The 481,658-nt window shown below is 39.6% G+C and overlaps 2 protein-coding genes and 1 long non-coding RNA gene across 7 annotated transcripts; 1 reads left to right on the top strand and 2 right to left on the bottom strand.

The window, feature by feature from the left end:
* Positions 1 to 41,137: 41,137 nt before the first annotated feature.
* On the bottom strand, positions 41,138 to 418,226 carry LOC137764849 (uncharacterized). The gene is made up of 4 exons (XR_011074074.1): positions 418,062 to 418,226; positions 320,014 to 320,120; positions 316,952 to 317,026; positions 41,138 to 41,240 (listed from the first exon to the last, which is right to left on the bottom strand). It is a non-coding gene; the product is annotated as an uncharacterized lncRNA (long non-coding RNA).
* Positions 418,227 to 425,888: 7,662 nt separating this feature from the next.
* On the top strand, positions 425,889 to 435,124 carry HNRNPA3 (heterogeneous nuclear ribonucleoprotein A3). 3 transcript variants are annotated; one of them, XM_068544867.1, is made up of 11 exons: positions 425,889 to 426,021; positions 427,975 to 428,097; positions 428,187 to 428,333; positions 428,425 to 428,635; positions 428,974 to 429,063; positions 429,147 to 429,242; positions 429,337 to 429,417; positions 429,914 to 430,054; positions 430,926 to 431,048; positions 431,142 to 431,211; positions 434,019 to 435,124. In XM_068544867.1, the coding sequence occupies exons 1-10, from the start codon at positions 425,950 to 425,952 to the stop codon at positions 431,192 to 431,194; spliced, it is 1,137 nt and encodes a 378-aa protein (XP_068400968.1). In that variant the 5' UTR covers positions 425,889 to 425,949; the 3' UTR covers positions 431,195 to 431,211; positions 434,019 to 435,124. The 3 variants fall into 3 exon arrangements, with proteins under 3 accessions (XP_068400968.1, XP_068400967.1, XP_068400969.1); XM_068544866.1 differs by lacking the exon at positions 434,019 to 435,124 and adding an exon at positions 431,304 to 432,445; XM_068544868.1 differs by lacking the exon at positions 434,019 to 435,124 and adding an exon at positions 431,304 to 432,445 and having other exon boundaries at positions 425,901 to 425,955.
* A 5,236-nt stretch (positions 435,125 to 440,360) lies between these two features.
* Positions 440,361 to 475,488, bottom strand: NFE2L2 (NFE2 like bZIP transcription factor 2). Of its 3 annotated transcripts, none has more exons than XM_068544863.1 (5): positions 474,660 to 474,735; positions 443,979 to 444,245; positions 443,292 to 443,381; positions 442,417 to 442,608; positions 440,361 to 441,999 (listed from the first exon to the last, which is right to left on the bottom strand). In XM_068544863.1, exons 1-5 carry the CDS (start codon positions 474,726 to 474,728, stop codon positions 440,752 to 440,754), a joined length of 1,866 nt encoding a protein of 621 aa, XP_068400964.1. In that variant the 5' UTR covers positions 474,729 to 474,735; the 3' UTR covers positions 440,361 to 440,751. The 3 variants fall into 3 exon arrangements, with proteins under 3 accessions (XP_068400964.1, XP_068400966.1, XP_068400965.1); XM_068544865.1 differs by lacking the exon at positions 474,660 to 474,735 and adding an exon at positions 474,118 to 474,233; XM_068544864.1 differs by lacking the exon at positions 474,660 to 474,735 and adding an exon at positions 475,268 to 475,488 and having other exon boundaries at positions 440,362 to 441,999.
* Positions 475,489 to 481,658: the final 6,170 nt, after the last annotated feature.

Genomic DNA, 481,658 nt, shown 5'->3' with positions numbered 1-481,658 from the left:
AGTGCAAGACCACCAACTCCACCTGGGAGCCAAGGCTTAAGGGATTGGCAATGGATAGGTCTAAGGCGTTATCCTTTGGTTCTGCCCGCTAGACTTACCTGGGTAAGCAATGGACACCAGCAAAGACCATTGAGCAGAGAAGGGGCATGACTGGAACTCTGTTCTAGAAAGATCATTCCTGCAGCAGTATGGAGGAATGAATTAGAGCAGGAAGAGAATGATGGCAGGGAGCAGAGTCATAGCTTTTCATACCCTTCAAGTGAGAGATGATGAAAATTTGAAAGAGGACAGCGGCAATTACATTGACCCACCTGTGACTACAGTTATTGCTGTCAAGAGAAACCATGGACCTAACAAACCTCCACATGACCCCAGACCATGTCAGGCGTACCTTAATGGCCTCAGGCCTATGCCTACTTTCTCCCATGCGATCTTCCATACCTTCCTCAGACATGAGTGTACATGTCATAAGCATGCCTGCCTCTAATAGGTTTTAATGGGCATTTTTTACCACAAGAGACTTGTGGCGAATTTATGGTTTTGGCACAGGGCCATTTCCTCATCCTGCTCGTAACTAAACCCAGAAGGATCTCCTTTGCCTCTATCATATTAAACTTCTGATCACAAAGACAGGCGAGGCAGGGATGGGCACATGGTGACAGCCCAATAAACAGCCTCTCCCCTTCAGGATGAGTAAGGTCAGGAGGGGACTCTAAAGCTGAGATCAGCGTGGACTCACAGACTCATAATAAATGAATAATTATTACAGCTTTGTACTGAGCAGTTGCTTTGTACCAGACTCTGGGCTGTGTTGTATATATATTTTGTCACTTAATTCTCACAAAAACCCTATGACGTGGGTAGTTAGTATTCCTATTAAACAAAGAGAAAAACCAAGGCTTAAGTAAAATTTAAGAAACCTTAAATACACATTAAACTTGTACATTGTTATATGTCAATTATATCCCAATAATACTGGGACAAAAATACACAGTCTATGACACACACACCAAAAAAGAAAGCTTGGGCTTCCCTGGTGACGCAGTGGTTGAGAGTCTGCCTGCCAATGCAGGGGACACGGGTTCGAGCCCTGGTCTGGGAAGATCCCACATGCCGCGGAGCAACTGGGCCCATGAGCCACAACTACTGAGCCTGCGCGTCTGGAGCTTGTGCTCCACAACAAGAGAGGCCGCGATCGTGAGAGGCCCGCACACCGCGATGAAGAGTGGCCCCCGCTTGCCACAACTAGAGAAGGCCCTCGCGCAGAAACGAAGACCCAACACAGCCATAAATAAATAAATAAATAAATAAATAAATAATAAAAATAAAGGAATTCCTTTAAAAAAAAAAAAGAAAGCTTACAATTTCATAGGTAGTAGGTGGCAGAGCATGGGATCAAATCCAGGTCTGTCTTATTCCTGAGCTCAAGCTCCATGACCTCGTGCCAAGAAGACACTGGCACCTCACCATCACCTGCACAGATGCTAATCTATTTCTGTACAACCCCATGGTGTAAGGTCAAACTAAACCAAACAGCAGGCATTTCTTCCAGTCTAATTCAATATAGGAAGAAGAGTCTGTCCCAAGTCATGAGAGACTCTCTTAGATTTCATCCAGTACTTGGAACCTGGTCCTTGGCAGAAGGACATTTATCAAAGGATCCAGACCAGATGAACCCTCAGACCCACTACAGCATGGGTCCAATCTTTCCTATGTGAAAGGAACAGAATGCATCCAGCACCCACCATGTCCTTCCTTCCAGGGTTGGTCATTAGACTCATCTCAGTCACCTTGCAGGAACTTATTGGCATGGACTCAATTCATAAAACTTATAAACCAGTAGACAGTCTTGGCAGACCTACAAAAAGGCTCAGGTGAGGTTTTGTACCTGGGCACTGATGATTTGTAACCTGAGTGAGCACTAGGTCGCCGTATCTGCCAAGGGAAGTGGGTCTATCAGCCAGGTCTCCAAGATCAAGCCTTCAGCTGCCACTGTGAATTGTCAGCTAAAAAAGCCACTCAGTCCCAAATGCAGAAGCTGCTCCTGGCCATCACTTAAGAGCACATGACAAAGAACCTCTACAAAGTCTGATGACATAGAGAAAGTAAACAGAAGATTAATATCCAGCATTTATATACAAGTAATACATCATTCATGACCATTATGGAGAACTTGCTTAGTTCAAATGAGGTTCCAGAAGACTGGAAGCATTTCAGTGTAGCACCGGTATTTATAATAGCCACCCTGGGGAACAGCAGGCCCATCAACTTGACAGAACTAATATGCAAGGTAATGGAAATAAGCAGAGGTGAAACGGAGCCACACGGACACTGAATTATCTTGGGAGCCAAACTCCATGCAAACAGAGACTGCCCTGTTTATCAGCAGAGTGGAGAGGACGTTCCTCAGACACCTTAGGTCACACTTGAATTTACCGTTTGAAACTGGCACATCAAGTCACCCTGCTGCTTAAAAGTCACAGCAAAGAACATTTTGAGGAAATTTGAGGATGGAGTTTGTCCATGGGGTTCGGGAAGCAGCATGCTGTTGGAGAAGAGGGTGATCTCCCAAGAGACTCACTGTGCAGCATTTTTCAATTCACTTAACCTACCCTTTTATTACTTTCCCCAACTATAAAATGTGGATAGTATTGCCTAACCTCCTGTCTTACAGTTTGTGCAAAACAAAATAGAAGAGCCTCTCTGAAAGTGCTTGGTAGTGTGTAAGACAGGAGAGGGAAATGCAAATGGCTCAGTGGACGACAGGAGGGCACAGCGGGGATTTTGCAAACAGGTGATACACACCCCCGGAAAGGGCCCTTCAGCTCTTGCCCAGGGCTGCCTTGCAGGATGCAGGCCCCATGTCACAGGTCCTCCTATTTTAAAGCAAAATTGGAAATACCTTTTGTGTATGTGAGAAATCTCCCAATTTTAAAATGCAGCGACTAAAACAAAAATTTCTAAAAGTCTATTCATGCAGATGGCATCCTATTCATGGACTATTAGTTTGCAACCTCTCCCTAATGGATCATCTAGTATAAGAGCAACTGGGAATTTTATTAGTTGATAATAATAATAATTGCTAACATTTACAGAATACTTACTAAGCACTAGGTACTCTTCTAAAAATTATATGAAGTAGTCCCAAGAAGCCCACGAGACAGGTAATTTCATAATCCCCATTTTACACACGTGGAAACGGGGTGAGATTATCACTGGCTAAAGTTATCTGAATTTTACGGAAGCTTTGATTTTTTTTTTTTAATTCAGCAGAGTGTAATGTAGAATTCCCCTGCTCTCAACTTTTCTTAACAAAACCCTTCTCTGTGACTGTTCCAAGGAAATATTTTCTTAAAGCATGATTAATTGTAGATATTGCCTATAAATAAAGACAGAGGATTTGTCCACATTTCCTCTTATACTTTTCTTTAGCTTACCCTGACTTGTGGAGTTAGTAAACGAAATAAAACTAACAATTCATTTGTATTTTGTCGAACAATAATCTATATCGAGGCTGCAAAGAACAAAGAGCTTTATTTGGGGGTCTTAAGAACTGTAATTCAGAAAACACAGATTCAAGTAAAACTGAAAAAGTATTCTGGGAAAGAGAAAAAGTCTTTAACAAGGTTGTTAAAGTTGCCGGGCGAGAATTGTGATTGACTCTGATGCAGGTCGGGAGATACTTGTCCTTTAAGGAATCACAAGTTATTTTAGGGTAAGGGTTTGATAAGTAGATAGGCTGTCACGTTATTTTAGGGTAAGGATCCAATAGGTATCTTGAGTAGGACAACGAGTGGTCAAAACGTCAGATTTTGTGCACGCTGAGACGTGCAGAAGTCCCACTTCCTCAATGGCCGCCCGGCTCCATGTTAGAGAGCTCTCTTAGCAACATCGACTTGATTTTGATTGTCCTTTCAGTTTACCTGGGCAAGTGGCCAGGGGAGGCAGTGTTTAGCCTGACTTAGCTACTAGAGCTGAACATGGAGTGGAAGAGGTGAGCTGCACAGTGTCCGTCTTGTGCCAACTTCCAACACAAGGGCACTGAGTCCAGAGGTGGCACAACGTTTCATCTTCTTGTTATTGTGAATTAAAGACTCCAGCACAAGTCCTTCACCTGGAAAATAATATCTTGAGGGGGGTCTTCAAGTTCAAGAAAGGTATTTCCAAGAAGATTTAGGAATAAAGAGAGAGGACGCGGACTGCAGAGGAGAAGCCTCTGTTTCTGTGTGAGCAGTCAAGGGGTCAGGTGGGCATCGGAACGATGCGACTCCCTCATCCGGTCTCCTTCTTCCTTGGTCGGCCTTTGTCAATATCTTCGCTGATTAGCATGACTGCCAGAGAGTACATGGAAGAACACTTGAAAAGCAATGTTCCTTGTGGGACAGTTAGCAGAAAATTATCATTTGTTGTGATTGTTTGCAAAGGGCTAACGGTGAAAGACATTTCCTGATGACCTAAAATCCCGAAGTATGAAGGAGCCTATTGTTTTTCAGTCTGAGTTGGTATTCCTCCCCTCCTAGCACTCCCATTTTCCATACTTCGGTTTTCTCGGCCCAGCCATTGCCAGCATTCTCTTGCAGCACGGGCATGAAGGACTCCCAGATGGTAGAAGGCTGTTAAAAAGATAAGGAGCTGGCCAAGGAAGGTCACAGTGAAGGGAAGTAAGAAATGGAATCTTACCAAGGGTCAGTGGGTGGCACTCGGAAGATTCCGGTGCACATGAGTGACGGACTTGGGCAAAAGAGAAGACCAAGTGGGCAGCACAGACGCAGAGGAGCCTCCACTCTGTCCATGGGGCTCCGGGCCTGCACCCCTCCTCTTCCCGTCCGTCACAGGCTAAGTGCTTCCCCAAGGAACGGGGGAATTAGAACAGGATGTGTGTAACCCCCAAGGGAATCTGAAACAAAAGCAAAACAAAAAAGAAACTTCCCTTCATGTGCCCTTCACCAAAAGGGCATTCCTTCTGAGAGGCAGAGAGAGTTCTCTTAAAATGGCATTTCCTTGGCCTGTGAGAGGGAACTAGTCAGTGAATTCTCAGAAGCAACGATAAAGGTAGTCTTGGGATTATGACAACTTGTAGGTATCCTTGATATTAATCATGAAAGGAAATATCAGCCATTAGAACCTTCCCAAGAATAGGTTATACTGGGACAGAGGGGAGAACACTACTAATTTTTTTCTCAAGGAGCCACACGCCTCCCCCTGCACCACCCCCAAAATGCAGCCTGTGGGTCTTAAGCCTTTTGCAACACATTCAATTGTGTATGCATTTACAGAGCTTTGGTACATGCCTAGGACTGTGCCAGGTGTTTCTTTGCATGGCCATTAAGAGAAGGCTTTTTTCATTAAGCAAAGGCATCACACTGGGGATGGAGCTAGTGGGGTCAGGAGTGGTTTTCATGCTCCTCAAGCTTAATGGGGAATTTATGTCCCGGTCCTTGATTTGAGAAGGGAGAACTGTCTTCTGCACGTTCCAGAAGTGGGCATCTCAGAAGGTGAGGGCATCGCGGGTATGGAAAAAATCATGGGGCTTTCAGACAACATGCAGCCCATTGCAGGCCCAAACCTAATGCTCTGTGGAGAACTAGACCCCATTAATCTGAGGGACTGCTTTGCAAGTGCCAAGTTTCCTGCAACTTGCGATGGATTTGGAATGAGGAGTAGAGGCAGGCCCAGAGCAAAATGAGCTGAGTCGGGAAAGGGGAAAATAGATTCAGAATGTAAAAGCGGGGTTCTTTGATGGGCTGAGGAACTGACACATGGAAAATGTAATGCATTATTGACAAACATGTATGCTGGCTGCAAAAATAATTAACACAAGCAGAAAAGAAATAGGAATGAAATGGAGCAGAAAGACTTTGAAAGATTGTGAAGTGGCCACTGAAATTGCCAAGCTAATGTCAGAGAGATGATTAAAATTCTCCAATAGAACAGGTGACTAGGTAGTTAGGAAAGTGGGATGTAAACCGAGAGAGAGTGGATCGTTCTATGAATCTACACTGAGGTACTAATCAGCATTTTATGTGAAACTTTTCAGTGCACATTTTAGCAGATGGAGGAAGGTCTTAAAAGCTGATAGCTAAACCGAGTCTGACTGCCTTTCTGTTCCATAATAACCATCCTTGGAATGGAAACTTGCTCCTTGTGAGCACTGCAGGACCAGTTCTTCGAATAGAATTCCAGACATATCAATATGCTCACAAAGGCAAGATATCTGCAAAACTCCAGGACCAAGGGAGAGGAAGGGGAAGCAATGAGAGGTTTCAGTCTTCCTAAGTAGAGGTGCCTGCATGAACAGGCTCTAAACAGGTAAGCTGAAGGCTCAGTAATCAGAACTCAAAATGAAGATCAAGTAGCAACAAGGAGAGATTCATCTGCAGGCCAAACTACACGCACGCACGCAGGCACGCACATACACATTCTTGTAGAAACTGTATTGCTGCCATAACAAAAACAATTAGATGGTGGGTTGTGGGTATGTTAAAAGGGAATAATTGTTCATGATCAGAATGACTTTTTGGCTCATTCAACAGAAAAAGACTCTTATTTTTTATTTGTTGGCAAAGCCAAATTAGAAAAAATATATATCTTTATGACCACAGGAGACAAATGAGTGATACCAAATATCACTAAAAATGCTATTAATCTACAGTGATATAAAATTACCATCTCAGCACAAAAAAAGCCTATATAATCTGAATTTTTCTAGCATCATAAAAACGAATGAGAAGTGAAATTGAGAGTAAGTAGGCTTTTGAGATGCCATTAAGAGTTACATGCATTGTTAACAAATGTGGCTAGACAGACTGGTGATTTACCTTGAGAAACAAATCTACAGAGACACAGAAAACTTCCAGATGAGACCAACTCATTGCCCTTCTCGTTGGTTGATGACACCTTTGAGGGTGTTATTCTCCTTTCTTAGATATTTAAGTGTGGCTGACTAGCCATTGACTTTAGGGATTATTTCCCTCTGTTTTCATTTGCTCATTTTCTGCACATTTCAGAAGCCAAAAGTAGTTTGGGGTGGGGTGAGGGTGTGTCAAGGAAGGGAATACAGGTCAGGGGTTTCTGCCTCAGGGACCAGAGGAGCCTGAGTGACCCCACTGGGTGGCCAGTGAGGAATATGAAGCACTGATGGCTCCATCACTAGGGGACCCTCCCTAAATCTGAACAAGGTCAACCCTCTGTTACTCTTCCACCATCTCTTGCCCAGACTGAGGGAATGGAATAACAGCCCAATTCCAGGATGCTTCACAAGCCTCTGGAAGAGCCGGAAGACGATAATAGCCAGGTCAGAATCCAACAGGGAGTAGAGGCAGTGACACTGGGTTACTGATGGTGTGGAAGGCTAATGAGGATGTGGAAGAGGAAGGGCTGAGTAAGGTAAAAAGACAGAGAAATGGGAACAGGAGGGAAATGAGTGTTTCCACTTCTTCCATATATAAAAAAAGAAAAAGAAAAAAGGAAACTCACCACCACCACAACCAACAACCACACTTTGAGGAAATTTAGAATTTAGAAATTTAGAAAGGGAGTGACAGTTTTCAATTGGTCTCAAGGGTGGTGTGGCAACAGCATAGTAAGGTGGTAAAGCTTTACCAAGATGCTACCGGTAACCTCAGTTTGCTGCCAGCCAGAGGAATATGCAAGGAGTGAGACCAGGCTATTTCCTTTTTGTTGGCCATCTTCTTTTACAAAGGTTTTAACATTTATATTGTAATACTACACGCAGGAAGGACACCCCTATGAGATGAGGAGGGGCTCTTATTTAGAATCCCATTTTATTAACGGGAAATTATGGTCACAGAGCATTACAGTCTCCCAGGGGCATATAATTAGAACAAAGTTAATCCAGAAATAGAATTGAAGTCCCACTCCAGTCCATTGTTCTTTCCATGAAACTGAACTAGGCACTGATTCCTAACATCCCTGTCGGCAGAGATATCCCCCGAGAACACAGGGATACTGGGCATGGCCTTTTGTGTCCCAGCAGAAGTTCCAGGAACAGATCCTCATTTGTGGCACCTGAAGCTTAAACTTATGGGGCACTCTTTCACAGTATGAAATTTTCACAGTATGAAAATTCTTTTTATTAAAAGAATTTTAAAAGATGAATGCAAGATCAGGTATGAACGAGAAAATTAATTTGAATGAGTAAAGAAATGGCATCAAATCAGAAATTTTATAAAACTGACAAATGTCAAATAACACTATATTTTTATTGTCTGATACAGTTCTATAATGCTGGTTCCCCTACATTTTTTGACTCCATACTCTTTGATTGCCTCTTTCTATAACGATTTTGTAATATTTTCTAGAAAGAAGATGGACAAGTAATTTATTCTTTCCTCTAGCATGGTTGATCAAAATGCATTTATTACTGATGGTTTCAAAAAGTGACTTTTTGCTTCAGCCTTTTATTGGCAATGCCATATCTGTAAAGTCCTTATCAGTTTTTTTGCCCGAGAGGTCATTCTTACCTGAGGCCATAGCTTTTGGAGACTGTAGCCTCTCTACTACCCACAGTCTTAGGTCCTCACCTTCTTCTTCCTCTCCAGGCCTGACCTGGAGAAAGGGGTCAGGACACCAGGTGGCCATGAAGCCCAGATCAAAGTGGTAATGAGCTGTGCCTGGTTTGAATACTTTCTCATTGAAGGAAGAGATGGGTCTGGCTGCTCAAGGTGGCCTGCTGGAAGGAGCTGTCATTAGGGGCCAGGCAGATGGAGAGGTTGTGCTCAGCCCCCCAGCCCAACCAGCAGCCCCAGGACTACCGCAGGCAAGGGCAGTGATGCCCCAAGGCTGAAGCAGTGTTCTTTGTCTCCTAGTTCAGTTGACTACTTTCTCCTGTGGGCAAGAGCCTTGGAAAAGACCTTGAGTTTTCAGCTTCTCCAGCTATGCTGTGAATCCGCCTCTAGTTGGCCCTGGCCACAGTATGAAATAGAAAGCTTGTTTTCAGAACCTTGCTTTTTCCTTGGAGCATTTCCTGTTTTTGGAATGTAACTGCAGTGGAAAGTCACAGATAAGGCATTTACAGTATTAAGTTTTGAAGCTTAAAAGAACTTTTCTAACCTATCACTAATAAACTATCAAATTTTGATCAATCTTGTTAAAGGGAAGACAATTATCTTTCTATTCTCTCTATAGTAAATAATACAAAATCGTCATATGAAGAGTGAATCAGAGTATGCAGCCAAAAAAAAGTGTAGAAAAACAGTATTGTAGTGGTATGGCCCCCTCATCAGCCCCATAACCCAGAGGAGTTACCCCCTCCCCTGAGATACCCCCAATCCTATGGGGACTCATTCTCGGCTTCCTGGTAGAGCTCATTAAGAGCCGCATAGCACAGGGAGATCAGCTCGGTGCTTTGTGACCACCTAGAGGGGTGGGATGGGGAGGGTGGGAGGGAGGGAGACGCAAGAGGGAAGAGATATGGGAACATATGTATATGTATAACTGATTCACTTTGTTATAAAGCAGAAACTAACACACCATTGTAAAGCAATTATACTTCAATAAAGATGTTAAAAAAAAAAAAAAAAAGAAATGCTTCCTTTTCAAATAAATGCCTGGGAACCATTTAAGTTGCCCTATACCTTGAGTGAATTTAGATCAGAAATACTTTTTAAAAATCCTCAAGATTTTAAAGAACATAGCTGCATCTGTGGGACTCCATGGGACCAGTAGGGAAGATATTATGATGTTGGAGACTTTCCCCTTAATTAAGCCAAAAAATGGGCACATCCATCACATGTATGTGTTAAGTCAACACCAAGTCTGAGCTTAGCAGGTTTTGATCATCTACCAGCTGTATGAGCTATACCAAATTTCGTAACCTTTTTATTAGTCCTAGTTTCCTCACCGATTAGAAAGGAAATGATACTATAGTTATACTTAGCTTGAAGGATCTGAAAGCACCTATCACGGTGCCCTATATATGGTGCTTAATAAATGTTATTTCCTTCCTATGGCTTCACAATATAAGCTCTTGAATTTTACAGATGGTTTTCTATGGTGTCTTTCATCTTTACTAAATGCTCCTTTTATGTAACTTGAGTTCCTGCTGGAACCCAAGAGACCCCATTGTTTTTAAGACCTTACTAATTTCTGACTTTTATTTTATCTTCTTCACCCAAAGACCAAACCCTGAACTCTTGCTTCCACTCTATAGTGCCTGTTTTCTGTGATGCTGACACTAATCCTTAGAACAAATGAGCTGACAATGTTAGATCATTTCTTCACATAGCTTTTGATGTTCAATCTTCCGAGAAAAACCGGCTACACATCTCAGAGGGAGTATAAGGCATCACGATACATACCTACAACTTTTTCTCCTACTCAGACTTCTCCAGGCTGCACATATTTCTAATTTTAAGAGTGCCTGTGAGCAGTTAGGAGTCATGCACTTACATATTCAATGGTATGTGTGATTGGATAGCACATGCTCGGGTATTCTGAACCCTTTCCTTTGAAATGGATGCTTTAATGCTTCAAAGTTTTCTGATATTCAGTGATATACTTTTCCAGACCTCTTCTTAAAGTATGTTGATTTTAGGGTCTGCAGTAAGCTTTTATCTGCTCTTGGCTGTTGAATGTATCTGGCTCAGTTATTTTTTAAAAATTCTATGTCTGCTTGTAGAGGGGCAGGAGGCTGGGAACAAGAAGGCAGGTAAGGTAGGATTCTGGCTCAAAACAAGTTGATTAAAAAGTAGTGATTGCCTTTCAGATCCTCGGCCTCACTCTCAACCTGGGAGAGTTGTTTTCAAAGGTGCAAAGAGATGGCTAGAAACCAATGGGCAGGCCTGTTGGGATGTAAGAGTGATCAACATGGGCACAGTCCATATCAGCAGTGCCTTCTGATTGCAAAGGGAAAGGATACAATGGCTTCCTTCAAATTGATCTGTGTTCCCAAACTTAAAGGAACAAGGGAAATGCTTGCAGAAATTTTAACTTTGGGACTTCCCTGGTGCTCCTGTGGGTAAGACTCCACACCCCCAATGAAGAGGGCCCGGGTTCGATCCCTGGTTAGGGAACTAGATCCCACATGCATGCCACAACGAAGAGCCCGCATGCCGCAACTAAGAAGTCCACATGCCACAACTAAAAGTCCGCATGCCGCAACTAAAAAAGATCCTGCATGCCGCAACTAAGACCCGGCGCAGCCAAAATAAATAAATAAATAAATATTGAAGGGGAAAAAAAAAAAAAAGAAATTTTAACTTGAGTAGATAGGCTTGTGGCATTAGCATAGTACCTTGAATTCTTTGGAGTCAAGGCGATGGCTAGATTTTCTTCACTAATAAATGTTTTGGTAACAAAGTCGTACCCAATTCCATTATCTGTACTATGCATACAAGTTTCTTTGGTTTGTAGCAGACCATTTTGTATTAAAGTTATTCAAAAATCATGATCAATTGCTAAGATGTATCCTCATAAGAAATAAATCCTTGTCATGACCATAGAAGTAAATAGACTGTTCAAGTTAAAACTCAGGGGTAATTTAATCTAATCCAGTCATTTTACAGATGGGAGAACTGAGGCCCAAGTTGTTCATGCAATTTGGTCAAAGAAAGTTAGCAGCAAACCAGCATTAGCACCCAGGTGTTCTGATGTGTGACTGAAGCCAAGATATTTTTTAATATGATAATACTTGTTCATCACACTGGAATAAACTGGAGGGTACTTGAGGACATCTACATGGGCTAGGTGAAAATATTTACTACATTTTCTTTATATTGTATTACTGTGATAATAAAAATAAAATACAGAGAATTAGAGATGGATATTAAATATTGAATTTGTATAAAAGCCCAAAATAAAATCTTTTCCAAAATTTTTAATGAGAAAGTTGAGCTTGCTTTCATGCACATAACTGTTTTACACCAAGTTTTATGTTTGAAATGGCTACAAGCAAGTCCTGATCAAGTCTTTTTAATGATCTCTCTTCAAATTCTTGATAGTCACCATTGATGAGAAACTTTGTTCCCACAAGTGGTGATAAAAAATTTAAAGCCGTTTATTATAGCCATTCAAAAATTTACAACAGTTGAAATTATCTTTAAAGAGTTGAAGAACTCTTCCTTTTTATTTTCTTTGACCGATGTAAATGTTGAAAATGTCTTTTGATAATGGAAATGGATTTCAAATCCAGTCAAACTTTTTTGTTCTAAGTATTTCAAAAGAAAGGTGCTTGAACATGCAGAATGTTCACTCAGTGCTAGAGCCCTTGCCCGGCCACCTGCGTGGACATTTTTAAAAGGGCACAATTTAAATGGGCCTAACTACCCAGTATATGTGAAGAAAGAGGTGCAGTGCTGCCTTTGGAGCTATGCCTTGCAGGAGTCCCACCTGGCCTCCTCTTCTCCCCATCTTCCTCTCTCAGCCCAGGCTTGGACTGCACATGAGTCTTCTCGGGCCCCTGGAACAAGTCTCTAGCATCTCTTCAGCCCTCTGCCCACCGTGGGCAGCAGTGTGCTCTGCAGCGGACAGTTGAGGTATTTAGTAAAGAGCACCTCTTGGGAGAGCTCGGTGCCTTGCCAAGAAGCTCATGGTATCTGCCATCTACAGGTACTGTGGGGCGTGCTGTCAGAGCCTCTCAGGCTGCCCTTGATGAGTCCTGGACTGACAACCAGCTCGGGACCTCAGTTACCCCAGACCTTAGGTGCTGAGGGTTCACTAGATCACAATATACCTGTAACCTCTTTGAGCACATCAATCAGGAAGCCCAGAGAGGTACAAATGAGGCCCAGGTCTGCAAGTGACAGACCAAGACCAGAATGGCACTGTCCGCCACTCAATCTGCGCTCTCCCCCCTCTCCAAGCTGCATCTCTATTAATAATCTGGCCAACATACCATCCTTGTGCTGAAGGTAATTTCTCCCCCATTCTACCAGTGCACCAGCACTGTGGTAGCTTTCCTTCTCCTGTCTAATAAACAAGGGTCCTGGAAATTCATACAATTAGTATCCAATTGAAATTTTATTTTGCAAATAAATTATTATACTTAATCCTATTATACCCACTGTGCGATCACAGAGGTACTGCTGCTTTCTTCCCCCAAATGCTCAATGTCAATGAGACCTGCATCACTGACCACTTTAAAAACAAGCATCGCTACGGATAGAAAAATAAAATCAAGCAATTTCTTTTATCATTTTTTCACCCAAACTCCATTCATTAGCTGACTTTGCATACACTTCATCCATTTCAGTTCCCCTGGGCTGAGCAATTTATGTTGTAAAGAGCTGCAGCCTGCACTAAAAATGCCCTTCTTCCATCTTTCCTTTAAAAAAGAAAAACATTTTTTTTCTGTGCCTGGTAAGAAGTGCTGAGTGGACAGCCCTGGTGGCTTCTGTTTACACTGTAAGCAACTGTGGCACAAATCAGCACCAAGTTACTCTTGATTTCTGCCTGGAACAATATTGTCTTGCAGGGACCCCCTCTGGGGGTCCAGAGGCTGATGTATTCCTTGCTGTCACATGTACGTGCCTAAGAGGGCAATTTTAGCCCTTCCGATGCTGCCAGCAACCGTGGACAGTGATGGGTGTCACCATGCCACCATATTCTTTTCATAACCCACCAGCAGCACACATTTATTGAGTCCCTACTATGTACAAAGTCATGTGTTAAGTTCTGTCTGCTAAGTTTATGTACCAGGTAGTATGTACTAAGTCTATGTGCTAAGGATAGAAGAAATAATAATAAATATTTGTTGAACATTTCCTGTGTGCCAGGCACTAAATCAAATGTGTTAAAATAGCATTATCTGGTTAGGCCTCTCTCACTATGATGCAATGAAGGCTTTATTGTTATCCCAATTTTATGCATAAGCACATTCCCAAGATTATGACACCTCTATAAAAAGGTTCTCCCTACTTACTTTATCTAATACAAGTACCCTTTTCTCCATCTCAGCTCCTTGTTTGTTTTCCTCATAATACTCTTCATACTTTTAAATTTATTTGTTCATTTATTGGGGTTTTTTTTGCCATCTCCCTCACTAGTATATTATGCTCCATGTGGCTAGAGGTTGTGTATCTTTTGTTTTACTGCCTAGCAGAGTACCTGGACACACAGTATGATTTCAGTAAGTGTTAGATGGATGGATGCACGAACGAATGAGCGAATGAATGAATAAAACTGACGGGAAGAAATTAAGTGCCTTGCCCAAGGTCATAGAGCTAGTGAGTGACACAGCTGGGATTCAATATCCACACGTTTAAGCGCATCTATACCCTCCTAAATACTGGGTTGGCCAAAAAGTTCATTTGGGTTTTTCCATAAGATGTCACGGAAAAACCCGAATGACCTTTTTGGCCAACCCAGTATATGATAATTCTATTGGGAATTTGAAATGTAGACACAGAAAGCAATACAGAGGATTCAGGGGGTCTGTACCTGAGAGAAAAACTCTTTTCTCGGTATAGTCTGGAACTACTTCCTATTTTAGAACTCAGTAGATCCTCAGCTGAATGCATGTTGAGATACCTGCTAAATATACTGATCCACCGACCACACCACCCTTTCTCACTCATGCTTTGATTTCTCTCCTCCATTTTCCTTTGTGTTATTATCATGCTAAAGTGATGCAGTGGAATTTCCACAGAGGCACTAGTTTGGTGATGCTCTCCTTCCAGTAGGGCTGGCTCGTCTGTTGAGGCAAATGTGCCATTGAAGAAAGACCCCCCAGCATCATCATGATAGCTGCACTGACAGTGGGCATTGGGCCAACTAGACCTTTCAAGCACATGCATAAAGTAACTGGTATGTCTCTGTGGCCCATCAACATGTGCATTCAAATGAGGTCCCATTAACATTATTACCTTAAATTACTTTCTCTCAGCCTCACCCAGCTCCAGCCTCCTTGGCAAGCCTCCCCAGTATATTCCTGGGAGTCCCCAAGGAGTGTCTCCTCTAGCTCGCACACCTTTCATGCAAGTCCCCAAGCACTCCAACGTCTTCTATTCCTCCACTCATGACACAGCAGGAGGGAACCTCACCATGGCAGCAATGGATGACGCCCACGATGGGAACACAGCGTTTGTAACACAGGCGACATCTCCCTCACTGACCAATCTGCAAGGAGCCAGAGCTCTCTGGGTTCCTCAGAACAGGAAGGGCGATGGTCCTCATCCGGGTTCTGTGCCACACTTCAGTGTGCATAGGAGGGGCCACTTTGGGGTCCAGATGACAAAGTCCTTCATGAAAATAGCTCCTTCAGCTTCTCCCATCAACTGGTAACCCGGCCCAGGGAATCAGTTGCAGGCAAAGGCTAGACCATGTCTTCAATTCTCCATGTCTCTGTGCCCCTCTCAAAGCCATGCAAAACAAAACAAAACAAACAAACAAAGAAACCACCACCAAGAACAACACTAGCACACTCTGTCTCCTTGTTCCAAAAACAAGAGCTCTCATGGATACCAACTCATACAAAGTTGTACCCACAATAGTAACTGGTACATATTGGTATATATATATGTGTGTGTGTATATATCTATATATATCTATATATATCTATATATATACATATATATAGATATATATAGATATATATATATACACACACTAGGAGACCCAGAGTAGTCTCTCCTGTTTCACAAGCAACCGCATTCTGACCGTTGATCTGTGTTCAGCTATATCATCGTGCTACCGTGCACCAAGCGTATGCCCTATATGCTAGCCCCCACCACTCATGGCTCAAGGATGCCACCATCCCACTAACCCAGTGTGCCCTGTAAACGCTATACAATGCATATTCCTTGTCTCCTTCACCTGCTCAGTCAGCAGTTCTGCTTGGGTCAGTTAGCTATAGCCGCAAAATGTTATACAACAAACCACTCTCAATGTCGGTGGCTTTAAAGAACAATCATTTATTCTCACTCATACATGGGGTTTGGCTGGTCCAAGCTTGGTTCAGCTGGCCTTGATTTCAAGCTACAGATTGGGTCAAGATCTGCTGTACATGAATTTTCTCATCCTGTTTAGATCACCAGGCTGGCCTTGGCATTTTCTTCTCATGGCAGAAACACAAGAAGGGCCAGCCCAACTGTACCAGCACACTTCCAGTCTCTGCTTCTGTCACATCTGCTACTATTCCACTGGGCAAAGCAAGTCCCATGACCCAGCCCAACATCAATGGAGCAGGAAAGTACACTCCTCTGTTAAGGTATGGAGGGGCAGGAATTGGGGACAGGAGTGAATATTTGCGAATAATCACCTAATGTACTATGCACCCAAATCCAAACGTACAGGGTCAGTAAACATGCCATCGGGATGAAGTCAAGATTTGGTCTGAGACAGATTGCTCTAAGAAGGTTATGTGAAAGAACACATCCATGTCTTATATAGTACAAATACTTCACATCAAAGCACTACCACTTGGCTTCTTGGTCAGCTACTGGATGATCTTGTTTGAAACAGTCATGACTTGCCCAGTGAGGGACCCTGGTTTCCAGAACCAATGCAGCCTTGTCTCCAAAGAAATCACCCCTTCTTCTCTGACTTGTATTACAAGCTATTTGAGTTGTCTGGGCTCCAGAACCTTCTGTTTACTTTCTCTCTCCCTATCCCATGACCATTTTCAACTCCCCTGGGTTCATACTTCTCTCCCTGTCCCAGACTACTTCTGGAGAAGTCTATGATGGCTTTGTAAACTCAGAAGAAGAAGAAACAGAGGTCCCTTCCTAACTCGCTCCTTCGTCCAGTTCAAAGTACATGTGGGTGGGGAGATATATCTCTCTATATGTGATACACCATGTTCAGTAACCACATGCACAGCACTTGCCCTCCCTACAGGGGAGGAAAGTTACAGCACTATGCTGGGGCCCCCTTTTGCCTCTATTGTTCTGCATTGCCTTTGGTCTGAAATAGTCACATAGAAACTTTCTTTCACAGGAACAATGACATAGAGTTTAGTCACATGTTTAATTCTTCAAAGCCAATATTTGCAAAAAACGTAAGCACAGCATGGTATTGCCTTGGAGTTGCTGATTAATCCCTTCCTTAGGCTTCCCTTCTTTAAGTTTCCTTTTATTTTCAGCTCATCGTTAGCCCCGTAATGGGGTGTGTGCCAGGTTGTGTGAGTGCATTTTCTTGTTGCCCCAAAGCCTGGTAAGGACTATGGTGAACCTTTATTCTGGACATAGTCATACAGGCTTCCTCCTTCCTATCTTGTTCCAGGAAGAATGGTAAGAATGACTTAATCCAGCATCCTTGGGAAACAGAGACCAGCCATAGATGGCTGAGAGAAGCAAGGTTGGTACCGACGTAATCTGCAACCTAGATGTTGAGGATGTTTGTCACCTGTTTAGAAAGCTAAACATCATCTTGAAGTCAACAGTTCTTTGATACCCATTTCATGTACAAAGAAAAGGAGGCACGTGGACAGATTAAATAACAAATAAGGGTCACACTGTGAATTGTTGGGAGCTTTAAATGACTTTTAGGAGTCTCTGCTTCTCAAGACATTGAAGTCCTCTCTTGAGACTCGGCACCATGAATCTTTCACTGCACAAATCCCCTTTTACATGGCTTTTAGATGGGAGCAAGAAGTGGAATTGAGAAAATATCAGAAAAGTTCTGTAAGAGAAAGGTAAGCCACTTCAGTCTCCTACCAACTTTCCATTCCTCCCTCCTAAAGGTTTAAACAAATTTTAATCACAAATCTTCTGGTTTTCCAACCCATCTGCTACAACATGGGATAGGGAATTTTCATTTTTGTGTGTCTGTTTATATGATTGCTTATGCAGCCTGCAGACCTCAGAGAAATGTAACATTGGTTTCTTTCAAATATTAGGGCTTTGCTCTATTTTATTTTCACTTCCAAAAATGTAAAGTCTGAGTGTCTTAGCTTGGGATCATTAAGTGCCAAGAAATTAGCTAAGTAGCGTGGCTTATAGAACTTGGGGCAATTATAGCTTCTTGCAAAGCTGAAAAGAAGAGCTTTTGAGTCAAGGCCATTCAGCAAAACTCAGGCTAAAGGAAAATTCCATTCAGTTTCATAAAGCCTTTTTGCTGGGCAAGAAGTAAAAAATAATTTAGAAGCCAATGAAGAAACCTAAAATTCATTCAGACAGGCTTATCTGGACAAAGGCCTTCAGCAGGTTTCTGCCTGTTACTGGAATCAGAACATCTAATGTCCACTATCTCTTGGGTCCTCTTTATTCCCAGAGCTCACAGTCTGCCTGTTTGCAATTCCTCTGTGCCAGCACATCTGTTAATGTCCCAAGTGGCTTCCTTTACAGCCGCGTGATCATCTGTGTATTATTAACTAACCGCAAATTAAAGTCATTACTTGGTGCTTAATTTTATGTAACATTTTTTTGTAATGTGTACAAAAGAAATTTGTTTTTACAGGACTTTGGTAAATAGCATGTGCCATGATTAATTAGAGAATATAACGGGTCTGTTGATTTGAAATTAAATTCAGTGCAACAGTCTTCTCTAAAAATAATTTCTTAAATGACATTTCAAGGTGTGTGAGCCTCTAAAAAAAAAGTGAACATCCTGCATCCATAGTCCTTATGCCCTGTCCTAGATCTATCTGTTGGATTTTACTTGCTAAAGGACTCACTTTCATTTTTCTCAGATAAAAAGTGTGCCTATAGCACTCTAAGAAACAGCAACATGCAAAGAGCTATTTTAATCCTTTTTGGAACAAGGTAGAGTACAAATGAATAAACTAACAAATAAGCGAATCCTTAGCTACTTGGAGGTCAGTTACAGTTCAGTGTAGTTCATTCTCCTCCAGCTACATGCGTTCTTCCTTGTCATTTTACACACCTGCATTCTTGCCTCAGGGCCTTTGCACTTATTCCTTCTGCCTAGACATCTTTCTGCCTGGGTTTTCATGTGACTGAAATCTTAGACAGGGACTTCTCTGACAATCCAAGCTAAGGAAGTTCCCTGCCCCAGTCCCTCTCACATCACTGTGTTTAATGTTTTATTCACAGAACAAATCACTCTGATATTATCTGGCTTTGTGTTTGTTCATTGCTTTTCCTCTGTCTCCTTCTACAGAAGGTAAGATCCTTGAGATCAAAAACTTGTCTGCCTTATCCTCCTTATATCTCCAACACCTAGAACGATGCCTGATACATTAGTTGGTGCTTAATAAATCTTTATGAAATGAATGAATGAATTGCATTGTTCTCACAAGCCCCTTTAAGTAACCATGTTCCTAATGGAGAGAAAGCACAATTAGCTTTAAAAGTTTCTTGAAGAAACAGAAAGAGAAATTCAGTATTTGTTGACTAGGCATGAGATGCATTGGAAAGAAATGAAAAATTAAAATGTAAACAAATTAAATGATAGGAAGAGCAGAAATAAAGGTTGGTACTAATTGCTTAGTTTGCACAAACACAAAATACCAGCTGGGAAGTGAAACCTTCAATCAGTTGGCACCTCCTTTCTTTATAAACCCAACAGCCAGTTTGAATTATTCCCATTAAAATAACTTAGCCAAGACACTGTCTGCTGATAGTAAACAAAAAGATCTGAAGATTCTTTCAACTTCCAAATATTTAAGACAGGATTCTTGGGGTTGATACAATGTTTCACTGTATAGAGAGAGATAGGAGGAAGCATGAGATGAGGGTGCTGCAGTAATAGGAGAGTTTCTGACAGAGAATAAAAACTAAGAGGCATAAATCTCCATGATAAGTGTCATACTATATTTAAGGTTTAACCTCAAAATACACTGAAGTCTCTCTTTCTCCCCAGACTCCTATGCCTTTTAAAGCTCTTCTCAACTCAACATGAAGTCTGTATCAAACAGTGGGACTGGCCTACTAGTATTAATAAGATTTTATTCCCCAATTATGAGTGGGATCTGGAAAATGTCTATATTCTGATTTTCTCAATGTGCTTAGGGTGAACAGAAGTCTAGGTGGCTCAGTGTGCAATAAGTTACAATTTCCCACCTCTGCCATTTACTAACTGTAAACTTCAGCAAGATAATGAATTTCGGGCTTCCCTGGTGGTGCAGTCGTTGAGAATCCGCCTGCCAATGCAGGGGACACGGGTTTGAGCCCTGGTCTGGGAAGGTCCCACATGCCGCGGAGCAACTGGGCCCGTGAGCCACAACTACTGAGCCTGCGCGTCTGGAGCCTGGGCTCCGCAACAAGAGAGGCCGCGATAGCGAGAGGCCCGCGCACCGCGATGAAGAGTGGCCCCCACTTGCCACAACTAGAGAAAGCCCTCACACAGAGACGAAGACCCAACACAGTCATAAATAAATAAATAAATAAATAAATAAATAAAATTAAAAAAAAAAAGATAAGAGGTAAGTATTGGCAAGGATGTGGAGAAAATGGAATCTTTGCACACTGTTGGTAGGAATGTAAATTGTTGCAGCCACTATGGAAAATAGTTATAGAGGTTCCTCACAAAATTAAAACTACCATATGATCCAGAAATCCTGCTTCTGGGTATATATCCAATGGAAATAAAATCAGGATCTTGAAGAGATACCTGTAGCATCATTCACAATAACCAACATACAGAAACAACCTAAGGGCCCATCAACAGATGAATGGAAAAAGAAGATGTGGTATATACAGGGAATTATAGTCATTATTTTGATATATATAGTGGAGAATAATCTGCAAAAATACTGAGCCACTATGCTCTACACCTGAAACTAATATTATAAATCAGCTATACTTCAATAAAAAAGATGTGATATATATACAATCAAATATTATTCAGCCATGAGAAAGAAGTAAATTCTGCCATTTGTGACAACATGGATGAAACTGGAGGACATTATGCTATATGAAATATTGATAAGGCAGACAGAGAAACACAAATACTGTATGATATCACTTATCTGTGGAATCTAAAAAAGCCAAACTCATAGAAACAGAGAGTAGAATGGCAGCTAACAGGGGCTGGGGGTGAAGGAAATGGGGAGATGTGGGTCAAACTTTCAGTTATAAGATGAAAAAGTTTGGGGGATCTAATGTACAGCATGGTGATTATAATTAACAATGTTGTATTATATACTTGAAAGTTGCTAAGAGAGTAGATCTTAAGTGTTCTCACCACAAAAAAGAAATGATAATTTTGTGAGGTGATAGAGGTGTTAGCTCACACTATGGTGATATATATATCATTTCACAATATATGCGTATCAAATCAACACGCTGTACATCTGAAACTTACACAATGTTATATATCAGTTATGTTTCAATAAAGCTGATAAAAGATATTTTCTTTATTGATAAAATGACAATCTTGTGGGGAAAAAACCCACAAAAACATGTTTCTGTGATCCTCTCTTGCACACTGGTTCTTTCTGCCCTGGATCAAATGCTTCATTAAGTGACTGTTATTATTGCTGATCTCCTCTCTTCAAAATATCTACCCATCTATTGTTTTCTCTTATGGTCCTTCTTGGAATCTGAAACCACATATTCTAAGGAAATTCAAGAATCAATCTAAAGGAATTTTTAAATTTACTATTTTACATAGATTGGATTGGGTCACTACAAAATACAATCTTTTTTGTCAGCTCTAGGCAAAGTATTTCTTTTCTTTCCAAGTCCATGTTGTTGAAAAACTTACCAGGAACTTCCCCAAAAGCTGGGTCTTGATGCTAAAGTGCACTCCCAGAAGTGCAAAGATAATGTGTAAAAAAAAAATATCTGTCAGTGATGTAGATGAAAATGAACGCTAGAGCAATTCCTGGGCAGCAGAGAAAGAACCCAACGTTTACATAATCCTAATGTGCATACATGGCTTCTTCATATTTTCCTGCTAAAACTCATCTGGCTTTGCTCAAGTCCTCAAATGCAGTGAATTCTAGGCAGCACTTGATATTTATTCATGCCATTGTCAAGAGCATCTTTGCAGTTCTTGCCAAGGTTTGTCATTGAATATGTTTATCCAGCTGCATGGCAAAAACATAATACACAGTCATCATTTTACTCAGTCACCTACTCAATATTTTCTTCTATGATTAAATTAATTCATAAATATTACACTTTTAATACCAGAAAGCTATGGTTCATCCAGCCAGTTGAATACTTGTTTGTCCATTTTCTAACGTTGCTGGGCACTCAGTCATTTCATTATAGAGTTTGAAATAATGAAAAGCATTGCATTTACTTAACATGCACAATAAACAGAGCAGGATCCTTCTATGAGCTCCTTTATCATGCAGTGCAAGGCTGTAGGAGGAATTTTGTGAGAAACACTGGAGAACTGTGGGGGGGTGTTTTGGAAATGGTTCTGGTGTATGCAAGCAAATATGCTCTGATTGCCTAATGCATAGGACAGAAACGCTGGCTGTATTTGCAGCTGGCACCGTTTTTTGCTCAACCCTGGAGGGTTTCAAATAAACACACACATCTTGGTCTTACTCGTACCTGATTCATTACCAGACTGTGCTCATGAACCCTGTAAGCTGTTTCCATGTACTGTGGCATTTTTAAGACTCCTTCCTTTAAACATCCACACCCAGTCTGGTTTTTTAAAGCAGCCTCCAGAAGCTCTTAAGTACTCATCTCCATAGTAAAAGGATGGAAGCTTATGGGCAAGAGTCTGCTTTGCCCTCCAGTGCTGACCTTGGTGACAGCAGCACAATATGCCTCTAAATAGATACCTGGCCCCGGAGGCAAGAGCCATATACCACAGGACACTTATTAAATCACCTTCTGAATGAAATATTTATAGCCAGCACTGCAGGGCAGTTAGCTTTTCTAGAATTATATCCAAATTTGCTCCATCATTCTGGGAATAGCCTTGGTTAGCAATTGCTCATAATGTCAATGCTTTTGGAAACTTTTTACAGTCGTTTTATTGTTTTTAGTTCAAAAATAAAACTTAAAGGAGCTTGAAAACTAGGTTCTTAGATGATCACATGATGGCCTGATTTCCGTGGTTTCAGTTCTGTGCATTTTACTTTATGTGCACCCACTGAAATTAACCAAAATTAATCCATATTTGAACAAAGACTGTGTATACAAATAAGCCCTAACAGTAGCTGAAGCGTTTGGAATGCATTGGCCCTGGGAGGCGAAGAAGTTATAGCAAACAACATATGGGCTTTAAAACCTGGAACTATCCAAGACAGAACAAGAAAGCTATTTTCACTTTCTTTGTTCCTTTTTTTTTTCCTCCAGAAGATGAGTAATTCCTAATCACATTTTATTTTCATCTTTAGAGCTGTATCCTGAAAGAGCCAGGTCGATTTTAAACCGCTGGTGAGTTTGCAGCCCCGTCCAATAATTACCTAATGCATTTGTGTCATCTGCTTTCCTTGTTGTGTGAAAACACACTAAGGAAATGTGTAAGTCCACTGAATTGTTCCCAACTCTTTTATTCACCTTTCAGCATGCTAGTTCCTTCCCTTGGCATTGATATCATTATGCATTTGTCAAAGATAGACTGTCACTTCAGGGCCTCTATTATGTGCAAGAATTGGCAGCAAATTTTGCCACTGGGATTTGCTTATATCCTCTGTATGTTATTGTACTTCTTTGGAATTCAGTAAATTCCGTACACCCACTTCTTTGATGTTCATTCCAGCCCCTAAATGTGGAAACAATGACTGAAATTTTGGATCAAAGCATCTCATAGATGGCAGGCAACACAACACTCTGATTATTCACTAGAACAGAGGGGACCTCCCCTTCCCACCTCCCCCCCTAAAATCTAGGCCAACAGTCCTCCAGGAACAGCTCTGGCTTCCCTAGTGCAAAGTCACGAGAGGAAGCTAAAGAAAACCACTCCAAGGTTTCAGGAAAAAGAAAGAGACTAAACTGAACAGCTAAAGTGAAGCTCGTGGTCATTTCTAACTATAGAGAAAGCTAACTACTGTCCCAGTTGGTTCTCCCATTTCTTTTCCACTGGTCATGCTCTGGTCTAGCACTTCTACTGGGCCAGGCTTATTTCAGGTTTGGAAAAGTCTCCAGATCTAATTTCTATATAACGTCAGCTGTACAAGATGGCCTGGATTTTTTTAATGCATGCTTAAAAGAAGAGGTAAACGGTCCAGGAAGTAAGAAGTTTTTAAAGTAATTGAAAAAAAAAAACAGAACTACCAAAATTTCAACGAGTTACTTTTGCAAACTATAATTAGCTGTCTGGAACACATTTTCACTGTTTGCTTTTGCTTTACTCCTGGGATGCCAGTGCAAATAATTACTTCATTCAATTTATTTCACAGGTCAACTTTGACTCATAAAAGCATTAAAGCAGGTAACCCCCTAGGGATGTTGGGAAGACAGATGAGCAAATAGATATGAAACTGTTGTAAGCACTTTCATACAACAGGGGGAAAAAGGCACTTATAAATCCAGGGTATTTTATGGTTATGTGTTCACTTCACTCCATTTGGTATCCAGAGTGTGCTAGTTATAATTAATACACAATGTTGGGAACTATTATAAAAGTACCATACTCTTTTTAAATATAGTGAAGAAGATAATTGTGTTTGAGGAATCTCATCCTGTGTAAATTAGAAGAATTCCCAGTAGAGTGCCATAATTGAGAATTGGGCTGACTGCACTGAATGGAGAAGAGAGTCCTCTTAGCATGACAGCCTGTGTTCAATCAAAAGGTAGAGTGTCAAGGAGGTAACATGATAGCCCTTAAAATACCAGTTTCAGATTGCCTAAGTGAGAAGTTTTTACTGCCCAGACGTATGCAACAGTGACATCCAGCGGTTGTGGAAATAATTACAAGTGAATCTCATTTTAAAATACAAAGTAAGTTTTAAATTATAATTGAATATTCTGTATTGTCAAATGTTGTCTACATTCTTTATCTGGCTACAGTGTAAGTCAATAATTCAGGCTGGATGCCAAATAAAGCAAAACTCACTCTGTTTATTTCCTAAGTAGTTTCCAAAGTCTGTTGTTCTGTTAGTCTTATTTTGATGTTTTATAATTTAACTAAAATTATAGTGGGTCTACTCTCCAAGGGTCTCCCTGACCCTCCTAAGCACACTTAGATATTTTTGCAAGCACAACTGAGACTGTGTGCATGCTGCAGACACACAGCAGAAGTGAAAGCTGTACTTGACTCCACCGTTAAATACTCCCGGGAAGGCATCTGTGACCCTGAACATTTTCATTGTTGTGGAATTGCTCAAAGAAGTTCATTAAGATTTTTTCCAAGTCATTGAAGATGAAGAGAAAGAAGAAAGGGAAAGAGAAGAAAAGGAAAGGAAAATAAAGAGGACGAGGAAGGAAAGAAAAAAGGAAGGAAGGAAGGGAGGGAGGGAGGAGAGAGAAGAAAGAACAGGACTACTCACTGCTCTTTAACAAGTTTTGGTAATATGTCCATGTGTGATAATAGATCTAAAGAGGGAATTAAAAAAGATAATTAGCCTTCCCCCAACTTCTGGTTTTAAATTGCATTCCTTCAACTGCCAGCCAATTAACTAAGATAAAAAATAATAATTTTCATTTAAAACAATCTGAGAAAAGCTGCTGCTGCTGTACCTAGAACAGTGCCACTTGTAAGAGGATGCTAGCAAGGCATGCCGCTCCATCACGCTGGGAAAGAACTCTCAACAGAAGCCTATTAGGTCACCTCAACCAGTAAATTATTTATGTCCATGTCAATGCCGAGCACAGCAGGTGACTGCTTACCAGCTTCCCAGGCGGCACTCCTTCTGAGAAACCGTCGTCTTGTGCCAAGCCGTTTCTCAATCTTAGACTCCCTCCTCATATTGGGGTTTTTTTCCCTTCATCCGCCTGCCTCCTTAAAGTTCTCACAATGGGAAGAACTTACAGGCACCCTCTCAACTTCTCCTTGTTAGAGGAGGGAAGAAACTAACAAACAAGCTGAACATCTATCCAACTCCGATAAGATAATCAAGACATAATTCCATAAAGAGCTCCAAATGCCCTTTAGCTCATATACCCCCGTTGTGCCCTAACAGAGGAAGAAGAACCGCACAGAAGCTGTGTCGGATTGAAGGAGCACGTGCACGTGAAACCTGTGAGGGGCACTCAGCAGAGAGCATCAGGACAAAGAGGTGGGGATGGTCTCCGTGAGGAAAGTCTGGGAAACGATTCCCATTTGTGTCAGTGAGAGTTAGGGGAGATGTATGCTGAAACAGAGCAGGAAAATCTGCAGGCTTTAGCCAGGTTTGTTTGCTTTTACGAGGCCTTTGAACTGTAAGGGGGATTATCCAGATTCTGAAGCGAAAGAATGCGTGTTCCTATCACTGCTCTCCTAGTATCTTCACTTGGAGATGCCTCTGGCTTCTTGCTTCTTTGTGGGGAGTATATGGAGAATTAGCACACCCAGATCTCACCTCTCCTTTTAGTTCCGCTGGAGTCTGGCTGGGTGGCTCTTATCTTGTGCACCCTGGAACTCTGATTTAAAGATTTCTAGAGTCAAGATTGGGGTCCCTCGAGAGCAAAGGTAGAACCTCCCCTTGACAAGCTGGGACCTCCTACACCAAGATGGCCATGGCCACCGCATCACCAGCTCCTGCCCGTCCGAGTAGCAAGAGGCTGGCATGAGGGATCAGTTCCCTTCTTTTCTCCCTAAAGAAAAATCCTGCCTTGCAAAGCTTTCTTCAGTGTTTCAGGACCAAAAAAAAAAACGCAGTTGCACAACATGCATATCCTCTCCTGGCTTATAGCTTCGGGTATAGTTTTACTGCAGTATATAATCTAATAATCCATTTAATTTCTTTAGAGAGATGTTATATATATACAGGTGGCATTTGGATGGAATCACATGCCATAAATCTGTCTGCTCCTATCCAGGTTCAGAATACAGAAGAAGAATCTGTTTTATAGACATTCTAGAATTTTTACATGGTCAATTGGCTGGTTTTGTATTCTGGAACATATCAGAGCATCTACAGGAAAATATATATATAAATTCTATAAAATGGTGGCAGGATTTCTGATTTACTGATACTGCTGGTTTGAATTTTCACAAAAATATTTAGCTATAGGACAATGTATTAGGCGTATTCTTAAAGGTAAATAACTGCAGCCAGTAAAAGTTGGGCCTATAAAGGGTCCCATCTTCTACTAGTTTTCTGCACCAAGAATTACTACCAGTGTAATCATGGCTCCCTGCACACTAATATTTCCTCTGATACAGTATGATCAATGTTGTGGAAAAACATTTATTATATTTCTTCTAGCTACTTAAAGGCATTACTGAATTATGGGCATCGCAAAACGAATCCACTGTGCATTTTTTCTTTATGTGACGTTTTTACAATCTTCATTTTCTGCTTTGCAGCCACTGAGCTATAGAGATCCACACTTTGTCCCTCTTACAACTGCCACTGGGGCCACCCTCTCCTTTCTGCTTTATTACGTCTGAAATGCACTTCATATGATAACATTCCTTTTCATTCTGTGCCGGACTCTTCTTTGAAAGGAAGAAGTTATGAAAGAAATTAAACAATCAGTGTTGTTAATAACAGTTCTTAATCTTCTTTCTTAACTAAGGTTATGAAGTTTAGACTGAGAAAAGGACAAGGGGAGGAAATGGTATTTTATGGAATCATTCCGGGAGAGCTGATGGAATGGGTGTGAGTTTTGCAGTTTTGACATTTAACAATTTTATTAGCATCTTTGCTTATTATGTACCTTAATCCATAGGATCTGCAGTGGGGAGAGAGTGTCCAGCTAACAGCTCGTGTCCCAGGCCCTGCCAAGGGCCTGAATCAATTAGCAAGAGAAGCAATGATGCAAATGCTCCAGGGTCACTCGGGATGCTGTTTGCCTTTTTGATAGAGAAAGCACGCCATAAATAACATCACACCTCAGGAAATCATTCCAGGAGGCCCAGATACCGGTAAGGCTGCTGCCTGGGACGGAAGGAATCATTTGCTCATTGTGTGTATTTCCCCCATCATAGTCAATGGAAGATTTGTAGTAAAATCAAAGTATTTAAAAGGAGGACAGTATGTGGTAACGGAGGCATGTTTAGTAATTTTTTAGTACCAGAATCCATGATTTATGACCCAGAGTTAGAGCCAACTTTATTACAAAAATGACTTCACCCATAAAAACCTTATTCAGGGCTCTCAGGAGAATGCTGTAGTACCCAACAGGATTATTATCTAGCAAATATCCACAAACAATTCCCTCCTCAGTTTCATTTCCGCCCCCTTTCAAGGGGCAGGCTTCCCCCTTTACCTGCTGAAAAAGTGGGGTCCCAGGCAATGTTTTGTGCTCTTTCTGTGGTGATTTGCCTGGATGAGGCATTTATAAGCCAGAGCAAAAGCTGCCTCCAGGGTCTCAGTCACATCTTGCCCAACCTTGTGCCCTGAGGAATAATGAGCAGAAGACACCCACTCACCCTTCATTTCCTCCCTGCACAGAGCTTTCCCGCTCCCTGCACTCCCACCCACTCCTCCAGAGCTTGGATCCCCATCACCTCAGAGGGGCTGGCTGAAGCTCCCCCCCTTCTGATTGCCATGGTAACCACCAGCTGCACTAAAACTGCCAGGGCTGGGTGTCCAGGCTGGGTCCCCTGGGCGTACCAGGATCTGGGAACTAGCCCTCCATCTTATTAAACTCTGGTGTCAGCTCCTAGCAATTGTTTTAAATTTACACCCTCAGAGTGGCTTAGTGGGATTACATGTCCATTTGCATTAAAACAGGTTTCTGTCATTAAACTGCCATACAATAAGCTTCCTTGGGACAAATTAATGAGCTCTAAATATCATCAAGTAGAAGTTCACTTCACCAAGATGGCCAACAAGGGGGGCAAAAGGAAGTGGCTGCTCAGAAATCTTAGCCCAGGAGAAATATAAGTGCCAACTACAGAAGGAGGTCTTGTCTGGGTCCTTCTTCGCTGTGAGATAAGTGGCTCTGATTTAGAGCTGATCTGGGAGAGTTAGCAATGTTATCTCTATTCACCAAGAGCCCACAGTTCACTTCCTAGTCCCTATTCCAAATACGCCTTTACCCTTGACTGTGTCTGCTGAAATTTGCCAATGGACCACTGGACCCTTTTCTTTGTGACAGTATCTCAGTCTCATGTGCTTTACCCTGTCGTCTGTCTGTCCTTGTGGAACTTGGGTGCATCCAAGTTGCCTGGGAACAACAAGCACACAGCAGAGCACCACGTGTAGCTGGAATGAATGTTCGCAACTCTAAAACGCCTGGCTAGTTATTACGGGACTGTCTGGACCATCAATCAGGGACTTGGACCCTGGAACGCTGGCCCTGATAAGGAGCACCCTACTCTCATCATCTAGAAGCAGAATAAGAACAAGGAACATGGGGCTTCCCTGGTGGCACAGTGGTTGAGAATCTGCCTGCCAATGCAGGGGACACGGGTTCGAGCCCTGGTCTGGGAAGATCCCACATGCTGCCTGCGCGTCTGGAGCCTGTGCTCCGCAACAAGAGAGGCCGCGATAGTGAGAGGCCCGCGCACCGCGATGAAGAGTGGCCCCCGCTCGCCGCAACTAGAGAAAGCCCTCACACAGAAACGAAGACCCAACACAGCCATAAATAAATAAATAAATAAATAAATGTTAGAGAATTGTGTGAGTTGGTTGTTAAACAGCCATTGTTAGAATTAAAAAAAAAAAAAAAAAAAAAAGAACAGGGAACAGTTTTTAAGGATGGATTGTCCCTGCTCACAGGATTGCCAACACTTGCCCTTATAAATACATATACGTGTCTAAGTATAAATTTTTCATCAAAAACAAGTAAATCAACCTCCAAACTTTCTTTTATGTAAAGGAGGAAAGACTCGCTGCTAGACAGACTTCCCGATCTGCAGAAGCTGTGATCTCATTTCTGTATAGTCTTAACAGGGGACAGTAATGTATGATTGAGACACTGCTATATTTAGGAATGACAAGATGGGCATTATTAATAGCTTAATTGACATTAAGGCAATTACCCCTACCCTTATTACAGTTTATAGAATTACACAGAAAATATTGGATGAGGCCTTTTTTCCCCTAGAGCTACCCAAGGATACAGCATTTTATTTCATGCCAGATCCCTGCTTTGACATTAGATACTCAGCCATAGAATGATTCCAGTAAATCATTATAAATGCATTATAATAAAGGTGTTATGAGCTATCAGATATTAACCCCCAACCCCTAAAGAGAGATAAATAGTCCAGTTGCATGATTCCCACTTTCGTTTCATAAGAAATAAGCTTTTGCAAAGAGCAACTGACTAATGAATTATAAAATGGTGTGTTGAGCTCAGATAATTAAACAATGCATTTTAGTGTCTAGTACAGGATGAACACTAAATCATACACAAATAAAAAGGGAAAAGCCTAAACCCAAAGCCCAGCTCCTATTTTCAAATAACATTAAGGTTGGTCTACAGTCCAGAAATGCTCAACTGTTTTCTTAACTGATTAGAGGGACTTATCAAGTATAAGATCAAGACACAAGTAGGTCAACGAAACCAAGAGTCAGAGCAAGAATTCTGGAGGTGCTAATTTCAGATAAGCCTACAAGGTTATTTTAATGGAGATTTTACGTGGAGATTACCTTTCTTCCCAAAATGTTTAATGGAGCAAAAGTCTAGAAGAGGGGCTTCCCTGGTGGCGCAGTGGTTGAGAATCTGCCTGCTAATGCAGGGGACACCGGTTCGAGCCCTGGTCTGGGAAGATCCCACATGCCACGGAGCGGCTGGGCCCGTGAGCCACAACTACTGAGCCTGCGCGTCTGGAGCCTGTACCCCGCAACGGGAGGGGCCGCGATAGTGAAAGGCCCGCGCACCGCGATGAAGAGCGGTCCCCGCACCGCGATGAAGAGTGGCCCCCACTTGCCGCAACTAGAGAAAGCCCTCGCACGAACCGAAGACCCAACACAGCCAAAAATAAAATAAATAAATAAATAAATAAAGTAGCTATTAAAAAAAAAAAAAATTAAAAAAAAAAGTCTAGAAGAATCTGGAAGTTTCCAAGTTTCTTTATACTTTTATTTTTTATTTCTGAATTCGTAATAAAACATATTAGTTGGGGGGGGGTGGAGTAAAACTCTGGTAGTAATGATGATCTTGGTCTTGTAGTGCTGGAAAGACAAACAGGAGGTGGAGAGATACAGAGGTTGGTTTGGGTTCTAACCACTGTCCTCAGATTTGTCACCAAGTCCAGCCGGGCTCCATCTAGTGGTCAGCCTTGGATCACCATGAAGTTTTTGCCTTCCGTGGCCCCTGTGTGGGGCTGGTTTGCCACTGACGGCCATTTTGGCATGTCCTGGGCTTGCCACAAGATTTGAAGCTGAGCTTAAGCACAGCTTGACTATGTATTTTAGTCTTCCAACCTCTCAAAGACATGGTGACTGCTTCAAGGCAGTCTTCTGTTTCTTGGTCAAACAGCACACCACTAATGACTGTGTGGACAAAATCAGAGATGGCCTTGGACTCCGAGTGGGCAATGATCACCTGTGCTGGTGAGCAGGACTTCCCTGGAGCACCCGGTACCTCATGTTCCACTTGGCATCCCTCTCCTGTGCTCCAGGCAAGCTAACCGCACAGCCCTGTGCCCCCTCCACTTCCCCAACCCCATGAGTCATCCTCAACTGACACATGCAACTGACCTCATCTTTCTAAGGCTTCTTTTCTTCAAGAGCAATATGAGGATTTTAATAATGCCTACCCACAGGGTTGTATGAACATTAAATGAGATTTGTTATATGAAAATCTATGTAAAATGCCTATTACAGAGTAAGCCCACAATTAAATGTTATTTATTTTTATTTTAGTTATCTTGTATTTTTTCTCTCCTGGTTCTTCTCTCTTCATTCTACCCTTACATCTTCCAGTTCTCTCTCTCTCTAGCTCCCTCTCTCTCTCTCTCTCACACACACACACACACACACACGCACACACATTTGCAAATCCCTGAAGGCAGACTCTGACTTATGCATTCAAGCATACCTTTCAGTGTCTAGCACAGTGTTTTGCTTAAGTTCACACTCCGTACATGTTTGCTACCCTAACAATATTAATAATATAATACCTACTAGTAACATTTTCTGACCTCTTGGTATGAACCAGGCACTATGCTAAGTATCATCACCTCATTTAATTCTTACAACAGGCCTCTGAGACAAGTACCATTTTCATCCTCATTTTATGGGAAACTAAAGTTTAAACATGATCTGTATCTTGCTCAAGGTCACACAAAGCTCATAATTGGGCAGCCAAGATGCAAAGAATCAGCCTAGATTTGGAGTCTCACCTCTTAATTTCCACTGTGTTGAGCTGATTTTGTCCGCTTTCTCCTCTTCCAGACTGGGCTCCATTAAGGCATCAGTCATGAGCATGTACTCGCTCTTAGATGAATGACCCTTAGGATCTCAATCTTTGGTGTTTCAGGAAGTCCAGAAGTATATGCGACCTGTAGTTTACAGCTACCCAAAAGTCACTTGCCTGCAAACTCCTGGGTCGTTACATAAAACCATCCAAAAAGACTTTACAATTGCGTACCCTATAAAGTTAATTCCACTTTGAGAGAATGTGTCTGAGGGAGGTGATGCACTTAGTTATGTATTCAGGTTGGTGGCCACAGTAGATCGAGCTGTCCTGTCATCCTTGACAGCCTGGCTCACTGGCAGCCTCGCTCCATCACGCTGTCACAGGCCAGAGATGGCCTCCCCGTATTAGCTCAGAACAGTTATGCTTCCTGATGGTCCAAGCCTCACAAACCCCACACCTCCCTTAATTAAAGAAGTAAATTAAAAGGAATATTTCAACCTTAGGGATGAATTATTTTAGTAATTTGAGATTGATGCTTTATTGGATAAAAGGACACACAGGGGTTTATTAAAAATGCTGCCTTCCTGCATAGCACAGGGAGATCAGCTCGGTGCTTTGTGTCCACCTAGAGGGGTGGGATAGGGAGGGTGGGAGGGAGACACAAGAGGGAGGGGATATGGGGATATACGTATATGTATAGCTGATTCACTTTGTTATACAGCAGAAACTAACACACCATTGTAAAGCAATTATACTCCAATAAAGATGTCTAAAAAAATAAAAATAAAAATAAGCTTTAAAAAAATAAATTGCTGCCTTCACGTACAAGGATCTGTGGAAGAGGTTGCCTGAGGCGGTGAGGAGTTTGTGTAGCCAGAGAGATGCGCTTGTGAAACAGCAACCAGAGGGGCTAGGACTGAGGTCTGCTGCTGCAGAACATAGCCTGGCTATTTGTTGTACACTTGTCCTTCAGGCACAGCAGCCAGACATTTGGGATCTTCCATAGTCTTCATTCAAACTTGCTGACCCTGAGCGCTGTGCTGGACACTACTAGGGTCATAAAGAGTCAGGGGTCCTCTCCTCTCAGGAGTATGGAGGCTACACAGCTTGGCTCCTTTGCGGTTGGATAGGCCGTGTGACTGGTCTGTTGCTGTAAGCAGAGGTACTGTATGTCACTTCCAGGCCAAAGCATTTTATTGTCAGAAGATCCTCCAGCTCTCTCCTCCTCTGTAGAAGTGAGCTTGGAAGCATGTGTTGAGATGACAGAGGGCCCAGTACCCTAGATTCCTAAATGACTTGGTGGAGCCGAGTCCTCCACAGGCCCACGTTGTACATCAGCAAGAAATAAACTTTTTTTGGATTAAGCCACCAACATTTGGAGGCTGTTTGTTACCACAGTAAAACCCAGACAACCCTGATCAATCCAGGAGCTGACTTTTTGTTCAGAAAATGTGGTCCTTCTTTCCAACTCTTAACACCTTTATCTTTTTTCCAATAACTTTATCCACTCATTCAGTGGTTTACACAGATTTTTTCATGCTTTTGGTATAATCTCGGACGCCTAAGATTGCCAAATGACACTTAATTGGGCAGAGTGGTGGTTTGTCCTTCGTCCACTGATGAATATTGGCACTGTGAAAGAAGTGGGGGAGAAGAAGACAAGAAGAAGACAAGATTGGACTTCTGAAAATAACATGGCAGAATGAGACAGTGAAACAGAAGGGGAAAATACAGAAAACGAAAAAAGAGAACAAGAGAGATAAAGAATGAAAAATAAATAAATAAATAAATATAGAAAAGACAAAAAAAGAAAAGTAGAGAAAACAACAACAACACAAAAGATAGGAAGTTTATTTCAAGTTAGCTATAGCCAGTTGCTTGCAGTTGGATTCCACTCCAGAAGGTATCTCTCAGGATATCTTTGACCTTCAGCACCTAGTGTATGTGCCTAGCATGTCAGGGTCCTCAAGAAGTGTTGGCTGAAATCACAAATAAAGGAATGAATGAACCTTTGTTCTATAATCTTGGAAGCATGTATTGCTTGAACTGGTCTATGACTATGAATAGGCATTCCATCATACATTTAAAGTCAGTGGAAAAAGTGAGACGGGAACTAGAAATAATTGAGTTTGAATAGCTCCTCACAACCTTTAAACCTGAGTCCTTGAAAAGAGCAACTATGAGGTCAGAACAATTATTCTTTGTCCTAGAAACAGGACATCACTGATGACTCAGAGCAGTCTGTTTAAGATAGTGTTTCAAATAAACTGGGTAGAAATGTACTTGTTTTGTTTGCCTCTGGCTGGGCTGAACTGAGGGTACAGTGAGCATTGAGGTATCTATGGCCTTGATGTTGTGGAAGGTGACAGGAGGGAAATGGAATAAAATTTGCGGAATAATTTATTTTTGAAAAACTTCAAAGGGGGCAAGGAATAGCAATATTACCAGAGAGTTAATAAGAAGGTGGAGCTGGGAGGCATTCAACTGCCAAGTGGGAACCTCCAGTAGAATAGTCACCTGGTTGGGGTAATTCACTTTCCAGAGATATATGAAAGGACTGTGGCAGGGCTGCTCCCCATTCAAGGACGCTCTCTAGTAAAGTCAAGGAAGCCTGTTCTAAGGATGTGGAAGGAAGTTAGCCCTTCCTCTGGGGGAAAGTATGAATCCAGTGTCTCCAGTCTGTGGACTTACTTGTGTGTGTGTTGTGTGTGTGTGTGTGTGCATGTGCATACACGCACACATGCTCATACACACTCATGCAAAGTTCAGATGTCTAGGACTTGTGATGGGAATGGAAAGAACCAAATAAGCAGAAAGCTGCTGCCTGGCAGGCTGAAGGAGGATGACGGGTGTGGGCAGGAAAACAACATTCTGCACAGTAGTAGGGTATCCTTGTGGATCACATGGAAACACAGCAAAAGTGCTATACCAGCTTGGCTGCAGTTTTAAAGAAAAGGATTATCTCTTGGGATGAACTTTCTCCTGGGGATGAACACACTCTCTGCATCCAGATTCAAATCCATCAACTTCCACCTGTCATCTCAAGCTACACTCCTCTCCCATTTCTTATCAAAGGGACAAGCATTCTCGTTTCCTTGGCTCTAAATCACGAGCTTCTCCTCCTCATTCTTCCCTTCATTCAATCTCTTCCCCTTTAAAATGTTTCTTGGATTCACTCTTTTCCTCTCCCTGCCTGGGCATATATCTAGCTGGTCTACCTAATTCCAGATCATTGCCCTTCCTATAGGAAATATAAGACCCACACGCAAATAATGAAATACTATCCCATAATCCAAGACAGAAATGATGAGTGTTAACGGTAACAATGGCCCTAAGTACTAGATTTCCCAGACACTTCAGATTTCATGTAGTTTTTAAAATTTTCAATAAAGGTAATTTGTAAAATGCATATGTTGAAAGATAAAAATTTTAAAATATTATCTGATTTTTTTTGCATTTCTTTTTTTCCCCTTTGACCTTCTTCCTCCCCTACTCACGCAGCTGACCATGTCTCTTGCTCTTTAGCTCAAGGAAGGGATGAAACAGCATTAAGCAGAAGAAGCATTTTCTTCCTGACTTGCGTATTTCAAAAGCACAGCCCCTTGGGGGGATAAAGACATCATTATTAGGGCAGAGGTGAAGGAGGAGGGAGCAGACATGAATATAAGCTAGGCTCTTCCTCTTCACCTCTAACCAAAGGGAAGACCCCCCACAATTGATGGAGGTAGAGGGAGTGAAATTGGTAAATTAGTATGGTTACTTTGGAGGTGAATTTGACAGTATTTGGTAAGATTGAAACTCTGGAGAAATTTTTACACATATATGTAAAGATGTTTGTACAAAAACGTTTCTTGCAGCATGACTTCTAAAGAAAAACAAACCAACTTCTGACAACTTAAATGTTCAATCACAGAAGAGGGAATAAATTAAATGTGGAATTTTGGGTCAACCATAGACTATTCTTTTTGGTTTGTTTTTTTTTCTAACTTTTCATTTTATATTAGAGTATAGCCAATTAAAAACGTGATAGTTTCAGGTGCACAGCAAAGGAATTCAGCCATACATATACATGTATCCATTCTCCCCCAAACTCCCCTCCCATCCTGTATAGCAATTCAAAGACATTGTTTAAACAACAGGAAGAAATTATAGGGAAATCTAGACCTTAGAATCCAACTGCCTGATAAGCCTTAAGACTTGAAATATAAGTGCCTCGTTTTACAGATGAGAAGGAAGAGGGGCCTGAAGTTAAATGGTTTCTCAAAACCAGCCTGTTGTTTACATTTCTGACCTGGCGTTTTGTCCATGATGTCATCTGATACCCCAAGCTGCCTGGTATAGTTTTCAGTCTATTCCAGGAAGTAGAAAGTTGTTCCCTCTGATCTCCCCAGTATGCTAGCACAGAAGAACAAGAAGAGGAGGGGAGAGGGGAGGAAGAAGAGGAGAAAGAGAGATGTCACCCCTTGCTCTTGAGGTCACGGTCCAGATGAAAAGCAGGATCAAAACTGGAAGCCATAAAAGCCCCCTAAGTAACCAGTTCTCATATTTCCTACATTCATACCTAAGGGGTCTCCCGGCCCTCTCTGGATCTCCATTTTCTTATTAGCAAAACAAGGGGTTCAACTAGAAGAATTATATCCACCCTTAAGTTCAAAATATTATCCTTGCAACGAATCTACTTCTAGGTATAGAATCTGGCTGTCTAGATCTTCACTGTTGAAATCTTCATCCATAAAATAATTTTTCATCCACTTTCCCAAATCTTTTGTCCACATCCTAAAATTTTCCCCTGGTTGATCAAACCTAGAGACCATATTTGATGCTTCTTTTCCAATATAATGTTTAATTCTCAACACTCCTAAAAACTTGTGGGAAGGATCTTCTGTCTCAGCTTTCAAGAGAGGCACTAAATAAAAATCTCAACACTAAATGTCAATCCCAGCAGTTTTTCAAAGATTGGCAGCCCGATGTCAGTGAAATGGCCTTGGCTCCATCTCTGTGAAAGCCTGAGGTGGGAGTGGAAGTCGTCACAGCCCTGGCGCTGGCCTCCTGGCATGATCTGGTGGGCCGAATGGGAGTGGGAGTCAGGAACTCCACGTAAAGTACTAATTGTGTGACTGACTTGGGCTGTGACATTGGAGGAAACTGTTCCACCTCTAGGCTTCTTTCGCAAAGGAAGAAAAAGCTGTAAAGAGAAGAAGTTCTCTGAAAAGCACATTACATTCTACAGGCCAAATGTTACAGTCACTAGGGAAGCAAAAGGAGACTCAGCTTCTTCCTCAGCCACGACTGTATCCTTCTGGGTGTCCGCAGCCACATTGCCAGGGGCAGGATTTCAGAGTGTCACAGCCCAGCCGTCAGAAACACATCGACTCTTACGCAAATGGCTCAAATTCACTTTTCACTTTTAAAGTAACACACTTTTTAAAATTATTAATGGTTTAGTTGTGTGACCACCCACGAGTGAAGGGCATTTCCCTCTCCCACATCTTTAATGGAAATAATTAATGAGGTGTTAGAAATTAACAACAATTAACAGTGCATAGGAACAAAGGCAGAAGGTCAGAGACTCCAAAGAAATACAATTTAGCTTCTCAGGTAGAATCTTGCGGTTTCAAGGAGGGAGACCCCAGGAGCATTTTCCCTGTTACACAGGTTGCCATTATACTGATCTTTCAAATGGGAAAAAATACAGACAATGGTTCTAGTAGTCTTACATCTTAACAGTACAGATTTCTCTGATGAATTCTGAGAATTCCTAGCCTTGGTACGTCTCTCTCGGACACAAATACAGCTGTCACTCCAGAACATGGGCCCAAACACCGTCATTTTTTAAGATTAAGCATGTTAATGGCAGGAAGTAAACTAGCTGGCACTTCCATCAAGCTTATTCATTTTGCTGAACAAACAAAACAGTATAACGTATTACATTTTTCAGCTTAGTGTTAATAAGCATTGCTTGATATATAGAGCAGACATAATTTAGCAATAGCATGATCATTTTAGATTGTATTGGATTCTAGTGGATTTCTGGTAATAACTGCCACTTTGAGTAATTATTAACATACATCAATTATACAAATTACATGTGTGTGTGTCTGTTTTTTTATGTTTAGCCATAGGATCCCTGCAAGCATTATTGCTATATATAGGTAAATTCATAAATAAATTGCCTTAACTTTATCTACCTGATAGATAAGTGCCAAAGAATGTTACCACCGAGGTATTGGGTCTCCCAGCTTCACGCTATGCATCTTTTCCCATTTTCTAAAACACAGCCAGAAGTCCTTGAGCCAAAGTCTCACATATATCCCCAATGTTGAAAATAAACTCAGAGAAAGTGAGTCAAGCTCAAATATACAAACTGATGATCTCACCAAGGATATCCACCAAGGATATCCTACTAGAGAACGGGCATGGGATAGATCTATTCTGCTTCCACCCACAAACTAATTACAATTATAATTACATTACCTGTAATTATAAACATAATTAATTATATTCCTGCAGTGCTTTAGAGCTTACAAAGTACATTCACAGACATTAATTATTTAACCTCATCAGTACTCTGTGAGGCAGGCAGAGCAAAAAACCCACAGAATGGCACCAAGGGCTTCTCACTGAGCCCAGATCTGTTGCCTCCAGGTGGCCATTTCCTTCTCTCTCTCTCTCTCTCTCTCTCTCTCTCTCTCTCTCGTGATTATCTCCTTAAACCAAGCTTATGCTGAAAGTGAGAAAAGATCCCAATTTCTAGAGACAGTGATGGCTCTGGCTTCTTGGTCAAGCAACTTCCAAAGAAACCAGCACAAGTGGTGTTCAGAGAAGGAATGAGCCAGAATTTGTGGGAGGGGGTACCAGTCACAGTGACCTCAAGGCCCGGGTTTTGTCCAGTATGCAGGATCAGTTGGCACTTCCAGAGCCACGGTCCATGTTTTCATGGACAAGAGTCATTAGCAGAATGACAGACTTTGGGAGCTAGAAGAGCAAATATCTATGGTGCCTCTAAGAGGTGCACCTTGTTGGGAATGCCAAGAGTAAGTCAGAGCCCCACGCAGCCTTGGTAACGGGAGAGACCCTTGTCATAACACCATGCAGTTCAGCCCTTGGCTTTTGCAGGTTAGAAGCTCAAATGTACAGCCTTCTGCCCGCCTTTCAAGGTTCTCCCCCCCTCCCCACCTCTCAAAATCCAACCTGCCACATCTCTCTAGGCTTACTTCCCCTTATGCCTTCATATCCCATCCACTCACCATCTCACAACCAAGCCACTTCCTATACCTTCCAACGCCGTGCTGGGCTCCGTGTTGCAGGGCTCCCGACCCTGCCCATCCTTCAAGTCCCAGCCCAAGGCCTGCCTCCTCCGATAGAAGGGAAAGTAGATGTTGGCCCTTCTGTTGAGAACTTAGAGTTTCCTTGGCAAAGAAATTTGTACTCAAGTAACTACAATAGAAGTTGTAAGGTGTTCAGGGCCCTAAAACAGTGCTACTTAAGGTGTGAATGAGCGAGGTCAATAGTACCTCGGAACTGGTTAGAAATGTGAACTCTTGGGTCCCACCCTAGACCTACTGAATTAGGATCTTCAGGGCTAGGAATCAGTATTTTAACAAGCCCTTTAGGTGAATAAGACGTCTGCTGAAGTTTGAGAACCCCTGCCTTAAAAGGAGATTTTTATGCCAAGTCAGAAGAGGAAGTACTTCTAGGAGATGGCCCTATAGGACTGATAGGATTCAGACGCCTGGAGATGGGTAACAGGCATTCCAAAGGTGAAGGCAATGGGAGCAGAGGCCTGATCCAGGGGGGTGGTCTGGGAACAGCAAGGACTTCCATATGGCCAGCATCTAGGATGGCTGCAAGAGTTGCTGGTAACTTTCAGTAATAACATATTAATGTTATTAAATAATAACAATAATAATAATAACAGTTAACATTTACTAAGCCCTTATCATGTGCCATGTAGATTTCTAGATGTTATTCTAGAATATTCTTTCTCACCAACAACCCTATTGAGCAGAAAGTGTTTATTAGATGATCCCCATTTAAACATAAGGAAAGGGAGGCTTGGAGAAAGTAATGAAACTGCCCAAGTCATATAACTTGGGTTTGAATTTTCACAGCAATGAGGATATAGGTTGAGTTTTAAGCTTGGCAGCCACAGCTTGACTTTAAGGCAATTTGAGAACCATATAGGGATGACTGACACACAGACAGATCAGTGGCAAGGAGACCGGTTGACAGCCATAATCCGAGAGAGAGAGGAAAGGGAGCAAGGATTAGCACTGGGGCAATGGGAATGAAAAGAAAGGGGCAGGTTCCAGACAGCACAGGGTCTGAGGAACAGGACTTGACAAGGGATGAGATGGACAGGGCAAAGGACAGACTGGAGTCAAAAACTATTCTGGGAGCTTAGTCTGGGACGAAACTGGTATCATTAACCAAAGAAGAAAACAACAATAATAACAACAAACACATCACCCTCTTCTTCATATTGGACTGTATTTATCAAATACTTATACTCCAGATACTATTTTAAGAGTTTTAGATAAATCAGGTCATATTCTTTTTACAACAATCTTAAGATGTAGTTACTATTATCCCCATTTTACAGATGAGAAAACTTATTCTACTCTCATATGAAATAGCACTGGTATCTTTTCAGTGATTGGGATATTTGTTCCTTGAAAGAATTCAAACAGGTTTCTTCCAAACTTGGAAGCAAACAGAACACAGCCAAGTAAAGCAAGGTTATTTAACCCAGTAGTTGCCAACTTTCTTCATGCACCAGAATCGCCTGTGGAGCTTTCCAAATGTGCCAGTGCTGGGGCTCCACACCCAGAGATCAGGATTTAGTTGGTCTGGGGTGACACCAGGGCAGCATTTCTCATTTGTTGTTTAAAGATCCCCCAGCTGTTTAATGTGTAGACAGTGCTGGGACTACAGAGTTGGCCAATGGACAAGCATTTATCGCTTACCTACTAGGTGATAGGTGCTGTGCTCCATGCAGTGGTAGATGCCAAGGGGAATAAGATGCTGCACTAGCCCTAGGAGTTGATATCTTCCAGGATCTGCATAAGACTAAGAGGGAAGACAGAAACAATGTTAGGGAGCAGAACAAAGGAGGTGAATTCAGCTAATGACACAGAATTAATCCCTGGAGCCTGAAGGAGAATCAGGGAGGACTCAAGAAGGACAGTGTTTATACTAAATAAAGCAGATAAGGAAACCATCAGAGATTGCTGTGTAAAGTTATGCGCCCCCTTTGGAGGTTAAATGGTGTAGACCAATTTGTCATCTTCTGCTTCCTTTCTTTGCAAGAGGAGCTCTGAATGGTTTAAGTATCCAGGTCTGGGTCAGGCCCTGGCGCCTACACTGCTGATGGTGGGACATGTCTTTCTCCTGGCCAATGGGAAAAGAAGGAAAACATTTCAGGAGCTGCTGAATCCCAGTGTCTTTATTTGAACTTCCCTGGACCAGGCAAGTTAGTGGTATTTATGGCTTAAAAGAATTTCCAGCTGTAAGTTTATCTTCTTGTTAAAAATCAGCCATCCCCTACCCCAAACAACCAAAGACAATAAATCAAGGCTTAAGTAAGAAGCAAAGACTTATCTCTACAAATAGGAATCCCTATGGTTGCTAACATACTATTTTTTTAGTATCAGGCATCCTAAGAGGTTAAGTGATTTGTGGGTGGGGGTGAGCTTCCCTTCAACTCGGTACACAGAAGGCGTGGAAATGAGACCAGATGTTGTCCGAGTTAAGGGAAGAAGAGTTGGGCTAACATTTCCTGATGAGTTCCAGGGCCTAGTCAAGGTTTTACCTCTCCCAAATGACACACACTGGGGCTGCTGTTATTCTTAACTGATTCTGCCAATTGATGACTATCCTCTCCAGTCTAGTTCCTTTCTCTTTCACAGAAACAATGGTGTCAAAACAAGCAAGTCTCATTCCTGAATACTGAACGGATGTACAGTTCCGTCATTGTCATCGAGGGGATAACAGCAGAGTATGGTGGTCGCCAACTGGTGCAATAAGCTACTACTATTTTATCAAAATGTAAAAAAAAAGGAAAAGGTGCTATTTGATGCTCACTGACCTCAAATATCCTCTTCCAAGAAGGCTCTGTGCTCTTCTTGTTCACACCTGGGCTCAAGTATAGCATCAATGATGGGCCCAGATAATGGCCTTTCTACCCTAACACCCAAATTGTGCTCACTCCCCATCCACATTGTATCACAAGAGTTGGGGGTGTCATTTTCCCCCTGTTCAAGGTCAGCCTTATTCATGGGTACAGTAGAAGGAGCCCATGTAAATAGAAGGCCTTTTACACCAAATATGTTTACTGGCCTGTCAATGTCACATTGTCTGAAATGTTTTCTTTTCTGAACAATTTCTGAATAATCTTTGGCAATATTTTCTTTTGGAAAATTTGGGAGGATTGCTTACTCTCTCAGAATGTCATTTAAAATGCATATACTCTTTGGGACTTTGGTTCCACATCTTAAGCCACTTTCTATTATTTATTCCCCATGATACAGAAAGTTTTCCAGTACTACTTATACTAGTAATAATACACACACAGAGTGGTTGAGTTTAATTTAAAACCTACAAGTCATCTTCATGGAAATTACTTATTCTTCACAAACACTATTCCATGTGGGCAGATTGAGCCTTAACTTCCCCATATTAGAAGTAGCTGCCTTTCTCCTCGGAATGCTCTTGGCTCTGTCTGTGGTGTAGGATGGGGTGAAAAGTCAGGAGAAGGGAAACGAGCTGTCATCAGCAAAAGTTTTTTCCAGGGAAAGTTAAGCACTCACTCAGTTTTTCTTCCTTTCACAAAGGGAAGTGCACATTGCTGGGGTCCTCCAAAGCTCAAAGGGAAATCTATATGATTCTTTTTCCCTGACAAAGTTTTCTCCCACCCCACCCCTTTTCTTGGGAAATTTAAAAAACACAGAGAAGTTAAACTCTCACACTCATACTTCCCAGAGTTAACAACTATTAACATCTGGTCATATTTTCCTCCAAGTTTTTTTTAAAGAAATAATATGTTTCAGATTCCAAATTCCATCCCTTTCAACCAGTCCACTCCTCCCACACCCACACCCAAGGGAAAGAAAGCCACTTTCATGAGTTGGGTGTGGATCTTTCCAATCTATTAAAAATATATATGTTTTATACACTTATGTATGCAACAAGTAATATATAGTATTACTTTCTATATGTATTTTGTTATTTAAATAAATGACATCATTCTTTATAGTGTCTGCAACTTGCTTTTCTCCCCCACTATTTAGCATTAGGTTTTTGGCAATCTATCCAAGTTGAGGTATGTAGATCTATTTCGCCTCTTTCCATTATGTATATATCACATTTCCAATTCACTACTGATGAATAGTTAGGTTCTTTCCAGTTTTTCACTATTTTCTGCCATGCTGCAACAAACATTCTTGTGCATGTCTCTTTGTACACACATACAACCGTTTTTGTAGGAAATATATTCAGTAGTAGAATTTATGGGCCTAGTGTATGCACAATTTCTATTTTACTTAGGTTCTGCCAAAAGACTGAAAGAGACTATATTGATTTACATTCCCACCAGCAGAAGGTGACTGGACTATTTCCCCCACATACTGGTCAATACATGATATCAATATTATCAGACATTTAATTTTTTTCCAATTGAATGGGTAAAAAAAATGGCTAAGTATTGGTTTTATTTCTCATCTCCATGGCTATTAGTAAGTTTAATTATCTTTTCATAGGTTTATTGTCAATAGCAGTTTTCTTTTATCATATCCTTTTCTTATTTTTTATTGGATTATTATATTTTTATTACTAGTTTGTAAGGGTTTCACATGTACCTTGGATAGTAATCTTTTGCATATGATATACATCTTCTTTTAAAATAAATCTTCTTTTCTTATTTTTGAATTGGTAATATATTCACATGGTAAAACCTAAAGAGTTACAAGAGTACAATGTGAAAAGTATCTTTCTAGGTCTATTACCCTCCCCCCCCATTCATTTTACCTTCTTGGAGAAAAGCAATGTTCTAGTGCACCCTTCCAAAGAGTTCTATGCATATGCAAAAAAATAGTTTCTATGTTCGTCTACAATTACTTTTTGTAAACTCATAAGATAGCATACTACACATTCATTCTGCATCTTGCTTTTTTTCACTTAAAGATATCTTAAAGATCATTCTAAATCAGTTTACACTCCTTCTCTTTTCCATTTTATTTCATTTTATTTATTATTTTTGGCTGCAGTCTTCTTTTATAATGATGGACCAAAATTTTTTTTTTTAAACATCTTTATTGGAGTATAATTGCTTTACAATGGTGTGTTAGTTTCTGCTTTATAACAAAGTGAATCAGTTATACATATACATATGTTCCCATACCTCTTCCCTCTTGCATCTCCCTCCCTCCCACCCTCCCTATCCCACCCCTCTAGGTGGTCACAAAGCACTGAGCTGATCTCCCTGTGCTATGCGGCTGCTTCCCACTAGCTATCTATTTTACATTTGGTAGTGTATATATGTCCATGACACTCTCTCACCCTGTCACATCTTACCCCTCCCCCTCCCCATATCCTCAAGTCCATTCTCTAGTAGGTCTGTGTCTTTACTCCCGTCTTGCCACTAGGTTCTTCATGACCTTTTTTTTTTCCTTAGATTCCATATATATGTGTTAGCATACTGTATTTGTTTTTCTCTTTCTGACTTACTTCACTCTGTATGACAGACTCTGACTCCATCCACCTCACTACAAATACCTCCATTTCATTTCTTTTTATGGCTGAGTAATATTCCATTGTATATATGTGCCACATCTTCTTTATCCATTCATCCAATGATGGACACTTAGGTTGCTTCCATGTCCTGGCTATTGTAAATAGAGCTGCAATGAACATTTTGGTACATGACTCTTTTTGAATTATGATTTTCTCAGGGTATGTGCCCAGTAGTGGGATTGCTGGGTCGTACGGTAGTTCTATTTTTAGTTTTTTAAGGAACCTCCATACTGTTCTCCATAGTGGCTGTATCAATTTACATTCCCACCAACAGTGCAAGAGTGTTCCCTTTTCTCCACACCCTCTCCAGCATTTATTGTTTCTAGATTTTTTGATGATGGCCATTCTGATCGGTGAGAGATGATATCTCATTGTAGTTTTGATTTGCATTTCTCTAATGATTAATGATGTTGAGCATTCTTTCATGTGTCTGTTGGCAATCTGTATATCTTCTTTGGAGAAATGTCTATTTAGGTCTTCTGCCCATTTTTGGATTGGGTTGTTTGGTTTTTTGTTATTGAGCTGCATGAGCTGCTTGTAAATTTTGGAGATTAATCCTTTGTCAGTTGCTTCATTTGCAAATATTTTCTCCCATTCTGAGGGTTGTCTTTTGGTCTTGTTTATGGTTTCCTTTGCTGTGCAAAAGCTTCTAAGTTTCATTAGGTCCCATTTGTTTATTTGTGTTTTTATTTCCATTTCTCTAGGAGCTGGGTCAAAAAGGATCTTGCTGTGATTTATGTCATAGAGTGTTCTGCGTATGTTTTCCTCTAAGAGTTTGATAGTGTCTGGCCTTACACTTAGGTCTTTAATCCATTTTGAGTTTATTTTTGTGTATGGTGTCAGGGAGTGTTCTAATTTCATTCGTTTACATGTAGCTGTCCAGTTTTCCCAGCACCACTTATTGAAGAGGCTGTCTTTTCTCCACTGTATATGCTTGCCTCCTTTATCAAAGATAAGGTGACCATATGTGCATGGGTTTATCTCTGGGCTTTCTATCCTGTTCCATTCATCTATATTTCTGTTTTTGTGCCAGTACCAAACTGTCTTGATTACTGTAGCTTTGTAATATAGTCTGAAGTCAGGGAGCCTGATTCCTCCAGCTCCATTTTTCATTCTCAAGATTGCTTTGGCTATTCGGGGTCTTTTGTGTTTCCTGGACCAAAATTTATTTAACTAGTTTCTACTGATTGACCTTTATGTTGCTTCCAATTTTTTATTATTAAAACTTGTGTTTCTTATACATATATTATTTTATACATATACAAATACCGGTAGGGTAAATTATCAGAAGTAGAAGTACTAGTTAAAGCTAAGTGTTTTTTAAATTTTAATAGGTATTACCAAATTATCCTCTGTAGAGGCCATACCAAATTACACTCCCACCAGCAATGTAGGTGTCACTTGTCTTTTTTAAAGATTAATATAATAATAACAGATAACATTTGTTGAATGTTTATTATAGGCCAGGCATAGCTATAAATCCATTGCTTGTATTTTAAAGAAATCATTATGGAAAATGTCAAATGTGAATAAAAGAAAAGAAGGTAATGAACTCCCACATACCCCTCACCCAGCTTCAATAATTAAGAACACATCTACAGTGCTGTACGTCAATTATGTCTCAATAAAACTGGAAGAAAAAAAAAAAGAACATATGGCAAATCTCCTTTTATCTATATATCCACCCCCATTCTCTTCTCCACATACCTGTTAGATTATTTTAAAGCAAATGCCAGGCATTGTATCATTTCATTCATAAATATTTCAATAGCATCTCTAAGATATATGGATTTTTTAAAAAGTAACCAGTGTCATTATCATGCCATAAACATTAACAATAATTTTTTATGGTCACTTAGTCACCAGTCAGTACACAGATCTCCACAACCAACCCACTAACATCTTTTTACATTTGGTTTCTTTGAATCAGAGTCCAAACAAGGTCCACACATTTCATTTGGTTGCTACGTCTCTTAAATTTCTTTTAGTTCCTAACAGCCCTCCTCCCCCTTGTTTTCTCACCATTTATTTATTAAAGAAAAAAGTGTCAAGGTGGTCAAACGTTATAACTTCTAGTTATAAAATAAATAAGTCATAGTGATGTAATGTACATCATGGTGACTATAGTTAACAACACTGTATTGTATATTTGAAAGGAGCTAAGACAGTAGATCTTAAAATTCCCATCACAAGAAAAAAATTGTAACTATGTGTGACAATGGACGCTAACTAGACTTATTATGATGATCATGTATATATATATAATTTTAAGGTTGAACACCTGAAACTAATATAATGTTATATGTCAGTGATACCTCAATAAAAAGAAAAGTGCCATTTGTTCTGTTCGATTGTATTTTAATTTTGTTTATAATGGGTTTTATTTGTTTGTTTGCTGCCATATGAAAGAATTAAATTTTGCTATAGTCAAATTTAAGTACCTTTTCCTCTATAGTGCGTGTTTTTGTATCTTATTAAAGAAAGCCTTTCCCACTCCAAGAAAAAAATTGTTTTCCACATAGGTTTAGAGTAATGTGATTTACATTTTAGGCCTTTAATCCATCTAGAATTTATATTTGCATATGATATACAGTAGAAATCTCATTTTTTTTTCCCATGGGGTAGGTCTATTCTATACCCTTTCTTCAGTGATTTGCAATGTTATCTCTGATATAATGCGTGGCTCTGTTTATAAGCTCTCTCCTTTTTTTTTTTTATTTTAATTAATAGCTACTCTATTTATTTATTTATTTTAGCTGTGTTGGGTCTTCGTTTCGTGCGAGGGCTTTCTCTAGTTGCGGCAAGTGGGGGCCACTCTTCATCGCGGTGCGCGGGCCTCTCACTATCGCGGCCCCTCCCGTTGCGGGGCACAGGCTCCAGAAACGCAGGCTCAGTAGTTGTGGCTCACGGGCCTAGTTGCTCCGCGGCATGTGGGATCCTCCCAGACCAGGGCTCGAACCCGTGTCCCCTGCATCAGCAGGCAGACTCTCAACCACTGCGCCACCAGGGAAGCCCCTCTCCTTTTGACTGATCTATTTATCTGATTTGACTCTAATACCTCACTATTTTAATGACTATAGCTTTGTAATATGACAGGCCATTGTTAGGACAAATTTGGTTTCAAATTTTTTAATGTGCAATAAAATCAGGCTAATCAGAGCCCTCATATGTCCAAAAAATGATGGACTTTGGTTTAGGAGGATAATGACATTTTACAGGCTGCTGGAATTGAGGTAGGAGTCCATGTTGTGCTAACAGATAACATTTAAAAGCTAGATTTACTTTGTTTGGAAAGGTTTCATGTAGTTCTTCCATAAGTACTGTACTTTCATAATGTCTTCTCAGATCACAAAGGATTTCACCCTTTCTTCCTCTTCTCCTCCTCCATCCTAATCCACATGTGTGGGCAGAGAGAAAGGGAGAGAGAGCTCATGAATCCAGGAGGCGAGTGAGGGTAAACATGCAAATCTTTGGTTATAGATTAAGAATAAGATTAAGATTAAGAATAAGAAGTGGGAGAGGGTCAAGCCCCAAGTCACAGGACTCTTGTTATTTGCTATCCTGCCAACTACTAAATTTAGTAGATTTCAATGCCTCAAAGAGCCGATAGCTGGTCATGATTAATTTATCAGATACCTACTGCTTGACCAGTCTTGAAGAGGTGGGAGGGATGGAGCACTGAATGTACTGATCAGCTCTCAGATGAGAAAGGAGTGTTCTTGCCTCAAGGAAAGAACATGAAGAGCCCCAGACACAGAGACCTGTCTCATTTCCTTGAGGCTGTTTGAGGGAATGACTTCCACCCTGCCTCAGCGTGAGCTTCACACCACAAGAGCAGACACTGCTTTTTTCACTCCAAGCGTTCAAAGACCTTTGTACATCTTCCTTAAGGCTAATTAAATGTTTTCATGGTAAAGCACACGTAGGTCCAGAATCAAAGAAAATACACTTGATAAAAATTAACTCAGGGTACAGCACATTATTTGAGATGTGGTTTTTATACATTGTGCAGAGAAAAAGACCTGGTTGCGTTTCTAGTCTCTGACTTGATGAAGCCCAAAAGATAATAGGCAATTTCACAGCCAAGACAGCTAAAGAGGATGCTGTCTCTTTGGAAACTTAAAGAGTAAAAGCAGAAAATCAACTAATGCTATATTCTACATGGTATACAGCAAAGAGTGATGCTGCCAGTGATTCACTATCACAGGGACATGAGGCTTTTGTTTGGCAGAAGAAGACCAATGAATAGGACTCTTAATCAGTCATCCAACAAATATTTACTGCTCCCTATAACACTGAGGAATCCATAGTGGACAAGACATACATGTGCCATCTTTCATGGAATTCCCATTCTAGAGCTGAAACGGCAAACAAGTAAATAAATGGCAAGCTTCAATAACTAGTATGAAGGAAACAGACAAAGGGCTGAGGTACATGCCAAATACAGGGAACCTGTATTATGTCGGGTGCTTAGGGAAGGCTTATCCGAGGAGCAACACTTAGGTTGAGACATGAGGGAGGCAAAGGAGCTGGCTAAGCAAAGACCAGAGAGTGGAAAGTTCCTAGCAAGTGAATAGGCCCTGAAATGTGCAGAGGCTTGGCAGGCGGAGGAGCTGACTGGAAAGCAGAGAGGTGGGGCCTGCTGACACCAGCTGACAGCGCAGTGGTAGGAGGTGGTTGCTGGAGATAGGTCCTGGCCAGGTGGTGCCAGGCCTTGGAGGCCAAGGTAATTCATTCACACTTTTACCCGAAGAGCAACAGAAATCCTCGGGCAGTTCTTTAGCAGGAAAGTGACACAATCTGGTTTACGTTTTACAAAAATCTATCTGCTCTGTGCAGAATAGATGAGAGGGCAGATGTTTACGTGAGAAGAGATGGTGGCTTGGACTAGGGTGGGAAAGTGAAGAGGCAGAAAATGGTTGGATTCCATTTGGAAATGGACTAGACTAGTCTTGTTGGCAGACTCTATAGAGAGGGTGAAGAAAAGGGTGACTCCAAGATGACTATTAGGTCCTTCGCCTGAGGAGCTGGGTGGATGAGAGTGCCTTTTCCCCATATGGGAAAGACTGGGTAAGGGAGGGCATAGACTGGAAGTGGAAATTAAGTGGTCCCTTTGGACAAGTTTAATTTGTGGGTATATGATTCTGAAATTCGGAGGAGAGGTTTGGGCTGACAAGAAAAATTGGGGAGTTGTCAGCATATAAAAGATACTGGACATGGGAAGGAAAGAGGTGATCTAAGGAGAGAGTTTGGAGATAAACAAGAAGAGGGACAAGAATCAAAATCTGAGGAGCATCAACAAAAGGTGAGGAGCTCACCCAATGGCCTGTGAAGGAAAAGGAAAAATAGTAGAGTGTGTTGTTATGGAAATCAAAAAAAAGAAAGCATTTCAAGAAGGATGGAGAGGTTAGCTTTGTTGAATACTGCCAGGATCCTCAGAGAGTAGGACTGAGGGATTAAGCAAGGCAAACCTGCTCCGGATTCTAGCTCCTAGGAGGTGGTTTCTCAGAAGGCTTCGGCTCCTCTGTGTGATTGTACACCCGAAGTTCAGGGATTTACTTAACAAAAGGATTTGTCAGCCAACCTCCCACCTGGGGCTTACCAGCTTTGAGGCAAACTCTGAACAAGACCATCACGGGAGATCAGAAACCGAGCACCTCATTCCTGCATCACTGCCCTGCTCCTCACTGGCTGTCATAAGGTCAGACTTCCTAGCTCTGGTCTTACGCACTACTTCAGGACTATTCAAATATGCTCAAACCTGGCATCACATTTTTCAGGAAAATTTATCATAACCTATTAAAATTTAAAACTTTCATGTACTCTGACCTGGCATTTTTGCTTCTATGTATCTCACAAGAGCTAAGATCGAGGTTCAAGGTTGTTCCAATCTGCAGTATTGTTTGCAATAGTAAAAACTTGGAACAACTTAAATGTCCACTCATAGAGAGGTGCTAAATATTAAAGTATGACCTATCAATACAGTTGAACGTTATGGAGCCATTGGGAAAAAAATGTAGTCTTTCTAGATGTGCTGACACGGACAGGTTACCAGGAGACACTGTGGTGCTGCTTGCCCAGCATGCACTTCCTTCTCCTTGCCTTCTAACAGATCCCCAGTTTTGTTCTGGTCACCATCCCCTCCCCAAGGCAGCCCATGAGACTCAGGCTTTAGCCAATCCATGCATTCCCTTAGAAATTCTAAATGTGAAGATCCTCAGAGAAAGAAGGAAGGGATGGTGGTAGGGAAGAGCCACCCACCAGAAGGTGGGAATCACCAATCAAAGTGCACAGAGAACCCAGCACTGGACCCCAGATTATAGGAGATTACAGCATTTTAGAGATAAACTGTCTAGCACCTTACATATAAAACATTCTATTTATGTTTGATCTCTATAAATGTAAAAAGTGTGTTATTTTTAACAGCTAAACAAAAGATGCTGCATCTTCACAAGCTGTGACACTTGCTACCTCATAAACGTTTATCTTTTCTCCAGGGTGATGTTACACAGTGTGATGTTACACAGTGTGAATGAAAACTCTTCAGTGTGGGAAAGAGGAATCAGGACTTCTGTTGTGAGAAAAGAAAAATGTGGACAGGGTAATATCTGCAGACTGAGGATGCTCATAAACTTTATCTGAAATAAGATGTGATACTCATGAATATAACAGATTTTAAAAATGTGAAGATTCTCTCCAAATCGGTTCTCAACTCCGTAGCCAAAGAGATTTTTAAAAACCTAATCACTTCACCTTCTTCTTCTTGCCCTTGGAATAAAGATCAAAATCCTTGACAAAGGTCCATGAGGCTCTGCATGATCTGACCTGACTCACCACCCCTCCAGCATCATCACTCTCCTGCTTGTTCTCTGGACTCCAGCCACACTGGCCTTCTTTCTGTTCCTTGAATCAATGTTTCTTCCTGCCACAGACCCCTTGAACATGATGTTCTCTCCACCATCATCCTTCAGATAGCTCAAATGTCAACTTCTCAGGGTCGCCCTCCTGACCACTCAAGCTAGATTAGATCCATCTATTTTTAAGCTCCAATGCATTGTGCACTTTTTCCTCTTAGCCCTTCTTATGATGTATAGTCATGCATTCACTGTGTGAGTATTTGATAAATAACTATCTCCCTCACTCAACCACAAGACCTCTGAGGGAAGAACTGTCTGTCTTGCCCAAAATTTTATCGGTAGTATCCAACACAGCACCTGGGGCTTAGGAGGTGCTCTGTAAATATTTATATTTACAAATAAATGAATCTGGAATGGCGTCTTACACATAGTGGGAGCTCCATTGATAATCACTGAATCAAACTGAACTGGAGACAGCGATTTGAATTTGTTCTGTTGATTTTGATCAAATCAACATACGTGACTTTAAGATTTAAACATAATATATTCCTCCTTCCCCCATCCATCAGTAAATCCCATAAACTCTACCTCTAAAACACATCCCAAATCGTTCCCCTCCCCTTCATCTCCACCACCACCACCCTAGTCCAAACCACAATCAGCTCTTACCTAGATTATTGCAATAGCTTACCAACTGGATCCTACTTCCAGCTATGTCTCTAAACAGTCATTTTCCATGAGGCAGATAAGATAACCTTTTAAGTACATCAGATCATGTCAGACCCCTGCTTAAAACCTACCATCACTTCCCACCACACCCAGAAACACACCTGAGATACAATTCAAATTCCTTACCCTGGCCTCTTCTGGCTTCTGAAAACCTCTTTGATATAATATCATACCCTTCTCAGAAAGTGCCTCTACTCTCCAACCCATTGGTCTTTCTTCTGTTCTTCACACACGCCAATTTTTTCCCATTTCAGGGCCTTCATTGACATGTATCTTTGTCGACACTGCCCTTCCTACTTGGCCATGCCTGACCACCCAATTTAAAATAACCAGCCAGTCTGTCACATCACTCTGTTGTAATCTACCTGGCACTTATCTCTACCTGGCATTTTTCTTATTTATTTCTTCATCTGTCTTGTCTACTGCTATATTCCCCATACCTAAAACAGTGTCAGGCCCCTAACTGGTGGTTAATAAACTTCTGTTGAATGAATGTACATCTTTAATTTCTTACAAGTTGATTTCCAGCCCTATTACTTCAGGTGCCTCCAGAAATAGCATTTTAGTTCTAACCTTGACCTTCCCCACCCCCACCTCTGCTGTGTATTGAATACCTCCTTCTCCTTCTACTGTTTGCTTCCTTTCCTTCCATAATACTGCTCTCCTGCTACCCAGCTGACTGCTCTTTCTCTCTCCCTTTCACTGGCTTCTCCCCATTCTCACACTTAGAACATCCTCCATGGTTTAACTTTTTATTCTTCTCCTTCTCTTAGAAACACCCTGCCCCCAAACCCAGGAGTTGAGTTACAGTTAATTCTTGTTTTCCCTTTGGCTTAGAGAGCCAAGCTGTCATCTCAGCCTTCTGAGTCTTCTCTGCAACATTTTTCTTGGATTCAACATTTTTCCCATTCCCATTTCAGGCCCCCTCTGTTTTTACCTACAGTAATGCAAACTCTTCTTACTTTGTAAATGTCTCTTTCATTTCCCAAAACTCAGAATCACAAAATGGTAGAATTGAAAATATCCCTTGAGGCAACCTGTCCAACTTCCTCATTTTTTTGAAATGGCCAAACTGAATCCCAAAGACAACCCCACAGTTTGCTCAATACTTGAGTTAAGCATTCACTTTAGAGATCTTTCCACCTCTCCTTCTAGATAGTCTTCTTCTTTGTCTCCAAAATATTCTTCCCTGCTTGGCTTTCTTGCCTACACAGCTGTCATGTCGATCTTCCTCAAGATGGAGATGACTCCAACATTCTTCTACTCAAAAACTTCAGGGACTTCTAATGCTTCCATTAAACTGAGAAGTCTACTCCCTATTCCTAGAGATACTGCTAACAGATTTCAGCCCAAACCCCTCAGCCTGGCATCTGGAAACTCAAGTTTTCACAAGCTGATACCTCTTCTGTTCACCTCAGAGAACAGAAGGGGGATCAATAGAAGCAAGATATTGGAAGACAAATTTCGGATCAATGTGAAGAAGTTTTCTAATTATTAAAATTGTTCTCTAATGACATGGGTTCTCTTGGGAGATGGTGAGCATCCTGTGAGCTTTGATGCTCAAGAATAGGCTAGCCATATGAGAAATGTTGGAAAGAGGGCTCTGATCATGGAGATGGGCAGGGGAACTGGTTGAGATAATCTCAGATTCCTTACAACTCTCAGCTCCAACACCCAGCATTCTCCCCATGCTAACCTACCCCAGGGTTCCTTTTCACAGCACCCCCCTACACAGCAAACTGAACTTCTAGCTATTCTCCATATGGCTCCACGCTTTCCAATCCTTCTGTGCTTTTGTTTATGTTATTCTTGCTGCCTGAAATGTCTCTTCCTACCATCTCCATGAAACCAGTTTAAATGTCACCTCTTCTATGACTCCTTTACCGATACCTCGAATTAGGTCAGTCTCTCTCTACTTCCCTTAGCGTAGAATTGTATAATTGTTTCTTCCAGGCTGGACTGAAAGGAATGCTAACGGACATCTGGTCCAAACACCTATGATTCTGTTCCCTTGCTGTCTCCTCTTCCATGGATTACTGCACACCATTGCTGGACAAATCCACATACTCTTCCTTGCATTGCAATTTGTTCCCTGTTAGGGAAACTCCAGCGTCCCTGCCTTAAATATTGGGTTGGCCAAAAAGTTCGTTTGGGTCTTTCCGTAGGATGCTACGGAAAGACCCGAATGAACTTTTTGGTCAATCCAATATGTGCCCCCTCAGCTCTGCAGTCCAGCATCCCCATCAGTAAGTGCCTAAAGCTGACTTTCCCAGCAGAGAAGGCCCTCCCCTTTCGTCAGATGGGCTCCATCTGCATCTCTACCTGTGTTTCCTGACCCTTCTTCCCTGTATACTCAGGCCATTTTTTTCAACCCCTAATGCTTTCCCCTCTCTTCTCTGCTAAGAAATGTTTTATACTCCCCTCTAGAAAGACTTTCTTAAGAGGGCTGCTCTTTTCATTTTAGATTTCTTGATTACTTGGCCAGACAGAAATCAAGTGTCTCGCTCTGTATTGATATGAATTGTTTCCTAGCTGTTTTGAGTATTGACATCTTCTCTCCCTACTAGGAACATGAGCCACCTCGTATTTCTTTTGCCCACTCCCACCCACCCAATGTGTCTAGCACACAGGAGACGATAAACACTTGTCGATGTCCATTAAACAAGTTATATCTTATCAGCAGCCATCTCATCAAAGAGTAGTTCAAACTGTATTTTGTGCTGAGAAGCAAAACCAGATAGAGAATTTAAAAAATTTTAAAGATGTATTGGGAACGGGAAACCAAGAGAGAAACTGAATATTAGCAGTGAAACAAAGGGGGCAATAACCCTTAATAGTTTCCTAAGGGAGCAAGCATGACTGCTTTAATTGAAGCAGAAAGACATGAATACCGGAGATGTGATCATTTCACACCAGGAAGATGAATCAGAAAAGCTGCCCCTAATATTTTTTTCCCGAGTGATGTATTATGGGATGAAAAGCTTATAATACGTTATGGTTGTACCTTTGACATATGATTTAACCCATTGGTGCACTGTCTGGACTTCTTGCTTTGCCTCTGTCTGTGTCTAGCCATTAGAAAGGAGATTCCGAAATAAGAGCAGAAATAGAGCCTTATAAGGGTTTGATGTGGACAGTGAAGTCTCTCTGCAGATTTATGTTGAGAATTTACAGTAGGTTAAGAATTACAAAACTGAACAGTGCGATATAAAAGTTATTCCTTAGAGACAGATCACTCTGAAGTCTGGCTCCAAGTGGTCTTGCTTAAGCTTCCAGGCCAAATGATGGCAGACGAATATATTGCTAGAAATTGGAGATGTGGCATTTCACTCTTCCAAATGTTTCCAGAATGGTAACTTGTACTGCAGGAGAATCTTCAGTACAAAACAAAGCTAAGCCATGGTGTAGACCCTCACCCTGACCCAGACTTAGGGAGGTGGCCAGTGTCTAACTGGTCCTTCAGAGGGTTCTGTGAAGGTAGCTTCTGAACGTTCTGACATAGACTCAGTGAAATCGGATCAGGAGTGGAGAAACAGGGTCCTCTCTGCATGCCCTTTGTGCCCTGTTAACCCACACGACCCATGCGCATTTGCTTCAAAAGCTATCAGCTTAAACCTCACTATCTTTCACAATAAAAGTCTTTTCAAATTTTTAACAGAACACATGGTTTCTTCACTTTAATGCTATGCTGCTAGCTTATTTTTAAAAATTATTTTATTGTGGCAAGAACATTTAACCTGAGATCTATCCTTTTAACAAATTTTTAAGAGTACAATATAGTACTGTTGACTACAGTTACAATGTTGTACAACAGATCTCTAAAACTAATTCATTTTGCTCAACTGAAACTTTATGCCCGCTGTAGTAACTCCCCAGTTCACTCTCCCCACCAGCCACTGGAAACTATATTCTACTCTTTGATTCTATTAACTTGACTATTTTAGACCCTCCTATAGGTGAAATCATGTGGCATCCATCTTTTTGTGATTGGCTTATTTCATTTAGCGTGACATGCTTGAGGTTCATCCACTTTGTTCCATATTGCAGAATTTCCTTCTTTTTAAGGCTGAATAGCATTCCAGTAAGCACATTATGACCCCTAAATGTTTTTTCTGTCATGCTTGCATGGAGCCAGCCTAGCTACATCTCATATTTGGCAAGTTTAATGAGTTTCCTCTCCTATCTCTCTTTTCCATCAAGAAGATCATTCCTAAAACATTTAAGCAAGAGTTGAGCTCAGCCCAATACTCATAAACCTCACCTTCCTCTGCCTTCTGGGTCATGCTGACCTGGTCTTGGGGTAACCACTCTGGCTGTATTCTGTTAGCTAGTTGAACACCCATCTAATGGTGGTGTGGTCTATACAGCATCTTCCTCTGGACAACTGATGACTATGGCACGCGGGAGAGCACCAAAAACCAGAGTACAACAGAAAATAGAGCATATAATCTGCTTCCTTTCAACCCATTAGGCCCATCTCATGGTTGTAGATCCAAGCTAGCTATGAAATATTTTCTGACTGCTACCCTATTCTCAAAAATATTTTGCTATCACTTTGCTGAGTTAGAATAAATGCCTCCTTGTGTTTGCTAAGCTTTGAATTTCATCTGTGGCAATTAGCCTTAGATTCTTCTGTGTCCACTTACGAAACAGTCTCACTGCAAATTCCATATCTTGATTTCATCCACACATGATTCAAGACTCCTCCTTCTGCTTGTGTCCTTGCTCCAGGTTAGAGCCCTAGAATAAATGCTAGGCTATTTATTTTCTGTGGTCTCTCTTCCCAGCCATTTGGCGAATGCATAGCCTGTCTTTCCCTCCAGAATTGCTCCTTTACAGGAATGTATATGGATTAAACAGTAACAATCCTCATCAGCAGGCTTGGGGAGGTGTGGTGGGGTGCAAAGTGCCTGACTCAGGCTTTCCCACAAATCTGAGAAATGAATCTAGATAGTTCTGCTATTCTTTAACAGCTATCTTTGAAGGGAAAGAGATGGAGAGAGAACAGATGTCTGAGTCCACCTAACAAAGTTGATTTTCTTGAGTCAGGTATGGAGCCAGAAGGACCCACAGCGCAGCAGGCGAACATGACAGAACAATGCAATCTAAAACTTCCACCTCAAGGATTGACAAACTGGGTGTTTCCTTTTTTAAAAAGCATCTGCTTTGAAGTGGATGTTCCAACAGCATGTGGGATGCCTCAGCTCAGACCAGGAATCTAACTTTTTTCTAAAGTTAGGATCTGTATTCAGGAAAAAGAGAAGATGGATTCTAGGTTATCATATTCTACTGATCTAGCACAAAAGCCTCAAGAATGCTTTAGCTTCTCAGTCTATTTAGGATTGAAATGACAAGTGGTAAACTCTAAAAGACTGAACTGAGGAAAAGTACGTTAGCGTATTTAAAACCCTTTGTTATTAACATTAATAACAATTAATTACTAACATTTATTCTGATTTATGGACACCTGCTTAGCATCACAGACCCACCTCTCCAATTATTTAGTGATACAATGGCACATTCATGTTGTTCAGAGAAGCCAAGACTTTTCTAATTTCCTGTGTAGCCACCTTCACCTCTGCGTATATCTTCCTATTTTAAATTACCACCAGGCTTCAAACATATTTGCCTGGTTTTGAAAGCAGCGGGAGGTGCTTTTTGAAGTTTCTGAAATGCATACACATGGGTATGTGCATATGTGTGCATGTACACACACACAGGTCATTCAATCCACCGACAAAAGATCCCTTTCGTGCAAAAGTTTTCCAAGGACTTAATATCACTCAGATATACAAAACTTTTTTCCCCTTATTTTAATGACCTATCACAATTAGATGTGTTTCTTATTTATAACACTATTTTTGCAACAACAAAAAAATGTGGGATAAGTGATGACCAAAATGACTTTAGAAGTCAGTGTAGGACATTATTTCCTGCTATTAGTCCTTACCAATGTCAAGTGCAAAATTTAAATTAACAAGCACTTCCCTTATTGGAATGACTTCAGCACTTCTGCTGCCTTCCATTGATTTCTATTTACTTTGGCAGGCACAGGCAAGAAGAACATATTTCTGTACTTGAAGAATCAACCTAAGACTTCACGAGGCTGTATAGATAGATGCAAATGTCATGATGAAATGTTGCTGTGAGATTATTCTAAGAATTAACATAATACAGGAGGAACACTATTTATGTAGTGTTCCTGCAGGCCTTAACTTCCCGTTAGTGTTGTGTTAGAGCCATCTCCTGGCTATAATTCTCATATTAACAACTGGCCTATAGTTCTTTCACTTAGCAGTAAATACGATGTCAAAGCCATTTCAAAACTAAACAGCTTACCTGCAAATGTGTTGTTTGCCAGCTATCCCCAACCAGAGGTAACCCTGACCCCAAGCTAACTTATGGGGAAGAAGCCCATGTTGCTACTACATCACTGCATTACTGTTGGTGACTGGTGTGTATAAGGGATTATTCTTCACTAGAAACACTAAAAATAAACATTTCCATGGCCCAAGTTGGCCGCAGAAAAGTATAAAAATCTACGGAAAGGCCAAAATAAGTTTTGGACTCGTCCAGTTTTTTGTTTGTTGGTTTTTTAATTCTTTTAATCTCTTAGCTTCAAGTTTCTTGGAATTGAAAAGTGAATGGGATAAAAGCAATCAGAAGATAGTCCCTCTCTTTTTACTCTTCTCCACCTTATCACCTGCAGTAAAACTCCAACCATACGATGGCATACTCAATTCAAATTCATCTACCAAAGGTAACCAGGCAGAAATCCAGAATTTCGTGAACCCATCTTCTCTATCCTGGCATTGCAAACATTTGCCAACAGTCAGTGAGAAGCCCCATTGGCGTTATCAATAGTGTAGAAATAAAGAAATAAAAGTTAAGGTAAATTTTTTAAAAGTGAGATCAAACCTTGAAAACTACAGAAGACATTTTCTCACTCTGCTTTTAAACTAAAAAAGACTTTGTTGATCCAATGCCAACCTCAATCTCTTCTTGCAAGACTGGTCGTAGCAGGAAGCAGCCCTGGTACAGGGACAGAGGACCCAAGGACACCAGAAGCCTGGTTGAAGCTGGATGGGAGGAGGGGTATTTGACAGGCAGGAGGCAGCTCATTCAGCTGCTCCTTAACCAGAGCACCCGAGCTAACACTCCCTCCCTCCGGGGTGGGGAGAGAGGGGCATCGGCTCCTTTAATGACCCCAGATAGTCAAGACCTCTGTTTTCTGTATTATCGCAATTACTGGGAAGCCAGGCGGGGTAAGTCAAAGCAGCTGCGGACCCACGTGCACATGAACCATGCATGCGTTGCGCTGTCCCTTCATATCTCCTCACACAGGTACCCACCACCCCACATCCTGGGCCAAATCCATTTTTTTTGAGTTGTTATATACAAATGCCGCTTCTCAGAAATTCTGAGTTATTTTGAATGCTGCTATGTACTTATCTTCACCTCTCTGAAACACCGGCTAATGATACACATAGAAAAAAAATCAGCCGGACCCTACATAAATGGACGATTGCTAAGGAGGAAATTTCTACAGCAGATAATATCTCATGGTGCCTCCTGCCGTTTTGATAGGTGATTCCTAAGCCGCAGTACTAGTGGTCTGTCAGTGGGCAGTATTCAGCCAGGACCTTACCCTGACTCACCTTCACTCTCTCTTAGCCCCTCAACAAACCTATCCTGGCTCCCGTAGAAGCCAGGGTCTTGCTCTCATTCAGCTTCTAAGTCAAGGGACAATTCATTCCTATGAGGTGGAATGAGTGTGTAGGAAATGAGAACAAAAACTATATCAACGATAAAAATGGAGGTTCTCAGGCCGACCACACAGAGGTCACCTTCCCTTCATAAGGCCAACTTAAAGGGGGCAAAGAAAACTTTTGAACCACTTTGGTAAGAAAGGAATGTGTAGTCTTTCAGGCCCAGATATGATTTCTGACTATATTCTTGGAGGTTTTCCAGGTTAGAAATTAAATCTAAATGAGAACTTCTGCCTCCTTAGAATATAAGCAAAGACTGGATTTTGTTAGGTCCTGCATCCAGTTACCAATTTCTTTATAAGTTGTCTTCCTAATATTCATCGGGAAGTAGTATTTGGGGATTTAAAATGAATTTATGTTAAACAGATGTGGAAGTAGCACTTAGTTTTATTTGTCCAGCAATCACTTATTTAGGCCTCACTGTGTATCAGGAATGGTTCTAAACACCACTAGTTTTAACCCATTAAAGCCTCATTGGAACTCTATGAGAAAGGTGCTGTTATTGACCCCATTTACAGATGAGGAAACTAAGCACTGAGAGGTTAAGTAATATCCACAGGGTCACACAGCAGGTGGGAGTAGCAACTTCCACACAATCTTTTCTAATCTGTCTGGATATCTGTTTGTCAGGGAAGCTCTGAGAATGACAGTCTGAACAGCTCATGTTCAACCCCAAGGCACCCCATTCTCTGCTACCTGCTGGAAATACTCCCACCTGAACCCTGTATCCAGAGCAAAATCTGCTCAATGCCAGGAAAAGCAAGAGATCTTCAATGCAAACACCTTCAGGCCCCTGAAGCCAGGGAAGGAAGAGACAAAGCAGAGTCCACTCTGTGGCTCCTTGACCCTAGACTTGAGGGAGGAGAATCTTGCACCAAAAGAGATCTCGGTGGAAAACAAAGACTAATAATAAAAGCTTTAAAAGATGCCAGGCAAAACCTTCTCCACGAGATATGCAAGAGCCATTGCTCCAGGGCTGGGTGATTGGACAGACAGGGCAGGCAGGGGGGAGAAGTGGCAGCTGGGCTCACACCCATCTCGGCAATCAAATGCCCGGTGCTCTGGACCAGAGTGCCCTCCCTGCACCAGATGGCACAAAGGATTTGACGAGGAAAGGGCAAGCACTGGTTTCTTTCCTAGGAGTCTAGATATAATGTGAAACCTTGACCATGTCAGTGTGATAGATACCATCAGTCAAATTCCAAGCATTTTGATGGAGAACTGCTCTTGCAACATAGGCAAGAGGCATTTGCAGTCTTGCACCACAAAATTAACCACCTGCAGTTAACAGAACAGAAGGAATCAACGCTAAAGATAAGACACAGGTTAAAGATAGTTTCAAGGGTGACAGAGTGAGCTCCTTGACACTGGAAGTATTCAAGCATCACTTGGCCCATATGTTATAAAGGGAATTCAGGCATCTAGGTGGTTTGACTAGATCAATAGCTTCCAAACCTAGACGTTCACCAGTCTCTTGGAGAACTTTGAAAAAATACATATTGCCGGGCTCAGTGCCATACGGTTAGATTCATTAGGTCTGTAGTGGAACTTAAGGAATCTGTAATTTTCATAAAAGTCACAGCTATTCTAGTGCCCCCAGGACTGAGAATCTTTGGATAGGATAACCTTCGTGATTCCTTTAAACCAGAGGGTCTATGATTTCTTGCCAAGGCTCTGAGCCTCACCCACCACATAATTACAGGTAGAAAAATGCTGGTGTAGATTGCTTGTCACTGGGGAATGGTTTTTAGCCCCAAACAATGCAATGGTTTGCATATTTGCTGATGTTTCCCCCCAAAAGCACGCGGGAATGAATCATTATTGAAACAATTTACTTTCAGTTAGTGCATGAATGCCTTCCCATGATGCTCTGATGCTTTGTTTGTCCTCCTATAAAAATTATTTATGACCCAAGTGTGATCTTTTAAATCAGAATACTTATTCCTGAAATCAAAGCTCTAGCATGCTAATGCAAGTAGAAACCTTGACAATTTTTCAAAGCCATGTTGAATATTCAAAAGCTGGAACTGAAGGAAAGGAGTTAACATTAATTAATATTTGAAGCAGTAAAATAAAAGCAACAGTGAAGCTAATTTTGCAGGACAATTAATCATGAGTCTTGCTAATTACACATGGGATTTTGCAAATGATTTTTTTCTCAGGTAGCAAAGTAAAAATGATAATCTGCTACCCATCAAAATCATTGGCTTCTCACCAATGTCCCCAGCAAGAGCAATTAGTGGGAACAGCAGAGCCCTAGTAATTGCATGTCAAGAGAGGAGAATGTGAGAATTTTAATTGCTCTAAATAAAGACCACTTGCTCATATGTACACCTGATTGTCCAAAACAACTCTGCAAGCCGGAGCAAGTATGCCTCCATTTCCAGGTGCCTGCATAAAAATAACTCTGGGGGAGCAGTATTCTCCCAGGAACCCATGCAGTTTCTGGAAGAAAATATCAATATGCATTCACATTCTGAACTGCAGTGTCATCACTTGAATATAAGAACTGCAAAAAAAAAAAAAAAAAGTACCCACTTGGGAAAATGTGCATGTTCTTTATATTTGTCCAATATTTATTGCTGACATTTTTTTGAAGAACTTTATCTACAAAGTGCCAAGGGCTTCAAATTTACTGAATTTTAGGATCACCAATAAAATGTTTTTAACAAGACATCTCAAGAGGGCATAAAATAAAAAATTACCATATTCATGAGTGTAAGCCTCTAAGAGTGCAATGCTATAAACTGGATGTTTATAATTTGCTTGTGGCTTTCTTAATTAAAAACTGGTAATTAGAAACTCAAGTACTATTTTTACACTTCATCTTCTACGTTTTCCATGCTACTGTTACTTTTCAGTTTAATATATGTACACATGGATGCACACAATTGCAAATGATCAATAATATTTAACTGTGTGTCTAAAACCTAAATGATGATGGATACATTTAAATACTGCTTCCCAGGAGATTATTATTCCAATGGCCATGTCGTGGCTTAAACATTTAGTTTAAACAAGACAGCTATCCTTTTTTGCTCTTCCAAAGATGCATCATTTACTCTCATTTTTAGGCCGACTTGCTGAATTTCCTTCCAAGTACTACTGGTATCTATTGTCTGCACGCCTAACCTTGCATCTTCAAGTACACCATATTGAGATGCTAAACCACCACGCTTTTCCTGCTATTAGCTTTGTCGGCTAGGCGTTAAGCAAGGAGCAGTAACCTCAGCTTACCACCATATCTTCTTTGCATGTCCAAAATTGTGCACACGGTTTACTACACCAGAACTACTTAAAAGCAACAAGCAGGACACGGGAGGGCTGCTTCCTTCGCTGAATTACCAGCAGATCACAGGTGTGTATCTGGCTCCCGTTGGTGATTCAGGTAATAACACTAGGATGGTGATTTAAATGGTTACAAGCTTTTCCAGGGAAGGCAGTCCTCACAGTCGCATCATTTTGCAGCTATTGCTCACAAATGGCAAATTATTTACCCAGCCTCCTTAAGTGATTGCTTTTGATTTTATTATATTTTAAAAGAGAAACCTTTGAAGATGGATGCTTTCCTATCAAGGCACAACGATTATGCCATCCTTAAATTAGAATTCCTTCTTTGGGTTATCATATATACATATCTCACAAGACCTTAATCTAACCCCCTACTTTTTTTGAAACATCAATTTGGGGCCAAAAAAGCATCTGAGTCAGAACAATCATTATTTACTTAGAAGCATTTTACTAACGCACAAAGACTATGCTGTTTGTTTTTGTAGGAAGATCTTTCAGAGGGCCAGGAATGAATTGACAAAGAAAGCCATGAGGGTACAAAAGCTGACTGGGTAACATAGCTTCATGGCCACAACTCAGGTTGCCCTAAAGAACCTGATGTGAATTATAAGATGATTTTTAGAAAACGCGTAGTTTTTACAGATCAAGATTACAGGATATATTATTATTCTAAATTTCTAAAGAGCAAAAGGAGTACAGCACAGAATTCTCCAAGTTTCTTCCTTGGGCTGTAGAAGTTCTTTCAGCAGCATCTAGAATGCTAACATATACATTTTGTTTCCTGGGTTGTCTGGCATTAACACCCAGGGATTGCTAGTGCTATTTACATTACTACTCACTACTGGGCAGAAGAAGAACAAGGAAGCTTTTTGATCAAAATGTGTAATTTCCCAACATTAAATGTTTATAAAAAGGTGTTACAGTAATAAGGGGTTTGGTGTGCCAGAAGTTTCCAAATCAAGAGCCAAACCACTTCAGAGCGAACTCCTAGATTCTAGCTGCCCATTGAGGGAAGAGAGTAGAGCCTGGCTTGACCTTTGCCCCACACAACCCTCAGGACCTTTTGTGGTTTTTCTTAATTATCACATCTGCAGACGTGTTGGTAATTTTGAACACCATGGCCGACTTTCACTGTAATAAAGCAGATCTATTATATTGGCCCTTTGATAGAGTTTATGGTGCCACATCAATTAAATGTGGCAGAGAGACAGTGAACAGACTTCCTATCACCTATCATTTGGGAAGAGATTTGCAGTAAGAGAAATTTTCTACACACATATCAGTTTAGCGTCAAAGAAAAAACAGACGTACACGTAACAAAAAGAAAGGGAGAAGATAACAGAAAAAAAATGATGAAGTTGGACAGCCCAGGGTGGGTCACTTACACTATCGGGCTTCAGTTGCCTCCTTTGGTCTTGGACCAGATCAGAGGTTCTTAATCTGGGTTTCCTGTATCTCCTAGGGGATCCACTGATGGGCTTGATTATACCCATGAATCCTCTGAAATCATGGACCAAATGTTGTTTGTTTTCACATATACATATATTTCTGGATTCAGCTTTATAGCTTTTATGAGGTTCTCAAAAAAGATCATAATCCAGATAAGGATAACAACTACTGGAATAAATGGTTGTTCAGGCCTCTTCCAGTTCTAGTTTTTTATAGTACGGGAGAATTTGATAATCCTGTTTCTAAATGAAGGCTGCTCCAAATGGCTCTCTCGTATTCAAACAAGCCCAGAGCTCAAACTCTTGCTTTAGTTGTATTGTTTAATATCATTGCTTTCTGTAGTTGGCATATATCTAGAAATTTGAGATCCTGCAGCAAATATTTCACAAGGTTTCACTTTAGTTTTTGTTGTCCAACCCTCCTTCAATGATGCAATACTTAATTGAGCTGCATTAATAGCCATAAAGGAAGAAAAAGGAGGATATAAGCACTTCTCTCCACTGCTGGCCAGAGCCACTTGAATATCTCGATGGCCTGAGTAGTAGCAGATTGATAACACCTATGGGGTTAGTGAGTTGGTTGAAGTTAACTATATTGCTATTATAACAAATTGCAAATTTTGTCTATTTGATTGTTCGAAATGTGCTATTACTGTGGCCTCCACACTGGACAGTCTCACTATGTTCTTAGGGTTTCTTCAGCCTGTGTGTCATAGATTTTGAAAGGGCTGCTAAAACCAGCATGGCCCATATCCATGTCCAAAAATAAATGGAAAGGAAATTCAAGAAGTTGAGAAGAATTGAATTTGTGGATACATAGGAAGTCTGGGATTAGCTTGAACAAACCCTTTAAACACATCCAACAGAAAGAAATGAAGGCACACTCCATGGATTATTCAAAATAGAGAGAGCTCAAAGGATGTTTGCATAGTCTGAGAGTAATGGAATTTGAAGGGGAAATCAAGGCAGCCAGAGAGAAATAGGTAATAAAACAAAGCATCTGGATTCTTAAATAGCAGTTTCTAATTTTTAAAATGTAAACATAGAGTTGTCCATTTTCTCAACTGTAAATTGAAGAAGAGGTTACCTAAAAGGCCCTCTTTAGCATTACCACCCTGAGAATATATCACTAAAGACAATAAAGAAAACAAAAGGAAAATACTGCTCTTGGAAAGAAATGAGAAGAGGCTGTAGGGAAGATTTTACAATGAGAAGTTACAACAGGAAGATGGAAACATAATCAGGATATGGTAAGATGCCACAGCAGAGTGGTCTTCCCTTCTCTCATCCTGTGCTCTCATACTCTGGGGCTCATCAGAGCTGGACACAGACAGTATTTAGTTTGGTGTTCAACGAGGACACAGGTGTTGCAGGAAAAAATTGCCATTTAGTATATGGTTTAGTGATTTCAAATCCATACAGTACAGTACACCCAAGATGGAAGCAGATACAAACTGACATTTTCTTATGCAAATCTTTGCATGCTGAACCAAATTAAATAAAGTTTTTAGGCTTTTATACAAACAGATGACCTCCAAGAGAAATTTCCAGCAAGGAGAGAAGTATACTGTGTATGCTAAGGCAAAAGCAGCCTCTCTAAAAGCCAGAGGTGTGGCATGTCAATGAGCTGCCCCAGGGAGCAAAGTTAGGCCCTTCTCATGGGAGACTGAAAAATGCCTTGGGCCACCCACAAGGCAGGCCCCACAGGGTCAGGCCTGTGCTGCCCGCCACTCTCCTTCCCAACCAGATGATTTTCCAATTACCGTAAGCAAACATGCCCAGGTAACTTTAGAGTCTCCCGGCTCTGCATTTAAATAAAAACACTGTTAATAACCCCAGAGAGTGATAAAGGGGTGAGTGAAGATACATGGAAAGTTAGAGCTCTTTGGACAAAGGAGGAAGAACGCTATGATTCAGCCTTCTCTGTCTCTTTATTTGCAAAAAGCATCATCATCACAAATTCAAGAAACTCCTTCCTTATGCAGTAAATGAAGTCGGCCTGAGCCAAATCATCATCTTTCCAGACAATCACTCCCCCTCCTTCTGCCCCTTGAACAAAACATACATGCCTTCTCCTTTCCTATGTTAACTTGTCCTTCTTGGGAGCTCCCATCTTAGAAACAGCTGTTCCATGTTTCCACCATATTTCTGTTTCTCTTCTCCTTGACCTTCTAAACAAGCTGTTGGCCCCGGGATCAAATGGGGAGCACTTAGAAAGCATGAGGAAAGGAGAAGAGCAAAAGCATTCAGGGCACCAAGAAGAAATGGTCAAATAATGGTGCCCACAGGGACCTATGTCAACACCCATAAAGGCCCTGACTCCAAAAAGAGCCTAACCATCATTGCAATGCAGATTTGCAGATCAGGACCTGATACCCTCCCTTCCCCTCACAAACTGTAAAACTGGTTGAGAGTCCTCAACACACTATGTGCGATACTAGGAATATGGATTATGGAACACAAAGAGAGGCAAATTATTCTCAGATATAAAAACATACATTTTTTTCTCTGTAGTTTTCTAGATATTAGATTAACTTTTCATATTTTCCCACTTCACTCTGCCAGAGATTATGTGGTCAGTGAAGTCTTTCTGTTGTTGCTGCTGTTTGTCTGTTTGTTTTGAATTTTTAAAACAAATTATTTTTAATACATTATTTAATCAATGTACCATGTTGGACATTTAAAAAATATCACCAGATTTACAAAATTCTAAAGATATAAGAATAAGAAACACTAAAACAATGTGAGATTTAAAATTTCCAATGATTTGAGGGGTACTTGAGGTTTTTGCTATCTTCAAAAGCATCATTATGACTATCATTTAGATACTACCCCAAATTATTGTTATTTAGATTTCATAGCTATTTGATTTTTATTTATTTTTATTTTTTATTTTAATTTTAAATATTACCATATTTTTATTCATCTCATTTTTTTAACTCTTATTTTTATTTTTTATACAGCAGGTTCTTATTAGTTACCCGTTTTATACATATTAGTGTATATATGTCAATCCCAGTCTCCCAATTCATCCCACCACCACCCCCTACCCCGAGTGAAGTCTTTATAAGGCATTTAAAATAGTGCAGACTCTGCATGGCAGTTTAAACAAATACGCATCCTATGAGGTATATATGCCATCAGTCAAAATAACAAAATGCCTTATCAAGGGTAAGGAGACTTGCAAGAATCTCAAAGCATTTTGTAATTATCACATTTTGAGATGGGGGGAAAAAGATATCTAAACAGCTAGCACCAAAATTCTTCTTAGGGAGTAAACTACCTGCTTAGGAAAAGCCCTTGATAAGCTTTGAGGGGGAGACGATGAAACCCAGAGGACCCAGTATTAGCAGGAGCTAAGGTCAGAAGAGAATTAAGACTGCTCTTCAGAGGAAGAGAGAAATAGAGGAAAGGGAAACAAAGGAGGACGAGAAGCCAGGAAGATGGCGTAAGATGGGGCACGTGGAGATGATGAAACTGGTGAAAAAAATCCCCTGTGGTAGGAAGGGTATGGGGGGGGACTCTTAAGAAGAAAATGAATAAATTCAACTTGAGGTTATTCACTTTGTTATAATGTAAACCCCTCTTGTGTCCCCAAAAGTCTCAAGTAAAGCATATTGAGCACATCTCAGAGTTTTTTCCTTTTGGTAGAAGTCAAAGAAGGGATCCCACCCCATGTCACATTCTGAGGTGTTGGGGATTAGGATTTCAATATAAGAATTTGGTCGGGGGCAACACAATTCAGCCTCAACACTACTGTTACATGCAACAATATAGATGAATCTCAAACGTACATGCAGAGTGAAAGAAGCAAGTCTCAAAAAGCTACATACTAGGGGGAGAGAGAAGATGGCGGAAGAGTAAGACGCGGAGATCACCTTCCTTCCCACAGATACAGTAGAAATACATCTACACGTGGAACTGCTCCTACAGAACACCCACTGAACGCTGGCAGAAAACGTCCGACCTCCAAAAAGGCAAGAAACTCCCCCCGTACTGGGGTAGGGCAAAAGAAAAAAGAAATAACAGAGACAAAAGAATAGGGACAGCACCTGCACCAGTGGGAGGGAGCTGTGAAGGAGGAAAGATTTCCACGCACTAGGAAGCCCCTTCGCGGGCAGAGACTGCGGGTGGCAGAGGGGGGAAGCTTCGGAGCCACAGAGGAGAGCGCAGCCACAGGGGTGCGGAGGGCAAAGCGGAGAGATTCCCGCACAGAGGCTCGGCGCCGAGCAGCACTCACCAGCCCAAGAGAGGCTTGTCTGCTCCACCGCCGGGGCGGGCGGGGCTGGCAGCTGAGGCTCAGGCTTCGGTCGGATCGCAGGGAGAGGACTGGGGTTGGCGGCGTGAACACAGCCTGAAGGGGTTAGTGCACCACAGCTAGCCGGGAGGGAGTCCGGGAAAAAGTCTGCCGCTGCCGAAGAGGCAAGAGACTTTTCCTTCCCTCTTTGTTTCCTGGTGCGCGAGGAGAGGGGATTCAGAGCGCCGCCTAAACGAGCTCCAGAGACGGGCGCGAGCCGCGGCTATTAGCGCGGACCCCACAGCAACAGGGGCACAGAGGAAAAAGAGGAGAGACTCCCGCACAGAGGCTCGGCGCCGAGCAGCGCTCACCAGCCCGAGAGGCTTGTCTGCTGACCCGCCGGGGCGGGCGGGGCTGGGAGCCGAGGCTCAGGCTTCGGTCGGATCGCAGGGAGAGGACTGGGGTTGGCGGCGTGAACACAGCCTGAAGGGGTTAGTTAGCGCACCACAGCTGGCTGGGAGGGAGTCCGGGAAAAAGTCTGCAGCTGCCGAAGAGGCAAGAGACTTTTTCTTGCCTCTTTGTTTCACGGCGCGCAAGGAGAGGGGATTCAGAGCGCCACCTAAACGAACTCCAGAGATGGGCGCGAGCCGCAGCGATCAGCTCTGACCCCAGAGACGGGCGTGAGACGCTGGGGCTGCTGCTGCCGCCTCCAAAAAGCCTGTGTGTGAGTACAGGTCACTCTCCACACCGCCCCTCCCGGGAGCCTGTGCAGCCCGCCACTGCCAGGGTCCCGTGATCCGGGGACAACTTCCCGGGGAGAACGCACTGCGCGCCTCAGGCTGGTGCAACGTCACGCCGGCCTCTGCCGCCGCAGGCTCGCCCCGCCTCCTCTGTACCCCTCCCTCCTCGCGGCCTGAGTGAGCCAGAGCCCCCGAGGCAGCTGCTCCTTTAACCCCGTCCTGTCTGGGCGGGGAACAGACACCCTCAGGTGACCTACACGCAGAGGCGGGTCCAAATCCAAAGCTGATCTCCAGGAGCTGTGCGAACAGAGAAGAGAAGGGGAAATCTCTCCCAGCAGCCTCAGAAGCAGCGGATTAAAACTCCACAAACAACTTGATGTGCCTGCATCTGTTGAATACCTGAATAGACAACGAATCATCCCAAATTCAGGAGGTGGACTTTGGGAGCAGGATATATTAATTTTTCCCCTTTTCCTTTTTTTTGTGAGTGTATATGTGTATGCTTCTGGGTGAGATTTTGTCTGTATAGCTCTGCTTTATAATAGCTTTATTTTACTTCACTATATTATAGCCTCTTTCTTTCTTTCTTTCTATTTTTTCTCCCTTTTACTCTGAGCCGTGTGGACGAAAGGCTCTTGGTGCTCCAGCCAGGCATCAGGGCCGTGCCTCTGAGGTGGGAGAGCCACCTTCAGGACACTGGTCCACAAGAGACCTCCCAGCTCCACGTAATAACAAACGGCAAAAATCTCTCAGAGATCTCCATCTCAACATCAAGACCCAGCTTCACTCAACGACCAGCAAGCTACAGTGCTGGACACCCTATGCCAAACAACTAGCAAGACAGGAACACAGCCCCATCCATTACCAGAGAGGCTGCCTAAAATCATAATAAGGCCACAGACACCCCAAGATACACCACCAGACGTGGACGTGCCCACCAGAAAGACAAGATCCAGCCTCATCCACCAGAACTCAGGCACTAGTTCCCTCCACCAGGAAGCCTACACAACCCACTGAACCAACCTTAGCCACTGGGGACAGATACCAAAAACAACGGGAACTACGAACCTGCAGCCTGTGAAAAGGAGACCCCAAACACAGTAAGATAAGCAAAATGAGACGACAGAAAAACACACAGCAGATGAAGGAGCAGGGTCAAAACACACCAGACTCAACAAATGAAGAGGAAATAGGTAGTCTACCTGAAAAAGAATTCAGAATAATGATAGTAAGGATGATCCAAAATCTTGGAAACAGAATAGACAAAATGCAAGAAACATTTAACAAGGACGTAGAAGAACTAAAGAGGAACCAAGCAATGATGAAAACACAATAAATGAAATTAAAAATACTCTAGATGGGATCAATAGCAGAATAACTGAGGCAGAAGAAAGGATAAGTGACCTGGAAGATAAAATGGTGGAAATAACTACTGCAGAGCAGGATAAAGAAAAAAGAATGAAAAGAACTGAGGACAGTCTCAGAGACCTCTGGGACAACATTAAACGCACCAACATTCAAATTATAGGGGTCCCAGAAGAAGAAGAGAAAAAGAAAGGGACTGAGAAAATATTTGAAGAGATTATAGTTGAAAACTTCCCTAATATGGGAAAGGAAATAGTTAATCAAGTCCTGGAAGCACAGAGAGTCCCATACAGGATAAACCCAAGGAGAAACACGCCAAGACACATATTAATCAAACTGTCAAAAATTAAATATAAGGAAAACATATTAAAGGCAGCAAGGGAAAAACAACAAATAACACACAAGGGAATCCCCATAAGGTTAACATCTGATCTTTCAGCAGAAACTCTGCAAGCCAGAAGGGAGTGGCAGGATATACTTAAAGTGATGAAGGAGAAAAACCTACAACCAAGATTACTCTACCCAGCAAGGATCTCATTCAGATGTGATGGAGAAATTAAAACCTTTACAGACAAGCAAAAGCTGAGAGAGTTCAGCACCACCAAACCAGCTTTACAACAAATGCTAAAGGAACTTCTCTAGGCAAGAAACACAAGAGAAGGAAAACACCTACAATAACAAACCCAAAACATTTAAGAAAATGGGAATAGGAACATACATATCGATAATTACCTTGAATGTAAATGGACTAAATGCTCCCACCAAAAGACACAGGCTGGCTGAATGGATACAAAAACAAGACCCATATATATGCTGTCGACAAAAGACCCACTTCAGACCTAGAGACACATACAGACTGAAAGTGAGGGGATGGAAAAAGATATTCCATGCAAGTGGAAATCAAAAGAAAGCTGGAGTAGCAATTCTCATATCAGACAAAATAGACTTTAAAATAAAGACGATTACAAGGGACAAAGAAGGACACTATATAATGATCAAGGGATCGATCCAAGAGGAAGGTATAACAATTGTAAATATTTATGCACCCAACATAGGAGCACCTCAATACATAAGGCAAATACTAACAGCCATAAAAGGGGAAATCGACAGCAACACAATCATAGTAGGGGACTTTAACACCCCACTTTCACCAATGGACAGATCATCCAAAATGAAAATAAATAAGGAAACACAAGCTTTAAATGATACATTAAACAAGATGGACTTAATTGATATTTATAGGACATTCCACCCAAAAACAACGGAATACACATTTTTCTCAAGTGCTCATGGAACATTCTCCAGGATAGATCATATCTTGGGTCACAAATCAAGCCTTGGTAAATTTAAGAAAATTGAAATCGTATCAAGTATCTTTTCCGACCACAACGCTATGAGACTAGATATCAATTACAGGAAAAGATCTGTAAAAAATACAAACACATGGAGGCTACACAATACACTGCTTAATAACGAAGTGATCACTGAAGAAATCAAAGGGGAAATCAAAAAATACCTAGAAACAAATGACAATGGAGATACGACGACCCAAAACCTATGGGACGCAGCAAAAGCAGTGCTAAGAGGGAAGTTTATAGCAATACAAGCCTACCTCAAGAAACAGGAAACATCTCGAATAAACAACGTAACCTTGCACCTAAAGCAATTAGAGAAAGAAGAACAAAAAAACCCCAAAGCCAGCAGAAGGAAAGAAATTATAAAGATCAGGTCAGAAATAAATGAAAAAGAAATGAAGGAAACAATAGCAAAAATCAATGAAACTAAAAGCTGGTTCTTTGAGAAGATAAACAAAATTGATAAACCATTAGCCAGACTCATCAAGAGAAAAAGGGAGAAGACTCAAATCAATAGAATTAGAAATGAAAAAGGAGAAGTAACCACTGACACTGCAGAAATACAAAAGATCATGAGAGATTGCTACAAGCAACTCTATGCCAATAAAATGGACAACCTGGAAGAAATGGACAGATTCTTAGAAATGCACAAACTGCCGAGACTGAACCAGGAAGAAATAGAAAATATGAACAGACCAATCACAAGCACTGAAATTGAAACTGTGATTAAAAACCTTCCAACAAACAAAAGCCCAGGACCAGATGGCTTCACAGGTGAATTCTATCAAACATTTAGAGAAGAGCTAACACCTATCCTTCTCAAACTCTTCCAAAATATTGCAGAGGGAGGAACACTCCCAAACTCATTCTACGAGGCCACCATCACCCTGATACCAAAACCAGACAAAGATGTCACAAAGAAAGAAAACTACAGGCCAATATCACTGATGAACATAGATGCAAAAATCCTCAACAAAATACTAGCAAACAGAATCCAACAGCACATTAAAAGGATCATACACCAAGATCAAGTGGGGTTTATTCCAGGAATGCAAGGATTCTTCAATATACGCAAATCAATCAATGTGATACACCATATTAACAAATTGAAGGAGAAAAACCATATGATCATCTCAATAGATGCAGAGAAAGCTTTCGACAAAATTCAACACCCATTTATGATAAAAGCCCTGCAGAAAGTAGGCATAGAGGGAACTTTCCTCAACATAATAAAGGCCATATGTGACAAACCCACAGCCAACATTGTCCTCAATGGTGAAAAACTGAAACCATTTCCACTAAGATCAGGAACAAGACAAGGTTGCCCACTCTCACCACTATTATTCAACATAGTTTTGGAAGTGTTAGCCACAGCAATCAGAGAAGACAAAGAAATAAAAGGAATCCAAATCGGAAAAGAAGAAGTAAAGCTGTCACTATTTGCAGATGACATGATACTATACATAGAGAATCCTAAAGATGCTACCAGAAAACTCCTAGAGCTAATCAATGAATTTGGTAAAGTAGCAGGATACAAAATTAATGCACAGAAATCTCTTGCATTTCTATACACTAATGACGAAAAATCTGAGAGTGAAATTAAGAAAACACTCCCGTTTACCACTGCAACAAAAAGAATAAAATATCTAGGAATAAACCTACCAAAGGAGACAAAAGACCTGTATGCAGAAAATTATAAGACACCGATGAAAGAAATTAAAGATGATACAAATAGATGGAGAGATATACCATGTTCCTGGATTGGAAGAATCAACATTGTGAAAATGACTCTACTACCCAAAGCAATCTACAGATTCAATGCAATCCCTATCAAACTACCACTGGCATTTTTCACAGAAGTAGAACAAAAAATTTCACAATTTGTATGGAAACACAAAAGACCCCGAATAGTCAAAGCAATCTTGAGAACGAAAAATGGAGCTGGGGGAATCAGGCTCCCTGACTTCAGACTATATTACAAAGCTACAGTAATCAAGACAGTTTGGTACTGTCACAAAAACAGAAATATAGATCAATGGAACAGGATAGAAAGCCCAGAGATAAACCCACACACATATGGTCACCTAATTTTTGATAAAGGAGGCAAGAATATACATTGTTGAAAAGACAGCCTCTTCAGTAAGTGGTGCTGGGAAAATTGGACAGATACATGTAAAAGTATGAAATTAGAACACTCCCTGACACCATGCACAAAAATAAACTCAAAATGGATTAAAGACCTAAATGTCAGGCCAGACACTATCAAACTCTTAGGCAGAACACTCTATGACATACATCACAGCAAGATTCTTTTTGACCCAGCTCCCAGAGAAATGGAAATAAGAACACAAATAAACAAATGGGACCTAATGAAACGTAAAAGCTTTTGCACAGCAAAGGAAACCATAAACAAGACCAAAAGACAACCCTCAGAACGGGAGAAAATATTTGCAAATGAAGCAACTGACAAAGGATTAATCTCCAAGATTTACAAGCAGCTCATGCAGCTCAATAACAAAAAAACGAACAACCCAATCCAAAAATGGGCAGAAGACCTAAATAGACATTTCTCCAAAGAAGATATACAGATGGCCTACAGACACATGAAAGAATGCTCAACATCATTAATCATTAGAGAAATGCAAATCAAAACTACAATGAGATATCATCTCACACCGGTCAGAATGGCCATCATCAAAAAATCTAGAAACAATAAATGCTGGAGAGGGTGTGGAGGAAAGGGATCACTCTTGCACTGTTGGTGGGAATGTAAATTGATACAGCCACTATGGAGAACAGTATGGAGGTTCCTTAAAAAACTACAAATAGAACTACCATACGACCCAGCAATCCCACTACTGGGCATATACCCTGAGAAAACCATAGGTCAAAAAGAGTCATGTGCCAAAATGTTCATTGCAGCTCTATTTACAATAGCCAGGACATGGAAGCAACCTAAATGTCCATCGACAGATGAATGGATAAAGAAGATGTGGCACATATATACAATGGAATATTACTCAGCCATAAAAAGAAATGAAATGGAGGTATTTGTAATGAGGTGGATGGAGTCAGAGTCTGTCATACAGAGTGAAGTAAGTCAGAAAGAGAAAAACAAATACAGTATGCTAACACATATATACGGAATCTAAGGAAAAAAAAAAAAAGCCATGAAGAACCTAGTGGCAAGACGGGAATAAAGACACAGACCTACTAGAGAATGGACTTGAGGATATGGGGAGGGGGTGGGGTGAGATGTGACAGGGTAAGAGAGTGTCATGGACATATATACACTACCAAATGTAAAATAGATAGCTAGTGGGAAGCAGCCACATAGCACAGGGAGATCAGCTCGGTGCTTTGTGACCACCTAGAGGGGTGGGATGGGGAGGGTGGGAGGGAGGGAGATGCAAGAGGGAAGAGATATGGGAACATATTGTATGTGTATAACTGATTCACTTTGTTATAAAGCAGAAGCTAACACACCATTGTAAGGCAATTATACTTCAATAAAGATGTTTAAAAAAATAATAATAATTACTTTAAATTTCTAAACTATTAGCTTACAGTGAAATGACAGGTAACCTATAATCATAAAACTATATCAATAAAATATATAATGTTTATAGAGTGAAAAAAAAAAAGCTACATACTATATAATTCCATTTATATGATATTCTGGAAAAGCAAAACTAGAAGGACAAACAAAAGATCAGAGGTTGCAAGAGGTCAAAGGTGGAGAAGGGTCTGACCAAAAAGGAGTAGCATGAGGTAATTTTAGGGAGCAGGGGGCACGGAAACCATTTGGTAACTTGATTATGGTGGTGTTTACGTGACTTTGTGCATTTGTGAAAACTTATAGAACAGTAGACAAAATAATGAATATTTCTGCATGTAAATCAAAAATTAACTTTAAAAACTTAGGTTCCAAATCAGAAAAAGAATTGGTTTTAATTTAATAGTCTATCAATTTAGAGAAAGACCCACCTGTGGAGCAAATAGATGAGTGAGGTGTGGTTTGCCCTGCCATCAGGCACGACCCCCCCCCAACTCTTTTCACCTCTTCCCCTCAATATACCCAAACTGAAGAAATCATGATGACAGAAACAGGGTTCATTTTCTCTTTTCAGGGCTTCCTCCTAACATGAATTCCGCTGAGGAAGTCAAGGTTTAGCCATTCCCATCGGTTCAAGGTCTCTGTGGTGGCTGAGAGTCTCCATCCTGACTCCCACACTCGGGAGAAGGGAACCATCTGTTTGAAATCCCCTTGGGCAGGCACGTCATTCATCTCCTGACCCTCCACTTCTGCTCTTCACTGGGGTGGGGGGGACCCTGACACTCCTGCTCCCTAATTCCAGCTGCTGCCTTCTCCTTGTGTCCTTTTTTTCCCCAAGCCCTGTAGATCAAGAAGCCAGCAGCTTTCCCATGCTCTTCTACACAGGAGAAACAGTTATTTTGGTCATACGTATCATCATGGTTATTCCTAATAAATCATTATCTGATCATACAAAGCATTGACAGGGCCATCTTTTATTTGTATTTGTTCACTTGTACATTGTCTACTTCCAAAAAGGTTCTGGGTGGCTTTAGTTTGACTTCATTAAATAAATAAATAAATATTTACTGGGTTCCTACTACGTGCTAGGGGCTAGGGATATGGGATGAAATCATAGTCCCTGCTCTAGAGGCCCTCACGGTCTAATTAGGATAGATGAGAAAGTACAGTTACAATACACTGCAGTAAGGGCCCTGGCACAGGCAGACACGGGCTGCTCTGGAACCTCAGAGAAAGGGTGCATACGCCTGCCTGGGCATCAGGGGAGGCTTCAGAGAGTTGAATCTCGAAACATGAGCTGGGGTTAACCAAGAAAACAATAGTGAAAAGGGGTGCAGAAAGGGTCAAAGTTGTTCAATATGGCTGGGACATATGTGGTACAAACGAGGGAGGGGTTGCTGCAGAAAAAAGGCAGAAACCGATCATAAAAGGGCTTATGCTCCCTGTGAAGGAGTTTATCCAACAAGCAGGGGCATGGAAGGTCAGATGTAGAAAGGCCTCTCTGGCAGCTCTGCGGAGAATAGGTTTGGTCGAGACGGGCCTGGAGGCTTGGAGACTGGGAGACACATTTCTGTAACACTGCAGGTAAGAGGAAGTGAGTGGCTGGACCTACACAGAGATTAGAGAGATGAAGAGGAGAAGACAGATTCAAGGCACATCTGAAATCAATTGTACACTAAGTACTGAACAAAGCCCAGATGAAGTGCAGCCCCTTTACTTGGACTTCTGATCTAAATACAATAGGTAGTTATTATATAGACATTTCTACCTTTTGATGGGAACTCACATTTTTCATTGTTTCATTTATTCAGCGTTGATAATAAACATGCAAATTCACTGATGTCTACCTACTCATTTGAAGATTTCTAAGGCAGCATTTAGTATTTAGTAGTTAAAAATGTGAACTCTGGAGTCAGTCAAACCTCACTCTGGATACTTTTTAAAAATGTATATTTCCTAAATTATCATACAATAAAATTGACATTTTGGGGGGGCATACAGTTCTATGTATTTTAATAAATGTAAACATTTGTGTAACCACCACCACTATCAACATACAGAACAGTCCACCGTCCCCCAAAACTCCCTCATGCTATCCTGCCCTCACCCTTAACCCCTGGCAACCATTGATTCTTTTTGTCTTCTATCACCATAGTTTTATTTTTCTGAGGATGTTATATATTTTTTTTAAATTTATTTTATTGAAGTATAGTTGATTTACAATGTTGAGTTAATTTCTGCTGTATAGCAAAGTGATTCAGTCATACATATATATACAGAGAATGTCATATAAACGGAATTATACAGTATGAAGCCTTTTAAGACTGGCTTCTTTGACTCAGCATACTGCCTTTGAGATTTATCCCTATTGTCACAAGTATCAAAAGTTCCTTCCTTTACAGGTCTGAGTAGTATTCCATTATATGACTGTGCCACAGTTTGTTACCCACTTCCTGTTTGAGGGCTGTTTGGGTTGTCTCCAGTTTGGGGCAATTATGAATTGAGTTGGGTTTTATGTGAACATAGGTTTCCATTTCTCTAGAGTAAATATCAGGAGTGGGATTCCTGGGTTACATGATAAATGTATTAACCTTATAAGAAACTTCCAACTGTTCTCCAGAGCACATTTTGAATTCCCACCAGCAATATATGAGAGTTAAAGTTACTCTACATCCTACAATTTTTAATTATAGCCATACCAAAAGGTGTACTTGTTTAACGCCGGGTCACAAAGATTCTCTCCTATGCTTTTTCTGAAAGTTTTATAATTTCATGTTTTACTTTTAGGCTTATGACTCATTTTGTGTTAATTTTTTGTAAAAGATGTAAGGCTTAGATTCAAGTTATTTTTAGGGCTTATGGGTGTCCAATTGTTTCATCATCATTTGTTGAAAAGACTATCCTTTCTCCATTGAATTACCTTTCAATTTGCCAAAAATCAATTGTTCATATTTGAGTGGGTCTATTTCTGCACTCTCTAGCCTGTTCCATTGATTTATGTGTCTATCCTTTCACCAATACCATGCTGTCTTAATTACTATAGTTTTCAGTATAAAATTGAGTAGTGGGATTCCTCCAATTGTACTATTTTCTAAAATCATTTTAGCTTTCCTAGTTATTTTGCCTTTCCATATTAAATTTTAATTGGTTATTGATATCTATGAAAACTCTTGCTGGAATTTTGATTGGAACTGCATTAAGTTCTATAGATCAATTTGGGGGAGAATTAGCATCTTTACTATGTTGTCTTCCAATCCATGAACATGTCTATTTTTGGGGGTCTTCTTTTATATTAATCATCAGCATTAAAAATTTTTTAGCGTATGGGTCCTGTACATATTTTGCTAGACTTGCACCAATTTTTGTGCTGTTATAAATGGTATTATTTTTTAAATTTCTGTTTCTACTTGCTCATTGCTATTATATAGAAATATTTTTGTATATATTGACTTTGTATCCTGCAACCTTGCTAAACTCATTAGTTCTAGAAGTTATTTGTAGATTCCTTGGGATTTTTTTACATAAACAGTCATGTTGTCCTTGAAAGAGGGCAGTTTAATTTCTTCATTTCCAATCTTTTTTTTCTTGCTTTATTGCAGTAGCTAGTACTTCCAGTATAATGTTTAATAGGAGTGGTATGCGTGAACATCTTTGCCTTTTTCCCAACCTTAGAAAGAAAGCATTCAGTCTTTCATGATTAAATATGTTGGCTGTAGGATTTTTATAGATGCCCTTTATTAGATTGAGGAAGTTTCCTTCTATTTCCAGTTTGCTCAGAGTTTTTGTCATGAATGTGTGTTGAATTTTGTCACATACTTTTTCTGCATCAGTTTATATGACCATGCAGTGTTTCTTTAGACTGTTCGTGTGGGGGATTATACTGATTTCTGAATATTAAATCTGTCTTACGTACATCTCTAGATAAATCCCACTTGGTCATGCTTATTATTTTTTATATGTTGTTGGATTAATTTTGTTAATATTTAATTGAGCATTTTGTATCTACCTTTATGAGGAATATTGATCTGTAGTGAGGTTTTTGAGGACTGTATTTGTCTGATTTTGGTATCGTGGTAATGCTGGCTTTATAAAATAGAAGAGAGAATATTTCTCTCTCTTATATTTTCTAGAATTTGTGTATAATTGATTTTATTTCTTCTTTAAATGTTTGGTAAAATTAACCAATGAAGCCAACTGGGCTTGGAGATTTCTTTTTTGGAAGGCTGGTTATTTGTTTTACAACAAATTCAGTTCTGTTAATAGTTATAGTTTAATATAATAGTTCAGTAATAGGACTGAATTTAATTTACAGTAAGTCCCCTACATACGAACCTTCAAGTTGCGAACTTTCAAAGGTGCGAACGTGTGTTCACATGTCCAGTCACCTAAGTTAATTCACGTGTCTGGCATACATTGTCACATGTGTGCATCCTCTACAAGTGGTTGTGCTTTTGTGTACTTTACTGTACAGTACTATATAGAGTACAGTAGTACAGTATCTTTATTTCAAGCCCAGGATGTCCAGAAGCAAGCATAAAAATAGTGGTGATGCAGCTGGTACTGCTAAGAAGTGCCAGCTGTTGTACTGTACTACTGTACTTTTCGAGGTACTGTACTGTAAGATTAAAAATGTTTTCTTTATTTTTTGTTTGTTTTTTATGTATTATTTGTGTGAAAAGTATTATAAACCTATTACAGTACAGTACTATGTAGCCGATTGTGTCAGGTACCTAGGCTGACTTTGTTGGACTTATGAACAAGTTGGACTTATGAACAAATTGGACTTATGAACACACTCTTGGAATGGAACCCGTTCGTATGAGGGGACTTACTGTAAATTCAGGTTAACTATTTCATTTTGGATGAGCTAAGCAAGTTTGTAGTTTTTGAGGAATTGATCCATTTCTTAGAAGTTGATGCTTTTTGTGTGTAGAGCTGTTTGTAGCATTCCTTACTATCCTTTAAGGTCACGGGGTTTAGTTATATTTCCTCATCATTCCTGCTGTTAGTAACTTGTATCTTCTTTCTTTCGCAGTCTTACCAGATGTGTATCAATTTAATTGATCTTTTTAAAGAACCAGATTTCTTTTTTTTTTTTTTGAATTTTAGAATTTTATTTTTTTTACAGCAGGTTCTTACTAGTTATCTATTTTGCAGATTTCTTTTTATTAGTGTTTACATGGTGTATCTTTTTCCATCCTTTTTTTTAGCCTACCTATATTATTACATTTGAAGTGAGTTTCTTATAAGCAGCACATAGTTGGGTCATGTCTTTTTTAATCCATTTTGATTATTTCTTTTTATTGATGTGTTTGACAGTGTACATTTGTTGACATTATTGGTATGTTTGGATTTAAATTTGCCATTTTATTATTTGTTTTCTGTTTGTACCCTCTGTTTTTTGTTCCTCTGTTTTATCTTTCCTGAATTCTTGTATTATTGGAACAGTTTTAATATTCCATTTTAATTTATCTTTTAAAAAATTATCTTTTTCCATAATTTTAAGTGATTGCTCTAGGAATTACAATATACATATATAGCTATTCAAAGTCTACTTAGAATCAATATTTTAATACTTCTGGATTACAGGAACTTGCCACCACATGGGGCCATTTACCCTCTCCTCTTTATGTTATACTTGTCTTACATATTACATTTATATTCTTGAAGACCTTATCAGGCGACATTTTAATTTTTGCTTTCAATGGTTGAAGATATTTTAAACAACTTAAGAGGAGAATAATACTCTATTATATTTACCCAGATATTTACTATTTCTGTTGCTCTTCCTTCATTCCTAACATTCCAAGTGTCTTCCAACATCACATCCCTTCTGTCCATTAGTAATTCTTTTAGAGTAGGTCTGCTAGCAATGAATTCTCTCAGTTTTCATTTATCTGAGAATATCTTTATTTTACTTTCATTCCTAAAAGATATTTTCACTTGATATAGGATCCTGGGTTGACAGTTCTTTACTTCCAGCACCTTAAAAATGTTATGCCACTTCCTTTGGCCTTCCTGGCTTCTGCTGGGAAATGCACAGCCATTCTAACTGTTGTTCCCCATAAGTAAAATGCACCATTTCCCTCTGGCTGCTTTCATTTTTTTTTCTTTGTCTTCAGTTTTCAGCAGTTTGATTGTGGTGCGTCTGGGCGTTGATTTCTTTGGATGTATCCTATCTGGGATTTTCTGAGCTTCTTGAATCTATTTAGGTAGTGTCTTTTAAAGTATTATTTAATACATTGTAGGGCAGTGCTAATAGATTATAAATGGTGGGTGGTAGTGCTCTGGAAATGAATCTAGACCTTTCACTTCATTCATTCTTCAGGAAAGAATTGGCCTCTTTATGCCTTTTGGATGTATGTTGGATTTTCCTGGAATGGAATATTGACATACAATGCAGCTCTCTTTACTGAGGCTCTTTGCCATTTTGAAAGCCTATATATTCCACCCGAGAGCATTGAAGACCAGGAGGGTGACACCTTCCCACATGTGCCCATCAGCTGAGCTTGGTGAATTCTTTAGCTGTTGGCATTATATGGTAGAATGAATGAGAAATTTTTATTCAGACACACTTGGATTCAAATTCTGGCTCCTCTACTTTTTATGTATTTGAACTTGGGTATGTTACCTCAAATCTCTGAACCTCAGTTCCCTCATCTGTAAAAGGAAGTTAATAATACTTAGCACAAAGGGCTTCTCTGATAATTAAAAACAATGTGTGTAATATGTGAATCGAAGACAGTTCATCTAAAGTATTCCTAAAGGATGACATATTTAGATAGGCTGAATTAACACTTTCCACTTAAATATCCCTTTACAATATATAAAACACTTTTGCAACTGGTGGGGAGTAGATGTGGTCCATGTCATATAATCTCTTCTATAAGAGGAGACTGAACTTTAAACAGATTAAATTACTTGCAAAGGTGGTGAGTCAGAAATGGAACCTGAATTTCTGAATTCAGGTCCAGTTTTCTAAGAAGAACAAATGGAAATGGTATTTCCAAGAATGCTAATTTAAATGGTCACTACTGATATGTTTTGTGCTACAAAACATATATTTCAGTTTGAATTTGCTGTTATCCATTTACTTGTTAAGATACTAAATAGTATCCCTTGTTATCATTATACAATTAATAGCATTATGATTATTTTACAATTCAGGAAAGTTAGATACAGAAGTGACTTATAGAATGACAAGAGTGACAGATTTCAGATCTGGACACAGATACATATCCTGTCATATGACCATTGACATTTTAAAGAATTTCCTTGGCTGAGTATTAGAATGATTCACGATGACCATTTCTTTTCTATAATACCAGAAATATAGCATTTTTCAAAAGCTTTGGCTTCAGTCAATCATAGACTGCTTTGGAGACAAATGTATAGCACATGTTATGTTATGTCCTCATTTTCTATTTGGGAAAAGAAAAGAATTGTTTAATATGAATGTGAGCTTTTTATGTACATAAAAGGGTTAAGGGAATTATGTTGGGTAATTGAATATTGCACTTAAAGATTAACACACTTCAGGGCTTCCCTGGTGGCGCAGTGGTTAAGAATCCGCCTGCCAATGCAGGGGACACGGGTTCGAGCCCAGGTCCAGGAAGATCCCACAGGCCACAGAGCAACTGGGCCCGTGAGCCACCACTACTGAGCCTGCGCGTCTGGAGCCTGTGCTCCGCAACAAGAGAGGCCGCGATAGTGAGAGGCCCGCGCACCGCGATGAAGAGTGGCCGCCGCTTGCCACAACTAGAGAAAGCCCTCGCACAGAAACGAAGACACAACACAGTCATAAATAAATAAATAAATAAAAGATGAACACACTTCAAATAGAAACGCATTAGACGTGTTACTATGCCTAAATGCACAAAAGGAATTTAAATATGACGAATAATTCATCACCTGTTGACAAATAGCATTTTATACGTAATGTTAGAGGAAAAATATTTTTCGTGAAATGGCCAGTTCTAATAAATATGCCAAATGTGCTTGTAAATAAAAGGTGATAATGTTAGGCAGCACCTTATAAACTCTCTGAATCCAATCTACTCTAAGTGTTGTGAGTGCAAAAGACAAGGGTAATAACACAGTGACAGAAGAAAGAGCTACAGCTAACTTAAGGGTGAGATGTTCCAGGTCTGAAGACAAAGGCACATGCATGGTTTGCCTCACCTGTTTCACTTTCCTGAAGCTGCAATTAATTTTCAGGAGGACATCACAAAACGTGTATTTGAGTGTTCCTCGGTAGAGACCTAAAATTCTCGGGCTTTATCACAGGCTGGGATGAAAGGTTTCTTTCTTCAGAAGCATTTTTCCCTTTAAGAGAAAGTTTATGTTTTGAAAATTAGGTATAATTTCAAAGTGATCTCTATATTTGAGAGAATAGATTATTAATAGCTTTTAGCTAGTGAGTGTTTAATAAATCTAATGAATAAATCAATAAAATTGGTTCCTGGACTATTTTTCTCTTTAAAACAAATACTAATGATTTGCCATACAATGTTATGACCAAGTATACAATGCACAAACTATCACTGTAAAATGGAGTTCAAAAAAATATATAGGCGAGAATAAGGAGTGTTTTAATGTGAGCAGGCTACCTATTCCTCGACATTAAGCTCATTACATTTTCTTTTAAAGTTACTCAACTGGAATTCAGGGACAACCCATCTCTTCTCTCTTCAGCTTCACAGAATTAAATTTGTTTAAAAATTTCTTTATCATATACAATGTTTGCTAGGATTTATCTGGGTTTTTTAAAACAAAAATTTCTATTACCCAGCATCCTTTTATACCCACAAGACAGGATAATTGGTGTTTCATAATAACGACTGTAGTAAGAGTCTTCATGATCTTTTTTTAAATTTTTTACTTTTCTTTTTTTATTCAAGTATAGTTGATTTACAATGATTCAGGTGTACAGCAAAGTGATTCAGATATAGATATAAATATAGACATAGATATATTGGATACATAGATATATATCAGGGAATCTTTTTCAGATTCTTTTCCATTATAGGTTATTACAGGATATTGAATACAGTTCCCTGTGCTATACAGTAGGTCCTTGTTGTTTATCTATTTTATATATAGTAGTGTGTATCTGTTAATCCCAACCTCCCAATTTTCCCTCCCGACCCTTTCCCCTTTGGTAACCATAAGTTTGTTTTCTATGTCCGTGAGTCTATTTCTGTTTTGTAAATAGTTCATTTGTATCATTTTTGTAGATTCCAGATATAAGAGATATCATATGATATTTGTCTTTGTCAGACTTACTTCACTTAGTATGATAATCTCTAGGTCTATCCATGTTGCTGCAAATGGCATTATTTCATTCTTTTTATGGCTGAGTAATATTCCATTGTATATATATGTCACACTTAAGTTGCTTCCATGTCTTGGCTATTGTAAATAGTGCTGCTATGAACATTAGGGCGCATATATCTTTTTGAATTATAGTTTTCATCTTTTCCAGATATATGCCCAGGAGTGGGATTGCTGGATCATGTGTTAAGTCTATTTTTAGTTTTTAAAGGAGCCTCCATCCTGTTCTCCATAGTGGCTGCACCAATTTACGTTTCCACCAACAGTGTAGGAGGGTTTCCTTTTCTCCACACCCTCTCCAGCATTTATTATTTGTAGAATTTTTGATGATGGCCATTCTGACTGGTGTGAAGTGGTACCTCATTGTAGTTCTGATTTTCTGCAGAATCTTATAAAACATTAAATTAAGAATAAGTTATGGGAGGTATCATTTTAGAGTTAAGCATATTTTATCATAATTTGAAAATTATCTGAGTCTTGAGTGTATATATTAATGTTATTTTTCAGAACAATTGATTCAACAGGCATGCGACTAATGAAGTTTGACCTGTTCAGCAAAGTGGTCAAGGGCACATCTGTCAAGTGTGAATGACTTGATTTGGAATTCCAGTCCTGCTTCTTATTAGTTATGTGACCTTGAGCAAGTGATTGCCTCAGTTTTCTCATCTGTAAAATGGGATTACATTAGTACCTACCCTACAGGGTTGTCATGAAGTTATCAGATCATATAGGCAGAGCATTTAGCACAAAAACAGGCACAAGATACATAGTCTAAGAGAGCAACTAATATATTATTTTGGGTATACTGACCATTATGGGAAACTGAGGAAACATATAATCATGCATATAGTTAGGGAAAAGCTGAGCAAAAGTATTCTCTAAGGGGCTCAACACAAGGAGGATCACTCTGAATTATCACACAAGGAAGGAAGGAAGGAAGGAGGGAGGGAGGGAGGGAGGGAGGGAAGGAAGGAACAGAGGAAATGTTCACCTCAACCCTAAAATAAGTAAAAAACAATGGTTGCTCTGAGCAAGACTATAAATTTCTCTCTTCATATAGTGTTAAAGAAAGCAGCAGTCCACATAAACAAGTGTTTTGAGATGAGTTTAAAAAGAAAAACAACTAAGAAAGGAAATGCCCAGTCCCAAATTCACCTAGGTGAGGAAAGCATGTGGGGTGCAGAAGGGAGCAGGGCAGGGCTATGGATTCAAGCCCAAAGCATCACTCACAAAAGACACAACTCCAGAGAAACCTTCTCCTCCTCTCGCTTCAGGCAGTTAAGTGAGCAGAAATGTAAGAACCACTGTCACTATAGCTTTTCACTAGCTTGTTTATTTACCCATCAAGAACCATAAGGACCTTTACTGCATAAAATGCCAAGTGTGGTGGTAATGGACATCAAATGATCCATGTCTACCAACAAATAAAAGACTAAAGTAATAAACATAGAGAGATGAGTGTTTAATGACCTTCAACAAATTTTTATTGTAAAATCCATAACAGTTAACTATATACACTGACACCTCTGGCTTGGAGCAGTCTCCATTTTCAAAGTCAGAGGAAGAGGCCCAAATCCTGCCTTGCTACAGTGTCTTATGAAAACAGGCTTGAGTGTATCAGCCTGGAATGGGCTTGGCAAAATTGTCAGGCCCCTGAGACCCCCACCTTGTCCACAAAATTAGAATTGTGCACCTTGAGTACCACCTCCCACCCCACCCCACCCCAACACAGTCCTTTAACTCTTTCCATAGCTGGGTAAAATACTGCAGTCAGCAGATACTTTTTGACTTCCCCAAACTAAGACATCCACGTGAAGCATAATAAATCCGATCATGCAAGATGTGATAATGTTTTCTAATACAATAAATGTTTACTAAATTCATGTCTATGAAAGCTGTTTGGGATAGTAAGTAGAAAAATGGTGACAGTTTTAATTTTTTATGGTTTCTAAAATATTAGTTTGGACTTCCCTGGTGGTGCAGTGGTTAAGAACCCACCTGCCAATGCAGGGGACACAGGTTCGATCCGTGGTCCGGGAAGATCCCACATGCTGCAGAGCAACTAAGCCTGAGCGCCACAACTACTGAGCCCGTGCACCACAACTTCTGAAGTCCACATGCCCTAGAGGCCATGCTCCACAACAAGAGAAGCCACCGTGGTGAGAAGCCCATGCACCACAATGAAGAGTAGCCCCCGCTCTCTGCAACTAGAGAAAGCCCAAGCACAGCAACGAAGACCCAATGCAACCAAAAATAAATAAATTAATTAAACAAATTTATTTTTATAATTAATTAATTAATTAAAATATTAGTTAAATTATAATGTTAGTTTAAGAAAAAGGAAATTTCAGAAGTTATGAATTCAATTGGCCATGGCAAAGAAGATTGGTAGAGGAGTATCACTTTAGAGGAGAAGACAAAACCATATCTGTACCTCAAAATCTCCAGAATCACTTTTATAATAACATAGGCTTTGGGCTTACGCAGGACCTTATATCCTTTTTTTTTTTTTTTTTTTTTTGAATTTTTCAATTTTTGAATTTTATTTATTTTTTTATACAGCAGGTTCTTATTAGTCTTCCATTTTATACACATCAGTGTACACATGTCAATCCCAATCACCCAGTTCATCACACCACCACCCCCAACACCTGCCGCTATCCCCCCTTAGTGTCCATATGTTTGTTCTCTACATCTGTGTCTCAAGTTCTGCCCTGCAAACCAGTTCATCTGTACGTTTCTAGGTTCCACATATATGCGTTAATATACAATATTTGTTTTTCTCTTTCTGACTTACTTCACTCTGTATGACAGTCTCTAGATCCATCCACGTCTCTACAAATGACCCAATTTCGTTCCTTTTTATGCCTGAGTAATATTCCATTGTATATATGTACCACGGCTTCTTTATCCATTCATCTGTCGATGGGCATTTAGGTTGCTTCCATGTCCTGGCTATTGTAAATAGTGCTGCAGTGAACATTGGGGTGCATGTGTCTTTTTCAATTATGGTTTTCTCAGGGTATATGACCAGTAGTGGGATTGCTGGGTCATATGGTAATTCTATTTTTAGTTTTTTAAGGAACCTCCATACTGTTCTCCATAGTGGCTGTATCAATTTACATTCCCACCAACAGTGCAAGAGGGTTCCCTTTTCTCCACACCCTCTCCAGCATTTATTGTTTGTAGATTTTTTGATGACGGCCATTCTGACTGGTGTGAGGTGATACCTCATTGTAGTTTTGATTTGCATTTCTCTAATGATTAGTGATGTTGAGCATCCTTTCATGTGTTTGTTGGCAATCTGTATATCTTCTCTGGAGAAATGTTAATTTAGGTCCTCTGCCCATTTTTGGATTGGGTTCTTTGTTTTTTTGATATTGAGCTGCATGAGCTGCTTGTAAATTTTGGAGATTAATCCTTTGTCAGTTGCTTCGTTTGCAAATATTTTCTCCCATTCTGAGGGTTGTCTTTTCGTCTTGTTTATGGTTTCCTTTGCTGTGCAAAAACTTTGAAGTTTCATTAGGTCCCATTTGTTTATTTGTGTTTTTATTTCCATTTCTCTAGGAGGTGGGTGAAAAAGGATCTTGCTGTGATTTATGTCATAGAGTGTTCTGCCTATGTTTTCCTTTAAGAGTTTTACAGTGTCTGGCCTTATATTTAGTTCTTTAATCCATTCTGAGTTTATTTTTGTGTATGGTGTTAGGGAGTGTTCTAATTTCATTCTTTTACATGTAGCTGTCCAGTTTTCCCAGCACCACTTATTGAAGAGACTGTCTTTTCTCCATTGTATTTCCTTCCCTCCTTTATCAAAGATAAGGTGACCATATGCACGTGGGTTTATCTCTGGGCTCTCTACCCTGTCCATTGATCTATATTTCTGTTTTTGTGCCAGTACCATACTGTCTTGATTACTGTAGCTTTGTAGTACAGTCTGAAGTCCGGGGGCCTGATTCCTCCAGCTCCATTTTTCTTTCTCAAGATTGCTTTGGCTATTCAGGGTCTTTTATGTTTACATAAATTGTGAAATTTTTTGTTCTAGTTCTATAAAAATGTCATTGGTAGTTTGATAAGGATTGCACTGAACCTGTAGATTGCTTTGGGTAGTATAGTCATTTTCACAATATTGATTCTTCCAATCCAAGAACATGGTATATCTCTCCATCTGTTGGTATCATCTTTAATTTCTTTCATCAATGTCTTATAGTTTTCTGCATACAGGTCTTTTGTCTCCTTAGGAAGGTTTATTCCTAGGTATTTTATTCTTTTTGTTGCAATGGTAAATGGGAATGTTTCCTTAATTTCTCTTTCAGATTTTTCATCATTAGTCTATAGGAATGCAAGAGATTTCTGTGCATTAATTTTGTATCCTGCAACTTTATCAAATTCATTGACTAGCTCTAGTAGTTTTCTGGTGGCATCTATGTATAGTATCATGTCATCTGTGAACAGTGACAGTTTTACTTCTTCTTTTCCAATTTGTATTCCTTTTATTTCTTTTTCTTCTCTGATTGCCGTGGCTAGGACTTCCAAAACTATGTTCAATAATAGTGGTGAGAATGGACATCTTGACTTGTTCCTGATCTTAGAGGAAATGCATTCAGTTTTTCACCACTGAGAATGATGTTTGCTGTGGGTTTGTCATATATGGCCTTTATTATGTTGAGGTAGGTTCCCTCTATGCCTACTTTCTGGAGAGTTTTTATCATAAATGGGTGTTGAATTTTGTCAAAAGCTTTTTCTGCATCTATTGAGATGATCATATGGTTTTTATTCTTCAGTTTGTTAATATGGTGTATCACATTGATTGATTTGCGTATATTGAGGAATCCTTGCATGCCTGGGATAAACCCCACTTGATCATGGTGTATGATCCTTTTAATGTGTTGTTGGATTCTGTTTGCTAGTATTTTGTTGAGGATTTTTGCATCTATATTCATCAGTGATATTGGTCTGTAATTTTCTTTTTTTGTAGTATCTTTGTCTGGTTTTGGTATCAGGGTGATGGTGGCCTCGTAGAATGAGTTTGGGAGTGTTCCTTCCTCTGCAGCTTTTTGGAAGAGTTTGAGAAGGATGGGTGTTAGCTCTTCTCTAAATGTTTGATAGAATTCACCTGTGAAGCCATCTGGTCCTGAACTTTGGTTTGTTGGAAGATTTTAAATCAGAGTTTCAATTTCATTACTTGTGATTGGTCTGTTCTTTTTTTTTTTTTTAATTTATTATTTATTTATTTTTGCTGTGTTGGGTCTTCACTTCTATGCGAGGGCTTTCTCCAGTTGCGGCGAGCGGGGGCCACTCTTCATCGCGGTGCGCGGGCCTCCCACTGTTGCGGCCTCTCTTGTTGCGGAGCACAGGCTCCAGACGCGCAGGCTCAGCGATTGTGGCTCACGGGCATAGTCGCTCCGCGGCATGTGGGATCCTCCCAGATCAGGGCCCGAACCCGTGTCCCCTGCACTGGCAGGCAGATTCCCAACCAGTACGCCACCAGGGAAGCCCTGTTCATATTTTCTACTTCTTCCTGGTTCAGTCTTGGAAGGTTATACCTTTCTAAGATTTTGGCTTCATTTGTGACCTAAGATGTGATCTATCCTGGAGAATGTTCTGTATGCACTCGAGAAGAAAGTGTAATCTACTGTTTTTGGATGGAATGTCCTATAAATATCAATTAAATCTATCTGGTCTATTGTGTCATTTAAAGCTTGTGTTTCCTTATTAATTTTCTGTTTGGATGATCTGTCCATTGTTGTAAGTGAGGTGTTAAAGTCCCCCACTCTTATTGTGTTACTGTTGATTTCCTCTTTTAGAGCTGTTAGCAGTTGCCTTATGTATTGTGGTGCTCCTATGTTGGGTGCATATATATTTATAATTGTTATATCTTCTTCTTGGATTGGTCCCTTGATCATTATGTAGTGTCCTTCCTTGTCTCTTGTAAAATTCTTTATTTTCAAGTCTATTTTATCTGATATGAGTATCGCTACTCCAGCTTTCTTTTGATTTTCATTTGCATGGAATATCTTTTTCCATCCCCTCACTTTCAGTCTGTATGTGTCCCTAGGTCTGAAGTGGGTCTCTTGTAGACAGCATATAGATGGGTCTTGTTTTTGTATCCATTCAGTGAGCCTGTGTCTTTTGGTTGGAGCATTTAATCCATTCACATTTAAGGTAATTATCAATATGTATGTTCCTATTACCATTTTCTTAATTGCTTTGGGTTTGTTTTTGAAGCTCCTTTTTTCTTTTGTGTTTGCCACTTAGAGAAGTTCCTTTAGCATTTGTTGTAGCTGGTTTGGTGGTGCTGAATTCTCTTAGCTTTTGCTTGTCTGTAAAGCTTTTGATTTCTACATCGAATCTGAATGAGATCCTAGCCGGGTAGAGTAATCTTGGTTGTAGGTTCTTCCCTGTCATCACTTTAAGTATATCATGCCACTCCCTTCTGGTTTGTAGAGTTTCTACTGAGGAATCAGCTGTTAACCTTATGGGAGTTCCCTTGTATGTTATTTGTCATTTCTCCCTTGCTGCTTTCAATAATTTTTCTTTGTCTTTAATTTTTGCCACTTTGATTACTATGTGTCTCGGCGTGTTTCTCCTTGGGTTTATCCTGTATGGGACTCTCTGTGCTTCCTGGACTTGGGTAGCTATTTCCTTTCCCATGTTAGGGAAGTTTCTGACTATTATCTCTTCAAATATTTTCTCTGGTCCTTTCTCTCTCTCGTCTCCTTCTGGGACCCCTATAATGCGAATGTTGTTGAGTTTAATGTTGTCCCAGAGGTCTCTTAGGCTGTCTTCATTTCTTTTCACTCTTTTTTCTTTACTCTGTTCTGCAGCAGTGAATTCCACCATTCTGTCTTCCAGGTCACTTATCCGTTCTTCTGCCTCAGTTATTCTGCTATTGATTCCTCTAGTGTAGTTTTCATTTCAGTTATTGTATTGTTCATCTCTGTTTGTTTGTTCTTTAATTCTTCTAGGTCTTTGTTAAACATTGCTTGCACCTTCTCGATCTTTGCCTCCATTCTTTTTCCAAAGTCCTGCGTTATCTTCAGTATCATTATTTTGAATTCTTTTTCTGGAAGGTTGCCTATCTACACTTCATTCAGTTGTTTCTCTGGGGTTTTATCTTGTTCCTTCATCTGGTACATAGCCCTCTGCCTTTTCATCTTGTCTATCTTTCTGTGAATGTGTTTTTTGTTCCACAGGCTGCAGGATTGTAGTTCTTCTTGCTTCTGCTATCTGACCTCTCTGACCTTAATTTCTTGCAGTTCACACATTTCTGTAATTCAAGGAAGGATCTCTCCAAAAACTGGATAAAACCTAGGCAGAAGCTCAGAGTTCTGGACATTGATATTTTTTTCTTTTTTTGTCTGCCCAGAACAAGACATTTCTCTAGGAAACGCTCCTTCTAATACATGCTTCAAAAATCAGTGGAGGGCTTCCCTGGTGGTGCAATGGTTAAGAATCCGCCTGCCAATGCAGGGGACACAGATTCGAGCCCTCGTCTGGAAAGTTCCCACATGCTGCGGAGCCACCAAGCCTGTGCACCACAACTACTAAGCCTGCGCTCTAGAGCCTACAAGCCACAACTACTGAAGCCTGTGTGCCTAGAGCTCGTGCTCTGCAACAAGAGAAGCCACCACAATGAGAAGCCCGCACACCACAATGAAGAGTAGCCCCCACTCACTGCAACTAGAGAAAGCCCGTGCGCAGCAACAGAGACCCAATGCAGCCAAAAATAAATAAATAAAATAATAAATAAATTTTTAAAAAAAGAATAAATTTAAAAAAAAAAAGCAGTGGCTGTTTTCTCATAGATCTTACCTCCCACTTAACATGGGTCTAGGACCAGCCACCCCACCAAATCTGGGCCAATCATTAAGCAAAGCCCTCTGGTCATTGTGACTGGTCTAGGGGTGGCACTTAACCCAAACAGATCAACCAGAGTTCTTTCTGGGCTATTTTTACCTTGAGATAAGAACAAGTTTTAGTGCCTCTTTGCCTTTCTGGCAGTAAAATTAAAGATGGAAGTCTGATAGTTGCTGGCTAACATGTCCCAACCATGCAAAAGAAACTGGTCTTCAGTAAAAGAAGAAGATATTGACATTCAGAAAATAGCAGAGCAGAACAAGGAATGGAAATGGAAGATGCTGGTGGCAGCCCAGTCACTGGTTCCGGTTGTCCTCCTCCTTATAATCTGATTATATTATATTCCTACCATATAGATATAATACACATAAACCCAAGAGCTCACATAACAGCAAACTGTAAAAAAATAATTATGAAGAGATAAGTTGTTTTGTATATTTATTACCTTTGTTCTTAATACAATTTATTTAATTGCAAGTGTATATAATTTAATTTTTAATGATGGCTCTGTTTAACAATCAGCTTGCAAAATTCCTAATAATTTAACCATCAGATCTGGTAAGAGATGGATGGTGCAAGCACACATCTGGAGCATGGTAACCTTACTTAGGTGAAGTTTTTTTCATACTAAAGTTTTAAATTTTTATGTGGTTAAATCTACCAAAACTTTGTGGTTTCAGCCTTTAGTATTATATTAGGAAGGTCTTCTCCTATTAGAAGATTATAAAAATAGTCATATTTTACTCCCATATTTTCAGCTTCCCACAATAAAATAAAATAAAACAAAATATCTTTATCTGAAATTCATTTACATGTAAAGCATGTGGTAAGGACCTAAACTTTTCCCCCCAAATGTTAGCATGTTGTCATAATACCTTTTATTTGAATAAACCAACCTTCTACTTTACCTTTACGATATAATAAATTCTGATGAATACTTGGATGTGTTCCATGGATTTCTATTCTGGCCCATTGATTTATCTCTGTTTTTAAAGGCCAGTATCACACTGTTCTAATGGTAAATCTTTAAAATACATTCTTATCTCCTTTAGAACATCTCTTTCATTTCTCTTTTAAATTTTTTCTGGGCTATTTTTGTGTATTCCAAATGAATTACATAATCATTTTTGTCAGGTTTCAAAAAAAATCCCATTAGGATTTTGATTGCATTTGCATTAAATTTTTTACCTCCTCACAATACTGAATCCTTCCAAGAACATGGCATTTTATATCTACAGTTAATATCCCTATAATTATATCTCAATTTATTCAAGTCTCTTTTATTCCTTGCAGTTAAGTTTTATATGTATATAAAGTATATATATATATATATATTTTTTTTAATTTAGGTCTTATACTTTTATTGTTTATTTTTACAAATTTTCTATTTTGTTGTTTCTATATTCTATTGTTAGTGAAATTTCTCATTCTATTCAATCAGAAAGTTTTAGTTAAAAATACAAAAGAGTTAGTTTGAAAGGCTATTGTTTTGTTTTGTTTGTATACTTATAACTGCCCAGCTTTCCGGCTTTCTTACTGATTCCAATAGTTCTTATTTGATTCTTATCTGCAAATAAAAATGCTTTTACTTTATCTCCAATATTTATACCTCTTTTTTCCTTGCCTTGTCTGCTTGCATTGGCTAGGACTGCCAAACAATATTGAATAATAATGGTAAAAATGGACATCATTGTCTTATTTCTTCTCTTTATGCAAATTTCTCTAGCTTTTGTCTTTAAATAAATACATTTTATTATTTTAAAGTATTGATAGTATCATTATAATCTCATATAACTACAGGATTTTATTAAGATTGAATATTGATTTTTATCAAATTTTTTCTGTCTTATGAGATTTATCTGGTTTTTCCCTTTATTTTTTAACAAATCTTCTAATGTTGACCTATCCTTGTATTCCTGAAGCTTCCTTACCCTTAAATTGTTCTTTTAATATTCCATTTGATTGTAGCATGATGACTTTCACAAAACAGGTACAAAAAATATTGATTGATTTACTGACTGATTGGAAAATGAAAATCAAAGTCACTGCTCTTCTCTGTCTTAGTAATTAAAATTGCCATGATGATATTCTTTTCCTTAAGATACTGAAGAAAACAAGGACCCAAATTAATGATGTCCAGGAGTGATGAATGCCAAGGATGAAATTCCTCTGGGTATTAAGTTTCAATTCCTGGGAGAAGGTAGTTACTGGCTTTAAGGTAGATTTTTATGTCCCTTGACTTGATAAGTGCTAAAGTAAACTGGATAGGTTAACATCTGAAAAACAGACCTGCTATGAACCCTTAGGAGATATCACTCCGTCTGAGAAAGTTTAACTGGAATAACTATAAGAGTAAAAATTTCCTGTGGCACAGTGTCTGCCAATATGCTCTCTTTTGCACTCCATCCATGGTAAATGGTTTCTTTGTTGCTTCCATTCTCCAGCTGTGGAATCTGAGCCCAGATGGGGGACCACCTCTTCCTCCCTCAATGCCCCTACTTCCAGGGAGAACTGAGTAACCCAATATTCAAAATCTGTAAAGAAAGATAGGAGCCTTGTCCTATAAGACAGTTTCCAGCTTTTCACAGTCCTCTTGGTCAAGAAACTCTTCCTAACGTCTAGCCTCAATTCCTCATACTCTCTTCTCTTGCAATTAGCTTTTTTAAATTGCTCTTGTCAAAATTCTCCCAGGATAGGTCTTGCCCTTCCAGGTGGTCTCCCTCACTAGTAATGAAGCTAACTGAGAAATCACTACAAAAAACCTGACTCTCCAAGCTTCCATTCCCTCATCAAGGCTTCACTGAGCACCTGTGTACCAAGTACCAAAGCAAATGCTAAAAGGGAGTGGGGAGAGGAAGATAAGGAAACTTGCAGCATAAAAAGGAACCAGACCTGGTTCTTGCCCCTGAGAAGCTTGTGGGTTACCTGAGGAACAAACCCAAGAAACATAAATTTATCCCCTGAGGGTAGTTTCCATGGACTGTGACTTCAAAATGTGGATCTCACATATGGGAGAATGTCACCTGCAAACATACAATACAAAGCATTTCACGTTATTTGATGTTTATGTAGATAATTTTCCAAGAAAATAAAAGTTATTTATATATGTTCCCTCAATATTTACATATCCCCTCACCCGCGAAGGGCCCTGCTTCCCTTCACACACACCTAGGGCTTTTATCAACTTCAAAGGAGGCTTGGTGCATAAGGGAGAGACCCACAGAGGCTGAAATGGACAAACACTGCTATTAATCTTGGAACACTTCTCTGAGCTGGGGAGTCAGGAAGTGTTGTTACAGGCCTTTAAAGACAAAGGAATTAGACACAAAGATTAAACAACTTTCTCAGAGCCAAAATGGTTCCTGGGAACTGAGCATGGTGGTGAAATGCTTTGGCTCTGAAGTCAGACTGTTGGGATTTGAATCCTAGCCCTAACCCTTATCACCAGTGCAACCTCAAGCAATTGATTTAACCTCTCAGTGGTTTCTTTACTGGTAAGATGGGGATAAAAACAGTACCTACCATGAAAAGTTGTTTGGAGGATTAAATAAGCAATGCAGGGGACTTCCCTGGTGGCGCAGTGGTTAAGAATCCGCCTGCCAATGCAGGGGACATGGGTTCCAGCCCTGGTCCAGGAAGATCCCACATGCCGCGGAACAACTAAGCCCGTGCACCACAACTACTGAACCTGTGCTCTACAGCCTGCGAGCCACAACTACTGAAGCGTGAGCGCCCATGTAGAGTCCATGCTCTACAACAAGAGAAGCCATCGCAATGAGAAGCCCGCGCACTGTAACGAAGAGTAGCCCCCGCTCGCCGCAACTAGAGAAAGCCCACGTGCAGCAATGAAGACCCAATACAGCCAAAAACAAATAAATAAATAAATTTACAAAAAAAAAATAAGCAATGCATGCAAAATATTATACTGCATATCACATATTAATCATTCATAAGTATTTATAAATATTGTTCTGGCACCAGTAGTACAGAGTAGTTCCATGTCTCCTGCATAAGTATTAGATTTAAGTCACAGCAAACCCAGCAATTGAAACCTTCAAGACAGAAGTCACACCTAAGCCATCCCACTAAATTAGAAATAACAGAACTAGGTCCAAAGTAGTTCAGCAAACTCCAGATAAAAGTAGGGTCTCTCCTCCCTGCCATCTTTCCTGTAATGTCTTTCTTTTCATTATCCTGAGTATCCAAAACCAAAATTTCTTTCAGCTGAAATTATTTATTTCCATTGCCCTGTTTCCTTTTTTTATGGCAGGAAAGCAAAGATGACATAGGGCCTGAGAAGGTTCATTTTGCCCCAGGAAGATCACCTGGCTATTTCCAAAGAGACACTGCATACAAGTCTTGAGGAAGGAAAGAACATCTCTTTTTTTTTTTGAATTTTATTTTATTTATTTTTTTACACAGCACGTTCTTATTAGTTATCCATTTTATACATATTAGTGTATACATGTCAATCCCAGTCTCCCAGTTCATCCCACCCCCACGCTACCCCCCCACCACTTTCCCCCAAGAACATCTCATTCTTATGGCCAAGCTGTAAAAATTTCTTATACCTAAATCAAATTGTCAGGTCATTCTTCAATTTCAGTTAGTTTCATACAGGATATATTACTATATGGTCATGATTACAAGCTGTGCTTTAAAAACATCCATACACAAAACAAAACTGGATATTAAAAACCTGGTCTGTAAAATCTTGCTTCCCATCCCATATAGGCACACAGTCATCATATAGGAATATATATTATAAATTTATTGCAATATAATAGGAGCAAGATCCCCATCCTTCCCCCTACCCCAGAAAAGCCCTAGATTAACCTCTATTAACTGGAAGTAATGCTCATCAGCCTTAAGCAAAATTCAGAATTCAACCTCTATTTGAATCATTTACTTTGCCCTTTTACATGGTTACAGATGGGAACCACTGGCCCCAGCCTGACTGAACTCAGCTGGTGTTGAATTCAGGTCCTTGCTCAAGAGCCATTAGCATCAGACTAATTATGAATTCAGGAGACTCGCCCAAAGCCTCACAGATAGTGTAAGCATTAGTCCTGTGTGTCTGCTCCCTTAGAAACATTTTAAGCAACATTATCCATTACCATTCCTGGATAAAATGACATTTTGATCCAATTGATAACACACTAAGCATCAGTGCTATTTAATTAAGAACATAGAAATGATTTTTCTTATTTTTTTACATTTGCTTAAGTGTAGAAAAAGTCTTTGAAATATCTGCTCTGACCCCACCGACCACCCTTGTCTGGGATCTGCCTGCCTCACCCTCCAAGGTAAACCCTTGGCAGCTATGTTTATAACTATATCACCCCCCCTTCACAAAAGGGAGTTTTACACTGGCCCAAATTGGGCCAATCATATTTTCTCTCCTGAGAATTTGGGATTGACTCAGCCCCTCCGTCTGGGTTGGAGAAGATATGAGTAAAGGAGATTCAAAGTCCCCTTTCTGGTCTCTCCTTGACAGGTTTGCAAATAGCATAAAGGGGACTGGAAAACCCAGTCGGGGGGCCTGCGCTGTTGTCAGCAGAACCCAGAATAATGTTGCCTTGTTAAAAGGATCGCTTCCTGCGCGGGGAGTTCCCTGGTGGTCTAGTGGTGAAGATTTGGCACTTTCACTGCCAAAGGATCACTTCCTGCAGGAAACAATGGTCAGTGACTGGAGTCCTGCTGACATCACAGGAAGGTGGCCCTGACGTCAGCAGCTGAAAACCAAGGCAAGGCCAGGCTGTGGGACAGGAGGAGGACACAGACGGTCACACGGGAGGATGACATCCTTGCATTGGGATGGCTGGAAGATTGCTCCTTCACCTCCCGGGCCCCTTCCCTGGTGCCATCTCCTGCACTCCCTGGGTATCAGCTCCTCACACACTCTCCAGGTATTCATTTAGTCACAAAAGGTGGTGAGTTCACCCCTTTTAAGGGATTCCCTGTAAATAACTTTGTGTTACTCCTTTAAAAGATATTTATATTTCTACAGGTATTACTACTTCACTAGTGGTAGTACTAGGACTAGTACCCCACTACTAGTAGTAATAATAATTCTAACAATTCGAAGACGTCTCCTAAGCTACTGCAAAGCAGACATCTCCCATAGGCTCTTCTACTCCCCTCAAGTATTCTCTCCTACACAAACACCCACCCTACCCCAAGGAGCCCCAGTAGGCTCTAGAAGTCCTGATAAAATCCCTCACAGTGGGACTTCTCTGGTGGCACAGTGGTTAAGAATCCGCCTGCCAATGCAGGGGACACGGGTTCAAGCCCTGGTCCAGGAAGATCCCACATGCCGCGCAGCAACTAAGCCTTCGCGCCACAAATACTGAGCCTGCGCTCTAGAGCCCGCGAGCCACAACTACTGAAGCCCGCGCGCCTAGAGCCCGTGCTGCGCAACAGGAGAAGCCACCGCAGTGAGAAGCCCGCACAGCAAAACGAAGAGTAGCCCCCGCCCACCGTTAACTAGAGAAAGCCCGTGCACAGCAACGAAGACCCAATGGAGCCAAAAAAATTAAAAAATAAATTAAAAAAAAAAACAAACCCTCACAGTGACTTCCACCTTGGAATATCTCCTTAACTGACTTTACTCAAATGTCTCAGAATCCAACACACAGGGAGACAAGCAGCATGGGATCCGGGATTGGGAATCATTGCCCAAGAATGGAAGCTATGGAAATAGATGTGAACCCTCAAAGAGGGTAGAATGGGAATAAAGCCAAAGACAGATTTCTGGAGAATGCAAGATGTAAGGGATGGGGGGTGGAAAAGAGGAACCAGAGAGAACAAGGAAAAACCAAGGGAAATATCAGAGAAGTGAAGGTGGAGAGAAAGCTTTTAAGAAGGGGGGCTGGGGGACTTCCCTAGTGGCGCAGTGGTTAAGAATCCGCCTGCCAATGCAGGGGACGTGGATTTGAGCCCCGGTCTGGGAAGATCCCACATGCCGTGGAGCAACTAAGCCCGTGTCACAACTACCGAGCCTGCGTGCCACAACTACTGATGCCTGTGCACCTAGAGGCCGTGCTCTGCAACAAGAGAAGCCACCGCAATGAGAAGCCAGCACACCGCAACGAAGAGTAGCCCCCGTTCGCCGCAACTAGAGAAAGCCCGCGCACAGCAACGAAGACCCAACACAGCCAAATATAAATAAATAAATTTATTTTAAAAAAGGAAAAGAAAAGAATGGGGGCTGGGCAGACAGACAGAGAGTCAGTAACTGAGAGACATTGGAACCCAGACTCACTCATCTCAGGCAGGCACAGGATGACAGAGAAAACACTGGCTGGCAAGGGCAGCCAGAGTCTGCCCAGGAGGAGGCAAAACCCAACAGTGGTAGGAGGCCGGAGACTGACTGGCTACAACTAGTCCCAAGGAGTCACAGACATTGAAGTTGCCAAACTGAGAAAAATTAAGTCAATATTGTATAGAAAATACTTAAAAAAAAAACCCATTCACTCTCCTCTCACCACCAACAAAAAGGCATAGTTTAGGTACTTCACACTGTCTCAGAGGAGTGCTACCATGCCTGGTGACAATAATGACACCAACATATTGACCAGCAGAAACCCAGCTACCTGGAATCTTTAATGAACCAGATTTTGTTCTTCTGTCCTCCACTTCTAAAACAGGGAGGAAAATTGTAAACACACACATATTTTAGAAATATAGGATCTATACAGATTCAACTCAACCCTCATGCCCCTTCCAGCCATACAAGAACTGATGTTTGGGATAATAACCCTGAAATAAAAGATCAAATCACTGAAGAACTACTTACTTATGCTCATATACTTTACTTAACAAAATTTTATCCTTTAAAATTTCTATTCCGCTTAACCTTGTCAACACCCTATGAGGTAGATATTACCTCATTAGGATTAATCAAATTCAAATGGAGTAATCTTTGGTTGTAGATAGTCTCACAGCAAATTTATTTTGGCAATATTGTAGATGGTCTTGGTGCTCCTATGAGTTTCAGAAATCAAAAATTAAATCACTTATGAATAAATTAGCCTCATGTGGTCTGAGAAAACATTTTTTGAAATATTCCATTCCTTTCTGTAACTACTTTTAAATTATTGAGATACAAAATGAAAAAAGAGAAGCAATGAGTTTGGGAGGTTTCCTTGTATTCCCCTAGGCTCAAAAATAACAAATTTAATAGGATTTTAAGTCTCTAACTTGGGTGAAGGGGTTCTACTGAAATATCTGTCCCCCTTGACTATTTCACTCACAAATCGTTAGGAAGGTGGGAGAAGGAATTAAACCAGTATATAGAGAAGCCAAATTTATAACTCATTTCTCCTGATTTCCTTTCTTTTTTATTCTAATTCACTATGTCATTTTCCCATCCATAGACTCTCTGAACTAATGAAAGACTCTTTTACTAATAAAATTAAGATATGTTACTCTAATATAATATGTTAATCAGTAAAATGTTGCATGTATTAAGACTGACTCAAATGTTTTTGTACATGATTAGGAATTATCATATTCAGCTAGAATGCATGGTGCCTCTCATATTCTCTCTCTCTCTCTCTCTCTCACTCACACACACACACACACACACGTCTCTCAACCAGCTTTTTTGACTAGTAGGATGCCTTTGTGAAAGGTTATTGGGCTGTTGACTGACTCCTGACTGAAAGACCCCTCTGGGTACCCAGTAACAGCTGACTCATTCTCTTTTTCCACTTGCCAAGCCATGTAGTCAGAGGAAAGATGGCCAGCTAGGAAAAAGAACTGCTCCAGGAAAGGGCATACGTGCAAAGGGCAGCTGTTTCCCTTCTCTCTCAGGACTCCCAGGTGCCATTACTAAATTTCCTGTATGTGTGGCCCTGGAAAATTTCTCTGGCCTCAGGCAGGGGGTCTGGGGGTGGAGAACACTTTTTCCTTTCAAACTGTCTTTCTTTACCCATTGTAACCAGAGGACCACTGCTCACTATGTTGCCTTATAAATTATTCCTGTAAGATTTACAGTCATTTCTATGCTTCAAGTCAAACATTCTTTTAAGGCCAAACAGAGTAATTTACTGGATTTGTGTCTCTAAACGATCTTATAAATAGTTGCTCTCTAGTTCAAGGTGAGTAACAGTCAGTGGAAGGCTAGTATCAAAGAATACTGATTGCAATTCAATTTTATTACCTCTGAGGATTCACCCTGAGGAATGCGGCAGACTGGTCAAAAATCTATAGGCTGATCATTGTGGGTCTGCGTTAGAAAATCCTTTCCAAGTAAACACCTCCTGTAAGGATTTTTGCTTTCTCTCTTCATTGATGACCATATATAGTTTTTCTTTCCTGGAGATGCCAAGACAACAGTATTGCTAATCATGCCTGCAGTTATGGCTGAGCTGGGCAGTGCATGTTCTTTCCAGGCTGCTCGCTAGGTTTTGGCTGCAAATGCTTGTATAGACCCTGACACACCCCGTAAACTCCTTCTATCCCTGACGCCATTGCAAATGGCAGTGAACACAATGTTAATGCCACTACAGCTTCTCATTCTTGATAATTTCACCTGCTACATAAAGCTCAGGTGAGATGCTGGCAAGATTTTCGGGAAACTAGATATTCTGTCTGGGCATATTTAGCTCTCATGGTTCTAGAAATACTCCTGTTAGCCTATGCTCTTTGATTTGGCATGGAGTTTGATAACACACTGATACTATTTTCTGCCTGTATACCTACCAAAGGATACACAAACCTCTTAATTTCCCCAGAACTACATGAAATATTCCAAAATGTGTCATTGGACACAGTTACCCCAGGAAAACTGTGGTAAGGCAGTGGGATAATATGAAAAAATCTAGAATATGAAACTCAATTCTGGTGGTGATTTTAGCCTAAGGGAACACAACAAGAGTAAGCTAAGCTTGCATCTGTTTTCTTTCATGTCCTTAAAATCTAGAGATTATTTAGCCAGAGTAAAAATTTAACTTTTTATCAAAGTTTCCTTTCTCTCATTATCTCACTTTTCAAATCTGAAGCACTTCAGATTTCAGTGCTTCTCCAGGGCTAAACTCTGTACTCAGTAAACAAGATTTTGCCAAATGTGCATGTGTGCTGCCTTAGCAACTAGATGCCGAGGGAAAATCAAAGGTGAGGAACGGGAAATGAAGTGCAAATGAAATTGTAATGTCTGTGTTATTGGTGACATCTGTGAGATATGAACCAAGTCATTATTGTGGGGTGCAAAGGATTTGTGTTAATGTTATAACTAGGTAAACTTTATTAAAACTACCTTTCAGCTTCCAGAAGAATGCTACTGAATTAAGGCTAGCTACCTTAATGTTCATCCTTTTATATTGCTGGTTGCTATGGCAATATCCTCCTAGGTATTTGTAAGGTCACAAAAGGAAGAGCTAACCCTCTTACTCCTGGAATAACTAATGCGGTTCTGTAACTTGCTTGATGTAAATGGTCTCAAGTGACAGCAAACTGTACATATAGTCAATTACAACTGCTCAAAGGAAATGATTTGTTGTAACAGCCTCTGTTCAACCTCTGTGACATCAATGTTTCTATGGAAACAGTTGCCTATTGCACTGCTTTGAATTGAGTATTGATCAAACTAGGACCAACACTATTTCAGAGACCTGCTACTTTACTGTGTGGCAATTTACGATAGGAACTCATAACATCACTGTATATTTCAAGCCCCAAGGAACCAATTTAGCAGACAGTTACAGTAGAATATTAACAGAGGTCAATAATGGAAGTCTGATTATAGTCCTAGGACAATTATTCAATGCTTTTGTTGTCTGCTCTTCCAACATTCCAGCAGCTATTACAGTTTTCAAATAATAATATTCATGCCTGAAGAAAGTTCTATATTCATTCATCTTCTATCTTCAACTTTATTTTTCATTGTTATATTATCTATCAATAAAATTATTTGGTTATATTAACCAAGCTGTGAACCCCTCAGAAGTAAATAACTATTGATCAAGGAGTAAAGATCTACTGGTGCACAGCACTGTTTTCCATTAATGATCTTATTGGCCCAGCTGATAAGATGGTTGTCTTCAAACAACTGAAGATACAAAAGCAAAGAATAATATAGGTCTAATTTCCATAAAAAACAGCTAGGGTTTGACCCTGCATCTGTGTTAAAGAATGGATTCTTCAACCTCAGTTGAAGGAGTAGTGAAAATAAAAACAATGTCATGCAGAATCCTTCTGCAACCCTTTCGCTCTGTGTAATATTTCCATTGTCCATGGATGTTTCATTCAATCTGCTTTGGAAACAACCTTCATGATGGTCTCATCCAACCCCCTCCTTTTACAGATGAGGAAACAAGGTGATATGGCCTCTCTGGTGTCTTTCATAAGGTAAATGTTCTCCTTACAAATATATATGTGACATGTTATGTTGAAAAAAATTCATGATTTACTCATCTGAATGAAAATACATACCACTTATCTCTACTTTTAGGTTGATTTGTCAAGAACCTCAGTCAACAAACTCTATAAAATTGTTTATTTATACCCCTCCTTATTCCAAAAGAATTTGAGGCAGATAGCCAACCAGTTTACTGCAGTGACACTGATCACAGCACAGACTGAAAATTAATTTTTGCAGGTGAAGTTATAAAACTTCAGAAAGCACTTGAATAACATGGTTACATGCCAAAGTGAGACAGGTATCTATGAATGAAATCTGTTTCAATACATAGATAGTACCACTAACTTTTTATTACCATAGTTGAAAAATTATAGCTTGGGAAACGATTCTTGTCAGGTAATAACAAACTCATCCACCTGCTTGAAAGAAGCTCCTCCTCATATAAGGGAAAAGGATATTCTCTTAGCTAGCTATTGACTTTTAAAATCCTATCTGGATAACTTGAAAATAAAAATCAGTTCAAAAAAATCAGTCCAGGTCAAGTCTAAAATAGTATTTAAATCAGTCTGGATCTCATCACACATTTTTTAATCAGCTAAGACTTTAAGTTAGTCTTCTTGGTAATAATAATTATTTAAGTTAGTCTTCTTGGTAATAATTATTATCACTAATTAATAATAATTAGTGTTAAGAGATGAGCTTTCCTTGTTCATACAGAAAATATTTATTGAGCACCCACTGAATGCCAGATACTGGTCCGAGCATGAGGACACAGAGTTGAATAAGGCTAGCTCTCAGTAGTAGGTGGTAAGAGTCCTTTGTCATGTGGAATAAGGAATTCAGGAAAAAGGTGGTCTCTGATTCCATACTTGATGTTCTCCCCTTGTCTCTTTTACCATATTTTTACCACCATTTTTGCCTGCTTACATATTTATACCCTGCTTTGCTATAGAAAGGATTTTAAGTGAACCATAAGTTTGATTCTGAGCTTCCAGCACAAAAAAGGAAACATAATCAGCCAAGTGATTCTATGTCTGGAAGATTAAAACAAAACAAAGCAAAACAAAAAGCAGATGTGCAAAAAAAGCACAATGACACATCGTGCTGAGAACAGAGAGAATTTCCCCAGGTCCTTAGAAACCAAACCTTGATTATGTGATAAACAACATCTTCCTTAACACAATTGCTGTAAATAGACCACTGTGTTTTGTAGGGCTAGAACTATAAAGCTTTTCAGAGTCCATGACCATACACCAAAGTGCAATTTAATAAACACAATTCTGCAGGAGAATCAAACAATGCCTTTCCCGAAATATTGTTTTCTGTCAACGTATAGATATTGAAGAGTCATAAAAAATAAAACTATTAGTAAACCACCCATACAATACCTAATTTTGAATAATGTACCTTCCTAGTCTACCTTGAAGGTCACTCAGGTGCCAATATTTACACCTACATAAATAGATGACTTGGCTTACTCTCCAATCCATCTATCTATATATCTGTTTGTGTGTATCTGCAATGTTTACTCTGTAAGTGAGATAACACAGAAGAGCTTTTATCAAAATGTTAATTCTGGTTTTAGTCTATGGATCTCAAACTGTTTTGGCTTGGACCATTCCTAACTTATCCAAACTAGGTCATCTGTATTGGAGGAGGAGGAAGAGAAAGAGGAGGGGGAGAGAGAGAGGAAGAGGGAGAAGGAGGGGGATGACAAGGACAAGGACAAAGGACAAGGAGGAAGATGAGGAGAGGAGGAGAAAGAATATGATGAGGTAATCCTGGATCTAGCTGATCCAAAGGTGGCATTAAGTTATTAAAAATCATATTAAGTAGGAAGGGCTGGGACACACCCCTGCTTTACCTCCACTGAGGTCATCAAAAGGCCCTAAATTGAATTCATGTTGCTTGATCCATATATAGAATCAAAGCAAGAGAAGGGCTCAACAAAATCCCACCATGAATGTAACTTACTCTAATAGATGACTCTGTGGAGTGGTGAAACTCATAGCAGAGGTCACAGAGGAATAGCATTAAAGCCCACTTCCTCCTCATGCTCTCTGTGACATTTCAAAAAGGAAACTGGCTTGTATTTGACTTACAACATTTACAAGTCTATATTCTGGAAGAGCCCAGCATCAAAGCAGCTTGAGAGTTAGAGAGTTACAAAGTTTAAGGTAGTTGAATAAGGAAGAGTGAGTTTCTTGGGTACCACCAGAAACTGGCCTTCACTTGCAACCAATATATCTGATCAGGGGTTAATATCCAAAGTATACAAAGAACTCATACAACTCAACATCGAAAAATAACAACCTGATTTTAAAATGGGCAGAAAAATGAAATTAGAACTTTCTTTAACACCATACACAAAAATAAACTCAAAATGCATTAAAGACCTAAATGTAAGACTGGATACTATAAAACTCAGAGGAAAACATAGGCAGAACACTCTTTGACATAGATCACAGCAATATCTTTTTCAATCCATCTCCTAGAGTAACAGAAATAAAATCAAAAATAAATAAATGGGACCTAATTAAACTCAAAAGCTTTTGCACAGCAAAGTAAACCATAAATAAAATGAAAAGACAACCCACAGAATGGGAGATAATATTTGCAAACAATGTGACCAAGAAGGGATTAATCTCCAAAATTTACAAACAGCTCATGCAGCTCAATATCAAAAAAAACCAAACAACCCAATCAAGAAATGAACAGAAGATCTAAATAGACATTTCTCCAAAGAAGACATACAGATGACCAAGAGGCACATGAAAAGATGCTCAACATTGCTAATTATTAGAGAAATGCAAATCAAAACTATAATGAGATATCACCTCACACCAGTCAGAATGGCCATCATCAAAAAGTCTACAAACAATAAATGCTGGAGAGAGTGTGAAGAAAAGGGAACCCTCCTACACTGTTGGTGGGAATGTAAATTGGTACAGCCACTATGGAGAACATTATGAAGGTTCCTTAAAAAACTAAAAATAGAGCTACTATATGATCCAGCAATCCCACTCCTGGGCATATATCCAGAGAAAAACATGGTTCGAAAGGATACACGCACCCCAATGTTCACTGCAGCACTGTTTACAATAGTCAAGACAGGGAAGCAACTGAAATGTCCATCGACAAATGAATAGGTAAAGAAGATGTGGTACATATATACAAAGGAATATTACTCAGCCATTAAAAAGAATGAAACAATGCCATTTGCAGCAACGTGGATGAACCTGGACATTATCATGAAGTAAGTCAGACAGAGAAAACACAAATATCATATGATATCACTTATAAGTGAAATCTAAAAAAAAATGATACAAACGAACTTACTACGAAACAGAAACAGACTCACAGACTTAGAGAATAAACTTATGGTTACTGGGATCGGGGGGGAGGGATAGATTGGGAGTTTGGGATTGACATGTACACACTGCTATATTTATAATAGATAACCAACAAGGACCTACTGTATAGCACAGGGAACTCTGCTCAGTATTCTGTAATAACTTATACAGGAAAAGAATTTAGAAAAGAATAGATACTTGTATATGTATAACTGAATCACTTTGCTGTAAACCTGAAACTAACACAATGTTAATCAATGGTACTCCAATATAAAATAAAAATGAAAAATAAAAAAACAAATAAATAAAATGGGCAGAGGACCTGAATAGACATTTCTCCAAAGAAGACATACAGATAGCCAACAGATACATGAAAAGATGCTCAACATCGCTAATCATCAGGGAAATGCAAATCAAAACCACAGTGACATACCACCTCACACCTGTCAGAATCATCAGAAAGACAGCAAATACAAGAATATGGAGAAAAGGGAACCCTCGTGTACTGTTGGTGGGACTGTAAATTCATGTAGCCCTTATGGAAGACAGTTTTGAGGTTCCTCAAAAAATTAAAAATAGAACTACCATATGATCCAGCAACTTCACTTCTGGATATTTACCCAAAGAAATCAAAAATACTAATTTGAAAAGATATACACACACCACTTTTTTTGTAGCATTATTTATAATAGCCAAAATATGGAAACAACCTAAATGTCCATTAATAGATGAATGGATAAAGAATACATGGTATATATATACACACGTATATACATATATATACACACATGTATATACATATACATATACACATATATGTATATACATATATACACACACAATGGAGTATTACTTAACCATAAATAAAAATGAAACCTTGCCATTGTGACAACATGAATGAACCTAGAGGGTATTATGCTAAGGGAAATAAGTCAGACAGAAAAAGACAAATACCGTGTATCTCCTATGTGGAATCTAAAAAAAAAAACCAAACAAATAAAACAAAATGAAAACAGACTCATAGATGCAGAGAACAAACAGGTAATTGCCACAGGGGAGGGGTGAGGGGTGTGGGAGAAATAGGTGGAGGTAATTAAGATGTACAAGCCTCCAGTTATAAAATAAATAAGCTACTGGGATGTAATATATAGGAATATGGTCTGTAATATTCTAATAACTCTTATGGGGACAGATGGTTACTTAGACTTATTGTGGTGACTATTTCATAATGTATACAAATGTCAAATCACTATGCAGTACACCTGAAACTAGCATAATATTGTACATCAACTATATCTCAATTTAAAATAAAGGAAAAAAAGATGTGTTAAAACCACTCACCTTAAACTATTTCTGTGTATTGTATTCATCCTTATCAGTGTCAAAGTACCATGTTTCAGATCAATCAATTGGCATACTTTTTGGAACTGTGTGTTATTTACAAGCCTGCTGCTCTATAGAGCAGAGGAAGGAGGGTTATGTGTCTTGAAATACGTGAAAAAAGAATGCATTAGTATATAGAGGGGAAAAAGTCCATTTAAGGGCCCACCACAATGAGGCCTTATGTCATCACTGTGTTCAGATATTTTTCAGCCCTTTCTATTTTGCTTGTATTCCTTCTTTCTCCCACTGAAGCAAACATTTGTTTTTATAAAGTTTGAATGAGGATGCCTTGGATCTCCAAATGTTCTAATGTATAAAGAAGAGTATGTACTGTATATATTGTCCCAGACTTGAAACCAAGAAAAGGGTGTGTGTGGCTCATGATAAGTGGGGTCTGGGGTAGCAGAAAAGCAAAGCTGCTAAGAAAGCAGCTGCCTTCAGTATGATCAGACAGTGGTTCTCAGCCTCAGCTGCATGTTAGAATCATCGGGGGAGCTTTTCAAACTCTTGATGTCCTGGTTCCACCCAAGACTTCTGAGATCAACTTCTCTAGACACAAGACCCAAGCATCAGTAGTTTTTAAAGTTCCTAGGTGATTCCAAAGTGCAGCCAGAATTAAGAACCATGAAGAAATATGTCCATATGTCCTCACACATTATGTGTGCTTAATTTCTACTTCTGGAGAGAATATGGATATTCTTCATACTGTGGTACAATCCATCACCCAACCTTTCTTACTAGAAATCCTCCTGTAGCCAGGGAAGGAATTAAGAATACAAAAAGGGGAACTCCCTTAATGGAAACAGAGATACTTGAAGGTATGCTGTAAGCAACCATGTCGCTGAATATTATACTGGGCACAAGTATAGCACAGCTTTCCTAGAAGGGGCCCCAATCAAATGGGGAAAAGTGCTGTTTCTGGACTTGAATATTGTTGACTTTACAAGGTATAGACTCTGAAAACTAGTTGGCTTCTCCTTGACACTAGGCTGCAATATTAGTAGTGCCAACTAATAGATGTTATCTAATCTCACGAATTGAAGCATCTCATTAGGCCTGAATGACTGAGGTATTTTCTACAGATTAGGTTGTTTATTTAATCTTTTTCTCCACTCAAAAACCTCTATATTAAAACATCAATATAAATATTTACTAAATACTATTTAATTATATTTGGCTATTAAGCACAGGAAATAAATACAATTTGAAGCAAGATTTAAAGAAATTAAACACCAGAAGCAAGAAGAACTACAATCCTGCAGTATGTGGAACAAAAAACACATTCACAGAAAGACAGACAAAATGAAAAGGCAGAGGACTATGTACCAGATGAAAGAACAAGAGAAAACCCCAGAAAAACAACTAAATGAAGTGCAGATAGGCAACCTTCCAGATGAAGAATTCAGAAAAATGATAGCGAAGATGATCCAGGGCCTCGGAAAAAGAATGGAGGCAAAGATAGAGAAGACCCAAGAAATGTAGAACAAAGACCTAGAAGAATTAAAAACACCTAGAAGAATTAAAGAACACACAAACACAGATGAACAATACAATAACTGAAATGAAAAATACACTAGAAGGAATCAATAGCAGAATAACTGAGGCAGAAGAATGGATAAGTGACCTGGAAGACAGAATGGTGGAATTCACTATCACGCAACAGCATAAATAAAAAAGAATGAAAAGAAATGCAGACGGCCTAAGAGACCTCTGGGATAACATTAAACACACCAACATTCGCATTATAGGGGTCCCAGAAGGAGAAGAAAGAGAGAAAGGACCCGAGAAAACATTTGAAGAGATTATAGTGGAAAACTTCCCTAACGTGGGAAAGGAAATAGCCACCCAAGTCCAGGATATGCAGAGAGTCCCAGGAAGTATAAACCCAAGGAGAAACACGTCGAGACACATAGTAATCAAATTGACAAAAATTAAAGACAAAGAAAAATTATTAAAAGCAACAAGGGAAAAACGAGAAATAACATACAAGGAAACTCCCATAAGGTTTACAGCTGATTTCTCAGCAGAAACTCTACAAGCCAGAAGGGAGGGATACGATATATTAAGTGATGAAAGGGAAGAACCTACAACCAAGATTACTCTGTCAGGCAAGGATAACATTCAGATTTGATGGAGAAATCAAAAGCTTTACAGAACAAAACCTAAGAGAATTCACCACCACCAAACCAGCTCTATAACAAATGCTAAAGACACTTCCCTAAGTGGGAAACACAAGAGAAGAAAAGGACCTACAAAAACAAACCCAAAACAATTAAGAAAATGGTAATAGGAACATACATATTGATAATTACCTTAAATGTGAATGGATTAAATGCTCCAACCAAAAGACACAGGCTTGCTGAATGGATACAAAAACAAGACCCATCTATATGCTGTCTACAAGAGACCCACTTCAGACCTAGGGACACATACAGACTGAAAGTGAGGGGATGGAAAAAGGTATTCCATGCAAATGGAAATCAAAAGAAAGCTGGAGTAGGAATACTCATATCAGATAAAATAGACTTTAAAATAAAGAATGTTACAAGAGACAAGGAAGGACACTACATAATGATCAAGGGACCAATCCAAGAAGAAGATATAACAATTGTAAATATATATGCACCCAACATAGGAGCACCACAATACATAAGGCAACTGCTAACAGCTCTAAAACAGGAAATCGACAGTAACACAATAATAGTGGGGGACTTTAACACCTCACTTACACCAATGGACAGATCATCCAAACAGAAAATTAATAAGGAAACACAAGCTTTAAATGACACAATAGGCCAGATAGATTTAATTGATATTTATAGGACATTCCATCCAAAAACAGCAGATTACACTTTCTTCTCAAGTGCGCACAGAACATTCTCCAGGATAGATCACATCTTGGGTCACAAATCAAGCCTTGGTAAATTCAAGAAAACTGAAATCATATCAAACATCTTTTTCAACCAAAACGCTATGACATTAGAAATAAATTACAGGGAAAAAATCACAAACACATGGAGGCAAAACAATACGTTACTAAGTATATTACTAATCACTGAAGAAATCAAAGAGCAAATCAAAAAATACCTAGAGACAAATGACAATGAAAACATGACAATCCAAAACCTATGGGATGCAGCAAAAGCAGTTCTAAGAGGGAAGTTTATAGCAATATAATCTTACCTCAGGAAGCAAGAAAAATCTCAAAGAAACAATCTAACCTTACACCTAAACGAACTGGAGAAAGAATGACAAACAAAATCCAAAGTTAGTAGAAGGAAAGAAATCATAAAGATCAGAGCAGAAATAAATGAAATAGAAACAAAACAAGAGCAAAGATCAATAAAACTAAAAGCTGGTTCTTTAAGAAGATAAACAAAATTGATAAACCATTAGCCAGACTCTCATCAAGAAAAACAGGAGAGGAGAGAAGATGGCGGAAGAGTAAGACGCGGAGATCACCTTCCGTCCCACAGATACAGTAGAAATACATCTACACGTGGAACTGCTCCTACAGAACACCCACTGAACGCTGACAGAAAACGTCCGACCTCTAAACAGGCAAGAAACTCCCCCCATACTTGGGTAGGGCAAAAGAAAAAAGAAATAACAGAGACAAAAGAATAGGGACGGCACCTGCACCAGTGGGAGGGAGCTGTGAAGGAGGAAAGATTTCCACGCACTAGGAAGCCCCTTCGCGGGCAGAGACTGCGGGTGGCAGAGGGGGGGAAGCTTCGGAGCCACGGAAGAGAGCGCAGCCACAGGGGTGCGGAGGGCAAAGCGGAGAGACTCCTGCACAGAGGCTCGGCAATGAGCAGCACTCACCAGCGAGAGGCTTGTCTGCTCCCCCGCCGGGGCGGGCGGGGCTGGGAACTGAGGCTTGGGCTTCGGTTGGATCGCAGGGAGAGGACTGGGGTTGGCGGCGTGAACACAGCCTGAAGGGGTTAGTGCACCACAGCTAGCCGGGAGGGAGTCCGGGAAAAAGTCTGCCGCTGCCGAAGAGGCAAGAGACTTTTTCTTCCCTCTTTGTTTCCTGGTACGCGAGGAGAGGGGATTCAGAGCGCCGCCTAAACGAACTCCAGAAACGGGCGCGAGCCGCGGCTAACAGCGCGGATCCCACAGCAACAGGGGCGCAGAGGGAAAAACGGAGAGACTCCCGCACAGAGGCTCGGCGCCGAGCAGCGCTCACCAGCCCGAGAGGCTTGTCTGCTGACCCGCCGGGGCGGGCGGGGCTGGGAGCTGAGGCTCAGCTTCGGTCGGATCGCAGGGAGAGGACTGGGGCTGGCGGCGTGAACACAGCCTGAAGGGGTTAGCGCACCACAGCTGACTGGTAGGGAGTCCGGGAAAAAGTCTGCAGCTGCCAAAGAGGCAAGAGACTTTTTCTTGCCTCTTTGTTTCACGGCGCGCAGGGAGAGGGGATTCAGAGCGCCGCCTAAACAAGCTCCACAGACGGGCGCGAGCCGCAGCGATCAGCGCGGGCCCCAGAGACGGGCGTGAGACGCTGGGGCTGCTGCTGCCGCCTCCAAAAAGCCTGTGTGTGAGCACAGGTCACTCTCCACACCGCCCCTCCCGGGAGCCTGTGCAGCCCGCCACTGCCAGCCTCCCGTGATCCGGGGACAAGTTCCCCAGGAGAACACACGGCGCACCTCAGGCTGCTGCAACGTCACGCCGGCCTCTGACGCCGCAGGCTCGCCCTGCCTCCTCTGTACCCCTCCCTCCCCGCGGCCTGGGTGAGCCAGAGCCCCCGAAGCAGCTGCTCCTTTAACCCCGGCCTGTCTGGGCGGGGAACAGACGCCCTCAGGTGACCTACACGCAGAGGCGGGTCCAAATCCAAAGCTGATCCCCAGGAGCTGTGCGAACAGAGAAGAGAAGGGGAAATCTCTCCCAGCAGCCTCAGAAGCAGCGGATTAAAACTCCACAAACAACTTGATGTGCCTGCATCTGTTGAATACCTGAATAGACAACGAATCATCCCAAATTCAGGAGGTGGACTTTGGGAGCAGGATATATTAATTTTTCCCCTTTTCCTTTTTTTTGTGAGTGTATATGTATATGCTTCTGGGTGAGATTTTGTCTGTATAGCTCTGCTTTATAATAGCTTTATTTTACTTCACTATATTATAGCCTCCTTCTTTCTTTCTTTCTATTTTTTCTCCCTTTTACTCTGAGCCGTGTGGACGAAAGGCTCTTGGTGCTCCAGCCAGGCATCAGGGCCGTGCCTCTGAGGTGGGAGAGCCAACTTCAGGACACTGGTCCACAAGAGACCTCCCAGCTCCATGTAAAACCAAACGGCGAAAATCTCTCAGAGATCTCCATCTCAACATCAAGACCCAGCTTCACTCAACGACCAGCAAGCTACAGTGCTGGACACCCTATGCCAAACAACTAGCAAGACAGGAACACAGCCCCATCCATTAGCAGAGAGGCTGCCTAAAATCATAATAAGGCCACAGACACCCCAAAATACACCACCAGACGTGGACGTGCCCACCAGAAAGACAAGATCCAGCCTCATCCACCAGAACTCAGGCACTAGTTCCCTCCACCAGGAAGCCTACACAACCCACTGAACCAACCTTAGCCACTGGGGACAGATACCAAAAACAACGGGAACTACGAACCTGCAGCCTGTGAAAAGGAGACCCCAAACACAGTAAGATAAGCAAAATGAGACGACAGAAAAACACACAGCAGATGAAGGAGCAGGGTCAAAACACACCAGACTCAACAAATGAAGAGGAAATAGGTAGTCTACCTGAAAAAGAATTCAGAATAATGATAGTAAGGATGATCCAAAATCTTGGAAACAGAATAGACAAAATGCAAGAAACATTTAACAAGGACGTAGAAGAACTAAAGAGGAACCAAGCAATGATGAAAAACACAATAAATGAAATTAAAAATACTCTAGATGGGATCAATAGCAGAATAACTGAGGCAGAAGAAAGGATAAGTGACCTGGAAGATAAAATGGCGGAAATAACTACTGCAGAGCAGGATAAAGAAAAAAGAATGAAAAGAACTGAGGACAGTCTCAGAGACCTCTGGGACAACATTAAACGCACCAACATTCGAATTATAGGGGTCCCAGAAGAAGAAGAGAAAAAGAAAGGGACTGAGAAAATATTTGAAGAGATTATAGTTGAAAACTTCCCTAATATGGGAAAGGAAATAGTTAATCAAGTCCTGGAAGCACAGAGAGTCCCATACAGGATAAACCCAAGGAGAAACATGCCAAGACACATATTAATCAAACTGTCAAAAAATTAAATATAAGGAAAACATATTAAAGGCAGCAAGGGAAAAACAGCAAATAACACACAAGGGAATCCCCATAAGGTTAACATCTGATCTTTCAGCAGAAACTCTGCAAGCCAGAAGGGAGTGGCAGGATATACTTAAAGTGATGAAGGAGAAAAACCTACAACCAAGATTACTCTACCCAGCAAGGATCTCATTCAGATGTGATGGAGAAGTTAAAACCTTTACAGACAAGCAAAAGCTGAGAGAGTTCAGCACCACCAAACCAGCTTTACAACAAATGCTAAAGGAACTTCTCTAGGCAAGAAACACAAGAGAAGGAAAACACCTACAATAACAAACCCAAAACATTTAAGAAAATGGGAATAGGAACATACATATTGATAATTACCTTGAATGTAAATGGACTAAATGCTCCCACCAAAAGACACAGGCTGGCTGAATGGATACAAAAACAAGACCCATATATATGCTGTCTACAAGAGACCCACTTCAGACCTAGAGACACATATAGACTGAAAGTGAGGGGATGGAAAAAGATATTCCATGCAAATGGAAATCAAAAGAAAGCTGGAGTAGCAATTCTCATATCAGACAAAATAGACTTTAAAATAAAGACGATTACAAGGGACAAAGAAGGACACTATATAATGATCAAAGGATCGATCCAAGAGGAAGGTATAACAATTGTAAATATTTATGCACCCAACATAGGAGCACCTCAATACATAAGGCAAATACTAACAGCCATAAAAGGGGAAATCGACAGCAACACAATCATAGTAGGGGACTTTAACACCCCACTTTCACCAATGGACAGATCATCCAAAATGAAAATAAATAAGGAAACACAAGCTTTAAATGATACATTAAACAAGATGGACTTAATTGATATTTATAGGACATTCCACCCAAAAACAACGGAATACACATTTTTCTCAAGTGCTCATGGAACATTCTCCAGGATAGATCATATCTTGGGTCACAAATCAAGCCTTGGTAAATTTAAGAAAATTGAAATCGTATCAAGTATCTTTTCCGACCACAACGCTATGAGACTAGATATCAATTACAGGAAAAGATCTGTAAAAAATACAAACACATGGAGGCTACACAATACACTGCTTAATAACGAAGTGATCACTGAAGAAATCAAAGGGGAAATCAAAAAATACCTAGAAACAAATGACAATGGAGATACGACGACCCAAAACCTATGGGACGCAGCAAAAGCAGTGCTAAGAGGGAAGTTTATAGCAATACAAGCCTACCTCAAGAAACAGGAAACATCTCGAATAAACAACGTAACCTTGCACCTAAAGCAATTAGAGAAAGAAGAACAAAAAAACCCCAAAGTCAGCAGAAGGAAAGAAATTATAAAGATCAGGTCAGAAATAAATGAAAAAGAAATGAAGGAAACAATAGCAAAAATCAATGAAACTAAAAGCTGGTTCTTTGAGAAGATAAACAAAATTGATAAACCATTAGCCAGACTCATCAAGAGAAAAAGGGAGAAGACTCAAATCAATAGAATTAGAAATGAAAAAGGAGAAGTAACCACTGACACTGCAGAAATACAAAAGATCATGAGAGATTGCTACAAGCAACTCTATGCCAATAAAATGGACAACCTGGAAGAAATGGACAGATTCTTAGAAATGCACAACCTGCCGAGACTGAACCAGGAAGAAATAGAAAATATGAACAGACCAATCACAAGCACTGAAATTGAAACTGTGATTAAAAACCTTCCAACAAACAAGAGCCCAGGACCAGATGGCTTCACAGGTGAATTCTATCAAACATTTAGAGAAGAGCTAACACCTATCCTTCTCAAACTCTTCCAAAATATTGCAGAGGGAGGAACACTCCCAAACTCATTCTATCATCACCCTGATACCAAAACCAGACAAAGATGTCACAAAGAAAGAAAACTACAGGCCAATATCACTGATGAACATAGATGCAAAAATCCTCAACAAAATACTAGCAAACAGAATCCAACAGCACATTAAAAGGATCATACACCAAGATCAAGTGGGGTTTATTCCAGGAATGCAAGGATTCTTCAATATACGCAAATCAATCAATGTGATACACCATATTAACAAATTGAAGGAGAAAAACCATATGATCATCTCAATAGATGCAGAGAAAGCTTTCGACAAAATTCAACACCCATTTATGATAAAAGCCCTGCAGAAAGTAGGCATAGAGGGAACTTTCCTCAACATAATAAAGGCCATATATGACAAACCCACAGCCAACATTGTCCTCAATGGTGAAAAACTGAAACCATTTCCACTAAGATCAGGAACAAGACAAGGTTGCCCACTCTCACCACTATTATTCAACATAGTTTTGGAAGTGTTAGCCACAGCAATCAGAGAAGACAAAGAAATAAAAGGAATCCAAATCGGAAAAGAAGAAGTAAAGCTGTCACTATTTGCAGATGACATGATACTATACATAGAGAATCCTAAAGATGCTACCAGAAAACTCCTAGAGCTAATCAATGAATTTGGTAAAGTAGCAGGATACAAAATTAATGCACAGAAATCTCTTGCATTTCTATACACTAATGACGAAAAATCTGAAAGTGAAATTAAGAAAACACTCCCGTTTACCATTGCAACAAAAAGAATAAAATATCTAGGAATAAACCTACCAAAGGAGACAAAAGACCTGTATGCAGAAAATTATAAGACACCGATGAAAGAAATTAAAGATGATACAAATAGATGGAGAGATATACCATGTTCCTGGATTGGAAGAATCAACATTGTGAAAATGACTCTACTACCCAAAGCAATCTACAGATTCAATGCAATCCCTATCAAACTACCACTGGCATTTTTCACAGAAGTAGAACAAAAAATTTCACAATTTGTATGGAAACACAAACGACCCCGAATAGCCAAAGCAATCTTGAGAACGAAAAATGGAGCTGGGGGAATCAGGCTCCCTGACTTCAGACTATATTACAAAGCTACAGTAATCAAGACAGTTTGGTACTGTCACAAAAACAGAAATATAGATCAATGGAACAGGATAGAAACCCCAGAGATAAACCCACACACATATAGTCACCTTATCTTTGATAAAGGAGGCAAGAATATACAGTGGAGAAAAGACAGCCTCTTCAATAAGTGGTGCTGGGAAAATTGGACAGCTACATGTAAAAGTATGAAATTAGAACACTCCCTGACACCAGGCACAAAAATAAACTCAAAATGGATTAAAGACCTAAATGTAAGGCCAGACACTATCAAACTCTTAGAGGAAAACATAGGCAGAACACTCTATGACATACATCACAGCAAGATTCTTTTTGACCCAGCTCCCAGAGAAATGGAAATAAGAACACAAATAAACAAATGGGACCTAATGAAACGTAAAAGCTTTTGCACAGCAAAGGAAACCATAAACAAGACCAAAAGACAACCCTCCGAACGGGAGAAAATATTTGCAAATGAAGCAACTGACAAAGGATTAATCTCCAAGACTTACAAGCAGCTCATGCAGCTCAATAACAAAAAAACGAACAACCCAATCCAAAAATGGGCAGAAGACCTAAATAGACATTTCTCCAAAGAAGATATACAGATGGCCTACAGACACATGAAAGAATGCTCAACATCATTAATCATTAGAGAAATGCAAATCAAAACTACAATGAGATATCATCTCACACCGATCAGAATGGCCATCATCAAAAAATCTAGAAACAATAAATGCTGGAGAGGGTGTGGAGGAAAGGGAACACTCTTGCACTGTTGGTGGGAATGTAAATTGATACAGCCACTATGGAGAACAGTATGGAGGTTCCTTAAAAAACTAAAAATAGAACTACCATACGACCCAGCAATCCCACTACTGGGCATATACCCTGAGAAAACCATAGGTCAAAAAGAGTCATGTACCAAAATGTTCATTGCAGCTCTATTTACAATAGCCAGGACATGGAAGCAACCTAAATGTCCATCGACAGATGAATGGATAAAGAAGATGTGGCACATATATACAATGGAATATTACTCAGCCATAAAAAGAAATGAAATGGAGGTATTTGTAATGAGGTGGATGGAGTTAGAGTCTGTCATACAGAGTGAAGTAAGTCAGAAAGAGAAAAACAAATACAGTATGCTAACACATATATACGGAATCTAAGGAAAAAAAAAAAAAGCCATGAAGAACCTAGTGGCAAGACGGGAATAAAGACACAGACCTACTAGAGAATGGACTTGAGGATATGGGGAGGGGGTGGGGTGAGATGTGACAGGGTAAGAGAGTGTCATGGACATATATACACTACCAAATGTAAAATAGATAGCTAGTGGGAAGCAGCCACATAGCACAGGGAGATCAGCGCGGTGCTTTGTGACCACCTAGAGGGGTGGGATGGGGAGGGTGGGAGGGAGGGAGATGCAAGAGGGAAGAGATATGGGAACATATTGTATGTGTATAACTGATTCACTTTGTTATAAAGCAGAAGCTAACACACCATTGTAAGGCAATTATACTTCAATAAAGATGTTTAAAAAAAAAAAGAAAGAAAGAAAAAGAGGGAGAGGACTCAAACCAATAAAATCAGAAATGAAAAAGGAGAAGTTACAACGGACATTGCAGAAATACAAAGCATCCTAAGAGCCTACTACAAGCAACTCTATGCCAATAAAGTGGACAACCTGGAAGAAATGGACAAATTCTTAGAAAGGTATAACCTTCCAAGACTGAACCAGGAAGAAATAGAAAATATGAACAGACCAATCACAAGTAATGAAATTGAAACTGTGATTAAAAATCTTCCAACAAACAAAAGTCCAGGATCAGATAGGCTTCACAGGTGAATTCTATCAAACATTTAGAGAAGAGCTAACACCCATTCTTCTCAAACTCTTCCAAAAAATTGCAGAGGAAGGAACACTCCCAAACTCATTCTACAAGGCCACCATCACCCTGATACCAAAACCAGACAAAGATACTACAAAAAAAGAAAATTACCAACCAATATCACTGATGAATATAGATTCAAAAATCCTCAACAAAATCTAGCAAACAGAATCCAACAACACATTAAAAGGATCATACACCATGATCAAGTGGGATGTATCCCAGGGATGCAAGGATTCTTCAAATCACTCAATGCGATACACATCACTCAATGTGATACACCATATTAACAAACTGAAGAGTAAAAACCATATGGTCATCTCAATAGATGCAGAAAAAGCTTCTGACAAAATTCAACACCCATTTATGATAAAAACTCTCCAGAAAGTAGGCATAGAGGGAACCTACCTCAACATAATAAGGGCCATATACGACAAACCCACAGCAAACATCATTCTCAATGGTGAAAAATTGAAAGCACTTCCTCTAAGATCAGGAACAAGGCAAGGATGTCCACTCTCACCACTATTATTCAACATAGTTTTGGAAGTCCTAGCCACGGCACTCAGAGAAGAAAAAGAAATAAAAGGAATACAAATTGGAAAAGAAGTAAAACTGTCACTGTTCACAGATGACATGATACTATACACAGAGAATCCTAAAGATGTCACCAGAAAACTACTAGAGCTAGCCAATGAATTTGGTAAAGTTGCAGGATACAAAATTAATGCACAGAAATCTCTTGCATTCGTATACACTAACAACAAAATATCAGAAAGAGAAATTAAGGAAACAATCCCATTTACCATCACAACAAAAAGAATAAAATACCTAGGAGTAAACCTACCTAAGAAAGCAAAAGACCTGTACTCAATAAACTATAAAACACTGATGAAAGAAATCAAAGATGACACAAACTGATGGAGAAATATACCATGTTCCTGGATTGGAAGAATCAATATTGTGAAACTGGCTATACTACCCAAAGCAATGTACAGATTCAATGCAATCCCTATCAAATTACCAATGGCATTCTTCACAGAATTAGAACAAAAAATTTTACAATTTTATGGAAACACAAAAGACCCCGAATAGCCAAAGCAACCTAGAGAAAGAAAAACGGAGCTGGAGGAATCAGGCTCCTGGACTTCAGACTATACTACAAAGCTACAGTAATCAAGATAGTATGGTACTGGCACAAAAACAGAAATATAGATCAACAGTACAGGACAGAAAGCCCAGAGATAAACCCATGCACCTATGGTCACCTAATCTATGACAAAGGCAGCAAGAATATACAATGGAGGAAAGACAGCCTCTTCAATAAGTGGTGCTGGGAAAACTGGACAGCTACATGTAAAAGAATGAAATTAGAACACTCCCTAACACCATGCACAAAAATAAACTCAAAACGTATTAAAGACTGGACACTATAAAACTCTTAGAGGAGAACATAGGAAGAACACTCTTTGACATAAATCACAGCAAGATCTTTTTTGACCCACCTCCTAGAGAAATGGAAATAAAAACAAAAATAAATTAATGGGACCTAATGAAACTTAAAAGCTTTTGCACAGCAAAGGAAACTATAAATAAGACAGAAAGACAACCCTCAGAATGGGAGAAAATATTTGCAAACGAATTAACGGAGAAAGGATTAATCTCCAGAATATATAAACAGCTCATGCAGCTCAATATTAAAAAAAAAAAAAAACAACTCAATCTAAAAATACACAGAAGACCTAAACAGAGATTTCTCCAAAGAAGACATACAGATGGCCAAGAGGCACATGAAAAGCTGCTCAACATCACTAATTATTTGAGAAATGCAAATCAAAACTACAATGAAGTATCACCTCACACCGGTCAGAATGGCCATCATCAGAAAATCTACAAACAACAAATGCTGGAGCGGGTGTGGAGAAAAGAGAACCCTCTTGCACTGTTGGTAGGAATGTAAATTGATACAGCCACTATGGAGAACAGTATGGAGGTTCCTTAAAAAACTAAAAATAGAATTACCATATGACCCAGCAATCCCACTACTGGGCATATACCCTGAGAAAACCATAATTCAAAAAGACACATGCACCCCAATGTTCACTGCAGCACTATTTACAATAGCCAGGACATGGAAGCAACCTAAATGCCCATCGACAGACGAATGGATAAAGAAGATGTGGTACATATATGTACAGTGGAATATTAGCTGTAAAAAGGAACGAAATTGGGTCTTTTGTAGAGACGTGGATGGACCTAGAGACTGTCATACAGATACAGAGTGAAGTAAGTCAGAAAGAGAAAAACAAATATCGTATATTAACACATTTATGTGGAATCTAGAAAAATGGTACAGATGAACCGGCTTGCAAGGCAGAAATAGAGACACAGATATAGAGAACAAATGTATCGACATCAAGGGGGAAAGCGGGGGCCGGGAGAGTGGGATGAATTGGGAGATTGGGATTGACATACATACACTGATATGTATAAAATTGATAACTAATAAGAACCTGCTGTATGAAAAATAAATAAATAAAATAAAAAAATTTTAAAAAACAAACAAAAAAAGAAAGAAATTAAACACCTTGAGACATCTTGGCAGTTGCTCCCTAATCAGTGTATACTATGTTATTTAGACTCTTCTTGATTTCCTTTAGCCCTTGTATTACCTCTCAGACCCAGAACAGAGCTTATTAACTCTGTTTTAGATTCAATAATCTTAGAACTCACAGAATTTAAGTCCCCATAAGGGGACTTAGAGATGATCCAATTCAGCCTTCTCTCAGCTCCAGGCACTGCCACCTTGATATCTTGGGCAACAGATTGGCCAGCACTTACTGTACTATGACAAAGAAATGCTCATTGCCAGAAGGGGAATGTTTCCTCCCCTCTGTGCTATACTATGAGAGTGGAGCCCAAACCTGGGTTGGTAGTCCAAAAATTATTTCAAAATCTAGTGAAATAGTTCTTTTGGCCTACCCTTTTACTCTCAGGGTATATACCCATTTCCTAAGTTGGGATCAGTTCAGGTAACAGCAGTTATGCTATATTCAGAACTTCTTGCTCTCTGAATTCAACCTATGAACTCACTGCTAAATCTACCTGCTCATGTTCAGCTTCTTCTCCTTATAATGAACTACCCCTCAGGGTATCTGTTCTTCTCTTTGTGGTGTGGGATCACTGGGTTGCTTCAATCAGCCAGAAATACCTATATATGCATGAATTCTAATCACTGAAACTCTTTTTTTTTTAAATCTGAGAATCGGGTCCCAGACTTAATTAGTATGTTGCAGAGCAGTTTAAATTTATTTATTTATTTACTTTTGGCAGTGTTGGGTCTTCGTTTCTGTGCGAGGGCTCTCTCTAGTTGTGGCAAGCGGGGGCCACTCTTCATCGCGGTGTGCGGGCCTCTCACTATCGCGGCCTCGCTTGTTGCGGAGCACAGGCTCCAGACGCGCAGGCTCAGTAATCGTGGCTCACGGGCCCAGTTGATCCGCGGCACGTGGGATCCTCCCAGACCAGGGCTCGAACCCGTGTCCCCTGCATTGGCAGGCAGATTCTCAACCACTGCGCCACCAGGGAAGCCCCCACTGAAACTCTTTGAGTTAATTTTCCAGAAAAAAATTAGTTTGTGCTATTAGACACCTGAACATAGAAGGAAGAAAGACAGTGTGACATGGTTCCATCATTAAATCTCATTTAATCATTAAATCTCAGTTTGGGCCTTCCAAGTAGATCTCTGTATGAACTGCTGTTGATGACAGAGATTAAGAACTAGATTCTAGTACTTAAGACTTCTGGGCTGTGTTCTTTTCACTACAGTCCACCAGCTACTGCTTATATTCAGTCTGACAATGATTCAAAGGAGCCCAGCTCTGAGTCAAAAGGCTTTGGATTTTGTACGAGACTTCTTAGATTTCTCAGACCTTTTCTATGGATATGCCTGCTTCACACTCCTCCTTCCCTTTTGGGGGAATTCTTAAGCTTGCATGCTGTCTCTCAATCCTGACTAGATACTGACAGCCTCCGGTTTGCTTTCCCCAGGGCAGTGTTGAATGCTCAAGTTTGTGTGCCTTCTCCCAATCCCTCAGACTCAGGTTGGCTTTCTGCACATACTCACTGGTCATCTGCAAAGTCTCGCCCTTGCTGCCCTCGGGGGCATGCACAGGGAGTTAGTCACAGGGTGGGGGCAGAGGATGGGGTGATGCACTCAGAGCATTGGGGGTGCCTGTAGGCCAGTTGGGGGGATCCCCAGCAGCTCATAGGCAGACTTCCTGATGCAGTCTATGAAGTAGTTAGTAGGATCCGTGTCCCTTTGATGCCCTCTGAGAGCGCTGGCTGCGGTTCTTCCAGCCCCTCCTGCTCTCCTGTGCAGCACACCCCAGTATCCTGGATGGGGCAAGAAAGAAGTGGACCTCTTTGAAACCACCCCACATAACTGGGGAACCCAGATGCTCACACACATGCTCTCGCTTTCCCTCATGGGAGAAGGGTGGGCCATGAAGGTCTCTCTCGGCTTTCAGCTGTGCTGTCTTGGGAGAAGGGAGATGTAGGTAAAATAAAGCTGTTCCTCTTACCCTCTTCAATGCATCCAATCTCAGATATTTTTTCTTCAGCAGTATGCTGGAACATCTCCAGTAAACCCCCAGACTTCCACAAAGGCACTCTCACCCATGGGAGTTTGTCAAAATCAGTGTTCTTGGGGGGAAAGACAGCAGAAAACGCGTATTCCATCATTTTGTTGATGTCACTCTCCTACCCTCTGTTCTTTCCCTGCCCCTTTTTCTCAGTGAATGTGAGCAGTGTGGTACAATGAAAGAACACCAGAATACCAGGGCTCAAGCCCCACCTCTGCTTCCTACTGGTTACCTTACCTCTGGAAAGTTGTAGCAAGTGGCCTTTCAAAGTCTCCTCGTCGATTAAACACATTATAAATACACATTCTCCCTTCCAAAGGCTTTTGAAGATTCATTGAGATACTATATGTGAAAGTGTTTTGTAAACTGAAGAACATTATTTAGATATGAAAGGATATTTTATTGAAAGCATTTTTTTTCACTGTCTGCCTAAATCTAAGAACAACTAGGTGGTACTTTGGGTTTTCTGATCTCTTAGAATATATTTTGAGAAGAACTGCTTTAAACAGACTAATACAGAGGGAAACAACTTTGATAGGTAAGTGGAATCCATATACTGTCATGGGAAAACCACAGATCTCAGAGTCTGATGTTTCCGGTGGGCTCCAGCCTCATCACCACCCCGTGTGAGAGCAGGCTTGGTACTTGGTCCACTGCGCTTGTAAACTCAGGTTAATGATCCCCAACCTGAAGAAGCCTTGTGATGATTAGTAATGAATCACATACAAGGGCACCTGGCATGCAGCAGGTGCTCAATAAGTGAGAACTCTTACTATTTTACAGAGAAAGGAAACAGTAAACTGGATAGAATTACATGAATCCTGTCCATAATATTATCTCTCACAGGGAGATGTGGAATAAGGAGGTTTAGTCTGAACCCATCTAGACAGGTTTAGTTACTAGAGTGCCATGTTACCTTTAGGAGTCTATCTCAACAACATTTGGTTAGGAGAGGGGGTATTACCTCATTCTCATTTTACAGGTGAGAAAAATCAAGTAGTTGTATTAGTTAGTGGAATATTAGAACAGGACAGGAATCAAGGTCTTCTGATCATCATAGCTCTCATTTTCTCCACAGCCCCCTCCCATGTACCCTATAAGGCAGCTCCAGGACAAGCACTCCCAAAGCATAAATAGCATCCTAACAAAATGCCAGCACCAGAGGGAAGTGCAGAGGGATGCTACCTATCAACTTTGGGAATTAAGTTTTAGTTGGCAAAAATTATCTAGAGAAATCTTAAATAGGGCATATCCCTCCCCAAGTCTTGAAATAAACCATTCTAAAAATGCCAAATTTTAGTATCAATCTAGAAAGCAGGAAAGCCCTGCCACAAGATGGGTAATTACTATGTCTTCTCTGTGGTCTTCCAGCACCCCTGGCCCATGTTTTACCAAAATCTGGGCTACCTTAAGAAGCCCCCCAAATCTAACGTCATACTAGACAAGGCTTTAAGGATCTCTGAAGTCCAAGAACCCTGCTGGTTTGGATTATCCAAGGCTTGGGGAAGTAGGAAAAAGAAATATGGGCGAGGATAAAAAAATTATTAATGGCCTAGGGGGGCAAAAGATTTCAACTAAATGTCACTGCATGTTTGGTCTTCTGAACCCCAGAACCAACTTAGGATTTAAGCATACAGGTCATAGGCCCAAAGGGCTGGCAGTATATACCTTAAGTCATGTACTCCCCTAGCCTGACAGTTGGAAAAAAGTCACAACTACAACCACTGGCAAAGCTAGGAACATCTGAAACCAGCTCCATTTCCCCATCTCTCCAGTACTTCCCACATACTTTAAAAGCTGCCACTCTCCTTTGAAAAAACCATTGCTGAGAAGCGCCCTAGAAATTCAAAATGAACTTAAACAATGAGGAGGTGCTATAAATTCTGGCTGATTTACCAATTAATTAAGGAAATATACATATATGTGTGTGTGTATATATATATTATATATATATATATATATATAATATATATATAACAGAAAACTTCTTTAAACAAAGACATTTCAATGGAAATTTGGACTAACTCTGAATTTTTCAATAGGACACCTAATATTTTGTGGCTATTCCATATGTCATGATTTCACAGTTGCCCTACATCTTTTCCCAACATCTTTTTTCACCCTCTAACTGTCCCCATTAGGTAGGCCAACATGACTAATCTTGAACTTTGAAGTAGGAGGAAGGTGGTCATCTATATCCCAATATTTATTTGTTCCAGACTTCTGAAACAAATATCAACTTGAAAGATCTTTACACTTTTTCTTAGGAAACTGGTGAAGTTATTGGATTGGGCTGGGAATATGCCTTCTCCAAAAACTGCAATTTATACTGGAAGTATCTCAGGAAATACAAAGTCCTTGAGAGTATACCATTGCATTTTTTTCCCTGCCTTCATTGCAGGCATGTAAACCATGAATTATTGATGTTCTGTGAATCTCCCTAGGCTCTAACCATTTTGCATCCCATCATATCATCAGTCTAGTAGATATGAGGGTAGAGCCTTCCCCTGGAGTTTATTCCTCCTTCATGAATAAAGAGCGGCCAGGGCAGGAAAGATGACCTACTCTAGCACCCATGATCAACCTTCCAGACCTGATCTTGCTTCTTCTCCTCGGGACGTCCACAGAAAACTGGAGTCATTGGGCTGGGTGGGGCAAAGGCTGTTGTACTGGAGGAGGGGATAAAGTAGGGGGATGGGTCGGGATCAGGCTGAGAGCTGAGGGGCAGAGCAGGAGATTCTCTCAAATGCTGAGGATGCGGAGAAGGGAGTCTGCAGCCTGTTTCACTTCATGACAGTTCACCCACAGAAGTTCATCACTTCCTGTATTCCAAGCTCAAATTCAGCACTCCATGGACATTTGGCCACACATGTACCATGAGAGGTTTCTTTGTCAGGGTTACACATCATAAGCACACAGGCCAGAAATAGGAAACCCCCAAAGTCCGAAGTCCCTTGACAGTGGGCTTCTTACAAACCTCAGTCTTCCCCTTGGGTCATCCATTTGAGAGGTGCATGTGAACATTCTGTGTCCCAAATCCTAGTCCTACCTTCCACTTTTCCTTCACTGTGGTCTGGGTCACCTCATGAAGAAAACAACTTATAGCTCAGCAGTGCATTTCTGAGTTTCCCTTATTTATTTGGTTCTCAAACACAAAAGCCCAGATCCAGAGATGGCACTGTAAACCCCCTTAAACACAAAAATAAAACTATTTTTATTTCCATAAGGCCACAAAGAAAAGGCATTGGGCCTGACTTAGCTATTCCCCTGAGTTCTCTCCAGAAGTCAGGGGTAAGGAAAGCTATGTTTCCCAGCGTGGACACAGCTTACACCTTTATGACTGCAAGAGGATGTTTTTATTTGCACTACATTATACCCATAAATTCCATCCACTCAGCAAGTCAAATTATTGCTGGCCTCCAAAATACATTAAGTTTGGGTTTAAATCAGTCACTTTTGAAGATATACTGCAGCCCACTTTGTAGCCATATTTGTAATATATTCATCCTGCAATGTTCTTTAAAATGCATTGTTTGTGGAGTTGTCTTCCTTCAGTCTGCCAGGCGAAGATATAAGGAATATAAGCTCTAATTTGCAGTTTCTTTGTGTGTGTGATTCCTCACGATCCTTACTCTTGGAGCTAATGGGTGCCAAAACACTTTCACGCTATGAAGAAAAAGAGCTCGCTGAATCTGAATCAGATTAGAATTAGTGGCATAATGGTAAACAGCAATGGGAAAATATAGAGCCCTGAGCAGTTTGTTAGATTTTGGTAACAGCAGACAAGCTTTTCCAGAAAATAGTGGGAAGGGGAAAGCCAAGGAATTATTTGGGATGCTTAAATGTGTATGACAAGATTAAGGTATGCTTAATGGCGATGCTCAGAATTTCCTCCCCTTACCTAGAATTCCGATTTTACAAAGTGTTACACATTTGAGTTCCTCATCAGTTGTCATTCAAATAATTTCAACAAGATGAACTGGTTCAGAGAGTGCAAAAGCTAGATCAATTATCATTTTTAAGTGCCTGAGAAAGAGAGATATAAGATTTCCATGGTTCCCTTGGGAAAGAAAGCCTGTTTTCTCTGAACTTCCCTTTATCAAGTTGCTCCGTGCTTGAAGGAGTGGAGATGGGCGCCATGACAGGGGTGGGCAGGGGGAGATGTGCACCACAGGACCTACAGACGCTCAGCGTTTCTCTGAGCTGAGTAAGGAAACTTGGGCATTTCAAGCCTGGGAGAAGCAGGACATTCGGACAGTTTTGCACCTGCCACTACTGTTTATGCCCATCTTATGTCAAAAGACTGGTTTTTAAAGATAAAAGCTGCTAACACCTCACCAAGAAAGAAGACACGACAGACATGTTCTAGGAAGCATCTTTAAAATAATATGGCATGGATGGTTCTTTGTCTTTCTCAGAAATCAAGCACATATGTTTTTCCTTTACAAGGCTATTTATGAGGCAATTTCCCATCTATGTACACAAGCCTACCATAATTAATATCTGGCCAATATTAAGATATGAATTTCCCATAACCCAAATGCCAGGGCCAATTGATATGTATAATATTCCACATTCTATGATAATCAAAATATTTCACATAGAGTTGGGGACTGTCATATTTAATCTCAAGATATAATAATGCTAATAACACTTACCATTTTTGAGCACTTACATGCCAAGAACCTTGCTGGGTGCTTTATACAGCTATCAACCTTATGATAGACTATTTCCATTTGCCACTGAGGAGACTGAGGATAGAGAGGTTAAATAGCTGGCTAGAGATCATAGAGTTAGTAAGAAGCAGAGCTAGAATTTAACCTTGGGTATTACTCACTCTAGAGCTTCTTCAATTACTACTCATGTCTATCACCATGATTACTGTATACTGGGGACCAGGGGCTTGCTGGGGCCACTTGTGTCAGCTTGGAAGAGCTGATTGTTAAATTTTGAGGAAGTCTGTGAGCTGGTTGTTGTCATGTTGGTGGCTTGAAATTGGCCACGGTGGGAGTATTTACACAATGTAAATAGGCAAACAGAACAAATAAGGGCTTTTTTTAAAAAAGGAATGAGAGCACCAGTTTTTAAACATTTATCAACACATCACTGCCAAGGAAGAACATTTCCAAGTACCATAGAATTATGTGGCACTTTCTTCCCCTCCATATTAATTGTCTCCAAAATGCTTAATGTGACAAAGTTAGCAATAAAGCAGGACTAATACCCTGAAAAATGGTGCCAACCTCTAGGCTAGGTGTGTCCCTACACAGTCTCAGCTTCAATGCCCAGTCTGACCTGCCTCTGCCATTTCTCTTCAACCAATTTCTTCCCTCACACTGGCTGCAAACCACAAGGTGATTGGCAGAGCAAATCAAGACATTTGATACCGTTGTTTCAATGAAAAATTCTGTAAGCCAAATTCAGTTCTTGGACTAAAAATTAATAACCTCAGCCTAAGGCATCAATTAGTTCTTTCTCAACTCTTTCTTTCCTTCAGGTAAATATAATGTAAATCCAAGGAAAGATATATTCTGAACACAGAGCGCATCCCTTTATGTCCACAACCTGATTTCCACTGGGGAGAGTCACGCTCAATATTTTCTATTATTATACAATTAACATTTATTGAGTGTTAATAGTGAGCTTATATATAACACAGGGACCATTACTATACCTGGTTTCTTGGCAGATTGTAGGAACAGCATGTTTTTGATATCTTGGATGGCACCAAGCTCGCTATAATTTCCCAGTGAAGTCAGTTGTTCCTAATTTCCTGAACATCTGTGCATCAAATTCATTAAATGGCTAATGAATCCAGACATATAAGGTTTATAAAAATATTTATATCTGACATTAACAAAATGGCACTCCTGCTTTGTTCCTCTAAGTGACACCCTTAAGACAATCGAGTTTTTGTCACTGACTGGAACTTAGTAGAAGAAAGTAAATGACTGAAATCAGTACCTCATGTTTCTTCCATGGAAAGGAAGGATAGAGAAGCCAAGGCTGACAGTAGTTGGTGAATAAAGACAAAGAAGAGGGGACTAGGAGCCGGGGGTGCAGGCAAAGTCAGAAGATGTCCATATTCCATAAAGTTATTTACATGAAAATCCCAGCAAACCTGGACTGAAGCTTCACTAGGGGTACAGCATTATATGGGTGTAATCAGTGATTACACATTGGCCCTCCTATGCTTTGACTACCACCACCAGCCAGGTCTGAGGGTCTCTAGGCTTATAAAAAATTAATAATTATAATGCTCTATTCCTAGAAGTTTAAATATTCTAGCAAACACTTCAGAGACACTATCTGCATGAACACTGAACTAAGAGTCAAATGCTGGGGTTCTCCTCTAAACACTGACATTCCCTGACTAGGTAACCTTGCACCTGTTATTGGATTTCTCTGTTGCCTCAGGCTCTTCTATCCCCGTGCATCAAGAGTGGGCTGTGGATTAGATTTCCAGCCCCTTCCAAGTCTAAAAGTTTTAGGCTGGTTCTACCAAGGCAAGCAGAAGGTTGGGAATTAATGTTTGCCAATAGAACTTTAGCCCAAAGCTTAAAAACACTGCTCATTTTTTAGTTTGTACAGTCTAAGGAAAGGGCTTCATCAGAGCCTACAGGAGAAACCTGCAACTTCATATCCTCTCTACAGACACCTTTTCCCTTCCCACTGGAAGTCAAGTTTGCAAAGCAAGGGCAAATTTGGTCAGGAAGAGAAAACCAGGAATTCACAGATCCAGGAGCTCGAAAACATCTTTCCCTGATTCACAGAGGAGCAATGCTTGCCAAGAGCATTGAGTTAGGTGGGGAGAATTGGGCAGCACGTTGCCTAATGAGGGGAACTGTAACCCTTAACAGAGAGACAGGACCTACAAAAGGGCCTTATTTACCGCCAGGACCATCCAACGCAGAAAGAGTTCAGGAAAAGACTTCCAAATTGCATTTGCTTAAGCAAAACTGTCTCACGAATCAAAAGTATGCCTGTGCTAATAATAAATGCTGGAGAGGGTATGGAGAGAAGGGAGCCCTCCTACACTGCTGTTGGGAATGTAAATTGATGCAGCCACTATGGAGAATAGTATGGAGGTTCCTTAAAAAACTAAAAACAGAGTTGCCATATGATCCAGAAATCCCACTCCTGGGCATATATCTGGAGAAAACTCTAATTCGAAAAGATACATGCACCCCAATGTTCATAGCAACATTATTCACAATTGCCAAGATATGGAAGCAATCTAAGTGCCCATTGACAGACAAATGGATAAAGAAGATGTGGTACATATATACAATGGAATATTACTCAGCCATAAAAAAAAGGAATAATGCCATTTGCAACAATGTGTATGCACCTAGAGATTATCATACTAAGTAAGTCAGACAGAGAAAGACAAATATCGTATGATGTCACTTATATGTGGAATCTAAAAGAAATAATATGAATGAACTTATTTACAAAACAGAAACAGACTCACAGACATAGAAAACAAATTTATGATTACCAAAGGGAAAAGGTGAGGGACATAAATTAGGAGCCTGGGTTTAAGAGATACACTCTACTTTATATAAAATAGATAAACAACAAGGACCTACTGTATAGCACAGGGAACTATATTCAATATCTTGTAATAACCTATAATGGAAAAAAATCTGGAAAATTATATATATAACTGAACCACTTTGCTGTACACCAGAAACTAAGACAACATTGTAAATCAACTATACTTCAATTTTTAAAAAAGTATACCTGTGCTGATTTGCTGCTTAATTCTGTTAACTACTGAACCCTCAGAAAATGCTCTTCAGTTATTTTTTGTCTTAAATTATGAAATAGTGAAAGAATTTCCACAGAGAAAGTAAAAGTGAGAGGGCAGACAGCAGATGCAAGAAGAACTACAATCCTGCAGCCTGTGGAACAAAAACCACATTCACAGAGAGATAGACAAGATGAAAAGGAAGAGGGCTATGTACCAGATGAAGGAACAAGATAAAACCCCAGAAAAACAACTAAATGAAGTGGAGATAGGCAACCTTCCAGAAAAAGAATTCAGAATAATGATAGTGAAGATGATCCAGGATCTCGGAAAAAGAATGGAGGCAAAGATCAAGAAGATGCAAGAAATGTTTGACAAACATCTAGAAGAATTAAAGAACAAACAAACAGAGATGAACAATACAATAACTGAAATGACAAATACACTAGAAGGAATCAATTGCAGAATAACTGAGGCAGAAGAACGGATAAGTGACCTGGAAGACAGAATGGTGGAATTCACTATCACAGAACAGAATAAATAAAAAAGAATGAAAAGAAATGAAGACAGCCTAAGAGACCTCTGGGACAACATTAAACGCAACAACATTCACATTATAGGGGTCTCAGAAGGAGAAGAGAGAGAGAAAGGAACCGAGAAAATATTTGAAGAGATTATAGTCGAAAACTTCCCTAACGTGAGAAAGGAAACAGCCACCCAAGTCCAGGAAGTGCAGAGAGTCCCAGGCAGGATAAACCCAATGAGAAACACACCGAGACACATAGTAATCAAATTGACAAAAATTAAAGACAAAGAAAAATTACTGAAGCAGCAAGGGAAAAATGACAAATAACATACAGGGGAACTCCCAGAAGGTTAACAGCTGAGTTCTCAGTAGAAACTCTACAAGCCAGAAGGGAGTGGCATGATATACTTAAAGTGATGACAGGGAAGAATCTACAACCAAGATTACTCTACCCAGCAAGGATCTCATTCAGATTCGATGGAGATATCAAAAGCTTTAAGGACAATCAAAAGCTAAGAGAATTCAGCACCACCAAACCAGCTCTACAAAAAATACTAAAGGAACTTCTCTAAGTGGGAAACACAAGAGAAGAAAAGGACCTACAAAAACAAACCCAAAACAATTAAGAAAATGGTCATAGGAACATACATATCGATAACTACCTAAACATGAATGGGTTAAATGCGCCAACCAAAAGACAGAGGCTTGCTGAATGGATACAAAAACAAGACCCATATATATGCTGTCTACAAGAGACCCACTTCAGACCTAGGGACGCATACAGACTGAAAGTGAGGGGATGGAAAAAGATATTCCATGCAAATGGAAATCAAAAGAAAGCCGGAGTAGCAATACTCATATCAGATAAAATAGACTTTAAAATAAAGAACGTTACAAGAGACAAGGAAGGACACTACATAATAATCAAGGGACCAATCCAAGAAGAAGATATAACAATTATAAATATATATGCACCCAACACAGGAGCACCTCAATACATAAGGCAACTGCTAACAGCTCTAAAAGAGGAAATCAACAGTAACACAATAACAGTGGGGGACTTTAACACCTCACTTACACCAATGGACAGATCATCCAAACAGAAAATTAATAAGGAAACACAAGCTTTAAATGACACAATAGACCAGATAGATTTAATCGATATTTATAGGACATTCTACCCCAAAACAGCAGATTACACTTTCTTCTCGAGTGCGCACGGAACATTCTCCAGGATAGATCACATCTTGGGTCACAAATCAAGCCTCAGTGAATTTAAGAAAACTGAAATCATATCAAGCATCTTTTCTGACCACAACGCTATGAGATTAAAAAAACACAAACACATGGAGGCTAAACAATACGTTACTAAATAACCAAGAGATCACTGAAGAAGTTAAAGAGGAAACCAAAAGATACCTAGAGACAAATGACAATGAAAACACAACGAACCAAAACCTATGGGCTGCAGCAAAAGCAGTTCTAAGAGAGAAGTTTATAGCAATACAAGCCTACCTCAAGAAACAAGAAAAATCTCAAATAAACAATCTAACCTTACACCTAAAGGAACTAGAGAAAGAAGAACAAACAAAACCCAAAGTTAGCAGAAGGAAAGAAATCGTAAAGATTAGAGCAGAAACAAATGAAATAGAAACAAAGAAACAATAGCAAAGATCAATAAAACTAAAAGCTGGTTCTTTGAGAAGATAAACAAAACTGATAAACCATTAGCCAGACTCATCAAGAAAAAGAGGGAGAGGACTCAAATCAGTAAAATTAGAAATGAAAAAGGAGAAGTTACAACAGATACCGCAGAAATACCAAGCATCCTAAGAGAACTACAAGCAACTCTATGCCAATAAAATGGACAACCTGGAAGAAATGGACAAAATCTTAGAAAGGTATAACCTTCCAAGACTGAACCAGGAAGAAATAGAAAATATGAACAGACCAATCACAAGTAATGAAATTGAAACTGTGATTAAAAATCTTCCAACAAACAAAAGTCCAGGACCAGATGGCTTCACAGGTGAATTCTATCAAACATTTAGAGAAGAGCTAACACCTATCCTTCTCAAACTCTTCCAAAAATTTGCAGAGGAAGGAACACTCCCAAACTCATTCTATGAGGCCACCATCACCCTGATACCAAAACCAGACAAAGATACTACAAAAAAAGAAAATTACAGACCAATATCACTGATGAATATAGATGCAAAAATCCTCAACAAAAATACTAGCAAACAGAATCCAACAACACATTAAAAGGATCAAACACCATGATCAAGTGGGATTTATCCCAGAGATGCAAGGATCCTTCAATATACGTAAATCAATCAATGTGATACACCATATTAACAAATTGAAGAATAAAAACCATATGATCACCTCAATAGATGCAGAAAAAGCTTTTGACAAAATTCAACACCCATTTATGATAAAAACTCTCCAGAAAGTGGGCATAGAGAGAACCTTCCTCAACATAATAAAGGCTATATATGACAAACCCACAGCAAACATCATTCTCAATGGTGAAAAACTGAACGCATTTCCTCTAAGATCAGGAACAAGACAAGGGTGCCCACTCTCACCACTATTATTCAACATAGTTTTGGAAGTCCTAGCTATGGCGATCAGAGAAGAAAAAGAAATAAGAGGAATAGAAATTGGAAAAGAAGAAGTAAAACTGTCACTGTTCGCAAATGACATGATACTATACATAGAGAATCCTAAAGATGCCACCAGAAAACTACTAGAGCTAGTCAATGAATTTGGAAAAATTGCATGATACAAAATTAATGCACAGAAATCTCTTGCATTCCTATACACTAATGATGAAAAATCTGAAAGAGAAATTAAGGAAACACTCCCATTTACCACTGCAACAAAAAGAATAAAGTACCTAGGAATAAACCTACCTAGGGAGATAAAAGACCTGTAGGCAGAAAACTATAAGACACTGATGAAAGAAATTAAAGATGATACCAACAGATGGAGAGATATACCATGTTCTTGGATTGAAGAATCAATATTGTGAAAATGACTATCCTACCCAAAGCAATCTACAGATTCAATGCAATCCCTATCAAATTACCAACGGCATTTTTTACAGAACTAGAACAAAAAATCTTAAAATTTGTATGGAAACACAAAAGACCCTGAATTGCCAAAGCAGTCTTGAGGGAAAAAACCAGAGCTGGAGGAATCAAACTCCCTGGTTTCAGACTATACTACAAAGCTACAGTAATCAAGATAGTATGGTACTGGCACAAAAACAGAAATATAGATCAATGGAACAAGATAGAAAGTCCAGATATAAACCCAGGCACCTATGGTCAACTAATCTATGACAAAGGAGGCAAGGATATACAATGGAGAAAAGACAGTCTCTTCAATAAGCGGTACTGGGAAAACTGGACAGCTACATGTAAAAGAATGAAATTAGAACACTCCCTAACACCATACACAAAAATAAATTCAAAATGGATTAGAGACCTAAATGTAAGACCAGACACTATAAAACTCTTAGAGAAAAACATAGGAAGAACACTCTTTGACATAAATCACAGCAAAATCTTTTTTGATCCACCTCCTAGAGTAATGGAAATAAAAACAAAAATAAACAAATGGGACCTAATGAAACTTCAAAGCTTTTGCACAGCAAAGAAAACCATAAACAAGACGAAAAGACAACCCTCAGAATGGGAGAAAATATTTGCAAACGAATCATCAGACAAAGGATTAATCTCCAAAATGTATAAACAGCTCATGCAGCTCAATATGAAAAAAACAAACAACCCAATCCAAAAATGGGCAGAAGACCTAAATAGAAATTTCTCCAAAGAAGACATACAGATGGCCAAGAAGCACATGAAAAGCTGCTCAACATCACTAATCATTAGAGAAATGCAAATCAAAACTACAATGAGGTATCACATCACACCAACGGGCATGGTGTGGGCACCATGGGCATCATCAGAAAATCTACAAACAACAAATGCTGGAGAGGGTGTGGAGAAAAGGGAACCCTCTTGCACTGTTGGTGGGAATGTAAATTGATACAGCCACTATGGAGAACAATATGGAGGGTCCTTAAAAAACTAAAAATACAATTACCATATGACCCAGCAATCCCACTACTGGTCATATACCCAGAGAAAACCATAATTCAAAAAGACACATGTACCCGAATGTTCATTGCAGCACTATTTACAATAGCCAGGACATGGAAGCAAGCTAAATGCCCATCAACAGATGAATGGATAAAGAAGTGGTACATACATACAATGGAATATTACTCAGGCATAAAAAGGAACGAAATTGGGTCTTTTGTAGAGACGTGGATGTATCTAGAGACTGTCATACAGAGTGAAGTAAGTCAGAAAGAGAAAAACAAATATAGTATATTAACGCATATATGTGGAACCTAGAAAATGGTCCAGATGAACCAGTTTGCAGGGCAGAAATTGAGACACAGAAGCAGAGAAAAAACGTGTGGAGACCAAGGGGGGAAAGTGGCGGGGGTGGGGGTGTGTGGGATGAATTGGGAGATTGGGATTGACGTGTATACAGTGATGTGTATAAAATGGATGACTAATAAGAACCTGCTGTATACAAAAATAAATAAAATTAAATTTAAATAAAAGGAAGTAAAAGTATAGAAGGAGGAGTGAGACTCATAACACCCCAGGGGGCACGTTTGTAGCTTTGTGACTTGCCCACAGTTTCATCTCCTGGAAGGGCCTCCAACACTTTTCACTGTCCCTTCTCCAATGTAACTCAACCTCCACCTGTGCTCTCCACTCCTCATAACTGCCTCAGCCCAGAGTAATCACTTCACCCTTTTCAACTTCTCCAATGCAATCCATTTTATAATCAAGTACTGCTCTGTGATATCGCTTTTCTGCTATCAAAGTATTATTCAAAATTACTATTATTCTCTTTTACATATGCACAGTTTATTGCCCTGACTTGATTATAAATTCCTTGAGAGCAAGTTTTGTGCCATTCACTCGGAGTATTCCCACCAGATCCTAGTGAGTTGCCATAGTAAGCTCTGTACCTTAGTTTTTTCATCTGTAGAGTGGGGATAATGATAGTACTTACTTTACAGACCTATTGTAAAGAGAAAATGAGACTGTGAGGAGTAAATTATGTCTGATTCAATAATTGTTGGATAGCATATTTTATTAGTATTATTAATATTATATTAGGGCAAAGGAAAAATACAGGGCTAGAAATGAGCAAAACAGAAACCTGGTTCCACCTCTACCAAATAGTACCTTTGTGACTTTTAAAAAGTCTATTAAATTCTCTGAGCCTCAAATTGTTCACTCATAAAAATCAGAAATGCAACACTCCTTGCCAACGTTCCATTGCTGTGAAAATCAAATAAATACTTTTAGGGTGTTTTACAAATGTATCATTTATTGGTACTCAGTACATATTATTTGATTTGAGAATTATTACTTTATCACTCAAACAGCTTATTTTCTCCCCTTTGAGGCTGACAGAGCACCAGTCATGCATCTTATGGGCTTGGAGGGAGAAATAGGGTACTTTGGATCCTCGGAATTTCCAACAACTAGCTTGTGTTCTGGTGATTCACAGCATCCTGCCCTCCTACCATCATAGTCCAGGCTTCTCAGCGTTTACTTCAAAGGGATATTTCTATAACAGCAAAGCAACCAAAATAAAAATGAAAAATGTCTACCAGCTAACCTGTTGCTTTGTTTAAAACAAGTAAAACATAGTTTTAAACAGCCAGTTGATCAACTCTGCTGGCATAATTGGTTATGCGCATACTCTCCCTTAAGAGAGAATCATTAGAGAGCCAGAAATCAACACATGTCCCAGAGATGTCCCAGAGTGCCTCCCTTGAGGACAAAAACCTCCTGTAGCCTGGACCCAGAGGAGCCTCAGCACAGGCACAGAATGGGGTTCCCAGTCCATGCCTAGGCAAGGCCATCGCTTTCAGAAAAAGCTAAATGCATCACAGATTAAACTGCACAATTTCATTCCCTGATTCCTTACGGTCCAAACTTACTCTTTCACCTGCAAACCACAAACATGATCATTCTTACCTTTCCAATCTCATGTTATCAAGTATTAGATGCCTCAGGCCATCTAAGTTATATTAGCAACACATCAAATATTCATTCATTTATCAAATAATTATTTAACATGTCTATGTGCAAGGCACTGGAGCATACAAAATGAATCACACAAACTGTTTGGTATTTTTTAGACAAGTCCTCTTAGTATCTGTGAAGATTTGATTATTTGCTGTTGTGCAGGCATAGTTTACAATGTTACCATTAATAGTATGTTAAAAAAGAAAGTATTATTCAAGTAACAACACATGGTTGAAATACTTAGAATTTAGTCTTCTTATCTCTTCTTTAAAGACAATGAAAGGTAAAAGATTATTTGGAAAAAGTATTTGATATCCTGATATGCTCACACTCATTGCTTCCTGTTTTCACTGTACAAGTGCATTTTTACCAGGTATAACAAAACAACACAATAAAAAGGTAAAGTATGGTTGAAGTATACAGGCTTTATGATATTTCTTTTATCGAGGATGATATTCAGGCTAGCAACAGCTATACAAAAATATGGAAATGTAAAAGTGACATAAAATATGGGATTTATCTATGAGCCCTGGTACATTAAACCCTTAACATACTTGAAATATGACAACAACCTAGATGCTCAAATCAGGATCATAAAGGGAATTCTAATGGTGACCTGTGCCTTCACTTCCAAGATTTGACCTTTCGTCGTTTTAAAGGTTTTTTACATATTTGCTCAACTTGCATAATTACAGCAATTTGTTAGTTTAACCAATAAGATGAAAACATTTGACATTTGTGCTGCTAGGTTACCCATCTTGACCTGACGTGCAACAAGTAGAAGCTGGTCCTTGGCTTCCCCTTTTAGCTTCCTACAACGTGGGAGCCTAGGCTATGCCATCAGGCTGGAAATCATGGAAGCAGCAGCAGCAATCACACCTGTGGGACAGGCAGGATGCCCAGGTCTAAATCCTCTGCCCATGAAACACGCTGTACCTGTGCATCAAAGTGGGGTCAGTCTTGAATCTGCAAGCTACTGGGGAGCAATGCAGTCATTCCTCCACCTGTTACCTGTAAAGGCCTCCTAAAACTGAGGTGCCAGCTGACACACTGGTCCTCTATAAAGGGTGGGAGGAAAAGGCAAGTGCACCCAGCATATACCGTTTCTGCACGATTGAGGACACGATCATCAGGGCCTATCGAGATCTTGATGAATAAAACCAGAGTCATTGGGCAGGCGGCAACGGAAGGAACATGATGCTTGTATTAAGTAGACCTGAGAGAATGGCTGTAAGATAAGGTTTTTAATCCAGGCTTGGGAAAAAGAGGAAGCGAGAAGTAAGAACAAAGAGAAGTCATGGGGCACCAGGTGACAGCTGAAGAGTGGAAGGTAAAGTGGTGAGAGACAAAGCGCGATTCCTGCCTTTTCTCTTCATTCCACTGGGCATATTCTAGCTCTTCACTTATATCTCACATATGCTACATGAGTTGAGAGATAAAAGCAACCTGGTAATTAATTTTTTAAATAAAAAGACCCCAAGGAGTTCCAATTTAAAATGGCATCTGGCTAATAGCCCTGACATAGTCTCTTCCACTAAAACACACACACATACACACACACATTCACTAAAAGACAAATATTTACATTGCCACCAAAAATTGAGGTTGACAGTCAACTCCTTACCACCAACTGTAAGGTCAATGAACCTGGATTTTTAAAGGCACTTAGTGGTCCACCTGTGCTTGCCACCAGACTTAGAGAAAGCCCACCTGTCTGAAGTGAGAAACGCCCATTATACCTTCTCTACTGTCTGCCACCTGCCTCATTAAATCAGACAGCCATTCTTCTACTACATAAGTGCTCTTTTTTTAAGCTGGAGTGTTATTTTCCTTCCACATCCAACCCCTCAGCCACAGCTCTTTCCATAAAAACAGTCAGAGCAGCTACCCAGAAAGAACTGGTCAGCAAGAGGGAATGGGGAAGCAAGCTTGGGGGGTTGGAGGGGGGCTCATTCCAACCAGAAAGGCGTCCCCATGAAGAAAGCACTATATGAGAGAAGAGAGAACAAAAAAAAAAATCTCTGGCTACCATCTACACTGAATATTACAGATTTCAGGTCAGAAAGAAAGGCAATGGAGACAGGAGAAGAGCTAATATTAGGTTGACACTTATGGAATGAAAGCAAGTCAAACACCAGAAATCGAGCTAGTAACTGGACATCACCTTGCCCTTCAGATGTAGCTCTGGAAAGGGAAATGAACTAGTTTTCAAGTGAACAGAAAATAGAACCTGCTAGAAACACCAAATCTGGATAGATCTTCTGTGTTAAGAAAATGACAAGAAGAATAACTAACAAATGCATTTTGATAAATGACATAGAAATAGAGATAGAGAATATTATCCTAAGACTCAGAGGGAACACAAACTTCTGAAAATGATTTATCACAGGAATTGAAAGAAATTTTCAGAGAAAGTTTTTCCATCTTCAATAGAATTCAAGAAGTAATGGCCTCTATGGAACAGAAGTAGATATCCATGACAAGGGAATAGGTCACAAGAAAGAGACAGCAAGGTAAGAAGAAAAGAAAATGTGTGAGATAAAAAAGGATTGATATTATTGCAAATCAACTATACTTCAATTAAAATAAATAAATAAATAATTTTTAAAAGAACTCTTACAACTCAATAACAACAAAAAATAAAAATAAAAAATGGGCAAAGGACTTGAATAGACATTTCTCCAAAGAAGATACACAATTGGCCAAGAAGCGTATGAAAAGATGCTCAACATCACTAATCATCAGGGACATACAAATCAAAACCACAATGCGATATCACCTCACACCCATTAGGATGGCCTCAATCAAAAATGCAGAAAATAATAAGTGTTAGTGAGGATTTAGAGAAATTGGAACACTTGTGTACTGTTGGTGGGAATATAAAATAATGCAGCCACTATGGAAAACAGTTTGGAGGTTCCTCAAAAAATTAAAAATACAACTACCATATGACCCAGAAATTTCACTCCTGGGTATATATACAGGAGAATTGAAAATAGGATCTTGAAGAAATATTTGTACACCCATGTTCATAGCAGCAGTATTTGCAGTAGCCAAGAGGTGGAAGCAACCCAAACGTCCAACAACAGATGAATGGATAAACAAAACATGGTATATATGTATAATGGAATACTATGAAGCCTTAAAAATGAAGGAAATCCTGTCATATGCTACAACATGGATGAAACTTGAGGCTATTAATAAGTGAAATAAGCCAATCACAAAAAGGCAAATACTAAATGATTCCACTTATATGAGGTATTTAAAATAATCAAACTCATAGAAGCAGAAAGTAGAATGGTGGTTGCCAGGGGGTTGGGGGAGGGAGAAACAGGGAGTTGTTCAACGGCTATAGAGTTTCAGTCATGCAAGATGAAAAAGTTCTACAGATCTGTGTTACAACAATGTGCATATATTTAATAATACTATAGTTAATGATACTATACTGCACACTTAAAAATTGTTAATCTTATGGATTTTTTTAACCACCACCACAACAAATTTTAATGACCTAAGAGATGGCAGATTTGAAAATACAAATATTTTTTATACACCAAATAGCATAACAAGATTTAATAAGCAATGCCCATATATCAGACCATAAAAACAACAACTAATTCCCCAAAGCAGAAATTCTAAAGGCCACATATTTCCAACCACAATACAATCAAAACAAAACTATTACCACATATTTAAACAAACAAAATAATAAATAAGCAAAACTAATAACTTTGAACTTTTAAAAAACACTCTCTTATACTAAGTTACAAAGGATATCAAATCCTTAATTATAAACTAGATTTTAAATAGCGTAACTAAGAAATAACGTGACTAAGAATACTAATAAAAATTGTGGGAGGTGGCCAAAATTCCAATCAAGAATCAATTCATACCATTTAATGAATTATTAAATCAAGTATAAAATAAGTAATTTGATAAAGTGATTAATCTGATAATTGATAAAATAAATTGAAAATAAAATGATGATGATGATGATGTTTGAGCACTTGCCATGAGTCAGGTACTGAACCAAATGCCTATAAAATTATCTTTGTTGAACCCTCACATTATTCCTGAGAGATGGGTATTATTAGTTGTATTTTATAAAGAAATTAAGATTTTGAGACATTAAGTAATTTGCCCAAGATCACACAGCTAGTAGACAAAATCAAGATTTATTCCAGGTTTCTCTCACCCAAATTCTTTGCCTTTAATCACTGCTATTACAGGATTAGAAAACACCAAAGAGTCTAAATGATAAATACAAACAAAAGCTGGCTCTTTGGAAAAACAAGACAAAGAACTGGCAAACATAATATAGAAAACAGATACTAAAAAGAAAAAACAAAAAAAGCTTTAGGGAATTCCCTTGCAGTCCAGTGGTTAGGACTCGGGCTTTCACTGAGGGCCCGGGTTCAATCCCTGCTTGAGGAACTAAGACCCTGCAAGCAGAGAGGCATGGCCGAAAAGAAAAAAAATATCTCTTTTTAAGTTTTAAATAAGAAGAAAGAGGATATATCAGATACATTATAATTTTAAAATAATTATCTTTATGTTAATAAATTTGTAAATATTGATAAACTGGATTATTTCATAATAAAATATAAATTATTGATTGTACTGAGAAGAAATAGATCATTTGAACAGACAAAGCTGTAGAAAAAATGGAAAATTATCAAAGGCACAATGGTTAGAATGATATAAAAACAGTAAATTTTTTTGTTCCAAACAAGAATAATCTTTAAAACTCAGGTATAGAACCAGAATGAACAAACATCAAATTTTATCAAGAAACAAAGAAAGACTTTAAAAAATGTTCCTGAATAGGAAAACTCAATTTTATAAAGATGTTAAAAAATTCCTCTAAAATTAATTTGAGGATTTAACTCAATCTTCATGGGGATAATTTTCAAAATTTGGCAAAATATTTCTAAAGTTTAACAAATAAAAACAGGGGACTGACCAACACATTTTTGGAAGATTAAAAATAAAAATGAGTAATGAAGTGATTAAAATGTCCTACAAAGTTTTAGCAAGTAAACTGTAAAAAACTGTTGCAAAAATCAGTGGGTAGATCAATGGAATAGAAAAAATAGGCTAGAAACACACATGATATATAAAGAAATTAGCATGTGATAAAGGTGTCAACACAGTGTGGAAAGAATTATGCAGTCAATGCAGCAGGGTAACTACACAGGACAGAGGATGAACAGGAATTAGATCCTTTCCTTACATAACACACAGGCACAGGCACAGTTTAAAGACGTAAATATAAAATTCAAGAAATTAAATTATTTCAAAACCTTTGAAAGTAGATGAATACATAATGTAAGGATCGGGGGAAGGTTTTCCAGGCCTAAATGTAATGGAAAATATCAAAAAGGCAAAAAGTCAATAGGCTTGGCTACATTAAAAAATTAAATTTCTCGGGGCTTCCCTGGTGGCGCAGTGGTTGAGAATCTGCCTGCCAATGCAGGGGACACGGGTTTGAGCCCTGGTCTGGGAAGATCCCACATGCCGCGGAGCAACTGAGCCCGTGAGCCACAACTACTGCCTGCGCGTCTGGAGCCTGTGCTCCGCAAGGAGAGGCCGCGACAGTGAGAGGCCCGCGCACCGCGATGAAGAGTGGCCCCCGCTCGCTGCCACCAGAGAAAGCCCTCGCACAGAAACGAAGACCCAACACAACCAAAAATAAATAAATAAATTTATTTTAAAAAAATTTTTAAAAAAATAAAATTTCTCTATTTCAAAAAGAAATATAAATAAGATTTAAAAGCAAGCAAACTGGTAAAATAATTTTTTTATGTGACAGACAATATGTTCATATACTTTGTGTATAAGAAGCTCATACAGTCGGATAAAGCTCCATGTAGTGGATTTCTGTAGTTTAAGTGCCCTCCCATTTGGAGGAAATTGCCCTATGGACAGGCTGCCATCCTTGCCCACTGGCCAAGGGTGGGAGGCCATGAGATCTCAACACAGCCAATCATACGCTGAGCCTTTCCCTTTTTGAAGGTTAAGGGAGAAACGCATAGAATCTACTAAAGATTATTCACAGATGCTGCGGTGGAATTCAGAGGCCAAAGGATTCATTGTCAATCATGAATCAGTGATTCAGCAATCATGAATCAGCAATCATGAATCAGCAATCATGGTGACAGTGGTCATGGCGCCAACCATTGTCCAGCAGTTCTAGTGGTAGCTATGATGTCTTAACTGTTCCTGTGGCAGGATGTCAGCTGTGCCTTGTCTCTCTTGGCTCCTGCCCAAGCCTGGTTCTCAGCCTTCCCGTCAATTCTGTGAGCTACCCAACACCTTTAGCAACCAATTATTATTCTTAAGTTAACTGGCATCTTCTTAAGTTAACTGACAGTTCCTGCCATTTGCAACCAAGAATTCTGACTAGCACCCCTCTCTAAATAAATGGTCAAAGGACATAAAATGGAAACTCTCAGAAAAAGAAATACAAATTGTTAATAAATTTTTTAAAGTATCCGATCTCACTATATCAGATAAATTATAATATTTCTAGAAAATCAAAGCAATTATGTGGGGTTAAAATTAGCATGTTTCTTTACTAATGATAATACTTTGAATTAGTAAAGACATGGAGAAATGGTAGATGCACAAATTTATACAAGCTTTGCAGAAAGCAATTTGAGTATATATACCAAAACCTTCAAGATGTCCATAACTGTGATCCAGTGGGTAAGACTCCGAGCTCCCAATGCAGGGGGCCCAGGGATCGATCCCTGGTCGGGGAACTAGATCCTGCATGCATGCCACAACTAAGAAGCCTGCATGCTGCAACTAAAGATCCCGCATGCCATAACAAAGATCCTGTGTGCCACAACTAAGACCCGGTGCAGCCAAAATAAATAAATAAATAAATATTTTTTTAAAAAAGGATGTCCATAACTTTTTGACACATCAATTCTTATTCTAGGAATTTATCCTAATAAATATTTATTCAAAGATTTATGTATAAGAATATTCATTTTAGCTTTGTTTTTTTAAAGTTAAAAAGTATAAGCAAAAATTTGTTTAACAATATGAAAATGGTTAAGGATGTACAGTAGAAGCATTCTCAATGCACATCAACTTAACCAACTTGCCTGATTCGTCAATAGTTTATTGACTCTTGTCACTTATTAGGACTCCGTGAAACACACTGAGCATTCCTCATTCAGACACCCATGCACTTCTCTCCCCCCAGTTAGGTGGACGCTTACCAAGAGTGGGATGTGTTTGTGCCTAGGCCTTTGTACAAACTTGGTACTTGCTGTTGTCATTATGAATGCAAAAAGAAAGACAACAGCAGTTCCTATGAAAGTTGAGTTGAGTGCTTTGCAATATTTAGCTAAAAGCAAATTGCTAAAAAGAAAAGAAAAAAGGAAGGAAGGAAGGAAAGGAAAGGAAGTTACTGTTATTAGGCAACAGCAATCATTGGAGAAAATCAATAAAGTCTAGAGCAGTGATTCTCAAGATTTTTGGTCCATTTACCCTCCTAAAAAATGATTGAGAACCTTAAATAGCCTCTTTTTATGTGGGAAATACCTACTGATATTTGCCATATTAAAAATTAAGCTGAGAGGAACTTCCCTGGTAGTCCAGTGGTTAAGACTCCACGCTCCCAATGCAGGGGGCCTGGGTTCGACCCCTGGTCAGGGAACTAGACCCCACATGCCGCAACTAAAAGATCCCTCATGCTACAACTAAAAGACCCTGCAGGCCACAACTAAAATGATCCTGCGTGCTGCAACAAAGATCTTGCACACTGCAACAAAGATCCCAGGTGCTGCAAATAAGACCCAGTGCAGTGAAATAAATAAACAAATAAATATTTTTAAAAAATTAAGCTGAGAATTTATAAATCATTAACTTTGAATTCATTCTTAAAATAACAATAATAAATTCATTATATGTTAAATAACATATTTTTATAACAAGTAAATACATTTCCAAAGATATTTAGAGTGGTGAAATTGTTATAAATCTCTAATGCCTGGCTTAATTGAAGGCAGCTGGATATTCATATTGCTTCACTGTTTAATCTATTGTGGTATTATCAAGTCATGTAGCCTCTAGAAAACCTTGCTGTATACTCATGAACAGATGAGTGTGAGAGAGGCAATAACACCTTAATATTATTATGAATATAATTTTAGCTTCACAGACATCCTTATAGAGTCTTGGAAATCTCTAGGAGCCCATGGACCACACATTGAGAATTGCTGATTTAACAGGGGTCTGTACTCAGACCACTTATAATTGTCTCTAAGTTCTTGACCCACATCATACTCAATGGTGAAAAGCTGAAAGCATTTCCTCTAAGATCAGGAACAAGACAGGGATGCCCACTCTTGCCACTTCTATTCTTCCAATACTGTGTTGCCTATCCATAGCAATCAGACAAGAAAAAGAAATAAAAGGAATCCAAATTGAAAAGAAGTAAAACTGTCACTGTTTGAAGATGACATAATACTATATATAGAAAACCCTAAAAATGCCACCAAGAAAACTATTAAAACTCACCAATGAATTCAGTAAAGCTGCAGGATACAAAACTAATATACAGAAATCTCTTGTGTTTCTATACTCTAACAATGAACTATCAGAAAGAAATTAAGAAAACAACCCCACTTACAATTGCATCAAAAAGAATAAAATACCTAGGAATAAATCTATCTAAGGAAGTAAAATACCTTCACTTGGAAAACTGTAAGACACTGATGAAAGAAATTGAAGACAACACAAACAAATGGTAAGATATACCATGCTCATGGGTTGGAAGAATTAATATTGTTAAAATGATCATATTGGAGGAGATTAACCAAGATGGCGGAGTAGAAGGACGTGCTCTCACTCCCTCTTGCGAGAGCACCAGAATCACAACTGGCTGCTGGACAATCATCGAAAGGAAAACACTGGACTTCACCAAGGAGGATACCCCACGTCCAAGGACAGAGGAGAAGCCACAGTGAGACGGTAGGAGGGGCGCAATCAGAGTAAAATCAAATCCCATAACTGCAGGGTGGGTGACTCACAGACTGGCAAACACTTATACCACAGAAGTCCACCCACTGGAGTGAAGGTTCTGAGCCCCACGTCAGGCTTCCCAACCCGGGGGTCCAGCAACGGGAGGAGGAACTCATAGAGAATCAGACTTTGAAGCCTAGTGGGAATTGACTGCAGGACTTTGACAGGACTGGGGGAAACAGAGACCCCACTCTTGGAGGGCGCACACAGAATAGTGTGCGCATCGGGACCCGGGGGAAGGAGCAGTGACCCTGGGGGAGACTGAACCAGACCTACCTGCTAGTGTTGGAGGGTCTCCTGCAGAGGCGGGGACTGGCTCTGTTTCACCATGGGAACAAGGACACTGGCAGTGGGGGTTCTGGGAAGTACTCCTTGGCGTGAGCCCTCCCAGAGTCTGCCATTAACCCCACCAAAGAACCCAGGTAGGCTCCAGTGTTGGGTTGCCTCAGGCAAAACAACCAACAGGGAGGGAACCCAGCCCCACCCATCAACAGTCAATTGGATTAAAGTTTTACGGAGCTCTGACCACCACAGCAACAGTCAGCTCTACCCACCACCAGAGCCTCCCATCAAGCCTCTCAGATAGCCTCAACCACCAGAGGGCAGACAGCAGAAGCAAGAAAAACTACAATCCTGCAGCCTGTGGAACAAAAACCACATTTACAGAAAGATAGACAAGATGAAAAGGCAGAGGGCTATATACCAGATGAAGGAACAAGAAAAAACCCCAGAAAAACAACTAAATGAAGTGGAGATAGGCAACTTTCCAGAAAAAGAATTCAGAATAATGGTAGTGAAGATGATCCAGGACCTCAGAAAAAGAATGGAGGCAAAGATTGAGAAGATGCAAGAAATGATTAACAAAGACCCAGAAGAATTAAAGAACAAACAAATAGAGATGACCAATACAATAACTGAAATGAAAACTACACTAGAAGGAATCAATAGCAGAATAACTGAGGCAGAAGAACGATTAAGTGACCTGGAAGACAGAATGGTGGAATTCACTGCTGCGGAACAGACTAAAGAAAAAAGAATGAAAAGAAATAAAGACAGCCTAAGAGACCTCTGGGACAACATTAAACGCAACAACATTCGCATTATAGGGGTCCCAGAAGGAGAAGAGAGAGAGAAAGGACCAGAGAAAATATTTGAAGAGATTATAATCAAAAACGTCCCTAACATGGGAAAGGAAACAGCTACCCAAGTCCAGGAAGTGCAGCGAGTCCCATACAGGATAAACCCAAGGAGAAACACGCCGAGACACATAGTAATCAAAGTGGCAAAAATTAAAGACAAAGAAAAATTATTGAAAGCAGCAAGGGAAAAACGACAAATAACATACAAGGGAACTCCCATAAGGTTAACGGCTGATTTCTCAGCAGAAACTCTACAAGCCAGAAGGGAGTGGCATGATATACTTAAAGTGATGACAGGGAAGAACCTACAACCAAGATTACTCTACCCGGCAAGGATCTCATTAGATTTGATGGAGAAATCAAAAGCTTTACAGACAAGCAAAAGCTAAGAGAATTCAGCACCACCAAACCAGCTCTACAAAAAATACTAAAGGAACTTCTCTAAGTGGGAAACACAAGAGAAGAAAAGGACCTACAAAAACAAACCCAAAACAATTAAGAAAATGGTCATAGGAACATACATATCGATAATTACCTTAAACGTGAATGGATTAAATGCTCCAACCAAAAGACAGAGGCTTGCTGAATGGATACAAAAACAAGACCCATCTATATGCTGTCTACAAGAGACCCACTTTAGACCTAGGGACACATACAGACTGAAAGTGAGGGGATGGAAAAAGATATTCCATGCAAATGGAAATCAAAAGAAAGCTGGAGTAGCTATACTCATATCAGATAAAATAGACTTTAAAATAAAGAATGTTACAAGAGACAAGGAAGGACGCTACATAATGATCAAGGGATCAATCCAAGAAGAAGATATAACAATTATAAATATATATGCACCCAACATAGGAGCACCTCAATACATAAGGCAACTGCTAACAGGTATAAAAGAGGAAATTGACAGTAACACAATAATAGTGGGGGACTTTAACACCTCACTTACACCAATGGACAGATCATCCAAAATGAAAATAAATAAGGAAACAGAAGCTTTAAATGACACAATAGACCAGATAGATTTAATTGATATTTATAGGACATTCCATCCAAAAACAGCAGATTACACTTTCTTCTCAAGTGCGCACGGAACATTCTCCAGGATAGATCACATCTTAGGTCACAAATCAAGTCTCAGTAAATTTAGGAAAATTGAAATCATATCAAGCATCTTTTCTGACCACAACGCTGTGAGATTAGAGATGAATTTCAGGGAAAAAAACGTAAAAAACACAAACACATGGAGGCTAAACAATACGTTACTAAATAACCAAGAGATCACTGAATAAATCAAAGAGGAAATCAAAAAATACCTAGAGACAAATGACAATGAAAACACGACAACCCAAAACCTATGGGATGCAGCAAAAGCAGTTCTAAGAGGGAAGTTTATAGCTATACAAGCCTACCTAAAGAAACAAGAAAAATCTCAAGTAAACAATCTAACCTTACACTTAAAGAAACTAGAGAAAGAAGAATAAAAAAACCCCAAAGTTAGCAGAAGGAAAGAAATCATAAAGATCAGAGTGGATATAAATGAAATAGAAACAAAGAAAACAATAGCAAAGATCAATAAAACTAAAAGCTGATTCTTTGAGAAGATAAACAAAATGATAAGCCATTAGCCAGACTCATCAAGAAAAAGAGGGAGAGGACTCAAATCAATAAAATTAGAAATGAAAAAGGAGAAGTTACAACAGACACTGCAGAAATACAAAGCATCCTAAGAGACTACTACAAGCAACTCTATGCCAATAAAATGGACAACCTGGAAGAAATGGACAAATTCTTAGAAAGGTATAACCTTCCAAGACTGAACCAGGAAGAAACAGAAAGTATGAACAGACCAATCACAAGTAATTAAATTGAAACCATGATTAAAAATCTTCCAACAAACAAAAGTCCAGGACCAGATGGCTTCACAGGTGAATTCTATCAAACATTTAGAGAAGAGCTAACACCTATCCTTCTCAAACTCTTCCAAAAAATTGCAGAGGAAGGAACACTCCCAAACTCATTCTACAAGGCCACCATCACCCTGATACCAAAACGAGACAAAGACACTACAAAAAAAGAAAATTACAGACCGCTATCACTGATGAATATAGATGCAAAAATCCTCAACAAAATACTAGCAAACAGAATCCAACAACACATTAAAAGGATCATACACCACGATCAAGAGGGATTTATCCCAGGGAGGCAAGGATCCTTCAATATACGCAAATCAATCAATGTGATACACCATATTAACAAATTGAAGAATAAAAACCATATGATCATCTCAATAGATGCAGAAAAAGCTTTTGACAAAATTCAACACCCATTTATGATAAAAACTCTCCAGAAAGTGGGCATAGAAGGAAACTACCTCAACATAATAAAGGCCATATATGACAAACCCACAGCAAACATCATTCTCAACAGTGAAAAACTGAAAGCATTTCCTCTAAGATCAGGAACGAGACAAGGATGTCCACTCTCACCACTATTATTCAACATAGTTCTGGAAGTCCTAGCCGCGGCAAACAGAGAAGAAAAAGAAATAAAAGGAATACAAATTGGAAAAGAAGAAGTAAAACTGTCACTGTTTGCAGATGACATGATACTATACATAGAGAATCATAAAGATGCCACCAGAAAACTACTAGAGCTAATCAATGAATTTGGTAAAGTTGCAGGATACAAAATTAATGCACAGAAATCTCTTGCATTCCTATACACTAATGATGAAAAATCTGAAACAGAAATTATGGAAACACTCCCATTTACCATTGCAACAAAAAGAATAAAATACCTAGGAATAAACCTACCTAGGGAGACAAAAGACCTGTATGCAGAAAACTATAAGACATTGATGAAAGAAACTAAAGGTGATACCAAAAGATGGAGAGATATACCATGTTCTTGGATTGGAAGAATCAACATTGTGAAAATGACTATACTACCCAAAGCAATCTACAGATTCAATGCAATCCCTATCAAATTACCACAGGCATTCTTTACGGAACTAGAACAAATCGTCTTAAAATTTGTATGGAGACACAAAAGACCCCGAATAGCCAAAGCAGTCTTGAGGGAAAAAAACGGAGCTGGAGGAATCAGACTCCCTGACTTCAGACTATACTACAAAGCTACAGTAATCAAGACGATATGGTACTGGCACAAAAACAGAAACATAGATCAATGGAACAAGATAGAAAGCCCAGAGATAAACCCAAGCACCTATGGTCAACTAATCTATGACAAAGGAGGCAAAGATATACAATGCAGAAAAGACAGTCTCTTCAATAAGTGGTGCTGGGAAAACTGGACAGCTACATGTGAAAGAATGAAATTAGAACACTCCCTAACACCATACACAAAAATGAACTCAAAATGGATTCGAGACCTAAATGTAAGACCGGACACTATGAAACTCTTAGAGGAAAACATAGGAAGAACACTCTTTGACATAAATCACAGCAAGATCTTTTTTGATCCACCTCCTAGAGTAATGGAAATAAAAACAAAAATAAACAAATGGGACCTAATGAAACGTAAAAGCTTTTGCACAGCAAAAGGAAACCATAAACAAGACGAAAAGACAACCCTCAGAATGGGAGAAAATATTTGCAAACGAATCAACGGACAAAGGATTAATCTCCAAAATATACAAACAGCTCATTCAGCTCAATATTAAAGAAACAAACAACCCAATCCAAAAATGGGCAGAAGACCTAAATAGACATTTCTCCAAAGACGACATACAGATGGCCAAGAAGCACATGAAAAGATGCTCAACATCACTAGTTATTAGAGAAATGCAAATCAAAACTACAATGAGGTATCACCTCACACCAGTTAGAATGGGCATCATCAGAAAATCTACAAACAACAAATGCTGGAGAGGGTGTGGAGAAAAGGGAACCCTCTTGCACTGTTGGTTGGAATGTAAATTGATACAGCCACTATGGAGAACAGTATGGAGGTTCCTTAAAAAACTAAAAATAGATTTACCATATGATCCAGCAATCCCACTACTGGGCGTATACCCAGAGAAAACCGTAATTCAAAAAGACACATGCACCCCAATGTTCATTGCAGCACTATTTACAATAGCCAGGACGTGGAAGCAACCTAAGTGCCCATCGACAGACGAATGGATAAAGAAGTCGTGGTACATATATACAATGGAATATTACTCAGCCATAAAAAGGAACGAAATTGAGTCATTTGTAGAAACGTGGATGGATCTAGAGACTGTCATACAGAGTGAAGTAAGTCAGAAGGAGAAAAACAAATATCGTATATTAACGCATGTATGTGGAACCTAGAAAAATGGTACAGATGAGCCGGTTTGCAGGGCAGAAGTTGAGACACAGATGTAGAGAACAGACATATGGACACCAAGGGGGGAAAACTGTGATGGGGATGGTGGTGTGCAGAATTGGGCGATTGGGATTGACGTGTGTACAATGATTTGTATTAAATTGATGACTAATAAGAACCTACAGTATAAACAAACAAACAAACAAAACAACTAATACTAAACTTTCATTGGGTTATCTGTATGGAAATATGTTAATATAAATGTTTCAGACATTATGTGAAATTTCTAAAAATCTTATATGTTCTGGTATAATGTTATAAGTCATAATTCTAGTTATTACTTTAAAATGTATGTCTCAGAAAAAATAAATTTCCTTGTCAATTGCACTATTATGAACTTTCATCAAATCTTTAACCGTGGACATTTTTAAGTCTTTTGTCATTTACAGACAGTTCTGGGTGTACTCTGATGCTTTTGCAAATATGTTCCTATAAAAGGGTTTCATCTTCAAGGAATTCATAGAAAAGACTCTGACAAGTACACGTTTCTGGTAACTGTACTGCTGAACTGAATGAATAAGCATTTTCAGAACTCTAATGAAAAACTGATGAACTCATAAAAGTGCTAACAAAAGATCAAGATGAAAAAAAATTAATTACATGGGACTGAGTGAACTGATGAGGATTATTATAATTTTTGTGACTTTCTCTTTGAATTAAAAAAAAAATCCCACAAGGACTCAGAGGCAAAGAATATAGAAATCAATTTTCACTGCAAACTAAAGGAGCTGTTACAGTGGAGGATTACTGGACTGAATGTCAATATTATGACATAATATGAGTGTGTTTCGTGTTTGGTAATTGCAATCATTGTTGCTTTTGTTGTGGTCATCCATTTACAATGCTTGGTGTCAGTCTATTTATCTCTTGTAAAAATAAAATACAGTGTGTGTGTATGAAAAAAAAATGATCATATTACCCAAGGCAAGCTACAGATTCAATGCAATCCCTATCAAAGTACCAATGGCATTTTTCATAGAACTAGAGCAAAGAATTCCAAAATTTGTATGGAAACACAAAAGGTCCTGAATAGCGAAAACAACCTTGAGAAAGAAGAACAAAGCTGGAGGCACTGTGCTCCTTGATTTCAAACTATATTGCAAAACTACAGTAATCAAAACAGTAGGGTACTAGCACAAAAACAGATCAATGGAACAGAATAGATTCACTCAGAAATGAATCCACACTTATAAGGTCAATTAATCTATGACAAAGGAGGCAAGAATATACAATGGGGAAATGACAGCCTCTCCAATAAATGGTGTTGGGAAAACTGGACAGCTACACACAAAAGAATACCTTCTCATACTATACACAAAAATAAACTCAAAATGGATTAAAGACTTAAATATAAGACCTGAAACCATAAAACTCCTAGAAGAAACCAGAGGCAGTACACTCTTTGACATCAGTCTTAGCAATATTTTTTTGGATCTGCCTCCTCAGGCAAGGGAAACAGAAACAAAAACAAACAAATGGGACAACATCAAACTAAAAAGCTTTTCCACAGTGAAGGAAACTATCAACAAACAAAAAGACTACCTCAGCCTACTGAATAGGAGAAAATATTAGCAAACGATGTATCTGATAAGGGGTTAATATCCAAATATACAAAGAACTCATACAACTCAACATCAAAGAAAAAAACCAATTAAAAATGGGCAGAGGACCTGAATAGACATTTTTCCAATAGACATTTTTCCAGACATACAGATGGCCAACAGACACATGAAAAGATGCTCAACATCACTAATCATCAGGGAAATGCAAATGAAAACCACAATGGCATACCATCTCACACCTGTCAGAATGAATGATATCAAAAAGACAACAAATACAAGTGTTGTTGAGGATGTGGAGAAAAGGGAACCCTGTGCACTGTTGGTGGGACTGTAAATTGGTACAGCCGTTATGGAAAACAATATGGAAGTTCCTCAACAAATTAAAAATAGAAATACCATACCAGCAATTCCATACCTGGGTATTTATCTGAAGGAAACAAAAACACTAATTCTAGAAGATATATGCACCCCTATGTTCACTGCAGCATTATTTACAATAGCCAAGATATGGAAGCAACAACCTAAGTGCCCACAGATAGATGAATAAAGAAGATGTAGTGTGTGTGTATATACAGGAATATTACTCAGCCATTAAAAAGAATGAAATCTTGCCATTTGTGACAACATGGATGAATCTAGAGGCTATTACGCTAAGTGAAATAAGTCAGAGAGAAAAAGACAAATACCATATGATCTCACATGTGGAATATCAAAAACAAAACAAACAAAACAAAATAAAAACAGACTCACTGATACAGAGAACAAACAGGTGGTTGCCAGAGGAGAGGGGGTCGGAGGAATGAGAGAAATTGGTGAAAGAGATTAAGGGGTACCAACTTCCAGTTACAAAATAAGTGAGTCGTGGATTTGAGATGTACAGTGTGGGAAATATAGTCAATGATAATATAATAATTACACAATAATAACACGATATCTTTGTATGGTGACAGATAGTATCTAGACTTATTGTGGTGATTATTTTGAAATGTATAGATATCAAATCACTCTGTTGTGCACGAGGCACTAACATAATGTTATAGGTCAATTATACTTCAAATAAAAACAAACAAACTCATAGAAAAAGAGATCAGATTTGTGGTTACCAGAGGCAGGGTTGGGGGAGGAGAGGCAGTTGGATGAAGGTGTCATCAGATAAATAAGTACTAGGGATGTGATGTACAACATGATAAATATAGTTAACACTGCTGTATGTCATATATGAAAGTTGTTAAGAGAGTAAATCCTAAGAGTTCTCATCACAGGAAGAAATATTCTTTTTCTTTTATTTTGTATCAATATGAAATGATGCATGTTCACTAAACTTACCACGGCAATCATTTCATGATGTATGTAAGTCAAGTTATTATGCTGTACACCTTAAACTCTTACAGAGTTGTATGTCAATTATATCTCAGTAAAACTGGAAGGAAAATAAATAAATAATAAAGTGGGGGGGGGAAGAAGTGTATGCATTTTAAGAATAATTCCACATCATTTATTGTATTGCTCCCCACTAGCTATTGCACTTTGGGCCACAGTTACTTAAGCACTCATTATTTCACATAGGAGTCTGAAAGTTATGTGGTTGCAAGGTTTGTTAATCCAGTAACTAAAACACAGCAGGGCTCCGAGTTGGCATCCCTGAGGTGGTCTTGACTTTCCCCAATGTTCACAGGATGGCAATCACAGCTCTGGGGAGCCAATGGCAGGAAGGCAGGGCTCAGGTTGGAGATGGGGAGGTTTTCACCTCAAGCTTCTCTCTCCTTAGCAGGAGGAAGATCTTTAACAAAAGGCTTTAACAGACTTCCCCTTATATCTCTCTGGCAGAACTGGATCACATGATAACCCCCAAACTACTTGCTGGCAAAGAAGAATGAGACCGTCATGACTGGCTTAGAACAATCATAGGTATCTCAGTCTTGGGGCTTAAATGGATCCAAGTTTATCCTCCCCGCCTAGAGAATGTTCGCCTTCTCTGAACTACTCTTTTCCACACATCTGAACAAAATCAGAGTCATTTTAACTAAGATAAAGAGGGAAAGTACTGAGGGTGACAACAGTGTCTGCCTCACTTGCTTTAAACCAAATTTTTCAATTACTAACCAACTACTGGCCTGAGTACACAGCTTAAAAAGGGTACATCCATAACAAGTTATTAAAATTATTTTTAAAAGCAGAATACCATATGGTTTTTATGACATAAAACCAATTTATATATACATATGCATATATGTATAGATGTATATACATACATATACTTTTAAAAAACTGAAGATACAAAAATATGTTTTCCTTGGGTTTATGAGTTGGTTTTAATTTTCTTCCCTGTAGCTTTTTATATCTTCTGATTTTCTCAATGAACACATCTCTTTAATAAACTGAAAAAATAAGCATTATTTTTAATGATTTTGTGAAATTAAATAATATATTCATGCTTTTCATTTGTATAGCAGTTTTAAACACATTATTTTCTTTACCTGCAAAATCAGGATAAGAATAATACTTCCTAAGAAAAATTCAATTATACATGTAAAATTCCAGCAATAGTGGCTGGTAGATAATGAGAGCTCATAAATACATGCTATTAGTATTATTTCACATTTACTCTGTGACATAGGTAGGACAGGACTTACTATCTTCATTTCATAGATCAGGCAACTGAGGCTAAGAGAAGTGCAGTGCTTTGCTCAAGACCACACCACTAGCTATGATCAGTGTTCCTTTCAATTACACCATCACTGCCCGTCGTCCATGGTACAGACGATAGACAAGAAAATTCTATTCCTAATGCCTGAGAATTTTTGTAATGATAGGATTTTTTTAAAAACATATTATACTAGATTTCTTTTTTGTTGCTGTTGAGCTATAATTCACATACCATAAACCTCACCCTTTTTTAAAGTGTACAATTCAGTGATTTTTACTATATTCACAAGGTTGTGTAACTATCACCACTATCTAATTCCAGAACATTGTCAACACCACCACTACCCACCCCGGCAAAAACCCATATCCATTAGCAATCACTCCCCATTCCCTCCTCCCACAAGCTCCTAGAAATCACTAATCTCTCTTCTGTTTCTGTTTCTATTTGCCTATTCTGAACATTTCCTATATATAGAACCATGCAATATGTGGCCTTCTGTGTCTGGTTTCCTTTAGTTAGCACAATGTTTTTAAGATTCATTCATGTGGTAGCATGTGTCAGCACTTCACTCCTTTTTATGGCTAAATAATATTGCATTGTATGGATATACCACATTTTAAAAATTCATTTATCACTTACATACTAGACTTCTGGACACAGCAATTTGACAGTTTAACCAACTAAAACAAATAGCAAGTAAATCAGTAAAATTCAGTAAACCAGGAAAATGACTGAATAAAATGACCAGTAACCAAAAAACAAATCGGTAAAATTCAGCTCATCTAGTCCATCCAAGACTTTTTGACTTTATTTGCATCACTGCCATGAAAAGTCTAATTCCTTGCTTTCCTTAAATAATAAAACACCATCAGACAGACCTCTTTAAAAAATTAGAAATATATTTTTTCACCTTTTCGTGGAATCATTTCTTGTTTTCTATTTATTTACTAGACACCAAGAATATTCCAATTCTTTCCAGAATCGTTTATACTTCAACTCATCTGCAAGCCTTTTAGTCTAGATTCCCTCACCCATAAACTACAAAATACATGCATCTCTTGATACTCAGGTAGGTGTCCATGGGAAGCCTAGTTTTCGTTTCCCTGAGGCTCTGGGACCTGTGCTTGTTTTCTCCATACACAGATGTTTAAACAGATGGTCTGTGTGGTCCTATGCAGCTCCAGAAGTCTAGGATTCTGGTTTTTGGTTTGTGTGTGTAGCTGCCACCACTACTCCACCACTCCACCCCACTCCACCTTCACCTCCTACCACCACCCCATTCCATTCAAGTCAGGGAATTTAGATAGGACTAAACTTCCTGTGGCTCTGGTGGCAGAAGGAAACAGAACAAGGTGACAGTGGCATCATATTACAAAACCCCAGAGGTTTATATAGCACTCTACAGTTTACAAAGCAATTCTCCATGCAATTTCTCATAAAGGTCCCCATGACAGCCTCTTGAACAAGTCAGGCATTTTATCGAGGCAGCAATGGACCCTGAGGCTCCTGTCTCCCAGTCTGTGTTCATCACATTGTCTCACTACACCACTCTATCTCCGATGGCACTGGGACAGTGAGGAATGAGCAGCTGAGGGCAAGTATTGATGGCTTGTAGTAGGTGCTTACAGTGGTCACAGGATGACTGTTCACTGACATGCCTGTGCCAAGTAGCAATAAAGGAAAGGGTGAAGACAGGAGTAAAGGGATAGTCAAAGGAACAACTGAAAAAATATCTGAGTGCACTCAAGGCCAATAACCCTGAAGCCCTATTACCATTTATGGAAAGCTTTTGAGGAATGAGGGTTTCCAAACAGACTCTGGAGGGTCACTTAAACTTGGCACTACCCATCCAGTCCCAGACCTTCCCACTAGAACATGGCTTGGTGACGTGATGGTCTTCACTCTTGAGCTTCTACGAGTGGATAGGTTGCTACTAGGGACCTGGAGGCAGGGAAGGCACACCATCACGAGTAAGCCACACATAGCATAAGCAACTGCCTTGCTTGGCCTTTCAATCCATTTCAGCACCCATCAGGCCCCCAAAATTTTCAACAGATTCCAAGACCTACATTTTGCTCCCACTTTTATTAATACCATTCCCTTATACACTTTGCCTATGTACACACAAGGTGTTTTACATATAATATTTCATTGTATCACACCTGTGAGTTAGGCACTATTATCCCCATTTTACAGAAGGGCAAACTGGGCTCATAAATATGAATAACTTGCACAAGCCACTTGGAGATAGAGCTATCATTTAAATTCAGATCTCTGTTGTTCCAAATCTATTTACTTTCTAATAAAATACAGTACCTCTATTCTAACTCTCTATTAGAATTTCAATTGAAATCTTGCCAGCAGTTAAATTATATAAAACATTTTGAAGAAGTTTGTATTAGTATAAATTTGTGGACATTCTAATTTCTAAATATGCTGATAATATACTTATTATAAATTCAATTAATGAAATAATGAAGCTGCCTTGATAAACACAGCTGCAACAGGCATTCTAGCTCTGCCTCTTTATGCTGTATTTTATTTAGATTACATAGAATTAAGGAAATAACGATTCAGTAGGTGCAAGTGTCTTTTAATAATAGTTTTAATAGTCTTAGTAGTGGTTTGGGATCTCAAGTCATGCCTTGATTAAACAGATATGACAGAAAGAACTTATTCTGTCTGCAAAGAAAAAAACTTGTTAACCTGGTTGCAGAAATTGACATTAATTTTCACCAATGTGTTAAAAATTGTTACATGTGACATTTTAGTGTGCATGTTGTACTTATCACAATTTTAGTAATAGTTTAAAGTGTATTTAATATTTCAGAATGGATTCTTCCCAAGTTGATCTATAAATTCAATCCATCCTAATTAAAATCCCAGTAATCTCTTTGCAGAAATTGACAAGCAGATCCTAAAATTTGTATGGAAATGCAAAAGACCTAGGCTAGCCAAAACAACTTTGAAAAAGAAAAATAAGGTTGGAGGATTTATCCTACCTGATTCTAAGACTTACAAAAAAGCTACCATAATTAAGACAGTATTAGAGTAAGGATAGACTTTATGGATTAGTAGAACAGAATAGACAGTCCAGAGATAGAACCAAACTTATATTGTCAATTGATTTTTTTGACAAAGATGCCAAGATAATTAAATGGGAAAATCGGCAAAATGGTGCTGGAACAACTGGATATCTGTAGCGGAAAAATTTTAGCCTCTACGTTTACCTTACAATACATAGAAACGTGAACTCAAAATAGATCCTAGATTTAAACATAAGAACTAACACTATTTAATTTCTGGAAGAAAATCTTCATGACATCCAGTTAGAAGAAGCACAAAAGCACAAATCATAAAAGAAAATATTTATTAAATTGACTTTTTCAAAATTAAAAGCTTTTGCTCTTAAAAAACTTAAAAAGACAAAAAGGTATCATTTCCCAGTACAGTATATATAAGTCAAGTCATTATGCTGTATATCTTAAACTTAAAAAAGAGCTGTATGTCAATTATATCTCAATAAAACTGGAGCCGGAGTAGGGGGAAGCCAAGCAACAGACTGCGATATACAAAACATATATCTAACAAAAGGCTTGTATCCAGAATATACAAATAAGTCTTACAACTCAATAAGAAGGAAATAATCCAATAAAAATAGGGAAAAGATTTGAACAGATTTGAACACTTCACAATAGAAGAAATACAAATACCAAAAGGCATATGAAAAGATGTCCAACATCACAAATTATGAGGAAAATGCCAATTAAAAGTACATGAACTAGGGCTTCCCTGGTGGCGCAGTGGTTGAGAATCTGCCTGCCAATGCAGGGGACACGGGTTCAAGCCCTGGTCTGGGAAGATCCCATATGCCGCGGAGCAACTAGGCCCGTGAGCCACAATTACTGAGCCTGCGCGTCTGGAGCCTGTGCTCCACAACAAGAGAGGCTGCGATAATGAGAGGCCCGCGCACCGCGATGAAGAGTGGCCCCCCACTTGCCGCAACTAGAGAAAGCCCTCGCACAGAAACGAAGACCCAACACAGCCATAAATAATAAATAAATAAATTTAAAAAAAAAAAGTAGAGGAATTTAAACAAAAACGTCTAAAGAAACTCAACATTTAAAAAAAAAAAGTACATGAACTATTTATCACACAGCTGACAATAAAGTATTGGTGAGGAGGTAGGGCAACTAGAACTCTCATACACTGCATGTGTGAAAGTATAAAATGGTATGGTTTCATATAAGGTTAAACATATATACAATGCGTCATATGACCCAGCAATATCACTCCTAGATATTTACCCAAAAGAAATAAAAATGTGTCCACACAAAAACTTTTACATGAATGTTTACAGCAGCTTTATTCATAATAGTCAAAAACTGAGAACAACTTAAATATTGATTAGTGAATGGAAAAACAAATTGTAATATACCCATACCATGAGATACTACTCAACACTAAAAGAAACAAAGTATTAATATGCTCAACAACCTGGATGAATGTCAAAAACATTTATGCTAAGTGAACAAAAGTTAAACACAAAGGACTACATACTATGATTCCATTTATATGAAATTCCAGAAAAGGTAAGCCTATAGTGACAGACAGTAAATCAGCAGTTGCCTTGGGGCCAGGAGCTGGGGGAGTGGACTGACTGCAAAGGGGCACAAGGGAACTTTTTAGGGTGATGGAAATAGTCTATCTTGATCATGGAAATGGTTATACAACCATACACAATTACCTAAATTCATTAAACTGCACACTTACAGTTTTATCCTGTGTAAAGTGTACCTCAGTAAAATGATTTTTCTAATTACTAGGGTTTCAGAATCCCTAAAAAAGAAAGAAAATATGTTCTAGAATTAGAACAGTGTGTACCCTTCTGCAAAATAATACCAAGGAAATATACACAGAACTTTTACAATATATGAAAAAGGTTGACTTCTTGAGGCTGTCTTCTTTCATTTTTTTGTCCCTCTAATCTCCATCTCAAGAAAAATTAGAAATAAATCAATTACACCTTAAATACTTTTGGCTGACTTTAATATACACAAAATTACTTGAATATCAAATAGGTTCCCAGAGAAAATCTTTGTTACAAGAGACCTTTTCATTGGACCATAGCTGCTTAAGGCATTTGAAGACAGTGAGAAACATTGTTTTGGTTTTTTAGTTCTTTGGATTTGGGGGTTTTTGTTGTTGTTGTTTTGGGGTTTTTGTTTTGTTTGTTTTGGGCAGTGCTTAACTAGTTCATCATGCTCTCTTACTGCCACAAAGTGCATTTATGATTCATCAGTCAACACCCAGTGTCAGATAATTAGCCATTAACATGCTTCACCTGTACTGCAATGAAAATGATATCACAACTTGCAAGATATCCCCTTGAAGATGACACTGAAAGAAATTGTGACCACATGTTGTTTCAAACCTGTATTCATTATACCTCCTGACTGCATGTCATCCAAGAGAGGCCAAACAGATGTATAAAAATAGCTGTTTAAGGGGGGTGGGGGGGATACTGTAAAATTGTTTATGGCAGGACAGCGGGTTCTTATAGGCAAAGTAAATTACAAATAGATTTCTCAATTACTTTTTAAAGCCTGGTATTTGATTCTTATATAACAGTCAAAAATCAATTTTGCATGGAATTTATGTGAATGCCTCATTATTAATAAAACAGCGGTTGGTGGCTGCTACTTCCTCCCCACAAAAGCAGCACGCAGTGGGGAAGCGTTCACGTGCCAGGCTATGCAATCCTTTATCTTTTTATCCTCTGCTTCAGCATCATAAAAAAAAGAAAGGGAAGAAATGAATTCCAAGCAAATTTTAGGCATAGGCTTCTGGCAGCCCCTCTTTCAAGGGGGTTAGGAGGGGTGCCCTGAGAGTACTTAGTGGCAGTGTTGGAGCAGTCCTCACTCCCCCACTCCCTGCTCGTATTGTACCTCGAAGGTCTTTTTTAAAAATAAATATTTAAGCAAATAACTCCAGTTGTTGAAAAAGACATTGAACTCCATCTCTCACTCTATCCCTAGCACAGACCATCTCAGTATACTAGAATTCACTGTTGACCACGTGAACTTGTTTAAAATGATTAGCTAGTGGTGCTTTTTTTCCAAATCACTTAATGACAATTACTAATTTTTATTTATTTATTTATTTATTTTAAATTTATTTTTGGCTGCATTGGGTCTTCGTTGCTGCATGCGGGCTTTCTCTAGTTGCGGCGCACGGGCTTCTCATTACAGTGGCTTCTCTTGTTGCAGAGCATGGGCTCCAGGCACGCGGGCTTCAGTAGTTGTGGCATTTGGGCTCGGTAGTTGCGGCACGAAGGCCCTAGAGCGTGCAGGCTTCAGCAGTTGTGGCACAAGGGCTCAGATGCTCCTCGGCATGTGGGATCTTCCTGGACCAGGGCTCGAACCCATGTCCCCTGTATTGGCAGGCGGATTCTTAACCACTGCACCACCAGGGAAGTCCCTAATTTTTAAAAGAAAAGAACTTGTTCCTGACTCAAACATTCTAAGCACCTAACAAGCATATTTATCTCCAATTCACAAATAGGAAAATTGAATTCCATTAATGTCCCGGACCTATTTTATATTAGATTCATCAAACCATGAATACTCCCTTCCCAAAAGAAAAGTGTAGTGTAATGAGTAAACTAGCTTCTCTGGTTGGCCTTTCTTAACTGACGGGGTGACTTTTAGTAAGTTCTGTCGTTGCTTTAGGCCTTGTCTTTTCACCAGAAAAATAAGAGTGTTTTCAAAAATGATCTGAGGTTTCTTTCAGACCATAAACAACTATAGGACTCAGGGCAGTGAGGAAAAAGTCATCTTGTTTCATTACATGTAAAAAACAAAAAGAAAATTGATGTTTGGCCACCAACATGGGGAAATGCTCATTTTCAGAAGTTAAAGACAATTAAACCATAGCTACTCGCTGTTTCTTCTATTGGGTTCACACTTCAAAGATCCCAGCAGGGAAAAAGGCAGGGATCTCCCTGCCTCTGGCTGCTTGTAGCACGTTTCCACATACTGATTTCTCCTTGCTTTGAATCTCTGCTCATGAATGATCACACCTGGCAACTATGGGCGAGCTGCACTTACCCCCTACACCTACGAGTCAGCAGCTAATTAGAAATGCAGTATGAACACAATCATTAAACCAACCCAAAAAGCTGTGGTGGGATCTAGTTTACAAAGTCTCTTTGATACGGAGGTATACATAAGATGACCCCTTGTAGATACAGAATGCCAGGAGTTTATTGAAGAATAAAAGTCCAGGGTAGATAAGAAAGTTTGTCTTTAAGGACTGGATTTGATATATTATTGAGAAACAAAGTGGCTTAAACATGATCAATATGTTATGGAGTTTTAAAACACAATTAATTACTTTTCCTTTTATTCTTTCTCTAATTTTTCACATGGTTAATCTGACTTAACATGTCTTCACTGAGAATCATACAGTTGATCCAACTGAAATCAGTAAAATCAGTACTCTTTGGGGGGCAAAAAAGAAAGATACTTTTTTTTCTAAGTCAAATTCATATTTGGGATTTGCAAATCCCAAATTGTGTAAGTGCTGCTAATGAGCTCAAAGAGAAGCTTATTTACAGTTGACTGGTTGATCACATGAATGGCCTCAATCCTTCACCCCTACTTGTATACATGCCTTTGCCCTGTGACTTTACAGTTTCTCTCACTAAAAAGGCAAAACTATTTCCTCATACCTTGAATCTGATCTTGGACATATGACTTGCTTTGGCCAACAGAATGAGATAGAACTGACAGGTGTGCCAGTACTAAGCCTAGACCTCAAGAAACCTTGAGTGTTTTTGCTTGTCGTTTCCTACTTCTGCCATTGCCATGACAAGTACATGCGTGTGTTATCTGGGGGTTTCAGGAGAAGGATGAGGGTCACGGGGAGCAAAGCCAAGTCATCCCGAACAAGCCCAAACTAGATCTAGCAAGCCCTGAGACACAAGAGAGAGCCCAGATGAGATCAACTGAACCCTGCAGATGCAGGAGAAAAAAAAAGTCTACTCTGTTGTATACCCCTGAGATGTTGTGCTTGTTTGTTACACAACAATTTCATGGCAATAGCTAACTAATATCGATACATTGACCTTCCCTAATACTAACTGGTACTGATGATGATGTTGACATTGCCACACCTCAAGATATTTGTGACTGTCTGATCTTTCCCTACCTTTATTAGCATGAGTGACAGATTGATTCTGAGTCATTATCACTGTATTCTTTTTGGTACATAATCTTTTCATGTTCTCTGAGCATCTTAGGCAAGGAGTTGTCCAATTTCGGTGTGGCCAGAACCACCTGCAGAGCTTCTTAGAAGACTCGGCCCCACCTCCAGAGTTTCTGATTTAATTGGTCTGCAGTCAACCCCAGCCTCAGAATGTGCATTCCTCTCAAGTTCCTAGGCTGGTGCTGATGCTGCTAGTTCCAGAACCACACCGTGAGATCCGCTCCCTCAGGCTATCAAGGGTTAAGCACAAGGTTGCCGGTTCACATACCCATCTGTGTTTTCCCAAGGCACGTTTTCCATCACCTCCTCTGACCAATAAATGAGTGGGGCCAGAGCCAAGATTCCACAGCCTTCCAGATGAGTTCCCTCTGGAAGAGACCGTGTCTGCAGCAAACAGCAAGCAGAGTTCCCAAGCCTGCTTGGGACTCAGCAAGGACTCAGCACACTCTGCCCCAAACTTATAGTTATGCCAGTGGTTTGGAAAGCTTTCTGGCTTGCATCCAAGAAGGATTTAGGAGGATAAGAGAGAGTTCACACTTCTCAGTGTCCACCTCAAAGCATTTGTTCTTAAATTCTGCATCTTAGAATTCTGGGGTTTTACTGTCAGGGAAAAATCTTAGCCCCATCTATTTAAATGTGTGCTATCAATTTCCCTCTCAGATCTCCACAGCAGGTATTCTCATTTCTTCCCACTTGCTGGGTATGCAGTGATCCCCCACTGTGAAAACAGAACAGCTTTTGCTCGTGGCGCAGCTCAACTCTGCCTGTTTTCTTTTTTACAGCAGTCTTAAGTTAAATTTGAACTCAGACACTTGCCCATGGCTCCTTAGCATCAGCAAGAATTGGCAGGAATCTGGGTCCTCTGAGTGATATTTATTTGCAGTGTTGCCTCAGAGAATTAAACCAAATTAAAAAGCTTCCCCTTGAAACGTAATGTTTTAAAAACACAATAGGGAAATAGTAAGCAATTATAAAGAACTGGCCAGCCTCCTTTGCCTTTCACTTCCTTTCTTTTAATAACGCATGGTTTTCATTTGCAAACCGCTACATTATTCTAATTTAGTGGTTGTACTTTGAAGAAGGGTAGGGTTGCCCTTGAGGTGTGTGAACACTTGCCCAGGAGCGTGGGGAAAGTCTGGCACTTTTCTGCTCATAGTCTGGCATCCTGGAAATATTTCCAATCTGTTTTATAAAAGTAGTTTGACCCTATTTTGAAAATCTTTTATTTTGCAAAGAATTTTTGTAAGAATCTTGGAGCTCAATAATTCACAATCGATCACTATTTTGCTCATAATTAAAGTTGTAGACTATTTGACATATTAAAACCAAAGTGTTATTTTCATTCAACAGATATTTAGCAAGCATCTACTATGTGCAGGCACTGTGCCTGGTGAGAGATACAGGGATGAAAATATCTTTGCTTTCAAAGTGCTTATAATACTTTTGATGAAACTGACCTCGAAACAAATAATTATTCCTTCACTCATTCAACACGTATGTGTTGAGCTCCTATTATGTCCTTGGCATAGTGCTTACTGTATAGTAGAGCACACAACGATAATAATGTAGGCTTGATTCCTTCTCAAAGTTTAGTCTTGTGAGGGAGTCAGATAGTTACAAAAAGGGGGATAAATTTGTGACTTGGGACAACCATGTGGCAAGAGCATGGGGCAGGAGATCCTATTTTAGTCTGTGAGGTCAGAGAACGCTTTTGGAAGAAGTAACACTTAAATTGAGACCTGAAAGTACAAAAGAAGATACTGAGAAAGGCAGAGGGAAAAGGAAAATGAAGATGAAACAGATCTGCAAAGGTTGGAGCTAATTTGCCACCTATAAAGAATATTTTAAAAATCAATATAATGAAAAAGCACAAAGGAGGAATTCATAAGAGGTGACAGAGATACCCAGACCCCATCTCAAAGCCAAAACATCATCATTCCTTCAGTAGATAAACACCAAGCACCTGCTCTGTGCCCAGCACTGCTCTTCAGGATCCATCCATGAACAAAGCAAAGAGCCCTGCCCTCAAGGAGCTTATATTCTAGTGGGAGAGAAACAGATAATGAAAAAGAAATATAGCGAGTAAATTTCACAGTACAGGAAATTTTTTAAGTGCATTGAGATAGGGGGGCAGAAGTAGTACTAATAGGAGAGGAGAGAGAATGTGGGAATTCCCTAAGGAAGAAAAAGGAAGAAGAGGAAAAGAATTTCAGCAAAAGGTAAACCCTGAAATTGCTGCAGAAGCTCCCTTATCTCCTTCTGAATTGGTGTAGCTACCTCGGCACCACATAGATCCAAAGGGTAGCATCTGAGCAAGTCTGTCCCACATATGGAAGGGTAGGTGGAGTTAGTCTGTGAAGATGTCAAGCCAAATGTTTCATCCATTGTACATCATATCAACTCTCTTCAATCTTGAGTTGACTTTCTTTTATGCTTGGCAATAGGTCTCCTAACTGCCGGTGGAGTCCTCTCTGTTAAACCAGACCATTATCGTAATGGTGAATTAGGTTACTACAACATTATCTTTTTTGAGTTGTTTGCTGTTACTTTTCAGATATAAAGACCTTTGTTTCTTTTTTTGTTAGTTTTTATTATTATGACTAGCACTCATCAGACACTTTACTTCTTATAGGACATATCTGCAATTTTAGGTAATTTCCACCAGGTGGACGAGGGTTTCTGGATTTATGGTTAAACAACAAATAAAATTAATGGGCATCACAGGTTCCCTTGAGCATGAATAAATGGGAAATCTAGAGGGCATGCTTTTCCTCTCAATTTTGATTTTTCCATAAACATTGAACTCTTTATTTAAAAAGCAACTAAGCAAAGCATGAACCTTGTGTGGATGCCTCAAATTTCTACTCAATCTGGTCTTGTTTCTCCTCTAGATATTGATCTCGGGTGGCCTCGGCCTGCAGTGGCTTGAAGCAGGGTTTCGGTTCCCAGCCAGAGATTGAGGTTGGGCCATGGCAGTAAGAGTGCTGAATCCTAGCCACTAGACCACCAGGAACCAGTAGCCAGTGACAAGGCCCTGGCCCTTTGGCTTAGGGGAAAAGAATTCCCACAAAGACGGAAAGTAGTGAAACAAGTAAAGTGTTTATTAGGAGGAAAAAAGTATGTGTGGATAGACACACGGGCAGACTCAGAGAGACAATCATGCCTTCGTGATAGCTTAAATCACTTATATGGGGCATTTCTTCTGGGTTTCCTTTGGCCAATCATTTTGCTTTGCCTGGTTCTGAGTCCGTATTTGGTATATCTCAGGATCCTCCCATGTGTGCACGTGCATCTCTTAGCCAAGATGGATTCCAGCAAAAAGGCCTATGGGTAGGTTGACATCACCTACCATGCGGTGGCTCCTCCTCCCTTTTTGACCTTCAAGGAGCTTTATATTCGGGAAGTTCTCCTTGACTTCGAGAATGAGAAATATGTGGTCTCTATCTTTTATCTGGGCAGGGCTCATCCTCTCCAATTATCCCTCCATTATGGAGTATCTGTCCACAGGGGACAAACTTCAGCTGCTCAGCCTGGGGCCCATGTATCTCCTGCGTCAATATGAGCAGAAGTAACAAAGCTGGGTCTTTAGTTTTGGGTCTAAATCCTCCTGGCATATACGCACAATGATGCTTTAGACTCAGGGCAGCCCAACGGTCCTTTCAAGCAGCTACACTTGCTCAGCCAATCCTGCTTGTCACGCAAGTCTTAACCAAGGAACAGAGATAGATACATCATTCCTTTTGGATCCTCTGCTCCTTAGCTATTCCCAGCCTCTCCATCTTTATCAGAAGTAGAGAGGTCCTATAGTGCATCTAGATATTATGAAAACTCCTGATTGCATTTTTCCAAACAGCAATTCCTCTGCCTTTAATTCTGAATTTTTCTGTATTTGAGAAATGTTCCAGTTTCCCATTCCCCTTTCTGATCAATAGCTGGCCTCTACTTAAAATCGATTCCTTCTTCAACTAGCTCTAAATCTTAGTATCAGATAGAAGCCGCCTTCTATTCAAAGGCTTAGTGTTACAAAAATAATCACAGTACTAAAACGAAACGTAACTTGATTTTTATTTATGTAAGAAATTTGAATTTTTTGTAGGTCAGTGCTCCTCAAATTTTAAATATTCCATACTTCTCTATGAAAACATTGGAACACATTTATTCCAGGTAATAAGCCTGATTTCTCCAAAAACAACAGACTCCCTCCACCCCCTACTCCCAGCCTAACTTCCCTAGTCATTTTAAAACTAAAGGCATATTGATTTCTGGAGAGCTGTGACCTTCTACTTTTAAACCAGCAATTAGGACAGTGTTCATACAGAAGGTCTGAAGTGCAAATATTTTCTAGACATTCTGGATCTTTGCAACCCTAAGTGTGGTCCTTGACCATGTGCATTATCTAGTTGCTTGTCAGAAATGTAGAAGAGCAGACTGCATTACAGACCGACTGAATAAGAATCTGCATTTTAACCAGATGCCTGGGTGATTCACATGCACATTAAAGTTTAAGAAGAAATGTAAATAAGATGATGTTTGGGTTCCAGGATTGTTCTTCCCACACAAGAGAGTAGTGTGGGAGAAAAAGATGAAAGGTTTATACCTCTGGCTGTTATTTTCAACATTTGTCTTCAACTCCACGACCATTGTAGTCTTTCACTAAATTCATTCTGACAGTCAGCACATCTGGACACCTGAAAGGTGTAGCAGCTCTCTTGCAGTAGAACCCTCCTCAGCTTCTGCTCCCAGCATGTTGGCTACAGCTCTGTCCACCACAAAGCTCCTTTGTAAGTTTTACATTATCAGTTCCCTCTCCCTCCTTCTGAACCTTGCATTTCTATAGTGTTGAGAGTGCCTGCACATAGGATAAGGTAAAACAAAAAGAAGAAAGACTCCTACGTCTTCTTACCATCCCCCTTGACTCCGAAGAGTACTGCTACCCAATAGAACTTTCTGGGATGATGGGTATCTTCTATACCTGCACTGCTCAGTCTGAGGGCCACCTGCCACATGTGACTACTGAGCAATTGAAATGTAACTAGTGTTGGGAATTCCCTGGCAGTCCAGTGGTTCGGACTCAGCACTTTCTGCCATGGCCCGGGTTCAATCCCTGGTCAGTGAACTAAGATCCTGCAAGCTGTGTGATTCGGCAAAACAGAACAAAAAACCCAGAAATGTAATTAGTGTGGCTGAAAAACCGATTTTTTTAAATTCACTGGCTATTTAAATTTAAATCTTAGATAATTAAAAGTAAAAAAATTTTCAATTTGTTTCTTCAGTCTCACTAGCGACATTTCAAGCACTTAGTAGCCACACGTGTGGCTACTGGTTACGTTACTGGACAGTGCAAGTCTAGACCATTCTCCTGGGGTTTCTTGGCTCCCTATTGCTGCTGCCTGGGTGGTAACCGCATCATCATTTAATGCCCAATCACAACAGCTGTAGTGACTACAAGTGCACGTGTGTGTGGAGGGGGGCAGAAATCCTTATATCAGGATATGACTGATGTTTTTATAGTTACCATATATTTCCATCCCTCGTATAGAAAACACCTTGGAAACTAAAGCTCAGAAGGAGTTTGTTTGTTTGTTTGTTTTAATAATCACAGAGCACTCTAAAAATGCCCTAAGAAAATGACCACCTTGTAATAACCTCAATATGGTTGTAAACTACTTTGAGAGCTTTCTTCTTTCAGAGACTCCAGAGGTATAGAAAGGAACCAGCATCATCAGCAAGCTTTACCATCAAACATCTGAATGTGTTAGAAGAAGAAATCAAATATTCTGATTGGCTAATAAGAAGTATGAGCAGGGACTAATGGAAATAACTCCCTGCTCAGAATTTACGAGGATTCAGCGTCATTTAATTAACAATATAAATATTAAAAAAAACATTTTATAATAAAATGTTGTAATAAGACAACCTAGCACATGAATTATGGGGTACTAATTCCCACCCAGTTTTGTTGAAACTGGACATGAATGAATACATTAAAATGCATACTATGTCATGTCTTAGCGCATAAAAAATAAAGTGGCAAAAAAAATGTTCCAAAATTCGAAATCTTATCCCCTTAGAAAATAAGCAAAGAAATTCAATGAAAATGTAATTTATAAGGTTTTAGCTTTTATTCATTTTTCCACTGGTAATTACATTACCCACACAAGAGACGGTTATTGAAGAGGTTCAAAAAGATTAAACTGTTTTTTTTTTTTTTACTCTAGATTTGTAAGTTTTCACTCCTCTGCAGAGAGGCCATGATTTTTCCTCCTAAATCACCTCATAATTTAAGAATGTAATAATAAAAAAGAAATTAGCAGTCAGCAGAACACAAGGATCATAATTTTCTGAACAGCAACCCTGAATCATATCCAGTATCATAATCATTTATTTATAATTATAAATTTTATTTATAATTATAAATTACATTTATAATTATAACTTAACATTTATGTATATTTATAATGTACCCAGCACTGTGCAATGTGTTTTGCATATGTTGCCTCAGTGAATATTTACAATAACCCATGAGGTTATCATTATACCATTAACTCATTTTACAGGTGAGAACACCAAGGCTTAGAGGGGTTGAGTGAGCTACCTAAAAAAAGCTAATAACTTGTAGAGACAGGATTCAAACCCAGGCACTCTAATTCCAAACTAGCTCTCCAACCACACCCTACCTGTAGGGTAGTCAGTGAAATTAACCCCACTGACACATAAGGAAGACTAAAACAGACCTATCAGAAGCTCACCAGGCAGCAGCTTGGTGAGCTTGGAGTAACAAGGCAACTCTTGGAGTCCAGTAAGTCCCTCAGGGTTGAGGAGAGGCTTAGAGGGTAGGCTTAAGGAATAAGCAGGAGAGATCCCTTTGGGAAACATGACCAGAAAAGTGCTTCTGGGAATTTCTTAAATTTAAAAAAATATGGCAACAGCATTCTATGACTGCCAAGTGTTTAGATTTTCAAAGGTTCCAGCTTGAGTTTAAGGATCTGGTTGTGTTGGGGAACATTCAGAGATTTGGCGGAGGGTGTGGAACCTCCTGGGAAAAGATGCATCCCGACAGCGAGACACATCAGTGCAAGCACAACACTCAGTATCAGAGAGGAGAAGGGGGTGGCCACCTGATTTCTCAAGGATTCCAGTAGAAGCTCCAGGGCCAGGGCTCAGATCTGGAGCAAATGAGCGGGCAGAGTGGACGAGGTGGCAACAGCAGCTCTGGGAGCTCTCAGCACTGACAGAAGCCCCTGACACACAGTTGGTGGGTTTGGCCATTATCAGCAACCAGAGATATTCCCAGTGCGAGCTCAGCCAGGCGGGGAAAACAGAGGTGGTCTCTTGGTGGTCAGGTTTGCAGCACATGTAAGACACCCCTGGGGAGACTCAAAATTGGAGGGGAGCTGGGCAGAGGAGTACTTTCTGTGATTATGCTGATGATCTGATTTTTCTCTCCAGGTTGATGTGTGACTCTTCAACTTCTGACAGAGGAGGAAAAGCACACAATGCTACCTGCCAATGGCTTGGAGTGGGAAAGTGATATCAGCCCAAAGACAAAATTAAATGAGGCCTCCAATGTGGGAAACATGATGAAATCCAAATGTGGGCTATGCGAGTGCGGAAGGAGGGAGAACCCCAACATGGGGCATTTCTTAGGACCAGATGCTCATCCAGTTAGAACTGTGTGACTCTATTAGCTGCTCCTTGTTACGACCATGCTCTGGAGTAGCCGAACCCTGAATCATTCTGTGGACCTTTCTTGATAAATTTCAAGCCACTGAATTCTGACCCTACCACAACCTTGTCACTTAATTCAGTCTGTCTGAAGAAAACCTAAGGGATATGGGTCAGTTAACCCTCCACTTGTGCCTTAGTTTATTGCTTGTATTTTGTTACCTGCACGGCCTATACCTGAACATTCACCTAGGTACAAAATAATAAATTCCAGGTGAATGGATGGGGTCCAGGTAGAGAGTTTTGTCTACCACAGTATTACATGCCTTAATGAGGCAAATGCTAGTGTCCTTGATGATGATCAAAGAAAATTCACAGCCAAGGAAAAATCCTACGCAAAATTTACTGAGCATTCTAAAAATCAGCACAAATAAAGCCCCACTCCCAGTCTCGTCAACGCACCCAACCTCTACATGCTGTCACCCCCTTCCTGAGTACTACAATCCAACCTCTTCTCATTCATGAGTGACTCATCTTCAGATTTTCTTTCCTGTAACCATAACCAAGCAAGACTGAGTTCTGTCATTAGAACTATGCTGGCTAGTATTTCACATTAACTGGGAAAACTGCATTAATGGCTATAATTTCCACTAATATTTACAGCAATCCTGTTCTCCAGAAATGATTCCTGGGCTTGAGGAAGGGAGTGGTAGGATTATTAGCTCAGATTATTGGGTTATTTAGAAAGGAAACTAGTAATCGGCAATCCCTACACAAACTGTGGCAAGTGTCACAAGACAGACCCACAGGCAAAACTTTAGACCTTTCAGATATTTGGACCTTGTAAAGCAGAGAGACATAGAAAGAAAATGTTGAAAACTAACTTGGAGATATAAAATAGTGAGTAGGTTTGATGGGTCTTAAGAAAACCCAGTAGAGCGGGAAAACATTTTGATATGAACAAGACAGGCTTTCTGAAACTTTTGCCCTTCAACCTTTTCTTCTTGCAACTAGACCAGGTAATGGCCATTGCCTCAGGGAATCCTAGAATAAAGGAATCAACGTTTTAAAGCCGCATCCCAGGTTTAAAACAGAAAAATTTAGAGAGTACATGATTGATAAGAAGGCCAGTTTTTCCAAACCCTGAAGAAAAAAAGAGAGCCAGGCTGGGGGAAGGAGAGAGATGGGACAATGCAAGACTCCAGTAGGTGTCCCTGAGAAGGGGTCCTAATCCCTGCCCCATCACTCCTAGGCTGATTCCAGGGGTGGGGGATGAAGCAACAGAATGCCCCCTGATGACTCCAGGAAGACAAAGGCAGAGAAGACCAGTGCTTCACATCACGTGGGCCCAGGAAAGCAGCTAGGCCTCGAGTTCTATCACACCCCAGTGTGAGGCTGGAGCCATGAGTACAAATACCTGCATGGGGTGTCTAGGACAAACGTCTTGAGGCAGCCTCACCTAGTAATAAAGTGTTTTCTGTGCAGAAACTAGACAGCAGACCTGCTAGGGCTGCCCAGCTGGACAGGAAGGACGCAGTACTGGATGCAGCTGGAGACCACACAAGACCAACCAGGAGTTCAAATATATCAGGCAAAGAAATGATAAACCTTGAATTAACTGATAATCATCCTGATTTGACAGACTTCACCCTGAATTGACAAAGAAGACATTTTCTCTACCAGGCAGAATGAAGTCTTAAGATGGAAATTAAGTGTATTATATAGCACAGTCTAGTTCATTTAGTAGATACGTAATAAAACCAAGTATGTGAGAATAGCCAACTTCCAAAAAGACAAATCAGATGCTGTTTCTTTGTATTGTTTAACAAAAAGAAAAGCAGGCTTTGCTGAATCCCACAGGGTACTTTGAACAGAGTAGATGCTCACAAGTGAGTGATACTAAATATTCCATTAACAATAATCTCCCCAGGTGCACTTAAAGTCTTATTTGATTCAAGTAAGTATTTATGCACATCGTACCTCAAGTACAATGCTATTGTGAATTTGAAATACACCAATATGTAAAAAAGGGAGAGAGTGTTTCAGAGTAATTAATAAGAGGTAAGACAAAAGGAAATTAAGGATATTTATTCAAAGAAAACAAAAACCCTAACTCAAAAAGATTTCTGCACCTCCAAGTTCATTGCAGCATTATTTACAATAGCCAAGACACAGAAACAACGGAAGTGTCCATCACTGGATGAATGAATATATACACACACACAAATACACACACACACACAAATACACACTATATGTATACACACAATGGAATGTTGTTCATCCTTTTTTTTTTTCATCCTTAAAAGAGAAGGAAACTCTGCCATTTGCAACAATATGGATGGACCCCGAGGGCATTACGCTAAGTGAAATAAGTCACATTGAGAAAGACAAATACCATATGATCTCACTTATATGTGAAATCTAAACAAACAAACTAACAAACTGAACTCATAGATTCAGAGAACAGATTGGTGGTTGCCAGAGGCGGTTGGGGAGTAGGCAAAATGGATGAAATGGGTCAAAAGGTATAGACTTCTACCTATAAAATAAATAAGCCCTGGGGATGTAACATACAGCATAATGACTATGGTTAATAATACTGTATTGTATATTTGAAAGTTGCTAAGCAAGTAGATCTTAAAAGTTCGCATCACAAGAAAAAATATTTGTAACTGTGTGGTGATTGATGTTAACTAGACATTGTGGTGATCATTTTGCAATATATATCAATACAAATACCAAATTATTATGTTGTACACGTGAAACTAATTTAATATTGTCAATCAATTATATTTCAATTTTTTAAAAAAAGAAATTAAGGAAGATACATGCTTAAATGGAAATTTCTCTCCCAAATAATGAAGGGAGGCTTGTTGCAGAAGATGATCCTGAGGTCAGGATTTGATAGATCATTGATAACACCCAAATATCCCTTTAGCCAATAAATTTTAGATTTGTCTTGGGAGAAAAAGGTTTTACAAGAATTGTCAACAGTTTGTAAAAAGTACAGTGATTTCAATCTCTGCCTCAAAAGAGTTTGCAAACAAGCAGTGAAATGGTCAAGAGAATGAAATGATGAACCATCTACAAACTTGAAAACAACTTTGTTGGAATCAGTAAATCTGAATTGAAACCCAGGGTTTCTTTAATATCTTGGTAGACTCTAATATCTATTGTAATTCTGATTCTCAAGGATTTGCAAGTTTGCCTACATTTTTTTTTTTGCTTTGTTAGCATCAAGTGATTAGGTCTTTGGGAAGAGGAGGTCTTCCTGCTTGATCACAAGCCCAGGGCTCAGTTGGCCAGCAGATCCCAGCCAGCTAGCTAGCTATGATAAACTGTTTTGTCTACACAAGAAAATCCATCTTTCTGAGCCTGCATTACTGACAAGTAAGAATAGTCTATTTTTAAACTAAAGCTGCATTTTAAGCAGACAACTTACTAACTTGGGCACAATTAATTAAATATACAGTTAATTTTTGTAACTATTCTGGCTCTAGCATTTGTTTCAGCAATGTCCTGTGAAACTGATGAAAGATTCAAGGAATTTTGTTTTTCTTTTTATTTGGACATGGGGAAGAACTGACACTGGTGTGGAATTTATTGCGAGTATAAATTTGGTTATCTAAATAAGGGATTATTGTTGTAAAGTCTATCAATAAAAATTTAGTGATTAAAAACAGAAGTGTCAGACTTGTTCCAAGTTCCCTGGCTCCTATTGAACTAGAGTAGATTTTTTTAATGTTCTTTTAATGGGATTTTTCATGAATGAATTTAATTGAATTTTGAGATATCTTGGTCTACTATCATACATGGCTTTTTAAGTATAGAAAAAGGATACAACTAAAAATTTAAAAAAGACAGAGAGAGGTGGAGGAGAGAAGGAGGAAGGAAGAGAGGGAGGGAGGAAGGAAGGGAGGGAGGGAGGGAGGGAGAGAGGGAACAGAATCCACCCTCCTCTGATTTCTCTACCTTGTAAAACCTATCAAACTCTTCCCCAGAATCGATAAGAAATTCATCATCTAGATAAATTTTGGTATATTACTGAGGCTTATCTAGTCCAAATTATTCCAGTTTTTATGTCAACCCAGCCTTATCTCAAATTCCATAATTCTGGAATTTACTCTATTTATAAAACCCCTAATCAAAATTTTCAAGTAATAGAAACCAGGATACATTACTCATGTCACCCTCTACATGAGAGATGCCCTAAATTATACACATTAAACATAAATATATTGATTGATCCTTTTGGAAAAAAAAAAGCTCTTTTTAGTGGACAATAAGGTCCTACTATCTCCCAACTCAGAAAAGTCACCCAAAACTTATGGTCTCTTTGGGGAAGGGGTAAAAGCCTTTTTTTCTGGTTTCTCTCTTTCAAAAGTTCTCCCTATGTACCTTGTATTCTCATTATGATTAAAGTATTATTGATTATGATTAAAGTATTACGCTCTAATAGAAGAGATAAACAGTGAACAATAACCAATAAATAAGTAAAGAATTGGGGGAGTTTTCATAAAGCTCAACCTAGATCTATTTCTTCAACTCTCCCAATGATTACAAGTCAATTAATCCCCTGCCTTAAATCCTTTCCTGCTAAAACTGGATAGGGTGGATTCTGTTCTCAGCAACCAAGCCTCAACAAATACAATTAGTTAGCCTGCTCTGTGAAGTCTCCTCCCCAATCTCTCTTTTAAAATTACAATAATGAAGCATATCAGTGTCCTTTAGTTGTGAGTAACTGCCTTGTTTAGGAAAAAAAAAATTACTGAAGAATATTGGGCAGCTCTTAGAATCGCCTGGAGGGCTAGAGACCCCGGCTTGGAAACAACAGGAACAAAGGGAGGCCAGGCAGCAGAAGCACAGTCCAGCGTCAGCCACAATGCAGTGTCTCTCACACTGCTGACCAAAGGCACAGGAAATGTCCGCAGCTGGGCAAGGGAATTCTCTAGGTCACTGGTCCTTCACATCAGTAGTTCCATGGGCATTATCCTCAATGGATGCATCTGATTGGCCAACCCTAGGTGCCCGCCCACCAGCTGATAAAACTGAAAAAGTTATCTAGTGTTTTTCAGCTTCTCTAAATGGGAAAGGCTGTGCTAAGCGTCATAAGTTGGCAAATTCTCCACACTTAGCAAGAGGGTAGCAAAGCTGGACAGCTTTAACAAAGGACTTTCTCTAAACTTCTTTAAATGTATGTCTCTTTTTACGAGGTAATATCTGCACTTACTTATAAACCCTTCACACATCAACAGTAAGACACATGGCAAGTCTTTTTGAAATTCAGACATAAAACTAAATATACAAGAGTAAAAATAGAAACAGTCACAGGGCCCAGCATGTGGCCAAAGAGCCAAGTTGTGGAAGCCCTTGTTCTTCTGGCCATCAGGTGAAGATGTAACCTCATCAGGCTGGTCCTCAGGCTGGTGCCTGGCTGCCTTGATTTTGGAATACCTGGGCCTCCTCCATCAAGAACACATTTGGACTCAGTAGAAAGCAAGTGTGAGAGATAAGGTTGAAGGTAAAGAGGGGACTTGTACCTCAATATTTCTCAAGTCATCATGCTCTATTGAATATATATAGGAACTACTACATTATGAGAAGCCTCAGAGCTCCTATTCCTGGCAAACCAGCCCTCCCTCTACCCTCACCAGTAGAATGAGCTAGGTTCTCCTCCTCTGTGTCCCAAACAGAGTATTCTTGCCTGTATCATATTGCTCACCCTACTGTAAATATCTGCTCTGTTCACTTGTCTGTCAGCACTTCTGGACTGAAAGCACTCTGAGGAAAGAGAGTTTGTATTTCTTTCACAAATCACAGTACTTGATACCTATAGGAAATAAGTAAATATTTGTTAAACAAATGAATGAAATAAAACTTCAGTGTTTTTACTTCAAAAGGCAAAAATTAAAAGTAATAGGTGCTTCTGTATTACTTCTTAACAACCTCAGAACATTAGTCAGAACAAATTCTCAACTATTTTTTTTTTTTTTGCAAGCGATGACCCTGCAAACCACGATGCACCCATGACCTTCAGAAAAGGTTTAGAGGGTTAAGTTTGAGAGGTGGCTCCAGCTGCAGGTTCTCTCCACCCCGGCACCATGCTCCTTAGCTCTTTGCTCAGTTTAGTATTCCTGAGTCCCAGTCCCAGCATACTCCACCCCACCCCCTCCCCCCACTGCACCATCATATAAACTCACTGCTCACTATCATTCTGTTTCCTACTATCCTCTGCAAATGAGTTAGCTACACCTAAGGACAAAAAATGTCAAACATCCCTAGGTTGAAATCAATGGCTTTTTTTAAACAATTTTTTTCCCCACCCCACCCCATACCTAGGATTCATCTAGTTGGGGACTTCCAGTGAAACATCTAGTCTCCCAAACACTGTTCTAAATAGTTGGAATGGAGAAGACAGTTGTCAGTTTGCATTGGTTAGCTTTTGCTGCATAACACACTACCCAAACCTTGATGGCTGCAAATAATAGCCCTTTATTACTGCTGACAAGTCTTTGGTCAGCTGGGTGACGCTGCTGATCTGGGTCAGGACTGTCTGCTTTTGGCTCGGTTTGCTGGTGCATCTTTGGTCAGCTGACTCGTCAGGTGAGAGCTGGATGGTCTAGGATGGCCTCACTCATGTGTCTGCAGTTGTCTGAAGTGATGAGGGTGGCTGAGCCACATGTCTCTCATCATCCAACAGGCTAGCAAAGTTTCTTCACATAGTGGCAGTAGCTGCAGCTTCATGGGCAACAAAAGAGGGCAAGCCCCATTGTGCAAGCACTTTTCACATCTCTGACTGTCTCACATTTGCTATTATACCACCAGCCAAAGCAAGTCACATGGTCAAGCTCAGAGTCATTGTAAGAGGGGACTGCCCCAGGACATGGGTACAAGGAAGCCATGAACAAATTGGAGGCCATTACCACAACAATCTACCACACACCCTTGACCCAAAGTGACTTCATTCTTCAACCGCTTTGAAACATTTACCCTCTGATGTACATGAAGTAAAGCTGATACTAATTTGGAATTTGGAAAATGTCTTATCATTTCTGGTTTCCTCTGTGTGTGCCTCTGATGGTCAATTGTGGGCTAGAACACAGCCTAAACATTGCACACAGCACCCAAGCAAGTGAGCTTTTGAGATCAACCAACTGTTCATTTGCATGTTCATGTACATGAGGCTGAACCCATAAAGACACAGATTTTCTGAGTCCCATTCCCAGCCTAGAGCAGGGACTAATATTTGTGGGAAGTAATTCATTCAGCAATTTATTTTTCTCGAGATCCTACTGTGTGTACTGCGCTAGGACTGGAGATACAGAGGTGAAACATCTGGTTTTGGTTTCAATCAAGAAATGATGAAGGTCCAAACTAAGACAGAGGCAAGGGGGTGGAACAAAGGTGCCAGAATTGAAAACTGAAGGAGGGAAAATCAAAAGGTTTTTGTTATTGAGTATATGTGGGAAGGGAGTGTGAGGGTGACTCACACTCCCTTCCCACATATCAAGGATGACTACCAGGTGACTGGGCGGATGGTAGCGCAGAGGGGAGACAATGTTTCCTTATACTGCAATTTTAAATAACAGTACACAGATTCAAAGTAGCTACTCTATTGTTTTGATAACAATTGTAACTAGAGAAAAACCTACCCCAATAAGCATGCATGACTTTCCTTAGCCCTAGGCATTATAAAGAATCCTTTAAATTCACAAGTCTTCAATATCCTTGTAATTGCCTTTTCAATGTCTACCCTATACCACCTCAAACATGTAATCAAACCTAAACTTAGTAAAATTATTTTTCTATGGAGTAATATATTTTATTGTCCTTGTCCACTGCTAGAAGTCAACAATCTCTTTTTTATTGCTATTATCTTACAATTATAAAAGCTCTTTGGTTGGGTTATGATTGCTTCAAATGAAGAAACTTAGTCCAGGTAATTTCTCACAACAGAAGTCCATAAGGAAGGTTAAGTCTCAAATCAAGCATATCAGATAATGCATCCAAGTTCAGACATTTGATTTCTTGCCTATCCTTTCTAATGATTAAATATTCGGCTGCCCCATTGAAACCACACATATATTCACACTATAATGTTCAAAGCAGGTTAACTGTACACTAACTTTTCACCTTCATCCTCTGGAGAAAAACAGCAGCCTGCACACAACTCATAATAACAAAGAAGGATTGGATACTAAGATCCAAGAAAGAGTAGAAGAAATTAATAAAGATGTGAGCATCAAATTTCTCTCCTAAACACCAGGTTCTAGCAAAGTTTTTCTTTGTGGTAAAGGAACTCAAGAACAGCTGTCAAAAATATGGCACTGCTAACTCTTTAACAAATTAAAAAGCACCATCTGCATGCACTGCAGTCTGGATAAGCAGATGTGCGCCAGTACAAAGCCCAGGGAAGAGAAAATGGCTTGGCAATGCTGAGGTTAACGGGTCTGAAAGCAGACAGCATATGTTTCTCCAATAAAAGGAGCACTCCACTACAGAAGCCAACAATTTGTAACATTTATAAATCGTTATTGAACCTCTAATGTACCTCTAAATACCTGCATTCATGTTTTCAAAGTTTCTTTAAGAACAGTACGTAGATCAATTACAAAGGACTACAAGTTCAGCATCTTTCCATGTACCATTAGTAGCTCAGTTTAGCTGAAGAAGGCCCCTACACTATCTTTAATCTGTTTCTTTTTCCCCATCCAGTATCCGCACTCATTAAAACTAACTCTTTTGAAATAGCAACACTAGCTAGCTGGTCCCACTTGCTAATGGTCCTGAATTGATTCTTAATTGGTTGCAGTTTTGGAAAGAATCCAGTTAAAATAGTGGGGGATTCCAACAGCAGAATAGAGCTGGCTAATATGTGTTATGCTCTGAGCTGCTGATCTTTGCATTAAACTTGCTCAGGCAAAAGGCAGCTATGCAAAATATGGCAGGATTCAAATCATACTAAACATGTTCAGGTTTTAAACAGAAACCTTCACATGGTAATTTATCCCCTAGCCATAAAACATGATCAAAGAAAGGCAGCCAAATGCTGTTAGAAAAATTACATTCCTTCATTCCACTTTCTCTCTCTTCTTCCTAAAAGGACAGGTTACTAATTCAGAAGAAGACAGCTGAATGTTTTCAATAAATTATACTATATTTTTATTTGCTGTGCATTTTCGAGTCCCCTATTTAAATTCCAAAAAGGGGGAGAATTGGAAAAAAAAAATAAAAGATAGAGGAAGGAAGTCTCTAGGAGGCTAAATAGGATATTTTCCTATGTTCCTTCCAAAAGCAAAGAGTTGCTACCAGCAAAATTCCCAGTGTTGTTTATGAGGGCAGCTGGAGGTCATTTAACAGGTATGGCTTTTATGGTTCAGAGTTAATTATAGAAAAGCAAGGGCTCAGGAAAGCAAGGTCTCAGGAAGCCCAGGCAAGAGGACTCGTGCCACTGCTGGTAGGTGACAGTCACGTGACCAGCTTTGTATTCAGCAATAATAACTCACTGCCCGCTGCCGGGATGGAGCCCAGCTCGCCTATCCCCTGAGGAGCTTCTACCAGGCATGGATTCACAGTCTTTGATCTGCAGATTAACATGATCAGGAACACAGGCTTTGTCTTTTGCAAACATCCTCAGTCCCTAAATCTGTATCCAATGCAAGGTTGAGCCCATATTTATTTGAGTAATGAATTGCAGTAATTAATGCACACATTGATTTTTTCAAGTCTCCCTAAAGGCTATTTCCATTTTTAATTTACAGAAAATATATACCATTCCCTTAATAAGAGAATGCTCTATATTTCAAAATACATAGAAGAGGCACAATCAAGCAAACAACAAAAAGGTGAAACAGGTAGGTGATGTTAAAGATTGGGGCAGTGACTGAATTAAAGCAAAGTCACTTTTAAAAAATCAGTAATGAAGAGGCTTTTCCTGTGGAATTTCAGTATCTGCTCTGAATCTGTTCAAATATTTCATCAAGCTGTTTAAAGAAGCAGTTATTTGAAGTATCCAGTATTCACATGGATAAATATCTCCTTCCTTTTAGAGTAAGCTTTTTTCCAACTATTAATAAATGGATATCCTATGCAAAAAAAAAGAAAGAGATGAAGAAGAGAGTTAAATCTGAATCAGATAAAATTGTTATGGAATTTTAATTTTGCTTTAAGAAGAGGTAATATCATTTCTTCCAATGTTCCTGACAAAATAGCATTTAAAACAGAGAAAGAGCTAGGAAGAGAGAAAAAGAGAGAGACAGAACACCCCTTGCCTCAGCTGCACCTTAACTGAAGTATCCCCAGGGCTTGAAATGATGGGATTTTTCTTCCTTGAGGTATAATTCTTTTTTGCACCAAGGTTCTTAGTAAATGCCAATAGAGAGAGAGAAGTGTGTAAGTAATACAATCTGATATTTATCTGAAAGTCATAGGTAAGAAATAGTGGAAAGCCTCTTATGGCAGGCATTTGGCAGTAGCCCGGCACAGCTCAGAAGGAAGGGGAGTTTGGAGACACATGCAAACTAAAGAAATACCTGAAAAAAAAAAAAGAAATACCTGATTAACCTTTCACTGACTCTGAGCCACGTGATGCGCAGTGAGCCTTCTTAGAGTGATGGCTTTAGAAGAAGATGTTAAATTTAACCTCTGGCGCAATGATAAATTGACAATAAAAAATTCAATGGCTTGGTAATTACCAATCACTTCGGACATCGGCAACATTTTTCAGTTCTGTCACTGCACATTGGCACAAAAGCTTCAGCTGAAATTCTCTCGATCTTCCTCTTTTTAACTTTGTTTTCATGATGCAGATTAAATCTGCCACCCTATTACGGATTCATTTTCCTAATTTTTCATGTCTGCACCATGCCCCAGCTGCACCAGACTGATAATTGTGGAGCCCAGCCCTGATGATTAACATCAGAAGAATTAATTATGCCTGCCATTAAAATTCCGGGTTGCACATGGTGATCAAGAAAAATTAAGTTTCTCTAGGCCTCTAAATCATTTCACCTTTGCAGGGAAGGATAGTGGACAGCTAGGCTGCAGACTGCGTTGCTACCGAGGTCGAAACCAGGTTGAATGCCCTTTGTGTAATTCAACAAATGCCTTCTCTTATTTTTTCCAGGACTTGGACTAAAGGATTTAATGCTTAGAAAATAAAAGAAAGATATATCTTCTGAAAGATATTCTCTAGCCTTTGCTTTGAGAGAGGATAAATATACTTTTTTAGAGGCTCAGCTGCTGTTTCACAAATATCTGTTATACCAATTTGTAGATGAATGCATCCTGTGGAAAAAAGAAATGTGGGACCCTTGGAAATAGTTGGTGAAACGAGGGTGGAAAGGGGTCTAGCTTTACAATCGCTATAAATGGGAAGAAAGGAATGTTCATTCAAGGAGGTAAAGGCAGGAACATTTCTTGGAAATAAATTGATAACAGAATAAAAACAGATCCTCAGATCTTTAGGCTAAATAATAATGAGTTAAGGAAGCCTGTTGACTGACACATTTCCAAATGATTGTTGCATGAGAATCTCCAAATGTATTCAGTCTAGCCTAAGGTACAAAATTTACTGGAGCTATAAAGAGTAAGATGATATGCATTTATCATGTTCTTTCTGTATTCTATGTTCCATTTTTAAATTACCATAATAATGTATATTATAGGCATGGCTCTAGAAGACTACAAAGGGAGTCATATTTTGATGAACGGATGTAAATATCTTATACCAAATGGTAAATCTCTTGTTCACCTCTATGCAAAGAGTATGCATAAGCTATGCATCATATCTGTTTCATTTATTATATTTAAGAAGTGATATCACAAGACAACTATTTCAATGCAGATACTCTTGTTAGTTTTTACTGGCAATAAATTTAGAGTCAAGTTAATTATCTACCCATCCCAGGTGAGGGGGTGGGGGTAGGGAGAGGAAACAGTGAAAAATTAATTCTACCTTTGTAAAATGTGTACTAGAAAATTCTAGAAGCTTGTATATTTTGAAGTTGGCTGATTTTCACAGAAAATCTTGGGCTTAGTGACATGATAAAATCCCAAACTTAATGATTTAGTGGCTTGAGCTGAATATTTCTTATATTTCTTGAAGCAACTACCTTCTGTACTAATTATCCAGGATTATTTAGTAACAGTTTCACAAATGACAAGTTCTGCATGCAGGGCTGACTGCAAATTTATTCATCTTATAAGCATTTTACAAAGATAACAAAAACTAGAGAAGTCTATTGAAATACCAAAACTTGAAAAGTCATAAAATCTGTTTAGAGGACCATAAGAACAAATGAGATAAAAGCAGCAGGCTACTTAAATTCTTCAAACTCTTCTTCACTGTGCACAGAGCTGACCTTTTAGTATTCATTTTTTAAAAATTATATACAAATCCCTCAAGAGGTCTAGAGATAGAAGGAAAAGCTGCCCCCAAACATTCATATCTACCCCAGATTACAGAAAGTAGAATTAAAATACAGAGCAAATAATAGAATATATTCTGCCTTTTCAATTGCAAACAAGTTAAAGGTACAAAAACTGAGAAATGATGGAGCAGCAGGTGGAAGAAAGAGGAAGAAGAAAGGAGGTGAGGAACCTGCAAAAATATATATAAATCATGTAAGCATCAAGATTGCTTGATGTGAAAACAGATAACACTATAACTTTCTGGTGATCAGGGAAAATAACCCAGGACAATAAAAAAGTAACATAAGAACCAAATAGCAGTGAAATGCCTAATGTTAACATCACTATAGAAGAAAATCAAGATGGTGGCTCAGGCGAAATGTCTGGATTTTTCTTATGGGTATTATAAGGAGCAGTAGATGGGGGTGGGGGACACTCCCAAGTTCAATAAACAATTAGAAAACAGATAAGAGTCACTAATTATTAGAGAAATGCAAATCAAAACCACAATGAGGTATCACCTCACACTGGTCAGAATGACCACCATTAAAAAATCTACAAACAATTAATGCTGGAGAGAGTGTGGAGAAAAGGCAACCCTCATGCATCGTTGGTGGGAATGTAAATTGATACAGCCACTATGGAGAAGAGTATGGAGGTTCCTTAAAAAACTAAAAATAGAACTACCATACGACCCAGCAATCCCACTACTGGGCATATACCCAGAGAAAACCATAATTCAAAAAGACACATGCACCCCAATGTTCATCGCAGCACTATTTACAATAGCCAGGACATGGAAGCACCCTAAATGTCCATCAACAGAGGAATGGATAAAGAAGATGTGGTACATATATACAATGGAATATTACTCAGCCATAAAAAGGAACAAAATTGCATCATTTGTAGAGACATGGATGGACCTAGAGACACTCATACAGAGTGAAGTCAGAAAGAGAAAAACAAATATTGTATATTAACGCATACATGTGGAATCTGAAAAAAATTGGTTTAGACGATCTTATTTACAAAGCAGAAATAGAGACACAGACGTAAACAAATGTACGGATACCAAGGGGGAAAGGGGGTGGGTGGGGTGAATTGGGAGATTGGGATTGACATATATACACTATTGATACTATGTATAAAATAGATAACTAATGAGAACCTACTGTATAGCACAGGGGAACTCTACTCAATGCTCTGTGGTGACCTAAATGAGAAGGAAATCCAAAAAAGAGGGGATATATGTTTACGTATAGCTGATTCACTTTGCTGTACAGTATAAATTAACACAATATTGTAAAGCAACTATACTCCAATAAAAATTAAAAAAAAAAAATACACAGCTACCCCAGCCTCAGCCTAGAACCAATTTCAGGATCTCTACATGTGAGCCTCTTGGTCACCCTAATGTGAAGCTGGGCTTGAGAAACACCGCCCAACCCTTAGCAAAAGCTCCATTAATAAATACTGCTTATTAATACCATCACCAATACCCAACACCTAGTTTTAAAATATTAGCATTTAATAATGTTTACTTCAGATCTCATGTTTTTAAGAGATTTGTAATATTACCAATAAAATTTGACACTTTAAAAAAGAAAAACAGAAAAACCACAGTTACAGAAAGATAGAGAAGATGAAAAGGCAGAGGGCTATGTACCAGATGAAGGAACAAGAAAAAACCCCAGAAAAACAACTAAATGAAGTGGAGATAGGCAACCTTCCAGAAAAAGAATTCAGAATAATGATAGTGAAGATGATCCAGGACCTCGGAATAAGAATGGAGGCAAAGATTGAGAAGATGCAAGAAATGATTAACAAAGACCTAGAAGAATTAAAGAACAAACAAACAGAGATGACCAATACAATAACTGAAATGAAAACTACACTAGAAGGAATCAATAGCAGAATAACTGAGGCAGAAGAACGGATAAGTGACCTGGAAGACAGAATGGTGGAATTCACTGCTGCGGAACAGACTAAAGAAAAAAGAATGAAAAGAAATGAAGACAGCCTAAGAGACCTCTGGGACAACATTAAACGCAACAACATTCGCATTATAGGGGTCCCAGAAGGAGAAGAGAGAGAGAAAGGACCAGAGAAAATATTTGAAGAGATTATAGTCAAAAACTTCCCTAACATGGGAAAGGAAATAGCCACCCAAGTCCAGGAAGTGCAGAGAGTCCCAGGCAGGATAAACCCAAGGAGAAACACGCCGAGACACATAGTAATCAAAGTGGCAAAAATTAAAGACAAAGAAAAATTATTGAAAGCAGCAAGGGAAAAACGACAAATAACATACAAGGGAACTCCCATAAGGTTAACAGCTGATTTCTCAGCAGAAACTCTGCAAGCCAGAAGGGAGTGGCATGATATACTTAAAGTGATGAAAGGGAAGAACCTACAACCAAGATTACTCTACCCGGCAAGGATCTCATTTAGATTTGATGGAGAAATCAAAAGCTTTACAGACAAGCAAAAGCTAAGAGAATTCAGCACCACCAAACCAGCTCTACAACAAATGCTAAAGGAACTTCTCTAAGTGGGAAACACAAGAGAAGAAAAGGACCTACAAAAACAAACCCAAAACAATTAAGAAAATGGTCATAGGAACATACATATCGATAATTACCTTAAACGTGAATGGATTAAATGCCCCAACCAAAAGACATAGACTGGCTGAATGGATACAAAAACAAGACCCATATATATGCTGTCTACAAGAGACCCACTTTAGACCTAGGGACACATACAGACTGAAAGTGAGGGGATGGAAAAAGATATTCCATGCAAATGGAAATCAAAAGAAAGCTGGAGTAGCTATACTCATATCAGATAAAATAGACTTTAAAATAAAGAATGTTACAAGAGACAAGGAAGGACACTACATAATGATCCAGGGATCAATCCAAGAAGAAGATATAACAATTATAAATATATATGCACCCAACATAGGAGCACCTCAATACATAAGGCAACTGCTAACAGCTATAAAAGAGGAAATCGATAGTAACACAATAATAGTGGGGGACTTTAACACCTCACTTACACCAATGGACAGATCATCCAAAATGAAAATAAATAAGGAAACAGAAGCTTTAAATGACACAATAGACCAGATAGACTTAATTGATATATATAGGACATTCCATCCAAAAACAGCAGATTACACGTTCTTCTCAAGTGCGCACGGAACATTCTCCAGGATAGATCACATCTTGGGTCACAAATCAAGCCTCAGTAAATTTAAGAAAATTGAAATCATACCAAGCATCTTTTCTGACCACAACGCTATGAGATTAGAAATGAATTACAGGGAAAAAAACGTAAAAAAGACAAACACATGGAGGCTAAACAATACGTTACTAAATAACCAAGAGATCACTGAAGAAATCAAAGAGGAAATAAAAAAATACCTAGAGACAAATGACAAGGAAAACACAATGAACCAAAACCTATGGGATGCAGCAAAAGCGGTTCTAAGAGGGAAGTTTATAGCTATACAAGCCTACCTAAAGAAACAAGAAAAATCTCAAGTAAACAATCTAACCTTACACCTAAAGAAACTAGAGAAAGAAGAACAAACAAAACCCAAAGTTAGCAGAAGGAAAGAAATCATAAAGATCAGAGCAGAAATAAATGAAATAGAAACAAAGAAAACACTAGCAAAGATCAATAAAACTAAAAGTTGGTTCTTTGAGAAGATAAACAAAATTGATAAGCCATTAGCCAGACTCATCAAGAAAAAGAGGGAGGGGACTCAAATCAATAAAATCAGAAATGAAAAAGGAGAAGTTACAACAGACACCGCAGAAATACAAAGCATCCTAAGAGACTACTACAAGCAACTTTATGCCAATAAAATGGACAACCTGGAAGAAATGGACAAATTCTTAGAAAGGTATAACCTTCCAAGACTGAATCAGGAAGAAATAGAAAATATGAACAGACCAATCACAAGTAATGAAATTGAAACTGTGATTAAAAATCTTCCAACAAACAAAAGTCCAGGACCAGATGGCTTCACAGGTGAATTCTATCAAACATTTAGAGAAGAGCTAACACCTATCCTTCTCAAACTCTTCCAAAAAATTGCAGAGGAAGGAACACTCCCAAACTCATTCTATGAGGCCACCATCACCCTGATCCCAAAACCAGACAAAGACACTACAAAAAAAGAAAATTACAGACCAATATCACTGATGAATATAGATGCAAAAATCCTCAACAAAATACTAGCAAACAGAATCCAACAACACATTAAAAGGATCATACACCACGATCAAGTGGGATTTATCCCAGGGATGCAAGGATTCTTCAATATACGCAAATCAATCAATGTGATACACCATATTAACAAATTGAAGAATAAAAACCATATGATCATCTCAATAGATGCAGAAAAAGCTTTTGACAAAATTCAACACCCATTTCTGATAAAAACCCTCCAGAAAGTGGGCATAGAGGGAACCTACCTCAACATAATAAAGGCCATATATGACAAACCCACAGCAAACATCATTCTCAATGGTGAAAAACTGAAAGCATTTCCTCTAAGATCAGGAACGAGACAAGGATGTCCACTCTCACCACTATTATTCAACATAGTTCTGGAAGTCCTAGCCACGGCAATCAGAGAAGAAAAAGAAATAAAAGGAATACAAATTGGAAAAGAAGAAGTAAAACTGTCACTGTTTGCGGATGACATGATACTATACATAGAGAATCCTAAAACTGCCACCAGAAAACTGCTAGAGCTAATTAATGAATATGGTAAAGTTGCAGGATACAAAATTAATGCACAGAAATCTCTTGCATTCCTATACACTAATGATGAAAAATCTGAAACAGAAATTATGGAAACACTCCCATTTACCATTGCAGCAAAAAGAATAAAATACTTAGGAATAAACCTACCTAGGGAGACAAAAGACCTGTATGCAGAAAACTATAAGACACTGATGAAAGAAATTAAAGATGATACCAACAGATGGAGAGATATACCATGTTCTTGGATTGGAAGAATCAACATTGTGAAAATGACTATACTACCCAAAGCAATCTACAGATTCAATGCAATCCCTATCAAATTACCAATGGCATTTTTTACGGAGCTAGAACAAATCATCTTAAAATTTGTATGGAGACACAAAAGACCCCGAATAGCCAAAGCAGTCTTGAGGCAAAAAAATGGAGCTGGAGGAATCAGACTCCCTGACTTCAGACTATACTACAAAGCTACAGTAATCAAGACAATATGGTACTGGCACAAAAACAGAAACATAGATCAATGGAACAAGATAGAAAGCCCAGAGATTAACCCACGCACCTATGGTCAACTAATCTATGACAAAGGAGGCAAAGATATACAATGGAGAAAAGACAGTCTCTTCAATAAGTGGTGCTGGGAAAACTGGACAGCTACATGTAAAAGAATGAAATTAGAATACTCCCTAACACCATACACAAAAATAAACTCAAAATGGATTAGAGACCTAAATATAAGACTGGACACTATAAAACTCTTAGAGGAAAACATAGGAAGAACACTCTTTGACATAAATCACAGCAAGATCTTTTTTGATCCACCTCCTAGAGTAATGGAAATAAAAACAAAAATAAACAAGTGGGACCTAATGAAACTTCAAAGCTTTTGCACAGCAATGGAAACCATAAACAAGACGAAAAGACAACCCTCAGAATGGGAGAAAATATTTGCAAATGAATCAACGGACAAAGGATTAATCTCCAAAATATATAAACAGCTCATTCAGCTCAATATCAAAGAAACAAACACCCCAATCCAAAAATGGGCAGAAGACCTAAATAGACATTTCTCCAAAGAAGACATACAGACGGCCACGAAGCACATGAAAAGATGCTCAACATCACTAATTATTAGAGAAATGCAAATCAGAACTACAATGAGGTATCACCTCACTCCTGTTAGAATGGGCATCATCAGAAAATCTACAAACAACAAATGCTGGAGAGGGTGTGGAGAAAAGGGAACCCTCTTGCACTGTTGGTGGGAATGTAAATTGATACAGCCACTATGGAGAACAATATGGAGGTTCCTTAAAAAACTAAAAATAGAATTACCATATGACCCAGCAATCCCACTACTGGGCATATACCCAGAGAAAACCATAATTCAAAAAGACACATGCACCCGAATGTTCACTGCAGCACTATTTACAATAGCCAGGTCATGGAAGCAACCTAAATGCCCATCAGCAGACGAATGGATAAAGAAGTTGTGGTACATATATACAATGGAATATTACTCAGCCATAAAAAGGAACGAAACTGAGTCATTTGTTGAGACGTGGATGGATCTAGAGACTGTCATACAGAGTGAAGTAAGTCAGAAAGAGAAAAACAAATATCGTATATTAATGCATGTATGTGGAACCTAGAAAAATGGTACAGATGAGCCAGTTTGCAGGGCAGAAGTTGAGACACAGATGTAGAGAATGGACATATGGACACCAAGGGGGGAAACTGCGGTGAGGTGGGGATGGTGGTGTGCTGAATTGGGCGATTGGGATTGACATGTATACACTGACGTGTATAAAATTGATGCCTAATAAGAACCTGCAGTATAAAAAAACAAACAAAACAACTAATACTAAACTTTTATTGGGTTATTTGTATGGAAATATGTTAATATAAATGTTTCAGAAAAAAAAAAAAGAAAAACAGATGAGAGGCTTCCTGTAACTATATTGAATAATAAGCATGGAACAAAAAGATGCAAAGATTTCCCACCTACATTCATTTTCCTTATCAAATAGACCAATTTCTTAGTAAATCCTAAATAAGTAGACTCTCACATTATTCCTCTTTATTTGTGGCAAAGAAAAGAGGACATAAGAGAGAAATTTGGATATTGTAAACAATTAAATTTTGGTTTTGTTTAATATATCTTTAATGTTCTGTTGGGCTTTATTATTATAACTGGTATATATAATGCCAGGACAAAGTGTGTGTGAGAGAGAGAGAGAGAGAGAGTGTGTGTGTGTGTGTGTTCCCAGGAGTGAAAATGTTTTACAATGTTCCTCTAGGTTTGGGGGAGGGACTGAGGAGACCACAATGTTACCCAACAACAATCTATGAAGATTACATGTGTAGGGTTTTCCAGTCTAAGTAAATAGAACTTATCACAAAATGATTCAGGCACATGAGTTAATGAAATATATAATCATAACAGTGCTATTCTCTAATTAGAAAAGAACAGTAAACAGTTCACATAAATTAATACAATTTATGTTACTAGTAACCAGTCAAATAAAATGTTTTTTCTACTTTGTTAGTTCTCCAGTGCTGTTGTAGCCAACACTATTGAATGAAAATTACAGTGAGCAGTGGGGGCCCTCTACGTCTCTGGTAGTACACTGTCTCCTGATAGGATGCAAATAAAACACATGGTATCATGAAGCATTGTTGCCAAAATTGTTTAATCTAAATCTAATCAATTTACAGAAATCTACAGAAGCTTTAGATCCAATTCTACAGAAGATTTAGATCCAATTTACAAGAATTTAGATCCAATTCTACAGCTCCAAATCTACAGAAGCTTTAGATCCAATTCCCAGCATACAGGAAATACAAAGGATAAAGGAAAAAGTTAAATGACACCACAATGAAACTGACAAATCCAGAAAGTAGAATGTTCTACAGAAAAACTAGTCTTTTCAACTTGTCAATTTCATGGAGACTAAACAAGCTGAAAGGGGGGACTCCTGATTAAGAGATGTTATAAATGCATACATTGCAATACATTCTGGTTCAAACAAAGTAGCTATAAAAGACATTTTGAGAAAATAATGGAAATATGAATACAGGCTGGATGTTAAATGATTAAATTGTTAATTTCATTAGGCGTGATAATGCCACTGTGGTTATGTAGGTAAATGTCATTATCTTATGTAGGCACTCTGGAATAAAGTTAAATATTATGAATAAATTTTTTAAAAATAGTTCAAAGAAGATAACATATGGTAAATTTTATGTAGGATGAGTTTATCGTTGTTCATTATACAGCTGACCCTTGAACAACGCAGTTGTTAGGGGTGCTGACCCTGCAGGCAGTTGAAAATACACCTATAATTTATAGTCAGCCCTCCAGATCTGCGGTTATGCATCCACAATTCAACCAACTGCAGATCCTGTAGTACTGTAGTATTTATTATTGGGAAAAAATCCACATGTAAGTGGATCCATGAAGTTCACACCCACACTGTTCAAGGGTCAACTGTACTCTCTGCTTTTCTATATGTTTAGAAATTTTTCATAATAATAATGTACTGGGAGGTGGTTAGTATTGGAAGGTAGACTTTTACAAAAGATGGTTGGCTCTGAGTAATGACTGAATTGAAGTAGGTACGTGTGCGTTGTAAGTAATGTCAGGGTAGAGTCAGCCCAAGCCACTGGAAGTCATTTGAAGTATGAGAGAAGGAGTCACTATAATGGGTCAGAGAATATCTGATTTGCATATTTTTTTCATTTGAAGGGTCTTTAGTTATCAGCTGGTCCAACCGTAACGTATACCAACAAGGAAAGAGAAATCAAAGTGAGGGCGTTGCTCATTTCATGGACCAACAGAAGCAGAACCAATTCTTTTGACTTTAAGCTTACCCCACTTCTACTCCATCCTATTCTAAATCTAAAAGTCCATGATTCTACATTTCAACAACAGTAAGGATAAGTTATACTTTTTACACATTTTGTAGTGTTTGATGTACTTTTCATACACTATTTCTTTTAATGCTTCCAACCACCCTAGGAGAGAGACTGTTTTACAGATAAGGAAACTGAGGTGCTAAGAAGTTAAACAGCTTGACTACCATCACAAAGGAAAAGGCTTGAGGCTGAATCAAAGCATGGCACAACTCCTAACTCTGTGCTTTTGCATTATTCTATACTTGCACCTATACTTGTAAAATGACTGGTGTCCAAGATCTGATTCACCAACAGCTGGTTAGGGGACAATATCTTGCAACAGCAAGTTTCATATGACCTTCACTTGTAATATTGAAGTCAAATGCATAACGTTACATAACAACCCAATGAAGGTAATTAGCTAAACCAATGGTTCTCAACTCAGGCTGCACTCCATAGACTCTAGAGTAGAACCAGATGCTCTGGGTATTCTAAACATGCCACAAGCTGGAAAATGAGAGGGAGGAGGAATTCTGATGTGCAGCCATGATTTTAAAACCTCTGAGATAGGGACTTCCCTGGCGGTCCAGTTGTTAAGACTTCGCCTTCCAATGCAGGGGGTGTGGGTTTGATCCCTGGTTGGGGAGCTAAGATCCCACATGCCTCGCCTTGCAGCCAAAAAACCAAAACATAAAACAGAAGCAATATTGTAACAAATTCAATAAAGACTTTTAAAAATGGTCCACATAAAAAAAACTTTAAAAAAATAAAATAAAATAAAACCTCTGGGATTAACTACCACCATCTCAGTGTGTAGCCTTCTGGTGGTCTAACAAGATCTAGGGATAGAATTTCTAAATCTGTAAAAGTAAATGACATAATACACCATGGACAAACCTTGAAAACATTGTGCTAAGTGAAAGAGGCCATTTACAGAGGACCACAAACTGTATGATTCCATTTATATGAAATGTCCAGAACAGGCAAATCTATATAGAGATAGAAAGTAGATTGATGTTTGCCTAGGGCTGGGCTGGGGGGTATAGGTGACTTGGAGTGATGGCTAAGGGGTGTGGGGTAACTTTCTGGTGTAATGAAAATGTTCTAAAGTTGATTGTGGCAATGGATGCACAAGTCTGTGAATATACTAAAACCACTGTACACTTTAAATGGGCGAATTGTATGGTACATGAATTAAGTCTCAATAAAGCTGTTTTGTTAAAGTGAATTTTCACCAATTCTCTCCCCCTCACTTCTTGACAAAACCTGGAGTTGCACATTCATTCCCTGATTCAGCATATGTTTACCAACCACCTTCTATATGACAGGCTCTCTTCTAGGAGTTGGGGATGTAACAGCAATCATGGCAGACAAGAGTCCTGTCCTTATGGAACTTATATTCTAGAGGAGGGAGATAGACAATAAACACATAAATAAGAGAACAATTTCAGACTGGGATATAGGACGAAGGAAATAAAAGCAGGTGAAGTAATATTGTGCTGGGTGTGCAGGCCACTTTAGATGGGATGATCAGTATAGGTATCTTTGAGGAGGTGACATCTGAGCCCTGAATGACAAGAAGTAGAAAACCATGCAAAGATCTGGGGGCTGAGCCATCCATGAAGAACAAATGTCTTGAGGCAGTAACAGGCCTGATGTCTTCAAAGGAGGAAGAGAAGGGCAGAACGACGGGCACCAAGTGAGCAAAGCAGATGTGGGAGATGAGCTGGGGAGGCTGGCAGAGGTCCAGTCGCATGGGGCCTGAGAGTTTGTGTGATTACACAGTATGTGTCTGGACCAGAATATCCTTGAGAGTGAAAGAGGGTGTTTATTAATAGGCATAGGCATAGGGACAATAGGTAAAAACTGGGGACTGTCACAGGCAAAACAGGATGTCCGCTCACCCTACATAAAGATCAAGATTTTACTCTAATAGACAATGGAGAACTATTGGCAGGTATTAAGCTGGCTTGCATAAAGTTTGAAATTATTCTCTCTAAGGGGGCCCCAGAACTAATTTTTCATTAGGGAGATAAAGGATGGAAATGGCACCGGCAAGCATCTATATGAAAGCTAGAGGGACCACCCCACCACATGGAGGAGTGGGGCGGGGACAGGGTCCCTGCAGAAAGACAGCCAGCATTGTCCTCCTTTGGCAGCTTGGGGTCAGTTCCAATACATGAAAAATGCTCTGCTCAGTCCCCAGGGTTCCATGACATACAGCAGAAATCACTTTGGCTCGGAAAATTTTCAAAGCAGGTGTTGCTAGTCATCCACTCTAACCACAGAACAGCTTCAAAAACACTCCCTAGCTTCATCTGAACCAGAGCATGGGAATTCTGTCACTTCCCAGGCGTGAGCTATAAAATGCACTCCCAATTAACTGCTTGGAATTATGTAACAGGTTTACTGAGTTTGGGAGCTTGCCTATCAAAAAACAATTATTTTCATCTTGTATGGGTAACACTGAATTACTCTTTGGGGCTCCGGTTAGATACCAAGTCGTTATTGAGTAAGTAACAAACATCTAGCAACAATCAACAATTTTTGCCCAAAATATGTTTTGGAAATAGAATCTAGGAAAGGTTAGAGGAATTCAAATTCTAAGAAGCATTCTTAAGGCCATCTACAACTCTTTCTGAAAGCAGGTTAATGAGTTACCATTTATTGAGCACCTAGTATGTGCCAGGCATTATGCTAGATGCCTGACTTGCTTTACCACCTATAACCCTGTACTACAAACTTGCAAGGTGGGTGTGTTATTCTCATTTTTCCGACGAGGTTTATTGTTATTATTCTGATGAAGTCTCTCAAAGATTAAATTATTGTCTCAAAATCATATCCTTAAAAAACTTCAACCTTAAGTCTGGAAATGAATCCACGTTTATTCCCAAATGCCTCGACGTGTTCTCCTCTGATGAAATAAAACATACTTTGTTGTTTAGGTGAACATGCAAATGTTCCATGTGTGTACCATCTTTTAAAAAACTCAATACTGTATATGAAAATCCAAATAATGCAGAACAAATAAATCAGGAGTTATTGTTAACATTTCAGTAGGTTTTACTTCACTGATTCTTTTAAAAGCAACCTCCCCAGGTGGCTTTATGATTTGCTTTACACGTTTTCCATTTACATGCACCTATTCAGAAATGTATCTTCTGAATGTACTAAAGTTTAGATTTATAACCCATTCTATAGCATATCTATTTTTGTGCTTTCTTGTACCTCATCCCTTCATGCAAAACATTTATATACCCAAGTGGTTACCATAAAAATCCCAGGGCTTTGGCAAACATGCTAAAGTCTGTTTAAACATTTTTCATGGTGGCTGGTGGCATATACATTTATTCAACAAGGCACTTCCTTGCCCTTAAGGCAAATTCAAACATCTTAGCCTGGTGTACCAGGCTCCTCACACTCTCGCTTCAATTCTGATCCTGGCTGCATATGGCAATCACCCAGGGACCTGTTAGACAAAGGGAAAGCTGTAGTTTGGGGGAATCTGACAGGCAGGTGGCAGAGAGAGTGTCCTATGGCGGGGGGTGGGAGGCCAGGTTCAAAGACCACCCCTTACCACACAGAGACCAATTAAATCAGACTGAGGGTGGGGCCTAGGTATAGCTTTGTTTTGGATTTGCTTGCTTGTTGTTTATTTATTTAATCTCTCATTGATGTTCGCATGCAGCCAGGATTGAAAAACTCTGGTCCCTGCTCACCCGCCCTCCTGGCTGTCTGCTCTCCTTTTCACTCTGGAAGTTGCAGCCCACCAATGTGTTCTCAGCTCAAGGCCTCTGCACAAAATGGTGCCTCTGCCTGGAACACACTCTTCCACAAGTCTCCTCCTGCATCCCCAGTTAACAGGTCTTCCTTTGGCTATACACTCCAGGAAGGTTCCCCTAGTCCCTAGGAAACAGGTTAGGACAGACTAAGCTCAACCCTAAACCCTCATGAAGCACTTATTAAACTGCACTGAAATTGCCTATTTAATGTGCCTGCCACCCTCCCCCTGGCCTCCTGGAGGACACGTTTGTCTGCATTGACCTTTGTATTCCTGGTGCCTGGCTCCGTGCCTGGCACATAGGACACGCTCAATGAACCATGTGAGAAATGAGTTCTATTTCTCAGTCCGAAGCAGTTTGCCAGTTGACGGGAAATGCCTGTAAGACGCTGCTGGGTGTGTTAAATGCCTCCAGGAGTGCACAGAACATGCTTTCGGGCAGAAGCTCTCTTCTGACTGTTTCACACAAACTCCTCATCCCTTGCCTTGTTTTTCGTGACTTGCTGTATTCTCATTCTCAGACGTTGGTGTTGTTTGAAAATTCAAAGAAACATTCATCAAGAAGTCCTACATCTTGGGCTTCCCTGGTGGCGCAGTGGTTGGGAGTCTGCCTGCCAATGCAGGGGACACGGGTTCGAGCCCTGGTCTGGGAAGATCCCACATGCCGCGGAGTGGCTGGGCCCGTGAGCCACAACTACTGAGGCTGCGCGTCTGGAGCTTGTGCTCCGCAACGAGAGGCCGCGACAGTGAGAGGCCCGTGCAGTGAGAGGCCCGTGCACCGCGATGAAGAGTGGCCCCCGCTCACCGCAACTGGAGAAAGCCCTCACACAGAAACGAAGACCCAACATAGCCAAATATAACTAAACTTTTTATTTCTAAAAAAAAAAAGAAGTCCTACATCTAAATTCATGCTTGCCTCACTGATTAACTATCCTTCTTGGTGCAAAGATGTCTGCATCCTCCAGTAGCCTGGCTGTGACCATGATCTTGGAGTGACCTTAAGAAACAGATGTGAGAATGCCATCTTTAAAAAATGATTGTATTAATATCTGTGATTATGGACAGAAGTATATTTTGGTATTTTCCCCAAAATAAAAAGATTCATTACTTTTTTTAAAATTAGTAACTCACTAATAATCAAAGATTAATGACCATTCTCATCTTTTGTTTATATCCTTTAAACCTTTTCTCTATCTGTACCTTTTCTATATGTACAAATAAAGATTTTTTATTATCTTTTAGAAAAGTGGGAGCATAAATACAGTTTTCTAGCTTGCTTTTTTTCCCATTTAACAACACATGGGATATATTTTTCCATGTTAATAAATACATATTTACATCATCATTTCTAATGCCTGTAGGTGATCTGTGGTGGAGCCATTAGTTATTGAACGAACTGCTATTGGCAGTCATAGATTGATTTCAGTTTCTGTTATAAACAGTGCTGTGATGGATACCCTCATCTACACATTTTTATGTATTTATCCAAGTATTCCCTTCAAACAAATTTCCAGAAGTGGAATTCCTGAACCAAGGAGTTTATATAGCTTTAATTCTGACATTACGCTAAACTGCCAACAGAATATGTTAGACGAATTTTTATCACTATCAAAAGTTTATAGGGCTTCCCTGGTGGCGCAGTGGTTAAGAATCTGCCTGCCAATGCAGGGGACACGGGTTCGAGCCCTGGTCTGGGAAGATCCCACATGCCGCAGAGCAACTAAGCCCGTGCGCCACAGCTACTAAGCCTGCGCTCTAGAGCCCATAAGCCACGACTACTGAGCCCACGTGTCACAACTACTGAAGCGTGCGTGCCTAGAGCCTGTGCTCCGCAACAAGAGAACCCACCGCAATGAGAAGCCCACGCACCGCAACAAAGAGCAGCCCCCGCTCGCCACAACCAGAGAAAGCCCGCACGCAGCAATGAGGACCCAACACAGCCAAAAATAAATAAATAAATAAATAAATAAATTTATTTTTTTAAAAAATGTTTATAAAACCATATGCTTCCCTACTTTCCTATCAGCAATAAGTAATTTCAATATTCATTCATTTCATAGAAGAAAATATCTATTGCTGTTTTAAGTTGTAGTTCTTTGATTATTCATGGGCTTTAATATTCTTTTACATTTTTTTGCCATTTGTATTGTTCTATTATCATGTTCACATTCTTATCAATTTGTAGGAGCTCTTTATATATTAGGGATGTAAATCCCTTGCCATATGTTGTAGAAATCTTTTTTGAGTTTGTCTTCATCTTTACCTTTGTTTGTGGGGTGGGTTTTTGTTTTATTACACTTTTGTTTTTAATGTAGTCAAATTATCAGCTTTTTCCTTTATGTTCTTGGCTTTGATGCCATGCAATTTTAGTATGTTATGTAGTTTCTGGGATTTAAGATAGATTCCTCATCTTGTCAACATTAAAATGTCACCTGGAAATCAAATTAGAACTTTTGAAAATATAGTTTAGGCTATTTATTACACAACCATAGTCCTTAACACTACCAGAAAAAAAAATTTAATGATGACTAAAGTTAACATATTTATCAATATTTTTAAAGGGGAAAAATCAATATTTTCAAAATCCTGTTTGTGCCAATTAGTACGTGATACTTTGCATCTTCCATATTTATTACCTGAAATAAAGTAATCCCAATAGAAAACTCTAATGTGGTCAGAAAACAATTTTACAAGCTGTTGCAGAATATAGATGCAAGTATCACAGCTTCAAACTGTGAGGCGAGATCCAGCCAGAGCTTGGCTGGAAATGTTTCCATAATGACCACACATGGGATAAAACAACAGAAAATCATTCACTCTCATTGACAGATGAAGCATTCTAGAAAAATTTCTCTTTGCTTTCCTGGAGATGCTACACAGGAATCCCAAAGTTCATGAAGGATAGAGTGACAATAATGCCACAGCCTGCTGCATGACCTCTACACATGCACACAGCATTCATTGATGAGGACCTGCTCAGTGAGTCAATATTTAATATTTGGTCCCTACAGGTTTTCCTTTGACATGTTGTTAATCCAGACTCCTGGTCAAGAGAGTTACAGCCAGCTTTAAAATATGCAAATTCCTTCTGATTTCATAATGCCTGTTTGGCTCTCTTTAAATTCTGCAACAAAATTCTTCTCAATGGGTCATAAAATGATGGATTTATGAAAGCTAACAACAATAAAATTAACAATAGCAACACTAATGAAATAATGTGGGCAGCATGAGTCAAAGGAACCATTCCCTGTAACAAAAACAGCTGTGTAAGATAAACTTCATTTTGATATCTTGAGAATATAAAAAATTTTAGCCATCTTTTCATTCTTTGTATTCTACTACTAAGTGCTGTAAAAAAATGTTAATTAATAACAGATAGTCTCATATTCACCAAGTTCACAACTGTACCCTCACCTAATGAAGAAACAAATGCCCTGGCGACCCCTCTCCTGTTGGTCAGTTATTGTTAAATGAAATGGAGTGCTGGGCCAGGGATGTAGGGCATCCACAAAAAGAACAAAAATAAAGTCATTGATATAAAGACTCGTCTTCCAAAAGGAGGAGTGGAGAGACTTAAATGGGAAATAATGACATGATAGAAAATACAACTAAGAGGTTAAATCCTATGATTCAGGAAAGAATGAGTAAGTATGGGCTGAGGCATAAGACAGTTCAGTGGAGAAAACAGAAACTGAGCTGGACATTAAAGAATGAATTGGCAGAAAGGAGGGAGAAATGTCCAAGGAGGGAAAAAGGCAACAGTTCAACAAGAGCAGAAATGTAGAAATGAGCATGGTACATGAGCAAGACATGATTTGCTTTGTGGAGCCATTGAATACTCTATCACTGAAAGGAGGACAGATGTTCCATCATAAAGGGAAGGAACAGAAAATAAGACAGGGAGATGCAAAGAGAGGCTCGAGGACCAGGATGAGAAGTTTCATCAGGGATGAGTAGGCTATTCCTAACCCACCTCCTGACCTTCCAGGGCCAAAGTGGAAAGCCTGGTTTTCTTAATATAAAAGTTTCTTATAGAATCCAGGGGCAGGCAAAACACTGTGTGCTACAATACTGTATATTCCTCCCTGACTGTGTGTCCACCTCCCATTACACTTGGATGATTACTTTACACAGGGAGGCACCAAAATAATAATTCATTTGCTTGAATTATTCTAAGCAAATGAAAGAATAAACTAACGAACAAACAAATGATGCAAAAATTTTTGAGGAGCTTATTATTTCTGGACATGAACTATTAGGGGTTTCAGGGGACTGGAAGAAAAAATGGTAGGAGAAAGGAATACCAGCTATTAAACTACTGCAGAATATCAATTATAAAATGATAAGGACCTAGATTTAGGAGGCAGGAATCGGAATAAAAACAGAGACGTTAATTTGAGAAAATTATGGTGAGTCATTAAGTGATTTTAACTCATTGCTATTCCCATCTAACACCCAGGTCAAGTTTAAGTGGTTTGATCAACTATTATACTCGTTCATTCACATAGGAAATATCTATCCAGCACCAGGCACTCTTCTGGCCCCAGGGGCCAAAGTGAAATTCAAATTTATTTTCCTCAAATTTCTGACTGATCACATAAAGCCGTGAACCCTGACAGCCTAATGACTCGTGTGCAATTGGCCATTATCACAATAACTGTCCCTGATTACCAAAATAACCTGGCACTTATTAGGAGAAAGGTTTGAAAGAGTGAATTTTAAGGCTGAGTAGCATCAAGACAGTCCCAACTGTGTATATATTGGAAACATTAAACAAGCTATTAAGTACTTCATCTTCAGTCACTTCACATTATTTATGCAGGTGAGACAGAGTCCCAACCAGATATAATGTTGTTTTACGAAGCATGAATTCAGATAAGATTTTTAAGACAGCAAAAAAATTATAAAACAACCATATATGGATCATGAGTCAAAAATTCTCTAAATCCAAATTTGAACATGTACAGTTTAAATTTGATGCTCTTTCCATCATTTAACTCTGCCTCTAGGCTCCCCAATCACATGCCATTCTAAACATCTACATCAAGATTAGATGTCCCAAACATCATTCAGCACATCACTCCTCAAGGCAATAAAGTTCAATAATTCCTTTATCCCTCCTCCTTCCTTCTCTCCCTTCTTGCCTCCCTTTTCCCCTCCATCCCCACTTCTTCCCTTATTCCCTCCCTTCCTTTCTTACCTATTGAGTGCCTATAACTCTTCAGCATAGTCCTAAGTGCTGGGAACTCCCACAGTGAACCTAACAGACAGTCTGACAGTCTATTCTACACATAGTTGTTTGCATCTCTTAAACCCATACCCCTAATTTGCCCCTCCCTCCACCCCTCTCCCCTTTGGTAACCAAAGGGAACCTTTTAAAATATACACATATTTAACTACAACATAAGCTCATTCTGAGTTGTCGTTGCTTCACATGGAAAAAACCCAAGGCCTTCCCAATACAGAGCTCAGATAGACTATGAAGCGATGGGGACTAAGGGATAGGAACAGGTCGGCAAGATTCTCAGGACACATTTGGATATAATTGCTTATTCTTTTTTTTCCAGGAAAAGCCCCAGTAACAGGAAAGGAACCCCTCCTTGCCCCTTTCCAGTAAATTCTCCTCATAGCACGTTGTACCTCCCCAGGGACATTTAGAGACTGCCATTCATTTAGTTGCTTGAAAAGCCCAAACCAAACAAGAGTCACTGGAGCTTGGCCCTGTTTGTTGGCTGTCTGCAGATTTACAATTTAGCACCATGTGGATCCTCCGAGCCAAAGTGTTAGAAATCTAAGGGGCTCATTCCACCTCTCAAAATACAATGGGCAAGAGTGGAAAAGCTTCAGAGTTCCCAGAAGGCATCAAACTCAATTACGTTGCAACACGTGTGCAGCCCTTTAAGCTGCTCATTAACATTTGGAAAATTCTTCTGGTAAATGTCTTCATATCCAATTTAGCTTTCTTACCCCTTCTCTCCATCACCTTCATTTCATAGACAGGTCACAGTAATGAGCTATATAAACGTTAACTCTTTAAACGAAGAATGTCATCACTTAGGAATACAAGAGAGCGGTATATGTCGTGTATGTCTACAAACTGCAGTTGCTGTCTGTTAGAGTTTGTAGCAACTTTTAAATCTGTCAACACAGTATGAATTTCATACTAAGCTCCTTCCCAGTGCTTGAGCCAGGAAGCAAAGGGGGAATAGGCTGTATCATTTATGGGCAGGCTGGTATTGGGTCAACTGTGACATCACACTCTGCTCCCGCCATAAAAAGGTGAAAGGCTAGGCTGCGACAACATGGCACTTTGTTTATTGGGAAAATTTAAGTGGTGCTGTATTTCAACTTGAGATAAAACTGAAACAAAGGATAGGGATTACAGATTTTTAATGGCTCCAAACAAGAGGAGAGTGAAAAAGAGAGGAGCCATCTAGGAACTTAGTGAAAAATGCCAAAAGTCAAAGGATCAAAGTAGGTTCCAAGCAGACTGGTTCCTTGGCATTTACACTGGGCACGTCAGCTCAACTAAAACAGTAGCACACCAGCCAAGTGTCTAATTTTTATTTCTTTCCCATGATTAATATTGAAGCACAGAGGAGAAACCCAAATTGTGTGTGTGCGCACACGCACGTGTGTGTGTGTGTGTGTGTGTGTGTGTGTGTATTTTAAAAATATGGGTTCCCTGTTTAATACTCTGGCAGGTCTCTACCTTGATCAAAATTTTATATTCAAAATATAACCTCATATATCATGTTTCCTAAAGTCTTCCTTTTTGTCCACTAATATTGGGTACCATGATCAACTTCTATTTCTCCATATTATTACCTACATTTGAATTTATTAATAAACCTACTGAATACAACATTGTGTAATAAAATATATTTGGCAAATTAGGGAGGAAAACCTTTCAAGACCTAACTTTATTTAGAATTAGGAAATTTTTATTTAGAATTGTAGCTAATACCTACACTTTGGTGTTTTTATTTATCACACCTTGAGGCCCCATCCTCAAGGAGTGCCCAGTGTTTGGGGAACAGTCATGTCAACAATGGACTGTAAGGCAAGGCAGAGTAAAATGAGGACCCTGCGTAAGTTCAGGTGCTAATGGCAACCCAAAGAAAAAACATTAAGTTCACCTCAAATTGTTTTATCTTCTGCTGAAAGAACCCCTACTTCCAAACCTGTACTATATATCAATAAAGCAAATGGCTTGAGCCATTCCTGTTGCGATGGGACCACCTAAAATTGTTTTATCTTCTGCTGAAAGAACCCCTACTTCCAAACCTGTACTATATATCAATAAAGCAAAAGGCTTGAGCCATTCCTGTTGCGATGGGACCTAAGTCCCCTCTTGAATGAGAAAGATACCAAAGCTTGACACCACCAAAGTCCCATCACACTCTCTAGAGGAGCTTAATTTTCAAATTGCTCTAAACAGTTCTTCTACTCATTTAAGTGAGAAATTTATTCTAAGAGAAAACATCCATTGTAGAACTAAAACTCTACTATTACTCTTTTCTTCTTAATTTTCTCAGCTCTAATAAGATACAACCTAGTAGAATTGGGCTTACGTTTTACCAATTCTTCCCCTCAGTTTTTTTGAAAAACTGGTTGCTTCCCACTTTTTAGGAATCCCAATATTAATTGGACTCATGCTTTTTTCCTAACTATGGGCCTATGAGAAACCTTGGCTATCTCCATGGTGACCATATAGACCTTCATCAGCTCTAAGTTAACCCCTTCTTAGCTATTTCCACCTTCTATAGATGCTCTGCTACCTGCCCAGATGCTTATTTAGGAACATAGACTACCTATTTTCATTCCCCATTAACAGGGTAATTAGACTGCTCGAAACTTCAAACAATCAGAATAATAAAATGGTTAAGAGCATGATCCCTAGAATTAAAAAAACAAACACTGGTTTCCAATCTCAATTCTACCATATTCATCTGTGTTACCTTGGACAAGTTATTTACCCCTCTGAGCCTTTATTTACTCATCCATAAAATGGGAAGAATAATAACATCTACAATAAAGCTGTTGTAAAGATTAAATGACACGTAAAGTACTGAGTGCAACAGCAGCACACGGTAAATGCTCAATAAGTTAGCTGTTGACAAAATAATAATTATGTAATAATGAGAAGATGGTAATAACAATTATATGATAATCATATATTATATCATAATCATTCTTGGTGGGAACTCATTGCCTAACATTATCCAAAACCACAGTCCTTCCTCCAGTTAATTCTATTTTAAGACCCTAGTATTTTCAATCTTTCTACCTGTAAGGAAAAAACAGGGGAGAAAGACAATGGAAACAAAATGCAGAGACAGCCAATCAGTCAGCAAAGTGCCCACCCCATGTGCATACAATCAGCACCAGCTGTAGTCCAATTAAACTTAATCTAGTCACATGCTCATGTGTTCCTCAGAAATTAGAGGAAATCAATTCAAATGCTAATGAGAAAGTCCATAATTTATTATCTGCTGAGGAATGCATGTTACATTAATTTTAACTGTAAACAATTATTTTTATTGCAAGATTAATTGCCCTATCTTATACAACTTCCTTTTTTCATATTCTTTTAAGGAATTACTTTTCAGTTGCTGTTTTGTGGTTCTGTCACAGTTCTTTAGCTTGAGAAAAGTATAATTAATTTAGGGATGCCGCAAATGTTGTTTTCTATTCTTCTGCCAAAAGAAAGTGGGATAAATGGCTAGGTCAAGCATGGAGAAAAATAGCTGCAGCTTCTGGCCAGGATGAAAAGACATTAGAACTCAGAATGGAAATGGAGGGAACCAAACAGAATTTAAAACATGAATTAATGTTGGTCACTTCTGACCATAGCATTTAAGCCTTCAACATACAAGTCCAATCTTCAAATTATTCCTAAGTCCTGAAAGTCAATGGGAAATGGATAAGCCAAAGTTTTCATAACAAGAAAGAGAATAATTTTTTTCTTAAAGTAGCATCAAGGCCTGGACTTCTCTGTACATGCTGGGTTGGGTGACTGTTTTTTTTGTTGTTGTTGTTGGTTTGTTTGGTTTTTTTTTTAAGTAACCAGAAAGGAGTGAAATTTGTGCTGTCAGGTTCTGCTCCCTTGACAAAGTTGCCCTCACTCTGACTTGGCTTTCAAGGTGAATGAATGTTCAATACAGTGGCTTGGGGGAAATTATTCTTAAACCAATCACTTCTCAACGTGGAGAAAAGGACTTTAGACAGAGCTTTCAACCCTATGAGTATTGTACTGTTTCTGACAAATCATTTATTTACTTGATTCTTACGCTTTCCAAAAGTTAAAGAAGTCTACTTCCTCTATAGGCACAACTAGATTTAGCATTTTCAAGCTAAATATTTATGAAATACCAAAATCTATTAGCTTATTTCATTGGGGACTTTCTTAATTTAAACTTCCAGTGAAAGCAACTGCTAGTCATCGATTAAAATTAAATTAGTCTAAATTAAATCAATAAGCCTAGTTGTTGTTTTCAATGGATATTTGGTTACAGAATGGATAAGAGAATTGAGCCCAGAGACGATTCAGCTGCTAATTACTTGTAAAAGTTTAGGCTTAAAGGGTAATAAGCCTTTGACCTAGGAGTGGAAACAGAGAAAGAGGTGCTGGCTATGAAGACCTGGGCCACAACCCTAAGTCAGGTTCAGCCGTGACTTCCTGTCAAGGGGATTGAATTCTAGTTAGTACTAATGTGTTTCAATCTGACCCTCTCTGAGAACTACCGCCTGGGAGGCCATCAGCCACCTACAACCATCAGCTGTGCTAGAGCGGACAGGATGAAAAATCATCTTTCCCATGAGCAACAAGCTCTCAGCACTCTACACTGTAAATTCAAACCAAAAAGTGGGGATTTTTGCCCTTTTTACATGCTTTCATGATTTGTATTGAATATTTTCAGAAGTTCCTACCAGGAGAGCATGTGCTACTTATCAGAATCACATATAGTAGCTGCAAAAACCAGGAAGTGGTTAGAAGGGACAGGCTGTGGTGATACAGGTTACACCTGGTTTTAATTTGATTGTCAGACGTCATAAGGGTGGGCTTATAAGACTAAACCTCAATTCTACTCCAACCCTATAGGAAATTATTGCTGATTTATTTTAGCAAAGAATGTTTCATGCTCTTGATTTCCATTCCAATTTCTTTGCTTAATAAAATAAGATGTCACATTTCAACCTACATTGTAGTGAATTATTTCAACAACCCAAAGCCATTCAAATCCACTTGAAAACTTGCCACAAAGCCAAGATCTGTCACAAAGCATTAGGATTAGTTACCCCTGGAAAACCCTCCTATATAAGACAAGCTGATAGGTGGCACACAAGAAGAAAACCTTGAAGGATTTCTGAGTTTTGCACACCAGAGTCTTTGGTTCAATACACATCAGGGTCCTATGGCCCCTTGAATTACTCGGTGCCTAGATCTAAATTCCTCTGTTCTTTGGACCAGACCAAAACAATCTTATCATGGGCCAAATCTGTGACAGAACTTCCAAGCTGTAGACCTGTTCCACAAAATACGTAGGTAAGGACTTCCATTGTTTTCAGACATTTCATACAAGAGAAATTTGTATCCTGTTAAAGCCCTCTTATGAAGAGCAGGAAATCCAGGCAATAAGCCACAAGTCTGCATTTTGAAAGTTTGTCTCACTCTAGGCCTGCTTCCTTGTAGCCAGGAACAATGGGCACAGTCAAGTGAACCCTCTTCTAAGTAGGGTGAGTGGGAGCATCTCCAACTCTGATCAATTACAGATGTATTTCACACAACACACACCAATGTGGTTAAAGAAGAAACTACTTTGGGGAGAGTCTATGGATCATAAATGTGATGAATGAACCAAAGGAACCCCATCTGTAAGTGCTTATGCATTCTAGATTTAACGGTAGAGCTTGAATGGCTTACCCTAAAACACTCTTCAAGAGGGATTCTTTTTTATAGCAAATATGTGTGGAATGTCTTGCAGAACCACAGGATTTCATTTTATGTGTATGGAAACCAGGGGAAACACAGGGATACTGCATGAAGCCTCCTCCTTAAACTGTTTCTTTGACTATTGGGAAGCACGAGCCCCAAACATCACATCAGAAAGTAATCTCTTTCATGACTTCCAGCGGAGAAATTCAGTCTTTAAAAGGATAGTGGTTTGGATCTGGTACAAGAAAGCATCCTTAGATCCTCAGCTCTTTTGAGATTCACCAAGCTCTGGTCATACTGGGGTCATTCAAGTGTTCTTATAGAGCAGTGTTTTGGCAGCACTATATGCCTCTGCCGGCCCCCTCCACCTTTGGAGGAGCTGCTGGACTTCCACCTCCAGGCCCAGCCCCATCAAGGTTCTTTAGGGACTCCCAAGGATCCATGGATAGAATACAGGATGTCTTGTGAACTTCAGTGAGAGAAAAATTATTTTCATTAAATTCTAACTAAATTTGGTATTTCCTTGAATTGTGAATGTAGACAGCAAGCCAGAGCAAAATTAGCACACCTGGGACTTACAGAAATTATATATATATTATATATATATATTATATGATATATATTATATAATATATATATATTTCATATCACTATTATTGTTGATGCCACTATCTCAAAATACAATTTACATTCATCACTACTTCAGAATTCCGGTGGTTATCAGACACATTGCTATATTTTGTTATTAATCTATTAAATAAAGCAAATATATTACTAACCACAATTTTAGAATAATTTATAACTGTATTTCAATATGATTGGTTTTTCTTATAATTCTAGGTATTTTATTTTATGCATTAAAATCATTTTTCTGAGAGGATTTACTGGTTACATCATACTTCCAAAGGAGTCCATAGCACACACACACACAAAAAGATGAAGAACTTTGACCCTAGCATGACTCTGGAGTTCTTATCTGGCCATTACCACATAACCCAGTGCCAAAAAAGCCAGTTTCTATCTGGTCCTAAAAACTGTTGCAGTTATAGTAGCCCAATCCGTCTAAATTTCCTGTTTGAATTTCTGTCTTAGAAACTTGGTTCATTCTCTGTTCCTTCTAGAACCGGGTCCTCTTGTTTGCTCATTGATTCATTCTTTCATTCAATAAGTATATATTGAGTGCCAACTATATGTCGGATACTGTATGATGTCGTGGAGATATAGTGCAGAACAAGAAAGACAAGTTCCCTGTTCCAGTAGAGCTTAGATTCTAGTGGGAGGATGGATAGATAGATAGAGAGATAGATAGAGAGATAGAGAGATAGAAGCAGTTAGGCAGGAAGCTATGTAGAAAATTAGAATAAGTCAATGTCATGGAAAATGACTGCTTGGCCACATTGTCTTGGTGGTCATGCATGACCTTTCTGAGATTTGGTTAGTAGGAGCAGCCATTTGATGTTCAGAGAGGAAAATCATTGGAGTATTTGAGTGATCAGAGAAGGCAAGGGTAGTTGGAACACAGTTCTGAGGTAGAGAGTAGTCATAGATGAGCTAGAGTGGAAAGAAGGGATTCTTTCATGAAGGGTGTCCTAAGTCAGGGTAAGAACTTCGGATTTTACAAAAATGCTGGGCAGCCATTCAAGGGTTTTAAGCAGGAGATTGTCATGACCTGATTTACATTTTTAAAAAGATTGTTTTGGCTGCTATGTACGGAGTAGGCTTTAAGAACACAAAAGTGAAATCAGGCAGTGAATTAGGAGGCTAGGGTGGTAACCGTGCAGGACCAGGTGGTAGTAGAAGAGATGAAGAGAGAGTGATGGAATTGGGATATGTATCAGGCTGGGTGGCAGCAGGAGGCAGTGCCAAAACCAAGATAATCTGAGGGAAGTTTAAAAAGGACAATTTACAAATGTGTGGACTGAGTATAAGGAAACCACAAGGGATAGCACAGTAGCCCAAGACTTTTAACCTGAAGCCCAAAAGGAATGGGAAGTGAGGCTACTGGAACCCAGAAGGAGAAAGTGTGCAAAGATGGCGGCCTCAAGAGAAGCTCTGATCTTCGGGCAGGGGGCATAGCCAGCCCTAGGCTACGTTACCACTTTGGAAGGCCACCGACAGGAATAAACATGCCGACACCACCCTTTTCCCTCTCTCCAACCTCCTATCAGGACTCACTGTTGGCCAGAGGGAAAGCAAGTCCAATGATAGGTCTCCACAGAGTGAAGGAAAATGAGTGATTCTGGAGGGGCAAACAGAAGACAATAAGTGCAGGATGTGTTGGGAGGTACTGTGGAGAAAGCTACTGGATTGTTCTTGCTAGCCTGTCCCCAGAGTATCGCCAGTGAACCCTAGAGCTTCCTGATCACTGCTTAGAGTACCAGGTCTTTCACACTCATCAGTTGTGAAGGTTATCTCCTTGGAGCCAAGTTATTTGTTCACAATAACTTGTATAGTGCCTGTTTAATGAAAGACTGTGATTAGTGAATGAAATAAAATAAAATATCTAGAATTATAAGAAAAACCAATCATATTGAAATACAGTTATAAAATATTCTAAAATTGTGATTAGTAATATATTTGCTTTATTTAATAGATTAATAACAAAATATAGCAATGTGTCTGATAACCACCAGAATTCTGAAGTAGTGATGAATGTAAATTGTATTTTGAGATAGTGGCATCAACAATAATAGTGATATGAAATATATATATATTATATAATATATATTATATAATATATATATAATTTCTGTAAGTCCCAGGTGTGCTAATTTTGCTCTGGCTTGCTGTCTACATTCACAATTCAAGGAAATACCAAATTTAGTTAGAACTTAATGAAAATAATTTTTCTCTCACTGAAGTTCACAAGACATCCTGTATTCTATCCACGAATCCCTGGGAGTCCCTAAAGAACCTTGATGGGGCTGGGCCTGGAGGTGGAAGTCCAGCAGCTCCTCCAAAGGTGGAGGGGGCCGGCAGAGGCATATAGTGCTGCCAAAACACTGCTCTATAAGAACACTTGAATGACCCCAGTATGACCAGAGCTTGGTGAATCTCAAAAGAGCTGAGGATCTAAGGATGCTTTCTTGTACCAGATCCAAACCACTATCCTTTTAAAGACTGAATTTCTCCGCTGGAAGTCATGAATGAATGGCCCCTTCCAGGTTGCCATGTCCCCCACACCTACGGAATGCCATTATTGCATGTCAGATCTCCCTCCTACCAACTGCTGTGCAGGTAACAGCACCTCCATAGCACAAGTTGTGCTGACACACTGGTCCTCCTCCCAGTTCCTCAGATGGGCCCATCCCAGGGTTCCTGTCCTACCTCTTATCCATCTCTAAGTCCCACTCTCTCTCCTTTTCACCCCTCATATATCTACTGTCAAACCTGTTCTGAGATAACTACCTGGATTTTTAGTGTTTTTTAGCCAAAGAGATCTAAATTCTCAGGGGAAGCAAACACATGGCTTCCCCTTCGCACGGCTCTGTATCAAGTTAGCACTCTCATCCTTGCATCTTAGAACCCTGACGAATATGCACACATATTATATATGCACACACATATATATCATATATATCTCAAAGACAAAGATACACGATCTGTTGCTGCATTCAGTGCTTGAGGATACCAGTGTTTCATGTTGATACATCTCATTGTACAAATGTTAAAACCGGATTTCCTTTGGAGGTTACAAACTGAGCCTCTGCTTTAACTGATGAAAATAAAATATCAAATATCCAAGCATAAATGACTTATTTCTGAAAAGAACAAACTACTTCATACTTATCAACCCCCATATCTTGCCTGTCTGGTATAGTAGCATTCACAAGTTTTTAGCTCTGCCTTCAAAACATGGTAAAATCTTCCCTCTGGGGGCAAAGAGTGCATCTCTGTATTTATCCAGAGAAAGAATTTAACTCTTGTCTACATGTTAAAAAAAAAAAAAAGTAGGGCGGGAGAAGAAGGAGGAGGGGAAAGGTAACAGACTGTGAAGGATTGATTACTAAAGCAAAAAAATCAATCTTGAGACTTTGATGATTTAACAAGCCACAAAAGCATAGAAATGTATGAGAAAGCCCTGATTGATTTTTAACTCCATAATCCTTCCCACCCCATCTATTATCCTGTATGGATCATATTAGCCATCATGACTAAGACAAGATAGGACCCTGACATCTGCCTGACATGGTATAACTGTAAATGGAACCGGCTTATGCACAAAGGCTTTTACCTGGTTATTAATAGTGTTCTCCACGGGTGATGGACTGGACTGATATTAAAACCTCCGTCGGCTGTGTGGAGCCATTGCAATTTGATTTCAGTCCAAGAAGCAGCTCCTCAAAGCAGTTATTGCACAGCACCCTGACAAACTGCTCGAGTATCATTCCTGGATACTCACCCTTTTAAAAGGCTTATAAAATACCCAGGGCTGATGACATCTTGTTGGCACTGAGGATTCCAAGCTACAACTGCTAAGTTGAAAGATATCAAGTACGTTCACAAATGCCTTGACGACGTCCCTCGTCTTCACCGCCACCAACGTGAATACCAAGTAGAGGAAGGTTTAGGGCGGATAACTTTTCAGGTGACATGCATGATAGTAAAACATAGATGAGCACATAGCAGAAGTATTAAGGTCGCTTGGTGACTTTTGCTTGTTTCACTTACCTTCAATGAATCAGTACAATATATTTAGTTAAGAGCTTAACTAAAGAAGCAACCATTTACCTTCTCAGCTCTATGAGGCTTCCAACCACTATTTTCATTTCTAACTAAACCAAGGGCTAAATTAGAAACAGAAATATTAGATTTAGAAGAGTTCCAATTAGAAAGCCCTGATTTTCCTTCCTTTATTCAACAAAATATCTTCTTTTACTCAACAAATATTTACTGAGCCCTTACTATGTAGCAGGCATTTTCTAGTGAGTGGAGGAAAAACACTGAAAAGGGGTTACAATCCTTGTCCTTAGAGGCTAACAGTCACTGTCAACCCTAGAACATTGTTGGGAGACACATATATACAATTGTATATTATGTGACTAAGCACCTGTGAACTTAAAGAATCTGACAGATTACCCCAAACTCTGCTGGCTTCCTCCTGCCCTTGAAGCCAAATATGGCAGCCAAATTCTGAATAACATTCAAAGACACAGGTGGGCAGGTAGGAGACTGGACACCTTGTACATAAAATTAGTACTCTTTCCTTTTGGAAACTGGAAGATATCCTCTTTTACAATGAGGATAAATTTGAAAATTCCTGTGTTTGGGAGTTACATTCTGGAGATCAGTTATGAGTATTAAATGAGGTCCTAGACAGACAAATAGATGATAGATAGAATTTAAAACAGTGCTGACATACAACAGTGACTGATACAACAATGCAATCAGTGAGGAGGAAGATGCTAATGATAGTACATTCCAGTCACATGACGATGCATCATAATACCTACTCCCTCACTCAATGGGATAGCGGCAAAAATGGTAAGGTATATTCTTATGCTATTTTTATGACCTTTCCAGGTGCTGGGATGTTCCCACCAGTGAGTGGCATTTTCTTGGACATTTGTTCCTCCTAAACTAGCACAAATGCAGCCAGTGCTAAGCCAGAGTACTCTTCACATCTGCATCCCCTGACAAACAGATTCACGGTCTTTGATGTTGATGTCATTGTCAGGGTGAGTCCAGAAAGCTCTAGAACACCTGAATCAGCTGAACCACCTCACAGACACCAGAATTCAGAGAAAAAATACTCTGTCCAAAGGCAGCCCCAGCTCATCCCTGAAGCAATGCACACTGATAGTCAGTGAGCGCCACAGGGACAAAGGGTTTTTTAATCCACCTAAAGCTTAAGGGTGGGAGGAGAGTGCCTAAATATTACACAACTGCCCAGAGACATACTGTGTCTCAGTCTCATTGACAGTGCACCTGTTGTTAATTACGCAAATGGTCATTGTCATCCACAAGCATCTCACCAAAACGCTGTTATTTAATAGTTGAGATAAGGAAACTTCCACTTTCTTGAGAGCCATATACAGATTTGATAGTTACAGAGGCACAGCGTTCATTCATAGCTAGACTCCCAAACAGACCCACCATCGCCCATATAATATTGTAAGCTTTTCCAGCCTGAAGCCCTGAGCTTTTTGGAAAAATGGTCAAGTGCCATCTAAACTTGTTTCCCCTGTTACACTCTTTCAAAGAAATCTGTACTTTTCTTTAATGGCCCTCACAGTCCATTATATATGTGGGTGATGATTTCTGTCTCCCCACTGACTATAAGCTCCGTGAATATTTTTGTTCATTGCTATGTAAGGACCTAGCACTGTGCTGGGCACACAGAAGTCACTCAAAGAATAGAGTGAAAGAATGAATAAGTGAAGTGATTTTGATTCACCAGAGTCAAGAGACCAGCTATATATTTGCTTGTTTTTATGGGGCCACCATCACATGTCACTAATAACAGGTCCTTATGATCTCTCCCTGAGACCTTCTGCTGTGTAAACACCAATAATGCAGACATTGACACTCAGGTTAATGATGGGAAGCAATTTATTGAACTGATATTTGGTGTAGATGTCATTAACAGCACTCTTTTAGCACAATGGCATCAGATGAGACACAGTCTCCTCCCAAGTACATGAAGAAAATCATCTGACTGCTATTCTGCAGCTGTTTATATGAAGCCAGCCCTCTACGAATTGTTGAACTAGCTCTGTGACAACTGTGAGCCTCCTGTGATTGCTCTTCATTGATGCTGTTTTTGTCTCTTGTGAGAAATACGTCCTATAATAAATCATGCTGTTGTGGCTTCAGTTTTTGGTATTGTTATTATCCCTTCTCCTCCCTCCCACACATTAAAGACACTTAGAAAAGTTCCAATAATGAGACAAGGTCAGTAGAGCTCCAAATAACCATATCGAGAGAGTGACATCCGAAAGGAGGTCTTGGTGGGCTTGGGTGGTTTTGCAAGTGCACCACGAATATGTGCTCTTTCACAGATTCTTAGAGTTAGAAAGTCAAATATACTCATTAGGCAACAAGGCAAGATTTGAGAAAGATCATACATATCCATTATCTTCTCAGTCCTCACAGACTAATTAGTGGCTGGCCTTTTTCCCATTCCCTCCTAGCACCAGCCTCATTTTTCTGAGTTTTCCTTCCCAGCTCCACTGATAAAACATCTATTTGCCCAGCTCCCTGCCCCTCCCCCCATACTGAAGCTCATTCCCCCCCACCATTTCCTTAATGATTATCCACTCCCCTTCCATACACTCGCCTTCAAGAGCCCTGACTGAGAGCGTCTTTTCCAGACCCCAGTGGCCACATTACTAGGTGGTGACCCATTCCTTTTTAACAGTTTCAACTGTTAGAAATCTCTATGTGATGTGTGGAAATTCTCCTTCTGATAACTTTTTCCTATTATTCTCTAGTTATGCCCTTTAGAGATACACAATATAAAGTGATAATTCTTTCCCATATACCTCCATCTAGAGTTGGATTTTCCTACTTTTCCATAATAAAAGTTATGGTCTCCAGACCTTCTCCCCTTATGAATTACTGACCAATTGGAAACATCTTAATATTCAATGGGATCATTCATTTCTGGAATAGAAAGATCTTTCCATGACATTACATGTAATATCATTAAGATCTGAATTCACAAGCAAGAATTCTCAAGCCAAATTTTTCCCTCTGTTTATAAAAAACATCAGATATTTTCAGAGAACTATTTAATAAGGATTCCGGGCTTCCCTGGTGGCGCAGCGGTTAAGAATCCGCCTGCCAGTGCAGAGGACACGGGTTTGTGCCCTGGTCCGGGAAGGTCCCACATGCCACAGAGCAACTAAGCCCGTGTGCCACAACTACTGAGCCTGCGCTCTGGAGAACACGTTCCGCAACAAGAGAAGCCACCGCAATGAAGAGTAGCCCCCGCTCGCCACAACTAGAGGAAGCCCGCCTGCAGCAACAAAGACCCAACACAGCCAAAACTAAATAAAAATTTTAAAAATAAATAAATTTTTTAAAAAACAAAAACAAAAACAAAAAACTGTGAAGCCACCAAATGTGATTTATTTAAAAAAAAAAAGAATAAGGATTCCATTCTGCCATTTGTGACAACATGGATGAAACTTGAGGATATCATGCTAAGTGAAACAAGTCAGAAAGAGAAAGACAAATACTGTATGATATCACTTACATGTGGAATCTAAAAAAGCCAAACTCAGAAACAGAGTAGAGGGGTGGTTACCAGGGGAAGGGTAGGTGAGAAAAATGGTGAGATGTTGGTCAAAGGTACAAAGTGCCAGTTATAAGATGAATAAGTTCTAGGGATTTCATATACAGCATTGTGATAGTTAATAATACTGTATTATATATTTGAAAGTTGCTAAGAGAGTAGATCTTAGATGTTCTCACCACAAAAAAGAAATGGTCATTATGTAACATGATGGAGGTGTTAGCTATCACTCTGGTGGTAGTCATTTCAAAATAAGTAAGTGTATCAAATCAACACATTGTACACCTTAAACTTATGCAATATGTCAATTATTATCTTGATAAAACTGGGGACAGACAAGAAAAGAATGAGGATTTCAGAAATATAACCCAATGAATTCCACAGGATGGTCAAAGTATATTGTAAAACTAGAGAGAAATAATAAGAACAGGAAAATTAAAAATGGACCAGTGAGTATTTCAATATTCATAGATGAATAGGTCATTTGGCAGACTTAGGCCTTTGTACAGATTCTAAGTCAAAGTATGCTCAAAGATGCAGGTATACAATGTTTTCAGACACCAGTCCTGAAAAGCTGGCTGGTTGGTATTTCTCTGCATGAAAGTACCATAACCCCACCCATTACACCATAATTCTTGAGGCCTCCTGCTTTTTGAACTTGTATATATCACTTTGGCCATCTTGGCCTTTGCTGCTTGCCATTTGATTCTGCTGAAATACAAATAATAATTACACAAGCTAAATAACCATTTTAAACTCTGTACCCTAGTTGATCTTCAAAGCCCCTACTTTTCATCTGAGTCTAGTCTTCTGTTTTTACAAGCATCTTTTCCTGGAGTTTAAGAATTAATACTGGCACAATTTGGCAAGTAGGAAAGAAGGGATGCCCTTGAAAATAAAGCTTCCACCTAGAAATTAATACTATGGACTGAAGCACACATGAATAAAAATATGATTGAAAAATATATCTTTTTTTCTAAAAGTCATAAAGCAAGACTAATGGTCAATTTAAAACTAAAATCAACTCACAAATGAACTCTCTTCCCTTAAACAGCACCAGCACACATTAACAGAGCATGTTTCTCCACCCCGTTATTTTTCACTATTGGCATCCTCTGGGTTTCCAGCCAGAAGCAGGAAACACTGAAAACCTTCCAGGAAGCCTGCACTGATGAGATTTGCCCCAGGTTTGGCAGCACCAAGGAGTGAACAGAATCATCACATCATCCTTGTTTATCAGATGGTGGTTTATTGCTGACCAAATCCTGACACTGGGCTCTCTTTGACCAAAGGGAACCTTGAGTCTACATGAGCAACCCTGGCCCCCAGGAAGAATGGCCAAGTCCAAGTGCCACAGAGTGGATGCAATAGAGGTGCGTGTTACCCACACATAAAAATAATCTAACCCAAATGCCACACAGGAGCTATCTGCTAATGGTATATCCAGAACAGGAAAAGCATCAAGGCATGGGCTGAAAAGGAAGAATCTTGGCAAAGAACACATACTGTGACTTAATAGCATTTGTCCATCTCTTCTCTGTGGTTCTTTGAAATTTCCAATTGAAATTTTAAGGATTGGAATAAATGAATATGCAAAATCCTTAGAGTCTGCAGCTTTATCAATTTGATTATTTTCAGCTATCCTTCGACTAAGACCACCTTCTTAATTTTATCGTTCCATTTGCCCACAATAGCTATTTTAATTCAGAAACGATTTGATTTGAATATCTGGGTTCAAGAGAAAAATGAGTAGGTAAAACTAACAAGGTTTTACATAGTATAAGAAATATTAGCAGAAGTAGATATAAACATATTTGCATATTTGCTTGATGCAATATTCTAGCCATTACACCACTAAAAATACTAGACTGTGTTTCTACCCATTACTTAGCATAAAGCATCATTAAATTTAAAAGGAGGTAGGAGTGAGAGAAATAAAATTAGTGATTAATATTAGGTCTGTTGCCCAATATACTGTCTCATCCAAATTAAGAAAAATTAAGAATTTGATTTTTATCTTTTTCCTTAATTAGGGAATTGGGAATACATGTATGACAGGATGAAATTTTTTTTTCATTTTCTCCTTTCTTTCCTGGTCTTCTTCATCCTCTCCTGGAAAGGGGGCTATCTTTGAAAGGAAAGAGATAGAGGCTTTGAGAGTATGTCAGTGTGTCAAAGTTAATTATACTCCAAAAGAAGATCAGCTTTACCAAGGGAAAAGTCTGTCCCTACTGAATGGGAGAAAATATCTGCAAATGATATGGCTGATAACATCCAACATGTATAAACAGCTCACACAACTCAATATCAAAAAAACAAAACCCGATTTAAAAATGGGCAGAAGAATTGAACAGGCATTTTTCCAAAGAAGAAATGCAAATGGCCAACAGGCATATGAAAAGTTGCTCAACATCGCTAATCATCAGGGAAATGCAAATCAAAACCACAATGAGATATCACCTCACACCTGTCAGAATGGCTATCATCAAAAAGAACACAAATAACAAATGCTGGTGAGGATGTGAGAAAAGGGAACCCTCATATACTGTTGGTGGGAATGTAAATTGGTGTAGCCACTGTGGAAAACAGTATGGAAGTTTCTCAAAAAACTAAAACTAGAACTACCATATGACCCAGCATTCCACTCCTGGGTATATATCAGGAAAAAAAACCCTCTAATTAGAAAAGATACATGCACCCCAATATTCATAGCACCATTATTTACAATTGCCAAGATATGGAAGCAACCTAAGTGTCCATCAACGGATGAATGGATAAAGAAGATGTGGTATATATATACAATGGAATACTACTCAGCCATAAAAAATGAAAATTTTCCATTTGCAGCAACATGGATGGACTTGGAGGGCATTATGTTAAGTGAAATAAGTCAGACATAGAAAGACAAATACTGTATGGTATCACTTATACGTGGAATCTAAAAAATATAACAAACTAGTGAATATAACAAAAAAGAAGCAGACTCACGGATATAGAGAACTAATGAGTGGTTACCAGGGGGGAGAGAGAAGGGGGAGGAGCAATAAAGGGGTAGGGGATTAAGAGGTACAAATTATTAGGTATAAAATAAGCTACAAGGATATATTGTACAACATGAGGAATATAGCCAATATTTTATAATAACTAAAATGGAATATAACCTTTAAAATTGTTAATCACTATATCATACATCTGTTACTTACATAATATTGTATAGCAATTAGACTTCAATAAAAAAAGAAGAAAAGAAAAAAATTCCAAATATTAAAAAAAAATGGATTGAAGATTTTAATATAAGACCTGAAACCATAAAATTTCTAGAAGAAAACATAGGTGGTAAGCTCCTTGACATAGGTCTTGACAGTATTTTTTTTAATCTGACACCAAAAGTAAAAGCAATAAAAGCAAAAATAAACAAGTGAGACTACATAAAACTAAAAAGCTTCTGCACAGCAAAGGAAACCATCAAAAAAATAAAGACACAACCTACTGAATGGGAAAAGATATTTGCAAATCATATATCTGATAAGAGGTTAATATCCAAAATATGCAAATAACTCATACAACTCAGTAAAAACAATCTGATTAAAAAATGGGCAAAATATCTGAATAGACATTTTTCCAAAGAAGACATACAGATGGACAACAGGTACATGAAAAGATGCTCAACATCATTAATCATCAGGGAAATGCAAATCAAAACCACAATGAGATATCACCTCATGCCTGTCAGAATGCTATAATCAAAAAGACAACAAGTAAGAAGTATTGTTGAGCATGTGGAGAAAAGGGAGCCCTTGTGCACTGTTGGTGGGAATGTATGTTGGTGCAGCCACTATAGAGAACGATATGGGGTTCTTCAAAAAATTAAAAATAGAACTACCATATGATCCAGCAATTCCACTTTCCGGTATTTATCTAAAGAAAACAAAAACACTAACTTGAAAAGATATCTGCACCCCATGTTCATTGCAGCATTATTTACAACAGCCAAAATAGGGAAACAACTTAAGTGTCCATCAATGGATGAATAAATAAAGAAACTGTGGTACATATATACAATGGACTATTATTAAACCATAAAAAAGAAATGAAATTTTGCCATTTGCAACAACGTGGATAGACCTTGAGGGCATTATGCTCAGTGAAATAAATCAGACAGAAAAAGACAAATATAGTATGATCTATTTTTTATGTGGAATCTAAAAAAAAAAAGCTCATAGATACTCAGAACAGATTGGTGGTTGCCAGAGATGGGGAGTGGAGGTGGGAGAAATGGGTGAAAGGAAATCAAAAGTAAAAAATAAAAATAAAAAAAAAATTTAATTTTAAAATGTTTCTAATTTAAAAAATAAAACATATAGTATATGAGATAAGGATAAGAGGGAAAGAAAGTCATCTTGGAGAGGAAAGCTAGAGAAATTACATGTATTGAGTAACATCAGTAGAATACAAGCATTTAGGCAAGAGGAATACATTTAAATGGAGTTATAAGAGTATATTTCTCCTTGAATAAATGAAATGAAAAATGAACAGACCCAAAATACGAAGGAACGCTATCATGTATCTTATTCCCCAAAGCTTCCCATCAGGAACTACTAAGGCAGTTTCTTTCCTTTTGCACAAATGACTTGTGCTCAGCTGTATTCCCTGCTTTTGCCCAGGTTGATCTGTTCTGTTCAGTTCATCCTTTTCCCATTAAATCTCTACAACAACTTACCTCTTCTCCTATCCCTAGCTTACATGTTATTTCCTCCCTGAAACCTCCCTCAATAAGATAATGCCTCACTTTCACCTGGCACTTCACAATTAACAAAGTGCTTCCCATTCATTAACTTTCATATTGATTCTGAGAGGTGGGCATTGTCGTCACTATTTTACACAGGAGGACACTAAGGCGCAGGGAACGTAAGTGACTTGTCCAAGGTTGAATAGCTAGAACTGAGACTGCAACTCAGATATTCTTGGTACTCACGCAAATAGCGATTCTTCATGTCATAAGGGGCTAAAGTTCTGGTCAAAATTGCTTAATAAATAAGGGGCACTTATTAGCTCTGATAACTGAAAAACAGCAGAGGTGGGCAGCACTGGATCCAAATACGATTTCGTCATTAGGGCTCTGGCTCCTCTTCCCTGCAGTTTTCGTCTGGCTTTGCATTTGTCCATGTACAGGCCTCACTCTCAGGCTGCCCCCCATCATGATAGCAAAATTTACCCCAGCAGTTCCAGACTTTATATCTGCGTGCCACACTGACCATAAAGAGAAGATCTGATGGCAGCATTCTCAGAAAATGTCTTTTGAGTCCCAGCTCAGGTCACATGCCTACTCCTAAGCCAATTACTGTGGGCAGGGGGATGGACCAAGGTCACAGTCTTAGCCTATGTTGTGCCCTCAACCCATGCCCTAAGCCCAGCCCCAGCCCAGACAGAGAATCACTGCCTAGGAACAGTCGGATCATTAATGGAAGTCAGGTTTGTGGAGCCAAAAAGTATTTTAATAGATTCAATGGCAGTCTTCCACTGGAGCCAGTTACCTGCCCTAGCACTTATAGTGAGCAATGCTGAGAGGAAACAGCCCAGTCAGTCCACAGGATCCAGCTCTTCTGGGGTTTTCTGTCGCCCAAACCTTAGGCCCATTCCCATTGGGTTATTACACTTTTACCTTAGAGCTAAAATAGCCCCTCTTGCAGGAGCCCAGAATAAATAAAATTGCATGGGATTGGATTCTACCCCTAAAATGATTTTATAGCCTTTAAAAGCTTTATATTGTATCTCGTGTGTGTGTGTGTGTGTGTGTGTGTGTGTGTGTGTGTGTCTTGTGTAAAATTGTTGATCAAGTCACTGAGGGATAGTTTTATAAAGAGTCACCCATCTGGCTTTTCATAGGAATAAAATCCTATATCATGACAATGACCTTCAACAAAGGTTAAGCATGCAAACTTTGGTTTAAAAAAACAGTTTGTCCATAATTCAACTGCTTTTATCTTCAAGCCTTTGAAGTGGAGGGTAAAAAAAATAATCAAATATTTCATTCTTGACATCTTCAGGGAAGGTGTGTATAAATAGGAAACACACATAAAATCCCTGGACATAAAGAGACAACAAATGATTACACATAATTACAACTGCAGAAATATATATACGAGGTAAAATAGGTTAAGGATGTTGCCCTTGGAAGCTACTTTCCATCAATAAGGCACAGATAGATTTGCTAGCCTCATACTTCTCTGATCCACAGGTTGAATTTACCATCTTCTAATTCCTTGTCACCATTTCAAATATCAGGCTAAACACCTCTGAGGTGCCTCTGGGGTATTCATAACCTTCAGAGAGTTGTTCATAGTGATCACATTTCTTATGAAGTCTTTGTTGATCCAAGAATACATATTTTGTTGTGTAAGTCTACATAAATCAGTTTTTCCGCCCATTTATCATCTTTGTTGCTTTGCTCTGAACACTCTCCAGTATGTCTCCGACTTGCTAATAATGAGGTTCCCAGGCCACAGTGCATCATTCCAAGCTCAGTCTCTCTCATTGTACGGAGATGGACTTCGCCTCTCTGCTTCCTGGCACACTGTTTCGACTTACAAAGTTCTTATGCTGCCAGATATATGAACCCATGATTCATGTGCTCCCCATTACAATGCCTATGGGAACCCAAGAATTTCCCTAAATAGGTCAATGCTTGACGTATAATAGATGCTCAGAAAAAGTCCTTGAATAAATGGACAAATGAAAGCATGGACTCCCTGGTTCTGTCTTCGTTGAATTAAAACATTTATGACCAAAAGAACAAGAGAGACGAAGTGTGTGTATCTGTGATGGAGATGGGGGACAAGACACAAGAAATCAGTCACTAATTATCTGGCCTGAATCATTCAAATATTTCTACCACTTTGATTTGATTGAGACATAGTTCTACTTCCATTTAGCACAAGGCTAACTGAAGTTCAGAAAACTAAGGTCGTCACCACAGTGGCTGAACACTTGAATTGCACCTGAGAACATATCTGGAATCTCAAATTGTAGTGCTTGGTGTAGCCTCCAGACAAAACCTATTTTAAAATATTATTGGTAAAATCTTTGTAGTGCCTACCTCTTTTTTTTTTTTTTTAATTAATTTACTTATTTATGGCTGTGTTGGGTCTTCGTTTCTGTGCGAGGGCTTTCTCTAGTTGTGGCAAGCGGGGGCCACTCTTCATCGCGGTGCGCGGGCCTCTTACTATCGCAGCCTCTCTTGTTGCGGAGCACAGGCTCCAGACACGCAGGCTCAGTAATTGTGGCTCACGGGCCTAGCTGCTCCGCGGCACGTGGGATCTTCCCAGACCAGGGCTCGAACCCTTGTCCCCTGCACTGGCAGGCAGATTCTCAACCACTGCGCCACCAGGGAAGCCCGTGCCTACCTCTTTAGCAAAAATATTTGAGGCATGGGTTTCTAACTGTGGTTTTATTGATAGAAGTCTTGCCATTTCTATCCTTAATAACAGGATCCAAGAGGATGGAAAATGTGGCAGACCAGACTTGGTTTCCTGCTTTCTATCCTGATTGCACTAGTGGTAGTCAGAGTGCCAATAACAGTAGCAGAAGTTGCTATCATTATCGAGTACTGGCTGTATACCACGCACTCTGCTTAACCCTTTGCATATGTTGTTTCATGTAACCCTTAAAACAGCCAATTAAAATAGGCATTATTAGATCAATTTTACTATAAGGAAACAGAGTCCCTTTAAAGGTTAATTGCCTAAGGATGACACAGTGAGCTAGTGTGCTAATTCAGCTCTGTGAGACTACACCATGCTCTTTTGCCCTAGAATAGAACCTCTCCTTGGTTTCAATACCGTACCATCCCTGATGGCTACTCCTAACTTCTGGTTCCTATCCATTTCTCACTGAGGACCTTCAGCCAAAACTAACTGAGATACAGGAGGGAAAACTTACTCTCTCAGTTTCACTTAGAAAAATTTAGAGTTTTCAAAGAGACCTTTTCTCTAGGAAATTAAGGAAAACAACAACCCATCAAGCACTTCACTTGCTAATAGGACTAGCCAAGTATAGGGCCAAATGTAAAGGCATTAAAATCTTCTGGCATAGTCCCTTCCTGGCCACATATGGCCATGGTGGCCCAGTTCCCAGGCACTTCCCCTCTTCTCCAATCCTTCTCTCTACCTCGTTCAGTTTGTCCTATTGTGTGGGTACACCGATGGCCTCTGGCTGGAACTGAGAATAGCAGATCCATATAGCAGCACACAGTGCTGTGATGAAACACTACAGTGAAATGATTGGAAAAACAAATCCCCCAAATTACTCCTCTTTCAGAAACTAATCAAAACAAAAAGCAAGATCAAATACTCTTTTCTATTGGTTAATTCATCCCCCCAAGTTACCTCTACCACACACTGTCTTTATGTTGCAACTCCAAACCAATAACTACTTGGATTGAAAATTTTTAAAGAAGGAAATTCTTCAGACAATTCCACGTGACGTGCAAGAGACAACCTAATTTCATGGAAACAGCACTAGAGAACAAGTGAGAAGATTTGGTAGATATGTGGCTCACTAGTTTGTTAGCAGAGACTATAAAATAATCATTTTGAAAGTTCCCTGGATACACAAAGCATTCGACAGTACTTGTGAAATGTTGGCTGAATTTGTTGAACCGACCTTGGGTAAACCTCTCCATATTTCCAAGCTTCAGTTTCTACATTGTATAAAACAGAAACTAATCATAACTCCCTCGTATCACATGGCTATTGTGGGGCTCCCCATAGAATAATATATATAAAAACATTTTTTAAACAATAAAACATCATACAAAAGTAAGTTATGAAGAAAGGGAGATGGACTATGAAGGTTCTGCCAATAACGTAGGCACTGTGCCAACAAGCAAGTTGGAACATTAATAGTACTTTTTGCTATTCATCCAGATGTTAGGCACATTCTAACTATAAAAACTGAAGCTATCACTGGCAAACATTCAGATCAGAGGACTTCTAGAAAGAGCAACACGGGTGTTCTCTGGCCTTCCTGGGCCCTGAGGAAGGCAGGAAAACTTCTGCATAGAGCTAATTCTCCTCTAAGAGAAACCCCAACTCTCAGTCCTGCTGCTCTAAAGGGAAAATGGTGCAGATTCCAAATATTTTGCTATGGTGCCAAGCTGAGTGAATCTACACAAGTTAAGTCTTTGTTTTTTCACTGGGGAATAAGCCCTTTAGATCTCACACTTTAACCCCACTTTCACAGCAATCAAAAAACCAAGCCAGAAATTTGCACTTGCAAATGTTTTTGAAAGCTCTGACTAAGCCATTTTTAGATGTTTTCTAGTCTTCATGTACCTTTCCCTCCCACAGAGCACAATTAAAAAGGCACCTCTAAAAGGCTATTAAAATACATTGATTGGCTTAACTATGCTAATGCCATGGCTTTAATATAAAATTCTATTAAGTCCTTAAAATATTGCAGACAAGAACTTCACAGCAAAAACTCAGGACAACCATCGGAGGCTTCTGTTATTCACAGATACTTAGCTAATTACTTTAATTCAGTTCCTCTTATCATCTTTTATCTTTGAATTTTTTAAATCATCTGGGAATTCTCAGGAAACAACTGCCTTCATGTGCTCTAGAAGCCAGTACTTAGCAGCCACATTTCTCCCAGTCACCAGACTGAATTCAGAAACAGCAGATGAGACATGTTCATGTTCACACTAACTTTTACTTTGTTGCTACTGACACATAAGGAGACAATGGTGTTCTCTCCTTACATCTAACAACTAACATCCCAGAGCACCTTTCCCTCAGAGTTGTCCCAGGGTTTATTTTAGATCCTGATTAGCATGTGTGGTCTCATCCCTATTTATAAACTGAATCACCCCTTGTTCCTGGAGAAACTCGGGAGCACAAGACAAACATGCAGAATTCTTTTCCTTACTTCTGTATTTCAATCCTTGCTCTTTTTGTGCCTTAGGCCAGCAGACTTCCTCTCATACCCATCATAAGTGAGGTGAGCTCAAGGAAGGAAGCCCCAGGAATAGGTCTCATTTAAGGTGTGGTTAACTCAACATCACAGTTTTGGTTGACCTACACCAGGTAGTGACCAGGTGTCCTGATAACATTCTTACATAGTCCACCTGGCCCTAGAAGGCAGATGAACAAGAGAAAATGGTGTAATGCATATGGAGGTATTTGTAAACTGCACTTTGTTTTAGAAATGCTAGGTATTTGTTATTGTTGCTGTTGCTGCTGCTGCTGATTTGTTGGGTTTTGTTGGCACTAAAGTAGGATTTGCTCAAGAACCAGGTGCTCTTCATTCAGACTCTATGAAAAGCTGGAAATACATGAAGCTATCTTATAAGGTATGTGTCTCACATAATGTAAACTGTGAGGCAGCTTTATGAGTTACTATACGGCTTCAGCTAAGAGATGTGATAATGAATGAGTTATTATGTTTAGCAATTTCTCCACAGCTCAAAGTCTGGGATCCACAACCTCAAGGAAGGAAGCTCCAGGACATGACTCTCTCTGAAGAAAATGTCAAAATTAATCAAGGCCCTCATCATTCCCCATCCAGGGTGACCTGTCCTTACATCTCTGTCTTCATTCATTTCCTTATCTATCCCAGGTGCCATCATACCTTCCCACCTTCTTAGGCCCAACTCCATTAATCAGAAATGATCAATTTATAAAACATTCATAAATATCCTTCAATTTACTCTATCTCCCCAGTACTGAGGTAACTTCCTGTTATTAATTAAACCCATGGGTAGATGAATTAACTATTCCTTCCCTCTACAGAACAGAAGAAAACACTTGTTAGAATTCTATAGATAATAGGATTTTTTTCCAATTTTTCCAAATATTGAATAGACCAATGTGGGGAGAAAAGAGTCTGAGACAGGCCAAGCAGTGTGTCAAGGCATGATGCAGTACTCAGAGAACAAGACCTGCCAGGATATCTCTCCTCCACTCCACTCAACTCCACAGGACCATGACAGCTATGGGGGGATGGGGGAGACTGGCCAGGTCAGTGTCAGAGCTCTCCAGGACTGCCTAGGACTCCTCATATTCATCCCACTGTGCCTTGGGTACCTCTGCCTTGGCTCTTTCCTCCTCTGGTCACTCCTGCTCATCCTTCAAGACCAAGAACCGGGGGTCATCTTCAAGAATGTCAACTGCTCTGGCACCACCCCTACTTCCTAGGAACTCTTAGGAACTCAGAGCTTGAAATGCCTGGTTCATATCGCTACTCATATTCATGCATGGCTCACTAGTTTGTTAGCAGGGACTATAAAATAATCATTTTCAGCCCCCCTGAAATGAAGTACTCATGAATTATTGGTAGAATTTGTTGAACCAACCTTGGGTAAACCTCTCCATACTTCCAAGCTAAGACCCCATGTATGCCAATAATTTGGTGCCTTTCAAACAAGTATTCTTTAAATATTGGTTTATCAGTTATCCAGTGGGGTCAAGAAAAACTGTCTATTAATAAAAACAACTATCTTCTTCAAATTCAAAATAAGGAAACTCTTGGAATATAACAATATTTAGACATATTTGGAAGTCTCTCATTCCACTTTCTTATTATCATGTATAACTAGACCGTATTGGTGTATTAGTTTTCTACTATTGCTATAACAAATTGCCACAAACTTGGTGGCTTAAGCAATATAAATTTATTACCTTACGGTTCTGTAGTTCAGAAATTCAACACAAATCTCACAGGGCTAAGATCAAGGTGTTGGCAGGACTGTATTCCTTTCTGGGGGATCTAAGAGAGAACCCATTCCCTTGTCTTTTCCAGCATCTAGAAGCTGCTAATATTCCTTGGCTCATGGCCCCCTTCCTTCATCTTCAAGGCCAGCAATGGTGGGCTGAGTCTTTCCCACATTGCTATCTTTCTGGTTCTCTGCAGTGGGGAAATGTTCTCCACTTTTAAGGACTCATGTGATTAGACTGGGCCCAATAATTCAGGATAATTTCCCCATCTCATGGTCCTTAACCTTAATCACATCTGCAAAGTCTCTTTTTTCCATATAAGGTAATATATTCACAGGTTCTGTAGATTAGGGTGTGGATGTCTTTGGGGCCATCATTCTGCCTACCACAATTGGTCTTCCCTACTTGCTTGGAGTCAATATAACCAATATGGATAAAAGTACTAACAAGCCATGATAAGACTGAGAGCTACTTTAACAGCCTCCTAACTGGACTCCTGTCCTCCTGGCCCTCTCAGCCCTCCCCTGCTCTGATCCACCCCTCATGCTGTTGCCAGATGACTCTAGGAGTGTAGCTACAATGCTGTTATTTACTGTTCAAATCCTCCTGTGACCTATATTACTTTCCAAAGTAAGTATAAAATATTCTCTGAAATTTAATGATGATGATGATAAGACAGTGATTGAAGTACTTCTCATGAATTATCACACTTATCTTTACAACAGCCCAAAGAGATTGCTGCTTTTAATGTCCCCAGTTTATAGAAGAACATACAGAAGACAAAACAGGTGTGGAGAGGTTGGATAAATTACTCCACTCCCAACACATACCTTATACTCTACTCAAATATCAACGAACTTGGCCCACAGGTTAAATCTTCTGCTTCTATATAATCAGCAAGCTAAGAATGAGTTTCACAGATGAATGTCAGCAATCTATCTAATGATAAGGAACACTAACTTTGAACCCCAATTAAATGAAACGTTATCCTCCCCCTAAAAGAAATTTCATTTTGCTCATTAGTAGGCCTATATTACCAAAAATATATACTCAAATATTATTATTATTATATTAATAAAAATTGTGGAAATTTGCTTTCTCTTTTATTATATAAACACCAACATAATACCTCTTGATCTGCAAATCCTAAAATATTTACCACCTGGCTCTTTACAGAAAAAGTTTGCCAACTCCCACTCGAGCCAATTGTTTCTCAAATTTGAGTAGAATATGGAACCCCTTTTAAAGGAGATACATTCTTTCAGATACCCAGTGTTGAATTAAACATTTCATTACACTGTTATTATAATTGTAATAACAAAAACTTGGTTAAAAAAAACCCAAAAAACTCCTTACACATGTAGCTCTTAAACAACCACAAATCAAAAACTATTTATGAATTAAACACAAGTAAGCTTACAAAACCAATAAAATTCAAATAACATCAATTTGGCATGTCTAGTCATGATGCTCTAATTAAACTCACAGCACCATGAATATGATATAATCTGCTCAGTGCAGATTACACAGAAGATGGCCACACTGATGGCCCCAAATGTGCTTGTGTTCATTATTTTAGGGTTATTACTGAAATAAAACTAAAATTATAATAATGCATAAAGAGAACTCAGCTGCCCTAATAATACCTTCATGGTCCCTTAGAAGTTCACAGACCCCTAACTGAAACACTTCTCTAGCCATCATGAGCTGTTTGCTGTTCCCCAAATATGCTCCATGCAGCAATTTGTGCCTCTGTTCATACTATTCCCTCCTCCTAGCTCTAACCACCTGCCAGACTCCCAAATCTCTATTTGTATTTCTGGAGTGATAATAGTTCCCAAGCCAAAGTTATGGCAGACACTGAAGAAGCCAAACAAGTGTGTGCCCTGCAGAAAAGCTGTGTGCTGGGGACTTTCCTGGTCGTCCACTGGTTAAGACTCCACGTTCCCACTGCAGGGGGCCTGGGTTCTGTCCCTGGTCAGGGAACTAGGTCCTGCATGTCACAACTAAGAGCCCGCATGCTGCAACTAAAGATCCTGCATGCGGAGAGACCTTCAAGATGGCGGAGGAGTAAGATGTGGAGATCACCTTCCTCCCCACAAACATATCAGAAATACATGTACACGTGGAACAACTCCTACAGAACACCTACTGAACGCTGGCAGAAGACCTCAGACTTCCCCAAAGGCAAAAAGCTCCCCACGTACCTGGGTAGGGCAAAAGAAAAAAGAAAAAACAGAGACAAAAGAATAGGGACAGGACCTGCACCTCTGGGAGGGAGCTGTGAAGGAGGAAAAGTTTCCACACACTAGAAAGCCCCTTCACTGGCAGAGACGGGGGTGGTGGAGGGGAAGCTTCGGAGCCACGGAGGAGAGCACAGCAACAGGGGTGCAGAGGGCAAAGTGGAGAGATTGCCGCACAGAGGATTGGTGCTGACCAGCACTCACCGGCCCAAGAGGCTTGTCTGCTCACCCGCTGGGGCGGGTAGGGGCTGGGAGCTGAGGCTCAGGCTTCGGAGGTCAGATCCCAGGGAGAGGACTGGGGTTGGCTGCGTGAACACAGCCTGAAGGGGGCTAGTGCTCCACAGCTAGCTGGGAGGGAGTCTGGACCTGCCTAAGAGGTAAGAGACCGCCTAAATGAGCTCCAGAGATGGGCGCAAGCCCCTGCTATCAGCGTGGACACCAGAGATGGGTATGAAATGCTAAAGCTGCTGCTGCAACCACCAAGAAGCCTGGGTACAAGCACAGGTCACTATCCACAACTCCCCTCGCGGGAGCCTGTGCAGCCCACCACTGCCAGGGTCCTGTGATCCAGGGACAACTTCCCCTGGAAAATACATGGTGTCCCTCAGGCTGTTGCAACGTCACACTGGCCTCTGCCGCCGCAGGCTTGCCCCGCATTCCGTACCCCTCCCTCCCCCAGGCCTGAGTGAGCCAGAGCCCCCTAATCAGCTGCTACTTTAACCCCGTCCTGTCTGAGCGAAAAACAGACGCCCTCAAGCGACCTACATGCAGAAGCGGGGCCAAATCCAAAGCTGAACCCCAGGAGCTGTGCGAACAAAGAAGAGAAAGGGAAATCTCTCCCAGCAGCCTCAGGAGCAGCGGATTAAATCTCCACAATCAACTTGATGTACCGTGCATCTGTGGCATACCTGAATAGACAACGAATCATCTCAAAATTGAGGCGGTGGACTTTGGGAGCAACTGGAGACCTGGGGTTTGCTTTCTGCATCTAATCTGTTTCTGGTTTTAGGTTTATCTTAGTTTAGTATTTAGAGTTTATTATCATTGGTAGATTTGTTTACTAATTTGGTTGCTCTCTTCTGGTTTTTTTTAATATATAGATATATTTTCTTTTCCTTTTTCTGCTTTTGTGAGTGTGTATGTGTATGCTTCTTTGTGTGATTTTGTCTGTATAGCTTTGCTTTTACCATCTGTCATAGGCTTCTGTCTGTCCGTTTTTTTTGTTGTTTTTTGGGTTTTCTTTAGTATAGTTTTTAGGGCTTGTTATCACTGGTAGATTTGTTTTTTGGTTTGGTTGCTCTCTTCTTTCTTTCATTATTACTTTTTAATTTTTTTATATTTTTAATAATTTTATTTTTTATTTTAATAACTTTATTTTATTTTATTTTTCTTTCTTTCTTTCTTTTTTTGTCCCTTTTCTTGTGAGCCGTGTGGCTGACAGGGTCTTGGTGTTCCGGCCAGGTGTCAGGCCTGTGCCTCTGAGGTGGGAGAGCCGAGTTAAGGACATTGGTCTACCAGAGACCTCCCACCTCCACGTAATATCAAACGGCGAAAGCTCTCCCAGAGATCTCCATCTCAATGCTAAGACCCAGCTCCACTCAACGACCAGCAAGCTACAGTGCTGGACACCCCATGCCAAACAACTAGCAAGACAGGACCACAACCCCACCCATTAGCAGAGAGGCTGCCTAAAATCATAATAAGGTCACAGACACCCCAAAACACACCACCAGATGCGGTCCTACCACCAGAAAGACCAGATCCAGCCTCATCCACCAGAATACAGGCACTGGTCCCCTCCACCAGGAAGCCTACACAACCCACTGAAACAACCTTACCCACTGGGGACAGACACCAAAAACAACGGGATATGAACATGCAGCCTGTGAAAAAGAGACCCCGAACACAGTAAGTTAAACACAGTAAGCAACCAAATCAGTAAACAAGTCTACCAATGATAATAAACTCTAAATACTAAACTAAGAGAAACACACAGCAGATGAAGGAGCAAAGTAAAGACCCACCAGACCAAACAAATGAAGGGGAAATAGGGAGTTTACCTGAAAAAGAATTCAAAATAATGATAGTAAAGATGATCCAAAATCTTGGAAATAGAATGGAGAAAATACAAGAAACATTTAACAAGGACCTAGAAGAACTAAAGAGCAAACAAACAATGATGAACAGCACAATCAATGAAATTTAAAATTCTCTAGAAGGAATCAATAGCAGAATAACTGAGGCAGAAGAACGGATAAGTGACCTGGAAGATAAAATAGTGGAAATAACTATTGCAGAGCACAATAAAGAAAAAGGAATGAAAAGAATTGAGGACAGTCTCAGAGACCTCTGGGACAACATTAAACACACCAACATTCGAATTATAGTGGTCCCAGAAGAAGAAGAGAAAGAGAAAGGGACTGAGAAAATATTTGAAGAGGTTATAGTTGAAAAATTCCCTAATATGGGAAAGGAAATAGTCAATCAAGTCCAGGAAGGGCAGAGAGTCCCATACAGGATAAATCCAAGGAGAAACACACCAAAACACAGGTTAATCAAACTATCAAAAATTAAATACAAAGAAAGAATATTAAAAGCAGCAAGGGACACACAAAAATAAATATAAATAAATAAATAAACCACACACAAAAAAAGCAGCCAGGGAAAAACAACAAATAACATACAAGGGAATCCCCATAAGGTTAACAGCTGAACTTTCAGCAGAAACTCTGCAAGCCAGAAGGGAGTGGCAGGAATATTTAAAGTGATGAAAGGGGAAAACCTACAACCAAGATTACTCTACCCAGCAAGGATGTCACTCAGATTTGACGGAGAAATTAAAACCTTTACAGACAAGCAAAAGCTAAGAGAATTCGGCACCACCAAACCAGCTTTACAACAAATGCTAAAGGAACTTCTCTAGGCAGGAAACACAGGAGAAGGAAAAGACCTACAATAACAAACCCAAAACACTTAAGAAAATGGTAACAGGAACATACATATCGATAACTACCTTAAATGTGAATGGATTAAATGCTCCAACCAAAAGACATAGACTGGCTGAATGGACAGAGAAACAAGACCGGTATATATGCTGTCTACATGACACCCACTTCAGACCTAGGGACACATACAGACTGAAAGTGAGGGGATGGAAAAAGATATTCCATGCAAATAGAAATCAAAAGAAAGCTGGAGTAGCAATCCTCATATCAGACAAAATAGACTTAAAAATAAAGACTATTGCAAGAGACAAAGAAGGACACTACATAATGATTAAGGCATCGATCCAAGAAGAAGATATAACAACTGTAAATATTTATGCACCCAACATAGGAGCACCTCAATACATAAGGCAAATGCTACCAGCCATAAAAGGGGAAATCGACAGTAACAGAATCATAGTAGGGGACTTTAACAGCCCACTTTCACCAATGGACAGATCATCCAAAATGAAAATAAATAAGGAAACACAAGCTTTAAAGGATACATTAAACAAGATGGACTTAATCGATATTTATAGGACATTCCATCCAAAAACCACAGAACACACCTTCTTCTCAAGTGTTCATGGAACATTCTCCAGGATAGATCATATCTTGGATCACAAATCAAGCTTTGGTAAATTTAAGAAAACTGAAATCATATCAAGTATCTTTTCTGACCACAACACTATGAGACTAGATATCAATTACAGGAAAAGATCTGTAAAAAATACAAACACATGGAAGCTACACAATACATTACTAAATAACCAAGAGATCACTGAAGAAATCAAAGAGTAAATCAAAAAATACCTAGAAACAAATGACAATGAAAACACGACGGCCCAAAACCTATGGGATGCAGCAAAAGCAGTTCTAAGAGGGAAGTTTATAGCAATACAATCCTACCTTAAGAAACAAGAAACAACTCAAAAACAACCTGACCTTACACCTAAAGCAGTTAGAGAAAGAAAAACAAAAAAGCCCCAAGGTTAGCAGAAGGAAAGAAATCATAAAGATCAGATCAGAAATAACTGAAAAAGAAATGAAGGAAACAATAGCAAAGATCAATAAAACTAAAAGCTGGTTCTTTGAGAAGATAAACAAAATTGATAAACCATTAGCCAGACTCATCAAGGAAAAAAGGGAGAAGACTCAAATCAATAGAATTAGAAATGAAAAAGAAGTAACAACTGACACTGCAGAAATACAAAAGATCATGAGAGATTACTACAAGCAACTATATGCCAATAAAATGTACAACCTGGAAGAAATGGACAAATTCTTAGAAAAGCACAACTTTCCAAGACTGAACCAGGAAGGAATAGAAAATATAAACAGACCAATCACAAGCACTGAAATTGAGACACTGATTAAAAATCTTCCAACAAACAAAAGCCCAGGACCAGATGGCTTCACAGGTGAATTCTATCACACATTTAGAGAAGCACTAACACCTATCCTTCTCAGACTCTTCCAAAATATAGCAGAGGGAGGACCACTCCCAAACTCATTCTATGAGGCCACCATAACCCTGATACCAAAGCCAGACAAAGATGTCACAAAGAAAGAAAACTACAGGCCAATATCACTGATGAACATAGATGCAAAAATCCTCAACAAAACACTAGCAAACAGAATCCAACGGCACATTAGAAGAATCATACACCATGATCAAGTGGAGTTTAACCCAGGAATGCAAGGATTGTTCAATATACGCAAATCACTCAATGTGATAAACCACATTAACAAATTGAAGGAGAAAAACCATATGATCATCTCAATAGATGGAAAAAAGCTTTTGACAGAATTCAACACCCATTTATGATAAAAAACCTCCAGAAAGTAGGCACAGAGGGAACTTACCTCAACATAATAAATGCTATATATGACAAACCCACAGCCAACATCCTTCTCAATGGTGAAAAACTGAAACCATTTCCACCAAGATCAGGAACAAGAGAAGGCTGTCCACTCTCACTACTATTATTCAACATAGTTTTGGAAGTTTTAGCCACAGCAATCAGAGAAGAAAAAGAAATAAAAGGAATCCAAATCGGAAAAGAAGTAAAACTGTCACTGTTTGCAGATGACATGATACTATACATAGAGAATCCTAAAGATGCTACCAGAAAACTACTAGAGCTAAGCAATGAATTTGGTAGAGTAGCAGGGTACAAAATTAATGCACAAAAATCTCTTGCATTCCTATACACTAATGATAAAAAATCTGAAAGAGAAATTAAGGAAACACTCCCATTTACCATTGCAACAAAAAGAATAAAATACCTAGGAATAAACCTACCTAAGGAGACAAAAGACCTGTATGCAGAAAACTATAAGACACTGATGAAAGAAATTAAAGATGATACCAACAGATGGAGAGATATACCATGTTCTTGGATTGGAAGAATCAACACTGTGAAAATGACTATACTACCCAAAGCTAACTACAGGTTCAATGCAATCCTTATCAAACTACCAATGACATTTTTCACAGAACTAGAACAAAAAATTTCACAATTTGTATATAAACACAAAGACCCCGAATAGCCAAAGCAATCTTGAGAAAGAAAAATGGAGCTGGAGGAATCAGGCTCCTGGACTTCAGACTAACTACAAAGCTACAGTAATCAAGACAGTATGGTACTGGCACAAAAACAGAAATATAGCTCAATGGAACAGGATATAAAGCCCAGAGATAAACCCACGCACATACTGTCACCTTATCTTTGATAAAGGAGGCAAGAATATACAATGGAGAAAGGACAGTCTCTTCAATAAGTGGTGCTGGGAAAACTGGACAGCTACATGTAAAAGAATGAAATTAGAACACTCCCTAACACCATACACAAAAATAAACTCAAATGGATTGAAGACCTAAATGTAAGGCCAGACACTATAAAACTTAGAGGAAAACATAGGCAGAACACTCTATGACATTAATCACAGCAAGATCCTTTTTGACCCACCTCCTAGAGAAATGGAAATAAAAACAAAAATAAACAAATGGGACCTAATGAAACTTAAAAGCTTTTGTACAGCAAAGGAAACCATAAACAAGATGAAAAGACAACCCTCAGAATGGGAGAAAATATTTGCAAACGAAGCAACTGACAAAGGATTAATCTCCAAAATTTACAAGCAGCTCATGCAGCTCAATATCAAAAAAAACACAACCCAATCAAAAAATGGGCAGAAGATCTAAATAGACATTTCTCCAAAGAAGATATACAGATTGCCAACAAACACATGAAAGGATGCTCAACATCACTAATCATTAGAGAAATGCAAATCAAAACTGCAATGAGGTATCACTTCACACCAGTCAGAACGGCCATCATCAAAAAATCTACAAACAATAAATGCTGGAGAGGGTGTGGAGAAAAGGGAACCCTCTTGCACTGTTGGTGGGAATGGAAATTGATACAGCCACTATGGAGAACAGTATGGAGGTTCCTTAAAAAACTAAAAATAGAACTACCATATGACCCAGCAATCCCACTACTGGGCATATACCCTGAGAAAACCATAATTCAAAAAGAGTCATGTACCACAATGTTCATTGCAGCTCTATTTACAGTAGCCAGGACATGGAAGCAACCTAAGTGTCCATCAACAGATGAATGGGTAAAGAAGATGTGGCACACATATACAATGGAATATTACTCAGCCATAAAAAGAAACAAAATTGAGTTATTTGTAGTGACGTGGATGGACCTAGAGTCTGTCATACAGAGTGAATTCAGTCAGAAAGGGAAAGAGAAAAACAAATACTGTATGCTAACACATATATATGGACTCTAAAAAAAAAAAAAAAAAAGGTTCTGAAGAACCTAGGGGCAGGACAGGAATAAAGATGCAGACGTAGAGAATAGACATGAGGACACAGGGAGTGGGAAGGGTAAGCTGTGATGAAGAGAGTGGCATGGACATATATACACTACCAAATGTAAAATAGATAGCTAGTGGGAAGCAGCTGCATAGCACAGGGAGATCAACTGGGTGCTTTGTGACCACCTAGAGGGGTGTGATAGGGAGGGTGGGAGGGAGACCCAAGAGGGAGGAGATATAGGGACATATGTATATGTATAGCTGATTCACTTTGTTATAAATCAGAAACTAACACACTATTGTAAAGCAATTATACTCCAATAAAGATGTTAAAAAAAAAATATCTTGCACGCGGCAACGAAGATACTGCGTGCCGCAACTAAGACATGGCACAGCCAAATAAAGAAATAAATATTTAAATAGAAAGAAAGAAAGGCTGTGTGCTGTGTACTGGGAAACCTATGAAATCAGAGCCCACTCCTTGGGCAGATAAATGACAGGTGATCAAGAAGGATCAGGAGAGAAGGTCCCCAGGAGGGAAGCATGTCCCTCTGAGCTCTGGCCACGTTAGCACTGGAAGTCAAAGCAACTGTGTAACTGCCCAGAGGGTTCCTGGAGCTGCCCAGCACCCCCATTTAGCCTTATAATAATCACTTGTCCATGATGATCACTGGTGTGCATCTCTTCCTTAGAACTTTCAAGGGCCTGATGCAAGTGCTCTCCCTATTAGCCCTGCCTAATTAGTTCTTAAAAATTCTTCAGAATATTTTCACGTCCTGTTCCTCTTTTTTCTCCCAGTCCCCATACATCATTTAAAGAGACTGTTAATGGCAAGAGACAATGGTTGCTAAGAACAAGGAAGCCTGGGGAAATGGAACAGAGCATTCACAGGAACTTACTGTGTATTCTTAGGCATTCATTGGACAGATATTTTTGCTCAGTTTTCCCATCAAAAACATAATTGTTATAAAGAACCGTTATGCTGAAGGATGCATATATAGCATTACTCATTCTCTATGGTTTGGAGTTGGCTTGAGCCAGAGTAACAAGTCAGTGTAAATTTAAATGAAGTTCATAACTGGACCGGGAACTAATCCTCAGTGATAGCAGTACCTACCAGATATTACTTTTGTGCAATAGAAAAATAAGCTATAATAAAAGAAACATAAGCTATAAGACAAAATTATCAAAGATGAATAATCAACTACCCCAGAATAAAGGTAAGTCAAAAATGCAAGAAAGTTACATTTTTTGTCTTTAGTATTAACATAGAATAGATTCTCTCATTCAATAGTATTTTGAGTATTCAATAAATATTCTATGATGAATTATAGGAAACACAATACTTTGTTGCAGAACTCAAGAAGCTAAGAAAAACAGATGTAATGAGAAATAATATCTACTGGGCCAAGTGCCAGGTACTTTTACAGCTACTGTATCACTTATTTCTCCCAAGTGTTGGAGGTGCATATTATTACCCATTTTATATCAGAAGAGACAGAGGCTTGGCGAGGTGAAGTACTTACCCAAGGTCCCACATCTAGCAAGTGCCAGAATCATGATTCAGAACTGGGTCTCTCAATAGATCCAAACCCTTACACTTCCCATAAAGATATATTTTCTCCTAAGAAACATGGCAACTATAGGAATAATTATGAATTTTTAAAATTTCATAAGGGGACACATACATGATGCTGTAAATACTGAAAGATGTAGAGAACATGGAATGTTTCTCTCATAGATATTAACAGGCAATAGCAAAGAAAGGAGATGTTCACTACTTAAGCTCTGCAACAAAATGTAATTTAAAAGAAAAGCACCATGTACTATCATGAGCATAAAGGTTAAAATACAAGAAATACTCATGCTGTGTGTTCTCAGCTCTTTCTCAGCCCACCTAGTTATAGGGAACTCTTTAAACTACCGAATGGTGTATTTTTTTAAATTTTATTTTCTTTTAACATTCATATTCATTTTAAAGGCACCTGCGTTCTGAACTCCTGGATCTTTTTGGTCTCTATTTTGACTTCTTTTTAAATTAAACCTTTTTGCCCAGGTACAATACATGCATCTTGTCCCTGACATCCCTGCATCTCCGGCCCCCTCTCCAGCTGAGCTTGAATGTGCTGGTCTGGTGCAATGTATCAGTTATTCGTGGCCTAGTGTAGAAAAAGAGCCCTTAATGAGGTTTTATATTTCAAGCAGGGGACTTCTCGATTCCAAGCTCAACATAGAGATTCCAATACTGAGATGGCATTAATTAGTATATTACCTATGACCTGAGAGATCATGGCATTACATGGGTATAATTTATCACAGCCAAAAGCTGAGGGCATTTCATTTGAAATGAGACCATGTTCTCAGTGTGTAAGAACGAGAAACCGCTTGCCTTCACATCCTATCCCACTTTTATCACACAACCAGAAACAGCATCCAACTAGTCAGATGAACCTGCCTGGTGGTTATGCACAAACAGGAAGCTGCACGTACAAATGACCCTGCCCGCCCTACCTCCCAAAGGGGACGTCAAGACATCTTCGCTGGTCTTGATACTTACTGGTCACCTGAAGTATTTGATCTAATTTTCCAGAAAGGAGGGACAAGATACAAGAATGGAGTAGAATCAATCACAGACCACAAATTGATCCTGGAGCTAAGGGGTGATGACAACACACACCACTGGGAGGTAATGGGGCAGAAGCAAGAAAATGAAGACACTCACCAGTGAAGACCATGAACTAATGGCAGGAAACTAGGTTACAGCAAATTTGGGACACTTTATCATCTAAAGATGTTATTTACAGCAAGAATATCTGAGCAAAAAACAGCAACAGAATCACTGGCCACTTTTTCATCTCAACACAGGAGATAAGGATTACCCTAAGATCTTCATTTCCTTCTTCTCCCACATAATGAGCACATCATGAACGTTTGTTAAATGAATGACTGATGTCTCTGGGGAGCAGCTCCACTGAGGCAAGTCATCCCTCATTCTCCCATATTTGTACCATCTTCAAAGCACCTGAAGATTTTTCCATGTTTTCCCAGTAATCCTGTGGTGTAACTGGGCAAGGATATCACCCCATTTTACAGATGAGGAGATTATGATTCAGAAAGGTAGGATGACTCACCCAAGGTCACACAGGTATTTAATACCAGACGCTCACCTGGAACAAAGGTCCTATAGTTCAGAGCCTTTAATTACATCCTTGAGAGGAGGTTGAAGAGGAGAAGCTCCATTTTTGCTCTCTTTATGTATTTCTCTCATTTCTGTGGGATCAGTGGTCACATATCACTGGGAATAATCCAGGTTATTTGTAATAGTTGCTAACAATGAGTTTAGTAAGTGTTACCTTTGTGCTTCAGATTCCTCATCTTCAAGGTGGGATGTTGACAGTTCCTACCTTACAAGGTGGTTTTGAGGATTAAATGAATTAATGCATTTAGAAGAGTGGCTGGCACATAGCTAGTATTAGTGATACCTCCTTCTTTCTAATCTTGCAACCAAAGTGCACCTGCCCGCTGAAAATGCTTCCCTAGTTCCCTCTTCATGCAGTAAAGATGCAGTGTCTTCCAGGCTTCTCAGTTCTGCTGGCAATCAGGGTCCTCATAAGCCGTAGTTTAGAGGCTGAAATGCTTCCTATTTTTTGATTACCAAGAAGAAGAGTTTTATTATTTTTCCTATGTGTACTCATGTTTTAAAATTTTTCATCTACCATTTGCATTTGTTAAATAAAAGTCTACATGGCCTCCTTAATAGGAAATACACTATTGCTTTAGGTCTTTTAGTTCACAGACTTAAATTACTCTCTTAAGGACCACAGACTGAGAATCACTGTACTAACCCAACTTCTTATTTCTGGGATAAAAAAAAGGAGGACCCAAAATGTTGGAGGATTTGTTCAAGGTCACTCAGCTAATTAAAGTCTGAACAGGATCCAAATCTTTTGACTCAATTGAGGGTGTTGAAGCTTTCCTACTCTAAATCCATATACCTAGTTAGGTCTTTTCTTCCAATGAAACCATTACACCAGTGCTCTTTGCAATCTGGATTTCTTAAAGTCAACACCAGCCCTCATCAGAACTGTAAAGAGATCTATTTTCACTATCCCCAGTGCAGAGTAAATGTTTCATAACCAGGCAACAGTCAAAAGGCTGAGCACTGGAAATGCAGATGCTGATCTGGCTATTCCAAGACATACATCTTGAGTTTTCCACTTGCTACAGTTGGATCTGTTGTGACCTTCAGGTCATTTTCTGCAATATCTCTGCCCCAAGAATTAGGTACTCTCTGGTGCTGTGCAGTTTGATGCTTCTCTCTAATATTACTTGGTAACTACCCTCTAAACTTCTACAGTTTTCAATCACCCATTTCTTCTTTTTTTTACACAGTTCAAGACTGACTTTCCAAGATACAAGCCACCCCACCCAGCTGTTTTTATTGGCAAAATTAATGAGCAGATTCCTATTCCATCATCCCAGTGATGAAGGAAACATTGACTAGGACTGGACCAAAGAAGGCCATTATGGAATTCCACTTAATCTTCCCATTGGCTGACACTGAACCAATGACATAATATTAAGCTACAATGCAGATTGGCTTTCCAAGTCATCCAGAAAAGACAAAACTCTAAAATCATTTTAGCTGTGTTAAGAATGGTATTTTAGCTGTGTTAAGGAAAAAAACAACTTTAAATTGAGAACAAATTTTACCCAAAGTGGGTATTCTAGCCCCTGATTACAGGAGCTATTAATATATATCTCTCCCTGCAAAAAGTCACACATCTGAAAGGAAATATTTAATGGAAATTTAGACCACACTTTTCTGTAATACCACATGCTTCTCGGCATCCCCAGCTGTGTTTTCCAGTATCCAGAGTCACGAGGGAATTTTCAGGCAGCTTGTAGTTTTCCACATTCATCAGCCGAGGCCAACTCTAAACACACAATCTCATCTCCAGTATGGGTTGTAGTGCGTGACTCTCCCCAGAGGGCCAGGCTACGGCATTTAATGAATAGATTATAATGAGAAATATTCTTAAGTGTTTTTCATCTGGGAGAGATAGACTCTTATTCCAGTATTGTTCTTGTTTAGTTATTCCCTAACAAGACACCAAAAAGCTGTCATTGTATAGTGAGCATAAAGACACAGTTGATCTGATAGCACCATACAATTTGGTAAAAGAGCCATTTCCTTTTTCTCACAATTTTCTGCTAACATGAACAAGAACCCAGTGGAATCCAAACCTGAGCACATGGCATTTCTGGCCATGATACAAAGGTCTACAACCTCCTCCTAAATATTTGATGACTCCTGGGATACCGCAGTGTAGCGCTGCTGTGGGAACAGCTGAAGCCACGAACGTGCACAGCTGTTTTTGTCTTCCCACATGGCTCAGAAGGCTGGCTGTGGGAGGCTGTGGAGAAGGAGGTAGAGTGCTGTTTGATAAAATGAAAAGTCCTCACCAAAGCCCACACAGTAGAGCCAGGCTGCCTGAGTTCGAAATTGCTGAACTCTGCTCCCCACAGACTACCCATCTGTAGCTGCCACCTCCAGTCCCTCCTCTCCCCTTCCTCACCAGGCTGAAAGATTCAAGTCACATACCAGGCAAGCTGCCCAAAAAAGCACTAACCTCTCAGGGAAAGGGTGATGGCAATTAGTCTGGGGCTGTGTCCCTAGGGAGGGCAGACAGGATGGTAATGATGGCAGAGGTGGTAGTGGTAATTCCATCACCACGACTAGTTATGCCATGAAAATAGCCTCCAGATAAGTGTTTTCAGGTGGTTGGGAAGGGACTGGTGGCTTCTGATAAAGAACATCCTGCAGATGCCTTGGTAATAAGAAGCTTGGTTCAGTTCCCAATTTCTGTAAAAATAATATCGCTCGTTCTTCCCACATCACAGGCATAGCCATTCCAAGGGTGGCTTGGGGCTGAGGGGTCCTCTGTAATTTCCACAAGCCTCCTCCCATGTGACTCCAATAAGTACATATAATAGTGTGCTTGCTATGCAAATGCCGCCTCAAGACAATGTCCCCATCCCCCCTTCCCACCCCGTCCAATCAGACAGCCACTCCAAAGACCCTTCCATATAGTAATTATGTAGCCACCACGAAGCACGGGGTTGATCCAAACAAATTAGAAACCATCCACAAGAATAAAAACACTACTGGGAATAGTATAATGGAAGAGCAAAATAAAAGAATAGAGTATTTTGTGGGGTTGTTTGTTATTGCCATGAAACAAATAAGGGGTGTGTGTGTGTATTTGTCTGGTAGTGAGTAAGAAACGAAGAGTAAATACAAATTCATAATAAAAACCTGGGTCAAATGAAACAGTATAAAATATTCTAGATATGTAAGACTTATGCCAGTGAAACCTAGTGTTTTTTACTAGAACTAGGCACTCACTCCAGTATCATCTTTATTACCTCCTCCCCTAATCTCTTCTCCCTCCTTTTTTTTCTCATCCTCTTCACCGTTTTCCCCTTCTCTTCCTGCTTCTCTTTCCCTCTAGTGTATCTGAAACCAATCTCAAGAGCTAACTGTGAGCCTCTGAGCCTCCCTGGCATTATTGAATGATGCATGGTCGGCACAAAATTTAACCCATCACTCTGACAATATCACTTTCTAAGCATGCAGCTACACGCTCCAAAGCAATGTTTAGCTGTTGTTAACGCGCCGCTTCTAAACATGAAATATGCAACATCCAAGGCCTCTGTAGCTGTGGGAACCTGCCCAGCAATGTTCCCAGCAGTTTGCTGTGATAAGCAATCTTCTTATTACATACTTTTGACCCATAATGGTGACAGGTGACATTTTGCCTAAACAATGTCAGTGATCATCCATCATAGGTCACCCCTTTGCATTATCTGCCTTTCTGTGGGGATCATGTTCTTTCATGATCATTCAAAATGTGCTTTAGCTAATGTAATTTCTGGCTCTGAGATAGATCAAGACAAAGACTAGATCATTCAGTATAGGAAACCAGAAGAGCACATTTTGCATTAGAAAAGCCTTTATACGGATGCCTTATGTAGGTTTCAGCCATCACAGGTCTCCAGCACTGTCCATTTACTCATGGACTACATTTCTTATGTTATCACATGCTCAGCCTCAAAGCATCAGTAAAATGAATTAAAACTGTTTTCTTTTAACCTGTGGTGCACTGCCCAGAACACCTCTCAGGGCAATGACTCTGCTGTCTGGAGTTTTGACCCCTGACCAGATCAAAGCCAAGTCCCTGTGCAGGAATTCCCCTTGACTAAGGACAGCTGCCTCACTGAGGTTAACCCCTATCCCTCGCTACCAACCCTGGGGGCAGTGGGGGGGGGGGGCAGCCCAAATTCAATGACTGGCGAGGGTTTAAAGGTCTGGTTACTTCACCTCAATTTGGGATAGCTGTCCAGCAGTTCAACATCTGCTACTACCCAATCCTCTTCCCTCATTCCCTACAGGTGTCCCAGGGAACATCCCTCAACAAAACCTCCCTTGGGCTAATCTCCATCTCTGCTTCCTAGGTTAACAGACCTAGGACAACATCTAAGCAGAACTCCAGTAAATCTGGCGAAAGGTGCACCATTCTAAAAGCAGTAACAAGGGGATGGACTGCAACATGAGTGAACACTGATCCCTGCTATGATTCATAATGATTAATTTGCAAAGTTCCACCTTAGAGCAGTGGTTCTCAACTGGGAATGATTTTCCCCCCAGGGGACATTTGGCAATATCTGGAGACATCTGTGATTGTCCTGACTTGGGTGGAAGGGTTGCTACTGGCATCTAGTGTGTAGAGGCCAATGATGCTGCTAAACATCCTACAATGTGTAAGACAGCCCTCACAACAAAAAATTATCCAATCTAAAATGTTAATAGTGTTGCCTTTGAGAAACCCTTTTCTAGAGATATCAAAAAACATTTGGTATCTTATTCAAGTGAGCTCTTCTTTGTCTCAGGATAATGTCTACCGGCTGGTCCTAGGCTAGACATGGTTCAAAGAAATATGACCATGCTTTGTAAGAGTATGGATCATGAGCTTGACCTCTCCCAGCCATGGGGAAGGCAGGATCAATGTGCCTAAGAGCTGCTGAGCACCCCATTTATCTGAGATGGGATTAACAACCAGGATTCAGTCATCTGGAATGCTTCTGACAGTGGAAGTGAGAGTTCAACCAGTGAGTAATGGGATGATCTGCACACCTGTAGACTAGAAGAGGGCAGTTCCTTAGGGAAGGGACATCAGTGTTGATTGTTAAGAGGTAGGAAGGACACCAGAGTTAGGTAGAAGGTTTATCCACCTTATTTGTAAATGAGTAGGGCTGCTGGAAGGAGGGCATTTGATACTCTATGGGGAAATACTACTCCTTGGTGAGTCTTCAAAATTTTTGTCACCTGTTGGGTGTGCAAATAAGATAATATTAGCCTTTCTTTCAAACTCCCTAGGGTAATAACTCTTAACTCTGCTCTTGGAAGTTGAAGTCACCCCTTGAGAAGCTTTTAAAAAATATTAATGCCTAAGTCCCACCCCCAAGGACTAGATCAGAATTTCCATGGGTAGGGCTTAAGAATTTGTAGTTTGAAAACCCTGATACACAGCCAAGGTTGAGAACTATTGGTCTAGCATGCCCACTGAGAAAATGAGAGCAGAGGGGGCTGCTGCCAACTTTGTGGAAGAGTTTGTGACCACAGGAGGCCCTGGTAGGAAAAACAGTCTTCATCCAGGGCTTCAGGGAAGGCTTGTGGGCTGCATCTTGCCAGACTCAGTGGAACTTCATGATTTTCCTGTTGTAGGATGTATGCTCTTTGCAGAGTTTCTGTCCTGTAAGAAACGTTCCTGTAAACAGATTTCTTATAACTTGTACAGCTAGTGCCAGGCTGCTGAGTTCTCCATTAAGGAGATTTCACCGCATCTTGAAAAGGAGCTCCAATCATTAGAAGCATGGGGACCATAAGAGGGACTTTGATTCCACTGTCACTTGTGACTCAAGAGTCACATGAATGACCAGAACTTAACACCAGCAAAGCCATTCATTGTAGATTCTAAAGACTAAAAAAATGGTCATGATTCGATTCACATGGAGCAATCAGAAGTGATCATGAAAGTGAGACCATGTGTGGGTTGGACCACTGTCCATTTATCCATTGACAGCCATATAACTTTATATATATAATTATATATTAAAATTTATTTTATTTTACATATTATTTTAATATATGATTATATACTTAAAATTATATAATTTTATATATTATTCTATATAAGTTTATAATTATGTAAATTATATATGTCCTATATATTATCTAAATATATTATAAATAATGTGTTTATATATTCTATTATTTACATACAAATATATAACATTAAATTATATATATTTATATACATATATAATTATATTTTATATGTACATATATAATCTCATAATGGGAATAAGGAAGACAGTAATCTAGAAAAATATAACACCTGAACTCTGGATTATAAAACATTGTTATCAAAATTTTTTTTTAATTTCTTGAGGTTTCAGTCTAGTCTTTCAAGATCAGGCTATGAGCAGTAATGCTGACTTCCATGGCTGGTATTAGAGTAGAGAGAAATGTTATGCTTAAAAATGGTGTAAACTCATTAGTATACTAAGCTGCTAAAAATGCTGTCTGATCGATTAGTTAGTCCAAATTTCCTGCTTATGAAATTGTACAGATTAACTTGTTTTAAGAGGATAGGTCTTGCAGCCAAACCTCACTTGGAAAAGGCCTATTTAAAATTTAAAAACCAGAGGATTTTCACTCTGGCTTCTACCATTCACTTGCACAATATAAATATAAAGAGGACTTACTGGCCCACCTCCAATGTGCACTCTGAGCAGCCCAGATAGAAAATTAGAATTTCAGACCCTGAATTAAAATAGATTCTATATTCACGAAGGCCCTATGGTTGTCCCAGGTACCTGTGAGAAGACAAAAAAAAAACTGAAAAATAATAAAAATCTTCCAGGAACTGTTTTTAATAGTAATAAAATTCCTATGTTTAAGTATAGCCAAAAGATACTTTCAAGACTCTAATGATGCAGAACCAATAATAGATTGATGAATTGAATATTGATTAACTGAGTACTTGAAGATAAACACCCAGACAGGTAAATAATACAAAGGAAAGGGATTTCCACGAGTAAATTAAAAATGCACGGCTGCAGGACCACCTTACAGAGCTCGGGTTTCCCTAGTCTACTTGATTAACACTTTTCTGGTGATACAGCTTATCTCATTTTCCCAAGAAGAGAACTATTTATGAAAGTCACAGCCCCTTCTTTGACTGGATGGAAATGCTGCGCTCAAGCCGCCAGCATAACCTGGAACAGGAATGCTCACTGCCTCCGACAGGACCCTGGGGACTCTTACACACACATATTTATCTTCTCCCTGTGCGTACGAAATTCCACCATGAGGAAAAGCCATGCTCTCCAAGTCACTGGGGTTTCCACAACCCAAGTCTTCCACGGATTAGGGTAGCACTGCCTTCTCTAAGGCTCTCTGCCCCTACTCTAGCACCAGGGGACTGGCTTGTCTCTCAAACCCTGGGGCTCTGTGCCTTCCTCTTCTATTTTCTCCTCTCACCAAGCACCACACTCTCAAATCCCCTGCCCTCCATTCACTGGTCTTCAATCTCTCTGTGACCCTGAACGATAATCCTATTACATCCCTGAACTCTCTCCAGGACGTTCATCTCCATCCACCTTTGTAATGGCATTGTTAATGATTTGAGAGGAGTAAATCACAGTCAAGATAATGGCTGCAAAAAATTAATAGACATGATTTTTATGATATAATATACTAGTGTACTAATCGTGAGAACAGTTAATTGAAAAGCACTAAATATTTTATTATCCATTCAGCATTCTGTCTCCTTTTACCATTCAGCATTCTGTTTATTCTTTCCCCCATTCTGAACTTTTTACCTATTATTCTTTCATAATTCCCCATAAAGTGAAATTGCAGAGTAAGATAAAGGGGATTCTAATCACTATATCTAATTACAGAGATGAGTAAATCACAGTTTAATGTTTCATGGTCTTAAGAAAAAGGGACAAGGCACAATTCAAGGAGAAGTGAATGACTTAAGCTTGAGGTGAAATCTCAGATAACCTAAAAATTGTTCAAATACATGAGAAAATGAGGTCTTTTTTCCTTCTAATTCCTGAGCAAGAAGCATCAGTAGCTCTTTTTTTTTTTTTTTTTTTTAAGCCATGCTGCACGGCATGCGGGATCTTAGTTCCCTGACCAGGGATTGAACCCATATCCCCTGCAGTGGTCCTAACCACTGGACTGCCAGGGAATTCCCCATCAGTAGCTCTTCTAAATGACAATATTTTTCAACTAACTAAACTGCTCTTTGTTGGCCATTTAGGCTGCTGGCCTCATACCTGAGAGGGGGCAGCTCTGTGTCTGGTCCATCTCTGCAGCCTCAGCCTGGGGCCAGCACCAGGGCCCAACACTGAGGAACTTCAGGATTTCACCAGCACTCCACTTTTCCCACCACATATGCCATGAGAACACTGTTTCCTTTAGGACTGTAGAATATACTCAATTATTGTATATTTACCTTCTTCAAAGTTAAGAAAAATATGATACTCACTACCGGAACCTTCAACTTTCCACCATCAAATTGCAAAAGTGGCCTCCTCAGGATGAAGTTGGATACTTTCACATCTAATAATTTCTAATAAAAGTTCTCAAAGACTGCAGTTCAGCACTCAGAATTGCTGGTTAGTTTGCTTAACTGTTCAATTTCATTTTGTTTCTTAGGTTGAGAAGAGGATAAAAATCACAATACCATATAAATTCTTGAAAGCTAACAACACTCTACCCCACTTATTATAATTATCATCTTCATCTCAAAGGAAGTAGGATAGCAAAGGTTACAAGCTGTGTTCACTCATCCAGAGCTGGCCCTGAGCATGTTTGTCAAATGGGCCAAGTTCCTCTTTGATTCTCCCCCCGGACTTTTTGATTCCCGAGTCCTCATTCCTCAGGCCTCCCCTCCACCATCTTCCACCTCCTCCTACCCCACTGTCTCTCTGCTGTCCCACCCACCAGCCCCACTGCTCTCCCCTACAAGATGAAAGGCCTTAAGTAGTAACTTTGCCAGAACATTTACATTTTTTCAAAGGATTCTTAAAGGCTGGAGAGAAAACTATATTTGGAATTTTAAGTCCTTGGAAACATAATCTTTGATCATTAGCCCCTAAAACCTAGAGGAATTTCAGAATTATCTGGGGAGATCGTATACTGGTCTGTTCCACAGGGCTGGAATCTCCAGAGGGCAGCCTGGCAATCTACCCCAGCAATTTTAAGGCAGCCAGGCCAGGGATCATCAACAGCCTGGCTTCAGGGAATTATCACATGATCTGCTACCTAAGCTCCTTCTCCAAAACTGGGCCTGCCTTCAGCAAGTTAGAATGGGAGCTTGAGGGGATTAACTACCAGCAAAGGCTGAAGCCATAATATTGATAATATGTACAAAATGGAGGAAAAGAATCAGTCATATTAACCACGTTTATATTTTGCTAAACAGGATGCTAGCTTCAATTCAATCAGCTGAGTCTACCAAATTGACACATTCGACCAGCCAATTGTATCCAGTAGGAAAATGAAATTGGCTATTTTTAACTTCTTCATTCCATTAGGCTACTGTAAAAGGCAGGATTTATAGGTACGCATAAAGGCCTTTCCTTTCCTTCCCTAGAAATGAGAATGAACCCTGGCCATCTCTAAACCCAATCTAACGTGTTTCAGTACCAGACCAATGTTGAGCAATATTCAGCTTCATTTTCACCTTATGAAATAAAGGCTTCCAGCCAGGGGAAGCCTCTTTCTTCACCCTTCCTGCCCTTTATAAGTTCATCTAAGGAAGGCTGACCTGGTGGAGGGTCCTCTGAGTTCAAGTTCCTGCTCACCAACTCCATGACCTTGGGCATCATACTTACCAGTGGGGGGCGAGCATCTGTAAAATGGGCATCAAAGGTCCTATCCAAAGGGAGATGTTACGCCCCTCTTCTCTCAAGGTCTCTTTCATCAGCTTCATCTCAATTCAGCCAGTCCCCTACGCTGTCATCCCCCAATTAAAACTATTTGATGCAAATGAGGACTCCTGCAGTTCAAACCTGATTATTTTCATACACTAGTAAATTTCTTTTTCAATAATAGACAATTATAATGTAATTAGCCATATTACTATGATAAATCAAGACTATGTTTATCTGAACCATGACAAATGTTACTTGTTGAGGAAATAATGTCAAGCATAGCTCAGATGACCTTTTTGGAGGGTACAGAAGAAGGGGTCCAGGCATTAGCTGAGTAAATGCACCATATACTCTAAGGATCCTTCCAACCACAGAGTCTGTGAAGTTATTATTAATCCTAAATAGTATTCATTCTTACACATATTATTAGTATCAGTCTACCTTTACTCAAAGATGCGTTCTTGAAAACTACATTCTGGTAAATCAAGGCATATTTCATGTTAAATTACTGTGATTCTGCTACTCTAATGCAACATATACTCAATCACTTTGAGAAGCAAGGAACATTTATTGGTGTAAATAACCCCCTCATTTACCTGTTTTGAAAACTAGATTTCTTTTGGACCCATTTGATTCTTTTTCAAGTAGCACACCCTTGAATAGAGATTTTACACATGTACAAGAGCATAAAATTATGTATTATGGAAGTTGATGAAACAAGCTTTTTTGGAGTACTGTGTGACTCAACCCATGAAATTTAGTTAATAATCATAAATAAAACAATAGATTCTCTTCCCATCCTCAAAGCATCATTTCCAAGATGTTATTGCCTTTGACCTATCATACAAAGTTTAGGGTCAAAACAACATTGTTATTATTGCCAAAGCCCTGGATCTGCAATATCATACAATTCTGCCTGAATGGTAGTCAGCTGTCAAAGAGAGTCACTATAAGCCATAAGGTCACTAAGAAGGTGCAGAATGTCCTTAATACTAACAGCAACATAATTACCCTCAGTGTTCACAAAGAACAGAGCCATCCGTGGCCAGATATTACGCATAGTTGGGGACCCCTTGCTTCTGTTTGTCCCTTCAGGTCCCACTCTCTACACTTCTCACTACTCTGGGTAACTTGTGTGAACTGAATCAGTGGGCTCCCTTGCTCTCAGGCATCCAGGTGGGTTCAGGCATTGGGCGTACCAGCAAAGGGAAGGAAGAAAATGAGATAAAGATATTTATTTTATTGACTGCCTCCCGGCATGGTGGCTTTGTGCTGGCTGCATGCTTCAGCTGAAGGCCCCAGTACTTGTCAAGCAGCCCTCTCCTTATAACACACATTCTGTCTCTCTCTGAGTTCCAGTAACCACTTATTCCCTTGCTCCATTAGGCCTAGTGGTGTAATACCTCTGTGCTGGGATTAATCCAGCAGTTATACATTATGCTTAGTTGCTTTTCCCAAACCCTACCCACACATTTGTAAATAGTCCATTTGTTAATCTCTCCTCAATCACCCATCTTGAATATGTTATCTGTTTCCTGCTGAAGTCCTGAATAATTCACTCCTTATATCACAATTTACCTCTTTGATCAATTTATAAGATCTATAGGGTATGTCTTTTGGTAACACTGGGGTCTGTGGTCAGTAGCTCAGGTTCTAGTAATGGATCCAAGTAGGTCAGACTAGGAAACAGTGAGAGCCAACATCCAGCAAGTAAATTGCAAGATACATCAAAGTCTAGAAGTCAAAAAAAAAAAAAAAAAATGGAGTTGGGCTACAAGGGATGACTACCTCACAGGTGAAGCTGAAGGCATGTCCAAACCAGGACAAAAGGCACAAAAACTATTAGAACAAGTGCCAACTGGTGTTCCAGTCTAGGCAGGACATGGCAGGTGATCAGCTTACAGCCAAATGAGAGGCATTAAAGATGTGTGTGTGTGTGTGTGTGTGTGTGTGTGCGCGCGCGCGCGCGCGCGCGCAGGTTTATGATGACTCAGCTATGGGGAGAACTTCAGTTCAGAGACAAGAAACAATGCAGGAAATAAAACACTGGGAAAAAAACTCTTCTAATATCACTCAGAAAGAGGTACACATGGCAGGGCCTCAGCCACAGAAGAGCTGAACTGTCAGGCTCAGAATGAGACCAGATGCAAAAACCAACCAAGCAGATCAATGAGCACATGTTCTTGGACTCCTTTAAACCATCTGCCTGGAGTTAGGAATGGAACTGAAATCTGGGAGGGACTGAGCTGGAAAAGTAAGGAGAGTGGTGGATGGGGGTTAAATAAACCCAGTTGCCAAAATGATAGGGATTCCTGAGTGGGATAACATGAAGGCTATTAAACACCACCCTACTTAATCCTACCTCTGGAACCTCATTTGGGGAAAAATGACCAAAATGTGGGAGTTTAAAAAAGAAAGGTAGTTTTCTGTATGTCTAGCATTTACTGAGAACTTACTATGTGCTAGGAATTGGGCTTTACATATATCTTCTCATTATGTCCACACAACAACCCTACAAGGTAGATACTACCATTACCTCATTTTATGGACGAGGAAACTGAGGTTTAGAGAGGATCGATCATTTCCCAAGGTCAGATGGGAAGTTAGTGGTGAAACTAGGATTCAAACCCATCCTGAGGCTATACTACCAACTACTAAGACACAGTCTCTGTAGCAACATAAAAGAGTCAATTAAGGCTGTACATATCAGTCATCAGTGGTGTGTACACAAGTGGGTGGTGTGTATATTTATCTAGACAAATAACTGTGTAGTTGTAAGCCTCTGGGGAGTTATGTTCTGCTGCAGAGCACTCTCATATGTTATTGTTAGGACAATTTCCTTGTTCTCAGACTGTAATGTTATCTTTCTCCAGGAGAGATTTGTCTGCCTTCTCACCGGTGTGATCAGCGCTGGGTCTACTGCAAGGTGACATTCAAAAGTCCTACTAATTACCTGCCTTACAATGAAGTTTACCTATTGTACTCCCAGTCAAGATCAAGAGTAGAGGAGAAGGTGGGGAAAAAGGACCTTTGTAATGGCACATTAGGTATTCAACAGCTTTCAAACTGATTTTTTAGCAGCAGAATCCTTTTGTAAATGCAATCTTACTCAGAAACTCAATAAATAAAGTTCATAAAATCAGAACTTCTCTGGTCTAAGTTTTGGGAGCAGCAGCAAAGCACAGCCAGCTCAACTTTCCCCCATTACCCTGAAACTCTAAGTTAAAAAACACTGATCTTCAATGGGACAGGATAAAAAGCCCAGAGATAAACCCACGCACATATGGTCACCTTATCTTTGATAAAAGAGGCAAGAATATACGATGGAGAAAAGACAGCCTCTTCAATAAGTGGTGCTGGGAAAACTGGACAGCTACATGTAAAAGAATAAAATTAGAACACTCCTTAACACCATACACAAAAATAAACTCAAAATGGATTAAAGACCTAAATGTAAGGCCAGACACTATAAAACTCTTAGAGGAAAACATAGGCAGAACACTCTTTGACATAAATCACAGCAAGATCCTTTTTGACCCACCTCCTAGAGAAATGGAAATAAAAACAAAAATAAACAAATGGGACCTAATGAAACTTAAAAGCTTTTGCACAGCAAAGGAAACCATAAACAAGATGAAAAGACAACCCTCAGAATGGGAGAAAATATTTGCAAATGAAGCAACTGACAAAGGATTAATCTCCAAAGTATACAAGCAGCTCATACAGTTCAATATCAAAAAAAAAAAAAAAATGCAATCCAAAAATGGGCAGAAGACCTAAATAGACATTTCTCCCAAAGAAGATAGACAGATTGCCAACAAATACATGAAAGGATGCTCAACATCACTAATTATTAGAGAAATGCAAATCAAAACTACAATGAGGTATCACCTCACACCAGTCAGAATGGCCATCATCAAAAAATCTACAAACAATAAATGCGGGAGAGGGTGTGGAGAAAAGGGAACCCTCTTGCACTGTTGCTGGGAATGTAAATTGATACAGCCACTATGGAGAACAGTATGGAGGTTCCTTAAAAAACTAAAAATAGAACTACCATATGACCCAGCAATCCCACTACTGGGCATATACCCTGAGAAAACCATAATTCAAAAAGAGTCATGTACCACAATGTTCACTGCAGCTCTATTTACAATAGCCAGGACATGGAAGCAACCTAAGTGTCCATCAACAGATGAATGGATAAAGAAGATGTGGCATATATATACAATGGAATACTACTCAGCCATAAAAAGAAATGAAATGGAGGTATTTGTAGTGAGGTGGATGGAGTTAGAGTCTGTCATACAGAGTGAAGTAAGTCAGAAAGAGAAAAACAAATACTGTACGCTAACACATATATATGGAATCTAAAAAAAAAAAAATGGTTCTGAAGAACCTAGGGGTAGGTCAGAAATAAAGATGCATACATAGAGAATGGACTTGAGGACATGGGGAGGGGGAAGGGTAAGCTAGGACAAAGTGAGAGAGTGGCATGGACATATATACACTAACAAATGTAAAATAGCTAGTGGGAAGCAGTTGCATAGCACAGGGAGATTAGCTCAGTGCTTTGTGTCCACCTAGAGGGGTGGGATACGGAGGGTAGGAGGGAGACACAGGAGGGAGGAGATATGGGGATGTATGTATATGTATAGCTGATTCACTTTGTTATGCAGCAGAAACAAGCACACCATTGTAAAGCAATTATACTCCAATAAAGATGTTTAAAAAATTTTAAAAAAAAACAACACTGATCTTTTGCAGTTTCTTATAAAGCTCAATATAATCTTACTATATGACCCAGCAGTCAGACTCTTAGATATTTACCTAAATAAGTTGAAAACTTATGTTTACACAAAAACCTGCATGCAAATGTTAGTAGTAGCTTTATTCGTAATTGCCAACAATGGAAGCAATCAAGATGTCCTTCAGGAGGTGAATGGGTAAACAAACCTTGGTACCTCCATACAAGGGAATATTATTCAATGATAAAAAGAAATGGGCTATTAAGCCATGAAAAGACATGGAGGAACCTTAAATGCATGTTAATAAGTGGATCCTTCCCCAGGGAAATATCTAGGTTCCCCATCCTCTAATCAATGATCACCCATCCAGTCATGACCTTAAGCAGTATATTATGGGGAAACATAACATACCATCACAGTTCATCACGATATATTTTTCAGAATAATGCTTAAACTAGGTTCACTTAAAAACAAAAACAAAAAACTTCCATTTCAACTGACTCTTTTATTGGGGGAAAAAAACAGTTTGATGTACTGCAAAGAGTTTGTGCTTTGAAGCCAAAAAGACTGAATCTCAACTCTGACATTAGCTTTTGGTTATAACCACAGTACTTGACCTGAGCTTCTGTGTCTCACTGAGAAGTGATAAAATATAATCTACATAAGAATACAAAATATATAATGATATATAGACACACAAAATAATTTTCTAAAGTACATAATGTTTTCAAGAAAATAAACACTGGAAGAAGCGTTAAGCTGTTCCTCTTTTGTTTTCAGTGATGTTCACTGAGCACATTATATACCAGTACCTCTAAGTAAATCACATGTGCCAGAGATTGCAATGGGAGAAGTGGGAAAGTGAAGAGAAGCAGGTAAATGGATGACTCAGTTTATAATCTATCAACCCATGTAGTTTCCCATTTTTTAAAAAAAGCACTAACATTAGATAATTCGGTGATGTAGGTGTAGGCTCCTACATTTTTAAACTCAAAAGCCTGCCTATCCCTGATGTTTCCAAAAATGCCTCTGCTCCTGCATCTTCAAGATGTTTTCAAGATGTTTTCTGTTTAGAATTCATTGATAAACAAAGAACTTCACAGCAGAACTGGATCAATACCCTGTGTCTCTCTCTAAAAGACCGAATAGGTAATCCTCCATTGTTCAGAGTAATGATTGCATTTAACCCTTCAGTCTTGTCCTGGACTCCACCAAAACCGCCCTGGGTAATTCACCTGCAAAGGATGTTACAAAACTGAGTGAAAGATGATTCTAACAAGAAATGCTGAGATTTCTCTTTCCTAAAAGATTTGCAAAGCACGCTACCATTTTTTTTCTTTCCCAGGAAGTGTACAAATTGTTCTAAAATATAATCACCAGGCAGGCTCCCATGAACACAGAAAACATAATGCATCCTTTTAAAAGTAGCACCAACAGGGGAATTCCCTGGCAGTCCAATGGTTAGGACTCAGCGCTTTCACTGCTGAGGGACTGGGTTCAATCCCTGGTCTGAGGAACTAAGATCTCATAAGCTATGCCATGCGACTAAAAAAATAAAATAAAAATAAAAGTAGCACCAACAGACTTCCTGTCCCGTGGAAGGTCGATGAGACATCAGTGGGGTGAGGCATTCACTTGTACTTACCTACTTCTGAAGATTATCACAGAGCACTGAAAACAAGATAAAGTTATTACTCAACCAAAAAGATATATGACAACTCATAAGATTTTATCGTAGTATAGAAATATGTACTCAGCTTGAAAATAAAAACTCCATGTGGGTGTATGTCCTGTATTTTTGAGCTATGAGATAAATCCATAAAATAATGCGATCAAGTTTTGAAAAATATGGCAGGACTTAAACTTTCTCAACAAAAGGTATCTCCCTCAAAGCAGAATCCTAGAAAGATATGTAATTCCCATGATACTGCTTTTATCAAAACATTTTTGTAGCTCCTTTCGAGGAGCTGCATTCTGAACTCAGGTATATCCTTCTGATATAATACAACGTTACTGGTTGCACATGTTGGTTGGTCCCTTGAGTGATGGATTTTATTGTTGCAAAGAATCCAGAGTCATTTGAAACCTTGTTTGATTAGCAATGTAGCTTATCAATGGAGATAAAGCATTATGGATCAAAAACAAAGTTTGAAAATGAAATAAAAAACTGGCCAACAAGACAGCTCTAAAACAGAAGATTTAAAAGTGGACTGAGCAATGACATCACTAAACTAGGAATATAGGATTTCAAAGTGACTGTTTTGAAAGGAGAAACCCTCACTTGATGTATGCTACAGCATCTGTTTGAGAGAAAGTCTCATCACTTTTGAGAAGCAATTCTTAAATGCTTGGCCTCAGGACTCCTCTACACTTTTAAAATTATGCAGGACTCCAAAGAACTTTTGTTTACATGAGTTATAACTATTGATATTTACCGTATTAGAAATTTAAACTGAGAAATGTGTAAAATGTCTGTTGATTCATTTTAAAATAATAATAATAACCCCACTACATGTTAATATAAATAACATATTTTTATGTAAAATGACTACATTTTGCAGAACAAAACAAAATTTACCAAGAATATGGCATTGTTTTACATCTTTGCACATCCGTTTAATTTCTGACTTAAAACTGCCAGATTCTCACACCTGCTCCTGTTGTGTGTGTTCTGGAAAACACTGTACACTATGAAAAATGAGAGTGAGAAAGACAGATAATATTTTAATGCTATAATGAAAATAGTCTAATTTTACAGAATCCCTGAATCTCAGCACCCCCAGGTTTCCTCAGACCACACTGGGAAAACCACTGCTTTAGAGTCGCACCTGGATTCTGACAATAAACACAACTGTGTGTGTGAGTGAATGTGAGTATGTATGCAGATGTCTGTGTGAGCAAGTGTGTGTGTGTGTGCGTCTGTGTGTGTGTGTATGAAAACTGAGAGCTAAAGCAAATACAGAATGGGAATTCAGAAGCTCCTTAACGTTGCTCTAAGGAAAGTGGATTCGTAAGCCTTCCTGTTTCTAACCTCACTTTTTACCCTAATAGAGGTTGTGTTAATTTGCCCCAGCAGTTCAGCTAAAACACCATTATTTCCTGTACTATTTAGCCGCACTGTTTGTGCCCTGAGTGTCCTTGCCTGCCAATTAAGTAGTCATTTTAGTCTGCAGCAAGCAAAATGAGTCAGAGGAGCAACCTAGACCATCAACCACAGGTGTGTTGCTTAAGGAAACCATTTGAAATGGCTGGGGTGAGGACTTTTTTAATTTTAATTTTTCCTGATAACTCAATAATTTACATTGTTTATTCTAAACACACAGACTGTTCTCATCCCAAAGTGACCCCTGATATTACTCAGTTAACAGATCAGCCATGGAAGACCCGAGCCATCCATCCACAAAACACAGGGAAAGCATGGCGGGCAGGTGGCACAGGCATTCAGCTTCCAGAACTCCAAAAGCTGCAGGCACACTCTCTCAGATAGTCAAGAAGGCATTTGCTGATGTCTGATGGTGAAGGTTTTGAAAATGAATATGTCTTGGACTGAACATTTGGGGAGAATATGATAGATTACAAAAAACTTTCATTGTCGGCGCACATAAATCGAGCTCTCCACGTGTTCTGGGTATTGCCTTCTTAGTAGAAAGATCACTCAATTGTGGAATCCAGATATCTGGGATCTGGTCCCTGGGCTGTATCTAACTAGCTGTGTGTCCCCGGATGAATCACCTAACTTCTCTAACCCCAAGTTTCCAAATGGTAAAAATGGGGACACTAAAACAAGTGAACTCTAATGACCTTTTTGTTCTAACATTCTGTAATCCTAAAGCCTGGTGGCAACCTACAAATACAGAGCAGAAAAAAAGACACTTTTAGTTGTGTGAGGAAGGAAGATTGTGGGCACATTTCTCTTACAACTGGGTATAAGGTCCGGGGCTCTTTCAAACGGTGTGAGTGCCCACCAGTGGAATGGAGGCGCTGACAGACGACGCAGACACCATCTAGAAATTCTTCCAGAGCCCCAGGAGCTACGGGCCATGAGCATTCCCCACCTCCACCAAGTATGGCTGCTTTCCAGGAACTCTGCCCTTTGCTGCTCAGGATCTCATTATTCCCAGCGCTCCAGATGGAACACACAAAGCCCTGTGACGCTGAGCATATGGCCTGGCTCAAGATGTGCTCTCCTGTGCAGAGAAATAGGACAGGTCACAGAGACAAAAATACCTGGTTGTAACCAGAATTCTCAATGGAATTATCCTTATCCTTGGAATCTGTGACCACAGCTAATGTTAAGCCTTCAGCTAAACATGAAAATTGTAGTAGCCTAGACTGTATTCCCCTGAATGACACTTTCCCCCACCTCTCTCTCAGCTCTGCCACATGCTCGCATGAAATATCAAATTGCTTGCAGCTCATATTGAATAATGAATATGACCACCTCAGCCTATCACCAAGCCTTCAGCAGTCCGCCTGGGGTACTGGGAGAGATGTTAGAGGTTTGCAGGCCAAGCACAAAATTGAAGACAAGCTTGAATTAATAATTTGCTTATTTCTATACATGTGCTTCAAAATAAAGTGCAAATTGAATAAGGTAATAACAGAGCTTGAGAGGGGGAAAAAAAAAAAAAGCTTTCCTTTTGCAAACTGCTGACACTTCAATTTCATTATCTCTCACCACCCTGAATGTGATTTGCAAATGTGCTCTCCCTATGTCATCACGTGGAAATGTCTTCAGGAAGAGCCAAAAACGAATGGAAAACAATTCCATGGGGACACAGAAAAAAAAGAAATTAAATGTCTCATTTTAAGCTGATTCTTTTAGAGCACTGTTTCTTAAAACTGAGCTCTGTGGACTTTTGCATCTGAATCACCTGAGTGTTCCTTGGAAATCTCAGGGAAGTTTCACATATTGTCTCTACCAGGTTACTTCAGCTTTGTCCTACACTGACACAAAAATCTCTGTGCTCTTCTTGCCAATCACAGCTGCATACATACCTCAGGAGCAATGTTTTTTGAACTATCATTTTCAAGCACATTTGCCCCTGCATGTTGGTGCCTTAAAATGTAGACCCATTCCCCCTTGTGTTTTTAATCAGTGTCTCCCTTAAATCATAATCAGGCACTTGTAGAAGAATGAAAGCCTATTTGAATCTATTCCCAGCATCTTACCCTATCTAATTCAATTTTTTCTGTGGTCTGAGGACATTAGGGAGGAAATAGGTAAAAAGAGGTAAGGAGATAGGTACGTACACACACACACACACACACACATCCAGAAACAAATTTAGACGCAAAATATTGGAAAAAACACATTCCAAACAAACCTCAAAGAAAGAACAAGCTGAAGACTTCCCCTATTTCCCTGCTCCCGTGGAATAGAGGATTCTGAGGAATCCTGTCTCCTTAGCAAAAGTGATTCCTCTCTTCCTTCCCTCCCCTCCAAATCCCCTCACCTTCTCACTCTTACTCTGTCAGTCCTCTGCAAGCCTTTAGGATTCCTTAAGATTGGGTTAGGTTTTCTTCACACGTGTTCCCACTCTGGATTACAACTGCCTAATAATTTGTCCATAATTTCACTAAAATATAAACTGTAACATAAGGACTCCAACTTGTTGGGTTTTGCATCCCCAGTACTCTGTTCACTGGCTGGCATACAGTAGGAACAAAGGTTGGTTAAATGAATGAGTAAACAAACCAGCACACTTAGACCAGTCTGACTTGTTATCCAGAGGAAGGAAGGTAAGGCAAGCACAGAAAATGAAGTTTATGGATCTAGAGATTAGTGATGGGATACTATGTCTCCAATGATGAGGCAAGAATGGGTCCCAAGTTTCCAGTTTGGGTAACAGGATGAATACCAGTGTCATTAACTAAGATAATGAACACTGGAGAAAAAGCAGATTTTTGAAAGGAAGGAGTAAGAGTTCAGCTTTGTACATGGGGAGTTTGAGGTTACTGGTTTGCATCCAAACTTGGTAGGCAACATGAAAATTGATATCAATAAATTCCTATTTGGTCATGGGTATTAACATCATTTCCAGCAGCCAAAATCCAAAGCCAGAGGAAATGGAAAATCACTATTGTCCATTTTAATTATCTCTATCCTCCAAGACATAAAGGGTTGGTTGGACAGTACAGGCCAACAATCATTTTTCCTCTAGAGGCAGGTTAGGAGCCTCTTGGTGATCACAATCCATGAAAACCCAAACAAAAAGATGTCCCTATGGACGTTCATCTTGCATTGCCTTTTGTCTTCCATTAAGAGGCCCAGGTAAGGACAAAGATGAGGAAGACAACCTAGCAAGGTCAATGATGAGCACCTTCTCCCTTTGCAGAGAAGACTCGATACCTAAATATTAGAAATTACAGAGATGAGACTGTGTAACATAATCTTGGAGAGATTTCAAGAAGGAGAAGGGAAAAAAACAACACAAAATGCCATATGGATACATTACGAGCTACTGGTCAGAAGTGAAGAGAAAGAAACAAAAACACCTCCACTTGGAGGTTTCAAGGGCATCAAAATTCTTTTCAGCGTATATCAGCCAGACAAGAAGAACCACTATAATAAAGAAAGTGCTTTCATAGAAGGAGTAGGCCTTACACAATTGTGGATGCTGATGGAGTAGTCTATCTTGGCCATTGCCTCTGTATCTAGTTCTGAGCCTGAAGTTATCATAGATCAGAAAGGCTGGTGATCAGAAGGCCAGCTGGATGTGGATGAGAGCAAGAACAAATTGGAACTCATGAGGATGAACTGGAATCCACAAGGACAAATTGGAACCTATGTCTGCCTCTCACTACCTCCAATTTCAACTTTGGCCATGGAGCTGTCCACTCATGGCCCAGGACACGAAGAAGCTAAAGTAGGAGATCTGGCGGGAGCTTGAGGAGCAGTAGATCCAGGTGCTGCCTCACACCATTAAGGTGAGCTAGTGGATCTAAGACAGCATGCACGATCCGCTGCAGCCCATGAAGCCCTGCACCAACCTTCAGTGCATGAAAAGTATGGCTGGTGCTTCACTTCTGCCTTCCAAATCTCCCGCAAAATGTCTTTTGTGGCCTAACCAACCCAGAATCATACAAGCAAGGGATTTCTGGGAAACACGGTTCAGCTTAGCTAAGTGGACACAATCCAATGCCGCCACATGTGCCCTGTAAAAGCTGGCATGATCTGATCCCTGCCTACTTCTCCATCCTTGTCTGAGTGAATTTCTCCCCTTTTCTTTTCTTTAAAGGTCATTCTCCCAGAAAGATTCCCTTGACCAAGATCTTCTGTAAAATACCTAGTGCCCTTTTTTTTTTTTAAACATCTTTATTGGAGTATAATTGCTTTACAATGGTGTGTTAGTTTCTGCTTTATAACAAAGTGAATCAGTTATACATATACATATGTTCGCATATCTCTTCCCTCTTGCATCTCCCTCCCTCCCACCCTCCCTATCCCATAAAAAGAAATGAAATGGAGGTATTTGTAATGAGGTGGATGGAGTTAGAGTCTGTCATACAGAGTGAAGTAAGTCAGAAAGAGAAAAACAAATACAGTATGCTAACACATATATATGGAATCATAGTGCCCTTTTAATTGCTTGTTCAAAGTCTAGCTTTATCATTAGAGTACCAGCTCCAAAGGGGCAGGGACCATATGCACAGTACACACTACTATAGCTTAGCCCTGAGAGCCTGGTGCCTAGCACAGAGAAGGCACTCAATAAAGACCGGATCAGGAACATCAATCAGTATATCAATAGACGTCTTAGATAGGATTCCAGTTACACAACACAGGATTGATACTTATCAAGCTTTATTTTCAAAGAATTTCTGAAGTAGGAAAGACAGCTACTTGAATGAGAATTCACTCCAAAGTCTGACATCCATTTTCATTGTAATTCACCTAAATCTTTAATGCCTTTAAAACTACCCATTGACATTCCTATCTAAGAGATATAGGCCACTAAATTATTATACATTAGCACCAAGGAAGAGAAGAAATTCTCTCTCTTGGAGATTTATTAAAAACAGTACACAGCTAACATTCTTACATTATATTAGAACCACCTGCCCAAAAGCAGGAAGATGGCTTCTATGACCCTTTAGGGAAATTCTCATTCAATGAGCCTATCAAAGTTATTTTACTAGCACAGCCGTGTAAGATTAATCATCTTTGTGAATTGTTAATTGCTGTGGTTGGACAACCCCCAGAGAGTAATCATACACCGTGGCAGAACTCACACTCCTTTTTCATTCTTCCATAATGAAGGAGAAAGCAGGAAGCAGCAGTAGTTCACTACCATTTACTCATTAATTCATTCAAGAAATAACTATGGATGTTTCCTGCACAGTAAGTGCTACAGATACACAGATGGCTAAAGGAACTCAGAGTCTAGTGGGGAGAAAGGCACGTGAACAGACATGGTTGGTACTTCTTTAGAAGTATTTAAAGACAAGCAGATGCTTTAAAAAATAAATAAATAAGTGACCAAAATATCATAGAAAGTGCTCAGTAAGTATTAGCTAAATGTCAGATACTGATGTAAGCACATTACATGAGTTAACACATACGTTCCCCATAACAACTCTGTGAGATGGATATGTTTATCGTTTCCCATTTCCATAGATGAGAAAACTAAGCCACAGAGAAGCCAAGTAACTTGCTTAAGGCCACACAGCAGGTCTCCAGAGCCCACTGCTTTACCACAGTGCTACCCTGCCTCAGTCTATCTCCCCACTCCCTTCCATGATCCCTCCATGACTATTAGGCCTAATGATTACAAATTAAGTTATTAGAGGTTCGATAATTAATTTTTAAAACATAATGAATTGTTGGCATTTTAACAAAAATTACGTTTAAAATCTATAGAGGGATCAGCTTTGTAAACTCTTCATTTGTGAACATAAATATCTACATAGCCTCAAAAGATAAATACAAATTATTGCCCAGAAGCAATGCCTGCCATTGAACATGTCTCATCCTTGTCTGCATCTGTGCTTCCCCCTTTACCTAGGCCTGAACAATGAAGGAATTTTCCACTACCCAGCATACAAGTGACCACATTTTGCAGGAGAAAAGGGACAAAGGAATACCCAACAACTACACAATAAAATAGTTTCTACTCTTCTCCCTCAATCCTGGGATTTCCTCAGCAGGTTCTGCTGAGAAACAAACCGGTCTCAGCTCAGTCCGAGATGGAAGAGGGAATACAGCATATACAGAAAATGTGATTCTTTTCATTCTATCAGGAGAGGTAAATAGGCTTACAAATAATTTCTTGTTTGATTTCACACTGAAATGGACAGGACTGGCACCTAGAAGAACCCTCTTAAGGTGGTTCCATTGCAGTATCTAATGTTTTCCCTCACCTACCCAGCTCCAGTTGGTCCACACTGGATGCTACTGAAGCTCACTGAGGCAGCAGGAAAGGCTTCTCAGAAGATGCTGGGTTTGAAGAATATGACATGGTGAATCTGTTGAATTCAAGTAGTTCCCTATGACTGGAGGTTAGAGTAGTGGGTAAAACAGATGGTGAGGGTGAAGTGGGGCAGTCCTAGAGATGAGCCTAAAGACATAATCAGGTGCTGGATCACTAAGGGTGCATAGACTTGACTCAGAGGGCTATGGAGAACTGCTGGAGAATCTGAACCAAGGGAGATCACTCCCAACAGTGGCGGTTTAAGGACAGATGAGAAGTCCTTTCCCTAGAACTTGTGTGGTGCTCTAGCATCGACGTAATATCCCTGCCTACTTAGTTGAGGTTTGCCATGGCACCTAATAATAAAAGATCAAAATAAAAGATAAGAAGGATCTCTTTGGTTTTCCCTTCTCCTTAGCTGTGGTCATAGAATATACATGAACCTAAGTCAGGTTCAAATGTTGACAGCAAAACTCAGTGAGATTCACAACTTCCCAAGAGACTGTCTGGGGAAAGATGGATGAGAAGTTGAGATCTAGCCATGAGAAATGAAGAGTCTTTCTAAATTTGTTTATAAAGGGATCGATAATAGTCTTGAAAAAGAGTCCAACAAATGACAAGAAAGCATCAGATATGCTTAAACAACCTATATTGGGAACTGACTTTAAAATATGTGTAGGAGGATGCAGAAATTTACCCTCAGGACCATAGTCTGTCCTCTCTTTGTGGTGGCATGCCCACAGATACCACGGACAGAGAGGGCATGCATCAAGAGCAGCTTATGATCCTTTGTCTCATAACATTTGATCAGAGGAGAAGTTTTTATGATACTTTACAGTGCATAGTAGTTAAATTGAACAAATATTATGACCACAATAAAACACATTCTTATCACTGGAACATAAATCAGTAATTGCTACATTGTGAGGGAGTGTCTCTCACAAGTCCAGGGATGCTGCTAGCATCAAATGGAGAAGTTTAATGGCAAAGCCACACCTTCGAATATCATTTAAAATCAAAACACCACAAAATTAAAACCTGTTCCCTCTAGGGCTTGAATGCTGCCTTTCAAACCTTTTACAAAAAGCTTTTTGCTCTGCAGTCGATCACTAAAATGCCACCTACCTAAAGCCTATTAATAAGGACTCCAGTGGAGAGACTTGCCATAAAGTCAGGAATGCCCTGGAGCTCAGTGGAGATTCACTCTTGCCACACACAGCTTGGCAGCAGCAACTGCACTCAACCCCAGCACACATGTTTTCCATTACAAATTGAAGATTTCTATCAGAGTTAAAATTAATTGTTTTATACTGCTGGCATGGGAGAAACTCTTTGAGGAGGCAAATGTCTATAGCCCACGTAGTTGGACTTCTCAGGAAGAAGGCTGCACCACCCACTACGTGTCCAATTCAAGGAGGGGGAAGTGTTAAGACCCCGGAAAAGTGAAATCTGTTTTGCAGCTCTGCTTTGAATTCCTTGAGTTATCACACCTTCTCAAAATTGTGAAATCAAAGTTGCATCTCGTAACAACCTAAGGAGTACTTCTTATTTCTAGACTCTTCGGAGCATGGTAAGCTCTGGATATTTGAGACAACATTAAATGTCCACATTTTGCTCTTTCCATAGCTTAAGGTAGTCAAAATAAGGTAGCTCTGAAGGCAGTTTGAGGAACTTCTAAGGAAAATGAGGTCAGAGAGTGTTGCTCTTTCTTGATTTAATTTTCCTGATTCATATAAGCTTATGAATTTACAAGGTTACTATCTCCCTTTAAAAAAAAAAGATCTCATTTTTACGGAATGATCCAAGACAAGAGTAATTTTGGAGAAGAATTTTTTTTTAATTTAAAGTAACAAATTCCCCCAAAACATGGAAAGTGGTAGTTCACATCATAATTCTTTTTTTTAAGCCAGCAAATACTGAACATTTAGTATGTGCCAGCCATTGTGCCAAGAGATCACTCACTCAATCCTTAGCATCATAAGGTATGTGTTCTTATCCTCCATTTTATAAGTGAAGAAATTAAGGCTCAGGCAGTTTAAGTTGCTTGATGTGACACAGCTAATAAGGAAGGGTAGTAGGATTTGAACTCAACACTGTATCAGGGCTTATTGCTATAAAATGGTGCCGCCCCCTCAGAAATAACAACTGGTGTGAGGCCTCCATTTTCCCTCTACTGATGCATCAGGGGACAAAAGTCACCTCATTAAACATATCAACATTCATAACCATCATGCCTCTACTTTTTTACCAATCACTTCAATTATGTAAGGCATGTATTTCTAGGGAAGAAGTGACTTTATTGCTTTGGCAATAAATATGTATAAATAAATATGTATGCAAATGAGATCACTTTGCCTTTCATTGTACCTCCTAAAATGTGACATACAGATCACATCTGTGTACTCCAGACAACCAATGTATTTTCCGGTGCAGTAGATAACCACTGTATTTATTACATACCCCAACAAGGGCACTGACAACTTTCTTACTTAAGCTTTTATAAGTGTGTCTTTTTTCACAAGAGGAAACAAGGTATGGTTTCTAACACACATAACAGAAATGTGAATCAGTTTTCAAGTTTAAAGTTTGCCGCGTGTGTTGAGACGTTCTCCTGAGATTGCTAACAATTCACCTTCAACACAATTGCAAAGAAAAGAGGACTTATTCAGTGCTCATTTTTCGGTGCTACCCAACTGCAATAGTTTCCCATCCAACACAGAGTTAACAATATATAATATATTTTCATTGCCCCCATTAATGCAGGAAAAAAAGCTAAAAAACTCTTAGGGCAACCTGCAAAAGGAACTCAAATCAACCTTGTAAAGAGTGCCTGTCTCTGGTTCTATACTAATTGCCGTGTAAATTAACAAAAAGCGCAGCCCCACCAGCAAGGAAAATGAAGGTTTCTTCACAGACCATCAGCAATGTCGCCCCAGAAGCCTAAGTAGCATCATGCCTGTTTCTTCAGACAATAAAATGCCAGTTTTTCTTCTGCTGTCAGCAAATGATGAATACATGTGGTACTGATTATTTAATACCACTAGACCACCAGGGAAGAAGATTTAGGTGAACTGCAGCAGAACTATGCCATTTATTTTTATTACCATGCATTAAAAATTACATTTACAGATAATTGTTTTTCTCCTTCCAATAAAGCAAGATAAAAAAATCCAGAAGAATATTTAATAATACCGGACTGCCAGGGAGGAATTTTTAAAGTTGATTTTTTTATTGAAAAATTAGATTTGGTTTTTTAAAATTTCCAATTATTTTTAAGTGCAATTTGTGAAGAAATTATTTTAAACCAGGGCAGTATGAATTTTCTACTGGGGGAGTGTCTCACAGATTAAGTTACTCCTTTACAAGGGTAATTACCTAATCAAATCACACCCCCAGAACCATCAGATTTAAAATACCTGTGTAACTGACTGTGCGTTTTACAATTCTGTTCCATAGCACATTCTCATGGTTTCTATCAGTCGGTGTTTCTAAAATCCCCAGATAAAATAAACTCTTGATTTTTTTCCAATGACGTTGTACTAAACTGTACTAAAATTCTTCTATTTACCAGTTTCTTTTAAAAAGGAGAAAGAAAAGTAAAAGGAGGAGGAGTAGCCACAGCAAACTGAGAAAAGGACAAAAAAAAGGAAAAAAAAGAGAACAAATCAAAAGGAAATTATATTAGGCTTCACTCAGTAGTTGAAATAATAATCTCTCTAAACTTCAGCTGGCATATTTACAATTAGGAAAGGAATTAATTGTCTCCCTCCCCTCCCCTCTCTCCTCCTCCTCCTGTCCCTCTACCTCCCTCCCTCCTTCCCCTCCCCTCTCCCCACCCCCCTCCCTTCCCTACCCTCTCTTCCTCTCCCTCTCTCCAGAGTGCTAAGCCCTTCAATTAAAGGGAACTTTAGAGCTCTTCTAAGCTTATCCTCCATCAATATCATCTACATCAGAATGCCCTTCTCTGCATCCCTCACAGATGCCTGCCTACCATGCCAAAGCATTAGCTGATTTGCCCAAAAGGCAGGTCACTCTCTTGTCAGTGGACACCCCCTGAGGTGAGAGAAGTTCCTTGTCTCCCTGTTACTCTCACTTTGGGTCCTACTGCTACTCTTTGAAGCAGTGAAAAGGAAGAAGAGTAGTTCTCAAGGCAATGTCGCAAATCTATCAGCCAACCCAAACTGCCCCTGCAGGATATGTACTTCTCTGTTTTTTTATTAATTTCATGTAACAAAAGCAGTCCCTGTGTTCTGGGCTAAAATCAGTCAGGGAGGTAGAAGGACACACATACACACCTCAACTAGCGTTTTCCAAAATGAAAGCTCCTTCCCACTGGTTCTCAGGATAAAAGAAGAAACCAGGACCAGACCCAGGCAAAATTATGAAATCATTCCAAGTTCTCTGGCTCTTCCCACTTCTTTTCCAGTTTGTAGATTAAGGTGTTCATTTCATCACAATATTGTTTGCTAAAATATCCTAATTATATTAAATAAGTTCATCAAAGATTAGTTCAAATTATTCCATTTTTTGTGTTTATACCTCTAATTACACAGAGCCCGTTCCCATGATGATTTTCAGGATGGACCTCCTCTATGGCTCATGTTTGTTATAGAACTACCAACATGCCCACATGTAAACCTGAAAACCATTTTCAATGCCAAAAGCTGTGTTTGTCTTGAAAGGCCAAGAATGTTTACCTACGATGCAGGACAAACCCGGATCACGCAGTGACTCCCTGCGGTAACCATACGGTCTTGGTACAGTTTCCTTTGATCTTAAGGCCAGCTTTGCTATGACGTAAAGCTAGCTTGCTATGCTCAGTTCTTTCTAGACTAAGAAAAGCGCAGGCAGGCTGGAGATGGATCTGGTCATGGCTGATTGGAATTGAACTTGTTCTCACAGAGTGCAGGCCCCAGTTGGTGGGAGTCATGTGTGACCATGGACAGGCTCCTGGAAGACTTCTGGGCATGGCCCCTCACACTGGACCCTGACAACAGGGTCTCTGACTGACTTCTTCTGACTTCAAAGTATTTAATCTTCCCTCTGCTATAAAGCCAAAAATAATCTACCTCTTTATTACTGCTCCCTTTCAAGGAAATCACTTGCCCTTCTACCCCACTAAGCTATTATTCCAGAACATATGCCTTTAGATGTCATTTCTCTGGTTCCCATGTGCAGAGGCCCAGGAGCTCTGTGGGCCTCGAAGCAAAGGATCAGAGAAGGAGGAGAGGGATCAAATGCAAGCCTTACCCAGCTTAACACACTTCTGTGGCTCCCTACTGCCCACAGGGACCATGGCCATCTCCTTTCATGGGTCTACAAGGCTAGCCTATTTGGCCCTTGCCCTCTCCTGCCTCAGTGTCTCACACAATGAATCCCTCAACTACTTGGACTTCCAGGGACTTAGTGACCTCTGAACTTTTACATGTGCAGCTTCCTTGCCAGAGCTCTACTAAGAATGTCTCCCCAACTTAATCAGCAAGAGTAACGTAAGAACCTTGACAAAGGTAGAGCTCTAAGAAGGAACTGGGTCACTACTGGAGGGAAGAGTTTATGTCTAGAACAAATGTTCCCAAATTTTCGCATTTGTGAGATTTTATTACCAAAAAAAAAAAAAAAAAAAGAAGAAGACAAGACAACCAAGACAGCATGAGGGTTTCAGACTATCCATATCATGCATGTTCAGAAGACAGGGAAGTCCCTGTGGCTGCTCAAGGACAGTGTTTTGTCTTCTTGGCCACCTTCCCACAGCCATGTGGACCTCAGGAGATGAAGGTGGTTTGCAGAGAACAGGTATTCTAGAGACCAGAGGAACGTGCTGATGGTCACGTATCACTCATTGCTGCTTATTTCCTGGGGTGGGGGTGGGGTGATTCTGAAACTAATGAGTCACCTCCCCAGCAGGTTGGTGGGCAGGGGTGTGCAGCTGGGGGGTTATCCAAAGAAGGTATCCCATCAGTTGACAAAGATATCCTGGTCTGATGTTACACTGCTGGATGTCAGGTTCTCAGATCACTGTATGAGTGTATGGGCCAAACGCACTCTCCTATAATCAAGCGTGGTACCTTTCCTCTTCTAGTTTGCAACAACCTAACTTACTAGAAAGTGGGCCACTGAACTGGAAATCAACTACAATTGTAATAATATAATAATAAAGCTACCACAGTACTAACAAAAACCAATATGCCTCACGTTTGAATAGCGCCTCCCATTTTAAAAGACTTGCATAAACATCGTCTTTCTTGAAGATATAACCCTGCTTCACAACAGTACTGTGAAGCAAGTGATCTTATCCCCACAACACAGATGAAAAAACTGAGGTTCTGGAAGCATAAATGACTGGCTGAAGGCTACATAACTCATAAGTGGAGTTAGTATTCTAAGTCCATGTCTTCATACCAGGTCCTGTATTATACTTTGCTGATTTTCACCAGGACTGAAAGCAACAGCAAAGCAATCAAGTAGAGACTTAATTCCCTAATCAGGACTCAAACTCAGTTCAACAAGTGTTTATTCAGCCTCAACTCTGTACCTGCACATGGCATCACCCCAAATATCTCTCAAAGATCATGAGGCCCTCATAACTTTCAATTGTCCAGGCTCCTGTTTTATTAAAACAAACTATATTATGCCAAGACAATTATAAAAATTGAGGGCACTTAAATGTTTAGAGTTAACAAATTAATGTGCTAAACACACATCCATACAATTACAATGACTGGATATAGATAACTCACTTGTAAATAATGTCCAAATCTAAATCAGAGCCTTGGTCAAGGTGAGACCTTCTGGGCCCTTGGGACAGACTACCTGTGCCAGGGAATTCCTAATTCACTAGGGAATCCAAGGACTTTTAGACTCTAAATGGGTTTTAAACAAAAAGATAGGTCTTTGATTAAATTCCCAAACTGCCTAATATCTGCAATTAATAAATGCAAGTGGGGCTGGGAAAGAGCACTGGACTAGGAGTCTAGAGACACAGGTTCTAGACCCAACTGTCTTGTACTGGCCAGGAAGCCATGATGTAGCCCCTCAACTTCCCAGCACCTCAATTCCCTCATCCGTCCATCAGTTGCTGGACTGTGCTGTGTGAGATGCTTACAGCTTCATGTTCTGTGATTTTAGTGCCCATCCCTGGAGAAGCTCCTTCCTGGTCCATGAGCTAAAACTAATGATCGCTTCAGGCAAGGAGGACTGTGGAAACTATGTGAGAAAAACAAACAAGCCCTGCCTTCAGAGACCAAGCCATACCAAATAATGACAAATGGCAGTAACTCAGAGGCTTGCTGCACCCAAAAGGCTGTTTTGTTTTACATGATACTTGGGACCTTTGTGAATTTTCATCAACATTCATGCACAGAAATTTCCAAAGCAAACATTCTTTGGAAATAAAAACTGCAGTCCTAGATGTCATCATTTTCCTAAGGCTGTGAGCACTCAGGTGACTGCATTTGGTATGTCCCTACCCCTAGGGGGTTTAAGAAATCTTAATTTGCCTAAGGATGCTAATCAAGCCTAGAGGCTTAGAGTTATGAGCTTGTGTGCTGATGTGCTTTGTTTGTTTTAAATCAGACCGCCTACTTGGTGTAAGGCTGAACCCTGTTATTAAATCCCCTTTTGTTCTGCAGGTACACCCATCAATCTTATCTTACAAATCAAATAAAGAAGAAATAGCATGTTTATAATTAATTCCTATAAGCTAATTCCAAATATCCAGTCAGGTGCCCTATACAAGGTGTATCCATAAATATCCTTAAAGTGAAGCTTATCTTAATGGTATTTATAATCCCTTTTGCTATAAAACAATGGCATGGAATCTCTTCTGGTTTTAATATAATTTAGACTATAGAACCTGCTTTGAGTTAGAGTATTATTCTGGTTATCTTGATTATATACAAGACAGGATAGTTTTATTAGAAATAAGGAAAAGAATCACTTATAACCAATGTCAACTAACTCTAAAAATTCCAAACTCATAAATATATTATTGTTTGTGTTACTAATTTGGAAATTGGGCAGAGACCGTTAACTGTCCCCCAGTATTCATCTCCTCCTTCTCTCTTTTAGAAATAGAATCCCCTTGTAAGCTTTAGCAAAGCACAGAGCCATCTAGATAAAGATTACATGCCTTCGCCTCCCTTGCAGCTAGGTGTGGCCACGTGACTAAATTCTTATAAATAGGATGTGAGCAGAAGTGATATGTGCAACTTCCAGCTCATGGCATTTTAAAAAATCTGAGTCTGCACTCTTCTCTCTCTCATTTCCCCTTCCCATGGGCTCAAGTATGGACATAATGCCAGCTTCAGCCAGGCAGACATGGGGAACACCTTTGGGAGTAGCAGAACAATAGGAGAGAAAGAATCTCAATTCCTGGATGACGCCGGACCCCTGCCTTCCTCTAGGCTGTTACATGAAAGAGAAACGAACATCAGTCTTGACTGAGCCACTGCCTTTTGTTACAGCGGTTTAGTAAATACCCAAATAAGGAAATGCTGATTTAACCTTTTACTGTACAGTCCCTTTTCCTACAGAAAACCAAACTTCCCCATGTATTTTTCTTACTGTGTGGACAGTCAAAAAATAAACATTTTAACAGGTAGTGTATATATCTAGGGAGGCAGAATAGTGTAGTACTTCTGAGATCAGACTCCATAATTCAAATGTTGGCATTGCCACTTACTAAGCTCTATGTATCTTTGAGGAAATTACCCTATCTAACCTCAGTTCCATCATCTATAAATGTGACGGTGACAATGCCTACCTCAGAGGGTTGTAATAAGGATTAAATGGAATGCATACTGAGAACATAAGTTAAAGCTTAAGAAATCTGAGTCTGCCCTCTTCTCTCTCTCATTTCCCCTTCCCGTGGGCTCAAGTGTGGACAAACTGCCAGCTTCAGCCAGGCAGACATGGGCAACACCTTTGGGAGTAGCAGAACAATAGGAGAGTTGAAGAGGGTAGAGAGAGAAGTGGTGTAATGACCAAACACTGGCCATTCCTGCCCTGGGGCTTGAGGAAGTCTAGGGGTGGGTGGAGAAGGTAGAAAGAGACCATGTTGAGAACAATGGAAAACTGGTCATTATCAGATCTAGGACATTTATATTTTAGGTGTATATGCTATTGATGATGACAATGGTAAAAATGAGGGATGATTAAATACCGTAGGGTATTAGAGTAAACGTTAACGTAAATACCAATTACAGACCCCAGAAGACTGAAATGAGAGGAGAAAACTCAAGTTGCAGAGTTTTATAAATCATAAATTTTTATAAATCAGAGTTTTATAAATGCCTTAAAAACGAGGCATTAATAAGAGTGATGATAACGATGATGATGAAGATATTTGAAGCAGACACCTTTCACAATGCCTGTCATGTACAACCTCTCATGAGTTTAGCCTGCCCTGCCTAGAGCAGAGCAGCTCTTCAAGAACTACAGTATGCCATTCCCTTTGGCTGGAGCTGATGAAATGACTAGAAACACCTAATCCAAGATAGGCCCTTTGGATTCTTTCTCTAGAACAGTTGGCTTCCTCTTTTGGCTGTAATAAACTCGACTTACATCAAACCAACCCTCTTGCCAAGAACAACCAGATGAGTTAAAATACAAACCAAAAAAATTAAAATATTTATTTTTTTATTTTATTTTTGGCCACGTCAGGTCTTAGTTGCGGCATGCGGGATCTTTCATTGTGGCGCACAGGCTTAGTTGCCCTGCAGCATGTGGGATCTTAGTTCCCCGACCAGGGATCGAACCCTGCATTGGAAGGCAGATTCTTAACCACTGGACCACCAGGGAAGCACCCCCCGCCAAAATTAAAATAAACTAAAATAGCTACTAAGGTAGCAAGACCTGAGAGCCAAGATCCTGGAGAAAAGGACAGGAAAGCACAGAGAGAGATTAACCTGACATTTGGCAATGCTTTTCTTCTTGAGGCATTGTGGCAAAGAGGCTGAAAAGCTGAGAAGAGCCTTCTCTTTCAGTTTTCTGCTACTGAGATAAAAAATCAGAGTTCAGGCCTCACCAAGAATAAGGGTCCTGGAAATACCCCAAACTTTCCTTTGGAATCACTGAAGGGCCACACCCTAAGGACATCTCTGTAAAGACTGAAACACAAATTTGAATTAGCTCAATTTCAGATTGGATTAAGGTAATTAGCCTCTATCCTAATAACTCTGTCCAAGGATCAGAAGCAAAAGTATATCCTCTCTGGGGAACGATAACATCATCTAGACCCTTAAACGATTTCTTCAATCCTTCATATACAATTTTCAGCACTCAATAGGAGACCATTTAACCAAAACCAAGAGATGAAAATATATCAGACAACAGAAACAAACCTCAGGAGATCCAAATTTTGGAGTTATCATTTACTCACCAATTCATTGCATACCTGCTACATGTCATGAACCGTGCTAGGCAATGAGAATATACTGATCAGCAAAACAGTTACGGCTACTGCCTTCATGGAGCTTATAGTCTGGTGGGGGAGATCAACAATAATCCTTCATTTGAAATAAGAGAACTAAAAAGTCAGTGAGAGTCCATTAGATGGTGATAGGTAAGAAACTGAGATCATGTAGAGCAGTGGCCAGACCCCATGCGGGCATAAGTTTTGAAGGAGCAAAACCTAAGAACCTTGCAAAGAAAGCTTATCTGCCACAGAGGAGAATGGAGTATATTTATAGAAAAAATTTAGATGCAAGAATATATAAGCTCAAAGAGAGAGCCAGAGAGATCGAGAGTAGCTCCTTGATGGCGTTCTAGTTTCCAGGAAGCCCAGCTACATTTCCCATAACTGGGTTCCATGTGATTGACCCTATGCTCTTTTAATCAGCACTTTGTTGACTTGAGCTTCGTTAAGTGAATTTCTGCTCCTTGCAACAAAGAGGATATCTGACAAAGACAGGAGTCATTTATGTGACCTGGGAACTATTAGGTGACTGCCATGCTGCAAAAAAGAGAAGAAATATTAGTTAAATGTGTTGGATTAGCCTGTTATGAGTTTTATCTGATTACCCTAGAAAACTCTACATAGGTATGATCAGACTTACACAGTGTAGTCACATGCTGAGAATGTAAGACAATAAGAAGGAACAATAGGTACCAAGCAGTTGCGATCTGTGCCCCAACATAAGCTAAGCTGTCTCCAAATAAGTTGAGTTTACCTCCCAGACAAGTGAAGATCTAAATGCAGTTTTATTATGTTGTACTTTTGGACCAAATCTCAAAATATGTTCCCAGTGTTTTTAGCCATGCAGTTGTTCTTTTTCTGGAAGTATCTTATTGTGTTTCACCTGTCTTTTGCTTCTCTTCCTGCCACCTATGGCTCCAATTAGAAGGCTCCTCTGTCCAAATTGCATATATTCAAAGTGGTTCACGAAGAGAGTGCTCTGCAGAGGCAGACAGGGCAAAGATACATAAAGGCACACGAATGCACTGGGGGTATGTGCAGAAAGGTGGAATGGTACATGGGGGTTAGCAAAACAAAACCAAAAACCAATTTAAAAGTAACACAACTAAAAAATACTGAGCATATTTTAATTCCTAGAGCCAGAACTTCAGGACTCTTTTGAGACCTTGACCAAACATCCTCCGGGGATGGTAATTTTACTTTCTCCTCACTCATTTTGGCTTATTTGCAAGTAGGTCAGATTATGTTCATTTACAGGTTCATATAATTTATGTTCATTTACTGGTTCATCTGTACACATATACCTCAAAACACATATAGTTTATGAATTTCAATCAAGCAGTATTTTTTAAAAAAGAGAAATAAATGTCTTCTGTTGGTGAATTCAACAGAGCACAGCTAACAATTTCACCCATAGAAACATCAGTTCCTTCTTTCCTCATCCAAATCCACAAAAATGAAACAAAGGAAACAAGCCTCAGTAAGTAAAATGAGCTAAAATTAACAAGCAGCAAAGATGATGCCAGTTGCCCAGGGCAACAAATGGTTGATGGATGGAATAATTAAGATCGACAGTAAACTAATCTCTGTTCCTTTATTAAAAACAAAGTCCCCTGAATCAATTAGCCTTGTCATGGATACCTTTTGTAAAACAACTGTGACATCCCAACCACTTCTCTTTGTTTATGGATTTGCCCACACTTCAGTAAATGCAGGGACTGATTTCACCAGCATCAAGAGATAATAATGGAAGATTCCAGTACATTAGGTACTGCACAAACAAATATAGCCACAGTCCTTGAAAAAAATATAAGTATCACAAAGTAGGCCCAGAAGACTTCATGGACATTTTCAAATAATGTCTCCAAAGTTTTGCTGCTAAGCGAAGTCTAAAAACCATCCTTTAAACAGGCCAAGCATGTACCTGTTAGAATGGACCTCCAAGGACCTACCCTCATAAATGATAAGCAAATGGTGTTAAGAGGAGATCCTCTTGTGCTCACATAGTCACTTTGAGATCTGAGACAAAACAAAAAAGACAAGCTGAAAGAAACACAAAGAGAGTGTTTCCAGAGCAGGACGTTTGTGCTAACATTCTATATCAAATAGATAAACTCTGCGGCTACTGCAAGCATTACCCTTAAGTTAGGGAATAAATTGAAATGATCAGAGATGGCCAAGAACTATGCTCTGGCTTCTGGTGCTTCTGTGACCTGAATTAAAGCAATGGTTGCTACAGTCACTTAAGATACAGAGGAATTCTACAGTTAATCAAAAGGCTTGGGGCAGAGGGTTATGACTTAAGCATAAAACCCCTTTTTGAGTTATTTTTATAGAAAAGCCTGCTCATTTTATCTGTGTACTCTCTTCCTTCTTTTACAGTCCAGCAAAAGAAAGCCATTTAGGGCTTCCCTGGTGGCGCAGTGGTTAAGAGTCCGCTTGCCAATTCAGGGGACACGGGTTCGAGCCCTGGTCCGGGAAGATCCCACATGCCGTGGAGCAACTCAGCCCGTGCGCCACAACTACTGAAGTCCACAAGCCACAACTACTGAAGCCTGTGCACCTAGAGCCCATGCTCCGCAACAAGAGAAGCCACCGCGATGAGAAGCCCACGCACCGCAAGGAAGAGTAGCCCCCGCTCAACACAACTAGAGAAAGCCCACATGCAGCAACAAGACCCAGCGCAGCCATAAATAAATAAATAAATAAATAAATAAAAGCCATTTAATGTTTCTTTGATGGTATGGCCTCTTGCACTGTTTTGGAAATAGTACTTCTGAATATCCTGGTTGGCTAAGTTTAGGAAATACGGGTTTAAACAGAGTTTAAAGGATTTCTTTGCTGCAGAATATTTCAGAGCACTTAAAGCGAGTATATGAATTGAGAATGGAGTTGGGAGGTGGTATAGTACATAGTGTTTTAAAAATTTTTTGAGCACAGAACACTTTTTTCACAAACATGTTATGAAACTATCTGTTGCCAAAATGCACTTCTAGAATTCCTATTTTAGAACCTAAATGGAGATGTGAAAGGTGCATGAAACTGTGATGAATAGCTATGACCTAAGGATATATCTTATAAACTGTCCATTAAAACCTTATATATTAGTGTGAGAGAAATAGGAAGGAGACTGGAGTTATTCAGTAAAGGAACTTGCTTTTTCTCTCTAAAATAGTCAAATGTCACAAATAAAAGCTAAGCGACTTAGGATATTTAATTACTTGATTACTTTTTTAAATAAGATTTTATTATAACGGTAATAACCCTGGCAAATTTTTTAATGTAAGTATATATGCTATACACATCTACCTTGTAATTTTTGCCTATAGAATTTTATCACACTGCTCTAAGATAAAAGATAAAAGCTTTAGCATCAAAGCTAAAACCAAGTGGTTCTGATTTGCCCCCAAAAAGTTGGCATCTGTCACAAATGTGCTAACCCACGTCATATGTAAAACATCAATATTTCTGAAGTGAACATATACACAGCAAATCACAAGAGTTGGCTAACGTAGTCTGAGGTCATTTTACCTCCCAACAGAGAATGATAGAAGGGAATAATAATAGGTTTCGCCTCAATGTAAAAATTTAAACCCTTTTTAATTGGCACTGACAGAAGTAGATTATTCCATTCTATTTTTTAAAATAAACATTTACTTTATGCAGATTTTAAAAGTAATATTTGCTCACTTTAGGAAACCTGGAAATCACTGGACATCATTAATAGACACAAGACTAAAATAGCCTCCTAAGCTTGCCACCCACGATGGGCATTTTGGTGTACGTCCCTCTTAATACCTATTGTTTCAGAGTTTAGATCGTACTGTGTATATTTTGCATCCTACTTGTTTCCTTCACTTACTAATGATCTGAGGCATTTTCTCATGTCTTAAAAACTCTTTGAAAACATCATTTGAAATGGCCGTCTGTGATTTCCAAGCCATTAACACACCCATTATAGAGAGCGCTCAGCAATATGGGGCTCTGATTTCTGCCTCTCCTGAGACCTCATCCTGGTGAAACTTCCCTGGCCACATAGTTAGGACCTTGCCATGGGTATATAGGCTTTGGGAGCCAGACCACTGAATATCCACTACACAAAAACAAGTATTTTCTTTTACATGGTCAATTTCAAGGGCCAAAGCTGCATTTGTCTCTCAAATTAAAATGTAAAAGGTACCCTACAGCCTAAAACACTATTTGCTTTTGCCAAACTCACCAAACATAGGAATCATCTGTCCAGTGGCACAAGACAGAAATGGCCAAAACTCCCCTCTGAGCACTGTGATATTACAAACCCTCAATTCTGAGGGAAGCACACAGCCCAGAATTCAGTGAATCACAGGGTGGAGTTTTACTACCAGTAAGTGTATGTGCCTCTGGCCATTTAAAGTCCCTCTTTGTAAATAAATACATCCAGTGGTGAAAAGAAAACAAGTCTTCTTACATTTTTTTTCATGTGATTATGGGTCCCATGAGAAGTAATACAAAAATTCTATTATCAGTATAGGCAGTGGCGGGGAAGCTCCCTCCAACCATTCAAAATGCCATCCATTAACTAGGACGGTGCCATCTGTTGGAGAGAGAGGGCAGTTCAAGTTGAGCAGGTACTCCTCCTTCCTGGTGGGCTGAGGCTAGAGACCTCCAAACACCTTTTCCAGGGGTCAGGAAGAACCATCAGCAGGAAATAACTTTGAACCACTACTCATGTGGGCTGGATATGAACCAGCCCCCTAGAAATGCTGATCTGGACAGAGCAGCACTAAACTCCAGGCCCTGCCAGCCTCCCACAGCCCTGGCTGCTGACACTTTTATTTGCTGGCATTTACAATGTTGCAGCAGCTCAGCTCTGCTAATGTGGCTGCTTACAACATAGCACTTAGGCAAGGACTTCTTTGGGAGGAAAGCAAAAGGATGCTTCTCTGGGGTAAGAGGCCTCCACCAGTGCCATTCATGCAAAAGGGAACTGCATTGTCTCAAAAGCAAAAGCTGAGGACTGACTAGCCCCTAGTGTTTTCTGCTTCCCAAAGATCGTGATTATTCGTCACACACATGCACACACGCACACATGCACATATCTGTTAAGGTACCTACCATTATTTTTTCCTTCTCCTTGTAATGAAGAAAAGAAATTTGCCATTTAAAACTGCAGCTGCCTCCTAAGGAAAATGGCCCTATTAAAAGGAAGATGAGCATCTACTAAAACTGGAGATAGCCTGGTCATCGGCCCGAGCTTTATATATATTAAAGATGGGTGTGGAGTCCAGTTTGGAAGTCAGCCTGGAGCAGTAGAGCTTAACCGCGTTGCAAAAGAGACAGAGGGAAGAATTGGGCATTCCCAGCCGTCACTGTGGAGAGAGGCACAGAGGTGTAGGTTATGGAAAAGCAAAGGCAGAGAAGAGAAAGAGACAGGGGCCAGGAGGGAGCCGAAGGCCAGAGCCCTTTGCTGGGAAGTGCACTGGAGAGAAATCCTGATGGTGGATGGTCAAGAAGACTTTTCCCAACAGAGATGTCTTCATTTATTTGCTGTGGTGTGACCGTGGGACCTGCAAACCTTCAGTGAAAATCCTGATAAATCCAACAGCCTTGTTTATTTAGTTGACTGGGAGAGCTAAAATTTTGAGACCTACTATATCTTAAATTCCTTGTACTTCACATGTACAAATGAATTGAATTCTTACGAGGGACCACAAGGTAGGTGTTTTTACCAAAATCATCTCCATTTTACAAATAAGGAAACTGAGGCAGAAAGAAGTTAGCAAGCTAGTAAATGACAGGGGTGGGATTTGAGCTTAGGTGGTGGAGCTCCAAGGCCACATGCACTATACTACACTATACTAAATTAAGGGACAATAAGAATTCAATGCAAAAGGGAAAATGAGGCAGAAAGTAATAAGCCCTAGAGATAGTCCAAATACCTTAGACAAGGGCAGCCTTGGCCAGCCTTCCCCAGATCATATTGGGTAGGATGATCCTAGCTGATATCTGTGTTATATACCCTTCCTTTCATGATTCATTGATTCAATGCATAGTTAATGAACATCCTACAAGGTGCCAGGCCACGTATTCGGCACAAAGAAAACTATGAACAAGGCAGTCCTGGCTCTTGCCCCCATAGAGCTTATAGCCTAAAGGAGAAAGAGACAAATGGGCAATCCTTACCAATATAATTGTGCTATGATAAAGGAAGTGTAATGTGCTTTAGGACACACAGGAGGGGCTCCTAACCCAGACTTAGAAGACCAGGCAAGGATTCCTGGGAAAAAAATCTAAGCTGAGTTCTAAAAACTTAATCAGAGTTAGTGAGGAATAAAAAGGGCAAAGAGAATCCCAGGCAAAAGAATCAACATGTGTAAAAACCCACAAACAGAATAGGCCAATAGGTTTGGTAGAGCTGGAACCATTCAGGAGAAAAATGGAAAGAAGTATATTTGGATGGGTTACCAGGATCTGGATCATGTTGGCCACACAGAGATGTTACACTTTATCACAAGGCCAGTGAAACCGATTATCATATTTTAGGCAAAAGAAGGATATAATGCATTCATTCAACAAATATTTATTGAGCACCTACTACATGCTAGGCACTACTCTGGATGCTTGGGATAAATTGGTGAACAAATCAAAGATCCCAGCCTTACATGGGAGATGGTGAGGGCAGAAAATTAAAATCAAACATAAAAAGTAAATTATGTAGAATGTTAGGAAGAGATAGAACTATAAAAAAGAAAAAGCCATGTGGGGTAAAATGGATTGGAAGGGGGGCGGGTGAAGGAAGCATGGCCAGATGCAATAGCAAATGAGTTGTCAGCAGTAGGCCTTATGCAGGCGATAGCTAGCAAAGACTCGAAGAATCTTATTGTTGGTCACTCTGCAACTCACAATCAATATATGCAAACAGATGATTAAATATTCAAAGCAAAACTTAGGACTTTTTCATGTCTGCTCTATGCCTACAAAGTCTTGCTTACCTAACCTGAAGTCATAGTCCCACTTTAACTCAGAAACACAAAATCACTTTAGACTATAGACTCCAGAGTCTAGGAAATTACCGAAAGCCAGAAATAAACTGAAATTTAGCCCAAACCTCAAGTATTTCCATAAGCTACTAATACCATATATACTCCTTAGATGTCCTTAACTACTTGAAACCTTCTATATCCCCTTAGCTTCATGTCCATCTCTTCTAAAATATAACAGGTTAAAAATATTTGATTTACATCTGTTTTTCCTATAGCCACCCCAAGGACTTGCTTCCCACTGGAAGACAAAAGCAACCATATTTGGTCAATTTGGTTTCTTTCCCCCCTGAGTTTATAATCGTCAGGAAAAGCTGTGTGCGTTGCCAATGCCTTCCCCCAAACTAACAGGGCTCTGACATACAAAACATCTATTCTGCTTCTAAATTTGTTTTTAATTATATTACAAGATGGAAAAAGAAATGCCTTAGCTGTTAACACTGGCTCGGTGGGGCCGACAGTAGACATAGAGCAGACATGAGGAAATACTTCAAAAAAAGTTTTTTAGCTTGCCGTGATTTAATAGCAGATATTCCTGGCTTTGAGTGAACTCTGCAATATCCCTGTGCGACAGAATAAATGACCATCTACCACTATTAATTTTAGGTCATAATGTCTGAAATGCCGCTTCAAAAATAAATGCAGTATTTTCACTTTATTTGGTCAGGTAAATACTAAACTATTTTGTCATAATAACTTTACAGCACTGTGTTTCACCTTGTCTTGCCTTGACTGCTGAAGGTAATAGGGACCGTTTTATTATGTCCATAAATTGAGTCAATTGACTTATCCTTATATCCTGTTTCCTGAACTTAACGAGAGATTCTGCATCATTAGGAAAACACACCATCCTGCAGCAGGATCAAAAGCAAAGGAAGCCTGATAATAAGTCATTTTGATTTCAGGGAATGTTCACCAGGCAAACTTTCAATATTCTGGCAGAAGTAAAACAAATAACTGACTTTGCAAAGCATGGTTTGCTCAGAGCTGTGCTTATGCTGGAGACATCCCAGAAGGGTCCATATACCAAAAAAACAAAAAAGAAAGAAAAAAAAAGAAAAAAATCAACCTCTTTGAATATGAGGCACATGTAATGAGTCTGTAGATTTAGGTGGTTCAACATACCCATCAAAGAGCAAAATCAAAAAAATATTTTTGCAAGGAAACTTTTTGAAAGATTTTTACAGTCATAGTTTTTAAAATTCACACTATCACAATGATATTCTTGGATTAGATGATACTGTGAGAAATGAATGCTCATGGTAAAGCCAAGCTATTCCTTCTGGAACTTAGAAAACTGTGGGGTCGTTTTGTTCGTTTTTGCTTTCTTCAGTCCCCAGACCCTAGTAGAGTGCCTGGTACCTAGCTCAATAAATAGTTGTATTGTGGCACTGTATTAACCATGACGATGGCAAAGGTGACAGGGTCCTCCATACTGCATTCCTAGGAGGATCAGGACGCAACCCACGAATACTGATGACAGTGATGACAAGAAATAATTATTTTAAATACTAGCTGTCATAGATTGAACATCTGTACTGTGCTGAGCACTTGCCATAGATTACTTCATTTGCTCTTCCCGACATTTCTATGAGTTAAGTACTACTATTATTACCACCTTACAAATGAGTAAACGGTAGCTTAGAGAAGTTAGATAATGTACTCAAGTTCACACAGCTTCTAAATGGCATCTGCTTCCAAAGCCTGAGCTCCTGGACACTATACTACATTGGAAATCCAGAGTCCAAATCTTGCAGGCTATCATCCAGAGAAGGCTCACCTGCCAGAAGACACAGATAGCCAGAGGAGTCTGGTGAAAAATGAGCAAAGACCCTAAAGTGCAGAGCCAAAGACAATGGGCAAGGTTGAGCTGAGCAGACAGGTCTCTTGTCGAAGTTACTTTAGTTTCTTGTAAACCACACCCCTAGGAGCTATATTTTGGACCTATTACTTCTCTGGGTCTCTCCCACCTGCTAGGACCACATGGGAATTCCTCTGCAAGGGCCGTTGCACTTCCATCCTCATTATTTTATGGAACTTCCAGATTCTCCCTGAGATCTCTAGACCAAAGAATTTGAAGATCTCCAGATTCATAATAATAAACTCAACTAGCATAACTACCCTCTAAAGTACTGCCCAAAATACTTAAGTGTTAAGGACCACTGAGACTGGGTAACCTTCAGGCATTCCTACTACATAGTGAGCCCAGGAGCAACAATATAGGAACCACTTCAGGCTATTGTTACATAAGCCAAGTAAGTTAGGGAATTGAGTGATTACTAGTGAGTTTTATTCATATTGTAGACCATCAAGGTACACAATTATTTCCATTCTCCACTACACAGAAGTAAAAGTAAGAATCATCAAGTGTTCTGTTGGAGTCATCCAAAACAAAGGAAAAATTATAAGCCTAAATCTGTAAGGGGTCCAAATATAAATCATTAGCTAATATCCAGGGACGATAGTGGCATGATCTAACCCCCACCAGCTCTCCAGCTTCATCTTCCTCCTCACTCACTCCTCTCTGACCATATGGGACTACTTTCTATTTCCACTTCGGGGCTATGCATGCATTGTTCTTCTGATCGTGTGGCCTTCTCCACTCACACTCATTACCTGGATTACTCCTGTTATCTTTTCAGGTGCAAAGAAACAAAAACTCAAACTCAACTGGCTCACATAATGATGAATACATTGAAAACTCCAAAGCCAGGGTTGCTCCATGTTGACTTATACAGTTAAGGAAGCCAACAGAAATCCAGATTCTTTCCATCTTCCTGCTCTGCTTTTGGTGAGTAGGATTTGTCCTCAAGCGAGCTCCACTCAAAGTCAGACATGACAACATTCAGAGGCAAAAAAGGTCACCTCTTCCTTGTAAAGAGTGAGAAAACCATTCCCAAAAGCCCTCTAACAGACTTCTTTTTTGTCTGAATAGTCAAAATCATAACATATTGCCCTAACACATGCCTAAACCAATCAATGGCAAGGCACTGAGAACACCATTATTGACTCCGATAAATCAAGACCAGTACCTTGGGGTCACCTTCCCTGCAGCACATGGCTAGATAGAGAAAGGTGGATACATGAAAATATTAATGGAGGAGGGCAATCCTCTAAGGAAGGAAAGGGAAGGGAAGTGGGTGTTTAGTGAGCAATCTATAGGGTCTGTTACAAACAACCCAGAGGGTTTATTCTAGATGTCACGTTCTCAGGAAAAACTTCCCTGAAACCCACTCCAAGCCCAGACTCAGATCTCCCCACCACATGCTATCAAAGAACACTCTACTTTTTCATTATGGAGTTGATCATAATTGTAATTAAATAAATATGTGCCTTAAAACTTAATGTCTTTCTATCCCACCATACTCTCTTGTTTATTATTCTAACCGCAGCACCTAGGACAATACCTCACAGCGATACTGGCCCAAACGGGGTCTCCTTCTACCACTGGGGCTTCACTGTTGTCAAGACTCCACCTCATTCCTTTCCTTCAAGATGTACAACTTTCACTATGTCTGCTCCACAGACTCTAAGATGTTGACAGCAATCAGTCAGCTTAGGAGTCTGTCTGCCTCCATGCCTCACGGCCAGCAGTACTGCTGGCAGTGACATGCCCTGCTCCATCTCCCTTATCCATAAAGGCAGCCTATGTCAGCCCCTGCCAAGAGAGCAGATGGCCAGGCCATGTCCAGCTTAATCTCCTAAGGAGGCATATTTCCTTCTGCAGCTCACAACCTCCAAGAACAAGTAGGCTATGAAACAGAAATTTGGCACTAGCTAGTCAAAATTTCTCCAAACCTGTTTCTCTGGTGGCATCAGGGTAAGATGCATAAACTGTGTTTTATTCCTTCCCTTTGAGAGAACAACTGAGATAGAAACACTTGAGTACTTTGGAGTCAGACAGACTTTAGAGAATTATTTAATCTTTCTGCATCTCATTTTGCTTATCTTTAAAATGGAGAAAACAATCATTCCCCCATTATGTTGCTGAGAGGCACCACAGGATAATGATTACAAAATGTAACAGATGACAGATTTCATTAGTCTTGTTGCACTGACACCTACAGACTGACTATTTTATACTCAAAACTGTGTGAGGCTACCATCCAATGGAAGGGGGGGGAAGACCTGGTGTTGCAGGCCTCAGATTGCACATTGTTCACTAGAAATAAAATGACAACTGTGATTCTGCCACGGCTGGTTGGCCAGGCCCAGACGGTGTTTCCTGAAGAAACTGAAGAAGTCTTCTGTGTTTAGAATGCCTTGAGAAACTCCACATTTAGAAATTAAATCTAAGAGTAAGAGTCCAAAGGGACTTCCAGTTAACACACTTTAAAGAAACAATATCTAGCCCAGGAATCATGATCATGAGAACTTAGTCATTTTTTTCTAGAAGTTTATACCTTCCCCTTGTTATCCCATATCTTTACCATTAAAGGGACTGGGTGCTTATCTTCAAAGTCAGCTGGGACTCAGGAGATTGAGGACATTGCGTCTCACTCTATAGCTATCTTCTGGAAAAAAGAATAGCAGGATAAAAGGTGGCTGGTGGCTACTTTTATAAGTAGAGGAAAACAGCCTGTATCACTGGGCTGAACCAAAGAGGAAAAGAAAGACTGGTCAAGTCCACTAGCAGGAGTGAGTATCCCCTCTGAAGGTTTTCAAGGCCACCGCTCCCTGATAGCAACACACCCTTCCAATCAGTGCCTTCTCTTGCCCTCGTGGATGTGGCAATGCCATGCTCTCTCAGGTCAGTCTTAAGCTGTGCTGGATGAAGGATGAAGGATGGACACTCCTTGTGTAAATGGACTGCTCCTCTCTAACCATGGATCCCTCACCCCTGCTCCCTGCAGAAGTGCAGCCAACATTTTAAGAGATCACATTCTATGAATGCAGTGATTCCAACCTGAAGAGCTCAAGAAAAGACATGGTTGGAAGATGTGTTGCTCCACATTTATGCCATAAACTTAAGATTGGGAAATTTAGAACTATGAGAAAATGATCATTTGCACTTTCCTGCATACCCTGGGTAAGACTTGCATCTGTAGTCATCAAGGAAGCACAGTATAATCAGAGAGTCACTGAAAGCCAGTATGCAAGGATGCAAGGTAAATGACACCATGTCATGAGTAATAACATAACCAGCATTGAAATAAATGGTGTTAGGGTACTGAAGTTAGGTACTCCGTTTCAGTGCAAAAGTTCTGAAGAGTCATGTCATTGTGAGTAATAACAATATTGTTACTTTTTTATTGCATGGGAGATACAAAATTAGCCAGGAACGATGCAATTAATAATAAAGAACATGAAGAGATGCCTGTGCACTGATTAGACAATACACAAATATGTAAGGACCTCTTCTATAACCATTATTCTAAATCTTCATCAATAAATCACTTTACTTCACATAGGCCCATGGATTTTGTAATATATTTGTAATCAAACTGCATAGATAGATAGGGGTCCTATAAAAATATATTTGCCCAAGCCCCCATACACCCTCCAAAAAGCCGGAAGCTCCGTCTTCAACATTAATTCTCCGCTTCTACCATAGAAATAAAGTTTTAGTTGAACACATGATCACATAAAGACAATATTTCCCAGCCTCCCTAGTTGTGAAGAATGGCCGTTTGACATTTTTTCTCTAAAAAAGAAATGTGCAGGCACTCCTTTGACCCTTTCCCTGCCCCTGCTGGTGGGATATGATGAAGACTGAAGCATTCCTGGAACCCAGAAATGGAATCCTGGGGTTAGGATGTAGAGTCACACTACCAGCACTGGCTCTCCTATCTCTAGACTACCCTGTGAAACAGAAGTAAATTCCTGTTTTATTTAAGCCACTGTATTTTGAGGTCTCCTTGAGACAGCAATTTATTGAGGTCAGACAAAAAGCCTGTGGAGAATAAATCTAGGATTCAGTTTTAGACTTAAGTTTGAAATGCCTATGAAATATCAAAATGGTGATGTCAGGTGAATAGTTGGATCCACAGTCTGAAGCTCATAAGAAAGATCTATGTTAAAGACATAAATGCAAGCACTGTCAGCATACAGATTTTAACCAACCTTATTGAGGCATAACTTACAATAAACTGCACCTATTTAATGTGTTCAATTTCATAGGCTTTGACTGATATATACACCTATGAAACCACCGCACAATAAAGATACAGAACTTTTCATCACCCCAAAAGCTTTCCTCGTGGTCTTTTTCAGACCATCCCTCCCTCTGCCCCCAGCCTCAAGTAATGTTGATTGGCTTTTGTCACTATAGATTAGCCTACATTTTCTAAAATTTTAAATAAGAAGAATCAAAGTATGTACTTTATGTCAGTCTCCTTTCACTTAGCATAAGGCATCCATGTATAGATAGTACATTTTGTTTATCCATTTACCTACTGATGGACTTTGGGGTTGGTTCCAGTTTGGGGCTATTGTAAATGAAGCTGCCATGAACATTTATGTAGAAGTCTTTGCGTGGACTTGTGTTTCCATATAGATGGATTTTGAATCTTTAGGATTTAAGAAAAAAAGAAAGTCTAGGACCAAGCTCTGAGATATTCTATGTAGAGTTTGAATAGAAGAGAAGTTCCTAAGACAGAGTTGGATAGAAAGGCCAGTGTAGTAGAAGAAAGCTAGTTAAATATAGTGTCACTGAAGCCAAGAGAAAAAGTATTTCAAAATGGCAGGAGTTGACATCTCTGACAAATGCTGCTGTAAAGCAAAATAGGATGTGAACTTAAAAGTGTCAATTAAATTTGATAACATGAATGTGATTGACAATGGAGAGGTTGATGGACTAGAGGTCTTAATGAAGTACTGCTGAGTGAAAGCAGGGAGGAAAGGAAGTAGGGGTTGAAGAGTGGCATATTTGAGTAAGTGACTTCAGGGTAAGGCAGTCTCTGGCAATAAGTCTAGAAAGTGACTATGGAAGTGAGTGGCTAAGTCAGAGTGGAAGAGAAAGCCATCATCAATGTGGAGGTCAAGAAACTGAGGTATGGGGTGTTTGCTGTACAGGCTGCCCACAATGAATTTGCCAAAGGCAAAAGCAAGAGTTAGGCTAAGAAAGAATGCTGATGACAAGCATGCTTGTCTCTAGGAAAAAGTCAGACTCCCTGGTCAAGATGAACTGGGCATGGAAGGGGAAAATTCTAGGAGGGGAGTGGTCCATAAACACCTGAATACAGGCTGTAGGATCACTGCAGCAGGTCTTGGGGTTCCACCTCAAATTCAAAAGATGTGCAAATCCATGAGTCAGAGGGCAGTGTAGGAATCTGGTTTTTATGGAAGCTCTTAATTGGTTAGAAAGCTATTCTTGTGACATTAATGTCTTAACAAAAGAATACTAGAGAAAATCTATGTTTCTGCTATTTCCAGCACAAGTTGTTCATGTAGCCGAAGTACCAATCCTATGAGATACAGCCACCATTATTTTATATTTATTACTGTACTTAATCTTTTAAGAAAACAGGATTAACTTTCAGATTAAACACCATGTAAATGTTGCACTGTACTTTAATTAAAATGAATAAGCTAATTAAACCAGAAAAAAAGTTCAAGTAAACCCTTGGGAGTCTAGCATTAAAGGATATACCCTTTGTTAATGCTTTGTGATGTGAGTAAAGATTACAGCACATTAGAGGTAAATATTAGCTGGCTTTTAAAGACTCCTGGATCATATATCACACTATTAATGGCTAGCTTATATTAATTATGTCTGCAGACCAAAGCAATATTTGCCAATTATATGATATATGGTATATTATAACATGACTAAATTCTGAATAGCATGGTTAGTATAGACTTGAACTCTCCTTTTCAATTCAGATTTCTGGGAATTCTTGTGTTTAGTTAATGCCAATGGAAATGAGCCTTTTTAAAAGGAAAAGCTGACAACAACTTTGTCGAAGTAAAGGCAGAAATGCACTCATTCCATCCTGCTTGTTACACTAGGATCGTAAGTGTGTAAGGGTTCCACTGGAGCTATTACTACCAAGTAAGGGGAAGTGCCTGGTAGCTCTCAATGAGCATTCAGTCCACAGCTCATTGCCACTGAAGTCAGGCCATGGTCTGCTGTGTAAACGTGCACTGCGGGGCTCTTTAACACACAGATTATGGGTACAATAGGCCATTGCTGCTCTTCTCTGCATAAACACATTCCTGAGAGATTTAAACATGTATACTATTGCTCAAACAGTATAATTTCTGGGATTGTTCTTATCAATAAAATCACACAGCTTTAATGGGGACTTTCTCAATTTGCAAATGAGTGATTTCTCCACTAAACTATGAATATAACAGTCCACTGAGATTAACTGTATCCAAACACATTTCACAGTTTGTCCTTAATGTGAATTAAGACACTTAGTGTTCCCTCACTTAGTGTGGATTCTTGATAATTCCTACAAGAGTCTCTCTGAATTCAATTGATTCTGAGATCATGGATGGGCGAATGGACGGATGCGTAGATAGATAGATAGGTAGACAGATAGATAGGAGTGGAGGTAGCAGTGGGCACCAATCACTGTCTGGTGGTCTTGGAGTCCTCTTTTCTATGTAGGACCATCCATTATTTACAGACAGCTGGCAGGGTATCCTGCAGAGTCCTCCTTCAAATAACCAGCTGTGTAAATTAAACAGAAGCCACATGCCAGGAACTGGTAGGATATCTATCCAAATGCCTCCTAGTCACTTCTCAATAGTCTCAGTTACACATAGCCCACATCCTTATCATAGTCAGCCTCTACAACACCCACTCTTAAAATGGCTGTCCAAATAGTCTGTATGCATAGTATTAATCTCAGCCAATATATCATTCACAGTTGAACACACTTTTAATCTATTTACTTAATAAACCTTCTGTGTCATTTCAAACTTACAAATATACGGGAGAGAAACATTTGAAAAAGCCCTTCCCCATTCACTCCCAACAATTTTACTAAACTGCAGGGATGCCTTACAATCTGAACTGCATTCTGCATCCTGCAAATCACTGAAAAACTTGTAGACTTTCATCAGCCACTCCAAAAACAGAGCTAAGTTTGTTTTCACTGCTTGCAAATTTGAATACATATTACTTCTATTGTTAGCATTATTATATTGCAGTTTTATAGCCTCTATTTTCTGAGGAGATGAAAGAATTTAATCTTCCCCCCTTCAAGATCACTTTTCATTTTCCAGAGAATTGAAGGAAAATAGAAGATAAGGAGAAGAGGAAAAACTACAATAAAAAGAAGGGGGGGGGGGGAAAGGAAAATGAAGAGGAAGTAATACTTAGAACAAGTCCTTTCTACAAGTATCAATGGATTCCCACATTATGAGAAATGTGTTTAAACCCAATTCTTATATGTGCCATTTAGGTACTAATAAATAATTCTTTACCTTAATATACTTGTTTCTTTCAAAGCAATTTTATATACTAATAATAATAGCTAACATATATTGAATGCTTACTATGTTCAAGGCATTGCTCTAAGTGTTTGACGTATAGTAATTCATTCTTCACAACAACCCTATGACGTAGATACTGTTTTATTATCCAAATTTTATAGATGAGGAAAGTGAGGCACTGAGAGGTTGAGTAACTTCCCCTAGGTCACACACCACTAGGAAACAAGGGAGTTGGGGTTTCCCTTCCATTACCACCATACCCTTGAGGTGGACAGGAGTATCATTTCCTTACAGGTGAGGCCCAGAGGCCACGTGATTAGCCCAAGGCTACAGATAACAGCAGGTCTAGTTATAGAAGAACCGCAATTGGGACCAGGTTTCTACACCAAAATTGTCAGTTTCCCAGAAGGTCCTATTAACAATCATCTTGTTTTACACAACATAAGCTAGAAATGGCTTCTGTTTCTTTGAGATGGCTGAGGTGTTGAGAAGGACTACCAGGGAAATTCAGGGGACCAGCCACACATAAACAACGTATGACAGAATCTCCCCACTGTCACTGAATTTAGAAAGCACTGCAGGACCTGTGGAACAAAAACCACATTCACAGAAAGATACACAGGATGAAAAGGCAGAGGGCTATGTACCAGATGAAGGAACAAGATAAAACCCCAGAAAAACAACTAAATGAAGTGGATATAAGAAACCTTTCAGAAAAAGAATAATGATAGTGAAGATGATCCAGGACCTCAGAAAAAGAATGGAGGCAAAGATCGAGAAGATGCAAGAAATGTTTAACGAAGACCTAGAAGAGTTAAAGAACAAACACCTAGAAGAATTAAAGAACAAACAAACAGAGATGAACAATACAATAACTGAAATGAAAAATACACTAGAAGCAATCAGTAGCAGAATAACTGAGGCAGAAAAATGGATAAGTGACCTGGAAGACAGAATGGTGGAATTCACTGCCGCAGAACAGAATAAAGAAAAAAGAAAGAAAAGAAATGAAGACAGCCTAAGAGACCTCTGGAACAACATTAAACGCAACAACATTCACATTACAGGGGTCCCAGAAGGAGAAGAGAGAGAGAAAGGACCAGAGAAAATATTTGAAGAGATTATAGTCGAAAACTTCCCTAACATGGGAAAGGAAATAGCCACCCAAATCCAGGAAGCGCAGAGAGTCCCAGGCAGGATAAACCCAAGGAGAAACATGCCCGAGACACATAGTAATCAAACTGACAAAAATTAAAGACAAAGAAAAACGATTGAAAGCAACAAGGGAGAAATGACAAATAACATACAAGGGAACTCCCATAAGGTTAACAGCTGATTTCTCAGCAGAAACTCTACAAGCCAGAAGGGAGTGGCATGATATACTTAAAGTGATGACAGGGAAGAACCTACAACCAAGATTACTCTACCCGGCAAGGATCTCATTCAGATTCGACAGAGAAATCAAAAGCTTTACAGACAAGCAAAACCTAAGAGAATTCAGAACCACCAAACCAGCTCTAAAACAAATGCTAAAGGAACTTCTCTAACTGGGAAACACAAGAGAAGAAAAAGACATACAAAAACAAACCCATAACAATTAAGAAAATGGTAATAGGAACATAAATATCGATAGTTACCTTAAACATGAATGGATTAAATGCTCCAACCAAAAGACACAGTCTCACTGAATGGATACAAAAACAGGACTCATATATATGCTGTCTACAAGAGACCCACTTCAGAACTAGGGACACATACAGACTGAAAGTGAGGGGATGGAAAAAGATATTCCATGCAAATGGAAATCAAAAGAAAGCTGGAGTAGCAATAGTCACATCAGATAAAACAGACCTTAAAATAAAGAATGTTACAAGAGACAAGGAAGGACACTACATAATGATCAAGGGATCAATCCAAGAAGAGGATATAACAATTATAAATATATATGCACCCAACATAGGAGCAATACATAAGGTAACTGCTGACAGCTAGAAAGAGGAAATTGACAGTAACACAATGATAGTGGGGGAATTTAACACCTCACACCAATGGACAGATCATCAAACAGAAAATTAATAAAGAAACACAAGCTTTAAATGACACAATAGACCAGATAGATTTAATTGATATTTATAGGACATTCCATCCAAAAACAGCAGATTACACTTTCTTCTCAAGTGCACACAGAAAATTCTCCAGGATAGATCACATCTTGGGTCACAAATCAAGCCTCAATAAATTTAAGAAAACTGAAATCATATCAAGCATCTTTTCTAACCACAACGCTATGACATTAGAGATCAATTACAGGGAAAAAAACATAAAAAACACAAACAAATGGAGGCTAAACTATACATTACTAAATAACCAAGAGGTCACTGCAGAAATCAAAGAGGAAATAAAAAAACACTTAGAGACAAATGACAATGAAAACACGATGATCCAAAACCTATAGGATGCAGCAAAAGCAGTTCTAAGAGAGAAGTTTATAGCAATACAAGCCTACCTCAAGAAACAAGAAAAATCTCAAATTAACAATCTAAACTTATACCTAAAGGAATTAGAGAAAGAAGAACAAACAAAACCCAAAGTTAGTAGAAGGAAAGAAATCATAAAGATCAGAGCAGAAATAAATGAAATAGAAACAAAGAAAACAATAGCAAAGATCAATAAAACTAAAAGCTGGTTCTTTGAGAAGATAAACAAAATTGATAAACCATTAGCCAGACTCATCAAGAAAAAGAGGGAGAGGACTCAAATCAATAAAATTAGAAAAGAGAAAGGAGAAGTTACAAGACACCGCAGAAATACAACGCATCCTAAGAGACTACTACAAGCAACTCTATGCCAATAAAATGGACAACCTGGAAGAAATGGACAAATTATTAGAAAGGTATAAACTTCCAAGACTGAACCAGGAAGAAGTGGAAAATATGAACAGACCAATCACAAGTAATGAAATTGAAACTGTGATTAAAAATCTTCCAACAAACAGAAGTCCAGGACCAGATGGCTTCACAGGTGAATTCTATCAAACATTTAGAGAAGAGCTAACATCCATCCTTCTTAAACTCTTCTAAAAAATTGCAGAGGAAGGAACACTCCCAAACTCATTCTATGAGGCCACCATCACCCTGATACCAAAACCAGACAAAGATACTACAAAAAAAGAAAATTACCAACCAATATCACTGATGAATATAGATGCAAAAATCCTCAACAAAATACTAGCAAACAGAATCCAACAACACATTAAAAGGAGCTTACACCATGATCAAGTGGGATTTATCCCAGGGATGCAAGGATTCTTCAATATATGCAAATCAATCAATGTGATACACCATATTAACAAACTGAAGAGTAAAAACCATATGATCATCTCAACAGATGCAGAAAAAGCTTTTGACAAAATTTAACACCCATTTACGATAAAAACTCTCCAGAAAGTGGGCATAGAGGGAACCTACCTCAACATAATAAAGACCATATACGGCAAACCCACAGCAAACATCATTCTCAATGGTGAAAAACTGAATGCATTTCCTCTAAGATCAGGAACGAGACAAGGATGTCCACTCTCACCACTATTACTGAACATAGTTTTGGAAGTCCTAGCCACGGCAATCAGAGAAGAAAAAGAAATAAAAGGAATACAAATTGGAAAAGAAGAAGTAAAACTGTCACTGTTTGCAGATGACATGATACTATACATAGAGAATCCTAAAGATGCCACCAGAAAACTACTAGAGCTAGTCAATGAATTTGGTAAAGTTGCAGGATACAAAATTAATGCACAGAAATCTCTTGCATTCCTATACACTAATGATGAAAAATCTGAAAGAGAAATTAAGGAAACATTCCCATTTATCACTGCAACAAAAAGAATAAAGTACCTCGGGATAAACCTACCTAGGGAGACAAAAGACTTGTATGGACAAAACTATAAGACACTGATGAAAGAAATTAAAGATGATACCAACAGATGGAGAGATATACCATGTTCTTGGATTGGAAGAATCAATACTGTGAAAATGACTACACTACCAAAAGCCATCTAAAGATTCAATGCAATCCCTATCAAACTACCAATGGCATATTTTACAGAACTAGAACAAAAAATCTTAAAATTTGTATGGAGACACAAAAGACCCCGAATAGCCAAAACAGCCTTGACAGAAAAAAACAGAGGTGGAGGAATCAGGCTCCCTGACTTCAGACTATACTACAAGGCTACAGTTATCAAGACAATATGGTACTGGCACAAAAACAGAAATATAGATCAATGGAACAGGATAGAAAGCCCAGAGATAAACCCACACACTTACGGTCAACTAATCTATGACAAAGGAGGCAAGGATATACAATGGAGAAAAGACGGTCTCTTCAATAAGTGGTGCTGGGAAAACTGGACAGCTACATGTAAAAGAATGAAATTAGAACACTCCCTAACACCATACACAAAAATAAACTCAAAATGGGTTCAAGACCTAAATGTAAGACCGGACACTATAAAACTCTTAGAGGAAAACATAGGAAGAACACTCTTTGACATAAATCACAGCAAGATCTTTTTTGATCCACCTCCTAGAGTAATGGAAATAAAAACAAAAATAAACAAATGGGACCTAATGAAACTTCAAAGCTTTTGCACAGCAAAGGAAACCATAAACAAGATGAAAAGACAACCCTCAGAATGGGAGAAAATATTTGCAAACGAATCAATGGACAAAGGATTAATCTCCAAAATATATAAACAGCTCATGCAGCTCAAAATTAAAAAAACAAACAACCCAGTCCAAAAATGGGCAGAAGACCTAAATAGACATTTCTCCAAAGAAGACATACAGATGGCCAAGAAGCACATGAGAAGCTGCTCAACATCACTAATTATTAGAGAAATGCAAATCAAAACTACAATGAGGTACCACCTCACACCAGTTAGAATGGGCGTCATCAGAAAATCTACAAACAACAAATGCTGGAGAGGGTGTGGAGAAAAGGGAACCCTCTTGCACTGTTGGTGGGAATGTAAATTGATACAGCCACTATGGAGAACAGTATGGAGGTTCCTTAAAAAACTAAAAATAAAATTACCATATGATCCAGCAATCCCACTACTGGGCACATACCCAGAGAAAACCATAATTCAAAAAGACACATGCACCCCAATGTTCACTGCAGCACTATTTACAATAGCCAGGTCATGGAAGCAACCTAAATGCCCATCGACAGATGAATGGATAAAGAAGATGTGATACATATATACAATGGAATATTACTCAGCCATAAAAAGGAACGAAATTGGGTCATTTGTAGAGACGTGGATGGATCTAGAGACTGTCATACAGAGTGAAGTAAGTCAGAAAGAGAAAAACAAATATCGTATATTAACGCATATATGTGGAACCTAGAAAATGGTACAGATGAACTGGTTTGCAGGACAGAAATTGAGACACAGATGTAGAGAACAAACGTATGGACACCAAGGGGGGAAAGTGGCAGGGGGTGTAGGTGTGCTGAATTGGGAGATTGGGATTGACATGTATACACTGATGTGTATAAAATGGATGACTAATAAGAACCTGCTGTATAAAAAAATAAAAGAAAAAAAAAAAAAGAAAGCACTGCAGGGACGATGAAACCACAGGCAGGCTGATGAGACCTGTTGAGCGAATAATCTCATGGCCCCTGCCTGGAATACCTGCTGTCACCAAGAAACCCCTGTTCTTATGAAAGCTCAGGCCAAGCTGGTGTAGAGAAAGACCCTCTGAACTCCCAAAGTTCCAATGAACTATGAGACCATGGACAAGTCATTTCATCTGAGTGTTAGGTACATTATTATTAAAAATAAAATAAAATAAAATAAAATAAAATAAAATAAAATAAAATAAAATAAAATAAAATAAAGGCATATGGTTGGTTAAGTTCATCTCTTAACACTTCTCACTATCTTAAATTTGTGATTCTAAAAATGATACCCCACATTACAAGTGGAAAACCTGAGGTAAAAGCTAAAAGACTCGCTTAGGGCCAAAGAAAATCCCAGCACCAAATTTGCTAAATTTATAGATACTTTCTAGACACAAAAATGAAAGATTGTAATAATTAGCTACTTGCTACTTATCAGGTACTTTTTTAAAATGGAATTTGTGTAAATAAAATTTATTCCTACTTAGCTATAAATTGTTTTTAAAAATGTTGTATACTGAAATGTGATACTGTCCTGTATTTTTTTGACCATGCTAATCATTCTGTAGGTAAGGCTAATGAGATAATTAGTTTTATATCATAAATCCACCCATATAAAGATTGTTTCCTTTTATTGTTCTAATTCAAAAACAATTAATGTTCTAATCTTCATACAAAGTAGCTCAAATTTGGAATGATTAGAACTAATGCAGTTATCACAGTCAATAAAAGGATTAGGATCCCATAATAATAAAATAAAATATAAAAAGTGCCAGTAATTATTCAAAACTGCTTCTCTGTGTGTGTGTGTGTGTGTGTGTAAGAGAAAGAAATGGACAGAGATAGAGACAGAGGGAGAATGAGAATAAATATTTCAGGGTTTCCAGAAAGAGAGTAGTTTGCAGTACATGAGACGTTTACAAAACCCTTGCTGATTTATGAGTCAGCCATTTTTGCTTCTGCCAACATTCAACATCCTGCATTTGGTCACGTTGGATTGCCTAGTGTTAACACACTGCCTTTATCTGGTTCATCATTGCTGGCTCCTTCCTAAGAAAGGAGGCTGTGTTAAGAAGGAACATACTGAGAAACTCTGCTCATTCACCCAAACTGTCTCACATTAAAATTTCTTGAAAAAGTATATTGAATGTCATTTGAAAGGTAATAAATTTGCAATGGACTAAAGAAAAAGTCATTCCGTAAGGATGAGTGATCGTTGGTTTCCAGTTGCTCACCTCTACTCAGCTTGCCAACCCCTAGAAAACACAAGTACTCCTAGAGACACAGGCAATCAAGGGAATAGAACATGGCTCTTTGCAGCTGGACTTAGGTGAGCCACTGTTCTCAACTCACTGTGCTAAAGAAGCCACTTCTCATGTGCCTCAGGTGAATTCACAAACCCCTGCCATTTATTACCCAAGCATGATGACTGGATGAAAGAAATAAGTAGCTCAATATAAACTCATCATCACTTCCAGGAAATAGACACAACTTATGCCTTGCTAGTCTTTACACATAAAAAGGAGCTTATTTTTTTATGTCATCCCTACTTAAATTTCAGTAATAATAATTGAGATGAGAGACTCCAATGTGTCACTCATGTTTAAACAGTCAAATTGCTAATTAGAGAAACAACACGATAATTTATTATAATAAAGTTAGACCAGATACTATTCCTTCTACTACAGTTACCAAAAGACTAAGCAAAGGTGAGTACTGGCCTACACATTAATGATTTTGAGTGAATGACCACGGCTCTTTACAACTCACCAGAATCACAGAAATGTTCTGAGTTTGATCTTAAGTCCTTGGAAAATAGAATACTCTTAAAATAGTGCAATTCAACAAAGTAAGCCCAGGAGCAATAGAACTGGAAGCTACTCAGTAAATACTGTTGGGCTCTGAAAGAATGGTGCCAAGCCATGGGCCTCACAGCATGTTTCCTACTCCAAATGGCAAGCCCTTTTAAAGCTATACATCTCCTTCAATCCATTTATCCATCAGCAATAAAACTGCTTTGATGGGATTGATTTAATACGAGGGAGAGTGCTGAATTTGATGAATGCGTGACAGCTGCTTATTTTGGCCTCTTTTGCAAAGCTATAGCTAGCATTGTTTGGCTCTTTTGCATAGCTGTAGCTAGCTCTAAATGGAAATTCTATTTCTTCCCTTTGTTTCATTTATCAGAACATACTCAGGGTAACTGTTACAGAGAGCAGAAAAGAAATGGCTCCTAGAACCCTTTTGGCACGGAGGGTCGGTACGTGCTTGAAATGGGCATGCTGGCTGAACCGGTGCTTTGAGCAGTCTCTTTGCAGAATGATGAATAACATCTCCACCTTAGTACCAAAGTCATCATCTACAGACAGACAGACCCTCCTCAGGTCTCTTCAACTCCCTTCAAGTCATGACAGGCCTCCTGCCTTGTTTCTTCCAGGTACCATGCCTACCGTTTTTGGATGATCCTCTCAGGCTGCAGGGAAGTTTTTGAGGTTCCTCAAGATGGCAAAGGCCTCCCACCCATCCCTACTTGACTTTTTTCCCCAACCACTTCCTTGAAATTTCCTCCAATCACAAACACCCAGGGTGTTATTTTTCTTGTGTTTCTTTGCGGCAAGTCCAAAACTCTCTCTTAGTGGCTTTACGTCACTTTACGGGGTTAAAAGTATTCTTTAGATCAAATGGCAGAAAATAAACATGTACATTGCGGAATATACTCCACTCAAGGTAGAGAGGTGGCGGGCTGGTTGCTGACTGCATGGATAGTGTGGTGGGCTAATGCTTCTTAGCTGAGAGGGTTCAGTACCTTCTGCCCTGAAAGCTTTCAGTGACTAAGAGTACACAATCACACTCGGATAAGGAGAAAATATATATTTTATAAATATAATGTACTATAATAGACTGTCATATATACATATTGATATTTATATTTATTATACATTTTCATTCAGTTTTACAAATTTTAGGAAAATATTTCAGAAACATATAGTATTATAACAAATCAGGGTGATGTAAAACATGATATGTTTGAGTTCCCTGGCAAATGCTTCAGATTTTTTTTTTTTGGCTGCGCTGTGAGGGGGCTTTCTATTTGTGGCGAGGGGGGTCTGCTCTTTGTTGCTGTGCACGGGCTACTCTTCGTTGCGGTGCACAGGCTTCTCATTGCAGTGGCTTCTCTTGTTGCGGAGCACGGGCTCTAGGCACGCTGGCTTCAGTAGTTGTGGCGTGTGGGCTCAGTAGTTGTGGCACGTGGGCTCTAGGGTGTGCGGGCTTCAGTAGTTGTGGCTCACGGGCTCTAGAGTGCAGGCTCAGTAGTTGTGGCACATGGCTTAGTTGCTCCGTGGCATGTGGGATCTTCCCGGACCAGGGCTCGAACCTGTGTCCCCTGCATTAGCAGGCAGATTCTTAACCACTGTGCCACCAGGGAAGTCCCTGCCTCAGATTTTTGAGAAAAATAGTTTAACTCTTCAGCTCCACCTCATAAATCTTCATTCCAAACTTAAGGGCAGTATCAGAGGTCAATTTTTGCAGCATCAAAGCTCCTCCTCTGCCTCAGTTATTTAATTGAAAACCTCCGAAAGACAGCTCTCCACTACAGTTCTGGCTGATACAGGGGAGAGGTGGGATGCCATCGACGACACACACTCACTAAGACAAGGGAGGATGGAAGATGCCAGACTAGCAGAAGGTGGTGGGGAGGACTCTACAGCAAGGGAAGGAGTGCAGTGGTTTCAGCCCTAATGATGAAGGCATTGAGGGTATGAGGGTATCTGAGCAGGTCTGGGGGGCAAAGAGCAACTAGAGAAGCAGAAGCAATTCAGTGTTTAGGGGTCTGAGGCTGTGGTCATGGCTCTAGGAGAGCTGTTTGTATAGTCCAGCAGAGGAAGCTGGCACTCAGTGGGGAGGGACTGGACGGGTGTTAGTCAAGCAGGCTTTGGTTTAGGGAGAAGCAAGCAGGAAGCCCATAGTGCTGAGAATAGAAGCCCCATCCTTGGATTAACTGAAATGAGCGAGGGGGATAAACCTGGGACCAGGGTAGCCGTACAGGCATTGAGGACTTAAATGACAGATCAGTCATGGTCCTGGAAGAAAACAGATGCATACACGAAAGAGAAAGGAAGAGTTTCACGAAGGGATGATTTTCAGTGGAGGGGCAGGGTTAAAGAAAACCAACAAGGGACTTGATGTGCTCTGGAACTGGAACAGGGCAGCAGAAGGAGTTACTGCCCCTGTGCCTGAAGGGTCAAGGGGAAGGAGCTGGGGGGAATTGTCTCTCAGGGGCTCTGACCTAGAGAGTCACCAGCTGTGGCTATGGGAGACAGCCAGCAAACAGAAGCTGTGGCCTTTACGGAGGAGCACAGCCACTGCTAACACAGGGCCTGGCAGGGAGGGAGCCCAGGAACAAATACCACACGTTGTCTTGCTCTGCTCTTAGCTGGCCGGATGCAGCAGGGGTGGGGGGGGGAGCCCGGCTGATGCAGGACACACAAGACAGTCCCTCAGAGCAAGAGCAGGGTAGACAAGTGTGGAGAGTGAATGTGCCGGGGAAAACTAAGAACGCAGAGCACAGCGAGAACCCTGGGACAGAAGGATACTGCAGCCCAGAAGTCACGCTTTGGACCCCCAGGTCGGAATCCACAGAGTATGATTGCTTCTAAGCCCACACAGAAGTGGGGAAGTGAGAGGGAGGGTCTTAATTTAGTTAATATTCTTTCTCTCTCTCTCTCTCTTTTTTTTTTTTTTTTTTTGTCAGTTTGGCCCAGGTCCTGGTGCTGGTCTAAACACACAGGTGGGAGTCATCTACATTTAGCTAGTGGAACAAGGGAGGCAGAGGCATGGAAAATAAGACAGGGATGACCGGCTGCTACAGCTCCAGGTAACCCATGAATATCAAAAACATGTCAACTCTAACACTTGTACTTGGTTCTCAGGATACCTTCTAGTGGGTCGGGTCAGCATTATCAGAGTGTAAGCCCTGTTCAGAAACCTGAGGAAATTTAGACAGCCCAATAAGTTGACACCAACTCCCTCACTTGCAAGCATATTGGCCACATGAATCACAAAAAAAAACTTCATTAGAAGAAAATCAACTACCATTAGAAGAAATTTCTGTTCAAAGTTAAGGAGCCCAGAAAGGCTCCTTCACCGGCAGAGACCACACAGCCCTCGCTCTGGGCTAGAGCTGCTCTCACCCGGCAGGGTCACTGACCCCAGCAGGTGTCTCTAGCCTGGACTGTGTTTCCACCCTCTGCCTCTCCCCACTCATTGCTCATGCTGGAGAACACGAAAACAGCCGCTGCTGGCCAAGGCCAAGGCCGAGGCCACTTCCCTGGTCACTGGGCAGCTCCCCAGAACCTCCCTTCCCCAGCCTTAAAGTTTCTTTTAAAGCTCCCAATCCAGTGGGTTCCCTTACAGCTCCCCATGTTGCAGTGTTTGTCTGCTTGCTTGCTCACTTAATTAGGCTCATTTAGCTTCTAGGCTGTAGCGGAAGGTCAAACCACAGTAAGTCATTCAAGCCAGCCGCCCTCCTAGCACAATCAGCAGGGGCCCAGCATGAAGTCCAGGCACCTCCACTCTCTCCTGCCTTCCTTCTCCACCAAGCACATGCTCAGAGGCTGTAAAGAGCCTTTCTCTTCTTTTTTGTTTGATATTTCAGACCTGGTGCTAACCATCCATTTTAGCCTTTCCCGTCACTAATTTTACCCACTGGGGTTCTTCAGTAAACACAGGTTTTATGGATGCTTTACAAACGTGTTGAGAGAGAATAAAATGGTATAGCCATCACATCTCTGTGTATTTTGCCCATAGTCTCATCTCACCCAGATGCTACACAGCTTGATAGGCTCATAATTAGTTTGACCCAGAGAATCTGAGACCTTCCAAAAGGGCCTTCAGGAAGAGCAGCACAAATCATCACCTCATAATAAAAGCCACCATTTATTGAGACCAACTAGGTCTCATACATTAACCTGTGGGTGTTACCTGTTTATACTTTAATCCCCATATAAATATGTAAAGGATATACTTACCCTTTAATACAGCAGCCCAATGTATTATGTATTCTTATCTCCATTTTAGAAATTAGCTTAGAGTGTTTAGGTAATATGCCCAAGATTAACAGCTAGGAAGGTGCAAAAACAGGATTGGAATTCGGGTAGCCTGGACAGGCTAATCTGAGTGCCTGCAATGCCTACTAACCCATTATGAGCCCCTGCTGGAAGAGGGGGTTAAATCACCTCATTATGTAGAGGTATAGGAATATGTTCATTTAAAATAATAACAGTGTCAAAGCATGGAATTCATAGTACCACGAATATGAGAATAAATAAGATATATTTATCTGGGTCTGAGTTTTCACCCACTCACATCTGCGTATTCTTAGATGCATTTCTTAGGTGCGTTATTTTCCTGGCATGCTATATAATTTACGTATTTACTTTTCATACCACTTATGGAACTACTGAAGGTATAGGACAATGACTCTTCTCACAGCTTTATTAATACACTTAATTGTTATAGAAATGATTAATTCAGTATTTGTGTTTAAGGCTGGCAAACTCCTTTCCCTAAAGCACCATTTCCAATTTCTGATCTTAAGCACATTCAAAAGATCTTGTGACCACCATCCATATGGGCCCTCCCTGATGTCATGATACATTTCCCTAGCTTTCCTGATATCCCACTCTGATGTGTACTCTTTACTTTCTAAGATCCATAGACATTAGCAGCAGGCCTTGACCAACTCAATTGTAGGAGGACCTCTCTCCTGAAAGACCTTTCCTAAATGTCTACAGCTTGATCCCTTTACTGCCCAATAGAACACCCTTTCTGCCCCATGGGGGCCTTTCCTCTCCAACCAATCCAGAAAACACCACTCACATTATATTCCATTACTATTGACTATTTACTGTTATGTTACATACCATTTGCTTATTCTTTTGTACTCATTAGCATTTTCTTAGCTTTCCCTGAATTATGATACTTTAATTGGTAAAAAAAAGAAAGGAAATCAACCATTCAAGAGTATGAAGAAGACAAAGAAGGTGGCAGGGGGTGTTGAGCAGAAGGTACTTGGGGAGTTAAAATAATGGCTGTCAATTCAGGCAACCAAGTACCCTCGCTGTTGACTCCAAAGCTCATGTATATACTATATGGCAGCACAACCCATGTCCATGCCCTGCCTCACTTAAGGTTCAGCCTTCTGGAGACTCTAGCCCAAGGTCTCTATTACAGAGCTATGCTTGGAAAAGAGAGCAGGTGATGATGAGCGCCAGGGGAAGCAACCAGGGCCGATGTCCTTTACAGTGATGACTAAAGGACGATATTCCTGACATCGTCCTTTAGTCATCAGGAACATCAGCAGGGACGAGCAGTTCCCTTGGGAAGCCAGGCAATAGACAGCCTCCCTTCCCTAGGCCAAGACAGGCTGAGTCCAGAGCTTACAAATTAAGTGCCACACAGGCAGAGCAGATGATGTAAATGAGTGAGGTGACCAAGAGAGCGGCAATCAAGTGTGCACATGCAGGGACTTCCCTGGTGGTCCAGTGGTTAAGACCCCATTCTTCCAATGCAGAGGACGTGGGTTCGATCCCTGGTCCGGGAACTAAGATTCCACATGCTGCACAGTATGGCCAAAAACAAACAAACAAACAAACAAGAGTGCACATGCAAACTGTAGAACTCCTGCCCAAGCAGAAGGAGCCAGCCACCTATCATTGCATTGTAGGATTGTGGTCAGTGGTGCCAGCTCCTCTGATCTTCCCAGAGAACTCATAAACCCACATTTTAATGTGAAATATCTCAATTTTTAAACGTTATTGACAATTTTAATATATTTTTAAATTATGTGTGCCCTTGCCTATGGACATGCAGATGTGACCTATGGACTGCCAGTTTGCAACCCCTGCCTGATGCCTGAAAGTTAAGATTAGCTGCTTCTTTCCTTTCACTAGATTGTTCCTTTAAATTGTGCCCTCCCTGCAGCCTCTACCCCTCCTCCTTGGCTTTTCCTCTACCTTTTCTTTTGCTTCCACTCACATCATCCTAATTCCTTCAATCCAAACCCTCACTCCCTTCTCTAATGCTGTCCACTTATCCAAATTCCATTATAATGATTATATAAAAAGACCCAACCCCCCCATCAAATAAAGCAATTTATGAAAAATCAAAATGAGCAAAACTTTTAAACCTTGCATTAAAAGCCACCTAGTAGACTCCTCTGTCCCGAGGGAACTTCAGGCGTATTAATAATTCAAAGGCTCACACTTGATTGAATTGATTTTTTTATTCCTACTTGATATTACCTCATACATACGCTGTGTTTTCTCTTTAAGCTCTTGAAGTGAAGAGCCCTGTCAGCTTCCCTGTTCAAACCACTCCAGCTCCCAAATGTCCCTCCTCCTCTCCACAAACATAAAACTGCTAACATTTCAGACCTCTCTCTTTGGAGTTAGCCGACAGCGGTGCCTGGAGCCCTCCTTGGACCTCCTGGGGCTCTAACCCTCTGTGAGGAAACATGGCCATGGCTGGAAGGTCTCAGAAGGAATTTTCTAGATATTCATCTAGCACTTCAGCAACCCGACACTCCGCCAACACTGACACATTTTCACCCCTCATTTTCTGGATTAGACCCAATTTCTGGTCATTTCATAAGACTGAGGTGTCAAAACAGGGCCAATCTTGAGTCTAGAGAGAGTAGGCAATTACCTACCTACGGAGATTTACCAAATACAATAAAAACTGAAAACGTCCCCACCTGTTCACAACGACTGAAACCTCAGGCCAAGCTTTTCATTCCACCTCCGAGGTACAGGAGACTGTGTCCCAGGAAAAGCTTCAGTAAACTTCAATCCATACTGAGGGATAACTACCGGATGTCGGATGTCGGGCACATTCCTCAAAGCAAGGTTAGGTGGTAGGAGAAAGGAGAGACCTGGAGCCATGAAGTTGGTGGGAGGCCCCACCGAGGCAGGGACAAGGTACCTGAGGTGGGAGGCATGGCAGTCACTGCACTATTTTGCCTGACTTTCCTTCCTACCCTGCTCCCACTTTGCTCCTCCTCCAACCTGCAGCACGGTCAGTATTTTTGCCTGCCACAATCAGAGAATTTGGGGAAATACTTTAACACGTCCTCCAATCATTAACACAAGATCAAAATCCTGAACCCACCTCCCACCCCCAAAGACTCCTGCACCACCCCAGCATTTACAACGTTTACACAGACAACTCAGGAGACCATAAAATCTGCTGGAGTGTTACGCTGGTAATTCCTGAATCTGAAAACTTGAGGCAAGTCCTTTTTCATTGGGGAATTTCACTTCCCTCATCCAACAGAGATACAGCCCAGAGGGCAAACTCCCATGTTGGGTATAATTCTTTGGGTGAAATGTTTAGAAGAGTCCTGCCAACACAGAGCAGCAATTTCCATGCAAATTCGTGCCTGTGGGGAAAAATGCAATTGGTCCAACCATTGTACTGATGGGACACCCCCTTCCCACTCCACTGGGGTGTGGAAACACAAAGGAAGAGATCTATCCGTTTGTTCAGCCTCTGAGCGTGCCAAACATAAACGACTCCTGTGTTGCAAAGGAGGCGTTCGCTCCACACTGCTGCTCAGTGGCAAGGACTGCATAGCAATGAGAAGTTGTGTTCCCCTCCTTCTCAGTGGGACTGTAAGAACAAAGGCAGTGTTTTTCAGAAAGAAACAGAAAAACAAAGCCAGGGCATTTATGTTTTGTGAAACAAAAAAGGCTGGTTAACCATGTGGAGTTTACAAAGAAAAATAATAATAATCTACTCAACTTGGTTAATTCCTGGGGTGACAGTGTTTCAATCCACCCACCTCAATTCCAATGTCCTGTGGCCACGCTGGGGCAGTGGTGGATACAGTGGTGCAGAGTTCAAGACCCATAGATTGTTCTGGTCTCTGCCACTAACTATCAAGATGAACTGGGGCAAATTGCAATAAATGAGTTGAAGTAGCTCAGTGGTCTTCAAACTGGGGTGCAGTGACATTTGCCCTGGTGCATGAAGACTTTCTGAGGGCCTTCCAGGGGAAGAGAGAGCTTTGGGGAATCAACTGCCAAATCTTCAAGTTCCACATGTCCTCTTGGTCTTTTCTCTTTCTCCCTCTCTTTGCACCCAGCCGTATACCTGAGTCTCCTAGCCTTGCCACAGTGCTTTATCAATCACAGTATTTGAGAGGAGACTTTGTTACTAGTGTTCAGTATCCCTTCAGCTACCCCCAAATAAAACTAACCTGAAAGACCCAGAAAAGTCGAGGGAGAAGCTATGGGAGCCAGGCAGAAAGTCCCCAGAGCACTTTCCATATGTCTTGACCATCTTACAGATGAGGGGACTGGAATGAACAGACTGAACATCTCAACTGGTCAGTAAAAATAATAAACTGGTCTGTCCCAATCTCCCCACAGCACTAACTTAATGTTTACTTCCCACTCATAAGAAAGAGATATGATATTCAAGGTCAAACACCAACGTTTCTTTTTAACTTTCTCTTTGTAATGCACTTAATTGACACAATTCTCATATTTGTCCATAATGATCACTCCTGGATGTGAAAATGAGAAGAAAAAAATACATAGATATAGAGAGATAGAGACAAATAGAGAGAGAGAGAGAGAGATAGATATAGAGATATATAGAATAGCTCCCACTCCCTTTGCTTGATTTATAGAAGGCCAGAGTGGTAAGAATCTCTATTGTTACCAATAAACCTCAGAAAAGGAGATAAACTCTTCAGTGACTCTGATTAGCTATACTAGCCAGCTGGTTTTGCTTTAGACAAAATTTCTCTAATTTTTTCGTTCCATGGCCCCCTTTAGCCATCCAGTAATGTCTATGGAACCCCTTTTTTCTCCAGAGTGGCTGCACCACTTTTTTTTAAATTGTGGTAGCACTTAACAGGAGATCTACCCTTTTTAAAAATATTCATTTATTTATTTATTTGATTGCGCCTGGTCTTAGTTGCGGCAGGCGGGATCTTGTTCCCTGACCAGGGATCGAACCTGGGCCCCCTGCATTGGGAGCGTGGAGTCTTAGCCACTGGACCACCAGGGAAGTCCCAGGAGATCTATCCTTTTAACAAATTTTTAACTGTACAATACAATCCTGTTAACTATAGACACTAGAACTTATTTATCTTGCATAACTGAAACTTTATGCCTGTGGAAAAATAACTTCCCATTTCCCCCTCTGCCAGCTCCTGGTAACCACCATTTTACTCTCTGCTTCTATGAATCTGACTATTTCTGATTCCTCAGATAAGTCAGATCATATAGTACTTGTCCATGTGTGTCTGGCTTATTTTACTTAGCATAATGCCCTCCAGATCCATCCATGTCATTGTAAATGGCAGGATTTCCTTGTTTTTTAAGGTTGAATAATATTCCATTGTATATATAAATCTCATTTTCTTCATTCATTCATCCATCAGTGGACACTCAGGTTGTTTCTATATCTTGGCTATTGTGAATAGTGCTGCAATGAACTTGGAAGTGCAAGTGTCTCTTCAGGATCCTGATTTCAATTCTTTTGGGAGTGGGATTGTATGGACCCCTTTGCAGAATACACATAAGAAATGAGTAAGATTGCAAAAGGAGACAATCATCTTGAAATACTGTTATAAAAACATTTTTAAAAGCAATTTTGTGGCATAGTAGTATTTGTGCTTTTTTATTAATATATTAAATAGCAAGTGTCAGGAGCAAGAATAATATTTATCATAAGTTTAAAGTAGTGATTAGTATACAAAGTATTTTGAAATATCTGTAACCACTATAATATGTTATTTAAAAAATTTATGATTTGGTGAAAAATTCACAGATACTGCTGATATAATTGGGGTTTGTTGCTTATATACATAATAAAAGGAAATGTTAAATTTCAGTTAGAATTTAGTGAAAATACTTACGTTTTTCCCATTCAAATTCACAGATCTCTTGCTCTAGACAAATTATGACTCAGGCAATATTTTGAAGGCCTGTCCACCTTCCTTTTTTGGCCCTCTTTACTCTTCTGGTTGGCTCTTCCTTCCCTGTATACCTACCCTATGGTAGTTTTGATAAGCTGATGTGATAGCATGGCTCATGTATAATAACCACCATTCACTGACTGTCTACCATTTTGCATACATTATTTATGTGCCTTGTGACAACCATCCAAGACATTTTATGGAAAAAATAAAAAAACACAACTGAAGCTCAGGAGGTTAAATAACTTGCCCAAGGCAACAAAGTGGAAGACTCGGTATTTAAACTCAGGTCTGTATGGCTTAAAACTTACTCCCATTTCCACTACACTCCACTGCCTCCTTCTGGCTTGGAGAAATTTTGCATTTTAATAGGGAGTCTAAAAACCAAATACCTCCAAGAAATAGATTTCTGATGGAATTTCAGGGCATCAGAAGAAAGCTATTTGGAGATAAAGAGTCTTTAGACACTCTTTCAATTTTGCAATACAAGTAATTCTTTTCATCCACCACCCCACTTCAGAGAGATAAGGAACTGAATCAAACCACAGAAATATATCCCTAATCCTTGCGAGGGCTGCACAAATTTCAGAACATTGTGGACAAACAGAACGCTTCAGTACTTTTGAAGGGAAAAGGGAGACTGTGGGGAGGATATTTTACCCAGTTGCCACTGCAAGCATTGTTCTAGATGCATTCTGGATTTTTTTTATTACTCCAAAGACAGTAAAGAAACTATGATCCTTACTTGATAGAGGAGGAACTGAGTGCCAAAAAGGATGAAGAAAAGGGAAGGAAGGGCTCTCCCCATCTGTACAACTTCCCAGTAGCTTTCTGTTGTTATAAGCAGATTCCCCAAATTCTAGAAGGAAGAAAGTACTGGGCAGGGAAAAGAGAGCATCTAAAACATTGTTTCACAGATGAAGTACAAAAACAACTTGAAGGCAGCGCCCTCCTTCTAAACTGTAAACTCCCCAAGGGAAGGGACCGCGTCTTTTACACGCCTACTCTCCTGAGCAGCTGGAGTGGGGTCTGACACAGGAGCGGCTCACGGTGATTCTTTTAACCATACAAGGCAACACTGGCCTGTGAACTTCCTCTGTAGCTCTTTAGAGGATCCAAGGCATTCTGTCAGTATAGGACACCCAGTGTTTCTAGCAGCTTGATTTTCCAGGCAATAAACTTTGGACAATGCTGTATTCATTAATCACTGAAATGATCTCTATCTCTTCTGGTTATCCTTCTCTCTTATCATGCTTTCTACTATTTTAAGGCAGAACTGGTAAGTATTGTACCCACTGCAAACACTGGATGACAGGCTTCATCTGGCTTTTTACTAATATTTGTCAAGTTCAAATATATGGTATTCTATTGAGTGCATTAGAAAATTAAGATGGATGGGAATGGATTATGTCTAACATCTTTTATACTACAAACATTATAAAAAGTCTCCACTAGTCTCTAACTAGATCTTCTCCCTTATCTAGTGTTAACTCTTAAGAAGCCATTTCAACAAATACTTATTAAACACCTACTATAAACTTTGTCCTATTCTAGGTGCAAGGAGTAGGGAATACAATGTGATAAGTCAAAGCAGCAGTATAAATGAAGCTCTCTGAATCAACCGAGAAGTAACTCATTTTTGCAGTGCTTCCTACTTTTTAAATTGCTTTCACAATACTAGCTCATAGTTTTCTTAAGGTCACATCCTCCCCTAGGTGGTAGGTAGAGCAGGTATTATTACCAAGTATTAACAAGTTTGCAAGACTTGCCCAAGTTCTGACAGTGTATCGGTAGGAGAACTAAAGCTAGAGTCCAAACCACAGAGATCTGGCCCAGAACCTGAGTCTCCACTTTCATGATCTATTCCTTTTCCAGGCAGACTGCTTTCCTATATAACCAACATCATTCAATAACACTGCGATACATACTCTGAGACCTCACAATCTAACTCATGATGGAGACCCCTGTTGTTCTACATCTCACCCCGAGGTTCCACAGGCAATTATTCCACCAGGTTAATGAGTAGAAATGGTTAATGAACTATGAATTCCATACCTAGGGGTTCCACTTATCTATTGCTACATAAATTATTCTGAAACCCAATGGTTTAAAACAACAATTTTACTATGAGTCATGATTCTATCTATCAGGAATTCGGGCTGAGCTTATCTGGGTGATTCATCTATTCCACGTGATGCTGATGGTGATCACTCTGCTATATTCAGCTGGAAGATGGCCTCAATCACACGTCTGACACCTTACAGCGGAAGGAAAATGGCTGTAACACTGGACTTAGCTGGGACTATCAGCCAGAGCACCTGTATGCGACCTTTCCAGTATGGCAGCCTCAGGATAATCAGACTTTTTACCTGGAGTCTCAGGGCTCAAGAGTGATGAGGCAGGAGCTGCGTGGTCTTTTGTGACCTAGCCTCAGAAGTGACATAGCATCACTTCCATCATACTCTTTTGGCCGAAGCAGTCACCAGCCTGCTCAGATCCAAGGAGAGGAGACACAGACCCCTACCCTTCCATGAGAAGAGTGTTAAAGGATTCATGGCCATGATTTTAAACAGTTCCATATGGGTTTCTTATATTAACTTATAATTCCTCCTCTTAGCCAATGGTGGTCAAGAGAGCTGTCTCTGTTCCCATGCCACCCATTTCCTCTTCTCAAGTCACCCAAATTTGCTAGCCTTCTGTCTGTTCTGCACACTCGGCATGTTCCTGTCCCCTGCAGTGTTGTGTTGGATGGTCATTTCCTGGATCAGGGCCCTCGTTACATAAGGTTCTCAGTCTTCATCCATGGCTGCATGAGGTATACACTAAGGGACTGAGTCCTCATTACTTTTATTACAAGGAGCTCGTGCTGGTTGTTTAGTGCCAGGAATGGCTTCTCTCTCCACTGGTACTACTTTTGCATCGTTCAGTCCCTGAGGCACTCCTGCTGTTTCCTTGTATGTATGTCAGCTGTGTACCGATCTCTGCCAACTTAGAACTGAGCTCTCAGAGTAGGGTCTTTACCTGTCCTAATAGGATGTTTTGTGTTCCCAACAGTACACTTGAGACCAAATTGCAAAGTAGATAAGAACACAAGCTTTGGGGTCAAAAAGCTCTGGATTTCTAATCCTTGCTCCACCACTGTGTAATCTTGTCCAAGCTACTTCATATCACTGAGCCTTAGTTTCCTAGTCTGAAAAATGGAGACAAAGATATATACTTCCTGCCAAAGGGGTTAAAAGGTTCTATGTAGACAAAGCAATTATCACATCACTGGTGCTTAGTAAAACCCACTAAATGGTAACTACAGTAATAGTAGCACTACCAGTAGTAGCAATGGTGGTTAACAATATCTAACTGACAAAGGACTATGATGACATAAAGTAAAGGACTCATGAGCATGCAAATGAATTCCTTTCTCTACAGATATATAAACTGGACTTAAAATATGTATGGATATGAGTATGAACATACATACACGTGTATAAGTTAAAATATTTATATTTTCCCTTTTCACCAGGTATATTTTATTTATATTTTTTAAATGTCCACATGGGTATTTTCTGTCATTCATTCATACCAGCTTTTCAAGTAACTTTTACCAAGAGAATCTACCTATTTTTAAAAAGCATTCAAATGCTGTGGTTGGGCTCGGCATATCACAAAGAATACAGCATGATGAAAATGTCTCTAGAGCACCATAAAGAAACACTTCAATATTTAATATGGGCGGATTTACTCCAAGGGCTGAAACACAGTCTGCCTATATCACCAGCTCAGTTTCGAAATACAGTTCTTGGCTCCACTCCGCAGTTCAATGAATGTGATCAGTGCAAATTCACAAGGTGAATAAATCTTAAAGATATTGAACTAAGTTATTTCCCAACACAAGAACACAAGGGACAAGACAATCTTGATTAGTCAATGCCTTAACTAATATTTCATCTTGGACTAGATGATGTAAAGTTTCATGTTATTGACTCCCTGTTTGAATCTTCTTTGGAGAAAAGCAATATTCCACTCTGAATTGGTTATTATCACAACACCATCCCCATAGTTAAGATCTGTCAATATTCCTTCATCTGCAGGATGCTTAAGGTCTAAGGTTTTACTGGTCCTGACATGAAGTAATCTGCATCACAATTCACATGTAATTCACATCACTTATACAGTTCAACCTTTCTGAACAAGTGAAAATCCTCCCAACAGGAACTATATTTACCTGCCATTCACCTACAACTGTGCAGAAGAAACTGGGTGGAGGATAGAGTTAAGGGCATTTTAGAGGGTCTGGAATTTTACTTCCCAACAGGCAGCAAAGGATGGGATGAAACATTGAAAGTTCCTAGGTTTGGTGTAAGTACAGTGTATTAATTTCCTAGGGCTGCCATAACAAAGTACCGTAAACTGGGTGGCTTAAAGGAGATTTACTGTCTCATGGTTCTGGAGGCTAGAAATCCAAAATCAAAGTATCAGCAAGATTGGTTCCTTCTAAGAGCTATGAGGGCACATCTGTTCCATGGCTCTCTCCTAGCTTCTGGTGGCCCAAGGTATTCCTTGGCTTGTGACAGCATAACTCCAACCTCTGCCTCCATCTTCACATGGCTGTCTTCTCCCTTGTGTGTTTACATCATCTTCCCTCCACATACACGTATCTCTGTGTCCAAATTTTTTTTATACAAAGACATTTGTCATATTGGATTAGGGTCCACCCTTATGACCTCATTTTAACTCAATTACCTCTGTAAAGGTCCTATTTCCAAATAAGGTCATGTTCTGAGGGGGTTAGGACTTCAACAGATGTTTTCTGGGTGACACAATTCAACCCCTAATATTCAATATGCGAAAATGAGAGCAAAACAGAGCAAGGAAATGGCACAGCCATATTACAGCAATGTAGGACCAGGAAAAATGCCAAAGTAATACAAAAGATTATCATTCGTGCCTTCCAAAATTATTTTTCCATTGTTTAGTCTCCTTTTATGCAAGCTACCATTGTTTCACTTTCAATCTCTGTAATTCAAAGCACAGAGAACAATTTGATAACCTTTTTTCCCAGATCTGTCTTGGGATGTCTAGTTCCCAAATAGGTTATTCTGTTAGGTACAGGATTTCCCTGAGCTTTCTATATTTGTTATTTCTTTAGCAAAAGGGTTTGGAATAACTTACAGCCAACTGTTCTGTATCATATTTTGCTGAGAATAATAGATGTGTATGGTGATTATCATTAGACTTGAGTTAGTTATAAGTTGACAAAACCCTTCCAAACATTGGAAAGTTGATCTCATCTTTCTCAGAGAATGTTTTTCCTCTCTTCACCTCTGGCCTCCAGCTTCTTAGAACCAACACCATTCAGGAAGGGTTTAAATAATCTACAGCATTTATGATGTTCTTAGCCATAAATAATGTCTCTGCCAAGGACTGGGCTCTTAGAAATGGACTTTTGCTTTCTCTCAAGTATACTGCAAGGAGGAACACTATGAATCTGGGAATATCTCCTTCCTTTGCCAAAAGTATGTTTTAAGCTTTGGAACCTCCTAAAGGACTAGCTGGCAAATACTGTATGAGAAACGAAGGACAAGAGACCAAGTAATAGAAATCATATCTGAATCCAACTTTGGATATGCGTGAGATTTTGAGATTGTACTCCACAGTGGAAGCAATACCATATAAAGTAGAGCCAATGTAAGAAATGCTTAGACTAATCTTTGTAACTGCATTTTCCCCCTAGATTGGGTGGAGTTTTGAATATTCCAAAGTCAGAAGAGGAGCCACGATTCAAGAGATATATAAAGAAACCTTGGAGGAAAATGTCTAGTCTCCAGAACTAAGAGTTAACAGAATTATAACTAATTCTAACAGATCTGAAAACCAAATAGCAGAATCAAAGGACCATATAGTGGTATCATATTTTTACCTGAGTAATTGATATTATAGAAAATCAAGTTGTGGAAGATACCTTTGCAGCAACCGCAGCCCTAGATTCATGTTCAACATGTGGATTTCTGGATCTTTCAAAGGGTGCCAACATGTGCTAAATGAAAGAAAAAGAAATATTAGAATCATCTTCCTCAAACTTGACCTACTAATTTCAGAGATAAAAGTCACCTAGCTTAATGGTTGTTTGGCTGCTTGGGCTACAGTACTGGCTTTAGATATTTTTCTTTCAAGTGAAATTGTAGCTTTACTGTAATACATTTTATGGCATCTCATAACATTGATATGGTGTAATAACTATACTTGTGTTACATGATCTCAAAACTAGGACAGCCCTTAGAGATTGTCTATCTTTTCAAAGTAGCTTTTACATACATGATCACTGTATCTCAGGTTACTAACTCAAAAGAATACGGAGGTCCAGAATGGATGTGTGACTTGCCCAAACTCACCCACAAGGCAGAGCCAGGACCTTGCCCTCCATGCTCTCTGCATCCTCTTTTCCATTTCTATTTCACATCCATATCACCTCCAAACACTTTGCTCAAATACTTCAGCATCTGAGTCACAGTTGCTCTCTCTCCCCAATCTTCAGCCATCATTCTCAGGAACAGAATCATCCAAGCTGATGACCAGAAAATTTCTCAACAACTCTCATCCTCAACTCCATCACATTTCAGCCACAACTTGGATTTTCTCATCACTAAGAACTGCTTACCTCTGAAATCTCTAGTCAGTTTTCCTTTTCTGGCACAATTCACTTTCCTCTCACATATCTACTTAATCTGCCTACTGCAATAATCAGTCAGTCAAAAGAATACCAACTGAGAACCTACTGCACCCAGGCCTGGGAAATCAGTGTAAGACCAGCTAACCACGGGCCTAGTGCCCTCTTGGACCTCTTGGTCAGGTACAGCTCACTATACACCAGTGCACAACTGCTCTGAAGTCCTCAACTGTCTCCTCAGCAATGGATGGTTACCCTCTCTAGCATCCTAAAATCCTTCAGTTCATTGATCGTCCATCATTCCAAACCCCAAATCCAGGTCACTTCATCATTCACATTCTCTGCTCCCAGACTACCTTGCTGCTAGATAACATCATAAAACTACAATGACTAGTTCCACCACAAATTCAAATTCTTCAACTTGATCTAAGAAGTTTAAATTACTTCAAAAGACCCAGAGAGAACCAAAACATGGATGGAAGTCTTAAAGATGCAGATTTTTGATGACACAAGATAGCAATTTATAACCAGGTCAGCTAACCAGGAACAGAATAGTAATGAGCTCAGTATTGCTATTGGTAGCATAAGTAGAGTTCATGTCAAAGGTTCCCAAACATGACTGGCTTTAACACCTGAAGAGAATTATTAAAATACAGAGTCCCAAGTCCTACTTCAGACTTACTGGATCAGAACCTCTGGGAGGCATATTTCTAAAGCTCCCTGATAGATTCTGATACAGCTAATTCACAGGCTGATATTAGGGTCCCACTGGGCTATACTCTTGGCCATACTTTTTTCCAGGACACAATGAGAGGGATTTCTTCACTAAAGAGGAGTCTGGACTGAATGGTCTGCCTTTATATTTTATTTCTTCTTCTTTCTCCTCTACCTGAACCTGAAGTCTGTTAATGTTGTTTGTTCTCTGTCCCACATATGGCTCTTAGAACTCAACACACTGATGCAACTCGGGAGCACAATCCCTGCCCAATCAGCTGTGGGAGTCCAGGGTTCCCGCCAGTCTAGAAATGACAGTGGTGGATGCACATGCAAATCCTACTTATTCCACCTCCGTGGACATGAAGCACCACAACTTCTCTTAATTTTCGCCCTGACAAGGACGGGCTGCCTGCTCTTTACTCTCTTCTGCCCTCTTGCCTCATTTGTAATGACTTTATGTAGCCAAAATGAATGTTTCTTCATTTCTGCCCTTCTAGCAGAAGTAAAAGCAAGATGAACATCACATCTTTGCTGGACTAAACACTTAAATACATTTGTTGCTGCAGTGGCCTCTGTGGACTCTGCCAAGGTGCAGCTTATGTCACTGTTTTGAGACATCTTTATGGTCAGTGAAAAGATCAGCATTACCTCCAGTGATGGTAAGATTCAAATAGCCAGTTCCAGTAACATCCCTGAAGATAAGTCATAGTCTGATCAGTTGATTTATAATAAATCTTCCCTATGTGTATCTTGATAAAAGCAGACTTTTCAGGATTTTTTTAAGTTCCCTATCAAGGCTTTCCTTTTCATACTTTTCAGTTGCCAAATATACAAAATTATAATTTTCCTCATTTACTATGGATATGATTGACTACATAGTCCTTAAAAAACAGTTACCTGCAAATAAAATTACTTGACCCCAATTTCATATACACACAAAAAATAGATAATACTCTAAATGCTATCTCATCTTGTCATTTTTCGTTGAATTACAAAAGGTTTCACACAGGTCAGCATTGCTGGTGCCGCCTTACTTTCATTTCTGTAACAATCTTCTTTATTATTAATAAGGTGATGGCAATAAAAGTAATAATAATGTCTGCATATTTTCCCAAGAGCACAAACGTCTTGGCTCTGGGTACCAACATGCACTAAAATATATGACAGATGCTGTGTATCTTTCTTTTTTATTTTAGCATCTTGAATGTCTTAAACAATTTTCCTTTAGTTACTATGGAAGTTCCTAACAATCCCAGTTACTAAAGGCAAGAGAGTGGTAAAAAAAAATTAAATTTTCCTTCTTTCCTTTTGTCCTTTTAACAGAGCGGCCTCACATTTTCGATATTTCAAGTCTCATATACACATCACAAATTCTTTGAAATTTGAATGTTATTAGAGAAATAATTCTGTTTTCTTCTCAAGGAAGAATAAAAACCTAATTTATGTAGGAGTTTTTCTAACAGGAGAAAATGGCCATGACTTATGGAGAAGTAAGCTATGTCTTTGAGAAAAAGCTGGGCTTCAGGCCCACAGTCTGGACTATTCTCTTCTCACCCAGATTCATTCACCATATTCTTCCCTTATTAAATCAGCCTTTTGGAAATGTTACTTCTCTTTGAGTCATCTGGTAGACCACTTACCATCAATGAAATAGACTTTGATTTGTTGGTTATTTCTTTCTAGGCACCATACTCACGAATCCAGAGGCAGCCACAAGACGAATGAGTCACTAGGTACAGATCAAGTTCTGAAGTATAGAAAGATGAGAGTGATTAAACAAAAGCCCCCATTTGGTTCAGATTTTATTTTTTATTCATTTCAATTTGTTAAACATTTACAGAACTTTTACTGTCCTGGAATAAGTTCCCTTGAAAATTGAGCCTGGGGCAAGTCTTAAATTCTAAGCTTTACTGGGAGATATAATTCCAGGGCAGTGTGAGTGATAGAAAAGAGAACTGAGGCAGGTAAGATTGGGAAGCACATACAAGGTATTGTGTTACAAAATTAGTCATTTCACAAAGACAAACAGTCTCTTGGGATAAGCTATACAGAAAGTTTTCTCTTGGTATAGTCCATCACGCGGTGGAAAAAAGAGAGAAATTAACCATCAGCTTCCTCCCATCTATTATATCCCGCAACCATAAGTTGCCATCCAGCAACTGGAGTGGAAGAAGAAATCCAGAGCTCTAGAGAGACATAAAGGCTAGAGAATCTGAGGTGGCACAAAAGAGGTGTCTTGATACATTTATCATGCACAATGGAAGCCCTTTCATAGTATATTTCCTAGTCAAATATGACTATCAAAATTAAAATTAAATATATCCTACCTGTATTTTCAAATCACAACTAAGAAAAAAGTAACTTTTGATCATTGGTTGCCTTTGAAGAAGACATATGTAATAGTATATAATTTTTTTAGGAATTGTTTTTACCTATGAATTTCATTTCTAGTATTGCTAAACAATAAACGTCAATCAAAGAAAAAACAGTTGATTTTTCTAGAGAAGACTGCTGAAGCCCCTCTAGACTAGCAGAATTAAATAAATATTAAACATAAGCTTCTAAGGAAACATTCAAAAATCAAGTGAGTTCTCCAGGTGGTCACCTATGGGAAGGTGGTTAGGGATGACTCTAACTTCCTTAACAAAATGTGAGTATCATGTCCACTGTTATGGGAGAAGGAGGGAGAAATTTAGGAAGAATAGATTACTTCCTTCATTAGTATGCAAATAAATTATTTATATGCAAATAATATGAGCAGCACTGTGGTTATAATACTTGGTCTTACAAAGAAATCGTTTAAATTCATCTGCCTGGGGGAAGAAAAAAGCTTTTTTTACTATCCTACCAAACTCTCCACTGAATTATTTGGGCCAGAATAACTCTGCATATGATGTAATCTGAACCAGTATTGTTGGACATATCTTTAATTGTGATTAAAACACTTCAGCTCAGTCTAATTTCTTTCTGCTTCAAGGGTGTCCAAATGTCCTTAAGGACAGATAACTCCATCCATAACTACCATCACCACTACCATCATTAAGTACTTGGATAACATAATATCTGATGTTAAAGAAGTCATTTATTTGAAAAGCATAGAAGACAACTTAATTCTGCTATGTACCAAGTCTTACTTGCCATGAATTAGCAGTTCAAGGTGCTTACACTGTTAACCCCAAATCTTTGGTCTACTTTTATTTTCAGTTCGTCCAAAAATTCTTGAAAAAAAATCTATTACTTACATGTGGTAATTCTCTACCTACAAGGAGAATAAGGAGTCTGCTCAGGCCATCCAAAATAGTAATAGGGAACCTTATCTTGTTATAGGACTAGTCCACACAAAAGATGTCCTAGTTTGCTAGGGTTGCCACAACAAAGTACCACACACAGACTGAGTGGCTTAAACAACAGAAATTTATTGTATCATTTTCCAAAAACCAGGAGTACAAAATCAAGGTGTTGGCAGGGTTGTTTCCTTCTGAGTGCTGTGACGGAAGGATCTGTTCCAGGCCTCTCTCCTTGGCTTGCAGATGGCCATCTTCTCCCTATGTCTCCTCACAATGTCTTGCCTCTATGCATGTCTCTGTGTCCAAGTTTTCCCTTTTGGTAAGGACAACAGTCATATTGGATTAGGTTGCATCCTAATGATCTCATTTTAACTTGATTACCTCTGTAAAGAGCCTCTCTCCAAATAAAGTCACATTCTGAGGTACTAGGGTAAGGACTTCAACATATGAATTTGGAAGGGGACACAATTCAACCCATAACACTCCCTAACACTCTTGCATTTTGGTTATATGATCTGCAAAGACGGGTTCCACTGGGGTAACGGCAAAGGTCAGAATGCAAGCTCCAGCGTCCAGTCACAGCCCCTGGCTAACTGTGAGACCTCAAACGAGTCACCTAACCTCCTTAAGCTCCATTTCTTCACCTGTAAAATGGGAATGATAATAGTTCCTACCCCACAGGGTGGCTGTGAGGAGTAAACTGTCAACCATGTGAAGTGCTTAGCCCAGTGTCTGGCACATAGTTAAGTGCTCCTAATACACTAGTTATTATTAGCATGAATTTTTTAAAATTAATTTTTACTGGAGTATGGTTGCTTTACAATGTTGTGTTAGCCTCCACTGCACAACTATTAGCATGAATTATTAACCTAAAATGATCAGTCTAAACTGAAAAGCAAAGCTCACAAACCCAAGGGTGGGAGAAAACAGTTTCGAGCTTTCCTCTCCCACCAATTTACAGCCCCCTCTACTTAGGCTGCCTTTTAGATTAAGGTGGACTCTCAGAGCCAAGCTCTCAGGAATGGCTGACTTAGAATTACAGTGGCTGATCTCCACATTACTCCACCTTTAATGCTACAAGATTTCCTAAGAGGCAGAGCTGAGGTCACTGAATTTACTGACCAAATGTCCTACTTTACATGGTGTCCTTTATACTGAGATATTATGCTACACAGCTTTCTTCTCACAGTAACTGCTTTTCCGTATCTCAGAAGGTCAGCTCTACTCTACATATCCTATTTCAAGCAGTTCATATTTTCTCTTTTATTCAGCCAAAATTAGATTACCAATTTTTCTGCGTATGTGTGATTGTGGTTTAAGTTTTTTCCCCCAAACCTTCCTTTACAAATTCATTAATATTCATGGAGTTTATATATTAAATTTACATAAGTCTGTGATAAGAGGGAAGTCTCTGCTCCCAAGACTCTAATCTTACATTAGGAGGCTCTGAGGCTTGTTATAAATACCTGTTTTTACTGTTTTGTTTTCATGTTTGGCTTATCTCCTACCTTTTCGTGGAGCCACGAATAAAAACAGAAAGATCTAGGCAGTGGATAGGTCTCTGACCACCCCAATGAGCCTCCTTTCTTGGTGTATCTCAGGAAACGGTGAAATTAGCATAACAAAACTACTCAGTCTGACATGCTCAAGAGATGTGTTTTCTGGGAGAAAGCCTACAACGTTATTAAAGCATCTAGGGCTACTTTATGACTTTTGTGGTCCCCTCCATTAAAAATAAAAATAATAATAACTATACTTTTCAACTGCACTGGTATAAGGATGTATATATTAATGTTATATACTGAAATATTTTCTTCAACCTAAAAGCTTATTTTATTCTTCTGATTTTAAAAGAAATTAAAACAATTTCATGGGCCCCTAGAAGTATTGTGGGCCCTCGGCACTGTATCTACTGTGCCTAATAGATGTCGGCCCTGAAAGCATGAGAGGAGCTACAGTATTTCATTTAAGGTTCCTAGTTGTTGACTACCTTAACCAACACATTATATGGCACCAAAGATGCACTTGACTTTTATAACCCTTCTGTTAGTGGCTACAACCTAAAGTCCTATAAGAAAGAAAATAAGATACAGGTCTATGGGGCTCTGTATTCCAGCATACAGTTAGAGCAAGGATTACACAAACTCTCTGCACATTTTCATAATTATCACATCTCAGTTTTAAATTCTCTCTGAATTTCCTTTATAGTTGTATATGCACATATTCATACTTATCATATCTCAGTTTTAAATTCTCTCTGAATTTCCTTTATAATTGTATAAATATAAAAAATAGCATTTGCTGCTTTTTAAAGTGCACCTTTCATGAATCAAAGTTACTGATGAAGAAAGGAAACTAACATTTCCTGAGAACATACTATGTATCAGGCATTGTCTTGGGTGTATTCACATAGATAGTTCAGCAGGACAAAGACTATTATCCTCATTTTTATGTATAAGGATGGAGACTAACTAGGTCAAGTAACTTGCCTAAGATAACAGAATTTAGTAATGGTGGAGCTAGGATTCAAATCCAGATCCTTTTGATGTCAAAGTCAATGCTCTTTCCATATACCCTGAGAAAACCATAATTCAAAAAGAGTCATGTACCAGAATGTTCATTGCAGCTCTATTTACAATAGCCAGGACATGGAAGCAACCTAAGTGTCCATCAACTGATGAATGGATAAAGAAGATGCAGCACATATATACAATGGAATATTACTCAGCCATAAAAAGAAATGAAATTTGAGTTATTTGTAGTGAGGTGGATGGACTTAGAGACTGTCATACTGAGTGAAGTAAGTCAGAAAGAGAAAAACAAATACCGTATGCTAACACATATATATGGAATCTAAAAAAAAAAAAATGGTTCTGAAGAACCTAGGGGCAGGACAGCAATAAAGATGCAGACGCAGAGAATGGACTTGAGGACATGGGGAGGGGGAAGGGTAAGCTGGGAGGAAGTGAGATAGTGGCATGGACATATATACACTAACAAATGTAAAATAGATATAGCTAGTGGGAAGCACCTGCATAGCACAGGGAGATCAGCTCGGTGCTTTGTGACCACCTAGAGGGGTGGGATAGGGAGGGTGAGAGGGAGACCCAAGAGGGAGGAGATATGGGGATATATGTATATGTATAGCTGATTCACTTTGTTATGCAGCAGAAACAAGCACACCATTGTAAAGCAATTATATTCCAATACAGATGTTTAAAAAAAGAGGTTACTGAATCCTTAAAGCATATATTCTCAAGGAAGTAGTCTTAAATAAGGTCAAAGGTTTATATACAAGTATTTTTGCCACAGTGTTATAAAAGCAAAAATGTTTCTAAAACATGGAAACAACCAAAATATCCAAATATAGGGCTTCCCTGGTGGCGCAGTGGTTGAGAATCTGCCTGCCAATGCAGGGGACACGGGTTCGAGCCCTGGTCTGGGAAGATCCCACATGCCGCGGAGCAACTAGGCCCGTGAGCCACAACTACTGAGCCTGCGCGTCTGGAGCTTGTGCTTCGCAACAAGAGAGGCCGTGACAGTGAGAGACCCGCGCACCGCGATGAAGAGTGGCCCCCCCCGCTTGCCGCAACTAGAGAAAGCCCTTGCACAGAAACGAAGACCCAACACAGCCAAAAATAGTAAAAATAAATAAATTTAAAAATATATATATATCCAAATATAGTAAAGTTAGTTAAGTAAATGATGGTATTCCCAATTCAATAAATTTCACGAAGCCACTAAAAATAATCTTTTTGAAAAATATTTAGTGACATGGAAAATGCTGGTAATGCAACGTTGAGTGAAAATGCTGACACAAAACTGTACATGAGTTTGACCCCAATTATATAGAGAATTTTCTTAAGAATACTGTTGTGATTATCTTGCCTTAGGAAGAGACCATTAGTCATAATGAACATGTTTTAGTTGATAATGCTCTGCTTTCAGCAAATAAATTAGAGAAAACTTTCATGTATCAGCATTACTTGGCTTAAAGAATGTTTCAATTCCTACTATTAGTTCCGTAAGCATAAGAAAGGAGGTGAGTCAATAATAATTGGACTCCACTTCTCTGAGTAGGTCTTAGGAGTAAATAAGCCAATGAAAAGTAAGACCCATTTCTGATGTAGTAACACTGAACCAGTGGGGAGCCAGCAACTGCTCATGGACCCCTTGCAAAGCCAATGTTCAAAAGAAAATGAAAAATTATACATCTACCCCCATCTAGAAAGAAATAAATCACAGTCATAGCAGTAGTTATCTCTGGGAAATGGCACTATGGGTAATTTATTTCATTGTTATGTTAATAGGCATGTGTCACTTTGATAATTATGGGAAAAATGTTTTTGTTTAATTGGGTTTGTTTGTTTGTTTGTTTGTTTGTTTAAATAAAGGAGCCAGTGCTTAAGACTGTGGAGTGCAGGAACAGAAAAACCAAAAAAGACTCAGAAATGCCTTCCGATTCAGGATATAAAGGCTTGATAAAATATAGTTTACAGTGTAGACATATTTCATAGACTTTCCAAATAAAGAGGATTATAGACATTTTAGACATTAAAGAAACTTAGGTAGGTAATTTTCTTGGGCTTTTCCCAAAGACTCTGTGTAGAATAAAGTAGAAAAGTGAAACAGTGCAATCTCTCTAACAAATCTTCCTCAAACTTCTAAGATGGCTTTCAATCAGCACTGTCAGTATAATAATGCAATGCAAGAACGTTTCAAAATTTCAATTACTAGTCCAAAACAAGCAAAACACAGTTTATAAAAAAGGAAAATACACAGTATTGCTGTGACAGTTCTGAAAGACACTGAGTTCAGGCCCATCCTTTTCTTACGCAAGTTCTCAAATCATCATTCTATAGATCTCGACACTACAGCTACTTCATAAATGCTAATCGGACTATAACATTACTATAATGATTTGTAAAAATGAAGATGGAGTCTCCTAAATTAGCAGTCTCCATTTTCTGTCAAAATAGTCAACAGGTAAATTTCATTTGCCATAAAATTTCTATTTCTATTATTTCAGTTGTTAAACCAAATAGTAATGAAATGAAAATTACAATGCCTGATGTGGCCAGAGTTAACCCAGTCCTGCCTATAGTCTTCATGTGGAATTGACTGTGGCCCTCCTCCCTGCTCCCAACTTTCCCAGGAGAAACGGACACCTGTGGACCTCCCAAAGCTTCTTGTCAACTCTAACAAGAATTTCCCTGGATAATTATGTGAAGCTCAAATAAAATTAAATATAAATCAGACATGCTCTGGAAATCAGAAATACTGATAAAAAGTAACTACTAAGAAAAGTTTATACCACAATCTACAGAGCATTGGTTTCTATTGTAGCAAAGGATGCATAATATATGGAAAGGGATTAACAAAAAAATTCATATTATATGTTTTTGCAGTCTTTGACATGTTCATGGTTTTTTCTGATCTCACACTAGAAAGCTTAGTCCTCCTAATTTGTATTTAAACATTTGCATTGCTAGGTGACCTGAAACTGACCAATTAAGCTTCCTGAGGCCCAATGGCCTTATCAGAAAAATTTATTTAACAAATATTTATTAACCAGTTACTCTCTGAAATGCACTATTGAATAAATAGGTGTTGAAAAATATTCATTTATTTAATCAGTGGCAATTTTAAAACAACTTATTTGTTTTCTGTTGCCCACTAGCCATCTAGCCATTCTTCCTCAAAGCCTTCTCTACCCAATAATATATGAAAAGTAATAAAATCCAAATGTTAAAATATCATTACCATAAAGTTTTTAACTTACTCATATTTTCTGATTCTATTTTCAAGTACAGAGCTTGAGAATATATACTATATGACAATGCTAAACTTCAAATCAGTGACGTGTCAATTAATGAATGCTTAGAAACTTTTTCCCCCAGTTTTATTGAGATATAATCCATGTATAACACTGTATTAGTTTTATATGTGTAACATAATGATTTGATATATGTATATATTGCAAAATGATTACCAAAATAAGTTTAGTTAACATCTATCATCTCACATGCTTACAATTTTTTTTTTCTTGTGGTGAGAACTTCTAAGATCTACTCTCTTAGCAACTTTGCAATGTATGATACGGTATCATTAACTATACTGTTAACCATATTGTTAATATATATTGTTAACTATACTGTCACCATGTTGTACATTACATTCTCAGAACTTATTTCTTTTTTTTTTTTTTTTAATTTTTCACATGAGAACATGGTTTCTTTTATTTATTTATTTATTTTTGGCTATGTTGGGTCTTCGTTTCTGTGCGAGAGCGTTCTCTAGTTGCAGCAAGCGGGGGCCACTCTTCATCGCGGTGTGCGGGCCTCTCACTATCGCGGCCTCTCTTGTTACGGAGCACAGGCTCCAGACGCGCAGGCTCAGTAGTTGTGGCTCACAGGCCTAGCTGCTCCACGGTATGTGGGATCTTCCCAGACCAGGGCTCGAACCCGTGTCCCCTGCATTGGCAGGCAGATTCTCAACCACTGCGCCACCAGGGAAGCCCTATTTCTTTTTTTTAATTAATCAATTTATTTATTTATTTATTTTTGGCTGCATTGGGTCTTCGTTGCTGCTCATGGGCTTTTCTCTAGTTGTGCAAGTGGGGTCTACTCTTCGTCGTGGTGCGCGGCTTCTCATTGCCGTGGCTTCTCTTGTTGCGGAGCCTGCGGCTCTAGGCGCGCGGGCTTCATTAGTTGTGGCTCTCGGGCTCTATAGCGCAGGCTCAGTAGTTGTGGCGCATGGGCTTAGTTGCTCCGCGGCATGTGGGATATTCCCGGACCAGGGCTCGAACCCACGTCCCCTGCATTGGCAGGCAGATTCTCAACCATTGTGCCACCAGGGAAGTCCCAGAACTTATTTGTTATTTCTTGTAACTGGAAGTTTGTACCTTTTGACCAGCTTTAACCATTTTAGAAAGCACTTTAAAGACCCTAAATGGTAAGACATCTACATATTCAGCAACATGATATATATATATATATATATATATAGAGAGAGAGAGAGAGAGAGAGAGAGAGAGTAGCCTCTAATTGTACTGAAAATCTTCTTGTACAAATATGAATGCACCCTGAGTTTCCCCAGGCCTCCCCAACCTCCATCCAGCAGGACCTCAATACCCTCTAAAATGTTCTCAAGTCCTCTGGAGGTCCAAGTGCTCTCTGAAGTCAGGTACTTCTGGAATTCAGGTGTTCTCATGAATAATCTCACAACATCTGTGGTGGCTCTCTCCAACATCTGCTGAGCACTTCCATTTCACCAGGCACTGCTGTCATGTCACCAAGCTTGCACTCTGCCAGACCACACTGCTGCTCTTCTGCCACCAGAGGTGCCAGAGATGTGTAGTGAGACCTCTATTACTGGGACAGGCATGCCTGGCTCCTCCTATCTTTAAAATGAGTTCTCTCCTCGGAAGCTCCCCAGTCCCCCTTACAAATCTTCTTTAGGGCTGTCCCACGCGTCTACCAAATGTGTCCATGTATATTTAAACTCTAGCCCAGGCTCAAGCCGAGATCCCCATATACATTCATCACCCCACTGAAAAGCTAAACAAAGGCACTAACTTTGGAAGAAGAAAAATACCTTTTCAGTTTCCTCTAGAGAAGGGCTCTTTGGTTAAAGTTTTGGGTTTATTATTTTAAGAGAAATAATTTTTTAATTAGAACAAGTTATTATATTTCTTCCTTTGGTATCAATTTTCACCAAAATAATTTAAATTATGACCCTAAAATTCCCGTTTGTCCACTCTCCCAGAGTAAATGAGTAAGTAAACCAGGCAAACAGAACCAATTATATTTTATGATGTCACAAATGGCTTGCAAAATAATTTAACCATTTTTAATCTTTTGGGCCCGTACAAACAAGGAATGAGAGAGTAGTTAGGAATGCTCTAAGATTAGTAACATACACAAGAGTTTAGTAACTCTCCTCTGTCCCACCCGATAATTTTCACCTGTCTAAAAGGAAGCACAAGAAGAAATTGACAGTGGGTCTCAGGAGAGCTGTTTTTCTCTGCTGATCTCTTCACTCTGTACATTTGTTCCCCCACACAACGGTTTTCTCAGGGGTTATCAATCTTGGCAATGACAGACAGCCTTTTCATTCCACAATTCATTTTAAGATCAACAGTTTTGAAACATGATACCAATTCTTTCCTTATACCCTCACTTGTTTAACCACCCCCTGATTCTGGTGAATATGTTTGGGCTACTTGTTAGCAAGAAATCCTGATTCCATCACAAAGCAGAATCTCCTTTACATTCTCAAAAAAGTCTTGGTTCGCATTTTGAGAAGCAGTATAGCATGGTAGTCAAGAACACAGACAATGGAAATAGATAACGCAGACTTCAAATCCCAGATTTTCCACATATTATTCAATAGTTGTATAACTTTGGGCAAGTTACTTTAACTCTCTAAACTCCAGTTTCCTCATTTTCATAATGGGGATGATGATAATAATAGGACCTACCTTGCAGGGTTGTTTTTAGGATTAAGTGAGTAATAGATGTAAAGCAGTTAGAAGAGTGTCTGGTACATAATAAGCATTAGTTGTTGTTATTAATACTTTAGAACTATTCTGTTGAGTACATGAGGAGGCAAAGCAGGCATGACAGGACACCAAACACCATTATCTTACCCTAAATCTAAACGCACTCTCTGGATATTTGATTGGTGGCTACTGAGTGACATTGAGCAAGTAACTCTCTAAACCTTTGTCTCCTCATCTATAAAATGGTGATAATTGAAAAAAAATACAAGTAAATTACTTGGCAATGACCTGACATGCAGTAAACATTAATATCCCCACTCCTATGCAAAATTAAACTGGAGGTCCAGCCCAGTCCAATAAAGCAAGAAAAATAAATAAAATGTATAGAATTTCAGAAAGAGAGGGACTTTCCTGGTGGCACAGAGGTTAAGAATCCGCCTGCCAATGCAGGGGACACTGGTTCGAGCCCTGGTCCAGGAAGATCCCACATGCCGCAGAGCAACTAAGCCCGTGCACCACAACTACTGAGCCTGTGCTCTAGAGCCCACAAGCCACAACTACTGAGCCCGCTCGCCTAGAGCCCATGCTCCACAACAAGAGAAGCTACTGCAATGAGAAGCCCGCGCACCACAACCAAGAGTAGCCCCCGCTCGCCACAACTAAAGAAAGCCTGCGCGCAGCAACAAAGACCCAACACAGCCAAAAATAATTAATTAATTAATTAATTTAGAAAAATACCTCAGAGTAATGCTATTTAAAAAAAAAAAGAGAAGCAAAGAATTTCAGAAAGAGAACAAACCTATCATTATTCAAAAATGATGTGATTGTCTACAAATATAAATTATTAAAATAAAAAGTTTGTTAAATATGCTAAATGTAAGATAATTATGCAAAATCTATTGTATTTCTATATACCAGTAATAAGCAGAAAAAAATTAGATGTCATTTCTTATAGCATCAAAAATATGACGTACTTAGAAATAAATGTAACAAAAGATATATAAGACCTTTAAGGAGAAAAGTATATACCTTTACTGACAGATATTAAAGAAGACTTTAATTAATGAAGAGCTATACAATATGATACTTTTTAAGAAGGGAGGGGGGTAGAGAACCCTAGACCAATGGAACAAAATAGAGAGTTCAGAAGCAAACCCACACATAAATTGCCATTTAACATATGACAGTGGTGCTACTGCAGATCAGCGGTAGATGATGGATATTTTTCTCAGTAAGTAGTGGTAGAACAATTTGTTTTCAACATGCAAAAATTAAATTAGACTCCTACCTCACACAGTAAACAAAAATCAGTCTGAGGTAAATTATAGACTTAAATGTGAAAGGCAAGAAAATAAAACTTTCAGAAGACAATATAGTAGAGCATCTTTATGGTCTCAAAGTAGGAAAAGAGTTCTTAAACTAGACATAAAAAGTTCAAATTACAAAGGGAAATGTTGACTACATTAAAATTAATGTCCTCTCTTGATCAAAAAGTGTTATAAAAGGTGAGGAGACAAGTCCAAACTGAGAGAAGATAGTTGTAACACATTACGTAACAGAATACAAAATGTACTTTTAAACTTCTACAAATCAGCAAGAATGACAAACAACCAAATAGAAAAATGAATCACAAATAGCACACAAACACAAAACAAGACGTTCAACCTCATGGCAAATCAGGGAAATTAAACACATGGAAGACCTTTCCAAAACTGCCAGACTTAAGAAGTGTGATACAACCAACTGTTCATGAGATTGAGGAGCGATGAAAATGCTCATACTCTGCTGGTGAGAATGTAAATTAGTACAACACTTTTGGAAAATAGCTTGACATTACCTAGTAAAATTAAGCTTGCATATATACTCTGTGATCCACTCCCAAGTATATACCCTAGAGAAATCTTGTATATGGTCACCAGGAGATATGTAGAAAGACGTGTATTACAGCATTGTTTATTGCAGTGAAAACTGGAAAACAATCTCAATGCATTCAACAGACTAGATCAATAAGCTGTGGTATATTTTCATAATCAAATACCATACAGCAATAAAAATTTAGTATAGCTATAAACCAACATGAATGGATCTCAAAAGTAAAATGTTAAATTAAAAGAAACAAGTCATCAAAGAATATGTATGGTATGGTTTAATTTATATAGAGTTTTTAAATGGTTCAAACTAAATAATACAATGTTTAAGGAACATACAAATAGGCAACCATGACCATAAAGAAAAGTAAGGAAAGGATTAACAAAGTTCAGAACTTTGGCTACTTCCAGAGAAGGAGAAGAACAAACAGGGGACTTCTGGGATACAGTAATGTTTTTTTTCTCAGCCTGGCTGCTAAAAATAGAGGAATCCATTTTATTTTCCTTTAACCTGTACACATATATTTTTATACTTTTTTTGTATGCCTGCTATATATTATAATAAAAATAAGATTAAAAACATTTGACATATGCCTTGATTATCTGAATTTTTCAAACTAAAACATTTTTTCCTGAATTACAAAAATAATTATTCCAGTTTTGTCTTTTGCACTTGTAAAAGGGAGTCACAGAACTTGAGGTTTCTCTCTATGATAAAACTGAAAGAAGTATTTTTATGCATAATCCCTGTTTATTTAGCAATAGGTTTCAATTAAGCAGTGAAGGTTTTTATAGTCACTGAAAGCATGTTAAAACTTATATCACATCCCTTTTATTCTTAACAGCATTCATAATACTCAAGAAATATTACTCTACAGCCGTGTTGTCTGATAGAAATATAGCATAAGCCAAATATGTAATATTAATCTTTGTAGTAGCCTCATTTCAACATCTGATCAGTATTTTTTAAATGATTAATGAGATGTTTTATATTCTTTTTTCATATTAAATTTTCAAAATTCTGTGTGTATTTACCACTTACAGCACATCTCGATCTGGACTAGACTCATTTCAAGTGCTCAGCAGCCACATGGGGCTTGTGACTACCATGCTGGACAGCACCATTTCACAGTCTCCACATGAATAATGATCTACTTGGCATCAGCTTTAGAAATTTTTGCTGCTGAAATGGCCACCCACCAAATCCAGAGGCCTATTAGACCTCCAAACTACAAAGGAGAAGATTTCTAACTCTAGCTTTAAGTAGAAGTAAGTACCTTATTCACACAGAACAATAGAACTAGTCAGTTTTCTCTTTATATCCCTGAATTTCCTCTGGATTAGGCCTAACAGGAACTTCTTGTAAAAGGGAAATAATAATGCTTTGGAGTTCTTAAGCCCATTTTCCTCAGGAATCTAAAACATTTTAAGGGACTTCCCTGGTGGTCCAGTGGCTAAGACTCTGCACTCCCAACGCAAGCGGCCCAGGTTCAATCCCTGGTCAGGGAACTAGATCCCGCATTGCTGCAACTAAGACCCGATGCAACCAGGGCTTCCCTGGTGGCACAGTGGTTAAGAATCTGCCTGCCAATGCAGGGGACACGGGTTCGAGCCCTGGTCCAGGAAGATCCCACATGCCGCGGAGCAACTAAGCCCGTGCACCACAACTACTGAGCCTGCGCTCTAGAGCCCGTGAGCCACAACTACTGAAGCCCATGCACCTAGAGCCCGTGCTCCGCAACAAGAGAAGCCACCGCAGTGAGAAGCCCGTGCACCGCAAGGAAGAGTAGCCCCCGCTCACCGCAACTAGGGAAAGCCTACGCACAGCAACGAAGACCCAACGCAGCCAAAAATAAAATAAAATAAATAAATTTTTTTAAAAAAAGACCCGATGCAGCCAAATAAATAAATATTTTTTAAAAAATAAAACATTTCAAGAACATTGGTTCACTAATTGACAGTCTTGACATATTCTGCCATTGCAATTCATGTATATTTAGAAAAATTGAGCCTTAGAAAAGAATGGCTAACATCACATATGGAGACAGAAACTGAACCCAGGTCTGGGATTCTGAGTCCCTGAGCTAAAACCCCTGGGCACACATACATGTTTCCTTAGGTTATTAGATTTCCTTTTGCTTCCACCTGTCTAATCATTCATGCTTAATTCCTTATATTATTTCATATTTCACTTTACTTCATTTCAATATTCTCCCACTAAATTGGTGGCAGGAACTAAATTTAATATGCTAACTTCATGCTATATAATGTTTCTAAAAGGAAATATACAACTGGTAAAAGGTTTTGTTTCCTTATTTTTTAAGGACCAGATATTATAATTTTTGTAGAACTTTTGTAGCAATAAAAGCCAAATACTGACTAATTACCAGAGAGCTAGAGAATGAGATCATCAATATTTATGGGATTTTTTTTTTCTGACTCATTTTCACTATTTTGCATAGGAAATGTGAATTTTCTTAGCAAGTGTTGTTCAGCAAGTGTATTCATTTTCCAGCAGTAATTGCATAAAGGTATTACTAATAAGAACCAAGCACTGACTTTCTAGGACTCACTTGTATACTTATATACACACTCATTTTCCTGGTCTTTCCCTATTTTTTAAACTGTATTTTATCCACAGCAGCAGAAAATATTATTTAACTAACCTTCAGTACATTGGTTTTCTGACTTTCAGGTTTCATAAACCAACAAAAAAATACATGTTTTAACTGAGGGACTAGCATAAAACTGACAATTTCTTATTCTGCCAATTATGGTTATTAAAAAAATAATTAAAGTCTGCCACATTTTATCACCATCATTTCATTAAAGCAGTGGGTCTCAAAATTTAGAATGCATCAGAATCACCTGGAGGACTTGTTAAGCCACAGATTGCTGGGCCCCACTGGCAGTTTCTGATTCAGTAGGTCTGGGTTAGGGTCCAAGAATCTGCATTTCTAACAAGTTCCCACGTGATGCTGATGCGACTGGTCTGGGGGACCACACTTTGAAAATCACGGCATTAAAGAGGCCATTTCAGCAGCAAAAATGAAGAAAGATCATCTCAGAATAAAGGAGAATCATTTAAATTGAGTAAATTGAGCTTATGTTTCTCATTTCTCCCAAGGTCAGTAAAAGTTTCACAAACGGTAAGTCTTTGAGGTAACATTTGAAAACCAGTGCCCTAGTACACTGTCTGATAAGGTAGCCCTAACCAGCCATATGTGGCTATTGAATATTTGAAATATGGCTAATCTGAATTGAGATATGCTGTAAGTATAAGACACACACTGGATTTTAAGGATTCACCACCAAAAAAGAATGCAAAATGTTTCAGAAATAATTTTTATATTAATCTGATGTTGAAATAACATTCTGGATATATTGAAGTCAATACAAGTTATTAAAAATAATTTCACACTTCACTTTTAAAATGTGGCTACCAGAAAATTTTAAATTACACATGCAGCTCACAGCATAATTTTAACAGACGGCACTGCCTTGAGCAGGGGTTCTCAGTGTGGTCTCTGGACCAGTAGCATCATCATCACTTAGGAAGATGTGAGAAACATACATTCTCGTACCGCACCCCAGAATTACTGAGTCTGAATTCTAGGGATGGAACCCAGCAACCTGCATTTTAATAAATCCTCCAAAAGATTCTGATCCAGGTTAAAGTTTGAGAACCATTGCTAGAACAACTTTAATCAAAGTTTAGTGTGCATACAAATCACCTGGGGAGCTTTTAAAATTCAGATCCTAGTTCAGTAGGTGGAGGGTGCAGAACTCAAGATTCTGCGATTTTAACAAGCTCCCATGTGATGTTAGATGCTGCTGGTCTCGGGTCATTCTTTGGGTTGCAAGGACCTAGAACATTTACTTTTTATGCATCACCCTAACCAATATCCATTACAAACAAATCGACACACATCTCCAAACTCCAAAGGATTCGAATCTCAAGATTCTAGTTGGGCTGCTGTAAGAGAAAGGAATTGTGTTTCTCTGACAGAAGAAATTTTGTCAAGACCCTTTGAGAGCTATAAATAAATTCTTGCGTTTAATTGTTTGCATTATCAGACAACCTGCCATGTTCATCTAATAAGAAAGTGTGTGTTTGTGTTCCTATTTTTCCAGTAGGTTAATGGTGATTCAATATATTTAGAGCTGGAAGCTACTTCTACTAGACTGGAACATTTGAATGAAAAATGGGCACTCCTGCTGCATCTCCCTTGGCAAAGTGATCCATTTAATCAGTACTGTTGTTTATATCTAGATAGTGGGTTTTAATCTGAGTTACTATCTGCTGATTTTAACCAAGAGAAGGCAAGGAGGATAAGGAAAGGAGAGGAAACTCTTCCCTTGAGCTGTGCTGAGTCAATCTGTAGTTTATCCATTATGACAAGAGCCGCTAGAGACAGGGGCAGACCTTCTCAAATTTTCCTTGGTCCCCAGGAGACTCCATCATACATACAAGAAACAGCTGCCCCCATATTTGAAAGAGGTGTTATTTTTCTTGATTTCCTCCTCCTCTGAGTCTCTTATATTTTCCCCACAATTTGCTATAGTAGAAGATTACAGAAAAGCAAACATATTTACAATTGTCTGGAGAAAAAGAAAAAGCTTACAATCAATTGAAAAGATAGAAAGTGATTATTAATTGTTTATCTTGTATCATGCCATGTTTTTTAAATAAACCAGAACACAGAGATGAAGTTAGGAAACATGTCTCTAAAATTTTGCCAATAGTCTTTGAAATAAAACTATAGAAGGCTTTATTTTTTAACCAAAATCTATCTCTTTCATTGTTTATTCTAACTGTAGGAAGAAAAACACAGAATTAAATGGGCGAGGCTTTTTTAATATGTGATTTATTACCCTCCTCTTTCAGTTTTGACAAAAACCTATAATACATGGTACATAATCCGTGCTAGGTACAAGAATGTGCTGTAGGGACTTCCCTGGTGGCGCAGTGGTTGGGGGTCCGCCTGCCAATGCAGGGGCACGGGTTCGAGCCCTGGTCCGGGACGATCCCGCGTGCCGCCGAGCAGCTGGGCCCGCGTGCCACAACTACTGAATCCTGCCCACCTAGAGCCCAGGCTCCGCAGCAGGGGAGGCCACCACAGTGAGAAGCCTGCGCACCGCAACGAAGACCCAACGCAGCCAAAAATAAATAAATATATGATTAAAAAAAAAAAAAAGAATGTGCAGTAAAATAGACTTTTGGTATATACACATATACATATACATACATATATACGTACGTATATACCTTTTTGTTTTTTCAACATATGCAGTGACTTAAACCCAATCATTAAATTCAAATTATAAAATTCTTAGTCATGAGAAGTCAGCCCACTTTGTACCTGGTCCACATGCCATTTGAAGAGATAAGAAGTCATATAACACTAGGGGCGATTAAATGAAAAATTTAGCTATTGAGATCTGTGAAGATGGCTCCTTATGTTGCTATAAATATAAAACAATCATTTATTGTTTGGATGGAGAAAGTAAAAACAAGTTCTATAAATCATTGGGTTAACTACAACACAGGAAAAGGTTAAATTAAAATGTTTATTGTACTTGAGAACAAACAATTTGTGTCTTTTGCATGAATTTAGATATATGTGTAGTGTAGTAGAATGAGGCAGGTTTTTGTGAAAATTGAATTTGCCCAGAAAGGAAAGTGCCTTGTGGTGTCAGTGAAGAATGAACAAGGCATCCCAGAGGTCTGGACATTTAACAGGCCATCTCCTGGGGCAGGACACTCAGTCTCCCTCTGGTTGCAGACAGCAGTGTGACGAATTCTCCTTCCACAGACCAGGTTTCGGATCCCAGCTGTTCCAGTCACCAGCATAGTGACTTTGAAGAAGTCACTTACCCTCCTTACATCCCAGTTTGACCCTGAACTCAGTTTGACCCTGAGTGAACAGCAATGTTTATCCCAGTCATCTCTGGAAATCCTTTTCTTCCTTAGACTCTAGCGCCCTGTGATTCTTAGTTCTTTTCAAAACACGGGGTGACAACATCTACTTTTTAGCATTGGTGAATATATTGAAAATATTATATGTCCAGTACCTGGAACACATCAGTTCTCAGTAACGGTACTGTGCAAATGTGGAGGCAAACTCAGGAAAACTGGGGATGCGACAGGCGGAGCTGCAGAGAGATTCACTGCTACTCTTACCATTGCCCTCCTACCTGGTGATTCTGAGCCTTCGTATTCTGGCTCCTGGGGGAGATACTTATTTTCTTTGATTTAGCCACTGAAGGCTTACATAATCTTTTTAATACCATGGGATTTTCAATTAGTTCAGAAACCAGTGCTTACTCTGCTATGCTGCCATCATACACTTTCCTTACCTTCACAAGTCCTAGCTTTCTCCATTCTTTCATTTATTTGCTTATTCAACAAATGTTTAACTCCTACTATGTTAGATTTTTTAATGTAAGAGGAATTTTTATGCCTATATTTCTCTAACTTTCCATTTCTGAGGGAGTACTTGAAGCACAGAGCTCAAACCCAGCACAGCTCAGCTGAAAGTCTGGCCAAAAGATGATACCGAGTGCAAATGACCTAACTATAGGTTCAGAAAGGTTCCACGTTGCATTCAGAGTAAAATTCCAACTCCTAAATGTGGTCCCTGCTGACCTCTCCAGGAGCACCTCTCCCCCCCTCTGCACCAACTCTCCTGAGAGTTCAAACATTGCCTTCTCCCGCAGGCGTCCCTCATGCCTCTACCCCTTTCCCATATCCACTGCACCTGTCACAGTGTACTCAATTGTCTGCTAAATGGATGCTCCTCCCAGAGACCAGTGGGTATCAAATTTTATCTGAATCACCTGGAAGGCTTGTGAAACCAGCGTGCTGGCCCCCACCCCCAGTTTCTGATTTAGTAGCTCTAGGGTGGCGTACAAGAATTTGCACTTTCAACAAGTTCCCAGGAATACTGATACTGTTGGTCCAAGAACACACTGAGAACCCCTGCTCTAGTCTACCAGTTCCTTGGGGAGAAGAACCCCAATTTCTTCTATTTGGTATCCCTAGTACATAACACAGAGACTGACATATCGCAGACATTCAAACAATATCTGCTGAATGGAAGAAATGGGTGAAATCATGAATCCCTTGCCATTTCATTTGGAGACGGAATGGCTAATTGGTCTCACAGTACAAGAACCCAAGACAAACCTCCATTAGTATCAAGCTCCTCTTAAAACAGAGTGTGAGGGCCACTCTGCTGGGCTCTGAGCTGTAGCACACTATCTAGCGCTGCTGAAAGCTGTTATATGAAAATACAAATTTTATTTTTAATACATAAAAATCACCCCCTAGGATCACAGACTTGGTTTGACTAGAGATAAAAATGTTAAACCTTCTCTTCTGTTAAATAACTCCTCTTTGATAGCATTCATACGGGAATAAGTAAAAGAAGACAAAAAAATACACCAACATTAGAAATGTCTTTAGGACCACTAAATTCATCTGAAAATATATTACATGCTCTTTCCCAAGATCAACACCGTAAAACAAGCTGACCAGATTTCCCTGATCGTCTGGGAGTCTTGTTTAAAATACAGATACCCAAAGCCCTCCTATGGAGGGTCCAAAATCAGTAGGTATGTGATGGGCCCGCAAAATCAGTCTTTTTAACAAGCTTCAGGTGGGGCTCGGATGGTGGTCTTTTTAAGTCCTCCAGGAGATTTTAATGTGCAGCTAGGACTAAGAATCACGGCAAGAACCCAAGTAGAAGTTTTCTTATGAAATTATTTTTCACCTGTAACAGGTTAGGTCATGGTGCAAAAGGCCAGGATCTCAATCTGGAATGTGGCTTTATTGCCCTTTGGTTTCCTGGAGGCAATAAATGTGTAAGGCATTTCTACCAAAGATCAAGTTTTGCGTCATAGCTCTATGGGGCTTGAGCCACTCCAACAATAACAATAGGGACATCAGTCAAAAGGCCTCAGGAAAAGGGGAAACTTGTCACAGGATGATGCCAATTATCCAATTATTCTGAACTCAAAAACTAAACCTTTACTACTTTTCTTATGGCATCAGAACCAAGGGTATGATCTGGAGATGTAATTAGCATATCAGAATCTTACGCTGGGACAATGTCAGGGTAAAACAAAAGTAGGCTCTGGAATGTTACAAGGGATGGAACTAGAAATAGTCTTGCACTTGAGTGTAAATATGGTGGTGTCAACAATTAACCTTCCACTGAAAAAAAATTTTCCTGTTTATACATATGCTCTGGTGGAAAAAACATTTGATGTCATTGGTTATTATGTTTTGAAAAGAACTTCCTTTGCGCTAAGTTTATTTAAGGTAAATTAGAGCTTTAATTCAGAAAGCAAGAATTTCTATTCTCTTTTAAACCAAATTATCTTGGAATCACACTTGCTTTCCTACCTCTCTTCACTCTCTTGCCTTCATGTTAAGTCCCAAGAATAAAATCCAAGCATCTCACCAAAGCACTCTGATTAGCCTCTGCTCAAGGGTCTAGGGGAGGCTAGTCAGGCTATGTGAGGTCTGAAGCACTTTGGATCATTAAATTGTTTAATACGAGCACTAATTTTTACTCTTGTGTAATAAAAGTAAATGCTTTCCAAAATGAACAGAAGACAAAAGTAGAAAAGTATATTGCCTTCCAGGACGCACACTCATGAGGACTTTACAGCTAAGGAGTCATTTTTCTAAAAAATAAATAGTGTTGCGAAGTGCCATTCATTATTAGCACATCACCAGCACACAGGAGTCACTGAATAAATGTTTGATGATATTAGCTTCCTTTCAATAACTGCCCAGGTCTTTCATTAAACAATTACCATCAAAAAAATCATTTCTTACATAAGAATGATTTGAGGAAAGAAAGGCTACAAATGTGCAAACTAAAGTTCACTGCATTTTTAATAAGAATTTCAAGCACAATAAAGACTTTATACCCAAATATATTTACAAAGAAATAGATGTGATGCTACACTAAAAGTTTACCACACTACGTTCATTTGCCTCTTTCCTTTTTTCCCATAAACAAAGCTCCAGCCTTCCCTTAAAAAGGACCAGGTCTGAGATCCATGTAATAGTCCCAACTTTTATGTCTGCAAAGTCTTTGGGCACCATTTGGTCCCCTAGATCCCACTGTTCATGATGGGAGCCTGGGCTGCACAGGCTAAGGGAGGGGACCATTGCAGCAGACTCACATCTCTGCTAGGTCCACACACCCCTGACCCCCCACCCAAAAACTGGCCAAGTTCATCCTTAACTCCCTGTGTGACAGATAAAATAGTCATAATATGCAGATAAATCTACACCAAGAAAGCAGAAATAAAAACAACCTCTTTCTCCCCTATCACCTAGATTCACGAGGCTATTTAAGTTTTTTATATTCAGTAAAATTTAAAATTCCATTCCTCGGTTGCACTAGCCACATTTCAAGTGCTCAATAGCCATCTGTGTCTAGTGGCCACCATATTCAACAGCAGACACAGAAAGGTCTATTGGGCAGAACTAGTCTCCAGAGGGCATAGCTAAGAAGGGAAATAATGGTTCCTTTACCACTTGAAGTGTCAACCAAGGAGAGAAGGAAGAAATAGGGCAGTCCACTATTTCTCTAGCATATTTTCAGTCCTACAAATCCACCTCCTTTTCCTTCCCCCATAGATTCTACCCTTTCTGCTCCTCAAATTTTTCCCATATTTCCTGAGCACAGAGGAGGAACAGGGTAATAGTGTGTGAGAGTTTTCAAAGGCAATTAAAAAAAAAAATAGCAAATACATCTTGTGTTCAAAATGTGGTGCTATGCCTGCATTTGTATTGCTGTCCCACACAGTAAACCGGCTCACTGGGGTAGCTTCGAAACGGAAGTTGCTCTTATAATCCCTAGATGCTCAGCAGGGGCACATTTATTCGGTTATAATTGTTTTTGTCATACAATCATCATACTGGTTGGTGGTTGGAATTCATATTCATGCTGCATCAAGTAATAGCCTTGATAGTTTAATTTCAAAGTGAAGCTATTAAAAACAATAGTTTTAATATTAATGAAGACTGATCTTTCTAATTCTTTTAAATAAAAAGCTGATTGGCAACAATCTTACACATATTAAAATATTAAAAAAGAATAATGACTAATAGTAATGAAGTTATTTTTTTCTTTATGCATGAAAAGCACAACCCTTTTATTTCCAAGTCACATGCGTGGGGCTGAAGTGATTGGCTTTAGCAGACGTTAGTAACATTCCCCAATATTCAGCCGTTCTCCACTTCAAGAACTATTGTACTGTCAGGTCACATCTCAAGATGGTGAAATCGCCATCTCTCTAGGAGATGACTACATGGAGCAGAATTCCCCACCCACTGACACATCCATCTACACTGGACATGAAGGGTGAGCAAGAAATAAACCTTTCTTCTTTTAGCCACTGATATTTGGGGTTATTTTTATTGCAAGCACAACTAGCCTATCCTTACTAGTACACCAAACCATAACCAACATAATCTTTCTCTGCTGGCATAGCAAACTGTTACTATTACTTAGAGATACGAAACCAGATTTTTCGATGTGTTTGTCAGTTAGACACCTTTAGAAATACCTTTTAGAGCTTTTTCTGAGAGTGGGTCTCCAGTAAAACTCCATGATGATGTATCATGGATCTCCTCCTACAAAAACACATGGCACCCCCATTGCCGGGAGCTGTCCTTTCAGTACCGTTGAAATGTTATCCCTGTCCTCTGACACCATTGTTCTGTATTCTGTGCATGTAGCTTGCTTCCATGTGAATCCTTCTCTGACATGTTTTCCATCCTGTGCTTACTGGAACTCTATTGAAGCACAATACATTGCACAGTTACTACTCAAATATATGAAAGTGAAATCCTGGGAGGAAGGACTCATGTGACTTATCCTTTTTCCCCATGTGTAGCACATTATCTAAGAGTAGACAACTACTAACCGAGTGAACAGACAGATGTATTTACAGGTTTGTTCATACCTTCTCTAGCCCATCTGTAATCTCCATTTTTATCCCCCTCTTCCAGCACCATCTCAAATATGCAAGCTTGTAAATACAATGTACTTGTTATACAAAGACAGCTTCAAGCAAGTCCCTGATGCCCCATCCTGCCATTGCAGTTGTATTACACTGTAGTTAAGCTCACGATCTCTGAAAACGGTCAGCCTAGATTCAAATTCTGGCTCTGCTACTTACCAGCATTACGGATCCTAGGCAAGTTGCTGAACTGCCGTAGGCCTCAGTTTTCTCATCTGTGAAATGGAAATATAGACAGTACTTCTCTTACAGGCTTATGAGCATTCAATGCCTGTGAAGCACTAAGCCTGGGGCCTGACAGAGTCAGCCCTCCCTCCACCCCACCAATGTTAGATCTAAAGCTTTGCTGTGCTCAAGGTGCCCCTCGGGCCAGCAGCCCCCAAATCACATGGTTGCTTGTGAGAAATACCACAGTTTAGGCCCCACTTCCAGCCACCTCAACCAAGATCTGCCTTGTAACAAGGCCCCCAGGCAATTCACACACACTACTCCAGAGTATTGTCTAGGTGCAAAATTCTCTAATTTAAAATAATTTCAAAAGGTGTGAATGATCCTGTTTTCTTCAAGTAAGACTGCTTAAAGCAGTGGTTCTAACCCCTCACTGTGCATCAGAATCACAAGGTGAACTTTTAAAGAAATCACATATGCCTGGGCCCAAGCCCACCTACCCTAAACCACCTCAACCCCCTAGAGACTCATTGTATTGGTCTTAGGTGGGTGGAACCAGGCATTCTATTTTTTTTTTAAAGCTTTCCAGATGATTCTAATGAGATTGAGGCCCACCAGCTTAAAGAGACCATTAAATTCTGGCAGGGTCTTTGTGGTGACTGGCCTCATCAGGAAAAGAAACTGGGTCAGTAAAAAGCCCATCTGTGACTTGAGGAAAGAATTGCAGGAAGCCCTGTCAGGTTTTTCAGTCTTCCTCTGTTCTCCCCTCCGCCTACTCCAGCCCTTCACACCCCTCTCCTCAAATCATGACCAAGCTGCTTGGACTCTAGCCTGTACCTTCACCCCCCTCCCCCCTCTGTCTGCTTCATCTCATCCCCAGCTGCAGCTACCCTTGGTTCAGGCACTGTCTGGTGACTCAGCCCCAACTGCTCAGTTCCTCTCTGCTTGTTCACCCACATCTGATGTTTTGGACCCAGGGCTGGTCCTTGATACTGATCAGATCTAGGAGAGATTTTCTCAGGGTCATGGTTCTGAAAAAGAAAGAATACAAACCCTTCCTCCCAAAATAGAAGATTCGGGGGATGCCCTTCGATAGCAGGATGGGGCATCAGGGTGAATCTGAATGCACTCTTAAAATCTGTGCTGCTGTCATCAGTGAATTCTCATATAAGACTTGGATATCTTAGGATATAGAAAGGCAGCACTGCAGTGCCCACTTCCTACCAGGAAGACACATACTTCTTTTTTTAACTGCAGTACAGTTACTTCATGGTAGATCATCATCTGTCCCTCCTACTCCTTTCCACTCTATACATACACACTCCAATGGGTTTGATACATTAACTTGATTTGTCTGAATCCCTTTAAATTATGTCATGTCATTTTCTTTGTGGCTATTTTAAATGTGTATAAATAGTACTATGCTAAAGATATCACTCTCTCATACAGTTTTCACTGAACACCATTTTTTAAAATCATAGGATGTTACTGTAAATCTATATAGACATCTTCTAACTACTGCAAAATATGCAACTACCACATTTTATTCATTCACTCCCTTTGTGATGGACACATAGGATGTCTCAAACATCTCGCTATCACAAACAAGACTGTGATGAACTTTTTTGTGTGTATGCCCTACTGGACTTATGGAATAATTTATCTGGAATATATACCTAGGAGAGGTCATAAGACATTTACAAACTTTAACTAAATACTGACAGATTGCTCTCCAGAACGGCTATACAGTCCAGACTACCATCAACAGTACATGGGGGTTTCCATTGCCCATGCTTGTTACTGTCCACCTTTTAATTTTGCAAAGTGATAACCTGTTTAAATTTGCTGTTCTCTGATCACTGTTACGTTTCAGCATCTGTTCACATTATACTTGTTACATTTTCCAGTACACCCTTGCAAAAATAACCTATTCATATCTCTTCACCATTTCTCTGTTGGGTTTCTTATCTTTTACATGTTAATTTGTAGTAGGCCTGCAAATTATAATTCTTTATATTAACTATTTGTTTCTTTTAAACACTGCAAATATCCTTTCCCAGACTATCATCTGTCAGTCAAGTTATCTGTCATCTTTCTACATTTTCAATGGTAAATAATAAGAACTTTTGGTAAAATGACATTCTCTTTCCTTTACGGTAGAATGGAAAAATGTGAAGGCCTACAGCTTTCATAATTGCAAAAGCATCCCTTCACCAAACTATGAGACACAATGACTCAGCAGGGAGCCTGAAAAGTAAATTTGAAGTTCTAGTTCCAGACGACTAAACTGGTGATTAAGGAATGCTTTTGCTGTGTTCTATTATTAAGCTGAAGCCATTTTTTATTTACCCCACCTTGTTCCACAAAGGATCTGAGGAAGCTTACAAGAAAACAAGCAATAAAATTGAAAAAATATAAATAACAAAAAAATCAGGAACAAGGAAAACACAGAGCAGAATAGAAGGTCAAGACCAGGAGGAAACTGAGAATGCAGATATGTAGGCCACAGGGTTCCACAAAGTTATTAATGTTGAGCCAAAAATTTGGCTCTGAGCTTCTTGGCAACCAGAGGGAAAAGGGAAAAGGGAATACAATCAGGCACATTCAATGATATTCTCTTTGTTGATAAGAAAACATACAAGTTCCTCAGGGAAAGATAAGCTTTTCCTGGCCCTGAGTTCCAAAGGAATTTCTCAGGTGGGCTTCATATTAGGGACAGTTCCCTCACCAACATCTCTGTGGTAAAAGCCATGTGTCTTGTTTCTTGTAACAGCTCTCAGTGAAAGCTAATGGCCCCCAAACTATCATCACCTAGAACATGGAAAGTAACCCAGTCTATCATCACCCAGTTAAATGTGAGGAGAAAATGAAGAGGAGAGGAGGAGACCCAAAAAAAAGTCCATCCAAGCACGTAGTCTTTGAGAGTTCAAATTAGTATAAGAATCAAACCAAAAATATCTGGAAGAATTAATGACATATTAGTTAAGATAACACAAATTGCTGAAACAGAAACCCTTAAAATCTCAGAACACTGAGATCTGGGAAATTTGGGAATAGAAGTTTATTTCTTACTCATGTAAATCCAAAATGAGAACCAGTCTCCTTCCATCTTGAGGCCCTGCCATATTCAACACATAGAGAAAAAGCACAGAGAATCATGTATGAGAGGTTTTTATGGGCCAAGCCCGGAAGTAACAATACATCACTTCTGCTCACATGCCACTGGCTAGAACCTAGAACACTTTCATCCACAAATGATCACTTGTGTCTTTCAAACATTTCTTCATAATTTCAATTTTCTAAATCAAAGTTCAGCAAGCTACAGCCTGCAGGTGAAGTCTACTTCACCACCTGTTTTCATATGGCCCATGAGGTAAGAATGATTTCTCCATTTTTTAATGGTTGAAAAAAAAATTAAAAGAGGAATAATGTTTTGCAACACATGAAAATGATATGAAATTCAGATTTCAGTCTCCATAAATGAAGTTTTATTGGAACACAGGCACACTCATTTGCTTATATATTTATTATCCATGGCTGCTTCTGCACTACACAACAGCAGAGTTAAACAGCTGGAACAGACAGCATATGACTGGCAAAGCCAAAATATTTTCTATCTGGCCCTTTATAGAAAAGGTTTGCCAACCTGCCCTTTAAACTGATAAGAATTGATAAGAGTTAAATGACAGGTACTCCTAGGCAGTGACCTGCAACATAAATATTCCTGACTGGTGGCTGAAGTGAATCTGTAGGCATCAGCAACCAAATGAGCTGATGGTAAAATTGATATCTTTGGGAAACACTGAGGAGTCTGAACAAGATTCTGGTCAGTCCACTATATGCAGAGTTGGGTCAAGGAGAACCTACAGGCTGAGTCAGAATTTTCCCTTAAGAAGCATTTCTGGATCCACATCAGTTCAAAAACAAATGATTAATTAGCCATTTGTACACAGGCAAGTAAGGAATACTTGCTTTCCAAACACTTGCTTATTTGGAAATTTGTTTTCCAAATTTCTCATAGAAGAGAGTATGTCAACAGAATTGTTAAATATTACGCTAGTGTGGTTTGGTTTTTAATAATTTAAATAAATTTAAATAAAATTTAAATGTTTTAAACAATTTATCATTTTGTTATAGAAAGGATACTATTTTCTGAGGCTTGTAAATATCTTAATTCCAATAGTGAAAAGGTAAAGAATATGGTAAATAGCTAAGAATCATATTTTATGAAACCAAATATCAAGAATTTTGGGAATTCCCTGGTAGTCCAGTGGTTCGGACTCAGCGCCTTCACTGCTGGGACCCGGGTTCAAGCCCTGGTCTGGGAACTAAGATACCGCAAGCTGTGTGGCACAGCCAAAAGAAAAAAAGAAGAATTTTCTTTATAGGTAGTTTCCTGATGACTATATTAGCATAACTGTATTTGTGTGTTTTTTTTTAACATCTTTATTGGAGTATAATTGCTTTACAATGGTGTGTTAGTTTCTGCTTTATAACAAAGTGAATCATTTATACATATACATATGTTCCCATATCTCTTCCCTCTTGCATCTCCCTCCCTCCCACCTTTGTTTCTTAATCACTCTAGAATCTTATCAAGAACAAAAGTAACTCCTTTTTATCAGAATGCCTTATCGACCTCAAATATTAACTGACAGCATTTCTTTCTACTGAAATTCCAAAACATAAATAGGTTCACAGGAATGTGTGTTCCTTGTATAAACACAAGACCAGTTTAAGAATTTAAGAAAGAATAAAATGTACCAATGTATCAAAATAAGCTTTAAAAGAAATCTCAGCATTAATGTCAATACCCACCCACCCCCTAGCCCTGCCCTTGAGCATCACAAAGATATAAAGCATAGCCTCAGGACAAAGTTTTTCCTTTAGCCACTACGGCTGTAGTCACTCAGAGCAAACAAAACTCCCAGTCCTAGGGACCCAGGCTACCTGAGACCAAGACACCCCAAATTTGGGAATGACCACAGAGATCATTGTTCCAGCATCCAATATCAAACTCCTTGTTTTATTTAAGAGGAAATTGAGCACAGACTGAGTAAGACCTGCCCAGGCAACACAGCCAGTGAGCCATAGCATTGGCATTACAGCCCAGTCAACCATCCCCCAGCCCGTGCTTCTTCTTCGACACCACAATTCATCCTCTTATGCACTGGCTCCCTGGAGCCATCAGATCACAGTCTCAAGCAAGGTTCATGTAGCCTCCTTCTAAGGTAGATATATTTGAATCCAATACCACTTACTGCATGAACGTCTTCCCAATGAGACGTATAAAGCAGAGGCTTTGTCTGCTTTGTGGGGCCCCAAAGAGCCCACTAGACCTGACTAGTGTCAAAACACAGAGGCTGGAGTCACAGAAGGTAAAGCATCTGGATTAAAAAGTTTAAAAAGGCAGATTATGTGGATGCTTGGGGGTGTATATAATCCATCCAAAAGCCAGTTCATTTTTCACTTTTAACAGAAATACCTGAAGTTAGAGCTTATATGAGTTACAGACAGAAGGGACTGAGAAGTTCTACCCCTCTATTTAAAAAAGAGACAGGCAACCCAGTGTTGTGGTTAAGAGCTCACACTCTGGAACTTGATGGTCAGGGTTCAAATCCTGACTCCATCACCTTCTTTCATGTTAAGTTGATCAAGTAGACTATCTCCTAAAGCTCAGTATTCTCATCTGTAAAATAGGGTAACAATGACATTTCCCTCATTCATTTCCTGAGGATTAAATAAAATAATATAAATACTCATTTGGGATTTGGGAGGAACTAAGAAAGAACCTATCATTAGGTAAACACTTGATAAATATTAGTTTTTTGTAGTATTGATTAAGATGTTAAGGCCAGGAAGGCTATGTGACTTAGCCAGTATGACAACACAAAAAGTGCTGGAATTCCTAATCTTTCTACTCCACACCCAGAGACCCTACTATGCCATCCTCCTTCTTGCAAGTGTTTTGATTTAGTAAATGTTTTGATCTAGTATAAACATGAGCTTACCTATAAACACTGCTTAGCATTAAAGCAACAGCTGAGGCAAAAGCAAGTGCTTTTATCAAGAATAACAATCAATCAATGTGATACACCATATTAACAAATTGAAGAATAAAAGCCATATGATCATCTCATTAGATGCAGAAAAAGCCTTTGACAAAATTCAACACCCATTTATGATAAAAACTCTCTAGAAAGTGGGCATAGAGGGAACCTACCTCAACATAATACAGGCCATATATGACAAACCCACAGCAAACATCATTCTCAATGGTGAAAAACTAAAAGAATTTCCTCTAAGATCAGCAACAAGACAAGGATGTCCACTCTCACCACTATTATTCAACATAGTTTTGGAAGTCCTAGTCACAGCAATCAGAGAAGAAAAAGAAAAAAAAGGAATACAAACTGGAAAAGAAGAAGTAAAACTGTCACTGTTTGCAAATGACATGACACTATATAAAGATAATCCTAAAGATGCCACCAGAAAACTACTAGAGCTAATCAATGAATTTGGTAAAGTTGCAGGATACAAAATTAATGCACAGAAATCTCTTGCATTCCTCTACACTAACAACAAAAGATCAGAAAGAGAAATTAAGGAAACAATCCCACTTACCATTGCAACAAAAAGAATAAAATACCTACGAATAAACCTACCTAAGGAGGTAAAAGACCTGTACTCAGAAAACTATAAGACATTGATGAAAGAAATCAAAGATGACACAAACAGATGGAGAGATATACAATGTTCATGGATTGGAAGAATCAATACTGTGAAAATGACTATACTACCCAAAGCAATCTACAGATTCAATGCAATCCCTATCAAATTACCAATGGAATTTTTTACAGAACTAGAACAAAAAAATCTTAAAATTCATATGGAGACACGAAAGACCCTGAATAGCCAAAGCAATCTTGAGGGAAAAAAATGGAGGTGGAAGAATGAGACTCCCTGACTTCAGACTCTACTACAAAGCTACAGTAATCAAGACAATATGGTACTGGCACAGAAACAGAAATATAAATCAATGGAACAGGATAGAAAGCCCAGAGATAAACACACGCACTTATGGTCAACTAATCTATGACAAAGGAGTCAAGGATATACAATGGAGAAAAGACAGTCTCTTCAATAAGTGGGGCTGGGAAAACTGGACAGCTACATGTAAAAGAATGAAATTAGAACACTCCCTAACACCCTACACAAAAATAAAGTCAAAATGGATTAAAGACCTAAATGTAAGGCCAGACACTATCAAACTCTTAGAGGAAAACATAGGCAGAACACTCTATGACATAAATCACAGCAAGATCCTTTTTGACCCACCTCCTAGAGAAATGGAAATAAAAACAAAAATAAACAAATGGGACCTAATGAAACTTAAAAGCTTTTGCCCAGCAAAGGAAACCATAAACAAGATGAAAAGACAGCCCTCAGAATGGGAGAAAATATTTGCAAATGAAGCAACTGATAAAGGATTAATCTCCAAAACTTACAAGCAGCTCACACAGCTCAATATCAAAAAAACAAACAACCCAATCCAAAAAAGGGCAGAAGACCTAAACAGACATTTCTCCAAAGAAGATATACAGACTGCCAACAAACACATGAAAGGATGCTCAACATCACTAATCATTAGAGAAATGCAAATTAAAACTACAATGAGGTATTACCTCACACCAGTCAGAATGGCCATCATCAGAAAATCTACAACCAATAAATGCTGGAAAGGGTGTGGAGAAAAGGGCACCCCCTTGCACTGTTGGTGGGAATGTAAATCGATACAGCCACTATGGAGAACAGTATGAAGGTTCCTTAAAAAGCTAAAAATATAACTACCATATGACCCAGCAAACCCACTACTGGGCATATACCCTGAGAAAATCATAATTCAGAAAGACACATGCACCCCAATGTTCACTGCAGCACTATTTACAATAGCCAGGTCATGGAAGCAACCTAAATGCCCATCGACAGATGAATGGATAAAGAAGATGTGGTACATATATACAATGGAATGTTACTCAGCCGTAAAAAGGAACGAAATTGGGTCATTTGTAGAGACGTGGATGGATCTAGAGACTGTCATACAGAGTGAAGTAAGTCAGAAAGAGAAAAACAAATACCGTATATTAACGCATATATGTGGAACCTAGAAAAATGGTACAGATGAACTGGTTTGCAGGGCAGAAATTGAGACACAGAAATAGAGAACAAACCTATGGACACCAAGGGAGGAAAGCAGCGGGGGGGTGGGGGGGTGATGAATTGAGAGATTGGGGTTGACATGTATACAGTGATGTGTATAAAATGGATGACTAATAAGAACCTGCTGTATAAAAAAAAAATAAGATAAAATTCAAAAATTCAAAAAATAAATCAATTAATAAATTAATTAAAATAGAACTACCATATGACCCAGCAATCCCACTACTGGGCATATACCCTGAGAAAACCATAATTCAAAAAGAGACATGTACCACAATGTTCATTGCACCACTATTTACAATAGCCAGGACATGGAAGCAACCTAAATGCCCATAGATAGGCGAATGGATAAAGAAGATATGGTACATATATACAATGGAATATTACTCAGCCATAAAATGGAATGAAATGGGGTCATTTGTAGAGACGTGGATGGACCTAGAGACTGTCATACAGAGTGAAGTAAGTCAGAAAGAGAAAAACAAATATCGTATATTAACGCATGTATGTGGAATCTAGAAAAAGTGGTACAGATGAACCAGTTTGCAAGGCAGAAATAGAGACACAGTTGTAGAGAACAAATGTATGGACACCAAGGGAGTAAAGTGGGTGGGGTGGTGGTGTGATGAATTGGGAGATTGGGATTGACATATATACACTAATATGTATAAAATAGATAACTAATAAGAAGCTGCTGTATAAAAAAATAAATTAATTAAATTAAATTTAAAAAAAAAAACGAATAACAGAAGACTCCCACAAGTATGGATGCAACTTGCATCCCGTTTTCTAACTGAAGGCAGTGCTGTAATACTGCCCACATTTTCATAGCCAGCTATGGTGATTTTGCTGTTCCCATTAGTGTTACTCTCACCACCCTATGAGAAGAGTGATTCCTGCTGTCCCCACTCACAAATGAAAACTGGGGAACTGAGTTGGTCACAGAAACCAATCTCCCCACAAACCTATACTTTTATGAAATTACACAAAGATTTAGCTAGGTATCAACTTCTTCCAGGAAATGTGAACATTTAGATTCTTATATGACTGAGAAAGAAGGCCACTTTGCATGCCACAAAAGACCAAATGTAGCCAAACAAGTCTTCTAGAATCAATTTGAGAGAGAAAGTAATTCTATTACCATAAATTAGGGTAGCATGCCCTGGTTCAATAATAATTTTTTAAATCTCAGGCCGTCTTATACACTGACGAAATTCAAATAAGCTATATTTTATTTTTATTTTGAGATGAAAGGAAAAAGGACTATAAGCTTACCTAACCTTTGGTAGTTTAAAAGAGGATATTTAAAACCTTTCCTTGACAAGTGCCCAAAGATGTAGGAACCAGGTTATTTGTTACAATGTTGTTTGTAATGTATAATGTATAAAGTAGATAACAACTTAAATACCCAATTAGGGGAGGATAGAGTAAATAAATTATGGTATATCACCATAGTAGTATACTATACAACCATCAACATTGGTTATTAGGCATACATTTGTCATGTAAAGATGTTTACATTAGTGAAGAAAAGAAGTTATAAATAGTAAAACATTATGACCCCATTTTAATAAAAATATAAGTGAAAATGATATTTTACATGCATAAGAATACACAGAGAAGAAAGTTAGAAGGGCATACCTTGAAATAATAATAAGGTTTATTTCTGGGTAGTAGAATTATAGGTTGGTTGTTTTTTCTTTTTTTGTATTTTCTAAACATTTACTCTAAGGTTTCACTTGTTAAAAAAAGTAATAAAGCTTTGTAGTATATCAGAAAGAGCTTCATCCAAAAAGGTTAATATTAAGAAACTGTTTTCAGCCATGTGGTCTTGCCTTCTGCAGCATACTTCATACCAGCTAAGTGAGAAATTGCTTTATTTTCTTTCTGTCCCTGAGTAAACTTAATTACCAACTAAAAGCAGAGGCAGAACTCTAAGATCAAAACACAAAGTTTCAGGATTTCAATTCCCATTGCTAAATTTCAGTTATTCATTTATTTAATATTTATTATGCAGCTAAAATTTAAGAAACATAAGAATAAATCATGTACAGATCTCCTCTAAGAGACCACAGTTACTAAGAGGGATCTACTTAAATTTAAAAAGAGATAATGCCACAAGAAAGGTATGTATGATGGAGAGGTTTCTTTTTACTCAGGGAATTAGGGAAGTATTATTAAACAATTAAAAAAACACACAATTGAGATTCAGTACTAAAAAGCTGAATTTCTATGGTTATTTGATATAATTACCTTATAATAATGAACTCTATATAGTTCTAAGTAAAAAAAAAGGAAGCTCCAAAATAGTATGCATGTTTAATATACACATTTTACACACAAAGGCCCACACATACACCTCAGAAATATGTATACCAAAATGTTAACAATCCCAATCTTTAGATAGGGGTGTTACAGGTGGTTTGTTTGTTGTTTTGTTTTGTTTTGTTTATCAATTTGTTATCTGTTGTGTCCTATTTTACTACAATAAACCTGAATTATGTATTACATACCAATAAATGCAGAAAACTTGCCCATGGTGACCAAATAAAAGCTTGCATCATGCCATGATTAGTGCTGGACTATGAAGGAGCTAATGTGGACACGTCATAGATTGTGACCAGGATGAAGAAAGCTTGTTCACTTTTCAGATAGCCCTTGATCTGATTTTTTCCATCTGACAACACTGAATGACAAAATTATTGTCTCTACTTTGGTTGTAACAATCAGAGAACTGAGTAGATGCCTAAAGACTGAAAAATGGACCAAAATAACCAGAACTCTTGAGGGTGTTTGCAATTATCTGATCATGAATAACCAATATGACTTCACAAAGAACTTGTCCTGTCTTGGTAATAGACAGCCATCTTCTTACATGGCAAAGTGGCAGGCCTGGCAGGTCACAGGAGATAAATTGATGAAACCTAGTTTGACTTTAGGAAGGCTTTTGATCCTGTCCTATAAGACAGGCTGGGAAAATATGACCAGGAGCAGACAACTGTCCATTAGCTAACTACAGCTTGGCTATCAAGCAATAATCAACACATTCAAATGTAGAAGATCACAGATGAAGTTTTGTAACAACAAACTGAACAACGGGCATGCGAAAAAGGGTGTTCAGAAGGTAAAATAACCATTGAAGATGAAACTGTACAAACGTCCAGAAGCAAAACTCAGACCTTAACTTAGTATGAAAAATGTGCTGCAAGTATACCTGGATTGTGGGAAATAAAGTATTTGGATAGAAATCAGACTACCAATAGACACTGAAATAGCAGCTTAAAATACTGTTCTGACAATGGATACGGAATTAGGACTATGACGTACAAGTGCACGTTGTACACACTCACATTAGCAGTAGCACATTGTATTGCCATTATTTGTTGGCAAGTCATTCTCTCCCTCAAGTTTGTTTTTTCCTTGCTGTATTCCCAGCACCTAGCAGATTCTGGCAAGAGGAGTCTTTCAATAAATCCTTAAGAACAAATGAAATCATCTTCCCATCTTCCTCAGTATACTCCTCTAAAGCACTAAGCTCCCCCCTGGAGTTCTGTAATTTTAGATGGATATGAATAATTCGCTGACCATTCAGGGGAGAAGTTAGAAATGCTGGGGGGTTGATAAATGAAATGGGATTGTTCAGTTTATAGAACTGAATTATTCAATTTCTGGAAGAGAAAGCTGGAGGTATATTAGTTACAATTCTCAAATTCTAAAGACATCTTACACAAAGGATATATCTTTTTCCACTAGAAATGTCCCAAAATGGCTGGGTCTGAAGCCTAGATTAGGGAAATGAACCATTAAATATTGTAATGGATAATAACAATAACAGCAGCAACAACAAAACTAAAATACATTTTGCTGACTGCTTTCACAAAAGAGCTAGCTCCTCGGTTCCAGTGATGAAGGCTACGCATGAGCCCCTGTGAATTAAGGAGCTGGCCTCTCGAAAGCAAGCCCCTTCCAGAGCCAGGACCCCACAATTTCATGATAAGTATGAGTAATCAGCCATCATCAGAAGCTTTGCATGATTAAGCTGAAAATGCAAAACTCAATTTTATTTTCATGATATTTATGTTCAAGGTGTCATAGAGGTCTATATCAATAGAATATAAAATACACTGTGGATGTATAGAAAGCAGATTTCTGGGGCTTCCCCGGTGGCGCAGTGGTTGAGAATCTGCCTGCCAATGCAGGGGACACGGGTTCGAGCCCTGGTCTGGGAGGATCCCACATGCCGCGGAGCAACTGGGCCCGTGAGCCACAACTACTGAGCCTGCGCGTCTGGAGCCTGTGCTCCCTAACAAGAGATGCCGCGATAGCGAGAGGCCCGCGCACCGCAATGAAGAGTGGCCCCCGCTTGCCGCAACTAGACAAAGCCCTCGCACAGAAACGAAGACTCAACACAGCCAAAAATAAATAAATAAATTAATTAATTAATTTTAAAAAAAAATCTACCAAACTATTTAAAAAAAAAAAAAAGAAAGCAGATTTCTGGAAAATGCCATAATTATTTCTTTATGTATATTTGCATAGATTTCGATTCTTTTTTAATTAGCTGGCTATTTATTAATTCAGAATGTTCTAAATAAAACCTGATATTAAACATGATATAATTATTTCAGTTTCAAAATGAAACTAATGTGTTCAGTATACACAGTAATATACAGTTGTAGTGAGAAATAGTGAGAAAACAACCCAACTCTTGTTGATTCTTCTGACCTATTTATTGAAGGTTATATTTTTCTATTTTTTGGCCATTATTTTTATTTGCAATATATAACCATTCTAATAACCCATTTGTCAACATAAAGAGCCTTTGGGTTTCTTTTCCTTTCCAAAAAGCAGTGAAAGGGTCCCCAAACCTATTGATTTAGCACCAAATTTAAATAAGCCCAGAGACCCTCTCACTTTTCACATTGAATAGAACAAGGTCAGACTGGGCTTCTTCCAAACGTAAAGGCTTAATTGGACTAATTCTTTCATGATAATAATCTATATTTAAGATAGCCACTAAAAATTGTCAATGCTAATTTAGTAGATCAATTCCATTAAATGCTTTGAACTTTTCACCATTTGCTAATCGCATCTATTAAAGCTGCTGTTTTGTTGAAAATCTGAAGCTATAACTTAATATCAAACTACAAGTCCAGCCAGACCTAAGAAATACTTCCTTATATGTGAAATATAGCCTTAAAGGATCTTAAGTTATGTTAAATTGTAAGAGTCTAGCCATAAAATTTCCTGCAGCCAAAATGCAGAGCGATCTTATCAGTCTACTGGCAATTGACATTATGGTACGAAGCTTGCAGGGTTTTTTAAAATTTCAGAAATATATGTTTTTTGTGTCTGAGGCAAAGCTTTAACATCTGTGATTATTGGTTATAGACCAACCTTTACACAACTACAAGGTTCAGATTTTAATATCAAGTACCATGTCATTCCGGTAATAGTTCAATTCAGATCAATAAAAATATCAAGATTTTGCTCAACATTTTGATGAATGACTTAAGCAATATAACTCATTAATGTAAAAATAAATTTGTTAATTAGCTAATGAAGAATTTTGAGAGAAGAGACTCCACACCACTATCAAATATCCACCATGTCTCATTTGTTTGGAACTAGACTTCTAAGGCTATTTTTATTCCCTGTGATTTACCACCAGTATCCTCTGGGTGATAGTTGAGGAAACAGATGCTGGGAATCTCTCTCTGCTCAGTTCCTGAGAAGAGAATTTTGACTCAAGGCCGTGCCAGCTCCCTGCTTTGTACTCGCTCTTGCCGAGGGTGGTGGAGTAAAACGTAAATGACTGCCTGATTTCCAGTCTCTCACTGCCAGTTTCCTCAGAGTTTCCACTTACGCATTTGACTCCTTTACCAACTTCGTTTGAAGTTCCCATTCCAAAATCCTGAACGGCATGTTCCCAGGATACATTAAAATTTTTTTTAACTCATTCAGTGGGGATTTTCCAACTGAAATAAAAAATAAATTGAAAACTGGGCAGGGGGGTGTTCTTTTTTTTTAGTTTTCTCTTCACTGTTGATTGGGATTAGTGATATCTGCAGAAGGAAGATGCAGGGGAAAAAAAATTGTAAAATGTTCCCTTCCAAGCTCTAAGCACATTTTCTTTTGGAGAACCATAAATCTGTTACTTACTGAGAAAGGGTTTGAAAGAAAATAGATCTGCATCTATTTGGAGATTATACTTAAACTGTTAATTAAAAAATTAACATTTATTAAATGTCCACAAAGTATAGAGCTTTATTCTTTCTTAGTGAATGTAGTAGGCTAATAAGAACATGGGGGTGGTAATCTAAGCAGTTTACCTTAGCAGTTTACCTGAGTAAATACCTTTTATAATGGATTTATAACAGAAGCACATTACAGATGGAGAATTCAGTTTCACAAGGCAACAGTTTCTATTAAGTCTCTTATATTACGGAGAATTCACTGGCCAATCTATGTTTTTACAAAGCTTTTTAAAAAAACTTATTTTAAACAATAGGATCTCTATTGGTGATTTTTACAATTTAATTTTACGTAAACCAATGGGATATCCTTATTAAGCACCACTGAATTACCTAAAGGTTTACTTATTAATCCTGTTACTTAGTGTGGTTTAATGATAGCCTAGAATAATTGGATTTAGGTTTTTTTACATTAGGAAAACTTAGCAATTGTTATTGTATTTCAGATAAAATGAGTTTAAATTGATGAATTAGATCTCACAACATAACTGCAACACCTGCTCTTGGTATACATATATGTGAGACTGAGGCAACAAGTCAATTTACTAATTTAATGGAAATCTGTCTGTTCTTGGGCGTGGGGGGAAAGGTGTTGGTTTATTAGCATATAGATCAAGCAACCAACTACAGACTAAATTATTGCTTTTCCATCATAAAGACACCTACTCATACTCAAATTTGCACCATATGAGTCTCTGTGGAAGACCTCACAGGTAGATTGGGGCTCAGTGCCTCCTCACTACCACCAAATAAATATTTTTACCAGCCACATATACATATATATATACACACACACACACACACACACACACACAGTGCCATATTAGTAACATTGTAACAGAAAATGAGGCCCTTTGAATAAGGAAAACTACTTTAATGAAAAAATTTGGTGAGACGCCCATAATGAGCAAAGAACCTTAAAGTGCAAGAGATTCTCCAGTGGAAAATCCTCACGAGCCACTACACAACAGGCAAAAAGTCAACATAAAAATTGACATTAAAAAGTCCATTCCCAACTTAGAGGGGTGGGATAGGGAGGGTGGGAGGGAGGCTCAAGAGGGAGGGGATATGGGGATATATGTATATGCATACGGCTGATTCACTTTGTTGTACAACAGAAATGAGCACAGCATTGTGAAGCAATTATACTCCAAATAAAATGTATAAATAAAAAGTCCATTCCCCAATAATATTCTGCACAGATATTAAAAGAAAACTACACACACACACACAAGGAAAGCGTGTGATGCTGAACTACTTTTGTAGCTGTAACAAAAACTGATGTTTAACAGCAATACTCCTAGGCTCTATGTATGTACAAAACACCAAAATAACCAACTGATTCAGCCAGACATTTGAGCAAAGAAAGTCCATCAAACACGCTGGGTGATCTAAACAACTATACACCCACCCAGGCAAAGAGGTAAATTCACCACTTATGTATAAATGAAAAAAGGGTCAGCAATATGTTTATGGTGAAACAGACTAGACAAGGGAAAAAAAGTTTTTTTAATGACTACCTCAGCCCTGGTAATATGAATCACAAAACTAAAAAATCCCTCCAATATACACAAATACAGTTGCCTAATGTAAGAGTCTCAGCGCCAACAAGGGTAAGACATACTTTCATTTTAATGTACCCCTGATACCATCAAGTGGCCTAGTAAGTGTAATACTGAAGTCAGTTCTACAGCATCTCAAGGGTTAAGTTCTGTGTTGTGAATAATTTTGAAAAAGTATCCCAGTAAGAGTCAGGCTTAGGCTAGTTCAGCAAGAAGAACTGTTCCATAATGAGGGCTTGGCCTGGACCAGTCCCAGTAGAATTAATTTTGTGCAGTAGAACACCTAGATAAATTTGCTTTAAATATTGAGTCCTAAAAGAGTTAAAAGAGGGAGAATATCAATCAATAATTTTTAGATTAACTACTTTGTATATGACAAAACAAAATTAACTTTGGCATTATAACCCCTTCTTCTGGCATTTCAGATGAACCCCAAGTTTAAAATAAATAATTGGAGATTTAAAAACCAACCAAACATGTGCATTTGTTTCTTGGTACAGAATACTAACTCACTGCCTAGTTTGTCAAAAGAAAAGATTACTCATACATTTAGTAAAATTACAAATATGGTTATTATATTTAATTATTAAAATAATCACTTAAGAATTAAGATTCCTGAAAAAATATAGAAGATTTCTGTAGGGTTTTTTTAATGGAACTACTGAAGCAGTTAAGCTTTAAAAATTAAGTGAAAAATATCTCAATTAACAATGTTAGAGTCTTAAATTTTTATTTTAATAGATTAATCCCTCCAAAGTCTACCTATTATTTCCCTTTTATAAAATTGAGTTCTATGGAAACATATGTGTAGAATTAAAATCATGTCTACAAATGGAACAAATTTAAACCAAGACTCCCTTGTGTTTCAATGGCTTTTTCTAGTTAAATGACTACCAAAAAGGTAAGTACAAGACTCATTTCCACGGGAGATGAAGTCAGGCTTTTAACCTGGCCAACTGCCCATATAAACAATCTTAAATGTTATTTGGTCATCATTTGGTAATTAAAATGGCAAATCACAACCATACTGAATTTACATCATGTGCCAAAAAGTTATTTAGCAGATAACTAGAGATAGAGGAAATGTCTCTTTAACAGATTCTTTTACGGATACATCTACAGGAAGCATCAGGTTTTCAAACAATCATAAAAAACAAGAAGCAGTTGAACAGTGGCACCCAGAGGTGAAAAGTATATTACTTCTAGAGATTTATATGGTTAACCATAATCTGCTTTTCAGCCATCATTTTTGTCACTTCCAGGTTTTTCACGAGTAATGTTACCAGAAATCATTATTTTCCTAGTTGCATATTGAAATACCAAATTTTAATGAATAAAAATAAATGTTTTATTTTAGAAAAAGTACTTTACTTCTGGGTTAAACTGTATATCAATTTCCCCCCTTCAAAACAATAAACAAACTGAACAACCAGGCAAAATACTTTCCAGAATTGAATATAATGCCCACTTGTCTACTTCTAGCCTACAAAAATTATTAACTAAAACATTTTTAAGAGAAGGTTCTGTGACTACTACACAATTTCCATACACCCAAAATTATGTTTTTTCTAAAAATTATGATGCTGAACTATTGTATGTGTAAAGCAAAATTATAATCCTAGGGAGAGTTTTAAGAATTCTGTACTGAACCCTCCCATTGTTATGACAGAAGAGGATGGGAATGGGTATAACAGTGCTGGGCAAGTACAAGAAAGGGAAATAATTCTGTTTTATTCCACAGGAAGTTTAAAAATAACAAAATCTATTTTGACCAAAATTAAAAGGAGCCTGCCTATTTTTAATTAAATAAGTTCCATACCTTTGAACCTGCCAACTAGCAGCTGCATTAAGCACTTGGCTGGCACTGAATTCCTAAACTAAACTGCAGAAAAACACCTCCTCCTGGGTCTAATCAACTTCAGGGAGCTTCAAATAAACCTTAGTTTGTGGGGCCAGAGCAGGTCAAGTTTTTTAAGAGCCTCAGAAAAATAGAGTCTTATTTTTGCTCTTGAGCTAAAAGGCACACCTGTACTTCGTAGAGAGTGTTTTCCAGGCCAGTTATGCTTAATCTATCACGGATTTTCATCCGTTACTGGGTTTCCATTACCTTTTGTCAGACGTTTTTTCCAAGATCCCGCTGCTTCTTTTTAATCACCTAAGTAGCAACACTGATGTGACAAGCTCCAGAATAAGGCTCATCCTTTCTATTCTGCATCTTCAGCCTAATGATGAGAAATGGGCTTCCATAAACTTGGAAAAGGCAGGGAAATGCTGCCAGTCATTATCCACTACTTTGAATTGGAAAGAAGAGATCTGTCCCTTTTAGAATGTTAATAAAGTATAAAATAATTTACAAAGCCTTCAGCATTTCATATGTGAAATAAGTGAAACTGCCCAGTGCTATTTCAAAAGAAAAACAAAATAACCTCATTTCCTACTCTCTGAAATCTACATCAGAATATATCCTCGATTTTGCATATCAAGCAGAGTGTTCAACTGCCTGACAGAAATGAGAGGATTACTGCCTTTATGAAAGCTAGTATTAAAATAATCTCTCCCATTTAGATACCTTCTTCTTGTCTCTTTTTCCCTTTCCCATAAATAGAAGTGTCGTTGCCTAAATCAATACTTTGGCATCAAGGAGTAGCTTCTATGTAGCTTCTAAATCGCCAGCATGCTATTTGCCCATGAGTAGGCTGTGGACTGCAGCTCATGCCTGTCTGCGTGCTTGTGGCTAAGTCTCAGAGGGCAAAATTGCAGGCTTTCTCAAACTCAAAACCACACCATCATTGACCATATTTGGTGATTCCATTACAGTAACAATTTGAAGGAGCACCAGGCTTAACAGCATTTTGGAGCAGACCTTAAGGAAGCTGCTACACATGGATCGTATTGACCTCTCCAGCCACTCTTAGACAATCCACAGCTGTTCCCAGATCTGCCGCCGGCGGAGGCAAGACACAGCGGTAGATCTGGGCGCCATCTAGTGGATTCTATTGATCTGGGGGAGTCGTCAAGAGAATATGGAGGTTATATAAAATTTGGGCAACAATTACTACAGCCAAACTATAAAATAAATTTTTCTTCAAACTACAATCGAAGCAGTAGGAAAGGGGGCATTTCTAAAGATAAAGGAAAAGAAGAATATATATTAACTCAAATGACTTATAGGAATTTCACAACTGGTTTTTCAATATGAATCTTAAGTCTTTGAAAGGTCAAAGTACTTCATTATTTATACACTTATTATGAAAAGGAAAATATGAAAAGTTTATTTTGCCAAAATATTACCACTTTCCTATAATCTGCCAAATTGGATACTGTACAGTTACATTTTACCTTAAGGGTTTATAGTTTAAGCCAATCCAAATGGAATTGAAACTTATTTTTCCTACTACCTAATATATAACATGAGTCCTAAAGATGCTGCTTATAAAATACTCCACCAAGTATTTCTCCCTTCTTCAGCCCAACATCAGCTATTCCTAACACCTCAGAAAAGAGGTCTTACTATTCTCCTCTCTGTTCTTTGCACACAAATTATTTTCTGGATGACAGAACTTCAACTTTCTCCTTGGCAAAGTTATGTCTACTACTCAGTTTAATACCAGATTCAAAATACAACTCCTGGAAAGCTGTACTCCTGACTGATCCACAATCACTTCCTACTTTATGTTTCCGAATGTATTTTATTTAGCATTGCCACTTGTCTCTGATTTCCTAATGCTTATCTCCACAAATCGTTCTTTTGTGTGACCCACAACCCCTAGCACAGTAGAGGAGCCTATTAAATGTTGAATAATAGCTATGACATAAGTAGATGACTATCTGTAAAGATCTGTTAATGAATCCTCTGGTTATTCTGCCCTTTTGGTAGGCTAAATGTATCAACAGTATCTAACATTTATTGAACTTCGCTAAAGTAGACACTATGTTAAGCACTTAATACATTTTCTTATTGGATGCTCAGCTCACAACAGCCCTATGAAATAAGTACTGCTACTGTCCTTATTTTATAGCTCAGGATAGCTGAGTCTGAAAGGTTGAGAAATTCACCCAGTTGTTATAGGTAGTAAAAGGTAAACCTAGAATCTGATCTCAGTCTGTCTCCAGAGCCTATATGCTGAACCACTCTACTGTACTTTGCCTATTTTGTTATTTTGTTATTTGTCTATGTTATTAAATATATGATACACTGTGATCTTATTACTGGTTGTATTATATTTGGATGATTCATTTTGCAAAAATTAAGTAGTTATTTGATCCCATGCAAAATCAGTTATTTTAGATAGTTACTGAAAATTATTCAAGTTGCTCGTATTTTTTACCATGTTTGTTCTTCAAAGAATGAGCTTACTATAATTAAAAGATCTGTACAGAGGAAGGAAAAGAAATTACTTTGCTGATCAAAGGACTGATGTAGGAAAATATGCAAGCTGACTGCATTTAGCTAAGATTGCAACAATGAAGTGGAAGAGCTAGGGGAAATGGGAGATCTGGTAATAACTGTTTCTTTGTTTTTTCAGTTCACCTGACCTCTTTAAACATTTTAATTTAGAAATGCCCCTCTTAGTCCTCGAGCTTGGCCTCATGAGTAAGCAAATCAGGAACCCCACAGGAACCACCTGTGGGGTTTCATTTCACGGGAATTGGAAAGGGCTCCCAACCTCCTAAAATATTTTAAAATGTTTAAAAGTGCGTTCTTAGAGCTTCTTGCCTTCAATTTAATCAAAAAAGGGACAGCATTGGTCTTAATCGCTCAAAACTAGAAAGAACTCACATGTCCCTAAACAATAAAATGGATAAATAACATAGTAAATTCATAAAATGAAATATTATTCAGCATTGAAAATTAATGCAGTAATGCCACACACAATATGGATGAATCTCAAAGTATAATTTTGAGCAACTGAGGCAAGACAGAAGAATACACATAATTCCGTTTACCTAAAGTGCCGAAACAGTCCAAACTAAACTATGTTGCTTAGGGATGCATAACTAAGATGAGAAAACTACAGAGAAACACAAGGAAATGATGCCACAAAAGTTGGGCTAGTGGTTGCCTCTGAGAGGAGGGGGAATGGGATAAGGAAGGAGACTGGGAAATTTCCGGAGGTCTGGCAATACTTCATCAAATTGTACACTCATGCTGTGTTCACTTTTCTGTTTGTATATTTCCTACAATGTAACATATTAAATGTAAAATTAAAATTACACTATAAAGGTGTAAAATGAGCACATCCAATGATCATTCCAAAAATGCATCAGGAAAAAGAACACATTAAGCTTTATCCATTATTTGTGCTTTTGTGAGAATAAGTTTATTAGTTCTATGACTGCAGGCAGATTTGGGAGGAAAGGAGAAAAGAGCAAACATGAAGACAACTAAATTCTAGACGAATGCAGTGGTTGGAATGTGAGCTCTGGAATGAGACGTGAATTTGGCCTAGAGCCCTGCTACTTGCCAACTGTGGGCCTTGGGCTGGTGTATAAACCTCTCAAATCCTCCATTCTCCACCTACAAAATGAAGACCATAGTTATATCATAGGGTCACTATGAAGCTTACACAATGTACGCTTTTCATTAATTGCCCAAGAAGTGTTTTTTTTCTTTCCCTGAGATTGGAAGCAGAGGAAGAAATCACCACAGGGAGTAGAAAAGTCGAAAACGCAGAGACTGCACTCACAGTATTTCCTTCCCACTCATCCCTGGTCACTCCTCAATCCCACTGGCTTCTTCCTGAACCACTCACCCAAAACTGCTCTAGCAAGTCACCAGGGACCTACCTTCTAGTTATTAAATCCAGTGAACATCTTTTCTCTACATCATTTGACACTGTTGACTGTTCCTTACTCCTTGAAATTCTTCTCTTGGTTTGCTCTACCACTAACAGCTGTGGGAGACTCAGTAACTCACTCAACCGCAAGTTTGTTTTCTCACCTATTAAATGAGGGTAAAAGTAACCCATGGCTTTCTTGTGAGACTAAATGAACTAATGTACCTAAAGCACTTAGCACATTGCCTAGCACAAATAAGTATGCAATAAATATTAGCTATTACTATTAATGCACAGTTAAGACAGTTACTCCACAAACTATAATTTATTATTCATTATAATGCTCTGTACTTTTCAGAACTAAGGGTCACCTAACCTTTAAGATTAAGACCTCAATAATGAGAGAAAGAGAGAGATTTTTAAAATATATAAATATACAGGGGAAAAAAACTAAAAAATACACTTGTGTACTTTAACAGTATAACTACCTTGCTTATTTTATAACTGAAAAATATCTGAACTAGAATAAATTAAGTGAAAATATAAGTAGATTCCAGTCAGCAAATGTCAGTGTTTTCACAGTGGAATCCATATCTTTTATTAATATTAAATAATAATATTAAATACTCATTAATCATATATGTCATTCACTGGTAAAACGTGCTTTCAGTAGATAACATGAAAAATCTGATACCACAAAACCTTTGCTATTCCTATTTTCTGTGCTTAATATTGCAATTCAAATTTTGTTAAATTTAAAATTATGGCTTTGGACTTCCCTGGTGGTGCAGTGGTTAAGAATCCACCTGCCAATGCAGGGGACACGGGTTCGAGCCCTGGTCCGGGAAGATCCCACATGCCTCAGAGCAACTAAGCCCGTGCGCCATAACTACTGAGCCTGCGCTCTGGAGCCCATGAGCCACAACTACTGAGCCCACGTGCCACATCTACTGAAGCCCGCACGCCTAGAGCCTGTGCTCCGCAAAAAGAGAAGCCTGCGCACTGCAAAGAAGAGTAGCCTCCACTCAGCGCAACCAGAGAAAAGCCCACGCACAGTAACGAAGACACAACACAACCAAAAAAAATAAAATAAAATAAAAATAGTTCTTTAAAAAAAATAAAATATAATTATGGTTTTGAAGAATGCAATAAGAACAGAAAAAGGAAGTGAAAGAAAATAAAATTGATTAGATAGAATTGTATGAGGACACTTGTATGATCTTTGTAAATATGAGGACAAGATCTTTGGAAGATGTTCTTGATCTTAATTGATATTATAAATATATTTGTATTTTTAAATGTCATTAATCTAAAAGTAAACGTCTGTTTGTTTTAGCTACAAAACTTACTTTCCCTCTCTTAATTGCCCCCCCCACAAAAAAAAAAGACACCAAACATAAACCATTTATTCAAAAAGGAGAATCTCATGACAATAGGATTAATATGACAACCATTTTCCACACTTTATTCTTCATGCCCAGAATGACATTGGTAAGATAAGACATTTTAAAAGTCAATAGCACTTATTTTGAAGTTTAAACTATCATGTTAAAAAAAAGTCATTTCCTTAAACAGGAAATGTATTAATAATGGCACAAAAGACAGTGCAAGTCTCACTATAGAGTACAATGTTTCCCTTCAAAAAGAATATAATATCCTTATCCTCAAAGAGTAGTAACTCTTTAAGGAGTTGTTTAAAAAATAAATACAGGGGAAAAAATCTTGGCACCTTTCACCTCACATTTGTATATGTTTTGCTGAGTTCTGATCATTTGATTTAACTAAAGATTTAAGTTGAGACTATCTGATATTTAAAGTTGCATCAATATTCTCTAGTTCTCACCAATCAAACAAGTTCTATTTGCTTTATACCAACATCTCCCAAACTATCATATTTTTGCAGGTGATCCATTCTGTTAAGCAACATACCCCAGAAAGCTCTGCAAAGAATGACTTATTAAGATACATTTTTAGACTCCTAAAGTTTTTAGATTTACTTATAGAACAAGATTTTAAGTTGGAAGCATTTGGGGCATTATTTAATTTGTATTTTATTTGCAAAGACTTTGGATTAGATAGTATGGGGTGGGAGGATTCCAAGCCATGTAATTGTACCTGGATTCAAAGTTATGAGGTGTCACAAACAATACAGTTTAATTACCTATTAGCTAAAAGTACATAACCTTATATTCTGTTTCAATTCACTGTCTAACTCATTTCACCAACAGGCCTGACTTCCCCACTCTTCCTAGATAAAATTTCCCCATTTGATTATAAAGCAAAACTTTAGTTTTAGTTAAGCCTATTGACTGAGGGGGTGTGTGTGTGTGTGTGTGTGTGTGTGTGTGTGTGTTTAGTCCTTTGTGTGTTGACCAGCTACTGTTCAAAGGCATTGTCAAATACATCCTGAAATATAATAAACTAGATTCTGTCTGTCCACTTCAAAAAATCCATCTAGACATATATAAATTAAGGAGTTTGGGTCAAACATTCCAAACTCTTTTTTCTAAAGTAGCTGACAAACAGATTTCCTGGAGCTAACCGAGGCTAGTATGGCCACTCTCTCAATGGATTGAGTCAATTCATTGAGTCAGCATGTTTGCGAGTAAATGGTTACTTGAAGACTGTGAACCCAGTGGAAGCCCCTTATTTCCCAGGCTGAGGTTATAAGTTGGTCTCTGGAAACAAATGGTTCTCTGCTTGCTAATACTAACTTTCTAAGATGGGACATTCCCAAGTCTCCAAAATTGTTGTTTTGCTTTTGAATCAGCACTCTCAGGATCCAGGATGTAGTTTATTCCCTTGAAAATAACTTTTTACTAAAAACTGTTTTGAGTAGTGATTTAGAAATGCTTCTTCTTAAAGTCTCCTTTTTATGAGCAAAGAGGATCTTTGTTGACCGAGTAACAGAAAGAGCAAAGATGGACTTTTCACTTTTCCATAAAATTGAAGGCTGCATAAATACACCAACATGAAAGGCACATCTTTTTTAATGTGAATTATCTAAAAATGTGATTTTAACCAAACACTGAGCAAGAGAACGCACGGTAACACCAAATCCACCTATCTACTAGACCTGGATTCATTTGAGTTGAGCGGGGGGAAAAAATCACTCCATTAAGTTGATTTAATAAAAGCCAAGAAATAAGCCCTTGAGCAGAGCATGGGTGTAAGGATGACTCAGTCTTCCACTGCTTCTTGAACTGTTTCGTGGGCAAAGATGTTTGTTGTGATGGGGATTTAAGGAATCCAGGAGTTCCTTTTCCATTTAAAATACAAATAGACCCCCCAAAAAAGAATTTCTTCCTGTCTCCAAATATCTTCCCTACTAATGTGTGAAATTTCACCGGTATATTAAAGTAAATAAAAGAGCAAGTCTATATCGTAAGGAGACAGAAACCCTAACTGTCTCACAGTTCTATCCCCAGGACGAGATCAGTGCCTGGCACAGAGGCTGATAAATATCTGTTGAATGAACATAGTTCCTGACATTTTTATGCAAAGGAGAGTTTTTAAATGTTATTTGTTATTTGTTCAGCCATATATGAGTATGGCTGAATTTGCAAGCTATATGTATAGGACAGGGGCAGGCCACATTTGGCCTATGGGCTGTAGTTTTTGGATGCTTGATCTAGACCTTAAGCTACCGGTGACCATTTCCCCCAGGGATGTTGATTTTAGTTGGTTTTTGAACCTCTGCCTCTCGAGTCATTTTTACTAACTTAAAACTCATACACACATCTCCCTGTGAGATGTGTGTATGAGTTTTAAATCAATTCTCTTTCCAATTAGATTTATGCTAGAACTGAAAGAAATTATTGAAAAGCTAAGAAAGGGGGAACTTCAGGGTAAACAAAGTATACTTATTATTTCAGAAAAATGGAGATGAGGGCAAATTTCTGATTTGTAACAATTTTTTGGCCTGTTTGGCTACAATCTAATAAACGACAGGGAGAGAATAAGTGTTCTCTTATGAATTTGATTACATAATAATGGATAACATTCTTTACCATCAAAATTTTATAATCCAAAAATCAGTGGGTGGTAGTGTGTCCTTGTCTTTTATAAGTTCCTATAAATCCTAACTCCAACCTTATTTAATTGAGCGGTTGGGGTGGCAGTGGTGGGGAAACCGACAAAAAAATTAATCTAGCACATAGATTTTCACTACCACTCCATATTATCAGATTTCACAGTAAGAATATTTATTATTGGCATTGAGCATTAATACACTAAAGAAGGACAAGTAACTGATGCCGGAGATATAGTTTAATCTTTATGAAAATTATTACAAGAATAAAGGTTTTTTCTTCCCCCAGGGGCCTGTGGGCCTGTGTTAATTTGCACAGTTTATAATCTAAAGTCTGAATAAGGCATTAGAATAAGTCAAATGGAGAGCTGTGTACTGTAGTATTATGCCAACTATTAAATTACCTTTGAAAGAGGGAAAAAATATATGGCAGGTTTCATTTCAACACTAGAAAGAAAAGGCAGTAGGATTATGTTAATTCAGAAAAGAAAATTGTTTGGTTGCATCTTTGTTAGCAATTTGAAAGTATCCATTGTGTTACTTCGGTAATGCTATTGAGCTAGTTTTATTAAGGCAAATTTATAGCAATGTTAGAAATTAATACCACTCTTATTTCCTCCACTGCCTGATTTTATTGAATGCCATGGGGCATATTAATCAGTAAAGCCAAGTAGTGCATGAAATAAAAGTATAAATTAACCTGTAACATGAATATAAAAGGGGCTTAATAAAATAGAAATAAATAACACTTTAATGATAATCAACCTGCCCTGTCTTAGCCAAGCAAAAATTGTGATAACACCAAACACAGGGTCTAAAGAGCCCTATATATTTACATAAAGTTAGATGGAAGTACTCATTGACATGGAAGTCAAAGATGACAATTACGGCTGCATAAGCCAGAAATGATGTGTCACTTGAATCGTGGTACTATTGGTTCAACAGATAAACACATGTACTGCATTAAAAGAGTATGAACACTAAGCACAGCTAATTATTCTAAGTTCCCATTCTTTGTCAAATGGTTTAGAAGAAACTGATTTTTTTATTGGGCTTTCCTCCCCAACCCCAAACATATTTTGATACTTTTTAAAGTATAGTATATGGCCTTTTAATTTGTTGATATAAACTGTATTTTATATCAGTTTTTAAGTTTTTAAATATTATATTTTACTAAAATTTTTTAAATCTCTTCTCTGTCTGTAATTAGGACTCCCTTTAGCTTTTTTCATGTTATTGTACTTTCTTCTTTCTGGACAAAATAAAATACACTGTTAATATTAATATTAATGTAGTATGTCTATAAACTATAAATTTTTTTTAGAAAAAGAAAGGCAGTACTGAATACTTACATGTAACTGGATGACACTCTAATCTATTCCCCTCCAAAAAGTGTTTCCTATGAGTGCATATAATTGAATCAACTATGGTATCACAATGTAAGACACCTACAACATGAAATCCAAACCTTACTTAAAACAAATAGCCATAGAACAATATTCTCAACTCCTGACAGAAAAACTGAAATAGCTATAAGCTTCAGTCTAATCTAGAACTCTGCATTTACATATGCAATCAAAAGGAGATCATGGAGGTAAAGGGAGGGGCTTATAAACCTGTTATTTTTATAAACATCTGCTAACATTACCAGATCGATGGAAGAACAAAACAACCATTTGGAATAATAAAATACACTCCCCAAATGCACAATGTTGTTATTAATATTCATGGAACAAAAATACCCATACATAGCTCTACTCAGATTTGTTCTCCCAGACTTTAGCATTGAGTGTATTAATCAAGGAAGATGATATAAAAACACTTTAAATCATATTCTAGAATTATGTGAACAGTGACTTTTAAATTATAACTCCTTTATTTTGCTTTCTAATGCTGATGCTAAATCAATTTGATTAAATCTTTAAGGATCCTGTACCCTGTCACCAAATCAATCTCCCTGGAATCTTATTCCTATTATGTCTCCCTCTAAAACCCTCCCTGGCTCCCACTGCCTCCAGAATAAAGCCCTAACTAATTAGCTGCACACTGAAACTTCACAGATAGCCTCCCACTCCCCTGTAGTTACCCAAAGTTGCTATGTTCCGGTCTAACAAGGGCCCCTTTGTTTATGATCTTCTTTCTGCCTGAAGTATCTTTCTCTCTCATCACTACTATAGTCCCACCACCAACCCCGTAAAGTTCTTTCCAACTTCAAAGCTCTGCTCAAATACTACTCCTCCCTAAAGTTTTCTGATCACTCTGAGATTGCAGATTTTAATTTCAACATGGGGGAGAACCAGAAATGTGGATCCACAGAATTGTCATTCCATCATAGATTTTTTTTTTTTTTTTTGGCCACACAGTGCAGCTTGCTGGATCTTAGTTCCCTGACCAGGGATTGAACCCAGGCCCCGGCAGTGAAAGAGCCAAGTCCTAACCACTGGACCACCAGGGAACTCCCTATCATAGAATTTTAAGTCTTACACTGTTTTACAAAAAAAACTAATTCTTTCTTAATTTTTTTAAAAATTGGGGCCTTCCTGGTGGCACAGTCGTTAAGAATCTGCCTGCCAATGCAGGGGACATGGGTTTGAGCCACACATTAAGAGATAATTTTCCTGACAGTATGGGCAAAATCACCAATTCAGGTATGGGAGTATTACTCTTGATTTCCTTCCCCTCCAATAGAGCAGAATAATCTAGGAAGGACTACAATATATAAAATGCATGTCCAGAGATATTACAATGGCTGATTTAGAAAGTAAAAAGTCATTCAGATATTGTGAATTATTTTACGGTAGTGAAAACCTACTAACCCAAGGACCTCATCAAGCATAAGAGAACAATATTAAAGACCACTGGGCTGGGACCTCCCCGGTGGCACAGTGGTTAAGAATCTACCTGCCAACACAGGGGACAAGGGTTCGATTCCTGGCCCGGGAAGATCCCACATGCCGGGGAGCAACTAAGCCCGTGAGCCACAACTACTGAGCCTGTGCTCTATAGCCTGCGAGCCACAACTACTGAACCCATGTGCCACAACTACTGAAACCCACGTGCCTAGAGCCCGTGCTCTGCAACAAGAGAAGCCACCGCAATGAGAAGCCCGTGCACCGCAACGAAGTCCCAACGCAGCCAAAATAAATAAATAAATAAATGTTCCTTTCAAAAAAAAAAGAACACTAGGCTTTTGTATTTTATTAACTTCCAAAGTGAAAATTAAGTCTGAGTCATATTAGAACACCCAGTGATTGTGGTAGGACCTCCCCTCACCATCACAATCTCAAAAATATGTCAGACGGTATATTTTAACTTCTATGCTTTATTTCAGGAGGACAAAAAGTGGGGGGAAGAGCTGTAAAGGCCAGAGAAGAACCACAGAGATTACATAAAGATTTTAGCTGATTTCATTTTTCAAGAAATAAAAAAAATTGTAGACAGAATCTTTCCCTGGATTAAAGACAGAAAAGAAAACTTACTGCCAAATTCTTGCCTATCAATTATTCTTAGCAGTATCCTAATAATTTCATATAATTAAAGAATAAAATTGGACCCTCTGTGACTTAAAATTGTAAGAGTCTAGCAAATGGAGATTATCTGTATTCTAATCATCTATGTTATAAATGTACATAGATTGTAAACATCTTTGTTATAAATGTAAAACAACAACGATAATAATTATTATAATAATAATCCAGCCAGAGAAACTGCAGAGCATAAAACAGTATGGTCTTCCCCTGCTGTTTCTACTGCTAAACTTAACTAACACTTCCGGTTGTCAGGGCTTGGTGCCCTGACTTTAAGGCTGATTCATAAACAAAGAGTAAACAAAACAAAATTAAAATGCCATTATGCCAATAAATCAGTGGGTCGAGGGGAAGAGGAGAAATGAGACTGTCGATGCATTGAGTGTAATAAGTAAGCACGTACATGACGATGGGCATTGCCTGGAATTCCAAAAGCTACGCTAATGAGCTTCTGGGGAGCAGCAAGGCTGTCCTGCCACCGCATTTAGATTAAGAAATTTTCCAAGTCCGACTTGCTGTGGAACTTTATCAAATCTGAAGATCATATAATGCCCTTTAGCAAATTGGACACAGGGCTGCAATCTCAAATCTCTGCAAGTGAGATGTGTAGACCAGCTCAAGCCCAAGAGGGCACACTAAGGAGATTATTTTGTAAAACCATAATGACATTGAACAGGAGGCTAGCTTAACATCTTGTCCAAGTGAGATCCCAGCCTCCTCCACGATGGTTGCTTGGAGTTCTGAAGGCTAATGAGGGGAACCATCTGTAGTACTTTGCTGGCAGATGTGTCTCCCCTCATAATGTGTCCCCCCTCATACTGTGCCAACGTCTCCTAATGGGGAGGTCTGTAGAGGGCTCCAGTATCACTCTGTGAGGGAAGATGGTGCTATTTAGCAACCGCGTTATCTAGAGGCCAAACCAACATTTAACTATTCGTAAATATGCATTTTAGTATGCCTTGTCTCTTCAAATATGAATATCAGAATGAGGTATGAGTGTATTTATTTGTAAATTTGTTTTCATGTTGTCACATTCAGGGACACCCACGATTAAAAATGATATCCTTTTGTAAAAATTTTATAGACTATTTCAAATGAAAGGAGGATCCAAACTGAGTGAACTAGTTATTTGCTAATATCACTATTAAAAGTCATCAGAGAAATCCCAAAGATGAAAAATATATATATATTCAGGTATGTTTTCCTTCCTTCCTTCAAATGTGTTCATTTTGCAATATAATTTCTAATTTTATAATATCAAAAAGGAGAAATTAAATTCAAATGATAAATCAAAATATGAGTAAATTTTGAATTATGATGGAATGACATTTCAAAGCATTTATTTGGCAGCATATGGGAAATTACATAAGGATTATAGCAGGCATCAAAATATTTTAATGCAACCATAAACAGTTTTAAAGATAGACCTAATCACAAACTCAGCATTTAAAATAAGTACATACATACTTACATACTACAAAGCTGTTTTAAAAGAGCATAAATTATTTTATCTTGCTGTAACTCTCAAAATTTTATGGCAGTTAAGTTCAATCATTCTTTTCAGTTTCAATTAATCTAGTGTCATTGAAAGAGCCTTGTTTATATTAATTTTCTTTTTCAAAAAAATAATAATGCTCCTTTTCAGATACTGATTTGAAACTCATTCAATTATATGAGCTCAGCTTCCATCTCAAGAAAAAGATAAAAGAGACACAGAGGAGACCAGATAAAATGAAAATGTTAAGATTGTTAACCAGGGCCTTATTATTCACCAAAAGTTACAAGATGCTTAAAACCAAAGAGAAAATATCTACATTTTAACTTGGCTAACAAGGTTAGGCGAACTTTTAATATGAAATATGCAGCTTTTAGCAAAAGTGTAAAATAAGCTTAAAATAGTAGTTTATGTAAATCTCACAGAGCAGAACCATGACCAGCTATTCTACCATCTATCTCACATAGAGAAGATTTTAAATGCATTTCCCCAACAACAGAGTAACATAAATTAGACTGCCAGGTAAGACTGACAATTCTTCCTGCCTGAAACCTCCTCTTAAATTAGATCTGCCTTCCAAAAATATTATTATAAGAAATTCCAGTTCAGATTATTCTTATTCTCTATAACTGATACAGACATAGACATACAAATGACATCTAAAAAGGAAAGTTCTTCACAAGCTTCAGCTTGTTTTCATAATAAATTCCACACCAAATATTAGTACTAGTAATTGATTTGAGCAATAAGTAATAGAGTTATAAACAGCTCCCGCTATTTAATGAAAGAAATGTCTCAGCTTCAGGTTTTATTTATTAGCATTTGAAGTCCCTCCATAACCCTAGTAAGATCAGTTATGGCTTAATTAAATGAGAAAGATGGCCTGCCAAAGATTCTTTGTTCTTAAAACAAATACTGTATGTTTTCAGTTTTCCTGCAAATCATCAGAACCTATTTCAATTGGAGGACAGACTGGGCTCAAGCCTAAACATACTTCATACATCTCAAATAAAGTGTCCTTTGCCTGGAATTTTTATATTTTTTTTTCATAGTGTACCAGCTACAAATATCATCTTAAGAGGTTTCTGCTTTATTAACCATTTGAGAGTTATTCATCTTAAGAGTTGTACCAGTGAGAAGGTAGCAGAGCCTGTTCACAGTAGAAATATTTGCTACTTAAAAATGAACACAAATTTAGACTTACAACGTGTCTGTCCTCAGTGCTGTGTTTGTGGTGAAGTTCCATAGTTATTACATGTCCTAAGTATATATTCAAATATATCTATAAATGAAAAACAAAAGGCTAAGCATTCACTGGCAAAAGATTGAGCTGCTCCATCAACATGTCAGGAGTAGTTCAAGTAAATGATCTCTTCTAAAATCCTTTGGAAGAACGACTGCATTTGTCTGGCTTTTTCTCTCCGCCCCTGCTCACCACTTTCCTCTACTTTCATCTGTAATCACGTCTGCCCCTCTCTGGCCACACTGCAGTGATCCCCCATTATACTGACCGGAAAAAATGGGGAAGAACGATAGTTAAGAGGAGGCAACAAGATGACTGCCGCTTTCTCCGATTTGAGAGCGACAACGCCGCTCCCCTCTTCGGCCACTAGCTGGCGCCAGAGCTCTAAAGATGCAGTGATACATTGCGTCACAGCTTGCTAATTAACAAAGATGTTTTTAAACTGACCATAGTTTTCCCAGGAAAACAGGAAATGACTTTAACTGTGAACATATAGTAAACCAGTAGCATAGGAGGTGCCATTCCGATTAAAATAACCCAATTTTATGCCTCCAAGCTTTTGTCGTCAAAAAAGAAAGAAATGCATCATTAAAAATCAGTGGGTTTTTTTTTCTTATTCAAATAATAAACCGAGGGGAAGTCTTTTTTCCTCCACAAAGTATTCACTATACATATAAAATTAAAATTTTCCGGTTATATAATGCTCTGTTAACCTAAATAAAGTGTCTTTTTTATTATGCCTTTAGTCTAAGACAGAAATGTCCCATACAACAAGGTCACACACAGAGAGCGACTTTACTGGTTTAGCTCCTAATTAACACCTACATCTTCCTCTCTTGTAACTAGCTTCAGCTTTCCACTTCCTGGCTCCAAGAGACCAGATTTCGGTTCTTTCATCCTGCCCTTCCAGGCACTTCCGTGCCTGCAGGTCCATGGGGAGGAACGGGTCAGCCATCTAAATGCACACAACTGCTCATTTTAGGGAAAGCCAGCGCCTGGACAAAAGAGCAGGAAACAGTACATGGTTCACGACAGAAATTATCGTTATGCAAGTAAGATATGCTGAGATGTGGGTCTGGATGGGACAAAGTCGTACGCGGAAAATTCAAAGTATATGCTGCCATGGAAAATATTTTTCATTTGGGAAAGTTTCATATGTATATGTAGTACATTTTTACAATTAGAAAAATGACAGACACCGTTTATTTTGGCAAGAGAAGGTGAATACAGACAAAACTACAGTGAAATGTCATAATTTCAAAAAAATAATTTATTGTTTGACTTGCCAACGTTTTAAATAGCAGGTGATACTCATTCGAGTCACCGGCCTATTAGCCCCACCCCTACCCCTCATTTCCTCCTGCCACAGTAGAGGTGGGAGGCTTGGGAGAAGACTGGGAGGGAAGGGCTGGTTTCCCTGAGCTATCCTCTGGCTTTCATGGGCAGGAAAATGTCAAGCTTTCCTTCCCTCACCCTGATTTCTCAAAGAAAAAAATGCTAAGCTTTATCTTGGGCGGACTTGCTTTACCAACTACACTGTAAATGAGATAAACGTGTTTTCTGTACATACAAGCCGGTCCCTCCCTGAGTCAAACGTATACATGTGGCACCTCACAGGGCTACAGGGCTAAATCCCTTCCTGAGCTGAGTTTTTCCCTTAGGATAGCAGTGAATCATTGACCTTTAGTTTCCAAATAAGGTCCCAGAAATGAACCAGGACAGACTGTGGTTTATAATATCAACGGATATTTGTGTTGATGACTTTTAGGTTTTCTAATTGAAGTCTTCGTGAACGCTTATCTAAGGACACCTAGCTGACTTTGATGCAGGAGGGAACATTCACAAGGTGAAAATAAAGTTTGAGGGACATGTCAAAAATTCTGTATAGCAAACGCAGTGGAGGAACTCAGTGTATCTACAGTGTAATGGAGGGTCAGATTTAATCCTTTGTTATCAGTCATCATTTTGCTGCGGCTATCCAGGAGACATAATGACAAGGGAACTTTATTAACCACCATTTGAAATGCCCTGATCTTCAGGCTAACTGCGGGTTATCTTTTGTTACTTACTGGCCTTGACCTATAGATGTAGGTCAGTAGAGCACAGGTTGCTACTGAAACCAGCAGGTCCTCTCCAAAGCCTAGTGCAGGCCTGAGCTCTATGCACAATTTAATTCATATTCCACGCAACATGCCCGTTTTATTTCCAGTGGAAATTGCTCATTTAATTGCACTGTAAGTTTTACGGGGTATGCCCCAGGCTGCGTTCTTTATGTTAGGCATTTCAGTATTTATAGGCAGAGCTATACCCAAAAGTTCAAACATAAAGTAAAACCAGCAAAATATGCTCTCCTCTGGTTCCATAAATACTTTTTACCAGTTTCATTATTTTTTCCAATGAAATTAAATGAGTGTGTTAAACCTGTAACATAGACTATTGCTTTGTATTTCCAGGGCTGCTTTTGTCCTTCATATTCATATCTGATAACGGCTCTGCTTTCCTGCTAAAGAATGAGACTGCAAAAGAGCAAGCGTGGTCCATTCTGTGTATGGGCTAGTTCTCCAGTAACCAAAAAAAAAAAAAAAAGACTTCCCCTGTCAGTAGTCTATAGAATTTTTATCCCTGCAACTAACCTAATTTTTTTTTTAATGAAGTAGGCCTGCTTCTAGGTGACAGCTACACATAGCAAATAAACACTCTGGATTACACATCTAATGCATGTGTTACAGAATAGGGCTGGTTTAAAGAATAAATATCTTTTGTCAGCCTTCTGCCACAGACGGTTCCTGTGTTTGGGGGCAGGGAAAGTCAGACATACGATTTTACCTACAGCAGATCAAAATGCATTCCTAAACTACTCAATGCTAATGCGGTTCTACTGTGTTTTACTGCACTTATGATTGTTTTTATCTGCTACTATTATCTCACTATATGAAATATATGAAAGCATGTTTCCAGGGAATTCCAGAGTTTTAGACAAACACTTCTTGATAAAGGCCATCAAGGGCTTTTTAGAACAGTTTCAGTGGAGTGGAGCAAACAGAAGCCTCATCACGGGGGGTTCAGAAAAGGTGAACAGGGAGAGAATAAAGGCAATAGTTATAAACAACCCATTTGTCCGTGTATTTGGAAGGTGTAATAGGGTCAAGTGAAGATGATTACCAAATTGAGGGAGGTAAGAACATTTTTTTTTTTGGCCACGTCACATGGCATGTGGGATCTTAGTTCCCCGACCAGGGATCATACCCACACCCCCTGCATTGGAAATGAGGAGTCTTAACGACTGGACCACCAGAGAAGTCCCAGAACATATTTAGAGCCACTGGGAAAGATGACAGAACTCCAGGAGTAAGTTTTGAACACAGGAACAAGGCAGAATTGAGCAAGAAGAGAGCTCTGTTTTACAAAAATTGGGAACATTTTCTAAACAGAAGGAGCTAGGGATGACAATGTAAACGGTAGGAGTGGGAATTCTTAGAGATTTGTCTCCAGTGTACTAGATCTTAATGATTCGTGGATGACTATAAATGAGATGGGAGGAGGAGGTGTTTCTCCCAGAAAACCCTGGGGAGAAAATGACCCCTGCAAATCCTGCAGAGAACAAGGGGGACACTCAGCAACAACCTCTCTTATGGGACTTGGTTTAAACTTACTGATCACAGCACTGATGTGATCATTCCTGTATTGGTTGGGATTCAGTAAAGTTGAAAGTGGCTGAAAACCCAAAATAATAGTGGCTTAAGCAAAACAGAAATTGCAGTAGTCATTAGGACAGTTCACATACTCTGGTTCTCCTCCCTTTGGGGCACATGGTAGGACTGTACTTCCATACCCTCTGAGATTAGGCATGGTAATGTGACTTGGATTAGCCAAAAAAATGAAATGTGTGTCATTTTCAGGTGAAAGTTTTAAGAGTATACAATTCACCACATTCCCTTTGCCTGTCTCAGCCATGGTGGAAGCGTTGGTTGAGGTGGAACACTTCAGCCTGGGCCTCTGGGTACCCGCAATGAGCAGGGTCTCCGTGCTGACCAGCATTGGACGAGGTGATGTGATCAAGAAATAAACTTGTGTGGTGTTAAGCCACAGATTAAATTTCTTTCTCACATAAAAGTCTGGGTGGGAGGGCCAGAACTGACACAGTGATCCACAGTTTTAGGGACCCAAGCTCTTCTGTCTTGCTATTCAGGTAGGTGTGGCCCTGTGCTCAGGTTCTAGGATTCCAAGCAACAGGAAGCAGAAGCTCCCAGACGCAGACTCCCTTCCACTTAGATCACCCTGGCCAGAACTTGCTCACACGGCTACCCCTAGAGCTGCAAGAGAAGAGGAATGGAGAAAGGCTGGATGAGGTTCAGCCCCAAAATGGACTGTTTCACTACATAAGGGGAGACAGGTACTGCTGCTGTGCTTCCAACTCGCAAAAACTCCTTTTGCAAATGGAGGCTGGTGATGGGACTGCTCTGCCCCAACCACCGCCATTTTCATACAAATGCAGAAATCACTAGACTACAGATCAATGTGAATGATGAGAAACTGAGGCCACCTGAATTTAGTTTGCTGTTAGGGAGGGGCTCTTTTTCTTCCCCCTCTGTTAGTAAGAGGCTTTGAGATAACAGTCCTCATTATAACCTTCAACAAGATTTGAAATGACACTATTTGTATTAATTCCATGTACTTGCTCACCTGGCTACTTTTTAAAAAAAGAAAAAAAAACCACAAAAATCAAATTTATATTATCTGCTATGATATCTTACTAACGGTCCCAGAAATACAAAATATAGGGATAGTGAGTTTGGCTATACATCCACTGTTTCTTGCAAAGACCAGAACTAAAGAAAAATCAATCAGGGTGATTAGTTCTAACTTGGGGGAGTTGTTTTCCCAATGTGTCTGAGCTGAAGCTGGCCGCAGGAGTTAGTGCTGCCATCTTTTTTTTTTTTTTTTTTAAACATCTTTATTGAAGTATAATTGCCTTACAATGGTGTGTTAGCTTCTGCTTTATAACAAAGTGAATCAGTTATACACATACAATATGTTCCCATATCTCTTCCCTCTTGCATCTCCCTCCCTCCCACCCTCCCCATCCCACCCCTCTAGGTGGTCACAAAGCACCGAGCTAATCTCCCTGTGCTATGTGGCTGCTTCCCACTAGCTATCTATTTTACATTTGGTAGTGTATATATGTCCATGACACTCTCTTACCCTGTCACATCTCACCCCACCCCCTCCCCATATCCTCAAGTCCATTCTCTAGTAGGTCTGTGTCTTTATTCCCGTCTTGCCACTAGGTTCTTCATGGCTTTTTTTTTTTTCCCTTAGATTCCGTATATATGTGTTAGCATACTGTATTTGTTTTTCTCTTTCTGACTTACTTCACTCTGTATGACAGACTCTAACTCCATCCACCTCATTACAAATACCTCCATTTCATTTCTTTTTATGGCTGAGTAATATTCCATTGTATATATGTGCCACATCTTCTTTATCCATTCATCTGTCGATGGACATTTAGGTTGCTTCCATGTCCTGGCTATTGTAAATAGAGCTGCAATGAACATTTTGGTACATGACTCTTTTTGAACTATGGTTTTCTCAGGGTATATGCCCAGTAGTGGGATTGCTGGGTCGTATGGTAGTTCTATTTGTAGTTTTTTAAGGAACCTCCATACTGTTCTCCATAGTGGCTGTATCAATTTACATTCCCACCAACAGTGCAAGAGTGTTCCCTTTCCTCCACACCCTCTCCAGCATTTATTGTTTCTAGATTTTTTGATGATGGCCATTCTGATCGGTGTGAGATGATATCTCATTGTAGTTTTGATTTGCATTTCTCTAGTGATTAATAATGTTGAGCATTCTTTCATGTGTCTGTTGGCAATCTGTATATCTTCTTTGGAGAAATGTCTATTTAGGTCTTCTGCCCATTTTTGGATTGGGTTGTTCGTTTTTTTGTTATTGAGCTGCATGAGCTGCTTGTAAATCTTGGAGATTAATCCTTTGTCAGTTGCTTCATTTGCAAATATTTTCTCCCATTCTGAGGGTTGTCTTTTGGTCTTGTTTATGGTTTCCTTTGCTGTGCAAAAGCTTTTACGTTTCATTAGGTCCCATTTGTTTATTTGTGTTCTTATTTCCATTTCTCTGGGAGCTGGGTCAAAAACAATCTTGCTGTGATGTATGTCATAGAGTGTTCTGCCTATGTTTTCCTCTAAGAGTTTGATAGTGTCTGGCCTGACATTTAGGTCTTTAATCCATTTTGAGTTTATTTTTGTGCATGGTGTCAGGGAGTGTTCTAATTTCATACTTTTACATGTATCTGTCCAATTTTCCCAGCACACTTATTGAAGAGGCTGTCTTTTCTCCACTGTATATTCTTGCCTCCTTTATCAAAGATAAGGTGACCATATGTGTGTGGGTTTATCTCTGGGCTTTCTATCCTGTTCCATTGATCTATATTTCTGTTTTTGTGACAGTACCAAACTGTCTTGATTACTGTAGCTTTGTAATATAGTCTGAAGTCAGGGAGCCTGATTCCCCCAGCTCCATTTTTCGTTCTCAAGATTGCTTTGGCTATTCGGGGTCTTTTGTGTTTCCATACAAATTGTGAAATTTTTTGTTCTAGTTCTGTGAAAAATGCCAGTGGTAGTTTGATAGGGATTGCATTGAATCTGTAGATTGCTTTGGGTAGTAGAGTCATTTTCACAATGTTGATTCTTCCAATCCAGGAACATGGTATATCTCTCCATCTATTTGTATCATCTTTAATTTCTTTCATCAGTGTCTTATAATTTTCTGCATACAGGTCTTTTGTCTCCTTAGGTAGGTTTATTCCTAGATATTTTATTCTTTTTGTTGCAGTGGTAAACGGGAGTGTTTTCTTAATTTCACTTTCAGATTTTTTGTCATTAGTGTATAGAAATGCAAGAGATTTCTGTGCATTAATTTTGTATCCTGCTACTTTACCAAATTCATTGATTAGCTCTAGGAGTTTTCTGGTAGCATCTTTAGGATTCTCTATGTAGAGTATCATGTCATCTGCAAATAGTGACAGCTTTACTTCTTCTTTTCCGATTTGGATTCCTTTTATTTCTTTGTCTTCTCTGATTGCTGTGGCTAACACTTCCAAAACTATGTTGAATAATAGTGGTGAGAGTGGGCAACCTTGTCTTGTTCCTGATCTTAGTGGAAATGGTTTCAGTTTTTCACCATTGAGGACAATGTTGGCTGCGGGTTTGTCATATATGGCCTTTATTATGTTGAGGAAAGTTCCCTCTATGCCTACTTTCTGCAGGGCTTTTATCATAAATGGGTGTTGAATTTTGTCGAAAGCTTTCTCTGCATCTATTGAGATGATCATATGGTTTTTCTCCTTCAATTTGTTAATATGGTGTATCACATTGATTGATTTGCGTATATTGAAGAATCCTTGCATTCCTGGGATAAACCCCACTTGATCATGGTGTATGATCCTTTTAATGTGCTGTTGGATTCTGTTTGCTAGCATTTTGTTGAGGATTTTTGCATCTATGTTCATCAGTGATATTGGCCTGTAGTTTTCTTTCTTTGTGACATCTTTGTCTGGTTTTGGTATCAGGGTGATGGTGGCCTCGTAGAATGAGTTTGGGAGTGTTCCTCCCTCTGCAATATTTTGGAAGAGTTTGAGAAGGATAGGTGTTAGCTCTTCTCTAAATGTTTGATAGAATTCACCTGTGAAGCCATCTGGTCCTGGGCTCTTGTTTGTTGGAAGGTTTTTAATCACAGTTTCAATTTCAGTGCTTGTGATTGGTCTGTTCATATTTTCTATTTCTTCCTGGTTGGGTCTCGGCAGGTTGTGCATTTCTAAGAATCTGTCCATTTCTTCCAGGTTGTCCATTTTATTGGCATAGAGTTGCTTGTAGTAATCTCTCATGATCTTTTGTATTTCTGCAGTGTCAGTGGTTACTTCTCCTTTTTCATTTCTAATTCTATTGATTTGAGTCTTCTCCCTTTTTCTCTTGATGAGTCTGGCTAATGGTTTATCAATTTTGTTTATCTTCTCAAAGAACCAGCTTTTAGTTTCATTGATTTTTGCTATTGTTTCCTTCATTTCTTTTTCATTTATTTCTGACCTGATCTTTATAATTTCTTTCCTTCTGCTGGCTTTGGGGTTTTTTTGTTCTTCTTTCTCTAATTGCTTTAGGTGCAAGGTTAGGTTGTTTATTCGAGATGTTTCCTGTTTCTTGAGGTAGGCTTGTATTGCTATAAACTTCCCTCTTAGCACTGCTTTTGCTGCGTCCCATAGGTTTTGGGTCGTCGTATCTCCATTGTCATTTGTTTCTAGGTATTTTTTGATTTCCCCTTTGATTTCTTCAGTGATCACTTCGTTATTAAGCAGTGTATTGTGTAGCCTCCATGTGTTTGTATTTTTTACAGATCTTTTCCTGTAATTGATATCTAGTCTCATAGCCTTGTGGTCGGAAAAGATACTTGATACGATTTCAATTTTCTTAAATTTACCAAGGCTTGATTTGTGACCCAAGATATGATCTATCCTGGAGAATGTTCCATGAGCACTTGAGAAAAATGTGTATTCTGTTGTTTTTGGGTGGAATGTCCTATAAATATCAATTAAGTCCATCTTGTTTAATGTATCATTTAAAGCTTGTGTTTCCTTATTTATTTTCATTTTGGATGATCTGTCCATTGGTGAAAGTGGGGTGTTAAAGTCCCCTACTATGATTGTGCTGCTGTCGATTTCCCCTTTTATGGCTGTTAGTATTTGCCTTATGTATTGAGGTGCTCCTATGTTGGGTGCATAAATATTTACAATTGTTATACCTTCCTCTTGGATCGATCCCTTGATCATTATATAGTGTCCTTCTTTGTCTCTTGTAATAGTCTTTATTTTAAAGTCTATTTTGTCTGATATGAGAATTGCTACTCCAGCTTTCTTTTGATTTCCATTTGCATGGAATATCTTTTTCCATCCCCTCACTTTCAGTCTATATGTGACTCTAGGTCTGAAGTGGGTCTCTTGTAGACAGCATATATATGGGTCTTGTTTTTGTATCCATTCAGCCAGCCTGTGTCTTTTGGTGTGAGCATTTAATCCATTTACATTCAAGGTAATTATCGATATGTTCCTATTCCCATTTTCTTAAATGTTTTGGGTTTGTTATTGTAGGTGTTTTCCTTCTCTTGTGTTTCTTGCCTAGAGAAGTTCCCTTAGCATTTGTTGTAAAGCTGATTTGGTGGTGCTGAACTCTCTCAGCTTTTGCTTGTCTGTAAAGGTTTTAATTTCTCCATCACATCTGAATGAGATCCTTGCTGGGTAGAGTAATCTTGGTTGTAGGTTTTTCTCCTTCATCACTTTAAGTATATCCTGCCACTCCCTTCTGGCTTGCAGAGTTTCTGCTGAAAGATCAGATGTTAACCTTATGGGGATTCCCTTGTGTGTTATTTGTTGTTTTTCCCTTGCTGCCTTTAATATGTTTTCCTTATATTTAACTTTTGACAGTTTGATTAATATGTGTCTTGGCGTGTTTCTCCTTGGGTTTATCCTGTATGGGACTCTCTGTGCTTCCAGGACTTGATTAACTATTTCCTTTCCCAAATTAGGGAAGTTTTCAACTATAATCTCTTCAAATATTTTCTCAGTCCCTTTCTTTTTCTCTTCTTCTTCTGGGACCCCTATAATTCGAATGTTGGTGCATTTAATGTTGTCCCAGAGGTCTCTGAGACTGTCCTCAGTTCTTTTCATTCTTTTTTCTTTATCCTGCTCTGCAGTAGTTATTTCCACCATTTTATCTTCCAGGTCACTTATCCTTTCTTCTGCCTCAGTTATTCTGCTATTGATCCCATCTAGAGTATTTTTAATTTCATTTATTGTGTTTTTCATCATTGCTTGGTCCCTCTTTAGTTCTTCTACGTCCTTGTTAAATGTTTCTTGCATTTTGTCTATTCTATTTCCAAGATTTTGGATCATCCTTACTATCATTATTCTGAATTCTTTTTCAGGTAGACTACCTATTTCCTCTTCATTTGTTAAATCTGGAGTGTTTTGACCCTGCTCCTTCATCTGCTGTGTGTTTTTCTGTTGTCTCATTATGCTTATCTTACTGTGTTTGGGGTCTCCTTTTCACAGGCTGCAGGTTCGTAGTTCCCGTTGTTTTTGGTATCTGTCCCCAGTGGCTAAGGTTGGTTCAGTGGGTTGTGTAGGCTTCCTGGTGGAGGGAACTAGTGCCTGAGTTCTGGTGGATGAGGCTGGATCTTGTTTTTCTGGTGGGCACGTCCACGTCTGGTGGTGTATTTTGGGGTGTCTGTGGCCTTATTATGATTTTAGGCAGCCTCTCTGCTAATGGATGGGGCTGTGTTCCTGTCTTGCTAGTTGTTTGGCATAGGGTGTCCAGCACTGTAGCTTGCTGGTCATTGAGTGAAGCTGGGTCTTGATGTTGAGATGGAGATCTCTGAGAGATTTTCGCCGTTTGGTATTACGTGGAGCTGGGAGGTCTCTTGTGGACCAGTGTCCTGAAGTTGGCTCTCCCACCTCAGAGGCACGGCCCTGATGCCTGGCTGGAGCACCAAGAGCCTTTCGTCCACACGGCTCAGAGTAAAAGGGAGAAAAAATAGAAAGAAAGAAAGAAGGAGGCTATAATATAGTGAAGTAAAATAAAGCTATTATAAAGCAGAGCTATACAGACAAAATCTCACCCAGAAGCATATACATATACACTCACAAAAAAAAGGAAAAGGGGAAAAATTAATATATCCTGCTCCCAAAGTCCACCTCCTGAATTTGGGATGATTCGTTGTCTATTCAGGTATTCAACAGATGCAGGCACATCAAGTTGTTTGTGGAGTTTTAATCCGCTGCTTCTGAGGCTGCTGGGAGAGATTTCCCCTTCTCTTCTCTGTTCGCACAGCTCCTGGGGATCAGCTTTGGATTTGGACCCGCCTCTGCGTGTAGGTCACCTGAGGGCGTCTGTTCCCCGCCCAGACAGGACGGGGTTAAAGGAGCAGCTGCTTCGGGGGCTCTGGCTCACCCAGGCCGCGGGGAGGGAGGGGTACAGAGGAGGCGGGGCGAGCCTGCGGCGTCAGAGGCCGGCGTGACGTTGCAGCAGCCTGAGGTGCGCCGTGTGTTCTCCCGGGGAACTTGTCCCCGGATCACGGGAGGCTGGCAGTGGCGGGCTGCACAGGCTCCCGGGAGGGGCGGTGTGGAGAGTGACCTGTGCTCACACACAGGCTTTTTGGAGGCGGCAGCAGCAGCCCCAGCGTCTCACGCCCGTCTCGGGGGCCCGCGCTGATCGCTGCGGCTCGCGCCAGTCTGTGGAGCTTGTTTAGGCAGCGCTCTGAATCCCCTCTCCCTGCGCGCCGTGAAACAAAGAGGCAAGAAAAAGTCTCTTGCCTCTTCGGCAGCTGCAGACTTTTTCCCGGACTCCCTACCAGCCAGCTGTGGTGCGCTAACCCCTTCAGGCTGTGTTCACACCGCCAGCCCCAGTCCTCTCCCTGCGATCCGACCGAAGCTGAGCCTCAGCTCCCAGCCCCGCCCGCCCCGGCGGGTGAGCAGACAAGCCTCTCGGGCTGGTGAGCGCTGCTCGGCGCCGAGCCTCTGTGCGGGAGTCTCTCCGTTTTTCCCTCTGCGCCCCTGTTGCTGTGGGATCCGCGCTGTTAGCCGCGGCTCGCGCCCGTCTCTGGAGTTCGTTTAGGCGGCGCTCTGAATCCCCTCTCCTCGCGCACCAGGAAACAAAGAGGGAAGAAAAAGTCTCTTGCCTCTTCGGCAGCGGCAGACTTTTTCCCGGACTCCCTCCCAGCTAGCTGTGGTGCACTAACCCCTTCAGGCTGTGTTCACGCCGACAACCCCAGTCCTCTCCCTGCGATCCGACCGAAGCCCAAGCCTCAGTTCCCAGCCCCGCCCGCCCCGGCGGGGGAGCAGACAAGCCTCTCGGGCTGGTGAGTGCTGCTTGTTGCTGAGCCTCTGTGCAGGAATCTCTCCGCTTTGCCCTCCGCACCCCTGTGGCTGCGCTCTCTTCCGTGGCTCCGAAGCTTCCCCCCCTCTGCCACCCGCAGTCTCTGCCCGCGAAGGGGCTTCCTAGTGCGTGGAAATCTTTCCTCCTTCACAGCTCCCTCCCACTGGTGCAGGTGCCGTCCCTATTCTTTTGTCTCTGTTATTTCTTTTTTCTTTTGCCCTACCCAAGTACGGGGGGAGTTTCTTGCCTGTTTAGAGGTCAGACGTTTTCTGTCAGCGCTCAGTGGGTGTTCTGTAGGAGCAGTTCCACGTGTAGATGTATTTCTACTGTATCTGTGGGAAGGAAGGTGATCTCCGCGTCTTACTCTTCCGCCATCTTCTCTCCTCCAGTGCTGCCATCTTTAAAGGTGCACACCACAACGGATCCAGCTCCCAAGATGCTCGCTAAACAGACACGGTGAAAGTGGTCACGGCAAAACTGTATCACACTGAAGAAAGAACCTTGGTCTTTTCACAATGTACTCAGTTCAAAGCAAAGTAACAAGTTTTTTCGTTGTTTTAGTCTCACATCTAAGTTCACTTTTGGTCACCGCTCCTTGTGTAGAAAAAGAATTTTTTTTTTTTTTAATTTTCAAAAATGTTTCTTGGGGGCTTCCCTGGTGGCGCAGTGGTTAAGAATCCGCCTGCCAGTGCAGGGGACACGGGTTCGAGCCCTGGTCTGGGAAGATCCCACATGCCGCGGAGCAACTGGGCCCGTGAGCCACAATTACTGAGCCTGCGCGTCTGGAGCCTGTGCTCCGCAACAAGAGATGCTGCGATAGTGAGAGTCCCGCGCACCGCGATGAAGAGTGGCCCCCGCTTGCCACAACTAGAGAAAGCCCTCGCACAGAAACGAAGACACAACACAACCATAAATAAATAAATTAAAAAAAAAAAATGTTTCTTAAGCATTTTTGGTGAGCACTACACCTAGGCCCGGAAGAAGCCTGACCCACAAAGTATTTATGGTCCAAGATGTAGAGAGAAAGGCAGGCCAGTGGGTGTACCACAATTTTTGTTCCAAAAGAAACATCAAAATGCAAATCAAAAGGGGACCTGAGGCAGACAGTGACGTAGTGTCACGCTATCCTTTCATTCTCCTTTCTTTGACCTCTGCTTCTTTTCCTGCTTCCTTTCTTTATTTACATAGTGAGAAAGCTATTGTCCATTGCTGGGTTTCAAGCATGCCTGAGCATGTTTGTCAAACTAACCTTGCAGAAGCATGATGAGCCTCTGGCCATGGACTCAGACTGGGTCTGCTAGTTAAATTCAAACACATCCAGACAAGTCTGGCAAATTAGTAGTGGGAGGAGAAGGGGTATGTGTGACATTCAGAAAAATCTCCCAACAAAAGAACTCATTCTCAGTGAAGAGAGAGAGCCTTATTTGCATGACACAAGGCCTGATTTATTTTCCCCTCTCAAAATATTTTTCTTAATTGAGGTATAATTGACATACAACATTATATTAGTTTCAGGTACATAACATAATGATTTGATTTATGTATATGTTGGAAATGATCACCACAATGTCTAGTTAACATCCATCACTGTACATAGTTTCAGAATTCTTTTTTGTAATGAGAACTTTTAAGATCTACTCTCTTAGCAACTTTCAAATATGCAGTTCAGTATTATTAACTATAGTCACCATGCTGTACATTACATCCCCATGACATTTACTTTATAACTAGAAGTTTGTACCTTTTGACACCCTTCACTTATTTTGCTCAGTCCACCCCACCCTCACCACTGGCAACTATCAATTATGCTAATCTTTTCTGTATGGGTCAAATTTTAGTATATGTGCTGCCGAAGCAAGCACTCAAAATAATCCTTATGCTTGTTTTTCAGTCCTGGGATAGTGGGACACAAGGTCAGAATCTGTATACCTAATGGAATCATCACTGTTAGAGGCTTAAGCAGGTTTTGGTACCAGGACAAAAAACAAGCCTGAAACAACCACGGCTTCTCCAGCTTAGATGCCCTGCATCAAACCTGGCTGAGGGACAGGCTGGGGCAGGTAACTGCAGTTCACAGCCAGACAGCCACTCATGGAGGCCCTCACTGGAATGATATTCATGCTATTAACTGAGGGACCCAAAAGTACCCAACTCCTGCATCAGCCCAGCCACTTCTCCTCCCCACAGGTCCTGGGAAAGGTATTTAGAAGCAATGAGAAATGAGAAATCAAACGCCCATGTGCCCAAAATCCCCATGCAGAGCTCTCTAGTTAACAGGCCAAGAACATGGTTTAGGCTTAAACTCAAAATGAGTTCTCTCCCTCCCCTTACGCCCAACTTGCGTCTTGGCATCTTTCATCCCTTAAGCCAGCTAGTCTCATGGGATAAGAGGCCAAAGTAAAAATAGTCCAAATAATGACCTGACATTTGACCTAACAAAGCCTGAGAAAGGAGCAACAAGAGGAGTGGGGGTGGAGACCTAGGGAAAGTGATCTAACGCTTAAATCGCCAACACTTGATGATAACGTGATTGACCGTATTAGTTCTCAAAGTGCAATTTTAGGGAGCCACTTCAGCAAGCAGGAGAGGGAAAAAAAATTAGGGAGCCAAAAGTAATGTGGAATAAATCAATATGGTATTCCAATACCATAATCCAAAAGGAACAAAAATGTTAACAAGAATTTAAATATTAACACTGCTCCCTGGCACATAATACCTAGAGGAGTGGCATTTTTCTGGAACACATCCATTTCTGTAATTACTTAACTGACTAATCCAATAAAGGCTAAATTTACTAAACTCCAAGCTCACAATCAAGGGTTTTTCTTTCTTTTGATGTATCTTAAAACATCTTAAAGTACTTTAAACTGTCGCTGTAGATTTATTAGAAAGCTAATGGTATGTAATGCAACTGCTATAGTTTTAGTAAATAATAAAATCAATGCAGTCGCTTAAAACAAATACCCATGTAAACAGTAGAACGATTCATAGTTCTTCCAATTATAATGTTCACTATGTGTGTTGCTCAGAAAAAAAGAAAATTTCCAACTGAGGCATGGTTTTCAAACTTCTTTGCGGCCGTGAGACCTTTCTCAAAAGCTCTATTTTACACAGACATTTCCTATAATTTACTCTTTTACAACAAGTAAAAGCAGATCTGCTACAGGGGTGTGCTAGTAAATATTTAACAAGGAGCATTCCAGGAGAAACTGATTTGGAGGCTTGCTGCTTTCTATGGGGTAAATGCTCCCACCATGGCCATCACTGAAGGAAGACTTGGGAAGAAACGCTCCCTATCTGTTCCAGTGAGCAGCCCACCTTGGAGAACTCTGCACCACCCCTGGCACTCATTCTCCTCCACATTAATACCCCAGGGGGCCCAGTTTGAAAACTAAAAGTAAGATAACTTTGTAACAGGGAAACGTTTTGATGATTATCTCCAAGATTGCTAAATTGCTGCTTATCAATACTTAGAAATCTTATTTTCCTAGTCTTATGATTCAGTGATGGAGCTTTGAAAAAACAGTAGGAATTTAGTAACCACCAATAGACAACACCCCCTCTCCATTTAAATAACCTTTTGACCTTCATCCTATGACATTCCCAGTATATATTTTACATATTTTCTCTCAGATTTGGCATTATATGGAATTCTAAAGAGGGCACACAAGTAAATTCTTAAAAATTTGCTCTTAAAATTATAAAAATCAGAGCACACAGACATCTAAGACCCACTTTCCCTCCCTCTCCTTTTCCTTATCTCTTTCTCTGAAATTCTCATCTCCCGCCCACCCCTCCCTCTCCTTCACTATCTTCTCTTGGAAAGTTACAATAAATTTGGAGCCAGTCAGCCTAGTTGAACGAGGAATTTGTACAGAATCCAGAGCATGTTCAATCCTTTACCCTCCCCAGCCTTAGATTGAAGGACACGGGCCTTTTGATTTGGGGGAGTATAGGGAGAAGGCCAGAAGCAAATTACCCTCCGTCTAGTGTTTCTGTCTCAGACAGCCCAGGAAGTCAGAACAGTCAGCTATAGTCACTTGACAGACAAATGCCCAGTTAGAGAATGCTGCCAGGGAGCATGACAGTCAGCTATGGATAAAAGGATCAAGGAGGAACTGATCAGGAATCCCACTTTTGCCATTTCTTAGCAATACCCATGTTTTCTCCCCTCCTTTCATGTGTTTGCTTTCTTGTTGGCAGACAACCATTCCATTTTTTTCTTCTTTTCATGGCTCTCTCTAGCCACCTTTTTTTTTTTTTTAATATTGCTAGATGATGCTATCAGGGGACAAGAAATAAACATTTCCTCACACTTGCTAGGAATCCACAGTGAAATACTTAGAGCTCTCTCCTCAGGCAGATCAAGATAACCAACAAAAGAAGGGGGTGGACAGAGTCCCAAGTAAAGTACAGACAGGAGCCCTGGAAGGCTGTCCTTCCCAGACTGCAGCCTGGCTGACAGGCTGAGCCAGCTCAGTATTCCACACATGTTTAAGGAGCCCCTACTATGCACTAGGCACTTGCTAGGTGAAGAGGCTCTGCAAATCCGTTTTACTATCCAAGAGCCCCTGTTTGCCCTAATTTTATTGTTTTAGTTGTTTGTTTTTTGTGGGGGCAGGCAGCTAGGTAGTCTACTCTCATTCCTGGCAATATTTAAATACCTTGCATACAACCCGCAGGGACTTATCTAAGACTTTGAGCAAAAGCCTGCTGGAATGACTGTGCCCTCTGCCCCAGAGGGACTGAGGGAAGGAAGGTGGGGAAGGAGGCAGATGTGTCCTCTGGATCAAGGTAGGCATATTGAGCTTGGGGAGAGGGGCTTGTGAAGAGCTGAAGACTTTCAAGAGAAACCGTAAGAGAGGCTCCACAATGTACTGATGTAGAAGAGAAGAGCTCCAGCAAGGAGCAAAGGCAGGAGAGGACAGAAAGAGAATGCTTGCTGATAGGAAGCTCACCGCAGGGAAACTGATCAGAGGGTGAGCTTTCATAACCAAGAAATACAGTCCAGGATATGCAGCTGGCAAGCCAGTTAGGTGGCTGGGGAGAGAACAGTGTCAATACTGGAAGGCAAATCTGGTGAACTAGAGCAAAGTCAGGAAAAAGCCTCCTCCAGGAACCAGAGACAGTTCATCCTAAACCTGGAAATAGAAGGATGATGCAATAACCAGTATAGGGTGAGCCAGGAAAGGAGCTAGCAAAAGAGCTAACACTCATACTGTGTGGCAGGCACTATTCTAAGCACTTTCATGCATTAGCTCATTTAACCATCAACAAGAGCTCAGTGCAGTGGTTATTATCATGCCCATTTTACAAATGAGAAAATTTGAGAAACAGAACGGTTAATTTATTTCTGCCCAGCTAGTAGGTAATGTAGTCTGGATTCACAACCAGGTAGTGTAGCTCTTCAGTTGTAGAGCCTGCCTCTTAATCACTATGCTATAGTCCTAACCCAAAGAAGAATAACAAAACTGGGAAGAACAAGCTAATGTTTTCAAATGAGGAACATAAGATCGTGTTTTTACAACCTCATTCATTAGTAGAATGTGTCTCCAAATTCGTATCACAGTAAAGATATTTGCTCACATGGCAGATTTTGAGCACAATGTACAACAACAGACACATACATTCACTTGGCAAATATTTATTTATCACCTCCTCTATTTCAGGCACTGGGGTAAATGATGGCAATTCCTGCTTTCCTGGAGTTTACAGTCAAGTGTGGGAACTCAGTGGTCATAGATTATTACTGGAGAACGTAAGAGAGAAAAACCCTCAGACTTTTAAAAACATATCAAAACTTTAATATTAAACACTACCAATTACTGATTCCCTATCTTGTACCAAAAACTTCACATGTAATTACACAGTCCCTAAAGTAACTGTACCTATTTTACAGACAAAGAAACTAAGGCAGTGAAAAGTTAAATTGGCAGTAGTCACAGAGCGAGCAAGTGGCAGAGACTCAAATCCAGATCCCTGTTTTAATAGTCTGTTTCCTCTATTCTACACTGAAATATAGAAGTTCCATGAAAAGAATGAAAGTCAATGATAGTTAACTAACCCCCCATGGACTTTCTAAATAATAATCACAATTTTCTTACAGTTTGAATACATGAATTTTTACAGTAAAATCCATGTGTGTATTGGGCAGGGAGTAGATTTGGGAGCAAGGGGATGTTAGATTAAAGGCCTGTTAGTTCTGAAGTAAAGTCTTTAAAGGAAATATCTTTAGTTTATGATGAAAAACATTTTGCCTTTACCTCCTTTTTTGAGGGTGTTGAAAGGTAATGGCATTCTCAGGACAGCCTTAAAGTATGGTGGCACCTTTACCTAACTTCTCACCTAGTGCTGGGGTAGAATAAAGTCCCCTTAGTAACTTAACCTACTCTGCATTTTTGTTAGAAAGCTCCTAGCTGGCAAACTGATCTCAACACACTCTTCCCTTACAGGTGGGGGAAAAGCCTGGGATGTTGAGAACAGCTGTAATTCAAACTCTGGAGATCCCAGTTCAAGTCGAGGATCCCCCATTTTGCCCTGTTCTAGTGGAGATACAAAGCAATCCAAGGCAAGTAATAGTAGCTCTACCCTCAAAATAGGTTTGCTCTGTTAACACACACACACACCCCCCATGATCCAATGGCTATGTGTAAGCATCTACCAAGAAGAGTGAAAAGTGAGAATAAATATAGAACCAACATAACAAGAAAAGAGGATGAAAAATGATATAAGACCTTCATAAGGTGCCCCCATGATAATCTCTCTGGGATCCTCCAAGCAAGTGCCACTTTGTAGCAAGTCTTTATTTCCTTAGTCACAAGAGCTTCCACTGAAGTAATCAAAGCCTATCCTTAAAAAATAAAAGTTAGGTGTTACCACTTGATTCTAATACAGCTGTAGGCAGTTAGGTTCTAATGCAGTAGCTCGAGGACTTGGCTGCATATTGGAATCACCTGGGGAGCTTTTTAAACTACTGGTGCCTGGATTCCACTCCCAAGTATTCTGATTGAATTGGTCTGGGGTACAACTTGGACATCAGGACTTTTAAAAGCTCCCCCAGCTGATTCCAATGTGCAGTCAAGGTTGAAAATTAGCATTAATGTTAGGTTTGAAATATGTGACAGGCTTTCATCTAACTACCTAAAAATAATTGGTGAATTATTTGTGTCCAGACAAGCCAGACCCAGAATCCCTGGCCACCCCTGTTTAAGAGTCTGGATTAGACCCCATGGGCCCCATTAAAAGGTGACTTTGATGGCCATCTTTTCTGGACGGGCTGAGGCAACAGGACACACACCTGATCTGTGTACTTTCGTTGTCCTGCCTAGCCCAGGTATCAGACTCTCTGTTCCTCTCCTGACGTGACAAGGGGAGTCACAGCTTCCAGGAGGTCAGAACCACCCCCAACCCCACTACCTCTGCTTTGTATGTAGACTCTGGAAGGCTGAGTAGCAGTGACCCTTAACTCCTTTAGAGGGCCAGACTCCCAACAATAAGAGGAAACTTGCTCGAAATGCTCCTACACTCTTGTACGAAAGGAAAAGTGGTCTACCTTTACTTCTGAGAAAACTTTTCTGTAACGATTTCGGTGCGAAAGTTTGCTCCTTTCAAATACATTTATCATCACCTTACCCATTTGCTTTTGTATTTCTTTCTAAAAATATTCCATACATTTTTATCAGAGGAGGTTCACACCTTCATTCTATTTTAGTCAAGACATTCTGAAAGGGCTAAACGTTGTTCAAGGGGCAAATGAAAAAAACTTGGGAAAATCTTCTATAAATAACATTCACTTTACTTATTTCCACTCCTCAGACATACTGTACCTGTGGCATCTCTCTGTGCAGTTTTTATTACTATTGTACTTATTAATATAAAGGAAAATGATTTGATGTGTAGTCAAAAAATGAGGGAAATTTAAAGCATGTGTATTTCAAAAGCAATCAAATCAAAAGGTTATATAGTGTCATAAATATTTATAGTATTCATCAATTTCAAAGGCTTCTAGTTATTATTTGACTTACACTGTTTAAAACCTATATAGTCATTATTGTATTATTTCAAAATCATGAGATTTTAAAAAAATAATATTAGCATATTAATATTAGTTGCTATTTTAAAAAGCATTTCTTTTTTTTTTTTTTAAAGATTTATTGATTGATTGATTGATTGCTATGTTGGGTCTTCGTTTCTGTGCTAGGGCTTTCTCTAGTTGCGGCAAGCAGGGGCCACTCCTCATCGCAGTGCGCGGGCCTCTCACTATCGTGGCCTCTCTTGTTGCGGAGCACAGGCTCCAGACGCGCAGGCTCAGCAGTTGTGGCTCACGGGCCCAGCTGCTCCGCGGCATGTGGGATCTTCCCAGACCAGGGCTCGAACCCGTGTCCCCTGCATTAGCAGGCAGATTCTCAACCACTGCGCCACCAGGGAAGCCCAAGCATTTCCATTTTACTCAAAGTAAAACATAAAAAAATGCTACACCACCAATGCTGTACTGTACAATATTATACCAATACAATGCAGGAAAAAAGAAGTCTGTGAGCTCATAATTTCTTTTTTTTTTTTGAATTGTATTTTATTTATTTTTTTATATAGCAGGTTCTTATTAGTTATCCATTTTTGTGAGCTCATAATTTCTAAGAAGGCAGGGACCAAGTCTGTGCTACTCACTGTTGTGTGTTCAGCACTTAGCACTGCGAAGAGCACATGGTAAATAATCAATCAATAAATGTTTAAAGAGACTAAACATGCAAGGAGAATAAAAGGAAAGGAAGGAGGAAGGAAGTGAGAATATATCATGGAAAGTAAATGGGAGAACATTTCACAAATTCTGGTATGGAACGCTTTTTGTTTTGACCACATCTTTTATTTATTTATTTATTTATTTTTGGCTGTGTCGGGTATTTGTTGCTGTGCGTGGGCTTTCTCTAGTTGTGGAGAGTGGGGGCTGCTCTTCGTCGCGTTGCACTGGCTTCTCATTATGGTGGCTTCTCTTGTCGTGGAGCACGGGCTCCAGGCGCGCGGGCTCAATAGTTGTGGCGCAAGGGCTTAGTTGCTCTGTGGCATGTGGGATCTTCCCGGACCAGGGCTAGAACCCATGTCCCCTGCATTGGCAGGTGGATTCTTAACCACTGCACCACGAGGGAAGTCCTGACCACATTTATTACCTTTGCTGTAAATAAGGTCTCTGCATAGAAAATCAAATATTTTTAAATGATGGTTATTAAGACTACGCAATCACATGCATATGGTCAGAACTTTTTGGTTGCAGGTGACAGAAACCCCACTCCACTATTTTAAGCAAAAGAAAATATTTTTGCTCACAAAACTATTATAAAGTTCCAGTTCTGAGTTGGCTTCAGCATGTCTATATCCAGATGCTCGAACAGTATTTTCTGGAATCAATCTCTCTTTCTCCCCCACTCCCTTTCTCCCTCCCTCTCCCTTTCCTTATCAGCTTTATTCTCAGGTGGGGAATATGGCCCCTGGCAGTTCACAAAACTCTCCCTCTTTGAGAATTCATGTCAATCTCCCAAAACAGTTGCCCCTGCTCAGACAGGTCACAAGCCCATTCTTAAACCAATCTTTATTGCCAGAGGAGTAGGGTATTGTGGTTGGCCAACTATAATCACTCGGAGCAGGAGAAAGGCTGTGGAACAAACAAAAAAACTAACCAATCTATGAAGCCATGCAAAGGACTCAAAATATAAAACTAAATTTTTAAAAAAGATGCAGGGGCTTCCCTGGTGGCGCAGTGGTTGAGAGTCTGCCTGCCAATGCAGGGGATACGGGTTCGAGCCCTGGTCTGGGAAGATCCCACATGCCGCGGAGCAACTAGGCCCATGAGCCACAACTACTGAGCCTGCGCGTCTGGAGCCTGTGCTCCGCAACAAGAGAGGCCGCGACAGTGAGAGGCCCGTGCACCGTGATGAAGAGTGGCCCCTGCTCGCCGCAACTAGAGAAAGCCCTCGCACAGAAACGAAGACCCAACACAGCCAAAAATAAATAAATAAATAAATTTTAAAAAAAGAAAGAATATGATTTACAAAAAAAAAAAAAAGATGCAAAATCATATGTTTGTTAAGGTGACAAGTATGTAAAAAGAAAAGAAAAAGGAAAAGGGGACCATGAAAAAAAAGAACCTGGAGAAATTCCTCTAAAATATTAATAGTGGTTATTTTCAGGTGGTAGAATTCTGGATAATGTTTTTTCTAGTTTTCCCTTGTTCAAAATTTTCTTCACTGATCACCCATCATTTCTATTATTTAAAAAATTCATAATATTTAAAAGAAAGGACAGGTCTTGCATTATAGGTACCTGTGTAAATATTTTATTGATATTTCACTTTCCAAATTGTGAAAGGACCAAGTTTTATGCAACTTGATTTCTTTCACAACACCTAATACACAGTGCCTTGCGCTTACCAGAGATTCAGGAAATATTTGTTGCACAAATGTCAAAACTTAGTTCCTTTACCACTTGCCATCATGCCTAATATCCCTGTACTTGTAAATTCTTTGCGTTAAGACAATGAAGACTCCTGATAAACCAAAAATACGTATTCCAAGAAATGTAATACACTTAACACCTTAGTTGATCCAAAAAAGCAAGTCTACATTCTTGTAAAATGCAGTAGGAAAGGGACAAGGAAAAAATAAGTTTTACTGAGGAGGGGAAAGGAGGGAGTTGAATTTTTTTCAAGAATAAAGAAAGACATTCTCCTAATAGAGTTATTTTAGAGTCTGGGGGCCTACACAGAGGAAGCGTAAGGGAGAGACTTACTTCAAGTCTCTTGTATATTTGCCCCTCCCCATTCTGATACATCCTACATGGTGTGTGGGGGAACACATCAGAGAGATGTTACTGAAGGAAGAGTGCTGGTAGACATCTATTTCCCAGATATTGAGCTTAGAGTAAGTTCCATGTGAAAGACCAGGGAAAAAGCAAACATTGTATTTTACTGCCCTATAGGATATTAACCAGTTTTGTATCTATTCACAAATTCATTTCAGCATTCCTGACTGTGTATGTGTAGATATATTTATCAACACAATACTGATATTTATTGATAAAAACATGTTTTCCAGTTCTCCTTTGAACTGGTCTTAATATCTTACTGGTTCCCTCATTAATTAACAAGGTAACGAAATCTTGGACACATCTTCATTTTATATTTGCACGAAAATTATGTTTTTTAACTTTTTAAAAATTATACTTTAGCACCACAGATACTTCCAGGAACATTTTTACTGGTTCATATGTCAGCAAGCTCAAAGTTAAAGTTTTAACTTTCCAAGAGATATCATTCCACTTCTAAAATGATACCAGCTTTTCAATAAATATCCCAAATTTCAATAATTTTCCCAAATTTGAATTTAAAAAATATACCCATCAGATAATTTCTAAGTGGGATTTGAAAACAAGAAATTATGTCAATTGCTTTAAAATCTCATCTTTAAATAAAAAGACAGATTAAAAGCAGACAGAACAGAATAGTGTAAAGAGAACAAAATTAAAGGGTGATCAATACTAAAGATGTATGATTTTAATACCAATCCTGGGCAAAGGTCAACAGCACAATTAGTTAAATAGATGCTTTGTGAGCATATACAAAAAAAAAAATTGATTTTTAGCACAGAATTATTATTGAGTCAAGAATTACTGTGGAGTGTGATCCATACACCGACCTTGTTAACTCAATAAATACTTGTTTGATTGATCAATACCTTAGAGTAGATCATGTACAGAAATGCTCTATTATCCCCCCAGATCATTTACATTTCTCCTTTAAAAGTTTATCTTCAAACATCCCAGTATCTTGGCTCTTAAAAAAAGTTAAGGCATCAAGTTTAAAAAAAAAAAAGTATTTATTCTGCATTTTGCTTCCTAAATATTTTACAATTGGATTTTATAGTGATTCAAAATGTCAGTGGAATAAAGCAGATCTTAAATTAGTATGTATTATTTAAGCCAAAGATAATGAATGTTTTAGAACCTACCCCAGGTAAAGTTCTAGGTAAAACTTGTTTTTGGTGCCCCATTTTCTCGGTTTCAGCACCCCTTTCTACCAGAGATCTTGTTCTTTGGGCTTCTCCTTGATGTGCAGGAATCCCACCACATTGATCTACCCAGGCTTGTCATTCCTACTTTACTCCTGATACTCTCACCTATAAGCTTCCATCCTCACCAAAAATCTTACTGTAATCTGTTTTCTTACATGTAGGAAAGTTGAGGTCTTTGCTCCTTTCTCCCAATTTCCTTTCTGGTTTTTGCCCAAACCAACTCTGAAGGGGAAACGCTATTAATGATTGGTCTGAGCCCAAGACATCAAGGTTATTACCTAATAATAATAAGTCTAATATTCACAAAAATCTTTCTCTGTAAGGAAGGCTGAAAAGGTGCCTGGTTAGTGCTAGAAATCTGTCCTGGGATGGAGTGAAGAAGCTACCATACGTATATACATATGTTAAAATAATCTACTGAAGTTTGTTTTTTTAGCCTAGAAGATATGGGTTAATGGACTGAAGGGAAATGAGCAGAGAGGATATTCTGTTAACTGGAAGAACTTGGTGAAGGTGCAATAGGAAAGGGAAGGAGCTATGGTTCTGGTCTCAGTTACATGGAGCTCAGCCGAGAAACACTACTTACAGGAACACACTACTGGTTCTTTCATGAATATGTTTTTATTATTTTATAACTACTGTGGAGATTTTTTTTTAAGATCAAGCAAAAGGAACAAGGAGTAAAAAGGTGCAGTTTTAACTTGGACTTTGCCTGTGGTTAGCACTTAGACTTTGGTCAAATTACTCAACCTACAATAAGGAGACAGCAATTTGACTGAGTTGAGAGGAAATGATAATAAATGGTTGTAAAGCACCCCATTACTAAATACCAACAGGATCAAGGTTTGGTAGTTTTTATTTTTGTTTTTGTGATTAAATGTAAATTAAATGTTTAATTTTTTAATCCTGAAAACATAACATTTTCTCAGCAACGTGATGCTAGCCAAAGGTTCCTGAGTCTTCCCGAGGATGCCCACAGGCGACTGTGCAGACAAAACCATTAAAAGGAAGGATACCTCTGAAAATATCAAGGTGTAGTTCCTATCAAAAGGATTGTGAGGGGCTTGCCTGGTGGCACAGTGGTTGAGAATCTGCCTGCCAATGCAGGGGATACGGGTTCGAGCACTGGTCTGGGAGGATCCCACGTGCCGCGGAGCAACTGGGCCCGTGAGCCACAACTGCTGAGCCTGCGCGTCTGGAGCCTGTGCTCTGCAACAGGAGAGGCCGCGATAGTGAGAGGCCCGTGCACCGCAATGAAGAGTGGTCCCCGCTTGCCGCAACTAGAGAAAGACCTCGCACAGAAACGAAGACCCAACACAGCCAAAAATAAATTAATTAATTTTTAAAAAAAAGGATTGTGATATTTTATTTCAACGTGAAAAACTGAAACATGTTCCTTGGGCAGAATACCCTTTAGCTGTTTCAAAATCAGCCCAGCCAAACCATGCTCTTACATCTTTCTTCATCTCTCCTAAGCCCTATCTTATCTCTACATTCTCAGGAATTAGTGGTGCCATCATCTACTCAATTGCAGAAACTTCAACCCCCACCTCTAATCAAATCAGTTATCGACTCCTGTAAACTGTCTTCAAAGCTGCTTCTTGTTTTCCTTATATCTAACAACTCTAGCCCATCACCTCTCCTGCCAAACCTATCCCTTCCTCTGCCTTACTCACCCCTAATAACAGGATATATTTAGCTGAAACAAAATAATTAATGTATATTTATAAACCCCTTGAAGAAAACAAAGAAAATTTAGATCTGATTCATCAGTTGTCATCTACTGAAAATATATCAGATTTTATAAGAACTTTATATTATAAAAATTTCAAATATGTACAAAAGAAAAGAGAAGGAATAATGGACCTTCATGACCTACCACCTATCACATGATCCTCATCTCCACTCCTCTCCCAACTTTTTTTCCCTGGAGTATTTTGAAGCAAATTCCTTCATCATATCAGTTTACCAGCGTATACTTCATATACTGAATTTTTGAAATTTTAATTACACTCAAGAAAAGAGAGGAAGGAGATAGCTGATGGTCTGGGAACACAATCTATCCCCTTAATGATGAGAGTTTTTCATAGAGTCTTTAGGAATTTTTCTATTTTCCCTTCCTTCATAAAATGTTCTTTAAGTTTCATAATTATATTGAATTCAATGATTTAAATTCAAGTAGGGTTTTTTATGCTGAATTGTGAGTTCTCAACTAATAAACTGTCCTCAAGTAAAATTAAATTCTTGAATTTTGCTCCCAGATCAATAAAAATTTATTAGGTCACATACTTGAATGTTAGATAACGGCCTAGACTATCTTTTGTCAAAAGTTCAATTCACTTATTCTCAGAATATCCCATAATTCAATATTACTCTAATGTGAATTATTATCTCAGTTTTCACTCGTGTGTAAATTATCCTGTAAGTCTGACTATGCTACTTAATATGTATTACTTTATTCACTCTTAAGCATCCAGGTTATCAAGAAGGTACCTTTCCATCAGAAATGTTTATTTTTATTAATAAAATTTAGAGGGCCCTTTTCAGAATTTTTGCCTGTTTGAAGATCCAGATTTGGAGTTTAAATTCTGCTTCATTTTGTATTTTCTTGTTGTTACTGTGTTAAGAAAATTGTCAAGTTATGAATCTTTGTATATTATAGATTAACCTGGGTTCTAGAGGTGAGTTTTAGAGGGTCCATAACCCCCCAGGGATTCTGTTATGAAGAATTCAGGAGTAGTGAGTGCATCACAAGTGCCAGACACAGTCTGCATGCCTTCACTCAGATTTGAAATGCTCACCTCCTGGTCTCTGTCTCCCCTCTAATAATTCAGATATTATCAATTCTTTAAAATGTCATTCAAGTTTCATCTCCATCATGAAACCTTCCTAGACACTTGAAACCTTCAATTATGTCCCCATTTCTCTGAGGCACAGCACTTTAATCCAGACCACACAAGTCAGTACTTGTATATTATCTCCCTGTCCTAACTATATTATGAGGATAGAGGACAGATAAGGCTTAAGACCTTTAAATGTTTCCAAAGCTTTGCATAGTGCTTCACATACACTAGATTCTCAATAAATTCTTGGTTAATTAGGATAAAAAGGAAGGGTCTTGGGAGTCTGAGGGGGAAAAAAAAAAAAAGAGATGAAATTTACATCTAAGTGCCATAGTGTCCCTAAAATCACAATGAAATAATTAGCTATCATGCATGCAATTTGAAGATGTTGGTATAAAAATAGGTCTATATCAGTTATTCCTAAGACCACCTGCATTTGTACCTTACACATTCTCAGAATTTTATTTTTTCTGATTCATATAGCAGGCCTATGTTTTAGCCCAGTTTACTAGAAAACAAAGTCTGAGGGAAATTGAGTGCTCTTGCTTTATTTGGTAGGTGTAAACCCAGGGCAGTGAGAGTGAGAAAAAAGGGAGGAGAGGCAGGAAAGAATGGAAAGCTATGCATAGGAAGGCTGTATGGAAAAACTATGCCATGGGATAGTCAGTTAATGAAAGGGAGGAAGGAGGGTGATGACTGATCTGCCACACTCTCCTATTTGTATCGATCAAAGTTCATCCCATGTGAGTTAACATCCAGCCCACTGCATTGCATCATCCAGATTCTTTGGCAGCCATTTGGGAAGCCAGATACCATGCTCTTTAGTGTGGGGTTTCATCCAAGTCTCAAAGTGGTAGGAGGAGCCAGAAACTCCAAATGATTGGCACAGCAGCAGCCCGGAAGAGCCAATATCCCAGACAAGTGACTGGCCAGCCCCAGGCAGCAGACTCATGCAGGCCCCAGAGCAGTCAGTCACTTGTGTTTGTGGCTAAGATAAAGCAACCAGCTCTGCAGGGGCAGGGGGAATCTGAGGAGGTGTATGTCTCTGACATAATCTATCATAAGGTTCAGAGGACAAGAAGACCATCTCCCATGTTCTCTGAGAAGTCTTTCACTGAATTCTCAAAAGCACCATGATATGTTAATTACAGTAATCAAATGGAATGCCCCAGCTTTCATTCTACTTGCGTAGCACAAGGATCTTTGCTCACTTAAATAGAATTACGTTATAGTCTAAGATAAAGAGGCACCCCTTCTGGCCAGCTATACCATATAGGGATGAGTGAGCAGTGGGAACTGGCTTCTCTGTTTTCCATGTAATATGTTATATATATATTGTATTACATTATATATATATGTAATTTTTATATATTATATACATAATAAAAGTAATGTATATATATGTAATTATATAATGTATATATAATGTGTATCTATAATTATTATATATAATGTATATTATATATAATATAATAAAAAAGTAATATGTTATATATATATTGTATTACATTATATATATATGTAATTATATATAATGTATATATAATAAAAGGTCCCAGGAAGCCAGAGCATGGTCTAGAAAGGGGGTTGTCCCCAGAAAATCCAGAATTGCAAATCTTGCTGTAAGTAGTTGAAAGCAGCGGACAGGCCCTGCTCTGTTTAGGCCTGAAGGCCTTCCAACAAGTTTCTAGGGGTGGTGTCAGTACTGCTTATTGACTGCAGATGACATACTGGCATTTGGGGTGAGTGGCTACATATACTTCTGATGAGGAATCAAAGGCTCTGTTGTGGAGCAACAAAGGCTTTGTTTTGTTATCCTATCATGTAATCTAGCCAAGGAATTGATTATTGACATTCATTGGCTTATACTGCAGAGAATATTTTGAGCAGAGAAGTATCAAAGCAGAATGGTGTGAAGAATTACATGGTAAGGAATGGTTAAAAATTACATGGTGAGAGGTACTAGGTGATAATTATAGCTTCACTTTAAATTGTGTACTGCAAAATACCTGTTTTGTTTCTCTTGTGGATGAGGAAGTAGAGAGAATTTGAGGATTTAGCCAACTTCCCAGCCTAATTTCTCAGGGAGAGCCCTTGGAAGTAATTCATTCTTCTGGCATGAAATGATATCGTACACTATTTTGATTACAATTTATGCCGTTTTGCTTTTCAATTTGAGAGATTTATTGTCTCTTGTGAGAAAGTAGCTAGTGGCTTATTTTATACCCCTTAACTCACACATCTAATTAGATGAGCAAAACACAATGAGCATCTAAATTTCACACCACTTTGGAAGAAAAAGAATATTTACTGAAAGCCAATTCTGAGTCTTAAGAAACGAGTTGCCTGTTAATTGAGAGAACCAAATGCAGAAAGGTTTGAAAGCACAAAAATAAGCCTGTAAGGCTTCTATGAGGTCACCAGAAGAGAAGGTAGCCGCGGTACAGGTGCCCCACATGGCCCTGCAGAATGAGCTAATATGGGGAATTTTCACTATAAAACTGCTAATGAAAGAAGGAATTCAATATTATACCTTAAATTTTTTATGGCATTTTGCTTGAAGTATACTGGGCAAGCCATGGCCTTTATTTCAAAAAATTAGGCAGCTGTCTTCATCCTGCACAGAGGTCCAGGGCTGCCTAAGCTATTACTACTGCTACTGTCCATGTGGCAGGACCAAGGAGAAAGACTGGGGTGAGCTGCTTATGGAGTGAGACATTTCACCAAACACTCTCTGTGTCTCCAGTCAGATCTTTCTGCTCCTATCTTACTCTTATTAGCTATATGATCTTAGGCAAATTACTTAGCTTCTCTGACCCATGGCATCCTAGTCTCTAAAATGGAGATAATAAACCTACTTATGGCATATAAAAGGATTAATTGAAATAAGGTATGCAAGGACTGTTGTCAACTAGTAAGCTCTTAATCTACATAAGTTTCCATCCACCTCTGAGTTTTTAAATATGGGTGGAAATGAGAAGCCACCCTGTTCCTACCTTATCTTTATTGCCTAGAAATTCAAGCTCACAGTACAGGAAATAGCACAGAGTCTAAGGTTGAAATTGACAGAGAGCCAGGAATGGGGGAGATGGCTGTAACTTTCTTACCTGAGAATTACTTAACTCTAGTGAAACAGGTTCTCAAAGGAATGAGCAAAACTTTTTTTGAAATTTTAGATATCTATTTTTAAATTTTTTTACTATTTAGGAATTTGACTTTATGAACACTATTTAAAAACAATCTTTGCTCCACACATTAAGGGATACTTTAATGACACCCTCAGACTTGGCTCATACTACCATGTAAAAAAATGTGTTGGCTAGAATATGATGTTCTTGGCAACTAAAAATAGCCTGGTGTCTGTCCTTTCCATCACTATGCTAAAAGACTTGTTTCAGTTCTCAAAGGTGTGCCATCACTAAAACATGAACAAAACTGAAGCGTTTGACATGGAACTCTAGCTTGAGGACTTCAGAACACACACTGTTGTTAGCTGAGATGGTGTCTTGTCCATCAGAGCACTCCAATATTAAGGAATATATTATAGAAATACACCTTTTGTTATCAAATAGCATAAAGAATGTTCAAAAATTATAGTAAGACTTGGGTGGGATGAATTGGGAGATTGGGATTGACATATAAACACTATTGATACTATGTATAAAATAGATAACTAATGAGAACCTACTGTATAGCACAGGGAACTCTACTCAATGTTCTGTGGTGACCTAAATGGGAAGGAAATCCAAAAAAGAGGGGATATATGTATATGTATAGCTGATTCACGTTGCTGTACAGTAGAAACTAATACGCCATTGTAAAGCAACTATACTCCAATAAAAATTAAAACAAAAATCAAAGTCAAGCTTTAAAAAAAAATTACAGTAAGACTTAAGCAAGCTTTTCAGATTTATATATAAAAAATACTCAACATCAATGATATATTTAATATCTATGTATATTCGAGGCTCATTATGAAGGTAGGAGAATCACCTAAAAGTTGCTTTTATTTGCTGTAAACATGATGATCTTATTTCATATCTGTGAATAGTATGATTTAAGTAATACAAATTAAAACAAAAATCTATCCTGTATAAATATTCAGTTAATAATTACGGTGTAAATGAATAAAGTTTCATCAATAAAGATGAGGCCTCACTTGAGTTTCATTCCTTCTCCAAAAAGTGCTTCATTTTACATAGTCCCAGATTTTTCCTATTCCTTCTTGCCACCTCAGTAATATATCAATAACCAAAAGAACAAAATATGGAATAAATTAATAAGGGAGTTGGACCACATAATTTCTAATATTTCTTCCAGATCTAATATTCTAAATTCTATTATAATAAAATTTCATAAATAATATAAAGGGAATTAGAGGAGAAAAATATCATCATAGCAACAGTGAATTAACTGAAACACCTGAGGTGTAGAATCCTTTCTGTAATCCAATCAGGCAATTCTTTTTGGATGGGTTTGAATGTATATGGAACTTCATTATTACAAAGTAAATTATAGTAACTCAAAAGAACTGAGGCCCCTAGAGAGTAAGTAATACACTCATGCTTACATGTCAATCCAATGCAAATTTGTTAAAATCATCAAATATCAAGGGAGAGAAATCTTTAAATAACATTGTTAGATTATGTTTGTCTGTCTTAGTTCAGGCTGCTATAACAAATACCAGAGACTGGTGGTGTTGGAGCTCGGGGCAGGTTGCCCCAAAATATGCCAAGGTGGCATACTGGTTATTTTGAATTAAAGTTACTTAAGAGACAGCCAATACAAGAAGGACACCTTGACCCTCTGAAAACAGAAAATAAGTCTCCCACGTGAAAGGTATACTCCCTGCATCTGGAGGCAGAGAGACATCCTTATCACCAGAGATAGGGAATTCAGGGCTAAGAAGCCTATATAAACAAACCTTGTTACTTCTTTACTAATTTACTACCCCAAGCCCAAACTCAGATTCTTCACTAATTAAACACCCAAGCCTAAGTTTCTTTGTCTAGTCAACTCCTCACAAATTTGTTTCTTTGTCTAAAAAGTATAAAACCTTCTTGCTTTTAAACTTTTTGGGGATCCTATTTCTATGAGACCTCCATACATACAAATTAACATTTTTTCCTCCTGTTAATGTCTTGTGTCAATTTAATTATTAGACCAGCCAAAAGAACACAAAAAGGGTAGGGCTGAGGCTAAAACCACTGGGGATAGCTAAAACCACAGTGACTGCCTGTAGTGCTGGCTTGATCTATGACAGGCAGTTAGGAGAAAGCAGCACTGGAAAGGACTTCATAGGCCACCCAAGGTATTGGTTTACAAGGCTCTATGTCGCTAGTTTACTGGGAACAATGATTTGAGTACCTAGCCTGGTATTAATTGACCCAAAGTGCTTCCTGAGAGCAGACTGGAGACCCAGGAAGGCTGGGGGTCTGATTCAGTGGAGCACTGAGCACCCACCAGCTGAAGATGTGATTACCTACCCGATCATCTACACCATGTAACACTGTTTTACCTGTCAGTAAATAGCAAAACTCATTGAAGGAGAGTCACTTTTTTACATTTTAGAAACTTAACTCAGGTTAACTACCTAATACAATTCTAACTTTAGTAGTTACACCAGTATGTGCCCAGTTTGTCTTTGTTACTTGCTATAAGGTCTAGACTAAGGAATGTGTAATTTCAGAATTGAGAAATCAAGGTCATTTTTTAGCCAAAAGGAGAAGAACTCAAAATTATTTCAAATTGGGGGATCAAAATTTGTGACAATTCTTCCTCATACATGGAATCAAGTGTTATGAACATGTTAGCGCATTTTGAGGTTCTTAATACTAAATGATTTTTTATTAGGCTGTTTGAGTCACTGTTTAGGTGTATTTGAACCTTCTCTTTCCCACACCCCCAAAACATTTTTATTGCTCTATTATTTAATAACAGTACTTTCTGTTTTTTTTTTTAAATCTATTTATTTTATTTATTTATTATTTTTGGCTGTGTTGGGTCTTCGCTGCTGCACGCAAGCTTCCTCTAGTTGTGGCTAGCGGGGGCTACTCTTTGTTGCAGTGCACGGGTTTCTCATTGCGGTGGCTTCTCTTGTTGCAGATCACAGGCTCCAGGAGTGCGGGCTTCAGTAGTTGTGGCGCATGGGCTTAGTTGCTCCGCGGCATGTGGGATCTTCCCGGACCAGGGCTTGAACACGTGTCCCCTGCATCGGCGGGCGGATTCTTAACCACTGCGCCACCAGGGAAGCCCACTTTCTGCTTTTTAAATTTTCTTATCCCGGGACTCCCCTGCTGGCGCAGTGGTTAAGAATCTGCCCGTCGATGCAGGGGACACGGGTTCGAGCCCTGGTCCGGGAAGATCCCACATGCCGCGGAGCAACTAAGCCCCTGTGCCACAACTACTGAGCCTGTGCTCTAGAGCCCGCAAGCCACAACTACTGAGCCCATGTGCCACAACTACTGAAGCCCGCACGCCTAGAGCCCGTGCTCCACAACAAGAGAAGCCACTGCAATGAGAAGCCCACACACCACAACGAAGAGTAGCCCCCACTCGCTGCAACTAGAGAAAAGCCCGTACGCAGCAATGAAGACCCAACACAGCCAAAAATAAATTAATTTTTAAAAACTTCTAAAAAAAAAAAATTGTCTTATCCCTAATAGTGCTAGTTAATGCTTAAGATAAATCCAAATTTAAAATAATATTAATGAAATAATATATAAATTTTATTTCCAGAACTCATTAAAACTGCTTTACATCTAAATCACAACATATTAGAATATTTATAATTACTCTTTTCATATGGTTCATATGATATTATCTGATTTAAGGAACATTATACCAAGACATAATTAACCTGCTGGAAAAAAGTACAGTAGGAATATAATTATAACATGTAGATAATTAAAATAAGACCCAACACAGCCAAAAATAAATATAAAAATAAATAATAATAATAATAATAATAATAATAATAATAATAATAATAATTGAAGAAATCTGAACTATAAACTGAAAAAATTTAATCTGGCTTTACTAGTATATCTAATAGATAGTGTTTAAAATATTCTAACTACAATTTTAAAAGACCATGTAATACTTAGACTGAACATAATTCACAGTTGGTATTGTAAGCTTGAAGTAAACACACAGCATGTGCTAGTTAGCACGCTCTATGAATAAGCTACAGGATGTAAACAAGACCAAAGATGTGGTATCATCGTAGATTCAACAAGGTTAGCCCTACCAAATGGAGACTGCTTGTATATTACAAAAAGGAAAAGAGAGAGAGAGAGAGAGAAAGTGAGAGAGAGAGAGTGAAAGGGAGAGAGAGAGAGATCATTCAGGGTTCCTTCTACTTTGTTGCAACAACCCTTTACATTGTCTCTCCTATTATGTCAGATTTCTTCCTAGTTGTCTTGCTTTGTTCTCTTACATTTACTCCCAAGAACAATCTGAATTGCACTTTGTTTTCTACTTGCAGTTTTGTGATTGTCATAATTGCTACAAGGGACTAACCAAAAGCACAGATTTGTCATATAAACAGCAGAGTAACATTGTTTGGATTTAATATTGCTCAACTGTTAAAAAAATTCATTGACTCAGCTTTCACCCATTTGTGTCTGTCATTTCCTATGGCTTTAAGGTTGTTTCCATTGTATGAACTGATAACACACTGAAAGTGTATTTATTCATCTACTAACTTTTGAAAAGGTTGAATAGGTTATCACCATCCACATCATGCTACATCAACATCTATGAATAATCAATAAACACCTATTTTCTATGCCCAAGTAGACTCTTTAGGGTTCCATTTTTCAGCCATTTTCTCCATTTTGTTCTATGAGTCATAATAATAATAATAATATATAATAGCTAACTTTTTTTAGTTTTTTCTATATCATGTTTTAATTAACCTAATCCTTATTTTAAAACCTTGTAAAAAAAGCACAAAACAGGACTACTAGTAAGAAATCTGACATAATAGGAGAGACATTACACAAAGCTGTAGGGACAAAGTAGATAGAATGCCAAAAGTCTTTTTTTTTTTTTTTGGTAAGATGCAGGCAAACAATCTCCATTTGGTAGGACCAACCATATTGAACTTTATATTGATAATATATCTCTGGTCTTATTTACATCCTGTAGTCATGTAGTATGAGGCAGGTACTAGTATTATTGTCTCCTTTCATATTAAGAGTGATTAAGTAACTTGTCTCAGGTTACTTAAGGGATAGTAAGGGGTAGTGCTGGGGTTCAAATCTGGACAGTCTGGCTCCCAAATCCTTGCTGCAAATCACTATATGATGTGGCCTCTGTACCCATGTGTGATAAATTGAAGGCCAGGGCTTCCCTGGTGGCGCAGTGGTTGAGAATCTGCCTGCCAATGCAGGGGACACGGGTTCGAGCCCTGGTCTGGGAAGATCCCACATGCCACGGAGCAACTAGGCCTGTGAGCCACAATTACTGAGCCTGCACGTCTGGAGCCTGTGCTCCGCAACAAGAGAGGCCGTGATAGTGAGAGGCCCGCGCACCGCGATGAAGAGTGGCCCCCACTTGCCGCAACTAGAGAAAGCCCTCGCACAGAAATGAAGACCCAACACAGCCATAAATAAAATAAAATAAAATAAAATAAAAATAAATAAATAAATTGAAGGCCAGAGCAAAGCAGAATCCCCTCTGAAACTGAACGCATCAGAGGTGCACACATCTCAAAGTATACACCCTAACCTGCCGCTACTCCCAAGAGGCAGATCCCTCAGCAGGCCACAGGTCCACATCCTGTATCAGAGATTCTGGTCAAGGCCTTTCCTACTCCCCTTATCCCTGTCTCCAGGCTCTTCAGGCAGCATGATGAAGAGAGATATCCATCACGCTCCCTCCTTGGGACTCATTTTCTGAAGGAAGAAGCCATTTCACACGTAGTTTGTGGTGAAGACAGGACAGAACCAGTCTTCTTCCCAAGATTATAAGACTGAGAATACCTCTTATTTTTGGCCGCGCTTCTTGGCTTATGGGATCTTAGCTCCCTGACCAGGGATTGAACCGGGACCCTCGGCAGCAAGAGCATGGAGTCTTAACCACTGGTCCTGGTCCGCCAGGGAATTCCCATCAAGAACACTTCTTTGTTACATTCTCAGCTAGCAAGACCCATTTCCGAGCCTCTTGATGTTCTCAGAACGAACCCACTCCTGACACTCAATAACCTCCCCCGGAGTTGCCCTTGGGCTGCCCAGAGCCCCCCATTATGACCTTCCACTCAGTACTCCCCTCCATCTTAAAGTTTCATTCTTCAAACGACCTCTCTTTCTGTGGCATAAAGTGCGAATTATCCCAAATATCTGAATGTCCCTTCTTCCATAATGACAGAGCTCCCATTTTCTGGCCCCCTTGCAGTTAGTTATGGCCATGTGACTAAGTCTTGCCCCTGTGATATGAACACACATTGTGTGTGCAATTTATAGGAAGTATCCTTAAAGGAAGGTGATGTATCCTTCCTTCCCCCTTTCCTCCTGCCTGCTGGCTGCAATGTAGATTTACTTTCTGGCATGAAGCACAGCAGACAGCAAGACAGAGGAGCCTAAGTCAAGTCTCAAGTCTCATGGAACGCCATGCCAGTCTTGGACTGACAACCTTGTGAACTAAAAAGACTTCAGGAACATGATAAAGAAATAAACTTCTCCCTCGTCTACTATTATCTGGAGTATTTTTGTTACTTGCAGGCAACCTTAACCTAACTATTCCCCCTCTTTTTGCTATTGAGCAGCAAGACTTGTGGATTTGTTAATACGAACAGAAGAGTATCCTCTCTATACCGCAGAACTTTGTGAGCTGGTCCCTCCTGATTCAGTGAATATTAAAGAAATTTGGAAAAATCCTCTCTTAAGATAAAAACACAGCTTGCAAGGCCACCAACATGTATAACACTATTTTTGCTTTCAGAGGCTTTCAGAGGTGAGTATCATGTAGCTTTTTCTTTTTGTGCCCTTTCCATTTCAAACCCTAATCTCCCAGTTCTGCCAGCTAGATCAGCACCTCTGCCACGCAGAGCAGAAATTATGTTCTGAGAAAAGCAAAAGAGAAAGTCACAATAATGGTTTTCAAAATATTATCCCATTAAATTACCTGAAGGAAAAGAGTTAAGTCTTGTTCTCGTGCATTCCTTAAGCCATTTCCCATCTACATAGCCACCAAAATTCATCTTTTTAAAATAACAGATAAATTCATAGAGACAGAAAATAGATTAGAGGTTACCAGGGCTGGGAGGAGGAGGAAGGGGGAGTCATTGCTTAGTAGGTACAGAGTTCTGCTTGCAGTGATAGAAACTTTTTGGTAATAGATAGCAGTGATAGTTACACAACATTGTGAATATAATTAATGTCACTGAGTTGTACCTTAAAAACAGTTAAAATGGCATGTTTTATGTTATATATATTTTACCACAATAAAAATAAATAAACCAACAAATAAAATGCCAGAAAAAATGTCCATTAAGGGAGTAGAGCGTCATGCCCACCCCTAAAGCTTCATATGTCTCTTCCTACACTACTCTTTTTATTTTGCTTTCTAATTTTTATGTATACTTTTGGAGGTTAAAGAATGTGCCTGAGACATGCTGCAGTGGTAACCAGCTTGTTTTGTTTGCTCAGCTGAATAGCTGTACATAAAAGCACTTTTCTTAGTACATGGCTTCTTCCATGTATATTTAATAACGTGGGGGTAGGAGAAGTGACTTAGCCACTCACACCAAGATCCCTTTTACAGAGACAGACTTTATTTGAGCAGAGCTCTGAGATGAAAGGGAACCAGAGCTGGGGAAGGCACCACTTCAGCTACTCCATACAGCAAAGGAGAGAGAGGGAACACCTGAATTACATTTGAACCTGTCAAACCCACCTCCTTGATTAATTTACAAAGTATTTTCCTTCTAGGATTGTATATAATTTTTTTTTTTAATTTATTTTTGGCTGCGTTGGGTCTTCATTGCTAGACGCGGGGTTTCTCTAGTTGGGGCGAGAAGGGGCTGCTCTTCGTTGCGGTGCGCGGGCTTCTCATTGCAGTGGCTTCTCTTGTTGCAGAGCACAGTCTCTAGGCCCACGGGCTTCAGTAGTTGCGGCACGTGGGCTCAGTAGTTGTGGCTCGTGGGCCCTAGAGCATGGGCTCAGTAGTTGTGGTGCACGGGCTTAGTTGCTCCCCGGCATGTTGGATCTTCCTGGACCAGGGCTCAAACCCATGTCCCCTGCATTGGCAGGTGGATTCTTAACCACTGTGCCACCAGGGAAGTCCCAGGATTGTATATAATTTTATACAGTTGTAGGATTAGCAGAATCTCCTTCATATTTTTGTCTCCTGGAAAGATTTATCTAAATCAAGAAACCCAAAGCTCCTTATTTAGGAGAACTAAAGCATATTTTTAAAAGTTCATGGCTGGAAGCAAATGACACTGTATTAACTAAGGCAATGATAGTAGAAGGACCAGATGAACCAGAAGGGAAATATGAGGAAATTAAAAGCAACAAATAAAGTAAACATATTCTAAAATCTAAGTGGGGATCTAAGCAAATAGAATGTGAAGCGGTTGGGGATTATTGAAAAAACAGGCAATCCTGAATGACTTTTCCATTCTTTAAGCCTTCACAGAGAGTTATTTAAATATCCTCTATCAACAATGTCTTGAGTATTACTATATTCACAGCAACATGAAAGTATTTGTCCTTGCTTCTACAAGGAAGGATATTTCATAACTGCCACTCAGGGTAATTGAATCTTCTCTACCTTTTACATGTTCAATATGATAAGACTGTAGGAGGGCCAGAGATAGGTAGCAGAATAGGAATAGCTATTATGGTGTGACTTGTTGAAAGAGCCGCTGTCGAAAAATCAAATTCCTCCACTGACTTGCCTCAGTGGCCCAAATTCCCACCCTTTGAAAATGTTTGCTTTGAGTCAAGGTATTATTGTCACAAGAAATTTTCTTAAAATATAACTCTCTCATAACCCAAAGCCATGGGACTCATTTGTCAATGTGAGCTCATAAAGGCCATGAGGAATACGGCACAGGACAGCTAAGTTTCTGTGTGCGGAGGGACCCATGGTCTGCTCTCTCCGGGTCTCAGTCAGAAGTCTCTCATCACCATACACATTAACATGCTTTTCTAATTTAATATCCCATATATCTACTGATGAGTATTTCCCTTCAATTTTAATCATATTCATCCTCATTCTTCCTACACAAATAAGCAGGCAGTTCTTAATTTACAAACAAGCGAAACATTCATATAGTAATTTCGGCCTCCCACTGGCCTACCTATACAGAGGCCACATTCTCCCTCTCCTCATCCCCACATCTTTTCCACATATTGCCTAAAATCCACTATAGAGTTTGCTTTGACTAATAAAATTCAAGTGTACCTGAGACAGAATTCAAGTAAGCTCTTTAAGACTAATGGGAGCATGACAAAAAGTACATAGATGCCAAATTGGAGGCAATTCAAATATCAAAAGGAATAATGACTGCAATTAATTACAAAACATTTAATAAATAAAAAACCCACGGTAATGTGATTATATAAGAGGATGTCCTTGTTTTTAGGTTATGCAGGTTATATCAGGGGAAAAGTGTCATGATATTTGCAATGCATTTCTATACAGATAGATGAAAAATAAATGACAGATGGTTATCAATTGTTGAACCTAGTTGGTGGGTATAAAGGTGATTTTTGTACAATTCTTTCAACTTTTCGGTATTTTTTTTTTTCTATAATAAAAAGATTGGGGGAACGTAGCCCTGAGAAAAATTAAAGGTCTGCCAGTCAATTCGGGTGTTAATCTCATTTCTTTCAGTCAGATGACTTTCTTCCAAAAGCTGAGACCAACTGTACTGACGGCAACACCCCCCCCCAAAAAAAATTCTTTTTCTTACAGTCTTACACTTCGTACTATTTTCATTTTGTGTGTGCACTGACCTTTCTCAGCCACATAGAAGCCAGGTTGCTGCGTGTAGTTAAAACTAAAATAAATCAAAATTAGGGTGGTACAGGTAGTGGTGGTATTGGCGAGCTTGAGAAATAAAGATAAAACTGAGGGCTGGCCAGTGATAGCTACCAAGATATCACAGTAAGAAATGCCAGATCCAAGTTGTTACTCGGGGCACTCCCAGTTGCATGAAAGTAATCCTGTGCTGGGGAACCTGTCCACCAAAATTAAGTCCATCTTCTTTCTAGGGCTCCCATCTCCTTCCTCTCACTCCATCTGCCTAGTTCCTTCCTAACATTTGACTCCCGTTTCATGCTGAGATTCCTCCCAGATCCATTCAAAACTCTGTGACTTGCTCCCAGGACTGGAGCTGACAATTCACCCTCAGCTTCTCCAGTTCTGAGCCCCTCCTGCCCTAGTATTGCAGTTCTACCTACCATTCATGTAGGATGGGATATGAATTTCATTAACCAGACATCAGTACCAGCACTCTACTGGGTCGTGGTCTCCTTTGAAGACCTGAGGCTTTCCAAAGCCCTCGCATCTAGTGGAATGTCATGTAGGCAGTGTGTGTATCATAAGCACACTCATGCATATTATCTCATTTAACCCTTTAAATCCAGTGCCCTTGTCCAACTAACCTAACACTCTGGCTTCACATTTCCCTGACCCCCTCACCTGAGAAGGCATCATCTCCCCTCCACTTCAGCCGGCCACTTCCATGGACTTTGTCATCACAGAGGACTCCTCCACCTCTGATATGTATCCCACCTGATCACAACCTTTGATCCCTCTAGTTCTCTCATCCAGTTATTTCCACTCTTCTTTTTTAATTTGATTGCTCAATTTTCTCCCAATCCATCACAGTCTTCACCTCTTTATCTAATCTTCATTACCCATGACCTCAACCACTCTCTTAATACTCTCAACTCCTTTGCTCCCTAAGGCCTCCAATTCCACTCCCCAATCCTGGACCAAACTGACTGGCTGATTTCTTTGATCTTACTCTCAGTCTACTGAGACATGCTGGAGGAAATTACCCAGTTAAGGAGAGTGAAGCCACCCCAGTTCAAACTGGGTTTCTGGAGGACCTAATCAGTTCTTTCACAACATCTATTCAAAATTTTACCACCCTCCACTGCCCCTAACCATCTCTGCAGATAACCTTGTTTCTTACTCATGAGGGAGAACAGAGGCCATCAGGCAGGTACTCCTTCAACTTCCTGAGGTTCTATCTACAATCTTACTTGTACTATATCCATCCTTGAGTGGGACAACCAACTCCCCCGTCTAGGCTAAGCCTTCCCTCTGTGTCCCAGAGCCCACCTGCTCCCACCTCTAAGATCTCATTCCATCCATCAGTTTTCTTTTCTCTTGCATTTGCAAATGATCCCTCTCTGCTGCCTCCTCCTGTAAATATGTTCAAGTCTCTGACTGAGATATAATCCATGTTCCATGCTCTGGGATGGAAAGTCTTCTTATTGCAAAGAGGTCAGTTCTCTTCAAACTTAGAGTTTTATAGCAAATTTTTTTGGAATTTGTTTTTGGAAGCTGACAAAGTGATTCTAAAGTTTATCTAGAAGAATAAATGGGGGACTTCCCTGGTGGTGTAGTGGTTAAGAATCCGCCTTTCAATGCAGGGACGCAGGTTCAATCCCTGGTCGGGAACTAAGATCCCACATGCTGCAGGGCAGCTAAGCCTGAGCACCACAACTACTGAGCCAGCACGCTCTGGAGCCTGTGCGCCACAACTAGAGAAAAGCCCGCGCGCCACAACGAACAGCCTGCATGCTGCAACGAAAGATCCCACCTGCCACAACTAAGACCCGATGCAGCCAAATAAATAAAATTAATTAATTAATTTTTTAAAATAATAATAAAATTAAATTTAAAAAAGAATAAACGGGAGGAAATAACCAAGAAAATATTTAAAAGCTAAAGTTTTTTTGTTTAATAGATTCTGTCTTTTAAATTATTTTTTCCATTAAATTACTTGTACTTTGCTTTATTTATTGAGGTTTTTAGCTGTGTTCATTAAAGTCTTTGTGAAACTTGGTGCAAGTGTAACAGAGCTGGGGAGAGGGCCATTCTCCCAGCCTGTCACCACTGTACCACAGCCCACAGTGCACCCTCAGAGCTGAGGGTGGTCCCTCAGAAGACTGCAGTGCTGTGTGGATGATGTTCTCATAGAGGTGGCTGGCAGCAGAGGCAAGGCAAGGTGCCATGTTAAGGAAGATATGAGGCAGATTTATTTGAGACACTCCTCAGGGAATCTCTACGATAATCAGAAGGACTTGGGAAGGGAATTGTCCCATTGCTCTTTTGTTCCTTCAGCTCAGAAAATTGCACAACCCTGTGCCCTTCCTCCCACAGGGTGTCTAGTTCTTTGTCTGTCTTGGCTAAAATAAAGAACTCAAAGAACTCTTCAAAAAGAGTAGTCTTCATTCTTCTTTTTTTTTTTTTTTTTTTTGCTGCACCATGATGCTTATGGGATTTTAGTTCCCCAGCCAGGGATTGAACCCAGTGCCCCAGCAGTGAGAGCACCAAGTCCTAACCACTGGACCACCAGGGAATTCCCCCAAAAGAGTAGTCTTAAGAAAGGCCTCTGCAGGCCCTAGTGGTCTCTTACCCTTTCTTTCTCAAGGCGTTTCAGCCTGGGGCAGAGGATGAGGCTCTTTATCCTCTGAGGAGGAGTAAAGCCTCATCGTCTTGCTGGTTCACTTTTCACCTGAAAGATATACACCTTTGCTCTATTCCTGGGGTATATTAGTTGGGGCTCTTTTGCCCCGAGTAACAGAAACCCAATCCAACTTGCTTAAGTACAAAAAGAACTTAGGCTCTTGTAACTGAAACATCAAGGGGCAGATCCTGCCTTGAGCCTACCTGGATCAAGGAGCGCAAACAATGTCATCAGGACTTGGTTCTGTGCTTGTGATCTATTGGTTCTGCTTCGCTCCCAGTTTGCTCCATTCTTGCGCTGGCTTTTTCCTCATGATGATAAGGAGGCAATAAGAAACTGCAGACTTCCTCCTTTCATTTCAGCAGCCACATTGAAAAGAGTCTCTCTTTCCAACTGTTTAAACAAAAGATTCAGAATTTAGACTCATTAACTCTATCTTTGAGTGTAATAACTCATTAACTCACCCTTGACTCCTTTCTTTCTCTCACACCACATGTTCAGTCTGACAGGAAATCTTGTTGGCTCTACCATCAAAACATACCCAGAATTTAACCATTTCTCATCAACTTCTTAGCTATCCCCCAGGTATAAGACACCGTCGTATCTAAACTGAATTACTCCAATAATCTTATGAGTATCACTACTTCTATTCTTGCCCCCTTATAATCCATTCTCAACAAGCAACTAGAGTGATCCTGTAAAGTGTAGCAAACAAACAGTTCTTAACCAGCCATCCTCCCAGGGCTCAGTGCAGAAGGAGTAGACAGAAATGCCCATCTCCCAGACTTTCCCTGAAAGAGGCCTATTTGCATACTCTAAGAGTTACTGCCTGAAGGTCCACCATCCAATCAGCCTGCATCTAGGTGATGACTGAGATACTCCCCTTTGGAATACTGACAAGTCTTGGCATACCCTCATCCACTAAGAACAAAGAAGACTGCTTAGACAATCACTAAGGTTCAAAAGACACCAAGAGCTAGGGCCAACTGAACAATAAGTTTCATCTCTTACACAACACTACTCCTTCAAGACGGGGAGAGGTGGGTGTTTTATCTAGTGCACAGAAACCAACACAGAGAGTCATGGAAAATGAAGAAACAGAGAAATATGTTCCAAATGAAAGAATAAGATAAAACCCCAGAAACAGATCTTAATGAAACAGAGATAAGTGATTTACCTGACAAAGAGTTCAGAGTGATCCTGTAAGAACTTAAGGCTCAAACTATCCAATGGATTCTCCTGTCATAGTAAAAACCAAAATTCTTGCAAAGTCCTATAATTCTTGTAAGATCATACCTCCTATTACCTCTGACCTTACTCCAATTCTTTTAACCTCTCACTCACTCTGCTTTTAGCAAACTGGCTTCCTTGCTCAAATACTCCAGATGTGAATCTGCTTCAGGGTCACTGAACTTGCTATCCTCTCTTCCTTATTCTTTATTTCCTGTTCCCCCAAATGTCCAGTGTTCAATCACTCATCTCCTTCTAGTCTTTGCTCAAACATCAACCTTCTCAGTTAGGCCATCTTGGACCATCCAAATGCATTTTCTCCTTCCTCTCCCAGCACTCCCTACCAACTTCCTTATTTTGTTTTGCTCCACAGCATCCATTTATCACCTTGCAATATCCTATATTATTTATTGATTTATTTTATTGTCTGCCTCCCTCAATTGAATGTAAGCTCCATGAAGGCAAGAACTTTTGTCTTTTTTTTCCCCCGTGATGTATCCCTAGCACCTAAAACATTACCAGGCACATGGCTGGTGCTCAATAAATATTTGTCGAGAGAATAAATGAATCAATGAATGATAAGACACTTGCCCAATCTTGAACCAGTTACCGAAGCTAGAGGACACAATGGTCTAATTGGCCAGGCCTAAGTCAAATGCTGCCCCTGTGGTCAGGGGTGGGATCAGTTTCCCCTGAACCATATCGTATAAGAAAGAGAAGTGGGTGGTTCCATAAGAAAGTCAGAGCACTATTACTAGAACCCTGAAGGGAACTAGATACTAGGCAGACAAAATTACAGATATCCATCCCAAAAGATGTGACTAGGGAAATACAGGGAAGTCATTTGTAAAAGACTTGCTACAAAGATTTTAGCCCTTTCAAATTTCCAAGTTGAGATCTGAGAGAGAGCATAGTCATTGTATGATTGTATGATTCATTAATATTTCTAGTGTCAAATTACCTCCTCACCCTTTAAATCACCTATCCATGGTGTGTGTGTGTGTGTGTGTGTGTGTGTGTGTGTGTGTGTGTTGGGAGGAGGGTGTGATTCATCCCATCATCTCAAAACACTAATCAGACCTGACCACTACTTCAGCCTCCCAGGAGGCATGTACAAATTCCTTGAGGGTTCTCAGGCATGTATACCATTCACATTTTTCCCAGGGAAAGTGGCCACTCCAGGGAGAGCAATGGGTACACTTCACAAAGTTCCTCCAGAGGTTCCATACCTCAGTGTTAACAAAACCTTATGGGAGGGAGAAGACAATGAAAGAGGGAAGGCTCCAAAAGGAAGCAGAGACAGTACTGAAAAAGAGAATCAATGTTCTTAATAAAGACAAGACAGGAGAACACCAAAAGGAGGGATAGGCAGTAATATCAATCCCTGGGTTAGGGAGGTGTTATAGACTGCATGCTTGTGTCTCCCCAAAATTCATTTGCTGAGATCCTAATCCCAATGTGGTGGGCCTTTAGGAGGTAATTAGGTCATGAAGGTAAAGTCCCCATAATGGGATTAGTGTCCTTATAAAGAAGAAACACGAGAGCTAGTGCTCACGCTCTCACTGGTTCTCTCTCTCTCCCCCTCTCTCTGCCGTATGAAGACACAGTGAGAAGACAGCCATCTGCAAACCAGGAAGAGGGCTTTCACCAGAATCTGATCATGCTAGCATCCTGATAGGCTTCCCAGCCTCTCGAACTGTGACAAATAAATGTTTGTTTTTTAGTTCACCCAGTCAATGATATTTTGTTAAAGCATCCTGAAATGACTAAAACAAGAGGATTAACGTTGAGAATAGGGAAATTAATTTGACAGCTAGATAGTCTTTTGTGACTTTGGAGAAAGAATTTCCATAACTTGGGACAGAAACTAGATTCTGAACACATAAGAAATGAGTGGCTGATGAGGAAGTGGAGGTAGATCACAAAATGAAAAATGAATAAATCATCCAAAAGAGACTGAGAGCCTGCTCTAGACAGGGCACTACCCTAGGCACCAGGGCCAGCATCAAGGTTGTACAGGGCCCTGCGTTCATAAGGGTCCTGGCTTGGCTTAATGCTCAGGTGTCACTGTCTTGAAATTTTTAATAATTTTTGAGGAAGGGGTCCTGCATTTTCATTTTGCAGTAGGCCCACAAATTATACAGTAGGTCCTGCAGAGCACTGAAGGGGACCCAAAAATTTCATTCATTGTTCATTCACTTATTTATTCAACAACAAATAAATGAATTGCTTACTATGAGCCATCCAGTCTCTGGAGACATGATGAAAAAAGGTAGCGAACATGACAAATGCATGACAGAAAATCTTTTAAGAAAATGTTATTTCTAAGAATATTAAAATGTAAATACAGCTATGACATGACATTCTACCTCATCTCCTTAGTTGTAGAGGCTATATGACCCTGGTCAATTTATTCAACTTCCTAAGCCCTAGTTTACTCACCTAATAAAAATGACAATAATAATAAGGCCTACTCCTAAGGTTGTTATGGGAATTAAGTGAGATCAAGAACATAAGGTGCTTACAACAGTGCAAGGTACAGGGTAAGTGTTCAATAATGTGAGTGACCATGATGAATTTCCAGCAGCCAGCATCTCCTGGCACATAGTAAGAGTTCAATAAATGACTGGTTTGGTAAGTGGGTGGTAAAAAGGAAATTTCAGATCAATCTGGATAGTTTTATATGTTCTGTAATGAAACAGATATGGCTATGTATACACATTTATATATACTTAAAGCTTTGATTAGGCCTAGAAGAGAATGTAAAAGCGTATGTACCAAGTTACACTGACTGCAGTCAAATCTGTGTAATAGGATTTGGGGGGAGAGATGTTTGTTTTGTTTTGTGTTTTACTTCATATACTCATTTAAAAACCAAGAATTTAGAAAAATAAAGCTATTAGCATGTTCTGAATATAGTGGCAGATAACAAAGCTTATAGTATATTACAATTCCTCCCTTCTAAGAATTACCCTCCTCCTGTCCAAAATATTTTCATTCAATTTCTCTTTTCTTTCTTTCAGTTCTGACTCTGTCATATTTGCTCTTAATTTTGGGGAAAAAAATCAACTCCTTGACTTGTAAAACAGCTTCCTCATTCATAAAATGAGGCACACAATACAGACGGAGCTTCCCAACTGGTGGACTTTGGTGTGCTGGTGTCCTGAATGTAAGTAAGAAATTGACCCCTCCTGCATGGGGCAGTTGAGAGCAGTCGGGGGCAGCCAGAGCCCTTTGGGCTACTACCTCTGGCCATGAGCAGCCTTGTTTAGGTCTCCTCAGGCACCTGTGCAGAGCAGTCTGAGGTGTATGCCAAAGAAGCAACCAGCACTTACAGTTCTGCTGTCTGCATGCGGCCAAGGAGATGCCACATCTGGCATCTATCTGCAAAGCACCCCACTGCCTGTCATGGACCGAACATCCTGGAGCCAGTGCAGGAGACCCATGGGGCACAGCACACAGCCTCAGGGGTAATCTGTCAGGGGATGAGAGAGGAACCTTGGCAGAGTGTAGTTTGCTGGTGGGCTCAGCTCCAGGCAATGCCTTTAATATCTGTCTAAACATATACTGGCCATCTCTATCCCTTTGCAGCAGTACACTCTTTGAATAGTGCCCAGGCTAGCTATTGACAATGCATGCGTGTTCTGAAAACTAGAGTTTCAATGTGGAAATCTTGATATAAAAATGGACTAAAAATGTACTATTGGGATTGAAATCCATTTGCATTATCATATGAAATTGCAACATTACATTTGTCAATAAACGAAACGGAAGAGTTGTAAGAATTGTTATTCTTTAAATATAATTACAATTGTACATTTTGAACGGTTGTATAAAATGGTTTTAAATATTTTATCACCCACTCTGACTCTTAGGTGATCAGAGCCCCTCACTGATAATTACTATTCAGAATATGAGTTTATCATTAAAAAGTCTAGATCAGAAACTGAATAAAGCCATTTCAACCATAAAATCTAATATCAAAGTATATTCACAGGAACAAATTCAAGTCAATTATTAAAACATGTGGAAAATTTTTATTTGAAAGTTTTATCCAAATTTAATTTTTAATATCTTCCCTAATACACTGTATTTTACTTTATCATAATTATTTAATTTAAAGAAAATGTGATAATTTTTTTTTTACCATCATTTAGATGCCTCTAAATCTCTTCTTTTATGTAACCTAGTGTGCTGTACAAAAATTAGCATTTTCTGGGACTCCCCTGGTGTCAAAGTGGTTAAGAATCCGCCTCCTAATGCAGGGGACACGGGTTCAATCCCTGGTCCGGGAAGATCCCACATACCGCGGAGCAGGTAAGCCCGTGCACAACAGCTACTGAGCCTGCGCTCTACAGCCCGCGAGTCACAACAACTGAGCCCATGTGCCGCAACTACTGAAGCCTGCGCGCCTAGAGCCCGTGCTCGGCAGCAAGAGAAGCCACTGCAATGAGAAGCCCGCGCACCGCAACGAAGAGTAGCCCCCGCTCGCTGCAACTAGAGAAAGCCCGTGCACAGCAACGTAGACCCAACGCAGCCAAAAATAAATACATAAAATAAATTTATTTTAAAAAAATTAGCATTTTCTCTATGTGTTGTGATGTGAAAGAAGTTGAGAGGCCCTGATATAGATTATTCACAAAATCAGTCTGCCACCCCATCCCACCCTAGGACCCTTGTCCTCTGCTCCCTACCCCATACACTCTCTGTCTCTCACATTTCAAAAACAGCCAGGGTTACAAGGATAGAAAACAGCCAAGGTTCAAGTCTGTGTCCAACAGGGTCAAGAACTCCAACAGGGATATTTGAACGAGATATCATGTGCCCCGGAGCTGGAGAGGAGGCTTAGACAAAAGCATAAAAAATAGCTAATGTCTAAAAACTACAGAATCTGTGTGAACAACGTATCTGGGAGGAATCCACGTTTTACTGTAGGACAAAAGACTTGAACAAATGGACTGACATACCGTGTTCCTGGATGGAAGTACTTAGTATCCCATCCCCCACCATTTCTCAAATTAATATGAAAACTTCATACAATTCAAAGAAAGAATAACAGAAGTTATTGATTAGAAATAACTTGGTTAGAAAACACCTAGACAAACATGCCCTAAAGTGAAGCCAAGTGATCAGTTTTCTTGCAGTTTCTCATAGGCACCTTGGTTTGAATACTATCTCCCTAAAGTCTCTAACTTCACGTTTTTCTACATACTCAGAAGTGACCGAGTTATTCAAGACTATTTCATAGTAATCAAACTCACAAAGCTTTTACATATTAACGAGACACTAAGGGTAGAAAATTTCCCAATATCTCAAGTACTATTGTTGGCTATCAGGAGTACCTGATAAGCAGAATACGTAATAATTTGCTTGTGATAATAGAATCAGAGCAACCAGAGGAGGGTTACTTTGCTTGGAGGGTTGTTTCAGCCAAGATACAGTAAGGCCTGGTGACTGGTTTCTGCCCCAGAACAGAGTACCTTTTGTTCGTGTCTCCCAAATCAAACACTGTTCCACTTGGGCAATGTTAGATAAACATCAACGAACTGTTATTCTTTGTGCTCATTTTTACCCCCAAACTCCGAGCTGACCATTCCCCACTGGTTAACAAACTGCTTTTCAAACAACTTAGAATATAACTGATTAGATTTCTAATCTTTCCAAGGGAGGGCCTGATCAATTCTAAACGAGATGCTCATATGGATTGCTACATTAAAATATAGGGCATTTCTTAGCATGGTAGGGAGACCTGTCAACTGTGGTCACTTTTACCAGCACCTTTGCTTCAATACGGATCCATAGATTATTACCTTACAGCTGTCATGGGTGTTGGAGATCACCAAATCTTATCCGCATTTTCATTAAAAAAAACTCCTAAAACTAAAGCTCAGTAAGGTCAAATGACTTAAGGTCACTTGGGAGACCAAGAAAGAATTAGATCAACTCTTTGATCTTGTTTGTTTTACTTCACAAGTGAAAATAATTAGGTAAAAATCACTCGCGAATAGGGAGTGTATCTGGTGGTCTTACTTTTAGCAATCCTGTAAATCATTCCTTAAATCCAGTCCACGAGAACAGTTCCTTCAGCTCTTTCCACAGTAACTAGAAATTTAAGAAAATAGTGCCGACAGATTTCTTGAGATATCAATGAGTACCTAATTAACTGACCTCGACCAGTCTTGCCTCAGCTCATTAAGGGTGAAATTTCAGTGTTTCAGCCGCGTTTTGAGGCCTTTCCAAGATGCCCATGATTCACATATGTCAGTGTCAGGGATTTTCAGTTCGGGCCCTCACAGTGGGCATCCCAGTCACGGACACCAGGCCCTGCCATTTGGAAACGTGCGAGGAGACGCCAAGGGGCCGAGAGGGCTTTCTTACAACCCTAAAGTACAAGAAGGGAAAATGTGGTTTTATTCAGGCGCGGGAATGAAATGAATTCGATAATGGAGACCGAAAAGCCCACGTGGGGGAGGGGAAAGAAGCGCGAGAAGAAAGGGAAACAGGCCTTTTTCTCCGGTGACGCGCGGTCACGAGGCGTTCTCCCGACGTGGGCGCCGACCATTGGCGGAAGCCTAGCTGACGTCCTTGCAGCAGCCCGGGCGCGAACGGCGGCAAGGGCGGCGCCGCACTGGAAGTTAGCGAGGCGCGCGCGCTCCCGGGGCCTGCCACGCCCCCGTCCTCTGCCCACCAACCCGCTCGTCCAGTCCCTCTTCGCGCCCAGCTGGCCACGCCCCTTCCCAACTCGCCCCTCCCCCACTAGGCCGGCGGCGCGCGAAAAGCGCGTCACGTGACGGCTGGCCCCGCCTCTTCCTCTCGGTCCCATATTGAACTCGAGTTGGAAGAGGCGAGTCCGGTCTCAAAATGGAGGTAAAACCGCCGCCCGGTCGCCCCCAGCCCGACTCCGGCCGTCGCCGCCGCCGCCGGGGGGAGGAGGTATTAGGGGGAGAGCGGGGGGTTGCTGGGTAGTGGCCGGCAAGGGGGGCCGGGCTCGGTGGGAGTGGGGAGGCCGGGTGGACTGGGTCGGCCCTCCCGCGCTCTGCGTTGAGACGGGAGGTGGGAGGGGGAGGGGAGCGGGCCTCGGAGGCCTCCTTGGGGCCTCTCGCCAGCCTTGCCGTCTCCTTGGGCCGCAGAAGTGGTCCCTCGGAGGCGCGGTGTGGCTGGGGAGACCTCGGGAGGGGAGCTGGCCCGCCGGCCGCGCGGCCTCCCATTCGAGGCCGAGGGCGGCATGGCGGGCCTCGGCGGGAGCGGTTGGGAGGAGGCGGTGGGGGAGGGGAGGGGACGAGCAGGCACATCCGGGCGAGCGAGCAGGCGGGCGGCGGCCACATTGACATTGATCCGCTGCCGCGTTACGAAATGGCGCATTGGCACGCAATGGCCGCCGCCTGGCTCCTCCGCTGGGAGAGAGAGCGTGGGATTGTAAGGAAGAGAGAGGAGGCGGCCCAGCAGAGAATGCCGCAAACGGCCTCGAAGCTTGGGGCCTAGTACTTTCAGTGATGTTCTCTCAACGCGTTTCCAGGCCTTACAGACCGCTAAGGAGAATTTTCCGTCCCGTTCTGTACCTCGCAGCACTCGGTTGAAAATAATTTTTTTTTAAGTTTGCTGTTTTAAAGTACTTCTTGATCTGCCGTTTTCGCTAAAGCCCTTAGAATTATACGTAGCTTCGTTCCATGTGGGTGAACTGCCCCATCTCATAATTAAGAGTGTGGATGTAAAATAGGAAGTTGAAATTTTTTCACCTTCGTTTTTCCTATTCTGATGGGTCGGCTCAGGTTGTACTTTCTTGTAATTTTGTTTTAGAGGACTGCAACCAGAGTCGAATTTTTCATTTGTTTGGGATAATTTCACGTGGGTTATTGTTTCTTTCTCTCAACTTTGTATTGTTAATTAGATGCATTTAACCGGGACTTGAAAAGATGAGACTAAGTGAATAAATGCTTTAGGCTATTAATCATTTAACATTTTTTCGTGGCATGTGACAGTCTCTTCATATTAAATGCCTTAACGTCTCTACTTTTAGAAGACACAGGAAGATCTTAGAATGTAAATGTGAGTGCCTCTATTTAAGGACTTTGGATGAAAGTTATCTTAATGCATATATGTATTAAGTGGTAGTTATGTGATTTGTTAAAGAAGTAGTTAAATTGTAAAACAATTCAGGTCATATCAATTTTTTTTTAAATCTCAATTTCTTTTTTATTGCGTTCCTTTCTTGTCAGACAGTATACCTAACAAGTCCAAACTGCCCTTTTTGTGACCCAGTAAAATATTGGTTTTGACATTTTTGGCACGTGGTACAAATGCAAATAGAAAATTTTTACGTGGCGAGTTTTTTCCATAGTTTTTTTGGGGGAAATGCTGGTTTAGCCTTTTATTGAGAAACACTTATTTTCACCTTTTTATTTGCTTGAAAGTGGTGAATTTCTCCACTCTTAAGTTGTAGTTGACAGTCTTGTGGTTTATAATTATATGCTTTTGGGGGTGTAGACTCAGGAGGGAAGACGAGAGAAGAAATGGCATAGATGAAACACTGCGTTTACAACACTACTGGTGTCTTAGAAACTGGTTTCTCAGTAGCCACTTCTAAAATAATCTGTCCCCAGACACTTGCAGTTGTAGCTCAAAATTATGGGACTTTTGATTCTGGAATTCTCTTGGGCTTCAATTTAGTTTTTAAGTGATGTTGGCATTTCAAAGTCTGGTTATAGGTTTTCTTGGTCCCTTTAATCAGTTGATGTGTGTGATCCTACTCCAGTTTTTAACTGGAGAAAGTGTTAATGGTACAGGAATTTGACGTTAAAGTTTATTTGTAGGAGATTAAAAGGCTTGTGCATCTTTGCATTTACCTACTAAACGAAATAATTAAAATATATTGGTTTGTTTCCTCAGGGCCATGATCCAAAGGAACCAGAACAGTTGAGAAAACTGTTTATTGGTGGTCTGAGCTTTGAAACTACAGATGATAGCTTAAGAGAACATTTTGAGAAATGGGGCACACTTACAGATTGTGTGGTAAGTTATTAAGGGAACAAAAGGTTCTTGGAAGAGGGCAGAGGACCTGTGGAGGTGTGTTTCAGTGCTTTAAAATTTTTGTTTTGTAGGTGATGAGAGACCCCCAAACAAAACGTTCCAGGGGCTTTGGTTTTGTGACTTACTCTTGTGTTGAAGAGGTGGATGCAGCAATGTGTGCTCGACCACACAAGGTTGATGGGCGTGTAGTGGAACCAAAGAGAGCTGTTTCTAGAGAGGTATTTTAATAATACCATGTTGTGTGACATGTGAAATTGTTGTAAAATTTTTGAGGGTATTTTTTTTAACTTATGTATTTTTTATTTGTAGGATTCTGTAAAGCCTGGTGCCCATCTAACAGTGAAGAAAATTTTTGTTGGTGGTATTAAAGAAGATACGGAAGAATATAATTTGAGAGACTACTTTGAAAAGTATGGCAAGATTGAAACCATAGAAGTTATGGAAGACAGGCAGAGTGGAAAAAAGAGAGGATTTGCTTTTGTAACTTTTGATGATCATGATACAGTTGATAAAATTGTTGGTAAGTAGCAGTTTCTCAGAACTTGAATGAGAAAGCAGAAATGGCTTCTTTGCTCTCTACTAAACTTGCTAAATTGCTTATAACTTTGTATTGTGCACAATAATAGCATATGAAGTGTATGGTTTAGTTTTCATGAAGTGACTATACCTGTGTAACCAGCATCTGGATCAAGAAATAAATGTTATTAACATCCCAGAACACTTCCTCATCACCACTCAAAGTCACTACCTTTTTGATGATGTTTTAATAAGTTATATAGTGATAAAGGATATCATTTATGTGTGCTTTTCCAAACATCAAATAACTTCTGTTTGTTTGTTTGATTAAACAAAATTTAGTTCAGAAATACCACACTATTAATGGGCATAATTGTGAAGTGAAAAAGGCCCTTTCTAAACAAGAAATGCAATCTGCTGGATCACAAAGAGGTGAGTAGTACCACATATACATACAAAATAGAGTTGAGCGATGTTTGTAAGGTTTGTAAAGAACTTTCTTGCCTGTGTTAAAGGTCGTGGAGGTGGATCTGGCAACTTTATGGGTCGTGGAGGAAACTTTGGAGGTGGTGGAGGTAACTTTGGCCGTGGTGGAAACTTTGGTGGAAGAGGTAGGACAGTTACCTTATTTCTAAGAACATGTCTACCTAAGTGTTATTGGTAAATTGAACATATTCATTTAATTCACACTTTGCTTTTTTTCAGGAGGCTATGGTGGTGGAGGTGGTGGCAGCAGAGGTAGTTATGGAGGAGGTGATGGTGGATATAACGGATTTGGAGGCGACGGTAAGTTTTTTAATGTTTGATATTTTGACTTTGTTTCTGTACTTTATTAAGAATGAAAGTGTTTGTTTACATTTTCCTAATTTAAAACTTGTGTGGCTTGACCATTAAAGTATGCTTTTAAACTAATACTGTAGAAAACTAGACCTTAAAGTCCTAAAGATTTAACATTACGTAGTTCTTTTGGGCTGATAAGATTTATTGTACTAGCAGTTGAGGTGGAATTACTGGTCTCAGAGGAGACTGTTCACTATTTTCCTTAGTGAGATTTTTAAAAATTGAGACAATTTTTTAATATCAGAAGATTTAAGCATTCATCCTAAGTGTTCCTAGCCCAGATTCTTGCTGTTCTATTAGCCAGGTATTACCAGGCTTTAGAGTGTTAAATCAATTCATTGACCTGTTTTCTGGGGGCTTAAAAGTACGGTAAACTAGCATTCAATAACTTGATCCTCTGTACGTTTATATTTTTGTCTGACAACCCAATTTGTTGTTCTAGGTGGTAACTATGGCGGTGGTCCTGGTTACAGTAGTAGAGGAGGCTATGGTGGTGGTGGACCAGGATATGGAAACCAAGGTGGTGGATATGGTGGCGGTGGTGGAGGATATGATGGTTACAATGAAGGAGGAAATTTTGGAGGTGGTAGACTTTCACTTGTTTTGAATATTCAGTAGTTTTTGTAGTTTCTTACAGGTGTTTAAAAACATGTTAAAACAGCATTTGGTCAAATTTGATGTTTTATAATAGAAAATACTCAAATGGTGGGAAATTAAACTTCTTACTTTGCTAGCAATTTAGTAAATTGGCAAAGTGTATTCAACCCTTATTTTTGTATTGAAATGGACATTTATCAGTAATATTTGTTGCCTGAATTTTAGTAACTCTAGGTACTTTTAAGCTGGACAGATGGAAACTGTAAATTGAATATGCAGACATGTTGAAATGAATCGGGTGTCATCTGGAGTCCAGGTGACAAAAATACTTTGAGTCTTAATGTGTCAGGTGCGTTGCAGACTCTTAAGCAGGTCTGCATCATTATTCCACGATGCTATAAAGAGCTTTGTTATGAATGCACTGAGTTTTGTTGAACTGTATTGATGTATCAACAACAGGTTTTTCTTAACAGTCAACTTGAAATGCTTTTTTGTCATTGATTTAAAAGTTACACGGTATCAGAATTAGGGTGAATCAAACACAATTTTGATGCTGTTTAGTGGTATGAAGGAGAGAATGTGCTAGGGTGTAGCATCTAATATAAACAAAATACGGTAGCTGTCTAAATACATAGTCTTTCACTCTTTGTTTTTTCCTCTCCTGCCTATGTCTGAGGTCTGCTAGCGGGCCTCTGTCGTGGAAAGAGTTTGGTAGCTCTGTAAAATCTCTTTTCAAAGAGTTGTGTGTAAGTGTTAGAGCACATGCTGCCACGATTGTCAAAAGATAATGAGTACATATATTAAAAAAGGAAAATAATTGTGTAGGTCAGCCACAAATAAAACCTTTGTAATTTCAGGTAACTATGGTGGTGGTGGGAGCTATAATGATTTTGGAAATTATAGTGGACAACAGCAATCAAATTATGGACCCATGAAGGGGGGCAGTTTTGGTGGAAGAAGCTCGGGAAGTCCCTATGGTGGTAAATAATTTTTTTTTCCTATCAAAATTTTTCATAGCCTTTTAAATTAAAAACTCATGTGTTTCTTTAAAATCTTTGTGTGTATGTTTCCAGGTGGTTATGGATCTGGTGGTGGAAGTGGTGGATATGGTAGCAGAAGGTTCTAAAAACTCAGAAGAAAAGGGTAGGTATCTTTAAATTTTTATCATGATGATAAAGAATATGTGGAACTGTTCACTGAGTGTAATAATTTTTTTATCCTGTATTATTCAACAGGCTACAGTTCTTAGCAGGAGAGAGAGCGAGGAGTTGTCAGGAAAGCTGCAGGTTACTTTGAGACAGTCGTCCCAAATGCATTAGAGGAACTGTAAAAATCTGCCACAGAAGGAACGATGATCCATAGTCAGAAAAGTTACTGCAGCTTAAACAGGAAACCCTTCTTGTTCAGGACTGTCATAGCCACAGTTTGCAAAAAGTGCAGCTATTGATTAATGCAATGTAGTGTCAATTAGATGTACATTCCTGAGGTCTTTTATCTGTTGTAGCTTTGTCTTTTTCTTTTTCTTTTCATTACATCAGGTATATTGCCCTGTAAATTGTGGTAGTGGTACCAGGAATAAAAAATTAAGGAATTTTTAACTTTTCAATATTTGTGTAGTTCAGTTTTTCTACATTTTAGTACAGAAACTTTAACAAAATGCAGTTTTGAAGGTGTTTCCTTGTGAGTTAACAAGTAAAGAAGATCATTGTTAATTAATATTTTGTATGAATTTTGCTAAAGTTAACTGTAAAGAAACACCTGCTGACTTGCAGTTTAAGGGGATCTATTCTCCCCATTTCCAAACCATGAAATGAATGGGCTCTGACATGTGGAGAGAATAGATATTTGTATGTTTGCAATGTGTGTTTTAGATAATAGAATTGGGTATTTAAATTAGCATATTTGTGAATTTAATAGCATTAAGATTTACTTCAAATGAAAAATCTCAAAATTCCTATTTGGTTTTTGTGCATTTTCTTTCAAAATGTAATCATATGATTTTAGTGTATTAGCTTTGCTGAGAGTCCTAGCTGTGTTTAGAACATCTCCATTCTACATTCACCTTGGTCACATGTGAACTGCTGCCATAGTTTTATTTGGGTGTAAAGAATGTCTCCTGCCCTCTGTTTAAATTCTGGAAAGGGATAGTGAATGTTTTCCGTTTCCTCCTACCTTAAGAAACATTCTTAAAATCTTCAAAATACAGGACCACTAAGCCTGCTCTATCTGAGCGAATTAGTGGCTACCTTTTTTTTTTTCCTTTTTAAAGCACAAGAGGCCCATAAATCTTCAGTTATTTTCCTTGGTTTAATATATATTTTTTTGATACAAGCTCTCAGAGCAAGAGAATAAAAATCATGCATTGTTGAACCCTTAACTGGCTGGCATGCTTTCCTGTTTGTACCCTCTGCATTTTACTGGATGAAACCAAGGATAGTCTAGATATAATCATCCCAAATGATTACTGTAGTAGAAGTGTAGCACAGTTGCTTAGTACAAACAAGCTTTTCACTTCCTCAAGACCTGAATTCAAATTTGGATAGAGTTTGTACTCACTAAAAATCCCGAAGAACACACTGTTATTTCCATGTGTATGCTTGAACCTAAATCATGTTGGTATGAGTTTACAATTTGGAAGACCCTGGTTGAGAAGAGTCTTAGATAACAAGGTCATATATATATATATATATATATACATATATATATAAACCAATGTCTACTGTTTCGCGCCAGCTAGTGCTTAAAATTTCATTCGAGCCCTAAGTATGTGCCCTGCTGTTATTATTTCTTGGGTAGTTGAACGTTAAATTTGAGATTCTTATTTTTGTTTTAAGAAGTACTAAGCAAAACAAGCAATAAAAGGGGGGATGGGGCGTGCTAGTGTTTGAATATGCTCTCGTTGCTCTAATTCTGTGCCTCTGTGCATTAGTATTTGGATGCATGCAATGCCAGCATGGAAATCGGTCTTCACAGACACTGCAGTTTTCCAGAAAACACTCACAAACCAATAAATGTAACAGACAACATTCCATTTGTTAATGGACATATGTGAATAAGCAGTGTAGAAAATAGGCTAATTATTAGAAAATGGTTAAGTCTCTAACAACTTCAAGTGTTGGTTATATAAATGGACACTGTCAATGTTCATAACTTAAACCTGGGTACCTGGTCAAAATAATGCTTGGGAAACATTTTATTAAAATTAAGCTAAATTGTCTCAAGTTCTTTTATTCATATAATAAAGGTTGAAGGAATGGGGGAGATTAACATTTCCTGTTTCTATGTTTGTGAAATTGTTTGACACAACCTTGACAGTATCCTTTAATGGCATATGAGGTTAATTTGTACTGTTAACAAACTTTCTATGTTCTGGAACTAGTTTAATAGTGAAAATATTGTCAGTAAGTTGATGTTTGCAACCTATAAGCAGGTGAAATCTGTGTATGTGACCTGTTTATAAGTTGTATTAGCTTAGTTCTTGTGAACAGTGTGGAAAAGTTAAGCCATGAGGAGAGCGATTTAACCAGCTTTAAAGGACCTAAGATGTGCTTTTTAAGCACAATGTGGATCAAAGGAGACTCACTAAGACAGGACTTCAGCAGCCTTTTGAGTATGGACAAGTCAGCATAAATAAAGAATGACAAGGCAGCAGCAAGAGCTTCAACTACAGAGAAGTGAAGGCATAAGATACTATGGTGATAGTGAGCAACTTTCCAAAAGCTAGTTAAATCTGCTTATTACAACTGAAATATCGAAGAAAGTCTAGCAGGAAGGAGCTCTTCGCCTTTTGGAACACCAATGAGAGATAGTTGGCCACAGTCACTAGGTCTAGCATTTAGACCTGCAAGGAAGGGCAATAAGCATTAGGTAAGGCTTGAATTTGAATTTTTTCACTAATTAAAGAGTAATTTTTTGTAAAGCAAGGTAAGAGTAATTTTTTTGATTTGCAGGTTGAATGAGAACCCTACTTGCCTAAATGAGGAATGTCTTTCCTACCATCTTAAATACGAAGGTTTCTGGCTGGGTAAGGTTTGTAGCTTACAGTAAAGCCTGATGACACCATTTGTTTCCCTATAAATTTATATTACATATTTTAAAACTATTAGATACATGGGCAAAATTGTTCAGCTGAAAAGTTTATCTTGGAGCCACATCAAACACATTTTAAACAGTTTTAAAATTTTCCCTGCAGTGACCATGAGTGTTCATCTTCAGTCAGATATATACAATTCATTGTTGGTGTCTTTAGGATAAAGTCAATTTTTGACAAGAGAAAGAGTGACCAGGTTTTTTTAAAGAATTTTTGTAATAAGCATGACTTGTAACAGAAGCATTACGCTTCCAATCCTCATTCTAGAGAAAAGAAAATCTTGGAATGAAATTTAAGAACTGTCAGATCATACAGATACAAAAATGGTCTTCGTTCAAGTGGCCTCATACATAAATAAGTTCTTTCGCATATGACTTCAGGGAATTATTTGGACTAATAGGATAAACTTTTGGTTCTTTTTTAGGTTTCTTTGTTTAATCTGTTAATCAGAGGCAGTGGGGGCCTAATTCCACTAAAGCTCCTTTTTAAGACAACCTTTCCCAAAGAATAGTTAAAATATTACTCAATTACTACACAAATCAGATGCTGATTGTTCATAAGGGCTATTATTGCTGCCCCAAAAGGGCTTGTTAAAATTTGAGGTTTGATGTTAATTCACTTTTTAAAAAAATAACACTTTGCGGGGGGGCAGATGGTTAAAATAAAACTAGTTTCTAAATTATAAGTAAGTCAAGTTATTTATATACAGGAGCAGTTAGGTTGCCACAGATTTTATTTTCAGAAAATAACTGGTTGGGTCTCTTTCTGTATCTATCTAAATCAGGACTGAATTTCTACAGAATGAAGTGTTGAATAAGGTAAATAGCCTTTTAATGATAATTTTTCTTTACAACATGTTTTTAATGAAGCAAAACTTCCTAAGATAGGAAATATTTTCTTTTTTAAAGGCATTGTTCTTTTCCAGTCCATCTCATTTCTTTATGAAATAAAGCGATTTTACTTAAATGTAGTTCCACTGTCATTTCTGAAAAATACGTTGCTGTTAAGTCATAACACCAGTAAACGAAGGAAGTTATACAAGGGAGAAATGGTCAAGGCAAACCTTAACCCATTTTGTCAAAGCAATTCATAGGTTACAGCTTTCCCACACTACATTTCTTCTGAAAAAGCTCATTTTACACTCATGTCCTAAAGAACAAAAACTATCTGGTAACAAAGACCGTTTGTTAAGGAACTGAACAGTTGAAATACACTTGGTTTTAAGAGTTCTAATATGTAAGTCACCATTTGAAACATTTCTAATTAAATGCCAGTATCTCTTGGAATTCCAGTAATTGATGTCACAAAGTAGTGAGTAAGCATGCTAATGTGCAGGGGTAATGTAAGGATTGTTAGCCTATATAAATATTCAAGATTACTTTTAAATCTCAATGTTTTACTCTGATTTATAAGACTTAAGAGGTGGTCTGTAATGGATTCAAATGTTTCATTTGTAGTATAATGAAATGTTTACAGAAAGATAACTTTTTCATTAAAATATTTTTAGAAATGTGTGTGTGGTTTTGTCACTTCACAATGTTCATGTGACTTAAATGCTGTATAGGTGGACATTACATACTTTACTAGTAAGTAAAAAACAGGAAACTTGGAATGAGCCTTCAACATTATCAGTTGATTTAAAGGATGTAGATTTTATTCAGTGGAAAACAGATCACACGAGAAGTAGGTGTGGGGAAAAATCTTAGCTTATTGCCACTTAAGGATTTAATTCTTAAAGGACAGAGTACATGAGATACTTGGGTGATTGGTGAGGAGTCAGTGAACTTTCTTTGGAGAAAAATTGTGGGTAAGGACAATTACGTGAATGGTAATTTGGGAGAACGGTGAAATGAGGGTTCAAAATGTTGGAAGGTACTGCGTGTTTTTTGTTTTTGGAGGTACTTGGTTTCTTAATCTTGAGAAATGCAATTGAGCATTTTGTGGTGTGAAGGTGGGTCGGGGAAAACTTTAATAAAACTAAGTAGTATTAAACTACTGTTACGCAGTTTAACCCAAGTGATAATGTGTCAGAGTTTGACAAATTGAGGGAATTCCCTGGCAGTCCAGTGGTTAGGATTCCATGCTTCCACTTCAGGAGCCCTGGTTCAATCCCTAGTTGGGGAACTAAGATATTTTGGGCAGCACACCACCAAAAAAATTTGACAAATATGTGAGGTATGGTTTGTTTTTTTGTTGTTGTTTTTTTGTGTGTGTGAGGTATGGTTTTGATGTGATTTTTTAAAAGTTATTTTCATACCACACTTATTTGGGTTCATAGCATTGATAGCTGTTAACATGGGAAATGCTTTGTGAATTGAAGCCATGTGAGGATTTTAGGATTTTGACACATTTTGCTTGTATTCTCTGCAGCTGTAAGTGCCTTATAATTCCAGTTTAATGCTTGAGTTGTAAAATAACGTTTACCTTTATTTTCTCAGAGTGAAAATACATTAAATGAAACTGCAAAATGTTCAGGCAACAAGATAAATTTGGAATCTCCTGTGTACTCATTACAAACTGCAATTAAAATTTTTTTTGAGGATTAGTGTTTTGCAAAAGTGGGATCCTGTTAATACATTAGGTTAATTAAACTTGGAACTGAATAAAAAGTACCAAGGGTTGGGGGGAAGAGTAAGGTAATAGGTAATATATGCCATTTTTGCTTAATATATTTTCAATCAGGTAATGGCAAGGGTGCATTAAACTGCATTCACCTGGTAGAAGTTAAGTGGGCATGGTACTGAAAGCTAGCTAGGAAATAACGGATTTACCTGTATGTACTATTTTACTTCTAAAATTTACTGGTAATGTGGATAGTGTTATGTATAAGGAAGTGGACAGCTTAATGAGAAATGGTTAAATTTCACTACATCCACGTGTATAGCCATTACAATTAATAAGGGTTTATCACAAAGATGAAAGAACTATCAGATATCAACTATATCTGAAAATCAGAATACACGGAATTTTCATGTTTAAAAATACATTGTATTAGTCTATTCCACCAACAGAAATGTTGAGTGAACTGCATCAAAAGAAGTGATCGGTTATTTGGATTTAATCTGTTTTCTACTCTTAACATCCTTATTTAGTAGGTTATCAGAAAAATGCAATCAGGATTTTGTTTGATTCTGGGAGATTTTGCCTATCAGGAAGAATTTTAAGTTCAGAACTAACACGGTGGTTTGTGACCTTGATCAGGTTGTTTGGGGTTTCTTTTTTAATGCCATGCTCCCTTTGGCAGTTTGGTGATGGTAGCAGACCTCTTAGAATGTTTTTTTATACGCGTTAAATATGTTACTTTGAAAGTCGTTAACCAAAAATCAGGTTTGATTCGGTAATATGTGCTCTTAAGTGTCAGGTAAGGCTAGTGGTGGGTCTGACTTCTAACTTCGAATTTGTGATGGTTAAGTGGTATTTTGAGATGCTTGGCAACAGTAATTTGATATTACCTGCCCTCAGTAAGTGATGGTTAAATGGGATAATGCGTTTAAAGAGCTTAAGCTGGCTCTTGGTCCATGGTCCCTAAAGATAGTATTTTTGGTAATAATCATGAGTACTGTTTTAAGAATGTGCTGAAGCGATACCTAAATTTTAAAGGGTGACAAAGTTAATGCCAATGGGAGGTTTTTTCCTCCACATAGGATTAAAGTTCTTGTGGTCTTTAATTTTTTTCCAGTTCTCAAAAAGTGTTAAAAAGCTGTAATTGGCCTGATAAATATCTTTAAAGTAAAAATGATAATATTTTGTATATGTTCTGAGACTTAGAAGAATGGGTATGGAAGTATTATAAGGTACATTTGAGCAGCTACTCCACAGACTTCAGAAAAATCTCGGCAAGAATTTTATATAACAAATGCAGTGTCATGCAGTTAAGATTTCTAATAGGGTGTACCTCAATATAAAAGGCATAGGTACACATTTTAAAATTAGGAACTGCGTTCAGGTAAGGTTTAACAGTTGAACAGCCAAGTTTAATCTGAGGAGTCAAACATTTCATGATCAAGAGGTGAAATCTAGTCATGGGTCAGGATTTGTTAGATTTTAAAATTTTAGTTCTATGTAATGCAGTATGTATAGTACTTCAGAGTAATTTTTAGGCACTGAAAGGTTGTGATCAGTTATCTTCAACTTGCAAAGTTCTAAAGTTTGACTAATGAATGTGTGAGTGAAGGCATCTGCTTTCATGATAGTAGAAATCTGGTCTGCCTAGGTGTTCTTCCCCCTCGGGGGGGGGGGGCAGTAGATAGTAGGTACAAGTTAACTCCACGTGCTCCAGATGGGGGCTACCGTTAACAGATTGTTGCCATCACTCCCACCCATAATTTTGTTTAAGGGCACTTGACTCGAGATTTTTGTCTTCTGAGGCTGGAAAAGTGATGTCTCTTCCAGGGATCTCTAGAACACCACTATGGGAAGGAATTCTTTTTTTTTTTTTTTTTTTTATAGCTACTTTATTTATTTTTGACTGTGTTGGGTCTTCGGTTCGTGCGAGGGCTTTCTCTAGTTACGGCAGGTGGGGGCCACTCTTCATCGCGGTGCGCGGGCCTTTCACTATCGCGGCCCCTCCCGTTGCGGGGCACAGGCTCCAGACGCGCAGGCTCAGTAGTTGTGGCTCACGGGCCCAGCTGCTCCGTGGCATGTGGGATCTTCCCAGACCAGGGCTCGAACCCGTGTCCCCTGCATTAGCAGGCAGATTCTCAACCACTGCACCACCAGGGAAGCCCTGGGAAGGAATTCTTGACCACACAGGACAGACCACAGCAGAATCTCCACATTTGAATGCCTAGATAGTTCTCGAAGTCGTTTTCAACCCTGAACTTCCGGCTGAGTCAAATTCTTAAGCTGGTTTGACTTTAGTTTCACTTTCAACCAAAAGGCATGCTAATAAAAGGCTGAAGAAGAAAATCTCATTTATAATGAGTGCTTACTATTAGCTAGGGTCAGTACTTTTTGTGGAGTAATTCACTGCATACTTATCCCTGCTTTACAGATGAGGAAGCAGCCTGGGTGCTTTGCCTCACTGGAGGTCATTCTTGGAAAATGGTAGCAGCCCAGGCAGTCTGGCTCTAGGGCCTGTGGACCCGTACACTATATTGCTCCTAATGGATTGATAGGACTTCTGGTGAATAACCTGCACATAGTGCTTATTTTAAACATGCTGAGCCCTCAGGTGACTTCCATTTCCCCACTTCAAAATGAAACCAAACGACATGAATGAGGTATCTGACCAGATGAAAAAAATGATCAATGCTGTGAATGGTTTCTTGGGTGGCCTGCAGTCTCAAAATTTTGAGGGGCCTTGCTATTGTACCTGCTGTTTACATATTTAATCACTGGATATGTCCCAAAGTGAACTGGTTTTCCCACCTAAACCTTCTAGCCACAGTCCTAACCATCTCTGGGCAACTCAGTTCTTTCAGATGTTCAAGTCCTTGAGTCTACCTTCATCCTGCATCCATTCTGTTGGAAAATCCTTTTAGTTCCTCCTTTGAAACATGCAGAATCCAGTGCCTTCTCACTACTGCTATCACTCTAAACCAAGACACCCTACCCCATGTGAATATTTCAGAGCCTCCCCATTGGTCTGCTCCTACCTTTACCCTTTAGACGACTGCTGACACACAAGGCAGAGCAAACTTTTAACTCAGATGTTACCCCTACTTAACACTGCCAGTAGTTTTCCACAAGGTAAAAAAGCAAAGGTTATGAAGGCTTAACAAGGATCTGTGCCATGTGCTTCTCTACTGACCACCCTTTTTCTCCCCCTCCATGTTCAGCCATATAGTTATTTCTCAAACAGGAAACAGGCCTCAGAGCCTTCCAACTGCCTGTGTCTGTAATACTCTTTTTGTTAATAGGATGGTTCTCCCACACCTTCAAATGTATGGCATATACCTTGATAGGAGTAAAAGAACCAGTGTTTTCATGTCAGAGTATATATAGCATTTTTTTTAGTTGAGATATACTTGCTGCTGAAGAGAAAATCTTTTTGATATACTCTATTTTCCTGTATCTCCAGTACCAATTTAGTGTAGTGCTTTCCATATTATTATTGTCATGAAAGATTGTGAATGAACTTCGAAGAAATAATTTAACGGTCATAATATTCCTTTATTAGTACCAGCTTTTCAACTAAATTGTCTTTTGCCAGAGCTAAACAATTTAATATAAAAAATGCCATTTTTTTGTTCATACAGTATTTATTTAAAAAAGTACATAGTGGTTAGTTTTGCAACAATTTGCTTTTAGCCAGATGTTATCATACAAATCTATGAAAGTAACAATGAGATAAGAACAGTATAAATAAGGAGTTTTTGTAGTATTTACATGTATATAGAAACTAGCCCCAATGGTGTTTTAAGAAATTAAGTTTGCAGTTAAAGTGAAACTACTGATTCAGCATACTGATAACTTATTTTAATGCTTTTTGAAGTTTTATATTTTCTACACTAGTTTTGACTATAATTTTTGCATAGAATTACTTATAAAGTATATTTCTGCATTTCACATCACAGTAGGAGCTTTTAGTATAACAGTACAACAACAACAAAAAAACCCACTAGCTCAGAAAAGGTCAGATCTGCTCAAATCTAGTTTTTCTTAATATCTGGCTTCTTACTTTTGGGAACAAGGAATACATTGCCATCTCTCGTTTGCTGCAAGGAGTATTCACTTGGGGAATAAGGCTTTCCATCTTCATCACGTAGCATGCTGAAGACTTCAAGATACAAGGTGCTGAGTTGTTTTTTCAGTAGATGGAGGCTTTTGTCATTTTCTCCTTTTTCTTTGAGCAATTTTTCTTTTTCATCTTTTAAATGATCTAAATCTTGCTCCAGTTCCACTATATTTTCCAGTTTTCTTTTTCTGCAATTCTGAGCAGCCACTTTATTCTTACCCCTCCTACGTATATCTCTAATTAATGCAAGTTGAGCCTCGTTGAATTGCTCCTTGGACATCATTTCATTGAAGTCATCAACTGGGAGGTTAATGATTTTTTCTACAGGAAATGGGATATGGAGAGCTTTTGCCCGTAGCTCATCTCTCGTGAGATGAGCCTCCAAGCGGCTTGAATGTTTGTCTTTTGTGAATGGGGTTTTTCGATGACCAGGACTTACAGGCACTTCTTTCTTTGGTGTGTTTTCACACTGGGCATCACACACTGGAGCACTGTTTCTCCGAGACGATGACAAGGGTTGGACTGTATCCCCAGAAGGCCTTACTGGCTGTGTTTTAGGACCCTTCTGTTTGACACTTCCAGGGGAACTATCTATCTCTTCCATTTCAGAATCACTGAAGCCAAGCAGTGTGTCTCCATAGATGGAAGATTCCACTGAGTGTTCAGGTGATGCCATGCTGGGAGATGCCATGCTGGGACTTGTATTCAGTGATATGCCAGAGTCAGAATCATTGAATTCTGCTGTTGCACTTTCAGGGTGGTTTTGGTTGAAGGCTTTACAAAGTGATAGATCAGAGATATCAATGGGCCCGTTTAGAAGTTCAGAGAGTGACTGGCTTAAAGTGGCAGAGGAGGGCATGCTGTTGCTGGTACTGGGCTCTGCTATGAAAGCAGAATAAAATTCATCACCAAAATCTGTATTTACTGTGGCATTTGAATTTAATGAGTTCACTGTCAACTGGCTGGACTCTTCTGTGGAGAGGATGCTGCTGAAGGAATCCTCAAAAGCATTGAGAAAATGTGGACTGCAGTTACCTACTTCTTTTTCCAGTGAGGGGATTGATGGATAGAAATGATAATTGTTGTTAATTTCCGTCAGTTTGGTTTCTGGACTTGGAACCATGCTAGTCTCAGCCAGTTTGTCATTTTGAATATTAAGACACTGCGTGGAAAAGAAGTTTATACTATGTTAAGTCCAGGTTAAGCTATTTTTAATAGCTGATAATCCATATCTGATGGTAATCTCTCCCCACCCCCATTCACACCAGGCTCTTCTAGAATTCAGAGGTAATTCCCATTTCCAACAGATACTTATGCCTAAGCATATGTATTATTTTCAGAGTTCCCAGATCAGACTTCAGGTTTATAACCTGATCTGTCCCTCAAGACGTCCAGTCCATTTAACTAACAAAAGTTCACTGAAGTGAGCATGGGCAGCTCTCATGACTAATTTAAAAGCACCCTCCAATCCTTCCTAGAAGTAGGTAGCATATAAATAATAAACAACTGGAATGACTAATTTAAAGGGACTGAATATAAAATAGCATCTTCGGTATTTATTATATTAGATCTTAGTTACCTGTAATTCTGGAATGGATAATAGCTCCTCCCAAACTTGCTCAATATCCTGCTGCATATCGTCTAAATCAGCAGTGGCTAACTGAAGGACAGCAGTTTCGGGTGACTGAGCCTGATTAGGAGCAATAAAGACTGGGCTGTCGATGTGGCTGGGAATATCAGGAACAAGTGATTGAAACGTAGCTGAAGAAACCTAAAATTGAGAAGGCATTTATCTACATGAATCTGCCACCAGCAGTGGATGGGTACGCTCCAAGGCCATCACAACATCTTAGACTGGAATTGGCTGCAGTTCCGTATTTCTCTACTTAAAAGGGTGACTTACAACTCATTTCTATATAATGAAACAAATGTTTTTGTCCTGCCCAGCTGACTCCAAATTTATTCATTTACTAGCTTAATTGCTTTATCCTATGCATTTGAAGGTAAACTTCAAAATGGGTAAGAACAATCTTTAGAATTTAATTTGTATGTATGTATGTAATACCTAGTATAGTGCTTCAGACAATAAACTTATTAAAATTGTTAACCGAACAAGTCTTGGTGTACTACCCAGCTTGCTTTTTACTCACCAAAATTTATTTCTAAGTACCTATAACAAAAGAGTTATAACTTGTTTCCACGGTTATGCTCACCCATCCCTCTGGCTATGCAGGAGTAAACGTTTTTGGTTTTGTATTATGTGGGGGAAGGAGGGGTGTTATTTTTTTGTTTTTTTCAAATCATGAAGTTACCTATAGGCTAAGGTTTCCTTGGTAAAATTTGCTCCTGAAATAGTTTTTCATTTTTTTTTTTAAATGGAGATACATCAAAGGGACCAATATACAATATGTTAGATATAGTTGTGGAGATTTGCTGTTAGCTAAATGTTAATACCTCATTGTCATCTACAAATGGGAATGTCTCTGCCAAAAGCTGCATGCAGTCATCGAAGTACAAATCATCTGGTTTGGGAATGTGGGCTACCTGCATAAAAGAGAAAGACACAGAGGAAGAAAAAAATTGTTCCGTGTTCATAAAATGTTTACAGTCTAGTTAGTCAAACATTTCTCTTGTTTCAGAAGTCAGTTTAGTATAGTAAAGAGCATAGAATCAAACCAGACTAGTTTCAAATCTTGGCCCCCGCCCCCCAATTTACTGCCCAGTTTCTGGGCAAGTTATTTAACCTCTTTGGGCTTCAACTGCTCATCTGTAGATAAAGTAGGATAATGGTAATTAACTCATATAATTGTTGTGTTGATTAAATCAGTCAATATTTCAAGTACTTTAGTAGAACAGTACCTGTCACAATACATGAATAATCCCTACTACAACAGTCCTACTACTGTCACTACTGTTGCAGCTGTTTGATCCTTATAATTACATAATGTTTTTATAGCTTACAGAGCTCTTCCATGTAATTCATGTCCTCCTAATCCTTACACTCTGAGGTAAGTCAGTCAGGCACTGAACTCATCAGTAGGCTGAGGTTGGGAAGTTGACTTAATAAGATCATGAAGTAAAAGGCAAAGCTGGAACTCAAATCCAGATGTTTTACCTTCCCAAGAACTGAGTACCCTGTACCTGGGAGTAGTTGGCAGATCCACTGGTTTCCGACGGGATGTGTTGTGCTGGCTGAACCGGGAGGAATTCACCTGTCTCTTCATCTAGTTGTAACTGAGCGAAAAAGGCTTTCTCTTGCTCCTTTTGCAGTTGTTCTTGTCTTTCCTTTTCAAGTTTTTTCTGTTTTTCCAGCTCATGCTCCTTCCGTCGTTGACTGAAGTCAAATACTTCTCGACTTACCCCGAGATCTATATCTTGCCTCCAAAGTATGTCAATCAAATCCATGTCCTATGTTTAAAACAAAAAAGGAAGGAGAGAGACCATGGTTAAAATGGTTTTAAAACGGCAGATACCACATAATTTACGTTATGCCATTGCTGATGGTGGGGGGTAGGGAGATTACAAATAAAATCTGAATGGGAACACAGATCCAATGTTCTGGAAGGGCACAGTTAATTCTATTCAACATATGTATCTTTTTTTTGTAAATCACCTACAAATAGCTATCCAATGTAATCACTTATTACTTGGATTATTAACAATTTGGGTGATGGTAGAGGTCACTAACAACAAAGTAACAAATGTTGCACATTAACATTCTTGAATTAAAAGAAATCCCACACTTGTCTAATGGAATAGAGAAATTAGAGCAAGCACTCCAAGCCAAGAAGCCAAGAAGTGGAGTTTGGAAAACATGATTGAGTATGTGGAATTTTTCCCTAAACTTGATTAGCAAATACCAGTTTACAGGGGGAAAAAAAACCCCAAGTTAAACTGTCAACCTAGCAGTTGTGAAATATCACCTTTCTTTCAGTCTTTCCTACAGTGGATTATCTTTTCCCCATCATTTCTCACTACTTCTGTGTCTGTGGTTACTTATTAAAACAGTTTCCTCTTTTTTTTTTTTTAATTAATTAATTTATGGCTGTGTTGGGTCTTCGTTTCTATGCGAGGGCTTTCTCTAGTTGCGGCAAGCGGGGGCCACTCTTCATCGCGGTGCGCGGGCCTCTCACTATCGTGGCCTCTCTTGTTGCGGAGCACAGGCTCCAGACGCGCAAGCTCAGCAATTGTGGCTCACGGGCCTAGTCGCTCCACGGCATGTGGGATCTTCCCAGACCAGGGCTCGAACCCATGTCCCCTGCATTGGCAGGCAGATTCTCAACCACTGCGCCACCAGGGAAGCCCCTTTTTTTTTTTTTTTTTTTATAAATTTATTTTATTTATTTATTTTTGGCTGAGTTGGGTCTTCGTTGCTGCATGCAGGCTTTCTCTAGTTGCGGTGAGCGGGGGCTACTCTTCGTTGCAGTGCGCGGGCTGCTCATTGCGGTGGCTTCTCGTTGCGGAGCACGGGCTCTAGGTGCATAGGCTTCAGTAAATGCGGCACACAGGCTCAGTAGTTGTGGCTCATGGGCTTAGTTGCTCTGCGGCATGTGGGATCTTCCTGGACCAGGGATCAAACCCGTGTCCCCTGCATTGGCAGGCGGATTCTCAACCACTGCGCCACCAGGGAAGCCCCAAAACAGTTTCCTCTTGACTTGAGTTTTAGCTCCTGAGGTATGAACAAATTAGTAAATTCAAGTCCTAGCGAATGGTAATCTTGTGTGGGTGAAGCAAGAGATTGCCAAAAGAACTGGGAAAGGGGTAGTGCCCACTAGGGTCACTCCCGAGAAATCATAAATAACCCTCTTAATAACACAAACCAAAAAAATGTGGCTCTAGGGAAGGATGGAAAGTAATACGTTCTAAGATATGGGGAGAATTGTACAATGAGGGAATGGTTATTCTGATTTATATTACAAGGCTAGGCTTAGGTTACCATGTCCATATTTTCCTAACCACAAATGTGTCAAAAGCAATTTTTCTGATTTACAACTTTAGTTTTTGTAAAAGTCTGAACAGGTAGGAAATGTAAATCAGTTTCCATTTAACAAATCATCTATGTTGAAAATAATGAGATGGAGACTGGAAAAATTGACAGAGAAAGGGAATTGGGATCTGAAGGCCAGCAGACACAGTGTGCACAGACATCAAACTTTGTATTGCGGTTCGGACAACAGCTGGCAGCACTGGGCTGCCCAGTGCATTTACGGCTCTACTACTTTCAGCCTCCAAAGGACAAAAAACAACGTGGCTGTTGCTTCACTGAGCAGTCAGGCTATTTCACCCAACAAAGTACAAGCACAGACCAGCCAGCCTAGAGGCAGCCCAGCTAACTGGATAGTAGAGGCCACCTCTAGCCTTGATTGAAAGTTGGTGTTAGAATCTTAAATGCTATGAAACCCTGCTCATGAGGTTCATTATTCTAGCTTTGAACAGTATAACTTGTAGTACAAAGCACACACAGTAGGTATAATTAAAGCAGTATCTGTAGCTCTTCATAACTGGCTAGGGTATACCTAACAGTTTGTAAGCCAACATCTATTAAGGGCTTTCTATATATGCCAAGCATTGTTCTAAGTACTTCAGATATACACAAACCAACCCTCAAAACCACATACAGAGAACATGTATCCCTATTTTACAGATAAGTATATTGAAGCTTAGAAAGAAGACGTACTATGAGAAAGTGCCAGAACAGGGATATATACCCAGGCATGAGTACAATATGAGTCAATCTTGGACTCCTGACTTTTAACCACTAGCCCACACTAAAAATATGAAGTCTGATCATTGGACAGTGGTTCCTAAGTGGGGCAGGAAATAAAATCCATTGTTGTATATGTAGACTTTGCCTTGACGTATTGGTGGTGGGAAGAAGTGGCCACCACCACTTTAGAAGACTGGATTGAGCAAATGTCACCTGGATTATTTTCCTGGCCACAAGCAACAAAATAGAAATCGTAGAGCATTCCATCATACGTGGCTATCTTCTCAGGCGGCTCCCCACTAAAATAAAACGTGAGAATTTCCATTTTAAAAATAATTTGTTTCCACTTTAATAGACATGTTTACACAAAGGTCATGTGAAAAGAGAAAGGCCCAAGGTATAGAGAAACCTACTTTAAAATTCTAATTAGGTTGGGCCATATCTTCTGGGGGAATCTAGCTACAGCCGAGTATCCTGTCTGGGCCATTCTCCAAACTGGAGCTAACGACCAAGGCGCTAAGGAGACGTTCAGGGTGTTCACTGCTACTAAATGCTAGCACAAAAATTAAGGAAATGCATACTCAGGCTATCTCAATTGAACTCTAGTTTCTCTATAAAATAAGCAGTACCTGTTGCCACCTCTCAAAAACTGACACGGAAAGTGCACTGAGCTCTTCAGAAGGTCAACAATAGAGAAACCCAAATACTTGTCCCTGCACCTGGGGGTCACTCTGCCACATCTGCCCTCACTTCCCCAGACTGCCCTAGGCCTGGGGCTTCTCCTTGTTAAGAGATCCCAGGATAAAAACCAGTACTCAGTTTTGACTTTTTCATAAAAGAACTGAAAGAGCACTGAAGAATTTATGTTGGAAACACCTCACAAATATGACTAGTCCAAAGTATTCCTAGAACCCAGAACTATGGGTGGGAGTAAACTTTCTAATGTAATTTACTCTAAAATTGTCAGTGGCAGTCACACCAAGAGTTGATACAACTCTGTTCTTTCCTTTTCCCCACTTTCTTCCCCATCAGATGAGATGTCTTGAGTGGGTTTAGGTGTTTTAGCTATAAATTTAGTATAATTGTTCCATCCTACCCCTACCATACAGATGTTGGTGGATCAAATGAAATGTGGAAGGAATTTCTCTATAAACTATATGTAAGTGTTGTTATTGCATCCCAACAAGAAGTAGGATGGGCCCTACTACTTGCTGTAAGTGAGACCAAGCTCCAGGCCAAAGGATAATAATGAAGTTACAGACCGAACTGTAGTGGGAGCCTTGAAACAACACTCAGCCATGAAGCTACTTGGTTCCTCCTCAGGGAAGGTCTGAAATTGACCACTAGGCATGTGCATCGTGTGTTGTAAATAAAAGTAAATAACATACACTTTCATGTACACACGCAACACCCTCTCAATTCCTGACATGACTACCCTTCAATGCACAGCTCCAAACCAACTCAGTGTTTTAAAATTTCCCATAACATAATTAGCCAAGGACACCTTGATGGATCCTCATCAACAAATAGGAAAAATAAAACACAAAATGTCATTTGGATCAGCTCTTGAGCACCTGTTCTTGTTATCTGATCTGAAACAATGCTGGACCCTGGGAGGTGGAGGGGCTCCTACAGCCAGAGCTGACTGTCTCCACCAGGAATGCCACCAAAAGATGTTTCAAGTGACAACATCTAATTGTTCTTAATGAAGGCTGGGCAGCCTTCAGTGAGATAATATACCAAAACAGGTTTCAAAGTGTTCTCAGAGGTTTTCATTTTTAAGTTTATTTTTATATAATGTTGAATCTTGCCATGCGAGGTCTCTGAAAGAAAACATCTGCTTAAAAAAAAAAAGCTGAGTTTTAACCACTTTGAATTCCTTTAAAACAGATGTTCTGATCAAATTCAGAATGCAGTAACAAGGGGTTGCTTGTCATGGCCTTGATATATACTGTGTTACTCAGATTTTCACATAAGGTTTGGAAGAAAAAACCTGCAGCGATTTGATATTGCATGAAATATTCAAAGCTTTATGTTGAAAATGAGAACAGCAGAAGTTTGTTGACCCACGACTCACTGGTGGGGAGCCCTGCAGGCCCAGGACTGTGTTCTGTGCTGACCTCAGGCAGTGAGCTGTCTTGAAGGAGCCCCGTGACTGGGCACATGACTTACTCCACAAATGACCCATCTCTCTGCAAAATTCCCGAACCATCTAAGAGGAAATAGTTGGGGTGGTGCCCATAACAAACAAGAGCATGACAACGGACACTGTGGAAGGAAAATGCCAGAGGGAGAACTAAACTGCTCTCCCACACTTCAACCTGAGGCACTGAGAAAGCATGGCTGCCCTGCAAGAGGGCAGATAAAAAGGGTCTGGGGAGGGAGAGGAAATGTATGGCATTTCAACAGGTATTTCCTTAAGCTTCCCAAGGGCAACACAGGCACTGGCTGTGAGCCTTCACATGCCATATGGAGCAAATGCCGTCTGCCATACTTGGTGTCTGAATTTTTGTTGTTGCTGTCCTTTTGCAATTCCTGAGTGTATTCCACGTTATGTTGCTAGCTTGGCTTCGACAAAATAAGACAATTTAATAAGAAACGTAAATGTTTGACAATTCACGTTAAATCACCATCTGGCCCAATGGAAACAGTCATATTGAAAATGTTTCTCTCTCTATATATATATCCTCATTTGCCATCTGGGTAATCTGTTACACGTTTCATGGGAAATCTGAAGTTGGACTATTAACTCGTACCACTTTAAAACAAATGTCTTTGTTCCAGGATAAAAAGAAGAAAGCCCTTGAACACAGAATCCCATAATAATATGTCTTTTGCAAGCCAATTTTAGTGCTTTGAACAAACAAGCATTTATCATGCTCAGATGATCCCCCAAAATCAGAAAAGATAAAGCAAAGATATCATGATCTCTTCCTAAATTAAAGCAATTCAGTAAACTAAGGCTTTAGAAAAGTATTTGAAATGAAAAATAAAATGGTTTTTATTATATACATTCAAATGTATAAATGAAGCTTGCACCTCCCAACCCCTTTCCCTACCTTCCCTCTCCCATCCTGTTTTGTCCAGAGGATGACAGGAAGGTGGTGGGAGGTTTCTTCTAAAAACAAATTTCACCAATAAACTGTTTTTTAAAAAATTGCACAGATAACTTTGTAAACAGACAATGAAAACTGATCCTCACTTCCAATTTTACAGTATAAGTGTTAAGACAATGTCTCAAGTGATTCCTTTTTCAAAAATTTATTTTATTTTTTTTACATCTTTATTGGAGTATAATTGCTTTATACAGATTCCTTCTTAAAATCATGTATTTCCATTAAGAAAATAATAAATCTTCTTTTAAAGTTTATTCTCCTGAGATCGATCTCTCCATCCAAATATTAACTACTGGCATTCAGAGTCTAAATTACACCTGGTAATGCTTTTCTTTCATACATTTCAGTCTTTATATTATGCCCAGGTGGTTATATTATTCACCTAAAAGCTAAATCTGGTTTAATATTTTTTTCCATAGAAGCTGCTCAAATATTTTTGGGCAAAACCAGATGGAACATGAATCTCATCCTGCCATCCGTTAAGAGTATAAACCAAAGAGCTATAGGAAAGTACAAAAACAACTGAGGGCATGCTCGAATTCTGAAGAATTGACTGAACAACAAAGATCTCCTTGATTCACAAGGTTCTACTCTGCAGTCACAAACCTTACTCCTAAAGTGACACCAAGCAGGTGTGTTTTTAAAATACATCTCGCTGATGACTATTCTATTTCATAAATATTTATCTGCCTATTTACTTCTCTCCTGCTTCATTACAAGAAGATACACAAGACAAGGCCAGTTGTTTTCTCAGACTTCTAGAGAAGGCAGATGAGATGACAGGTTATTCTCTATAGTCTGCCCACATTCAGGTACTTTTGAGTCTACTGGACTGATGTGCTAACTTCTGAATATATTGCTGTAATAATTATGGAGCAGGTGATAAAAAACAAAGATCACAAAAAAACATTTATATAGAATCACAGAATGTTAGAGATGGAAGGGGACTTACAGCCACCTAGGCCAAGTGTAAATGTCACTGGGTTAATTTGTGTTAACTATAGCTCCATTTTTAAAAATAACTGGCCTACAACCAGTTTCTATGTCAGCAGACTCCTAATAGGTAACAGTTACCACTAATCCAAGTTTTCCTTCTAGAGAAAACTTACCAGGGATTATTTCCTCAACTTCAATAATTAGCAATTTTTTTTGTTTTGCTTTGTTTTTTAATTTATCTTTATTGGAGTATAGTTGCTTTACAATGTTAGTTTCTGCTGTACAGCAAAGTCAATCAGCTATAAGTATACATATATCCCCTCCTTTTTGGATTTCCTTCCCATTTAGGTCACCACACAGCGCTGAGTAGAGTTCCCTGTGCTATACAGTAGGTTCTCATTAAAATAACTAGCAATTTTTAACAGCATAAAAAATCTCAAACACATCAAGACATGAATTATTCAACAAGTTAAAACTCTAGGGACTTCCCTGGTGGCGCAGTGGTCAAGAATCCGCCTGCCAATGCAGGGGACACGGGTTTGAGCCCTGGTCTGGTAAGATCCCACATGCCGTGGAGCAACTAAGCCCGTGCACCACAGCTACTGAGCCTGCGCTCTAGAGCCCGCGAGCCACAACTACTGAGCCCGCACACCTAGAGCCTGTGCTCCACAACAAGAGAAGCCACTGCAATGAGAAGCCCGCGCACCACAACAAAGAGTAGCCCCCGCTCGCCACAACTAGAGAAAGCCCGAGCGCAGTAACGAAGACCCAACGCAGCCAAAAAAATAAAAAGAAACAAACTCTAGATCACAAATTTGCTATTCCCTGGATCACAGATGCATCCTTCTACCCTTTTGTCTTTCAGCTAAAAAATGGTCCAGTTTCCTCACAGTCCAGCTTGTTACTGTGTACAGACATTTTCATGGGCTGCTTCCTGTTCACAAACAAGTTTCTCAGCAATGACTCAATCTAAGAAATGTGATCCAGCCAGTTTACTGGAACTCTCACCCATTACGCTTGTCTGTACACTGTAAAGCATGATGCAAAGATAAAAGCAAAACTGGAAAGTGAATAGAATAGGAACTTGGACTATTTATTTTCTCAAGAGGCACATATGTGTTTGGCCAAAAAGAAATCATAAAGGACAGTTAATTTCCAAAATAGCAGGTGATGCCACTGCTACGAAAAGTGGATGGATCCAACTTTCCCACGGGAAGGTTCATACCTGGATGCCCGCAGAGTTAATTTCTGGTTGTTTGCATTTAAGCAGGATGCTGCTGCTGGGCCTCAATCAAAGGGCTTATGCAAGGGTCAGTCACTATGTCAAGAGAATGGCTTGGTTAGATAAGCAAACTTCAGGACATATTTTTTCTCATCTCTTCCCCGTTTTTGAACAAGCCATGAATGTATTCAGTCCCGGATGTTGTCCTCCACACATGAAAGGAACTTTGTGACTAGGTCTTCCATCACTATTAGAATGAGTCTACAGGAAAACATACACACCCATCTTACCAATATAACCTTCAGGAGCATTGGCTCTAACTCCCTAACTCACTTTACCTAACATACACTGAAATTAACCTAGCGTGGATTAACCAGGTCGTCAGATATCTACCTTGGCTCAAACAGCCCTGTTTGCTCGCCCTCCTGCCCCCTCCTCCTAAAGGGCAGCCCCCATGAGGGAGGGCAGTACCCCAGCACACTGGAACTACTGGGGCTGTTTACTGCTACTTCTGAACTTCCTCAGTGATCCTTCACCCTCTGTGGATCCTGCATTTGTAAACAGAAATTATTTATTTCAATCTTAAAGCTCCTTTTCAGATTTAACTGCCTAAAATTAAGCTTTAAAAGCTAAGAACTGGGACAGTCACCCAGGCTTGCTGTTTCTTGCCGCTAGCCGAAGACCTGTGTGCCTGTGCTGGTGGTGGCAGTGATGAATTTTAGATACATATGTATTATATATTGTAATATAGAAAGACTCTAAAACACTTAAGATTTTTTTCTTTTTCTTTTTTGTGCATCCTGTTAAAATACTTTCCAAAGGGGGGGGTCTTTAATTTCTTTTTTAGTGTGAACTTTTTTGAGTATGAAATATTTCATACTAATAGCTAAAAGATCACTTCAGAATGGTGATAGTTATAATAAAGGTGGTGGTCAAGATTAACAAGATTTACTGTCCATACTACCCTAAATGGATCATTAATCCAGCAACCCATCTACTACATACATATAGCTCGCCATTCAGGTGCCAGGAACTGCACTAGGTGCTGGGGACACAGAGATAAACAGAGGACAGTCTCTGATCTCAGTTTAGAGACTCAAGGAGAAACATGTAGGAGCCAAGGCAGCACAGAGGAAGTGTCACTAAACTGCACAGAAAGACCTCACAGGAGTGACAACTGACTTAAGTACGCCGGTCACAACTGCATGAACATCCCACCCGCTTAAACAAAGGGTAAGCCGGGTTTTTCCAAACGTCTAGTCCACATGACTATCTGAAAGCAAAGGAGGTTCTGGAGTGGAGAACACAAACGACCCAACTCCACTCACTCTGCTTTCTTGGTCTCCCCTCTTGGTGGCAGCAATCCCCCCACGACTCCCCGTTTCCCCCCAGAGGCTCAGATCCTCCAGCACGAGGAAAATTCTCAGAGACTTCCTCCTCGCATGTGGACTTTTCGGTCAGTATGACTCATCTCAGCTGAGATGGGAATTACTGCTAACGCCATACTGTCACAGAATGCTGCGACTGGAGGGGCCCAGAGGATGCACAGCCCCTTCCATTTTTCAAATAGGGAAACAGGTCTAGAGGATGAAATGACTTGCCCCAAGGTCAGAGGTCAAGGATTCCAAAACTACTATGGTCTACTTTTCTAATTTTACAAATCCTGCCAAGTTATTTGGCAGAGGGGGAAAAAGATACATTTTTGCTTCACTGTTTCAATTTGCACCTCTGGCTCCAGCTTGCCAGTCTGCAGGTGCCTCGCAGCTTCTATCTGAGCTGACATTTGCAGAGCACTTAGTGCATGGATTGCAGGGGTGTTCGCTGCAGAGCAAGGGGGAGGTGGCTTATCTTCATCTACGAATGAGCACAATTAGGCTTTGGGCCTAGAGCATCCCTGCCCCAAATTGCATGCTTGGCACGTGGCAGAGCCAGGACCCCAACCAAGAACTGATTCCGAGCCTGTGGGCTCTTCCCGCCACTACAGGACAAAGGCTGCAAACTGCTTTAGCCCCAGGTGGGACGCTAAGGCTTGGAAGCTGGCTCTGCTGAAGCTCAGACCCACCCGTCTTGATGACTCAGGGCAAACCCAGTCAACCGCACACACAGAGCTTAGCATTTAAATCTTCCCATAAAGCCAATATTTACCCCGTACTTTGTATATCTTATGTTAACTGGTCTGACTAAACTGCAAACTCCTTCAAGGCATGACAATGTCTTTTTTTTTTTTTTTTATTGTTTCTGGCTGCGTTGGGTCTTTGTTGCTGTGCGCGGGCTTTCTCTAGATGCGGTGAGCGGGGGCTACTCTTCATTCATTGTGGTGCGCGGGCTTCTCATTGCGGTGGCTTCTCTTGTTGCAGAGCACGGGCTCTAGGCGCGCGGGCTTCAGTAGTTGTGGCACGTGGGCTCAGAATTTGTGGCTCGTGGACTCTAGAGCGCAGGCTCAGTAGTTGTGGCGCACAGGCTTAGTCGCTCCGTGGCATGTGGGATCTTCCCGGCCCAGGGCTCAAACCCGTGTCCCCCTTCACTGGCAGGCAGATTCTCAGCCACTGCACCACCAGGGTAGCCCGACAATGTCTTTTCTTAATAGATGGTAGATGTACATAGTATAAAACTTAAAAGTTGCAAAAGTAATCTCCCAGTTATCCTTCCCCAAGGCAACCACAGGCATCAGTTTTCTGTGTTCTTAGGAAGATATTCTATTAAATACACACCCGTAGGCACACGTACAAGTAGCATATAATCATAATGTTCCACACTTATTTCTCCCTATTTATTTTAGAGATGGTTCTATATCAGGGCCTAGAATTGTTCCATTATTTTTAATGGCTGAGTAGTAGTTCATTATGAGGATGTACTATATTATTTAATAATATAATTACTTAATCAGTCCCTCATTGGGCTTTTAAGTTATTCCTAATCTTTTGCTGTTACAAATGATGCTATAATGGCTACCTTTGTACATAAATCATTTCACGAATGTGTGTAGACTATCTGTGGGATAGATACTTAGAAGTGGAATTGCTGGTCAAAGAGTATATGCATTTTTATTTATGATACATATTGCCAAACAGCTCTCCACAGAGGCTGTACCTTTTACACCCCACCAGCAATGAGAAATGCTCATTTCCCCACTCTTTTCCCCACTCATGTGTCCTTCACACCTTGCGGCATATTGGCACGTGGTACCCACTCAATAAATACATTGTAATTGTTGATACAAGGTCTCCTATATTAATTCCATAATCATTTCAAAATCAGCCCCCCCACTATTTTTAAAGATAATAAAATTAAGACTAAAGAAGAGAATATACTGTACATAGAATCAGTTGTCCGGCAAACAGCATTTCTTTAATCACCAGCCTATGTCCAGCCAAGGTAACCTTGGTTGGTGCCTTTGGAGCTGGTAAAACATCTGCAGGGGCAAGAAATGTAAAGGCCATGGTGCACACAGATAGACAGAGGCTAGGCAAAGTCTCAACAGGTGAAACAGGCAAAATCAGCAACCTCAGCCCTTCTAACAGACAAGGTAAACTCCAAAGAAAAACCAATTCCAATTAAAAATGGAACTACCAAAAAATAAAAATAAAAAAAAATTTAAAAAAACAAACAAAAAAAGGAACTACCATATGATCCAGCAAATCCACACCTGGGCATATATCTGAAGAAAACAAAATAACTTGAATTTGAAATAATTTAAAAAGATATATGCACCCCAATGTTCACTGCAGCGTTGTTTACAATAGCCAAGATATGGAAGCAACCAAAGTGTCCATCAAGAGATGAATGTTTAAAGAAGATGTGGTGTTTATATACAATGGAGTATTAGCCACAAAGAATGCAATTTTGCCATTTGCAACAGCATGGATGGACCTGGAGGTATTAATGCTTGCTGAAATAAGTCCAATAGACAAAGACAAATACTGTTATGTTTTCATTTTATATATGGAATATAAAAAATAAAACAAATGAATTAACAAAACAGAAACAGACTCACAGATACAGAGAACTAGTGGTTACCAGTGAAGAGAGGCCTGGGGGAGAAGAGAATTAAGAAGTAACAAACTACTAGGTATAAAATAAATAAGATACAAAGATGCAATCAATGTACAGCACAAGGAATATAACCAATATTTTATAACTTTAAGTGGAGTATAATCTATAAAAGAAAAAGCAAGTTCAGCCAGGCTGACCCATCTACCAGCTCTTTAAAGAGCAGGAAAAGGCATCCTGTCTAGGGATGTGTCTCTCAGAAACATATGTCTGGTGGCCATTAAATTACATCGAACACACAATTGACTAAGGAGAGCTGACAGTGATCTTGCAGACCACAGACCAAACCCCAGGTTTACAAATGAGGATCCCAGGGCCCAGAGATGCTAAATGGGTAAATGGCCCTAGGTCTCATTTGACTGAGCAGAACCCAGGGTGGGTCATCTGGTCAACTAACACAAATTAGATTTCAAACTAGACTTTCCTATTTCATGCACACATGCATGCATTCATTCATTCATTTATTTGGCTGTGCCGGGTCTTAGTTGCGGCACTCAGGATCTTCATTGTGACACACGGGATCTTCGTTGCAGTATGCGAACCCCTAGTTATGGCATGTGGACTCTTAGTTACAGCATGCATGCAGGCTAGTTCCCCGACCAGGGGTCGAACCCAGGCCCCCTACACTGGGAGTGCAGAATCTTAACTACTGGACCACCAGGAAAGACCCCTATTGCAATTTCTATTCCTTAAATTCATGAAATACTAGGAATTATTTTGAAAACAGACGTTTACAAAACTGTTGTATGGCATTCGACCCTGCAGCCAAATTAATGGCCTATAAAAACTCTGTTACCTGACCGAAGTTTCTGCAGAGAACTTTCCTTTCCCTACTCCTAATCTCTAAATCCTGGGTGGTCTGTGCCCATGCTCAATACAATAGGGCTAAGAGCCTCCCAGTTCTAACCCTTACTTCAGGCAGATCATCTCCACTACCAAGAGCAAAAGTGGCTCTAAATTAAAGTGGACCCCTGAGAACTCCCAAATCATGGGGTCAAGGCCTTGGACCCACTAAATGCACATTCCAAATGTGACTGACTCATCCAAGGGCTCACCAAGGCCAAGGGTGACCCCAGAAATAGTTCTACAACTCCTTGGAGAAAGGAAGCCCTCAAGACACCAGTCCTTCCATTTGCAGTGCTTTCGGAGCACAAAATACTTTCACTTGCATGATTGTATCATTTAATCCTCATGCTACTCTGTGTGAAGATTAGTGGGATGAAGAAACAGGTTCAGAAAGGTTAAATATCAAAGGTTGCCCAGCTTGTCAGCTGCATCTGTAGCAGAAGCAGCCCTCTCTAAAGCTGATGGACAGACCCATAAATCAAATCACCATTTAATAACTCGTAATGCCTCCCTTTCCTCCTCTATGCCTCAAAATAGAAATAAAATTCTGGTTTGCTCTAAGGGTGCCCATTGCAGTTGTTGGTGGCTTCTTCCTTTAAGTCAGTTTTGTTAATAAGAAAACAATACCATGCAACAGGCCTAAACTTTTACCGAATGATCTCAGGCAACCTACCTTAACAATAAACACATGAGGTCAAGCTCTCAGTCTTTTTCTCAAGGACAAAAGCTGTGGGTCTGGTTTAAAATCTCTGGCTTTGGGAAAAGAACTCTCTAAATTAAAATATGAAAGCCAGATGTATGGAGTTTTCTGAAGTAAATGATCACACAAAGTGTGGGTATTATTTGTACCTTATTACTATTCCCCATGAAAGTATCATTATACTGCCCAACAAAAATACATGTCAAACATGGAATCAATCACCCTATCTACTGGTAGGCACAGCACAAAAATTCCTTTCTCTCAGTGCCTAAAATAATTTCTTTTTAAAGGCTTTTTCTTCGGTCTGGATCTCGTGGAAGCTCTTTGCAGCCCTGACGCCCACCATGTTTCCAATGCCAAGTAAACCCAGGACCCAAAGCAATAGGCTATAAAGAACATTAAATTCAGTACCCATCTAGAATTAGGGCATGCCATGTTACAGTAACTTTTAACCTCAGTTTCTCCATTTGCTGAAGGACAGGGTTGGGTTAAGTGACTCCTAAGATTCCTTCCTCTAAACACCTCTGATTCTATAAAGTCAAAAATACAAGTCTGAAAACTAATTTTGAACTTTAGAACAAACTAATTTCAGCTACCTATAACAGATGCTCTAAAGCAGTACTTCCCAGTAGAAATCTAATATAAGCCACATGTGTAATTTAAACAATTTTAGTAGCCTTACTTAAAAAAAAAAAAAAAGTGAATTTAATTTAAACAATATATTTATTTCACCCAATGTCAAAAAATTATTCTACCATGTAACCCAAATGTTTAAATTATTAACGAGCTATTAGAAGTGACAAAACACTCAACATACATAACAAATCTCACCTGACAGGATCACATGAAATGCTGTCCCCCAGAATAAAGTTATATTCAACAGAAAAATATCTTATACTGCTTCTGTTTTAAATTTTAAATAGTTCATTAAGATTAAAAATGCGGATCCTCAGTTACACCAGCCCCATTTCAAGTGGTCAAAAGTGACCAATGGCAAGTGACAGTGCAGCTCTGGGGACCTACAGAGTGAGTCCTCCACACTCCTTAGGGGGGAATTCTAATGAACCAAACTCCTCTGTTTCGCAAATTACTTCCTGAAGATATGATGGGAACATTAACCCTTCCAAAGGACACTAGGCAGTATTTATACTGTTAGCAATTACTTGCAAAAAGCTACTTCAATGACCTGAAAGTGACAGTGTGAGTCTTAAGTTACTAAGAGGGCTCATAATGACTACAGGGATCACCTTGATGTTAATGAGCAATGTTATGGTCCAGAGGCCACACAATTACCAGATTACTGCAAAGGTCATATGAAAAATGGGTAGAAATAAGGGGCTTAGGCGCTAGGAAAATACTATCTGTTCCAACTAAGGATATGAATTAACCCTGAGTTTGGAAATTACATTTCAACTGCTTCAAATGTATACATTTGAACATGCACAGTATCCACTGTTGTCACCAACTGCCAGGCAGCAATTTGGAGCTCTTAAAAAGTAATTGATAAGTATATATACCACATTTCATTCTCTTAAAATCAGTATAGAAGGGGCTTCCCTGGTGGCGCGGTGGTTAAGAATCCGCCTGCCAACACAGGGGACATGGGTTTGAGCCCTGGTCCTGGAAGATCCTGCATACGGTGGAGCAACTAAGCCCGTGCGCACAACTACTGAGCCTGCGCTCTAGAGTCCGCGAGCCACAGCTACTGAAGCCTGCGCACCTGGAGCCCGTGCTCCACAACAGGGGAAGCCACCGCAATGAGAGGCCCAGGCACCGCGGCCAGGAGGGGCCCCCGCTCTCTGCAACTGGAGAGGGCCCACGCGCAGCAGTAAGGACCCAACGCAGCCAAAAATAAGTAAATAAATAAACTTATTTAAAAAAAAATCAGTACAGGAATCTTTTACTTTCCTTAAGGTAAATCTTTTCATTAACCCACTAAATAAATATATAAGGACAATGGCTACCTGGTGAGCCTTTACATTAAGATTTGAAAACAAAAGATCACAGTGACAATATTCTAAATCCAGGTAAAGGTAAGTATGACACAATCTAACAATAGTAACAGTAAGTGCATTTATTGTGCGCTTTCTATGTGCTCAAGACTCTTCCAAGCACTTGTATCCATAAGCTCACTTGTACTCACACCAATTGGCAAGGAAGGTGGTATTAAGATCCACACCCTGTTTCTATTACAGAAGAACTCACATAACAGAGGCTCTTACTCAGAATACCCGAGGCCTCTTTAAGGAGGCTGCACAGTGCCATCCTGCCAGGGCTCTGCTGCTGACTAGCTGTACAGAGAGCTCTGGGCTGTAAGGGAAAACCGAGACATCATACCTGTCCTCACAGAACTGTTTTTCATGTGGGAAAAAGGTATGTGAATGCCCCTTAAAAATACAGAAGACAAGCCAGGGGTGAGGTATTAACGCTATTAATAAGTTCAACACCTGTTGCAGATGTCAAAGGAACATGAGAAGCATCTAATTCTGAGGCTTCTGGGTCTAACCACTATACAAAAAATAGAAGGTGAGCTCCTAATGTATTTACATATCAGACATCACATGGCAACACCGAAGGGCAGTAGGTGTAAAAAGTTTTCAGCTGTGTCATCTCCCCCATGGCTCTTATAGAAGGTCTTTCCCTTCACCACTCTGCCTTTCTAAAGAGTTACTTAGGGGTAGTTATTACAAAAGAAATATTTTAGTCTTTAAAGACTAAAAGATGGGCTGGGAAGAGGGCAAGGCCACAGGGGTCAGCTCAGGTCACGGCTGGGTTTAGCCTTCCACTAACACATCCCCCCCCCACCCCCGCCCCAGCTCTTTCTGTTCATACAACTTGCCTGTGGACACTGCCCCATCTCTAGGCCCAGAACCCCAGAGTAAGAAATTCTGCTACCAGTGAAGGAGTGTGTCTGGGATGGGGTTCAAAGAGATGGCTCATCAATCCACATAAGTAGGGGATCCAGCGGACAAGCTGGAGGATCCCACAGAGGAGACAGGGCACACATAAGGCCTTGCCATGGATTGGTTTTCTGTCTCCACAACAATCAGGCCCTGACATGAGACCAAGACAAGCCACAGGAGAATATGAAGCTTATAGCAAAGAGCGAAAAGGGGCATGGATAACCAGGATTCAAGGAGGGATTTTTTTTTTCAAGTGGGCCAAGGAAATCTCAGATGCCACACATTCAAACATTCCTGACAAACAAAATGTATAATTATGATAATATTCATCACAGCCACCAGTTGTTGTGTGTGCTAGATCTTGTGCCCAGTTCTTACTTAATTCTAAGAATGCTGTGACATACCTATCACCCACATCTAATGATGATAAAGTCGAGGCACATCCCACTGTATTATCACTCACTCAAGCTCTCTGGGCCTCGGTTCTCTCCCTATAAATCAGGGATAAGGCTCCTTACCTCATAGCGCGGAGTAAGGAGTACACATGACAAAAATCAGTGTGTGAAAGCACCTGGCACCTGGCCGGCATAGGGAAGAGCCTGAGAGACTGCGGCTGCCTTCCCCGACATTGCTAGATGTCCACATCTGTTAGCTCAGGGCGCACAAGCAAAGCCGTGGGACAGAAAAGAGAGGATATTGTCTGTTTTTTCTTTCTTGGGTGAATTTTGCTAATCACTGAGGCTGGAAGGCAAGGATGAGATGGTTCCAGCTGAATGAAGACGGTGAGAGCAAAAGGATCTTAGGGAAGGTCAGGAAGAGAGAAACTCCCCCTGTGCCACCACAGAGAAGAAAACAATTCATCCTAAAAGCAAACCGGCAACTCTGGCCCGTTCTTCCTCTCCTTTCACCAATGGAGTGAGTACCCTGGTGATGAGTTTCTGTTAAAACCTAGGAACAGCAGGGCCTGCAAGCTTGAGCACAGATGGTTTCACAATGGGGCCAACAGAAGGAGAAAAATCTACTCCCTCCTTGAAAAAGGGAGCTTAAAAAATTTCTTCTTAAATGGCTAACAAAGGTGGTACAGATCAGAGTGACAGCTACAGATCCTCAATACTGCGCTGGTGATGCCAAGGCAACTAAGCCACACCCGTACCGCAGCCAGAGCCCCTCAGCATCTCTGCCCCCACCTGCCCATCTTCTGATGCACGGGCCATAGTAACTTCCTGTCCACATCCAGCTCATGTGTCTTGCCCTTTCCAAAACCTCCCATGATTTCCAAACGCCTTAGATAAACGTGAAACGCCACGCATGGGCACCGAAGGCCCTGTTCAGCATGCCCCACATTAACCTTTTCACTCCAAGTGACCCAATATGCCACCACAGGCCAGATCACGCCTGCACCCTTCCTCCAGCTTCCAAGTGAAGTTGAGCCAAGAGGAATCCTACCAGCTTAAAAAATCTAGATAGACTGCTATGTCCTCCAGGACGTCCTCTCTGAGCACCCCAGTTGGAAGTGACATTTTCTCCTCTGCGCTGTCATATATCACCAAAGAATACAGCTTGTATAAATACCAAGTTCCTAGAGGGCAGTAATGGATTCGTTCTCACATCTGCTGAGCAAGTACTATTAAATAAGCACCAGGCATGGTGCAAGCCACCAGAATTACAAAAATGACAAAAATACAGTCCCTACCCTAGAGGAAGTCATACCTTAAGCAGGGGAGATGGAGATGTAATTTATACTCATTATGATACGAAACATGCCCTATAATCCAGGTGTACAAAGAACAAAGGGACTGATTAATTAGGAGGAGGGGTAATTTGAGAAGCAAATGTCCTTCAAGGAGGATAATATATTTGCTACACTATCTTAGAAGATTAAAACAACTTCATGCCCTAAAAGTTCCCTAGGGTGTGTTAATACCTAATAATACTTGTGGAATGAATAAGTTACATTTAGGCTTAGAACTCAGCATTTTCATTGTGTACCTAAGGTGTCTGGGGGGTTAAAGAATTCTAATTACTTAATAAAGGTATCATGTTTAGTATCAGTTATAGCCCAACTACTAGTCATAGAAAAATTATTTAACTTCATTCAAATTATTCTTTGGGTACTCTACTAAGAACAAAATATTATACCTTAAGAACCATAAATGCACACTCCTTCAGGTTAACAATAAAACTGATCTTTTGAGACAACAAACGTGTTAGTATTTTCAAATACCCATTAAGGAATTTTGTAATCAGGATAATATAACAATCAGTCAATATAAATGCAGATTAACTGTATTTTCATAGAGGACACTAGCTATTTCCCTCAGGCTGATAGTCAGGAAAAGGACAAGAAAGTGGGCAACCTCACTTTCCTCCCTATTCTAGACTTTGTTTCTAAAGCATCAATCTATCACAGAATAGCTCAACCTCTTCAGCTACTCTATAGCTTCCCTTACTATCTGTCCTCAGTACCCAAACTTCTTCAAAAACTACCCGGTAGAAAAGGCAGTCAAGACCCAGAGAGGTATGGCATATGACTTTTAACTTCACCCTGAAATTTTAAAAAATGTTTAGCTTATCTTTTTAGGACTAGTCCCCTCCAGCTATAGGCTGGAGAAATGGTAAATATCAGCAGTAACGATCACCAGGTCAAATAAAACTGCTCTGTGTTAAAGGATCTGGAGGAGACACTCTACCTGAGTAAATGAAGTATACTTGGTCCCTCTGGTTTCTAGAGTTTCATCACGTTCTGTGTTCTCTCTCCCACTACCCCCTTCTGGTTTAGAATAAGAGGTATGAACAGGCTGCCATCTGAGGAGATGGTGGGCTACCCTGCAAAGAACAAGGAATATCCTGAGGTTTCCTGAGAACAAACAGTAATATCCCGGCTTCAAACTGTCTCTGGAAGTCACTGCATCACAGTGGTTCCACTGGGGCTGGGACCACCACCTAGAAGCAATTGGAACGGTGTCGGGACAGGGGAGGGCGGCCCTTTCTGGTTGTCACAGTGAAGCTAAATACCCTGTATGTGGGACAATCCCCCACTCCAAAGAGAAGTCCAGCCCCTTTGCCAGCGGTACCCTCTTTGAGGAACACTGAGGGAGCTCCTTGAGGTAGAGACACTGTCTTAATGAATCTCTGTAAAGGAGCCCCTCATTCTTTAGCATCTAACCAAACACCCACAGTCATCAGACAAGGAAGGAAAGAAAGAAGGGAAGGGAAAGCAGTGATTACGAACTTTCTAAATCCGTGTTCTGCCATCGAGAGTGGCATGGCCTTGGACAAGTTACTTTACCTCTTTGAATAGGTTTCCTCGTCTATAAAAAAGGGGTAACAGCTGCCATCACCATAGCTTTATTGTCAAGATCAAGTAAGAGAGAACATGTCCAGGACCTAGTACAGTACTAGCAGCTGTTCAGTAAATGTTAGTTTTTTCCCTTTTGCTTCCCCCTGAAATTGCCAGTTGCCTGTATCCTGATGTCTTGTAACATCCAAAGGTTGGTTCTCTTTACAATGTTGCAAGCGAGTTGGTAATGCAAGCCAGTTGGTAACGTGAACAAAAATGAAAGAGTAATTGTTCCCTCCGCCTCCATTATCTTTGCCAGCACACACACCGGTCGGGTCGCTGAAGCTTGACGATGGTGCTGTTATCAAGTGAACTTTGGAAACCTGTAGCACAGGGCAATGCTGTGCGCTCCGGAGCCGCAGGTTTCCAAGAGTCTCACAGGGACAGAGGAAAGGGGTGTCATTTTTACCCACATCTCTCCAGGGAGAAAAGGCTTTATTTTTCAGGATCAATAGAAGAGATGTTCCCCCAGCTCTTCTTAAGATGCTTTTCCTCCTTTCTGAACCTCCCCTCAAGTTCAAGACCCAGAGGCCCAAGTCCTTCAGCAACACCAAAAACTTCCGTATATAATCAATCCTGCCCTGGCATCCCAGGGGCACCTCATGGGGGAAGGGGGCACAGAACCTACCAATAGTGGGAATGCTTATCGAATCTGGGAACTCCCCTAATGGAATCTCCATCCGCACTCTTGAGAGGAATTCCTAACATTTCATTATTATTGAATCACTCTGTGGTCACATATGTGCACTCTGTTAACCAGAAGAAATATATAGCATAAAATGTGCCATGCAAGTCAGAATAAAGTAGGCGCTGCGGTCTAAGGGGATTCCCATGCAACTTGCCTCCAAGCAGGTGTGACAAGTGCCCCAAAGGCAAAGCATCATGTCTGGTCTAAGGTTCCTGAAAAGAAGATGGTTTGGAGAAAAGTGCAAGGACTCTGATGGCAGAGAATGCTCCAGTGCCAGCTCTAGCTCTTACCAGCTATGTGACTGCTTTGGTCATTTGCCCATGGCCCCCAGATCCCTTCCCCATCTGTCCCCAGGCTCCCTTGCCATGTGGCTTCCAACTACATTCCACCAAGGGTCTGCGAGAGGGGCAGGGAACACTGGAGAGACGCTGGATGGTAGGAGGCAGAGCCCCTCTCTCAGTGGCCCCAGCTCCTCACTCGGTCCAGCTGCGGGAGGGCCGGTGAGGTCCTGGAATTCCACCTCCTCTCTCTGCCCCTCCAGCTCTAGGGCTGGCAAGTGGTTTCCAGAGGCTGCTAATCTCTGGGTTGTCTGGTTTCTCGGCTCTCCCATCACCTATATAATTAATTTCCTATATAAAATCCTTCTGCTTGAAATACCTCATGTGCTTTCCAGTTCCTAAACCGAACTCTGCACTGCTTCTTAACCTCTCCAAAGAGTTTTCTCAGTAATAACAAAACCTACCTTAACAGGGTTGTTAAAAGAACTAAAGATAATGAGTGTATACACAGCACAAGTAAATACTCCCCAAAATGCTTTTCCTTTTCTCACATGAAGGACCTAAGTACAAGCTGCATGTTGAGGAGCAAATCGAAGTGTTACAGAAGAGACCAAAAAGCTATATCCCTCCTGGGTTCATTAAAAGGAATCCTTTAAACTAGTTTTCCTTTTCCTCCCAACCTCTCCCCCTTTACTTCTAGAACCCTTTTTCCAAGTGGAAGGTTACGGGGAATCTCCCCACTCTCAGTCCACTGCCCCAAGGATTCTCCCAAACGTGCAGCCTGGTAAAGAAGTTTCTAGCAGAGGGTGAACCTCTGTCTCTGAAGAAGAAAGAACCTGAACCCACAGTTTGGTTCTCATTCTTGGCCTCATCTCAGCTTGGGAAGCAGCAGAGAAAGAACATACGAGCTGGGGGTAGCACTAAGCACACCGGCCCCGCTCCTGTCCTCTGGGGTTGGTTTCTCAATGTACATTTTAAACATGTTTCATTGAGAAGTACCAAGAACAAAAATAACTTCTTCAAAAACTGGCAATTTTTTCTGTTACAAGAAAAAAAAATGATAGTTTTTATTTTTGGTGGTTTGCATTACCAGGATTGTAATGATTAAAAGAATTTTATTTTTTTGGCTAGGTCAAAAAAATTCATGGTTCTTCAACACGCTCTAGCCACAGCAGCAAGACTCCCTGGCTCCAGGACTGTAAAACCCACCAGCAAAAAGCACAGGTTCTTAATAAGCCAACCCTCAGGCACCTGGAGAAGCGGTGCACGCCCACCTTGGGTCACACCCCTGTTCCGATTCTGTTCACAGAAGGCCTCAGAACCTGATCAATCATTGCTCCCTGTATTCTAATCCCTTAGAATTGCCGCGGGGATAGGCTGGGTTCTGCATCCATGTAATCCATACAATTCTGTGCTGAAGCAGAGCACACACAAGACTGTCAAGTCTGGAGTAAAGCAAATTTCTATACCGTTTAGCAGCAGGCCCCTTACATACAGTTAATACTGTCCCTGCCTCCCAAACAGAATTGGGGGTGGACACTAACCCACCCCAAAATCGGCTACATCCAGGAAAGGGAAAGGGCATTTAATGCGAAGAATGATTCACTGAAATACAAGTATGCACTGCAAATACCGTTAACACCAAAATCCTTCTGTTTTAAGGTACTTTAAACATGTAGGTACATCATTCAGCACAAAACAAGTGAAAGAACAGGACTGTTTTTTAAATCTTAAAACAATAATAGGAGGGACAGGTTAAAAGAACTTCAAACTACTGATGACTAGAATTAGAAAAGCAGGCAGCTTCCCGAGGGCAGACTAAATGCACCCCCCCATCAGGTGATGGCCGGGGGAAGACTGGACCTGGGCCACACAAAGAGGGGCCTGGCAACACTGGAGAGAGGTCACGGCTGGCTCGGGGCACCCACGCCCTGCTGGCCCTGTTCCCACCCTGTCTGCAAGGCAGGGCTGAGGCAGCTTCAGAAGGCCCTGAACCAAACCCTCGAGTGTGCTGCACGACACACACACACACTCGCAAACAATTCAGAAGTTAGCCCCAGTTTCCAAAGTGTAAACCAGAAACCATCCAGGTAAGTACAAACGATAACTACTGTGGTCAGAATATAAAGTTGACTTTACCAAGCATATACAGAGAATCAAAAAGCTGAGTTGCTAAAAGTGGCCTTGTAGGTGTAAGTTTTTTGTTTTTTAATGGAGGAAGATAGAGGCCCAGGGATGCAGAGCTCAGAGCTTCCTCTAGGAGGCAGTGTTGGGTCCTGGCCTCCAGGCTCTCCAACCTCCCCAGTGCCCTGCATTGGTCCTCACTGCCTTTTCTATGTGATTGCCAAATAATCTACGCTGCAGGTTATCACTCGCCACACTCCTGACCAAACACACTTCTACTAACCCACTTGGGGAAAACCTTTTGATAATAAAATTATCACCCAAATCTCCATGAGGGATTAAAGAGCTCAAATTATACTTATTGAATTTCGAACATTCACCAGGCATCTTAAACACATTTCCCAGATTTAGGTATTAATCTTAAGGCTGTGAAGGTCAGTGATCAAATATAAAAACACTTCCTTTCATGAATTAAGCAACATCCTAACCAGATTTTCTAAATCACTATACAAATATAAATACCTTTCATGGATACCAAGCACTGTGCCAGCTTCTCTAGGGTACTGGTTCTCAAACCTAATTGCACAAAGGAATTCCTTCCAAAGCCTGAAAAGATATTGATGCCTGGGTCCCACCCCCAGAGATTTTAATGTAATGAGGTGATAAGGCCTGGGCATCAGTATTTTAAATACTGATGGTGACTCTAATATACAGTGAATTTTAAGAACCATTACCACAGGGAACAAAAATATACACATAAAGTAGAAACAACCCAAATGTCCATGAACTGATAAGTGGGTAAATAAAATGTGGTGTATCCATATAATGGAGTAGTATTTGGCAATAAGTACAAAGTCCTGATATATGCTACAATATGGTCAAACTGTGTAAACATGTTAAGTGAAAGAAGCCAGTCACAGAGAACCACACATGCTATGATTCCATTTATATGAAATATCCAGGAGACAAATCCACAGAGAGAGAGAATAATGAGTGCTTACCAGGAACTAAGGGAGTTTGGGGGAAATGGGGTGTGACTGCTAATGGATATGGGGTTTCTTTTCCGGGTGATGAAAATGTTCTAAAATTGATTGTGATGATGGTTGTACTACTCTGAATACACTCAGTCACTGAACTGTCCATTTTAAATGAGTGGACTGTATAGTATGCGGATTACATCTCATAAAGCTGTTTAAAGAGGAGAGAAATATAAATTCTATGCCCAGCTCTCAAGGAACTTACAATCTAGCTGTAGAGGAAAAAAACATAGATACATACATAAGACAAGTATCAGAGATTTTAAAAAGCAATTAGAGAACTGCCTAATGCAGAAAATAAAAACTCTAAGTTCAGAAGAAGGCTTCAAAGCCAAAATGATCTGATAGTTTTCTTTTCTTACCCAATCATTCTTCTCTGATTGAAGAAAAGCAATGGAGAGTTTGGATCTCATCAGTATGCTGCCGATATCAAAGGCCCCAAAGTTTCAATTTCCAAGTTTGTGAGAAACAGAATGACTAACTTATAGCATTGCCAGGGAATTTTTTTAATCCTTCAGGATACAGGCTGTTGGGAGTTCCCTGATGGTCTAGTGGTTAGGATTCTGGGCTTTCACTGCCGTGGCCTGGGTTCAATCCCTGGTCAGGGAAGATCCCAGCAAGCCTTGCAGCATGGCCAAGAAAATAAACAACAACTAAAAAAACAGAATACAGGCTGTTGATGGATTACAGTGACTCTCAATTATCAACAGGGTCTTTGAAAGATGAATTTGGTGCTCTAAATACTTCTTACGTCCCGGGTTTGTCTTCACTTCTACCAGAGTTTGGGCCAAATAAACTTACATGCTCACACACAGAGGAAGATTTTCATATATAAGGCTCTGTGATACACAGGTGTTACAGGACATACGCCATAAAAACGATAGGTTCAAGTGCTTCCTATCCTCGGTGTTCCTAAAATTCTTCGTACCAATAGTTAAAAAGTGTTTACTGTGGAAGGGGCTAACCCAGAGAAAATTCCTACTTTAGGCAAGATAGGATTTTGTTTAGCAATCTTGTTTTGTCTTGGCGGGGAAAGTTAGTGTAAGAACACCATTTGTATTTTTCTAATACTTTTTGGGAACGTTATACATTTGAACATATGTTTTGCTTTCATTTCCAGAAAACATACCATTATCAATGAAAGAAGGCTTGGCCTGTATCTTAGAACCTCTTTAATAAATGTTTGTTAGAGCATATTTAAAAGCAGGTGGTAATTACATTTTAAAAACTCCTATAAATCTTACTATCAAAATATAAACTCTGTTCTCCATTTTACAGTAAACTTAAACATATAGCCATTGGTGAAGGAAGCAGGTTGAATTTAGTAAATTTAGTATTTAGTATTTAGTAAATACTAAATCTGTAAATCTGTCCTGCTATACCCTGGTGTGCAACAAGAGATTCCAGCAAACTTTCAGAAGCGGCTTGACCACTGTTAAATACCCTGGGATTAGTCAGACCAACTTTTAGGCAAATCATCCACTGAAACCTAAAAAATCCTGCAGCATCCTTAACTCAGACAAATAAGACAATAATTCTGAAAACAATTTGTTTAATAATAAGGACTAAGAAATAAAGTATTTAATTTTGAAATGTACTGTTCTCAAAACCCCAAGAAAGCTTCAATTAGACAGACCTGAGCCCTTGTGCTTGCTTCAAATCAGAAATGCCAGAACAGGAGATTAGTGTTTAATTTGAGCCAACAGGTTTCTACTAGCTGTTTTCAACTCAAATTCTCCCCATTTTTCCCACTTTCCTTCAACCAGGTTTAACCCTGTCTGTCCCACTCTTTACCATATACATAAACATCTTCACTACCAAACTTATTTTTGAACACTATTTCAAAATAAAAAGAGCCAATGTCACTGTTTGCAGATGACATGATACTATACATAAAGAATCCTAAAGAGGCTACCAGAAAACTACTAGAGCTAATCAATGAATTTGGTAGAGGAGCAGGATACAAAATTAATGCACAGAAATCTCTTGCATTCCTATACACTTATGATGAAAAATCTGAAAGAGAAATTAAGGAAACACTCCCACTTACCATTGCAACACAAAGAATAAAATACCTAGGAATAAACCTACCTAAGGAGACAAAAGACCTGTATGCAGAAAACTATAAGACACTGATGAAAGAAATTAGAGATGATACAAACAGATGGAGACATATACCATGTTCTTGGATTGGAAGAATCAATATTGTGAAAATGACTATACTACCCAAAGCATTCTACAGATTCAATGCAATCCCTATCAAATTACCAATGGCATTTTTCACAGAACTAGAACAAAAAATTGCACAATTTGTATGGAAACAAAAAAGACCCCAAAAAGCCAAAGCAATCTTGAGAAAGAAAAACGGAGCTGGAGGAATCAGGCTCCCTGACTTCAGACTATACTACAAAGCTACAGTAATCAAGACAGTATGGTACTGGCACAAAAACAGAAATATAGATCAATGGTACAGGATAGAAAGCCCAGAGATAAACCCACGCACATATGGTCACCTTATCTTTGATAAAAGAGGCAAGAATATACAATGGAGAAAAGACAGCCTTTTCAATAAGTGGTGCTGGGAAAACTGGACAGCTACATGTAGAAGAATGAAATTAGAACACTCCCTAACACCATACACAAAAATAAACTCACAGTGGATTAAAGACCTAAATGTAACGCCAGACACTATAAAACTCTCAGAGGAAAACATAGGCAGAACACTCTATGACATAAATCACAGCAAGATCCTTTGTGACCCATCTCCTAGAGAAATGGAAATAAAAACAAAAATAAACAAATGGGACCTAATGAAATTTAAAAGCTTTTGCACAGCAAAGGAAACCATAAAAAAGACAACGCTCAGAATAGGAGAAAACATATGCAAACGAAGCAACTGACAAAGGATTAATCTCCAAAATATACAAGCAGCTCATGCAGCTCAATATCAAAAAAACAACAACCCAATCCAAAAATGGGCAGAAGACGTAAATAGACATTTCTCCAAAGAAGATATACAGATTGCCAACAAACACATGAAAAGATGCTCAGCATCACTAATCATTAGAGAAATGCAAATCAAAACTACAATGAGGTATCACCTCACACCAGTCAGAATGGCCATCATCAAAAAATCTACATACAATAAATGCTGGAAAGGGTGTGGAGAAAAGGGAACCCTCTTGCACTGTTGGTGGGAATGTAAACTGATACAGCCACTATGGAGAACAGTATGGCGGTTCCTTAGAAACCTAAAAATAGAACTACCATATGACCCAGCAATCCCACTACTGGGCATATACCCTGAGAAAACCATAATTCAAAAAGAGTCATGTACCACAATGTTCATTACAGCACTATTTACAATAGCCAGGACATGGAAGCAATCTAAGTGTCCACTGACAGATGAATGGATAAAGAAGATGTGGCACATATATACAATGGAATACTACTCAGCCATGAAGAGAAACGAAATTGAGTTATTTGTAGTGAGGTGGATGGACCTAGAATCTGTGTTACAGAGTGAAGTAAGTCAGAGAGAGAAAAACAAATACTGTATGCTAACACATATATATGGACTCTAAAAAAAAAAAATGGTTCTAATGAACCTAGGGGCAGGACAGGAAGAAAGATGGAGATGTAGAGAATAGACTTGAGGACACGGGGAGAGGGAATGGTAAGCTGGGACGAAGGGAGAGAGTAGCATTGACATATCTACACTACCAAATGTAAAATAGATAGCTAGTGGGAAGCAGCTGCATAGCACAGGGAGATCAGCTCTGTGCTTTGTGACCACCTAGAGAGGTGGGATAGGGAGGGTGCGCGGGAGACGCAAGAGGGAGGGGATATGGGGATATATGTATACATATAGCTGATTCACTTTGTTATACAGCAGAAACTAACACAACATTGTAAAGCAATTATACTCCAATAAAGATGTTAAAAAAATAAAAAGAGCCAACGGACCAGGAGAATGTACCAACTAACAAGGCAAATAAAGTTAAACAAAGACTCCAGGAACTAAGAGTTTTAATTAAGAAAAAGGGAAAGAGTCCCTGAAAAATGTGAGGCAGAATCTCGGACACTGATGAAATACCAAGAATTTTAAAAACTATTATTATATTAAGAAATAGTCCTGCCTCTCTAAATTAAACCCCACTAGGCCTGTGCAACTTGCTTAAAAGACCTCCATGTGTTAAGTCCAATTGATAGGTTGTATTTACCTTCACTGTATTCAAGGTCCACCTCCCCTCTCACAAACACAAAATATAAAGTTATTATATTTCTTGATAACTAGAAAAGGTGCAGAGATTAACCTTTTAAATCCCTGCCTGTCCTTCTCTGAGTTTTTCTCAATTTATCCACTTTTTAAAGTGTAAGAGTTTCCTCCTGTTTAAAGTTTAACTAGTCCTGGTCCAGTTTGGAAGTGGAGTCATTCTACCTAGGTTTGGAGTCAGACTACCTAGGTTTGAATCCCACCTTTGTCACTCAGTAGTTGGGTCACTTTAACCAGAACTCGGGGCGGCTATACGCCTCTTTCCTCGCCTAGAAACTGGAGATAATAGTATTTCCCATGGGGTTACTGTGAAATTATGCACGTGAAGCAATTATCGTGCTGCCTCGCACACAAGGAAATACTCAATAACTCATCTATGACCATGTTAGTGCCGAACTCTTCCTGAGCCCAAGAGTTTACAGTGACGAGTTAACCACAGATCAAGGAAAAATCAAAGAGGAAACATTATTTACGCAAAATCCCCTTTAAATGTGTTCAGCCAATAGAGAGAAAATTCCCAGAAAAAAAATGTGCTTATAGTCCACAGAGGGTTCTTTTCTTCATGCAGCTCTGTAAGTTATAATTCATTCTGAATAAAAATCAAGAAAGAAAACTAATGTATCTGGCTTTCAATTCTTCCTGGTTATCCTGAAGAAAGTCGGGTTTTGAGGTTTTTTTCCCCCAGCATTGTTTATAAAAACCCAAGTTAACAAGAAAGAAAGAGTCCCAAATGGCCCAAGTTATTTTTAATGCAGAAAGACTTATGTGACTTATGTATTTATCCTCCTACAATCTTTCACAATCTATCAAGAGATTTTTTTCAAATATCTAAAAAGTCAAGTTGTTCTTTGCTCAACATTGATTCAGGAGATGAGAAACCTGTCCTATTTTTCTTTAAAAGTTATCTCATTGGTCTAGTCCAAGATCAACTTCATCCCTCATATACAAAAATACTTTCTCCAAGACACCCTTGAAAAGAGTAATGGATGGTTCCTTCCAGCTACTGGAAATAAAGAATATAAAACTCTCTTTATTGCTATTCATCAACACCTCCTCCACACAGAGGGTGAAAAACTGTATCCCAGTACCACTTCACACCTGGTGTTTCTTTGACAAAAGGTTAGAATCCACTTTTAACTCTTCAAATCTTTCTGGACTACAAAGATTTAATATGAATCATAGTTATAGGCATGAAATTGATTCCAAATTTTATTCCATTTTTTTTATAGTCTTCAAATATGCAAACTGACGTCTGATTACAAAAGGTGGAAAAGCAGTTACCTTAACAAACGTAATTGGAAAATTCACATTTAAAAGAGAAAGCAGTATAGATGGAATCTTAAATCACACAGTAAAGAAAGAAAAAAAATTTTTAATAACACCTAGGCTACATTCCTGAATCTAGGAAAACTAAAGTCTATTAGCATTATATGTCTTTGGGTCATACAGAGTATTAAAGAAATGGCTATAAGGATTAGTCTTGAACAGCAGCTAAATCGGAAAGCACAATTTACTTCTTCATACTAGTGGGAAGGGGGAATCCAATCCTAATCATTACTACGGGAAAGTTCAAGACATACAGCTTTAAAGAAAAAAAAAAAAGGCACAATTAGTACATTGTCAATAACTCAAAACCTTACTTTAGATCTTCAGGATTAGTCTAAAACGTGACGTTCCAGAGCATAAATGTATTTACCGTTCCTAATAAGTTACACATTTCCTTGAACCAAATATTTTTCCAAAGAACCCATTCACACACAAAAATTGGAAATAAAAATATCTACTCCTTTAAAAGTCCCTACAAAGTATATACAGAAACTTGTTTTCACATTTGTGACAATTTACAGAACTTGTTAGCAAAGCCTTATGAAACACAGCTGTCCCACCCTCTGCCCTCGCAAATGAAGCAACAAAATAAGAAATCGAGGCAAATTCTCAAACAGAAAAGGAAAACTATATAAAGCACCCAAGGGAGAATCAATCAATATATGAAAGAACAAAAAGTAGTTAACAGTCTAAAAACAACAGAAATTCTAATCTACACTCGAAACTCTTACCCTTGACAGCACAGAACAGAATATCCTGCCTTACACATTTTGGAATTACAATTCCGAAACGCTAAATCCAAAAACAAAGCCGCCCGGGGGAAAATAACAATTGCGCAACAGATCAACAGCTCCAACTTGTCCCTTGGCCCCGGCGCGGCAAGGTTTGCACGCTATAAAGCAGGAAAGGGCCAACTGAGGGCCGCCGTGACAGCCAACCGACCACTGTCACGGCGGCCGAGGCCACGCTTGCGGCGTGCGCCCCCGGGAGGCACCACGCCGGGATCGAGAGGCCGGGGGCGCAGCCGCCTCTGACCTCAGAGTCCACTGCCCCGCCGCCACTTCCCGGCGTGTTGCACGGGGAAAACTCCCGGTCTCCGAACCCGAACCTTTCCCTCGGCGCGAGGGGGCGCGCGGGGCGGGGTTCGATCGCTGTACGTCGGGGCAGCCTAGCGCGCTGGGCACTTTATGATCTCCTCCCGCCCCCACCCTGGGGACTGGGCATTCTCGCCAAGCTGCCTAAGGGAGATCCCATGGATGGACCGATCGATTACTTTGCCCAGGAGCACCCTCAGACGGCCCAGCGGAGTGAGGGCGCCGCAGCCCGCGCCCGCGGAAGTCATGGGCCGAGGGGCAGCGGCAGAGGAGGGGCTCCGACTCCCAGCCCAAAGGAGACCTCAGTTCCCCCGAGAGCGGCCCCGTGACTAGGCACATTTTTGCCGGTTCCGAGGCGGGGGAGCCGCACAGTCCCGGAAGGGCCGGGCCGCGCCGGCTCAGACCGCCAGCGTCCGCCCCCTCCTGCTCCGCTGCCTCCGGGCCGCTCAAATTCGGGAGGGGGCCCGGCCAGGGCTCCAGCGGCCCGGGGCGTGGTTAAAGACGCCCTTCGCCCCACGCGCGAGGGCGTAGTCCCCCAAACCCAACACAGTCTCCCTCGGGGGCTGCGGGCGCGCTGTCAGTCCCACCACCCGGCCGCGTCCCCACACCCCTCGCAAGCCCTCTGGTCCCAGCTCCCCTCCCCCGGCCCCAGCGCAAGCGCAGCGGCTCTGGTGCGCGCGCGGCCGCAGCAGTCCCGGCTCAGGCCACAGACGGGAAGAGAGGCCAGCTGCGGCTGTCCCTCACGGGCCGCGGCTCCCTCGCGCCCCCGCCCCCGTCCTGGCACCACCTGCTGGGACGGCAGTCCCGGCGGCGGCAGCTCCAAGTCCATCATGCTGAGCTAGGGACGGTGCTCTGAGGCTCCCCGACGGCGGCCCTGTCCCGGCTGCCGAGGCGCGGTGCAGAGAGGGCAGTACTGGCGGCGGCGGCGGCGGCTTCTCTAGGATCCTAGGAACTAGCTTCTCCGCGACTCTGCCCGACTCGCCGGCCGGGCTCTTGCCCGGCTCCGCCTCCCGACCCCCGAGGGCGGGGCAAGAGCCCAGGCCCTTCCTTCCCCCGCCGGCCGCGCGGGCTGAGCTTCCGAAAATCCCCCACCCCCGCTCCGGCTGACGCAAGAAGCTGGCGGTCCTGGGGCGGGAAAGGGCCGCGGGAGGGGGTAGCAGTGGGTGGCCGCGGGCGGGATGCCGGGAGGAGGGTCGTCTTAGGTCCCCGCTCCCCCGCTCTCAATTTACTCTCCCCGCAAATACAGCCAACGCTCTCCGCCCGCGGGATTAAGAGTTGTTTGCCGAAGGTCGCTGGGGTGCGGGTGCTTTGAAAGTTTAAACAGTTGGAACAAACACGCCTGGAGAACCCGTAGAGGCGCTGGTATCGGAGCTGCGCTTCCCTGATTTGGACTTGCAGAACCTTGCCCCGCTTTATCTCACCCCACCGCCCGAGAGTGGCGCCAGTCCCGGGGGCGGAGGCCGGAGGCTGGGACCCAGGCCGAGCGCACCGCGCGCCGCCCTCTGTCCCCGGCTCCCCTCCGGGGCTTGGGCCAGTGGGACTTGCCCGGGGGAAATGAGGACCGCGCGGGGAGTTTGTGCTCGCGGTCACCCTGAACGCCCTCCACTTACTCCCACGCCTTGCACTCTCGTCAGGCTCTAGTCGCCGAGGGCAAATGAAGTCTCTTTTGGTCGGAGAGTGGTCGATGTTGCCCACCCGGAGCGTTCTTTTCCCGCCAGACCGTACACGCCACACCACAGATGGCGTCCTCTAACACCGTTCGATGCTACTACTGTCATAATCCTCATAAGTTTTCTTTTCACGTACTCACGATATAATTTCTAAAATAAAAATCCAAAAGACCAAGTTATAAAACTGTAGTGTGGACCCGTTCTGTGAAAACATGTACCTAGAAAAAAAATTAAAAGTCGTTCCTCAAAAAAAAAAAAAAGTCGTTCCTCAAAATATTAATGGTTTTAGGATCATGAATGATTTTTATCTTTCTCTTTGTTACTTTAAGTATGTTTTAAATCTACGATGAGTATGTATTACGTTCCACATTAAAAACAATTATTTAAAAATTAATCATTGCCCAGAGAAAACTTCAAGTACTTGAAAACAGGAATATTGTGAAATCTTATGATTTAAAAGAGAGTAGATAAATGGTTTGGTTTTGCTTTTTTCTCTTATGCAATAGCAATCTTTCTAACTCTTTAACAAGCCTGGTTTTCAGTTTCTAACTTCTTGGAATTATGCAAAACCAGGTGAAGTAGACAGTTCCTGGCACCGGTTTTACTATTTCATTCAAAAACCTGACGCCCAAAAAAAAAAAAAAAAAAAAAGCCTGACTACAGTCGACCAATGCCCCCAAAGCTGCAAAGAACTTACTTTCTCTTGGTTGCATAATTTGACACTCCCAGGATTTATCTGTAAATTTACATGTTCGAATATTCCTTAAGGTAAGTGAAGCCCAAATTAATTGCTTGTAAATGAAGTAAGTTTCTTCAAGTTGAATTAAACTCTTTCAGCTGTTATGTGAAAAGCCTACAAAATGATCTGCAGGCTAACAACAAGCTCAGGAAAAATGATTTACAATGAACTTGACATGAAACATGCGAAGACAAAACGAAATGACATTTCTGCGTCAAAGAAGGGCACAAGAGTATATTGTTAACAATTCAAGTTACTTATTAAAATTAGTACATCCGAGAAGGTAGACAGTGAGCCCAGGAGGCAGGAGATAACAAAGTCACATACGACATCGTTGCTGCCCTCCGGGAGTTTATAAAGTGTTTGGTATTTCCTTGTTAGGCAACAAATTTTCATTGAGTTTAGACTGAATGAAATAAACTCTACTTTTGCAAAACTGCAATTACTGGGAGTATATTATTTCAGGCACCTGCAGAGTACGTATTTTCAAAGGGAGGACAATATGATAAGAGTCTGAACATGTTTAAGAAAAATAAAGGAAACAGCTAAGGAAAAGCTGTTTGGCATTGAATGGTGGTTCAGCATAAGAACAGGGAACCCCAGTCTCAGACCACCCACGTCAAGGAGGTTCCTGGTCTTTGCAGAATTCTGAAGTAAGATCATATTCATGTGAGAACCTAGGCCTTGCCCTCTAAACTTATATATTGTGCTATGAGGACACAGATACTATGCATTGAGAAGTTCCAGGAGAATGCTGGCTTTTCTCTCTTGTCCTGGTGCCATGGGAGTTCTTTTACTGCCAGGCTCTCCTTGCTATTTTATTTTTTCTCTCAACTAGTTTTACATTCTACTAACCCTTGTACATTTCCATTGATGTCTGAGTTCTTTGCCATCTTTAGAAAGAGAACCTTCCGTGTATGCTTGAGATAGGGCAGAATTGTAATACTTTGCTCCAGAGTTCTCATAAAAAACAAGCATCATCAGGTAATCCTTCCAAGTGTACAAAGTTTGAATAGTGATGCAGTGACCCATTTATTTCAGCTTCTTCTCCGTGATCTAATCTGCCAAATTTGCAAGGCCCAAGAAACTACCTACTATTTCAAAATCCTTCATCACCTTGAGGCTTCTTCCCTCTTCTTTTCACTTCCTTTTAATTGTACTCTATGTTTGAGCCAGAAAATATCCAAACTCCCTTGGAATTATCATTGAAATTCTAAATTTGTCCAGCTTACAATTTAAGCGTATCGGGTAGCTAGTTTCCACAGATGGCGCCCAGTGAACGCCCCCTCCCGATATTGACGTGCTTGTGTAGTCCCCCAACATTGCAGCCAGGCTGACCCTGAGACTTGCTTTAACTTACAGAAGGAGGCTGCAAGTGACACTATGCCAAGTCTCCACCTAAGCTTTTTTTTTTTTAATTTATTTATTTATTTATTTATTTTTGGCTGTGTTGGGTCTTCGTTTCTGTGCGAGGGCTTTCTCTAGTTGTGGCAAGCGGGGGCCACTCTTCATCGCGGTGCGCGGGCCTCTCACTATCGCGGCCTCTCCTGCTGCGGAGCACAGGCTCCAGACGCGCAGGCTCAGCAGTTGTGGCTCGCGGGCCTAATTGCTCCGCGGCATGTGGGATCTTCCCAGACCAGGGCTCGAACCCGTGTCCCCTGCATTAACAGCAGATTCTCAACCACTGCGCCACCAGGGAAGCCCTAAGCTTTTTTTTTTTAATTAAAATTCTATGTTAATTACTTATTTTCTTGGCCATTTAATTATCACTTTTCTTCCACAAAAACTTTACTGTTGAACTCCAAATGTTTAACAGCTTCGAGTGAAACTAGGACCATAATTCACTACTTCTGTAGGTTTTAGAAAGTTATTTATAAATGTCAGGAATACCACAAATTTGACATCAAGAATCATCAGAAACTTTAAAAATCTTCAGTTCAAAAGTTCATGTGGACCAGTTTTAGTAGGTTCATAAAGTTACATCTTGCTACCTGGGTGCCACAATATAAAAAAAAAAAACACCGTAGAAATACACAAACAAAATTTTCCTTCATATTATAAAAATTACCTGTCTACAATCCTTAAAAAGTTATAATGCACAAGAACCACTGAGCTCCAACTGTCTTTCTTAATTTTATCACCACATCCTCTATGCAAATCATATGCCCTGGTCAAATTAGTCTTTTCATTTTTTTCCAACTATATCTATGATTTCCTACCTCTACATGTTTGTTCACATCGGTTTCCCATCCAAAAGTCCTCCTTTCACTCTTTCTCCTGCAATCTCATGCCCACTTAAAGACCTGATTCAAATAAACCATTCTCTATAAAGATGTCCCTATCCTTCCCAACTGGAAATGATCTTCTACTATTTTTAGTGCTCTGTATCACTTACCATTGCCTGTCTATTCTATTTGTTACTTTTCCAATTAGATGTTAAGTTCTTTGGCATCTGTTGGCCACAACAGCTAGGTTGGTAAATACTTTATGTTATACTTGGCATTCTAGATGTTGAATGGGGATGAATATGATTTTCACTTCCTGGGAGTACTGGCAGAAGTAGTGAAAGAGGTTGCATGGACTGGGGGGTCAACATCCATTTCCAGTTCCTCTGTGTTACTTTGAAAAGAATCACCCCCTCTGACATCAATGTTCTTAGCTCTAAAAGGAACGGGATGCTCTAAGTAAACTTTTAAGGCTCATCTTGCTCTAAGATGGCTTTGCTTCATAATTACTTCCTCTTCCTTTTTACAAATGAAAAGGCACATTGATTGCTTATCCATAACCATTTTAAGTTTGAAAAATATTTTACATGCAGCATTTTACATTTGACAGGAAATTATTGTTAGCAACTGAGAACAACTATACTAAAGAGATGTATTTAAAAATATAAGTATCAGAAGAATTTCATTTTACTGTCATCTGTTCCAAAGACCTCAAAGATGCTGGTTTAGAAAGGAATCACTCAAACATTTAAAATATATATTAAATACCTCTAGCTTAGGTTTGTTGACTTTGAAATATGACTGGAGAAAGAAGTATTCATCTAGCCCACTAATTTAAAGAAATATGAAATATTCTTTTGATATTTTCTCAAAATTTGTCATATGTGTCTTCAAAAAGAAAGATTAAATTTAATTTCTGTTAGACTATTATTCACTTTTATTCCTTTTCCAATTGGAATATACTTTAATTCATGTGTTCAAAAAAATCAAGCAAGGAAATATAAAATTATGTTGATTTTTAAATAACATCTTAAGGTTTTGCCATATTTGAATTGCCTACTTCCATCCAAATTTAATTCTAAATCAGTGAAGTCATCTTAATTGCAATTAAATAGAACCTTAGGTCTTAATGAAAATAACATTGAAGGTACTTACCCAAATCACCTCAAATTCTCAGAAATTAACATTTCAATGCATTTTGCTCTGAAATGAAATGAAAGAGTTGTATATCACCAAAGCCAGTTTTAACTCGTATAGTTTCCTGCTCATAGTAGAAACAGTGCTCTACAGGAACTGCAATGCAGTGAGTAAAGAGAAAACCCCACAAGTTTAAAAGAGTGCTTTTTAATTATGTATGTTGATACCTACGTAAAAATATATGCATAGGAAAAAGAAAGCCTGAACATATACGCTCCAAAACGCTAACCACAATTATTCTGCTTAGTTAGATTACTGATGATTTTTATTTTTCTCATTTTTCCTAAATAAACATATATTACTTTTATAGTAATAAGCAAAAAAAAAAGAAGTGGCAGTGGGGTGTACGGGTAAGGGAGGAACACCTACTTTTCTCCCAAGACACTGGGTCCATCTCATTTTCAGATTGAATTTTAACCACAAGCTTTACCAATCTTTCCATTTTGTATTTACTATAGTGGAACCTGGAGAACTTGACCACATCTTTAAGAGTGGTTGATGGTAAGGGTCTAAAGACCCTTTGCTCTTTCAATCTGCTGCTATATTTGCAAAGTTTCACTCAGCAGAATAGGAACCCCCAGATAAAGATGGAATTTTATGAGTACATAGAGACTAAGAACCACATCTTCCGAGTGATATGCAAAGTTGCTCATACAGAATGTTGCTGTATAGGGAAATTAAACAGAGTACAGAAAAACACACCTAGAGCTGTGTCTCTAAGACCAGTTACCAAATATTAATAATGGATGTTGGGGCTTCCCTGGTGGCGCAGTGGTTGAGAATCTGCCTGCCAATGCAGGGGACACGGGTTCAAGCCCTGGTCTGGGAAGAGCCCACATGCCACGGAGCAACTAGGCCCGTGAGCTACAATTACTGAGCCTGCGCGTCTGGAGCCCATGCTCCGCGACAAGAGAGGCCGCGATAGTGAGAGGCCCGCGCACCGCGATGAAGAGTGGCCCCCGCTTGCCACAAGCAGAGAAAGCCCTGGTACAGAAATGAAGACCCAACACAGCCATAAGTAAGTAAGTAAGTAAGTAAATAAATAAATAAATAAATAAATAAATAAATAAAAATTAAAAAAAAAATAATGGATGTTGAATATCAGATACTTTTCACTTTCATCTTTGTACTTTTCTGCATTGTTCAAATTTTTACAGTATGCATGTTCAGAATTAGGGGGAAAATCCACTAAGCTGTTTTCATTTTGGACAAACAAAAGCAAAATGCAATGACGGAATAGCAGAGCATCCTCACGGACAGGCCTTGCAAAGTCTTTAACATTCAGAGGCTAGAATGTGAAAAAGGGAAGTAAGATTTGCCAACATATTTCTTTCTGGCACAGACTCT

Source organism: Eschrichtius robustus, chromosome 5 (assembly GCF_028021215.1).
Source record: "Eschrichtius robustus isolate mEscRob2 chromosome 5, mEscRob2.pri, whole genome shotgun sequence".
NCBI classification, from domain to species: domain Eukaryota; kingdom Metazoa; phylum Chordata; class Mammalia; order Artiodactyla; family Eschrichtiidae; genus Eschrichtius; species Eschrichtius robustus.
Note: the sequence above shows the minus strand (reverse complement) of the source record. Positions and strands in the feature narration are given on the sequence as shown.

Coding starts and splice junctions, on each gene's coding strand:
- HNRNPA3 (XM_068544867.1), top strand. CDS start 425,950: ATGGAGGTAAAACCGCCGCCCGGTCGCCCCCAGCCCGACTCCGGCCGT. Junction 430,055..430,925: donor TGAAGGAGGAAATTTTGGAG/GTGGTAGACTTT, acceptor TTGTAATTTCAG/GTAACTATGGTGGTGGTGGG. Junction 431,049..431,141: donor CTCGGGAAGTCCCTATGGTG/GTAAATAATTTT, acceptor GTATGTTTCCAG/GTGGTTATGGATCTGGTGGT.
- NFE2L2 (XM_068544863.1), bottom strand. CDS start 474,728: ATGACTTCCGCGGGCGCGGGCTGCGGCGCCCTCACTCCGCTGGGCCGT. Junction 442,609..443,291: donor CATTTGTAGATGACAATGAG/GTATTAACATTT, acceptor TCTCAATTTTAG/GTTTCTTCAGCTACGTTTCA. Junction 442,000..442,416: donor TATCCATTCCAGAATTACAG/GTAACTAAGATC, acceptor TTTTCCACGCAG/TGTCTTAATATTCAAAATGA.